This window comes from Pristis pectinata, chromosome 11, assembly GCF_009764475.1.
Source record: "Pristis pectinata isolate sPriPec2 chromosome 11, sPriPec2.1.pri, whole genome shotgun sequence".
Lineage (NCBI taxonomy): Eukaryota > Metazoa > Chordata > Chondrichthyes > Rhinopristiformes > Pristidae > Pristis > Pristis pectinata.
In genome coordinates this window covers 51,743,262-52,319,977 of record NC_067415.1, presented here as the reverse complement: position 1 = coordinate 52,319,977, position 576,716 = coordinate 51,743,262, and the positions used below count along the sequence as shown (strand labels likewise).

The 576,716-nt window shown below is 39.9% G+C and overlaps 11 protein-coding genes across 21 annotated transcripts in view; 7 read left to right on the top strand and 4 right to left on the bottom strand.

The window, feature by feature from the left end:
• Positions 1 to 94,305: 94,305 nt before the first annotated feature.
• On the top strand, positions 94,306 to 203,282 carry tpp2 (tripeptidyl peptidase 2). Its single transcript, XM_052026364.1, is given in 33 exon segments — positions 94,306 to 94,513; positions 101,300 to 101,428; positions 105,507 to 105,602; positions 106,873 to 106,977; positions 108,732 to 108,791; positions 108,793 to 108,857; positions 109,159 to 109,213; positions 109,215 to 109,263; positions 109,266 to 109,322; positions 110,147 to 110,304; positions 111,284 to 111,360; positions 114,268 to 114,395; positions 125,470 to 125,569; positions 126,381 to 126,529; positions 127,337 to 127,452; positions 141,115 to 141,286; positions 145,080 to 145,237; positions 147,395 to 147,471; positions 149,241 to 149,347; positions 150,251 to 150,405; positions 150,508 to 150,624; positions 153,224 to 153,324; positions 155,022 to 155,118; positions 156,857 to 156,994; positions 159,129 to 159,373; positions 162,445 to 162,523; positions 163,542 to 163,580; positions 186,920 to 187,071; positions 189,904 to 190,000; positions 192,346 to 192,476; positions 193,061 to 193,268; positions 197,399 to 197,518; positions 199,381 to 203,282. Coding segments are annotated over 33 exon segments (3,789 nt in total). The 5' UTR covers positions 94,306 to 94,351; the 3' UTR covers positions 199,471 to 203,282.
• A 6,905-nt stretch (positions 203,283 to 210,187) lies between these two features.
• LOC127576181 (protein-lysine methyltransferase METTL21C-like) lies at positions 210,188 to 220,886 on the bottom strand. Its single transcript, XM_052026573.1, has 4 exons — positions 220,781 to 220,886; positions 219,593 to 219,747; positions 215,072 to 215,189; positions 210,188 to 210,591 (listed from the first exon to the last, which is right to left on the bottom strand). Exons 1-4 carry the CDS (start codon positions 220,884 to 220,886, stop codon positions 210,188 to 210,190), a joined length of 783 nt encoding a protein of 260 aa, XP_051882533.1.
• A 23,438-nt stretch (positions 220,887 to 244,324) lies between these two features.
• mettl21e (methyltransferase like 21e) lies at positions 244,325 to 248,310 on the bottom strand. The gene is made up of 3 exons (XM_052026572.1): positions 248,185 to 248,310; positions 246,788 to 246,899; positions 244,325 to 244,743 (listed from the first exon to the last, which is right to left on the bottom strand). Exons 1-3 carry the CDS (start codon positions 248,305 to 248,307, stop codon positions 244,325 to 244,327), a joined length of 654 nt encoding a protein of 217 aa, XP_051882532.1. The 5' UTR covers positions 248,308 to 248,310.
• Positions 248,311 to 265,456: 17,146 nt separating this feature from the next.
• On the bottom strand, positions 265,457 to 359,425 carry ercc5 (excision repair cross-complementation group 5). The gene is made up of 27 exons (XM_052026570.1): positions 358,871 to 359,425; positions 356,589 to 357,219; positions 351,546 to 351,672; positions 345,605 to 345,700; positions 342,721 to 342,825; positions 338,442 to 338,536; positions 335,092 to 335,224; positions 333,955 to 334,038; positions 332,655 to 332,751; positions 330,377 to 330,671; positions 313,431 to 313,505; positions 312,194 to 312,368; positions 299,370 to 299,461; positions 297,852 to 298,027; positions 292,011 to 292,126; positions 290,064 to 290,156; positions 288,964 to 289,024; positions 287,159 to 287,302; positions 285,994 to 286,201; positions 283,220 to 284,260; positions 282,555 to 282,850; positions 280,644 to 280,763; positions 279,025 to 279,238; positions 277,281 to 277,425; positions 275,837 to 276,047; positions 274,443 to 274,526; positions 265,457 to 266,758 (listed from the first exon to the last, which is right to left on the bottom strand). The coding sequence occupies exons 2-27, from the start codon at positions 357,184 to 357,186 to the stop codon at positions 266,204 to 266,206; spliced, it is 5,436 nt and encodes a 1,811-aa protein (XP_051882530.1). The 5' UTR covers positions 357,187 to 357,219; positions 358,871 to 359,425; the 3' UTR covers positions 265,457 to 266,203.
• Positions 301,526 to 326,704, top strand: zgc:172121 (uncharacterized protein LOC337599 homolog). 5 transcript variants are annotated; one of them, XM_052025620.1, is made up of 8 exons: positions 301,755 to 302,114; positions 306,869 to 306,936; positions 308,491 to 308,663; positions 314,585 to 314,688; positions 317,179 to 317,340; positions 320,073 to 320,278; positions 320,822 to 320,898; positions 326,547 to 326,704. In XM_052025620.1, the coding sequence occupies exons 3-8, from the start codon at positions 308,555 to 308,557 to the stop codon at positions 326,621 to 326,623; spliced, it is 735 nt and encodes a 244-aa protein (XP_051881580.1). In that variant the 5' UTR covers positions 301,755 to 302,114; positions 306,869 to 306,936; positions 308,491 to 308,554; the 3' UTR covers positions 326,624 to 326,704. The 5 variants fall into 5 exon arrangements, with proteins under 5 accessions (XP_051881581.1, XP_051881580.1, XP_051881578.1 ...); XM_052025617.1 differs by lacking the exon at positions 301,755 to 302,114 and adding an exon at positions 302,150 to 302,367; XM_052025621.1 differs by lacking the exons at positions 301,755 to 302,114; positions 306,869 to 306,936 and adding an exon at positions 301,526 to 301,580.
• A 199-nt stretch (positions 359,426 to 359,624) lies between the features above and the next one.
• Positions 359,625 to 416,658, top strand: poglut2 (protein O-glucosyltransferase 2). 5 transcript variants are annotated; one of them, XM_052025614.1, is made up of 11 exons: positions 359,627 to 360,063; positions 367,408 to 367,555; positions 371,364 to 371,480; positions 380,170 to 380,247; positions 385,386 to 385,558; positions 394,355 to 394,592; positions 400,457 to 400,666; positions 404,041 to 404,130; positions 413,204 to 413,308; positions 415,428 to 415,480; positions 415,898 to 416,603. In XM_052025614.1, exons 1-11 carry the CDS (start codon positions 359,888 to 359,890, stop codon positions 415,998 to 416,000), a joined length of 1,491 nt encoding a protein of 496 aa, XP_051881574.1. In that variant the 5' UTR covers positions 359,627 to 359,887; the 3' UTR covers positions 416,001 to 416,603. The 5 variants fall into 5 exon arrangements, with proteins under 5 accessions (XP_051881576.1, XP_051881574.1, XP_051881571.1 ...); XM_052025611.1 differs by having other exon boundaries at positions 359,628 to 360,063; positions 367,408 to 367,613; positions 371,275 to 371,480; XM_052025616.1 differs by lacking the exon at positions 400,457 to 400,666 and having other exon boundaries at positions 359,625 to 360,063; positions 367,408 to 367,613; positions 371,275 to 371,480.
• A 3,213-nt stretch (positions 416,659 to 419,871) lies between these two features.
• tex30 (testis expressed 30) lies at positions 419,872 to 426,573 on the top strand. The gene is given in 6 exon segments (XM_052025623.1): positions 419,872 to 419,927; positions 421,328 to 421,558; positions 423,414 to 423,465; positions 423,578 to 423,641; positions 423,643 to 423,781; positions 424,458 to 426,573. Coding segments are annotated over 6 exon segments (708 nt in total). The 5' UTR covers positions 419,872 to 419,891; the 3' UTR covers positions 424,644 to 426,573.
• Positions 426,574 to 435,001: 8,428 nt separating this feature from the next.
• nepro (nucleolus and neural progenitor protein) lies at positions 435,002 to 443,909 on the top strand. Of its 3 annotated transcripts, none has more exons than XM_052026361.1 (9): positions 435,002 to 435,235; positions 438,221 to 438,375; positions 438,670 to 438,746; positions 438,824 to 438,964; positions 440,298 to 440,375; positions 440,489 to 440,874; positions 441,554 to 441,618; positions 441,728 to 441,972; positions 443,186 to 443,909. In XM_052026361.1, the coding sequence occupies exons 1-9, from the start codon at positions 435,157 to 435,159 to the stop codon at positions 443,628 to 443,630; spliced, it is 1,671 nt and encodes a 556-aa protein (XP_051882321.1). In that variant the 5' UTR covers positions 435,002 to 435,156; the 3' UTR covers positions 443,631 to 443,909. The 3 variants fall into 3 exon arrangements, with proteins under 3 accessions (XP_051882321.1, XP_051882322.1, XP_051882323.1); XM_052026362.1 differs by lacking the exon at positions 435,002 to 435,235 and adding an exon at positions 435,505 to 435,665; XM_052026363.1 differs by lacking the exon at positions 435,002 to 435,235 and adding an exon at positions 436,312 to 436,333 and having other exon boundaries at positions 438,225 to 438,375.
• A 1,230-nt stretch (positions 443,910 to 445,139) lies between these two features.
• On the bottom strand, positions 445,140 to 456,266 carry slc10a2 (solute carrier family 10 member 2). The gene is made up of 6 exons (XM_052026486.1): positions 455,869 to 456,266; positions 452,682 to 452,800; positions 452,511 to 452,599; positions 450,679 to 450,854; positions 447,243 to 447,400; positions 445,140 to 445,375 (listed from the first exon to the last, which is right to left on the bottom strand). The coding sequence occupies exons 1-6, from the start codon at positions 456,264 to 456,266 to the stop codon at positions 445,140 to 445,142; spliced, it is 1,176 nt and encodes a 391-aa protein (XP_051882446.1).
• Positions 456,267 to 537,421: 81,155 nt separating this feature from the next.
• Positions 537,422 to 547,369, top strand: mmp13b (matrix metallopeptidase 13b). Its single transcript, XM_052025856.1, has 10 exons — positions 537,422 to 537,554; positions 537,667 to 537,923; positions 538,713 to 538,861; positions 540,399 to 540,524; positions 540,970 to 541,131; positions 542,509 to 542,623; positions 543,229 to 543,362; positions 543,812 to 543,971; positions 544,937 to 545,040; positions 546,468 to 547,369. Exons 1-10 carry the CDS (start codon positions 537,441 to 537,443, stop codon positions 546,566 to 546,568), a joined length of 1,422 nt encoding a protein of 473 aa, XP_051881816.1. The 5' UTR covers positions 537,422 to 537,440; the 3' UTR covers positions 546,569 to 547,369.
• A 28,139-nt stretch (positions 547,370 to 575,508) lies between these two features.
• The window catches only part of LOC127576003 (matrix metalloproteinase-20-like), a 16,516-nt gene continuing 15,308 nt past the window's right edge, over positions 575,509 to 576,716 (top strand). The window contains exons 1-3 of the mRNA XM_052026321.1: positions 575,509 to 575,643; positions 575,780 to 576,018; positions 576,104 to 576,252. Of these exons, the coding sequence (XP_051882281.1) occupies positions 575,527 to 575,643; positions 575,780 to 576,018; positions 576,104 to 576,252 (505 nt within the window). The 5' untranslated portion in view covers positions 575,509 to 575,526. The remainder of the gene's footprint in view (positions 575,644 to 575,779; positions 576,019 to 576,103; positions 576,253 to 576,716) is intronic.

Here is a 576,716-nt window from a genome sequence, read left to right as displayed (position 1 = left end):
CACAATAGGATAATTCTAAATTTTATTTATTATTGTAAAATGGAAGACAATGATTCAGCAGCCCTTTCACATCTTTTGTGAGTGCAATTTCCATTGCCTGAAACTCTCATAAAGTCAAGGTCCACCCCAATGTACATACCCACATTTTCCAATCAATTGGTTTTTGCAAAGCTCTTGTTCTGTTAACATTTCCCTTTTTAAGGTGCAAAATATGATGTATGACAGTTTCTACATAGATATTAACGACACTCAGATCTACATCTCTCTTATCCCCTCTGCTGTCTCTACATTTGTAGACTGTTTGTCCAACATACACTAGTTAAGTAGCAATTTTCTCCAACTAACCACTGGAAAGAACCTTCAGTCCCCTTGACAAACTCATTTCACTAGCCACCAACTCCAGTCATCTCTTTGGCATCTCTCAAAAATCAAACCAGACACTTTGAAACCCTAGGATGAACTTTGGATTGCATAAATATACCCATTACTTAGAATGCCTATTTCTTTTCAGTAACATTGGGCCACTCCATTGCTACTTTAGATTACTGCTGCTGAAACTTTCATTCATGCCCTTGTCATCACCAGACCTGACTAAGTCATGGCTGACCTCTCTCATTCTACTGTCTGCAAACTTGAGGTGATCCACATCTCTGTTACTCATGTCCCAACTCGCACCAAGTCGATTCACCCATCGCTACTCTGTTTGTTGGCTTGTTGGCTTGTGGTTAGATAATGGCTTTCCATACTTTGCCTTTTCATATCTCTGTATCTCGTCCAGTCCTTCAACCTTCTGAGAGATTGGTGCTTTTCCAGTTCCAGCTACTTGATCAACCTCATTTACTTGCGACACCGTTGTCAGATCTGGTTTTAGTTTCCAAGGCTTTGGAATCACATCCCTAAACCCCTCTGCTTTCTACTTCTCTTTCTTCCTTTAAGATGCTCCTTAGAATTTACCTCTTTGTCTGAGCTTATGGCCTTTTGCCCTAACATCTTCTTATGTGTTTGCAATCATGTGTTGTACTTTGGGATGTTTTGGAATATATAAACTTGGCTACTACTGTTCAAATAATCACTAACTGAAGATTATTGTCCTAGAGTCCACCCGGAGCAAATTAATATTTACATGGGAATATAACAGCATAGCAAATGATTGGAATCATTTGGGAAGATATATGAAGATTTAGGGATGGGTATTAAACACTAACCTTGCCACGGATGCATATGAAAAGAATAAAAATGTGTAGTTTAGAAGGATTGTTCAAATTCCACAGGGTAATGTTAAGTAAGCAGAAAGTGTCAGGTTAACACAATTTAAGAAGCATCAAAAGATTTGTGAGAAGAATTATAGCTACTTTAGAGACAACATTTCTAGGCTTCAGTTGTTATTATTCTGGCATAGTGTGATGTTGTAACCATGAAAAACTGCCTTATCTTGTAGGGACAAGAAATGAAAACATTATCCACATTCCAGTGAGAGTGTTGTGTATGTGGTATGGCATTGCCATCTACTGGCATTGTAGCATAAAGATCACATTACAGTAACTTAAGAATTGATAGCTTGATGACAATTCATTTAATGTTGTTCATCGAGATGAATCAATGTTCACATTCAGTAATTCTGCACAATGAACTCCGCTGGGTTAGTTAGTATGCCTCCTGGTAGATGTATGGATGTATAGATTGGCTTATACTTACTTTGGCTATTACTGAAATGTAACAAATCAACTTATCTCAAGCATCCAAAATTTTCATTAATCTACTTAATTGGTCCAAACACAAGAACATTCTATATCAGTTCAAGATATCTTCACATGACACCACTGACAAAGTTCCACAAACACTTTGCTTCTACTAGTGGAATGCTTTTCTGTTGTGGCTTGTTTTTTAAACAGAGATTCTTCAATCCAATATTATTCAGGCATTGCTTGACCAGGATTTCTGGAGCAGGTCTCATACTACAAATTCTTTAATCTACATTCTGCTGTTGTATAAGGGATAACTGTCTTGATTACAGTAGTCTTTTACATTCTTGTGTGAGTTCTTGTGTCTCTTGTGCCTTGTGTCTTTGGCTAGGCTTAGATTTATTTCCTATCTCTAGCAGACCCGTGAAGGGAATATTTTGTGAACAGTTAGTAAAAGATTGCTTGGCCACTTCAGAAGGCAGTGAAAAGTCAGTGCCATTGGTATGCATTTGGCATCACATAACAGAGAGAACAAGTAAGGATGGCAGATTGCCTTCCCCAAAGGACATTAGTGATGCCTTGAGTTTTTACAACAAACTAACTGCTTCAGAGTTGTTTATTTTATTTATAAAGGTTTCGCCTTTCTAGATTTTTTTCTAAGAACTAAAATCAAATTCTCAGACTTCTATGATGAGATTGTAACTTAATATCCCTCCAATTTGGCCAAACACACTTAATTGTATCAAACTGCTACATTGGTTCAAGGAGAAGGCCAAAAAAGCTTACATCCTGGTGTTGAACAAAATGATAAACAAAGCAAAATAGGATCCTTCTGGGAGTAATTTTTTTTATAGCTAGGCAACAAGATGTCTGAAGCATGTTTTATTTGTGAGCATACAGAGCAATATAAATTGTTCAAATTTTCCACTTAATAGATTTAACTCCAGCAGGAATTCAAATCCTTCTGTTTGCAAGATTTTGAGTAAGCCATTACATGTTTTAAATAATGTAAATCCCTTATCTCACTCATTGTGTCATTTCCTCCCCAGTTTAATTGCATTGAAATGGGGTATCTTCAAATCCTTGTGGCTAAGTGTATTTTCCAATATTTGGCTTTCTTTTTGATGTCATACCCCTTCTGAGAAACTTAATAGAAAATTAATAATGTCATTCCTTAAATTGTATGAAGCTGGACTCTGGTACTTAGCAGTAAAATAACATGAATAAGATAAATAATATATCAATAAGGACAGTAATGGAATAAATTTTTCTTTTGTTGCCAGCACGAAACAGTGAGAGCATTGACCACTGATCGCACTGCCCATTTATTTGAATGGAATCAAATGTGTGCAGCTAAGTACAATCAAGGGATAATTCTCTTGCATATGTTTAAAATTTGTGAACACGGGCAATTTTTTTCTATGGCTGCTTTTTTCACTTCGTCAAAACCATTTATGGAATATAGGTGCTTGAATTTTCCCTTCCTGAGCCTTAGAGTTCCAAGGAAGAATGCATTGGCTTCACCAGAATGAAACTGTGCCTACAGGGTTATATCAGTGTAAGCAGGCTGTCTATCATTGCATTTTATTCTTTTGAGTTTAGAGGTTGGGAATTGATTTAATTGTGATGATTAAAGAATTCCATAAATAAACTGGGAGTAATTATTTCCTCTTGTGGGAATTCAGGAGATGAACAAAATGCTAAAATTAGAGTTCGGGCATTCAGGAGTCAAAAAAACCCCACAAAAAGTCGAATAAATATCTGGAACACTGCCCCCCACCCCCCAGAAGGTGGTGGTGCTGAACTAATTGAAAATTTTATGATTAAGATAGACAGATGTTGATAGGGGATTTATTAGTGGATATAAGTCAAAGCTAAGGGTCTTATTTGTATCCATGTACCAGTTTGCAGCACTTTACATTTGCTGTGTTAAACAATCTCCCTGTTCTCTGATAATTGTTTTTACTCAAGCAGCATCTCTAAAACAGATTGTCAGATCATGTTAATATCATTATTATAAATGTCATTCTCAACACCATCATTATCATTGCTAATGTGGGTTCTGGCTGGGCACAAACTGAAGCTGAAACTCTTCCTGCAATACAATTTCATCAGCTGCTTTCTGTGAAAGTTTCTTTGCTGAGTTACAAATGCTTGGTGGAAGTTTCATCAGGTATTCCTTTCTTCTTCAGAAGGAAAACTGGCCTCTTCCATTAGAAATCCAAGGCACTGTTTAGAACAGCTACACAGAGCCTCATCCATATTATAATATCTTACAACATAGAAGGAGGCCATTCAGCCCATCAAGTTCATGCCAGTTCTCAGAGCAATCCCATTGATCCCATTCCCCCACTTATTTCCCTGTAAACAATTTTCTCTCAACTCCAACCTGATTCTCTAACCACCATGTTACACCAGGGGCAATTTAAGGAGGCCAATTAACGTACCAATCAACATGGCTTTGGGATCTAGGAGAGTTTGCAAACTCCACACAGAACCAGAGGTCAGGATCACACCCAGATCACTGGAGCTGTGAAGCCAGAGCACTCCAAACATAGATCAGAAATCCAGTTGCTTGCTGCCCTGGGGCCTTCCAATTGCCATTTTAAAAAGTTGGAAAACTCCCAAATTTCCAGTTGAGTGGAGAATCTCTCCTTGCTACCTTAGCCAGAAAATTAACACCTGTGAGATTCCGTGTTCCCACATTTACACTGAGGAAGTACAAGCTGGGGTGTTGTAGTACAATGTTGTCTCCACCTCTAAGTCCCTCTGTCTTTCTACTGCTGTCATTTTGTTTAAAGCACTCCTTAAAATCTACCTCTGACCATGTTTTAGGAACTTGTTTTATATTTTCCTCTTTGGTTCAATGTCAATTTTTGTCTAATTATACCCTTTGAATCTCCTTGAAGCATTTTCCTGTGTTTATAGTACATCCTCCCTGTTGAGAGACAAGCCACCAGACACCAGATTGTAAAAGCACCCAAAATGCGACCTTTCAGACGACATAACAAAATTCTAACTCTTCTAACAGATTAGGTTTTCGACTGCAGATGTGTTTTATTTGCAGGCAACTGCACATGCCCAATACAATCACATTTGATAAATATATAGCTGTGACTCACTAGAGTATGGGCTTTTCACATTTGTGAAAGAGTGTTAAATCCCTATTAATTTCTAGCTATCCCTTTCTTTTAAGGGTTTCACCAAGTGACGTGCTTTGTATGTATAAGTGGTTTGCCCTTATGGTATTGTACATCAAGTAAACCAAAACCCTGACCACATTATGTTGATGTAATAAGCTTTTGATACTGCAATTTGTTGGTGTGCATTTTTAAATACACGAACAATGCCATGTAAATTGAGAAAAGAGAAAACTGCTGATTCAATAAGTTTGTGAGTGAAACACAAAGAGAACTTAAATGGTAGAATTTGTTACCCAAGCAACTATATACACCTCTGCAGTAGCATTATTTGAGAATATAATTTAGAATCATTGAAGTGGATGAACTAAGTAATTACCACAAAGGGGCTTGATTTAAAGGAAAATGGGTAGGGCAGTGGAGTAGAACACTGAAATTTCAGCTTTCGGTTCTCTACCACTCAGAACCAAAATGTGAACCTATTTCTCTATTGACTCAAAATCACAGTAAAAAACATAATTCACCTCCCCTGAAAGATCATTAAAACTAATCCAATGATGGACTAGTCAATAGCAACCAACCATGAGAAATCTTGACATCCTGTTTCATTGAATATCCTGCAAAACAGATGAAATGACACTGCACCCCAGAACATAAGTTACAATGGTAGACATCTACAATAATCAGGGCCTCAATGAATCCAGAAACAGATAAAGAAAAGTATCTATTTCCTTCACTCTCTGAATATAAATATCACTCCTGCTGTATAATTATGTAGAGAACATGATACTCTATAATCAGAGAACACAAAACTGTAATCACTATTGAAATTCATACAGTAATGCTTCTGTTAATGCTGATGTTTTGGGGCTGGGTTGATGGAGATAATAGAGTGGATAAGGCAGTGGTTATCCAGCAGCCATTGGTACATGTCACGGCACAAATGATGCAGACGTCTTTGCAGTTCCTCACTCAGTCAGTGATGTAACCTGACAGGTAGCTGAGCTTGGACTGGGATGATGCCATGAGGTTTTCTGTTCTGGCAAAGCCAAATGTTAGTTTTGTCAAGACTGTGCTTCACGTGCCTTGTCAGGAGAAGGACCCCATTAGAATCACACTGCCTTACTCTTTCTTCCTCAATCAAGTTTTGCCAGAGCGTTGCCAACCTAGTTTTGAAGTCAGGGATCAGTTTGTTTTGCTTTGGGATGCAGACCATGATTTTTTCAAAGTCAGAGAAGAAGTCCTCCTTAGCCTTGCTGAAGCTTCTCAAGTTGAGGCATATTCACTGATAACCATGTTAATCCTGTGTTATAGTGAAGAGTCATAAGGCATTCACTGATTCTACAGGGGGAGTCCCTGAGATGTCAGACCAACTCATCCTTGGTGGTGAAGATCATTTTGCGAACACAACATTCCTCTTCTAATTTGCTCCTCCAGAAGGTTGTGTACTCAGGGTGGAAATGTCAATGACAGAGTGACTGAATTCCTGAGCTATGATAGCAGAATGGTGTTCAGATCTGTCACTGCAGGGATTGTCCCTGGGGGTCCCAATGTTCAAAGTCCCAAGCTTCATCCGTGGAACGTAGAACATAGAACATAGAACATAAAACAGTACAGCACAAGAACAGGCCCTTCGGCCCATGATGTTGTGCCAAACTAACTAAGCTAATGATACCTAATTAAACTAATCTCTTCTGCCTGCATATGGTCCATATCTCTCCATTTTCTGCAATTTCATATGCCTATCCAGTGCACAAGATGATAAGAGGCATAGGTTGAGTGGACAGTCGGAGACTTTTTCCCAGGGTGAAAATGGCTCACACAAAGGGGCATAATTTTAAGGTAATCGGAGGAAGGTATAGGGGGGGATGTCAGAGGAAATTTTTTTTTGCACAGAGAGTGGTGGGTTCGCGGAACGCACTGCCAGCGGAGGTGGTGGAGGCAGGTACATTAGGGACATTTAAGAGACTCTTAGATAGCCACATGAATGATAGAAAAATGGAGGGTTATGTGGGAGGGAAGGGTTAGATAGATCTTAGATAATGTTGGCACAACATCATGGGCCAAAGGGCCTGTACTGTGCTGTAATGTTCTATGTTGTATCCAAGAGCCTCTTAAACACTTCTATCATATCTGCCTCCACCACCACCCCTGGCAGCACATTCCAGGCACCCACCACTCTCTGTGTAAAAAACTTGCCCCGCGCATCTCCTTTGAACTTACCCTCTCTCACTTTAAATGCATGCCCTCTACTATTAGATGTTTTGACCCTGGGAAAAAGATAGTGGCTGTCCATTCTTTCCATGCCTCTCATAATCTTATAAGCTTCCATCAGGTCTTCCCTCAGCCGCTCCAGAGAAAACAACCCAAATTTGTGGAACTTCTCCTTATTGCACATGTCCTCAAATCCAGGTAGCATCCTGGTAAACCTCTTCTGCATCCTTTCCAAAGCCTCCACATCATTCCTATAATGGGAAGACCAGAAATTAATGCAATACTCCAGATGTAGCCCAACCATAGTTTTATAAAACTGCAACATAACTTCCTAAGTTGCCCACGTGCATCTTTTTTTAAGCTTTTCCACACAAGGATAGCTCTGCTCTGTCAATACCCAAATACCCAATACCCATGTGGCGCAAATTTTACTTGTGCAATACCTGTCAATTCCCAAAACAGGAACTTAGAGTGTCCACAGCATGCTGGATATCCTGAAGTTCCCCATAATTGAGACCTGCAAAGAGACTTTTGGATTCTGTGCCATGAAGAACCAGGACCAGTTTGATGAGAAGGACCAGGAGATTGAGGAGCTAATTAACCTCTAACCTAAGGCATTCCTGGATTGCACGTTCCAGCATTCTGGAAGAGAAAAGAAGCTGCTCCACAGACAGCTGGAGGTCGATATCCACCTGAAAATCAGTGACTCAAAGAATAGATTGTGGATGGAAAGAGCACAGGAGGCTCAGCAACTCACTGCAAGATCATCCATAGTCCAAACACGCAAGCCTCCGTCCCTCAGACTAAGTGGTGATATGTACACATGGTCCTCAGAATGCAGCAGACTGTGGTGAGTAAGTGGACTTTGGCAATGGAGAGATGCCAGTGAGTTGGGTCTCAACACTGGCTTTTGGTTTGACAATATGACACCAGTACGAGTCAGGTTTGTGGATGCTGAATCTTTTCTGACATTCTTATAGTTTATAAGTTATCAATAAAGGTGAAGCACGCAGGGCAGCTGGGCTGAGTAGAATGTAAAACATGCACCACATGGATGCTTCCAGTGTTCCAGAAATCCCGTGGTCAGGAAGTGTCCCCAACTGCAGCATCTTGAACCCCACATTTTGGAGTCAGAGTAGCAGCTGGAGTCATTGCGGTGCATCTGAAAGGCTGAGAGCTTTGTGGATAGCACTCTTAGGTAGGTGGTCACACTGCAACTTAAGTGTGAGCAGGTAGAGGGCCACCAGACAGACTAGGAAGAGTAGGCAGGTAGTGCAGGAGTCCACTGAGTTAATCACACTCTCCAACACAACTTCCCTTCTGGATAATGTTGGATGTGATGGTTCCTCACAGAAGTGCAGTGAGAACCTGGATCGTGGTACTGTGAGTGGCTCAACTGCACAAAACAGGAGGAAGGAGAGTGAAAGAGCAATAATGATGTGGGATTCAATAGTTAGGTGGACAGACAGGCATTTCCATGGTCAAAGATGTGACTTCAGGATGGTATTTTGCCTCCCTTGAGCTAGGGTCAAGGGTGTCACAGAATGGCTTCAGAGCATCCTGAAAGGAGAGAGCAAACAGCTAGATGTCATGGTCCATATCGGTACCAGTGACATGGGTAGAGAAATGGATGAGGGCCTACCAGCTGAATTTAGAGAGCTAGGAAAGAGGTTAAAAAGCAGAACCTCAAAGATAATAATCTCAGAATTATTCCCAGTACCACATGCTAATAAGTGCAGAAAAAGGAGGATAGAGAGCAGATGAATGCATGGCTGCAGAAATGGTGCAGGAAAAAAGGCTTTAGATTTCTGAAACATGGAACTGTTTCTGGGGAATATGGAAACTGTATTATTCAAATAAGGTTCACCTCAGCAGAGCAAGGAGTGATATCCTTGCAGTGAGATTTGCCAGTGCTATTAGGGAGGGTTTATTCTAGTAGCAAGGGGATGGGAATCTCATAGGGAATTCAGGAGGAAGGAAACAAAACTGAAAGAGGAGGTTGGAAATGAAGTTGGCAAAATAGACAGTAAAAAAAAATCAAGCAGCCAAAGTGGTAAAAATATAGAAGAATGTTAAAATAACAAAATTAAAGGCATTGTAACTGTGTGTTCACAGCATTTGCAACAAGATTAGTGGTACAAATAGAGGTAAATGAGCATGATCTAATTGCCATTCCAGATAAATCGCTGGAGGGAGACCAAAGCTTGGACTAAATATTTCAGGACATTCAATATTTAGGAAGGACAGGGAAAAGTGATTAGGGATTAATGTAGCATTATTAATAAGGGAGGAGATCAGCACAGAGGTGAGGTATGATCTTGACTCGACAAATCATGATGTATGGCCAGAATCAATCTGAGTCGAGCTGAGAAATATCCAAGGGGATAAATATTGTTAAGGGTTACTTATAGGCCACTAATGAGCAGTTGTAATATTGGGCATGGCATATATCAGGAAATTATTTGTGCATGTAACAGGAGCAATACAAATAATCATGGAAAACATTAACCTACATATAGATTGGACAAATCAAATTAGCTTTAATAAGGTAGAAAATGAATTCATGAGTTTCGACAAGATTGTTTTTCTGGATCAATATGTTGAGGTTCCAACTAGGGAAAAGGCTATTTTGGACCTTGTTTTGTGCAATGAGAAAGGGTTAATTGATAATCTTGTTGTCAAGGGCCCTTGGGGGAAGAGTGACCATAAGTGATGATGGTGGATTGGCAATGGTTAGCAATAAATGCATAAGAAATAATGCATCAGTTGCAAAAAATAGATATTCCATTAAGCACAAAAATCCAGCAGGAAATTTTATTTATCCATGGCTGAAAAGAGAAATTGAAGGTGGTGTTAAATCCTAAGAAGAGGCAATATAAGGTTTCCAGAAATTGCAGTAGGCCTGAGGTTTAGGAATTTTTTGGAACACAAAAATTGGAAAGGAAAGGAAACTAAAGAAAGACAAGATAGAATATGAGAGACAGGCTGGAAGGGCTTTTGTAGGCACATAAAAAGGAAGAGATTGACAAGATGAAATGTGGGTCCCTCACAGACAGTGTTGGATGAATTTATAATGGGGAATAAGAAAATGGCAGAGGAATTAAACAATTACTGTTCGCCTGTCTTCATGGAAGAAGATACAGAAAACCTTCCAGGTTTCTTAAGAGATTCAAGACTCCAGTGAGAATGAGGAACTGAAGGAACACATTATTAGAGATAAAATAGAACTAGCAAGTTGGTGAGCTTGAAAACTGACAAGTCCCAAGGACCCAATTATTTACATCCCAAAAATGTTGTTTTAGAGATAGTGGATGCTGTGATTTCATCTTCTAATGTTCTATAGACTCTGGGATTGGTTCTGTGGATTGGAGCATAGCAAATATAATCCCATTATTTAAGAAAAGAGGAAGAGAGAAAGCAGGTACTTCTGACATTAAGCCTAAAATCAGTAGAAAAATACTAAGAATCTATAATAAAGGATGGAATAAGAGATCACTTTGAAGAAAAATTAGGATTGAGCAAAGCCAATGCGAGTTAATAAAAGGAAAATTATATTTAACTAATCTGCTGGAATTCTTTGAAGATGTGGCGATGTGAAGATGAGAAGCAACCAGTGGATGTGGTTTTGGATTTTCAGAAGGTATTCCAAAGGATCCCACACAGGAGGTTGGTCAAAAAGGTTAGAGCACATGAAACTGGAGGGAATATACTGAAGTAGAGAGAGAATTGGCTATTAGGCAGAAAGCAAAGAGTAGGAATAAAAGAATCCTTCTCCGGAAGGCAGACAGTGACTAATGGGATACCGATTGGGCTCCACCTTTTCACAATTAGGCTGAAGGAACCAAATGCCATGTTTCCAAGGTTGCTGAGGATACCAACCTAGGCAGAATTGTGAGTACAGAGGAGGATGTAAAGAGGCTTCAAAGGAAAGGGACAAGCTGAGTTAATGGGTGAAAACATAGAAAATGGAATATAATGTGGAAAAATATGAGATCATTCACTTTGGTACACATAACAAAAATGTGATTTGCTAAATGGTGAGAGGTTGGGTAGTATTCATGCTTCAGGGTGTGCTCATGCACAAGTTGCTGAAAGCCGACTAGCAGGTGCTGCAAGCGATGAGGAGAGAAAATGATATGTTGCCCTTTATTAGAAAATAATTTGAATACAAGATAATGATAAGATAAGATATCTTTATTAGTCACATGTACATTGAAACACAGCGAAATGCATCTTTTGTGGAGAGTGTTCTGGGGGCAGCCCGCAAGTGTCGCCACGCTTCGGTCGCAAACATAGCATGCCCACAACTTCCTAACCTGTACATCTTTGGAATGTGGGAGGAAACCCGAGCACCCAGAGGAAACCCACACAGACACAGGGAGAATGTACAATTATTGCAATTGTTTAAGACCTTGGTGAGACTGCATTCCAGGTATTGTACACAGTTTTGTTTCCTTAGCTCAGAAGGGATGTACTTTCTATTGAGGGAGTATAACGAAGCTTCACTGGGCTAGTTCCAGTGTGGCAGGATTTCTGTATGAGGAACGAATGAGTAGGTTGGGACTTTATTTTCTAGCATTTAGAAGAATGATCAAAACATACAAAATTCTTAAAGGTCTTGGCAGGCTAGATGAAGGGAATATGTTTCCTTTGAACACTGTGACAGAATAAGGGGTAGGCTGTTTAGGACTGGGATGAGGAGAAATGTGTTTGTGAATCTTTGGAATTCTCTACGACAGGAGGGCTGTGGAGGTTCATTCATTATGTTCATTCAGAATAGAAACTGATAGTTTTCTGGACACTGAGGGAATCGAGGAATATAGAAATAGTTCCGGAAAATGACGTCAAGGTAGAAGATTAGTTTTGATCCTAATGAATGTTGGATATTTAATGCAGATCAAAATCATGAAGAATTTTGATTGACCAGAAACTGTTTTCTATAGCAAGAGAAACAGTAAATAGAGGGCACAGATATTTTACCGGTAAAAGAATCAGATTTTCTATGCATCTTAATAAAATAGCTTTAAATTGAATGTCATTCATGTACCATCCCTCCACTCCTTAGAAACTTGCAATTAAAAAAAGGAAGTGCTGGAAATACACAGCAGATCAGGCAGCATCTGTGAGAGAGAAACAGAGTTAAGGTTTTAGGTTTACGACTATTCATTGGAATGGAAAAGTGAGAAAATGAGTATTTTAATTTGAAAAGAGTGGGTGTGGAGGTGGAGGGAACAATTTAGAGGATGTCTACGATATAGTGGAGATCAAGGTTGCTGATGACACAATATTTCACTAGCGTCTAGATAATGTTCAATTAAAACACATTTGTTTTCACGCTTTTCCAGTCCTAATGAAGTGTCATTGACCTGAAACGTTAACCCAAAGTCTCTCCCCATCGATGTTGCCTTGCGTGTTGACCTCTGGTTTCACCTTGGATTCCCAGCTTCTGAAAGTTTTTCTTTTGATTTTCAATGCACACTGAGAATCTGGGTGCAAGATTGCATGGTCCCCAGGACCTTGATGTTAATGAATGGAACATTGTGGGAAGACATTGTGCCCCAAATTCCCATACTTGCTTCCTTCAGTAAAAGGTTCACACTGTAGCATGAGGTGGTAAAACTGTCCCTCACATATCTTGCTAGCTCCTCCAGAAAAAGTAAAGGATGAATGTGTTACAGACTAGGTTACCATTGGTGAATGTCCCTTTAAGATAGAGCATAGCGCGTGTCTGTGTCTGTGTCTGTGTGTGTGTGTGTGTGTGTGTGTGTGTGTGTGTGTGTGTGTGTGTGTGGCGTGGTTACGACAACAGAAGATAAAGGATGCAATGACATTTTTGAAGCAGTCAGTTGGAAGAGAGAGACAGACAGACAGAGAGACACCAGCCTGCTAGTTTCTCTGTCGATGGATGAGAAACAATAACTGTGTCTGTCACTACAATCCACGTACAGATTTCTGGAGTAATCCAGTGGAGTCCACTTTATCATTAGCCTATAGAGGGAAACAGGTATTTGTGTGGATGGCCACATCTCGGATGCCTCTCGGGGTGGCAGATACTACTTCGGAACAAAGCAGTGGAGTTCACTTTGTTGTTAACTTGTAGAAAGAAACAGGTATTTGTGTGGACGACCATGATTCGAGTGACTTTCGGGATGGCAGATGCAGTGGAGTAGTCACTGCTGAGTAGACACTGAGGTGTCTTTTGGGTTCCAAAGTGGAACATTTGGATTTCGTAATGTCTCTATCTTTTCTCAACATCTACATTTTGTCTTCAGTCAACGGTGGTTTTGAAGAAGCCTTTGCTCATGTTTCACCTTATGGCTTGCTGAACTGAACTTTGAAAACTATTCCTGGACTTGGAGTTTGGAACTTTGCCACACACACACTTCGAGTTTAGTTTTTGGGGTTAATGTTCAAGATTTAACATTTTTACTTTTACTTTTCTTATTATCATAAGTAGTTATTAATAAAGTAGTTTTTAACACTTATACATGACTCAGTGTGTTTCTTTTGTTGCTGGTTCGTAACAAATGTGCCTTGAGCCATTTCATAGAAGAAACAACTGTGAACCAGTCACCATATTGGCCAGATGATTCAACATTGCCCATTGTTGTGAGACAGGTTTGAGGTCTCAGAGGCAAGGACTCTGAACACAGTCTTAGAGATAAATGATTTATTTACAAAAGACAAACATAGGGAAAGGGTAACGGGAATAACACACACACACACACACACAGAGTCAATAGCGAGTGTGGGAAAATCACAATGGGGTAAAATACACACACACACACACACACAAAATGAACTGGGTACAGACAATCAAGGAAGAACAATACAATACCCACCACCCCTTGACTCAGTGCAGGCACAGCTCTATGCTACTAGGGATACTAACTGAGATGCTCCCATCCCTTAAACAATGCACACCTCACCAATGATTTCTCAGTGCTGTTTCACAGTGCTCAGCCTGGAGCAAAGCAGGATGAATCCCTCAGAGACAAAGAGGCTGAGCCAAGCACACATGGCACTCTTTATGGTGCTGGAGGGCTAGGGGATCCAGCCCAGGTAATTTAAAAAGGCCAATGGCCAGGTGTGCATTGATGGGGGGGGGGGGTGGGGCCAAACCTTGATTGGCAGTGGTGTGTCTTCTGACCAGGTAGGGGCAGTGTTGTCACGTGACAGCCACGACCCTCCACAATACACCCATCCACCACTTCAGTCAGAATCCAATTTATATACCAATATACTTTATGCAAAACAGTAAATTAATGGGAAAATAATGCTCTTGCAGTTATTCACATTACTTGCTCCACCAATCTAACACAAATCACAATCAAAGATTGCAAAGGAAGAGTTGAATGTTCTAGCACTCTTTCAGTTTTGACCCCAACCTTGGATGCTAATTGATTTTATAGCCACTCTGCAATATTAGATCAGGAATGAGCAATGCTTTTATATTTCTCCATCCTGAGTTCCATTGTTCATCCTAAGTACCATCAATACTTTTCTCCCTGCTGCAATAGTTTCGGACAGGAGTCTTACTCAGTGCCATCCAGAGAAATCAGGAGAGGGAGGAGAGACTTAAGGAAAACTTGTACCATTAAAATTTCATCTCAACAAAAGGAAACCAGCTCATTTCTAACCTGTTCAGGTAATTGCACTAACTGAGCATTATGCTTCTATCTCCCCTGAGAAGAAGGCAAAAGGACTAATTATGTTTGTCACACAAGTAACAATTAACTTTGTAATTAGACAATGAAGAGGCAATTAAACAATTCAGATATATAACTACACTGCTCGGTGGAATGTTCACTTTCTCTAAGCATTTTGATTATCAGGAGCACATTCTATTATAGAGGGAAAAAAAACAGTCAAATGGAGGAACTTGGTCCCTCATGGGATTCAGGTTATGGGGAGGAAAGCTTGCAAACTTCATGATAGGATTAAAAAATGAGAAAATACTAGAAGCAGTCAGAAAATTAGGCAACATTTGTGGAAAAAGAAACAGCATCAATGTTTCAGGTCATAGAACCTTCATCAGATCTGGGGAAGAGAGAAAATTAGTTAATTTTAATTTGGAGAGAGCTTGGTGGAGGTAGGACAAGGAATATCTCTGATGGGGTGAGGCCAGGTTTGCCATGGGGATAAATTGTAGAAATTATCTGATCAATGGATTAATGGGAGCCGTTAGAAAGATAGGAAATGTACAAAAGCTATGAGATGACAGTAGGTAGAAAGTGAGACCACAAACAAAGGCACATAAAAGTTTCAAAATGCAAAGCTGTATGATTTGCCTAGCAGATCAGGCTATGCTAATGGAGGGAGAAAAATGGAGCCAATACTACAGATGGATAACATAAGGTAGAAAGTTCCTATACTTTGGGGAAAACAAACAAAGATTCGATGACTACATTGTGGAACACCTGCATTCAGTCTGCAGGGACAACTCAGAGCTTCCTGTGACCTCCCACTTTAATTCTCCTTCATATTCCCACTCTGCCCTATCCGCCTGTAGCCTACTTCACTGTCATATCAAGGCCTAATCTAAGCTTAAGGAACAACACCTCATCTTCTGTCTGGACATGTAACTTTTTGGATTCAATATCAAATCATACAACCTTAGGTAATTTGTTTTCTCTCTCTGTATCACAATTAGGCATTTCTGCTACCAGTCTTCCATTTGTGACAATGGCTCAGATAACAATCACCCATACTGACCTGGGTGGACCCACAAGGATCACCTGCACACTGACAATGAATAAAACACTTCTGTAGCAAAACAGTTGTCTCATGACATTTTCTCATTCTTCCTCAGTATATTGGAAGTTATAGAATCTGTAGAAACTCAAGCTTTAGACTAGCAGGGAAATCAAAACATTTCCTATTGTTATTGAAGGTTGAGGAATTTTGGCCAAATTAATTATAAGAAGAGTAGAGACGGTGAAATTAGAAAAGGAGGGAAGAACAAAACAGACTCTCTGTGCTAGGGTGTAGGGAAGGAGAGATTTAATTACTAAGTGGACGAAAGGAGATTGAATGAGTCAGCAGTATCACTGCAAGTACCACTAACAGTGGTATCATTACTGGGAGTAGCATTATGAGGAGTATCACTACCAGCAGGATTTTCCCCAAACAATATTAATAAATGATTCAGAATTTTGGGACAATCTAATCGTTTCATGTTCATTTTTTTATATATGTTGGTTCCTTATTTTCTCAAATAATTCAAATTCTCAAACTGCAATTAAGATTTGAACTCATATTGTTTGGATTATCAGACCAAGCATCTGGATTACTATTTCATTTTCTATTATTGGGACAATACTGTATAACCACATATAACAAACAATTTTAAAGAGAGAGCATCTATTGAACAGTATTCAGTGATTGTTTGTATTCTATCAATTCATCAAAATTCCAGGTTGTAACTCCATTCCTTTAAGAAATTAAGAAATTTAAGGAAGTCCCAGGGCGAGAGAACATAATTTTAAGGTGATTGGAGGAAGATGTAAAGGGGATGTCAGGGGCAAGTTTTTTTTTTACACAGAGAGTGGTGGGTGCATGGAACCCACTGCCAGCAGAGGTTGTGGGGGCAGATACCTTAGGGACATTTAAGAGACTCTTAGATAGACACATGAATGATAGAGAAATGGAGGGGGGTGCTATGTGGGAGGGAAGGGTTAGATAGATCTTAGAGTAGGATAAGATGTTGGCACAACATTGTGGGCCGAAGGGCCTGTACCGTGCTGTAGTGTTCTATGTTCTATGTTCTAAATTCTGACCCAACTGCATGCATGTAAAATCCACAAAATATGGCTTATCCCGAGGAATGAATGATTAACAAGATTGTCATTTTAATTTGGGACAGAATTCTGTTGCAGGTGGCCTGATTATTGCTCATCTATATGAGCTCATTTCATCATTTTATTTTTGCTGTACAATGTCCTCAAAGTCAAAGGGGCCTGCACAAAAGAATGAGGAAATTCAAGCGTAAATTATATTCAGTATAAAACTATGTTTCTGCAGCCTTATGTCCTTACTGTTGATGATAATGCTGATAATGATACAGCTGGTAATGATATTGGTAATCATACTGCTGGTAGTGATACTGCTGTTAGTGGTAATTCTCATAGTAATACTGCTCATAGTGATACTCCTGGTAATGATACCAGTGTTAGTGGTACTTCTTATAGTGATACTACTGACTCGTTCAATCCATCTGTCTTTTAATCTCTCCTTCCCTACACACCAGATAGAGATTCTGTTTTGCTTTTCCCTCCTTTTCTAATTTCCCTGCCTCTGCTCTTGCTTACAACCTGATACATTTTCCCACCTGATGAATGCTCACCAACCTGACTCGTTGGGCCAACTTAATTCATCAAAAATGCATAAGATTGGGTCAGGTGAGCTGAGGTAATTCAAAAATATTGGATCTGGTCACAGCTCTTCTTCTAATGCTCATTTAGAGCTTTAGTAGAAAAGAGATGGGGTGGAGCAGGAAGGCTGTTCATGTGCTTTGGAATTCATCTGCCTTCCTGGTTCATCCCTGGCTGGCCAGTGTTCACAGTCCTTGGGAAACCAAACAGCTAAGGTGAAAGAAAGATAGTTCCCTGGAAAGAGAAAATTACTTTCCAGGACCACATGTGGACCCAATCCTCTCCACTATTGTCAGTCTGTTTCTACGTGACTCTGGGCTGTGATTTTCTTCAGAGAATTCCCCATCCAGCAGGGAGCTAAATCTGTCAGTTCAGCCTCCTCCCAGTTGCAAGACCAGCAGTTTTAAAACTCCTCATCGTTTTAATCAAAACTTACCCATGCCTACCATATCGTGTCAACGTCTGGGCCATTAACTCTGCTTCTCTCCAGATACATTGTCTGACCTATTCGATATTTACAGCAACCACTACTTTTTTTTAGACTTGGACCTTTTGGGATTGCACCAATTAACAATCCTCACAAATCTGTGACTGTAATCAACAGATCGCAATCAGTAGGAATAGGCAGCAATACCTCAGCACGATTATTCTCAACACTGCTGCCTGACAAGCCTGTGTCCTCAGCCCCCTACTCTACTCCCTATACACTCATGACTGTGTGGCCAGATTCTGCTCTAACACCATCTACAAGTTTGCAGATGATGCCACCATAGTGGGCTGTATCTCAAATAACAATGAGTCAGAGTACAGGAAGGAAATAGAGAGCCTAATGACATGGTGTCATGACAATAACCTTTCCCCTAACGTCAGAAAAACAAAAGAGCTGGTCAATGACTTCAGGAAGGGGGAAAATGCACATACACCTGTCTACATCAACAGTGCTGAGGTCGAGAAGGTTGAGATCTTCAAGTTCCAGGGAGTTTACAATATCAACAATAGCCTGTCCTGGTCTAACCACGTAGACACTATGGCCAAAAAAACTCACCAGTGCCTCTACTTCCTCAGGAGGTGAAAGAAGTTTGGCATGTCCCCCTTGACACTCACCAACTTTTATCAATGTGCCATAGAAAGCATCCTATGTATCACAGCTCTGCCCGTGACCACAAGTAACTGTAGAGAGTTGTGGATGCAGCTCAGCACATCACAAAAACCAGCCTCCCCTCCATGGTCTATACTTCTCGCTGCCTCAGTAAAGCTGCCAGCATAATCAAAGATCCCACCCACCCTGGACATTCTCTGTTCTCCCCCTCCCCTCAGGCAGAAGATACAAAAGCCTGAAAGCACGTACCACCAGGCTCAAGGATAGCTTCTATCCCACTGTTATAAGACTATTGAACAGTTCCCTAGTACAATAAGATGGACTCACAATCTACCTCGTTATGACCTTGCACCTTATTGTCTACCTGCAAGGCACTTCCTCTGTAGCTGTGACACTTTACTCTGCATTCTGTATTGTTTTACTTTGTACTACCTCAATGCACTGTGCAATGAATTGATCTGTATGAACGGCATGCAAGACAATAATAAACCAATACCAATTCCAAGAAAAGGGCAGCATAGATAAAGGCATCCATGAACACCAAGCTCTCCTCACTGTCTGATGCCAGCCTAACACAGATTTATTGTCACCACCGGATCAAAATCCCAAAACTCATCATCATGTTCTCAAGGGCAAATAGGACAAGTGCGTCATGACTAGGCAATAGATGTAGCTCTGGTAATGGTGCCCAAGGCATGAAAAATAATACAAAACGTAATTGGCTGCTCCTGAGAGAGAAAGTACACTGTTGTGTGACTTTACAGTATACAATAGCCCATATGACAAACAGATCAATCTAGTTTTCTATCCAGAAATCTACATCTCCTGACTAATAACTCCTTATGAAGTTTAAGACTGAATGGAAAACAAAATTTAGTTTACTGTTTCATTGTTATATTGAAAGAAATTGGGAATTGTTTGGCCTTATTGCTGATGGAACTTTAGCAATCTTTCGGTGCTCAGGAGCAGTCAATAATCATTTGGCATTTGATCAATGTGATGTTTGACTTAAGTCATTTTAGCAAGTATTGATTTAAAAAATAAAGTAATCATGATGTCCAGCAATGGCACAAAATTTACAGGAGCAGGCATTTGGAACTTAACCAGTTAGTTTGATCTTCTCCTCAATATTAAATACAAAATAAATTATTCAGACATCATTATATTTCTGCAAATTCTAGCCCAATATTTGAGCCAAGTATTTTTGCCCTGCAACATTAAAAGTGTGAGGAGTTCCTCTGAGATGTGCCAAATGATGGCAACTAACATCACATGATATTGGTTATGAATAATAGACCATCACCACTTTAAGGATGATGTAATGTAACTAATTGCTCTGAGATGAAACAATATTCATAGAATGTTCTGGGAACAAAACTCTTGAATAAACTACACAATTTGAGCTCCTTGTGTCTCAGTGTGAAAGTCTGTGTTTTCTTCAATTCATTTTGCTACAGTTTAATAACTCACTGAGCATATATACTTTACAGCAACAATCGAGACACACACCGTAAATCTTAGTTCCCATTCACGCGCCATAACCTTTGTGCAAGATCATCACAACTCCTGGGGTTTATTGTGAATAGCTAATAAGGGCAATGCACATTGTTTCTCCAGGGCATTTTCTGAGGATGCAGAAGATCAGTGGAATGCCATGGTAGTTCCCTATGTTGGTAAATTGTAAACATAAGGAAATTATGCTTTAGAAGAATACGAAAGATGTGTTTCCAGATTTATATTCAGTTAAATACTCACACTAAAGCCATGAAAATGCTGTTCATCATTCCTAGTGTCAATATGCTTGCCATTCACATTTGTAAAGTCATTTTCTGGTAGACAGCTGCTACAATTTGGATCTTACTTTCTTCCTTGAAGAAAACATCTATTTCACCCATGGTTGAGGCGGAAATGCAAAGAGACATCTGAGATGATTCCCCTGAGATATTCTGAAACACAATATACGCAGTCAACTGTGTAGCTTGGTTATAAATCTGTCTTTAGAACAAGTCACATTTTCTAATACATGCCAGCTATAAGAACAAGGTTGATCCAGTCAATGGAGCATGTTTCTATGATCAAGACAGAATAATTCACTGATGGGAAACTCCTCCTAAAGCCCAGAATAAGACATAGTAATGGTTAGTTATTTCATGATTTTCAATAGTCATCACTTATTTGCACTCTATCTACAGTTGAGCTAGTTTTCAATGAAATTATAATTTTTCTTCAAAATCAGCCATTTTAATTGTGTTAATTTTCATGAGTTTATTGGCTCACTATTATAAACAATATATATTTCCCCAGCTATATCAACAAACTAATTTTCCTTTAAATGGTCTAGATTTTGGAAGGAATATTTGGCAAACCTGCATAACTTTGGCATTTCCATACACACAGCCAACAGTAATCCTGTGCTGGACTCCTAGTGAAGTTTGGCTTAGGAGAAGGAACTTGGGGAAATTGCCTACACTTAAGCTGCTGAAGAATCACGTCAGAAGAGGTGTAACCAGTCTTTTCCCCTTTGAATTGGCTTGAAAGAAACAACTGCAAGAGCACCAGAATAGTGTTTTTTTTTAACACATAAAGGAGCTTTATACAAGTTCTTGTTAAAATACTTCCATTTAAAAAATGCTTTTGTTTTAATTCATGGTAGTTATTTTAGACTGTTAATATATTTAAAGGTGTGTAACAATATTCTATGTATATTTTTCTTTCTTGTTCTTTGTTTCTTTTTCCAATTTTTAGACTTCAAAGACATCCAAGGAACTTTTAAAATGTTGCTGAAAATCTCATAATGTTTTAAGTATTTGACAGCTTTAGCAGTTCTGAATTAAGAAAAAAACATGATTTAGCTGGCGGTCAAGATTTTTCACCTTCCTTGTAGGTCCTCTGATCAAATTAAAGTGTGACAGGTTCTGTTCATGGCATGTCCTTCACAGCAGGGTTTCCTTTAGTCTTCAGAAGGTTCTATTGAGAGGATAGTCCGAGATAAGCACCAGTTTATTTCATGTGTCAGTGGCAAACCCAAGCGATAAAACATTGCTGGAAAATTCTGACCTATTAGTTTGTTTCTTAGTAACTGGCACCAAAGTTGCTTCAAATGACACCGTGAATATTGATGTTCTCAACATTCTATCCTCATTGGATAAAATTTCCACAATCTCAAACAGAATCACCATAACATTCATTATTCCTTAGGTTAATACCCTAGTTCTCGAAAGAAAGAATGTATTTGCATTTATATAATCTCTTTAATGGCCTAAGGATGTCTTGAAGTACTTAACAGCCGATGAACTCATTTTGTTTATGAGGTGTATTCACTGTAATAGAGGAGGGAATTGCAGGAAATGCAACAGCCAATTTGTGCATAACATATTTCAACAAATAGCAATTAGTTCACGGCCATTGAATCTGTTTTAGTGATATTGGTTAAGGAATAAATATTGGTCAGAACAACAGAAGAACTCTTTTGTTCCTGTTTGATTAGTGTCATGGGATCTTTTACATTCATCTAAGAGGGAACAATGGATATAGGTTTAATGTCCCTTTCAAATAATGTACCTCACACAGTGCAGTATTCTCGAGTAATGCAATGAAGTGTCAGATAAATAAGTTTGGAATTTGCAATAATAATATCTCTGAAATGTTTTTTATATTTATCATATCGGAGTTCCCAGGTCATGCCAGCATTTACTGCCCATCCCAATATACCTTTGAATGTACGTCAGTAGCTTGCTAAACCAATTCAGATGGCAGTTAAAAGTTAACCATTTCACTGTGAGTCTGGAGTCATGTTTAAGCCAGACTGGTGAAGGATGACTGTTTTCTTCACTGGAAGGGCATTATGTGACACTCAACATTGTTAAAAAGTAAATTCAGCTATAAGTTTTGGTAACTGCGCAGGTGAAAATCAAGAAACTGGTGTCAGAGTTGCTCCACTTCTCTAGAAGCTGAACTGTACAGATAGCTCACTCAGAGCTTTGCCATTAAATCATATGAAATATATTTAGTTGCGGTACTTACCCATGTCAGAAAATATTAGGACATCCACTCAAGTATAGGTGAATACTAATGGTATATTATGTCTTGATTGCACCTAATCAACCTCCTTGGGCCTCAAAGTGAACTTTGAAAAGTGTGGAGTCTCAGTACTTGTGATGGTAATTCTTACTTGAGAATTTAAAACTTTTCTCATTTCTTCTGTCTTTTTTTCACTTTTTTGTTTTCTCTAAATCTTACCTTCCTTCCTCTTCTGATAAGCCAGATACATTATAAGAAAATAGAAGTAGGAGTAGGCCACTCAACCCCTCAAGTCTGCCCTAGCCCTCGCCTTCTCTTTCAATGCCAATTCTCTTAGCCCTAAATTCCCTGATCTTCCAAAAATGTATCTACTTTTTCTTTAAATACCCCCATTGATCCAGCCTCCACAACCATCTGGCATGGAGAACTCCAGGGATTTACCACCTTCTGTAAAAAGAAGTTGTTATGCGATTGAGTTTTAAATGAGCACTCCCTAATCTATGTCCCCTCATTAGAGATTCTCCCACTAGTGAAAGCAGCTCAACATCTACCTTTTCATGCCCCCTGAGGGTCACTCCAAGGAATATAGATCTAATTTCTTTAAGTGTTTGTGATAGGAAGACCTTATCTCGGGAATTAGCTTAGTGAATCGCTTTTGGACTGTTTCAACCGTACACAATTCTCCAGGAGTGGCCTCATCAGTACTCTGTACAAATGTAACAAAACCTTCCTATTTCTAACTCCAGCCCTCTTACAATAAAGGCCAATATCCTATTTGCCTTTCTAAACACTTGCTACACCTAGTATCAAGAGTTTCTTTGGGCGAGTTTTCCACTACCCGTGATGATCTGTTTTCTGTTATCAATACTGAATAGCCCAAATCTAATTTAGTCACACTCCCTTGACCCAGGGCCATTTCCCAGAAGAAGTAGTTTTTGAACCTATTCACCAGATTTTTGTGGGTTTTTTTCACTTGGACAACTGAATTTAGGTGCTTCTCCACAGCTGCAAACTTCTAAAGTATGTAGAAAATATTCTGATATCACTTTCTTGCTTTCAAGTGGGTGATGTCACATTTGCCTGCACTGAACATCTTCTGCACATTGAATTAATAATTCAGTGTGGCTACTTTATGGTCCTACCTTACCACTTAATTAGCCACACAATTTCATTTCATCAGCAAATTTAGATATGTAGCTCTTAAGTTCTTTATCCGCCTCATTTATATATGTAGCTCAAAACCTGCTGTCCAGTACAGATCCCTGGGAACAACACTGGTCATATCTCGCCAAATGCGTACCTACCGATTAACCCCATTCTTGGTTTGTATGCAAGCCAATATGTTTCCTCCACTTCTATGCACTATTATTTTTGTTAATAACTCGTGTGGATTTTGTCAGTTGCCTCCTGGTATTCATTTATGTGGCATCCCTTATCCAAAATGTTAACTACCTCTTTGAAATCTTCAACTAGGTTTGCAGGAAGTGTTGAATATGCTATATAAATGCAAGTTACTGTTGTTATCATTGAATTAAGAACATGGGACAGAGAATCCTGTGTGTGCAAACATAGGCATTAAATTTTGCTTTATGGAGCTGGCATAAGAGAAGAGCACTTCAATCTTTTTCTATTCTCTCTATAGTTATAATTTTAAAAGTTTGAGATCTTTTAATGGGTAGGTGCAGAAGTGTTAATTTTCAAGCAGAAGTCAAGGTATCCCTCATGGTAAGAAATTTTAATCTCACACAATGAGATTTTCCTTTTACCTAGAAGTCAACCTGTTTAAGCGCCTTGGCTATCAGTCACATATGGAACACTCCAGACAAGGTTACGAAAGCAGGGGGACATTTGCAGTTGCAAATCCCTGGAGATCTTTGTAATGAAAGCTAGCCAAATATGGGGACTGAGGGGAAACTTGCTTGTTCCTCCTGGCCCACAGGATACTTACCTTGTCTCCAACAGCACCCTGGCCTCCCTTCAGGCACCAGGTGTCTTGAACTGATTAAGTCAGAGACTGCTAGACTTAAAAGTATATTTAAATTATCCCTACCTTGGAATTTGTTGACCATTGCCTGTATCCTTGCCTTCATCCCCTTGCCTATATCTATTATAGGAAAAATTAGGAGGGTTAAGGCTGATTCTTAGAACATAATATTTTCAAATAGTTTCTGACCAAGGTTTTATACAAGTAATGTTAAAACTTCCTTCCTTCTTAAATTAGGGTTGCCAACTCAATTTGATGAACATCATGTCATCAATCTGGTTTGCTCTTACTGTCTTCTTAAATGGCCTAGGAGACCATTCAGTTCAAGGGCAACTAGGGATTGATAATAAATGCTGGCCACTATCACCCAACTTAGATTCCCAAAAGAAAGAATAAATAAGAAAAAAAATTACATTCAGAAATATGTATTCTATCATTGGAAACCTTCTTGAGATTGCTCATAATCAGACACCATAATTCCAGATTTAAAATTCATAGAATAGTACAATTATTAAGGCACATTAGAAAATCATTCAGCCCATCAAGTCTGTGCTGATTCCATGCAGAACAATTCCATCAGTCTTTACCCCATTCTTTCTCCATTGCCCAGCAAATTATTCTCTCTCAAAATTCCCTTTTGAAGGTACTGATTTCTTCTTTTTTCACTGCCCTACAGGGAGTGAATTCCATATTCTAACCACTCTCTGATTAAAAGAAGTGTTTCTGTACATTCCAATTGTATTTTTTGCCCTAAGTTTTAAATGTGCCCCCGCGTCTTGAACCACTTGCCAATGACAGTAGGTTTCCTCTACCTTATCTAAACAATTCATGTTCTTCTACACTTCTATCAAATCTTCTCCTGATCTGCTTTCCTCCAAGGAGAACATTCTCAGCCCCTCCAGTCTAACCTTCCAGCTGAAATCCATCATCTCTATCATCCCTGGAACCACCCTTCTATATCTTTCCTGCATCTTCTCTAGGACTTCACATCCCTATTGAAGTATTGGACCGGCAATTGACACAATAGTCCTCTGTTTTGTATACTTTCAACGTATCTTCTCTGCTATGAACCACAATATTGTTTATGCTTTACTATTGATTCTCTCAACATACTCTGCCTCTTTCAAGGATTTATACGCATGCACACCCAAGTTCCTCTCTCCCTTTTAGAACTGTCTATATTGTCTTTCCTTATTCTTTCTGCTAAAGTGTATCACTTCACACATTTCTATATGAAATTCCATCTGCCACTTGCCTAGCCTTTCAGCCAGATTATCTGCCATTCTGGAGTCTATTACAAAGGTTTACACATGTCCAAGCATTGTGTCATCTGAAAATTTACAAATGTTATCCTGCACACAAATTCATGAACTTAATCACTGGTCCCAATACTGACTCCAGGTCAATACCAATATCGACCATAGTCAATCAGAAAAAAACATTCACAGCACTTAGTTACAGTCTCTGCTTTTAAACCAATTTCTCATTCATGCAGCTATTGACCTGTCTTTGCCTTATAACCTTCTGATGTCCTCTTCACAACTTGATGTTTTGCCTATCTTTGTGTCTATGAACTGAAAAAGGTTGAGGTGCCAGCATTGATCCCTGAGGCACACATCTTGCCAACCAGAGAGGAGGCCACTCCCTGCTCAAGTTTGATAATGAATCTTCAACCCATGCCAAAATGTTACATCCTGTACCTTGATCTTTTATTTTCTGCAATAACCATTGATGTGCCATCCTACCAAATGTCTTCAGGAAGTCATCGTACTCCACCAGTTTTCCCTTATCCATATCACATAGTAATAATTTTTTTAAAAACTCCAATAAATTGACCAAAGATGTTTTCCCTTTCACAAAATATATTGAAGTTGCCTGATTACCTTAAATTTTTCTAAGTGACTTGCTATTATATCTTTAATGGGGCTCCTAACACTTTCCCTATGGCAGATCTTTTGAATATTCTTTCTGAACGGTTGTATTCTGTTTTTGTTTTGAGGAAAGTAGGTTTAGCTCAAGATTCTTAGTGTGAGCAGCCAGGTCAGGTGCATCAGGGTAGAAGTGCTGGTCTTTATCTTTAATTATGTAAAATGCAAGAGAATGAGAAGACTAAGAGTTGCACATATTTTTCATTGACTTGAAGTCTAATTTTAGGAATCAACAAATTGCGTCCCAAGACTGTCTTGTAAAATCACTGACCCAGTATTGCAATACACCACTTTACAGAGATTCTGAAAGTTCATCTAACCCCAAGAGTATGTCTTTCAGATATGCAGAGGAGGAAATAACAACCAGTTTAGTGTCCATCACAGACATTGATCAGTGGTGAGAAGTGCGGTCAACCTGCCACCAGGTTTCCTCAGCAGCCCTCAAACAAAAGGAAGAATTCTGAGAATACTTCTATTAAAAATTTTCCAATGGAGCTAGGAATTCTATCCAACTTCAATGACATTGCAATAGTCCTTCTCTGTTGTCAACTCAAACCCACTCCATGACACCAGTGCAGGCGAAGAGGTGCTTGGTCCATAACCAGCCTGTTGTAAGATACAAGCTGCCTAAGTTTGTGAAATAGGCCTCTTGAAGAATAAATGAAGCTGGGAAATATTTAGATTTTATTTTGGTAAGTCTTAGAGAAACAGACGAACTCCTGTTCCAGACCTCCCGTATGATAGCAAAGTCAATCAGGTAACTATTTGCATAGGCAATAACAGAATTTCTGCCATCTCTGATTTCTGGCATCTCTGACCATTATGCTGCACTACCCACAAAGGAAGAATGGGAAACTTCAACTCACCTCTGAGTGCCAGGGGGGCATTTAAATAAGACCCAGTGCTAAATTTAGTTTTTGATCCCCCCCACTTCCCCATCCCCCCCCCCAACAGAAATTGTTGCAGTTGAAAACTGAATTCAGTTATGAAAAATCTGTGAAGATATCTTCTATCCTTACTTGAGGTGGGCTATAAGTAACTTAAGGTCCACAGTAACATGGCCGACTCCCAATGACCCTCAGGGTTGCCCAGCAAACCATTTAGGGTAACTAGTAGCTGTCCTTACTTTCTCATCCACTTTGCACAAATTAATATCTTAAAAATAATGTGTACTCCTTCCAAGTAATCCAAAGTAAAAGGACATGGTAAGTCAGTCTACAATATTTTGAAAGCTTTTGCTAGCCTTCTCCCTGTGCTATGTTACTGCATAAATCAGGATTCCTCTGAATGCTGCAAATTAAACAGGACCAGCTTGTTTTGTCTTCATGAAGATCTTCTGCACCATGCACCAAGGACTCCATCTTGTGGTCCAAACAGATGTTCTCCCTGAAATGTAAACCTGAATCGCCCTGAAATTCAATTCTGTATCATATTCTTGGAGTAGCCAGACCGGTCACTATAAGTAGTTTTAATGTAGCTTTTAGAACAGGGGATCGATAGCCACTCCTTGCCATTACTATATTTCACTGAATGTCATCTTACATCTGAAGGGTTTGGTAAATTACTAAGTATTCTAGGAACAGTTGTGCCCTAAAGGTGATTGCAATTGGAATTTTTCTGTGCAAGTGATATGAAATAGCAGGAGAAATGCTTGTTGATTTATGGATGAATAGAAGCTGTTTATCTATTACTCTCACCCAGTGACACTCATTTAACATCCAATGTATTCATTAAAATTATTTCAATTTTAATGGAATGCTTGTGCCCCAAAGGATTTTATCTATAGAGAGATAAATAAATCTCTTCCTCCACAAATTGTTAAATTCAACCTTTGCTATATATTTTCTTCAGTGCAGTAATAATAAAATGAAAATGATTTAGATTCTCAAATCTAATACTGACCGAAAGCATCCTGGTGTGGAGTAATTAGAATATTGATTGCTAATAAGCATAATAAAACCCATGGAAGTAGAAATGCAAATCTGAGGCTGATTTATAGGCTCTTTATGTATTGGTGGTTAATTGTTGTTTACTGAAAGGGCTCTGATGCATGCCAATATTAGGTTTATAAGACAAAGCCACAGGAATGCTAATTTTCAATGACCTTCTACAAATGATGAAGGAAAAAAATTGCAGGAACATTTTCAAGCAGGGACCTCCATTCATGAAGGCTTCCACTCTTTAGACCTTTTATATATTGATACTGTTACAAGATAACCCACTGTACCTTGAGGATTGAGTACAAAAGTCGATTTTGCTACTGGTTTTCACAATGGCCATATTTCCTTGGGCACTAGCTTTGGTTTCTTTGTTAATTATCCTTATACAAAGGGTAGAAATCCTGACTTCCCCAACCGCCCTCTCCCCGATAAAAAGCTGCTATAATTGGCACTCTCAAGATAGAAATCAACAGGTTTTACTACGTAACAATATCCAAAAACATGTAACTACCCCGGATAAATAGAAATGCAGTACAGATTAGCCATTGTGTTTCTTTGTTCCAAATTAATTCCATATGGAAAACTTTCATTTTAGGATTAACATTTACCATCGGCACCAAATACTTCCAAGCTAAGCACTGAATGGGGATGAAGGATTCAGGATGAAGTTCGTTCTGCTCTGTTTAAATAATGGCCTACAATCGTCTGCCAGTCCTGCATGTTGCTGACCTACCTGCTATACATCTAATCTGCAGATCTCCAAAGCAGTAAATGAAGCCATTTCCAATCTCATGTGTGAGGCCCTGCATGAGGGTTGGGTCAATCTCCACCCACAAGAAAGGTACAAAAATGTCAAAGAACAGCAAAGCCACATACCCCAGCTTAACTAGCTATCAAAATTACCAAATATTTTGCATGTTACTGAAATATTTGAAATTAATCAAACTATTAAAGATATTTAAAATATTTTTAAATAATTCATAGAGTCGTAGAGCAATACAGCATGGATACAGGCCCTTCAGCCCAACAAGTGCATGCCAATCACATTTGTCCACCTAACTAGACCCAATTTCCTGCATTCGGCCCATATCCCTCCAGGCCCCTCCCCTCCATGGACTTTCCCAAGTGTTTCTTAAATAATACTATTTTACCTGCCTCAACCACTTCCTCTGGTAGCTTGTTCCATATACTCACCATCCTCTGCATGAAAAAGTTGCCCATCAGGTCCCTTTTAAATCTTTCCCCTCTCACCCTAAATCTATGCCCTCTAGTTTTGTACTCCCCTACCCTGGGGAAAAGACTGTTACCGTCCACCTTATCTATGCCTCTCATAATTTTAAACACTTCTATAAGGTCGCCCCTCATTCTCCTGTGTTCCAAAGAAGAAATACCTAGCCTGCCCAACCTCTCCCTATAACTCAGTCCCTCTAGTCCTTGCAACATCCTTGTAAATCTTTTCTGCACTCTTTCCAGTTTAACCACATCTTTCCTATAACAGGGTGACCAAAACTGTACACAGTATTCCAAGTGTGGCCTTACCAATGACTTATACAACCGCATCATAATGTCCCAACTCCTGTGCTCAGTGTCCTGACTGATGAAGGCTGGCATGCTAAACTTCTATTTTCACCACCCTGTCTACCTGTCACACCGCTTTCAATGAACTATGCACTTGTACTCCAAGGTCCCTCTGTTCCATTACACTCCCTGGTGCCCTACCATTCATAGTACTACTCCGATTTGACTTTCCAAAATGCATCAACTCACACTTATCCGTATTGAAATCCATTTGCCACTCCTTGGTCGACTTCCCTAATGAATCAAGATCTCCCTGTAATCTACAATAACCTTCTTCGCTACAAACAACACCAAATTTCATATCATCTGCAAACATGGTGATCAAGCCTTGTGCATTCATATCTAAATCATTTATATAAATAATGAATAACAAGGGTCCCAACACTGACCCCTGCAGTACACCATTAGTCACCGGCCTCCATTCCGAGAAACAACCTTCAACCACCACCCCCTGCTTCCTACCTCCGAGCCAATTTTGAATCAACCTAACTAGGTCTCCCTGAATTCCATGGAACCTAACCTTCCAGACCAGCCTACCATGCCGCACCATGTTGAAAGCCTTGCTAAAGTCCAAATAGACAAAATCCACTGCACTACTCTCATCTACCCTTTTGGCTACCTCTTCAAAGAGCTCTACAAGATTCATCAAACATGACTTCTCATGCACAAAGCCATGCTGACTCCTACAAATCAGACTCTGTCTATCCAAATGCTGGTAGATGCTGTCCCTCAGAATTCTTTCCAGTATCTTCCCTACCATGGATGTCAGGCTGACAAGCCTGTAGTTCCCTGGCTTGTCCTTGCTACCCTTCTTAAACAATAGAACAACATCAGCCACCTTCCGGTCTTTGGGAACTTCACCAGTGACTAGCAATGAAGCAAATATCTCCCCAAGGCCTGCCACAATTTCTTCTCTAGCCTCCCACAAAGTCAGAGGATGTACTTGGTCAAGCCCTGGGGATTTATCCACATTGATGTGCTGTAAGGCTGCAAATATCTCCTCCCTGGTAATATGAATTTCTTCCAAAACACCTCCACTAGTTTCCTTAGCTCTTGAGCAACCATGATTTTCTCCCCAGTAAACACTGAGAAGAAATATTCATTAAAATACCATCCATCTACTGCGGCTTGAGACATAGGTGGCCCTGCTGATCTCTAAGAGGACCTACTCTCTCCCTAGCCACCCTTTTACTCTTAATATATCTATAGAACCTTGGGGTTTTCCTCAAACTTACCTTCCAGATCCATCTCATACCCTCTCTTTGCCCTCCTGATTTCATCCTTAATTGTATTCTTTATTTTTTTATAGTCATCAAGGGATTCACTCATCCCCAACCTACTAAACCCAATTTATGCTTCCTTCTTTTTCTTGACTAGAGCTTCAATATCCCTCATCAGCCAGGGTTCCCCAAGCTTGCCAGGTTTACCCTTCACCCTAACAGGAACATGCTGCTCCTGGACTCTTGATATCACACTCTTGAAAGCCTCCCACTTGCCATTCGCTCCTTTCCCTTCAAACAGGCCGTCCCAATTGACCTCTGCTAGATCCTGCCTAATTCCCTCTAAGTTAGCCTTGCTCCACTTTAGGACACTAACCTGTGGACCTGTCCTATCCTTTTCCATCTCTGTCTTACAACTAATAGAATTATGGTCACTAGAGCCAAAGTGCTCCTTGGCTGCCACTTCAGTTACCTGCCCTACCTCGTTCCCTCAGAGGAGATCCAGTATTGCACCGTCCCAAGTAGAGACCCTTATATATTGACTCAAAGAAACTTCCCTGGACACATATCATAAATTCAACCCTGTCCAGGCCCTTAACACTCTGGGTGGCCCAGTCAATACCGGGGAAATTAAACTCTCACTAATACAACCCTATTATTCATACAACTATGAGCAATTTCTCTACACACTTGCTCCTCAAGTTCCCCTTGACTATTGGGGGGTCTATAATACAGCCTCGCTAGAGTGACCCTCCCCTTCTTGCTTCTACCCATATGGCCTCACTGGATGATCCCCCAAGAAGCACTGCTATTACGTCCTCCCTTATCAAAAAGGCAACACACCCTCCTCGATTACCTGTACCTCTGTCACACCTGCAGCATCTATATCCTGGAACACTGAGCTGCCAGTCTTGCCCTTCCCTCAGCCATGTTTCTGTAATGGCTATAACATCCCAGACCCCAGAGCTAATCCATGCTCTGAGTTCATTCACTTTACCTGTTAATCCTTGTGCATCCTGCCAATCTAGTTTAAATCCTCCCGTTGTCACGAACCAGCAACAAAAGAAACACACCGAGTCATGATTCGGTGTTAAAAACTATTTTATTAATCACTACTTATGATAATACGAAAAATAGAAGTAAAAATGTTAGTATGTTAGAAATTCAAAAATGTTAAACCTTGAACATTAACCCCAAAAACTAAACTCTTCGTGTGTGTGTGGCAAAGTCCCTAACTCCAAGTCCAGGAATGGTTCTTAAAGTTCAGTTCCACAAGCCATAAGGTGAAACATGAGCAAGGGCTTCTTCAACAACCACTGTTGTCTGAAGATAAGACGTAGATGTAGAGAACATAGGGAGAGTAATTACGAAATCCAAATGTTCCACAATGGAACCCAAACGACACTTCAGTGTTTACTCGGTAGTGACTTCCTCATCCCGAAAAGCATCCGAATCGTGGTCGTCCACACAAATACCTGTTTCCTTCTACAGGTCAGCAACAAAGTGAACTCCACTGGATTACTTCCAATTTCCATACATGGATTTCAGTGGCAGACACGGTTATTGTTTCTCATCCATTGATAGAGAACACTAGCAGGCTGGTGTCTCTCTCCCTTCTCTCTCTCTCTCTCCCTTCTTCTGACCTCTTCAACAACGTCATTACGTCCTTTATCTTCTATTGACGTAAGCACACCACACACACACACACACACACACACACACACACACACACACACACACACTCTATCTTAAAGGGACTTTCACCGAGTCCGTAACACCGTGTAGCACTTGCAAACTTCCCTGCAAGGATATTGCTCCCTCAGGTTGCTTCCACCCTAGAAGAGATCCGAATGGTCCAAGAACCGGAATCCCTGCCCCCTGCACCAGCTCCTCAGCCACAGATTCATCTGGCCAATCCTTCTATTTCTGACCTGACTTGCACATGGCACCGGGAGTAATCCAGAGATCATTAACTTGAGGTCCTGCTTCTTAACTTCTTACCTAACTCCCTATACTCATCCTTCAGAACCTCATCCCTTGTTCTACCTTTGTCGTTTGCATCAACGTGTACCACGACATCTGGCTGTTTGCCCATCCACTCCTGAATTTTCTGCATCTACTCAGAGACATCCTTGACCCTGGCACCTGGGAGACAACATGCTGTCCTGGCGTCTCTTCTGTGGCCACAGAATCTCCTGTCTGCGCCATCACCCCCCACTCTCAAGTCTCCAATCACTATCACTCTGACTGCATCCTTTCCCTCTGAGCCTCAGAGCTGGTCATAGTGCCAGAGACCTGACTGCCGCTGCTAGCCCCTGAAAGATCATCCCCCTCAACAGTATCCAAAAAGGTATACCTGTCAGTGAGGGGGATGGCCACAGGGCTCAGGAGAACCCTGCACTGTCTGCTTACTCTCTTTGCTTTTACTGGTGGCCACCCATCTATCTGAAGCCTGTACCTTGGATGTGACCACCTCAGTAAAGGTCTCATCTATGATGTTCTCAGAATCCCAGATGGTCCTGAGTGCATCCAAATCCAGCTCTAGTTCCTTGACCTGGTCTGTTAGGAGCTGCAGCTAGGTACACTTCCCACAGATGTAGTCATCAGGGATACCGTGAGGTTCCCTAACTTCCAGATCTTGCAGGAGGAGAATTCCACTGCCCTAACTGCCATCCTGCCTACAATGTGTCAAGTGCTAAGGCTGAATAAGAAATTAAAAAATCTTACCTGCTCCTCACCTGTGCCTCCTCACCAGTCTTTCTAGCCAAAGCCTCAAGTCCCCACTCTTACACTGGCCCACTCTCACAATGGCCACTCCACTTAACTTCACCTTCCTTTTACTGTATTGGTTAAAGTGCTCTCCAATTAGCCAATCAATGAGACCTGCCTTTTTCCAAGTTCCTGCTCTCACTCTTAGCTCCTGACTCCTGGAAAAGTGAAACTAACAAGAAACAAGACTTGCCTCTTTACAGGTTCCCAGTCTTTTAATAACAGAAAAATAACTTAAACTCTTAAGAGCACGTAATATAGTTAAACTATTTAACTAAATTAATACAAAAACTATAATCAATCTATTACTTACCTTGGTCTCATGCAATCATTTCTCTGCATTAAAATTATTGGTAATGTTACATAGAACATAGATTGGTAATGTTGTTTGTGGTGGAGGTCCAAACAGAGACAGGCTCCGTGCATGGATTTCCTCAGTGGAAGAAGTATAGATTGGTACTTGATGGTCAGCATGGACATGATGAGGTGAGGAGATGCAGTTAATTTTATAGATGGCACACACTACAATCACTGTGCGATGGTGATAAAGGTAAAAAAATGTTCAGGTGGTGTTTAGGGTACCAGCCAAGTGGGCTGCTTTATCCTTAATGGGGTAGAGGTTCTTGAGAATGTTTTAAGCTATGTTCATCATGGCAAGTGGACAGTATTCCATCATGTTTCTGAATTTTGCCCTGTAGTTTGTGGACAGACTTGGTCTCTCAGAGGCTAGTCACTTGCCACAGGATATTGTTTTTGCAACCATTATATGGCTAGTTTAGTTGAGGTTGTGGTCAATGGTGATCCCCGCCGCCCCCCCCCCCCCCAGGAAATTACTTGTAGGGGATCTGGTGATGGTAATGCCATTGAATGTCAATGGTAGGTGGTTAGATTCTCTCTCATTGGAAATAATCATTGCTTGGCACATCTGTAGCAGGCATGTTGCTTATGTCTTATTTGCTGAGGACTTGCAAATATCCCACTAATCTCTGCAACAAAGGTCATTTGGGCACTCTTACAATGAATCAGATACAAGTTAACAGATATTTCTTTTCATGGGCCAGTTTCTTTATCATCAATGTATGAATAAAGATGTATTAAAGTATCAAGGTAAAAGGAATTACACAATGAGAATAATCTGATAAACATATAATTTCTTTTATTAATAAACTTTAATTTCAGTTTTTTTTGGACATGTCCTTAAATAAACAGTTAGTATTTACATACAAATCATCTTCTTGTAATTCATAAGTTGGATTCAGATGAAAGTTCAAAGTGAATCTTAACTCTGGTTAACAGTATCAAGTTTTGTGATGCCCATAATCTATCATTATTGTCAAATGCACTGTTTGAATCTATTGTAATTATTGGTAAGATATTTGATTATAACTTGTAATTCTTATAGTATATTTCCCAGTAGGTGGTAGTGACTGCATGTTTATGAAATAACTTAATTTATGGCAATCAATTTCTTCTGTAATCTGCATACAATTCTTGTTACCCATGAAAGAAGTGACTAACACACAACACTCAGTACTTTGTATCTGATTTCATTTGAACTCCAGTTTAATAATGGAAAACGTATTTGTATATGAATGATTCACCTAAATTAAAAATTCATGGACAGTAACGTAAGGCTAGCTGCAATTTTAAACAAAATTGTTCCACTTTTGGTTTACAATTATAAGAAATGTGGGGGAGAAAAGGATGAAGTAATTCAATCTGGCAGTGGAGACTGGGCGATGGAGGTAGTGCAGGCTTGTGGGAGACTGGCTCCCATTTTGATTAAGGCTTCGGGGAACAATATTCTAATACAATGAAGTGCAATGTACCTCGTGTGTTAAAAATGTGAATCTTGGACCTGTGTGTATAAAGCACACAGCAACCTCAAAGTCAAGCAAGAAGAATTAAATTGCCTCTACGTTCTACTTCTGTGGAGAGAGTTCTTAAAAGTGACATGTTTGAACTAGTCGGGCTATATGGGATGTGCCCTTGAGTGGCAGGTGGTAAGGGAATGGGCATTGTATGTCTGATGAGCAAAGAGAACTGGCTGTGGAAGGTGGGTAAGCAATGCAGGATTAGTGTTGGTCAGGCACCCTGAAAAAAGATCATCCTTGGGTTCACTCTGGATGAATGAAGTCAATTCTTCGCTGCTGGCAGAGGTCCATTGCTTTTTCACACTACAGAAGGAAAGGGAGATGTTGGATACTGGCTATTTCCCCTGTACTCTTTCAGTCCAGATGAAGGGTCTTGACCCGAAAATTGACTGTCTATTTCCCTCCAAAGATGCTACGTGGACCCCTGATCTCCAGCATTTTGTTTTTTGCTCCAAATTCCAGCATCTGCAGTCTCTTGTGTCTCCTGACTTTGTTGAGTGCAAGAACCTTATTTTAATAGAGAAGAAGTACATATGGATTTTTTTGCCACATTTCATATTTGTATCAGACAGCATTGCTTGGTTTAAAGTGAGACTGTGGTGTAACAAAAAAATAATGAGATGGTGGCTGGAGGGGGAGGAAACTTGCTGTTTTTCTCTCCTTTCCTCTTTGGTACAATGGCAGGGGCCAGAAAAATGTGATCTGTGTTCTTAGAAACACATTCCCATCCCAATTCAGACCTGATGACTTCTTTCCAACTGCCTCAATATCCTTCCATTTCTCTCCTTTGTATAGGGTGAAATGTTAATTTCAAATCTAAGACTGAAAGATATTTGGTAAGCAGAGGTATCAAAGTATAAGGAGAAAAAGTGATGTGTGAAGCTGGCAATTGAGAAAAGCATTTAAATACAACTAGATGGTAGCAATAATTTTAAAAAAACCTGCGTAGAACATGGGCCAGCATGGGAATAGATAAAAAGAAATCCTGCAACATTGCTTTGTCGTAGAACAGTTTGAGGAAGCAGCAGTGCCATCTAGTGATAGGCAACCATAAAAATATCAACAGTAGCACCAAGTTGTGACAAAAGGATGTCACCAAAATTAAGTGCTAAAAAAAGAGTAGGGATTAGAAAATGGATTGCAAGCCCCATGTTTTTCTGCACTAGATTCAGTTTCAATAAATAATATATGAGAATGTAAAACTAGGGACTTTCTATGAATTGCACAAAGTCTGTAATTTTCCTTCTGCTCCTCTCTGCATCTGATGCATTGAGCTGCACCCACGTCCATGGCAACAGATGCCTGGATGTTACTTTTCAGCTTTTAGATGACTCATGCATGGTCCACAGTTGGCCCAGGCTATTTATGCAGGACCATGTACTTGTGGGAATGTAATCAAAAGACAGGCAGCTGATTGGTGCAACAACAATGTTGTTCCAGATTCTAGCATCTGCAATCGCTTGTATCTCCAGTTGATTGGTGTGTGGGTGGGGTGAGGTTCTGGCAACTGATTGATCATTGTTGGGTGGCAGATTGGTTGTCATGGAGAAGGGGGGAAAGAGATGACATTCGAGTGGGTCGTGTGATGATTGGGGAAGGTTCGGCTCCTACTCCAATGTTACCTAAATGGTCCTGCCTACCTGATGGAAACCAATCTCATGTGGATTCCCTTTAAGTAATATAATTACCCTTCACAACATCCCTGGAGCCCAACCTTTCCCAATCATCACACGGCCCACTGTTGGTCAAATGATATAATCCTTAACATGAAACAACTATGAATGCTCCCTGTCGATGACATATGTTATACTGACTTGCATTCCCAACCGATATCTAACCTTACACCACCCTATCCCCAGGTTCCCTCTCCTGCGATAAATACTAGGTTTATATTATTTATTTTGTGTAGTCTTAAATAGAAAAGTGTGCAAAGGGAAGGCAGTTCCCACATAAGGCCTGTACAGAAGTGCTCAAAGCCCTAGACCCCATATACACCTGAAATTTCCACTGACTCAACATACACTGCAATTTACTGGCACCATACAATTTCTAGACCATAAACAAACAGAAATGGATACTAGAACATGTCTCTTTGGGTACCTCATTGCTTAGACAGGTTCCTAACCTAGCCATTAATTGGTGTTCAATTCTATCAGTATATTTGTAACCCATTCACAGGTGTCTTTACATTTAAAACCATTCACCATAAATCTTGTTTGCTGTTGCAGGCAGATCTGATAACTATTTTCCTTGACTATTACATATATTCCAGTAATGAATCTGACACACAGATGGAATATTAACAAAATATTCTTATTTCTCAAATGTATTTAATTACATCAATGTCACAATATTTTCCAATACAAAACCATCTCAGGTGAGAAATTTTTATCCTTTTTGTTTTTCACTAAAGTACTCATGTCCTTACTTTATCTTTACAGTCACTTTTATGCTAAAATTAGAAACCTCAATATTATGGGAATAATACAGCCCCTAAGGGAGAATGCACAGAAAAAATCCAGCAATTACTGGATGTGCCTAGATAGGGATCACCTTGATGGAAAAACATGATATTGTCAACCCACTTGTTTCCTGTCTGTACTATACTTTGAATTCCTGAATTTCCTGGTGTATTTTCTCAGGCAGTACTATGACATTACAACAAATTTTGATGTAAGAGTCCATGATTTTTCAGAATTCAGATCAGTTTCAAATGTGTTCTTAAAATCGTGTTGAGTTTTCATTTACTGCAAGTCTGTACACTTGCAAACTGTGGGCATGGCTTTCCATCTATGACTGTTTTCATGCTACATTCTCAGTGGAAGGAAACAAGCTATCAATCATGTTTTAGACCCTACAACAATTTCCTACTAATAATGGAGGAGAGCTGTCTCCACAGGGAAGCAATTACAGAGCTGTATCATCTCTTTTGAGAAAATATAGACACCATTGGCTGGCAGTCAAAATGACCACAGCCCTCTTGCAATCATATAAAAGGAGATGAACAGCAATAACTAATTTGTTGCTGTCAAATATGTTACACAGATAATTGATGCATTATTTGCCATGGCCAGTACATACATTTTCAAACCCTTACAAAATATACCAGTCAGTTAGCAGGTAGAAAAATGCTACTGTGTAATTGCTTTTCTCAAATTATGGGAATCATCATTCAAACTCAAGCAACCATGTGGACCACTAGGCATTGAAAGGTGCTGCTTCCTATAGGTAGCTGGTCAGTGATCAACATCATGTCATTCAGGTCAATGGTGCTTCACAAGCAACACTGAAAACTCATTCATTTGAATGCAATTATTTGTACAGTAAGGAAGAAAAAATTAAGATTTGCTTTTCATTACATTAGTTCATCCCAAAGCATTTTGCAGCTTCATAGCACCTTGAAACCACCTGGATTCAGTCAGAAGTTTCATGATTTCAGATCATAAAAACTGCTTCTGTTGGTTCAGGCACCAGCTGCTACTAATGGACCTGTTGTTCCCATTTAGTTTCTGTAGCCCCATCTTTTGTTTATTTACTTACCGTGTTACCAGCTGCTTTGTGTTTTATGTCATTTTTTCTCTCTTGTCTTCACCCCTTTATAAACTTTCTCTTAGGTGTTTTCCCTTCAAAAATTGACGTTGATCCTGCTCGTGAACTATTAGACCTGAGAGGTTGATTTGGATCAAAACAACCTTGATCATACCCAAACATCTTAAATGAAGAGAGATCAAAAAGGTCTTAGGTTCAGAGAGGAAAATCCAAATCCAGAGCTTTGGTGGCTTAAGACATGGGACTAATAGCAGCACTATTAAAGTTGGGAATAACCAAGAATCCAAACCAGAGGAGCGATTACACCTCGGAGGGTTGCAGGACAGGAAAAAATATTGACAAACAAAAGTGGGAGGTTTTAGCTAAATTTTATTGAGAGATGAACATTTTAAAATTGTGGCGTTGCTCAACTGCGAGCCATTGTAGGTCAGCAAGCGTGAAGATGTGTGAATAAGAAAATGCAAGGCAAACCATGGCTGGTAGAGTTCTGGATAACAAGTTTATAGAGAGTAGAATGGCATATGCCATTCAAGAGTGCATTTGAATGCATCCAGAGGTAATAAAACCATGGATTAGGGTTTCAGCAGCAGATGGGCAATGTTAGAGATAAAAATAAGTAGTGTTAGTGATGAGGCAGTTGGAATGATGGAAATGTAAATGAAACTAATGAGGACTAATATGGTAGTCATGCCCATTTTGTGCCCAGAAGCAAGCAAAAAAATATTAATATCTGCGTGTTGCCCAATGAGATACACGCTACGTGCTAGGAAGTCTGTCAGACCCATCATGTAATTTAAATGGATACTGTGAACTCGTTAGTAGTCATTGGCATGTATTCATTTCGCAATAAGTCATAAAAGTTTGAGCTATTCTGAAACAAAAATAACAAAATCACTTCATATTTTAAAACTGCCGTTGCTACAGTGGCATGCAAAAGTTTGGGCACCCCTGATCAAAATTTCTTTTACTGTGAATAGCTAAGCGAGTAAAAGATGACCTGATTTCCAAAAGGCATAAAGTTAAAGATGACACATTTCTTTAATATTTTAAGCAAGATTACTTTTTTATTTCCATCTTTTACAGTTTCAAAATAACAAAAAAGGAAAAGGGCCCGAAGCAAAAGTTTGGGCCCCCTGCATGGTCAGTACTTACTAACATGCCCTTTGACAAGTATCACAGCTTGTAAGCACTTTCTGTAGCCAGCTAAGAGTCTTTCAATTCTTGTTTGGGGGATTTTCGCCCATTCTTCCTTGCAAAAGTCTTCTAGTTCTGTGAGATTCTTGGGCCGTCTTGAATCCACAGATTTTCGATGATGTATAGGTCAGGGGATTGTGACGGCCAGGACAAAACCTTCAGCTTGTGCCTCTTGAGGTAGTCCATTGTGGATTTTGAGGTGTGTTTAGGATCATTATCCTGTTGTAGAAGCCATCCTCTTTTCACCTTCAGCTTTTTGTTTACAGACGGTGTGATGTTTGCTTCCAGAATTTGCTGGTATTTAATTGAATTCATTCTTCCCTCTAACAGTGAAATGTTCCCCGTGCCACTGGCTGCAACACAAGCCCAAAGCATGATCGATCCACCCCCATGCTTAACAGTTGGAGAGGTGTTCTTTGCATGAAATTCAGGACCCTTTTTTCTCCAAACATACCTTTGCTCATTGCGGCCAAGAAGTTCTATTTTAACTTTATCAGTCCACAGGACTTGTTTCCAAAATGCATCAGGCTTGTTTAGATATTCCTTTGCAAACTTCTGACACTGAGTTTTGTGGTGAGGACGCAGGAAAGGTTTTCTTCTGATGACTCTTCCATGATGGTCATATTTATGCAGGTGTCGCTGCACAATAGAACAGTGCACCACCACTCCACAGTCTGCTAAATCTTCCTGAAGGTCGTTGGCTGTCAAATGGGGGTTTTGATTTGCCTTTCTAGCAATCCTATGAACAGTTCTCTTGGAAAGTTTTCTTGGTCTTCCAGACTTCAATCGTTCCTGTTAACTGCCATTTCTTAATTACATTACAAACTAAGGAAACGGCTACCTGAAAACGCTTTGCTATCTTCTTATAGCCTTATCCTGCTTTGTGGGCATCATTTATTTTAATGTTCAGAATGCTAGGCAGCTGCTTAGAGGAGCTCATGGCTGCTGATTGTTGGGACAAGGTATGAGGAGTCAGGGTATTTATAAAGCTTTGAAATTTGCATCACCTGGCCTTTCCTAACGATGACTGTTAACAAGACATAGCTCTAACAAGCTAATGAAGGTCTGAGACCTTGGTAAAAGTTATCTGAGAGCTCAAATCTCTTGGGGTGCCCAAACTTTTGCATGGTGCTCCTTTCCTTTTTTTCACTCTAAAATTGTTCAAAACAAAAATAATGCACCAATTTGCTCACTCCTTAAAAAAAACTGAAAATTCACGACGTCTCAAGTACCAAGTGAACACGTGTTTATTAAGCCCAAAATGCTCCACTGTTTTACCCGTAACTTTGAAAATCCGGATGAAATACAGTTTCCAGACAGTTCCCTCCCTCTCTCCACCCCTCAAAACAACACCAGCGACGGCCAGGCAGCCGTGACGCCACAATGGGCTTGGTGCGGCGTGGCGGGACCTGTGACGCCACAGCGGGCTGGGTGTGGCGGGGCGGGACCCGTGATGCCACAAAGGGCTGGGTGTGGCGGGGCGGGACCCGTGACGCCACAGCGGGCTGGGTGTGGCGGGACCCGTGACGTCACAATGGGCTGGGTGTGGCGGGGCGGGACCTGTGACGCCACAGCGGGCTGGGTGTGGCGGGGCAGGACCCGTGACGCCACAGCGGGCTGGGTGTGGCGGGGCGGGACCCGTGACGCCACAGTGGGCTGGGTGTGGCAGGGCGGGACCCGTGAAGCCACAGCGGGCTGGGTGTGGTGGGGCGGGACCCGTGACGTCACAATGGGCTGGGTGTGGTGGGGCGGGACCTGTGGCGCCACAATGGGCTGGGTGTGGCGGGACCCGTGACATCACAATGGGCTGGGTGTGGCGGGGCGGGACCCGTGACATCACAATGGGCTGGGTGTGGCGGGGCGGGACCCGTGACGCCACAATGGGCTGGGTGTGGCGGGGCGGGACCCGTGACGCCACAATGGGCTGGGTGTGGCGGGGCGGGACCCGTGACGCCACAATGGGCTGGGTGTGGCGGGGCGGGACCCGTGACGCCACAATGGGCTGGGTGTGGCGGGGCGGGGCCCGTGACGCCACAATGGGCTGGGTGTGGCGGGGCGGGGCCCGTGACGCCACAATGGGCTGGGTGTGGCGGGTCCCCGGCCAGCCTCAGGCTCAGTATTTGCTTTGCTCAAAGGCCTGGCGGTGACTTTGTTTTTCGCTGGGCTGGGAGAGCGGTGAAAGGACAGTCGCCTTTTTCGTTTCTAATGTATTCGGTGTAACTCGGCGGAAAGTTAGGGATTCTGCCGCGGTTGTCTGTGTAACACTTGGTGGAGTCCTCCCTGAGTGCGGCTGCCGTGAGGGCGCAGGCTTCGGCCGGCCGGCCTGCCTGCCGCCATGTTTGGAGACCTGCTGGAGGTGTTTGGGCTGCAGCTGGAAGAGACCCCCCCTCCCACCTCATGGTGGGGTTACCAGCCGGCGCCCAAACCGCACTTCCTCGTCTTCTGCGATGTCATCTCCGACTTAATGTCGCTGCTCTGGACCACCAACCTGGGCACTGCCACCTGGATGAACACGGGCGTGGCCGCGGCGATCTGCTTCTTCGCGGTGTTCGCCCTGTGGCTGAGGTGGTCCCTCCGCCGGAGGAAGAAGCGGTCGGTGGCGCTGCTGAGTGCAGACCAATGGAAGAGGTCTCAGTTGCTGTGCCACAAGGTGCGTGTCAGCAGACCAGCCGCGTCATCGCAGCGTTAACAAACTTACACCATTTGGGTTAAAATCTAAGCAAAGAGCCGGAGATTCTCATTTGGGGGGGGGGGGCATCTGTGGAAGGAGAAACAGTTAACGATTTAGGTCGATAATCTAACATCAGATCTCGAAAACCGAAAACAAACCACGCGTGTTTCAAGTTAGGATGAGGGGTGGAGAGAACACTCCCTGTCTGGGTGTCGGATGGATGCCAAGTCTGTCAGAAATTTAGTTGGTGCTCTGCGATGGTGATAAATGGGTGACAGTCACAGCTGATCTGTCAGGAGGAGTACAGATAAAGGGAGAAAAGCAAAACAGTAGAAAATAATGGTGGAGCACGATGGTTTCTGGAAATCTGAAATAAAGGAGAATGCTGGAAATACCAGATCAGGTAGTATCTGTGAAGAGAAAAAAAGCTGTCGATGTTACAGATTTTTGACTACATCAGAGTGCACACAAACGGCAAAGCTTGGCAATCTGAAATTGTTGAATTCAATATTGAGTCCCAAGGGCTGCAGATTGCTTGTTGGGAAAATGAGATGCTGTTCCTTGGGCTTATATTGGACTTAGTTGGGACAGAGTTGTAAGCCAAAGGCAGCTAGTTAGAGTAGGAGTGACATGGAGAATTAAAATGACAGGCAACCAGAAGTTCAAGCCACTTTTGCTATTGAATGTGGTGTTCAGCAAAGCAGTCACCCAATCTATGTTAGTTTTCTCCAATGTTGAAGAGACCATAGCCTGAGCACTGAATGCAGTATACAAAATTGGAAGAAGTGCAAGTGAATGACTGCCTCACCTTAGAGGACAGTTTCGGCCAGTGGAAAATGAAGACAAAAATGGGCACATGTAGCATCTCCTTTCATTGCATGGGAAAATGTAGTGAGAAGGGAAGTGGTTTGTGGAGCTGGAAGAGTTAGATGGAATGGTGTAGAGTAGTCCATTCTGAATATTGAAAAGAGAAACAGACTTAATGTTTCAGGTTCCAGACCCTTTGTCAGAAGGTCTCAAACTTGAACCATTAGCTCTGTTTCTCTTTCCGCAGATGCTGCCTGACCTGCTGAGTGTTTCTAGCATTTTTTGTTCTTATTTCAGATTTTCAACAATGCAGAATTTTTTTTATTTTTATGTTTGAGAGCCATGTCAACAATGATAGAGGGGGATTGAAAGGATTCCATCATTTATTAGCTGAGGCATAGAACAGGAGCAGGGATGTTACGTTAGAACTATATTCCATACTCATTATGCATACAATTATGACTGAGTGCAATTCTGGTCACCATGTTACAACAAAGATGATATTGTACAGATGAGGGTCCAGAGGGGACATTTGAGGATATTGCCTGGAAAATTGTAACTATCAGGAAAGATTGGATAAGCATGAGGTTTTTTTTGAAACAGAGGACACTGAGGGGAGACAAATAAGGGCAGAAACAAATTATTTCCCTTTGGAGTTAAAAATCAGGGTTTGAATTTGAGGTAATTGGGTGGGCTGCTATTTTCCTTCTGCATGATTTTGTATCACACAATCTTAGACTTCCTTATCTTCAGCTTTTCTCATCCCTGTGTAAAGAAGACACACTACAACAATGTTAGATGGTCCCTTGAAGCCAAGAATGACTTCCATTCCAGTTTTTGAAGTGACTGATAAAGCCAACATGGAGTTGTCATGGGCCAGGGATTCCCAAGAGTTAGTGTAGGTAATGTATCTTTTCAAGGAGGTTTTGAACATATCGTTGAAACTTTTCCCCTCTCCACTGGGTAATCTCTTCCTGTGACAGAGTTTGCAATAGAATACCTGCTTAGGAGTCTGGTGTTGGGCATGCAGATAACATGGTCTGCTCAACAGAAGCAATGGATTGTAATTAGATCCATTGCTTCTGTTGAGCAGACTGTTATTTCGAAATGTTAACCCGTGAGAAGACGCTGAAGTTGGTTTGCTGATCATTCCAGTGAATTTGCAGGATTTTGCACTAATGCTGTAGTGGTATCTTGGGATGCCTTCTGTGGGTAATGCAAGTCTCCAAAGCAAATAGCAAAACAGAAGCCTGTGGAAATTAAGGGGCAATGACTACATTGATATGAAATTAGCTGTTGACAGAAAGAATAGTATCAATGGTGGTTTTACCAGATTGGAAGAAAGTGTACAGTAAATATGTTTGGCCCACCAAGACGTGGTTACATAGGGCACAGTTTCAAAGTTCATAGATAATACAAATGATAAATGCTGAGGACAATAACAGACCTTTAGAGGGCATAGATTCTAGAATGGACCTAATGGATTAGAGAAAGTAAATGCAACTTCACGGTTCAAGAAAGGAGACTTCCCTTTCTTGAACTGTGAAGTTGCATTTACTTTTCTCTAATGCTGAACCTTTATTATCAGGCAGAAAAACATAGCCCTCTGACAATTCTCAATGGAGCAAACACAATAGAAATGAAGAGGAGGGTTGGCAAGGTCAGAGGAGAGAGCAAAAGAGATGAGGGAAAATCTGGAACATTTTGTGAAAGGATTGAAAAGGCAGCAATAGAAGAGAATGAAGCAGCTGAAGTGTAGGCAACTAAGGAGGAGAGGTGAGGGGTAGGACCAGGTGGCATCCAAGTCATCGTCTTTGAACCATTGGCTTTAACTTTATTTCAGTCACTTGTTCATATTAAGCACATAGCCTGTTTAAAATTATTATTCTATTGCTTCAATGAGATTATCCCTTAACTTCTCCTGTACTACCAAAATTGTTTGCTATTTGTTTTCTTCATTTGGAGCAGTACCAGTACATCTTGACATTAAAAGAGAGACCACTTGGTATGCTAGATGGGATCCTATTTTGTTCAAATGTTCAATGTAAGTTTCAGGTAAAGAATAGAAAGTGTGCCATACACATTCTTCCCATTGGTAACCTGCTGCTATGCAATGTAACCAGTGGCCTGTAAAAGGGGATGTTTATCGGTTCTGCTCCCAGCATCATAAATGGCTCACCTCTATTATGACTATCAAAAAACCTGTCACATGTTGCCTGCACAATTAATCGCATTTTTTCCTTCTGGACACTGTGGAAGAATCTCTGAATGTACAGCCCACAATGGTTTTGTCAGTATTAGTTCATATGAAGCAGACCACTGTTCAAATTGAAATGAGGTCCTTGAATTGGCTTAAGGTTCCAAAATGTTCAACTAGATGCTGCTCAAAGTAAGTCATACCCCACCATCTGTGCTTATTTCCTTGAAAACTATTTTGTGTCCATCTCACAGGTATGATTATGGAATTTGTCATATAGGAGGAAGTATTTGTAGACTTGATATGAAATTCAAACTTATTTTTGACATATCTGTCATCCATGTCATTGCAAATAGGAAATTGTGATATTTACAATATTTGGGTTAAAGTAGTTAAAGAATGGGCAAACAATAGGACATGAAAAGAGGAGGAGAGGGAGTAGAAAAGAAATGTTAGAAGAAAGAAGGGAACATAGAGTTTAGGAAAAAAAGGTATGGGAGCAAAGGAAGTGATGGTATTGGAATGGAGAAGGGGGAAAAGGATCATTTCAGGGGTCCTCTTCTCCAAAAGCATTGATTATCATTTCTGTTGAGGGTTTGTAGTTTCAATTTCAATGTAGTTTCCATCTTTTATAAGAGTTCCTTGATTCCTGAAGCAGTAGAGAAGGGTTGGTATTTCATTTTACAGTTCGAAAAAAACCGAATATACCAAGCAGTGGGAAACTTGTTTCCTTTCATAGCTGCAAAGGAAAATCTGAGGTAGCAATGCAGGTTAAGTCCAGTTGTCAACGAATTAAGTACTAAAAAAATTCAGGTGCATTATTCAGATATGAAATGACATTTGGTGGCTGACTGCCATATGGAAACCACATTTTTTTTAGGGAAGACATGGAAATTTATCTGATATCGTTGCATGTACCTTGTACCTGGTTTAGAGTTTCATGATCTTCCTTAGGTCACTGGGAGACTATTCTAGTGTATTATTACATAGTTGCTTTGGGTAAAATTAAAGCAGAATAATTAATTCGGCAATATATTGCGACTACAACAGCTGACTTCTCAGCTCATGTCAGAGGGCCTTCTTTGACAATATTGCCCACCTTCAGATGCTACTGATATTGCAGGTAAATATTGACATTTTTACGACTGTTTTTGCCAGTGGACTCAACTGCTGTAAAAACCATTAATGCATATTAAAATGGAATATTATGACTAAGTGATTTTAATATTTAACAAGATATAAGCAGCAACAGTGTGTGAATTGTGTGCATACACCATGATATCATTTTGGAAATATAAAAAATAATATTGTTCCCTTCAAAATTTCGTAGGTACATACTATTGCTGAATTACAAGTTCATTTTTATCTGCTTGGATAAAAAAAACAAAATATTTGTTTACTTCTAGTGCTGTTTTTGTAAAGAGCTAAAGAAGAGTGAAAGACATTGGAAACCTGGAATTAACGGTAATTTTGGAATGAATGTAATATCTGACCAATATTATTCAACCAAGTTCCATGCATAAAATGCATCTCTGACATATTGATAATTCTGACATTTCTCTCTGTTCTTTGCTTAAGAATCATCAGAGGATAGTCTTGAACAGGATATTTATTGCATGAAGAAGTAAGTGAACACTTTAAGCAAAAAATGGAAAGATATCGGTTTCAAATCGTCGTACATATGCTCAAATCAGGCATCCCACTACAACAGTGTTTATAGATTTTGGTGGCTTTCGTCAAACATTATTTCCAGGTTATAATGCAGCTTCACTGGGCAGCAGTGCCCAGTGCTTGGTTTTGTGGTCTGCTGTGAAATCTAAGTAACAGTGTGGTTGTAAAAGCACTACATATATCACCATTTCTGGCAAGGCTGGCATTTATTTGTATCTGTAACTTAGTAAAGAAGGTGGTTATAGTCCTCAGTGGGTTGGAAACAACTAAGTGGCTTGCTAGGATATTTTAGAGATCTGTTGAGTTAAACATTTTATGTGAATGTAGTCATGTTAAAGGTAGGAGACTGCCTTCCTTGGAGAACATCAGTGAGGCAACTGATTTTTGTTGATGATCCAAAAAATTCATGATCACCTTCACTGAAAATAACTTTTTATATCCAGATTTTTAAACAGAATTTTATTTGTTTAGTAACCATGTTGGGAACTGAAATCATATTGAGTATTATTGATTATTAATCCAGATCTGTGCTGCAAATCTAATAACACAATAGTGCTACTTTAGTACAATTATAATTCTTCTAATTGGTGGGTTAGTGATAAAAGGTCACCAATCTGAATTGGTCACCAAGAAACTGAAGGTAGAGGTTAGGGGAAATGTCAATATGGGAAGTTGCAGCATGAAATGTATTGCTTTTGTGTGTTGTAAGTAAAAATGTGACCAAAGAAATTTGAAGTAGACCATTAATGTTTACACCAGTAAGAAAGAGTAGGGATATGATTTAGATTTTAAACTATCTAACAAAAAACTGGCACAGAAACATTGGACTAAATAATGCCATTTTTTGGATTAAAGTTCTGTAAGAAGCATGCTGCCATGGAGCTTGCATTGATTTTGCATAATCTATCCTAAGATACGTTACATTGTAAATTCCAAGCCAATTGAGCCCTGAAGGGTCAATGATGCCCAACGTAGGCTTGAGGAACAGCAATTCATCTTCCGTCTGCGCCTCTTGCAATCCACAATACTCAATGTCGAATTGAGCAATTACCAGTTCTTTTTGTTTGTGGTAGAATTGGCCATTTCAGTTTTTTTCTCTGTAGATACTGTGTGATCTGCTGATTGATTATTTGTAGCATTCACTTTTACTTCACAATTCTGACATGTTTTGTTTTTATTCTCTTCCTAACTGCCTTCATCCATCAATTGACTTGAGAGTGCCAAAAGCAGCTGTGTCACCTGTACATCCTTAGTGCCCACCCTAACATAGGTCTTCCTTTTATTCTCTCTGTAACTTGAAACATGCACATTTTTTTCTTTGTCCATTTCTGATGAAGAATCATTGGCCTGGAACATTTAACTTGGCTCCTGTCCCCACAGTGTGTTGTCTGATTTGCTGAATATTTTCAGCACTTTGTTTTTATTTGAGATGGTTGACGATTTGTTTGTAATTTTCAAAGTTCCCTAGATTCAGGGAAAGTCGCATTAGATTAGAAAATAGCATGGAAAAGGCCCTTTGGCCCAACTCGTTCATGCTTGTGTTGCCCAGCAACCTAGTCCCATCTGCCTGTATTTGGCCTATAGCCCTCTAAAACTCTCCTATTCATGTACTTATCTGGGATGGCTTTTAAATGTTGCTAATGTGCCTGTCTCAACCACTATTGCTGGCAGCTCATTCCAAATACTCAGCTTTGCTTGAGGAAGCTGCCCCTGGTGTCCCTTTTAAATCTCTAGGCTCTGATCTTAAACCTACGCCCTCTTGTTTTTAGCACTCTCTCCCTGGGAAACTGCTTTTATCCTGTCCATGCCCCTCATGATCTTCTATACCTCTATCAGGTCACCCCTCGATCTCCTACGTTCCAGGGAACAAAGTCCTAGTCTACACAACCTCTCCTTTTAACTCAGGCCCTCAAGTCCAGGCAACATCTTGGTAAATCTCTCCTGTACTCTTTCTAGTTTAATAACATCTTTCCTATAACAGGGTGACCAAAACTGTACATAATACCCCCAAGTGCAGCTTCACCAATGTCTTGTATAACTGCAACATAACTTCCCAATTCCGATACTCAGTGCCCTGACTGATGAAGGCCAGCATGCCAAACGTGGCCTTCACCACCCTATCTATCTGTGACGCTGCTTTCAGCGAACTGTGCACTTGCACTCCTCGGTCCCTCTGTTCCAGAACACTCCCCATGGCCCTACCATTCACTCCTACCCTGGTTTGATCCCCCAGAATGCAATACCTCACATTTATCTGGATTTACCAATCCTCAGCCCACATACCTAACTGATCAAGATCCCCCTGTAATTTTTCATTATATTCTATACTGTCTACAACACCACCTATTTTAGTATCATCTGCAAACATACTAATCATGCCTTCTACATTCATATTCAAATCATTTATATAAATTACAGACAACAAAGATCCCAGCGCCAACCCCTGTGGCACACCATTACAGTATCACTTTTTGTAAAATTCAGTGTAAGTGAAATTATGTTTGACCAGCATGTTGGAGTTCTTTGAAGTAAAATGTACTGCAGATAGAGGAGCCAGTGGATGTACTCCATTTAGATTTCCACAAGGCTTGTAATAAAGTGCTACATCAAAGATAATCTACTAGCATGGATAGAGGTTTGGCTGGCTAACAGGGAACAGGCTTAAGTGCATCCTTTTCTGGTTGTCAAAATGTGCTAAGTGCTGTGCCATATAGGATGAATCCTAGTGTTTCAACCTTCTACAATTATGCAAATGAGTTGAATGAAGGGGCCAAAGGTATTGTTGCTAAATTTGCTGATGACGTGAAGATTGCTAGGAAATTAAGTCTGAAGGTGGTATGAAGAAGCTACAAAGGGATAGAGACAGTTAAGTGACTGGGCAAAAGATCTGGCAAACGGAATATCCATTCTAGCCAGGAAAATAGATGATTAGGAAACTGCTTAACGCAACATGGAAACTCACTGGTAAGTAGCCTAATATCAAAAATTGTTGAATTTTTATAGCTCAGTACAGTCCGTAGCTGTGTCTGTTCAGCAGAGCTCAGAGGTGAACTTGAGCTATAGTTAGTTAATCTGTTCTTTGTACATGCATCTGATACTGCTCATTCATTCAGGATCATATAAGTTACCATTGTGATCTGTCAGATGGTGCTTGGAATAAATTTATTTTTTCAGGAAGGTTTTTCTCTCTCAGCCTGTGCAGTCTGCCCATGCAAATATGCTGTTGGCATTCAAGTGTTCAATTTTCACATTGAAGGACTTATGGCTGAGCACTTGCCTGTCATTCAACAGATAGAAGAACCTGATATGTTGCACTAACCTGTCCAGTTTCATATCACAGCAACTGGGTAGCCATTTCAGAAATCAACTTCATGAAAACAAAATTAAAATTAAATCTTAGATTCAAGAGCAGTGAAAATATACACCAGCATTAAAAGTGAAGCTTATTTACAAATGTTAGAGCTACATGATATCCTGTTCTAAATATCCAGCTATGCACCAACACTGGAATGCCTGGGTAGTTTGCCAATTCAAATCAAGTGCAGCACAAATATGGTTTGACTCATTCTCGTGAAACAGTAGGCACTGTGTTCAGTTCACCTACCACAAGACTGCCATGATTTGTTTTTTCATTTACTGAATGAAGACCTGAAAATGTATGTTTCAGAAGTGAAATGGTAACAGCCTACTAATTCATATACTGTACTTTTAAAATGCATGCTTAAGACGAAGAATTGACTATGGCATTTTGTTTTTAAATGTATTGAAAAGTGGTATGGAATTAATTCTTGTGTATTGATTTCCATGTGTTGCAAACAAACAGAAAACAACATAATGCAACCCAAGTCTTTGACAAATTAATGTTTGAAGAAGCCAAAGGAGCTCTGAATGAAAGTAAAGCAGTGAATGAAAGTTCCTTTGAGACCCCTTTTTTTGATCATCTGAGTTGTGATTGCTGCAAGAAAACATCTGCTCATTCATTTGGTACAGTCACATCTGAAAACTTAAGCTACATGAAGTCCAGATCAATTTCCTATAACACTTCCCAACATGATGCTTTAAAAGGTGGGGGAAAGGGCTGTCTAGCTTCATCAGAGTCCAGACAAACATTCTTAAAACAGGATTTGCTTGGGATGTACACTTCAGTTGGAACAAACACATCTGACCAATTTTCTTCAGAAGAAATATGGAGAATGACTCCTAGTGTTACATGGACAAATACTGAAGAACTGTGTATTACTAATAAATATTTGGACGACAAAAGTTTAGATACATCAAGAAGTAGCACCACATGGAAAGAAACTGAATATAGTAACCATGATTCTGAGAAGTATTTGGTATCATCTTTGGACTTTACAAAAGATGAAACGACTAAGTCATCACTTAGTGAGAATGCCAAAAAGGCAGCATCACAATTATCAACTCCTGAATCTTCTTTCAGTAACATTACACAAACAACTAAAACTTCTTATAGTACTGCACCTTCAGTGAAAAAAATACCTTGTGTTAATGCCAAGAAGCTGGAATCTCTGTCAACACTACAGACTCCAGTTTGCTCTCAACTTACTCCAGTGTCTACATCTGTGGGGTTTGACACCATTTCGTGCTGCAGTAGTGATGACTGTTCTTCTTTTGCTCATTATTCAGATGCACAGTGGTCATCTGAGTCACCTTGGCCTGTAAGTACTAGCTCGAATACTGCAACCAGAAACGCACATTTCTCTGTTACTGAAAGAGAAACATCAGAGTGTATGTCTTCTCCATCATCTCCAACTGGCCAGACTTTGCTTGCCTCAAGAGCAATAACTGATAAACTCGAAAGAATGCCAGCACAGAATAATTTTACGAACAATAGCAACTACAGTGGTTTTCAAGAAAAAGGGTTACCAGATTCAGAGATGAAACAAATGGAGTCATTAGCTTTTTCTAAGTTGAAGAATCAACTTCCTCTTCCTAATACCTACCACTCGGAGGAAAAATATGCAAAGGTGAAAAGTACCAATTTTCACAGACATCCAGTTGTTCAGGAAATTGCTTTATTGACACAAGAAAATGTTGAAAAATTTGAGTTACTCCAGCTCAGAAAAAATGTTCAATCTGTTTTGCCATTTGTTGCCGAAAAATTGGAAACTACCAAAAAAAGTCAGGGAATAACGGATAAAGATTGGCAAAGAGAAAATGTGGTTTATCAAGCAATACCTTCAGTTGTTCCAAGATTAGATGAGAACCAGATCAGAAAACTTGAACTGAACGTTGCTCAGATGGCATTAGAAAGCCAGTGGGGATTGCCATTCATTCATAGGAAGTCACTTTCAACAATGATGCTTCCACTGTCACCACTACGAAAAAAATCTGCCGAACCCACAGTGAAGGAAATAAAACCACCTATCCTTACTGAAAGTGAAGTTTGTGACTTGGAGTTCAATCTTCAGCGGAGGATCGGAATCCATCAGTGGAGACCATCAGTCAAGGAAGTTAATCCTGTAGATTCGGCTGATGTAACCATAGTGAGATCTGAAGTACCAACATTTAATGAAAGGCAGGCCACTTGTCTGAAGTTAAATTTGGGAAAAAATGTAACTCACAAATGGAATGGTCTCAGTCAACGTGCTGCTGAAATACAGAAATCTCCAGAAGCTCCCCTTGAGGATGATTCAGTTGCATTAGTTGAAATTAAAGCCGAAGATGTTGAAAAATCGCCAGTATATCATAATCAAGAAACCCACTTTGAAGTGAAACCAATAACCAATGCAACTGAAGACAAAGTGGAGAATGTTAATAAACCTGATGCACTTCAACAACAACCAGCTTCAGCACACCAGTCCTCAAAAACAGAGGCTGAACTGATGAATGAATCTGTTGTGCAAGAAATTGATATGGCAAATGGGAATATTGAGATTATTCAATTAACCAAAACTGAAAATATGCAACAACTGAACTCTGGAGAACTGCAAATGAAAATGGACACATTCACAAAAAAAAATTGCATTTCTGAGACTATTGAGAGTAAAGAGAGACTCCCAGTACAGCCTGGTGTATCATCCAAAGCAAGTGAAAAGGAAAAAATTTATCAAGCTATAGCAAGACAAGGGCTCATGACTCCAACTCCACTTTCCATTTTGGCTGCAAATACAATTTCGTTAGCTAATTTAAAGAACAGACTAATTTCTCATTTCCAGGAATATCCAATTAACTTTGAAAAATCAGCAAGAGTGATTACTCCACAGGGAGCCTCCTTAACTACAGAAAAGGATGTCCAAATAGAGCCAACTGGTGTGGAGTCAGCTTTCATTGATGAAAAAATGAGAAACTGTCTTGAATGGCATATCACACAGAAGAAGCTCCAATACAGCTGGGATTTATCCTCAAATTTTGAGAGACCAACAGAGGTACTCATTTCTCCTTCACCTAAATGGATTCCTTCACAGCTAATTGATCCTGCTGTTATTCCCACTGAATTGCCATTCATAACTGTAGAACATAAAAAAATTATTGAAGGAAATGTGAAGAGGAAAATCGCAGGTAATAAATTGTTCATTAAGCTCTCTTTAGATGATATGGTTCATGCACCACTGCAGTCAGAAGACATGGTAAGAAATAACTCATTTTTGAAGAGCACTGACACACCATATCTTAAGATCATGCCTCATCAGGAAAAAGATGTTAAGGGAAGAGAAAAAATCTTTCTATCTCATGCTGGTGGTATTAGGAATGGAGAGAGAAACAAGTTAAAAGAACTATCTGTTACCGCATTCCAGCCAAAAGAGAAAAATCAATTAAATATATGCTTAACAAAACAATGTGTGGAAATGAAAGTAGATTGTTTACCAGATGTGGTTATGGAATCATATGAAAAATTTTATCGTCCAGCGCCAAAGAAACATTTACCCAAGTTGATCACAGTTGGGAAGGGATATAAAAAGCCAAGACTATTGTATATACCTTTTATGGAATGCAATGCTGTTGATCATTTAGAAATTAACTTAAAACAAAAACTTATTTCAAGTTTGTGGGGATCTCCAAATTTGTTTGAAAAGTCATTGGAAACAATGATACCTAAAGCACCACCTGTACCTCCCCCAATCAAAGCAAGGGCAGCTAAAATAAAGCCCATTGGTACAGAAACAGATTTCATTGAAGAAAAAAACAAAAACCATTTGGAAAGGCACATCACACAAAGAAAACTTGAACTTAACTGGGCCTTGCCTACAGAAATTCAGAGATCAAGAGCTACATTCATGCCACCGGCCCCAAAATTGATACATTCTCAACTAAAGTCACAGTATTATGCATACTTAGTTATTGTTCTAACTGAACCGTCATTCATTAGTAATAAGCATAAGAAAACATTAGAGGACAATTTAAGGAAGAAGATAATCAATCATAAACGTGGTATCCTTCCAAATGTTGTTCAGATGTCTTTAATGAATTTTATGAATTCTTATTCAATGAAAGATGCCATTGCACCTTCAGAGATCATAAAAGGAAGAAAGATGTTAGCTGGCAATTTGGATTGTTACAAAAGGACAATACATCATACTCAAACATCATTATTACTGGAATATGTAGATAATGGGAAGGGCACTGAACTGAACGAAGTAGTTAAAGATAAACTAGGCATGTGCATAAGAAAACATTGCTTAGAGATTAAATTAAATTATTTTCCAGAAATCGTAAAAGAGATGTACAAAGTCACATATTCTTTAGAATCGAAGAGTGGATTACCAAAATTAATTGCGCTTGGCAGAGGTTATAAGAAATCACAGCCACATTATATACCTTTTATTGAGCAAGATTTAATAGACCGTTTGGAGCTGAATTTAAAGCATAAACAGATCTCCCAACTGTGGGAACTTGAAACCTTACATAAAAAGTCATTAGAAATGATGATTTCTAATGAACAATTCTTACTGCCAGCCATCAAGACAATAGTTGCTAAAGTAGAACCTGTAGCTCTAAAAACACATTTCATTTCTAATCATACCAGATTGCTTTTAGAGTGGCACATTAAACAGAAAAAGCTTCAATACAACTGGGGTGTGCCATTACATATTCTTAGATCTCAGCAAGTATTCATTCCAGCTGCTCCAAAACTGATTGTCTCTCAGCTGAAGCTACAGCCTGATTTTGATGTAAATATTATTCCGATCGAACCTGCATTTTTATGTGCAGAAAGTAAGAAAAAATTGGAGCTGAATGTAAAGAAAAGGATAATAAATCATTATTGGGGTCTCCCTAAGTTTGTTTGTTTATCATTGGAGAGCTTTATTCCTCATGCTCCATCTGTAAACTCTGTGAAACCACAATCAGGAATAGAAGAAAATGAGTCACAGGTTAATTGTAAACTTAAAACCGTTTCTTTGCCAAGCACGCTTCTGCGACTCAAGGGAGGAAAATTAACAGCACCACAATGTGAACAAGATATCAAATTTGTGAAGTCAAGTAAAAAAAGAACCCTGCCTGTGCTTGCTGGCCTTAAATTAGAACATAAAGATAAATTAGATATGTATTTAATTAAGCAATGTCTAGATATAAAACTGAACCACTTACCATCGATTGTCCAAGAACTCTACAAAAATACATATCCCTCAGAACCAAAAAAAACTTTATCAAAGTTTCTCAGAGCTGGTGAAGATCTTAAGAAAACAAGGCCAGGGTATATCCCATTTTTTGAACATGATGCAATAAATAAATTGGAAGTGAACTTGAAGAACAAACATCTTTCTCACCTCTGGGGATTTCAGACTTTGCATGAGGAATCAATGGAAATTATGATTCCCAAAGCTCCACCTGTCCTTCCAGCAATCAAAGCAAATAGATCCCAAATAGAGGCTGTATCAATGGAAATGGCTTTTCTTGGCAGAGATGCAAGAGGTAAATTAGAATGGCATATAATTCAAAAGAAACTTCAGCACAATTGGGGCTTACCATTTTGTTATCAGAACTCAATGGAAGCATTCATTCCAGCTGCTCCAAAACTGATTGTCTCTCAGCTGAAGCCACAGCCTGATTTTGATGTAAATATTATTCCGATCGAACCTGCATTTTTATGTGCAGAAAGTAAGAAAAAATTGGAGCTGAATGTAAAGAAAAGGATAATAAATCACCATTGGGGTCTCCCTAAGTTTGTTTGTTTATCATTGGAGAGCTTTATTCTTCGTGCTCCATCTGTAAACTCTGTGAAACCACAATCAGGAATAGAAGAAAATGAGTCACAGGTTAATGGTAAATTTAAAACCGTTTCTTTGCCAAGCACGCTTCTGCGACTCAAGGGAGGAAAATTAACAACACCGCAATGTGAACAAGATATCAAATTTGTGAAGTCAAGTAAAAAAAGAACCCTGCCTGTGCTTGCTGGCCTTAAATTAGAACATAAAGATAAATTAGATATGTATTTAATTAAGCAATGTCTAGATATAAAACTGAACCACTTACCATCGATTGTCCAAGAACTCTACAAAAATACATATCCCTCAAAACCAAAAAAAACTTTATCAAAGTTTCTCAGAGCTGGGGAAGATCTTAAGAAAACAAGGCCAGGGTATATCCCATTTTTTGAACATGATGCAATAGATAAATTGGAAATGAACTTGAAGAATAAACATCTTTCTCACCTTTGGGGATTTCAGACTTTGCATGAGGAATCAATGGAAATTATGATTCCCAAAGCTCCACCTGTCCTTCCAGCAATCAAAGCAAATAGATCCCAAATAGAGGCTGTATCAATGGAAATGGCTTTTCTTGGCAGAGATGCAAGAGGTAAATTAGAATGGCATATAATTCAAAAGAAACTTCAGCACAATTGGGGCTTACCATCTTGTTATCAGAACTCAGTGGAAGCATTCATTCCAGCTGCTCCAAAGCTGGTTCCATCACTGGTAAACCCACAAGTTGATTTCCATGTGCTTATTACACCATGTGAGCTATCATTTGTCGATGTTGAAATTAGTAAAAAATTAGAGTTAAATATAAGGAAAAAAGTCATCAATCAAAGATGGGGACTTCCAAAATGTATTCAGTCATCTTTACGAGATTTTATGGGCCCTGCACCACTGGTGAATGTCATAAAGTCCTCGGAAGCTGTGGCACATAAGAAGAACAATAATATTGGAATCAGAGAAACTTGCAGAACTGAAAATCCACAGAAACAGTCTATGCAACTAAATGGAAAAAAGTTGACCTCAGCACAATATAAAAGAGAGAAAAGAAAATCAAAGACAAAATCAGGTGGGAAATTTATTTTTACTTACCTCAAACAAGAAGATAAGGATAAACTAGATGTTTGCTTGATAAAACAATGTCTAGAAATTCACATGAACACTTTGCCAGAAATGGTGACGAACTTCTATAAAATCACCTATCCCCCAAATTCAGAGAGATCATTTCCACAGCTTATTTTACCTAGGAATGGATTCAAAAAGCCAAGAGCATCATATATATCTTTTATTGAACAAGATATTGTTGATCAATTGGAGCTTAATTTAAAACACAAACAGATTAACCATCTCTGGGGATTTGCAACTCCGTATGTTGAATCTTTGGGAATGATGATTTGTTCAGGACCACCTATACCTCCAACAATCAAAGCAAGTGGAGCTCAAATAGAGCCTGTAAGTAGAGAAATCAATTTTTCTGCTGAATTTCGAGAAGATTTTAACATGCATATTACGCGGAAGAAGCTTCAGCAAAACTGGGACCTGCCACTGCATATTCAAAAATCTGAAAGTGCATTTATTCCACCAGCTCCAAAACTAATATTGTCCAAGTTAAATCCCCAGCCTGATTTTGTGATTATATTTTCCCTACCTGAACTGACATTCCTTCATGAAGAACATAAAAGAAGACTGGAATTCAATGTAAAGAAAAAGATTGTAAATTATAAATGGGGACTTCCTAAGGTTGTTCTATCATCTATGTGTAATTTTATGGCTCCGGCTCCAACAGTGAAGGATCTCATTCCGCAACATGAAATAATTAAAAACAAGAAAATCATAGGCAACACTTGCATTGAGAAAAAAAGTAAAGTGCTTCCTCAAGATACATTCCCGCTGCGTATTCAAAGAAAAATTTTATTGCCCCAGAATGAAAGAGGCAGTCACAACAAAAAAACATCAAACAAAATTGTAGGCTTTTCTGGTCTCAAACCAGAACATAAGGATAAGCTAGATATATGTGTAACAAAGCAAAGCCTAGAAGTTAAAATGCACTGTATCCCTAAACTGGTAACAGTGTTCTACAAAAATACCTATGCTACGCCACCAAAAAAAGTTCTTCCAAGACGAATTGCATTGAGTGAAGGATTGAAGAAGCCAAGATCAATGTATATACCTTTCATTGAACAGGATGCTGTGGATCGTTTAGAATTGAACTTAAAACACAAACAAATTATCCATCTTTGGGCACTTGATACACAATATGAAGTGTCAATCAAAATGATAATCCCTGAAGGACCTAATGTAAACCCAGTGATTAGATCAAAAGGAGTTCAAATTGAACCTGTAGGTATTGAAATAGCTTTCATTAAAGTAGAAGCACGAAACATACTGGAATGGCACATCACCCAGAAAAAACTTGAGAATAACTGGGATTTACCATTACACATCCAGAAATCAATTGATATGCACATTCCCCCTGCTCCAAAACTGGTTCGTTGTCAGCTAAAACAGCATTGTTTTTATGCTGCAGTTGTTAAATCAGCTGAGCCAGTTTTCATAAGTTCTGAACATAGAAAAAGATTGGAACTGAACATAAAGAAAAAGATCATAAATCAGAAATGGGGGCTCCCAAATCTTATTCAGTTATCCTGGAAACATTTTATGGCTTCACCTCCATCTTTGCAAGATCACATTCCAAAATCCAAAATTATGAAAGGAGTTAAAACATTTCCTAATGCCGATGTAGAATTTAATTTGAAAATGGTTATGAGACACGAGAAAGGAAAGTTACTTTCACTAATTCGTGAAAAGGTTTCTAAGAAAGCAAACATTGGGAAGATAAATGCATTTCCAGAGTTTGCCATACTGGAGAAAGAATATAAACATAAACTAAATACCTGTTTGTTAATGCAAGTTCTCAATACTAAAATGCATTTCTTACCAGACATTGTCCAGGAATATTATAAAAATTCTTATCCTGCTATATCAAAAAAGCCATTATCAAAACCATTTTTTGTTAGTGAAGGATTTAAAAAACAAAGACCACGGTGCTTACCATTTGTTGAACAAGATGCCATTGATCGTTTGGAGTTGAATTTAAAGCACAAACTGATGATCCATCTTTGGAAATGTGAAACTCTATATGATAAATCTATGAAAGTGATGATTCCTGAAGGACCACCAGTGTCTCCAGCAATCAAAGTAAGTGGAGCTAAAGTAGGACCTGTGGGTATGGAAACATCTTGCATTGAATATGATACTAGAGATGCACTGGACTGGCACATCACACAGAAAAAACTACAACAAAATTGGGGCTTCCCACTGCACATTCAAATATCAGCAGAATTGTTTATTCTGCCTGCTCCAAAACTGATTCCATCCCAACTAAATCCAAAGCCTTGCTTTGGGGTAATAGTTGTTTCAAATGAACTGGAATTTTTGAGTGAAGAACATAGGAAATTATTGGAACTCAATACAAAGAAAAAGATAATAAATTACAGATGGGGCCTCCCAACCCTTATTCAGTCTTCATTAAAAATTTTCATGGGCCTTAATGGTTTGAGGAATGATCGGATGCTTACGATGGCCAGAAATGCAGGGCTCAGCAATATTAATATACAAAGTAAAGTTGGAATTCCTTCACATATGAAAAAAGTGGGAACATTACCTTTACAATGTAAAAAGGATAGCAAAAACACATATCCAAGTAAAACAAGAGTAGCTGATATTTTTGCCATCCTTAAACAAGAAAATATTGATAAACTAGATGTGTGCTTAAGAAAATTGCATCTAGAAATTGAACTGCATTGTTTGCCAGAAATGGTAAAGCAGTTCTATAAGGAAAGTTATCCTTCCAAATCAAAGAAGCTATTAAAAAAGAGTATTGTACCTGGTGAAGGATGCAAAAAACCATGTTCTTTATATATAGCTTTTATTGAACAAGATGCAGTTGATCGCTTGGAATTGAATCTAAAACATCAGTTGATTGTCTCTCTTTGGGGGCTTGCTACTCTATATGAAAAATCAACAGAAATGATGTTTGCTAGAGGCCCACCTGTGCCTCCAACAACCAAATCAAGTGGAGTTAAGATAGAACCTACAGGAATGGAAACACTTTTCATTGCTGACAATGTGAGAGAGAATCTTGAAAGGTGTGTTATACAGAAAAAACTTCAAAATACCTGGGGCTTACCATTATATGTTCAGAGATCAGAAGAAGCATTTATTCCATTTCCTCCAAAACTAATACTATCCCAGCTAAAACCACAGCCTGCATTTTCATTCGTTACTGTCCCAAATGAGCTGGCATTTCTTCATGATGATCATAAGAAAGTATTGGAGATCAATATAAAGAAAAAGATCATAAATTGCAAGTGGGGTCTTCCCAAACTTATCCAATCATCTTTGAATAGCTTTATAGCTGCTTCCTCAGACTTGTGTAGTCTGACCAACACGGGCAATAATGAAAGTAAAACGATTCCTCCACATACATTTCCAAAAAGTGACTGTGGGAAATTAACTACATTACAAGGTAACAATTGTGACAGAAGCAAGAAAATGGAAAATATAGATGATAACCTTTTTTATACTAGTCTCAAGCCAGACTGGAAACACATTCTAGAGACCTGTGTAATAAAGTTGTGTCTGGAAATAAAGATTGGGTACTTTCCTGAAATGGTAACTAAGTTCTACGAAAACACCTATCCTTCACAGTCAAAAAAGCCTTTGCCAAAGCTTATTGTGTTTGGCGGAGGGTTTAAAAAAAGAAGACAGTGTTATTTACCTTTTATTGAGCAGGATGCTATTGATTGCTTAGAGTTGAATTTAAAGCACAAAAATATTATCCATCTCTGGGAAGTTCCAACTTTATATGATGAATCAAAAGAAATAATGAATCCTGAAGGACCACCTGTGCCTCCAACAATCAAAGGAAGTGGAGCTCTAATACACCCAGTGCAGTTGGAAACAAGTTTCATTGAAGATGAAGTTAAAGCCAAACTAGAATGGCACATTACACAGAAAAAACTTCAGCTTTCCTTTGGATTGCCATTACTTATTCTGAAATCACAAGAAGCATTTATTCCATCTGCTCCAAAGCTAATTCCATCACAGTTAAAAGTACAGCTTGATCTTATTTATGTTTTTGTTTCACCTGAACTGTCCTTTCTAAGCTCTGAACAGAGAAAAGGTCTTGAGTTGATAACAAGGAAGAGAATCATAAATTACAAATGGGGGTTGCCCAAAGCTGTTCAGCATTCTTTGAATAATTTTATGCCTTTGCTTTCTCTGCAGTCAGAAATGATGGAAAGAAATGAGCTATCTTTCTGTGGTACTCAAGCAAAAAATAAAAGAGCATATGTTCCTATGAGTACATGTTTACAGCCTAAAAGTGCAAAGGTGTCATCAAAACAAAATCAAGAAAGTGGTGGAGTCCTGAAACCTAACAACATGGCAGAGAGGGGTCTTTCTGCTAAACTCCCACCAGAATGTAAGGATAAGCTGGAATCATGTTTAACAAAACAATGTCTTGACATAAAATTCTGTTTTTTGCCAGAGATAGTGTATAAGACGTATGAAGAAACCTTCCCTCCAATTTCCAGAAAGCCATTTCCTAAGCAAATTGAACCTGGCAAAGGATTTAAAAAGTCAAGATCATTGTACATACCTTTTATTGAACAGAATGCCGTTGATTGCTTGGAGCTGAGCTTAAAGCAGAAATATATTATGCATCTCTGGGGAATTACAACACTTTTTAAAGAATCAGTCGCATTGATGATTCCTAAACAACCACCTGACCCTCCAGCAATCAAAGCAAGTGGGGCTCAAATAGAACATGTGGGTATGGAAACAACTTTCATTGACAGTGAAATTAAAGAGAGACTAGAGTGGCACATTGTGCAGAAGAAACTTCAACACAACTGGGGCCTTCCACTTCATATTCAAATATCACAAGAAGCGTTTATACCACCAGCACCAAAATTAATTGCATCCCAGCTAAAACCCTGGCTTGGTTTTGCTGTAGTCGTTGTCCCAGCAGAGCTGACCTTCCTTCCTGATGGATGTCAGAAAGTACTCGAATTGAATATGAAGAAACGGATTATAAATTCCAAATGGGGTCTTCCTAAGTCAATCCAGTTATCTGTTAGGCGTTTTATACCTCCTGCTCCTCAAATGAGAGATGTCATAATACAGCCACAAAAACAACCAATGTCTGTTAGAATTATGCCTCCTCCTGCAGGTAGTGTTCTCTGGATGAAACGTGAAAAGCTGCTCTTACCAACATTACAGGAAAGTGTGAAAGAGAATCATGAAGCCTCTTTTGCTAACTTTAAGATTATATGTAGAGATGTTATCGATCTCTGCTTAATAAAGCAATGCTTAGAAATTAAAATGGGCCATCTACTTAATCTGGTAAAGGACACCTACAAGGTTAAGTATGCTCAGGGATTAGAGAAAACTTTAACAAAGACGATTTTACCAGGCCAAGGATTTAAAAAGCAGAGGGCATCATATATGCCTTTTATTGTACAGGAGACAATTGATCGTTTGGAGTTGAACTTAAAGCACAAACAAATTATTCATCTCTGGGGATTACTAAATCCCCATGAAGAATCAATGGAAATGATGATTCCTAAAGCACCACCATTACCTCCAATAATCAAAGCTAGTGGAGATCAAATAGAACCTGTGGGTATGGAAACGATTTTCATTGAAAGTAAAACAAGAGAGAGGCTAGAATGGCAAATAACACAGAAAAAACTTCAGTACAATTGGGGTTTACCAACACATATTCAGAGCTCATTAGATGCATTCATTCCACTTGCTCCAAAACTGATTTTATTGCAGTTACGTTCCAAGTTTGACTTTACAGTAGTTGTTGCACCTTCTGAAATTGCATTTCTTAGTGATGAAGTTAAGCATATACTGGAACGAAATATAAAGAAAAGGATCATAAATCGCAAATGGGGTCTTCCCAAAGTTATCTACTCATCATTAATTCAATTTATGCCTCTTATTCCAGTTGACAAAAGCTTCATTCTACCATCTAAAGATACTAATGAATCCAACATAACATATGATAATCTAGGTAAGAGTTATGAAATATTTTCTCAGAGTACAAACTTGCGGCTCAAAGGGGGAAAACTAATCCCACAATGTGAAAAAGTTGAGATGACCATGCATAAAGAAAAAGAAATATCTTCCAATTTACACCTCAGACCAGAGTGCAAACATAATCTGAATGTAAGCTTGACAAAGCAGTGCCTGGAAACTAAAATGGATTGCATTCCTAAACTAGTAAAGAATTTGTACAAAATTACCTATCCTCTAGTGTCAAAGAAACAGTTACCAAAGATTATTGTTCCTGGTACAGGATTTAAAAGAACAAGAATCAATTATATTCCTTCTGTTGAGCAAGATGCTGTTCATCGGATAGAGATGAACTTGAAACTCCGACAGATTTTATGTCTCTGGGAACTTGAAACGTTATATGAAAAGTCAATGGAAATTATGATTCCCGAAGGACCACCAATGCCTCCACTGGTTAAGACTGGCAGGGTTGGAATAAAGCCTGTAGGGGAAGCAACATCCCCTTTTTCTGATGAAGCTACAAAGTTATTAGAATGGCATATTTTGCAGAAAAAACTTCAACATACTTGGGGTTCCCCGTCATATTTTCAAAAGTCAGTAGAGGCATTTATTCCTCCTGCTCCAGAACTGATATTAACCCAACTTAATCCTCAGCCCAATTTTAAAATAGAAATTGCACCAGTTGAGTTAGCATTTATAAATAATGAACATAAAAAGGCACTGGAAATGAATACAAAGAAGAGGATTATAAACCATAGGTGGGGCCTTCCCAAGGTTATTGAGTCATCCTTAAATGAATTCATGGCACCACATCTGATAAAGGATTTAGTAACACAGCTTAAAATTAAGGAAGAATATGGAATGTGGTTCAGAACCGAAGGCCTATCAAAGAATTATAAAATGGCTTCTGCTCAGTGCGCATCTCATCTTAGCAAAGTAGAGAAAAGTACTTTAGATTGTGAATGGTTCAAGGAAAGTGTTAGAATGAAAACAAGAGAAACATTTGTTATTGTGAAACTTTCACCAGAAAGCAAAAATAAGCTAAACATGTGCTTAATGAAACAAAATTTATCTAATAAATTAGATTGTGTACCTGATTTAGTAACAGAGCTGTACCAACAAACTTACCTTCCAGTGTTGAAGAAGCCATTAGCAAAACCCATAACAGCTGGCAAAGGATTTAAAAGACCAAGATCATCATACATTCTGTTTGCTGAACAGGATGTTATTAATTGCATAGATGTGAATTTGAAGTATAAGCAGCTTAATAATCTTTGGGGTACAGCTACTCCATTTGACATGTCAATAGAAAAGATGATTCCTGAAGGGCCACCTTTGTTTCCAGCAATAAAAGCAACTAGAGCTAAAATAGAGCATGTGGGTATGGAACTAACCTTCCAGTCTGCTGAAACCATTGACATCTTGGAATGGCATATTGAAACAAAAAAATTACAGCATCATTTGGGCATACCATTACACATCCAAAGGTCAATAGACACATTCATTCCACCTCCTCCAAAACTAGTTTTATCCCAATTTAATCCATATCCCAATTTTGATATTGCCGTTTCTACAAATGACCTAACATTTGTAAATGAGGAACTTAAGGAAACATTGGAAACAAATACCAATAATCAGATCATAAATCACAGCGGGGATCTTCATACATCTTTGAATAATTTTATACTTCCTGCTCCACCAATAAAAAAAGACATGCAACTCTCAAGGACTGGTGAAAGAAACACAGCGGAATTAAAAAGATGTGAATTGAGCAAAACTGATATCATTGTACCCACTGACCAAAAGTCAATGACAAGGACAAATTGTAGAGATTTTGATGAAAGCAGCAATGATAATTACATGGAAGAACCTTTTGCCTGTCCAAATCTGGAATCTAAAGATAAAGAGGATGGAGGTGTGGCAGAGCAATCTTTAGAAATGCAGTCGTTGGACAAATGTACCTACTCAGACGCAAGTAAGCATTTTCTGAATCCAAATACTCCATATACAAGATCCAAAAAACAAAACAAAACAAAACAAAAAAAACAAAAAAGGAAATGCTGTGCTAATTATCTTAACACTGATTCCTTTATGAAAAACAATGGTTCTTCAACTTGGATATCAGACCAGAAATTGGCTGATTCAACATATAAGCCAATGACTTCTGAAAGATTGTCTTTAAGTTCTGCAATAATAGGAGAAAACCTGACTTCATCCCCCTTGACTGTACAGGAGGACTTGAACTTTTATCTGAAACAAGATACAAATAAGCATTTTCTGAATCCGAATACTGCATATAAAAGATCCAAAAAACAAAACAAAAAACAAAAAAGGAAATGTGATGCTGATAATCTTGACGTTGGTTCCGTGAATGGTTCTTCAACTTGGATATCAGACCAGAAATTGGCTGATTTAACATATAAGCCAATGACTTCTGAAAGACTGGCTTTAAGTCCTTCAATAATAGGAGAAAACCTGACTTCATCCCCCTTGACTGTACAGGAGGACTTGAACTTTTATCTGAAACAAGATACGAATAAGCATTTTCTGAATCTGAATACTCCATATACAAGATCAAAAAAACAAAACAAGAAACAAAAAGGGAAATGCTATGCTGATAATCTTGACATTGATTCCGTGAATCGTTCTTCAACTTGGATATCAGACCAGAAATTGGCTGATTTAACATATAAGCCAATGACTTCTGAAAGACTGTCTTTAAGTTCTGCAATAATAGGAGAAAACCTGACTTCATCCCCCTTGACTGTACGGGAGGACTTGAACTTTTATCTGAAACAAATTACGGATTTTGTTACATTGTCACCTCCTGGTCCTTATGTAGATTGTGAAGAAATGTTATCAAAAAATGCAAGAGACGTCGGGAACAATGAGTCCTGTTCAGAACAATTGACTGAGGAAGCAAAAATCCATATTCAGCAAGCTGAAAAACATGCATATGTTAAAATAATTACAAGTGCTATTAAAAATCAGAATGAAGAAGAAAACATGCAAATTGATTTATCAGAAATGATCTGTTCACAGCCACCACCCGCAGCACTTCGTGATTCCTTGCGGGAAAGAATGATCATTGCTTCTCAAATTCCTGATGATGGTAATTACTTAAGTGTTTCTGATGAAGAACTTCACGATGTTTATCATGAAAACCTTAATAAATCATATCACACTTCCAAATCCCATATTGTGAAGAAAAAGTGCAGGAAAGCTTCTCAAAGTTGCTATTCAAATCAAACCAAACCAGATGAGACTTTGGTAAAGCCAAAGACTAAATTTTCCAGGCAAGGTTGTCAGAGACCAAGAACATTTAAACATGAAGAAGAAGGGAGAAATTCTGAGTTAGGCAACCAAAGCGCTGCTTTCGTTGGTCCATCTGAAGAACTGCAAAACCCAGCTATAATGACCTGTGGTTCAGACACAGATGAAAAGGAGAAATCATTAACACAAGAAACACCTAAGAATTATAAAGATAATAAGCAGTCTTTACAAAGTTCCACACTCCATAGTCTAGGATGTCAACAAGTACTGCCAAATGAGGATCCTCCATTTGCAACAAATGAAGACTCTGGAGGTATTGAAAAGGTTTTTTTTCTGTTAGATGGTTAAGTCTTGTAAATAGGGTAATTGTTACAAAAATTTTATTCTGTGTTGCTATTCTTAAAAGAGCAATTTAAGATAATTGGTGGTAAGCATAACAAAAAAAAACTTATGTTTTCCATATGCTATGCTATTTTTAGAACCATAGAACAATACAGCACAATACAGGCCCTTCGGCCCACCATGTTGTGCCGCCCTTCAAACCACACCTAAGACTATCTAACCCCTTCCTCCCATATATCCCTCTAACTTAAATTCCTCCATATGCTTATCTAACAATCTCTTGAACTTGTCCAACATGTCAGCCTCCACCACCACCCCAGGCAGCACATTCCATGCACCAACCACTCTCTGGGTGAAGAACTTCCCTCTGACATCTCCCTTGAACTTCCCACCCATTACCTTAAAGCCACGTCCTCTTGTTTTGAGCATTGGTGCCCTGGGAAAGAGGCGCTGGCTGTCCACTCTATCTTTTTCTCTCAATATCTTGTATATCTCTATCATGTCTCCCCTCATCCTCCTCCTCTCCAATGAGGACAGCCCTAGCACCTTTAGTCTCTCCTCGTAATCCATACTCTCTAATCCAGGCAGCACCCTGGTAAATCTTCTCTGCACCCTCTCCAACGCCTCCACATCCTTCCTATAATGAGGCAACCAGAACTGGACAGAGTATTCCAAGTGTGGCCTAACCAGAGCCACTTCGTGGCTCTTAAACTCAATCCCACGATTTATGAAAGCTAACATCCCATAAGCTTTCTTAACTACCCTATCCACCTGCGAGGCAACTTTCAGTGATCTGTGGATATGAACCCCCAGATCCTTCTGCTCCTCCACACGACCCAGAATCCTGCCATTTACCTTGTACTCTGCCTTGGAGTTCGCCCTTCCAAAGTGTATTACCTCACATTTCTCTGGATTGAACTCCATCTGCCATCAGCCCAGCTCTGCATCCTATCAATATCCCTCTGCAAGCTTCGACAGCCCTCCACACTATCCACAACACCACCAATCTTTGTGTCATCTGCAAACTTGCTAACCCAGTCCTCCACCCCCTCATCTAAGTCGTTAATAAATATCACAAAAAGTAGAGGTCCCAGAACCGATCCCTGCGGGACACCACTAGTCACAGCCCTCCAATCTGAATGCACTCCCTCCACCACAACCCTCTGCTTTCTACAGGCAAGCCAATTCTGAATCCGCACGGCCAGGCTTCCCCGAATCCCTTGGCCTCTGACCTTCTGAAGAAGCCTACCATGTGGAACCTTGTCAAATGCCTTACTAAAATCCATGTAGACCACATCCACTGCACTACCCTCATCAATCTTCCTGGTCACCTCCTCAAAGAATCCTATCAGGCTTGTGAGGCAAGATCTTCCCTTCACAAAGCCGTGCTGGCTGTCCCTAATCAGTCCATATTTCTCCAAATGCTCATAAATCCTATCTCTTAGAATCCTTTCTAACAGACGTAAGGCTCACTGGTCTGTAATTCCCTGGACTATCCCTACTACTTTTTTGAATAAGGGGGGAGCATTCGCCACCCTCCAATCCTCCGGTACCATCCCCGTTGACAACGAGGACTCAAAGATCCTAACCAACAGTTCAGCAATCTCCTCCCTCGCTTCTCGAAGCAGCCTGGGGAATATCCCATCAGGCCCCGGGGACTTATCTGTCCTAATATTTTCTAACAACTCCAACATATCCTCTCTCTTAATATCTACATACTCTAGAACATTACCCTCACCTACACTATTCTCAGCATCATCAAGACCCCTCTCCTTGGTGAATACTGAAGAGAAGTATTCATTGAGAACCTCACCCACTTCCACAGCTTCCAGGCACATCCTCCCACCTTTGTCCTTAATTGGACCTCCCTTTACCCTCGCCATCCTTCTGCTCTTTACGTACGAGAAAAAAGCCTTGGGATTCTCCTTAACCCAACTCGCCAAAGCCTTTTCATGTCCCCTTCTCGCTCTCCTCAGCCCTTTCTTAAGTTCCTTCCTTGCTACTCTATATTCCTCACGAGCCCTGTCCGATCCTTGCTGCTTACACCTTATGTATGCTGCCCTCTTTTTCCTAACTAGTTGTTCCACCTGTCTCATCACTCACAGTTCCTTCACCCTACCATTCCTTCTCTGCTTCACCGGGACAAATTTATTCCTAACATCCTGCAAAAGGTCCCTGCACATCGACCACATCTCCACAGTACATTTCCCTTCAAAAATGTCATCCCAATTTACACTCCCAAGTTCTCGCCTTATGGCCTCATAATTCTCCTTTCCCCAATTAAATATCTTCCCGTCCTCTTTGCTCCTATCCCTGTCCATGACAATTCTAAAGGTTATGGAGCAATGGTCACTGTCCCCTAAATGCTCACCCGCTGATAGATCTGTCTCCTGACCTGGTTCATTACCTAAAACTAGATCTAATATGGCATTCCCTCTTGTGGGCCTGTCAACATACTGTGTCAGGCATCCATCCTGGACACACTTAACAAACTGCGCCCGTCTAAACCTTTGGCACTAAGTAGGTGCCAATCAATATTTGGATAGTTGAAGTCTCCCATTATAATAACCCTGTTATTTTCACATCTCTCCAAAAACTGCCTCCCAATCTGCTCCTCAGTATCCCTACTGCTACCGGGGAGCTGATAGAATACTCCCAGGAGGGTAACTGCCCCTTTCTTGTTCCTAACTTCCACCCATATTGACTCTAGAGAGGATCCTTCTACATTATCTACCCTTTCTGCAGCTGTAACCGTGTCCCTGACCAGTATCGCCACCCCTCCTCCTCTTCTCCCCCCACCCATCCCTTTTAAAACACTGAAAACCAGGAATATTTAATATCCATTCCTGCCCCGATGTCAGCCACGTCTCTGTAATAGTCACAATATCATAATCCCATGTACTTATGCAAGCTCTCAGTTCATCTCCTTTATTCCTGATGCTTCTTGCATTCAAGTAAATGCACTTTGGCCCATCCACCTTACTACTTTTATAGCCTGTACTCTGCTTCTCCTTCCTCAAATCCTCTCTACCTGTCAGATCTGACTTTTCCCCATCCCCTTCTTCCTCTGACCTACTCCTCCAGTTCCCTTCCCCCTTGCAATCTAGTTTAAACCCTCCTGAACCACCCTAGCAAACCTAGCCGCAAGGATATTGGCCCCCCTTCAGGTTCGGGTGTAACCCGTCCTCTCTGTACAGGTCCCACCTTCCCCAGAAGAGATCCCAATGATCCAAAAATCTAAAACCCTCCCTCCTGCACCAACTTCTCAGCCACGCATTTATCTGCCATCTCCTCCTATTCCTACCTTCACTATCGCGTGGCACTGGCAGCAATCCTGAGATCGCTACCCTCGAGGTCCTGTCCTTCAGCCTTCTGCCTAGCTCGCTAAACTCACTTTTCAGGACCTCTTCCCACCTATGTCGTTGGTAGCAACATGAACCACGACCTCTGGCTGTTCTCCCTCCCGCTCTAGAATCCTGTGGACCCGATCAGTGACATCCTGGGCCCTGGCACTTGGGAAGCAACATACCATCTGGATTCATGCTCATTGCCACAGAACCTCCTATCTGTTTCCCTATCGAGTCCCCTATCACTACCGCCTTTCTCTTCTCCTCCCTTCCCTTCTGAGCAGCAAGACCAGTCCCAGTGCCCCAGACCTGGCTACTGCTGCTAGGCCCCGGCAGGTCATCTCCCTCAACAGCCTCCAAAGCGGAAAACCTGTTACTGAGGGGAACAGCCTCCGGGGTCCTCTGCTCTATCTGCCCGTTCATTTTCTTTTTTCCTTTTCCCTCCCCTGACAGTCACCATTCTATCTACTTCCTGGACTCCAGAATTACCTGCTCTAAGGGGGGTGACCGTCTCCTTATGTACAGTATCTACAAAACTCTCCCCCTCCCTGATGCTGTGCAGTGTTTGAAGCTGGAACTCCAGCTCATCAATTTTGAGCCGAAGTTCCTCCAGCCTCAAGCACTTACTGCAAACGTGGCCATCTTGGACCGCAGCAAGGTCCACAAGTTCCCACATCAAGCAGCTGCAGCACACTACCATGTCCTCCATCTGAACTTATTGCTTTTTTAACCCCTAGTTTTTCCTACTTAAAAATTTATAACAGATAACAGGTAAACCCTACCTTTACCTATCTACCAGCTACTCACCTGCCTCGCCCCTTTACGCCCAAGTCCCTTGAGCCAAAGCCCTAATCACTCTGCTCCCTCTCACTCAGCTGCCCGCTCTGACGCTGCCTGCTGGATATGGCAGTTGGCTTTTTAAACTGCCCGCGCCGTGCCTGCTCAGTGCACTCTTCCTGATTAAAACTTATAAAACACTTAAAAAGAACCTTATAAAAAACTAACCCTACTAATAACAACCCTATTAAAAACTAACCCTTATAATAACAACCCTATTAAAAAAGAGAAAAAAAGAACTTATCTGCTTCGAAGTCCCGACGTCTTCTGAAGCGAAACCCACGAAGCCTCCAAAGTTTTTCTTCTCCCCGTTTTTTAAACTGCTCGCGCCGCGCCTGCACAGTGCAGCCCCTGCTCTTCCTGATTAAAACTTATAAAACACTTAAAAAGAACCTTATAAAAATCTAACCCTACTAATAACAACCCTATTAAAAACTAACCCTTATAATAAAAACCCTATTAAAAAAGAGAAAAAAGAACTTATCTGCTCTGAAGTCCCGACGTCTTCCGAAGCGAAACCCACGAAGCCTGAATGGATGGTATGCATGACCTGTTTCACTTCGAAAGATTAAACCATCTCAGGTCATTTAAAGGAAATATTAAGTTCTAAAATATAAACATGATAAATTTATTATAAACCATTGTCAACTGGTGCCAAATTTGGACAAGCCTCTGGTGCCATTCCGGTGTAACTCAAGAGTCTGATTTTGCAGGGAGGCTTTGGCCATCCTTACCAGCAAGGAACCTTCATCTTCCCCAAGTGTGATCATTTATATCATAAGGCAAGGTCCCTGCACTGGGAATATCATATTTGGAGAGTGATATGCCCACTTAGATGAGGATTTACCATAAAGGGAAGTAATAGAAGTTCCAGGTTAGTAAAAATAGCAAACAGCTGGAGTGTTAGCTCCTTCAGTTCAGGAGTAGAAATTATGCCTCTAGAAAGTTATCTTTCATTGTAATTCTGAATTTATAAAGTTCAACCAAAAGTACCATGGAGAATGTGTAACTCTTCAGTTAATGGTAGCCTTCCCAACTGTGGTTCAGAACATTATGTGTCCAAATGCAGTTTCAGGATTTGAGCAAATTATTTGTACAGGCAATTTCAGAACATAAGAAATAGAAGCAGGCTTTGGGCATACAGGCTCTCATGCCTGTTCTGCCTTTCATTAATATCATGGCTGATCTTTTACCTTTGTTGTACATTCTTGCATTAACCCTCAATACTATATCCTGATTCTCTTAATATCTTAAAATCTACCAAATTCAGTCTAGAATACTCAACAGTTGAGCTTCCACAACACTATGGGTACAGCATTCCAAATATTTACTGTCCTCTAAGTGAAGAAATCGCTTTGCAACTCAGTCCTGAATTGCCAACTCTTTATTTTGAGACAGTGATTTTCATCCCTAATAAATGCAATGAAATGATTAGAATTGAAAGTATATCTCAAGGACCTGATAACCTCCATTCTATGATTTTGAAAGAGGTGACCCTGCATTGGTTGTCACCTTCTAAAATTCCAGAGATTCTAAGATATCCCAATAAAGAAGGAGGCAGAGAGAAAACAGGGAACCACAGAGCAGTTACCCAAGGCACTTACTTGAAAAGGCTGCTATCTACTATTAAATAAGTGGTAATAGGACACTTGGAAAATAATAATGGGACTGGGTGCAGTCAACATAGATTTATGAAAGGGAAATCATGTTCATAGTTTTCTGAGGTAATAAATAGCAGAACAAATAGGGGGGAACCAATGAATGTATATTTGAACTTTCAGAATTCCTTCAATATGGAGTCATTCATACAGAAGATTGTCATACAGAATATTATCAAACCACATCACAGCACATGGAATTGGGGGTAGTATAATGAGCATAAATAGATTGGGAGGCTTTGACCAGTGGGGTACCCCTGGCTGATCATAATCTATATGATTTGTATGAGGGAGACCATGTATAATATATCCAAGTGTGCTGATGATATAAAACTGGGTGGTACTGTGCTTTGTAAAGAAGAACCAAAGAGGTTTCAGAACACTACAGACAAGCAAATGAATGGTGAGAGATTGGCAGTTCAGAAATACCTTAGTGTCCTTGATCAATAATCACTGAAAGTTGATATAGAGGTACAGCAAGCAATTAAGAATGCAAACAGTATATTGCCTTTATTACAAGATAATTTGAGTACAAGAGTAAAAATATCTCACTGTAGCATACCAGTTCTTTGGCAGTCCCTCAGAGTTGAGAATGACTTGCATCCACTCCAGTTCTGATTCCGGTGTATGACTTCTTTTAACATGGAGTGACTGTTGCACACCAGGCACCACAGGATCTTGACAGAAAAAGATCTTGGTCCAGTGGCAAGGAAGGCCAAGATGATTGGAGATCAGGCTTTGCTGCTCAGACTTAGCACACACATGCAAATTGACATAAACATGCATCATATATGGGTCCAGGATTTAATTGCAGAAATACATTGCTATCAGTGATCAATTGTGCTGTTAAATTCCTTACAAATGGAACTAAACTGATGAGAGCTTCATCTTTTAAGGACAAGTTCCACTGTATAAACAATTATAAATTACGTTTTGTTGAATGAAGCAACTAAATTTTACAATGTACTAAATGTATATCATGAAATGTATTTTACATTCATCAAATTTCTCCATTACATGATATAAATCTAAAAATGAGAATTTTAAGAAGGTTTATAATAATTCACATTCTATCTCAAACACATATGTATGTTCTAATTTTTGTTTTACTTTCTGTAAAATATAAACATTTTTGTTACTTCAAAAGTAGCTTTGGTGGAAATGACCACTGCACAGTTCTTGTGGAGATGAAGTCCTGTCCACACACATCCTCCATAATGTTGTGTTCCACTACAAGCTTACTAAATGGGATAGATTCAAAACAGATCCATGAGGCACTGTAGACAACCGCAGCAGCAGAAATGTACACTGGCATTATTTATAACTTTGTGGTGCAAGATTTTCTTCACCCTATCATTACTGTCAAGCCAAGGGATCAACACTGGTGCAATGAGGAGTGCAGAAGGGCATACTGGGAACAGCAGCAGGCATATCTAACTATAATTAGGTTTCAGCCTAGTGAAGCTTCAATACAAAACTGTGGGTGCTGAACAACAAGAAAGGTATGCAATAAATAAAGTTAAGCGATCAGATCAAAGCTCCAGTCCTACCACATCAAGTTGTGGATGCTGATGGGCAATTAAACTGATAACAGGAGAAGGCAGCTTTAAAAACATCCCATCCTCACTGGTGGTGAATGCTTTATTCATTCAGAAGTACTGTTTAGATGATTCATCTTGGCTTCTTCCTGAGAAACATCACAGCATCTAGTCTCCAGCTAATTTGCTGGAGGTGAGAGCACTGATACAGCAAAGGCTGTGGGATCAACAGCATCCCAGCTCTAGTACTGAAAATCTTTATGTCAAGTTGAGTCTGTTGTCATGTGCACAAATATGGTGAGGTACAGTATAAATGAAAAACTTGTTTGCAGCAGCATCACAGGCAACTAGGTACAGACTACACATAGAATATAAATTATACATTAATTATACATACAATGGAAAAAAAGACTCTGTAAAAACAAGACATAATTGAAGACAAGTCCATGGTAGTACATGAGGTAATCCATACTGTTCCATTGCTGAGCGAGGGTTAGGGTTGTGCAGGTAGGTTCAAGAACCTGTTGTCATAGGAAAGCAGCTGTTCCTGGACCTGGTGGTATGGGACTTCAGGCTTCTGTACCTCCTGCTTGACAGTAGCAGTGAGAAGATGGCATGACCCGGATGATGGGGATCCTTGATGATAGATGTTGCCTTTTTGAGGCAGCACCTTCTGAGATGCTGTCAATGGTGTGAAGGGCGGTGCCCATGATGGACTGGTTGTGTCCACATCTCTCTGCAGCCTTTTGTGTTCCTGTGCATTAGAATTGCCGTACCAGGCTGTGATGCAACCAATCAGTAAACTTTCAACAGTGCATCTGTAGAACCTTGTTAGAGTATTTGGTGACAAGTCAAATCTCCTTAAACTTCTAAGAAAGTAGAGGTGCTGACACACCTCCTTTGTGATCACATCTATGTGCTGGGCCCAGGAAAGGCCATCCGAGATGTTAATGCCCAGGAATTTGATGCTGCTTACTCTCTCCACCTCTGACCCACCAATGAAAGCTGCTATGTGGTCTCCCAACTTCCCCTTTCTGAAGTCAACAATTAGCTCCTTGGTTTTGTTGACATAAAGTATGAGGTTGTTATTGCGGCACCACTCAACCAGATATGCTGCTTCACTCCTGTATGCTAACTCAACAGTGGTGTTGCTGAATTTATAGATGGTATTGGAGCTCTGCTTAGTCAGGGAACCTCAGACCACAGAAGCGAGGGGTTGGAAATGTCTTTGAATACACCTGCCAGATGGTCTGCACAGATCTTCAGCACTTGGCTAGGTACGCTGCCTTGGTCGGATGCTTTTCATAGGTTCACTCACTTGAAGGATGCTCTGACGTCGGCTTCAGAGACTAGGTTTAGAGGGTTGCCCAGAGCTGTGAGTGCTTGTATACGTGTGTCATTGCATGCATGAAAGCCATTGAGCTTACTTGAAAGTGATGCATCATTTCCACTTATGCTGCCCATTTTCACTTTGGAGGAAGTGATGGCATGCAAGCCCTGCCACAATTGTCAAGCGTCTGTCTGTGACTCCAGTTTAGTCTGGAATTGTTTCTTTGCGCTTGCAAAGAGGTCATACCTGGACTTCCTGTATGACTCTGGATCGCCTCTCCTAAATGCCATAGATCTAGCCTTCAGCTGAATTTGAATCTCCTGGGGTAGACTTGCAATGTTTTGTGGGTACACATTCATCCACACAGTTCTTTATGAAGTTGGTGATGACTGTGGCATATTCATTCAGGTTTGCTGACAAATCCTTAAACATGTTTCAGTCCGCCAATTTGAAGCAGTCCTGTATTAGCTCCTCTGCCTCCCTTGACCAGCTCTTCATAAACTTCACTTCCGTTGTTGTGCTCTTCAGTCTCTGCCTGTGCGCAGAAAGAAGAAGCACAGCCAGGTGGTCATAGAATCATACAGCACGGAAACAGGTCCTTTGGCCCAACTGGTTGATGCCAACCAAGATGCCCATCAAAGCTAGTTCCATTTGCCAGCACCTGGCCCATAACCTTCTAAACCTTTCCTATCCATGTATCTGTCCAACTGTCATTTAAAAGTTGTTATTGTATCTGCCTCAACTACTTCCTCTGGCAGCTCATTCCACATGCATACTACCCTCTGTGAGAAAAAGTTGCCCCTCAACTTCCTATTAAAATTTTTCCCTCTCACCTTAAACCTATGCTCTCTAGTTCTTGATTCCCCAACCCTGGGAAAAAATACATTCACCCTATCTATACCCCTCATGATTTTATGTACTTATATAAGATACCGCTTGGTCTCCTGCATGCCAAGGAAAAAGTCTTAGCCTGTCCAACTTCTCCCTCTCAGCCCCTCAAATCCTGGCAACATCCTTGTAAATCTGTTTTGCACTCTTTCCAGTTTAACATCTTTCCATAGAAGGGTGACCAAAACTGAACACAATATTCCAAGTGCGGCCTCACCAGCATCTTGTACAACCCACCATGACCTCCCAGCTTCTATACTCAATGCCCTGACTGATGAAGGCCAGAATGCCAAAAGCCTTCTTCACCACCCTGTCTACTTATGATTCCAATTTCAGGGATCCATCTACATGAACTCCAAGGTCCCTCTGTTCTATAACACTCCCTAGGGCCGCACAGTTCACTGTGATAGTCCTACCTTGATTTGACTTTCCAAAATGCCACACCTTGATCTTACCCAAATTAAACTCCATTTGCCACTCCTTGGCCCACTTAGTTGATCAAAATTCCCCTGTAAATCTTTGATAACGTTCTTCACTGTCCATTATACCACCTATTTTAGTGTTACCTGCAAACTTACTAACCATGCCTTGTACATTCTCATGGGAATCGTTAATGTAGGTGACAAATAACAATGGGCCTGGCACTAACACCTGAGGCACACCACTAGTCACGGGCCTCCAGACCAAGAAACAACCTTGCACTATCACACTCTGCTTCCTACCATCAATCAAGTTCATAAGACATGATCTCTCATGCACAAAGCCATGCTGACTACCCCTAATGAACCCCTGTCTTTCCAGATGTACGTATATCTTATCCCTCAGAATCCTCTCCAGTAATTTACCTACCACAGATGTTAGACTTACTGGTCTATAGTTCCTAGGATTTTCTTTGTAGTCCTTCTTAAAGAAAGTCACAGCATTCGCTACCCACCAATGTACCGGCACCTCACTCATGGCGAATGATGATGCAAATATCTCAACCAAGGGCTCCCACTATGTTCTTGGATGTACCTAGTCAGACCCTGGAGATATGTCTACCTTCATACATTTTAGCATATCCAGCACCTCTTCTACTGTAATGCGGACTATCCGCAAGACCTCCCTATTTATTTTCGCTAGTTCCGAAGAATTCATGTCTTTCTCCATGGTAAAAACAGAGGAGAAATATTTGTTGCGGAGCTCGCCCATCTCTTGTGTCTCCACACATGTCCACTTTGGTCTTTGAGGGGGCCTGTTGTCTCTCTGGTTACTATTTTTCCCTTAATATACTTAAAAATCTCTTTGGGTTCTCCTTAATCATCGCTGCCAAAGCTATCTCATGCCTCCTTTTTACTCTTCTGATTTCCTTCTTGAGTACACTCCTGCATCTCCTATACTCCTCCTGGAATTCACTTGATCCCAGCGGCCTGTACCTGAGCCATGCCTCCTTTTTCCTGGCCAGGGCCTCAATGTCTCTCATTATCCGGGGTTCCCTACTCCTACCAGCCTTGCCCTTCACTCTAACAGGAACGTGCAGAACTTGAGCTCTCACTATCTCATCTTTAAAAGCCTTCCACATGCCAGAGGTCCCTTTGCCCACAAACAACCTACTCCAGTCAACCTTTGCAAGCTGCTGTCTGATACCATCAAAATTTTCCTTGCCCTAATTTAGAACTTGAACCTGTGGGCCAGTTTTATACCTTTCCATAACTATTTTAAAACAAAAAGAACTATGGTCAGTGGTCCCAAAGAGCACCCCCACTGTCACCTCAGTCACTTGGCCCACCCTATTACCCAACAGCTGGTCGATGTTTGCCCTCTCCCTAGTAGGGTCCTCTATATGTTGCCTGAGGAAACTTTACCGAACACACTTAACACATTTTACCCCATCCAAGCCCTGTACAGTTAGTTGGATATACCAAAGTGTGGGAAAGGGATGGAGCAGTGGGCATCCCTGATGTTGTATAGCAGTGTGTTTGGTCCTCTGATTTTGAAGGTGACATGCTGATGGTAGTTAGACAGAGATTTCTTCAAGCTTACCTGGTTGAAGTCCCTAGCAATGAAGAGGAAGGCATCAGGGTATAGTGTTTCGCGTTAGTTGATCACAATGCTCAATTCCCCAAGTGCTACCTTGACATCTGCCTGAGCTGGGATGTAGATTGCAATCAGGATGTTGACAGAGAGCTCCCTTGGCAGTAAAATGGTTGGCACTTAACCGCCAGGTGTTCCAAGTTGGGGGAGCATTGAATGGGCAAGACCGTTATGTCTGAGCACCACAATGAGTTTGTCGTGAAGCAGAGGCTGCCACCCCCTCCTTTTCCTGATGCCACTGTCCAGACCATATGGTGGATGGAGAAACCTTCGGGCTGGAGCGCCGGGTCCAGAGAGCCATGTCTCTGTGAAACAGAGTACGCAACAGTCCCTCGTATACCTCTGATACAGCAGTCTTGCTCCTCAGTCTTTCATCTTGTTCTTGGCCAAAAGGATGCTAGGGAGGGAGAGACTCATGCCCTGATGCTTCAGTCCTACTTGAAGTCCTCCCCGGCGACCATTCCAGGTGCTGTACTTCTGGAAGGTTGGGTCTGCCAAGTCAATTGGGTCCATTGGGTGATCATTGTAATAAACTTAAAAGTCCTTTGTTACTGCAGTATTTCAGGCTGCAGATTTAAGCTTTAAAAGTTCAGAACATAAACATAAAAGTGTTCTGCTGCCTACATAATGTTGCCTCTCTCTGGTGCCATTTTCATGAATCAGCACTTCAGAGCCAGCTGCACCTCTACCTAAGCTCTTCCAGTAGTTATCACACTACCATCTATCCGAGAATATGGAAAATTGCTCAGTAAAATTGTCTTGTTCACAAAAAAACAAGACAAATCCAATCCAGCTAATTGCCCAATCAGATTATGCATCAGCAAAGCAATGGTAATTCTTGTCAATATTGCTATCGGGCAGTATGTATATACCAGTAACCTGCTCACTGAGGTCTTGTTTGGGCTTCTACATGAACTCTTGGTCCTAGACCTCAGCACAACCTTGTTCCAAATGTGAATGAAAGATCTGAATTCTAGCAGTGAGTCAGGATTAAATGCCCTTGATATCATGGCAGTGTTTGACTGGCATCAAGGCAATCTAGCAAAACTGAACTCAGTGGCATCAAAGGGAAAATATTTGAGTAATTGAAATCCTCCCTCACACAAAGGAAGGTGGTTGTGGTTGATAGATATCAGTCATCCCAGCCCCAGGTCATGGCTGTAGGAGTCTCTCAGGGCACAAGCCAAAGCCCAACCATCTTAAGCAGTTCCATCAATGGCCTTCCCTCCATTATACAGTCAGAAGTGGAGATGTTCACTGATAATTGTGCAATGTTTAATTCTATTTGCAAGCAGCTTGTGCCTACATGCAGCAAGACCTGGACAACATTCAGGTATGAATTGATAGTGCCACAGAAAATGACAGGCAACAACCAAGTACATCAAGAGAGAGTCTGACCAGCTACCCTTGACATTCAATAGCATGACTAATGCCAACACCTCCAGCACCAACATCCCAGGGATCATCATTAACCAAAATCTCAACTGGACCAACCACATAAATACTGTAACTGCAAGATCATGTTGTATTCCGATTGTGTTGTGAGGCTGTATATTCTGTAGCAAGTGACTCATTTCCTGACACCCCAGGACCTTTCCACCATCTGCAAGGCAAAAGTCAGGAGCGTGATATAATATTGTTGTCCGGATAAGTGCAAGAAGGTTGACACCTCATCAGTCACCCTAAATATTCTTTCCCTTCACCACCACTGCACAGTGACTGCAGTGTACCATCAACAAAATGCACTGTAGTTACTTGCAAAGATTATTCTGGGAGTGTTTTCCAAGCACTTGACTTTTACCACCAAGAAAGTCAAGGAGAGCAGGTGCTTAGCCACACCGCTACCTGCAGATTTCTTTTTGACTTGTAAATAAATTACCATTCTTTCATTGATGCTGGGTCTATATCTTGGAACTCCCTACCCAATAGAGCTTTGGGAGTATCTTTAACAAAAGGACTGTAGCAATTCAAGAACGCAACTCACTGCCAAAGCAATTAAGAATGGGTAATAAATGCTGTACTTGCCGATGATGTCCACTTTCTGAAAAGGACTTACAGAAAATCAGCTACACCTCGCCAAGGACACCTGCAGAATTCATAATCATTTTGATCACGTTCAGATTCATAATCCTGACTTTTATACCCAGTGCCCCTGCCAATGAAGGCAAGCATGCCATACACCTTCTTTACCACCATGTCCACTTGTGTTGTCATTTTCAGGGAGCGATAGACTTGTACCCCCAAATCCTCCTGTACATCAATTCTCTTAAGGGTCCTACCATATATTGTTTACTTTCCTCTTGCATTTGACTTTGGAAAATACAACACCTTACACTTGACTGGATTAAACTCCATCTGCTATTTCTCTGCCTGAATTTCCAGATGATCTATATCCTGCTATATTCTTTCTTACCTTCCTCAGTATCTATAACTCCACCAATTTTCGCGTCGTCTGCAAACCTACTAATGAGACCATCTATATATTCATCCAGATCATTTATATATCACAAACAACCATGGACCCAGCATTGATCCTTGCAGAACACCACTGGTCACAGACCTCCAGTCAGAAAAGCACCCTTCTACCCTGATCCTCTGTCTTCTGTGACTAAGTCAATTTTGTTTCCAATTTATCAACTCACCATGGATCCCATGCGCTTTGAATTTCTGGACTAGCCTGCCATGAGGGATATTGTCAAATGCATTACTAAAGTCAATGTTTACAACGTCCACTGCCGTACCCTCATCAACCAACTTTGTCACTTTCTCAAAACACTCAATCACATATGTGAGGCAGAACCTACCCTGCACAAAGCAACGCTGACTTTCCCTAGCAAGTCCATGCTTTCCCAAATGCGAGAAAATCCTGTCCTTAAGAATCTACTCCAATAGTTTCCCTACCATTGATGTAAGGCTCATCGATTTATAATTTCCTGGTTTGTTCTTGTTGCCCTTAAACAAAGGATCATCATTGGCTGTTCTTCAGTTTTCTGGGACCTTGCCTGTGGCTAAAGTGGATACAAAGATCCCAGTCAGGGCCCTGGCATATTTCCTCACTTGCCTCCTCAGTATCCTGGGATAGATCCCATCAAGTCCTGGAGACTTATGCACGTCAATGTTTTTCAAGACACCTAACACCTCATCCTTGTTAATTTTGACATGCCCTAGAATTTCAACGTCCCTCTCCCTAATCTCACCATCATTCCTGTCCTTCTCCTTGGTGAATAGTGATACGAAGTACTCATTTTGGATCTTGCCCATTTCCTCTGACTCCAGGCATAGATTCCCTCTTTTGTTCTTGAGTGGACCTACTCTTTCCCTACCTACCCTCTTATGTTAAATGCCTTGGGATTCTCCTTAATCCTACTTGCCAAGGACATTTCATGGCTCCTTTTAGTCCTCCTTATTCCTTATTTAAGTGCTTTCCTGCTTCCTTTATATTCCTCTTGTCTGATTTCAGCTTCCAAAGCCTTACGTATGCTTCCCTTTTCTTTTTGAATGAACTTACAATGGCTCTTGTCATCAAGATCCCCAAACCTTGTTTTCTTTGTCTTTCATCCTCACAGGAACATGCTGATCCTGAATTCCAAACAGCTGGTGTTTAAAGGACCCCCACATGTCATAGGTGGATTTATCTCCAAACAGCCTCTCCCAATCTACTCCCCCCAGTTCCTGCCTAATACTATTGTAACTAAGCTTCCCCCAGTTTAGCACTTTCACCCGTGGACCAGTCTTATCCTTATCTATAACTTTCTTAACTCCGAAGGAATTATGATCAATATTCCCAAAACGTCCCCCCTCTGAAACTTTGCTTGCTTGGCCAGGCTCATTTTCCAGTATAAGGTCTAGTACAGCCCTTTTCCTAGTCGGATTATCTACATATTGTTTCAAGAAACACTCCTGGAGGCACCTAACAAATTCTGTTCCATCTAAGCCCCTGGTGCTGAGTGCTACTCCTCCCCCTACCTCATCTTCAAGGCAAGATCCACATCCAGTTGTGCTATTACAATGACTTCGACCAATTCCTCCATACTTGTGCAATGGCTTCCACTGGTAGGTGGAGATAATGAACAACTTTAAAGGAGCAAGAAGGGCTTCTATTAGCAACTGTTCACTTCAGCTGGTATTAGTACTCACAAAATTGAGTTTGTATGTGTGCTCTGATATAATGAACTGCATTTAGCATTGGCTGAACACTGTAATCATGATAACAAGGCAGAAGCAGAGACATCTTTTGCACCTGCTGCTTCAAGTCAAATGGGTGGATAAATTGTGCATCATGACCCTGGTGCATTTCCATTCCTATCTAATTTAGCTATCTCTTTGTTTTAGATTCTAGGCCATTAACTCAATGATGCACTCTAATTTTCTTTTTTATCCTTTAGAGTATTTAGATAAAAAATGGAATATACCCAGTGAGTGTATACATCAATAATTTTGTACGTCTACAGAGGAGAGGACCCAGATAAAATCCCTGATTTGTTTTAAATTAAAAGCTCTTAGTTTAACATTTCAACCAGAAAACAGTTTGCTAACTAATTGTACTCTATCTTGGGTGATGTGTATACATCTTGGGCCTTCTTTAAACAACTTAATATGGAATGGAATTAATTTTAGTAGTCTATCTGGAACTTCAGGTTAAAAAAGGTTGATATATTTATTTAGACATTCTGTACATTCATGTGAATTGTTTAGTAATATAAAGATGGAATTATAAAATTTGACATAATTGCTTTCTATATTTTGTTCTGTTTTTAGTCCATTACCAGTGTGAGAGTCCATTTTTAACACATACAGTACACTAGGACAACAGACAGGAGAAGGTACTGTGAATAATGTATGTTAAATATTCAGCTTGAACCATGCTGTTATTTGCCAAATTGAAAACTACTTTTCTTGTATTACAGGTTCATCAGCAGGAAAACATAAAACTTAGTCATGAGACAAGACAATGGTGAAGCAATTACATTATTGCCTGCTGATATGAAATGGTTACATCACATGTAACATTTCACTTGCTTAAATAAACATCATTATAGCAAAAGTGAATAATCCATGATGGTTGTGTAATTAAATGCAAAACTAATTTGGAAAGAGGTTTTGAGTGGGAAATTTTGGAGGTCAGCGATACAACCTTTACTAATTTAAATAGATAATAAATTTCACATATTGATTACAAATTGGAACAAGTAGGGCAAATATAATTAGAAATTAGACATTTGCTCATTTGCTACATGATATGAGCTGTGGATTTAAGTGGTGTATCTAATATGTTACAGATATTACTTAGTCCAAATAATTTCTTGATAATTTCTTCCTACATATCATGAGTTCAAGTCCCATAAAGGTGCAAAACTGAGTTTATCCACTTTGATAGAAAAAACAGAGTACTGTTTAAGTTGTGAGAGACTGAAAAATGTTATGTTCAACGGGCTTAAATGTCCTTCTACATAGTCACTGAAAGGTAACAAGCAAGTGCAGCAGGCATTTAAGGCAAATGACACGTTGGTCTTCATTGCAAGAGGATTAAGATGTCTTACTATAACTGTGCTGGGCCTTGGTGAGATCACACATGGAAAAAGGATACAGTTAATATGGAGTGACTATAGCAAAGGTTCACCAGAGAAGCTTTCACACGTTATCCCAAGAACATCATTGAAACATCATAACCTTTTGAGGTTAGTGTAAAGGATTCAGTAATTGGTGAGCCAGCCATATCGGATTCTGCAATTTATTGATAAACTGAACACAGTTGACATTGAATTGGAGTGACACCTAAACTATCAAGCAGGTTCACCACTTCTGCCACTGACAACAAAGAAATAAAACACTGCAGAATTCAGGAACTTGAAAGGACATATGAATCATCCAAAAGTAAAATTCTGTGGGTGCTGGAAATCTGAAATGGAAGTACATAATGCAGGAAATGCTCAATAGGTTAAACAGCATCAATGCAGAGAGAAACAGAATCAGTCTTCACCTTTTGTCATAATTGGGAAAACAAAATAAAACATGTTTCAGAGAATGTGGAAGGTTGGTGGGGGGGGGGGGGGGAATGTTATCGAGAACAAAAAGAGTATGTATGATAGATTGAAGACCAGGAGAAGTTGAATGACACAGGTATTGGCACTGCTGGCTGAAAGAAGGTCATAAAGGCCAGTGAATGACAAAAGCCAGGTCTGCAAGTGGTGTAAATAGGAGCGGATGATTGAAATCTGAATTACTAGAAAAGGAGATATGAGAGATAAAAGGCTGTATTGGCTACTTACTTGAAGTAGTTGAATTCATTCAGTTGGGGTGTTGAGTATAATAGTAGTGAAGTAATGTTGCAGCTGTAAAAAAACTGTGGTGAGCCTGCATTGTGTGCATTTCTAGTCATGGCATTACAGATGTAAAGGCTTTGGCAAGGGTACAGAAGTGGTTCACCAGGATGTTGCCTGGATTGGAATGTATTCGCTTTAAGCAGAGGTTGGACAAACTGATTGTTTTCTCTGGAGTGTCAGAGTCTGAGCAGAGACCTGATAGAATTATATAAAATTATGAGAGGCCCAGATAGAGTTGATACAGTCTATTTTTCCAAGGGTGGATATGTTAAATACCAGAGGACATTGCTTTAAGATGAAAGGGGGAAAATTTAAGGGGATTTATGAGGCAAATTTTTTTTTTACACAGAGAGTGGGAGGTGCCTGGAATGTGCTGCCAGGGGAAGTGGTGCAGGCAGATATAATATCAACATTAAAGAGGCATTTAGACAGGCACATGAACGGGCACAGAATGGAGGGATACAGACCATTTGTGGGCAGATGGGATTATGTTGAATTGGCATTATGGTCAGCACAGACATCATGGGCCAAAGAACCTGTTCCTGTTCTGTACTGTTCTATGTTCGTTACTGAGGCTGAGGGTGGTAATGTGCTAAATTAGAAGAATAGGTGCTGTTCCTCAAGCTTACATTTAGCTTTGTTGAAATGTTTGTAGCTCAAAGACAAGGGGGACAGAGAGGAAGTGGGGTGGAGAATTCAAGTGACAGCCACTGGATGCTCAGGGTCACCCCTGCAAACATAGGGAGGAATTTTGCAAAACCCTCACCTAATTTGTGCTTTACTGTTCTATGTTCTAATTTATGGTTGGCTTCTCCATTGAAGGAGAAACCACATTGTGAGCACCAGGTGTAGTGTTCTAAATTGGAAGGCTTTAACCAAAGTATTTGACAGGGGTCTCTGATAAGAACAAATTTAGAGAAAGGATAAGGGGGTAGTCAGGGTAGTGTATTGGGTAATAAGAACCAGAGTCTGTCAGGAAGGAACATAGGATAACTTTAACAAAAGTCAAAGTTCCAATTAAATTCAGATCAGGGGGAAATGGTAAATGTGTACAGCATTCATAAACACAGAAACAGAGAATGATAGAAACTCTCAGGTCAGGCAACATCTGTGAAGAGAAACAGAGTTAACAATTTATGTCAGACATCCTTCACTGGAACTATGAAAGAAATAATAAAGGGAATTTTAAATGGCACAAAAGGTGGTGGAACAAATAGATAGAACAAAGGGCATATCTGGTGAGGGTCAAATGGGTAAATGGAGCAATTAGAGGGTGATTATGTTTCTCTGTTGGACTGTACAGCATGTTAGGTTGTCCTTATGAAGAGAAAAACTGAGCAAAAATCGCAGATGGATGACCTACAATAGGTAGTTTTGATACATTTAGAAAAAGTGAGAGCTACCTAATGTTAAAGAATTTGTTATTGAGCCCAGAAAGCTACAAGATGCCTAGATGGAAGAGGAAGTGTTGTTCTTCAAGCTAGTGTTGGTCCTCATTGTAGCAGTGAAGGAGGCTATAGGCAGATACGTTAGAGTGGGATGGGATGGTGAATTAAAGTGGCAGGCAACTGAAAGCTCAGGGACACTCCTGTGAACAATGCAGGAGACCTGTAAAGTGGTCACCCAATCTGTGCTTGGTTTCTCCAGTGGAAAGGAGATCACATTGTGAACTCCAAATGCAGTACTCTAGAGAAAGTGCAAGTGAATTCTGATTTACCTGGAAATACTCTTCCAGTTTCATGGGAAGGGAAGAGGTAAAGAACAGGTATTGCATCTCCTGCAGTTGAAGGGGAAAGTGTTGTAAGTTATGCAATGGTTGGTGGGAATAGAAGAGCCAACCAGGGAATCACAGAAGGGACAATCCCTTTGAAATGCTGAAGGGGAAGGGAATAAGTGCCCAGTGATGGAATCCTGTTGGAGCTGGCGGAAAATGTGAAGGGTGATCTGTTAACCATGGAGGTTGATGTGGTGGAAGTCAGGAAAAGGGAAACTCTGCTTGTTCTGTCCAGGAGGAGAGAGGGTGAGACAGGACTGCAGAAGATAGATGAGATGCAGCCAAAGATTTCTGTCCACAATGGTAGAGGGGAAACCATGGTTCAGGGAAGAAGGAAGACATTTGAGAGGCATCCTCTGCAGAAAGTTTCAGCATCAAAACACATTCAACAGAGATAAGGAACTGGGAGAATGTATTGGTGTCCATACAGGAACCAGGGTGGGAGAAGTGATAGTCAAGATCGCCGTGGGAGTCTGTGGAGGCATTTAATGGATGTTTGTGGCTAACCTATCCCCTGAGATTGAGACAGAGATCTGGAAATGGAAGAGTCAGAATTGGACCATATGAAGATGGATCTCATGCAGCCAATCTTCTCCGTTATTCTTGATCATCATCTTGCCTCCCCCCTCCAATGTTCTCTGATAATTCCTTGACTTTCTCTTCAGCAACCCCTTATGTTTTCCAGAGAGTACTTGATCAACTGCCCAGACTCCCTGATCATTTCCACAGAACTGATCTTCTCCCAGCCTCCATTCTTTTGTCATCGTTCCTCCGGCTCCCACCAAACCTACTATACACAATCCCCAATCCTCTCTTCTGCACCAACCTCTTTCATGCCCACAATCTTCTACCTTCCATTATTCACCCTCCACCACAATTGGAGATTGTGAAGAAAGCAATTTTGTGTGCAAGGCCAATATTTGCAGGTTCTGCTGCACAAGGCCCACAAAATAAACAGTGAAGAGATTTTGTCCAAGTGCATTATTCAGAAGACTCATATGTGGGTAGAACAAGTAATTAGACAAGTAACAGAATGTTATTGTTTATTAAGGATGTATAACACAAAAGTAGGGAGTTCATGATGGGATATATAAACCATTGGTGAGACTATATGTAGAGAAGTATTGGTCTCACTTAAGGAAGGATGTAAGTATATTGAAAGTAATTCAGAAAATATTTACAAAACTATACCTGCCATCGGCAGGTTCTGTCATGAGGAAAGGTTGGACAGGCTAGCCTTGTATCAATTGGTACTTAAAAGAGTGAGAGGGAACGATTGAAACATAAAATCCTTAGGGTGTAAGTGGAAAGGATGTTGCTCTTCTGGATAAATCTAGAACTAGCATTTAAAAATAGGTCCCTCATTTCAGTCACAAAAGAGGCATTTTTTTTCTCTCTCAGTGGATTATCTCTTCCTCATTGGTGGCTGAAGCAGAATCTTGGTAAGCAAGGCAGTGAAAGGTTACACAAGTAGGCAGGAATGAAGAGTTGAAGTTACAACCACATCAGCTATGATCTTATTGAATGGTGGAGCAAGCTTAAGGGTATGAGTACTCCTGTCCAGAGTTTGTTTGATAAAACTCAGAAAAATCTAACATTATACCAGTTCTATTAATAGCTATTTACTTTTGCTTCTCTTATAGCCTTGGGTTACATCACCAGTCATGGAAACATAAAGGAAGCAAAGAAAATCCATATACTGTAGCACAGAATGTATGATTATCATCCTAGAAGTGTAGTTCTGATCAATTATCTCTTAGAAATACTGTTGTCTGAAGTGAAACTGAATTGTAACTTGCAAAGTCAGCCACTTTGGAGTCCCAATTACTCAAACTCTTTGGTATCAGGGTCATATGATAAGAACAGAGCATGAAATTGGGTGGAAGACATTTGCTTTTCTTCCATGAGTTGACAATGGGCTTTTGATTGGCCTAGGAGTGGAAGTTAATGTCATTCTGACAGTTATGCCCTCCCTGGTTGTGAAGTTCAATCTCCACTGTAATTGGAACAGTCATAACAAGATATGAATTGCACATTGACAAGAGTTTAAAAGTCAACAAATCTGATCACTGCTCATTGCAGGAGAAACCACAGTCAGCCTAATCAGCCACATACCTCAAGTCCAAGGCCCACTCACAGGGATTTGATCCTCCATGAATGAGTCATATGTAGTAAGTTCACACATGCAGAATTGTGAACTGGTAAACTGAATTGCTTAATATAAATAAAGGAATGTCCTTCTGGATTATTCATTCCACACATGAGGGTGTTTGAAATACAAACTTTAGACATGTTAAAGACCTTATCACAGCCATTGTTCAAATATAAATAAAAAACCTGAATTCCAGAGGTGAGGTGGGACTGACTGCCCTTGACAAATACCTTTTGACGGGGTATGCTAATGGAATTCAAGGCAAAACTCTCCATTGGTTGGAGTCATATCTCACACAAAGATGGTTGTGGTTGTTGGAAATCAATCATCTCAGTCCCAGGAACTCCTAGCCTCAAACATCTTTTTGAAGGCAATTTTAAGGAAGGGCAATAAATGGTGACCTTGCCAGTGATGTCCAGATTCCATAAATAATTTTTTAACAAAGTGCTGCAGATTGTAATGGTTCCCAATTTTAAAAGAATGTAGAAACAATGTGATGTTTGATTCCTCTTTAACGATGATTAAGCGTTGGGCTCCATATCCATAGGCTGATGTGGAGGAACTTTTGTTCACAGAATACGTAAAGAATGAGATAGTTTTATGAGGTGATGGTCTACACTTCAGTAGTCAGTTGGCTGCCCCTTAATACTTTGAAGGAAGATTATAAGTCATCTAATTCCTACACAGATGCTGCCTGACCTGCTGTGATTTTCAGCATTTTTTGTTTTTATATTCTGTTTTTCTATTCCACCAGTAAATCACCTCATTTTCATGCATTAGGGATCATCTACCACCCTCTTGCCGATTTGGTTCACCATCCATATCACTTTTGAGACTCTTGAGTCCTCCCTACCCATTTGCTTTCAGTTCTAGCTTTGTACCATCGACTTGACTATGTCTTTTCACCTGTCATTACTTTAAAATGAGTGCATCTCCCTTAAGACCCACTAGCACAATGATACAAACCTCAAGAAGAATAATTTATTGCTACACTCTGATTTCTATTTAAGCATTCCTCCACCTATGTTAAATGTTACCCCAACTACATTACCCCTTAATTTGAATAAAAGCCTTTTATATGATACCATATCAAATGCTATTTTGAAAATCAAGATGCAAGGTAGCTACTGTCCCCCAAAATATATCCTGTCAGTTATATGTTCGCAAAATTCTTACCAGCTTTGTCAAAAACAATTGTCCTTTATTCAAACAATATTAACTCTGTATAATATTTTCATTTTCTAAATGCACAATTACCATATTCAAATGATTCCAGCATTTATGCACAAATAATGTGAGTCAAACCATTCAACAGTTCCATTTTTGCACTCTTTGTCATTGGCTTTACATGGGCTACCTTCTAATTACCAGGACTGCACATAAATCTGGGGGATTTTGAAGATCATCACTAATGCATTCCACATCTGTTTTCATTATATTTATAAATACAGTGGATGAAGTTGTTTTAAATTGCTGATAATATTAAGTTATGTGACATAATGATGAGTATAGATGGGAACAAAAAATTGCAAAGGTTTGTTCAATAGATTAGCTGAGTAGGTGAGAAATAGCATTTAATATAGTAACGTAGTTATCAATTTTAAATCAAGGCTAGATAAACCATACCATTTTTAAAATGGTGTGTAAGTAGGAAGTTTGGATGAGAGGAAAGATTTTGGTCTCCAGCATCTCCAAAGTAAAAACTAATGGGTAGGAGAGAAAGTGATTAAAAGGCCAATGAAATATTGACCTTCATCTTAAAAGGTCTGAAATACAAATGGATGAAAATTATTTCAGAGCTGTATGGGGGTATGATTAGAAACCATTCGGAGTACCGTATTAATTCCTGGACACCGTACATCAAGAAGAACATACTGGGTTTGAATGTGTCAGGTTAGTCAGAGCTAGAGCTAGGAGGATTAAATTATTAGGACAGAGCAGGTTGCATTGGCTATGAACATAGAACATTACAGCACAGTACAGGCCCTTTGGACCATGAGGTTTTGTTCCTCAGTTTTTCCTTGGGCCTCATTGTAACAGTGCAGGAAGCCACAGACAGAAATGTTATTGTGGGAATGGAATGGTGAATTAATGTGGCTGGCAACAAGAAACTCTGCCATACCTGTCTGTTATCATTTTGGCTCAGTTTTATCCTTTATTTTTCATTTGTATTGTGTGCCCTGCTGGAGATGTCCCACTAACTTATGATTAGGAATGTTTTACAGTATAAGGCATTACCTGCTACTTATGTCATTTGGTCTCACTCTATCAGAGATATTCCCTTTGTTCTACCCACTCTTCCACATCTTTTCTGTTATTAAAAACTAACTTGCTTTCTCTCTTTCTTCCATCTGTGTTATTATATTATCTCAGTTCCATTTGTGAAGGCTTCTGGACCTAAATACTAACTATTTTTCCACAGAATGCTGCCTGGCCTGCTGAATGTTTCTTGCATTTTCTGCTTTTATTTAAGATTTCCAGCATCTGCAGTTTTTTTTCAATCTCACTGAGATTTATGACTCTGAGAGAGAAGCATTGTCCTCTGTTGGGTAGTTCAGAAATTAGAACTTGGGTGTTCAGGGGTGACACTAAAAAACATTTCATCAAAAAACAAGAGTGGAAATTGGCATCTCTTTCCCCAAAAATCAATTGAGGTTAGGTCAAATGAAAATATCAAAATTGAGAATATTAGATATTTGTTAGTCAAGGTAATTAAGAATTGCAGAACTGGAGCAGATAGAGTGATAGAATCATACAGCATGGAAACAGGCCATTCGGTCCAACACATCCACGCTAACCAGTGAGTACTCATTCGTATTAATCCCATTTTCCAGCACTGGGCCCTAGCCTTCAATGCCTAGCAGATTCAAGTACTTACTCACCTAGATACTTGCTAAATGCTGTCAGTGACTCTGCTTCCACCACTCAGGCAATGAATTCCAAGTACTCACCACTCTCTGGGTGAAAAAGATCCCCCTCAGATCCCCAATATAAAATACAACATTTAAGCAGAATAACAATTTAAAAATGCATTTCATTTAGGCAACACCTTTTAATTAATATTGTCTAGCAGAGAGCAGAGCTGTTGTACCCACAACAAAAGCACGGGCTAAGAAACATAAAAACTATACATTGAACTTAAATGCTATATGGAGTTTAAACACAGATATATTATGATTTGATAGAATGACAGAAGAGGTGACCAATTTTTGTATCAGTATTTGAAATTCCCTCTCCTCTAACAAGTGGACCATAGCAATGCCCATTATTTTTCTATTTTTCTTTAAGTACTGTTTATATTAGCATATTGAGTATTAAACAGTATAGGAAAATAATTAAACCAGACAAATCCCATGAAAAGATTTACTGGGGTTAATACTGATGTTTAGCTTTATGTCGTAGCCATAAAATTCACCCACAAAGTACTTGTATAAAAATTTCATTCTCCCATTTGTACACATGGTCCACGAAGTGAGTTTGGACAACCTGAACTTGGTACAGAATGCATGTTGGTCTATTATATAAAATAGATCCAAGTTAAAGATTCCTACTATTTTATCAGCAGAGGAAATTCATTGCACTGGACCAAATATTTCAGGCCATTAGTGTATGAGAACTACAGCTCTTCTGTTATTTTGAAACTGAATGTAATCACAGCTCTCAACAAGTTGCATTTGTAAAATATTCAATGCTGTAAAATATCCTGGCACACTGCCTCATCACCAGAACTTTCAAACAAGCACTAAGACTACCATACAGTGTCTTTGAGGCAGCTATGGTGGGAATAAAACTATCATATGTCTCCTTCTGGGATATGCACTTGGCAACGTCTGGAAGGGAATGCATTGGTCTTTGCCGAGGTGAGCTGATCCTAGGGATGCACACTGCTGTTGGAAGGTTATAAGTTCAATGAAAGATGCACTTTGTTCTTCCTAACACTTACAGGTTTTCCACTTCTAGGTGAAGTCTACAACCAAATGTGGCAGACTGGCACATTCCAACATGCACTATGTGCAGAGGGGCAATTGCAGTTGCCACTCCACGGGGAAAGGCAACAAATTAGGGCCCTCCTGCCATTGTATTTTGAAGGGCTAAAACCTGGGTAAATACTTATTGAAAATATTATTATATTGAAAGAAAATTGATGTTTTCCTGATATGACATAAATCTTGTAGTCAATTGGAATGTCTTTTAATTTGAATAGCAAGATATCAATGTCCTGTATAAATACTTGTGAATTTATGAATGAAAGAATATATTTGGATAGTTCTCATCCAGATGTAACTGAGACTTACAGAAATACACTTGGATATGCCGAATATTCGAGAACTTTCGCAAAAAGTAGGACATACAACTCTGCACTTATTGCAGGTCAAATTCATTTGTCCTTCATATTTTCTAAAGCTAACATTTTGCTTGTTTAAGACAGGATCAAACAGACCCCATAGCTTATTTCTACGTTGCAACATCATATTTTTAAGTGGCTACTTTTTAAAACAGTTTTGAGCTCTAACAGATCTAGGAGCATGATACTCAATTCTTGTGACCTCTTGCGATTATCAGCACTCAGGTCTCTGACTCCCTCCCACCCGGTGTGTGCTCTCTGGTGGAACGCGGCCCGGAGCTTGAGCTGTGCGGGTGTCACTCCCACTGAGCGCAGTCATGGCTGCCTATCCGGACGACTCCTTCCCGTATCAAGGTCTTTTACCGAAGAAAGAGACCGGCGCTGCATCTTTCCTCTCCCGATACCCAGAATACGATGGAAGGGGGATTCTCATTGCTATCTTAGACACGGGAGTGGACCCCGGTGCACAGGGACTCCAGGTAAGGCGGTACACTGGATTGGAGGCCTTGCGAAGCCTCGGACTCCCATAGTCAGCTCTTCGGAAAGGGACATTTCTCGCGTTGAACCTTCCGTAAATGCAGCTACTCTGCCTGAGCCACGTAGCCTTCCACTATAGCAAATACTGAACCGACTGATCACTTCATTCATTTACTAAAACCAGGTTTTAACCATTACATTTTGTGTTTAAGATAACACCTGATTATTAATCTATTTTATTAATTATTGGGAGTTTTGAAGTGGTCAACACATTGAGTTGGGTAGCTTTAGATTTTGCTGATTTTACTCTTTTCACTAATGACTTGGTGGAGTAATTATTTTTTTGCACAGTTACCCATTCGTTAATACTCAATGAAAAGTAACATGACCTAGATTCGGTTACTAGACTTAGGTAACTTGACATTTTGTTATGGCATTTGATTTGCACTCCCCTCCCATCCCATTTACAGTTGAAGTTTATTGTCTCAGATGGAAACGGGTTGTAGAGATTTCAGTTGTTTGCCTTTTCCAACAAAAAAGATACTGGAAAAGAAAAATATTTGAAAAGCCCATTTTCAAGTGAAAATCTAAAAAAACTAATGGTTATCTTAGGCTTTCTGTGTTTGTTGACCATAAACAAGCCTATAGACGACTGAAAAAGCATGATGCAGGAAGAGGCCATTTGGCCTGGTGGCTGTCCCAGTCATAAAAGAGCTACTGAGCTTGGTGCTACCTTCCACCTCTTGGTCTCCATCCCTGCAGTCATAATTCTTTAAATACACATCCAGGTATTTTTAAATGTGATCAAGCAGTGAGTTCCAGACCTCTTCTACTTGCATAACATTCTTGATTCATCTACAAAGGGAAATACAGTCTTCATATTTATTCAGGCTGGGTGTTGGTCACCCAAATAACAGATTTTTTCCCCCCAAATTTGGTCCTCTTTTTCAATAATTGAATGTCAGCACAGATGCATGCATTAATTTGTTATGCAGTACATGCTTATTAATGTTCACAAAACTTGTACTCTTGACATTAGTTTAATTTTCAAGTGGGATTGTAAGCTCTTATTATTTGGTTGGTCTTTCAGTTTACTTTTTTTTATGAAATTCATAGTTGAAAACACTCGGTTGCACAAGTAGGTAAATCATGGGCGGAATGCTTGCATCTTTGGTATCACTTTTTAAAGTTCTCAATGTTTCCCTCCACATTGAATTGTTTTGGTGATGGGAAATGAGCTAGCAAAATTGTTTTCATATATGATTAGTGAAATCAAGTTTACACTCAGGTGATAGTACCTGTTCTGAAAGATAGAGAACTGTGATTTCCTTTCTTTGCAGTTTTCTGCTAAAGTCATTTAAATGTTAGGTGATGTATACCAAAAAGTAAAATTGCTGCAGGTACGGAGGATCTGTAAACCCTGCATACTCGTGGTCCTTTTCTGCACAAACGCTGTTGCTTCTTCTATACAGCTGCAAAATGGTAAAGCTTTCTCGGCAGTTGGTGTCTTGTCCAGAAGAAAGTCTGAATATCAACAGCTTGCAGAACTGCTGGTGGTTCAACCCATGCGCATCTGTTTTGTTGGTGATCTGTATAACCAGGGTCATTGCTTCTGAGATTGGAGACGGAGATGTTTCTGCTTAGAGAGCTCTGTAAGGAATTGTGCAGTGAAACATGAGCACATTATCTGTTGTTGGATGAGAAGGAAGGGGTATGAATGTAAGCAGCACACGAGTTCTTAAAGAGGCAATGACATCCAATTTAGGCCCTTCACTTCACTTTGTATGCCTCAATTAATTCAACCCCTTGTCGCCTTTATTTCAAAGAAAACTACCTCATCCAATCTTTCCTTGTAGCCATAATTTTCTAGTTCTGGTATTTTCCTGTAAACTCTCCTATGCCTTTTCCAGTGAAATCACATCTTTCTTATCACGTGATGACCGGGACTGTACACATTAGTCAAGCACATCCAGTGTAACTTCCCTGCTTTTATAATCTATACCTTGGACATCCACTCCAAGTCTCCCCTCTTCTCTACACCTCTCAGTATCCTCCCATTTATTAATCATTCCCTTGCCTTGTTGCACTTTCTGTAATGCATTATTTCACACTTTTTTTCAGTAGTGAATTCCACTTGTTGCGTACTTGTCCGACTGATCACTCCATCTATATCATCTTGCAGTCCAAAGCTTTCCTCACTGCCAATATATGAATCATCCACAAATTTTTTTCACATTTTCCTTACATTTAAGTTTAAATCATTAACACCTAGCACTGAAAGTAATAAACCAAGTATTGAGTCCTGTGGAACCCCATGAGTGACAACCTTCTGGTCACAAAAACACTTGTCAACTATAAAGTATATTAACCTTTGCTTCCTGCCAATGAGTCAATTTTAGATTCGGTGTGCTGGATCACATGGGATTTTACTTTAGTACCAGCTCGCTAAAATCCATGTAAAGTGCATCAGATACGTTGCTTTCATTAACCCTGTTTGTTACTGTCTCAAAAAAATTAATCACTAGTCCTGACTTTCTAATAATAAATCCATGCTTGACTAATTTGTGCCTATCTAAATAGAGGGTTATACTGTTCCTTAGATTTGATTCCTATAATCTGCCCACCATCGAATTTAAAGTAATGGGCCTGTAATTACTTAAATGACTACTTCCTCCCTTTTTAAAAGATAATACAACATTAGCAATCCTCCAGTACTCTGGGACTGCTCGTGTAGTCGTGGAGGATTGACGGATGATGGTTAATGCCTCTTCAATTTCATTTCTCGCTTTTAACAGCCAGGCATGATATATCTACTGTATCTGGACCTGACAATTTATCCATTTTCTTTCTTTCTATGTTTATCCCACCTAATATTTAATACTCTTCTTTCTCAACAATGATGCTGGCTTTGTACCCTTCTTTTGTGAAGACAGCAGCAAAAGTATTCATTGAGAACCTTATCTACTTCCTCTGCCTCCTAGGTTACCTTTTTGTTCCTTAATAGTTCCTGCTCTTTCCTTAGTTATTCTCTTGTTCTTTTCATACTTATAAAGTATCTTGGGACTTCCTTTGATTTCTCACACCCCTCTTTGCTGTTCTAATTTCCCTTTAAATTTTACATTTACTATTTGATAGGCTTTCTGCTGCATCATGTTCTCAGTTTTAGAGAAAAGTTTTATTTTTTTTACCTGAAGTCATCCATGGAGTTTTGCTTTCTTCTTGGAACATGTTTACCTTGAATCTCCCTCTTGAACGTCTTCTAATGCTCTGACAGTAATTTACCTTAAAATCTCTGCTTCTAGTCAACTTTTTGCAACAACACTTCTTAGCCTGGTAAAACTCTTTATCACTCCCCTCCCCAAGTTTAAAACTTTACTGTTATTTTATTTTTGTCCTGTTTCTATAACTACCAAATCTAACTGAATTATGATCATGAAAAAAATTTGATTGTTGATCTTCAGTGCACTTTGTGGAATAAATCATTTTTTGAGCAACCTATTTTTGTTTTGCAAGATTCAAAGGAAACAAAGCATCAAAATTACACTGTATTTTTAAAGTTTGTGCGTTTGATTTTTAATCCTTGTTTGTGCATTTTATTTGTTTACAATTTTTCGTCAAGGCAGAGTCAACCCTATTTCCATTAGAATTCTATTAGAATTAATATGGAATTTCACTTTTTTATGTGATTTTATAGCAAAAATTATTAATATTTTTACAGTTTGACAGCATATTAAACTGTCCTTAGTCCTTGAAGCTATTTGTTTCTCTTCCTTCCAGCAAGTTAGAAAGTGAAGGGATAGATACCACATTAAAAAGTGGCATCTAGCTATATGTTGTGGATATGCGTAATTTATGGAGGTGCCGCCTAGTATTGGTTTATTATTGTCACTTGTACCGAGGTACAGTGAAAAGCTTGTCTTACAAACCGATCATACAGGTCAATTCATTACACAGTGCAGTTACATTGAGTTAGTACAAAGTGCATTGATGTAGTACAGGTAAAAACAGTAACAGTACAGAGTAAAGTGTCACAGCTACAGAGAAAGTGCAGTGCAATAAGGTGCAAGGTCACAACAAGGTAGATCGTAAGGTCATAGTCCATCTCATTGTATAAGCGAACCATTCAATAGTCTTATCACAGTGGGGTAGAAGCTGTCCTTAAGTCTGGTGGTACGTGCCCTCAGGCACCTGTATCTTCTACCCAATGGAAGAGGAGAGAAGAGAGAATGTCCCAGGTGGGTGGGGTCTTTGATTATGCTGGCTGCTACACCAAGACAACGAGAAGTAAAGATAGAGTCCAAGGAGGGGAGGCTGCTGTCCGTGATGCACTGGGCTGTGTCCACAACTTTCTGCAGTTTCTTGCGGTCCTGGAGAGAGCTGTTGCCGTACCAAGCCGTGATACATCCAGATAGGATGCTTTCTATGGTGCATCGGTAAAAGTTGGTGAGAGGCAAAGGGGACAAACGAAATTTCTTTAGTCTCCTGAGGAAGTGGAGGCGCTGGTGAGCTTTCTTGGCCGTGGCATCTACGTGATTTGACCAGGACAGGCTGTTGGTGATGTACACACCCAGGAACTTGAAGCGCTCAACCCTCTCGACCTCAGCACCATTGATGTAGAAGTCAATGACCAGCTCTTTTGTTGACAGTGAGGGAAAGCTTGTTGTCATGACACCATTTCACTAAGCTCTCTATCTCCTTCCTGTACTCCGACTCATCGCTGTTTGAGATACGGCCTACAACGGTGGTATCATCTGTGAACTTGTAGATGGAGTTAGAGCAGAATCTGGCCACATAGTCGTGAGTGTATAGGAAGTAGAGTAGAGGGCTGAGGATGCAGCCTTGTGGGGCACCAGTGTTGAGAATAATCGTGCCGGAGGTATTGCTGCCTATCCTCACTGATTGCAGTCTGTTTGTTAGAAAGTCAAGGATCCAGTTATAGAGGGAGGTGTTGAGTCCTAGGTCTCGGAGTTTGGTGACAAGCTTGCTTGGAATTATTGTATTGAAGGCAGAACTATAGTCAATAAATAATAGTCTAACGTATCTAACGCAGTAATGCAATCGTGTACAAAGGAAACAAAAACAACTTGTTGATTAAATATTATTTATAAATAAATTAGTATATTTTAACAAAACTTTTGACAAAGTTCTACATAAAAACAGTAAAAGTCAAAAAAACAAGTAAAAGTTCATGGAATCCAAGAAAACTGGCACTGGATCCGATACTGTTTCAGTGATGATAAATATAATGGTTAACTAGTGTTTTTTTAGTGACCAGAAGGCCCTTTGCAATTGAAGGGAAATCAGTATTCCTTGCTTTTTGAGTAACAATGATTCAATTTTAGAGAGTATAATTTAAAAAAAATGTAAATGTGCATTTACTGGCTGTGTAGTTGATCATGTGGAAGAAAGAATAAGGAATGAGAAGGGGGTGATTGCTTTGATGTACAATAGACCTCCCAATAGTAGTGGCAATTCGAGGAGCATGTATGTAGGGAGATTGCAGATTAGCGTAATAGAGTTGTAATTTCCCTAATATTGACCAGGATTGCCATATTAGGAAAGCATTACATAGGGCCTAATTTGTTAAGCGTGTCCAGGAAAGTTTTTTTCAGATAATATGTAGATTGGTATGGGAGCAACACTCGACTTCCTGTTTGGAAATGAGTCGGGGCAAGAGGCTAAAGTGGTTGTGGGGGAACACTTTCAGACCAGGGACCATAATTTTATTAGTTTTAAAATAGTCATGGAGAAAGATAGGATTGGTCCACAAGTTAGAGCTCTAAATTGCGGCAAGGCTAATTTTGATAACGTTACACAGGAACTCGCAAAGGTTGGTTGGGAGAAGCTGTTAGCAGATAAAGTCTGGCAAGTGGGAGACTTTTAAAAGTGAAATGGGGAGAATTCAGGGTCAGCTTGTTCCTGTTAGTGAAGGGCAAGGCTGGCAGGATTGGGGAACCCTCGTTGACAAGGGATATTGAGGCTCTGGTGAGGAAAAAGGAGGAGGCATGTGTCAGGTATAGGCAGCTGGGATCAAGCAAATCCTTTGCAGAGTATAAGAGATGTAGGAGTACACTTAAGATGGAAATCGGGAAAACGAAAAATGGCTCACGAGATGTACTTGGCAGATAGGGTAAAGGAGAATCCTAAGAGATTCTATAAGAATATAAAGATTTAAAAGGGTAACTAGGGAGAGAGTAGGTCCCCTTAAGGATCAATGTGGTGGCCTATGAGTGGAGCCACAGGAGATGGGCAAGGTCTTGACTGAATACCTGCTTAACTAAAAGCATGGAAGGTTTCCTGCCTTCCTATAGGCAGAGGGTCCTTCTCTTCCTTTCCACCTTGTTTATCAATGTTTTCAGATTCATGTTAGAAAATCAGACTTTCTGTTCTTATTCGTGTTCTTTCATCAACCTTTTCTGCAATTTTTATCATTGATTTTAGTAACAGTGCGCCTCTCTTTCGAGAGATGTAGACTGGCTCTAATCAGCTTGGGTCACTCATAAAATTTGCTATGTATGTATCAGCACTGAAATAATCACAATAAGGTTGCGGTATAAACTGTTGTGAATTACTTGTGCATGTAATCTTGGGATGCATTTTTGATTTAGCTCACCTATGTTTCACCATTAGTCTTTCTGCATGGCTAGTACCAATGAATTTTCAAAACAAATTTCATTATGCTTGAGAATAGATACAGTAATCAATAACATGGCTTTTGAGAGCAATTACTTTTCTCAGGATTGCCATTAGTTGTGGTGTTGGTAAAATGAATATAACTTTCTTTACAGGTCACAAGTGATGGAAAGCCAAAAATAATTGACATTATAGATACCACAGGGAGTGGAGATGTGAACACATCCACCATAATAGAGCAAAAAGATGGGAAAATTACTGGCTTTTCAGGAAGAACCCTTAAGGTATATTTGGAAATATATTTGGAAAAGTTTGTAATTTGTGTGCCATTTTTATTTTAATTTACCATAAAAGTTGTGGACAGTTTTAGATTTTGATGTTATTTTTCCTGGCATGAATCACATGGTTGGCCAAAACAACATATAAGATCACAGAATTTTAACTGTAAAGTGTGTCCAGCAAAAAAAAAGTGCATGCATTGGTTTAAAGAAAATATTGCTAGAAATTGGCACCATCCATAAAACTGTCCACATTCTAAAACTGAATTAATGACTATTTGCTAATAACACCCACTATTTGGCTGTTGAGATGACTTTTATATTTGTATTTTGTTGTAGGAACAGTAATGTTATAAAAGCATTCAAATATTATTTTTGTAGTTGTTAAGAAACTGTCTGCAGTGCCATAATGTAATTGGCAGAATTTTCTGTATACTGAGGTCTTTCAGTTAATTAAAATTTGGTTACCCACAGACTAGAAAGTGTAATTAAAGAAAATGTTCATTTTTTTGTGCTAAATGCCTTTTCAACTCTATTCATAAATGCACCAGACTATCATTCTTAAAAATATATTGAACATTTTTTAAGGCACATATTTTTAAATTACTTTGTATTGCAGATTTTAAGTTGTGCTGAAAACTTCAATACAGTAAAACTCAAACTGGTGCTATTGCACTTGACTTGATGATTATGGCCATACTGGAAACTCTTTGTTTGCTTGTGTCTGTATTTGTTTCTTTAATTTTTTGGGGGTTCAGATGCCCAAAACATAAGAACCTTTTTTTGCGATTCACATCCTCATTCCATTGATTAAATATTTTGTAATAGATGCCAAACTTATTTAATCATTGTGCTTATAGGTTATAAATATTCTATACAGTACAAATTAAATAATGTTTTACTAAACATTTTATTGTTAACATACACTGGAAGTTCCAGTGAAGTTACACAAAAGCTTGCTATGTGCATAATATCTATTCATTTCCAAAAAAGTCATTTTTTTGTCTGAAAACTCTTTATAAAATTGATTTTATGTTTGCATCATACTTCTGAAGATCTTGTCAATAAGTCTAGTCAGTATTTGTTTCCCTGATTTGTCTGCCTATTTTCTTCCTTTTCAAAACTGAGGGTTCCTTAACGTTGTTAATAAGGAAAATGTAGCAGCCAAATGTAGCAGCCAATTTGCACAATCAGTTTTACTGGTTTTGGATATGGTATAGATGTTGGCCAGGTCACTGCAGGAACCTCTCTGGTAGAACTCAATGAGTGTCTTGAATGCCAAAAAGTATTACACATATTCAGTGAGTAGCTCTGCATTAGAGTATGTGTTCAACTTTATGGAATGACCCACAATCTTGCATCTTAGAAATTAGAGGGTTACACTGTGCTATGAGTAGATGTAGTACCCGTACTTTTATGTTGGTCTCATAGGAGTATTGTGGTATGTCATTTAATAGCTTCTATTTTAGTAGATTACTTTGACTGCAGAATCTTTTTTTTAGTACAGCGGAACTGAAATTTCAGTGCCCAAAATAAGGGTTTCAATAAAATTTGTATGTTTTATAATGACACCAAATTGTCTTTAATGAAGCCCTTGGCTTCATCGAATAGAATTTCGACTTTGTGCGGTGTACCCAGTTTCTGATGCATTCAGTTGGCTGCGCCGATGCTTTTTAAGGATCTCTTAATTAGTACACTGTAGTATTTTTGTTGAAATGATTTTGCAAAATAAACTGACAAATCTCAGTAGCTTTATTAAAGTATCATGTGTAAAGAATATTTTTAAGTAATACTGTGCATGTTAAAGGTGGTTTAAAAATACCATTGTTTGTATTACTCACCTATTTTAATAGATATATTACTATATAAATTTAAAATCTATTAATTTTGTTAGACGGAGATTGGGACCAGGGAAAGGGTTGAGAAGAAATTTTGCACTAATGTTTAGTTTTTAACTATCACTTCATCTCCTGTCAATAGAAAAGGTAATTGCAAGCTAATGGTTACTTGTACATATAAGGTTAGGGGTGGGGGGGTGGGGTGGTGGGGGGTGTGAAATAAACCAGACAGACTTGGGTAGTGAACAAGACAAATTAAGACCATTCATGTTCAGGTTAATGTTAGTTTAATTTTCAAAAAAAACATGCATCCAGTGAATTTTGAAGCCAACATAATATCTCATCTGTGTTTAGCTGACTATTGGGAAAGATCAATGCTCTTTCCCCTCGTAAATTAGAATCTCTGGAGAAAGGAACAAACAAATAGACAAGTGGAATGCTAGTTATCTCTTAGATAAGCAGGAAACTATTCAATATTTGTCACCTTCACTCTGGAATAAAGGTCATACCAACTTCAGTCATTGAGTTACAATGGTCTGATCAATCTTGCTTAATAGATGAGCTTCAAAGCATTGTTAATTCTGAAGTATACATGAGGGTGAACCTCGTATCAAACATGCAGAAAGGAAAGGTCCATTATCAACCTGTCATAGCTGCACAACTCTGTCCCTAGGCAGACAAGGTCCATGATGACACTCTGGTCAATATGTAACTAATATCAGAGTTCTCTCCCTTATACCAGTTACGTGGAAGGCAAAAGTCCTTCACTAACCTGTCACAGCCATCTAGCTCTGCCCCTGGACAAATAAGGTCAATGATGACATCCTGGTCAACGTGCAGCAAATGTCAGAGTTCTTTCTCTTCCAGGCTAGCATCCCTAGTATCAAGGCTCTGATCACACTCCACTATTTCCAATGGGCTGGTCATATTGTTCACATGACAGACTTCCAAAGTGAACACTTCTATGTGGATTCATCATGGTGATTTCCTGGAGGATACTGAAAATGCTTCATGGATGTCCTCAGGGCCTCCTTGAATGTATGTAACATCCATACTGAGGATCCCTGGTTTAAAACCACTTGAGCTGGCAGGGAAGCATCCAGGAAGATTTCAAGTACTTTAAGTCACTTCATTCGGTGCACATAGAGGCTAAATGCAAACAGCAGAAGGAAAGTGGAATAACCTTGCCAATCTATCCACCTGCCCCACATGTTGCAGAGTCCCTCACCCGGATCTATCACTTTTCTGCTTTTCTTCCATTAATCTTTCTTGTATATCTGGCCTGTCCTAATTATTTCTACCTTTCCTATGAAGATTGGTAGGAAATATAACATTGGGCAGTTGTGAAAGGAACTGTCAATGACTGTGGCCTGCATAGAGGTTGAGAATCATAGAAGAATGGGGCCCTGGGTTGCTCTCTTCTATTTCCTCTTATCACATTTTATGTCTTCACCATCACTTGTATTTTCCATGCCCTTCAATCTTTCTCTTTGCTACCATTGCTGCCTTTTTTATTGAATCACTTATTTTACCCCTTTTGAACTTAACTTGTTTTCTCTCCCTCCACTCCTTTCTGACCATTTTAAAAATTCAATTTGTTGATCATAATTCAATTACAAGGAATTAATATGAGAATAAGAAAATAAATTTTCTTCTTGGGCACCCCTTCAGGATTGAGGATGACTTGCTTCCACTACAATGCTTTGGGTCTGAGGTGACTAATGAGTCCTTTGTAAGATTCTCTGATCCACGTAACTGTCTGGCCTTTTTTTACCCCCACCAGAGATGTTGCCCCATTGATTGGATTGTCCTTCCTGAGAATGTTCAATGCGCCTAATATGTCAAGATGCAGTAATATCATTTAGTCCATTCATATATGCTTTTTTGCTTTTAATACTGTATTTTCTAATTAATAACTTTAAGTGATTTCTGAAAAAAGAACAAATGTTAAAATCTGTGGTAAAATATTTAAGAAATTTTAAAAATAATGCACGAAAGAAACAATAAAAAATGTTCTAATTAAGCTTGCTTCTGTGCAAGTGATAACATTTCCCTACATTGTTTTAATCATTCAAATATACTTCATTGGATTTTAGTGTACAATGTATAAAAGGCAATATTAAAGGGAAGGCAGATAAGCAGATTCTTTCCTCGTTCCTACTATATAGCTGATGGTTTTAGTGTATTGTATATTAAACAATATTCATGTTTTATGTACAATAAAAGCACAACTCTTTGTTTTAAAGATTCCTGAAAATTGGATAAACCCATCAGGAAAATATCATGTTGGTCTCAAAAATGGATATGAATTTTTCCCTAAAGCACTTAGGGAAAGAATACAGGTAAGGCTATGGTGTGCATTATTAGAACATAGAACAGTACAGGCCCTTCGGCCCACGATGTTGTGCTGACATTTTATCCTACTCTGTCTATCTAACTCATCCCTCCCACATTGCCCTCCATTTTTCTATCATTCATGTGTCTGTCTAAGAGTTTCTTAAATGTCCGTAATGTATCTGCCTCCACACCTCTGCCAGCAGTGTGTTCCACGCACCCACCACTCTGTGTTTTTAAAAAAAAAGATACAAACACTTTACCTCTGACATGCCCCCTATACCTTCCTCCAATTACCTTAAAATTATGCCCCCTCGTGTTAGCCATTTTTGCCCTGGGAAAAAGGTCTCTGACTGTCCACTCAATCTATGCCTCTTATCATCCTGTACACCTCTATCAAGTCACTTCTCATCCTCCTTCTCTCCAAAGAGAAAAGCCATAGCTCGTTGAACCTATCCTCATAAGACATGCTCTCCAATCCAGGCAGCAGCCTGGTAAATCTCCTCTGCTTAAGTCATTTGATTTGTTTCTAATAAGTTATTTACTCTGATTCATTTAGTGAAAGATGAAGGATAATTGAAAAGAATGTACAGTAAACTTTCATTTATCTGGTATTCATGCATCCAAAATTCACAAGCATCCGGCAAAACTTTCCATTAATATGAATCAATTTCATAAATTTTTTTCAAAAACATAAGTTTGAATATGGTGCGCAGGTTTTGTGTGCTGTCTCCCATCAGCTTGCAGCAGAGCAGCCCACCCTCAGTCCCTCGCATGTTTTAAAAGCAACGGCTGGTACCAGTTTTGTTTCAGAAACTGTATTGTATTTCTCCCATTTATCCATCATGCTAAGAATTTTATTTTGAGTGTTATGAAAAATAAGTGTTAAAAGACCTTTTAAGTTTATTTATGTTTATACAAAAGGGCAGTGTAGTTGTAGGCTTATGAGCAACCACATCCTCTTTGAACTTCATGTGATGGTGCATACATTATTCCATTATTCATTTGATTTACTGTTATTTTATTTTACAGTAATGCTGTTTAGCCTTAAAATATAGAATTGCTGGGTAGAATAATGTTATTTAAAAGGGTAAGGAGATGACATATCTTGGCAATTTATATAAAGGCTTACACATAGAATACTAGTGTATGATGTACAGTCATATTTGTTTATTGAACAATTCTCACACGACAGGCATATTCATGTGACCAGCATCCCCCATGCCTCATGGACGGTGGATGGCTGAGTATATACTGTATTGTCATTTTGCTTTGCAGAAAGAAAAACGTGAGAAACTCTGGGATCCAGTTCATCGTGTTTGTTTGGCAGAAGCTTGCAGAAAACTTGATGAGTTTGACAGTACTCATACAAATTTGTCACAAGTTAGTTTTTTTTAAGAATCGATTTATAGTATAATCTGTGAGTAATGCTTCAATTAAAGTTGTTAAATCAAAAGTAATTGTTCAAATGAATTTGTTAAATTAAAACCCCCATTGTCTCTCATGTAAAACTGACAGTTAATAACGAATTGCTTAAATGATTTAAAATTGACAGCGCTGGTTCTCTAAATGAGGCTGAAACATAAACAAACATGCATTAATATCTGATTTTAGTAATATACTGAGTACTAAATAACCAGTCGACCTTTATGCATTAGCATTATAGTTCATGTCATTTTCAGAATACTTAAGCCACAAAGTTAGTCTTCACAGCACGAATTGTTCACTCGTGTAACAATAGTGAATTTGTACCTGAGAAGTGACCAGTGAGTGGCCTACACGTGTAGTTGTCCACCATATTGGTATGGCAAAGTATACAGAGCAGGCATGTCATGAATAGTTGTGCAATACTGATATGGCAACAGAGCTGCTTAAATAGAGTTCAACATTCTAGCTGATGGCTTCTCTTAACTTTGCACAGCCGAATACAAGTTGAGCAGCAAGATGAGCTGTCCCTAGTCCCCAGCCTGCCCCTCTGAATTATGTTTAAAAATAAATTACCAACCATTTGGAGCTTTGTTGCTAATCAGTTTTTCTGTTGGCTGTTGTGACAACTCAAATGCTTGGTGCTTTTGAGAGTTCTTTCAATTTGCACACAACATCCTGTAACGATGTGCTGTTGGACTAGATTTCAAGCTTCTCCATAAACCAATTGCTTCCAGCTGTGCATGCATGAGTAGATATTTCTTTCAGAGTGTAGTAGAGCTGGGAAAATAACAGAGGCAACCAGAGCAGGGTAATTGGACAATGGGGGTGGGGAAAATAGATGCCTTGCAGGACCCCCAAATCAAGCATGGTCTTCAGGGAGCAACTTTACTACCTGATACCTAGCAAAGAGCAGTGTGAGATGTTTATGTCTCAGTCAGGGCATCCTCACTGAAATGTGCCACCTGCTGCAGCCAGATTTCTCAGAACAGGCTAAAGGCCACCATGTATTTGACAAGGTAACTGTGAACAAGTCGAATGGATTATGTTACTTCCAGGGTAGAGCTGGTGAAATTACCTACTTATGGTATTGATTTATATACATTGATTTACTGTGGCAAGTGTGATCAGTGATACATTCAATTCCAAGAGAGCTGAGTACATTTCATTCTCTCTTGCTAGGGAACATTAGGTGGAATAAGTCCTACCCTTTTGAAGATTGCATTATTGACCTGCTTATGCAGCAATTTACAGATGCCAATTAAATGTCCTGCAACCATACACTGCACATCATATAGGTAATGTCCAGTTAATAGTCATGTTATTACCCTCATGCTAAGACTGGTGTGCCATTTGGTTACCATGGTAAGCCTAAAGGAAGATACTGGTTGATAAAGAGAAGCCATTGAGGGCATAGTTCTGAACTCCTTTATGCAGTGCATGCATATGTGGGAAACATGGGCAGATTACCAGGACTTTGTGGTTGTGGGCCTGTAAGTCAGGAAACTAAATTTGATTGTCAAATTTATTTTGAAGTTGATTATGGTACATTCGATTGCTTTGTCATCTATATCATTTGTTTAAAAAATCTAAAGTTACTCAAACTGTTTTTTAAGCAGTTTAACTGCTCGATTAATATTTCAAAATGTTTGTGAACATGATGCCTGACGGAAACAATGAATGCAATAGCAGCATTGTCATTTTTTGTGAAGGCAGAAAAGATGGAGCGAGAAGAACTCCAAACTCAAGTAGAAATATTGAATTCTATGGAGGAAAAAATACAGTGATCTGGGTCCTTCTTACGACTGCCTGGTATGGCACGATGGTGAAACATGGAGGTAACTCGTGAAGTGATTTGTAGTTTAAAAGAATGCATATCAGTATTAGAAATGTATATTCTCAAAGTGTTTTGGATATTAAGACATTTTTAAGCTGTTAAATAATCTTTGTGATATGAAACCTTTTCAGTAGCTCTTAATTTTGTAGTTGGAAGATACTACATTGATGTTTTTAAATATCTCCATGCAGCATTGTAGTAACTTGACAAATCAAAGGAATTAATATGGATTTCAGATTTTTTTTTAAATTGTTCCTGTTACTTCAAATATTTTCTCCATGATTTGTATTTCATTTTAACAGAGCCTGTGTAGATACAAGTGAATGTGGGGATCTCAGCATCTGCACTGTATTGAGAAAACTACAATGAAGCCCAGGAATATGCGTCATTAGGGTTATCTGAGATGCTCACTACTCAGTCAATATTTATGATGAAGGCAATACCCTCTGTATTGTGACAAGTGGAGGTAAGACTTGATTTCATCGGCACTTGCGCATGCTCTGCTAGGATAAATGGAGGATTTGCAAGTGGGACCATAGTATTGAAGAAACAAAGCATGGCTGTCTGGATTTCTGAACTGTTATGTTTATGAATTTTTGGCACTCTGATATCAAACACTCATTCAACCAATCAAGAGAGACACTGTAACAATGATAATCATTTTCTATACTCTGTCACTTGTTTTGAAATTGTCCTTCAACCTTGAAAAGACGTTAAATTGTGATTAAATTTATCCAGCAATCAATGGCTTTAAACAAGTAAATGGAATTCTCCAGTAACTTCGACATATGTTATTAGTACACTTTTGCCAGGTGCAGTGTGGAATTTGCTTGTTTTGCCTGACAGGTGTTAGGATCTTTTTACAAACACGATTCGATGAGCATTATTTATGATTTTTATCTGGTAAGATTACCAGGTCCCTTCCAATGTTGTCATTAGTTATTTTAATATCATTCATGACATACACATGTCCCATTTTTCCTTCTGATTTACAGTACTTTACATCAGTTTGTTTGAAATCCTTTCTATTTTGTTCTATCACTCAACATGTTTTATCCAAAATATTCTGGCTGCTTCTTCCAAATGCATACTGAGATCCCACATATTGGATATGTGTGTGAACCCCTCAGAATTACCCAGCATTAAAATAATGGAGAAGGTTATCACCTCTTACAGCTAGCTTGTGTAATTGATTCAGTGTACCATCGGCAGACTGCGCCATTGAAGTCACAGCTGTAGCAGTTATTGAAGAGCTGCTGTATCTCTATTGTTGGCATTTTTCCTCAACAGGGGCCCATGGGACACATGTAGCTAGCATAGCTGCAGGTTTCTTTCCAGATGATCCTGAACGGAATGGTATAGCACCTGGGGCTCAAATTCTTGCTGTGAAGATTGGTGACACAAGAACTTAGTACCATGGAAACCTGGTACAGGGGTTGATCAGAGCTGTGGAGTGTTTTTTTTCTAAGTTAATCTTTGTTATCAACAGTAAAAGTTTCAGTGTTTAAAAAATGTTTCTTTGATTTTTTTTTCCATTGGATTTTCCTCCTATTCTTATCTGATTCCATATTTTGAAATAGAGGAGATAAAATCTTCCAGGTATGCGTATGCTATTCTAGAACCAACTTAATTATTGCATGAAATTGAACATTTTATTTTTGTTAAATTAATGTCCTTCCAAAAAAATCTAAGTTGAATAACCCTAACTGAAAACTTAAAATACATTGCTGGAGGGAGTTCCTTGGCGAATCCCAGATGCCTTTCTGCCTAGAGGAATAATAAATGGAGAATCATCCAGGATTATTTTAATGTGCCTCTAAACACCAGTTAAAAAAGTTGATCCTATATTTTTATTTCTGAAACTCTAGATTAATTAGTAAAGCTACTCTCAGCATCCAAACAGCTGAAGTAATTGCCCTGCCATCATGCTCTGAGTGTTCAGCTATTTGGAGCATTGTATATTGTGAGGCAGGTTTGAGAAGCACGTTGGTTATTTTTGCTCCAATTGATAGGGTACACAGCTTATGGTACTCTGATCCAGTTGCAAGTGATCTGAAATGTGTCACTGAAACAGCATACACTGAAGCTAAATAATAGAAACCATAGAGCAATGTGTCTTATCTGAAAATCAGCGCTATGCTAAGATATCAGTTTGCATTATGTAAAGTATTTTGCAATAAACTTTATTATTATAGTATGATTTATTAAAATTATCAATTATACATTCTGTAGAAATTGAGGACTTAATTTGATATCCTTTCAGAACGTATAATTAGACTGTTTAAAATGTCTTTCAGAGTGGCAGGAACAACATTTATTCTTGATCCTGTTTGGAAAAAGGTGGAAGACTTGAAATAAGTTTGCTTTCGTATGTTTTTTCATAATGCCCAATTTCCATAAGTTAAACTTTATTTCTGTTTACCACAGATGATTGAAGCAATAAAATATAAATGTGATCTTGTAAACTACAGCTACGGTGAGGCTACACATTGGCCCAATGCTGGGTGAGTATGACATATTGTTTTGTCAGAACTGTGTTTGACATAAATCAAAAGAATGGTTTGTAACTTATTATTGAATCAATTGACAGATCAAATTTGAATAGTGGAAAGAGAAATTAAATTGCTATTAATGTAACCTCATAAGATTTTCTATCATTTTTATAAGATATGCTGGTCCTAAGTTGCCCCTGTTGGTTCTTAATACTTAAAATAGCCACTTTGAAAATGGACTTACCAGTCCAACAGCTATTTCCCATTTGCGATGTTGCTTTGTGTCACTTTAGGCTCTTACAGTACCTGTACCTGTCCTGACCTGACAGGTGGTTGCAGGCATGATTCTCTCAGGTCTTCTCTCTAATCACTGCCAAGTGGGAATGGAGAATCCTTGTAGCCTGTATTTGTTGATGTTTTTGAGCTTTGTCCTTTGTCTCAGGTGGCTCTTTAATGGGCGATAGAGTAGAAGTCTGCAAAGTGTCCATTGCATTCTAATATAACAATAGGCCAATTATCTCAAGGACCTTGTTAGTGGTCCCAGGCTGTTCCAAGAACTATTATGAGCCTGGGAGGGTGGCAACTGTTTCCATTTCTACTCCTGCTTATATCCTAGATTTCACAACTATAAAGAAAGGTACATATGACACAAGCCTGATAGTGGCATACTTCCAGTTCTTTATAATGTTGATAACATTGATTAAGTATTCATTAAGGTACTGTTTTTCATCAGGTTTGTACTGTTCTAACAAATTGGATGAAGTTTAGATTTCATCATAGGTGTAATAAAGGTCTACTCGTTGCAGACAAAGCTCTGCATCTTTTTGTATGGGCCCTGCTAATTGCTTTGAGCGTGTTCTCTGGTGATTTTCTGCATCTTATTCTTTGGCTTTTTGAACTTTAGTTCTGGACTTCTTTCGCTATTGAAATAGAACTAAGTGAACTTGTTTTTTTTCTTTTTTTGAATGGGACCAACAGATGTTCAGAAGCTGTGAATTAATTGGCTTGTTTTGTTTTCTTTGAATATTCCAAAGATGTCTTAGGTAGTACACATTGTCTTGTTCTTGAAATTTTCTCATAAGGTGTCAGAGTTAGATTGATCATTTTCAAAACATCGTGCACTTTCAAACTTTGCATAACAGCCATTGACTTCATGATAGGACTGTTAAGATAAAGTTTGCCTTCAGGATTCACATTATGGATGTTAGGGTGTAGTCGGGCCTTGGTTTGGATGGCAAGGCCATGATCAATGTTGCAAACAGCACGTGCCATTGTCTTGAATGGAATGCTTTCACATGGCCTTGATGTGGCTGCAAAATAGGTGTTTGAGACTATTAAACCAGTGGCCCAAAGCCTGGAACGCCCTAGCCATTTTCATTGAGGTTACCTATGTCGTTTTGGCCATTTGGTTTGGCTCAAATACTTTCAATCCTCACTGAGATGGGTATTGAAATTACCAAGAACAGTGAGTTTGTTTTATTGTAAGGATATTCTTGATGATTCATTTGCAGTCGTTGAGTGTTGTTCTGTCGATGTACAGGATTCAGATTTCCTGTTAATATCCAGACACCTGCTTCGCTTTTGATAGATACCAGAGGATATGTGCAGAGAGATCAGAAAAATTGTATCCTATGTTCATCATCACATTTCCCACATCAGCAGAAGTAATAGTTTACTTCAATTTTGCTGAAAGTTTTGTCTCACTGAAGTCTGCAGAAAATCACCAGAGAATGCTCAGAGCAATTGGCAGGCCCAATGCAAAAAGATGCAGAGATCGGAGTTAAAAAATCAGAACTTCATCAGAAATCAAAGGTGAACTTCATCCAGTGTGTAAGAAGGATGCAAACCTGACAGAAGACAGCACGTTATTGAGTGACTGGAAGAACAACTTAACCAATGTTATGAGCATTACAAAATAATTGGAAGGATGGCATTAATCCCCTGAATCTGTACAAATGGTTCATACAGTTCATACAGTATAAAGGAGTTGCCTGGGTAGAGGTTTAGCATAGTGACCATTAAAGCCTCTCCCCAAATCCTCTATTACCACAAAAGCCAGGTGTGAGCAGGGGCAGGGTTCAGAACTGGTCCCTAAGGACAGCAGTATTTCTATCCTCCACCTTGTGGTCAAGTCGGCCTGTTAACTGGCCACCAGTACTGTATCTGGGAGATTAGCTGTGCTGCCTTCCTCTGCGGGCTTGAGCTTTGCCTGCAGGCTTGGACTTGTGCTCAAGCAACAACAGCATGTGTCCATCAACACCTTCTTGAAAGGATTGCCACTTGGCTCATTCCATGCACACTGTAATAAAATGGAAGATATATTCCCCACTGTTAGAATGAACAATACAGTGATTTCTTTTAACATGTCAATGTAAAGAATCTGTCAGCTCATTTCATTTCCTCCATGGCAATCAGCACATTTGCTTTTTTTTCGTACCTTGAGTCTTCATTCATGGATGCCTCCATGCTAGAGTGCCTGATTTGTATTTACCACACACCCTTGTTTTGGTGTACAGATGAATAGGAGTTGTCTGATGAATAATCATTTATCCATTCCTGTTGAATTTGGAATTACTGATCCCAATAATAGGCCAGCTGAATCACAATAATGTAATGTACAAAAATGTTCATGAATGCACTTCAAAATATGGGCATTGCAAGACGCTGGATGATTGTGTCTCATATATTTTGCCTGAAATCCAAAATAATGCATAACATTGTTGATCACCAGATTTGAATGAGTTAATGGATGAGGTACTGAATTATTTAGTGTCGAATGATTTAAAATAGTCCTATAAATTTGTTGGCGTAAATTTAGTTTGCATGGATTTAGATGAATTCCATAACTTCATTAGATGATAGTAATTCATGCAACACTCAATTATTGCAAAAGTTCTAATGATTTTTCAACATTTTTAGATGTATTTGTGAAGTAATTAATGAAGCTGTATTGAAACATAATGTGATCTACGTGTCAAGTGCAGGCAACAATGGACCTTGCCTTTCCACTGTAGGATGTCCAGGTGGAACTACTTCCAGTGTCATTGGTAGGAACTAGTTTTATTTAACTCCTGTGAAACCCTTTCCTGAGGTAATCATTTTTTAAAATTACTATTGTGCCAATGTTTATAAGGAGTTTGTGCATTCTCCCCGTGACTGTGTGGGCTTCCTCCGGGTGCTCTGGTTTCCTCCCACATTCCAAAGACGTGTGAATTAGTAGGTTAACGTGGGTGTAATTGGGTGGCACGGGCTCGTTGGGCTGGAAGGGCCCATTATTATGCTGCAGAAATTTTTTTAAAAAAAGTTTTTCCCTTGAAGGTGCTGACAGTGGATTGAAGTGATCCGCTACTGCTCTCAAGTGCCAGTTATCCTGTTTAAACTTTGATAATGACTGTTTAAAGTCATTTGACCACAGTAGACATCGCTATTGAACTATATTCTATTAATCAGCCCGTAGTTCACTTCCTCTGCACTTGTAATCAAGCAATACGGAGATAAGTTGTGCAGAGTGCGTGGAGAAGGGTGGTGAACCACATTGTACCAGGATATTAGAGAGACTGGCATAATTGTATTACAACTGGATTCTTACCGGCTGAAATCAGCTGGCCTGACTCATTCTGAACAGACTAATGGTCAAACATTGACTTATGAAATTTACAGTCTTTGCATGTATTTAAGCTATTGAATTTTGACCAAAATACTAATTCAATAAAGTTCTTAAATTTTAGGAAATATTGGTTAGTTTTCCTGTTGTTTAGGTTGTGCATTTTAAAAACACTTGCATTATTATATCATTACAAAATCTTCCAGTATTTCCCCTATATCCAAAAAGGCAATATAGCGAAATGCTGGAAGATAACTGAGAGCCATTTTAGGTCTTCTCGAACTTTGGATTAAAGAATGTAAATTGATTAAACAGAAAACTTTTTGTTGGAGAATTGATAAAATGTTCCCGTTGTTACTTAACTGCTTAATCAACCCTTTATCAAGATTCTAACTTCAATAAAATTCATTTTTGTAAATGTATATTCCTGTCCACCCAGATGTAGTCTCTGTAAATTTTAGATGCTGTGATTGTTTCCTTATTATTAGGCTGCAGTTTTCCATTTAATGGGCTGAAAACTATAGGAGCCTTAAGTTTTTAATTAGAAATTCCATCTCATTGAGTACTTTTTGCACAGTGTTATGGAAAACTGAATCAGAATTAGGTTTATTATCACTGACTTGTATGTTATGAAATTTGTTCTTTTGCAGCAGCAGTACAATGGAAAGATGTAAAATTGCTATTAATTATAAAATAAATAAATAGTGCAAAAAAAAGGAATAATGAGGTAGTGTTCATGGACTGTTCAGAAATCTGATGGCGGAAGGGAAGAAGCTGTTCCTAAATTATTGAGTGTGGGTCTTCAGGCTCCTGTACCTCCTCCTGATGGTAGTAATGAGAAGAGGGCATATCCTGGATGGTGAGGGTCCCTAGTGATGGATGCCACCTTCTTGAGGCATCGCCTCTTGAAGCTCTCCTCAGTGGTTGGGAGGGTTGTGCCTGTGATGGAGCTGGCTGAGTCTACAACCCTTTGTGGCTTCTTGCGATCCTGTGCATTGGAGCCTCCATACCAGGCCGTGATGCAACCAATCAGAATGCTCTCCACTGTACATCTATAGAAACTTGCAAGAGTCTTTGGTGACAAACCAAATCTCCTCAAAGTCCTAACGAAGTAGAGCCACTGGCGTGCTGCCTTTGTGACTGCATCAATGTGTTGGGCCCAGGATAGCTCCTCTGAGACTCACCCTTTCCACCACTGACCCGTCAATGAGGACTGGTGTGTGTTCTCCTGACTTCCTCTTCCTGAAGTCCACAATCAATTCCTTGGTTTTGCTGACATTGACTGCGAGGTTGCAGTTGCGACGTCACTCAACCGGCCAATCTATTTCACTCTTGTGTGCCTCCAAAAAGGACTATTTAATTTTGCTGTCTTGAACGTCAAGCAGTCACAGCTCAAAGCTAAATTGACTGAAATTATTTAAAAACCAGGTTTGCAAATGCCTTCACTTACACTATTGTAATTAAAAATACCATGCCTTAATTTGGCTGTATGATGGTACCACTCCTTATGATAATACCAACATTCTGACATTGGTGTTTTCTTGCCCTTCCTATTCTAAGTACAGATCAATTAATGTCCAAGTGGTTGGATAATTTACTGTTTATATTTGTGGTCCTAATTTATTTGGGTTTGTGTTCCTTTTTCCTGAGCTTGTGTATCATGCTAGCTGGATATTAAATGTGAAATTGAACCTAACCATTTCTGGATGCGGTACTTTGTTTGTACCATGTTTGCTGGTATGCACTATGTAGTCAGCTGCAATTTACTAGGCTTCTGTTTGGCTGCTATGTAAGATTTCATAAATAGTTTCATAAATCAGGAGAGGCTGGACAAACTTGGGCTCTTTTCTCTGGAGCGGTGGAGGCTGAGGGGTGATCTGTTGGAAGTGTATAAAATTATGAGAGGCATAGATAAGGTGAACAAGCAATATCATACTCCCATTATTGAGCAATCCAATGCCAGAGGTCATGCACTTATGATGAGAGAGGGTAGGTTCAGAACAGACGTGAGGGGTAAGTTTTTTTTTTACTGAGAGAGTGGTGGATGCCAGGAATATGTTGCCTGATAGGGTGGTGGAGGTAAATTCGTTGGGTGCTTTTAAGAGGGGCTTGGATGGGTACGTGAATGAGAGAAAAATAGAGGGATATGGGCATCCTGTAGGTAGGAGGGATTAGCTATGTTGGCACAACATTGTGGGCCGAAGGGCCTGTTCTGTGCTGTACTGTTCTATGTTAAGTGGAGAGAATTATTTTAGTTCACTGGTTAATTTTTTTCATGTACTATTTTACCTTGATGGAATTTCTGTGATTTGGTCCATCAACATTGCATTTCAATGAATGGCTTTCAATTTTGGAATTCTGTGTGGATTGTTGTCTGAAGTGTTTGACACAAAGCCAAGGATAGTCATGTCAAAAAGCTCTGGAGCAAGACATTTAATTTTGGTATTGGTTTATTATTGTCACTTGTACTGAGGTGCAGTGAAAAACTTGTCTTGCATACTGATCGTACAGGTCAATTCATTGCACACTGCAGTTACATTGAGTTAGTACAGAGTGCATTGATGTAGTACAGGTAAAAACAATAACAGTACAGAGTAAAGTGTCACAGCTACAGAGAAAGTGCAGTGCAATAAGGTGCAAGGTCACAACAAGGGAGATCGTGAGGTCATAGTCCATCTCATTGTATAAGGGAACTGTTCAATAGTCTTATCACAGTGGGGTAGAAGTTGTCCTTAAGTCTGGTGGTACGTGCCTTCAAACTCCTGTATCTTCTACCTGATGGAAAAGGAGAGAAAAAAGAATGTCCCAGGTGGGTGGGGTCTTTGATTATGCTGGCTGCTACACCAAGACAACGAGAGGTAAAGACAGAGTTCAAGGAGGGGAGGCTGGTGTCCGTAATGTGCTGGGCTGTGTCCACAACTCTGCAGTTTCTTGCGGTCCTGGGCAGAGCAGTTGCCATACCAATCCGTGATGCATCCAGATAGGATGCTTTCTATGGTGCATCGGTGAAAGTTGGTGAGAGTCAAAGGGGACAAACCAAATTTCTTTAGCCTCCTGAGGAAGTAGAGGCGCTGGTGTGCTCTCTTGGCCGTGGCTTCTATGTGATTTGACCAGGACAGGCTGTTGGTGATGTTCACTCCCAGGAACTTGAAGCTCTCAACCCTCTCGACCTCAGCACCATTGATGTAGACAGGTGCATGTACACCGCCCCCTTTCCTGAAGTCAATGACCAGCTCTTTTGTTTTGTTGACATTGAGGGCAAGGTTGTTGTCATGACACCGTTCCACTAAGCTCTCTATCTCCTTGCTGTACTCCAACTCATCGCCTTTTGAGATATGGTCTACAACGGTGGTATCATCTGCAAACTTGTAGATGGAGTTAGAGCAGAATCTGGCCACACAGTCATGCGTGTATAGGGAGTAGAGTAGAGGGCTGAGGACACAGCCTTGTGGGGCACCAGTGTTGAGAATAATCGTGCCGGAGGTATTGCTGCCTATCCTCACTGATTGCAGTCTGTTTGTTAGAAAGACGGATCTGGTTACAGAGGGAGGTGTTGAGTCCTAGGTCTCGGAGTTTGGTGACAAGCTTACTTGGGATTATTGTATTGAAGGCAGAGCTGTAGTCAATAAATAATAGTCTAACTTAGGTGTCTTTACTGTCCAGATGCTCCAGAGCTGAATGTAGGGCCAGGGAGATGGCATCCGCTGTAGACCTGTCTCGGCGATAAGCAAATTGCAACGGGTCCAGGTTGTCTGGTAGGCTAGAGTTGATGCATGCCATGACCAACCTCTCAAAGCACTTGCGTAGTGAGAAATTAACCATTAGATAATATCACACTTTGTTCTTGTCCATTAAATTGTGGCTGAGTTGTGCATTGCACAGGGACATTGTTTATTCTGTTCTGTGTAATTACTGTTTGATGATCCTAATGTACCTCTGCATATTTAATACTTTTCATATTTCTAGTAAGAGCATTCATTTGGAAAGCCCTCCTGTGTGGTTCTTTCTTTCACTCTGCAAGCATGGAGTGCACTTGAGGTGAAGTGAGCAAAGGGGGATCATCTTTGTGCAACACAAACAAAATATGCCGGGGTAAAAAAGTCAGCAGGTCAGGCAGCATCCATGGAAAGAGAAACAGCCAACTTTATGCATGCCTGATTTTTAATGTTGATGTCATTACACTTTGATTCTTGAGCCTTCTGCCAGTGAATTTCACCTGAGTAATTTGGGTTCTTTTGATGATGATAGGTACACACGTGGACCATTCGTAAGGTGTTTAATTAAAAACTACACATTAGACTTTATCCAAAGGGCTTCAATTTTGTTAATAATAGGAGTAATGGCAGTATGGATGCAGAATTTGCTAAGTAAGGAGAGAGTTCTAGTGAACAGCCAGTTTTTTGTTTGCACAATTTTTGGAAGCTGATAGGGCAGAATAGGAAAGCAGTTAATATAGCCCAATATATGGCCTAAAAGCTAGATAAGATCCAGGGGATGCTTCCATCAATCCATGCAAGACATCTGCACTGTTCTCCATTGGCGCACTGGTGCTGAACTCAATGACTCCTTTTATATGAGTGACTTTCAGAAATGATACAGATTGTCATTCTGGCCTTCCCTCAACAAAAGTTGTGCATAATGAATATTGCAAATGGTTGTTGGCTTTATTTATTGATGTAGTAAAACTGGCCCATGCATCCCCATGTATACAATTTCACTTGCAAATTATATGTACGTTTTTGCACCACTACATGGCAAAATGGATAGTGTGTATGCAAACTGAAAGTATAGAGAGGAGATGGTTATGCAAATCCTCTTGAAACATTGATGTGATGCTTGCTCTAACAAACAAGGCAATGGTAATCCAGCTAATGCCATATATTAACCATACAGGAAATCCTGGCATTTAACAGCAGGTTGAGCCATCTCTCCTTCCCCCAACTGCACTCTTCATAGCATCCTCAGTGACCTGCAACTTTATTGGTGATTGATTGGGAATAGAATTGGTTGTTGAAAGTGGTGTTAATTGCATTTGGAGAACACTTAGAAGCAGGTTGAGCCATCTCTCCTTCCCCCAACTGCACTCTTCATAGCATCCTCAGTGACCTGCAACTTTATTGGTGATTGATTGGGAATAGAATTGGTTGTTGAAAGTGGTGTTAATTGCATTTGGAGAACACTTAGAGTTTGAGAAGTCATGAGGGATTTCTGAATCTTAGTCTAGAATTACTTGAACCGACACCAATTTCCATTGAGGTATAATAGCTTGAATGGCAATACATCTGTCTTCAGTATGAAAGAGAGATGGTGAATATATGGAGAATGAAGTGACATACCAGGGGATGCGGAGGGCAAAAGAAGTGCAGGACTGTGAACAAGTGGTGCTATTCAGAATAGTTTTCTGTGAGCAATTCTCCTACATTATCTCTGCTCCTCTAAATAGAGGTCCTTGTGCTGACCTGCAATGTACCAAAGTCGCATGGGGAGCTTGCACTGGCTTGCCAGTAGCAGTTAAAGGAATGACTGTGCAAATTTCTATCTTTTTTTAAATGTTCTTTCCAGGCTAGTGCTGAAGACATTATGATATAAAGAAGATGGCAGACCAGACATGAGGTTTCTGAGGATAGTAATATTCCCAATAATTCAAGGATTAATTGCTTGAAACCCAGTGCATTGGGGGCTCCACGTCAGAACCCAGAGTTGTTCCAGAACAAAAGGAGTGTAACTCGCACATTGTATAGCTCAGCTGTAGTCATAAGCTGATGGTTGACACTTAAAACATGGGAAGCTGCCTTGGTGCCTTTCTGATGGGGTAGTTCATTGTGCCTTTTCTTTTTCAGTTAATAGTGTAAACCAAAGATAACATTGAAAATCAAAGAACTGCAGACACTGGAAATCCAAAATAAAAACTGAAAATGCTGGAAGCAGTCAACAGGTCAGGCAGCATCAGTGGAAAGAAAAACAGAGATAGTGTTTCAGGTCAAAGACCCTTCCTGCTGAACTCCTGATTCTTCAGGCCAATGCAGAGAGGAAAATGGGTACAAAGAGGGTCATGTTGTCAGTCGTGCAATGACTGAAAGACCATTGGTGGTGTTAAGCAATTATTCTGCTGTCCTGATTGGTTAAAAAGTGCAGTATTATGTTGAGTAGTTGTTTCATTCTAAATTTGTCTTTGTACCCTGCCCATGTGGTCATACACACACAGGATGTTGGAGGAACTCAGCAGGTCAGGCAGTCAGGACCTGATCCTGATGAAGCGTCTCTACCCGAAATATCGACTGTTTACTTCCCTCCATAGATACTGTCTGACCTGCTGAGTTCCTCCAGCATTTTGTGTGTGTTGCTCCAGATTCCAGCATCTGCAGAATCTCTTGTGTCTCCACGTGGTTATAATGGGGTTCAACCTTTGGCCAACCCATGGAGTATACAAGGACGAAGAAGATAATGCAATATCAGGAGCACTCTTCTGACTTCCTGATTAAGAACAGGCTAAAAGCATTGCATTTTCAGGGAAGATGCAATCAATATTCCTCAGTGAATAAAACCACATGATCACCTGTATGTGCAATGGGTTATTGCGTGGCAAATAACATTCTGCTCTTGAAACCATATGGAAATGACCATCTGCAATAAGAAAAGGTGTGATACTCTCCCTTCAATGGTATTAACTCCTGTAGGCCCACCATTGACAATGTAGTTCATTGTGGACCAGAAATATAAATAGAACAGCTAGTTGTGATATAACAGCTGATTGGAGGCTTGGTATTTAGCAATGAGTGATTTACTTACCTCTTGCCTGACCTGCATTTTGCAGATAGAAAAGGGTCTTTGGAGAGTCATGTGAAAGAATTGTGACTCTGCTCTGCTTCCAATGATGGAGTGCTGTCAACAGTATCACCACTGAGGGACCTATTGAATGAGTATCTCAGCAGCCAAATGCTGGAAAAAACACTCAGTGTTAGTTGAAATAAACTCTGGAATTTGTAAAGTGAGCAGTCACTTGTAAAGTTGCACTGCCAGATCCCCTGATGTCGGGAGGATGTCCTTTCAATAATGATAAAAGCAACAAACTAATATAGTGTGCTCCTATTCTGCTAAGAGTTCTTGATGATAGGCATAAGCTTCTTGCTCTCATCTATGTAGGTAATGAGCATTATGAGAATAATGATGTCACCTGGTGTGAACCTGACACCAGCAAAATGTTTGGAATCATATGCAATTTTATCTTGAGACAATCTCTAGTGCAGTGTACTCCAGGTGAAGTCAAAATTGGATAGCTTGGTGCCAAAATAGCAGACAGTACGTGATTCAGTTTCTGAGTTTTAATGTTTCCGGTTGATGGCATTCCATCAATTTTTTTTTGAAAGCTCTTCGTTCTACCAGAGTTCGTGTGTCTCCTCAATTGCCAGTCATTCCACGGTTCATGAATATAAGGTCCAACTAATTCATCGTTCCAAATCAAACTTCGACAACAAAAATCATACAAACATCAGCTAAAGGTATTTCTCAATTTATAAATATTTGCTGTAGAAATCTTCACAATAACACCATTAATTCTAGGGGTTTGTGTCTTCGATTTATGAATCTATTCTGCAATAATAAGATGCCATTCTCCACCCATATGAACACACTGTACCCATAATGTACTTTGCCCAGCCTTTTTGATGTACAAAAAATCACTTAACTAAACATTTTGCCTTTCATAAATCAAGTAATGCCTGTATTCAACCCTCGTGCATACTCTTGATACCTGACTGTTGTGTGCCTTTCCCAATTCTAATGAGTGCTCTTCAGCACCTGCAGCCAGGCAGGTGGAAGGCTGTTCACTTGTAATGGAGATTTTTTTTAGGCTGCCTAAATGACTCAGCTTCAATCTGTCCCCATTTCCTATGCATGACATCAGGTTAGATTAATTGGCCCATAAGCAGCGAGAAGGACTTGGGTACAGTAACAAGCACTAGTAGAGTGGTGGTAATGAGAACATGAATGCTGTTGTTCTGAGAGAACAGCCAATATGTTCTCCACAGAACCACTTCACTCCCCTTTGGTAGTACCTCAGTAATCCTACTTTTGTGTTTAGGATGCATTGCTTGAAAGCTGTGACAATCTAAAATCTACTTTGAACACTCATATTCAAAACCACAATGGTAACAATCTGAACTAACAATACAGTAAACTGAACTTGCATGACAACAAGTATGTTGGTGGCTTCTGCTTGTACAACAATGGAATCTGAGACAAAAACAAAATTCTGGAAACACTCAGCAGGTCAGGAAGCATACATTTTCATAGAACAAATTTCATTGTAATACCACTGAATTTATTAAAGGGTCCTTGGCCTGAACGCTCAACCCTGTTTCACTTTCCACAAATGCTGCCTGACTTGCTGAGTGTTTCCAGCATTTTCTGTTTTTCTTTCAGATTTCTATCATTCAATTTTGTTTTGATTTTGAATGGAATGTGAGACATTGGACATTGTGCACCGCATAATGGCCGCAAATGTTGTAATGGAGCTGGCCACTGATTAAGTCCTGAAAAGGATAGTTTCAATGTCCTTACAAAGCCCTGTGTAAAATTAGAAGCTGGACTTCCCCGTGTTCTTTGATATCTGATATATTTTTTCATGCTGCTTGTGCCATTTGTATAACACCTCCGGCAAAAGATAGGGAAATGAGTTATTGAGTATCTTGCATTTTGACTAGGGTGGTGTGTCCTCTATTGATAAGGAACTGAGAGATGCAAGTATGAGGCTTGGAGAAGTATTAAATGGGTGTTAGGTGGATGATGGGGTGCATTCCATGCAGCAGTATGCAAGGCTAGTGCTGCAGTTGTTGGGAAGTGGGATTTGTTGATATCTTTGACTTTTACTATGCATGTGAAATAGCACTTTTTTTTTTGTAGCACAGCAATCATGTCTTGGGTTCCTGGCATTGATTCTGTTAGTGACCATATCAATATGGATCCTGATGGCATCCTGCACTCTGTCCCTATTCGACTCAATTATCGAAGTACCCAGGACTGCTATGGAAAATTATGGTACTTGCCCTCTGCATCATCACAAGCAGTTGAAGATGACAGATGCATCCCCTTTAAGAGCTACCACATGGATTTAAACAGTGAAAGTGTTTAAATGTGTGGTTGCTGTTCTGAAAATTGTGCTTCATGAATTAGATAGTAAAGTTGGCTTTGCCAGGATAACTTCAGATAATGAAATCAGAGCACCAATTTTGTATGTTACAGCCAAAGGCAGGATAATTGTGTGTTGCGATTCTAGCGCTGCTTGGTTCCAGCACACACATTCCAGTATTATTCAGTTTTTCCCTAACAGACTGTAAACACTAGGGAGTGTTGCTAAGCATACATGTAACAATAGTTCAGTCACTGCTGGCATATTACATCCAGTTCTATGTGTTGTAATTTAAGAAGAACGTGAAGGTGAATGTATTGAAGGGATTTAATAGATTGGTTTCAGAGTGGAATAATTGCACGTGTAGACCAAAGAAGACAGTTTATTTTTATCCTTGGAGCAGAAAGCCTAAATGATGATACATTACTCATGAATAACGGTGAAGGGTGTAGATCAGACTAAACAAAAACAAACTGATGCCAACTGATTTTAGGTTTGATGATCGGAGGATTCACATTTAAGCTGAGTGGTAAAGGAAACTGAGACATCATGAGGAAAAGTTCTTTATGAAACAATAAGTAGAATTTGTCAAATGGATATAGGTTTAGAGATGGCCTCAAAAATAATTGTATAAATATTTGAAGGAGAAATGAAATGTAGAGACGTGAAAAAGAACCAGTAATTGCTTAATTGATTTATTATTGTCACATGTACCAAGATATGGGGAAAAACCGAAGAACCTTACTGTTTTGCATGCCATCCATACAGATCATTCCAAACACTCATGCATCCAAGTAATACAAAGAGAAAAGCAATAACAGAATGCAGAATATAGTGTTACAGTTAAAGTTGCAGGGAAAATACAGTGCAGGTGGACAAATAAGGTGCAAGGGTCACAACAAGATAGATTGAGAGCTCAAGAATTCATCTTTATCATATAAGAAGTCCATTCAAGAGTCTTGTAAGAGTGGGCTAGGAGCTGACCTTGAGCCTGGTGGTGCAGGTTTTCAAGCTTTTGTATCTTCTGCCTGATGGAAGGGGGCAGAAAAGATAATGACCAGGGTGGGAGGGGTCTTTGATTATGTTGGCTGCTTTCCTGAAACAGCAGGAAGTGTAGACAGAGTCAATGGAGGGCAGGCTAGTTTTCGTGATAGACTAGGCTGTGTCTACAACTCTGCAATTTTTTGTGGTCTTGGGCAGAGCAGTTGCCATATCGAGCTGTAAAGCATCCAGATAGGATGCTTTTTATGGTGCATAAGTAGTATTAATTTGATTGCTCTCCAGAATAGCTGGCTTGGATTTGATGGGATGACTGGTCAGTATGGTTTCAAAGTAATTCTACTATAAGATGTTTGCATCCACCAATTCAATAATATTTTGAAATCCACAGGTGTTGGTGCATATGTCTCACCTGACATGATGGTTTCCGAATACTCCTTGCTAGAGAAGCTGCCTGCCAACCAGTATACCTGGTCTTCAAGGGGGCCGTGGTAAGCAATTTCTGTGTTGGTCAAATTGTTGGTTTATTGAGGAAGACTTGTGATGCATCATGGATTGTGGAATGATATTACTAAACCCTGAATAACATATTGGTATAGTAACAGTGTATTCTGAAAAGTTGTTATATTTTTATATAATCATGACTATCCAGATTTACAATGATTAAACTGTGGCAATTTCCTTCAGAATAGCAGGCCACAGCCTGCATAATTCACCACAATGTAATAAATGTACTTGCAAGCTAAATCACTACTTTTAAGTCCCAATTTTACCTGACATTTCCAGCAATCTCTGTGTTCTGCATCTTATAGTTTCAGCATTCTGTCTCCCTCTCCACATTTCTCTAAGTCATAATAAGTTATGATTAATAAGTGTTCATCACCCTCTCATAGATGACACCAGCATCATTTCTGTCACCTGGAGAATCTCCAGCCTATTTACAAACAAATTTAGGTTAAGGATTTTCAGTTGTATGGATACTCAAAACAACTGAAAGATTACTCTTTATCTATTTGTAAGAAAACACTTGGGGAACTTGTATTAGCACTGCTCTGAAGTTATTAACGTTTCTGTTGTGGATAAATGTTGTAAATGCTAACCTAACTTTTGTTTTACCGCTAGCATGATGGTTAACATTGCTGCAATCAGTGTTTGGGTCTGACATGACATTTCGATGAAAATTACTGTTCTGTATTCTTTTTTTAATTACTAAATTACTTGCATTACAAGCACTAAGGTTTTATATTGCCTATTTCTTGATCTTTATAGTGTAGGTTATTAATTTTTAAAAATATTTTTAAGTGCCGATGGAGCTCTTGGAGTGAGCATCAGTGCGCCGGGTGGTGCTATAGCTTCTGTTCCAAACTGGACACTACGTGGAACACAGTTGATGAACGGGACCTCAATGTCTTCTCCAAATGCATGTGGAGGCATTGCTCTGCTGCTTTCAGGTAACACATTGTCTTCTTGTGAATGACTGAAAAATGTGAAACAGAATAATGCTTTCAATCTGGCAATATATACTATGCTTATTATTAGCTAGCCATGAAACTTTTCTATCATGTTTGTAAATAGTATTCTGTTAGTTGCTTGTTAAATGACCAGTTCCTTATTGGCCCGAAGTGATAGTTTGGTTGTTGTGATTTAAAAATAGTTTGTGTGGAAGAATTATTCTTCAAATCTTGTCTAACTTATTTCATGCACATGATTATGTCAAGTTGATCCTTAATCCTTATGGTACAGAATGCTTACTATGGTGTGTGTGCCATGCTAAGCTGGAACCATATTCTGAGAGTAACTGATATTAATTTTATTGTGGGATTAGTCCTATTGTGAGATTTTTAGACAAATGGTTTCATCTGTCACTTATTTCAAAACAAAGTTGGTGGTGCCAGACTTGAGATTTATACATCAAGGGTACTGGATATTTTAGACAAGTCACCGGATTCCTACTTGAATTTGTGGGAAATGTAATTTGGACCAATAATTTTTCCTTATTATGAATCTCAACATTTAATTCTTTGTGTGTTCTTATGTTTTATATGACTGAGTAATGCCATTTGGCCAATCCTGGTTTGTTCTGACAGCTACTAAAAAAAAATTGCAGGTCAATTTGTACCTCTTCTCTGCATTACTTCCAGAGTTTGATTGTTTATCACCGATCAAAGTTCTAATTACGGCTTCTCGTGACCCTGCTCTATTGTGCTGTGCATGTAATTTAGTATTTATGTGTTTTGGTTTTATTACAACTTTTGCAGGCCTTAAAGTTAATGGTATCAGCTACACTGTTCATTTCATTCGGCGAGCACTTGAAAACACAGCCATGAAGATTGATGATATTGAAGTATTTGCACAAGGACATGGTATAATTCAGGTATATTTAATAATATTCCATATTTTTTAAACTTTGGTTATGATATTGGAGTGATTTGAAGAAATCAACTCTTGTCAGTGGTATATTAATTAATGCCTGGATATGGAATCTTTGCTAAGATCTAACAAATTTACAGTTAGATGCAACATAATATAGTTAGACCTTCTGGAAAGCATTGTGCCTTATCACATAATTTAGCAATACGTTTGTGATATAACACAAATATTTTGCTAAATTATGTGATAAGACACATTTTGATTTTATCTATATTGCAATTGCATCTTGTGCTTTGTTTTATGAATTAAAATTATTTGCTTTATTCTGTAGTTTTAAAGGGATGGCTACCGCAATGGTAAACACCTTATTTGTGGTCCTTCCAAAATTCCCTATGCTCTCAAAAGATCCCAGCACACTAGAAAATAGCGCATGTAACACTGCCATTCAAGGAAAGAAGAAGAAAAGAAAAAGGCCTGCGGGTCTATTAAATTAATATCAGTTGGTAGAAACATGCTGGAATCCATTGTTAAGTGACATTAAAATACAAGGGAAAGATTCAATAATGTTGCTGCAAAGTTTAAGAACACTTGGCATTGAGAGTAGTATTTTTGCATGGATAGAGGATTGGTTAATTGAAAAAACAATTAGAGTACGGATAAATAGATAATTTTCAGTTTACTAAACTGTAACAACTGTAACTACCTAAAGAATCAGTAGTCTCTTTAATGTGTATTTATTTTTAGGATCCTGGCATTTTTGCCAAGGCCAGCATTTAATGCCCTTTCCAAATTGCTGTTGGGAAAGTGATGGTTGAGCCATCTTCTTGAACTCCTGCAGTCCTCCTGGTGAAACACTCCCCTAGTGCTATTGAAGAGAAAATTCCAGGATTTAGAACCAGTGACAACTCAGGATGGTGCTTGACTTGGAGGGGAACCTGCAGATGGTGGCATTCCTATATCCTTACTTGATCTTCTTGGGAAGAGGTCAGAGGTTTGGAAGCCTGGATGAAAACTGCAGTGTGTTTTGAGGATGGTAAACAGTGTAGCCACTGTGTGCTGGTGGAGGAGGGAATGAATGTTTTGGTTTGGTTGATGTGGTGCCAATCAAATGGGCTGTTTTGCTCTGAATTCTGCCAAGTTTCTTTGGGGTTGTTGGCACTGCACTAATCCAGGTATTGTGCTCCAGATATGTGCCTTGTAGATGGATGCATCACAGCTGCTCTGCCCAAGACTGCAAGAAATTGCAGAGTTGTGAACGCAGCCTATTCCATCATGCAAACCAACCTTCTGTCCATTGACTTTGTCTTTGGGAAAGCAACTAACATAATGACCACGGTGGGAGGGGTCCATTCTCTCTTCTCCCCACTCCCTTGGGGCAAAAGTTCCAAAAACTGGAGAGCACATACCCATAGACGCAAGGACAGCTTCTATCCCATTGTTATCAGACTCTTGAACAGACCTCTCGTACACTAAAAGATGAACTCTTGATCTCCCAGTGTACCTCTTAATGGACCTTGCATTTTATTTGTCTACCTGCACTGCACTTTCTCTGTACCTGCAACTCTATATTCTGCATTGTGTTTTCTTTTTACTACCCTGATGTAATTATGTATGGCATGATCATTCTGATGTGTCACACGAAACAAAAAGCTTTTCACTGTATCTCGGTACTCATGACAATAATGAACCAATAATAATAGTGGGAAGGTCTCAGAGTGCAGGGGGTGAGTCACTCACTGCAGGATACCTGGCCTCTGACCTGATGTCATAGCCATAATATTAATGTAGCTGGTCCAGTTGGTCAGTGGTGACCAGCTGATTGGTGATGACCCGCAAGGTATTTATGATGGGTGACTTGGTGATGGGAATGCAATTTGAATTCCGGGGGCAGGTGGTTAGATTCTCTCTCTTGGAGGTGGTCATTGCCTGGCAAATCTGTAGCATGGATGTTACTTACTACTTATCACTCCGTGCCTGAATGTTGTCTAGGTTTGGCTGCATGCGGGCATGGACTTCTTCATTTGCTGAGAAGCTGCAAATGGAAATGAATATTTTGGAATCATCAGTGAGTATCCCCAATTCTGACCTTATGATGGAAAGGAAATCACTGACAAAGCTGCTGAAGATGATTGGACCTGTGATACTGCCCAGAGAAACTCCTGCAATAATCTCCTGTGGATGGCATGATTGAACTCTGACAAACTCAACCATCTTCCTTTGGTGTGAGCTATGACTGCAGCCTTTGGATGATGCATTCCTTTTGATGCTTTTTGACACCAGTTTTCCCAGGGCACTGTGATGCCACACTCTGTCAAATGCCTTGAATTCTCATCCCACCTCTGGAGTACAACTCCTTGATCCATTTTTGGACAAAGAGTGGTCTTGGCGTTGATGAGTAAGTGTCACTTGATAGAATTGTTGAAGATTGCTTTTGTCATTTTGATGATTGAACATAGACTGGTGGTAATTAGCTGGATTAAATTTGTGAACAGCATGTGCCTCACCAGTTTTGCACATTGTCTGGGAGCTGCCAGTGTTGTAACTATACTGGAACGGCTTGGCTAGAGGCACAGTTGGTTCTGGAGTGCAGCACTACAGCTGGGATGTTTACTGGTCCCACAGCCTCTGCTGTATCCAATGCAGTCAGCTGTTTCTTGATTATCATGTGGAGTGAATCGAATTTACTGGCAACTGGGTGGGGCTCTCAGGAGGAAACGGAGATGAATCATCTATTTGGCATTCTGTTTGATCATGGGTGCAAATGCATCAGCCTTTAGCAGTTGTGTTGTTCTTGGAGCCTCCTTCCCCTTTTAGTTGTTTAATTGTCCACTGCCATTCATGTCTAAATATGGTAGAACTGCAGAGCTTTGATCTAATCCATTTATTGTATATTTGCTTAGCTCTGTCATCTAAATTCAGCTCAGTTGTTCCTCATGCAATGGTCTCTAATTCTAGGAATCAATCGAGTGAATCTAGACTGCAGTCCTTCCTAGGCAAGTGTATTCTTCCTTGTATAAGGAGATCCAAATTATCCTCATTGCTGAAGGTAGTTTCACCATACCCGTGTACAGCTGTAGAAAGATTTACTCTTCCTTTCCATCCCTTTTGCAATAGAGGTCAAAGTTCCATTTGTCTTCCTAATTATCTGCTGTAACTTGTATGCTAATTTTCTGTGCTCATACAAGATCATAAGATCTCTCTGAATACCAACATTTAATATTGTCACATCATTTAGCAATACTCTGTCTTTCTAATCTGTGCAGAGCTGTACATGCCTCAGCTATGTGGAGTTGATGTTAATGATATGGTGAAGAGACCGTGGAAAGTATCTATAGTTATTGATGCAAGAAAAAGTGGAAAAATACTGAGGACACAGAGTCTACAAAGGATATGGACGTTAAATAAATAGACAGAACATGGCTGCTGCAGTGTAATGTAGGGAATTGTGAGGTTATCCACTTTGGTAGGAAAAGTAGAAAAGCAGAGTATCATAAATGATGTGTGACTATTAGTGGTCAGATAGGGTTTTTTATTGTCTTTTTCAGGAGATTACAGGGCTGTGGGTTGATGGGATGTCTAGTCTTGGTGATCCAACCCTCCAGCAGATGTACTGGGCTGATTGTCTTTTCCTGCTTACCATTTTTGTATGTCTGTATGACCATAAATAACCTGTCTTGTTCAGATAAAGATAGGGAAAAATTAAGATTTTTAAAATGCTTTTTATAAACTAATTGATTTTTTTATAAGATAATATTCTAAGAATCTTGTTCTTGTGTTAAAGCAGTGTTATATTTGTTCTTGTATGCTTGGGTTAACTCAACATTTAGCAATAATAAACAAATCTTGACTGTATTTGCACTTCATTTTTTATCAAGCACATCATCAGTTGAAGAGGTGCTTTATGAAATGAGAATTGAAAATTTTCAGAACATTTTCGATTTATCTAAATTAAGTGTTCAGCTCTTACCCCAGAAATAAATGTGGATGTCCTACAATTGCAAATGAAAGGCTTTGCACATTTCCAGAGTTTCAGAGAGCACAAGTTTATGGAAAGTAGAGGATGTCAGGCAAGTCTAGAGAGCAGTGGAACAGTGAATTTGAAGATGATAAAAGCGCTGAGTGCTGTAGCAGATGGGACAAGGCAGTTTTAGAGAGAAACAGTATTACTGAAGTGGAAGTAGGGAATTTTACTGATTGGAAAAAATGTCATGTTGGAAACTCAGCTGGGGATCAGACAGCGTAATAAAGGAACAGAATTGGTGGCAAAGGAATGGAGTTTGTGGTGGAGACTGTAGACAATGACTTCAGTATTCAAGATGATTTACTGGAAGACATTAATATCTGTCCAACCCTTGATATCAGGCAAGCATACAACAAGATAGGGACAGTGGAAATAATAGTGAGGAAGAACTGAATGACGCCAATGTATCTGTAATGTATTTTCAGATAATTCAGATATGTAGCTTGAAGCTGTGAAATGGGAATGGGCCAAAGATAGCTCCTTGAGGACTCCAAATGTAACAGAATAACTGCAGTAGATATCTGGCATAGCGGTGACTGATGTTCATCTCCATTCACTCCCCTAACTGGAAAAAAATTATTAAACAATATCTTTTGTGAAAGACCATCAGAAAAGGGGTCATTTTCTTCCTAAATCTAATTATACATTTTTTGTGGCAAGATCTTTGAGAGAATATCAATTAACCACAAAACCCTTTTGATGGAACTGTGCATGTACCATACAAAGGTTTCCGAGCATATCAGCGGGATGAAGGATAGCAATCCTGAAGCTGTTGTAATTTAAGCTGCAGTATCCTATAGACATAGAGCAATACACTTACCAGCCTTGCTCAAAATCCAAATGTTCATGGCGATGGAAGGGAAAGGAAAAGCTAGACAAGAGTCACGATCAAAGAGAATTATTGCAGGCAAAGTGGTTGATTTTAGTGGTGGATTTAGAAAGAGTAGGGGCGCCTGTTTTTTTTTCTTGACTACGTATAATGAGACAAAATGAAGGCGATGGAGTAATTCTGCAACCAATCAAACTTGGCAACCACACTGCTGTCAGTGACTAAGATCAAATTTATGCCCAATTTATGTGCAACTGCTCAATGACCATCACATTTTTTGGGACAATTACTATGTTCTTTTACATAGAACATAGAACAGTACGGCACTGGACAGGCCATTTGGCCCACGATGTTGTGCCAATCTTGATGCCAATTTATACTAAATGTCCTCCTCCTGTGTATCATCCATATTCCTCCATTTCCTTCATATTTGTGTGTCTATCTAAAAAGCTCTTAAACTCGACCAAACTGCCTGCTTCCACTAGTACCCAGGTAACTCATTCTAGGCACCTACTACTCTCTGCGTTTCTAAAAAAAACCACTAAACTTTCACCCTACCACACCCCCCTCCCCTCACCCCCAAAGCATGTCCTCTGGTGTTTGACATTTCTACCCTGAGGAAAAGATTCTAACTGCCTACTTTGTCTATGCCTCTCGTAATTTTAAAAACCTCTATCAGGTCTCCCCTCAACCTCTGACGCTTTAGGGAGAACAACCCAAGTTTGTCTTATAGCTCATTCCCTCTAATCCAAGCAGCCTCCTGGTGAACTGCTTCTACACCCTCTCCACAGTCTCCAAATCCTTCCTATAATGGAGTGACCAGAAATGCACACAATACTCCAAGTGCAGTCTAACTAAAGTTTTATTGGTATTGGTTTATTATTGTCACTTGTACTGAGGTACAGTGAAAAGCTAGTCTTACAAACCAATCGTACAGGTCAATTCATTACACAGTGCAGTTACATTGAGTTAGTACAGAGTGCATTGAGGTAGTACAGGTAAAAACAATAACAGTACAGAGTAAAGTGTCACAGCTACAGAGAAAGTGCGGTGCAATAAAGTGCAAGGTCACAACAAGGTAGATCGTGAGGTCATAGTCCATCTCATTATATAAGGGAACTGTTCAATAGTCTTATCACAGTGGGATAGAAGCTGTCCTTAAGTCTGGTGGTATGTGCCTTCAGGCTCCTGTATCTTCTACCCGATGGAAGAGGAGAGAAGAAAGAATGTTCCGGGTGGGTGGGGTCTCTGATTATGCTGGCTGCTTCAGCTCCAGCATGTATTCCTTATTCTTATACTCAGCACCCCTACCAATGAAGGCAAGCATGCCATATGCCTTCTTTACCACCTTTATCCACTTGTTTAGCCACCTTCAGTGAACTATGGACCTGGACCTCAAGATCCCTCTGTACCATTAACTGTATACTTGCTCCTTTCATTTGACCTCCCAAAGTACAACACCTCACTCTTGCCCAGATTAAACTCCATCTGCCACTTCTCTGCCCATATCTGTCACTGATCTATATCCCACTGTATTCTTTGATAGTCCTTTACACTGTCCACAACTCCACCACTCTTGGTGTCATCCACAAACTTGCTAATCCACCAATCTACATTTTCATCCAGATCATTGATATATATATATATATATATATATATATATATATATATATATATATATATATATATATATATATATCACAAACAGAGGTCCTAGCTCCGATCCTTGCAGAACACCAATGCTCATGGACCTCCAGCCAAAATAACAGCCTTCCACGCCTACTCTCTGTCTTCTATGGCCAAGCCAGTTCTGAATCCAAACTTGCTATTCACCATGGATCCCATGCATCTTTATCTTCTGAATCAACTTACCATGGGGGACCTTATCAAATGCCTTACTAAAGTCCATGTAGATAATGACCACTGCCTTGCCCTCATCAAGCTCCTTTGTCATCTCAAAAAAAACTCTAAGGTGTGATCTGCCCCGCACAAAGCCATGTTGACTGTCCCTAAGCAGGCCATGCCTTTCCAAATGCGCATAAATCCTATCCCTTAATATTGTCTCCAGTAGTTTCTCTACCACTGACATGAGGCTCATTGGCCTATAATTACCTGGATTATCCCTATTTCCCTTCTTGAACTAAGGCATAACATTTCCTTCTCTCCAGTCCTCTGGGACGTTGCCTGTTACTAGAGGGGACACAAAGATCTTCGTCAAAGCCCCAGCAATCTCCTCACTTACTACTTTCAATATTCTGGGATATATGCCATCAGGCCCTGGGGACTTATCCACCCTAATGCTTTTCAGAAGACCCAGCACTACATCCTACTTAATCTCAATGTCCCAGCATTTTGCTTTCACTATCCTCCAAATCCTTCTCCTCGGTAAATACCGACGCAAAGTACTCATTTAGTACCTCAGCCTCTTGCTCTGACTCTAAGCACAAATTCCCTCCTTTATCCTTGAGTGGACCTACCCATTCCTTAGTTACCCTCTTCTCTTAATATGTTTAAAATACCTTGGTATTCTCCTTGATCTTGCTCACCGAGGACATATGGTCCCCTTTGGCCTTTAATGCGAGAAGTTGCTGTAATCTCTGAATACTTGTCAAATTGAGTTTGTTTTTCAATAAATTATGCTTATTTGTTGTAAGGTTAACTGGTGACAGTAAGTCACACCACCGGCCCCACCTCTAACTTTTTGCCTAGCACAGCATTCTCAATAATTACTATTTATCTTATTCACAGAGTGCAGGCTTCACTGGCAAGGTTGTCATTGAATGCCCAGATCTTTTTGCTCTTCAAAAAGCTGCAGATGCTGGACCCTGTTCTGCTGGAAGGTCATCAGCCTGAAATGTTGACTCTCTTTTTCCACAGATGCTGTCTGAATTGTTGAGTATTTCCAGTATTTCTTTATCGATTTTCTCTTCAGTGACTATTATCAGAGAGCAGTTAAGAGGCAATCAAGTTATTTATATCATAAATATCAGATCAGTAAAGTGTGTTAGATTTCCATCCCCGAAAGATATTAATGAACCAATTGGCCTTTTGACAGTAAGGTAGCTTCACATTCACCATAATTGATACTAGATTTTGATTTTAGATTTATTTACTTAAAATTAAATTTCCCATTGATTTTAAACTGTTGTCTCCTGATCATTAGTCATGCTTCTACATTACCAGTCAAGAAACAACCACCACTGTACCCTACTTTCTTGATCCTTTGGACATAAATGGCTGTTTGTATTTTATTTATTTACAGTGCAAGACTCTCCCAGGCAATTCTAGTATTCAGAGAAAGATACAGCACAGAAACAGGCCATGCTGGTCATCAGTCACCCATTTACTCTCAATCCTTCACTAATCCTTTTTTGTTTATTCTCCTTGCATTCACATCAACTCCCTCCAGATTCTACCACTCACCTACACCATAGAAGCAATTAAGAGGCCAACAAACCTACCAACCTTCATGTCTTTGGGAGGAAACCAGAGCAGATGAAGGAAACCCATGTGTCACAGAGAGAATATGCAACTCCACGTAAACAGCACCCAAGGTCAGGATTGAACTCGGGTCTCTGGCACTGTGAGGCAGCAGCTATACAAGCTATGGCCCTGGACCACCCTTGTGCCACCCATTTTGAACCACTGCAGTCTTTCTGGTGAGCTGCTAAACATGGAGCTACAGGGTTTAGTTACAATAACAAGGAAGGAACAGTGATATGCTTCAAAGTCAGGAAGGTGTGTGACTTGGAGGGAAACCTGCAGATGATGAGCTGCAGGTGATGGAATGGGACATTCACCTATATTCCTGTCCTTCCAAGTGGTAGAGGTCACAGGTTTGAGAGGTGCTGTTAGAGCACTCAGGTGAGTAACTGCAGTTACTTAATGCTCTTCCTTCTTGCCTTCAAAACTACTGAGGTGTCATAGAAACATAGAAAACCTACAGCACAATACAGGCCCTTCGGCCCACAAAGTTGTGCCAAACGTGTCCCTACCTTAGAAATTACTAGGCTTACCCATAGCCCTCTAATTTTCTAAGCTCCATGTACCTATCCAAAAGTCTCTTAAACGACCCTGTCGTATCCGCCTCCACCACCGTTGCCAGCAGCCCATTCCACGCACTCACCACTCTCTGAGTAAAAAAACTTACCCCTGACATCTCCTCTGTACCTGTTCCCCAGCACCTTAAACCTATGTCCTCTTGTGGCAACCATTTCAGCCCTGGGAAAAAGCCTCTGACTGTCCACACGATCAATGCCTCTTATCATCTTATACACCTCTATCAGGTCACCTCTCATCCTCCGTCACTCCAAGGAGAAAAGGCTGAGTTCACTCAACCTGTTTTCATAAGGCATGCTCCCCAATCCAGGCAACATCCTTGTAAATCTCTTCTGCACCCTTTCTATGGCTTCCACATCCTTCCTGTAGTGAGATGACCAGAACTGAGCACAGTACTCCAAGTGGGGTCTGACCAGGGTTCTATATAGCTGCAGCATTACCTCTTGGCTCCTAAATTCAATTCCACGATTGATACACCATATGCCTTCTTAACCACAGAGTCAACCTGTGCAGCTGCTTTGAGCATCCTATGGACTCGGACCCCAAGATCCCTCTGATCCTCCACACTGCCAAGAGTCTTAACATTAATATGATATTCTGCCATCATATTTGACCTACCAAAATGAACCACTTCACACTTGAACTCCATCTGCCACTTCTCAGCCCAATTTTGCATCCTATCTATGTCCTGCTGTAACCTCTGACTGCCCTCCATACTATCCACAACACCTCCAACCTTTGTGTCATCAGCAAACTTACTAACCCATCCCTCCACTTCCTCATCCAGGTCATTTATAAAAATCACAAAGAGTAAGGGTCCCAGAACAGATCCCTGAGGCACACCACTGGTCACCGACCTCCATGCAGAATATGGCCCGTCAACAAGTACTCTTTGCCTTCTGTGGGCAAGCTAGTTCTGGATCCACAAAGCAATGACCCCTTGGATCCCATGCCTCCTTACTTTCTCAATAAGCCTTGCATTGTCTTGAACTGTTGTAGTTCATGTAGTGACTAATTCCACACACTGCTGTCAGTTACCAAATTCCAGAATGTTGAATCAATGACAACAAATGAGTGACAAAATAGGGTGGTGAGAGATTTGGAGTAGAACTTGGAGGTGACATTTTCCCATTGCTGCTCTTATCCTTCAAAATGTCATGAATTGGGATGCTATCAGAAAATTGTTAGTTTTGTAGGTGGTATATACTTTTGCCATGGTTCATCAATGGCAAACAGAATGACTTCAAATTGGTGACTGGGATGACCTTTAGCATACTTTTTCTTCCTGCATGTCATTTGAGCTCTTTGAATGCTATTAATGCTGCAGTTTCCCACACTCTTAAATTGCCTTGTGACAGATGGAAAGTCTGTGGGAAGCCAGGTAATGAGAATACATCACCACTGACTTGCTCTTGTAGCCACAGTATTTATGTAGCTGGTCCAGTTTGGTTTTGGTCATTGACAACAGGAAACATGGGTAGGGACTTTGGCAATGATAATGTTGATTGTTGAGGGGAGGTAATTGGATTCAATTGTTGCAGATCTATAAGTTCTATAAATTCGCCAATGACACCACTGTTGTTGGCAGAGTCTCCAATGGCAATGAGGCGGCGTACGTGAGTGAGCTAAATCGGTTGGTTGAGTGGTGTCGCAACAACAATCTCACACTCAATGTCAGCAAGACCAAGGAATTGATTGTGGACTTCAGGAAGGGGAAGTTGGGAGAACACACATCAGTCTTCATTGAGGAGTCAGTGGTGGAAAGGCTGGGCAGCTTCAAATTTCTGGGTGTCAACATCTCAGAGGATCTACCTTGGGCCCAACACATTGATGCAATCATGAAGAAGGCACGCCAGCGACTACTTCATTAGGAGTTTGAGGAGGTTTGGTATGTCACCAAAGACTCTTGCAAATTTCTATAGGTGTACGATGGAGAGCATTCTGACTGGTTGCATCACCGCCTGGTATGGGGGTTCCAATGTGCAGGATCGAAAGAAGCTGCAGAGTGTTGTAGACTCAGCCAGCTCTATCACAGGCACAACCCTCCCCACCATCAAGGACACCTTCAAGAGGCGGTGCCTCAAGAAGGCAGCATCCATCATTAAAAACCCCCACCACCTGGGACATGCCCTCTTCACATTACTACCATCGGGGAGGAGGTACAGGAGCCTGAAGAGTCAGGAACAGCTTCTTCCCCTCCACCATCAGATTTCTGAATGGTCTGTGAACATGACCTCATTATTCCTCTTTTGCACTATTTATTTATTTTTTGTAATTTATACTAATTTTTTTTATGTCTTGCACTGTACTGCTGCCACAAAATAACAAATTTCGCTACGTATGTCAGTAATAATCTGATTGTGATCATCGCCTTGTACTGGTGTGGTGCAAATATTACTCTCCATTCGTCAGCCTGTATATTGTCCCTGTCTTACTGAATGTAAATATTGACGTATGTGAGCTGTTGCAAATGGAATTTGAACATTGTGCAATCGTTAGTGAATATCCTCATATTATGTTGTTCTTGTATTGTTCATGACTTAGGAAGCAATTTGGCCCATCAAGGCTATGCCAGCTCCAGAGCAGTTCCATTCCCCTATTTTCCTGCCGCCAATTCTCTCTCATGTGCCCCTCAACTCTACCCTGGTAATTTTCAGTAGTCAATTTACCTACCAATCAACATGCCCAAAGGAAGGGGAGGAAAGTCAGTGTGACAAGAGGGCACAGAATTGCTAAATAGCCAGAATCAGCAAGCCAAAAAGAAGAGTGGATGATTCTGGATTTAGCTTTTAGGAATGAAGCTGAGTAAATGTTTCAGCTGGAGAGTTTTTATGCAGTCGTGATCATAATTTGGTTGGATCTACTGTAGGATAAAGCTAAAACAGAATTTAAGGTTCTAAATTGTGGTGGGGCCAGCCTTAGTGGACTGGAGTGATTTAGCAAAAGTGGTCTGGAAACAGTTACTTGAAGGTAAATAAGTCATAGAATAAAAGAAGGAGATTCGGGGTAAACTCATATCCACAAAGGAAAACTGTGAACAATTTAAGAAAACTGCATATGCCAGATCTCTGAAACAAAAACAGAAAATGCTGGAAACACTCAGTAAGTTGGGCAGAATCTGTGGAAAGAGATATAGAATTAACATTTCGGCCCTTTATCAGACTAAGAAAAATGGTGAGACTGAAATTTGTAGCCCAAAAATGACAAAATGCATAGAGGACAACTAAAAGCAGAGAAAAAAGGAAGCTTCTGTCAAAACACTCAGAGCCTCTAGGCAATTAGCTAAGAAGAGTATAAAAAGTGTATGGGCAAAATTAAAAGAGAAATTAGAAATGCAAAGAGACATTTAAAAATAATTGGATCCAAAATTAGCTCAATGGCAAGAATCAAAGGGTAGTGATTGACATGTAACTGGAAAGCTGTTGCCATTGGCACTCTACAGGGCTGCTAACTCGGTCCCTTGTTTTTGCAATGTGTGTTAATTATTAAAACTTTTATTAGAGGCCATGATAAAGAAGTTTGTAGATGATATAAAAATTAGCTGTGTGGTTGATGGTGAGAAGTAAAGTTTGAGAGAGCAGCAAGATTTAAGTAGTTCAGTTAGTTGGAGAGATGCAGCAAGAGTACGCAAATGGATTGGCTGAGTTTTTCCTTTGTGGCAAGGGAGGCTGCGGAGAGACTTACTTGAGGTATATAAACTCACAAAGGGCCTAGATAAAGTTAATAGGAAAGAACTATTTCGCATAACAAAGTGGCCTGAAACCATGGCACATAGATTTAAAATAATTAGTAGAAGGATTAGAGGGGAGTGGGGAAAAATATTTTAACTTGGTGGATTGTAGGGGACTGGAACTCACTGTCTGAGGGATGGTAATGGCAGAAACCCTTGTCAAACTTAAAAAAAGAACTTGGTTCTTTATGGTGTTTTTCAGGAGGCCTGATATTGCTGCACCATGTTCCTGCATCTTCTGCACTGTCATTAAACTAGGATTGTTTGATGTTAATGGCATAATAAGGATTGAGCTAACAGATTTTAGTGGATTATAGTACTGCTGCTGCTGGCCCTCAGTGTCTCATGGATGCCCAATTTTGAGATGCTACACTATTCTTACCCTATCCAATATAGCACAATGATGGTGCCACACAATGTAACGGAGGGTATTCTTGGTGTTAACATTAGTCTTCATCTTCACAAGGTTTCAGCATTTGATCTCTTAGTGACAGGTAGTATGGTGAGGATGAGGTTAAGAAGGTTTTCTCTGCTGTTGGTTCTCTCACCATTTCTCACAGGCTGATCTTGCTGAGTGACAGTGAAATTCCCTCACATTCAAGGTGCCAAGAGACTTTGTGGGACCCAGGATCATTGTTAAGAAATCACAAGGCCATTTCCTCCCAATTACATTCCACTGTGCTATCATACCCTTGTTAGTGGAACAAAACATTCACGGCAACAGTGAAAACAGGGGTCTAGCTCACTGGCTATAAGGTTGTCAGACAGCAGCAGTTTTGGTTCAGATAGCAGTGAGGAAGACTTTGCAGAAATGACTGACTCTGTGACTTTGTCAGATTTAGTGCTGAGGCATGGTTGAGTGATCTATTTGGTTTCATGATCACTACTGCATTCCTGGTACTTCCAGGCCGCGTTTCTGGTACTTCCAGGCCACAAGTCAGTTTTTTGGTAATATTACCTGACATAATGCTACTCTTTATAAGTTTCTGAATTTGACAAATGAAATTCATTTCTCTTCTCTTATTAGGTTGATAAAGCTTATGATTACCTCATACAAAACTCATCCATGACCAGTAGTAATTTGGGTTTTAATGTTGTTGTTGGCAATCAACGGGGAGTTTACCTCCGTGATCCACACCATCTGGCTTCACCTTCAGATCATGGAGTAGCGATAGAACCAGTGTTTCCAGAATATGCAGGTGAGAGCAATTTGCTGATCGCATGGTATTTCCAGTCAAGGTTTTACATTCATATAGCATTAAATTTAATAATTGAAATTAATTCTGCAAAGCATCAATATAGTGAAAAAGAACATGCATTTATTTTCACTGGACACCTCAAAGTGTTTTACAGCTAGTGAAGCTGTATTGTCATTGTTGGGAAGCAAGACAGATCATTGCACACAGCAATCTGTCCTCACATGATTTCTAAATTTTCTTTAGTGTTTGTGTAGTTGAACAATAAATGTTGGTCAGGACACTGGGTAGAATTTCCCTGCTCTCCTTTGAGGATATTTTGCATCTAACTGTGAGGGCAACAGGTCCTGCAATATATTTGTGATAATAATTTCATGGTTGTCAGTAAAGCCTTTGATCAATTTAATTGTAAATTACTAACTACTTTTCTCATCAGGTATTCATGATAATCTTTCTCATTGCTGCTTTGGACTGATATCAGGTAGCTGGGCACGTACATTTGTGCATGTGTGTTTATTTTTGTAACATGCTTACATATTCACCTTTTGTCTTTTCTGCGTTGAGGATTACTTCCACAAAACCCTCTGGTATTTAATCAGCTCACAAGCAGTAATCCTTTCCCCTATTTTTGCTTTCTTATAACCAGTTCTTAAATTTTGATGCAGTCTTAAGTTAACCAACTCTGGTAATGCATTAAACAACCTTGCAGACCTCTGATGGACAGCACAGTGCCATTGCATGTAGTGTTGCTGTCTCACAGCTGAAGCAACCTGGTTTGATTTTGAACTCCGTTGCCATCTGTGAGAAGTTTGTATGTTCTCCCTATGATGGCTGTCGTCGCAGTGGTAATCTTAACCACTGCATTGTCATCATTTAACATATCTATCTCATCTGCAAAGAATTATTTTCAAGTTTGTTGAGCACAATTTTACTTTCCAAAATAGGTCTCTTCTATGGATCTCCTTGTCTTCTAGATAAGTACAATCCTTTTCCTTTCCTTGTATGTTAAACTGACTAGTCTTTAATTAACCCAGTTACCTTTGGTCACTGCAATATTCATCTTCAAAAAAGACATTCTCCAGTGCTGGAGTACCTTAATCGCTTGTGCTCAGTGGTTCAATGAGACAGCTCATCATCTTGCATAAACTGTCAATAGAACCTTGAAATATTGCTACAGCTATTTCTTCCTCTTATTCTCTAGAAAGAAAGCTAAGCCCCAGGAAAGATGGGTTGTCAAAGCTCAAAAAAAAATGACAATGTGGAAGCTTCAACAATATTGTGCCTGATTTGTAAAAGGCTAGTATGCAGGTATAGCAAGTAGTGAGGAAAGCTAACAGAATGTTGTTGTTTATTGTAGGGGAATTGAATACAAACATAGGAAACTTGTGCTTCGTTTACATAGGGCGTAGGTGAGACTACATCTGGAGTTCCATTTCCTTCCATATATATGGAAGGAAATTAATGCATTGGAAACAGTGTAGGAATGGTTTACCTGCAATGGGTAAGTTGTTTCCTGAGCAGGGATTGAACATGCTAGGCTTATTTGTGCTGGAGTTTAGAAGAGTGGGAGTGGACTTGTTTGAAATGTACAAGATCAAAGGAGCTTTTAATAGACTGGAAGTGGAGAGAATGTTTTCTCTAGTGGGGAAAATCAAGAATGAGAGATTGCCCATTTAAGACAGGAGAGCATGGTGGGGTTATCGCTGCTGCCTTTCAACTTCAAGGACTCCGGTTTGGTCCTAATCTCAGGTACTGTCTGTATGGAGTTTGCAAATTTCCCCTGTGACCATGTGGATTTTCAGTGGGTGCTCTGCTTTCCTCCCACATCCTAAAGATTTGTTTGTAGGGTAGTTGTCTCCTGTAACTTACCCTTAATGTAGGTAAGTGGCAAAGGAATTTAAAAGGGCAGTTAATGATTATGTGAGGAAAAATAAGTAGCAGGACTATGAGAAAATAAGAGAGGAATGGACTGATAGGATTGTTTTGCTGGGAACTGGCATGGTCCCAGCGTGCAGAATATCCTCTATGTTGTAATAAATAAGAAGGAAAGACGCATATGGATGAGCCTCAAGTTTTTTCTCTCAGGTGGTCTTGAGACTTTGGAACACTCTTACTCCAAGAGTGGTGAATGTAGAGTTTTAATATTTTTAAGGCAGAGATAGATAGATTCTTGATAATCAAGGCAGTGAAAATTTACCATGGGTAGATGGGAATGTGGAGGTGAGGTTATGATCATTACCAGCCAGGATACTGGGGCCCTAGCTATGATGATTGAGGATGGGGGAATACTGTACGTCAGGCATCTTGGTGACCTTTGGGCCTTGATGGGGATGAGGGATTGATGGAAAGTTGGTACATTGCAGGGGGTTATGTCAGGGTTGGTGATGAGAAAAAGCTATAGGGTTAATGAAAGACTTTCTTACCGGTTGGGGGGGTGATGTGGGAAAATGTGTGTCCCTGTTCGGTGTTGCAGCAGGAGAGACCTGTGGTGGTAGCTGCCAGGACAACCATGGTACAAATTCTCCTACAGTCCTCCAGAAGAAATGTTGCATGCAGAAACCGCATATGTGCGCAAGGGTAATTGCCACCCAGTGAAATTCCCAGCATGAGTTGAAACATTTCACTTGCGGAGGGGGTGGGGCTCTGATGTTGTGGTGGGAGGGTGGGGGGCATCAGTTTTCAAGAAGCTGAGAAAGAACGGTGTTATACAATTGAATTTCTAGGCATGTTTCTTTGGATGTTATGTTCTAGATGAGGCAGATAGTTGGAACCTGAAACTTTAAAAATACTGCTATATAAAGTGGGATATATGGGAGGACTGCTGGGGGAAAAAGGTGTGAAAGAATAATTGATATAGTAAAACATGACCAAACCACAATGAAAAGTAAGAAGTTAAAGAAAAACAGAAAGATGTATGAATCTACCTAAGCAGCTTGATGAGCTCTTGGTTTAAACTTACCTGAAAGACAACCTCCAACAATGGAACACTTCCTCATTGTGTGCTGATATGTCAGCAAATTTAATGTATTCGAGACTTCAGTAAGGCTTGAACCCATAACCTTCTGACTTCACTGTGGTTTTAGAAATGCAACAAAGCTGATGGTTAATAGGATTATGCCTTGTATCATTTGCGTAATAAAATAGTGTGTTTTGTTACTGAGTGGTGTAGTATCGGAGATTTTCTTGAAGTATTATAAATAATAAAAAACGGACTTTCCTTTACGTCACTATTGAGAAGTCAAATTTCTCTATCAAATCTCCAAAGTGATTTAAGAACATGAGCAGTTGGTTCATAGTAGAGCAGAATACCTAACTTGAATAACAAACGATCTGGTGGAGAAACTCAGCAGGTCAAGGAGCATCTGTGGGAGAAAAAGAGTTGTCGACCTTTTGCATCAAAACCCTGCATCAGGAGTCCAGCAGATTGTTTGGTGCTCCAGATTACAGCATCTGCAGTCTTTCATCTCCCATGTCTCTATCTAACTTGAATAATCTTGCAAATTAGTATTTAAGGAAAAGAAATAATAATGCAGTCTGATAAACAGTTAACTTCAAATCATCTGCTCTGTACTTAAGAATAATTACATTTTGAACCCTTGAAATGCAGCTTCCCTTGAGCAAAAGAATAATGCAGTGCCTGATATTACAGGCCCTCATAAAGCAGATGATCATATGATTTTAAATTGACCAATCACAGGAGGTTTACTAATGTTTTTTTGCCTGTCACATTCCAGACGGCGAATGGTGTAATTATTTATATTTATGAACGTACTTATCTCTTAATTTTTTTTGACAGAAAACTCTGAACGGATATCTCTGCAACTACATTTAGCGCTAACCTGCAATGCTTCATGGATTCAATGCCCCAGTCACTTGGAGCTGATGAATCAGTGTAGACACATAACCATACGAGTGAATCCATCTGGCCTTCGTGAAGGAGTGCATTTTACTGAGGTATCTTGTGCAAAATAGTACTGCTAATAAATTCACTTGGTGCATCCTTAAAAAAAAATTTGTTTATATGTTTTTCTTTTGATTATGCAAAAGGAAATGCAGATTGATCTTGAAAAGAACCTTATTTCTTTGTTTTGCGTTGTTCATTGCATTGTAATTCTTTGCATTATTCTCAGTTAATTGCCTTGTGTTTGAATGATGCTTCTCTGTCACTCTGTCCCTCTCCACTGGCCTTCAATTTCAGTTCACCTCTTGGATGCCAGTGTGATTTCCCCTCTAATTTAATTCTTTTTAATACATTGTTTATTGATGAGGTACATGTCATTGCCTTGATCATTTTTAAAGTTGTTTCACTCTCCTGAGACATCTTAACCATGTCACTTTGTGCTTGTGTCCATTCTCTGGTGTTAATCCATATTTACGTTTGTACATGGCTTCCAGTATCCCAGTATCATGCACATATGCCAACTGTTGCGAGCCATTCTTAAGTCTGTTATGTGTTTTTTTTTCCTGTGGGCCTGAGCAATGTAGCAAATGGAGTTTTCTGAAATTGTTCAAAAGATGGAATACATCTTCAGTTGAAGGTTGTCATCTAAATTTGCACGAATTTCATTTGGCTGTATTAGATTGATAACTTTTGATGAATTGGTGCCAGCTAATTTATTGCAAATCAAAATCTTGATTTTAAAAAATAAAATTCAGTTTTGCTAGTGTAAATAACCTATCCTTGAATTGTCAGTTGTTTCCCCTCATTCAGATTTACTCAGTAATAATTATCATTGCATTACTTTCAGGAGCCTTGGGGAAACTATTGGCTGATGCAATACAAAGTATAGAAAAGCTGATAAATGTTTTTATGGTCCAATTATTAACATATTTTGCATTATGAGGACCTCTTTAATTTACAGAAACATCCCTATGTTTACTGCCTGACTCCATTTTATCATTTCAAAATTATCCCAAATCCAAAGAACAGTATTGTTTGACTGATCTCCAATATTCAAATTTACTTCCTCTCTGAAAGCTTCATTCTCATGACAACTTGATCATCTGTTTAAAGTTCAGCTATTTTTTCTTTTCTTAATTAGTGGAAACAGCAACTTGTATAAATTTATCACATCTCTTCTAATTACTGATATACATAATGTTCAGATTTAGTAACTTTACATTAGAAACTAAAATAAAAGCAGTAGATGCTGGGAGCTCTTAACATGCTGGGAAGCGTCAGTGGAAATAGAAACTGAATTAATGTTCCAGTTCTCTCTGACGCCCTCTGTCCTGCTCCCCTTTGCCGATGCTGCTCTCCGTCTTCTACGTGCATTTGAAATTTGTTTCTTTAACACCAGAGTCTCCTTATAGCATTGCTTTCTTGCAATGTTTTAGAGTGACAGTTATCCATCCACCATCTTGTGTAACTGATAACAATTTGTCTTTTCACAGCTCTGTTAACCACTTTCCTTGCCCATCCACCCCTCAAGCGACATATCCTATCCTCTTTAGATCTTGCCACTCCCGATTACAGTGTTACCAGTGGAGGCCCTCTGGCATTCAGCAACAGTGTTCTAATCAAACAAGTTGAGCTGCCAATCACAAAAAGAATTGTCACAGATACCAAACTAGGAAGTTAAAAACACATAATTTTTAAAATAGTTAAAAACTGAAATAAGGTTTGAAACATTCACTTGAGATTCAGGTAGTAGCTGAAATATAACAAATGTTAATGTGCAAAACCAAAATTTATTATTTTTAAGCAAGTGTAGAATTTTGAAGTATTTGTCTTATGGAACGACGTTACAGTTATAATTTAGTAAAACTCAATCCCATTTTAAAAACGTGGCTACTCATAACAAAACAACAATTTTCGGAGCCATTTACATTAGGATTAGTTTGTAATCAATTCACTGATTGCTGCAGAGTTTGTTAGAAAAGGTTGCTATTTGTAGAGAGAGAGCATCAGGGATGGAAGTGCCTGGATTCTGGGGTTTAACTCGATGTTTGCATTCTCCAGAAGTTGCGGTCAGATTTTTTTTGAAAGGCCTGGTGTTATTCTCACTACAAATTTGAGGCTATATTTGTAATATTTTAAGGTACTATATGTAACACTTCATATCTTGGTTATTTTACTTGCAGAAATGGTCATTTATTTATTTATTGCAGGTATGTGGATATGATATCACAGCTCCTGACACTGGACCTTTGTTTAGACTTCCAATAACAGTCATTGTACCCATAAGGTTAGTAAACCTGTTTATCAATTACTTTATTTTGTTGTTTGGGCCTTCACAGCGCCTTGAATTCATATCCTTCTGATTCTGGCAAAATAATTGTTCTGAGCTGTACTCACTTTGGAGACAAGATGTTTCTAGGGTACAAAATTCTCACTCAATCAACTTCCAGTTATGTAAACATAATACTCGTCCTGAATAGACAAGCCATTTTTAAAGACTGTTCCACCAAACCAGCAGGATAGATGTAATATTGTATTGCAATACAGTCTTTCATACAATTTTATATGGTGGGGAGTTAAACAAAACATCATTCTAAATAAATAAAAGCATCAAGCTTCCAAAGTAGCATGGAGTACTACAAGACCACACGTGTTTTCTATAGTTAGTTTAAGCCTATACAACCAAGACTTCACAGTTACATTAGTTGAAAGCCATAAAATATTAATAGGTCACATTTTCAGAATTTTGCATTATATTTATATAAATAGTTTTGCACAAACCACATTTCAATCATCATGCCTTTTAAGCAGAAGCTTTAAAACCCTCAAAGCTGAAATTTGCAAGGTTTATAATTGTCATGTGAATTGCCTGAACTGTTTACAATTAAGAAAGTACTGTGAAATCTGTAAATTTACGGACTTCTCTTAAAGGTCTTGGCGCAGGTGACCTTATTTTCAAAATGGTCATTCATAAAGATTAAGCCAAATGAGTCAGGATTTTCTGTATTTCCTGCAGCATTCTTCTTTGCCTGCATTCATTTTCTATTGGGATTTCCCTGTTCATTGACATCATTTTTCATTAAGGGAGATTTGTTCTGGTCTTGGAACTTTATGCACAACCTGCAAACGTTGAGGCCACTACTGTTAAACCAGAGTGCTTGGGACTAATGTGCTTCGGTCCCCTGCCATGTATCCCCTCAGTCCATATGCTATGGTTGCTGGTGGTTAAAGTGTTGAGGGTGGGTGTGGATTCATGACTCGTGTTCCTGATGCAGCAGAGCTGCCATTTCTCTTTCGGGACACTTATGTAGTGTCTGTTGGTGTTTTCACTCCACGATATCTGACCTGGATCTCATGATATCCATGAATGTTAACAGATCAACTTTTTGTTGCATTGATCTAATGTACTGTAATTGATTCAGCACAAACTTAAGCCTTCTTTCTGGTTACCTGCATGGTGCCCTGAAATGTCTGTAAAACAGTGAGCGGTCCATTCCTTTCTACTCCACTGCTTTGCCAAGCTCTGATAGATATCAACCGGCATTGAAATTACTTCTGATTAAAGCCTTTTAAGATTCTGAAATCTATAAATTCATCACTATTTTTGGTTGAGTTCACTTGACCTCCCTGCTTTGCCTTCCCACCAATTCTTTTTTTCCTCGCTGGCTTTCTCTGAAATTCTCTTGCCCATGTTAATTTATTCGAGCTGTTCAATTGTCATGTACCTCTGCTGACTTGCTCCCAAAAGCCTTGCTTGCATCAAATTTCCTACTCCTTGTTCTGTTCCCTTTACTTTATCTTCAGCACCAACAACAAAAGGCCCACGAATACTTTTGGCTTTATTTTTGTTAACATCTTGCTCTCCTTTCCAGTAAAGTCTTCCACCTATACTACGCCCCCCACCACCCTGTACTTATTTCCCATTCCCATGTAGTGATGCATATTTTCTCCCAATCTTTCTTCCTTTTTACTCAGTTAATTTCTCCTTTAAGATTAAGGTTTTGTTCTACTAAAATTATAAACCCTTTCCTGCCTCTCCTGAATTCTTGGTTGCAGATTACGTGAAACCTCGGGTTATGAGCTTGTGTGCAGTGATGTTTATTTTAAACCTGGCCAAATCAGACGGCACTTTATTGAAGTACCTTGCGGCGCTGCTTGGACTGGTAAGGGCACCATATTTTGAAACCAGTTTATATTCAGTTGAATCCTTTTCAAAAACCTATGGATTCTGTCATTTCTGCTTTAAAAGTACATGTATATGTATTAAATGTGTTTGTATATGTCGACACTATATAAGTGTTCTTAGTTATTCTGAATAGAATAAACTTTGTGATAGTATGATCTCAAATTTGATAGATGCTCTCATCAATATGTTGGTATGCTCTCATCATTACAGGTAAATCAGTTCAGCAATATTTTCAGTAAAGCACCCACTGGAAAGAATATGCAATGAAAAATTATCCGTGGGCTTAGTTTTTCTTCTACTGACCAGGGTTGGTGGCAGAAGTGAACCAAAGTTGGTATTGAATACTAACTTAAAGAAAGAACTGGCCAAAGATATTTTCCTGATAATGACCATGCCGGTTATAAATTTAAGTTACTTTCACCTTTGGCAAGTAGACAGTTAAAACAGCCAGGGGGATATCCCAATCTTTTGCGAACCATGTCATTTTGTCTGCGAGGGTTGTGGGGGTGCAGTGATTTCCATCTTTGGTTAGGTGAGAGTCAAATCAATATGTGCTCACTATTTTCAGTGGCACTGTGCCACAATTTTAATTTACAAAATCAGGAAACCCACATGATCTCAAACCTGCCAGCAATAGGCATCAGTGCAAGAAAGATTCAGAAGTTTTCATTGCTCTTATGTTTCATCATTGCCCACATTCTTCTACTTCACCAACCACATTTGGTTATGACCACAGACGCCAAATTGATTCACCTGCATGATGCATACATATGAAAAGAATCTTTGGCAGTGCTGTCAACGTGCATAGCTACCATTTCAATAAAGGATGCAGTACCATTGCTTATTTCTATTTGTGTATTATTTTAATTTCTTCTTACAGAGGTCACTGTTTCTTCACTTTCACCTGATGTATCCTCAAAGTTTGTCCTTCATGCAGTACAACTGGAAAAACAAAAAGCTTATCGCACTAATGAGTTCTATAAATTCACATCGCTTTTAGAGAAAGGATCATGTTGTGAAGCATTTCCAGTTTTGGTGAGCATAAACTTAGTAACATAAAGCAAAAGTTATTAAAATGTTTTAAGCTCTTAAAAATTAATTCTGAAAACTTGTATCTTTTTTTTAAACTGTTGTTAGAGTGGTAAAACACTCGAATTTTGCATTGCCCGGTGGTGGGCCAGTCTTGGTGATGTCAATATCAACTATACCATTTCCTTCCATGGAATCCTCTGCACTCCTTCCCAACTGCACATTGTAAGTTTTTATTTTACATTTTATGGTTAAATATTTTAGATTTCATTAATTGAATTCTATCTCTGGAGCAAAGTTTTAGTTAAAATGACCTGCAATTTGAGGGTATTTACAAAATTAAGTCATATGACCTATTTTAATTGTTTGTTTATTATGAACATTTTAAAACCTCAATTTCAAACCAAGTATACTAACTTGTATTGTACTTCGTTTGTCTGTGATATGTTTTTTTTCTGATGATATAAGATAATCATAGAATTTTAAAATGTAAATGGGGTCTATTTATACCTTTGTGCAGGTCAAAAGATGAGACATTCAAGATAGTCAAACACAACTTTCTTGCAACAAATCCATGTTGGCCATCGTATGTTACCTTGTATTACAAAAAATAAAAGATTGCAGATGCTGGGAATGTGAAATAAAAAGAAGAAAAAATTCTGCAAATACTTTTGCATTAAATCACATCTATAGAAAGAGAAACAAAGTTACTGTTTGAGATCAATGACTCTTCAACAGGACTGTTCTTATGAAAAGTCATGGACCCAAAAATCGATTTTGCTCTGCACAGGTGTTATTGAGCTGCTGAGTATTTCCAGCATTCTTTTTTTTTAACATTTAAGGTCAATGGCCTTTCATTAGTTCTTTTATGCATTTCCTCCTGATCTATTTTCATTCCATTCAATTTCTTTACTGCTGTCATCTTCAGTGTGACATTGGTAGGATCATCATCTTTAGTGAAGATGTATCAAAAGTAAACATTTAATGTCTCTATTGTGTCCTCCGCCTACCTAAAAATGTATTTTATGACACCTAATTGACAATTCTTGTACAATTCAAAAGACATTTTTTGGTTCCCTTTTATGTTACTTCACTTTGACCTTTTTATTTCTATTTCCTTCTGTGAAAATTTGTTACAAAATTAGACCAGGCAAATTCTGTTACCTTGAATGAACTTTAAAAAAAATCTTAAGTAACATACTGAAATTGTTTTTTTTCTCAAATATGGCTTTAGTTATATAGGATATTGGTGAAATCGTATCTTGTTTACTGCATTTGGTATTGCTCTATTTCTTTAAGGAAGGATATTAATCTGTTGGAAGCAATTCAGAGAAGGTTTACTAGACTAATAACTGGAATGGGCAAGTCATCTTGTAAAGAAAGATTGGATTTAGGCTTGTAACTGCAGGAGTTTAGAAGAGCAAGAGGGGACTTGATTGAAACTTACAAGATCCCGAGGGGTCTTGACTGGGTGGATATGGATAGAATGTTTCTTGTGTGAAAACCTAAAACTAGAGGTCACCTTTTCTTAAAAAAAACAAAGGTTGCTTACTTAAAAGTGCCAGAGATGAGGGGGAATTTGTTTCTGAGAGTCATGAGTCTTAGGGACTCTGCTTCCCCCACCCTTTGAGGAAGAGAGCTTTTGAATATTTTAAAAGACAGTGCAAGAGAGTGAAAGGTTACCAGACACAGATGGAAATGTAGTCAGATCAGTCGTGGTCTCATTGAATGATAGAGTAAGCGTGAGGGGCCAAGTTGGATGCTCCTGATCAGAATTCAAATATCATATGTATGTTTGTAAATCTTTTGTTTAGAAGTAGACACTGTAATTAAAAATGAGTAAATCAAAACACATTTCAGGAGCGTTTTCATGAAATGTGCTGTGATTAAAGCCAACATTTAAATCTTTGAAGTTTGCAGAGCTTTTTTTTAATGCATTTGCTCCTTTAAAAGAAAAAATGACCAAAGATGTATTTGATTTAAAATATGATGTATTGTAAAGATAAAATGTTGGAATTGAAAGAAAGCTTGTAACAGTAGAGATCAATGAGTACACTAACAACTAAAAAAGAGAAAATGTTCAGCACAGTAGTAAAAAATATTTAATTAAATACCTTGGAATAATACAGTTTTACAAAACCAGTCATGTAAAAGTTGAAAATAAGTTGTGACTCTATCTCTGTACAAAAAAGAAAATGTAATTGCTGAGTTAAGAGTCAGCCTTGGTTCAGTGATGTTGCTTTCTCTACTAAATCGGGTGGCAGGGTATTGGGTTGGTGCGGCTCTTCAAAAATGTGTAGACATAAAGCAGGCTAATACTTTATTACTATCCCAAAAGAGTGGTGGTGGTATCAGCCTCTAAAGAGCTCTTAAAATAAAATCGTATCACCTATCTTGGATGGATGTAGCGTATCTTGCCTTTAATCACAAAGTAAGAATGTTATCTTTGTACCCTAACCAACATTTACAAGAAAAATAGTTTATCTGATCACTGTGCTATTGCATTTTGTGTGACCTTGCACATTATTTTCCTGGGTTAGTGGCCACAGTTTCAAAGCTATGCAACTGGAAATGTCTGAAGTCTTCTGAAATTCTATAGAAATGCAGGTTTATTTATCCTTTGGTTATAAGAATTAACAGTGCCACAAAATTTGGTAAATATTTCTTTCAGGTATCAAATGCATTTAATATCCAAAGAGTTAATTTCATTCAGCTAAGTTTGATTGATAGTGAATGTTTGGCTGATCCAAAGAAAACTGGTTACTAGAGGGGCTCTAAACATACATTTCTCTAAATATTTTCTCCTAATGTTTCTCCAATGTAGAATGCTTCAGATGGAATTACTCGTTTCGATGTAATATCTACAATGAAGTATGAAGAAATTGCTCCCTCTATTAGCCTCAAATGCTGGGTTCAATCCTTGAGGTAAATAATGACTGTTGTTTAAGTCAGATAGTTATCTTATTAGCTATTAGTTGTTCTCTTTTTGATATTGAGGGTGCATACTTAATAAAGTATTAATTGAGGATGATAGTACTTTGTTATCGGTTTTGCCTCACGTGTGCATGATCCTGTAAGATTTTCAATATAATCCAGTTTGTAGTTCCTTAGATTACTCTTCCAGGATCACAGATATCTATGAAAATGTTGCTGTGTTAATTTATTTCAACTGTGTGATTAATTTTTAATTTAATTCTGATAAAATGGAAAAGGTAATAGTTAAAATGGTTAATGTTCGAAAGAATATGGTGGCAAGATTCCTGAAAATTGACAAGGAAATTCTAAGCTGACTTGTGTGGCTGCACATGAATTGATGTTCCATAAGTAGTTGTTCACTATGAGATCATTGGCAGTGCTCTCATTTTTGACTTAAAGGGTTATAGGTTCAAGTTCTACAAAACAGACTTAAGCTGATACTTCAGTGTAATGCCGTAGGAGTGAAATCTTTCAGAAGTGGATGTTAACCTCAACTTATGACATCTCCTGCCCTTATTCCAAGAATTCTCCTGCTGCACCTACATTTATTCCTCAACAAACACCATCAAAATGATCAGCCTGTGTCTTGCAAGAAAATGTTGGCATTCACCCACATAAAATTTAAGCAACATTCGAATTTCCGTCTGAATGCCGAAGTTAGGTTGTGGTTTGCATGAAATCGCAAAATTGAAGTGAATCTACATGAAGGTACTAAACCAGATTGGACCTAATGTAGAGAGCATGCCTCCCTTTATTTCAATGGAGGGTAAACACTTTGTCTTTTTTATGTTATTTTTAAAATAAAATAAGTTTTCAGTAATTTTCGACACTTCTTAATACTTTTATTTCTGAATACATTTAATTGTCTGTAGAATTTGGCATTTTAAGTTATTAACAATTCCAGCTAAGCCACTGGATGCGACTGCTACCATTTGATCCCAATATGAGTTTCTCTGCAAAGCATCACTGAGCTGCAGGTTTTGCTGGGAGAATGGCAAAAGTTAAGAACTTGTTTAGCAGCAAGTGTGGGCCATAAGAACCATGATTAGATGGCATGCAATTCGGCATACCTTAATTCTTGTGCAAATTGCTGAAGAACAGTGTTGACAGTACGTAGAGCAAATGGAAATTTTATGTTTCAGTTGTTGAGAAACACATAGATGGTTTAATGGTAGGAGAGGCTAAGGTGAATGATGAGCATGCAGTGCTCCAGGACAAAATAAACCAGTTTTGCCAACTCATCAGGTGAGAGGTAGAATTCTCAAATCGGGCTTTAACTTGTTTCAACTAGGTAATTTTGTTTCAACTTGACATAAAGCTATGTCAAGTTGTAACAAATTACCAATTTGCTATGAAAAATATTAGTATGAGAGAATCAGATTTGCATTTTAAATTCATTGGAATAAAGTAACAGTTTCTTAAATATTTTTATATCTAAAATGTATTGAAAATTTAAAAAAAGAAAGCTATATTCACTTTGTAATAAAATACTAACTGGAGGAGGAGAGCAAATGCATTTCCAGTCATTTTGAAGAGAGATATTTTCCTTCTCTTTTTCCTTTGTTTCTGTAAATAAATAGTTCAATTAAAATACTTAAGCACCAATTTCTAATGAATCACTTCTGTCATTTATTTTTAAATTTCAGACCGGTAAGTGCAAAAACAAGGCCCTTAGGACCACGCGATACATTACCAAACAATCGGCAATTCTATGAGATTATTTTGACATACAGCTTCCATCAAGTAAGTATTACACAGTAGTTCATTATTTTCATAGCAGTATATGAGCAAGTCTTGAGGTGTTCATTATTTTGTAGCAATGACCTTGTGGAAATGATTGCTCTGTTGTACTGAGAATGATAAGAAAACTTCAGTGTCAGATGGGGCAATATTCAGTGAATCGGTGAAGCAAAAGACAAAAAAATTAGCATTCATCTGACAAGTTACTATCTGAAAATTTACCTGAGCCATTTTTGAGCCTTTTCATATGTCTTCAACATTATTCAAATTCTAGAAGAATGTTTTGCACAGAATGACTGCTTCAGTCAAGTAAGTGCTGAGCATCTCTGATTTAGGTGACCATACTGGAGCAAATGCCACTAAATCACCCATGTTGGTGGCAGCGTCCTGCTTTCTTTATAATGTTGTGGGAAATTTTCACCAGGTTTTTCTCTTTTTTTTTCTCTGATGGCTTTGACTGATGCTTGGGTACATTTCCGCAGGTTGTCAATACAGTTCCAAATTACACAACTGTGAACTGTAATGACTATGTAATTCTGGATTGACTATGTAACCATTATGGATATTTCAGATATTCTGCATCACTTCCTCCCCACCCACCATGTATAAATTAATAAAATCTCTCATTTGATCTTTAGCAGGTGATCATTAAGTAATCAAAAAGCAAATATCTGCAGATGCTGGAAATGTTAAATAAAAACAGAATGCTAGAAGTATTTAATTAACTCTTGTGGAAGAGGCAGTTAATGATTTCATCAGGGTATCACTGAATATTGGTCGTTTTGGATTTTGGTGTTGGATAAATGAATTCTGAAGGGAACTGTAGGTCACTGCCGTCATTTCACCAGGTAGCATAGATTAAAAATAGGAATTTTTAGTTTGTATGGGCTGTTATAATATTCCATATGAAACATCCACCAACTGAACCATTAGAGAGGTCAAAAGTTTTTTCGGAATGAAATCTAATTATGGAAAGACTTCAATTTTGACATTACTATCAGATATCAGCACTATTGCCAGTTTGTGTTCCTTACAAGAATGGGATGTTACTGCTGAAGTTTTGCTGCCATAATCAATCTGAAATCCTCAAAAGGAAACTGAAATTCAGATTTTTCCTTCATTTACAACAAATTAGCTATAGGAATTTTTATTTATTTTGGGGCATTGATAGGATAGAAGGAATCCTTTTCTCTTGGGGCAGGGGTATCCAGAACTAGAGGGCACAGGTTTAAGGTGAGAGGAGAGAAAGGAGATCTGAAGGGTAAACTTTTCGGAGGGTGTTGAATATTTGGACAAGCTGCCAGAAGAGGCAGTGGAGGCAGATACAGTTTCAATGTTTAAAAGGCGTTTGGACAGGTGCATAGATAAGAATTCATAGAGGGATACGGCCTAATGCAGTCAAATGGGATTATTGTAGATAGGTACCAGAGTCAACATTGACCAAGTGGGCCAAATGGACCAGTTTCTGTGCTGTACAATTCTATGATAACTTTGGATGAATAGAACAGCAGTTGATAAGAAAAAAATCTAATCCTCCAGATATGATATTTAATATGTTCTATCTTGTGAATCATTTTGATTCTTTAACGTTCTGTGTGCATAATAACTATAGTTAATGTGGTAAACATGCCCTTTTAGTATATTTTACTATAAACATCTTTTCAAAATTTATGTGCTAGTCATTTGAAGACATTTTTATCCTCAAAAGACAATGGTATTCAATTTTTTTTCCTGACTACAGACAAAGAATGGAGAAGTAACAGTCAGCTGCCCTTTGCTTTGTGAGCTACTGTACGAATCTGAATTTGATAGTCAACTGTGGATGCTGTATGATCAAAACAAAAGACTTATGGGTTCAGGAGATGCTTACCCACACCAGGTAACTAAAGTACAAATAAAAATAAGTGTACAAGAACTAAATAATTTTTCTTGAAACCCTCCTGCTATTGCCATTTTATAATGTTGCCATACTGGGAACATCACAGCTTGGTTTTATTACTCTATTTTTGATTTTATGTCAGGATGTTTATGCCTATAGCTTTTTGGAACAAATTATTCTCAAAATAAGACATCATTTTGTTTCAAAGGTCTGTTCTACTCATTATCCTGTGTATGTAATGTTAACTTTTTAAGCAGTTCTCCTTCCATTACTGTTTTCATTGAACTGGATGAGGAAAAGAATAAAGAAAAATCAAGGAACTAAAGTCTTTAGTTTTGCATTTTTGTCTATCTGTGCTAAGATACTAATTTCTTCTAGATTATCATAATGTTATAATATTGAAAATTCCCCATCATTTTTACCACTGCCCAATTTGAATCATCCCCCTTTCATCATTACTGAATTCACCTGTTATTTGGTAATTAAATTACAAAAGTGCTCTCATCACAGAAAAGGTGGTAAAGATCTACATTTTTTAATTTCCAGTTACATTGGCTACTTTCAACTATGTTACATTGCAGATATATACCCAACCTCATGGCTTTCTAGTGGCAACTGGAACTAACTGTTGGTTCTCCTTTTCCATGGACAAATCCTCATACTATCACGAGAGCTTCCTGAACTGAAAGAGCAACTTCCCACATCTCCATGACAAATTGTTGGCCTTTGATTTCCCTTTACTGCAACTTTTCCTTAGACACTAAAACAGTATTATTGCCCTGCCAGATAGAGTTGAATTTTTAATTCTTCATTCATGGGCTATGGATGTTGCAGGCAAGACCAGTATTTACTGGCCATTCTTAATTGCCTTTGAGAAGGTGACAGTGAACTATGTGGATGATGGAAAGGCTTTAGGTAGTCAGGTGTTGAGGCATTTACTGCGGGATTGCCTTTTTGTGCCTTCACAATATTTACATGGTTGGTCTAAACTACAGTGACATCAAATGTTCGTGATGATGATGACGACGAGGGATTTAACAATTAATCGTTAGAGCTGCTGTTACTGGACATGATCATTGCCTGGCTCCCATTTAGATTGTATGTTATTTGTAAATTGAATTTACTGTTGGTGACTTAAAATATTGTAGCCTAAGTTCTCTGAGCCAGATATCCAAACACTGCTGCTCCTGACTGTGAGTGTGGGAATGCAGAATTCCCATTAAATGTACAAGGAAACTCCACCTCTTACTAGACTAAAGCTGATTTTACTTGCAGCTTTCTTGCATTGTGTTTGTGTATCGGTGAATGTGATATCCATACACTGGTCTTTTATTTTGCGCTAACTCAATCCAAAGCTTGTCTTTTTACAGCTATATTAATCATTTATTAGCCCGACTAACTAATACTTAAGATTTCGTTTTAAGTACCCTAGTTACTCACTTTGCTACAATTTCTTATTCTCCATTTTCTTCCTTGTGCAGTGAGGACTGAATGTGCTGTATAACACTGTGTCTTTACCCATCCAGTATTGTCAATATATTTGATTTGAATTGAGTGCTTGACTTGGCTTGTCATACAGATCTCTGTCACATACATGTGTTTTGAGGCTCTTTATCAAAATGTGACAGACAATTTTCTATATATCAATCTGGCTTTTAACCACAAGCACCATAATGGGAAGAAGCCAATAACATAACAAACAAGAACTATTTATCCTTAGCAAATACAGCTATCTGGATTGCCCATTTTATATACATTATTTTAAATGTAGACTATTACATTTTGGTTGATGTAAAAATGAATGATTAATTGGCTGCAAAATTACAGAATAGCCTGAAGTACTCACTTCACAAGGCATTTCTATTGTGCATTGAAATTTGTGATCCTGTTCTGATTATGAATAGTAAGCATCTTGATTCTATAAGTACTTCCCTTGGATTTACAGTAAATGAAAAATAACATCTGATTCCAACTTCCAAAGTTAATTACAAATTATTTTGCAGCCTTCAATATACTTATGTTATTTGGAATCCAAACATTTAATTTAAGACGTAAATGAGCAATTAAATTGCAGAATAGGTTTCCAAAGACAGAACTTTTTAATTGTTTCTTTTCCTTTTTTTTTGCATAACAGTATTCTCTGAAGTTGGATAAAGGAGACTACACTATCCGTCTCCAAGTGCGACATGAACAACTTAGTGAGCTGGAGCGCCTTAAAGACCTTCCAATTATTGTATCCCATAGAATCCCCAGTTCTCTGAATTTAGATGTTTATGACAGCCACAGCAATGCATTAACAGGCAAGAAAAAAGCCAACACTTTAGCTCTACCACCAAGTTGCTCACAGCCATTCTTTGTTACTTCTCTTCCTGATGATAAGTAAGTAGTACTGCTTTAGCATTTACATTATAATTACAAAACATCAACTTGTATTTGTATAATTCTTTCGATAAAGTAAAAACTCGACATTTCATTGAAGCATGACTATATGAAGTTTAAATCTGAGCCGTATGAAGAATTATTAGGACAGGCTATTGAAGGTTGCTTTAAGAACTGCTATGTGAGGAGTGAAAGATTGAGATTCAAAGAGGTTTAGGATGGGTTTAGGAACTTGACCATAAATAGAGTATGGAAAATTGGTGTTTCCAAGGCCAGAATTGGAGGCCTAGAAATAGGAAGGTGCAAAGCTGCATAGTATTTGGAAACAAGGAAAAGAATTTTAAAATCATGGCATTACTTGACTAAGAGCCACTGTAATTCTTTGAGGTCTGTGACCAGTGGTGTGCCATAGGAATCTGTTGTTTGTCATCTGTGTTAATGATTTGGATGAGAACATAGTTGGCATGGCCCTAAGTTTGTGGGTGACACCAAAATTGGTGGTGTAGTGGTCAGTGAAGAAGGTTGTCTAGATAAGGTGGGAAAAGGAATGGCAGGTGGAATTTAACTCAGACGTGTTCAGTGAAGCATTTTGTGAATTTAAATCAGGGCAGGACATACACAGTGAATGGCAGGGCCCTGGGAAATGTTGTAAATAGAGAGACCAAGAGGTGCAACTACACAGTTACCTGAAAGTAGCGACACAGGTTGACAGGGTGGTGAAGAAGGCATATGACAAGCTTGCCTTCATCAGTGAGGGCATTGAGTACAAGAGTTAGGACATCATGTTTCAGCTGTATGAGACATTGGTGAGACCAGTTGGAGTATAGTGTGCGGCTCTGGTCGCTATTACTAAAGGAATGATGTGATTAAGCCGGAGAAGATGCTGAAAAGATTCACAAGGATGTTGCTGCAACTGGGGCAGCCATGACTTATAAAGAGATTGGATAGGCTGGGATTATTCTCCCCAGAGCAAAGGAAGCTGAGGGGTGACCTTGTAGAGGTTTATAAAATTATGTGGTGCATAGATAAGGTGGATGGTCAGTCTTTATCCCAGGGAAGGAGGGCATAGGTTTAAGGTGAGACAGGAAAGATTTTCAAACAGCAATGTAACAAAGAATCTCAAAGGCTTTTCAGGAATGCTAAGGCCCATAAAGAGTAAATGTGTCTTAAAGGCAGAAAGGAATTTAGTTGGGGAATTATAGAGCTTTGGGTCTTTCTTTGCAGCTGAAGGCTGCCAGTAGTGAGGTGATTAAATTATGTAGAGATGATTGGGAGAGTACAAATATTTCTGAGGATCATAGGGCTAAAAGAGCTTACTGGGGCAGACATGGGCAAGACCGTGGAGGATATTAAAAATCAAGGTGTTACTTGACCAGGAGACATTGTTGCTAACTAATCTCCCTCAGGAGTAATAAATGAAACTTGCTGCAAGTTAGGATATTAGCAATAGAATTGTGGATGACCTCAAACTTACTAAGAGTGGTACAAATAAGGCCGACCAGAACCACTTTGGAATAATCACCTTGAGGTAACAAAGGGATGGATGAGGTTTTTGACAGCATTCAAGCTAAGATGGGACAATGTAAGGCAATACCATAGAGGTGGAAGTAGCTAGTTGGTGATTTCTGAGTGCGGAGAGAATAAATTTATAACTTGGAGAAAAATAATTATAGAATTAATTGTAGTGTTAGGGATCTTGATTTCTAAAACTTTATTCAAATTCTGTTGTGCACCTGGAATTATCTATATTTTGGTAGATAATTAGTATGGCAGAGTGGAAAGTGAGGAGGAATGAACCGGGGAGAGGAGAGTGAAGGGGAAATAAGATGTAGAGGTGGGAGATAAGGGCAGCATTGGAGAGTGTGTGGAGGAAGAAGGTAAGATGGAAGGAAGGAAAGGGGAGAATGGGAGAAGAGATGAGGAGTGAAGTGCTATGTTTGAGGTAGGGAGAGAAGATTGAAGGGCTCAGAATATTGCTGCACCAGTTAGGAGATGATTGTAGTTTTTCCTCTTTGGCCAGGAACTGAGTCCTTTTCAGTGTTTCCCTCTCTGAGTCCTCCCGGCACTCCTGGAACAGAGGACATTCACAAGTCATTCAGACCCACATCTGTGAAGGAGGGTGGATGCTCCTTACCCTACTCTGTCTTCTTGTAGCCATTTCAATTGTGACAGCAGCAAATATTTTCAACGATGCTGTAGTTTGGTAGGCATGTGTTCTGTAAGGGTTAATCTCTGTCATCAATTAATGCATGAATGGGCTGACAGGTATGTAGTATTGGGCCTTAAGTCATTGCACCTGTAAATGAAGGAGAATGAAGCATTGCACACCCAAAATGAGCATTAGACATATTCTCACATCATTCATGATCAAGTACTATGTCCCAGATGCATTGGCGGGAATAGGAGCTTGTTAACCGCACAGCAAAGCTATGGAGCTCCTACTTAGTACAATCCAGTTTCCAGGCATTTGTGCTTACGAGAGAACATCAGCGTGCTACTGACATTTTAATCTCCACCATGAAAGTTTGTTCCTGCTGAAGAGGGAGACTGTGATAGAGGAGGTCCATTACAATACATTTCTCTTTAGGAGTGAATGGTGTTGCAAATTTTTCGAAGTTCAGTGTAAACAAAACCACTGTAGTTTGAATGATTGGACTATTGTGCGAATCTGCATGTTTTATATCTCACAATTTTTGTATTCTCATTGTCTGCATGGTTTCTGATGCTGAAAACTGCCAGAATAATAAACTAGAAAAGCAGGTTTCTTGCCAACTGCTGCTTGCAGTTAGCAAGCAATGTGACTTTTTTGTCCCAACATCACATGGTTAAACTCCCATCACTGAATGTGTGCATGATGGTCAAGGTGTGACACCCTTGTTCTCCACTCAATATACTGCCTACAGACATAAAGAAAACTACAGTGTAATCTATTTCCCTGTAAGACAAGGTTAATATGAAACATTTTAAAGAAAAACATGCCCTTGGGGTATAATCTAGAATGATAGAACTGTGAAATGGTATCATATTTTTCTGTTCCCTGCTACAACCTAATCATGCCTGATTCTTTCCAGGATTCCTAAAGGAGCAGGACCTGGTTGTTTCCTCTCAGGAACTTTAACATTGGCAAAGAGTGAACTGGGAAAGAAAGCAGTGAGTATATAGCTCTTCCAAACTGCTCAGAGATGGCTTCTCTTTAGGTCTGCAGCATTTTTTAATGTAATTTATCCATTTCTTTCTGAAGCTGCCTGATGTAATCTTATAGCCCCTGCTTCTGGAAGTTGTCTATTCTACACTCTGTACTGCTGCTTACTGCTCTGCTTTGCATGCAGCTTGAAATAGTTAATTTATTACATCTAGATATAAAGTTGTGAAAATATTATGACTTTTGGAAACTGCAATTCATTCCTCTGCGATAATATCTTGCCTTAATATAGAAGCATCTTACAAATATGAGCCACAATAATATTAACAGTATGTCTTAAGTAAAATGCCCTCAAGATAATAAAGTCGCAGACTTTGTCTAGAGCTACCAAACAATGAATAACGTGGACATAAAAAAGTCTTGAACTAAGAACTTAAAAATGACAATACAGAATAGTCACCAAATGTTGTATTTTAAAGCTCTGGAAAATATTTACTTGAAGGAAAAATAGTTGTCAATTTTATCTTTCATTTGCTTCTGTACTTACATGTCTGCTTGTACATCCTGTAAATACATAACCCAGTTGCATCTCCATGCCACCATACATTTCTTACTATAGATTATTAGTTGTAAATTTTAATTGTGAATTATCTCAGCCATCAAAATCAAAGTATTTGACAGTTCTGTTTTGTGAGGCAAGGTAAAATGTCATTTTAATAAGAGATTTAAAAATCACTGTACAGATTGCTATACAGATTTGGGGAGTTTGGCTGAATTTGATCGTGTTAATGCAAACTGTTGGGAAGTTTGTTTACTTTTTCTCTCCCATTTGAATTTAAATTATCTTGGATTTGGCTCATAAAATGTATTAAACAAAAATAAGGGAATTCTTATTATAGATTTTAAGTAGGCAGAGTTTTTCCTTTTAAGGAAAGGGTAGGAACTGAACCCCAATAAGATTAGTGAAGGTCTCCAAATTGTGCAGTGTCTGCATGTTTTCTTACAATATGTTATTCTGACTCCCAGGGGCAGGCTGCGTCAAAACGTCAAGGAAAGTTTAAAAAGGTACTGCATTGTCATATATCACTATGTTACTTATTGTGATTCTAATGATTTTTTTACATTCTGGATGAAATTTCTGAGATCTTTTAATGACATTGGAATTATGTTCACACATACCAAATCTGTTTTATCATATTATTTCTCAATGAAGAACCCAATGAAAAGCAGTAAAAGTATGATTTTTTTTCATCAAGCTGTTACCTTTGTGGGGATGCAAAACTAAGTTAGGAATCCATGTGGAATTAATAATTGCTTTTATTAATAAATTGTTTTTAGCTTTGGACATGCACCAACTGATTAGTCCATAATTAAGCAAGCATCAGCATTTCCTGAGAAAATACAGTGAACATTTATAACTTCACCCTTGTCAGAAATGCTGAAAACACTCAAGGCTCTTCAACTTGAAATGTTAACTCTGTTTCACTTTTAACAGATGCTGCCTGACCTGCTTAGTGTTTACAGCATTTTCTGTTTTTATGTCAGATTTCCAGCATCTGCAGCTTTATTTTCTTTAGCGTAATATTCCATATTTATTGGTGTTCAGCATGATTATGAACTTGAGATCACTTGATTATTTACTAAATTGTACATTTCCTTTCTCATTTGAAAATGAAATAATTTACTGACGAAGTTTTGAGGTTTAGTGTTATCTACAGTTAGCCTAATGATTAGACTCTACGAAGTATATTGTCATCAGTGGTTTTGGATGTTACTGATACAGGGTTCTGCCAGTTTGTATCACTCTTAACATGTTAACTACTTGAAAGTGTTCTGATGACAAACTAGAGTTGGTTTAGTAATTTTGAAAAGTCAATTTCGATTATGTGACACTTATAGACTGAGCCTTTTTGAAGGTGTACTTAAAAAAATTAAGTTACATGTAGTTGAATTCAAAAATTTGTTCATGGAGGATGGAAACTTTTTATTGGTTTACATTAACCACTTTTTTCCCCCCCAAATGTTGGTTTTTGCCACAACAGTACTCTTAATGGAATGGATGCAAAATTATCTTGCTCCAAAAAATCTGAAATCTGCTTACACAAATATAGTCTGCTCTTTATTCAAAGCTAATTAATTAAATTATCTGATGACATTTCTTTAAGTGAATTGCTTTATTTATTTGATTCAGATTCTAGAGTAATTCATTTTTGTTTTGGTGTAGAAGGCAATTGAATTTTCAGGGGTAGACAATATAAAATGTGAATCTTTGCATTGCTGATTATATAATTTTCACTTGTACAACCAAATTGGATGTTAGCATCTCAGTCCTATATCAGTGCTAAAAATGGCATAATTTCATCTTGACTGTCTATTAATAAGGTGTGTCTTAATCTGCAGTTTGAATTTAAAAACTTTCTATTGCCTGTTATATTGAAGTTATTTTACTTGGCTTCTCAATAGCTTGCTTAGTAGTGATACCATGTAGCATGCTGTTAATTCACCACTAAGAACAGACAGTCCCAAAATAAATTATTAGTATGTTCCAATCTCTGCTATAATAGTAACACAAATGCTATGCTCTCTTTTCTGCTAGAAATAATCTTCTGGGGGCCCCCCCATCAAGATTGAGGATGATTTACTTCCAGCCCAGTTTTTGGGGGTTCCCAAGTCACTAATGAGGCCTGTGTGGGAACTGTAGATTCTTCCACAGATGGTGGCTGACTGTGTGAATGAATGGATTGTTTCAGGTGTTCTGCTCCTTCTGCCACTCATGCAGAGTTTCTGCATGCTCTTGCTGCATGGCCATGAGGATCTCAGTGCCCTCCCAAACACTTCTACTTTGAGTGATCATGGGCTAAAGATTCTCAAGGGGCAGAGTTTTCTGCAAGGAAACTTTGAGCACATCCTTGAATCTTTTCCTGCCTGCCTAGTATTGTTCCTTGTGATAGACCTCAGAAGTGTCTTTTTTTTTAAATTAATAAAAAAAGGAGTTTGGTGTCAAGCATTTGAATGATTGGTCTGTCCATTGTAGCCAACTGAGTATAACTGGGGCCTTGATGCTGCAGATATTGGCCTGGGAGAGGTCCACTTATCCTTCTGGTGAATTTGAAGGATTTTGTGGAGAGAGCATTCATTTTTCCAGTGTCTTGAGCTGTCTGCTATAGGTAGCCCTAGTCTCAGAAGCATATAGAACAGTATGTATTGCTGCTTGATAGCCCACAAGTTTTGTGCCAGGTCTAAAGTCTTGACTTTCAAATATCTTTTCCCTCAGTTGACCAAAGGCTGTGCTGATGCACTGAAGTCTGTGGTGAATTTTAACATTGATGTCTGCTTTCAGAGGGGAAATATTAATCTATCCTTAGATATGGGAAGTGGTCGATGTTTTCCAGAGACTTGCCGTGAGCCTCTTTTGTCAAAGGCCAGTGTGGTGCAGCAGGGGCAAATTGGTGGAGGACTTTTGTCTTGTAGATGTTGTTTGCAAGGTCCTTCCTCTTGTGTTGCAGTGCAAGCATCAGTGATGGCTTGGAGTTCAGCCTCAATGAACCTGCACAAGCATGAGTTTCATCTGTATACTGCAGCTCAGCTACTGAGGTTTAGGTAACCTTGGTTCTGAAGGGTCTCAATCTGAAATATTAAATGTCCACTTCCCTCCATAGATGCTGCCTCGCCTGATGAGTTCTTCCAATGTTGTGTGTTGCATCATTCACAACTGGATGTTGCAGAACTGCAAAGCTTAAATCTGATCCATTGGTCATGGGATTGCTTAGCTCTGTCCATTGCAATGCTGTTTGGCATGCAAGTAGTCCTGTCTTGTTGCTTCAGCAGGTTGATCCCTCATTCTGAGGTATGTCTAGTGCTGCTGCTGGTAAGCCTCCTGCACTCTTCTTTGGATCAGGGTTGATCCCTTGGTTTCAATGATAATGGTAGAGTGGGGATATACCAGGCCATGAATTTGCAGGTTGTGATTGATTACCATTCTGCTGCTGATGGCCAACAGTATCTTTTGGGTGTCCAATCCAGAGTTGCTAGATGACAATATGAAGTGCGTTTTCACTGAAGACAGTATTTCATCTCCATAAATGTGGTGGTCACTCCTCCCGATACAGTCATGGACAGATGCATGTACGATGGGTGGATTGGTGAGGACAAGTAGGTTTCTCCCTCTTATTGGTTCCCTTACCACCTGCTGCAGACCTAATCTAGCAGCAATGTCCTTTAGCACTTAGCCAACTTGGTCAATGGTAGTGCAATGGAGCAACACTTGGTGATGGATGTTGAAGACCCAGAGTACATTCTGTGCCTTTGCCACTCTCAATGCTCCCTCCAAGTAGAGTCCTATATGGAGTAGTATTGATTCATCAGCCAAAGGGGGGGCAGTAGGTGGTAATCAGCAGAATATTTCCTTACTCAAGTTTAAGCTGATGCCATGAGAATTCATGGGATCCAAGTCAATGTTGAGTACTCCTAGGGCAGTTCCCTTCCAATAGTATACCACTGCCTCTGCTGGGTGTGGATGGGAGTAATTGAGTGAAACACACAACCTGCCTTTAAAAGCTTCAAGCAATATTTAAAAAGGAAAAGATGAACAAAAGTTCAAGTCCCTTTACAAAGGGAGGCAAGAGAAATTGTGGGGAATAAATAAATGGCAAAAGAATTTATACACTTTGTCTGTCATAACAGACAACAACTAGAAAATCTCCTGATAGTAATGGAAAACAACAGGTTAAGTCAATGAGCAGCTGGAAGAAATCAGCATTGATTTGCTCCCAGGTTTTGAAAGAGGTGGCATGGAAACAGTAGATGTATTTGTCTTCTTCCTAAATTCTTTCATCTAACAACAATGAAAGCCATTCGATTTGTCAGAACTGTACTGCCCATTTTAAGAGAACTATCTAGTTAATTCCATGGCCATCTTCCTCCTTCCTAATAGCTCATGTTTTTCTTTTTTCTGAATGCAAGGTGGTGCTTTCAAATGCCAGCACATCATTCTGTATTTATTTTGTGACATTGGAGATTAGGTTTGTTACAGTAATCATTTCCCAGGGTTGTTTCCTACTCATTTTTTTTGCTTTATATTACAGAAAGAAAGCATTGTTTCTTTTAAAGAATGTTAGGATTAATTTTAAGGTTTATGTTTAAAATCTACCATTGTGATCCTCCTTTGGATTCATTTGTACAGCATGGGTAATGACAAATTCTGTTTTGTTCTCATTCATTTTCACTAACCCCTTACCTGAGCACAATATCCAGATCTTCACAAGAAACCATCGCAGCTGAATCCAAACATATCCTTACCCAAAGCCCAAACATAAGTGCTCTTTCATCCAGTGACTCCCAATTCATTGCATTAGAAATTGTAATGTTTTTTCCTTCCCTTTAACCCAGGGCAATTTGACCCATCCTGAAGCATCTAATAATGCTGCAACATAGAAGCAAATTGAAGATTGAATCTGATAATTTGGTGTATGTTTAGGAGAGGCGTTCAGAATGCAATGCATATGTGATGATTCTATTCTGTTCCATTTTTATTTTAAAAGATTAGCTTGCACCAAGAAACAGATGAAGTAGTGGCAAAACTAGGAAAAATAAATTTGGAATAAAAGGAGAGTGATTGTCTTCTCTACATGGACTTTCAAAAAAGCATGTACCAACATTACACAAAACAACCATCAAGGTTGGCACTCTAGCAGAGTACTGAGAGAGTGCTGCACATTTAGAGGTGCCATTCTTTGGGATGATAATTGAACTGAGGCCCTATCTGGTCTGCAAATGGATAAGATTCCCTACTACTTATTTTGCAGTAGAACAGGAAAATTCTCCAGTGCCCTGCCTGATGTTTACATTTTCATCAGCATAACTGATGTGTATTATCTAGTCCACTTCACCTTGGTGTTTGTGGGAGATCAGCTGTCAGGACAGTGAAAGCTGATCTCCTGTGTATCCAGAGACCATGAAAGGTGCTAGTGGGCATCTGTGTCTTTTCACATTTGTGTATAGGTCCATGCAGCAGAGCCTGGTCTCCTGTCATCATTAACCTCCTTGTCATTGGACTAAGACCTTGCTGTCAAGACTGGCAGCTGTTGTGCAAAAGTCAACCCACATTTAAAAAACATGCATGCATGTCTGCTGCTTTTCACTGTAGTTATAAGCAAGTCATTGACTCAAGGCACTACTTAAAGAGAATTGACTTAAAAAAAGTGAAAGGTCATGGAATTAAAAGACATTGGCAGCTTCGATGCAAAACAAAGACTGACAGTGGATGGTAGTGATTTAGAAAATTCTTTTTCACACTGGAGAAGTACATAATTATGTTCAAAACAGTATTAGAACTACTGGTCTTTGATGCTTAATCTTGACCTGGACTTTGGTATACAGTACATCATTTAGAAGTATGCAAATTATATAAATTTGGTAATGTAATATACAATGAAGCAGTTTGTGGCAAGGAGAACAGACTAGTAAAATAAGCAGATGTGGCAAATGAAATATTAACAGGGAAATGTGAATAGATTCCTTTTTAGGAAAGAATAAAGTATACCTACACAGATTTGAAGGTCAGTGTAGATTGAAAATTATTTTCTAAGTAAAAAGGGATAATGTTATGCCAAGTATTACAAGATGTTGATTGTTTTATCTGTAGTCCTGTGCTCAATTCTAGGCACGACACTATGGGAAAGATCTCAATTTCTTTGAGAGTGCAGAATAGACAGCAGAATTGCAGCAGAGATGAGAGTTTTCAGTTATTGAAAGCAGAATATATTAAAAGGAGACATACCTTTGAGTTTTTTTTTTGAAGTAATAAAAAAATAGATGAGGGTGGGGCAGTGGATGTTGTCTATTTGGACTTTAGCAAGGTCTTTGACAAGGTCCTGCATGTTAGGCTGGTCTGAAAGGTTACATTCCATGGAATCCAGGGAGAGCTAGTTAGGTGGATTCAAACTTGGCTCAGAGGTAGGAAGCAGAGGGTGATGGTTGAAGGTTTCTCGGAATGGAAGCCGGTGACTAGTGGTGTGCCACAGGGGTCAGTGTTGGGACCCTTGTCATTCATTGTTTATGTAAATAATTTGGATGCAAATGCACAAGACTTGATAAATTTGCAGATGACACAAAATTAGGAGGTGATATTGATAGTGAAGGTTATCATAGATTACTGGGAGATCTTGATCAGTTAGGGACATGGGCTGAGGAGTGGCAAATGGACTTCAATACAGATAAATGTGAGGTGATGCATTTTTAAAAAAATCAAACCAGCATAGGACTTGTACTATGAATAGTAGGGCACTAGGGAGTGTAATAGAACAGAGGGATCTAGGAGTACAAGTGCATAGTTCATGGAAATCAGCATCACAATTAGACAGGGTGGTGAAAAAAGCATTTAGCACACTGGCCTTCATCAGTCAGAGCATTGACTAGAAGAGTTGGGACATTATGTGGCAGTTGTACAAGTCATTGGTGAGGCCACACTTGGAGTACTGTGTACAGTTTCAGTCACCCTGTTACAGGAAAGATGTGGTTAAACTGGAAAGAGTGCAGAAAAGATTTGAGAATGTTGCCAGGGCCAGAGGGCCTGAGTTAGGGAGAGGTTGGCCAGGTTAGGTCTTTATTCCTTGGATTGTAGGAGAATGAGGGGGTGACCTTATAGAAATGTTTAAAATTATGAGAGGATAGATAAGGTGGAGGGGAACAGTTCTTCCCCAGGATAGGGGAGTCCAAAACTAGAGGGCATGGATTTAGAGTGAGAGGGGAAAGATTCAATAAGGACCTGAGGGGTAACTCCCCCTCCCCCTCTTCCCCCCCCCCCCCCCCACAGAGGGTGGTGAGTGGAAGAGGAAATGAGCTGCCAGAGGAAGTGGCTGAGGCAGATACAATTGTATCATTTAAGCAGCACTTGGATAGATACATGGAGGGGCAGGCCTTAGAGGGATATGGGCCAAATGTAGGAAATTGGCACTGGTTGGCATGGACTTGAGCCAAAGGGCCTGTATCTACTGTATTGCTCTGACTCAGACTTGATAAAGGTATTCAATGTGTTTTGATAGGATACTTGGATAGAAATTCTTTCCAGTGACAGTAATATGAAATAGTGACAGAAGTAAATGAAACATTGAGGAAATCATGTAGCCTGTTTAAACACATAGGGAGTAGGAGCAGACTAGTTAGCTCCTCAAACTCTGCCATTCAATAACAGATCCAATCTTAACCAACACCATTTTCCCACTATTTCCCCTTGTGGTTCCTACCTGTATTTGATAATTCAGACTCTACAACTCTGAAATAGAGAATTCCAAAGATTCACGATCCTCTCAGAATAGGTAGTACTTCTCATCTGTTGGAAATGGAGGCCTGTATTCTGAAACTATACCCACCAGTCCTAGATACCCCCATCAAAGAAAACCTCAGGACCTGCCCAGTCATTCCCTCTGAAAATCTTATCTAAGATGAACTCTCATTTTTCTAAACCCCATCGAATATACTGTATGCCCTACTTGCTCAGCCTTTAAGGCAGCAAACCATTCATCCCAGGAATCAACTGAGTACATCTCTGCACTGCCTCCAATGGAAATGTTTCCTTAATTGTGGAAACCAAAACTGTACACAGTACTTCAGGTGGGTCTCACTGACTCCAGTAAAGTTGCATCAAAGCTTCCCTAATTTTGTACTCCATTTTCCTTGCATTAAATTATATCATTCCATAACTTTCCTGATTATTTGCTGTACCTGTATGCCAACTTGTTGTGCTTCATACACTAGAACCGTCAGATCTTTTTTGCACCTCAAAGTATTGTAGTATCACTTTGTTTAACTGATAAGCTTGCTTTTTCAAGTCTCCCTCTAAAGTGGATAACCTTAGATTTACCAATTTTGTATTCCATCTAATATCTTGCCTGCCACTTCACTATTGATGTCTCTTTACACATTCTTTATGTCCTCCTCAATTGCTAGCCTATTTTTACTGTGTTGTAAAACACTGCCTGAAAGTGGTAGACAAGGCAGGCATTTGTGTAAAGCATTTCATTACACCAGAGCACCCCAAAGTGTTTTACAACCAATGAGGTAGTTTGAAATGTGTTCATTATTAGATGAAAACAATCTGCAAACAAATGAATGATCTGATTTGGTGATGTTGATTGTGTTGCATTGGTCCTGCTTCTCTTTAAAATTAGTGTGTGGGTTTTATTTGGGTGCTCCAGATTCCTTCCATGTCCCAAGGACATGTTAGGTTAAATTACCACCAAGTGTAGTTTAAGAACATAAGAATCAAGAGATGGGGTGGATGGTGATGGTTGCTGGGCATGTGCAAGAATAAGTTGCAGGGGTACAGTAAAGTAAGCAGGAATGGAACAAAAGATTGCTCCCTGGGACTTGGCATGGATCCAATGGGCAGAATGGACCCTTCTTTGTCATTATAAGTGTATAACGTGCCCTCTTACACCCACCAGGGAGAGTGAACAAGACTTCGGTTTTCGTCATCTTGAGATGATATTTTAGCAACACTCCCTCTTTGCAGTGCTGGTGTATCACCCTTGACTTCTGTGCACAAGTCTCCAGAATGATACAAGATTCCAACTCAGACATCCTACCCATTGACACAGTTGGAAGCAGATTCATTATTCAAAAGGGAATCAAATATATACAAAGGGGAAAAGATAGAACCATAGGGAGAAAAGCAGATGACAAGCTATCTTTCAGCCTCCCTCCCTCTGAATCAGAACATGCATGATGAGTCAGATGGCCTCCTTCAGTGCTGTATTATTCTATGACTGTTTGAACTCGAGGTAATTGTGACTGTTTAGGAAATTAAGTCCTTGTATTTGATTTCCTGACAAGATGAAAGGATGGGAATGGAACTAGGAGAGGGCAGTCCTACCCACCTGGACAATGAAGGAGAAACATTGGAAAACAGTGAGATCAACCATGTGAAAAGGGATCACATGCATCTTGCTTCCACTCTGGTTCTGAGGACTGGAAGATGCCAATGCATGAATTCTTTTAATAGAGGCAATTGGAGGCAGGCTATGCTGCACACATGTACATGAACACACATTAAGTACAAATATACTGACCACACATGCACAGGCATGCTCATTGGTAGAATCAATGGAAACACCTTCAGAATCAGATCTGCAGGACAAGGCTATGTTTAGTTTCTGTGAAAGGCTTCTTGCTGGAGGATTCCAAAATAATCCTACATCTCTCTCGCTCCTAAACCTTAGATTATTTCCTGGTTTACTTCTCAGGATATACTTCAGTAACTTATTATTTCAATTACTATGGCAGAGAATTCTACAATGTGATAATCCTTTAGTGAGAATCTTTTATGAACTCAAAACACAAGAAATATGGGCCTGTTGTAAATTCATGATCAGGGAAACTTCATCTCAAACACCTGCATTACTGACAAAAGTTCAAGTCCCTTGAAAGAAAAGGTACATTTCCTTGAGCAAGAACAGAGTTGCATGGAAATGTAACCACCTCAACAGATGATGGAAATAGTTCCTGCTGTTACTAGTAACACCCCTAGACTAATCTTTTGATTCTTTATCATCTCATTCCCACCCACCTATGTATTTCACCTTAACTACTTTTGACTTACTATCCCTGCCCTCCCACTACAGTCCCATTTGTTTCTGCCTCCATATTTTGGAGGCAAGCTAATACCCAACTTATGATACAAGGTCATGTCTGTAAGATAATCACTCCTGACTTATTCTCAGCATGTATTTTTAATTTCAGATTTCCAGCAATTATAGTAGTTTGCTTTTGTATATTTCTGAAGTCTTCTACAATGCTGAGTAAATATGCCAAAACTCAGTATCATTTGCTTGTAAGTCTATAATGAACAATGTAATAACAGAACAATAAGTGAGCAAAATCAGGTTGGGTTTATGAAATGAAAATTATGTTTGATTAATCTGAGTTTGAGGATGTAACTAATAGAGTAAATGAGGCAGAACCAATGAATGTGGTGTATTTGGATTTCTAGGAGGTCTTGCACAGGATGTTGGTTAACGTCAGCATATGGAATTCTGATAAAATACTGTGAAATGATAATTGGTTATTGGATGCAAAACAGAGGGGAAATAAATACTCAGGTTGGCAGGCTCCCACAGGGATCAGTGCTCGAGGCCCAGTTATTTGTGATCTAAATTAATAATTTGGCTGAGGTAACAAAGTTTGCCCTCCTGTTTTTGATACCCTTACCATGGAAGGAAGGGTTTGACTATCTGCCCTGTCTATGCCTCTAGGTAATCTTACATATTTCTATCAGGTCACCCCTCAGTCTCCTCTGCTCCAGGGAAAACAATCCCAATTTCTCCCCATAACTAAAGTCCTCTATCCAAGCAACATCCTGGTGAATCTACTGTGCACTCCAGTGCAATCACATCCTTCCTATTGTGTGGCAACCAGAACTGCATACAGTACTCTAAAGTGTGGCCTTGACAGTTTTGTAAAGTTGCAACATAACTTCCCAACTTTGTAACATGAAAACAAGCATGCCATATACTGCCTTCACCTTATCAACTTGTGTTGCACTGAGAACTATGGACTTGGACCTCTGTGGGTCTCTGTTCATCAGCATTCATTAGTGCCCTACCATTTACTGTATACATCTTATGCCCATTTGATTTTCCAGAATGTCTCACCTTGCGCTTGTCAGGAATTTCCTCAAACTCTAATTCAAGTTCTCTTTCAAGACACTTAAATCTTACCTATCCTGTTTTCACCTAATGTGCCTTGGTGAAAAGTTCTATTTAATTATGCATTTGTGAAGCACTCTGGAGCAGTTAATGTTGTTAAATGTCCTACTATGAATGCATGTTGTTAACATTGGGAAGGTTTAAGGGATATTATAATGAAGACATGATATTGAATCTATCTGCATTCCAGGGGCGTCAAAATGAGCAAGAGTGGAGTATGGATTTCTGTGTCTATTGCTGACATTTTTATTTAAAATAAATGGATGTGTGACATTTGCAAATGTTAGATATGTCATGAGGAGGAAATTTCTGTTCAAGGATAGCTTTTGACTGGTCACATAGGCAAGTTTAAAAAAAAATGGATGTGTCTGGAAAACTGCAAGTTACTATAATTGGGAGGGCAAATGAGGAAGAGAACAGACCAGACAGAAAATGGAAGGACACTAGTTAGAGGAGCTATGGAATCTTGAAGTTCAAATCCCTAAAGTTAACAGGATGGCTAAATAATGTGGTTAAGGAGGCAAACAGGCTACTTGCCTTTTATTGGTCAAGGCTTCATATACAGAAGTAGGGAATTCATGCTTAATTGGATAGTAAAGCAATTAGGCCAGTTAGATTTCCAGTTGCTGCAGAAAGGATGTGATAGCAAGAAAGTACATGTAGCATTAGATAATGTGCAGGGAGATTTGAACTTCCTGGCCTTGAGAATGTTTGAGAATAAATATGGAGAGACTGGGGTTGTATTCTTTGCAACAAAAAGGACCAAGAGCAATTTATTTGAAGTGAAGTGTGAAATTAGGAAAGCAATAGAGGGAACAAGAAAGATTCACTTCCTTTAGCAAAGGTGAATAATTTAATGTTAGGTACAAGGTAACTAACTAAAGATCAGAGGGAATTGGTGACCCACAGTGATGAACAACAGATAGTCTGCCTAAGAGAATGGGAAGGCAGAATCTATCATGTCTAGAAGTACAACATTGCACTGAGCAGTAGGATTAGCTTTAATAGCTTGCTCTTGGAAGGCATGGATACAATGGTCAAATAACCACCTTGTGCTGTAAATTCCTGTACCTTTGAATAGGAAAATCTGGGTAATGAACAAAAATCAGTGTATTAGAGTTTTATAGTAGGGGTATGCAAAAGTTGAGATCCAATTGCAATATGCATAGAAACAGTAATAGTTATCAGAATCAGGTCTTGTATGATATTAAATTTGTTTTTTTGACAGGAGTACAAAGATTATTACTATCAAAGTAGATAGTTAAAGGAATAATGAGCTAGTGTCCATGGACTGTTCAGAAATCTAATGGAGGGGAGGAGCTGCTCCTGAATCTTGAGTGAGAATCTTCAGGCTCCTATACCTCCTCCCTGATGGTAGCAACAAGAAGATGGCATGTCCTGGATGGTGATGGTCCTTAATGATGGATGCCACCTTCTTGAGGCACCACAAAGGGTGTCCTCAATGTGGGGAGGGTTGTACCCCTGATGGAGTCTACAACTCTCTATAGCCTCTTGTGATCCTATGCATTAGAGTCTCCATACCAGGCTGTGATGCAACTAGTCAGAATGCTGTCCACTGTACATTTATAGAAGTTTGTAAGAGTCTTTGGTGACATACCAAATCTCCTCTAACTCCTAACAAAGTAGAACCATTGGCATGGCTTCATGATTGTATCAATGTTGGGCCCAGGACAGATCCTCAGATGTTGAGACCCAGGAAAGAGCTGCTCACCCCTGACAAGGACTGGTGTTCTTCTGACCTCCCCTTGCTGACATTGTGTGCTAGGTTGTTGCTGCACCACCACTCAACCAGCCACTCTCACTCCTGTACACCTCATTGCCATCTAAGATTTTACTAACAAGTGGTGTCATCTGCAAATTTATAAATGGTATTTGATCTGTGCTTAGCCACATGGTCAAGTGTAAAGAGTGTAGAGCAGTGAGCAAAGCACACATCATTGTGTGCCTGTGTTGATAGTGAGAAGGAGATGTTATCATTGATCCATACTGACTGTGGTCTCCTGACAAGGAAGTAGAGGATCCAGTTGCAGAGGGAGGTGCAGAGGCCCAGGTTTAGAAGCTCGGTGATTAATACTGAGAGGATGGTGGTATTGAACACCAAGCTGTAATCATGTTTTACTGTTGTCTAAGCACTCGAGTGGAGAGCCGGTGAGATTGCATCTGTCAACCAGTTGTGGCAGTAGGTGAATTGCAGCAGGTCCAGGTCCTTGCTCAGGCAGGAGTTAATTCTAGCCACACCAACCTCTCAAATCACTTCATTTACAGTAGATGAGTGCTACCAGTTGATAGTCACTGAGGCAACTTACCCTGTTCTTGGGCATCGGTATGATTGCTGCCCTTTAAGCAGGTGGGAACATTAGACTGCAGAAGTTGAAGCAGTTGATTGGCACAGATTTCCAGGACAGAGCACAGAGTGCAAGTACCAATGATGCAATAGCAAAGTTAAATCACAAGCCGCAGCTGTTGGGTAGAGGAGAAATGCAAACAGAAGGACTTAAACAAGTGTAGTTTAAGTCAGGTGATTTACAGCACAAAAGGAACAAGATTGAATTTGAGGTTTAGCACATTAGAAATATTTTTCACTAGGAATTTTGAGCCTGTGAAATGTAATCAAAATTGGTGATTGAAGCAGAAGACAGGTCAACATTTTAGAATGTAGAAAAGTACAGCTCAGAAACAGGCCCTTTGGCCCACAATGCTGTGCTGAACCAATTACATTAGTAATAAAATGTCCAACTAAACTAATCCCTTCTGCCTACACAATGTCCAATATCCTACTATTTCCCTCACATGCATGTGCCCATCTAAGAGCTTCTTGAACAACCCCATCATATTTGCCTCCACCACCACCACCCCAGATAGCACATTCCAGGCACCCACTGCTCAAAACAAAAACTTTCCCCCTATCACCTTAAATGCATGCCTTCTGGTAGTAGACATTTCAACCCTGGGGAAAAGATGCTGGCTTTCTACTCCATCTATGCCTCTCAATCTTAAACCTCTCAGATCTCCCCTTAGTCTCTGCCACTCAAGAGAACAACCCAAGTTTGTCCAACCTATCCTCATAGCACATGCCCTCTAATCCAGGCAGCATTTTGGTAAACCTCTTCTGCACCCTCTTCAAAGCCTTGACATCCTTCCTATAATGGGGCAATCAGAACTAAATGAGATACTCCAGATGCAGCCCAAATAAAGTTTTAAAGCTGCAGCACAACTTCCTGACTCAAACTCAACACCTCAACTAATGAAGGCAAACATGCCGTACACCTTCTTTACCTGCCATATCAACCTGTGTAGCCACTTACAGTGAGTGATGAACTTGGACCCCAAGATCCCTCTCCTCATCAATACTGTTAAGGGTCTTGCCATTAACAGTATACCATCTCTTTACATGCAATTTCCCCAAGGTGCAACACTTCACATTTGGCCAGGTTGCACTCCATCTGCCATTTCTCCACTCATATCTGCAACTGATCTACATCCCACTGTATCCTTAGCCAGTCTTCTACACTAATCTTAGTATCATCTGCAAACTTGCTAACCCACCCATGTATATAAATGGGCTGGATAAAAGTGTACACCACAAACAGTAGAGGTCCCAGTACAGATCCCTGTGGACCACCACTAACTAGAATAAGTACCATCAACCACTACCCTGTCTTCTATGGGCAAACCAGTTCTGAATCCAAGTGGCCAATTCACCATGGATCCCATACATCTTAATCTTCTGGTGAGCCTCCCATGAGGGACCTTGTCAAACACCTCACTAAAATCCATATAGACAACATCCACAGCTGTACCTTCAATCACCCTCACCTCAAAACTCAAGTTAGAAAGGCACAAATTGCCCTGTACAAAGCTATGCTGGCTGTCCCTAATTAGGACATGGTTTTCCAAAGGCTCAAATCCTATCCCCAAGGATCCTCTCCAGTAACTTCCCTACCACTGACATGAGACTCACCAGTTTATAGTTGCCAGGATTGTCCCCATTTCCCTTTTTGAATAATGGAATAACATTAGCTACTCACTAGTCCTCTGGGACCTCATCTGTGGCTAGAGGACAAAGATATTGGTCAAGGTCATTTCATGCCCCTCTCAATAACCTGGGGTATATCCCATCAGGCTCTGGGGACATCCACCTTAATGCTCTTTGAGACCCAGCACTATCCCCTCCTTTATCTCAAAATGCCCTACCATATTAGCTTGCTCCACACTGATCTCCCCATCCTTCAGATTCTTCTCCTCAGTAAATACTGATGCAAAGTACTTAAGGACCTCACCCACATCCTGTTTCCAAGAGGATGTTCCCTCCTTTATCCTTGAGTGGTCCTACCCTCTCCCTAATTATCCTCTTGATGCACATATAGAATGCCTTGGGATTCTTTAATCCTACTTACCAAGGACTTTCATGGCTCCTCCTGATTCCCTTTCCAAGTTCCTTTCTGGCTTCTTTATAATCTGCGAGTGCTCAGTTTGATTCTAGCTTCAAGCTTTACGTACTTTTCCTTCTTTACTAAATTCACCACCTCTCGACATCCAAGGTTCTCTTACCTTATCATCTTTGTCCTTGCTTCTCACTGGAAGATACCCATCCTGTACTCCATGCAGTTGGTCTTTAAACACCTTCCACATGTAAGATGTGGACTTGCTCAGAAACAGCTGTTCCCAATTAACTCCTAGTTCCTGCCTAATGCTCTCAATTTGCCCTGCTCCAATTTAATACTCTCCCACAAGGTCCATACTCATCCTTATCTATTGCCATCTTAAAACTGAAGTTGTGGTCACTGTTCCCTAACTGTTCTCCCACTGAAAGGGAGTCACTTAGCCAGGCTCATTGCCCAACACCAGGTCCAGTACAGTCCCTCCTTTCATTGGACTACCTACATATTGATTTAAGAAACCCTCCTGGATTTCTGAACAAATTCTGCCCCATCTAAACCTCATACACCAAGGAGGTCCCAGTTTATATTAGGGAAGTTGAAGTCCCCTATGACAAAACCCTATTAGTTTTTACACTTTTCCCTAATCTGTTCCTCGATGTCCCAGTGACATGTACCTTCCTCTCTATCCTTCCACTTTGACCCAGTGCTCTGGTTCCCATCCCCCCCCCCCCCCACCAAACTAGTTTAAACCCAAGTAGTACTAGCAAACTTCTGTCCAGGATATTGGTTCCCCTCTAGTTGAGGTGCAACCTGTCCTTATACAGGTCACCCCTGCCCCAGAAGAGGTTCCAGTGATCAAAGAATCTGAAAGCCTACACCAGTTCCTCAGCCACTCATTCATCTGTTCTATCATCCTATTCCTGCCCTGACTAGGGCATGGCACCAGGAGTAATCCAGAGACTACTACCTTGGAGGTCCTGCTCTTCAGCCTCTTTTTTAACTCCCTATACAGGACCTCTTCCCTCTTTCTACCCATGTCATTGGTGCCGACATGCACCATGACCTCTGGCTGCTGACCCTCCCCCTTGAGGATATTCTGCTGGGGCTCTGAGACATCCTCAACCCTTGCATCTGGGAGGCAACACACCATCCTGGTGTCTCTTTTGCAGCCACAGAATCTCCTGTCTGTCCCCTTAACTATTGAGTCTCCTCTCACTATTGCTCTCTGAATTTACCCTTTCCTGCTGATCCACAGGTCTGGCTGCTGTGTCCTGATTAATCATCTCTCCACAGGGAAGCCCTACACTGACTGCTTACTCCCTTCTCCTGGTAGTCACCAATCTATCAGAAGCTTGTACCCTGGTGTGACCACCTCAGTAAAAGTCTCATCTACAAGGTTTTCAGTACCCCAGATGGTCCAGAGTACATCCAGCTCCATTTCTTTCACCTGGTCAGTCAGGAGCTGCAGCTGGGTGCACTTCCTGCAGATGTAGTCATCAGCAAGACTGAGATTCCCTGACATCCCACATCTTACAAGAGGAGCATTCTACTGCCCTAACAGCCATCCTGTCTACACTGAATCAAGGACTAAGGATTTACAGACAACAAAATAAAGACCTTACCTGTGCCTTCTTACTGAAACCTTTTTTAGTTAAAAGGAGCTGCTCACACTCTCCTCACTTCAGCCTCTTAGACTGAAGCCTCAGTCCCCCACCCCCAACAATAGCCACACCATTTAACCCAAGCTTCTTTTTATTGGCTGCTTCTGATGAGCTAATTAGCCAATAATTACTAACAATATGCAAGTGTGCCTCTTTAAGGGTCCTGCTCACTCAATAAAGAATACCAAGCACAGAGACTCACTTCAGAAACCATTTTAGAATAAAATAGATAAATAATTGAATTAAGAGAAACAAAAGGATGAGGGTATGTGGGATTAGAACTTCTGCTTGTCTATCAGAAAAACACCATCATCAGTTAGATGGGTCAGACATCCTGCTTTATTGTATTTTTGTTTAACCTGGAATGCATTTACTTTATTAAAGCAAAGCATTTCTTAAGTTTGTTAATAGTGTCTTACTGAAACAAGCTTCTGGTTGTGTCAGATACACCTAGTTATCTTCGCTTCTTCCTCTTTGTGTCCAAATTTATATGGCAAAGCAGTACTAAGTAACTTTATTTCACTACTGTCCCAATTAAAAAGTTATTTTTACCCCCTTTTAGGTCCCCCACACATGCATTATTGCCCAGCTGAGAAGGTAGGAGAGCGGCCTGCTCCCAAGCCTCTTCTATTGCTGCTCTGTAACTGCTGCTAGGAGGTGCAGGTAGTGACATGCCACTTTTTGGTTTTGGCTTGGTATTGTCTTTTTTTAACCCCTCCTATCTTCCTCTGTTCTTACTGTGCACCTTCCCCCCACTTCTAATTATGCCCATCATCCTCCATGGACAGCTTGCAGTCTGAAATGACCATCTGGGAGTTCACAGTTATGAATCTTGATCCAAGAATTGTTACTATAGACAGATTATAGGTTGGGTGCCAAATGAAGCAAATTAATGTAGGGGACATTAATTGCAGAAAAGTTCCCTAGAGAAGGCTTTTTCAAGAAGGAGTAGAAGTTGCTGGCTGTGTTAAGTCTGGACGTGGAACCAAATGATTCAGTTAAGATGTAGCCAGTATGAAAATTTCAAATGAAATTTTAAGAATATTGAGGGACAGAGGGACCTTATTGTGCAAGTCCAGGGATCCCCGAATGTACCACCACAGGTAGATAAGGTGGTGAAGAAGGCTTACAGGATACTTTATAAAACACTGGTTAGGCCACAGCTGTGTATGTTTTTGGTTGCCACACTGTGGGAATGACATGATTGCACTGGAAAGGTTGCAGAGGAGGATTAACTGGGATGGAGCATTTCAGTTATGGAGCGAGATTGGATGGGGTGGGTTTGTTTTCGATGGAGTGAAGTCAGCTGAGGGGGTATACAAAATTATAAGAAGCCTGGTCAGTGTAGATGGTGGAAAACTTCATCCCAAAGCAGAGATATCAAAAACTAGAGGAATTTAGGGTGAGGGGATATGAGGAAGAATTTTTTCACTAAAAGAGTTGTTGAATCTGGAACACATTGCATGAGTGGTTGGCGGAGACAGGTACTCATACAACATTTTGAAAGTATCTAGACATGCATTTGAATTACCGAAGCATTGAAGTTTATGGACCTGTGCTGGTAGTACCATATTGTGTTGGTAAATTCAATTAACATAGGTGCTTAATGATCAGCATGGGCATAATGGGCTGAAGGGTCTGTTTCTTGTGCTATATGACTCTGACTATTTCGTGAAATTTTCACACATATTTATAAATTCCTCGTAATGATCATGTGAGGAAATGTACAAACAATTATCTATGGCTTAAACCTTGCCTCTGTACTATGACATGCACTGGTTCTATCATATTTCTAAAAAGGAGTTTTAAGAAAATATGCAAAAATACACTTTTTTAAATTCACCACATTATTAACCATATCTGTTTTATGGAATTTATATAGTTACTGACAGAAGCCAAAGCACCACCTATGACATTGAGTTGATGTCAAAATGCACTTGGGTAGATTAGGCAATACCAAGTTATGGAGCAAGATTGGATGGGGTGGGTTTGTTTTCGATGGAGTGAAGTCACCAAGTAGATACCCAGCTTTTTAGAAAAGTAAAGTGGACCTACTCAAATTGTTGGAGCATTAAGCACATACTGTTTTGGAATTCACATCAGCAGCTGGTTGACACAAGTACTCGGTTTAATTAAAATTTACAATCATACAATGAAGGGAAAAAGATCCAACCTGGAATCTGTGGCATGTCTGTTGGCTGGGGCTCTAGTCCGTGGGTGGTGAAGTTGAAAATTGATAGAATGACTATGCAGTGGTTACCAGTCTTCCTAGAAAAAGTAATGGATGTGCTGAGAATTAGTACTTTTTTGATATGATGACTTAACCTTAATTCCTATTTAAGGAAATATTCCTATACTTTTAGACAAATTCATGTTCTGTTCATCTCATTAAGAAACCATCTTTTTGCACAGTTTGGTTTATTTTATTTATACTATTTTGTGCACACAGTTATGAAGATGAATTATTTTAATGCTTCTCATTAAAGCGTGTGAACAGTTTCTATCCATTCGCTTTACAGCTTTTCAACTAAAGACCAAATTTCAGTGCCCAAACGAAGTTTTCACCCATTAGTCACATACCTATTTTGCATATTTTAGCTTGAGTCTGTGCAGACCAGTTTAATTTACATGCATATTATATTAATGTTGTAAAATAAAACTTGGTACTTATGGTTCCAAGTACAAATTTTATTCCATCTATTTTCCAAACTAAGGAGGTTGATGAAACCTCTAATATTCAAGACTGAAATATTCAAATTGAGTCAAAACATGAAAGCTGAAGTTCACATGGAAGTAAAGTTTGGTGGGTGCTGATGGGGGGTTGTGGTGATGAAGAAGGGGGAGAAAAAGGTATTAGACTGATGTTGAAAGTCAAGGTAGTGATTGTCCTCAAAGACATTTGGTTACAATGAAAAAATTCACCATTAATACAGTCAGTCGCTGTAAACTTGCGTTGGTGCAGAGAATGAGGAGCTACTAACAAAATCATCCAATTCCTTATCAATAGCTTCTTCAGCACAGAAACCAATCTCCCATTGTAATATGCATATGATTATTTATTGGTTGACAGAGATGTCGTTTAGAGATGAGTGTTAGATCCAGATTATAGGTGTTGGGTTCAGTAATTCTCTTCTATATTTCATTTATGAGTTATTCATATTTTGTTTTATCCCCATGCTTTTCCTTTTGGCCTGTAGCCCATTCCCTTCAATTTCTTTACAAAATATATAACTACACATTTTCATTTTTTTATATATATATAATGCAGATAATTTTTGTCAGCATTTTTAATATGAACCACATCATTCCACTTACATTGCAAAAGTATGACATCAGTTTTCCTTTACATACATTCCTTGAGCAAATAGTCCATGATGTTTTTTTGCACTAGTTCCATTTGCTTTATTGTACAGTGGTGGGAGGGCCTTAAACCGTGGTCCTTCCTCATAGAGTTTCTGCGACTGTACTGAGCACATAACCCTTAGAAGTGTGCTGGTTTGGAGGATTCAGTCACAGATAACTCCTTGCACGAGAAGATGGTGAATTTCAGACAGACTAGTGGGCATCTATCACCAAGTTAACAATCCTGCAGCTGCAGTTGATATTTGTCTCGGCATGGGTCTTCCATAGAGTACGGAGTTCCATGCTATTCAGTTGTTCAGGATGAGCCTTGACAAAGACTGCAGCATCTCTTTCCACGTCTTCTTGATACGCGTGCATTCCAGAGGAGATGGATGACTCTCTCATCCCCAGTGCAGTCGTCTGCAGGTCAATATGCGGCGGCACTGAGACTCAAAACATACATGAACAATCTGACAGGGAGGATCTTTCTCATCACTGGCCAAGCAAGGTCTTACCACCATGTCCCTCATGCTGTGTATGTGGATACCTCAAGCTATGCATAGTGTCTGAGTCACAAACTTCAAGAGCTGAGGTTCAGTCTGTACCTGGTGTTATGAAGGGTTGGTGTGGTCATGTTGCCATACGGTGGTCCTATCAACTGGATTGTATTGTACCACCTGTCCTTCATAGAACTCTTCAGAAGAATGCATTAGATCACAAGTCAGTTCAGCAGTGATCTGCATAAAATGTCTTCAAAGCCCTGCAGAAAAAGGAAATGGTACATCCTCCTGAGTGGTTCTTTGAGGAAATTGACCAAGTTATTTGGCAGAATAATTCATTGCCAAAACTTTTAGACTCATTCCTTTCAAATAGTCATCTAATTTCTTTGTTATTAAATCTGCTTCTATCACCTTTTCAATCGGGGGGTTGTTGGCGACTTTTAACATTGACATCTATTATAATTTACCTAAATGCATGTGTTAGGATGATTGAAAACAGTTACAAAGCTGCCATAGGGTGGAATTTGACACAAAATGCAGCTAGTGTTCTTTAACCGTGCAGTGTCTATTCAGCAGCTTTAGTATGAATGGATCCAGTTTTTATGTTTTGAAAATATATTTGAAGTTCTGTAAGAGTTTATGACTTTCTAAATTAGATTTATATGTGGAGAATCTATTCCTGTGTTTTGTTTATTTCTGTTAAACTGAATAAAAGTAATTATTTGGATTTGTAACTTTGTTTTATAACCAGTTATTGCTGTTGTTGAATATGAATGTGCAGGTTTGTTGCAGCCACTTTCTAAAATAGTTCAGCTACTATAGATTATTTTACTTATTTTCTAAATATAATTTTTTCACTTGAAGGCCTATTGAGATTGCAGACTTTTTTTATTATATGTTAAAAATTGTAGCTGGTACTATGAGTGTCATGATTCTGACCCTTAAACTGAGATAACAATACTTAACAGATTGAATTGATGTCTCTATACTCATTGATCTGCTGCAAATTCTAAGAATTAGCTGTAAGCATGAATAACTGAATGTAATGGCCTTCCTTTATCTATTTAATATTGTCAGTTACTATTTGTAAATTTGTTTTAACAGGATTGTGTGTCCCTATTTCACCCAGATAATTGAAGTATAATGATTTATAACCACTGATACCGGCCCCACATTTAAAAGGACAAGATGAGAATCACATAATAGCATGGATTCATGGTTGCAATTTTTTTATTTGACGATCATCTTTCACAGAATGAACCAATAACTTACATTCACAAAGTTCAACACAGAAATCACTCTAGCTAAAAAGATTTATTGGCCTATCTCCCTTTCCTCTCGCTGCTGTGACCTCTTCTGCTGAAAGTTATGACCCCATTACCATCCTCATGCTGGGAAGATTTCTGAACTGTTTTTCCCCCATCCCCACCACACACACACACACACACACACACACACACACACACGAGATTCTCTAACCCTTACTCAGATTGCAACCTTCTTTAATAATAGGAAGAAAAGGCCCTCTCTCTTAATGATAATGTGCAATTGTGTAATACCTTCTACAGCATAAGAGCATCCCAAAGTATCTCAGTCAGTTAACTACTTGATAATAATGCAGAGTTTCCTACCGTAGACTCTCTTGTCCTTCTCTCCTCTGTCTTCCTGCTGCTCTGTAAGCGTACTCTTCCCTTAGTTGTAGGCTTGAAATCCAATTGACCTTAAAACCATCCTTGTTAATTGTAATTACACCACCTTCCCCATTCCAGTGTCACATTTTGGAAGGCAGGGGGAGGGGAAGAAAGTGAAAGAAGCAGAGGGGAGTGGGGAGGTAATCATTAGAACCCTTACTATAAACCAAACCCCAGAGTTATAATTTACATTTATATTGACAAAAAAGTCACTCCCATGAGACAAGCAGATGCCAGTAAAGTTAATTGAAAGCTTAGTCAGTAGGATAAATTTGAAAGACAAGCTTGAAGGAGGATAGGTTTAAGAAGGAAATACCAATTGTGGGTTAATGAATAAGCAATCATAACATTCGAGCTGAAAGGAAAATATGCCAAGAACACAAGGAGATTGGAGCAGGAGTAAGCCACCTGGCCCCTCAAGCCTGCTTTGCCATTTGGTATAGAGTCATGCAGCATGGAAGCAGGTCCTTCGGCCCAACTGGTCCGTGCCGACCAAGATTCTCATCTAAGTTCATTCCATTTGCCAGTGTTTGGCCCATATCCCTCTAGATGCTCTAGATATGATTGTGGCTGATCTACCTCGGGTTTCAATTTCTGCTCTGTGCCAGATCCCTATTGTCCTCCATCTCCCTATCTTCCAAAAATTTATCTATCTACACTTCAGATACTTCCAATGATCTAGCCTCCACAACTGTCTGGGATAGAGAATTCCTGAGATTCACCACCCTCTACGAGAAGGAATTTCTGCATTCCATGTCCTGTACATTATCTTGAAACTATGTTCCCTCGTTCAAATTGAAAAACCACTATCAGAAGAAGGTAGAAAGACAGAGCAATGAGGAGTTGTAGACCTGGAGGAAATAAGAAAGAAATAGGTATGGATTTAAACATAAACTTGGTGAGCTTAAATTTTGGACATAATCCAGCGAAGAGACTCCACAAAGTAAGGGAAGGATATGGCTGCTTTGATTGACTTTTTTTTAAACTGATCCCATCCTTTAACTTGTATTGTTTTTTTTCTTTGTGGTTATTTAATGATCTTGGTTACATTTTTTAAAAATGGAAATATTATTAACTTACCATTTTCCATTTTTTTTGCTTGTAGGATATGGTGCCTGTGCAATATCATCTTATACCATCTCCAAATAAGCAGAAGAATGGAAGCAAGGATAAAGAAAAAGACGCAGACAAAGAGAAGGATATGAAAGATGAGTTCGCTGATGCTCTTAGAGACCTGAAGATACAGTGGATGGCCAAGTATGTATTGGAAGGTGTGGGTAGACCAGTAAAACTGCCTGGAAGTTTGTCCATAAATTTTCATTCTTTCACAGCAGCAAATGAGGCAGCATCTGAGGAGAGGGTGAAACAGAGCTAAAATTACAGGTTGATGACCTTTCATCAGAACCAGCTAGTTCTGATTGTAACTGGAATGTCTGGTTGTCTGAAATTGTTGAATTCTGTCTTAGTCGTGAGGGTTGCATTTTGGAAAATGAGATGTTCTTCAAGTTTATTGTAAGAGGCCAAAGACAAGTCAGAGTGAAAATGGGTCTCTTGAAGCAATTAGCAGCTGAATGGGTGTTGACAAAGACTAGAAAGTGAACCAGGGAATTTGTTAGGAGAAGATGTATCCGGTTGCACATTAAAGGTGGTAAAAATTATGAAGTTTAATCCATTGAATATGGAACATGGTAGGGTGGAAGGTGAGGACTAAGGGAATACAGTCCTTGGAAAGGGAGTGAGAGTACATATTGCAAAAATGGAACAGATGGAGCTAAGAATCCTGACAACTATGGGGAAGGAGAAACCACAGTTAAGGATAAAGGAAGATATCTTGGAAGCACTGGTGTAGAAAGCGTCATGATCAAAAAAGATATAACAGTGCTGAAGAAAGATTGGCCCCTCAATCCTGCACTGCTATTTAGGAAGATCATGTTTCAGTCTTGGCCTCCACACCACTTTCCCACTCTCTTCTCATGGCCCTCGACTCCTTTTATAGTTTAAATGTCTGTTAGTATCTGCCTTGAGTACAGTCAATGACTCTGTGTAGAGAACACTAAAGAGTCACAGAGAAGAAATTCTTCCTCATTTCTATCTTAAATAGGCAATTATTTAGTTCTAGATACCCCCATGAGGAGAGACATTCTGTCAGCTTCTACCCTCACTCCCCCTCAAAATCTTATGCTGCAATAAGATCACCTTTCATTCTACTAAACTCCAATGAGTATAGGCCCAACCTGCTCCACCTCTCTTGATACATAAGTTGTTTTCCTAGGAATTGGCCTAATGAAACTCCATTGCAAGGATATCTTTCCTTAGATATGTAGACCAGAACCTCATGCAGTATTCCAGATTCAGTCTCACCAGCACCCTGTAAAATTACATTGAAACCTCCCTTCTTTTATACTTAAAAACCTGTGCACTAAATGCCAGCTAGAAGAGTGCAGGGTAGGAGACGGTGTAGTGAAAAGCTGTGGGACTGGAACAGAGAGAAGTCAAGACTGGGAAGGGAAGAGTCAGAGATGGACCATGTGAAAGTGAGAGCATGGAGGAAATTGGCAATTGTCTCTCTTGGTCTGACCATATTCCACACATTCACTTGGTTCTCTCCACCCTTTTCCTCCTTTTTGCAGCTTAAAGTATGTTTGATTTTTCACTTTTCTCAGTTCTGAGGCAAGGTCAACAACTTGATACCAGTTTCTATCTCGACAGGTGCTTCCTGAACTGCTGACTTCAGTATTTTCTGTTTCTATTTCAAATTTCCAGATATACAATTTTCTACTTCACATTTTCTTTACTTTCCCTCTCGTTCAGTGTTTTGTGTTGCACACCATTTTTACCTGGACAGGTAACAGAGAAGGTGTCAGCCCTCATCTGGGCCTCTGCCAAGTGACTCTCTGGCAGATGTTTGAAAGCAGACACATTTGGCCTTGATTTGATTTTTCACTCTTAATTCACTTTCTGTACTTATGGGGAAAAAGTTTAGGCATTGTTCGTTGTAGCTGAGTTCACATACAAGCTGAAATCCTTTCTCGGCTTTCACGTTGCCCAACTTTGTACCAGTTTATTCTGAAAGAAGTTACTTTTTGCAAAGTTTGTTTTACTCCAGAGTGATCTTCTAGCCCAGTATCTAGTCATTTGCTTGTATTCTCATTTTTTTAAGTTTAATATTAACCAGAATGCTTGTTTGCATTCCTCATTTATATTTTTTTTCTGCTTTTACATCTCAGATATTAGGTACTTACCTAAGGTATCAATATTTCCACGCAGGTTTATATTGAATCCATTTATTTTTTTCAGAATGGCATGTTGGGTAAGATATCAAGGATTGACCTCATATAATGAAGTTTACCAAATCTGTCGGAGAAACAATGCATTCATGATTTTCTATGGTTGGAATATTCAAAGGTAGTCTTCATTCAGGAAACGGGACTGCCGATTTAATTTCCCTGCACTCCTCACAGGTTTTTTTTTACAGTTACAAAAATACTTTGCAGTTCTACAGATTGATTTTTCTGGCAACTAATATTGGGTAGACTAAGAAAAAAGGGAACAGTGGTATACCTTAAAGAAAATTTAAATGCAGCATTTTATAATACCTGCAAAAGAATGGATATCTATTAACAGAAATATCTATTTAATACTGTAATGTTAGACGTGGTTGCCTTAAGTTCATTTGCTCTTAATTTGTAGGTTTTATTATTGATATGGGCAAAGCAATACATTTATGACTGCTCAACTAAAGAAGAGAATTTCAAACTATTTTCAATGTTGAAACAACAGACACAAAGAATAGACAAATATCATACATAGATCATGTGTTATAATTTCTTGTCCAAGGATGCATCATAGTTTCCTTTCATGTCCTTGTCACGAAGCAGTGTCTCTTGAGTAGCTTAATTCACAAGATCTCTTTCTTCCCCATGGGTAATCATTTGATGTCATTTTCAATGTCAATGACTTAATGCCATTTTCAGTGCTTTTCAGAAATTGTATGGAATGGTACTACTTCTGGTATTTTGTTATTACAATAAGATTGTGAAAATTATGTTTCGGTAAATTCATCAAATGAGAAAGTTTATTTGTTTGCAGGTTGGACAGGAATACATTTTATGAAGAATTGAAGGAGTCTTACCCTACCCATCTACCTCTGTATGTTGCACGACTACATCAGCTGGACACTGAAAAGGTGAGATGCATCTGAAAGTTTTTCATCAGTATACACTTTTATAGGCATGATGGCACAGTACCAGCGAACAGTGCTGTCCATGTGGAGTTTGTACATTCTCCCTGGCATGCGTGGGTGTTTCCCCCAGGTGCTCTACCTTCACAGGGTCATATAGCTGGGAAATAAGGCCTTAAGCCCACTAAATCTGTTCTGGCCATCAACCACACATTTTCACTGGTCCTACATTAATCCCATTCTCCCCTCATTCTATCAACCCTCCCCAAATTCTACCATTCACTTATGCACTTGGGGCAGTTTGTAGTTTGCCAGTTAACTTACTGACCTACACATCTTTGGCATGTGGGAGGAAACTGGAGCACTTGGAGAACGTGCAAACTCCACAGAGATGGCAGCCAAGGTCAGGATTGAACCTGGGTCTCTAGCATTGTTAGGTAGTGTAATACTTCCACATCCCTTCTACTTCCCAAAGACATGGTGGTTGGTGGGTTAATTGGTTTCTGTAAATTACCTCTACTGCAGTTGCATGGTAAGAGAATCAAAGGGGGTTGGCAAGCATGTGAGAGAGAATAGAGTACAGGGAAGTAATTGGAAGAATGGGATTACTCTGAGAGTCAGCATACATTCAATGGGCCAAATGGCTCCTGTGTTGTAGGAAAATATGAAAAATGTAACATCCTTAATGCTGGTGAGGAAAAGGATCCCTTAATGTCATTTCTAACCAATGTAACCTCATGGTGGTATCCTCTGAAGAAAACGAAGGATTTATCCTTTGCTTCTTTTTTCAAATCCATCTGCTGCTTCATAATATTTTCTGGAGACACAGCATCAATTTATATCAACTAAAACCATCCCTGTCAGTCAACCACATCTTTTGACTAATAACCACACCAATCCTTGCAACCTATCAAACATCATCGTAACTGAGTCAAGATTTTCCCTGACTGAATATCTAGATGACTGAAACCACAATATTCATTTCCTTGTGTAAACTTTTGTTCTTAGCCACAACTCCAGGCTGAATTTGGCTGGTGAGACTCTGGCCTGCTATTCAACTCGTCTGTGAGTTCTAAAACCTCACATCCTGTCATCATATGCTTATTTTTTTCCACCTGTGTATCTTAAGTCATCAGCTCACCTTCATACAGCTAATTTATAAATCTAGATGTAGAAATTGGGTTCTGCACACAAGCTGTGAAAATCATCTCTAACATATATACTCGCATGCTTTTGATGGAAATGCAACAGAAGATACCCTGCAACAAATGCAAACAAAACATCACCAGCTTTGCAGAGCAAACTGATTATGACGTCACTGAAAGACTGAAATGACATTGTCGCTGCTATTTTCAAATGCCAAGATCCAGCCTACAACCCTATTAAACTCACACAGCTAAACACACATTCATTGAAATGAAAGACATTGCACACTCACCAAGAGATCATGAGGGATGTCCAGGCTAGGCCCTGGATTACTTCCTCTGAAACTAGTGCGGTTAAATATCTTTTATTGTTGCCCGTACTTGGCTAAAGTTTAAATAGTTCCAGGATGATGGTGTGGCAGGTGCTGAGGGTCTTTGCCTTAATTTCAATCACCTGCATAAGCCTGTTGCTTTCAGACATGAGAGCCTGGTGTACTTTTCTTTGAGAACTGAGCATGTCTGGGAGAGTGAAGAGAGCATGCAGAGCAGGACAAGCTGCTAGAATATGGAAATTGTGGAGGAAAAGGAGACAATGTGCAGAGCATCTTTAAGGTGCACTTCACGAAAGGTGGATGGTTGTGAAGGCTTTTTTACACCTTAGAGTCTAAATGGAAACTCTCAACTGCTGAATCCACAACTGCAACATCAAAGTTGGGGAATCACACCATTGTCTGTGGCTGTCAAGGTCATTGTGAACCTTTACAGTTTCAGATGCATGCTGACCCAGTTACATAATCATTAATGGCCCACTTGTCCCAACAGAATACATTGAAAATTCTTGGATTTGTGTTGAAAACCTGCCATAAACCCACCTCATTCTACTAATGCAGTTTCTTACAATCATTTTATCTGTTTCTATGTGCTGCAGCTTTCTGCTGTGACCTTTTATGCTTTCCAACTCTTCCACTGGTATCAAAGCATCCAAATGTTCTGGTTCTTGAAATCTTTTCTTAGACTTTCCTACTTCCCTCATAAAGAATATCTCCATGCCCGTCTTTTGAACTAAATTGGTGATCACCTCTGATCCATCCATTTTAGCTGAGTTTATGTTCCTTGTTCTCTACCTGCCATTAGGGATTTTCTGCAGTCATATGCTACTTGTTTTAGTATTAAATTTACTATAAGAATCTAACTTCTTTCATTTAGGAACGACTTAAAAAAATGGATGCAATAGTGGAAGCAGCAGACGATGTCATATCTCGTATAGATCAGACTGCATTAGCAATTCATCTGGCTATGAAGACTGATCCCAGACCTGAAGCAGCTACTGTCAAGAGGTGCATAATAAAACATTGTCTGTATTTTCATTGCTTAACCTACAGAAGAAATTATAAATTAATTATCTGTGCAGCCCCAGTCTTTCATTTCACTGGCCAAATTTTGTATATTTATGACATTCAGCACATCCTCAAATTTCTCACATAATGTTAAAGGGTTTTGAAATTGTATTTAGTGATTTACTACCACTGATCCATGACTTCAAACATAAGAATATGTTATTTATATTCCAGTTTATTTTGTACTTTCTAATGATAACAATTGGCTTGTAGAAATCAACCTTTAAATGAGAATGTTGGCTCTGTTTGACAGAGAAATGGTTAAGTTTGCTGAAATGATGCATTCGAAAGTTTATCAGTTTATGCACAGATAACTAAATAACCTGACATCTTTGATATGTGAGTTCTTAAAGTTTCTTTGCTGTATTTGTAAAATTCAGTATTCTAAAATAAAGAAAATGTTTCTTAGGGGAAATACTTGAATTAACCTTTTGAGAAATTACCTTCAAAGTGTATGATTTCTTGCTACGTTGAAGTGCTTATACATCATTCTTGGATTAAGCTCATTCTGTTCTTGTGTTTAGTGACATGGAAAGACAGAAATCATCCCTGATTGATGCTTTGTGCCGAAAGGGCTGTGCATTGGCCGATACTCTTCTTCAGTTCCATTCACAGGATGGTGCAGCCTCAGAAGAAATAGACAGCACAGGAGATGATACCAAAGGCAGTTTCAAAAGCTTGTCTGAAACTTTTTGGGAGTTACTTAAATGGACAGAACTTACTGATTCTAAGGTAAATTTATTTTTATTATTATTGTGATAGCAAACTGTAGCCTTTGTGGACAAAGTGCTTGATCACTGTGCATTATTTGTTCCAAGTGATTTTAACTGAGAGCAACAAGCTGAAACTTTAGAGATCCCAGGGCCTAAAACAAAACCTGCCACAATGTGTTCACAAATCCAACTCTTCTTTTATCAAAAAAAATTATGCTTTTAATTTGTTCAGTCACACGAAACTATTGTTGGCATCCAGCAAGGAATCCTATCCCTACATTTGTGAAAGTAAATTGTTATTTTGCTGTTGTTTCAGTAGTTATTTGTCTTCTCTCCACAACTCGTCGTACCTTATCGCAACCACAATCTCACTTTTCTTGGATTGTCGGCTATAGTTATTACTTGTCCAGATATGTCAGAACAAAGGTTTTTTTTGAACTTTTGTTGTTTGGTTCTTTTTAATGTATCAATGTAGTTTTGTAGGTAAATGTTACCAGGAATGGATTGTAATTAAAATGAAACCTTTGAATTACACAAATCAGCCAGAATAATAAGGAAGAGAAGTAGTATTGGCATTTCATGAGAAATAGAAATACTACGTTTAAAGATGCAGAGAAAGGTTGGGTGCAGTGCTCTGTATTAGAATGGAAATTAGCTGAGGCTAAAAGGGATGATGATACAAAGTAAAAAGGGATGATAAGACCCATCTTTTGCTTCCTTGCAAGATAATGATAATGGAAACAGCAACATCATTACACCTTGCTGAGTATTTCCAGCATTTTGGTTTTATATATTAACATAGCATCAACACTATCAAGCTCTTTGTGATGTTTTGTGTTTCAGTGAGATAACGCTGCATTCTTTAAAACACTAGACAAAGTAGGCCATTTTTACTCTTCTTCTCCCTCACTCTACTTCATTTACAATTCCATTTTTAGTCTAGTGAACTTTTGAATAAATTATCAGTGTCATATTGGGTGCTTTCATTTTGAATAATTAGGAACAAAATTTGGGCTCTGTGGACCCTTGCCAGCTGTTCCCTTGAATAAGATGAGGGCTGAACTTGTACATAAACTCTGCTTTCTTCTTCTTTTACCATATTCCTTGATTTCCTTAGTGCCTAAAATCTGTCGATCTCAGTCTTGATTAAACTCTTGATATGAGCATCCAAAGCCCCCTTGGATAAAGAATGCAAAAGAGATAGAACTTTGAGTGAATCTCATGTTCTTCGGCTTGCATACAGAAGTGGTCAAACTGTTAGTTGACTGTGGTTCAGGTACTGATTTTATTTAACAAGAATTTAGAATTTTACATAACTTTCCCGGATCAACAGATAACCTTGCATCTATTCCTTTTTTTTCTGACAACCCTGCTGGGCTATGTCTGATTTTGGTATCGCCCTTAAATTCCATCTCTGTGCTGATCTGTGAATGAATTTTCCTAACTTTACAAATGCATCTTTTCACACCTTTACAATCAGAATGTTCGAAGTAAATAAGGCTTAATCCAATGCAACCTGTCCATCCATTGCCCTCATCAGCTGGCATCATATTCCAGGCCAATAAACTCCTGGTGTAGATTCTTCAGCCAGAAAAGCTGCTTCTCAGCCTCCAGCCCGCCAATGAGACAACCCTGCATTCAATGGGAATACACCAGTACACCTGTTCTCTCTCTCTCGCATGCTCTCGCTCCCTCTCGTTGTCCCTCTCACTCCCTTTCCCTCTCTCTTCCTCTCCCTCTCGCTTGTGTTGTCACTCGTTCTCTCACTCGCTGTCTCGCTCTCTGGAACATGGACACACTCCTAAGTAAGCATGGTTGAATTACTGCATCTGTACAAGGAGATTGACTAGCTTCTTGCCATCCACTGCAGCTGGTATCCACGCAAAAGTTAAGGATTTACTGTAATTCTCCCTATAAGCTTTTGCATTACGAAGGGTTCTTTAGGAGCCTAACCCCTCTATTAACGAGGGATGACCTGCATGCCAGCAGGCATGCAATAAAGGATAACATACCATTTGTCCTTCCTAATTATTAGTTTTACCTGCAGGTTACTTTTATGTAATTTATGTAAGAGAAACTTCGAGTCTCTCTGATTTGAATCAGGTACAAGCATTTAATAGTATATCACTTTTTTAAAAAAATTCTGCTTTTCCTATCTTCCTGCCAAAGTGGATGATTTTGCAGTATTCCATACTTTACAGCAGTCGTTCCATTCCTGCCCCATCACTTAACCAATCTATATCAGTCTCTTTATCTTCTTCTCAGCAGCTTTCTTATCCATATAAAAGTCACAGTCTGTATGTCCAGTGACAAATTACTCACCTCCTGTCTCCCCAAAGCATTTCCGCCACCTGCCAGAGAACGGGAACATGGTGGAATTTGCTTGGATAAGTGCCGCTCCAGCAATACTGCAAGCTTAACAGTGTCGTGAAGAAAACAGTCTGGTTGATCAGAATCCCATCAGAGCCCCATCAACTACACTAAACATTCGCTCCACCACCAGCTGTAATGTTCATGATTTATCAACTATACTTGATAACAAAGACTAAACCCACATCGTTTTCCACTAGAAGAACATGGGCAGCAGGCACCTGGGACTTCCTGCACCTTAAAATTTTATGCAAGTTCCTTCCATTGCCATTCCTTCATTGGCACTGAATCTAAACCCAGGAGCTTGCTATCCAGTAGTACTTCAGAGATATCTTCATCAGGCAGAATGGAACAATTCGAGAAGGGGGCTCACTTCCACCCTCTCAAGGACAATTAGAGATGGACAATAAATGCTGGCCTTACCCGCAGTGCTACATCCCATTTATGAATAGAGGAAAAAAAAGCCTTTCATTTCTAATGAGCATTACATCTGCCTTAGTCATTGATATTGATTGTAAATAGTCGAGGCCCAAGCAATGATTTTTCTTGCACTCTGTTACCTTGCAATCTGCCTTCCTCAAAATGACCAGTTTATCCCCACCGTCAATCTGAAATGTCATCATCAATCCTATGTTCCTTAACCTTGTCTAACAATCACTTGTCTGACAAACTATATAAAGCTTTTGAGAATCCAAATACACCACATCCACTAATGTCCGCTTTATCTACTCTGCTAGTTAGACACTCAAAAAACTGTAATAGATTTAACAAACACAACCTCCCTTTGATGCTAAGTTAGGCATCACTTATCTGCAAGTGCCAGTGTGAACTTTCACCAGCTCTAGCAGGATTTCCATTTTATTGGAGCATCAAAAGCTGAACACTTTAAATGCAAGTAAGTTTGACCTATAATTAAAAAGTTCATAAATATAAAGTAAACAAAAAGGCAATACAGGTGACTCCTGTATTAAAACCATTTGAGTTATCAAAGTTTGCCCATACAAAATTTGCAAATCACTACCCAAATATGTAAGTTGCTGAATAAAGTTCACTCTTACAGAATTTGGGGGTGGGGGTGGGGGGGGGGGTGCAGGGAATTAAATGAATACAACATGCGAAAGAAACAGTAAATTTTGTCTACCCTTATTCTTTCAACTCACATTTCTTAATGCATACGCAGATAATGTGGCAGTTTTTAAGCATGATAGGCTCATTTTGCTGTCAAGCAGTTTTCTTTTCCCAAGAATTTTTCATAGTATTTACCCTCAAGATGTCTGAAACAGGGCCAGCAAGTTTAAGTGCAAGTTGTAAACCTACATGACTTGTATTTTGAGTTATATCATTAAACTATCTTGTATATATTTGACATGTGTTTAAAAGTGTTTGCTTCTATTCAAACTGAAGGCTGGGAGGTGATGAGCATCTGCAGTCACTTGTATCTCCAAACACAGCTGCTGCATGACTAAGAGATTTGCATTGGAAACCCCTCCCACTCCACTGCCATGAACCAGCAGCTATGGTACTCATTACTGTTGCGAGGAGAAACATCTCGTAGGAATGCATCTCCACTTAAAACAAGGGATTCAATGGGAAAAAGGGTTTTGTTTTACAGAAAATCGCAATACCAACAGCCTTCTAGAAACACAACCCCTCAGTAATGTGGGGATCGCCTGTATCAGAGTCCTTTCTCTCTAAGTATGGGGCTGCATGGACATTTGATACTGATGCATCATTCTTTGTCTCATCTGTCTTATCCTTTTCTATGTCACACCTTAATAGGTTTTGACTTTTGCATACAAGCATGCATTAGTGAACAAAATGTATGGTCGTGCACTCAAATTTGCAATAAAACTTCTGGAAGATAAACCAAATAAGGAAAACTGGAAGAATTGTATTCAGGTAAGATGTAATTTATGTAAAGAAAATCAACAAACTTAAGATGTTTGAAATCTGTACCAAAAACAGAAGCAGAGTTACCATTTCAGAGTTTCCCCTTCCTCAGATGCTGCCTGACCTGCTGAGTGTTCCCAGCTTTTTAAGTAATATGTTTTGTTCTGCAGAATTAATGCATTGCAATGGGAAACAAAAGTTTCTTCAACAGAACCAAAATCGAAAGAACAGAATGGGTAAAGGTGGAGAGTGGAGATTTTCCATTTAAATCTCCACACTCAATTACTTACTTAAGATGGTGGAAATCCTCCATTAAGTGTACTTTAATAGCTCATGTAAACCTTCATGAGATTAAAGAGTGGGCCATGATCCATCAGGTAATCTTTTTTAAACTCAGTAGATATGAATTGCATTAAACTACATCAGTAAACTACGATGATCCTTTAATTACCAGTAATTTAAATATTTGCTTGAACACATGGACCCAGATTATTCAAGGAGGTGTTAACATTTACCAATATAATAATGAGCTACTTCAGAATTTCTTGCAGACATCAAGGTCCTGACACAGTTGGTCATTCTTTATCTGACAACTCTGATGCTTGATTCCAGAATCCCATGGAGTTCATCACGGGAGCATGAAATTGCAGTAGCTTTACTACCACCACCCCTCGCTCCACCTCCCCCCACCCCTCCCCCACACACACACACACAAAAACATCCTAAACCGAGTTTCCCTATTACTTTCATTGTAGGGAAACAACAGTGTGATTGAGCCGGACTGTGCCTGCACCTTTGGTTACCTTCCCCATTCCTCCCACCAATGCCTTTCTCATTGCTGCACTTACTTTTTGCGGCCCTGTCATTCCAAATGACATCAAAACCCCAATTCTGCAGACAATCCATCAAGTGGAGCAGGGCTGCGAGACAATTAAACCTCAGCCAGTAGATCAGAGGTCCAGTCCCTGATAATCAGAAATGTTTCTAAAAATAAATTCAAATACATTTTAAGAAATTATTAAAATAATGTAAACTTATTTAAAAATACATTAATACTAGAAATTAATTAAAAATGTAGAGAATTTTTAGACAAAAAACAAACCAATTAACCCAGCAACTAGCACATCTTTGGGATGCCGGAGGAAACCAAGTACTTGGGAAACTCATGCTGTCACAAGGAGAGCATGCAAGTTCCATTTGACAGCACTGAAGGTCAGGAACAAACCAGGATCACTAGAACTGTGTGGCAGCAGCATTAGCAGGTGCACTACTGTGCCACCATACACTAGTTAACTGTTGGAAGGTGGCTGACACCCAAAATCTACTTATAATTTGAACTTGTGGAGCAGAAACTGGTCCCTGGTGTCCCAGACATGAGTTTACTTACTCACTATGATCTTCTCTAAAAGAGAACTATCTGTCAATAACCTAAAATGAGATTGGCTCCCATCTAATATGATGTTAAGCTCTGTATGATAATGAGGATGCATAGTTGGACTCATAGATCTAGTTCAGCATAAATAGTCCACTTAATTTTTCCAGTCTATGGAGACCTAATGATTGATCCTTAAAGGAATTGTTGGAGAAATCTGAGTAAAATTATTTTTACATGTTAATCTGAAGCCTTTCTGTCTTGTTGGGCTACCAGCATCAAGTTGGCTGGATAGAAGTGTATTTGCAAATACACTTTTTATTTTAAGTAATAAGAGACAAAGTCATAGAGACGTATTCTTGTTGAAAATCCATCATGATTAATGTCCCCTGAATAGTTGCATTATGTAGCATATGACATTATTATTTAAAGTATATATTAATGATTTAGTGATTGTCATTCAAAAATGCAGTAATATTTGTGTTTATTTTTCACTTAGATAATGAAGTTACTTGGATGGAGCCATTGTGCATCATTTACAGAGAGTTCACTTCCTGTAATGTTTCCGCAAGACTACACCCCATTCTAGAAAAAATGTTACAGGCATCAAATTCAATGAAGAAGATAAATTTAACAATTTTTATACTGTTGTCTTTTTCTAAAAAGGCAGTTTTTTTTTAAAGTTTGAACTTTTATACGGTATGTTTTCATTCATTAATGGATGCAATTATTATATGACATGGCTGTTATTGTTTGCCATGGTACCTCCTCTATTTAAAAATAAATTGTGCTTGTTCGATTTTCTATCAAAGCATGGACAAATAAGGTTCAGTTCTGCATGATTTTAGGGTTCCTTAAGTTTAATTGTTACTGTTTTGAAACACGTTTGTATATTTTTATTTATTGAATATATTTAGGTTTATTGCTTTTGTGTGTTTGGAAAGAGTAACATTTTTCCCCATAAGTGAGCTTGATATGTTTATGATTTATGTATCTTAACTTTTATCTCAGAATTTCAGGAAGATGTTTACTTTTAATATAAAAAAATATTCATAGGCACTTTGTTTTCACGGCACAAAATTTCCCAGAAAAAAACTGAGTAATCAGTGGAGATTGTGCTTCATGCATATTACCATTTTATTATGCCCGAGGAACTGAAAATTCACTCATAATATGAAAGGGGCAAGTTCTAGATGTGTTATCCTAAATATGTTTACTGAAGGAAATATACTTGACATATTTGATTATTTTCTTAAGTAATTTACCTATGCCTTATGCATTCTTATATAATGAAAACATTTTTGAAAACCTTTAGTGCTTTTCTACTTTGTTTGCATAATGGAACAAAGTACAGGTGCCTAGAAATTCAGTTGCATAACAGTGTTTTCTGGCAACTTTATGCAATTGAAAATTAATTTTATTTTCCAGAACGAAACACAATAATGACCATGCTCAAGTCAATTTGCATCACTGGAAATTCAGCTCGGCACTTCGGAACACATCAGCTTTGTATCCTGGTGCAATTTCTGCAGTAGGTCCACAGAATAGCATTATTCCCCTTCTTCTACCACCGCTTCCTTTGGAGCACTGTGGGAGAACTTGGACCACATTGTTGTGGGAGGGACCATTGTTAGGCAAATCCTTGGACAACCTGGTCTTCCAAATGCAGTGTTGGACTGGGACTTCTCTCAGTTAAGACCCTTATTTGCTTTCATACCCCACCCCAAGCATTAGTGCCTGGCCCCAAGCTAAAGACTAACTCTTCACCTCACACCCCCCCCCCCCCCCACCAAACTCAGCTCCATATCTACATTATCCCCAAATGTCCCAATCTTGCGATCCACTGAGACCACCAGTGACTTGAAATTCAGTACCTCACCTTCACCACTTGATTAATTCCTGAGTCTGACCACGTGATCCTTGACCTGATCTTCAGCAGCTGCCGTTTCCCCCAGCCCCCACCATCCTCTCCCTAACTTTCGGATCGAGGCCCCCAAATCACCTGACTCATGGAACAAGACCCCCTCCTTCCCCCCTACCTCACACCACTGCAAAGGGCTCCAATGCCTCTCCCTACAACTTTACCCCAACATGGCAATAGAAGTCCAATGCCTGTTCTTTCCCCTACCACTGAACAGCTCAAGGCTTCTCCACTGCCAATGCCTTCACCCCCTCAAATATTCCTGGCCACAGCTGAGGCTCAGTTGAGAGCATGTGCAATGTCTGTTTGGTTGCACCCGATGCTTTGAAGTTTGCAGTGAGGGTGCCCATGGTCAAAGGGGCCTTGCCCCCTGTTGCAACACCTATCTAGCACACTGTTTTGGGTGCACTAGAACTTTGAAGCCAGCTAAGTTAGAACATAGAACACTACTGCATAGTAGAGTCCCTTCGGCCCATGATGTTGTGCCGACATCTTATCCTGCTCTAATATCTATCTAACCCTTCCCTCCCACATAGCCCTCCATTTCTCTGTCATTCATATGTCTTTCTAAGAGTATATAAATGTCCCTAATCTGCCCCCACAACCTCTGCTGCCAGTGCGTTCCACACACCCACCACTTTCTGTGTAAAAAAAACTTACCTCTGACATCCCCCTTATACCTTCCTCCAATCACCTTAAATTTATGCCCTCTCGTGTTAACCATTTTCACCCTGGGATTTGGATAGCAAATGTCGTCGTTCAAATCCTTCATTTTCTGATAACCTAAATAATAAAATTCCAGTCTGTGCAATATATGAAGAATTCTAATAATATTTAGCAAATTCTGCTAACCAAACCTAATTTCCATGGCAATGTTTTGATTAATTACAAAATTTTGGTTAGTTTGAAGTTTAACTCTTGACTAAATTTTGAGGACAGGTAAAGTTATCACTGAAATAGGAAAGGGTTGACAAATGACTTGTTTGGCAGTGTAACAATCTAAACCAAACTTTGATAAAACAAAACTGTTAACAATGCAATTTGCATTAGATAAACTGTTGTGGCACATTGTAGGCTGAAATTTAAAATCCAGTATACCATACTCAACTTGAATCTGGAGCCCAATTTATAAATTGCGATAAGGGCTTTGGGTAGTTATAACGGAGCCCTATGGCCTGAACAGGAGTCGGCTGTTCAGACTCGAGTCTTTTGCACCATTTAATGGGATCATGGCTGATGTGTGACCAGACATCATATAACCCCTTTTTACCCCCCATTTCCCTTAACATTTTTAGTTCTCTAAAAATTGAAATTAACTGTTGCCCTTGTATCAGCTTCTCTGTGAAAAAGAAGTTCAAATTTCTTTCATCTTTTATGTGTAATGTTTCCAAATATCACTCGTGAAAAGTATGGCTCTGATTTTAAGACTGCCCATTCATATACTGAGATCGTGACCTTTGAGCCCTCGTCCAGGGCACATTATCAATTCTCCTTACTATCTCAAGAACTTCAACTAAATCACTCCTTTTTAATTCTAGGCATCTTGTCATTATTCCTGAACTTTAACTACTCAAACAATATCTGGAGTTTATGTTATGCTGCATTCCTTCCAAGGGTAATGTGTCATTGTAAAGAAAGGAGCTCAGAGTTACAGTATTTCTGTTGTGGTCTGTGCAGAACTTTGAATACCTGGTCAATTAGGCCCTCAGTAAATGACCACATATTTGCCCACTTTGAAATCCATTTGTCTTCATTTGGCTCATTAATGCTTCAATGGTTCTGTCCACCCTGGTTACAATGCTGTCATCACTGGTAGACCTTGGATACGTGACTTTCCATTATCTTCATTTTTTAATGTTATTTGTTGAATAGTGATGCCCTCAACACAGATCCTCCAGGGTGACCTACTAATTAACTTCTTTCTATCATCACTTTTCCTAATATGCTAACCAGGTCAATAATTTGCCTTCAATTGCTTGAGGTTCAACTTTAACTAATAATCTCTTATCAGGAAAGTTATAAATTGCAGTCTGTATGCAGTCCATACAAAAAACACATAGGGATAAAACATTGGCCACTAACTAACATTTTTTTGTGATCAGTTAGATCCGTCAGGTATGACCTTCCTTTTATAAGTCCACGTTGGCTGTCTCGGATCAACCAAAAATTAAGATGTTCAGTTTCTCCATCCTTAATTACAAGCTCTAGTAATTTCCTGACAACAGATGTTAGGCTAATTAGTCAATATTACGGGAGGGGGAGGCAGTTCTAGTGCCCATTTTGTTCTAGTTAAGCAAATTTCCATGCAGGTGATCACATGTTGAAAGTACCATAATCAGTTCAGCCATTATTGCAATATGTATGGTGTAACATTTGTTGTTCAGAGACCATGGGAACATGATAACCGGTGCTCTTCCTGTACTGGTTCCACCAACTTCAAAATATATAAGCATGTACAGCAAACGAATTCTTTAATAAAATGCCAAACCATGATACATAAAATATGGACTTGTATGACTTTGAGATCTAAGTTGGAGAATGCTGTCAAAACCCATGTGTGCTGCTTACTATGACTTCATCAACAGGGTCCAGTTTTATGAATAGCTAGTACCACTTCAAGCTAGTTAGTGTTGTTTAAAGCCAAGTGCTCCTGAAATGTCAGGAACATTGTGCTGAAGCTGATGATGAATGCCAGGCCCTGGGGCTTAATAGTTTACTGGAAGCTACAACAGAGTGTGAGCAAGATCAGGCATGCTGATATTCAGATGCAGAACTTGCTAAGTGAAATGGAGAACGTTCAACCCACTCAGGGCTCGGAAGCCCTCCAGGTATGCCCACACAGCAATGGGAAGATGGGGCCATGAGTTTAGCCCCAAGGATTATACTCAGTTATAGTTATTGAATATTTCTATAGGTGTCATTAACTGCACCACCAGCCTTGCACATTTTCCAGTCCTCCAGAACCCATCACTCACTAAAAACAGTTTTTGTTGGTCGGGACTTAGACCTACCATTCATTTGCTCCATCATAAGCAGTAGGCCTGTTGAGCCATTTGGTTTCCCAAGCCTGCCCACCATCCAATAAGATCATGGCTGACCTGATCCCAGCCTCTACTCTCAGATTTTCAATTCCATCAAGAGAGCCATAAAATACTTCATCAGCAGATATCCTGTCAAGCTCTGCAGGATGTTTCAATAAGGTCACCTTCTGTTTTTCTAAATTTCAATCAATATAGGTCCAACCTGCTTAAACTCTACAGTAAGAAAACCCTTTCATCCCAGGAATCAACTGAGTAAACCTCTCTGAACCGCTCCAATGTAAGTATAATACAATGTAAGTAAAGATAAATAGACTGGGATAATCAGATGGCCAAAGGAAGCCTAAATGAGGTAATAGAGTAAGACCATAAGCCATAGGAGCAAAATTAGGCCATTTGGCCCATTGAGTCTGCTCTGCCATTCAATCATGGCTGATATTTTTTACCTCTTAGCACCATTCTCCTGCCTTCTCCCTGTAACCTTTGATGCCCTCACTAATCAAGAACCTAGCAACCTCAGCTTTAAATATACCGAATGACTTGGCCTACACAGCATTTGTGGCGATGAGTACTTTTAAGATAGTTTCTTAGAACATGTTGTGCGAAGAAATAAGATTAAGACCTCATGGTGAAGGCATCCCAGGTTACAGTGTGAGGGGGAGATAAATGGGTTCCAGATTAAAATTTTAAAGTTAAATGAGGTCAATTATGAGGGTTTGAAAGCAGAGCTCATTGAAGTGTACTGGCAAATTAGGTTTGGGGTAGTCAGTTGAGATGCGGTGGCAGATACAAACCCTCTCCATACAGTTTAAGCCAAGAGGCAGGGTCTGCACATGGTGGCCTGCAGTCAGGACAGGAATGTAAGGTCACCTTGTACACCAGACAGTAAAATGCCCTAATGCAGAGGACTCCAATGGTGTACCTTTGGAAAAAATCCCATTGAAATTCTCAGTGCATCGGTAGTTCTGTCTGTAAGTTTGTAAAGGAGCATGGAAACTGGCTCCATTCCAGCACAGAAATGTGTGCAGTTTGGAACCCCTCCCTCCCAGTGCAGCCTGGGTGAGAGCTCCATTGTGAAACCGACCATCCTGCAGCATCTGATGTCCTCTGACAGTTTGCTCTAACTACTGAGGCACTGAACGGTGGCAATGACAGCACTGAGCAGACATTAGCTGTCCCCCAATGATTGTGCCAGTTTCTGTGCTGCTTCCTGTCAGACCAGGCTGTTGGTGCTCACAGTGATAGGGCACAGTCCAGGAAATGGTTGACCCCTTGAGGTTGCCCTCCAAGGCCATCTGCAGCCTCCTCTATTGCAGGTCAACAGGTGCAGGGTGCCATTAACAGCAAACACATCACTCCAAAGGCTGGGATGTTCCGCAACTGTAAGATCTTTCATTGCTTCAGTGCAGCTGGTTTCTGGGCAAACCTGGGAGACGTGAACCAAGGAATGCACAACAGTAATTGGTTGATCTTTGCATGGTTTTCGTCTGAGTTGAAAATATTAATATGGTTTATTCTGGTATTTAAGTATGTGTTGTGATGATCAGCATTTGTGGGAAGGAAAGCCCTGCACTCCTGTAATGGGGAACTGGACTTGAAATCCACAGATTGGATGTTTCTTTTTCAGTGTTCACAGACAATGAAGTTAGACAAGGGCTCCCAACATCACCTCCTCTTGTCTCTTCCATTCTTGTTCCTCTTCCTCCGTCTATGGCTGCTGATGAGGGCTAAACCCGTATACTACTTTCTTTCCCCTCCCCCGGCCACTCCATCTACCCATTACTCAGACAGTCCTCACACTGTGTCCCTTATCCCTTCCATCGTTCCAATCTGCTCACCATCCCTCCCTTATCCAGTCCCATGCTCCACCTTCGTTTCCTATCGGATTCCATAATCTACAGCCCTCTGTTGCCTCTACCCATCACCTCCGTTGCTATCTGCACCCTTCCCTCCCCCACCTAACTCCATCTGCTCATCAATCCCTCCTCACCTGGATCCACCTATCATTTGCCAGCTCCTGCCTCACCCCTCCACCTCGCCTCTTTATACTGGCTATCTCCCCTCTTTCAGTCCAAATGAAGGGTGTCGACCCGAAATGTCAGCTGTTCACTTCCTTCCGTAGATGCTGTCTGACCCACTGAATTCCTCCAGCAGTTCGTCTTTGCTCCAGAATCCAGCATCTGCAGTCTTCTGTGTCTCCAAACCCATATACCTGTTGAGTTGTGGAGCAACCATGAATTTGGAGACACACCCTGATCTATACTGCAAAGCACATCTGGAGTGGCTCAGCTCTTCTTAGGGAGTCCCTCAGGGTCGAGGATAACCTGCTTCCACTTCAGTTCTGTGGGTTCTACTGTGGCTGATGAGGTCAAAGTGACCTCAAATGGCCATAAGTTGGGCAGATGGTGTTTAAAGGGGCAGGTGTGGGTGGGTTGTTTGGGATGTTGCAAATGGCCTCCATATGTAAAGGCTGGGTGGGTCCTTGGATGTTTGAGCCATGAATGGTCTTGACATTGTTGTCATGGTTATCACTGTTTACTGGTCTCCTGCACTCTTTCCACCCATCATATGTTCTTTGGGTCATGACTCTTGCTGGACCTCAGCCTTCATGTAGCTGTTAATGTTTTTTAGCCAGTCCAAGAACACCAGACATTCAAAGTCAAAGTCAAATTATTGTCATATGCACAAGTACATGTATGCACATTGCAATGAAAAACGTACTTGCAGCAGCATCACAGGCACATAGCATCATATAAGCAGTCTTCATAAGAAAAACATAAACATAAATTATACACAAATTTTACAAGAAAGAACACAATTAGAACAAAAAAAAACAAAAGTCCATTTTAGTGCAAAATGATCAAAGTAGTCATAGTGTTGCTAAACTGTAGTGATTAGGGTTGAGCCAGTTGATTCAAGAACCTCAGGCTTCAGTACCTCCTGCCTGATGGTAGCTGAGAAAAGATGGCATGGCCCAGATGGTGGGGATCTTTGATGGTGGATGTTGCCTTCTTGAGTTAGCGCCTCCTGTAGATACAACCAATGGTGGGGAGGATGAGCCCATGATGTATTGGGCAACAGCTTTTTACGTTCCTGCACATTCGAATTGCCATACCAGACCATGATGCAACCAGTCAGGATACTTTCAACAGTACATCTGCAGAAGTTTGTTAGAGTATTCGGTGAAAAGCCAAACCTCCTTAACCTTATGAGAAAGTAAAGCACTCTCCTTGTGATTGCATTTATGTGCTGGACCCAGGACAGGTCATCCGATATATTAATGCCCAGGAATTTAAAGCTGCTGACTCTCTCCACTGCCGATCCCCCAATGTAAAATGGCGCATGTTTGCCCTCCTTCCCCTTCCTGAAGTCAACAATCAGCTCTTTAGTTTTGCTAACACTGAGTAAGAGGTTGTTGTTGCAGCACCACTCAACCAGAACCAGACATTCACAATTAATTAGATACTGAATCTTCTTGGTGTTTTCAAGTAGAGAAACCTAGACTCTCTCCACAGATGCTAGTTATTGGGGACTTCAGTGCAGGACACCTATGGAAACTCTGGGGCTGCTGCTGCTTGGGTACTGTCAGGTTGTCTGTGATAGGGCATTCATTTGAGGAGCCTTTGAATCCTTTGACATTGATTTTCCTGTGGCAGTGTTTCTGTTGCCACCCCTGTTTAGGGCCTGAGTTGTTGTAGACAACAGAACAGATTAGGTGCTGATCACTTCGGCAGTTGTGGACATCCTTACGATCTGTTACAATGATAGATTTTAATAGATGGCATTGCCTGCATCAAGGACATTCTAGAGGGCTTGTACTTGTTTCTCTGATGAAAAAGGGGATAGGTTATGACGATGCTGTGTTCCAAGCATTCCACCAGGAGGAGGACTCCACTGCCGTTTCATTTCTCTGGCATTAACCAGGACTGGGGATGTTGGCCTGGGAGAGAACGCTGGCATCAGTGGCTTATCCTTCCAGGGAAGTGGGAGACAGCAATTGTGGTATTGTTCCAGTGTCCTGAGGTGCCTGCTGCAGGTAGTCCAGGTCTCAGAAAGGCAGGTAGGAGGGCAGAGATCAATGCTGCCCGGTAAACCATCGTTTTTTTGTCAAGTCTGAAGTCTTGATCTTCAAATACCCTTTCTCCTCCATCGACCAAATGATGTGCAGACCCATTGAAGGCAGTGCTGTATTTCATCACCAATGTCCTCCTTTGCTAAAGGATGGCTCCTGACATTTGGAAAGTGGTCCACATTTTCCAAGGTCTCATCCTGAACCCTTAACATTGGTGAGCAGTGTGGTGCAGTGGGGGCAGGTTGGTAGAGGACCTGGTCCTTGAGTGAAGGCCCATCCTCTTGGATGCTTCAGTGAAACCATCAATGATGTTTTTGGGCTCAGCCTCCGAGCACATGCAGACACAAGCGTTATCTGCATACTGCGGCTAGACCACTAAGGTGTGGGTAACCTGGGTACTCCAGTGTAGTCACCATTGGTTGAATAGTTTCCCTCTAGTTCTGAAAATTAATTCCACTTCCACAGGGAGGTTTGTTGGAGGTGAGATGCAACACCATGGTGAAAAAGAGTGAGAGATGTGTTGGGGCAATAACAGCCTTGCCTGGCACCAGTCTTCCTTGTGTGCTGCTGCCATGTGGGAGCATTACACTCACTGTTGTCCTTAGCAATATGTGGACAGCTCCAATCACACTTTAAAAGTGCACTTCAGTGTTGCTCAACAAATCGAACAATGGGCACCATAGAGCTGAATTTCAGTCCACATCTCTGCTTCAAATATCATCTATATATGAAATTTCTAAAAGTTTCTATGTAAAGTCATCCCTCATAGGTAAAACTTTCCATTTTATAACTGAAAAGATTGCAGAATTGTAATACTTTTATTTGATATTGTACATGGTACTCAAATCACATTTTTCCCATTCCCCAGTAATATTTGATTATAATGCTCTTTTTACCAGAAATGTATTTTGTAGCAATCATATAAATGTGTTCAAACTTAATGCTTTGAAGTTGATGAATAGTATTATAAAAATAAAACTTTTCTTCTTTCTCTCTTTAATTGCCTGTAAGGTGGAACGTTCACTGTGGATGCTCTGCTTATCTGTCAGTGTGGTAGAAAGGAAGTGTTCAAATCATTTCTGTGGGTTCAAGAGCAGCATCGGTGCTCTGACCTTTAACAGAGCTGTGCTGGCTGTATCAGCTCCAGATTTTTTTTCCTAGCTTAACCTTTTCCCATTTTAGTCGGCCATTGCACTATCTAACGGTGCACAGGCTTGGAATCAATGAGATCCATTGGCACAACTTTTCAGGATGTGCAGATTGTTATAGCCCCCATCCAGGCCCCCTTCCCACCCATCCCTAACTCCAGCCATGAGTAAAATTGACTCCTGCATCTAATGTATATTTTAACAAACTTCAACTATTCTGATAACCACATCAAAGGTATTCATTTTAGTCAGTTGTCTTAAGTGAACTTCAATTAACTCACTGCGTCCTGTGTTCCTGTTGCTATTTTCTCAAGTATTGAATGCAAAGGTTAATCCATCTTTCAAACTTTACAACCTCATCTGAGGCTGAAGACCACTTTCAAAGCAGTTTTTACTCAATCACACACAACAGTTTCCTTTTGGGATGGTCATGGTTTTGAAACTATTGTTCCAAAATCTGCAAAAAGGTAGAAATAAATGATAAAATAGGAACAATGTGTATAGAAAATAAAATTTAATAGAAATCCATGCAAAAAAGGTTTGATTTAAATTATGTATAAGAATATGAAAGGCTATATTTTGATAATATAGCAGAAATAGTGTCTTATAATATTGCAGCATTTATTGCAAGTGGTTTGGTGATGCATAACAATTATGAAAGAAATTTATCTGACACAGTTTATTGTTTATTGTACTTCCTCTTAATTAGATTTATGTAAGTGTTAAAGTTGTACTTCATCAGTAATTAAACTTCCATTTTGTTTAGTTTATACAAATTATATAAATCTGATCAAAAAATTGACTACATTTCTAATTAAACCCTGTTTCTATTTAAACACAGGAGATATCACTATAAGTTCAAAATTAACACAGCCAGTGTGATGAACAAGGCAAGCAATTGGTAACTAGGAAAATCTTCCAATATATTCCAGAGAATTTAGTGTTATAATATAAACTGCTGTACAAGATAAAGGTAACATCTGAAATAGAATTGAACAAAATGCTAAATTTGTAAATTTTATATGTTTTGAATAATACAGCTTCTAATTTAATGGATTTAATAAAAACCAGTCATTCCATTGTGAATGATTCTGTGAAGTTTTGAATGAAAAAAGTACTTAGTTTTACTAAGGTTTGCTATTGCACTTTCTCACCGCTTTAATTATTATCATTTCAGAATTTGTATCATCTGCCAGAACTATTGTATCAAAAGTTAACTTGAATTTTTCCAAAAAATCATAGTCTGATTTAAATCTAAGTTTGTTTGCCCACAATATTACAGTGTCTGGTTGGCAGAAGTAATCAAATGTAGCCAGTAAGTCATCCAGATAGTCATGATGATAAACAACATCAGCTGCAAGGATGTAATCATAATGAAAATCAGAGTGAGGGAAATTTTTGTCCATATCTATGTTCCAAGCCAACTCCTTAACCTGAGGTTGATGCCTGCTTCTGTTTCGTGTATTTCTCATAAGATTACTTTGTAAATTACCCAATGTGCAGGAGAGATCGGTAGCTGTTACATAGGCACCTGAGAGGAAAGGAAAATCAGACGTATTGGTTCGGACTTAATTACCTGTATCAATTTCCATATCATTGATCAACAAGTGTCATTTAAATATCTCACTATATTAATAAGCTAACTATAATGACATAATTAAACAAAGAATCATGTACATTAATAATCACACATGTAAAATTTGCTAGTGATTTCTTTAAATAAAAATTTTTGATTATACTGGTCCACTGCTTCACAATGTAATGTGTTTGGGAGAAACAAAAGCATTTAAAATCCAGCTTTGGGTTGTTGGGGTCAGGTAGGATGTAAAAGTTAAAAAATCTGAAACGCAACATCAGCTCATATCCAAGCCACCCACTTGTGAGCAGAAGAGTGCTGAAAAAAGGTGCAGGAAGCAAGCTGCTCCCAGGGTCAGCCTGGGAAGTTATGTGTTCTGATGAGGATGGCATCCTCTGACGTAACCTGGTTTGCAAATTTTATTCTGGCAAAACTGGTTTCGCAGGCCTCAGCAGCTAAAGGGAACTGAGGATAGCTTCAAGAAGGAGGACAGCTTGTGGGCTAGCAGAAGAGCAGTGCTCCCCAAGCTTCTGCACTTGTTGAAGCTTGGCGTAGGTCAGCCATTTTCGCGTTGAATGGTGGGACAGGCTTGAGGTGCCGAGTGGCCTACTCCTATTTTCTTGTGTTCTTGTATTCTCCATTGGTCAGCCTGCACCATCCCACACATACACCTAGGATCAGGGACTGAACCCTTCAGGAAACTCCACACACAACCCTAGCCTACTCCACCACCGTCTGTGACCATTCCCCTTTCTTCAGATCAGGGATTGGATCCTGAGGATCAAACCCTCCTTCTTCAGAGTCCTCTCCACCCCGATAGAAGCCAAGCCTGTCAGTCAGACTGACTTGCAAAGCAGGAATCTGTCGAGTAAAAAAGACGCACAACAGAGCTAAAACTCCATAACATGTGGGTAGAGCTGGACTTCTGGGATTCCTATTGGAAAACTGCCCACAACTACCACCAATGTAAGTCAACCCTACTTCACTTCGCTCCATCCATCGCAACAGCCAGGACCTCCCGGTGGCCACCCACTTCAATTCCACATCCCACTCCCATACTGACATGTCTATCCAAGGCCTCCTCTACTGCCACGTTGAGGTCAGACACAGGTTGGAGGAACAACACCTCATATTCAGCCTTGGGAGTCTCCAATCTGATGGCCTTAACATCGATTTCTCTAACTTCTGGTAACCCCACCCTTTCTTTTTCTTTACCCCCCATTCCTTTGTCTTCCCTTATTCCTGTGGCTCCCTTCCCCCACCTTGATGACCTGCCCATCTCCTCTCCTTCCCTCCTCCATCCTTTATTCCATGGTCCACTGCCCTCTCCTACCGGATTCCTTCTTCTTCAGCCCTTTGCCTCTTCTACCCATCACCTCTCAGCTTATTACATCTTCTACCCATCCCCCACCCACCTCCCTTCCCCTGGACTCACCTATCACCTGCCTGCGTGTGCTCCTCCCCCTCCTCCCACCTTCTTATTCTGGCTTCTGCCCTCTTCCTTTCCAGTCCTGATGAAGGGTCTCAGCCTGAAACATCGACTGTTTATTTCTCTCCATAGATGCTGCCTGACCTGCTGAGTCCCTCCAGTACTTTTTGTGTATTGCTCCAAATTCCAGCATCTGCCAAGTTTCTTGTGTCAACCCTACCTGTATATCTTTATGGGTATTATCAGTGTAAATTATAGTACAAATGAAGTATACACACTCAGATAAGGAAAATCATATCTTTACAGCATTGGCCCCATCCCACTGACAACAAATTATAGTTATTAAGTGCCTTTAATGTAGTAAAACATCCTAAAGCTCTGTGTAAAGGCATCATTGTATCAAAGTTGAGACCACACTACATAAAGAGAGGAATTGGACAGACTTGGTTGAAGAATTGGGGATTTAAGGAACATCATGAGAAGAGGGAGGTTTTTGGAAGGAATCCTAGTGTTTAGGGTCTCAGGAGTTAAAAGGATGGCTGCCGATGGTGGAGCATTTAAAATGAGGGACACATCAGAAGCTGACAAGGCACTGCCGGGCTGGGAATTGATATATGACCGTGAGTCTGGGTGACAGCAAGCACTAAGGTATGAGTTATGATATAAGAAGCAGAGTTCAGGATGGGCTCAAGTTTCTGGAGGTAGAAGCTGAGTGATCTGTCAGATGAACATTGAGATAGTCAGTTCCAGAAGTAACAAAGGTATGGATGGGATTGTTAACAGTGGTTATAAGTGGGTAACTAATACCTGGGGCAACTGTCTCCTCGGCAGACAGTTGTGGGACCAAACTACAGGTTGAAACTTTCTACTCTGGCACCGTTGGGACCTGACAGTGCCGGACCACAGAAATTATCCCCAGTCATCGTCCTCTGAGCAGGAGAACTGTTCTTTTAAGGACAGTTGCTTTAGATACGCCCCGGGTTACATAAGGATTCCAAGAGCTGTGCATAACCTGAAGTTTCCCTAAGTCGGAAACGCTGTTGGCTGAGATTGCAAAAGTTGCACTGGTATGTTGTTAATTGGCTACAGACTAGTACAGATCTTCATTAATTTTAGATCTTAATTAGAATTAGTTAATTAGTATAGATCTGTACTGCAGATTCAAAACATGCCACACCACAGAATGCCAGACTAGAGAGTTTCAACCTGTACTGACTTACTTCTGCAACACCACATACTTTCTGATAACTTGATAGCTTGATTTCAAGTATACATTTCTTGGCACTATTTGCAGGGTGGATAATAGAAATGTAATCATCAAACCAAAGTACCTGATCTTAGAAAACTCGGTGCTGTATTCATCCATTACATGGTTTAATGAGTGATGGAAGAGCAGGAGTGATTTCTCTCCCCTTCATAGTCAGTCATAATTTAGCAGAGTGTTTGCGTAATGCCACCTCTGGAAGATCTCCAGAAATCAGGCTTTTCCACCCCTGCAGGACCTCAAAGGACTTTTGTTGCATCCCTCTCTATTCTTCCTCACCTACATACTGCCCTCCATGGCAACACGTTAGATGGTCATCTCCATCTCTCCATATGCTCTCTCTGTCCTGCCACTGCATCTTTGCTATCAGACAACTATGGGTCATGTACATGGACCATTAAATGTCATGGGCACATGTAAATAAATATTCAACAAACTTAATAGAATGCTGAGTGCCATATTAAGGGATCTGAAGTACAAAAGGGTGGAAGTTATATTATGGATTTGCAAAGCCCTGATTAGACCACATTTGGAATATTTTAAAAAATGCTGGGCTTCACATCTTAGGAATGGGGGGAGTCCAGCATAGATTTGCCGCAATATACCCTGTCTCCAAAGGTTACATTGTGAGTTGCACATCTAGAGCTCTCGTCCCTGAATTTAGGTAAAGGAGTGTTTTGAACAATTCTTTAAAGATGTTCTGGGGAATTGATAGGGTACGTGGAGAAAATCCCGTTCCACTGGTGGGACATGTGGGACTAGTTAGCAGAGTCTGGGCCTTTCAGGAGTAATAGAAGTTAGGAAAAACTTCCATCAACAGAGGAGGATGGAAATGTGGAATTGTCTTCTGCTAACTGGGGCAATTGTTAATTGTTAATTCAAGATTGATGGACTTCCATTAAGGAAGATGTTGTTATATGAGGAAAGTTGGTTTCAGATCAGTCATGATTTTGTTGACTAGACGAACAGGTGCCAGGACTAAATGACCCACCCCTTGCTCCTATATTGTTCAGCAGCTAGTCCTGGTTGAGCTATGATGTTTTATAGCTAACAATGGAAAGTTGAAAACCATCTCCTTCAGTCCCCACACCAATAACTCCATCCTTCTCCCTGACAGATCCACACCAGATACATGCACAAAGTCCTAGGTTGAGTTTCTAACCCCAAGTCCTCTCAATGTGGAAGATTGTTTACTCCAGCAGAGCACCGGTAACTACCACACTTCCACTCATGTGTCAGTAAAACCCAAACCAGAGCTTTCTTCATGACCCAAAGATTCCCAAGGTCTCCGCTCTGTAACCATCAGCTCATTCAAAGCTTAGCTGTCTGCATCTTGTCCTGTCCCCACCATTTCTTCTGACCTCAACTTTAAATGCCTCAAGTTTGCATTTACCTCTGCAGAGTTCTCCAGACTTCCAGTTCCTCCCTCAGACTCACTATTCCTCAGGCATGGATTCTCCTTCTCCCTCCATAGCATCAAGCATAAGCTACATTAGCTCCCTGCAGTTGATTCCTTCCTTAGATCTAATGTCTTTCCATCCTCCAGCTTCTCCTCCTTCATTCTCCTCAAGGCTCTGGCCAAGCCTTTGCTTCCTCCTGTTCCTTTGATTGGTGTCCATTTTACCTTCATGCAGCCAGGAAGCATTTCTACATTAAAGACACTGCATGAATGGAAGTTGTAATCAAGAGATGACAAAAGGAAAAAGTTTCTAAGATAAATGTTCAGGTTTTATTATACTAACCTAGTAAGCAAGCCACAATAGACAATAGTCCTGTCCCAGCTCCTAATTCTAATACATTTCTGTCATTAAGATTGAATTCCTTCCAGTTGTTTTCTAGAAAATGGCACAGCTCCACTGCCTGTGGGAAGAAACAATTAAAATGTTGGTCAATAGTTGTTTTTGTAAGATATCCTACTGCATTGCTCACAGCAATTTGAATGGAATTACTCCCAAGACAATGATTAGAATTACATTGTGATAATTGACCTAATAAAGTTGAATGGGAAATGTTACTGGAAGACCACAACCAAAAATCTGAGCCTTGGACATGGTCAATGATTGGACATAGTCTTTGAGAACTATTGATGCCAGCAGTTTCTGAGCAAGGTTTACCAGAGCTTGATGAAACACACCTAAGCAGTTGAATCAGCATGAATTTGAGCAACTTACACTCCATGTATTGCTTTTCAGGAACTGAATATCAATTTCCATGGTTGAATCTATGTTAGATACCTCTCAGAAAGTTTTCATATTTTGATATCTTGTGAAGAGTAACTAAATTTGTACATTATAGCACTGCTTCATTACGATTGGTATTTATTTACTTGTTTCACATCAGACCTGTCTACTGAAGATATAGTGAACATGGTGGCCTGTGGTAGGCTCAATAAGCAGGTGTACAGTGGTATTCTCTATTCAAACCTGGGCTTCGTTAACTTTCATCCAGGTACTGGGCATTTGAAAAACGACTAAGGTGTGATCAAGGGAACATCTGGTGCCACTGATCTAGTACAGCTCCCAAAGTATAGGGTAAATGTAAATATGTAGCTTGGTTCCAATTAACATAATTACTAAAGTGATGTGTTGTTCTTCATACTACCAGGTATTATACCATCCTAGGCATGTTATAAACAATGGCTTATAAATATAATAAGGAACTTGACAACTTTTACTAGTGCTTATTAAGAAAAATCCAAGAGCACTGAGTGAACCAATCATTTTGATGCAAGATATGATTATCTTTTCACAGGGTGAATCTCATCAATCTTAGGACCCACATTTTGTAATTAAAATAAACTATTAAAAAAGATTTTGATTGTGCCTTTATGTTGTTCTAACTGCCATGTGTTTGCATTATTATTTAAATATTGAGTGGTGATTACACCTGATTGAATTCTGACTGTTAGTAGTATAATGAAACAGCAATAACACAGATTAATTAATGCTAAAAATTCCTGGCACTGAAATTGGTCAGCATACGCACAGACTTGGGAAACAGTTGCTGCATGACAAACCAGTAAGTATTTTGCTTGAGGGTCCTCGGTTGGATCAGTTCACAGTGCACAAGGCCTTGAATTAGCCTCACACTGGGAGGGACTTCACTTCTGTTTCATGCAAGCAGAGACTACAAAGGATATCAGGGGTCTGGTCGTCGTGCTGGGCAAGAGAGTGCCAGGGAAGGTCAGGGCGAGAGTTGGCAGGGTGCTCAGGACTGGTGATCACTGGGGCAGGATGCTCGTTGAGCCAGGGTAATCAGCACTGGGAGAATGGGTATCATCTAACGACAGGCGATATGTAGCATCTGGGGATGAGACAGTGAAATCAGTGGGTGCAGTCAGCATTGAGGAATGGGATCATCAGGCTGGATGGGCAATCAGCAGTCTGAGGTTGGAGCAGCAAGATTTAAGGGATGTGATCAACAGGATGGGATGTTGGGTGAAGTGAGGATTTTCAGGGAATTAGAGGATGTGAAGTGTTTTGGGCGAGGCTCTAGCTCATGGGTGGGCAGGAGTGGGGTTTGCTGCCATGAATGAGTGCAGGTAACAAGGCAGAAGAAGGTAAGTCCGTTATTTAAAAGGAACCTGAGCCTGGGAGCTGCTCAGACTGGCACCTTTAAGCCACACAGGAGCAGGCATTATTGGATGGAATGAACCATACCTCCACTTATGAAAGTTACAAAAGTAACATTCCAATATCACAAGTTGTCAGACACCTGTGCCCATATAGGAAACATAATTCATGAGATATACAGGAAACATCTCAACCCACAGGGTTGGAGCCCAATTTGCACAATTTCAAACCAATTTTCAATTCAATAGATATTGAATCATATGGCGTACAAAAATAGTGCCAAGTGATCCAGGTTCTAGACACCAGTGTTTCCACACTCCTAATTCAGCTCTTTATAGACAAACTTCATTATCAGGCAGTGAGAAGATAAATTTAAATCTCTGCAGAATTGGGCGAAACAAAACAATCTTATTATTGCTTATAATTATTTATTATTGTTCATTTTTAAAATGTCTAAATAGGGCAGGTCCTTCTTTGAGAGAATATTAACAATACTTGCAGATGTATACTCAAAAATTTTCAATTCATTAAGTGGATGAATTACATTTGTAGTTTTAGAACATGTAGACTAGGTTCTTATTGTCTGGTGTTGAGAAGAATGAGTGGAGGTCTCTTTGAAATTTACAAAATTCTTGCTGGACTTAACAGGGAGCGTATAGAAGGGACGTTTCCCCTGGCTGGGGAATGTAGAAGCAGGAGGTCACAATCTCAGAATAAGAGGGTAGGTCATTTAAGATTGAGAAGTTTCTCCACTGAGTGAGTTCATTGAGGGCTGAGTTCATTGAAACAGAGATTTCTGGATACCAAGGGATACAAGGGGCATGGTGAAAGTCCAGGAAAATGGCATTGAGAGAAGGTCAGCAATGATGAATGGTGGAGCAGGTTCGACGGGACAGATGCCCACTTCTGGCTCCTATTTCTCATGCTACATGTACTTATATTTTGGGAAACCTGAAAGCAGCTGTGAAGCAGGTGGGGTGGTGTTACTGTAATTCCTTTCCACACTATCATCCTCATTTATTTGGTAATGGCTGAGATTTTGCTAGCCGGTACCAACAGTTCCACCTGGAACTGTCAACATCTCTCAGGGTAAGTACCACTATGATTCAGGACTCATGAGCAAACACAGAAGTGTCACATTTACTGACTAAGTCCTATTTCCCAGCTGCACTCTGGCACTGAATTGTCATGAAATCCAGAAATGGAGCAGGATCTTGCTGAGATTCCACAGCATTTCGACTGAGGAATCTGCCTGTAGATCTAGGTTAGACCTGGATGTGCCAGCACACTCACTCAATGTGTACAGTAGAGAGATTGAGGTGAGTTTCTTTTTAAATTATTTGTTATCATTTTAATATTTCTCATTACTTTAAATGTTGATTTTATTTATTTAATTTTTAGTAATATTTAATAACTTTTAACTGCAATTTTTTATTTCATTTTTAATAGCTATTACATATTTAAGTAACATTTATAGTTTTTGACAGCTGACAAAGCTGGAGCAGATCTTTGCCATCTGTCAAAGACTTCCAAAGTGTGTTATGGGCAAGACATGTTCAGGCCCACCCATTGCATTGTTTGTGGCCCCGGTCACAGCTCAGCACTTCACTCCCATCTGAGCAAACATGAACAATTTTGAGTTTTAGCTGAGGTAAATAAGGTTGGAGGAGTGGAGTCCCTAGAAAATGTGGACATAATGGGAAAGATGGGATTGTTCTGGAGAGGGTGCAGAGCAAATCACCAGTATGTTTCCTGGGTTGGAGCATTCAGTTAGGAGGAGAGACTGGATAGGCTGGATCTGCTTTCCCTGAATTGGAGGAAGCTGAGGGGATGACCTGATAGAGGTATGCAAAATTATGAGGGGTTATATGGGGTAGACGATAAAAATCTTTTTCACATGATGCAGGTGTCTATGACAAGAGAGCACAGGTTTAAGGTGAGAAATAGGAAGAGAGTTAATTTTTTTCATACAGAGAGTGTTTGGAGACTGGAATGTGCTGTCTGAAGAGGTGGTGGGGGCAGATACCCTCACAATATTTAAGAAGCATCCAAAAAATATCTGGATCTCCAAGGTATAGAAGGCTGTGGACCTAATGTGGGCAAATGGGATTAATGTAAGTAGGTACAACAGGTGGCATGGACATAGTGGGCCGAAGGGCCTGTTTCTTTGCTGTATGACTCAATGACTCTATCTAATTTCAGGCCATTATAATGTGAATCATTTCCATTCCCTCTTCATACCTTCTGTCATTCTTGTAGTTTTACAATTCCATGAACCATGAAAATGTGATGAGGTTTACTTGCTCTGTCTTTGGTCTGGTTCATACTTCGCAGCCCTGAGGTGAATCATGGTGACCAGGCAGCCTCACTCCTGTGTCCAGAACCACCCGTGGGTCTAAGCACCGAGATCTGGCTCAGCCAACCCTTCTATCGGATGTGGTTAGTAATACAGCTCATATGAGAATCCCCAAGATGATCCTCTTACCCCTGAATGACAAATGCAGCCCTTGAGCTCTGGCATCCCATGCAAAATTAACCCAGTAATTAAGGGAATAAAAGCAAATTTGTAGATAAATTTACACTAACTCTTGCAAAGCATAGAACATAAGTTTATTAATGTTTTTCAATGTCTCCCAATATCTTTTCATCACAAACTTAAGGTTCCAAATTACTATATTTTGTACCACGCACCGCAGGCCAGATCACAGCTCCAAAGTGATCGATTGATTCGTGGATGTTGATGTCATAACCTGCAAACAGATAGGACTCCTTTGGAATATAACTGTAAGTAGAGGGAACCCAAACCCTGTGGGCTGTGTCGAAAGTTACCTTGACATCCGTAGGAGCTTCAAGAGGAAAGGAAACAGAAATTCAATGCTAATTTTAATGAAAATATTTGGCGCACTTGCAACAATCATTCACATACAAATTAACAGTACAATGCTCTTATGGTTGCTTTTTCACTCTTTTGAACTGTACATTCACTCATGGATTTTCATTCATAATTAAAAACAAATATTATCACTTTCTCAGATGTAGTGTGACAAAGTCTGATATGAACATATCCTTAGGGGACTGGCTAGAATGTTACCTTATCTTTGAAAAAGACTGTAACTGAAAAGGGACTTACCTGAATACTCTTCAACAATACATAAATTTGCCTCTCTCTGTTGCTCCAACCCCACCCCTGAAGCCTTATCAGCCCTAAATTCTCTTTTCCCTCCACTTTGGTATTTTATGCACACACCCACTATCCCACAGTTTGTGGTCTTACCTTGATCCAATTAAGCCACCTGCTCTGGACCTTCATTCCCAATCTCCTTCCTCTCCCTCTCCATCTCCCTCTCCCTCTCTCTCTTAAGACTCTCTTTTGATTTCATTTCTGTGATTCACTTAAGGCTGTTTTTTCATTGTAAAGGTGAAACACAGAGAAAAGTGATTTTTCAAAATATATTTTAATCAGAGTAAAAATATGAGTAGGTTTGGAGCATTATTGACAAGAATGAAAAGTCCAGTCTGCTACTTGTTCTGATTAATATAGGTTATTTGTAGAGTGTAGAACCAAGAGAAAAAAGCACTAATCTACTGGGATTTTCTTTTCTTCAAGACTGGAGAGTTTGCAGGTTTATCATTAAATGAACCAATTGAGAAAACTAGAAAAAAAGTTGACCATAAATGTAAAGCTCCATATACAGACTGTCCCCGGGTTAAGAACACCCAGCCTAGGGATGTATGTACATATGAATGAGCTCTCCCAAACTATTAGTAAATTCAAAAGTCCAACATACATACATTTGTTTGTTCTTAAGGGGGAAAGATCTAATTTCCTCTCTCTCCACTTTTGGTAATTGTCCTATCTTATCAAATATACAACCATACCTTGATTTTCAGTTTCAGATTCTACATCTGACTCTTCTTCTTCATGTTCAACTTCAAACTCGTCCTCAATCTCATCAGAAATATTTGCTGTAGAGGCAGTCTCCATTGCCAATAGATTACTGCACAAGTCACAAATCAAATCATTGCAGAATAACAATAATCTTCAGTGGTCAGTTGTGAGAAGTATTATGAGAGGAAGGCAGAGTTGCAGAAAAGACACTGTTGGCCTAAGCAATGGGGAATCCATACTCAATGACAGCTCAGCCATAAGATTATACAGCATTCTGCTAGGCTACAGAAAAGTTCTCTGTACTTCAAACAATTTGACCAGCTTGAATTTGGGCTCTAGGAAATGCAGGGTTATTGTGGCAAAGGGGAACACTGAGGAACATTTCTGTGTGTTAGGAAAGGCCTTCCAATTGCTTGAAGTTTGAGATAGGCAATGGAACTCAATATTAAGTAGACAAATGGAAAGAATACCAACTAAGTAGCATTGTTTTAGTCTCATCTTCATTTCATTCCATGTCCTGGTTTTTGTGTTTTTCAATCACACTGGGTGTTTGTTTATGTGTTATATTACTACTGGTCTGTTCCAAGTCCACACTAACATTGTGTGAGATTCTGCCAGACTACTGCGATGTTCTACACATTTAAAATAAATTGGATATCTATCTGGGCTTCATAACACATTGCTTGGGTACTAGGGGTGCTGAATCAGCTCCAAAGTGCTGCCTGATGTATGCAAATGCAGTTTTAAATAAATTGCACAAGCACCATAAAGATCAGGGTCTTCATGCATAAACAGTTAACACCTACTGTATGCATGTGGAATAAACAGTCCTGAGTGTCTCATGTCCTGACACCCCAAAGCCTTTCACCCATCTATCCACCTGCTACAAGACACAATTCAGGAGGATGATGGAATTCTCTCCAATTGCTTGGATGAGTGCAGTTCCAACAAATCTCAAGAAGGTTGACACTATCCATGATTGTGTATTAAACCATCATCACTATCCTCAAAACAGCCAACTTGACTGGCACCCAATCAACCACCCAAAACAATTTGAATGCACAGGAATGTAAGAAGCTGAAGAAAGTAGTGGACTCAGCCCAATACATCACGGTCACATCCCTCCCCACCATCGGTAATATCTACAGGAGGCGCTGCCTCAAGAAGGCAACATCCATCAGCAAAGATCCCCACCATCCAGGCCATGCCATCTTCTCGCTGCTACTATCAGGCAGGAGATACAGAAGCCAATCTGCACAACCCTAATCACTACAGTTTGACAACACTATGACCACTTTAATCACTTTGCACTAAAATAAACTTTGTTTTTTTTGTTCTAATTGTGTTCTTTGTAAAAATTGTGTATAATTTATGTTTAATTTATTTCACTTGTGTTTTAATTATGTTTTGTTTATGTTTAATTATATTTTATGAGGTAATGTTGCAGCTCTATAGAACTCTGGTTATATCACACTTGGAGTATTGTGTTCAGTTCTGGTCGCCTCATTATAGGAAGCATGTGGAAGCTTTAGAGAGGGTGCACAGGAGATCTATCAGCATGCTACCTGGATTGGTGAGCATGTCTTATGAAGATAGGTTGAGTGAATTAGGGCTTTTCTCTTTGGAGCAAAGGAGGATGAGAGGTGACTTGTTAGAGGTCTACAAGATGATGAGGCATAGATCAAGTGGACAGTCAGAGACATTTTCCCAGGGTGACAATGGTTAACACGAGGGGGCATAATTTTAAGGTGATTGGGGGATGTCAGGGGTAAGTTCTTTTACACGGAGAATGGTGGGTGCATGGAACGCAGTGCTAGCAGAGGTTGTGGGGGCAGATACATTAGGGACATTTAAGAGATGCTTATATAGCCACATGGATGATAGACAAATGGGAGGGAAGGGTTAGATAGATATTAGAGTAGGATAAAATGTTGGCACAACATTGTGGGCCGAAGAGCCTGTACTGAGCTGTAGTGTTCTATGTTCTATGTACTTGTGAATGCTGCTTATTTGACACTATGTGCCTGTGATGCTGCTGCGAATAAGTTTTTCACTGCACCTGTACATACATGTACTTGTGCATATGACAATAAACACGACTTTGACTTTAAACATTCAGTTCCTCCACCAATGGACCACAGTGACTGTAGTGTGTATCATCTACAAAATACTCTGCAGTTACTCACCCAGGCTATTCAGACAACACCTCCCAAACCCATGTCCTCTCCCATTAAGAAGTACAAGGTCAGCATGCACTGTCACTGGATGAAAGGTCTCCAGGTCACAGTTTGTCCGGACTTGGAAGTGTATCTCCGTTCATTCATCAGCCTGGGTCTAAATTAAACCATCTTCATCAGAGGACTACAGTGGTTCCGAAAAGAAACTCACTAACATCTTCTGAAGAGCAATAACTGCTGAACTTGCTTGCAACACCGCCATCATGAAACAAATAAAAAAAATGAAGCCACACAGAGAACATGGATGCCCCTAAATTGAAGGATCTAACAAATATTCCAACTCCTCAAAGTAAAAAAATTGCGTGCTGGAAACCTGAAGTAAAAGAAGTAAACAATGGGAATACTCAGCAGGTCAGAGAAACAGACTTAATGCTTCAGATCAATGACCTTTCATCAGAATGCAACTTCCTGTTTGGTTTCTCAGAAACGTTCCAGGATGTTTGCCCAGATTCTTGCAAAGCATGGTAGTGCAGCTGTACGGAGGAAAGCATGGAAAAACACCACCAGCTGGAATGCACATCTAGTCTCTGACCCCACAGTGAAGACCCCTGGATTTGACCCATTAGGTAAAATATGGAAGGTTCTAAATCAGATCCAAAACTGGTCATCCAATACACAATTGGTGTATTGGGTGTTCTGCAGATTGTGATTGAGGGCAAACTCAAACCATGGACCAATAACAACCCTCTTTGACTGAGCCATTACACAGATCTACTCTCTCTCCTCAAGAGTATTTGAATAGCCAATTAACCGCAAACTGGAATCCGATCATTGTCCTGGGTCACCATCATGAATGGAGGTGCAGTGTGTGTCTGCAAGAGTTCCTAGCCTTCTATTGAACATTTATCTACTTGTGCACCTCCTCCAACAAGATCGCCAGTGAAATGTGTTTATTTAATTTCAAAAATAAACTTTATTCATCAGAAAATATATACAAAAGAATAAACACAGTGCAAAGCTCTTTCCATTCCTAGTCTGATTTGGTCAACACCTTCAGTAGTGTAAACACATTTCATTTTAACATTGCACCATTACCACTCATATGGCCCCCTGGGGTGATACACCCTCTCATTGTTTGAGGGGTTCCTCCACCCGACTCAGCCCCTCCATGTGCGGTAGTGGAAGGAGCCTAGACTGTGGTCCTTCCCACAGAGCCTTTGCATTGGCTGCACCGAGCTTCAGTGCATTCCTCAGCATGTACTCCTGCAGCCTGGAATGTGCCAGTCAGCAGCGTTCCCCTACGGTCATCTCGCTGTGCTGGAAGACCAACAAGTTTTGGGCAGACCAAAGGGCATCTTTCACCAAGTTGATGACCTTGGAGAGAGAGAGAGAGAGAGAGAGAGAGCGCCATTCCCGGTGAATTTTTTTTTCAAAAGTAAACATCATGCAAAGGAAGAAAATGTGCAAAAAACTTTTACATTCATGGTCGTTACATTCAGTAGTGTAAATTTTTTTAAAGATAAACAAACAGCACCATGCCACTCATGTGGCCCTGGTGAAATACTTAAGAACAATGGAACCTCTTGCACCTTTTAAGTACATCTTCTACACTATTGTGCCAGAAGCTGCTACAGCCACAATGCAGCTCACCTTGAGTGCTGGCTGGTTTTAATTTCTGTTGGCCACTGGAAAAAATTAGGCCCCGTACAGAGGTGAAAAGGAAATGAAGAACAGAGTCAGAATTGGCTTCAAGCAGTCATTATGCAAATGAACAAGCAGCAGGAAGTTGATGTGCTGCCAGTGTTGAATCAATGATCACAGAGTGATCACATATTATAATCCCCACACCCATTTGCAGGAGCTTTTCTACTTAATTGCCTCTTCATTTTAAAACTTCAATGGACAAGGCTGAAAACTAAAAAGGAAAACAGAAAACTGATTGGAAAGGAAGAAGATCAGCTTTGAATCCAAAACAGCAGTCTGACTGTGTAGGTCGAAGACATGAAACCGAATGCATACTTTGCACCGATATTCATGGATGATATGGGCTGTCACATGACTAAAGACCAATGTGAAGCGAGCAAAAGAGCAAGCAGGGGACAGGGAAGAAGAGCGGGAGGGAGAGACAGGGAGAGTAAAGGAGCATATTAGCAGATCTGGCATCTTTGAAAGTGGATAAGTCACTCAGCCCAGATAAAATGTATCCCAGAATGTTAAAAGAAGCAAGAGAGGTAGTGCTTTGCCTAATGCTCTTTGGCTACAAACATAGTGCCAGAGAACTGGCAGGTTCCTGAGAAGGCCAGCTTATATAAGAGAAATGGATAAATTGATAGCTGTAGGCAAGTCAGCCCGATGGTGCAGGGCAGGTTGTCAGAAAAGCTCTGGGAGATGCAGAGGTAAATGGAGGTCAGTCAGCTTGGGTTGCTGGGGAAATATTGTGTCTACCAACTCTTCTGAATTCTTTGAGGGGGTAACAAACAGTGTCATGAAGGTAGAGCATTTGATGTTATGAATCTGGATTTTAACAAGGCACTTGGCAAAGTTGATTAAGAAAATTAAAAGCCCATGGCATCCAAAGGAAAGTTGAAAGTTGGACTAAAAGTTGGCAAAAATGACTATTTCCCCAGGCTCTTGCTTGTGTGCTCCAGATTTGTAAGTGTAAGGAAAGAGTTAAGTTAGCCAAAAGTCATTTCTGATTCCTCCTTAGTATGTGCAGCAGTATGTAACACAAGTGGAGTCAGCTCAGACTGTGGGGATGTTTTGAGAATTTGCGGAAGTACAGATGTACATCCTTGAGATTAGATCCTGGTGAAGAATGTTTTCTTCTTTACAGACCTGTTGTCTCTGTTTCTAAGTAAGGTGTTTAGGCCGAAGGTCGCGAGTGATAAGAAGGTACAGGCTGGTATCACTAAGGAAAGGAAAAGTACTGGAGTAAAAGTTATGTTAAGTTTTTGAGGGGTGTAAAAGGGGGCCCCTCCTTTAGCAAATCCGGACCTTCCCCTAGGCTGGCTCACAACCGGTGCTAAGTCAAAAACAGGAGGCTGCGTCAGACACCTGAGGTTCCCTCCGGCATTATACAGATCAGTTCGTTGATTGGTTGATAAGAATTATTTTGCTTCCTTCTGTATTTTAAGTATTCTTTTTTTCTGTATTTTATTCTTCATATAACTCTAATAAAGTAGTTTTTATAACCTTTAACATGTGTACAGTGCCTCCTTTGTTTGCAAATACCTCTTGCTGCTGAATCAGGAAAGAACAAGGAATGAATTTTAAAATATTTTCATTCCAGTAGGGTACAGAAACTTCTGATGATGCTGGGTTAAAGTGGCTCCAAAACAGTGCAACACTTCACTAAATTGGGCAAGGATTGGTTTGCAAAGTTCTCGTAGAACGTCTAACATGACAAAGTATCCATGCCCATTTACAGCAGAAGGATAACCTATTTCATTTGTAGATGGCTTCAATATCACTGCCTTTCATAACTTCAGAAATATTCTGCATGGAAGAATATTTACCTGTTTTCCAAGAAGGTAGTGAATGCTTTCTGCATCTTCAGCAAGTCTCCACATATAATCGCTGTACCCCAAGAGCAGTCGATCACATGATTCTGTACTTAAGAAGGTAGCAGCCTTAAATGCACAGCCACTCATCAACAGCTGATATTAAATACACTACTGCTCATTAATATACTTTCTTCAAATGAAAAGTGGAGAGATTATTGTCTCTTTAACAGATCATCTAATTCTCTTCTCCAACCACAATGAAAAATCTGATATTTCTTGTGACATGTAAACTATATAATTGACCAGAATTTCCTGCCAGTGGCAAGTGGATCTCCAAGTGTCAACTCATACTGAGCATGTCCTAACCTCGGTGGCTTTGCTGTGTTGTGGCAAGGCCTTCCACAGTGTAACGCTGCAGGACCAGAGCAAGCCTCACCCAGGAAATAGCTGAATAAATATTGACAGCCATGGTGTCTGGTTTAGCCAGCTGTCAAACCTATCAAGCGTTTTAAAAACTACAAAAAATGACTAAATTTAACAAAATAAATGAGAACTAAAACACTCAAAATTCTTAGAACATTTAAGAATACTTTAAAATGTTAAATTAAATTCAATTAATTTAAACAAAGGTAAATTGTCTAATATGTAACTGGTTCCCTTGCAGCCATTCCTCTCCTTTAAAATTATTAGAATCCTAACTTGACAGGTTCTGTGGGCAGATTCTCCATTGTAAGTGGTGGGAAACTGCTGCGGCTTCATGCCCTACAAGTCCACCATGGCAGTGCACTTGGGAAATCGCTGCAGAACATTCAGAAAGCTTGTGATTTGAGTGATGGAAAAGGAGGTGGTACATATGTGGAGAAGCGCCACTAAATTCTGTCTAATAAGTGAATAACACCTCTATTTTATAATGCTTGTTTATTGACATTTATGATTCTAGACTTAGCTCTGCTAAATCACCTCTGGAGCTAACCAGCAGGAGTGGAGGCAAGTGACCCCGGCTGCCAGATAGGGGCTCATCAAATTCTCCCCACTCTGAGGAGCACACTAAGACCATGAACTTGTGAACATGAAACCATAGTGGACCTTTGACCATTCCACATTATGCTGTGCAGGACCACTGTTGGTGGGGGGGTAGGAGGTGCAGTTGGACTTCATAGAAGATCAGAGATCAGAAGACATAGTCAGGCCAAAGGGAAAATGTAAATCCTGGCTACACTCCTATAGAAGTAATGATGTACAGCCAATTTCATATTTTTCTTGTCATTTTTCTGCTCTCCCTTTTTAAGTTCCCTTGTAGTTGTTTAAAAATTGTCAGCCTCACACACTCTCAAGTTCTGATGAAAAGTCACCAACCTGAAAAATTAACCACTTTTCTCTCCACATATTTTACCTGACTTGCTGAGTGTTTCCAAAATTTTTGTTTTTGTTTTCAGATTTCCAGTAACTGCATGTTTCTGTTCATCCAGTTGTTGTTGCAATGATTTTAATCAGAAGCAGTATGAGCAAACCTGGCTTCACTTATCACGGCACTTCACTGTACCAGGGCACAGTAGTGCAGTGCAGAAAGTCATTCAGTCCCAGTGATGCACAAAGTTAGAACAGTGATAAAGAATTTTCTCTATAGATGTAGTGTTTGGGAATAATCCACCAATTTGGTTGAATAATCTTGCCCATTACATTATTTTTTAATGACGCAACTAAAAGTGTTACACTGATCAGATTTCTTGAACCTTTTGCTTCATATTAATATAACTCTTCATTATTCTTGTATGTTTTAATATTGTTACTTGGTCATGTATCAGCTATTACCAGATTCTTTGGCAGTCATTGCAGTCAAAATCATCAAACCTGTTCTTTAATGGACAGTAAATTTTCATGAAGTTGCTTTTATTTTCCTCGTGTTCTTTGTTTGTAATGGCTATCAATAAGGCAGAATTCAAATTAACTTCATATATTTCAGCAAAGCAAGAAAAAATATAATCCAAAACAATCCAATTATAAACTGCACATGTCAAAACATTAAATTTGCAAACAATTCAGCATAAATAATTAATGTGAAAATAAGCAAAATGAAATTTGTACCTTTTCTAAAGCAGATTGAGAACTCTAATGTGTCTCCACTCCTGAAAAGTGTCAGCAGTATTTGGTGTTGGATTGCAGTTAATAAAGCTATCGCTGGAGAACACTCCTCCCCTCCATCAAAAGCCAAGTGGTATTATTATTGTCAATTACCCAGCAACATTATCCAGTAACAACAGAATTTATTATCTAACAGCAACAGAATTCAAACACTTACAGCCTTTCTGCTGTTTATGGACTGGTTGATGTTACATTGATCTCACCCAAGTGAGATCTGTGCCAGTGATGTATCACGTCTAAAATGCTGATGTCTTACAGTTACTCCTCAGAGATGGTAGGAAGAGAAGGGCACATTTTTAGGGAAGTATTGCACACTGTGTTCTGCCATTCTGAATATGGTGCAGCCACATTCAGTAGAGTCAAGTTTAAATACCTGGAGAATCTAATATATTGAAGGTGTTCACTGACATGCAACACAAAGGATTTGATGTTTGACATGATCTAGGCTTTGAAAGAATCACGCTGAATTAAAGCAAAGATCTTTCCTCTCATGTTCTCCGAGCTATCTGCTGTAACATTGATGGAAGATCACCAGAAACCACAGACCAATCACAGGCCATTTACCTTCTTTCTTTGTAACCTGCAGTGGGAGCTCTCTTCAGTTTAGGTCTCTATGAGTCAGGCTGATCTGGACAAGGATCCTGGACAATGTAAGATAGGAGAAATAATTTCAGAATTTCAGCAGGAAGTTTATTTAATTACTTAAACATATTAAATGGATCTAGGACAGGGAGCGAATTGTTGATATGAATGCTTAATTTTTTTTAGCTGAAAGCAGGAGCTAGGCTATGCACCTTGACTATGTGTCAACAGATCGATACCTAGGCAGGCAGGACAGAACTTTCCTATGTACCTTTATGGCCAGCGCAATAGTCAACTGTAAAGCAATTAATTGGGCAGCAGCCTCTGTCTTCTTGAATTAAAATTGCATAATACTAAATTTAAAACCTTTATGCAAAGTCCGGTTTTAGCTATCAAGCAAATCGACGCATGAAAGTGGCGCAGAGATAAAAGGTCATGACCTTATTGACTGGTAAAGCAGGTGCGGGGCAGCAGATTGGTTAAGATGGTAGAACTGCAGCCTCACAGCGCCAGAGATCCAGGTTCAATCCTGACCTCAGGTGCTGTCCGTGTGTGTTTCCTCGGGGTGCTCAGGTTTTTTGCCACATTGCAAAGTCATGCAGGTTACTAGGATAATTTGGCCATTATAAATTGCCCATGGTGAGTCGGTGAGTGATAGAATCTAGGCCGTGTTGATAAGAAAGTGGGGAGAATAAAATAAAATGGGATTAATATAGGATTAGTGTAAAACAAGTGGTTGATCGTCAGTGTGGACTCGGTGGGTCGAAGGTCCTGCTTCCGTGTTGCATGACTCTGACAATATAAGGCACAAAGTGTGGAGTAACCTACTCCTATTTCTTCATCTTATGTTCTTATATCAAAGACATTCTACAGATATAAAGTTTGCCTTGCACTGGGCTGAAGTTCCACAACAACTAGTCAGAACTCCAAGACTCCAAGACAACTCACCAACATTGATCCTACACAGATACAGTAACCTAACAACCTAGTTCAAAAAAGCCAGAAAAGTAGAACCAGATCTTTTTTTTAGTACATTTTAATTACTGGACAATATAGAAAGTAAAGAGTTTTTAAAAATTGCAATTTCAATTTATGGAAAATATGAAAAATATAAAAAATAAGGGCTCCTAATAGCCAGTGGGAGATAGAGAAACAGATATTTAGGCAGATTTTGGATAGATGTAAAAGCAACCGGCTAGTTGTAGTGAATTACTTTAATTTCCCCAATATTGACTGGGGCTTCCTTAATGCCAGATGCTTAGATGGGGCAGATTTTGTCAGAAGCATCCAAGAGGGTTTCTGAACGTAGTATGTAGACAGTCAACTAAGGAAGAGCCATACTAGACAATGTAACAGGAAATGAGCCTGGCCAGGTGATCAGAGTTTCAGTGGGAGAGCATCTTGGGAACAGTGGTCATAACTCCATAAGTTTTCAGATAGTTATGGATAAGGATACGACTGGACCTTCGGAGAAAGTACTAAATGGGGGAAAGGTTAATTACAACAGTATTAAGCAGGAGCTGGGTAGAGTAGATTGGGAGCGGTTGTTATTGGGTCAGTCCATATCTGACAAGTGGGAGTCGTTTACAGGCCAACTGGTCAGAATTCAGGACCAACATGATGAAACCAAGGATGGCAAGGTTTGGGAAGCTTGGATGATGAGAGATGCTGGAAATTTAGTCAAAAAGAAAAAGGAATCATATGTAAGGTTTAGAACGCTGAAATCAGAGAGAGTCTTTGAGGAAGCATGAGAGAACTTAAATCAGGAAACCTAAAATGTCTTTGGTGAGAAGGTTTAAAGAGAATCCCAGGCATTTTATATTTACATTTAAAACAAGAGGGTAACCAGGGAGAGGGTAGGACCACTCAGGGATAAAGAGGGGAATTTATGCCTGGAGCCAGAGGAATAAATGGATACTTTGCATCAGTATTTACCAAGAAGAAGGATGTGGAGGATAGTGAGGTTGGGGAGGGGTATTCTGATATTGTGGGACATATTGATACCAAAAAAAAGGTGTTGGTTCTCTGGAAGAGCATTGTGGACAAGCTCCCAGGTCCTGATGGGATCTATCCCAGCTTATTGAGAGATGCAAGAGAGGAGATTGGTGGGGCATTGCCTGAGAACTTTGCATCCTGGTTAGCCACAGGTGAGGTCCCAGAATACTGGAGAATAGCCGGTGTTGTTCCTTTGTTTAAGAAAAGCAAGTAGAGGCAGAAGCAGATACAAAAGCAACGCTTAGGAGGCAGTTAGACATATGAAGACACAGGGAATAGAGGGATTTAGATGATTTGCAGGCAGATAGGATTAGTTTGGATTGGCATTATGGTTGGCATAGACATTGTGGGCCAAAGGGCCTGTTCCTGTGCTCTACCATATGCTATGTTCTATGCTGGACAGTAAAACTTTACAATGTTTTTGGAAGAATTTGAAGGAGCAGTACAAAGGAACTTCTGTGGGTCAAAAGGCTTTTTCTCAAACTTGCCTTCTCTATTATTTGAAATAGAATGTAGTGACAGTTAGATGAGATAATGGGGAAAATCTTTGCACTAAAATAGCATGATATCAGCTGTAATAATAAAAAAAAAGGAGCATTTAAGAACCACATTATAAGTAAGAAATAAAATGCACCTATGTGTTAGAGAAGGATGGTCTGTTGACCTTTGATTTTTATTTTGCAGTTTACATCATGATAGAGCATTCAAACCAAAAATCCTCAGTTTGTAGTTGAAGTTTGTCTATTCTCAGTGAGTCTAGCATATTAATTCCTATCTGGGGCATTGGCAATGTCACAGATTATAGGATAAGAATTGGATTTCCTCTATATTTGATACATTAACTGGGTACTTCGTGTGTTGCTAATGCCAAATTGAAATCCAGCAAAGTATAGAACTTGGACGTCCTTGCTTTAAGAAATTGTCTTACTCCCTTTAAGAAATATTAAACCTAATATCTGCCAATTTCTTAGACCCTGGCGCATGCTGGATTCACAGCAGCAACATTCATGTACCAGCCCAGGGAAATAGGTCACTGCTGTTAAGAGTGATCTCTCCATACTGCCGTGGAGATGAGGGCAGGTAGGGAATGGATGGGGTGGATTATAACAAAGAGGGTGGCAGTAGAGGGAACACGGGGAGGGGGGGTGGTTGTGTTGATAGAGGGTAATGGTGTAGGGATTCCCTCCTCCCATGGAATGGGCTGATCATGTCCCGCGGCCAGTTCTGAGCCCCTGGGATCAGCGGCAACAGTGCAGCCACAGATCCCGAGATCACCCAAAGTCTTGAGCTGTGCAGAGTGCAGCTGGCAAGGAATTTGTACATGACAGGGGATGGTGGTTGGCACAGAAAATAATATCACGGGGGGGAAACCCTCACTCCCCTCTGTCTGATGTACGGTTAGTTAATAATGTTGGTTGTATGTCTCGACTTTCTGATCCAATTTCTCTGTCATTAAGGATGCAGGGACGTCCACATAGATGTCATGATCAGATGTGCAAAATATGACAAACTGATGCCGGTGTTAGGGTGAATCATGATATGGTGTGCCCCGTCTAATTTCCCAGCGGGCAGGACTTCAACAGGAAATATATCCAAAATGTGTCCAAGATTGTGTACAGCACAATATTTGTACATTAAAAGGGTACAAATTTCTCATTTTTATTGCAACTTAAAGGCTTTGCTGTGTGCACTGACAGCCCACTTCAAGACTTGTGTTAAAGATGATGGATTTGGTTTGAAACTAGTTGGCTTGGTGGAAGGAGTCAGAGACTGGTAGCAGATGGTTGTTGTTCAAATTGGAGGCCTGTGTCCAGTGGAGTGCTGAAGGGATGGGTGCTGGGTCACCTGTTGTTTGTCAAAGATATATTAACGATTTGGATGAGAATATACGTGGCATGATTAGTACGCTTGCAGATGACACCAAAATTGGTGGTGTAGTGGACAATGAAGAATGTTGTCTCAGGTTACAAGAGGATCTAGATCAACTGGTAAAGTGGGCAAAGGAACGGCAGTTGGAACTTAACTCAGACGAATGTGAAGTGATGCATTTTTGGAAGTTAAACTAGTGCAGGACCTACACAGTAAGTGGCAGGGCCCTGGGGAATGTTGTAGAAAAGAGAGACCTCATTCATAGCTCCCTAAAAGTGGCAACACAGGTAGACAAAGTGGTGAAGAAATTGTATGGCATGCTTGCTTTCATTGGACAGTGCACTGAGTACAAGTGTTGGGATGTCATGTACAGCTTATAGGATGTTGGTGTGACCGCACTTGGAATATTGTGTGCAGTTCTGGTCACCGTACTATAGGAAGGATGTGATTGAGCTAGAGAGGGTGCAGAAAAGATTCATCGTGATTGGAGGGCTTGAGTAATAAGGAGAGACTAGATAGGCTGTGACTGTTTTCCCTGGAGCGAAGAGGGCTGAGGGGTGACCTTATAGAGGTTTATAAAATCATGAAGGGCATAGATAAGATGAATGGCCGCAGTCTTTTTTCCTAGGGGAGGGCATAGGTTTAAGGTGAGAGGGGAAAGATTTAAGGAAGATCTGAGGGACAAGCTTTTCACACAGAGGGTGGTAGATTTTTTTGGAATGAGCTGCCAGAGGAAGTGGTTGAGGTGGGTGCATCTACATTGTTTAAAGACATTTGGACTGGTTCATGGATAGGAAATGTTTGGAGGGATACGAGTCAGATGCAGGCAATGGGATTGCTCAGGAAGGCGCCTTGGTCGACATAGATGAGTTGGGCTGAAGGGTCTGCTTCTATGCTGTATTATTCTGTGACTCTAATTTCCTGACACAAAAATGGTTTTATGGCAATATTGATATATTGATTTAATAGGAGAGAGGTAATGAGAGATATTGTTGGATCTTTTAGGATTCTTGTCTGGAAAAGATTTGATACTTTTCAGTTAGAACACATTGTCAGAGACAGTGAAAGTAACTCAGCCAGATAATGAGGTCAGCAGTATCTTCTACTGGAGCAGTCCCTCAGGTTTGTAGATGATTTGTTTCCACTCCAGTTCCATGTTTCCTGAGATGGTAGGAAAGTACTAAGTGGATCTGCAGACCCTGTCGCAGGTGGGACAGGTGTGCTTGGCAGGGTTCACCTGTGAATGGTGTGGATTGCTGTTTGCTTCTTCCACTACCTGTGCATGATCCCCATGTGTTCCCATTGTAGAGTCTTGAGCTGCTTTTGCCTTCATGAATACTCCTCCGTTTTGATCAGTCATAGGCAAGGGACTCTTGGTCAAAATCTATCTGGGTTATGCTTGTGAAGGAAATGTATAATCCAGGTTCCCAACATTGTAGCCAAATGTGTTTTCCTTCAGGCTAGGAAGTTCAAAACTGGAAAAAGATGATTAATGCAAATTTTACAAAAGAAATAAAAAATCTCATGTGGCAAATACCACAAGTAGGCCAGGACCCAGACTTGTCTTTTAAATGTTTACCACAGAACCTTGGTGAACATGTGTGATACGTTGTTCCAGTCTCCATATTATTTTCTATTCATTGAAGGAACCAGAGAGAAAAAGCTTCTCTGCATTTCCTCTGCCAAGCCCTCCTCCACTTACATATGCTTCAATAAAACCACGTTGATTATTCTAAACAGAATGCAGAACATTATGCACAAGGACTTCCAAATCCCTCTAACTTCAATGGAACCCAACATTAGGAGGGAAAGAAAATGAGTGACTGTTGATATATTAGCACCAGGGTCGGAAGACTACTTTCTACTCTCAAAGATTATGATATGTTATGGAACAGAGGGTCATTGTACCAGAAATGACTCTGTGGTAAAGCTATTCAAATGGTTTAATTCCCTTCCTCCTTTCTCATATTCCTGCGAAATTTTCCCATTGAAATATTTATCCAATTCTCTTTTAAATGTAATCTGCTTCACTGGTCTTTAGGCAGTGCATACTTTGTACGCTAACTCATTGTGTAAACATTGTGTCCTCATGTCACCTCTGGTTCCTGTGTCAAAACAAATCTGTGACTAATGGTGGCTGCCTTTCTGCTACATGAAGCACTTTCTCATTTATTCTATTGAAGTCTTTTATTTCGAAGCTTCTATTAAACTTTCTCTGAACCTCCTCTGCTCCAAGGAGGATAACCCAAATTCTCCAGAATCCCCAAATAATTGAGATCCTTCATTCCTGGTCCTCCTTTAGTAAGTCTATTCCAAACCCTCCCCATGGTCTTACTATCCTTCCTAAAACATCATGCCCGGAAGTGTACACACCACTCAAAGTGAATGATAAAAAGATGATAAGCATAATCTTATCTAATCTAAGCATAAGAAAGGAGTAGTTACTCTACTGGGAGTATTCTATAAACCCCCCAGTAGCAGTAGGGATACTGAGGAGCGGATTTTGGAAAGATGCAAAAATAGCAGGGTTATTATCGTGGGAGACTTCAACTTCCCAAATATTGATTGGCACCTGCTTAGTACCAAAGGTTTAGACGGGGCGGAGTTTGTTAAGTGTGTCCAGGACGGATTCTTGTCACAGTATGTTGACAGGCTGACTAGAGGGGATGCCATATTAGATCTAGTTATAGGTAATGAACTGGGTCAGGTGACAGATCTTTCGGTGGGTGAGCATCTGGGGGACAGTGACCACTGCTCAATAACCTTTAGAATTGTCATGGACAGGGATAGGAGCAAAGAGGACAGGAAGATATTTAACTGGGGAAAGGCAAATTATGAGGCTATAAGGTGAGAACTTGAGAGTGTAAATTGGGATGACATTTGTGAAGGGAAATGTACTGTGGAGATGTGGTCGATGTTCAGGGATCTCTTGCAGGATGTTAGGGATAAATTTGTCCCAGTGAGGCAGAAAAGGAATAGCAGGGTGAAGGAACCATGAGTGACAAGAGAGGTGGAACAACTAGTTACGAAGAAGAAGGCAGCATACATAAGGTGTAAGCAGCAAGGATCGGACAGGGCTCGTGAGGAATATAGAGTAGCAAGGAGGGAACTTAAGAAGGGGCTGAGGAGAGCGAGAGGGGGACATGAAAAGGCTTTGGCCAGTAGGGTTAAGGAGAATCCCAAGGCTTTTTACTCATACGTGAAGAGCAGAAGGATGACGAGAGTAAAGGTTAGGTCCGATTAAAGACGAAAGTGGGAAGATGTGCCTGGAAGCTGTGGAAGTGTGTGAGGTTCGCAATGAATACTTCTCTTCAGTATTCACCAAGGAGAGGGGTCTTGATGATGCTGAGAACAGTGTTGGTAAGGGTAATGTTCTAGAGTATGTAGATATCAAGAGAGAGGATGTGTTGGAGCTGTTAGAAAATATTAGGACAGATAAGTCCCCGGGGCCTGACGGAATATTCCCCAGGCTGCATTGCGAGGTGAGGGAGGAGATTGCTGAATCGTTGGTTAGGATCTTTGAGTCCTCGTTGTCCATGGGGATGGTACCGGAGGATTGGAGGGTGGCGACTGTTGTCCCCTTATTCAAAAAAGGTAGTAGGGATAGTCCCGGGAATTACAGACCAGTGAGCCTTATGTCTGTGGTGGGTAAGCTGCTAGAAAGGATTCTAAGAGATAGGATTTATGAGCATTTAGAGAATCATGGACTGATTAGGGACAGCCAGCATGGATTTGTGAAGGGAAGATCTTACCTCACAAGTCTGATAGGGTTCTTTGAGGAGGTGACCAGACAGATTGATGAGGGTAGTGCAGTAGATGTGGTCTACATGGATTTTAGTAAGGCATTTGACAAGGCTCCACATGGTAGGCTTCTACAGAAGGTCAAAGGCCAAGGGATTCAGGGAGGCTTGGCCGAGCGGATTCAGAATTGGCTTGCCTGTAGAAAGCAGAGGGTTGTGGTGGAGGGAGTGCATTCGGATTGGAGGGCTGTGACTAGTGGTGTCCCACAGGGATCTGTTCTGGGACCTCTACATTTTGTGATATCTATTAATGACTTAGATGAGGGGGTGGAAGGGTGGGTTAGCAAATTTGCAGATGACACAAAGATCGGTGGTGTTGTGGATAGTGTGGAGGGCTATCGAAACTTACAGAGGGATATTGATAGGGTGCAGAGCTGGGCTGACAAGTGGCAGATGGAGTTCAATCTGGAGAAGTGTGAGGTGGTACACTTTGGAAGGACAAACTCCAAGGTGGAACACAAGGTAAATGGCAGGATTCTGGGCAGTGTAGAGGAGCAGAGGGATCTGGGGGTTCACATCCACAAGATCACTGAAAGTTTCCACACAGGTGGGTAGGGTAGTTAAGAAAGCTTATGGGAGGTTAGCTTTCATAAGTCGTGGGATCGAGTTTAAGAGCTGCAAGGTAATGATGCAGCTCTACAAAACTCTGATTAGACCACACTTAGAGTACTGTGTCCAGTTCTGGTCGCCTCTATAGGAAGGATGTGGAAGTGTTGGAGAGGGTGCAGAGGCGATTTACCAGGATGCTGCCTGGTTTGGGGAGTATGGATTATGAGGAGAGACTAAGGGAGCTAGGGCTTTACTCATTGGAGAGAAGGAGGATGAGGGGAGACATGATAGAGGTGTACAAAGTGTTAAGAGGAATAGATAGAGTAGACGGCCAGCACCTCTTTCCCAGGCACCAATTCTCAATACAAGAGGGCATGGCTTTAAAGTAATGGGTGGGAAGTTCAGGAGAGATATCAGAGGAAGGTTTTTTACCCAGAGAGTGGTTGGTGCATGGAACGCGCTGCCTGGGGTGGTGGTGGAGGCAGGTACATTGGTCAAGTTCAAGAGATTGTTAGATAAGCATATGGAGGAATTTAGAATAGAGGGATATGTGGGAGGAAGGGGTTAGATAGTCTTAGGAGTGGTTTGAAGGTCGGCACAACATGGTGGGCCGAAGGGCCTGTATTGTGCTGTATTGTTCTATGGTTCTATAATCTCTTTCTGTTTGTCCAATATTGCTCCATCAGTAAAACCAAGGATTCTGTATGTTTGCTCACAGCTTTCTGAACTTGCTTTGTTATCTTCAATGTTTTTGTATAAACATGCATAGATAACTGTTCAGTGCCCATTTGAAATAATACCATTTGCTTTATATCATCTTTCCTGAAACTTCCTACCAAAAGGTTTCTTGTCTGCGTCACCTGCCTTGTGTCAGCCCAGTCCACGTGCTGCTGAAGTCTACTATAAGCCTTTTGATTGCTTATATGCTTCTGAATATCATATAATGTACAAACTTTGACATCATGGCCTGTATATTGAAGTCCAGGCCGTTCACATGTTTCAAGAGTAGCAGTGTTCCCAAAAGCAACTTTACTGATTTCCACTGTGTAATTCCCTCCAGTGTGAGAAACAATCATTCACTGCTACTCTGCCTTCTTTCCCTTCGCCAAATTATATCTGTGCTGCCACAGCCCTTTTAATCCCAACTATGTGATGCATTGTCAAATGCCTTTTGCAAGCACATATGCATATCATCAACTGCACTACTCTCATCAACTCTCCATTACTTCATCAAATTATTCTATTGCAGAATCAAAATTAATCTGTCCATTTTATGTTTGTATTAAATTGCTTGTTTGTTTTAAGGATTGTTTCTATTCCATTGCATCACATAATAGTCTCACCCTTCCAACACCATAATATATGATTTCGCAAAAGAAATATGGAATACGTAGTTAGATAGAACAAATAAAGTGTGTGAGAGCAAAAGGGATGTTTAACAATAGACATGGAAACAATTAGCCTTGTATTCTAAGGTTATATATGAAAAAACAAACTTAAAGTGGTTGCATATCAAAGGGGATAAAGGCAGACTTGAAATTTGAATTGGGCTTTGGTCAGCCACAACATCTCAATCACATTTCTCTGTTCAACCACGTCATATTGGAGTGAAGTTTGCAAGATTAATGAGGATTTACAGAACCAAGCCATGAGAAAGGAGTATTGCTCTAGTTGGCCCAGGATGCTTAAGGGGAGCAATTTGAAACTCTTAAGCTTCTGAAGAACTTCATAAATTGAAAAGTGTGAATGAGTAAAGAATTGTTTACTTTTACTACCCAGGAGGGCGGCATTTGGCCCATCATATCTCTGTCAGCTCCCGGCAGAGATATCCCATCAGTCCCATTCTCCATATTACCTCCCTGCAACCCTGCAACTTACTTTAACTTGCCTTTGATTCCTTTGACTCCTTTCTACAATTAGGGGGTCATTTACAATAGCCATTTAACACACCAGCACATCTTCAGGATGTGGAAGGAGACCAGAGCACCTGGAAGAAATCCACATGGTCACAGAGAGAACATGAAAACTCCGCTCTGACAACTTGAACCTGGGTCTTTGGACCTGTGAGGCTGCAGCATTTAACTGCTGCACCAGTGTGTTGCCCATAAGTGAAATGTATTTAATTATTTTGGAGATATGGGTATTGCTGGCATCCCTAATTGCCCTTGAATGGGTGATGGTGAACTGCTTTTTTGAACTGTTGCAGTCCTTGTGATGGAATTAGAAGTTAGGATCAAGAGGAGTGGCCATTTTGGAGTGGCTACTTTGAGAGCGGCTGCTGTCTAGTCAAGGTGCTGTTGGCTGTCTAAGTGTGGACTTTGGTGAATACCGGGCTTCAGTGAGGAGGGCGAGAACACTAAGGTAAGGTGAGGGTAGGATCTTATTCTTCTTTTGTCTCTTTAACTTCCCTCAAAGCTTTCAGGTCATGACAGGTGAGCTCAGACCCATGTCATGCTCCTCCTGAACAACGTGGGAACTCAGGGAGGCTGCTGGTGTCCCTGATGACTACATGTGCAGGAGGTGTGTCCAGTTGCAGCTCCTGACAGACTGCATGATGGCACTGGAGCTGCACATGGATTCACTTTGGGGCATCTGCGATGCTGAGGATGTCGTGGATAACATGTTTAGTGAGTTGGTCACACCGCAGTTTGAAGGCCGAGGGAAAGATAGGGAATGGGTGACCAATAGGCAGAGCAGTAGCAGGAAGGTAGTGCAGGACTCCCCTATGGTCATCTCCCTCCAAATCAGGTATACTGCATTGGGTACTGTTGGGGGAGATGGCTCATCAGGGGAAGGCAGCAGTAGCCAAGATCATGGCACCACGAGTGGCTCTGCTGTACAGGAGGGCAGGAAAAAGAGCGGCAGAGCTGTAGTGGAAGGGGATTCCACGGTAAGGGGAGTAGACAGGAGCTTCTGTGGCCATAAACGGGACTCCCGGTTGGTGTGTTGCCGCCCGAGTGCAAGGGTCAGGGATGTCTCAGAGCGGCTGCAGGGCATTCTGGAAGGGGAAGGTGAACAGTCAGTGCATGTAGATATCAACGATATAGGAAAATAATAGGATGAAGTCCTACTAGGGAGACTACAACGGGACGAGGGAGGGGTTGGCTAGCGTAGACTGGAAACACAGGCTATATGGTGGGACAGTTGAGGAACAGTGGAAGACTTTCAAAGAGATTTTTCAGAGTGCTCAACAAAAATATATTTCAGTTAAAAGCAAGGACAGTAAGGGTGGGGAGAGCCAGCCTTGGATAACTAAGGAAATAAAAGAAGGCATCAGGCTAAAAGCTCATGCATACAATGTCGCTAAGACTAGTGGGAAACTGGAAGATTTGGAAAACTTTAAAAAGCAACATAAAACCACTAAACAAGCAATAAGGAAAAGGAAGATAGATTATGAAAGTAAATTAGCACAAAATATAAGAATATATAGTACAAGATTTTATAATTATATAAAGCGGAAAAGGGTGACTAAAGTGAACGTAGGTCCCTTGGAAGATGAGAAGTGGGAATTAATATTGGGGAACATGGAAATGGCCAAACCCTTGAATGACTATTTTGTGTTGGTCTTCATGGTGGAGGACTCATCTAATATGCCAAATAGAGATGTTATGAATGCAATGAGAGATGAGGACCTTGATACAATGGCTGTCTTTAAGGAGGTAGTGATGAGCAAACTAATGGGCCTAAAGGTAGACAAGTCCCCTGGTCCTGATGGGATGCATCCCAGGGTACTGAAAGAAATGGCGCAAGTTATAGTAGATGCACTTGTGATAATTTACCAAAATTCCCTGGACTCTGGGCAGGTCCCAGCAGATTGGAAGGCAGCAAATGTGAAACCACTGTTTAAAAAAGGATGTAGGCAAAAGGCAGGTAACTATAGGCCAGTTAGCTTAACATCTGTTGTTGGGAAAATGCTTGAAGCTATCATTAAGAAAGAAATAGCAAGACATCTGGATAGAAGTGGTTCCATCAGGCATATGCAGCATGGATTCAGGAAGGGCAGGTCCTGTTTGAGAAACTTATTGTAGTTCTTTGAGGATATAATGAGTACAGTGGATAGGAGGAACAGGTGGATGTTGTATACTTGGATTTCCAGAAGACATTCGATAAGGTGCCACATAAAAGACGTATCTATACGATAAGGATGCATAGAGTTGGAGGTAAGGTATTGGCATGGATAGAGGATTGGTTAACTAATAGAAGGCAGAGAGTTGGGATAAATGGGCGTTTCTCTGGTTGGCAATCAATCAGTGGTGAGCAGGCTACCACAGGGGTCAGTGCTGGGCCCAACTGTTCACGATACATATTAATGATTAGGAAGAGGGGACCAAGTGTAGTATATCTAAGTTTGCTAATGACACTGAATTAAGTGCAAAAGCAAATTGTGCAGAAGATGCGGAGAGTCTGCAGAGAGATATAGATAGGTTAAGTGAGTGGGCAAGGGTCTGGCAGATGGAGTACAATGTTGGTAAATGCGAGGTCATCCACTTTGGAAGGAAAAATAGAAGATCGGATTATTATTTAAATGGTGAAAGATTGCAGCATGCTGTTGTGCAGAGGGACTTGGGAGTGCTTGTGCATGAATCTCAAAAGGTTGGTTTGCAGGTGCAACAGGTTATCAAGAAGGCAAATGGAATTTTGGCCTTCATTGCTAGAGGGCTTGAATTTAAGTGCAGGGAGGTTATGCTTTAACTGTACAGGGTACTGGTGAAGCTGCCCCTGGAGTACTGTGTGTAGTTCTGGTCTCCTTACTTGAGGAAGGATATACTGGCTTTGGAGGTGGTGCAGAAGAGGTTCACCAGGTTGATTCCAGAGATGAGGGGGTTAGCCTCTGAGGAGAGATTGCGTTACCTGGGACTATATTCGCTGGAATTCAGAAGAATGCGAAGGGATCTTATAGAAACATAAAATTATGGAAGGGACAAATAAGATAGAGGCAGGAAGGTTGTTTCCACTGGTAGGTGAGACTAGAACTAGGGGACATAGCCTCAAGATTCGGGAGAATAGACAGGACGATGATGAGGAGAAACTGCCTTTCCCAGAGAGTAGTGAATCTGTGGAATTCTCTGCCCAGGGAAGCAGTAGAGGCTACCTCATTAAATATATTTAAGACACAGTTAGATAGATTTTTGCAGAGTAGAGGAATTAAGGGTTATGGGGAAAAGGTAGGCAGGTGGATCTAAGTCTACAGCCAGATCAGCCATGATCTTATTGAATGGCAGAGCAGGTTCGATGGGTCAGATGGCCTACTCCTGCTCCTATTTCTTATGTTCTTATGAAGTGTTCCCGCAGTGATGATGAGGAGGGAGCTCCAGGATTTAGATCCAGTAACGTTGAAGGACTGCCAATATATTTCCAAATCAGGATGCTGTCTCTCTTGGAGGGGAACCTGCAGGTGGTGGTGTTCGCATGTGGCCTTGTTCTTCTTAAATGAAAAAGATTGCAGGTTTGGGAGATGGCTGTTGGAGTAACTAGAGTGAGTTATTGCAATGCCTTTTGTAGATGGCACACAGTGAAGCTTCTGTGCGCTAAAGGAGGAGGGTGTGAATTTGCTGGGGTACCAATCAAAAGAACGTCTTTGTCCTGCATTATGTCGAGCTTCTTGAGAGTTGTTGGGGCTACACTCATCCAGCCACGTGGAGAGTATTCCATCACACCTCTGACTTGTGTCTCGTAGATGGTGGAAAGACTTTGGATTGTTAGCCTCTGGGTCACTCACCACAGGTAACCCAGCCTCTGACCTGCTCCTGTAGCGATAATAATTATGTGGCTGATCTAGATGAGTTCAAAGGATTCATGAGGTTAGCAGACAATTTCAAATCATTCATGATTATTAATCTTCTTTTAGACCGCAACAGAAAGGTAAAGTAAAACAATTTCTTTACAAGAAACACAATTACTAAGAATACAACCCAGCAAAAATAAATACTATGATTATAAATATAAACAGAAAATATTAATCTTTATTAGTACTTAAGTAAATATTCTTTAAACATTATATTGCATGCATGTTTATAATTCAATAAATAACAATTTCATATTGGAAATAATTACTTCATTATTAAATGGAAATGTATGACTGGCCTTTGCTACATACCAACATATTTGCTGGTGTAATCTTCCTATAGAGGATGCTGAATACTCTCTCCAGCAGAAGATACTGAAACCCTATACTATCCATTGCTTCATTCAGGCTCCATATGGCAGGCATGTTTGACTGATTAATTATGAAGCTATTTTTACCAACCAATTATCCTATTTAAATGTTAATTTCTAAAAAAATTATTTAGGTGTTAATGTGCTGCAGGAAGCTTATTTGCAATTAAAAGTTGCAGAAAAAAACTTATTTTGTTTAGAATTTTGTTATTTTTCTTCATTTTGCAAAAGATTACTTTCATAAACAATAGAGATATATAATTTAGAAAACATCTAAAAGGAAATGTAGAGTGCAGAGTTGTAAACTTCAAAGGAAATGTTGACAGTTGGTTAACATTTATCTTTTGTAGGAAGTAGAGCAAAATGTGTCAGTGTTGTGGGACAGTTGCTTGCCTGCTTGCCATGCTTGAATGCTCAGGCATTGAGTAGTGAATGTTAGTACAGTGCAATATAATAAATAAAGGCACTTTGCGATTGTGAGCCATGCAAGAGACATATCAACTGACAGACTCTGATCCTAAATTAATCTCTTAATGTCAGAAATCTTATCTACAGACTTCTTTTTAAATATTAGACCTTTAGATGTGTTTGCTCATAGCTACACTTACCCTAGAAGGCTTCTTAGCTGGGAAACACTTGGCAAGACTAACTGTGCAAACTTTGCTGGAAGCAAATCACGTATCGTTTTGTAAGTTTGATTTCAGGGAGTTAAATTTAACCTTACACCATAAGGATAACTATTGCTTTGGAGGTATGAGCAGTTAGCTCTCATGTTTCCTTTCCAATCCCTGCTTTTTTCGTGTTGCTTTATACAGTTTTATCTGTAAACTTGGGAGATCATATATAATTACTGTGTCAAATATATGTTGAAATCTTTGCACAAAGGTATTGTCCTCATCAAGCCTAAATTTCATTGTCCACAAAATGATGGTGTCATCCTGACATAAATGATCAAAAGTCATTAAAAGTTCATTCAGGTATGGGTGACTGTATACAACATCAGCTGCCATTACATAATCATAATGATACATACTTCTGGGGAAAGTTTTGTCCAAATCAATTCCCCATTTAAGTTCTCTGACCTGTGGCAGATATTTGCTTCTCGATTTTGTATTTTGAGATATATTGTATTTTAAGTTGTCCAGTAAATGAGGCAGGTCTGTTGCTGTCACATTGGAGCCTGGAAAGGTCAAGAAAGAACATATAGCAAGCAGCAAATAGCAAGATCAATAATAAAGTGAAAGGATCTATTGAGTACAATTTGTAAAGTTTGTTATTAATATTATGCATGGAGGCACATTGCTGATATTAAAATTCACCTTTTGCCAATATTATACGTTTTGAATGGGGCCATTTACCCATCAGCATATTCAGGGGGAGCATCAGTCACATAGATCTTCCTGGGAAATTGTAGACATGGTCTCTATGCTTTAGGCTCAAATTTTAACAAACAAAACTGGTGTGTACTAATGCTATTAAAGCTACCCATTATTTGCACATTTGTTAAACTTCCTCCATTTTCTTAAACTATAATATCATTAAGTGCTTCTATACATAAAGAGTACTTAACTTGTTTAACAAGGGATTTATCAATCAAGATATTAGTGCCACTGGGTGCTGTTTTCCCAAGTAAATACAACAGAACTGGATTTACATAATACAATAATATCAACAGTAGGTTAACTCAGCTGTTATAGAACTCTCAACACAATTTCAACACGAGTTTGCTGCAAAATAAGTTACATTTGTTCACTTTACTTCTGTAAACACAACATACAGAACAATGTTGTTTGAGGTGCTCTGTTCCACGTTCTTTACAAGCTCTACCAGGCTGGAAGTACCTTGTTGAAAATTCCTTTTTCATTTGTATTAATACCCGTCTGTAAACAGAACCCTTGCAAACTCTCTTTTGTTTTGTTCTTGTTTGTCACTTCATTTGTATACTCTCTAGTGTCACATCCCTTAGGTTGCTTTCTCTGGAGTGACGGAGGCTGAGGGGAGACCTGATAGAAGTTTGTAAGATTATGAGAGGCATAGATAGGGTAGACAGCTGGTATCTTTTTCTCAGGATCAAAATGTCTAATATTAGAGGGCATGCATTTAAGGTGAGGGGGGTAAGTTTAAAGGAGATGTCTGGGGCAAGTTTTTTTTGATGCAGAGACTGCTGGTTGTCTGGAATGTGCTGCCAGGGGTGGTAGTGGAGGCAAATTCAATAGAGGCGTTTAAGAGGCGCACGAATATGTAGAGTATGGAGAGATATGGATCTTGGGTAGGCAGAAGGGACTAGTTTAGTTAGCTGTTTAATTACTAGTTTAATTTGTTTGGCACAACATCGTGGGCCAAAGGGCCAGTTCCTGTGCTGTACTGTTCTATGTTCCATGTTCTATGTATCCCAGCTTCTGTCCCTTATTCCACAAACTTTAGCTTATTGTGTGTTTGCTGCATTCACTGTTATAGGAATATCCTTCAGCCATTATGGTCTTCCCATCTGTAACACGTCACCAGAATATATTTGATTGGCACCCCCTTCACTGAGCTCAGTATCTGTCTGAAGCACTAAACATGCTTTAGCAACATATCCCTCAGTCTCCACTGAGAAGAACAACAGCAGCAATACTATGGGAATGCCATCATCTCCATCCCTTCTTCAAATATCACACAATTCTGGTTCAGAATACGACTACAATTCCCTCATTCATGATGGGTCAAAATCTTTGTCTCCAGTAAGTATGCAGAAGCTTTATAGCCATCATAGTACTGCACAGCAACAAAGAAATAGTTGGTTCAACTATCAATACGACAAGTTGTAAAACTGAATTCAGAAGATGTGGCAATTTGTGTTCTGACATTAGACAAAGTGACTGTGACTGTTCTCAGGGCAACAATGGCTTGAGAATACAAGCCAATGAAGTCTATGTCCCAAAAAGATGCATGCAAAGACCCTGGCTAACCTTTGTGGTGAGGTTATATTATTTCAGAAAGGACTGTGGTTGTCTTCTCAGGCCAGTGAGGGATGGATAATAAATCCAATCCTGCCACTTACTTCACATCTCTTGAGAGAAAGTGAAGATAGTTACCTCTAAACCATTTTACTTTTCTCCTTCACTTACACCTTCAAACCCTTCCATATAATAATATTACCTTCTTTAATCATTTTAGATTTCCTTGCCAAACTGATTCTCCACCATAAGAACTTTTACCTTGAAAAATTGGCTTTTACTTACCAAGTATAGAAGCAACAATTGATACCAGTCCTGTTCCTGATCCTATTTCAATTACATTTTTATCAATTATCTCTCGTTGGCAGTGTTCCAGGTAATAGCACAACACCATGGCCTGTGTGATTCATCAGACAAAGCATGTTAGCTTCTTTGGTGCAGGTTAACATATCTTTTTCCAAGGCTGGCAGTGATTATTTCAAACGATTTTAAAAGTTAAAGGTCCAGAAACAATTGAGAAAATGTTAGCTCTGAAATGGGTTTTGCTGACTCCTGTGAACAACATTTGTTTAACAAGTGCTTAATATTATATATAAATGACTTAGACAAAACTGTAGGTGGGCTGATTAGTAACCTGCAGATGACACAAAAATTGGCAGAGTTGTGGATAGTGAGGAAGGTTGTCAAAGGATACAGCAGGATATAGACCAATTGAAAATGTGGGCAGAGAAATAGCATGACGGAGTTAATCTGGACAAATGTAAGGTGGTGCACTTAAGGTCAAATGTAAGAGGAAAGTATATAGTAAATGGCAGCACCCCTAGGAGCATTGATGTACAGAGTGATCTTGGGGTGCAAGTCCATAAGTCCTTGAAAGTGGCAACACAAGTAGAAACGGTGGTAAAGAAAGCGTATGGCATAATTGTCTTCTTTGGTTGGGTGTTGAGTATTAAAGTTGAGAAGTCGTGTTGTGGTTGTATAAAAAAAACTTTGGTTCGGCCACATTTGAAGTATTGTGTGCAGTTCTGGTTGCCACATTACAGGAAGGATGTGGAGGCTTTGGAGGAGGTGTAGAAGAAGTTCACCAGGATGTGGTCTAGATTAGAGAGCATTACATATAAGGAGAGGTTGGATAAACTTGGATGGTTTTCTCTGGAATATCAGAGACTGAGGCGACCCAATAGAACGATATAAAATTATGAGAGGCATAGACAGAGTAGATAGTCAGTCTTTTTCCCCAGGGTTGAAACGTCAAATACTAGAGGGGATAGGTTTAAGGTGAGCGGGGGAAAGTTGAAATGAGAAGTACAAGGCGAGTTTTCTTTACACAGACAATGGTAGGTGCCTGGAAGTCTCTGCCGGGGAAGTGGTGGAAGCAGATATGATAGCAATATTTAAGAGGCATTTAGAAAGGCACATGAACAGGCAGGGATTAGAGGGATGTAGACCATGTGTAGACAGATGGGATTAGTTTGGAGTGGCATCATGAGACATTGTGGGCTGAATGGTTTATTTCTGTGCTGTACTGTTCTATGTTCTATGTTGTGTCTATTGTTTTTCTGTTCACTGATTTATCAGATACATAAAACATTAAAATAACAGACAAAAATTGTATATTTGGCCACCGATATCAGCAAAATAATTTAAAGCGATACTGGTTTTGCAACTGAAAATATGCCTACCGAAGGCCACACATATGCGCCATAGCAGTCGGTGGTCTCTGTAATTTTGATTTCACATCCAGCAAATTGAAAGCTCTCCCAAGATGTGCTTTTGAAAACATTTGGCACAAATCGTCTTTTCATGATTTCTGATGATGTACCTTCATCTTCAGGCTTTTCTGAAGAAAAAGAAAGATTTTAAACTTTACACAGGTAACAGCCATGCTCTGGATTGTAGCTGTTATTTCATTCTCATCCACCTGTCACACCAGGAGACATTAGGGGCTTTTGAACACCTGTGAAAAACCCACTATAATTTTTTTAAAAATTGATAATTTTGTTTTGTTTAATTTTGCATATCCACTTATAAAAGCCATTTATCAAAGGCTTATTTTTGTCACATTTGCTTCCCACTATCATCCTTCTGCTTTGCATATAATATCAAGCCAAACAATGCAGAAACTAAAATAGCATCCAGAACTGAACAGGAAGGTAACATTTAAATATCTATGTACAAACTAAACTATTGATGATAAAAGACATACATTCAAACATCCAAGGTAATCATTTCTTCCTTGTTTTATCTCAGAAAGACCATCTTTGAAGTATTTCTTCCTAAAAAAATACCTTGTGTCTTAATATAGAACAAAGAATAGTTTCAGAGTATAAAATTAGTAGTGAAACAACACTCCAAACATAAGACCGTTATGACTAAGTGGATGACCCACTACATTTATAACTCAGGCTATTCCGTAATGACATCTTTAATTCAGAGATTGTCATCAGTAAACAAAGAACTAGAGATCTTGACATTACCTTTCACTTTAAACCCCACACCTTTCGATAATCATACCTTCCTTAATGCTTGTCTTTTCTGATTTGTTCATTGCCACGAGTTCTAAATTTCTATATATAAAAAATGAAAATTTGAACACCTAGGTGAAATTGTCATATAATATTAAATACATAGAAATGCAAGATGAGTAAATGTGTACATTTCTCAGTAGGTGGTTAGAATTTTCCCAAAGATAAATTTGTAAAATGTCATTTTTCTCTTAAGACCTTAGTACAGATTTAGCAAGAAGAACAGTGTGGTGTAGAGTGTACTAATATTAATGCCAGTTACTTGTTGCAAGGAATGACAACTCCATGAATTATGAATTCCCAGTTAATACTGGACAATCTGCCTAGTTTCCCAAAGACAGGCTCTCATATTTCACCTTGCTGTGAGGTTGTTGCATTGCTTCCCTGTTAAGTTCACTGCAGAAAGTTAAGTCCAGTAATTAACTGATACAATATTTGTTAAACACATCTCACTGACAAGGCAAGCCATGAGTTGTCAACCTCCAGCAAAATCTGGCCTGTCAGTTGAGGCCTCATTTCCCTATCCAGTGGATGCAATTATATCAGTTGCAAGCCATTTTAGTTCCCCTGCCCATTCCCACACTAAACTGTCTGTCTTCAGCCTCCTCCACTGCAAGAGTGAGGCCAAAAACAAACTGGAGGAACAGCACCTTGTATTCCACCTGTTTAGTCTATAACCTGATGGCATGAACATTCAATTCTCCAACTTCAGGTAACTTGCTCCCCCTTTCTTTCTCCTCTTGATCTATCCAAGTCCTCCTCTGCCACCCCACCTCTCTAGCCACCTATCAGCAAATCTCCTTCTCCTCACTCCGCCTACTCTATCCGCCCATCATCCACATACTCTGCCCACTATTCCCAACTGCCCACCCAACCTCCTTTACTTGATTCCATGCTTCATGTTCCTTTCCTATCAGATTCCATCAGCTGCAGCCCTTTGTTGCCTCCACCTATCACCTCCCAGCCTCTGTTGCTATTTCCACCTTTCCCTCCTCCACCTGACACCACCTGCCAATCACCCCTACTCACCAGGATCCACCTATCTTGCTCCACCTCTCCCCCTCACCCCTTAATACTGGTTATCTCCCTCTACCTTTCAGTTCAGATGAAGGGCCTTGATCCAAAACGTCGACTGTCCACTTGCTGATGCCGCCTGACCCGCTGAGTTCCTCCAGCAGTTTTTTTGCTTCAGCTTCCAGCATCTGCAGTCTCGTGTGTCGCCAAATTATCTTTAATTATGTTTTGAATAAGGTACTTGCTTTAACGCAATAAAGGTAACAATGGCCTTGCAAAGGAGGTGAAGTCTTGCTGGTGAATGATACGGTTGGTCAATTGTGTCAAAGGCAGCAGACCAATTGAGCAGGATGAAGCACCATGTTTAGGGTTACATCTTTTGTAGCTTAATCGACTGGGTGCTTGACAAAAGTGGAACATGATTGGAAAGGTTGAAGCATGGTTGTAGGGGAATGGTGGGCATGGGTGAAACTTGGTGAGGCATGGGAGGTTGAATTGACACAGCTCATTCAGGGCAGTTAGAGAAAGCTGGTAAGAGCTACACTTGACCACGATACCAAATTCCTAAGAGGGAATTGTTTGACTTTCATGCAACAGCCTGTCTGAAATCCAACCCTGCTGCTATGTGAAGGCACTGAGGAAAATTACTGACACTAATTCAGCTGTTGGACTCAAAAGTAATTTAATCTTAAGTAAAGTTTGCTACTGCAAAAATGTGTGACCTACAGAAAACATTCCATGGTGACACAAGAGACTGCAGATACTGGAATTTGGAGCAAAAAAAACAAACAGCTGGAGGTACTCAGTGGGTCAAGCAGCATCTGTGGGGGAGGAAAGGAATTGTCAACATTTTGGGTCGAGACCCAGCATCAGGACTGAAAGTGGAGAGGGAAGAAAGCTGGTATAAAGAGGAAAGGGGGAGGGGTGAGACTGGCTAGTAGCTGATAGTTGGACCGAGGAGGTAGCTGAAGGGTGACAGGTTGATGGAGCCTGGTGGCTAAAAGGTGGAAGCAGATACAGAGGGAAAAAACAGATAGAGCCAGATTGGGGGACGGTGAAGGTGGAGACAGCTGTGGAGGGTGGTAAGTGGGGACACAAAGGCTACCAGTGTTGGTAGCAGAACAACCCTCCCACCCACCCACCACCCCTGCCTCTTCTCCATGGTGTGCAAAATTTTCCTGACCACATACATTGCAACCTCAATGTAACACAGGTGTTGGGGGAATAACACCCTAGTTATAAGCTAAGCCATTACAAGTTGAACAGTCTAATTTCCATCTTGGAGAACATTATAATACCCGTGATATATCTGAAAACACGTTATAATGAGGCATGTTATATCAAGGTTACTCTCTGTTTATCCAGTTCCCTCTTGAATGCCACAGTGGAACCTATCTCCACAGGCAAATGCATTTTAAATTCCAACCATACACTGGGTTAAAAATTGCTTACCTCATGCCACTCTTAATTCTCAATCACATTCATTTTGTGCCTGTGACCTCTAGTCCTTGACCCTACCAACAATGGGGATAACTTACCATTATCCACTTTGTCCAAACCACCTATCACTTTAAATACATATACTGTACATTAAAGCTCTCCTCATGCTTCCCTTCTTCTAATACATCATCCTGACCTTTCCAATCTATCTTTACTACTGTAGTGCCCTATTCCAGGAACCATTCCCATAAAACTTTACTGGACCCTTTCTTCACACCCAGGATTAAACACAGTACTACATTTGAGGGTGGACCAGGGTGTTATACAGGTTTAGAATGAACTTCTTGCTTTTATATTCGGTGCCCCTATTGACAAAGCTCAGAAATGTGTTTGCCTTTTAACCACTTTCTCAATTTGCCCAGCCAGTTTCAATGACCTACGCACCAATACCCCCAGGTCCTTTGTTCTAGTATTATCTGACCTCACTCCTCCTATCAAGATGCAGCACCTTGCATTTCTCTGCATTAAACATCACCTGCCACGTGTCTGGCCATTTTACCAGCCTGTTTAAATCCCGGTACAATCTATCACCATCCTCTTCACAGGTTACAATCCTGCCAAATTTTGTGTCATCTACAAATTTTTGAAGTTGTAGCTTGTACCCCCATGTCTAGGCATTAATATAGATTAAAAAAAATGTCCCCAACATTAGTTCTAGCGAATGCCACTATATACCTTCCTCCAGTTCAAGAAACATCTCTCATCTTAACCCTCTGCTTTCTGTTACTTAGCCAACTTGATATCCTCACTGTCAATGTCCCTTTTATCACACTTTTGCTCATAAGCTTGTCATGTGGACTCTTGAGCTCACAATCTACCTTGCACCTTATTGTCTACCTCCACTGCACTTTCTCTGTAGCTGTGACCCTTTACTCTGCATTCTGTATTGTTTTACCTCGTACTACCTCAATACACTATGTAATGAATAGATCTGTATGAATGGTATGCAATACAAGTTTTTCACTGTACCTCGGTACAAGTGACAATAATAAACCAATTCAAATTCCAATGTGGCATTGATCAAAAATCTTTTGGAAATCCATGCCCAACACATTGAATTACCCTGATCAACTCTATATTATTTCATCAAAAAATTCTATCAAAATGGTTAAGCACCATTTGTCCCAAACAATTCTGTGCCTGCTTGCCTTAATTACTCCATTTTCCTCCAGATGATTGTTAATCCTGTCCGGGATCACTGTTTCTAAAGGTTTTCCCCATCACTGAGGCTAAACTGCCTGGGATGTAATTGCTGGGCCTGTCCTTAACCTCTTTGTTGAACATGGGAGTAACATTCATCACTCTCCAGTCCTCTGGCACCGCCCCGTATGCAAAGAACATTGAAAGATTATGGTCAATGTCCCTGTGATTTCCTCGTGTATGTCCCTCAAAATTCTCGGATGCATTCCATACAATGCTGGTGACTTACCTACTTTAAGTTCAACCGACTTCTCTAATACCTTCATCTTTTCAATTTTTAGTGTATCCGGTATCACAACTATCTCCACCTCCACCATTACCTTAGAAACATCCTCTTCCCTGGTGAAGAGAGATGCAAAGTTCTCACTTAGTGCCTTGACACTGCCCTCAGCTTCCATGTGAAAATGCTCATTTGTGTTCTTAATGGGCCCCATTCCACCATGTACTCATATTTTACTACTTGTATTCCTATTTATGTTGGCAGTTAATTATCCAACCGACTAGAATCAATCTAATGACAATCTGTGTCATCAAAATTATGTAATTGATCAAATTCTATCATATAGTGGTAATGGTCAATGGATCAAATTTTGATATCTTGTAGATGTTGCACTATGTGCTTGTACCACAAGTTCAAATCATCCTTTCACCTGACAGTACTGAACCTCTCAAATAACTCACCCTCCTACCTTGACAAGCAGCTCCCACCCTCTGTGGCAGAGTCTGCAGAATGAGCACTGAACTCATTCATCACCTCACAGCTCACAGAGCTGGAGTCACTGAGGGACTGCCTGAAAACTACACGGAAATGAGTAACTGGCCTTCTGAGTCTGTATCAGCAAACTTTAATTATTTTTCTGTCAGCAAATTAAGATGTTGAAACCACTAATATGTATTTTGTCTTTTTCATATAAACATAGCCTACCAGTGATTAAGTGTTTGGTAATTACTTATTTCCCTGGAAAATTCAATGTACAACCCTCAGTCTATGTATAGCACTCAGATTCACATTCTGTGCTAACTCAATACTTTGGTTGTTCTAGACATGTTATTAACATACCTAAACCATGAGCTCTTTTCCTGCAGCACAGAGGTCCTCCCTGTGTCTTCCTCACGTAACTTAAAAATATCAGAAGATTCAGAGTTTGCTTCAAAGGTACAATATTTGCCAACAACTTCAGTGGGGCAGAAAACAAATTGCAGCAGCTGTAAGCTGACAAGGTCACTCAATCCAATGTTATGAAACGTCCACACTAAAAATGGCTGTGGAAGCTCTTAGAAATGATCAGATTTCACTTGGGATAACCACACAGTTCAACAAAAACTCAGATCAATTTATTGGATTAATCAGTCAGATTTTCAGTTGCAGTTATTGTTTTAGGTTATTCCTTAAACTGTAAAAATGGCCATTTTCCATTGCAATGTACTGCAAGGTTTTAAAATATCCAGCATGATTTGGGTAATCAATAACAAAAATAAATCATGATGCATGTGACAATATAAACTACATGGGACAATTTTACAGCAGTGCGTAATTGTGGAGCTGAAAGTTTGTGTACATAAATCTTTGAAAGTGGTAGGACAAGTGGAAAAATCTGTTTCAAATGTGCATGATATCATTGGTTTTTTTTAGGGATACACAGAGTACAAAAACAAAGAAGTTATGTTAAACCTTTATAAATCACTTATTAAGCCATAGCTGGAGTGTAATGTTCAGTTCTGGCAGAGGATGCAGCAAAGATGGTACCAGGTTTTAAATTTTTAAAAAAATTTTATTTATAGTGTGGTAACAGACCCTTCTGGGCCAACAAGTCCGCGCCGCCCATTTTAAACCCAAATTAACCTACCTGTACGTCTTTGGAATGTGGGAGGAAACCGGAGCACCCGGAGGAAACGCAGACACGAGAGAACGTACAAGCTCCTTACAGACAGCGACGGGAATCGAACCTCGATCGCTGGCGCTGTAATAGCGTCGCGCTAACCGCTACACTACTGTGCTGCCCCGCCGGGGGGACACCAAGGTACCACTGAAGGTTGAGAGAGCTTTCAATTCAATGCAATGATTGGAGGAGCTGGAGGGTTTCTTTTTGGAGGAGATGCGGAGCTTAAGTGTTTTGAAAGACAGTGAGAAGAAATTTAGTATGTTCTTGAAGAACTGCAACCCCAGTGCTGGAAGCTGGCAGTTGAGCAGCTTTTTTTTTTTATTGACCAGCAGACACACTGGGCCAGACGCCCCCCTTATATATCATAACATGTTGATGATTCTGTGGTAGGCTGTTTGCATTGGGAGAAGAGGGGTAACCAAAGGGCAGAGATTAAAAGCAACACGTAAAAGAATCAGAAAGGAGTTGAGAAGAATTTTTTACCTCTCCTCTCCCCCACTCCATCTGCTCTATCCAGCACACTCCTACAAAGCCATATGTTGTGATCTGTTCTGGAATGTGAACATACATTGAGTCAGTTTCACCTAGTGACTCTCATTGTAGGATGGTGGAAGAAGGTTCAATAGTTCAAAAGGGAACTGGGTAAATACTTGGAAAAGAAAACGTTTAAGGGGTTATGGGGAAAAAGCAGGTGAATGGGAGTAATCGGATAGTCCTACCAAAATGTGTTAGGCTGAAAGGCCTTCTGTTCTGTGTCATTCTAGGATTCCAATTGTAGCAAGAATGCGTCAGCACTTTCAACAATAGAAATGTCACATAAATCAGTATAATTACAATAGAGCTCGCCAGTTCAGCTGGGAAGTGTGCTATTTTCAGTAGGTAACTCGATGAAATTTTTGAAATCCTTGAGTAGCAATAAACACTTTATGTTCCAATACTCATCCCAGTAGTAGTTTGAAATCCATATCTACTGATTCATATCTGCTGAGTCATTGAATCAGTCACTTCTAATGAAATCTGGTTGCGAACTAAATAAAAACAGAAAATGCAGGATATGCACAGCAGGTCAAGCAGCATCTGTGGAAAGAGAAACAGTTAACATTTCAGGTTGAAGTTCCTTCATCAGAACCTGATCATACCTGTAATTGTGGGTGGGTCTGAATTATGAAGGGTTGGACTTTGATTAAAAATCCATGTGGGATCAGTTGGAGCCTGAGACATATGCGAAAGAAATAGCTGTGGCTGTGGAAATGAGTTTTGCTCAACATCTTATTGAAGACTAGAAGGGAAAGAGAAACCACTGAGGTTGAACAAGGCAAAAGGAATAGACGGAGGCATTGGTGGGTTGTTCAGACATGGTGGATCTTTTACTGGCCAATGCAAGCGGACTTGTCCTCTGTTCAAAGAAATGGCTGTGATTAAGAGCCATGCTGAGCTTTAGTGGGTCTTGCACTGGTACCAGCCCAGTCTCCTATACTAACCAATTTTCTTCAGTGTAGAATGAGGCACTGAGAATTGAGGGCACCTAGTTTCATATCATGTACTTTCTTCAGCAGCACATCCTCGCTATCAGAGAATTATAGACTGTTTACAGCACAGAATTAGGCCATTCAGCCCATCAGGTTGAAGACCCTTTGTCAGAACTGGGAATTAGACACAAGAAGCTTGTTAAGCTGCAGGGAAGGTGAGGGAGGGGTCATGTCTCTGAAAGGGTAAAACTGGGGTGACCATGGGGACAAACAAGAGCCTCTGGTCAATGAGTGAATGTGAGCAGTTAGAGAGTGACAAAAGAACATAAATAATACAGAGCAGCAAGACATGCTTCGCAGGTCAGGCTGGGCATGTCCTCCACTCCTAGAAGGAAAAAAGAAAGATAAGGGGAAAAACCAATAAACAAGCTGAGCCAATATCACAGCAAAGTTCCCAGACGGAAGATGAGATGTTGCTCGTCAAGCTTGGGCTGGCCAGTATTGTAACAGTACTGGAGGCCACAGACTGATAGGTCAGAGTGGGAGTGGGATGGAGAATTAAAATGGCAGGCCAAAGGAAGCTCAGGGAAGGGGTTCTTCAAAGCAATCACCCAATCTGCATTTGGCTTCTCCAATATAGAGGAGACCATGTTATCAACTCCAAATACATACACAAGATTGAAAGAAGTGCAAGTGAAGGAGCTTCAACCTGAAATATTAGCTCTGTTTCTCTTCCCACAGATGCAGCCTGACCTACTGAGTCTTCCCAGCATTTTGTGTTTTTATTTTAGATTTCCAGCATCTGCAGTTTTTTGTTCATCATTGATTGCATTCTACCTTTGTCCAAACTTGATTTCTATTATCCTATCCTTTTTATTCTGAGACGCAAGGTATGGATTAGCTATAGTGAAACTGTCCTGCAGCCTGGACCAGACCACTGTGCTTAAAACAACACAGCTGCAACCTGTCCAAACCCACTGAACCAAATGCAGAGGACAATGAGAGGCATTTGGTAAAACTGATTCGATGTATGTTCACAAAGCAGTACAAAATTAATAAATGTTTGCACTAGCACATTGCAATAGGCCTTCCACTTAACATAAAAACTCAAACTCCCTGAGCAAGACAGAGGTTATGCTCCTTAAATCTGCTCCTCCTCGTCCCTACACAGCACCCTGCCTCTTTCTGTGACTTTTTTCAGGTATCAGTATTGAATCTTTAAAAAAACTTCATTTCAAGGGCAAGTAGACATTCTAATGTTTAATAGAAATACATATATTGGATGAGACCCGAGCACAAGACAAGAGCCTCCCTGCATTTAAATCAACTTTCCTACCATCCAGTATCCAAGTTCTCAAAATGGGATTACCCTATTTTTGGGGAATACTGGGAAGTGAGAGAGGGCAACTGGGTTCAGGGTTATCAGAAAGGGCATGGAATTGTAAAAAAAGAATCATTTTATTCAATGTTTAAACTTTGCAACTCTTCAGCAAATAAAGCAGCCCAGTTCTACACATGGAAAGGCTAGACAACGTTTAGAGACAGTTTGATAAGTGATGAGCAACATTCATGTGGAGAAGTGCCAAGCACAGAGAAAATCTACCCCCTTGATATTCAAAGTCCTTGCCATCATCAAGATCCCACTATCAATGTCCTGGAGGTTACCATTGACTGGAAGCTCAACTGGAAAAGCCACACATAAATAGTATGGTTTCAAGCGAGGCCAGAGGCTGGGTATTATGCTGCAAGTGACTCTTGCCCCCTGACAGTCCAAGGCTTTTTCACCATCCGCAAGGAACAAGCAGGAATACGATGGAACACTTCTCACTTGTCTGGATGAGTGCAGCTCAAACAATTCTCGAGAAGCTTGACATCTAGGGCAAAGCAGCCCACTTGACTGGCACTCCATCCCCCACCCTAAACAATGGCACATAGTGGCTGCAGTGTGCACCCTCTATGAAATGCAACATAGCTTCTCATCCAGGTTACAGCACCTCCCAAACCTACAACCTCTCCCACCAAGAAGTACAAGGGCAGCAGCTGCATGCGAACACCACCTACAGGTTCCCCTCCAAGTTACACACCATCCTATTTGGGAATAGATTGTGGTTCCTTCATCATTTTTGAGGCTAAATCCTGGCACTCTCTCCCCAGCAGCAGTCTAGCAGTACCTTCACCAGAATGGCTTCAGGAGTTCACGAAGGCAGATCATTACCACCTTTTCAAGGGCAGTTAGGGATGGGCAATAAATGCTGGCCTTGCCAGCAACACACTAATTCTGAAAAATGAATAAATAGTAAAATAGGGGTTGGGTGGATGGGGTGGCGAAGCTGAGGTGCAGAAAAATAAATCTCTCTGAAGTAGGATACAGCAAAAGTAGCTTGAGAACATATGTTCTACTGGATGGCCAGTCTAACATGGGACTGTCTGCTAGGTCAACGTCTGCCCAAAACAAATAATAAGTTTCTTGCATCCTGGTCACGTTTGTGGGAATGAAAATGCATAGGTTTCTGAATGTATGAGCCAGGAATTGTTTTATTATTGAATATGAAAGCCAGCCAAATCTTTCTTCAACAAATGAGACATGGATGTGAAGAGGTTTTATGACTTATGGAGCTATCTATTTATCTATTTTGCTCCCTCTGTTTCAATTACAACAAATACATTCAGACTGCTTACTCTTATGTGAACTTGAAAGATGGAATATTTTTCTTGTGGTCTCCAAGCACTAGGAAGTGGTGCCATGGACACCCTTGTTCCAGTGGGGAGTGTGTTTAATGCCATCTTGGTTGAGGAATTTGTGCAGGAATGCTCAGTATCCATGGTGCTATGATGTTGATGGTGAAATACTGTCATCAAATGTGATATGTCAGGCAATGCCTTCTCTTAACCTTGCACAGCTGAACACAATATTAAACATAACACAGTACTTAAAGGAGTCAAGTTAGTTACAGGTTAGTTGATTATTTTTTCTGGCTGCTAATGTAATGATACACATTTTTGGAGCTCTCCAATACTTGTCTGAAACTGGATTAGTTGATGGTAAATGATTTGGCCAGCATTGAAGGTATTTTATTATTCATCTAAAATCTTGAGTTGAAACTGGTTTCTTCCACATGTGGATAACTTGGGAGGACTTCCTGCTGGAGTTGAGCATGCCTGAAAGAATGAAGAAAGGCTACAAGGGGGCAGAAGTTCCTGGAGAGGAGGAGATCTTAGCAGCAGGCTGAAGATCACTTGGGAGCAATTCTTTTACCTCAACTATCACCATGGACCAATGTTTGAGACATCTTCACTTTATTAAAGATTACGATTGAAATCTGCCAGCTGTTGCAGGCACCATAGAAATTTCATTGCAAGTGTCAAATTGATCATTTCCCTTCTACCTGTGCCCTTCCAGTAGTTGCTATTAAATCAACTTTATAGTTTGCAGTATACAGCTGCATAAAGGAGCTCACTGAGGCTCTTTGTATATAGGCAACTTTATCTCTTTCCTTCTTGCAACACAGACAGTGAGCATAAGGGTTTGCATGAATTTCAGTGGTCCCCATGGTGCACAGTGCCTGGTGACATTGATTGCATGTACATCGCATTGTGTGTGCCTCTTGTGAACTTGAACATTTACATTAACTGAAAGGGATTTCAGTTTCTCAGTATACTGCCAGTGTGTGACCTCAGACATTCATCTCACAGGTGAGTGTCTTAGTTTGTGAATGGTCAACCTGTAGCAGTCTTCAATGGCACCTGCATTTAAACCATCAGAATAAATCAAAGGTCATTCTGATGAAAGGTCATCAACCTGAAAAATTAACACTGTTTATCTCTCCAGAGAAGTTGCCTGACTTGTTGAGCATTTCCAGTATTTTACGACAAATCAAAGTCCTTTCACTGGGCAAGAGTTATCTGTTCATGAAGTGAACAGTTCTTCTCTGGAACTCAGCAAATTTGCAGAGCATGCACAGACTGAGAGCCATTGCAGCCATAAGGAACAGTATACAGTATTCTCTGATTATCCTCAAGCAATGATTCCACTGTCTAGACTGTTGGCAGGAAGCAAAGCACAACAGTTGGTGAGTCTTTTAATAACTGGTACACTCGTACTAGTGTAGCTCCACAAGTCTCAGTACTCAGTCCCTGTTTTTTTTTCCATGAAAGCAGCAAAAGTATGGTTGCTATATTTGTCGAGGACAAAAGATAGGTAGAAACGTTAGTCGTGAAGAGGGCTTAATGTGTTTATTTCCCTTTGTAGCTTCATTAAATAAGAGGCAGAGATCTAATAAATAGGGCATAATGTGGGAAAATGTGAAATTGCCCATTCCAGAGGGATCTGGCTCTCCTAGTGCATGATATGCAAAAGGCTAGAATATAGGTTAAGCAAGTAACTAAGAAATCTAACAAAATGTTACCATTTCTTGGTGGGGGGACTTAAATACCGTATAATAGTAATAAGGTTATGATTCAGTTATGTAGGACACTGGTGAGACCTCTGGAATACTATATACAGTATTAATCTCTTTATAATGAATTAATATTCTGTAATGAATAAGTTCAGAGGAAGATTACAAAACTGTACCCAGAATGAGAAGATTGGATTATATTGGAAAAGTTAGACAGCGAGACTTTCATCAACTGGAATTTCCCAGGGTGAGAAGGGGACATAATTGAAATGCAGGATCCTGAGGGGGTTTGACTGGGTGGACATGGAGAGGGTCCTTCCTCTCATTATCATTTTTCTTCATTATTAGATTGAAATCCTTGGATGACCTACCCAACAACATAGTGGGAATGCCTTTACTGCAAGGATGTTAGTGTTTCAAGGAGATGGCCCATCACCACCTTCTCAAGGGCAGTTAGGGATAGGTAATAGCATCTGAACTTGCCAGTGATGCTCACATCCCAACACCATTTAGCTTTATGTAGCTATAACCAAGTGTTAATATCGTACTCACCATATCCAGCAGAACCATATTTTTTGGGTTATCAATCCTCCAGCGTCGTCTTGGAGTTTCCAGAGCAATTTGCCAACACTGCTCTGGAAAACCCAGGAGAGGGTGTAACAAACAAAAGGGAATGTCTGTCAAAGGTGGAGATCTGGAAGAAAATGGCTAGTATTTCAATTTTTAACATCCATTTATTTCACTTTTCCCAGTGGAAACATCAATAATATATCTAATATATCCGATAACTATCTAATTATTATTGCAACCCATTTGCGAATCAGGAAAGATGTCAACATAAATTGATCTTGGACTTTTCACTATTATCCATCTGTTTTAAAATCTGATCAAACCTGCACGGATGATCTGGAGCAAACTATCACATTCCAACATCACTATAAAATATTGGAATGGTGCTCAAATTTGTCACTACTGATAAGACGACAAAATTAGCTATCTTCTTTTGATCACTTTCTTACTAAATCCATTTTTGGCTTGTTAGGACTCCTTGGTTTTATGTGATAAAATATTAACTAATACATTAAAACCAGCTTATTTTGGCCCACTTTGCTATTAAAATTAGCCAGTAAAAATGGCAACTATATTTATATTGTAGGCTAACTCAGGTCAAAATGTAATAAACAGCTGATGCTCAAAATCTGAAAAAAAAGTAAGTGCTGGGAATACCAGACAGATCAATTTTAATTAATGATTTCCACCTCCCTCAGCCACCACTAGTGACAAGGAGCTCTCAGAGCCTCCATTCTATCACATTCTCTTTGTTCTCTCCATCTTTCCCCTAAACTGCAACTTAAAATATGTTTGACTTCTTAACTTTCCTAATTCTAATGAAAGGTCATTGACCTGAAAGGTTTTTTCCCTCCACAGATGCTGCTGATCTGTTAAGTATTTCCAGCAGTTTTCATTGTTAACATAAAAATTACTTTTTAGAAGGGTGATTGCTTCCAGTTAAAATTGGTAAAAATTATGTGCCCACAAAGATATTTTGCAAACTAGCACTAAACATCCCAGAGTAAAAGACTCCAAATATCTATTGTTATTTAGTCAACTGCACTGCAGTGTAGTTTTCAGGGGATCAATTTAGATACAATGATAATTAGAGAAAGTAGGAGTCCTTACTAACCTGACTGATTTCTTAAAAGTCTGCATGTAATCTGATATGTTTTGAGATACACTGAGTTTCTGAGAATCATAGCATTTGATACTAGATGCAAATTAATAATCTCATAACATGGAATACAACTCAGAGGGTTTAGATTCTGGTCTGGACTGAAATTGAAGATGGGCTACATTTCTCACTGCATAGTTACCACTAAATCAAGATGCAACTTGAAGTTTATGATTTGTATCTGATACCCTCACAGTATGAAATAGCACAGTGGAAATTGTATTCTATGCTTTTGAATCTGTTTGGGTTACTTCATGTTCCTGTCCTCTGACCTCAAATTAGAAACACCATGTACATGACCTTATGTTAGAAAATAACCAATTAATCATGCACCAGTACTTTTAGACTATACTACTATCAATTTCACATCTGAAAGTGTTGCTGTACCTATCACAGACTCTCAGGTTTAATGATTATAACAAAATTTATTGATCCTCATGTCAACCCAGCATCAAAGGGAGATGGGGAGCAGGGCTTACCTGAAAGTGAGATGGTCCCGCAAAAGGAGGAAAGGAAAACAAAAACTGTTGGTTGGGCTAACTCCCATCTTATGTAGAGTTAGTGAGATTCTTACATGATCAAGATTAGCAGTCTACCTTTTGATCAAAAATAGACATATTAAGAAAGAAAAAAAGACTTAAGTATAAAATAAATTTAATCAGCTTTATCACGACACTTTTCAAAGGGATCACTGAATATTTTTGTAGGCCCAGTAGAATGTGTATCTCCTATGACTACAGGAATTCCCCAGCACATTGTAAATATATTAATTATTTACAGTATATTATTCTAACATGAAATCTTAGAGATATTAAAGTTCAAAATATCTCTATTAATCAAGAAAGACATCTAAAGATTAACAGCAATATGTTGGATGATCAATATTAAAAATTAATAATTGCTTACAAGTGTAACAAACTCCATTATCCAATAAGCTTATTTCAGTAAATCCAAAAATCAAAATTTTCCTCTATGAACACCTCAAAATGGTCTGGTTCTATGTCATTCTTAATACATTAAATATGGAGCAAAAGGGCTTTCTGGATTAACTTTATACAATTTCCACTCTATGAGAAAACTAACATTGCTTTTGTAAAACTGGTTAGATGGGGAATTTTTATATACTGTATGCAGAACTGCAAGCGCACAGCTAAACCATGGGGCACAAATTTAAACTTCATTTAAAAGCTTTTTTGGAGTGTTATGTTAAAAAGATTGAAGTAAAACTTCCAGAAGTATTAGAATTAAATGAAGACAAGGCAAAAGAGATTACAGATGCTGGAATCTAATATAAAAAGTTATAGAGGTGCAAGTCAAAATTTTTGGTTAAGACCCCGCATCAGGACTGAGAGGGGACAGGAAAGATTGCCAGTATATAGCAGTACAAAGGGGGATATGATAGAGGCTGGTAGGTGATAGGTGGAACCAGATGGTGATGGGATGACAGGCAGAAGGAACAAGGTGGGGGAAGAGGATGGAAGGATTCAACAAAGCAAGAAGAAACGTGGAAAGGTGAGCGTGTGCATGGAGGAGTGTCGGTTACCTGAAACTGGAAAATTCAACATTCCAAAAGGAATAGGAGGTGATCTTTCAATTTGCATTTGGCCTTACTGTGGCAGTGAAGAAGGCCAAGGACAGACAAGTCAGTGCGGAATGGGAGGGAGTGTTAAAAGGACATAGCATTTCTGGAAGCTCGAGATAGCCATTGTAAACAGAATGCAGGTGCTCCACAAAATGGTTGGCTAATCTATACTTAGTTTCACCAATGTAGAGAAGGCCACCTCATGAGCACCAAATACAGTAGAACAGGTTGGAAGAGGTGCAGATGAACTTCTACCTCACCCGGAAGGGCTGTTTAGGTCTTTGGATGGTGGTGAGGGAGGAGGTGAAGGGACAGGTATCACACCTCCTGTGCTTGCAGGAGAAGGTGCTAGGGATAAGAGGGGTGGGTGGGATGGGACAAGCACACCAAAGAATCACAAAGAGAGCAATCCGTGTGGAAAGCAGAAAAGGGGGTGGGGTGGCGAGGGGAAAATGTGACTAGTAGTGGGATCACATTGGAGCTGGCAAAAATGGCAGAGGATGATGAATTGGATGCGGAGGCTGGTGGGGTGAAAAGTGAGGACCAAGGTAACTCTATTGCTGTTCTGTCTGGGTAGTACAGGTGGTCAGAGCAGATGTGTGGGAAATGGAGGAAATTCAGATAGTTCAAATAGACGAGAATAAAAAAAGTTTAAAACAAATTTGCTTAAAACACATTTAAGCATTGAAAACAACATTAAGATGTTTTTTGAAAAAAGTCAACTGTTTACCTGTATTTACTTTTCCAATTAAATTTTGTTTACTGCTTTCTAATGAATGTTATAAGATACAGGTGTAGAAGTCTGGCTTACACTCTGCACTCAGCCAGTAGTTCTCTATGGAATCACTGGCTTAAAGATAATCAGTACTTTCTGGTCCATCAAAAATTAAATTGTTAAATATGCACTTATACTAATTATTCATTCAATCACTGGTGGATTTAAATATACTGCGCATGTACACCAAGGTCACAACATTTACTGTACATGAATGGAGAGATAGACAAGGAAATGCATAAAGTTAATGCAACTCAGACTGGAATTTTTGGCAATTTGTATTTAATCACACGTCCTCTCCTTGCCTGAAACTACCACTTCACCATTTAAATGTAGAGTATGTTAGCCTCACCATTACTTTGCGAACAATTTCTAATCCATTAGGACTGCCTTGAGAGCAACTGAATAGTCTGTCAGTACTCTGTCCATCAAGAATAATTACGTGGGTGAAGAGCTATTAACTGTCTCACCCAACAAACTTTCCCAGACAGACAAAACTAAGAGTGTGAAGTGCAGGCACTGAGGATTTAGAGCAAGGAATGAGTAAGAGAGCATGCAAGACAATTCCTACAAATAATATAATTTATAAATAGATAGATCTGAAAAAAGAAATATCTTCCACATTCGTATTAGCCTGCCAATATATAAAAATCAAATCAAGGAAGAGATTTGTAAAGCTTCATTGTCATCTTCTACCAAACATTTGGATTGTATTTACCTCTCAACATCGAAATACAACAACTTATACAGAAATTATCCATCAGTGATTTGCAGGCATGAAGCTAAATGAATAAAGAGTACTACTAAATCAGCCATCATTTATTACCATTGCACTATAAGAGCCAAATATTCCCTCAGGCAGTTGTCACTGGTATGTCAAAAGTGTCAGAAACATATTGCTTGTGTTTATGCGTGCTTTCTTTATTGCCAATCATTTTCCAATTCCTAAAAAGGGAACCATCAACCACAGACCTAAATTCCAAAACAGTTCACATTTGTAAATTAATTTGCAGAATGTCACAAAACTTAGTAGTTTCAAGACACAGGAGTGTGTGTAAAAAAAATAGCAGTGGATTAGCTAATGTGCAACCTGATCTATTGCTTAAATAAATTTTGGCAATAGCTTTGTCCCAGGAGATATCTTGAAGACCACAAAATTGTAGTATACTTTTAATCAATATAACCTATTCACACACATCTTTTCCAATTTATTGTCTGCTGCACGTGTTTGTGTCTTCTGTAGACATTAAAGGAAATGCCTTTAATTTGCCCTACATAGTTGATTTTTTTTTGCACTCTGAAACATGATAACCACTCATTCAAAGTAGCAGCTTTTAACCAATGGCATAGACCCAGAAACTTGAGTAAATCAAGCACTTAAAAAGGCTTTCAAACACTGTTGGATGTGACAAATGTACTTGTCAATTTAATCCAACTAAGCAACATGCAAGCAATTTACAATTAGAGTTTTGGCCTCTATCAGGCAGCAATTGAATTAACAGATTTTGGAAGAGCTTTGTATTAAGAGAAGCCTTCAAATTTCACCCATTGAAACAAATTAAGTAGATTCTTGTAAATTGGCTTGAAATACCAGTTACAGAAAAGGGCTATTGGAATTGTTGTATACTTATTTCTTCAATTTCATCCTTTGCTTTATTTTAAGACCTTTCATCCTTCTTTTGTTTACAAACACAGGTTTAGCTGTCACCATACTATCATCTTCATTCTCTTCACTCGAGCTACTGCTCTTATGGACAGTTTTGTCTTCTCCATCTTTCATCATCTTTTCTGGAGTGTTTCTAACAAAACCCATTGTTTTAGAATATTTTTTTGACTCAAATTCAAAATCATCCTCTGCCGAGTCGCTTGACATTTCAGACAGATGAATCGCTCCGATAAAACCTCCTCCAGGTTGCTGATCTGGAGATTTCCATGGCTGCTTTCTCTTTCTGCATTTTAGTTGGGAATTACTGGATATGTTTTTGGTTCCCGATGCAACTTCCTGAGCCTTTTCTGCTGAGTTAGTAGTCCCCTTCAGTACATCAACCGGTTCTTGTGCCTCTGTTGAAGTTTCTTCTCCTTTCCTCAACATACAAGTCACAGCTCTGCGAAGCCTTTGGCTTTTTATTGCTTGCTTCTCGTATTGTTCCACTCTGAAGAAGGTGTCAATACGTGGCTGTGACTGCAAAAGAAATTAAATGCTTATAATAATTCACATAATTAAAAACTAAAAATCAGCAGTGGTGCTTGTAGGAATATTATAATTGGCTTCGTAAACAAAATGTGAATATAGAAGAGAAAATTAATCAATCATTGGGCTCTCTGCTAGGGCAGGTAGAACCTGTACAAGAGGGATGGGTTGCACCCAAACTGGATTAGCCCCAATATTCTTTTAGGGTGGTTTGTTAGTGTTTCAAGAAGTGTGAGAACAGGATCAGTACGTCAACAGGTGGAGAGACTGAGAAGGTAGAAATTAAGTCAAGCAAGTCTAATAGGAAGAACAGGCAAAACCAGGTTAATGAACATGGCGGCACTGATGTTCCAAAGTGTATTTATTTTAATTCAAGGAGTATAACAGGTAAAGCAGATGAGCTTAGAGCCTGGATTAGTACATGGAACTATGGTGTTGTAGCCATTACAGAAACTTGGTTGAGAGAAGGGCAGGAACTGGCAACTCAACATTCCAGGGTTTAGATGTTGCAGACAGGATTGAGAAGGATGTAAAGGAGGTGGGGATGTTGCATTACTGATTAGGGAGAATGTCACAGCTGCACTTAGAGAGGGCTCATCCAGCGAGGCCGTATGGGTAGAGATCAGTGATTGCACCTTTCTTGTTCCTATGATGCGATTATACTACAGGCCTCCCAATAGCCAGCAGGATATAGAGGAACAGATATATAGACTGATCATGGAATGATACAAAAACAACAATGTTTGCGTTATGGGTGATTTTAACTTCCCCAATATTGACTGAGACTCCCCAAGTCCCAGGGGCTTAGGTGGCACAGAATTTGTTTAGTGCATCCAGGAGAGTGTTTTGAAACAATATGTAGATAGTCCAACTAGGGAAAGGACTGTACCAGACCTTGTACTACGTGATCAAAGTTTCAGTGGGGGCGCAGTGATCACAATTCTGTAAGTTTTAAGACAGTTATGGATAAAGATAAGACTGGCCCTCAGGTGAAAGTACTAACTTGGGAGGAGGCTAATTACAACAGTGTTAGGCAGGAACTGGGGAAAGTAGACTGGGAGTAGCTGTTTGGAGGCAAATCCATATCTGATATGTGGGGGTCTTTTAAAGGCCTGCTGGTCAAACTTCAGGACCAGCATGTTTCTCCAAGGATGACAGATAAGCACGAAAGGGTTCGGAACCTTGGACGACAAAAGATATTGTACATTTAGTCAAAAAGAAAAAAAGATAGTATATGTAAGCTTTAGGAAGCTGAAATCAGACAAGCCCCTGAAGAATACAAAGGAAGAGGGAGAAAACTTAAATAGGGAATTAGGAGGGCAAAAAGGAGTCATGTAATGTCCTTAGCAAATAGGATTAAGGAGCATCCCATGGCATTTCATACACATATTAGGAGCAAGAGGGTAGCTAGGGAAAGGGTAGGGCCACACAAGGACAAAGGCGTGGAGCCAGAGGAAGTGGGCAAGATCCTAAATGAGTACTTTGCGTCAGCATTCAACCAGGAAAAGGACATAGATGATGGTGAGATCCGGGAGGGTTATGCCGATTTTCTAGGGTATGTTAATATTATAGAGGAATTGATTGTCTTGTAAAACATTAAGGTGGACAAGTCCCCAGGGCCTATGGAATCTATCCCAGGATACTGATGGAGGGGGGCAAGGGAGGAGATTTCTGGGGCTTTGAAAGAGATTTTTGTATCCTCTTTAGCCAGAAGCCTGGAGAATAGCCAATACTGTTCCTATGTTCCTATGTAACAAGGATAATCCAGGAAATTATAGGCCAGTGAGTTTTACATCAGTGATAGGCAAATTATTGAAGATTCTTAGGGATAGGATTCACTTGCATTTGTGAATGGCTTTGTGCAGGGGAGATCCTGTCTCACACATTTGATCTAAGCTTTTTGAGGAGGTGATGAAGATGATTGATGAGGGTAGGGCAGTGGATGTTGTTTACATGGACTCTAGTAAAGCATTTGATAAGATCCCTCATTATAGACTGATCCAGAAGATTAAGTCACATGGTGAGTTGGTAGGATGGATTCAAAAGTGGTTTGGTCACAGATGACAGATGGTAGCAGTGAAGGAATGTTTTTCTGACTGGAGGGCTGTGACCAGAGGTGTTCTGCAAGAATCTCTACACAATATGATTTGGATGAAAACGTAAGTGGTCTGATTAGTAAGTTTGCAGACAATATGAATGTTGGTGGAGTTGTGGATAGTGAGGAAGGTGATAGATCAGTTGGAAATTTGGGTGGAGAAATGGCAGATGAGATGGGAACCAGAGTGTTAGGTCAGATGATAGAGCAGTTGGTATAAAGGTAGATGTAATGTGCAGACAGACTGTGAGGAAGGATAGACAGTGGATAGGCCATAAATGCAGTCATTTGGATGGGTTGAAATGTGCTTAATGGTGAGAAGTATTAAGAATAAGGGTGATGAACTTAGAGCATGGATCTGCACGTGGAATTATGATGTTGTGGCCATTACGGACACCTGGCTGTCGCAAGGGCAGGATTGGCTGCTTGATGTTCCAGGGTTCAGATGTTTTGAAAGGGATAGGGAGGAAGGTAAAAAGGGGGGAGGTGGGGGAAGTGGCATTGCTAATCAGGGATAGTATCACAGCTGCAGAAAGGGAGGACGTCGTGGGGGGATTGTTTACCGAGTCAGTGTGGGTGGAAGTCAGAAACAGGAAGGGAGCAATCACTCTACTGGGAGTATTCTACAGGCCCCCCCAATAGCAACCGGGACACTGAGTAGCAGATAAGTAGGCAGATTTTGGAAAGGTGCAAAAATAACAGGGTTGTTGTCATGGGTGACTTCAACTTCCCTAATATTGATTAGCACCTTTTTAATGCAAAAGGTTTAGATGGGGCATAATTTATTAGGTGTGTCCAGGAAGGGTTCCTGACACAGTATATGGACAGGCTGACGAGAGGAGAGGGCATACTGAATCCAGTACTAGGCAATGAACTGGTCAGGTGACAGACCTCTTGGTGGGTGAGCATTTCGGAGATTGTGACCACAACTCCCTGATCATTAGCATAGCCATGGACAAGGACAGGAGCAGACAATATGGGAAAGCATTTAATTGGGGGAGGGCTAATTACGATGGTATTAGGCAAGAACTTGGGAGCATAAATTGGGAACAGATGTTCTCAGGGAAGTGCACAGCAGAAATGTGAAGGTTGTTTAGGGAACACTTGCATGGGGTTCTGGATAGGTCTGTCCCACTGAGACAGGGAAAGGACGGTAGGGTGAAGGAACCATGGTTGACAAGAGAGATGGAACATTTAGTCAAGACAAAGAAGGAAGCATACTTAAGGTTTAGGAAGCAAAAATCAGACATGGCTCTTGAGAGTTATAAGGTAGCCAGAAAAAAGCTTTAGAAGGGACTTAGGAGAGCAAGAAGGGGACATGAAGGCCTTGGCAAGTATAATTTAGGACAACCCCAAGGAATTCTACACGTACATGAAGAACAAGAGGATGACGAGGGTGAGGGTAGGACTGCTCAGGGATAAAAGGGGAAACGTGCCTGGAGACAGAGGAGGTCCTTAATGAATACTTTGCTTCAGTGTTCACTGGAGAAAGGGACAGATGAATGTGAGGTCAGCATAGGACAGAATAATGTGCTGAAGCATGTCGAGGTTAAGAAGGAAGCAGTGTTGGAGCTTCTGAAAAACATTAGGATAGATCAGTCCCTGGGGCTGAATGGGATATACTGCAAGTTATTACGGGCAGCAAGGGAAGAGAATGCTGGGGCCAGAGTGGTACCAGAGGATTGCAAATGTTGATCCGTTGTTCAAGAAAGGTAATAGGGATAACCCTGGAAATTATAGACCAGCGAGTCTTACATCAGTGGTGGGCAAACTACTGGAGAGGATTTTTAGGGAACAGGATTTATGAGTATTTGGAGAAACAGAGTCTTATTAGGGATAGTCAGCATGGCTTTGTGAGGTGCTTCATGAGCCTAAGTTTTTTTGAGGAGGTGACAAAACAAATTGATGAAGGTAGAGCAGTGGATGTGCTGTATATGGATTTTTGTAAGGCATTTGACAAGGTTTCCCATGGTAGGCTCATCCAGAAAGTCATGAGGCAAGGGATCCATGGAACCTTGGCTGCATGGATTCAGAATTGACTTGCCCACAGAAGGCAGAGGGTAGTAGTAGATGGAGCATATTCTGCCTGGAGGCCATTTCCTAGCGGTGTTCTGCAAGGATCTGTTCTGGGACCCCTGCTCTTTGTGATTTTTATAAATGACTTGGATGAGGAAGTGGAGGGGTGGGTTAGTAGTTTGCAGATGACACAAAGGTTGGTGGTGTTGTAGATACTGTAGAAGGCTGTCGTAGATTACAACAGGATATAGATGGGATACAGTTGGACAAAAGTAGGAGATGGAGTTCAACCCGGAAAAATGTGAAGTCATACATGCTGGAAGATCGAACTTGAAGGCAGAGTACAAAGTTAATGGCAGGATTCTTAGCAGTGTGGAGGAACAGAGAGATCTTGGGGGTCCAAGTCTATAGATCCCTCAAAGTTGCTGCGCAAGTTGATAGGATGGTTAACAAGGTGTAGGGTGTGCTGGCCTTCATTAGTTGGGGGACTGAGTTCAAGAGCTGTGAGGTGATGTTGCAGCTCTATAAAACTCTGGTTAGACCACACAGAGTATTGTGTTCAGTTCTGGTCACCTCATTATAGGAACAATGTGGAAGATTTAGACAGGGTGCAGAGGAGATTTACCAGGATGCTGCCTGGATTAGAGAACATGTCTTATGAGGAAAGGTTGAGTGAGCTAGGGCTTTTCTCTTTGGAGCATAGGAGGATGAGAAGTGACTTGATAGAGGTGTATAATCTTATGAGAGGCATGGATAGAGTGGACAGCTAGCACTTTTTTCCCCAGGGTGGCAATGGCCAATACCAGAGGACATCTGTTTAAGGTGAGTGGAGAGAAGTTTAGGGGAAATGTCATAAGTAGGGTTTTTTTTTTTTGCAGAGCAGTGGGTGCTTGGAATGCACTGCCAGGGTGGTGGTAGAGGCTGATATGATAGGGACACTTAAGAGACTCTTAGATAGGCACATGGATGTAAGAAAAATGGAGGGTTAGATTGATCATGAAGTATGTTTATATAAGTCAGCGCAACATCGTGGGCTGAAGGGCCCATACTGTGTGTACTCTTCTATATTGAGATGGAGTTTAATCCAGACAAGCGCAAGGTGATGCATTTTGGGAGGTCAAATGCAATAAAAAGTATACAGTAAATGGCAGGACCTTTAGGAGCATTGACTTACATAGGGATCTTGGCGTACAAATCCATAGCTCCCTGAAAGTGGCAACACAAGTGGATAGGGTGGTCAAGAAGGCATATGGCACACTTGCCTTCAAGTTTAAAAGTTGGCAAGTCATGTTGCAGCTATATAAAACTTTGGTTAGGTCACATTTAGAGGACTATGTGCTGTTCTGCTCGCCACACTATAGGAAGGATGTGGAGGCTTCTGAGGGGGTGCAGAAGAGATTCACCAGGATGCTGCCTGGATTAGAAGTATTAGCTACATGGAGTGATTGGACAAACTTAGATACAAATATATAAAATTGTAAGAGGCATAAATGGGGTAGATAGTCTTTTTCCCAGGCTGGAAATGTTAAAAACTAGAGGGCACACCCAGAGTTAAACAGCTGGGAAACAGTCCCTTCATTCCAATTCATCCATGCTGACCAAGGTGCATACTTAAGCTAGTCCTATTTGCCTGTGTTTAGCCCATATCTCTCTAAATCTTTCCTATTCATTTACAAATGTCTTTTAAGTGGTGTAAAATGTCTTTTACCTGCCTCTAGCACTAAGCAAGTCAGGTAGAATCAGTGGATAGAGAGGGAGGAAGAGAGTGGAAAAAAATGAAGAGTAGAAGACCCTTCATCAGAATTAGGAAAGTGATAAATACAAGTTAGTTTAAAATTGCAGAAAGGGTGGGGGTGGGATGGATTGGACAAAGGACACATTTCTGAAAGTGTAATGCCAGAATTACTGGAGGGATAAGCTGTTGACAAAGCCATCTGTTTGATTTTTAATTGGAGCTATCAGTGCATAATATTAGTCCTCATCTGATGCATTCAGCTAATGAATGAACAGCATGAAGGACTGGTTGCATGCCCAAATCATTGACATGGCGGTGCAATCAACAAGCAGGGGTTAATCACATACCTGAACCCCACATCTCTTTTAGGGATTATCAAATTTAATACTACCGATCGTAGGCCAAAACAAACTGGCCTGTGATATGTAGACTGATATTCATATCGTTCTGGTTGAGAATCAGATGCATCCATTACACTGGCCATCAGGTTTCCACACTTTAAAAATTTAAGTAAATATTACAAGTTGATTACCTGCAACAAATGCTGGATTTGCTGGACCTGGCCTGCCACCCACAGTATCTGTCCATTCTGTACTTTTGCTTTGTAGATACAGAGGGTTTAATAAACCAACCCTCCCAACCAGAGACAAGTCCTAAAAAGCGGAGCAGGCTCAATATGGGAAAAGGTCTCAGACAGTGTACGGCTGAGGTATGCCTCGCAGTAAAATACTTGGTATCGTGAGCTGTCAGAGTTTGACAGCTGTTTTCGAATGACAAAATGATTTTGAACTGTTTTAGAATGTCTTCAATAATCTGTGTTATTTAAAAATATTCAGGTAGATTTAATTACATTTTGTATTTAAATACTATAAAATAACCCGCATTACCTTTGCACACTACGGGGGGGGGGGAGAGATAAGTTGACATCTGATCTACAGGTTGTTTCAGGCTGAGTGTACTTGGAGGTCTGAAACGAACAGGCTGCGCTGTGAACTGACAGTCCTACCAGCTGTCCATCATCTTGATATGGTCCAATATGTCAAACACCATGGAGGAGACTTGGCATCAAAATTTCTTCAAAAGCTGGAATATGTTTTTCAAATGAACCTTTGTGGGAAATTATTTCTCCATTCCAGGGGAATTGTGGGGGAAATCTCGATGTACTAACTAATCTTCATTAAAAATCAGAATCTAATTTGCTTATGAGCCCATCAGGGAAAACTACCTTATTCAACAGTCCTGGACTTAAAACTAAAACTCGAATGACAAAGAATTGTAGCCTGACTCACTATGATACTCAACTCCTTTAGAGCTTCATTGAATTTGTGAAACACCTTTGACAAGCTTGGCAAGTCCAATGCACTTTACAGCCAAGGAAGTACTTTTAAAAATATAGTCATTGTTGTGATGTAGGAAACACAGCAGCTAACGTGCAAACATCTAGCTTCCACAAACAGCCAGATAATCTATTTTAGTGAATGCTAATTGAGAGATTAATGTTGGTGAGGGAATTAACTTCCCTGTTCTATGAATAGTGCATGGAATCTTTTACCTCTATCTAAGAGGCCACCATGTAAAACCTCATCCAAAAGGCAGTACATCTGTCGATGTTGCAGTCCCTCGGGACTACATTGAACTTTCAGTTTGGTTTCTGGGATAATATTTGAATGCACAAACTTCTGATTTAGAAGTGAAAATGTATTATCAACTGAACCACAGAAACTCTAGGTATACCAGAGTAAACTGTAAGGACCTAATATACAAATATCACTAGCAATTGAAACAATTTACTGGAATGAAATATTTCCTGCTGTTCAGTTCAGACATACCTGTTGGGCATTGAGTTGCTTCATTACAGGCAAAAGTACTTCATCAGTCTTCTTCCTAGTCCAACCAAAACGATTCTGACAAAACTTACGAGTAGTTAAAGATAGTTATCAATGTTTTACAAATTAAAAAAAATATTACAGACGTATACAAAAACAGCAAAATATAATCAGAATCAAAAGAGATAATGAATGGTCTTGGCCTGAAATGTCAACTGTTCATTTCCCTCCATGGATGCTGCCTGACCCACTGAGTTCCTCCAGCATTTTGTGTGTGTTGCTCCAGATTTCCAACATCTGCAGTCTCTCACGTCTCCAAAATAGATCAGACTTGACATGACTTTGTATGAGAAAACCACAGTCTGACCACGCTGAGCAAAGGCACTGCCTTTTTCCCTACGTTTGCCAATTAGGAGTATATTTAATTTTATTTGTTTGGGGACAGTGGGAACTGCTGGTTAGGTATGTCTTTATTGCTTATCCCAATCTGCTATCAAACTCAGTGGTTTGCTTGGTTATTTCTGGATCCAGTTAAGATCATAATGCAATACGTCTAGGGTCAGATACAGTCCAGAAAATATTCTGCCCAAAAGGACACTGGAAACAGATTGACTCTTATTACAGTCTAGTAATTTCATGGTCATTATTACAGGTTTACTAGCAGTTTACTCCAGGTTTATTTAATTACTTGAATTTAAATTCTCCAGTTGTTATGGTGGGAATCTTACATCTTTAAATCTAAGAGATTAGTTTGATAACTTTAACTAGCATGTCCTGTAAAAACAGTGGGGAAGGCATAGGAGGACATGTCAAAGGGTTGATTATTGCACGTCAGTCAAAAGACTGAGCTGTCATGAGTGAACCATTTAACTATGTTTATATTTTGTCAATGTTGAGCAATTACGTTTGAAGGGATCTTCAAGTATCTAGGTCACTGTGGGATGGTGAGAATTATGATGATTCAGTTTGCACCGGGCACTAAAGGGGTATTGCTAAGTTATAATTTGTCAGGATCGAAAAAAGCAATTGCAGAGTGGGATGAGATGAAAACTGACTATCTTGTTGCAGTTCCCTATTCATTATGGTATTTTTTTCAGTGGCATCTAAAATTCACAGGGCTATTATATATTTTGTAATTGAAACCAGTTTTACATGGCCGGGACTTGGTGAAGCTCTGCTTCCAATAATTTTAATCTGTCTTTTGGACAATAGAGATGTTGAAACATAATATTGTCACATTAGTCATAGTTAAGCAGTTTACAAATACAGCCTGAAGAACACTACTGTAAATACATATAGCTATTAACTAACTAGAATTTTTAAAAAATCAAATATGGTTAATACAAAATGTATTAATCTCCTATAAATAATATTCTTTTTTTGTTACACCTTTATACAAAAGGATATTCTCTGATCTCCTCCAGGTCCGGCCTTCCCCAGGAAAATGATTCTTCAGATTCATCTATAACCGGTTTTAGATACGCTTCTGCCACAGCTGGATTTGGAAACCCTGGGTAGATGTCCAGGTGACGCAGTTTTTTCTTCACTTTTGTATCATTAGGATTGTCTCGTAATTTTTTACTTTTCTGGGCTTCAGTCCACCAATCTCTGAAAGACATTAAGTCAAGTGTTTAACAGTCCTTGACTAATGTAGCATTTTCACAGAACTATTCCATAAATCTGGAACATTATATACTTTCAGATAATATACACAATTCCATTAATTAAAGATGGGTAAAATTGCGAAGTACTGAATTCACGGGGTAACAATGCATTATGGAAATCAAATGAATTTCATTGTAAGGTGACAACTGATACAGCAGATACAAAAGCAGATATGATAGCAACATTTACGAGGCATTTAGACAGGCACATGAACAGGCAGAGAGTAGAGGGATACAGACCTTGCGCAGACAGATGGGATCAGTTTGGACTGGCATCATGGTCGGCACAAACATTGTGGGCTGAAGGGCCTGTTCCTGTGCTGTATAGTTATAAGTTTTATACAAGTACAATATTTTTTGTAATTGGAACTTTGAAATGACCACAGCACATGAATAAAATACCCAAACATCGAACTTTCAAACCTAAATGTTTAGTGCTGCCACGAGGTAAGAATATGAGAAAATGCAGAAACAAATATATTTCATATAGTAGATGGCAAAGAATTGTGTTTCTTCTTTTGTACAAATTTTTACAGTCTTCATTAAATCCATTTATTCAGCAGCAATTTATTTGCTTGATAGAAGGCAGCTGCAGAATGCCACATGTCAGGAAGAACAAAAGGCTACAAACAACATAGCAGCATTTTCCATTGGTGCTAGTTCACAAGATTAACATTTCTAAAAATCCCATGTGCAAACTTTGGAAGGATCAAGATCAGAGTGTTATTAATATCTATTACATGATAAAGATAGCTGTTCAGTTTGTTCTATGCTGTTCCATTTAGTTCGTGCTTAAAAACTGTTGGTTACAATGATAAATATAGAAATAGATGATCAAATACTTAATGGAATACAGCTGGGACTGTGGAAATTTCTGCGGTCATGGACGAATCGTGTAGGTTGCAATGTTAATCTGGTAAACTGGAGTTTTCCCAAAGTAAATTTAGAGAGCTCAAGAAAAATAATTTGGAGAGCTTAATTTATTGGAATTTATTACTCACAAGATTAAAAATACTGAATAAAGTTCACAGTGAGATAAATGTTATGTGGACAATTGAAAGAATGAAGGTAAAGAGCCAAATGGCCTTATCACATTCACATTCTATTCTGTTGCTGTTGACCAGAAAAAGTCAACAGGATAGGATGTGTGACAAATGATAAGCACATTAAATCCTACCGAATGCGAAAAAGTGGCTCCAGTCCAGGCCCAAGGAACTCATTGAGCAGTTCCATTGCTGTTACGTAACCTACACCAGGGATCCCCTCAGTGTAGTCACTGCCCAGAAAATAAGCAAGGTTTATCAGCTTTCGTCTATCAAGGCCTGCAACACAAGAACACGAAGAGTGTAAATAATATATTAATAACAAAAATGTGTAATTATTCTGGCAATTACCCTCAGGCTGAACCAACCAGTTCACAACCTTGGTGCCGTTTTCAATCTCACGATGAGCTTTGGATCAAGTATAAACATTTCTGTTTTACTCCAAATACTGAAAGACCAAGTGCTGGAAATACTCAGCAAGTCAGGCAGCTTCTGGGGAGAAAGAAATGAAGTATTCTGAAATATGAATCAATTTTTCTTTCCAATAATGCCGCTTGACCTGCTGAGTATTTCCAGTACTTTGTTTTATTTTGGACCATATAACCTTGCCATCAAAGACTTTCATCTCCATAATGCCAATCAATGCTGTTAATGCTTCAGATCACCATGAGCCAAAACCCTCAACCAATCCTTCACCAACTCTGGACTTCACTATTCCAAAGCCCAGCTGGTGAGCTTCCTACCTTCCAACTTCTGTAAACATGAGCTCATCCAAAACAGTTGCCAGTATCCTAACTCGCACGAAATTCATTCCATTTAGGATACTCACTGACTTACGTTGGCTTTTGAACTTGCAATGACTCAATTTTAAAATTCTCATCCTTTTTTCTGTATCTCCATTTCTTCATCCCACTCCAGCTCTTGTATGACAACCCTAGATGACACATATACTCCTCCAATTTTGCTCTACTGTTCATTCTTATTTTCAACCATTGCATCCCTCCATTTCCTTTCCTCTAAGACACTACTTAAAACCATGTGTGGTTCAGTATCAAATTTGATTTGATAATGCTTCTTAAAACCCCTTTGGGATATTTTATCACATTAAAAATCCTTATCAATGTTATTGGTGGAATGACTAACCTAATGAAACTCACAAAACATATTGCTTGAGTTTCAAAAAGATTGCAAGTTTAGCTGACTGGGTGTTTGGGATGAAGGTTTAATAGACTCAATCATAACACAGTAATTTTGTTATTCTTAGTGTATTAGGTGTTAATTTGTCATTTTTTGGGTAGGTTACTGTCCTTTTTAGAGTGGACACAGCAATTTAATGATAATATTTTAAAAGTTAATTTTTCTTTCTCTTTCTCAGATCTGATGAAAGGTCTTTGACCTGAAATATTCTGTTTCCACAGATGCTGCCTGACCTGCTGAGTTTTTCTAGCATTTTCTGTTTTTATTTTATAATTTACTCAAGTCTGTTGTCAGTTTACAATTCAAAAGAATCAATACTTTCTCCCAATATACTCCTTTTCAAATAATGAGATTAATAAGTTACATTTCAACATATACTAATGTTTCATAAGCGAAGACTGAAACAAATATAGTAGTTTTGCTTTAGTTTTGAACACATGAAGTTGATAGATTAACTAGTCCTGCTCTGCATTCACAATGCTTAAGGTGTCACGAACAGTAGCTTCTGCCGCCTCCTCCTAACGTCCACTGTTTCTCCATTCCGACCCATCATATAACAAAAGCACGAAGTATGGGGAGAAAATGGGCTAAAGGGGAATATTAATCTCAGGCCCCTCAGGAGACTGAAACCAATCCTGGAGATCAGAAGCTTATCTTCATGTCTACAAAGATTTTGCTCACCAAGTTGGTTATGAATATGGATGTACTGGTAATATTCCACATACTTATCTTGATTGAAGAAATTCTTATACACATGACGTGCTCCAAACAGCCATATATCACTGTCATCAGTGATGGTTCCACTAGTTTGGTCAGTCATATCCAGATAAGCACATTGTGCTTCTGCTTCCATGGGAGCAATAATATAAGGAATTCCAAAAAGCCGCAACAACTCCTGCAAACGACACAAACAAATTGCAGTATTTATTAACATAAATTAAATCTTCACAACACAATGGCAGTAGTTCGCCTTCTTCCCAATATAAAAAAATGCTGTCATAAAACCCTGCTGTAGAAAGTTTCTGGCATTATTTGCATTTAAGCTTTACTGTCAGGCATATTTACTTTCAACTTCACATCATTGTATAACACGACTCTGGTACTGACAATTGAAATTTCTGGTGCAATGATTTTCAGCAATACTATCACTCCATAATCTTAACACGAGGAAGCCACACTGAAACACAAATGATTTTAAATAAATTTATCAATTACTATAGAAAATATTTAGTATGATGTTTACTTTAAATTTCTCTCAATTTTTTTCAATTTAAAAATAAAATTAGTAGCAGGGGGTAAATTCCTGGTTCAGAAAGGAAAATTGCATTTGTATCCCGAGAGTGTAAAGAAAATTTAAATGAAAAGCATTATCTACATGCTTGCAGTTTAATACTACTTTCCTTAATATTATAAGAAGTGTAAAATTCAGAAAAAGCAAAATTCTTTCGAGGTAAAGCTTTGATCTTTAAATAAGTAACTCACTAAAGCTGATTGGCAGTTGAATCCAGTTGGTTCTGGAGACAGTCCCTAATTTTGCAAATAGCTGACTATCAAATGACTCAAAAAACCCACTTAAAATAAAAGACATTTAATAGCTCCAGCAATGATTAATATTGTAAATTAACATTACATAATCTTTCACAGGCATTTCCCTCCATTTAAATGAATGGTGAGACTGTCCCTGAACCAGCTTTAACCTGTCACAGGTTATTAGGGTAGGTTCTCCAAGGCAAGGAATCCTCCACAATGATGGGGAAAGCTTAATAACTTTGCACTTCCTTCCTACACTTCCTAAGGATTCCACCTTTGGAGTGCAGCGGTAGAAATCATTGGCAAACAGTTGTAAACATGTCTGGAACTTTCATGTTTGCTCTCATATTGTCAGTCTTCTTAAAACTGCTAATGTTTAAGCAGTGAGAAACAGGCAGTTCCCTGCTGATGTGTCATATTTCTCTGCAAAATCTGGACCATTCATTGAATTAGATTGGATAAATCTGGACGTGGCCGGGTTGCAAAAAACAGGAGACATATTGCAGAATTATAATGATTTTAGGACATAAGAAAACCTTAGAGGGGCTTCAAATAAACAACATGGAAGCAACACAGTGTGTACAACAAAATTGTAAAATGCTGGAAATACTCAGTAATTCAGGCAGCATCTGTGGAGACAGAAACACTTAACCTTTCAAAGTTAATTGTACAGAATATACAAATTTTCATATGCCTATTTATTGTTACAAAAGCAACATCTATTATTGAGTTCACAGACTGACCATTAGTGCACCATTAAGTTATTTTACCTGAATGTCCAAGTACATTTGTCCTGTGATTGTGGCAGCAACACGCTCCTGCTGTTGTTTCTGAGATTGTAGGCCAGACTGCTTCAAGAACAAGCTGTTTTCTAGTTCCTCTACTTCACCCTGCACCACAGAGCAAACATAACATTCTAAATATTATATTTAATTTAATAAAGTTGTTCCCATATTGCATAATAAATATGCTGATAATACTTAAAATTTGCTTGACAAACAATGCTTGGACATCAAGTACTTCAAATAAAACAGAAGGAATTTTTACTCTCCATTACATACACCAACTATGGCTGAGGGCAAACAGCTACTTTCCCTACATACTAGCTTTTACATTCAACTGGCCTCCTTGGTAAACAGAATAGTTATGTCTGTGCATGTTGAACAAAATTCTTCCAGAAACTACTTATGTGACCAATACAATAATCCTTTCAGCTACAGGCAAAAATATTTATTGCATAGAATTTCTGAGAAGGGTATAAATACTTGCACTTTCTCCCCAATTTGCCACTTGCATTATTGCTGTATTCTTTACGAAAACACCAGATACAACAGCAGTGCTTCTAAGCTGCAACATCCCTGCAGCATTGCTTCTTTGGTGTGTCATGCTGCCTAAATATGTCTCTGATAAATCTAAATGAATGGCTTTCCATCTCATCATCCAAATAATTTATAAATATGCACTACTTATTTCATCTGCACTACTCCTACAAGGAAGCAAGCAGAGATTGGGTCTCTCCCAATGAAGACCAAAATTCCTGGGCCTTTTTCATGCAACGCTTTTTCACCAGTTAGCATCAGAGCAGCAATGTTAACATGCCCAAGAGCAAGTTGGCCACCTGCCCTCAGCCACTCAGTGTATGCTTTGGAGAGTTTGAAGAAGCTGGGAAGAACACAGATACTGGTCACATCGTACTAATTTACTGCAATTCTCTATCGCCTGCCTCTCATCTAATTTATCTTCAGTTCCATGTGCTTCAAATTTAACCAATGATCCCTTGTGAGATACTTCATCTAATGCCTTTTGATTTTGCACAACAGTAGTTTGAATTTTTTTTTGAAGTGGTGATTAGCCATGTGGGTCAGGTATCACCTACTGTATCTTTTGCAAATGCTAAATGGAAATTTTTAAAAAATGCAGGTGCTAGAAATCTGAAACACAAAAAAAGCAAGAAGTACTCTGCAAGTCAAGCAGCACATGTGGAAAAAGAAACAGTTAACTTTTCAGGCTGCAGGGTTTTCCACCTGAAACAACTTTTTCTCTTTCTACAGGTTCTGCCCGACCTTCTGAATGTTTCTAGCACTTTTGTTCCTTTACAAATGCTTTCTGGCTCTTCATGATTAATTGTAAATGTTATGGTCTTTTGAACCTCACTCTTTAATTATAGACTTTAATAACTTCCTGACAAAAGATTTTTAGCTAACTGACCTATAATTTCCTGGTCATCCTCACCTTCCTTGGAAAGGGAAAAGTGACACACTATTTCATAAAGAAAGGGATTGTTCCTGAACCAAGAAAGCATCAGAAAATTATAATTTGGGCATCTGCCTTGTACAGGATTGACAGGTAGAGAGATTGACAGGAAGCAAAGAATAAGCCAAATAGCAAGTTTCATCTGAAATTACATAGCAATGTTGCTGATCGTAGTACACTGTGGCACCTTGAAATACTTTTTAAACACTAGTTCCTATCACAATGGTAAGAAAATGCAGCAGATATCTTCAGAACAAGGTCCCACAAACAAGAGTGAAAAAAATGATCAACTAAGTTTTTTGGCAATTCCAGTTAAGGGACAAGTACTGACCAAGGCCTTTGCTCTTTAGTCTGTGATTTTTACATCCACCAAAGGGGCTTCAGTCTGACAAAATGTTTAACAAGTATGAAGGTAGGTTCATCTTTACCAGATTTAGTTCACTCCATTCATCTGTTATGGCTTCTTCCACATTTGTCCATTTGGGCTGATCTGGCTCCTCTTTTGTATTTTGTTGAACAATTTTCTCAACTTCCTCCACATGATCACCGATAACTGCAGACTGTTCCTCGTTAACTATCTGTGCAGTTTCTAAACTACCTTCCGCATCATCACCAAGCTTTGGTGTGGATTCATTTGCAGGAATCAAGGGTACAAAGATATCAGGAGGAAAAAGCTCATCTTGCAGTGGTGTTTTATTGGTATCAATGACTTCAATGAAGCTACCTGGACATCAAAACAAGTATCAATTACTGGGACAGAAAATGGTAAAACTGGAAAAAAACAATTAACTGAGCCTAATGGATTGTACAGTTAAATTATAGGTCTAATGTGAAGTGATGAAGTTTGGGAAGTTAAAGCAGGGCAGGACTTAACAGATTCACTATTATTTATAACCTTATGCAAAATTATGCAATATATAGAACTACATTTTTAGAAAAGGATAATGTGTCCCATCATAGTGGTAAAAGTGAATCAAAGTAAAATTTCAATAACCATGTTGAGAGCTCACAATAATATTTTAGTATACTTCCCTTTCACTCTTATACTTTCACAATGCCTCTTTTAGCCTTTCAGTTAGTAAAAAAAAATTACCTTCTGAGTCACTCTGATCTTCATCCTTTGCAGACTTTTTCTGATCTTCAAACGATTCTTCTACAAAGTCTTGTTTTTCTTTTTCAGAACAAAAATTCCTCAGATCCAGTTCTCCTTTTATCAGAAGCTTTTTAACATCATCAACAGGCTGAGTGTCCAGAGCAGAAGTAAGTGAAGGTTGTTGTATGCTTGGAATAGCTCCACTGTTTGTATTGTTATTTTCTAGGAATTTAACTGTCCCAAGTGGATGAATACATTTCTTGCTGTTACTATCCAAGTGCATTTCAGCATTACTTCTGTGCTCCTGTACATTTTCAGAAGTTTGAAAATTTATCTGTTCACTTTTCTGTTTGTTATTAATCACTTCACTTATATCTCCTGTTGTAACATTGTTATTTTGTTCTGTTGCACTGACTGGAGAACTTTCTTCTGCTGCAGGAAGTTTAGCTTGCATATTGCAATTTTGATCATTTCCTGGTAGTATAGGTTTCCTCTGAGTGGTCTTTAGACTTAGTGGTATTTCATGGACTTCACAATCACTGCCAAATGTTTCTTGATCTTCACGCTCATCATTTGAGCTGCAGCTTCTGGCTACTTGGTTTCCAGTAAAGCTGTATTCATTTCCATTGTCCTCCTTTGCAACGTTTATTACTTCAATTTCTTCTAAAGCTTGCTGGATGGCTTGATGTGCCCTTGGTGACATATTTAAATTTTTGGAAGCAGTACCAGTTGAATATAGGGTGCTGCTACAATCAAATGGAAATAACTTATCTTCTCCAGACGCCATTTCATCATCTGAGCCACTTTCTAACATGGCAGCCTCAATAGCAATCATTGTCCGTGGAGAAGGACAATCACTTGCAGAGCCACCATCATTCTCAGCTTTGGTTGTGCTTGCTGTTGGAGGCGATGATGAACTTGAATCTTTAAAGGGCTCCCAATCAGCATTTGAGGGTGCCTCTGCACCAGCTGAATTAATAATTTTCTCTGGTGTATTTTGTTTATTACTCTCTGTATCTTCAGTGTTGTTTGATTGAATTCCTGCAAATTAAATTAATATCTTAATTTATGTATGTTCTATTTAGATTCTTTGGCCATACAGACCTCCTGAATTTCAATAATAATGCAGAGTCAGTTATCACCCATGCTCATTTGGCCATTATTGGTATATAATAATGGAAAAGTTTTCAGCTTTCACGTGATTATTTAACAAACCTAATAACTACTGGCATCCATACAATAGCAATTAAGTGAAAAATCTGGAAGATGTTGTCAAAAATATTCTGATCCTCCATATGGTGTGCTGTCGCAATTTTTAATCAATAATATCTGTATGGAAATCATTGTTAAGAATATGTACTTAAATTTGAAATTAGTTGTTAATTGTCTTAAGGCAAATGAAGGCTTACTCAAACAGGAGTAGATGAGTTTGAACGTCACAGCAAGTCATAAAACACCAACGAATAAACTCTCTAAAGTATAGATCTAAAACATACAAACTGGAGGCTCATTCTCTAAAAACAATTATATTTTTAAAATTGCATTCTAAGCATTTTCCTAATAAATTTTCACCTTTAATTCCATGTTGCTGTTTCAATCTTTATTTCACTTCCTGCACAATGACTTAAATATGCTATATTTCCCGCTTTGTTGCTCGTGAGGAGTATTTAACCCGATAGGTTGAACAGCCACCCTGCTGCCTGCACTGTTCCTGGACACTATGGATCTCCTGTAGAAAGTGCTGAGATATCAAACTGATATTGAAACAGTCTATAGCCTAATAAGATTTTGTGGGCCATTCTTTACTTGGGTAAGTCTCATTCCTTCATTGCTGACAACAAAATACGGGCCATTGTTTGTAATTTCAAAACTGTGCATATAACAGATTCTGGCACATGAATTCAGTCTGTTGGTTGGATTATTTATTCAGGTGACAAGCCAACAGCAATCAGTATTCCTAGGTGGTAACAACGTGGCCCAAGCCTGTTTAGCTGCATATTCATTTGGAATGCTAACAACACTGATCCATTGTTTCCCTTTAATTAAATGAAGGATAGTTGTTAAATTGATGGAGCTGCAACCAATTCCAATAAGATGATGAGTTCTGTAAAGATAAAACATAAATTCAGAACAGGAGTTGTTAATTTTAATTTTCTGGCACCCATTGTGTAATCAGCTTTCACTTGTTGATGCACAACAGTAAAAGGAGCATTTCCCACTGTGTATACATGGTATCCGTCCTGATAGATGATACGCAGTTGGAAGGAAGTGATGTTTGATTCTGGGTGTTGCAAGTGTAAAGCATTAACATGCTAACCATTAAAAAGATTTGAAAAACACTAATGCAAAAACACAGTTGTGTGTTTACCCAGTAATTTTTTTATAAATACAAGTGATTCATCCATTTCAAATATTAGTAGCTTTTTCATCTTTGTATAAATTTCTATGCACATTACCATATGTATGGAGTGGTGCTGTAAAAAATAAGGTAGAGTGGTGCTGTAAAGAATAAGGTAGAAAATAAATTTGGTGGGGGGGGGGTGGGAGAATAAAAAGCTGGTATTTCCTTTTTGTATGTAAATACACTCACTGACAAAACTAAGCAACCCCCAATTTTTTTCTTACTGATGCACTACAGAAGCAGAGAAATACTTTCACCTGGGGAAACTATTATTAAAGGTTTGAATAAAAGAACTAACCGCTATGAAAATAATTTAAATGAAATAGAACATTATTGATACATGGAAAATCACATTTAATCATATTTCCTGTACCTTTTATCAGAATGTAGTGTGAAGCATCTTCTGATACAAGCCGTCTGGTTTCCATATCCTTAAAGAATCCCCCTTCATTATTGCAGTCCATTTGGACTTCCCCACAATATTGTTTGTTCATCTCTTTCTGAACACCCTCAATATGTTGATTAAGTCTGTTGCGTTTAAGCAGACCAGACAACTGGTACTGGGAAAAGTCAGCTGATTCCTTTAGGAGAAAGCACAAAGATTTCTTTAAAAAAAAATTGTTTAGACATCCTGATTTGAAGATTATTTTCCCCCTCAAAAATCAATTCATTAATTATGTGTTAAATGATTGAGAATTATTCACTGTATCTAAAAGCACTTTGCTGCAATATGCTCTGTGAGCAAGGCTCTTATTACATTATGGGGTCTACCATCAGGATACTGGAATGTTATATTTTCCTGCTTTCCAGACAGGAAATCAGCAACTGTTACGTAAAAAAAGTTCCAATTGTTAAAAAAAATCTAAACAACCTCTGGGGAAATTACACATATTATTAAAAAAGTACATCTGGGTATTTGTTTACAAAGTATATGAAATCATAACTATTACAGCAATAATAGCATTTGTGGATAAGTTGCAGAATTAGATGAAAGTACAGCCTCTTGGTGTGCAAGATAACATCGCTGGCCCAAAAAGCAAATTTTCTGGTTATTTTCGAGTTTTTGTGTTGCATTTCAGTTTTGGAGGCTAGTTTGTACCAGCAAAGTCCATGTTATCTGATTATTAGAAGGTGACATGCTGAGCATTTTTGAATAACCTAGATACCAAGGGTGCAAATTTGCAAAACTGTGAAAAAGTTGGTGGCAAGCACAGGAGATAAAATAACAATTTTACAGCCTTGATTTCTGCAGCTGCTTTCACTGCAGGCTAGGTTTCATTAGCCTTATGAAAACATTCCTTAACAGCTGGCATAATCTGTATTATTGAGGTTTGGTGACACACATGAAAGATGAATGAATGTAACCCAATTATTGCAAATCTACTGTAAAAGCATTAACTGGATTTAGTGAAAAATATGACTACTTCATGAAATAATTCATGAAGCTGTCATGCTTTATTTTAAGGTATAAACACACAAACTAATTACTAATTAATGTAACCATTTCCTCTACCACACACAAAAATAAATCAACCTACCTGAGGCATAGGCTCCATTAGACTTCTTCGACGTTTGGTGAATTCTTTGAGGTCTGTCAAGATTTCATGCCTTATCTCTGGAGGTAAACTTGCAAAGTCTTCTGAATCAATGTTTACAGAATTAGGATTCTCAAGAAATTCATTCTAAAAATAGAATTGGAAAACACAAATTTCATAAAAAGTATTATGAAATTTATTAATTTCTTATCATTTAAATAAAAGTAAAATCCCAGAGGAAATCTGATTAGTCTTGAAAGCATATGAATTAGTCAATGGATCAGAGGCCTATGCTGCAAGAAGCAGCAGAATGAGTTGCATCCACTGGTTAAGGGAGCATCTTGGATATAGCTCCTGCCATTTTTGCAACTTTCCAAACATTTCTTTAGGTTTAGGAATAAAATCTAGCAAAATATTTGAAAACAGATAGAATTAATTATTTGGTTATAAAAAGAACTGGAGGAATGTGGATTACAAGGCTGGCTAACTTGTTGAGGTCTACCAATATTTCCTTCCCACCACACTTCATGCTTCAGCTCCAATCTGCGATGCCACACTTCCTCTGACCCACCTTCTTGTCTCCACGGTACCCCATTCTCTTCCCATCCATCCCATTGTTCACTCTTCTCATCCATCCTTAGACATTTCTTTGCAGGATAAGCATCATATTGGAAAGAGAAATAGAGTTAATGCTTTTGCCAAAGCCCTTTGACCCAAAACATTAGCTCTGTTTCTTTTTGTACAGATGCTGCCCGATTTGCTGTTTCCAACATTTTCTGTCACAAATCTTACCTTTTTGTTCTCATCCTTCTGCCCATTTTTCCCTGGCTCTGCACTTGCTAACAAAGTAATTTTTATATCAGCTTATTCTGATGAGGGTCATAGAGTACTACAGTACAGAAACAGGCCCTTTGGCCTATCAAGTCCATGCCTACCTAGTTCTTCTGCCTAGTCCCTTCTACCTACACCTGGACCATATCCCTCCAAACCCCTCCCATCCATGTACCTATCCAAACTTCTCTTAAAATGTTACAATTGAACCCACATCTACCACTTCTGCTGGCAGCTTGTTCCACACTTGCAGCACCCTCTGAGTGAAGAAATTTCTCCTCAGATTCCCCTTAAGTATTTCACCTTTCACCCGAAACCTAGTCTCACCCAACCTGAGGGGAAAAAGCCTGTATGCATTCACCCTATCTATACCCCTCATAATTTTGTATACCTCTATAAGATCTCTCCCCCACCCCATTCTCCCGCGTTCCAGGGAATAAAGTCCTAACCTATTCAACCTTTCCCTGTAACCCAGGTCCTCAATTCCTGGCAACGTCCTTGTAAATTTTCTCTGCACTCTTACAAGCTTATTTATTGATATCTTTCCTGTAGGTAGGCGACCAGAACCGTACCCAATATTCTCAAATTCAGCCTCACCATCTTGTACAACTTCAACATAACATCCCAACTCTTGTACTCAATGCCCTGATTTCTGAAGGCCAATGTGCCAAAAGCTCTCTTTACGACCCTATCTACCTGTGATGTCACTTCCAAGGAATTATGGATGTGTATTCCCAGGTCCCTTTGTTCTACCACACACCTCAGAGCCCTACCATTCACTGTGTAAATCTTACCCTGGTCCATCCTCACAAAGTGCAACACCTTACACTTGTCTGCATTAAATCCCATCTGCCATTTTTCATCTGCCAAATTCCATCATCTGCCATGATGAAAAGCCATCATTTCTTTCTCCAAAAGACAAAGTGATTGTTTTCAGTAAATTAAGGTATCAATTCTCTCAGGAAATGATCAGTCACCTGTAATGACCTTTCATTCTTTATCCGTTCTTCCCACTCCTTCTCTGCCTCTTCATCCGAGCTAAAAGTGAAAGATTACTTCTGTGAATTTTATGTCAATAATGTAGATACACTCAAATATCCTCTCAATATCAATTTAACATTGCAAAGGCAAAATATTATGCAAAACTAAAACAAAAAAAGGGAAAATTTGCTGCTGTTTCCATTGGATGGGAAAGGCATACCTGATAGGTACTGCTCCATTCCTGGACCTGTCCCCAGGTCCCTGCGGCCTGGGAATACTGCTGTTTCTGGCCACATCCCATACAGAATTAACATCAGCAAAGGGAGCAGGAACTACAAGTTGACTTCCCAAAGTTTTAGTTCTGACTTTGCAAGGTGCACGTCATAACTGCAAGTACATTAAGCTGAGTTAACTAAATTAAGCTGCCTGCTTGATTGGCACCAAATTCTCCAGAATCAGTGCTGTGAGTAGAGTGTGTGCCATCTAGAAAATGCATTCCATTAATTCACCAAGGTTTCTTTGACAGGACCTCAACTCAGCATAAGCCTACCATGCAATACCTTATTAAAGGTCTGTTGAAGATGTAAATAAATCATACTTACTACATTCTTCTAAGTAATCCATCCACTGGAAACATCATGATTCCCAAGGGAAAGAGTCAGACGTGTTAAACCCAAAATATTTTGCGGGGGGGGGGGGGGGGGGAGGGGGCGGGGATGACCCAATAATAACAGGTCCAGGGTCTCATTGTCTCAGACACCCCTCAATTCCCACCAGCTCCTACAACCCCAAGCTCTCACTGAGTTAGGTCCCACCGAGCTAGATTCTAGTGTCTGCTCCCAGGATCTCTTTAAGCTAGATCCCACTGTCCATTTCGAAGGTTTCACTGAACCAGATGCACTGTCCATTCCCAGAACCTTTCTGAGCAAGATGACCCATCCATTCCTTGGTTCTCATTAATTCAGACCCTGCCCATTCATGGAGTTTCACGAGCCAGACTACCCTGTCTATTCATGGAGTTTCACTGATCCAGATCAACTCCACTCCTCCCTTGGCTATAAATAAGTTTACAACCAAGAAAACAAAACAAACAAACCTGTTTTCCTCTTTCTGTGCCAAGGAAGGCAGAATAAAAATGTCATCAGTTTCTTCTCTTCTCACCCGAGAAAGACTGGGGATGATCTCATCACTGTTGAGAAGAAAAACAGGAAAATTTCTCTCAGAAACTAACTTCCAAAAATAATTTTTTCTTGGTTGCTAATGCGAGAAGAAAAGTTGACCTATGTATAAACTGGGGAAATCTATCCATATTTACTTCATCTTTTTCTCTCACTTTAATGAATGGAGTAAAATGTATTACTAATACTTCAAACCAAATTTTAAAGTCTAAGCATTTAACCAGCACAAAGCGTAATTTTCCATTCAACATTTTCTGTTGTAGTAATGTTTTAAAATTAGTCCTTATGATCATTTAAATATTTCAATTCTATGACATCAGTATCATCCGGAAATTATGAGGGTACAGCAATACGTCGGAAATTATCTAAACCTTCAAAATAGGTACAGGTTGGTGATTTCACTGCTAGATAAGATATTTATTTATTAGTCACATGTACATTGAAATACACAGTGAAATACAGGTATGTCTTCTTGCATTGCTAAGAATGTGCTGGGGGCAGCCTGCAAGTGTCGCCATGCTTCCGGCGCCAACCTAGCATACCCACAACTTCCTAACCCGTACGTCTTTGGAATGTGGGAGGAAACTGGAGCACCCAGAGGAAACCCACGCAGACACGCTCCAAGCTATCACCATCAATGTGGGCACAAACTGCAAGATAATTTTAACCTGTGAATGTACTTACTACAAACAAAGAAGCCTACAAAACTTAGACAAAAAGGTTATGTTCACAAGAAAATCCAATCGAATATATGCAAATAATATTTGAAATATTATTGGGAGGGGATGGCATAGAGCAGATACCTTGAGTTTCCAGTTGCCTGTCATTTTAATTCTCCATCTGACTCCCACCTCGATTTCAACCTGTCCACGGCCTCTTACACTGTTCTAACAAGACCTAAGCAAATTTGAGGAATAGCACCCCATCTTCCATCTGGGCACATTTCAGCCTTTGGAACTCAATATAGAATTTAATAATTTCAGATAACAATTTTTCTGTCTGTATCAGAACTGGCCTGTTCTACTATAAGGTTATCCATCTGTAATGTTAACTGTGTTTCCCTCTGTTTTCAGCAATTTCCTTTTCATTGCAGGACTCAGCAACAGCTTTTACATGTCCCTTCATTTGTTTTTTTTAAATCTCCTCTCTCAGTCTCTCAAAATTCTCTCATTAAACTATAAACCTGATAGCTCAGAACAGCCACTCTGTTGCTGGAGACCATGTGAAGTCAAATGGCAAAGTCAGGAGATGCTGGGATATCTCAGCATTTTCTGACTAGACAATCAAAAAAACCTTTTCTTCCTAAACTTACTTTAAACTTTAATTGTTTAATATGAGATTCAAAACAGCTGTTAAAATGTCTGAATATCAAAAACATTTAAAAACTTACAAAACTTCAAAGGCTTCAACCAGAGATGAGGCTCCCCACCCCCACTTCCCCTCATACTCTTCAGCAATGCCTGAGGTTCAACATGTGTGCACAAATATGGTTCACAATGTAACAGCTTTTAGGATAGAAAACTTGTATTTAAGAACCTCTTAAAAAATTACTGCCAATGAAATATTTCTGAGTGTAGTCACCGTTGCAATGTTAGACATACTGTAGTCAGTTTGCTGAGCAGATTGCCAAAAATTACAACATGATAATAAACAGCTAATTTGTATTTTGATTTTTAACGCAGGAGACCAGGGATACCACTCCCTTACTCTTTTCTTTAAATTAGTACCACACAATTTTCTTATTTTGCTTAAGAGAACTGACAGCCGCCTAGTGTTAAGTGTCATCCAAAAAAAAGAGTAGAGTGCTCTTTAAAACCTATACTGTTGAAATCAAAATAATCCTAAAAGTTAACTACTTTACTAACCTTTTGCCTCCAAATGCAGTTTTTAGGGCAAGCCTCTTCAAGAAAGTTTTCATTAGCTTGTCTGTAGTTTTCTTTGTGTCTTTAACTGCCAGATCCTTTCTCTTCCACCTGTTTTCCTGATATAATTGCTGACTTCAGTTTAACCAATGTCAAGTATCATTGTGTAACAATATTTGAATAATTAAAGCCCAATTAAGACCACCTCTACTTTGGCAAAGAAAAGTGTACGATTAATCAGTAAACAGCTAGGAGACAGAACAAAAACGTGCTATCCAAAATGTAACACAAATCTTATGTGTATACATAAAAAACTGTGTTTTTAAATGTTTGTTATCTTTCCCAATTTTAAATTCCTATTCCCACATTCATGATGGCAACCATCCAGGTAAACCTACCTGCCTCTGCCAATGGTAGTGCTGCAGCATTCAGCAGATAAATATCTACACTTTAACCAAAGCTACTGCTCTGCTTCCTAAACTGCAAGAGTAATAACATAAAGAATCAAAATAATGTCTACTGACTAAAGAAAAATAGTTGTGCTGGTCCTAGTATCCCTGCAAATATGCTGCACAACTTTCTTTCTTTCTTTATTTCAGAACTTTCTTTCTTTATTACAGAACTTTCTTTCTTTATTATTGCACAGGTAGAGCAGTGGGAATGACACCCAGGGCAGTGATATGCTCTGCTTGCATGATGTGAGAAGTCAGCGAGACCTCAGGTGTCCCCTATGACTACACCTGCGAGAAGTGCATCCGGCTGCAGATCCTTACAGACCTTGTTAGGGAACTGGAGCTGAATGACCTTCGGAACTTTTGGGAGACGGAGGGGTTGATAGACAGGAGTTACAGGGAAGCAGTCACACCCAAGTTGCAGGAGGCAGGTAGCTGGGTGTCCATCAGGAGTGGGAGACGGAATAGGCAGTTAGTGCAGGGCATCCCTGTATCTGTTCCTCTCAAGAACAAGTATATTGTTTTAGATAGTGGGGGGGAATGATCTACCGGGGAAGGCCACAGCGGTCAGGTCTTGGGCACTGAGTCTGGCTCTTTGGCTCAGAAGGTAAGTAAGGAGAAGACACAAGCGGTAGTGATGGGGATTCATTGGTCAGGGGAGCAGACAGGAGGTTCTGTGGACAAGAACGAGACTCTCAGATGGTATGTTGCCTCCCAGGTACCATGATCAGAGATGTCTCGGATCAAGTCCATGGCATTCTTAAGGGGGAGGGCGAGCACCAGAGGTCATGGCACACATTGATCCGGGGTTTCATCATTTTAGATATGATTGAGGTGGAAGTATTAAAGAGGGAAGGGTGGCATTACTTGTCAGGGAAAATGTCACGGCAATGCTCAGAGAGGACATACTGGAGGGCTCGACTACCGAGGCAATTTGGGTGGAACTGAGGAATAAAAGAGGGATGACTACGTTAATGGGACTATATCATAGACCTCCCAATAGTCAGCAGAATCTAGAGAGCAAATTTGTAGACAGATAGCAGACAGTTGGAGGAAATATAAAGTTATGAGAGTAGGCGATTTTAACTTTCCACATATTGACTTGGACTCCCATACTGTAAAAGGACTGGATGGGATAGAGTTTGTCAAATGCATTCAGGAAAGTTTCCTTAATCAATATGTAGATGTCCCAACTACAGAGAGCGTGATACTGGATCTCCTCTTAGTGTTACAGATTAGGTTGCTATTTGGTGAATGTCCCTTTAAGACATAGTACAGTAGTGTGTGTGTGCGTGCGCGCGCACGGCGTCATTACGACAACAGCAAGATAACAATGTGCTGACATTTGTTCAGTCAGTCAGAAAAAGAGAGAGAGAGAGAGAGAGAGACTGACTGCTGGTCTCTGTATCGATGGATGAAGAACAATAACTGTATCTGTCACTACAATCCACTTATGGATTTTTGGAGTAATCCAGTGGAGTGCACTTTGTCATTAACCTGTAGAAGGAAACAGGTATTTCTGTGGACGGCCACATCTCGAATGCCTTTCGGGGTGGCAGATACTTTGGAACAAAGCAGTGGAGATCGTCAGTGACTGAGGTGTTGTATGGGTTCCATTGTGGAACATTTGGATTTCATAATTTCTCTCTATTCTCTATCTACATTTTCTCTTCAGTCAACGGTGGTTTTGCAAACGCCTTTGCTCACATTTCACCTTATGACTTGCTGAACTGGACTTTGAGAACTATTCCTGGACTTGGAGTTTGGGAATTTGCCACACACACACTGAGTTTAGTTTTGGGGTTAATGTTTAATATCTAACAGTTCTACATTTTTAATAACATAAGTAGTTATTAATAAAATAGTTTCTAACACTTATACATGACTCGGTGTGTTTCTTTTGTTGCTGGTACGTAACATTAGGCAATGAGACGGGGCAGGTGACAGAAGTGAATGTAGGGGAACACTTTGGATCTAGTGATCATAATTCCATTAGTTTCAAGATAATTATGGAAAAGGATAGGACTGGTCCTAGGGTTAAGATTCTAAACTGGAGGAAGGCCAATTTTGAGGGCATCACAAGGGATCTGGCAGGCGTGGATTGGGATAGGTTGTTTTCTGGCAAAGAGATGCTTGGTAAATGAGAGGCCTTCAAAAATGAAATACTGAGAGTATAGAATCTGTGTGTTCCTGTTAGAACTAAAGGCAAGGCTAACAGGTTTAGGGAACCTTGGTTATCAAGGGATATTGAGGTCCTGGTAAAGAAAAAGGAGGTGCATATCAGGTTTAGGCATTTAGGATGAAGTGAGGCGCTTGAGCAGGATAAGAAATGCAAGAGAACACTTGAGAGAAATCAGGATGGCTAAAAGGGGACATGAGATTCCACTGGCAGACAAGGTGAAAGAGAATCCCAAGGGTTTCTATAGCTATATTAAGAGCAAAAGGATAGTAAGGGACCAAATTGGTCCACTCGAAAATCAGCGTGGTCATGTCATCTATGCATGGAGCCGAAAGAAATGGGGGAGATCTTAAATGAATTTTTTGCATGTATTTACTCAAGAGACAGACACAGAGTCTATAGAATTCAGGAAAAAGACTAATGAGGTCATGAACTATATCTAGATTACAGAAGAGGAGGCACTTGTTGTCTTGAGGTGAATTAGGGTGGATAATTCCCCAGGGCCTGAAGAGGTGTCCCCTCAGACCTCGTGGGAGGCTAGTGCAGAAATTGCAGGGGCCCTGGCAGAGCTATCTAGAATGTACTTGAGGTGCCGGAGGACTGGAGGATAGCTAATGTTCTTCAGTTGTTTAAGAAAGGCTCTAAGAATAAACCGGGAAATTATAGGCCAGGGAGTCTGATGTCAGTCGTGGGAAAATTATTGGAAGGTATTCTGAGGGACAGGATATACAAGTATTTGGACAGACAGGGTCCGATTAGGGACAGTCAACATAGTGGTGTGTGTGGCAGGTCATATCTAACCAATCTTATAGAGATTTTTTGAGGATGTTACAGGAAGGTTGATCGCGGGAAGGTGGTGGACGTTGTCTACATGGACATCAGCAAGGCCTTTGACAAAGTCCCACGTGGGAGGTTGCTCCAGAAGGTTAAGTCGCTTGGCAATCAGGATGAAGTAGTCAATGTTGGCTTAGCAGGAGAAGCCAGAGAGTGGTAATAGATGGTTGTCCCTCTGATTGGAAGCTTGTGACTAGTGGTGTGCTGAAGGAATCACTGCTGGGTCCGTTGTTGTTTATCGTCTATATTAATGATTTAGATGATAATGTGACAAACTGGATCAGCAAATTTGCAGATGACACCAAGACTGGGGGCATAGTGGACAGTGAGGAAGGCTATCAAAGCTTGCAAAATGATCTGGACCAGCTGGGAAAATGGGTTGAAAAGTGGCAGATGGAATTTAATGCAGACTAGTGTGACGGGATGCATTTTGGGAGGACAAACCAGGGGAAGACTTGCACAGTGAATGGTAGGGCACTGAGGTGTGCAGTAGAACAAAGGGACCTGGGAATACAGATCCATAATTCCTTGGAAGTGGCATCACAGGTAGATAGGGTTGTAAAAAGAGCTTTTGGCACATTGGCCTTCAGAAATCAGGGCACTGAGTACAGGAGTTGGGATGTTATGTTGAAGTCGCACAAGATGTTGGTGAGGCCAAACAGAATATTGTGTGCAGTTCTGGTCATCTACCTACAGGAAAGATATCAATAAGCTTGAAAGAGTGCAGAGAAAATTTACACAGATGTTGCCGGGACTTGAAGACTTGAGTAATAGGGAAAGGTTGAATAGGTTAGGACTTTATTCCCTGGAGCGCAGGTGAATGTGGGTGGGGGAGGGGTGGTGGTGGAGAGATCTTATAGAGGTATACAAAATTACGAGGGGTATAGATAGGGTGAATGCATGCAGGCTTTTTCCCCCTCAGGTTGGGTGAGACTAGAACTAGAGGTTATAAAAATAATCAAAACAGTTTTGCATTGAGAATTGGGTGACAGGTGAAAACAGATTTGCATTGAGAACTGGGTGAAAGGTGAAATATTTAAGGGGAATCTGAAGGGAAAACTTCTTCACTCACAGGGTGGTGTGAGTGTGGAAGCCAGCAGAAGTGTTGGATGTGGGTTCAACTGTAACATTTAAGAGAAGTTTGGATAGGTGCATGGATGAGAGAGGTATGAATGGCTATGGTCCGGGTGCAGGTAGATGGGACTAGGCAGAAAACCAGGCTGACATAGACTAGATGGGCTGAAGGCATTGTTTCAGCGCTGTAGTGCTCTATGACTCTACAAGAAGATTTGGGCTAGTCTTTATTCTCTGTACGTAATGCTTGGGCTAATACTTACAAATAAAGTTAGACTGACGTATTATTCTTTTATATGAACATAAACACCAAATATTGATAAATGACTTATAAGACCAAAGATTTGAAAAATCTTATTAAATTATTTGGAAAATTTGGAATTATACTCCTGCTCGCAGTATAGTATACTTTCTTGTTCATATACTATATTAAGTACTTTGACACAGAAGCACAAAATGAAATCTTTCCAGAAAGCAAGTTACAGTCACCAATAACAACAGTTCAAATTCAAGCATATTAAAGAACCTACCTGGCCTGCTTTTTTCCTAAAAACACAAAAAGCCTTCTGAAAAATCAAGAGCAATATTTTGACACAGCAGTGTCATTGCTGATGTTTTACAAAAAATTGTAGAAGTATAAAAGGATAGCAATAAGAAAAAGTACAATTCTACTTCTTTAACACATTTCTTCACTAATTAAGGAGAATTAAGTACAAAGCACTGATCCACTTTATCTTTATAAAAATAATCAAAACAGTTTTGCATTGAGAATTGGTACCTACCTCAAGTACAACATTTATGGGGTTAATACTCCCTCTCAATGCTGCAATAACTTTTTAAACGCTTGTCACAAAAAGATATCTTACATAAAGTTTACTATCCCTTGCATACCTGAAATAGTCCCAGAAAGAGATTACTGATACATATTGTGAAATGGTTGCTTTTGTGCCTGCCATAACCTCTTTCATACGTCATATCACTTAGGATTCCAAACTCTGTATATAAAAGATATTTTGTTTTCAATTCATCTGGAGTGGATTTAACAGAAAAGATGGAGTGTTTAAATCCACCGAGCCAATCACTTAAAAATGTTAAAAATAATTCTTAACTGTTTATGATAAACTGTTAACATACCCAAAATAGAAACTTTGTTGTATTCAGCTTTTTTAAAATTTTATTGCAAACTTGGATGGCAATCTTTTTACAAGGTCACACTTATCTAATATAGATTATGGACATAAAAATAGTATGACTTTTACTATCTAACCATTGAAATAAAGATCATTTTTATTGGACAACACTTACCAAAGTTTGTTTCTTCAGTAGTGGCATCTTTCCATCAAATACAACTAATGGCCGTATTCGATAAAACAACAATTTACAAAGTCGATGGAGCAAAATCAAAAGGTGAGCATTTGGTATAGAATTACCATGGCGATCTCGCGCTCCCTTCACAGCCTGGTTTAACCAAATGCTGATATCTTTTAAGAGGTGGTTAAGAAAAATTAAGCATATTTAAATAATATTAAATTAAATAGCATTATTATTTAAATTCACTTAGGAAGGCATTAATTCATAGCAACTCACTCCAAAAATAGGGATTCAGAAAAAAAATGCACATTATGCTAAAATCAGCCTAGTTAGATTGTCTCCCTAGTGAAATTACTTGCATCATATTAAAAATGTGATTTATTCTAACAAATGGTGCATTTTCAATAAGCCTTTACAAGAAACATCAAAATCTCCCTCATCACCAAGAGCACACCTATGAAAACGTTTTTGTAATTTAATGTATTTAAAAGTGATGGAAATAATTTAAAACCTGCCTGTCACTGGCTGTATATTAAATTAGCTATTTTATTTCCAAGTGACAATCTTACTCAAATTAGTGATTTAATTATGAGAAATTAAAATTAAATCAATCTCACTTTTTTTATGCAGTCAACACTATTTTAGAGCTGAGTCAGAGTAGACTAAATAAATCAAACACTACATTTTGTTTTCAACTTGCTTTTCTTGCTGTATGTATAGATGATGTGGCTTTGCATTACGGAAAATCGCAGTATAGATAGTTTTCTAAGAACACTCCCCCCCACCCCCAAATAATGTGGCAGTGGTCACCTGTACTTTTTTTGCATTCACCTGAGAGCGTAAACAAAGCCTTAACTGAGCATTTCACCTGGAAGTCGGCAGCTGTGAAAGTCCAGCATTTCTTCAGTAACTGCTCCCAGATAACAGCCAGAATTTTGTCTTCAAGTCTCCAGAGTGGGAATTTAACCCAGAACATTACCCAGATCTTCTAATTCTTATGAAAACTTCACTGAATGTTTGTGGTCCATAGCCCACTAGCTCAGATGTAGCTTTACAACAGTATTCCAGAACATTTGGTGAGAAAAAAAACAGTATAATGCAATAAATTTCTGGGGCTTCACCTCTCAAATTTTCACCATTCAGCAAACGTTTTATGTTGGGAATGTCATTCATTTAGATTAAGTTGAACAGGAGAAATTGATCTACGTTTCCACTGGGGTAACAATAGTTTAACTGTGAACAGTATCTTTACACTGAATGCTGTAACATAAGTAAAAATGGAGCCTGAATTTGGGGTCATGGCCTCAATCATCATTCCTCTTTCTTTCAGAGGAAATTTAGGCCTCAAAAGCGTGGATTTCTATTGCATAACTTTAAGTGAAGTTTAAAACCATTTTACATTAACATTGAATTTGTGATCCCAAAGCACTTACAAGTTTTGCTCTTTTGGCCTCCATCAGAAATATTAGCACAGAAACATATAACTTTCAAAAGTGAGGAAGTAAAGGATACCGACAGCAAGTATTTTTCCTTCAAGAGTTTCTGGGCTGGTTGGTTGTCCTGTACACTCCAACAGCTTCCACAGTCCCTGAACTCCCATAATGCTGCTTAAAATTACTCACGTCTCCGGGGGGTAAAAGTAACAATTTATAGTTCATCAAAGAAAGAAAAACACTGCAACAACAAAAGCAAGAGAGAAGTTTTGGGTTTGATTAGTATACTGACAATTTTATGAGGCAGTTAGAACTTTATAGAAATTTTCTGTTTAATGTAGAAGATAGTAAATTTATTCTGAACAATTATTACAGAACTACTTGCAATCATTTGGCACAGCAGAACATGTAAATTTACATTTTAGAAATATCATAGGTCTTTGAGAGGTGCTTTAAAAATATGATTAACTGCAGTTTAAATTTAAAAAAAACTCATGTACTGAGCAACCATATCAGTCAAATAGGTCTCTTCATAAAAGAAGCATATTTTATACAAAAGTAAACAGTGGTCAACTTAGATTTCAAAATTAACAAGACCGTTTGTGGGCTACAGAAATTCCTATATGGTCAACAAGTGACCATATAGGATGCCGAATTCCACGGCTTTCAACTACATCCGTTTCAGGCCTGCATTTTCATTTCCCTCCAGGACAAAAACTGCCGTAGCGTGGCGACACGTTGCAGACTGCTCTCTACAGACCTACTCATTACCCTGATGATAATCATTCTACACTTTTAAATTTAAACTCTAGGTCACTAACTATACCTGTACTACATCAATGCACTCTGTACTAACTCAATGTAACTGCACTGTGTAATGAATTGACCTGTATGATCGGTTTGCAAGACAAGTTTTTCACTGTACCTTGGTACAAGTTACAATAATAAACCAATACCAAAAATAGAGACTTCCCCATCCCACCCTCTATTCCACTAATTTCCAAATTCAATGGTTTATCCTCTGCCTTCTCTGGACAGAATCCATCACATTTTCCTCTCTCCTTTCAACATATAAAGGGATTGTTCTCCGTGACAACAAATCACCTCCAACAGACCCTCCCACACAACCCCATTCCTTGCAAGAACAGGAGATCTAATGCCTGCACTTTAGACTGCTCTCTTCCCACTCTTTCTCGATAAAACAGCAATTCTCGCATTTCTTTTCTTTCAATCTAATGTGCATTCTTGAAAAGCAAAAATAAAACTGCAGAAATCTGAACAAATAAAAAAAACGCTAGTACTGAACTGGTCAAGCATCTGTGGAGAGAGAAACAGAATTAATGTTTTAGATCAATGACCTTTTGTTAAACAGGTTTAAAGTTGCACAGGCAAGCGCTAGACAGAGCAATAGAAAAGTCTGAGACAAGGTTGAGTTCAGAGAGAATAAAAGACACAAGTAAGTGGTGCTGCCATATGAGAGTAGATGGTGCAGTTTTGTTAATGTTGCTAAACTATTTGAAGAAATGCTTCAGTTTCCAGCCACCCCTGACTCCTGATTCTTTGCTCCTGCTCCTATTCTCATCTCATCTTCAGCGTCGAAACTGGATTTGGCACATAGAGCCTTCCGGAGCCGGTCTCACTTATTCAAGATAACAATTTCTACCACTCCTAAGGCCCATCTTTTGCTTCTCAACTTGACCCGTTAATCTTTCCTCTTTGTCTTACAGCATGGTCCCCTTGATCACTTCTCCTCTCCTGCCCCCAACCCTATCACAACTCTTTTGATCTTTCCTCTTATTTCCCCTCATTATAAAACCCTTTTTAACTCCGATCGTTACTGGCTCTTATGACAGCTGGCCGGCCTCAAACACTAACGGGTTCCCTCTCCCCTGACGCTGCCCGACCTGATAAACAATCCCCTCACTCACTCGCCCACCCACCACCTCAAATCGCCACGTCTTCTCATCCTCCATGCACTTATAGATTGTACTTTACATCCTCAACGCCGGCAGCTGAAAATCAAACAGCATTCCCCTCCACCAGAGCAAGATGTGGCCGCCGCAGAAAGGACCGACATCGCTGATGTACATTTACCTCAATCAGTCGCCGAGTCGCCCACTAGCCGACCGGTGATTGGTCGGCTCCGACCCGGGCTCCCCGGAGCATTGATCTATTGGCTGCGGGGAGTGTCGATCAGCTGACGTATGTTGGGATGGCAGGCAGGAGAGAGGTGGTGATAGTTGATGGCGGGTTGGCGACGGAGCTCGAAGTTGCGGGGCTGAACATACAGGTGGGCAGGGTAGGTGGGGAGAGAGGGCGGGTGGGCCGGGGATGTGGGGAAAAACCCGAGGGATTAAAAATGGACTCGCGCTTTATGTAATCTTCACCCCGCCCCCTAAAGGACACGAACCTTGACCTCGGAAAGCAATTCCAGTTAACCAGAATACTTGGTGCGCTTTATTGAATGGTTTTCAACCTGTAACATTTACTTTTTTTTCTGTTGAGTATTTCCAGCATTTTCTGTTTTTCCTCTTTGACCGCATTCATTTTTTATTTATATCTCCTCCGGATCGATCACTAATATTACCAAGCCTCCTCGCAGTTGGCACCACCACCACCCTCCCTCTTTCAATCTCTCTTGGTCTTGCACCTCTCGGCTCTACCCTGTCTCTGCAACTTAAAACACGTTTGGTTTCTAAATTTTCCTAGTTCTAATGAAAGATCAGTGGATCTGAAATGCCAACTCTGTTTCTCCCTCCAAGATGCTGCCAGACATGCTGGGGATTTCCAACGTATATTTTTATATTTTTGAACAACATTCCATGTAAGTAAGTCTTGGGTCGATGACATTTCACCCACCTGAAATGTTCACTTTTTTTCCCACAGATGCTGTCTGCCCTGCTGAGGAGCTCCAGTATTTTCTGATTTTATTTCAGATTTCCAATGAATGCTTTTTTATAAAATAATAGGAGGCCTATCATTGGCAATATCAGCCCAAAGTGGACTTTAGGTTAATCCCACTTCCCAGTTTTTGGTCCAGAGCCTTGCAGGTTATGGTGCTATCGTCACTCATTCAGGTACTTGTGAGATGTGCCCTGAGTTTTTGTCTCCACAACTCTTTTATATAATTAGTTCCAGACTCCAACAAGTTGAATGATTTTTTTCTCTTGGTTCCTCTCTGATCCCTATAATGATTAATTGAAATCTATGCCCTCTCATGAGTGACCTCTGCCAAGGGAAATAATCCTTACTATTTCCTTTGTCTATGCCTTTCACAATTTTAAACATCAATTAAGTCTCCCCTCAGTCTACATTGTTTCAAAAATTCAAACCTAACTCACTCTCTCTACATAACTGTAATTCTGTAGCCCTGGCAATATCCTTATAAATCTCCTATGCAGCCTCTCTAATGCAATGTCATTTTTCTTGAAATGTGGTGACCAGAATTGTCCACTGCACTAGCTGTAGCCTAACCTTACTGCCTTGTTCTCTAACATTACTGCCTTTGCCTCTTCTACCTATCACCTGTCAGGTTATTACATCTTCTCTCCCTCCCCCACCCGCTACTTCCTCTTCTCACCTGGACTCACCTTTCACCTGGACTCACCTATCACCTGAACTCACCTATCCCCTGCCTGTGTACTCCTCCCCCTCCCCCCACCTTCTTATTCTTCTGCCCTCTTTCCAATCCTAATGTAGAGTCTTGGCCCGAAATGTCGACTGTTTATTTCCCTCCATGGATGCTGCCTGACCTTCTGAGTTCCTCCAGCACTTTTTGTGTACTGCTCCAGATTCCAGCATCTGCAGAATTTCTTGTCTCTGCCTTATTCTTGTATTCTTCAGCTCACCCAATAAAAGTAAGTAACCCATACGATTGTAAGCTCATTATTTACCTGTCCTGCTATCAGAGCAGATGTAGGCCACCAGGCACCTCAAGCCTGCCCTGCCATTCCATATGAGCACGGCTGATCTGTGCTGGCCTCAACTCCTCTTCAGTTCCAGTTCCCCAGAATCCTCAATTCCTCAATCTTTCAAAAATTTAGCTATCTGTATCTTAAATATTTCTAACGATCTGGCCTCCACCACCCCGGGGCAGGGAATTCCAGAGATTCATTACCCACTGAGAAAAGAAATTTGTACACATTTCAGTATTAAATGACTGGTCCCTATCTTGTAACTATGTTCCCTTGTTTGTGACTCTCTCACTAGTGAAAACATCTCAACATCTACTCTGTCAAGTGCCCTTAAGATCTTAAATGAAAATTTAAAAAAAAACTGCGGATGCTAGAAATACTCAGTAGGTCAGGCTGCATCTGTGGGAAGAGAAACACAATGTTTCAGCTCAGGAACCCTTCATCAGAACTGAAAAGGAGACAAAAGAAGCTCATAACGCTGCAGGGAGGGTGGGGGAGGGGATGTGTCTGATAGGGTAAAACCAGGGTGACCCTGGGACTAACAAGGTTATCTAGTCAATGAGTGAATGGAAGCTGTTAGAGGCTAAGAACATAGACAAAGGAACCTGGACAAAAGAATGTGGGAGTAGCAAAATGCAGAGCAGGAGGACAAGCCCAGCGGGTCCATAGTCATCTTGGTTTTACGTTTTCAAAGATATTCCCTCTCTCCCTGAAGCTTTACAAGCTTATTATGTTCGTACCATTCAGTTGTAGACTACCCAGGTAGAACATAAGGTACTGTTGCTTTTCCCCTGCCGCTGACCTCGTCACATCTCCCCACCCTCCTCTGGCCTCGTATTCCTACCCCCAGCCCAAACACCACCCACAACCCTTCTCCCTCCCCTCTCCCCTCTGAGCTCCCTTTCCCCCACCATCACACACCACACCCCCCCCCCCAGTTCTCTATCCCACACGCCAGGTGTTGGAACTGGGTTGAAGGGCTCCAGCTCCAACCCCTGCCGTGTCTTTACCATCCCCTCCGACCTCCCCATCTGATGCTGAGCGGTCTGTCCTTAGCAGCGTCCTCAGCTTTGTACCCTTGCGCCTACACCTCAACAAGTTCAGATCCTGTCATGATTTCTAGCTCTTCTTCCATCCCTTCTGCTTCTGTGCCTATTTCTTTGACAAGGTGTCCTCACCACTGCACTGATTAGCCCTCCTCACATGCCCAACTCTACTCTTCATCGTATACACACCTCCTTCTTGCCTTTTACCCTCTCAACCTTTTCATTTCCCATTTTGCTGATGTGACATCAACCATCTTGATTTCTCCATTCCACTCACCTACTCCAACTTCACCTTCACTGAACATGCAGTTCTTTACTCACCCAGCACCAATCCTAACCGCCAGCAGACAAGGTGGTGCCATTGTGATCTAGCGGACTGATCTCTGACTCGCAGAGGTTGGACGGCAGCTCTTGGACGTCTCCTCGTTACTTACCCCAGGACCATTACTCCACCATCCGGCCGCTGTTTCCCAGACCATCACAGATCTCGTCACATCAGGAGATCTCCCCTCCACAGCCTTGAACCTGATAGTGCCCCAACCCCGCAGTGCCCACTTCTGTCCCTTACCCAAGGTCCACAAACAGTGTTTCTGCCTGCTCTTGCGCCTCCGAACGTATCTCCTCATACCTCACCTCTCTCTTGTACCCCTTGTCCAATCCCTTCTCACCTACATCCCTCCACCATTTTGACAACTTCCAATTCCCTGGCCCCCACTGCCTCATCTTCACCATGCATGTCTAGTCCACATACACTTTCATCCCCCATCAGGAAGGGCTTAAGGCTCTCTGCTGCTTTCTGGAACATAGATCCAACCAGTTTCCTTCTACTAACACTCTCATCTGCCTGGCAGTTGTTGTTGTTACCCAAAACAACTTTTGATTCCTCTCACTTTCTACAAATCAAAGGTCTAGCCATGGGCACTCACACCGGCCCTTGTTATGTCTGCCTTTTTGTTGGCTACGTGGAACAGTCCTTGTTCCAAACCTATTCCGGCACCACTCCTCAGCTCTTTCTCTGCTAGATCAACGACTGCATTGGTGCGGGACTTATCAGTTTTATCATCTTCGCTACTAAATTCCACATTGCCCTCAAATTCATGTGGACCATTTCTGACACCTCTCTCCCCTTTCTGGGGAAACAAATTATCCACTGACATTTACTATAAGTCCACTGACTCCCATAGCTACCTAACACATCTCCTCCCACCGTCTCTTGTAAGGACGCCGTCCCTTTCTCTCATTTTCTCCATCTCCGTTGCATCTGTTCACAACATGAGGTTTTTCATTTCAGAACATCTGAAATGTTTTTTTCAGGAACCGTGGCTTCCCCTCTGCTGTGGTTGATGAAGCCCTCACCCACATCTGCTCCATTTCCCACACTTCTGCACTAACCTGCCTCCCCCAGACAGAACAGTGATAGAATTTCCTTTGTCTTGCCTTTCACCCTACCAGTCTTCATACTCAGAACATCATTCTTCATTTTTTCCACCAGTTGCGACGTGATTCCGACACCAGTCACATTTTCCCCTCCCCATCCCTTTCTGCTTTCCGCAGGGACCACTGTCTTTCTGTGAATCCCTGATTCACTCATCTCTTCCTGTCCTGTGGCACTTCCCCTGAAACCATAGGAAGTGCAACACCTGTCCCCACGATTCCTCCTTCACCGCAATCAGCCCTTCCGGGTGAGGCAGAGATTCACATGCATTTCCTCCCACCTCATCTATTGAATACAGTGCTTGCGATGTGACCTCCTCTACTAGGTGACCACTTTGTCGAACACCTGCACTCTGTCCACAGTGGCCATCTTGAACTCCCAGTTCCATGCCATTTCAATGCCCCTTTCCATTCCTGCACCAACAGGGCAAACAGAATTCCATATATACTGCATTAATGCTCTACTCTCATCAGCACTTGTTACTTAAAGTTCAGTTATTCAGAAGTGGCCTTCCCTTAACAAGTCCATTCTGATTATCCTTGAACCTGTGCCTGTCTGTATGCTGATTTAGGTCACCCCTCAGAATTTTTCCCAACAACTTACCCGCTAGAATGACTGGCTTATTGTTATTTAGTGTCTCACTTTATTGCCTTTTACCAGTAATTGGTAATTTCCCTTTTTACCTTTTTAGGTAAAGTGACCTACTGCTCAATCTAAGCTTTCTTTCATCGCTTCATCTCTCACTCAGGCTCTCACAAGCCCCTGGCCATGATTATCACGTGCAAGCTCAGTGTACTATGACACAGCAATCTGCAGTTGGACTTTCATAATCTCATTTATATTTTAAGATCTTTATGTGCTTTTTGTTGAGAGCTTTTCAATAAACTGCCTTTCAGTCACTGGTTTTGATCCACAAAATATATTTTTCTGAAATCTCCTAATGCATGTGGCAATGAAAGCTACAGTTTGGGCTCACTGTCTCCCCAGCCAATAATCTGTAACCCTAACTGTAAGAGAGAGAAGCACTGTTGTACCCTATTTGTGGCTTTTGGGCTGGGCAGTCAAACTTGGGTAGTGGATGGACCCATATTGAAGTGAATTTCATTGTATCCTTTTGAGTTAGCAGCTCAAAGGATGTACACCAAAATTGCACTTTAATAATCAGTACTTTTATCTGTAATAGGAAGATCCATTATGGAGTGCCAGAGTATTGCATACAAATCCACAAGCTATCAAAAATGTGCATGCAAGGTAATTTGAAGCAGCAATTTTTCTGTTTTTCTTTTGAAAATTTTGCTTTTTATTTGATGATTTTAAAAAAACACAACCCAATATAGTTGAAAGAAAAATAGCATGAGCAAGGCATTTGCACATGCCTTATGTACCCTGAGAACCCTGTGTAGGTATTCATTATAAGTGCTTGAGAAGTAAGTACTTGAGGAAGCCTCACTAACTCCTTTCTCTTTTGCACATGCACATCTGAAATGGAAAGACACAAAATAAGTTTTAGATGGATAAGGCCGAGTTCAATGGGATGAAACAGAGATCAATTAAACACTAAATAGTGCACTTTATGTTGTGAATATTAAGATGGTATGTTTTATATTGGACCATAGGATATAGGAGCAGAATTAGGCCGTTTGGCCCATCAAGTCTGCTCTACCACTCAATCATGGTTGATTTTTTTTATTTCAACATCATTCTTCTGCCTTCTCCCCGTAACCCTTAACCCCCTTACCAACTAAGAACCTATCAATTTCTGCCTTAAATACACCCAATGACTTGGCTTCCCCTGCCCCTTGTGGCAACAAATTCAACACCAAGTGGCTGAAGTAATTCATCCTCATCTCAGTTTTAAATATTGTATATATTGAGAGTTCACTAAATGTCATTTTCTAAAACTATTTTCATATTTAAGGTTATAAATTTGGTAGGATTGATTTTGTGCTTTTATCGTGACTCATGAATAATAGATAAAAACAGAAGGTCTGTATTTGTATTTCCAGCCTTTAGAGAGCAGAAGAACAAGGGGGTTTCATACTAATTCATTAAGCTGTTAAAATAATGAGCTCCTATTTGAGCTATAGGTGATACTAGATTAACAGATATTTTGTTTTAAATTCTTGTTCAGGTTTATAGAAAGTAGGCATTTATGTACAACAGTGAACTTCAGAACAGGGCATGAGAGATGTTAAAGCCTAAAATGTAGCAGTTATATTGCCTGAGTTGGTTGCAAGAAGAGGTGCTCTGTTTGGCAACCCATTCTAAAAATACTATAAAGCAAAGGAACTAAAGAAATCTTCTTCAAGATCAAAACGTGCACATTGTGTAAGCTGTGCAATGCAAAGGTTAGTTTCTTTGTAAATTGCTCTGTAATTATTGTCTGCTTTCTGTTGACAGCAAACTGATCCAGAAAAAAAGTTAGTATAGAAAAAGTTCCATCAGAAGATTCATTGTCACTTAATGAACAACTTTTCTCAAAGTTTGATGCTATGACTACACATGACTAATTCCAATTCAAACTCCTGTGATCTTTAGCCAGTTTGCCTATGTCTGCTAGTGAAGCTGGTGGTACTTCCTATGCATTCAAAGATATCACCAATAGGGGATTAAAAGGCAAAGATCCAACAAGATGTCTTTCCCAGTTACCCAGAAAGTTCACATGCTTTATCCATTAAAGTTAAGCAATGAGGAATCTACTGTATTGTGTTTCAACTGGTAATGATAACTTAGTTTACTTTGAAAGTAAATTCTATTTCTAATTTCAACTTTAAGATTTTTTTATATGTATTATTGCACTTCTAGTTACCTTTGTTGTGGAGCTGATGTCATCACTACAGCCACATACCAGGGGGCTGTGGCAGGATTTATGAAGTATCTTGGTTTGACACCAGAGGAGGCAGACCAGCTCTTGCAGTCAGGAGTACAGCTTGCCAAAGAGGCTATTACTGAGTTTCTTTCAGAATCCAGAAGCTCGGGTGCAGTAACTTGTTTTTTATTTGGGGGACATTTTAACAATTTTCAGATTTGTTTTTTAATTTTAAGAAAATATTATGCAGTAGATTGTGTTGAAGTTTTGCAAATATCTTTTTCTAATCAGACTAATAGGTAAACATGTAAATGTAAATTTTTAGTCAATTGGTAGTAAATATAGTTTTTAAAATAATAACATTTATAATATAAAATCCTCCGAAATGTTAAATTATCAATGTTCTATTGAATTTTAGCCAGCACTAATATCTTTTACTAAAGCAGGAGTATTTGTTCATAATGCATTTTTTTGATCAAGTGATGTTAAGGAATGAAACATTACTGATGCTTACTCCTCTAATGATAAAAATTTAATTAGTTTGGAGTTATGGATATTTCCCATTGCTTGCAATGTCATCCACAAAGCATGTCAGGTTCTTTAATTTTATAGGATGTGAGAATCACTGGCAAAGTAAGGATTTATTCTCCAATTTTTTTCTCCCAAAAATATACTTTATTCACAAAATATGCAGTACTGCAATCACGACAGGCAGTAATCCTTATTCACTGTACCTAGCAATTCAGTGCATTCACTTGTATGTTGACATTACTTGTGGAATGTTTGGGGACGACACATGAGTGAAATGTGTGAGAGATTGTTAAACGGGGAAAAAGACATAGAGCACAGAGTCCTGTGTCATGTTGCCGCTTGGGATGAATTGTGACAAACTGTGACTACATCCCTTTGCAGACCTTCTTGGCAAAACACCTTCCAAAGGAGAGTCACAGCCACCTTGACGGCAGCTTGCCATGGGATTGAAACTCTGACTGTGCATGAAGGATCTAACGGGGAGGACCCTTCTCACCAGTATTCAGCAAGGTCTTTGTGGTTGTTTGAGAGTTCTGGTGATGAAGCATTCTGCTAAGTGACTTTGATAGTCTTTTTGGGGAACCATCCAAAAGAATCTACTATGGTCTTATCTCACAGGGCCTCAAGAACATTCCATGCAGTAATTGACTTCATGGGTCTGTTACTGCCAGATTCTTAATTATTATGAACCGAGATCATCACTCAGAAACATTTTCAGGACCAAACTTCTATTATTTCTTTGCAGAGATAGAGAACTCCATTGTTACCCCGACTCACTGTTGGCTACAGCTGGTCAGAGTCCAAGGGAGTCTGTCTGTACGTTGATTAGCTAACCGATTTATACAGTTCGAGTACATGGGAAATGGGGGTGTTCACATTCCGTGGTGGTCTACAACGTCTACAATGTTACTGCTTAATTTGTACTTCTTGTTATCCTCGGCTACAAGGACATCTACAACCACTTGCTGACATTCTTACCAAACAAAGACTTGTTATTCATTCTTTACACATCCTGTTATCCTGATATTGTGTGTCCATACCTTTACTTTTGTGCACCATCTGTTTCAGCACTTTTTAAGCTTTCCACGGCTCTAGCCCTGAAATTGTAACCCTTTGAGCCCTTTTTTACAAAAATCTCATCAGGTCTTTGATCGGAAAAGTTAACCTGGCTTCCCTTCCCACATATGTGTCTGACCTGCTGAGTATTTTCAGCATTTTCTCTTTTTATTGCAGTTATATCCAATTCTGGATTCCCTCCCTAAAGCTCATTTGGGAGAGCACATTCTTCGTGTACCATGTGCAATATGATGTCAATGGCTGTCTCTTGATCCAAACTGACCTGGCAAGTATGCAGCCCTGTTTTGTACATGGGTGATTGTATATCTGAGCAGTTCAAGGCTTTCAGAGATCTTCCTGTCAAGTACAACACAGGTTTTGTCCCGCAAGATCCCTCAGTTTAGAACAGACCTTGATTTGACCAGCGGAGATCTTGGATGGAATCTTCTAATCTACCTTGAATGGTGAGATGGGTTGCCAATTTGTGATCTCCCCTTCTCCCCTCTGCTTATAGATGAGAGTGATGCTGCACTTCCTCATGGATTCTTATATGCTGGCATCTAGAAGCATAGCATTGCATACTTCCAGCAAGTGTGGGCTCACTTAATCCCACAGAGTCACATAGAACTTGGCCGGAGAGCTTTTGCTGACAGGAGTTTTATTCTTAAAGGAACCAGAGTCAATGGCTGATCCAGAGTCGATAGCTGACCCAGATTCTCCTGTTTACTTTAATTTAAACCACCAAAATAAAAACAGGATGTTCTGGAAAGCCATGCTGTCTGTGGCCTTGAAATCACACAGATCTGCATTGGAAGTATTTGCAGATCCTTTGTATGTTTGGCCATGTAGGATATTATTGAGTTGTCCTCTTCCTTAAGGCTACTAATTACAGAGCTCACTCTGTGAACTTTATAGAAGAATGAGTGAGCACATCTCATCCTGCTCCACGAGGTGGACTCTGGGTTGGAAGATGATCTTGGAGGCACAGAGGTTCTTGGAGTTCCACCTCCTTATCCAACTCCATCAATTGCAGCAGGAACAGCTTCTGTAACCTTTTCTGCAGTTGACAGAATTCCCTCTCTTTATCTGACTTGCTGAACACTTTGAAGATGAAGAACTTCCTGATGATTGCTTCCCACCAGTGCATTAGGGAGTTTAAAAAAAGGTTTCATGGTTCTCCAAGCTGTTCAATACCATTTAAGTTCCTTGATATTTCCTGGGGTTAGTAGCTTGATGTTCAGCTTCTATGTCCCCTTGCCAGTCTTCTAGTCATCTGGTGGGTGATAGTCAGAATCAGGTTTATTATCACTGACGTATGTAGTGAACTTTGTTGTTTTAGGGCAGCAGTACGGTGCAAGACATAAAGACATAAAAATTACTGTAAGTTACAAAAATACATAAATAGTGCAAAAGAGGAATAATGAGGTAGTGTTCGTGGGTTCATGGACTGTTCAGAAATTTGATGGTGGAGGGGAAGAAGCTGTTCCTGAAATGTTGAGTGTGAGTCTTCAGGCTCCTATGCCACCTCCCCGACGGCAGTAATGTGAAGAGGGCACGTCTCAGGTGGTTAGGGTCCATAATGATGGATGCTGCCGGAAGTCGAGAATCCATTTGCAGAGGGAGGTACAGAAGCCCAGGTTTTGAAGCTTGTTGGTTAGGACTGAGGAGATGATGGTGTCGAATGCTGAGCTGTAATCAATAAACAGCAGACTGACATATGTTTTGCTGTTGCCTAGGTGCTCCAAAGCCAGCAGGAGGCAGTATCTGAGGAGAATACCAGTGTGACGTTGGTGGATTTGACAATGAGTGCTTGGGACACAGAGGAAATATATCTGGGACCAGATGGAACCATCTGGTTTCCACCAGGGTAACTGAAGATATTGCAGAGCTTGACATCATTTACCACTTCCGTCAGGACTCTGAAGGTGATGTCCAGCTTGCTGTTGGTTCTGCCAGATAGTCCAGCCACGTTGATGATGAAGTTCCCACTCGGATCGACGATTGGGACATCTCCAGCACCAATGGGAGCTGCTAGAAAATGGCCAGCCACTTGTTCTTCAGAATTGGGATGTACGTATTGATTAGCTGGAGTGAAGCATTTGTATCCATTACCTCTGCTTCGAGGAGATTGCCACCAACCACCTCTGTGACTTCAGTGATGGTGAAGCTGCCTCCCGCAGCAGAATTCCCAGGCTGGTGGAGTAGCAGTAGTTCCTCTTAACCATATTGCTCTCCTGTGGGATCACCATTGTGGCCATTGCCGATAGTTGATGAGGTGCAGAGTAAGCTGCAAAATCAACAGGACCTTAGAAAGGTATTCCGAGGTCACAACGTATCATCCATTGCTTTCTGTGCACATTAATCGATACAATCTCTAAACCTAATTTTCTTAAAATTCAAGGCCCTAAGGTCACATTACCACAATCAGTTGCTCTGTCCCAGCATATCCAAGGCATGCTTAAACTGTTATACTTGTGATACATGCCCTGATCACCTGCCTGAGTTCCTTTGCAATGAAGCTGGTGGCTTTGCTATGGGGAGACCAGAGTTTTTTTCAGTCACTGTTGCCCCTCCATCTGTTTCTGGTTTTCTGAGTTGTAGCTCTTGATCTCCTGGAGTTGGGATGCTTGGCACACTGCACTACTCCCAGGTTTCCTAAAGCTTGGGTACTTTTGATACTTCTGATGCTTTGTTGCTTCCAGTCTCCCAGAGCTGGGGTAATACTTGTGGCAGGCCCTGTAGAGGCAACCTGCCTACTCACACAGGTTGCAGCACTTGGACTCCTGCAGTCTTTGGTTTGTTAACCTTCCTGCTTGCAGTGTATGCAGATCAGTGCATTGGGTTGCCACACGTCCGGGTTAGGTGCACGTACGACATGCTCTGGGTGGTCCTGCATAAACCATGTAGCTGTGATTTCTTCTGATTGTGAAATTGCAGTGTGAGTGATTGATGACCCCCTTTGTGTCTACTTTAAGTGTCATCTTATCCATAATGCTTGCTTGTCCAGACCTGTAAGTGGTTGTTTGTGTTGATGCATTTTCCTGCTGCAGCAACATAGCTGGAATGGAACATTAGCACGTCCACAACTGGAGTGTGAGAGCTGAACATGTGCAATGTCAATGCACGCTCTTTCAGTGTCGGGAGGATGAACAGAGGCTCTGCCTTCAGAAGCAACAGTGGCACTTTGTCCCCTTTTTCCTGGAAGGTTGGAAGCAGTTTTAGACATCCCTCAACATTTCAGAAGATAACATCGAATACTGGGAAGTTCTGCAGGCAAAAGGTGTTCATGCCTTTGAAGGTGCAGTAATCAAGGAGAACTTAATTGAAAGCAGACTGTCTTTTGGGATACCTTTCATCTTGTTCTTCCTAGCCAACCTGACACTGCTTACAATTGCCTTGTTCTTCTGCTCCATTGTAGCCACGGCTGCAACCAATGAACAGTGAGATGGGTTGCCAATTTCTGATCTCTACCCTCTCTCCCTTCTGCTTGTAGAGGAGGCCTTCCTCGAGGATTTTGACCTGATGCCAGTTGGAAGTCATTGGGTAGCACAGTGTAGCAGTTAGTACTGCTGCCCCACTGCTTTGTTCACAATCGCCCTTGATCTCAGTGGCTTACTTGGCCATTTCAAGAGGTGGTTTAAAAGTCAACCACATTGTAGTTTGGAGACCCATGTAGTTCAGTTTGGGCAAGGATGATAAATTTCCTTCCTTCAAAGGGCAGGAGTAGGACTAGCTGTGGTTTTTTCCCCACAAGAAGTTGGTAATTTTATGATCACTATCATTGATGCCAGATTTATTTAATTAACTGAATTTGAATTCCCCACTGCCAAGGGGGGCTTGAACTCAGTGATCTGAAGAAAGATTGTCAATCTGAAATATGAGCTGTTTCTCATACTACAGATGTTGCCTGACTTGTTGAGTATGTCTAGCACTTTCTGTTTTTTGTTTTTGCAGATTTCTGGCAAATTCAGTATTTTGTTTTTCAATCAAATTTTGTTATTGGATCGATGCATCTCGCCGGCATTGTAAAACATATTTTAGAAAATGTATCTATAATTTAATGGAATTTCTGTTTTAATGGGCTTTTACATGCCTCTTGTGTGATGCTTAACAGTAAATGTGTGTAGATTTTTTGATTACACTGTGTGTCATACCCAGGCATGATCTTATCCTAGCTCAATATCAGCATGTAGACTTTAGAAAGAGGTCACAAATTAATGAGGAGAGGAATGAATCTAGACTGCTTCTCCCTTCCTAACCAAGGATGCATAAGTTACCTTTATCACCTTGACCAGCCTATTGTATATGAACAACTAATTGCTCACCAATAAAGAATTAAACCTGTGCATTTCATGAGCAATATGCCTAAGCTAGTCACTTGATTAAGAATTGCTTATCTTTGAAGTATCCTTTTTCTACAAGTTTTATAATACAATTAATTCTGTTTGCTTATGTTAGCTTATTGACAACTTAACCAAAATATTTTGTTAATCTCTTTTAAAGAAAGGCAAAAGCCCCTCATTGCAGGTTCCATTGGACCTTATGGAGCATTTTTGCATGATGGTTCTGAATATTCAGGGAATTATGTTGAACAGATGACTAAAGAGGTATGGAGCAAATTTTGCAATGTTTCATTTCAATTACTTTAGCAAGTGTCTTATCCAATAGAAAACATAGCGTTCACTGTAAGACTGATATGCTCATAAAATTATCTTGATCCTGCCCACTTGGTTACTTCTTCCATTAATCTTTATTTGCTTGAAGGCTACAAACTTATTAACCTATGCATTTAATATACTCAGTGGCTGAGTATACATATACAACTATACACATAGTTCTCTGGGCTGGAGAATTCCAAAGATTCGTGAGCCACTGAATTATGAAGTTCCACCTCAGTTTTAAATGTCATCTCTTATCCCGAAACTGCCCCAAACCAGGATCTATTTGATTATTAAACATCTGTGAAGAAGTAAATATGATTGTACTCATAATGTCTGAATGTTTGAGAAGTCAGTTGGCAAAATGGCAGCTTGTGAAATCACATTTGGAGAGGGAATCTGAGTCGACTCCACACTATGTGATTAACTTTTAACACCCTCTTAAAAAGCACTTGGTTCTATAGTTGTTCAGTAAATCCAGGCTTGGAAGTAACGCCCATATACCTTTTTTAAAAAAGAATAATTTCTGACATGAACAGATTTTTTACAATTTTCTGTTTAATTTTCACTGTGACAGGGGCCACTGTGAGAACGTAAAAGCCTTTATAAAGCTTAGAAAAATTGCATTATTTTTGCCACAGTTGTGTCACCTTGAAGAAATTTACCGATGTTCCTGAGATGATATCTGATCTGGAGCATTAGGGAAACGGCTAGATTTGTATTTTTAATTAATGCACTGATAATTTGCCATTTAAAATAGAAACATAACATGCCTTTGTGTAGCATCTTCCATGTCTATGCAATCAATGAATTACATTTGAAGTGCAGGCACAATTATATAGGCAAATTGGTCATTTGTATAGAAAGATCCCACAGAAATAGTGAATGAATATATGATCCTGCACTCTAATTTTGGTGGTTTTCTTTGAGGAAAGAATATTGTTCACCGTGCTCCATTTTGACTGGCAGTGATCTTTTGCATCATGTACAAACAGTGCTGTTGTTTCATGTATAATTGACAAAACATTATATGCAATATTGCTGCACTCACACTGTGCTACAATGGGCTGTCAGTCTTTGTGCTGTGATCCTGATTATATGGTTAATAGTGAGATTTCTGATGTGGCTGCACCTTGTCTGGATGGGGCTGACTTGGCAGACCTACCTTCTTTATGCACTTTGGCACAAGTTATGCAATTTATTTTCCTCATAAACAATGTGAAAAACCTTTGTCAAACAATTTTGACCCTTTAAATTTATCTGCCAAAAGATGTATCATCTATTGGAAATTTGAGCTCTGTAAAAAACACTCTGTTGGGTATGAAGATGTTAGAAATTGTTCAAAGCATGAAACTTAGTGATAAGCAACCACTTCATGCCTTGGAGACTGAATAGTGGTAAAAACAAAAAATGCTGGAAACACTGAACAGGTCAGGCAGCATCTGTGACCTATTGAGTATTTAAAGCATTCTCAGATTTCCAGCATCTGCAGTTTTTTTTTTCATTGACTGAATAGAGGTAATTTGCAAAATCATCATCCAAGATATTTGACTTTCTCTATACTGAGGATACTGTACTTTAGCAATGAATACCTTCTTCGTCCCCTCACCCCCACTGGTAGCCTTCTGTCATGTTGGATGATGATTTGTGCTTTGGTGGTTTATTCCCTATTGATCCTCTTGTGGTGTGGCTGAAGCCAGTACAGTCTCTGCTGCATTTGCTGTAAATGAAGCAAGTGGTCTGTGGTGTGTACAAACCTTGCAGGGTACTGGTGAAGAGCAGTGCTCTGTTAAGGGAAAAAAGAGGATGTAACTGAAGCATTGTTATGGGAATGGCATCAGTGGATGAATGTGATGGAGATGGTGGAAGTTTGCTAATAGATTGTAGGGCTGGGACAGACTAAAGTCAAAGCAGACGTGGGAGTCAATAGATTTATAATGGAGAATCCGAGAAGACCTTTCATTGACGCTTTATTAGGATATCTGAGCAGAAGAGTTGCTGGGTGCAAAGAAAGATGAGTGGTGGTAGTTTAACTTGAATTTATCAGCCTTGCGTAGCAGTTTACAACTGTATAACTAGTCTCTTAAAGTATTAATTCACTGGTTTTAATTTACAAACACATAAATTTATGAAATTTGCAAAGAGTTTGGAGAAGAGTGATCTTTCATTGTGTTGCTTTAAAACATTATTCTCTCCTAATAGATCTGGAGATATAAGCATTTAATGAGAATGAACATATGGCATAACATTTTCTGATGTACACTTCATGATAGCATAATACTATACATGTTTTTATGAATGTAACCAGGGAAATGTACGACTAAAAAAAAGTTAAAAATTGTAGGAATTTTATAACTGCTTGCCTTAACTTCACAGATACTTAGCAGTAATGTTTTATTTATGTTTGCAATGCTGCATAATCTTTTTGGCTTGTTACAGGAATTAAAGACTTGGCATCGACCTCAGATGCAGTCCTTAGTAACAGCAGGTGTGGATCTCATTGCAATGGAAACGATTCCCAGTCAGAAAGAAGGAGAAGCTCTGGTGGAACTTCTTAGAGAATTTCCAAACACTAAAGGCTGGCTGTCATTTTCCTGCAAGGTATTTAAACAAAGTTGAATAATAATATTCATTTTTTATTGATTTCCAAGTTATTTGTTTAGTTACAGAAATAGACTTAGCCTGTTTTGAATTATGTCAAACTAGGCAGGGGTGAGGCTGTAAGAGATTTGAGAGTGTTTGTGGTCTTAGCAGGTTGAGCCATTACAGAGCAGTAATCAATAAGAAAACTGAAGGGTGGTACAGTGGCATAACCAGTGGAGTTGCTGCCTCTGGGTTCAATTTGACCTCTAGGGCTGTCTGTGTGGAGTTTGCACGTTCTCTCTGTGACCGTATGAGTTTTGACCTGATGCTTTGGTTTCCTCCCACATCGCAAAAAATGGGTTGGTAGGTTATTTGCCTACTGCATATTGACCCTACTGTGTCGAAGAGTGTTGGAATCTGAGGGAGACTTGATGGGAATGGGACAATAAAATGGATGAGGGTAGGATTAGTCTAATGGATGCTTGATGGCAGACATGGACTTATTGGGCTGAAGGGCTGCTTCTGTGCTGTATCTCTCTGTGACTCTGTGCACATGAGCTTTATTCAAAATCATAAGTTCTGAGCCTGTTATGTTAAAGCTAACTCAAAGCATTGGTTGTGGGACAGCCTTAAATTCTTTGGATCATGCCGAATTGAAAGATTGATTTTTGCCAGCAGAACGGAATTAGTGATGGAACCTGATTTTGGTAAGGTTTCACCCAAATTAGAGTGCCTGTTGTTGCCAGGACTACTGCACCACCTCCACCCCCTTCCCATGTTTCTAGGGAGCAAATTGAAGATTCTTCAACGGCGTGCACAGTCACGTTAACTGAGGAGAAAAACAGTAGCTGTCTAATGCTGTTCTTGCACATAAAGACTGTGTTCTGATACTTACAGAATTCACCCTTCTACTGAAACCATGTTATCGTGAGTAGTTGTCATATCATTCCACTCTCCATTGTTTCAATGATCTTATTCACTGATTATTAACGTTAAGGCACATTAGATCTGCTGAAGCTGTTGAAAATCATGTGTGATGAAGATTTAGTACTTTACTGAAACTGAAGGAATTATCTTTTGAATTAGGTATCAGATCACTGATGTGCATTTAGGGCAGTCACAGCTCAGAGCTCCAGTGACCTGGGCTTGATTCTGACCTCTGACATCTGTGTGGAGTTTGCACCTTCTCGCTGTGACTGCATGGGTTGCTTCTGGGTGAGCTTCTCATAACCCAGAGACATGCAGATAGGTAAATTAATTGTCCATTAGTATGTAGGTGAGTGGTAGAATCTGAGGGTAGTTGATGGGAATGTGGGGAGAATAAATTTGAGTTCATATAAATGGGTGTTTGATGAACTGTAAAGATTCATTGGGGCAAGGGCCAGTTTCCATGTTGTACGAAAAATCTCAGTGAAATTTGATTGCTGAATTGTGGGGGCCTCTTATTGATGCAAAGATTTGAGATTTTGGCTCCTAGCAGCACAGTAAGGTACTGGCTTTGCTGGCTAGTAGGAGATTGAAGGTGGCTGGCCTTGTTTACAGCAACCTGCTCTGCCAATCTGGTCACTTTCTGACTGGAAATGAATGTAAGCACCAGCATCTTGGGTAGTCCCTCAGGATCAACAGGGTCTCAGTACCATCCTGGATGCTCCTTTTCCGCTTTGACCGGTCACGGGACAGAGATTCCCAAAAGTCAATGGGGATGTTGTACTTTTTCAAGGTGGCTTTAAGCATGTCCTTTAATATTTTCCTCTGTCTGGAAATCTCCTCCTATGACAGACTTCAGAATAGAGTGTTTAAGGAATCTGATATCAGCCATGCTAAAGTAGCCTGCCCAGTGAGTGTAACTGGAACATAAATACTGGGAATGTTGTACCGGCATTTACTCTGGTAACTGCTGTTCGGCTGGTTGGATGATATAGCGCAATGTTTCATTATTAAATTCTCTGGTAACAAATTTTCTTGGAATACTAATTGTCATTAGGAGATTATTTAATTAAGTTCATTTTACACATTAAAATTGAGAAACTTCTGTGCTGGTCCTGAGTCTCTTTTACTAGAAAGAAAACGCAAAAATATGGACGTTCCATCCCATTTCTGATCCACTTTGAGAAGTCACCCTCCACATTACTGTGCTTCCACTCAACAGATCTTCCCACCCACTCCTCACTAGAAAACCTACTTCTCTGTTCTGTCAGCCCGATTTAAGAATTGTTAAACTTCATGAGAAGATAATAAGTCTAGTGAGATCAGCCAGGTGGCTTCTTCCTTTCTGTAATCATTCTATGATTCTATGAAACATTGACTTTGAGGTGAATTTTATTTCACTCCACCTGGTGGAAAGATGATAGTGAGATCAAAATTGAGGTAGCTGGCTTTTCAACCATTCTGGTTTCACCTCATAGTTCTTAAGATCTCCTCTTGGCCTTGTATTTTCATGCAGGTGCATGCTAAAGTGCAGATTGAGCACTATGGACTGTCAGTGCAGAAAGAGCTGGGAGGATAGGGAATGAAGTGTGAAAGATGAACATTAAAATGTTTTTTGTGGGGCCAGGAGGAGCAACAGGACTGTTCTGGATTCCACGAGAATAATGTGGTCTACTGTTGCAAGCTTCCACCCACCACATCACAGCCACTTCCCAAAATCCCCATCTCACCAGCTGAGTTAGTCTCTAGGCTATTACTTTTAATATGGATCTTTACAGTTTTGTAGTGAAATTTTCCACAATAATTTCCTAACTACTTTGCAGGATGAGCGATGTATTTCCCATGGAGAGAAGTTTGCTGATGCTGTGAAATTTCCAATTTATTCTGATCAGCTGGTGGCAGTAGGATTAAACTGCTGCTCCCCTGATATAGTTGGTCCGCTTCTTGCTACTGTTGAACAAAATAAACGTCCAAAAGGAGGCTGGATTGTATATCCAAACAGTGGAGAAAAATGGAGTCCTAATACAGGGTGGGTCATTTAAACTAACAAGTGTAGAACTGTTTTATTTTGTAAAGTAAAATTATAATGCATCTGTTTCTCTTTAGTTGAAAAAAAAGTAATGTCTCTGTTTTGTAAATTCAGTTAGGCTTCTAAATCCTCTTAGAAAATAAATTTTCTTTTGTGTTAGTTGCAGATCCTTTGCAGTAATGTAGCAAGAAATATTAATTGATTGTTGTGCAAAACTATTAGCTTTAGATTAGGCGTTTGTTTTGCTTGGCTTCTGTACAGATGGATGAAATGATACAAAAGCTTCCCTGGGATTTATAAGTGCATGGCCATATTTTACAGCCACATTTACAGTCATGATTAAGATAAAATACTTATTCTGCTTGTAGCATGTAGTATTGATTTGCTTCCATACAATTGTATATCAGGAAGAATATGACTGATAATTTGGGGAAATTAGGTTATGGCATCCAGTAAATATTCATTTTCTACAGCTTTTGTGACAATGTATATGATATCCATTTTTCTTAATTTTGTAATTTTAATTTCTTTTTCCGAAACCAGCTGGGAAAGTGGTCCAGTCAAAAGTCAACTAGCAAAACTTGCATTGGAATGGAAGGAACTTGGTGCTGAATGGATTGGTAAGTTTTTAGAAACATGAGTTGTATGACTAGGATCAAGAAAACATTCAGAAAGAATAAAATGTGTCTTTACTGATTCCTTACTAATGATGTTTCCAGGGAAGACTTTCAATTGAAGATTAACCATTTTTTAAAAAAGGTTTTAAAAAAACTGATGCTTTACTGAAAATCAGAATTTTGTATCACTAGCCTTTGGAAAAGTTGAAAAAGATATTGAAAATATGGCAAAATAACTTTTAACTGTGGACGTAGCTATTTGCTTTTAGCTAATTGCACACCATTAAATACTGACTTCAGCACTCTTAAGAACAAGAACAATATAGCATCTTTAACTCAGAAAATGTTCATAGTGTTTCATAAAAATGTATAGTAGAAATGAGCAGTACACCAAATAAGGGAATATTAAAGAGGATGAGTAAAAACATGAATTTAAGAGTGGAAAAGGAGGAGTTGGAGAGACTTGTGTGTGCATTGTTCTCTCATTATATATTGGTCAGTTTATCACTTGACACAAATGTTACCAAATATTGTGTTATCAAAATGATTATTGAGCCACTTCATGGTAGATTATAAAATATTATCCCATGATTAACCTGTGAAGTATTCTCGTAACTTATTTTGAACTTGCAGTTTTTTTTTATTAATTTAAATTTTTGGATGTGACTGACAAAGCCAGCATTGATTGCCCACCCCTGATTTCCCTTGAATTGCCTTCATAAATTGCTGCAGTCCTTCTGATGAAGGTAGTCCCTCAATGTGGCTGGGGAGGGAGTTCCAGGCTTTAGACCCAGTAACAATGAAGGAATGGCACTATATTTCCAAGTCAGGAGAATGTTCAACTTGGAGTGGTGTTTGCATGTACCTGAAGCACAAGTATTCCTGGGTGGTAAATGATGCAGGTTGCTGTTGGAATAACCCTGGGAAATAACTTCAGTGTATTTCACAAATGAAAAACTGCAGTCACTGGATGTTGGTAGTGAAGCGAATGTATGTTTAGGTTGGTGGAAACCATATTCCACTTCCTTAAAATGATTTTACCAAACAACATAACCTTCAACTATCTAAATGTCCTTTGAAAATTCTAAGCACTGAACATTTATTGTACGTGCATAGTCTGCCAGGCCATTAACTGCTTTGTAAAGTAAAACTTGATCACCATTTCTGAATCCATGCGGGAAAGTAATGGAAAAGAAATTATCCCCATACCTTCTTAGCTCTCTTTCTGAAAACTATTTCAACAAGTGACTTATTGCTTGGTAGTTTCTAGGCATGTCTCGATTTTTTTTTAAAAAGATAATGTAAACTGTTTAATACGCTTTTGGAATATTACAGAATTTATAAAATGTCAGGTATTGCTGCACAAATTTTCTTCAACCTTTTGTTATGTATCGTTCTTTATCTACCTTATAGCCAAACTTGATCACTTGTACTGGTGAGCTTCCCCACTGCAATCTCAAAAAATGGTATTTGGCTTGATAATTTTTCCTTCCTGTTCTGAATTAAAGATAAATTGACTTAATACCACTATTTCTTGGTTTGTACTTGCCACTTTCCTTCTGATACTTTTAATTAGATTAATATTTAGGATGCTTATGATCCTTTGTTATCAACTTTGTATTCATTTTTCTTAGGTTCTCATTATTTAGAGACAGCTGTACAGCACAGAAATAGGCTCTACCGTGATGACCTTTTTGCCCATCCACACTAATCACATTTGCCTACATTATGTCTGTATCCTTCTATGCCCTGCCTATTCAAGTTCTTGTCCAAACACTTCTTAAATGTAGTGATTCTATCTGATTCTCCACCTCCTCTGGCAGTGTGTTCCAGATATCAACTACTCCATGTTTAAAACAAAGCTTTCCCTCAGATCCCCTTTAAGACTCCTTCCTCTCACCTTAAACCTATGCCCTCTTGTTTTTGATAACCCTACCATGAGAAAGGGATACTGTCTACCATATTGGTGCTTCTCATAATTACATATACCTCTATCAGGTCATCTCATGGCCTTCTTTACTTCAGGTAAAACAAGTCCAGCCTATCCAACCTATCCCTGTAACTAAAGTCCTCTAATCCAGGAAACAGCCTGGTGAATCTCCTCTGCACTCTCTCCAGTATAATTGTGTTCTTCTTAAAGTGTGATAACCAGAACTGCACAAAATACTTCAAGTGCTGCCTTATTAGTGTTTTGCAAAGTTGCAACATAGCATCCCAGCTTTTATATTCTCTGTCCTGATCTATGAAGGCAGGCATTCGTATGCCTTCTTCACCACCCTATCTACTTGTGTTGCCGCTTTCAGAGAACAGTGGACTTAAACCCCTAGGATTCTCTGTTCATCAACGTTCCATCGTGTCCAACTGTTTACCACATATGTCCTGTGCTATTTGACTTCCCAAAATGCATCACTTTGCACTTGTGGGATTAAATTCCATCTTCCAACACTTTGCTCAACTTGCCCTCTGACCTATATCCTGCTGTAGTCTTAGACAACCTTCCTTGCTATCCATAACACCACCAATCTTTGTGTCATTCGCAAACGTACAAGTTGTTAATATATATAAGAAACAACAAAGGTCCCAGGTCCCTGTGATACATCTCTGGTCACAGACTTGAAATCAATAAAGCATCCCTCCACCACCGCCCTCTGCCTCCTATCATCAAGCCAATTTTGGATCCAATTAGCCAGCTTGCATTGGATTCCATGTGCCTTAACCTTCTGGATCAGCATATCATGTGGGATTTTGTCAAATGCCTTACTAAAGTTCATAAAGATAGCACCTACCACCCTGTCTTCATCAATCTTCTTAGTTACCTCCTCAAAAACCTCAATCAAATTAGAGGCTGAATTTCCTTTGTACAAAGCCATTGCTGACTATCCCTGATCAGGCCCTGCCTTCCCAAATGTACATAAATCCTATCCCTTAGGATTTTCTCCAATAATTTCTCTACCACTGATATAAGGCTCATGTTGTAGTTACCTGCTTATCTCTGCTGCTCTTTTAAGAAAAAAAGGACCAACATTAGCCTTAAGTTGTTTTATATTGCCTCTCCTTAACCTTACCTGCCAGGGATAATTCATGGCCCCTTTTTGGCCTCCTAACTTTCTTAAGTTGTCTTCTACACCCTCGATATTTCTCAATAGATTTGCTTGATTTCATTTGCCTATACCTGTCATATACTTCCTTTATTCTGATCAAACTTTTAACATGCTGTCGTCTAAGGTTCCCTAATTTGCCATCTTTGCTCTTCACTCTTGCTGGTCCTGAACTCTCACTAATGTTCTTTTAAAAGATTCCCACTTATCAGATGTCATTTTAACTGCAAGCATCTGCTCCCACTCTACTTTTGTCAGGTCTTATGCTATTGAAATCAGCCTTCCCCTAATTTAGGACCTTAACTTGAGGACCAACCTTATCCCTTTTCATAACTACTTTGGAACTTACAGAATTATGGTCACTGTTCCCACAGTATTCCCCCACTGACACCTCCACCACCTGTCCAATTTCACTTCCTAAGATAAGGTTGAGTACTGCCCTGTCTATGGTAGGACTCTGTATGCATTGTGACAAAAATCTCTTTTGGAAGCATTTCGTTCCATCTAAGTCCCTTGCATTAAGACAATCTCATTCAACATTAGAAAAGTTAAAGTCCCACACTTTTATAATCCCATTGCCCTTACACATTTTTGCTATTTGCCTACATATGTGTTTCTATAATTCCTGCTGACTATTGGGAGGCCTCTGGTTTAATCCCAACAAATTGATTGCCCCTCTCTTAAATCTAAATTCTACCCATATGACCATGTTTCTGTGATTGCATTCATGTCATAATTCCAAGTGGTGATCCATGCTGTAAGCTCATCTGATTTACATGTGAGGCTCCTTGCATTTAAGTAAATGCAGTTGAGCATGCCACCTTTCCCATCGTCCCTAACTTGCCTCTGTCTGCTCTGCCCACTGGACTTGCTTTATCCTTTACATTTGAGGCAATCTCCCCATCTGCACTACTACTGATTCTTACCCTTTCTCCCCTTGCCTAAGTAGTTTAAACCTTCCTGAGCAAACCTCCCTGCAAGGATATTGGCCCTCTTCCACTTTGTGCAACCCATCCTCCGTATACACGTCCCACCTGCCCCAGATGTATCCAAGTACCTCAAGCCCTCCCCCTGCACCATCTCTTTAGCCATATGTTCATCTCTCCTAACCTCCTATTTCTACCCTTACCAGCACACGGCACAAGGAATAATCCAAAGATTATGACCCTAGAGGTCCTGCTTTTTAACCTTCTGCTTAACTCGCTTTGCAGGACCTCATTGCTCTCTATACCTTTGTCACTAGTACCAATGTGAATGATGACCTGTGGCTGGTCTCCCTCCCCTTTCAGAATCTTCTGAATCTGATTGAGATATCTCTGACCCTGGCACCAGGGAGACAACATACCATCCTGGAGTCTCGCTGTGGCCACAGAAATGCCCATTTGCTCCAATTATGGTACTCGCCCTTTTGTATCTTAAGTCTGCTACACAAATAAGTATCTTTTCTGTCATTTTCCCCCTTTTACAGTTCAGTTGGTGGAGGTGTGTATCTGAACCAAAAGGTTGGGGCTTGAAGTTTTGTTCTGGACTGGAGCCCATGTACCAGGATATGTCAGTGCAGTAGTGAAGGAAATACACTCTTGAAGATGACACTTTTAAAATAACATTAAATCAAGGCTATTTCTATTTGGATGATTTATATGACCTATTTGCAAAGTAGTTCTAATGTCCTGTCATCACTTTCGCCTTATCCCTCTGACACAGACTAATCAGTTATTCAGTTAATTTTTTCTCTGCTTATTTTTGTCAATTTTAATTGCAAATTGGTTGCATAGTATTAACTGCATTTCAAAAGTAAATGTGATATGCTTTGGAGGTAACATGATATACAAATGTAAAATCATTCTTTGTCTCCAGTTTCTGGATGTGGCTAACAGACTTTTATTCACTCCACTCACCTCTGGTACCTCACTCATTATTATCTGCGGGTCTAGATGGTGAGTGTCGAACTAAACTATCAGACTGCAAGTGGATCATAGCCGTTCTCCAAGACTGTTCATGCTTATGCACTTTCCAACAGGGGTCAATGGAGAGCAATGAGGAGTATGTACCCTAATCATTTGTCCTCTTGCTATCCTAAGAAGAGTGAAGCCAGTTGTGAACAGTGATCAGATGATACAGACACAGACAGATGAGGCACTAATCTCAAGTTGAGTCATTAGGGTTCCTAAAAATATTCCTGGATGAACAGCAATAAGTTTTCTCCATCAGCAGCGGCACATTTAAAGAACATTCGGCCCCTCATGCCTGTTCTTCAGTTCAATATCATCAGAGCTGATCCTTTACTTCAGCACCACTTCCCAGCACTAACCTTATATCCCTTGATCCCCATTTTAAACAGGAACTATGCTGTAATCTTAATTGTCATCATAATATTTTTATGGTTTGTATTTCATGTAGTACAATCCTAGACCTTTATGATCCTAAACAAGTATTTTGAATCATCTAACATAGTGGTGTGTCTATCTTTAATCGAATGATGTTAGAACCTATGCTTTAATAATACTGGAGAACAAACATTACTAATTGTACTTTTTAAAACAAAAATTATAGGTGGCTGTTGTCGAACTACTCCAGCTGATATAGCTGAGCTACGATGTATGCTGAAACCTGATTTGTCATTTAAATGAGCTTCAAGGATGGCCAAGAATATAAATACTACCACCTCTCAAAATCTTTATCAACCATTAAAGTTCTTGTTAAATACTGTATATAAGTGTTTAATAAATTGGCATTTGATGTATTTATTCTCATGTAGTATTCATTCAACTTCATGCTCTATTTTCCAAGTTATTTGGAAGTATTCACTGATTTTTTTTTTAAATATAAAAAGTTTGGAATATTCCAAATGAAGGCTTCCTATATTGTGAAGATTCCCATTTTGATCAGAGACTGATATTGATGTTACAATGGCAACATTAGTGTAAAACAGGCTAATTTCATGATGATTTTTGTTGTAAGTTATTTTCATAGAAGTTTACCATGAAATATTGATGTTTTAGGTTGTTGAAAGATGTAATCCTCAATGATGAGGTCAGTTTTCATTGCTTTTTTTTTGATAACTAGTGGCAGAGTGTATGGCGAAGCAAATTCTGGCTTTTGTAACCTCTACGCTTCTGGTCTCCATTTCCCCCCACCCCTGCCAAACGTGCACTGTTCCACAGCTAATGCCATGTTTCATGGTAGATAAATTCTTTTGGCACAACTATCATATTATAAAATTGTTTGATCATTTGAAATACTTCACTCCATTTTCATTTATTTGGTCAGCCTTAATTGAGTAGGGATTGGAGTATGCAGACACTTGGAATGGAGGAATCTTGGAAGAATTGCAGTTAGTAGCAACCTCTGACATTGACCTTTGAAATTAAAGTTATCTTAGTTCAAGTGATCCTCCCATTGAGAACCTCTGGAAATCTTGGAAGGTGGGGTACTGTGCATCAAAAAAGCCTCCCATGACATAGTGTAACAATGTGAGCTAAAACCAGCTCTACCACAAGGGAAAAACAGTATTTAATTGCTTTATGTTTGAAATTTAGAAACATTCAAATGTTTAAAATAATGTTAGAAAAAATTTAAAATGTACTTATTTCTTTAAAAGGCTAGATTAATCAATGTGAAATTTTAATTTTAGAGTCATTTTACACTGAGAACCTATCAAAATACTTACCTTAAAAAAAAGGCTCTTGCACTCATTCTTGCCAAGAAAAAAGTTGTGACCCCTTGTATGTAGCACAGATTTTCCTGGCACATTCATCATCCAAGTACCACTTGCTTGCTGAACCCCACTGGAGCATAGCTACAAAAGAACTACTGCAAACTATTGACAGTAATTCCAGGATTTTTGCCATGAACAGAAATCTGATATTTGGTGACAATTATGCAATGTAGCATTGTCAATTTTGCTAATGTTTGCCTTGTGGTTTTTGTTTCTCTTTGAATGGAAACACTGAACCAAATATCCAGTGCCACCTGCCCATCCTTGCTGTCTGCTTAGAATGGAATTTTAAATGGCAAAATATAGCTGCATTGTTGGCTGGGGTCAGTCACAATGCTTGCAGTACTCTGACATTAGGGCGTGTATTCTACAACATTTGATGAGTGTCCAATTAGAAAATAAAAGACTTTTTAGACAACATGCAAATAAAATAGAAAATATACAGTGGCATGCAAAAGTTTGGGCACCCCGGTCAAAATTTCTGTTACTGTGAATAGCTAAGTGAATAAAAGATGACCTGATTTCCAAAAGGCATAAAGTTAAAGATGACACTTTTCTTTAATATTTTAAGCAAGATTAAAAGATGGAAATAAAAAAAGTAAAGTCTCAAAATAACAAAAGGAAAAGAGCCTGAAGCAAAAGTTTGGGCACCCTGCATGGTCAGTACTTAGTAACACCCCCTTTGGCAAGTATCACAGCTGGTAAACGCTTTCTACAGCCAGCTAAGAGTCTTTCAATTCTTCCTTGCAAAAGGCTTCTAATTCTGAGAGATTCTTGGGCCATCTTGCATGCACTGCTCTTTTGAGGTCTAGCCACAGATTTTCGATGATGTTTAGGTCGGGGGACTGTGAGGGCCAAGGCAAAACCTTCAGCTTGTGCCTCTTGAAGTAGTCCATTGTGGATTTTGAAGCCTGTTTAGGATCATTACCTGTTGTAGAAACCATCCTCTTTTCATCTTCAATTTTTTTTTTTTTTTACAGATGGTGTGATGATTGCTTCCAGAATTTGCTGGTATTTAATTGAATTCATTCTTCCCTCTACCAGTGAAATATTCCACATACCACTGGCTGCAACAAAAGCCCAAAGCATGATCGATCCACCCCCATGCTGAACAGTTGGAGAGGTGCTCTTTTCATGAAATTCTGCACCCTTTTTTCTCCAAACTTTCCTGCATCCTCACCACAAAATTCAGTGTCAGAAGTTTGCAAAGGAACATCTAAACAAGCCTGATGCATTTTGGAAACAAGTCCTGTGGACTGATTAAGTTAAAATAGAACTTCTTGGCCACAATGAGCAAAGTAATGTTTGGAGAAAAAAGGGTGCAGAATTTCATGAAGAGAACACCTCTCCAACTGTTAAGCACGGGGGTGGATCGATTACGCTTTGGGCTTGTGTTGCAGCCAGTGGCACGGGGAACATTTCACTGGTAGAGGGAAGAATGAATTCAATTAAATACCAGCAAATTCTGGAAGCAAACATCACACCATCTGTAAAAAAGCTGAAGCTGAAAAGAGGATGGCTTCTACAACAGGATAATGATCCTAAACACACCTCAAAATCTACAATGGACTATCTCAAGAGGCACAAGCTGAAGGTTTTGCCATGGCCCTCACAGTCCCCCGACCTAAACATCATTGAAAATCTGTGGATAGACCTCAAAAGAGCAGTGCATGCAAGACGGCCCAAGATTCTCACAGAACTAGAAGCCTTTTGCAAGGAAGAATGGGCAAAAATCCCCCAAACAAGAATTGAAAGACTCTCAGCTGGCTACAGAAAGCACTTAGTAACACCCCTTTCGGCTAGTATCACAGCTTCTAAGTACTGACCATGCAGGGTGCCCAAACTTTTGCTTCAGGCTCTTTTCCTTTTGTTATTTTGAAACTGTAAAAGATGGAAATAAAAAAGTAATCTTGCTTAAAATATTAAAGAAAAGTGTCATCTTTAACTTTATGCCTTTTGGAAATCAGGTCATCTTTTATTCGCTTAGCTCTTCACAGTAACAGAAATTTTGACTGGGGTGCCCAAACTTTTGCATGCCACTGTATATGTAGTTGTTAATTTATTCTAAATAGGCTCCCACTGAACTTTATTTAAGGATAACATTGGTGAAAAACTCTGGCTTTTCTTTAATTTTTTTTATGGTTAGTCAAATATCAGTTTTTAAATCAATTTTATATCATGCATGAAATTGTTTTCAACATTGTCAAGCTACTGTTCTACAGTGACTAAGTTATCTCTTATTTATGCCACACAGACAAGGATCCACATCCTGTATACATTAGAAGAGCACTTTATTAATTTTAAAGTGTAATCTCTTAAAAAGAGATGATTATGTTTCTTTACAATGGTTTCTGGATTTCATCTTTAAAAAAACTACTGAAAATTTGAAAAAAGAGATGTCTGATAATCCCTCAATGTGCTTATATTGATTTTAATCTCTACACTTAAACAGCAGCACTGTACACAACAGACTGGCCTATGCCTCACACATTATTTAATTATTACATAGGTTTTCCACTGCACTTACCAATGTCACTTCCCGTTGATCACACTTGAACTTGTAATACCAACTGCAATTCTGAATTTAAGACATGCTCAAATCATTATGTCCCAACTATCCATACCAAAAGCATATTCTATTTACACAATTAAGTTTATTCAATGCTCTCTTCATCTGTCTCACTTTCAGGAGAGCCACAATCTCTGTATTCATATGGACTTGAAATGTGGTTCCATTCAGATGCTTGCTGAAATCCTTCACTATTACTCTTGTCATTCATTGATGGGTCTTGATGATCATTCAAAACTCTATCCAAACCAGTGGTAGAGCTACTGGCTTTGCATTCTAATACTTTTGAACGTGGTTCACATCTGAAATTTCCAATATTCATCATCCAAGTGCTTAATTTTTGCCAGTTCAGTTTTTGGAAAGCTATTATACAATGCAAGTTTCCTCCGACCTAATTAGAAACCACATCAACAGTAATTAAAGCAAAGTTTAAAATTATTTATCATTACTCAGCTTTAAAATGTAATTAAGCTGAATCTATAACTTGCATCCTGCAGTGGTGCACCAATTGTGAATAATGATAAAACATTCATACCACATTGATTCAGCAGAAAAACAAACAGTGCAAAATTCCCAAATGCAAGATTGTAAATTGTTGAAATTGCTTGGCAATATGGAGATTTACCAGTATTTAGTGAACTGCACAGGCCTGGATTTTGCTGGTACTGCATTTATTCATACAAGTGCCAGCAAAATGACATCTGGTGAACAAGTATTTTGGTTATTCCTGGCAGTGTCAACCACTGGATTCTGCATAAAATCCAGTGATGATGAAGCAGTTCTTTGGAATTTCCCAGCACTTATGGTGGGGAATCTTCTCTTGAATCTGAGCCAAATTAGATGGTACAGAATCCACAAACTCCTTCATGTGAATGGTGATTAATAATGCTGCAGGAAAGCAAGCTAAGAATACCATAAAAATGTTTCTAAATTAGACAACTTTTTAATTTTATTTTAATAAATTTTAATTTTTAAAAATTCATTTAAGTTTTAAGGAATGGCAAGCTTTAACAGATGGCAAAGCTGGGGTGGGCAAGTGATAGCTTTGCTGTCAGTCAAAAGCTTCCAGAGAAATTATGGACCTAATTTATTCTGGACACCCATATGATCTATTACATCATCTGAGACCCAGCTCCATAAGGATTATTTGCTTGGCTCCTGTCAACACTGAAAATCTTCATTGAACTACAACAGATTGATGTTATTATAAGAATAAGTTTCAAAAGTACCAGTCCCACATATACTCACCCAAATCATTGCATGCCATGCATTGTGAAAATACTGTCCTACTTAACATGGTTTTCATTTTATTGGGGCCAATGCTAATACTTGGCCTTACCCAAGTATCACTGTGGAAATTGTGATTTCCAACAGTGGCATTATCTATTGCAAAGCACAGTGCACTCTTCTGCAGGCATCCAGGTTCTCAGGCTGAGGAGCTTATGCTCAGTTAAACCCGTCAATAACACAGTGGTCGCCATTCAAATGAACAGAAGCTGTCTTCTGGGAGAAAAATTAGTTTTTGTTTAAGCTATTTTCAGTGCTTTAATTGATTTTGTATACACGTGCATTTTAGTTTGGTATTATTAACATTCAAAGAAAAACTTCTCCCAAGTATTACTGAACATCTCTGAACAAAGTTCTGGCAGAAGATTGTGATAGACACCGTGCTGGAATAAATTGTGTGTCACTGGGGCAAGTAGCAAGCAATTTTGGGGAAATGGAACATCTCCTCCATTATGTATATAATTTCTTTCATTACTTTTAAATCTCATAATGACTGCAGGATTCCATTTTAGATGTGTATATTAAGCTAATCTGACCCACAACATATCTAATATTAATGGAAAAGTTAGAAAATAACTTTGGGCAAACATTAAATAAACTCTGAACAGAGAAAATTTTAAGGTGGCCCTCACAATTTCCTGATGGAATAAAATACAACTTAAAATATTAGCAGGCTGTCGCCTTCACTTATGTACAAAGATCTCTTATAGAGAACAGATACCACTTTTCTGAAGCTATTTTGCATAAGGTATTATTTACTTATCACAACACAAGATCTTCCACCCATCTGGTATGTGCCAGCTCCCAGCAGAATAATTCCATCCGTTCCATTCCCCCCTCTATCTCCATGTATCCTATTCTCTCTCGTATGTCCATCAACTCCCCACCAATTCTTCTGCCACCCACCTACACTGGAGTAATTTACAGTAGCCAATTAACATACCAACACATCTTGAAGGATCATAATCCGGTTTGTATTTGTGCATTAAAATTCCAGCATATATACAAAACTATGAAAAAATGTTATTGTTTACCACCCTCATGCAGTCCTAAAACAAAAGGCAACATCCAAAATTTTCTTTAATACCTTTTTGGTTTTCCTGTATTGTATACCCTTTTCAGGATTTCGAATATCAAGGTATTCAGGATTCTGTGTGTTGAGATCTGTCACTATGTCTGTCCACCTGAAGTTAGAAGTAAAGACATTATAATAGTGGAAGCATAATTAATTCATTCCAGAATAATTTACAATAACTGCAAAGTCAGTCATTTGTTGAAAAGATTCTTACCACAGTTCAAATTATTTCAATGAACTAAAAATTTCAGAAAAACTAGTTTCCAATCACATAAGCAACATAAGAATGGCAAAGTTTAGCTTAAAACAATTAAGTAACCAGATTTATTTAAACTAATGTTTGATATTAATAATTACACATCTAAAAGAATCTTAAAATATTCATATCCTTTAAAAAAATTTTAAAACTTTGATTCATCTGCTATCTTTCATGACGTCAGAATATCCCAAATGCTCTACAGAAATATTTTTGATGATAATTATGACATAAACACAACAACCAATCTGCAGATTGTTAGATCCAACAAACTGCAATGTGATGATGACCAGATTATCACTTCTTTAAAACAAAATACTGTTCAATGCAGCAAATATAGCTGAGTGAAAAGCCTGCAAGGCTCCATTGATATCCTGCACATTTGCTTAATTATCTTACAGGTCAGAAAGCAATTTCACAAAACATTCTGGATACCTACAGTGATTATTAATTCCTCCCACTAATCAAGTTGGAAAGATACTACTTAGTCAATTTGAATTAATGAACTCTTCCCAGTGCAGAGTCATGCAGATCAGAAAAAAGCCCTTTAGCCCACTGAGTCCATGCTGACCATCTGTCACCCATTTACATTATTTTCCCAAAATTCGCCACTAACCTACAGAGTATGGGCAATTTACAGTGGCCAATGTCTTAGAATGTGGAAACTTGAAAAATTATCCAAGTTATCTAAATTTAATTATGACCAGAAATTTGGCACATTGCAATTTTTTTTGGTAATTTCTTGTTTGAGTACAAGATATAGGGAGTATACTTGACAATTGAGGTATTTTTGGAAAGTAACTGCTCACTATTACTAGTTAATAATGGATTATATGTACAGCATTATTTATACTGCTGCAAAATGCAGTCTTGAAGTTAAAAGTGACCAATTACCACTTGAATTAAAAAACAGAAAATGCTGGAACTACTCAGAAGGTCAAGCGGCATCTGTGAAAAGAAAAACAGAGTTTATGTTTCAGGTTGCCCTTTCATCTGGTGACCCTAGAGCGCAGCCTACTCATGAAGAACAATATAATGTTTATACATAAAACTTACTTTTTACAGTGAATAGCTGGATGTTTTTTACTTGGTTCACCTATTAAGATCCAAAATTCCATTTCCTCAAGCGGGAGCTTGCCTCTGTTATCAAAGGACAGAAAGCAGTCAAACACAAGGCATGACTAGATATAATATGATTTTTACTGGGTTTCTGATGGTTATTAATAAAGGCAGTAACTGTTGTCATTTGATTTTAAAATACAAAACATCAAACTATTTTAAGAAAATGCATCTTTAGTAGGAAATTTTGAATGGACCAGAAGCTGCAGTTTTGATAAATCATAAAGAGATATTCAACTCTTTAAGTTTAAAGTATAGAGGCATATAATAAATACCAGACAATTTTATATTTCCAAACTTGTACATCCCTGACTGGCACCTGGTGGAATAGTGTGCACTATTTTGGGACTCCTAATAGACCAATAAAGGACAAATCATGTAGCAGGATTTTTTTAAAAATCGGGAATGCAGTATCACAATTTACATTATCAGATTTGATATACTTGAGCTTTCTTCTTCCCTTTATGCTGATAAGATTAATAAAATGCTGTTATGATTGCTTTAAAATAAGATTATTTCTCCATTGTAAGAGCACAAATTTGGGATAAATGCAAACAAAAAATTTGCTCAAACAGAGCCTCAACTTTATTTTAAACATGAATAGTTGCTCAAAAAGATGACCAGACTAAAGTACCACAGACACTTTCTTTACCACAATATATTTCACACACTGGTGTCTAATATTCATGTTGCATGGGGACATGAGGATCTCGCTCTCTAAACAAACAAAATAGCTCAAATGTGTTCAGTAACATTTTTCTGATGATTACTAAGTTAAATGAGAACCAAGCCTCTTCAGAATACTCATGGTAACCTTTTAAGTTAATGGTTATTCAACTGATTACTTAAAAATATCGGTAGTGTTAGAATTTTGGATATTCCTGGAAGCTCAATTGCAGTTTAAGGTTCAATTCTGTATTGTAGTCTTGTCCAGAAAAATTTATGCTAAAAAAAATGCAATCTAAAAAATGAGTTGAAAGTGATCTTTCTTTCTGATAATCCAACTTTGAAATATATTTTTAATGAGCTGACAAGCAATCAGAGAAGAAGCAACGTAGTTAGAGTTATACGTACCTAAATGCTTTGGATGCCTTTAAAGGGGTAGCCTCAAATCCAATGGGACAAAAATAATGATTCTGGCAATGATATATAAAAGCCATAGATTCATCCTTCAGGCCTTGAGTTAACTTCAGTAAGGCACCTTCAGCTGCAATATAGATATAAATCAGAATCCAACAATATTAGATGATTCCATAAACATTCTCGAGTTAAACCATTGATAAATGTTCAGATTATTTTTAATTATCATTATTAAAATATGAAAGACAACATCCTAATCCCTGGCTTGAGGAAAAGTAGCCTTCCGGAGTTTCTACTTGTAATTCCTAACAATGAATCCTAATTCGAATTGCAATGGTATGAATGTTTACTGAGAAAATCAGGGTTTGATTCCGGAGAGGGAGGCTGAGAAACAGCTACCACATCCAAGGAAGGCAGCAGGCGTGCAAATTACCCACTCCCAACTCGGGGAGGTGGTGATGAAAAATAACAATACAGGACTCTTTCAATGCCCTGTAATTGCCCATTGTCTATGCAAGAGACAGGGTGAGAGGAGCCGTAATCAAGGTAGCTGTAGGTGTCAGTGGGTTTGTAGAAGATGTTGGTGGATAAAGAATCTCCTGAGATGGAGATATCAAGAAAGGAGAGAGGTATCAGAGATATTCCAAGTCAATTGGAGAGCCGGTTGAAAATTAGTGGTGAAATTTATAAAACTGTTGAGTTCTGCACGGGTACAGGAGGTGGCATCAATGCAGTCATCAGTCATCAATATAGAGTAGAAAGAGTTGAGGAATGGAGCCAGAGTAGGCTTGGAACAGAGATTGTTCAACATAGCCAATAAAAAGGCAGCGTATCTGGGGCCCATAGCAACACCCTCAGTCAGTAGAAAGAGGGGTTGAAAGAGAAGTTGTTTAGAGTGAGGACAAGTTCAGCCAGGTGGAGGAGAGTGTTAGTGGAAGGGGACTGGTTCTGTCTCTGGTCAAGAAAGAAGTGGAGGGCGGTGAGGCTGTCATGATGGGGAATGGAGGTATATAGGGACTGAACGTCTATGGTGAAGATGAGGTTGTGTGTGGCAGAGAACTTAAAGTTATGGAAGAGTTGGAGTGCGTGTGAGGTGTCACTGATGTAGGTGAGGAGGGATTGGACTGGGCGGACAGAATAGTATCCAGGTACGAGGATACGAGCTCAGTGAGGCAAGAGCACGTGGAGTCACTAGGTCTGCTGGGACAGTCCTTCATGTGGATTTTGGGGAGAAGATAAAAGCGGGCAGTCCTAAGTTGCAGAACTATCATGTTGGTTGCCATTGGGGTAGGGGGTGGGTGGGGGGGAGGGGAGCAGGAGGAGGAGATATCCCGAGGTGATGAGGTCTGTGGTGGTGCAGGAGATAATGTCCTCGTGGTCCTCGGTGGGGTCATGGTTCAGGGATAGGTAGGAGGAAGTGTCTGAGAGTTGGCATCTGGCCTCTACAAGGTAGAGGTCAGTGCATTGAACTACCACGGCACCACCTTTGTTGGCTGGTTTGATAACTACATCAGGGTTGATGCGGAGGGAGTGGAGAGTAGAGCATTCAGAAGGGGTGATGTTGGAGTGGGTGAGGGGAGAAAAGTCAAGACAGCTGATGTCATGCCGAGTTGGCTATGGGTGGGTCCAGGGAAGGGCCCGGTGGGGGAGTCCAGGTGGAAGAAGAGGGCTGGAAGCAGGAGAATGGGTCATCAGAAGGGGGAAAGAGGACTCCTTACTAAAGAAGATGTGGAGGTGGAGAAAAAAAAATTGGCATCATGACAGGCTTGGAATTCGTTGAGGTGGGGCGTAGAAGTACAAAGGTGAGGCATTTGGTGAGAAGAGACCGTTCAGCCTCAAAGAGGGGGAGGTCAGGGGGGATGGTAAAGACACGGCAGGAGTCAGGGCCAGAGGAGGAAGGGTGGGGGGAGGTAGAGGGGCTGGGCCGGTGAGAGGAAAGGGGAGAGAGAGGTTGGGAGTGGTACAGGGGTAAAGAGTGGGATGAAGAATAGGAGGTGAATGGAGGGAGGGAACAAGAAGGGGAACACGAGGAGAGGTCAGGGCAGGGGGAGGTAAGGGAGGGGGTTGGGACTGGTTTAGAGGAGGTGCAAGGTGGGATGCAGAATTAGAGGTAGATGGAGGAAGAAACAGAGCAGAGGAACAGAAGGCGAAGCCCAGGGAGAGGGAGGCCCCCCAGGGAGGAAGGGAGTGAGAGGAGCAGAGATTGATGTAGGGCAGGAGCACAGGTGTCCAGGCAAACGCGGGGGTGGCACTGGGGGACCATGCGGAGGTGGGATCCTCCGACTACAGGCTGGCGGAGGAGGGGGAGCTGAAAGAATGCCTATGTGATAGGGTGGAGAAGGTTGTTATCTGCAGCTAATCTGTCTGGAAGCGGTATAAATTGGAGGGAGATGAGAACAATGGAGAGAGTCAAAAAAGCCATGTGAACTGAGAGATATATAACACAGGGATTGCTGGAAATCAGAAATTAAAAGAGCATAGTGGGAAACCCCAGCTGGTCAGGCAGCACCTGCTGAGAAAAGGACTAAGTTAATGTTTCAGGTCAATGAGCTTATAGAAGTACTGGCTACTTCTGACACAAGCTGAAATGGCTCGTTACCTGAAATTGTTGAATTCACGCTTAAGTCCTGAGGCCCGCAAATTTGGCTCGACAGAAGGTGGGATGCCATTTGTTAAGCTTGGGATGGGCTTTGTTAAAACAGTACAAGAGGCCAAAGATGAGTCTCAGAGGGGGAGTGGGATGAAAAGCTAAGCTGATAGGCAACTGAAATGTGGTCTCCATTGCTCTAATACTACCCATGTCATTGACATTCATTTGGACTTCACCGTGTCACAGGCATTCCCTTTGTTCTCCCCATCCCTCCCTCTCTACAAATGCAGCATTGTTTCCCCAGATGTGATGAAAGGTCATCAACCAAAAATGTTAATTCTGCTTCTCTCCTGACAGATTTTGTCTGACCCATTGAGTATTTCCAGGATTTATCTTTTTATTTCAGATTTCCAGCATCCGCAGCTTTTTGCTTTTTGACTGTTAGTGAAGGCAGCAAAATAATAAAGTACTAATTGTTTTCTGTGCAGTGTGACCAAAATAAATTGGAGGAACAAATAATAAATTTAAACCCACATCACACCCAGACTACAGCTCACTTCAGACTCACATGATAGTAAAGTGAAAAAAAAAGTCATTTGGCAGATAAATATCATGATAAAAATCGATCCAATCAAAAATAATGCTTAGTTTTACAGATGCTGCAGGACATTAACATGTACACATTTTATAACTACATGCAGCAATTAAATGGGCTAAAGAATGTTTTAATACAGAAATAAAGTGTTTAAATTACCAGTTTCTCCAGCTGTTCTATTTTTCCCATGGGGTTTGTACAGAACATAGGAACAGCCTCTCATATGAAAATGCTCATTAAGCTGCCTAAACCATCTGTGAAAATACAGAGGATAAGTAAGATTTAAATAAATAATCATTCAAATTGAAATGATCCTACTTTAATTTTGGTAGAAGCATTCTTCAGGCTAATGACATTGTGGTAACATTCACCAGAATTGACTGGAAAGATTGTGGAGGTATTTTTTCGATGTTTTTGAACGTGGGACAAACTGCAACCACTCTGTAAAATCGTGAATTTTGTTCTGAGCATATTGTGATCTGAGACAACTTCTCCAAGTAAAATTATTTAATAATTCCTCAGAATGAAATATTTTTTGCACTTTGTGCTGAAAGTAGGAATACTATCCTAGCATATTCAGGAAGACCAGCTGCCAATTTTTGCCCTGCAAGATAGTATCAATGAAATATAACATTTCTGAAGGTGCTGACTGAGGGGTGAATATACCACAGTTAATTCTTATTAGGAATTCATATTAATCTTCAAAAAAAAACTGATCAAATAACAACATTCGTCACGTGAACACGCGATAACCACTTTATCATGATCTTTTTCTGCCACAGTAAGCTTACCATATCTTAAAAGAACCAGCATTGAAACATGATAAGTTCTCCAGTGAAAGAATTGTTCATTGATTTATTTCATTGTTTGTAGCACTCCTAAAAATGTTTCCTAGCTACTAAATTTTTAATCAAATGCTATTAACAAGTTTATTGTTCACAAGTTCCCACTAATAAAAGAATTTAGTTACAATTGTATAAAATACACATGAAAAATTAAAACCTGTTAAAAGCATGAATAAACAAATCTGCTGGTACTGTGGTAACACTTAGTTATGTCCCACTTTCCTACTTTCCAATTCTTCTTTCACAAGATCACATTGCAGCGAAAACTGAAGTTAGTTAAATTTGACTCCAAGGAGAGACAGGAAAATGAATGGTAGAACTTGCGGCAGTGGAAAATTCTATGCCCATATGACAAAAACTGAGTGTTTACATTGAATAACTATCCCACATAGTGCTTAGTAAACTTGCTATTTTGATGATATTTAAGACCAGCAGCTCATCACATGAAGTTTTCTAAAAAAAAATCTTGCTGGATGAAGCAACCAAGTTTTGATGGAACACACTTTGGCATTGCCGTAAAACAGGAAAAAGTAACAGTCATCAAATAATCTCTGCTGTGATAAGAATGTGTATCCAAAACAAAACTAATTTGATCGTACATTATGACTTAAAATAGAAACAGCAGCTTGATATTTCAGAGCACCGTTCTGGTTGAACGTTTGGAGGAGATATACGGAGATGTGCAAAAAAATAAAATTGATAAAGGGGGACAAAGGAGAGAACACCGAGTTATTGGAGAAATGAAAGTGGTGATTAAAGTGGAATGGCAGAGGGATTTAGGGAAAGAATTCCAAAAAGTAGAGTAGCTCTACTACCTATGATGGAGTAAAAGGATTTTGAGATTGGCAAAAGTTAAAGTTGGAGATCTTAAGGGTAGGGGAGATACAGAAGACTGGAGAACGTTGAAGCAAGACAGTCTTCATCAAAAGAGGCCAATGAGGAGTTTATGAACTATAGAAAGAAAGAATTTTGAGTAAGTTTGAATTTATTGAAGATGAAAGGTGAGAATATAACACGTTGAAGGGATTGCCTTTAGAGGTTACAAAAATGTGGCTAGAATTCAAGCAGTGGTAGATCCCAAGAGGCTATTCAAAAGTCTAGAAATAGGCAACAGAATCTCAGGATAAGAACTGGACCATGTAAAAGTGACACAAGGAGAAACTTCATGTAGAAAGCTAGAAATCTTTTCAGAAGGGCTGTAGGTGCTCAGTTATTAAGTATTTAAAAACTGGGATTAAGAGATTTTTCTGAAATGATTTCAGAGATGTGAAACTGAGTAGGCCATTCAACACCACAAGTCTATTCTGCTGTGATCATTCTCTATCCATTGACTCATTTTTAGATATTTATTTAGATATTTATTTATTAGTCACACGTACATCGAAACACACAGTGAAATGTTTCTTTTTGCATTACTGAGAATGTGCTGGGGGCAGCCCGCAAGTGTCGCCACTCTTCCGGCGCCAACATAGCATGCCCACAGCTCCTAACCGGTATGCCTTTGGAATGTGGGAGGAAACTGGAGCACCCGGAGGAAACCCATGCAGACACACAGGGAGAACGTACAAACTCCTTACAGACAGCGGCAGGAATTGAACCCAGGTTGCTGGTGCTGTAATAGCGTTACACTAACTGCTACACTCCTGTGCCTACGCTAACACCACGTTAAGACTAATGTTAGTCTTAAAAATGACAACTGCTCTACCATTCATTATTTTTTTTTGGAAAGAGTTCCTGAGTACTGCTACTTTGCATGAGAAGAAATGCTTTTTGATTTTATTTCTGAATAGCCCTTACACCACCTTGTTCTGGGTTCCCCACCAGGGAACAATCTATTTGTTTCTGCCCTCTTATATCTTCTTATTATTTTAAACTCTGATTATACAAATTTCCTTATCAGGGGACAATCTGACAGCATAGCATTGGTTGTGGAAATTTGTTTAGAGTAACCTTTATCTTTAAAAGAAAAGCCAATTAAAAAGTCAAATTAACAAACAGAATAATGGTGACTGGGACAAATTTACATTTAATATATCAAGACACATCATAAACTGTCACTGGTGTCATACCATTACACTTTGATGTACAATACCAATTTAAAGAAATTAATTTCATTTAAATCTATTTCCTAACAGGAGAATCCCTAACATAATGTGAATCTTTGACAATATAATTCTGTTTTGATGATATAATAATACCAACATTAAAACAATTGCAGCTCCATTTATAAATATCAATAACTTATCCAGTGGTAAGATCTCCAAATCCAATCAGCAATCTCTGCTGTTAGGCAATTCCAGTGGGCTTCACTAACCTTCCATGCGGAAGGAAATCTCCTGTCCTTACCCAGTCTGGCCCGTATGCAACTCCAGATCAAAAGCTATAGGGTTGTGTCTTAACTGCCCTCTAAAACAGCTCAATAAACCACCAGTTGCATTAAAACTACTATTCCACTGTGGAGTATCGTACAGACTGTAGCAGTTCAAGAAGCTGTTACCTTTTCAAAGGCAATTAGAGATGAGCAATAAAGTTGAGCTTGCCAGCAGCACCCATACCCTATGTATTCAATAAAAACATTGCGTATAACTGTTTTGCTCCCTTGCTTCTCATAATCCCCTTCTCACCCCATGTCTTTCATTTTCAAGGCTCTGGTGTGAATAATGCCCACGTGGACATGCACTTTAGGGCATCCAATGCCATCAGGAGTGGTAAATTGTAAAGAGAGGGAAAAAATAGTCTAATGAAATGAAAATCATGTTTGTGGCCAAGTTGTAGATTTATACCTTTATCACAGCAAATTTAAAACTTATTAATGACAGGATTGAGTACAAGTCTTATTTATTCCCCAGTTTTCCTTAAGAGTTTTGAATAAGTGAACTTTTAATTACAGTATAGCTTTCCCCTATTCCCAACCACCAAGAATTCCATCTTTGCTCCTTTGTCAGCACCAGAATTTAACAGCAGTTTCAATTTATCTGACAGTAGACACAACATACGAATGACATCAATGTGCCTTTCACCTCTGTGAAAGGAAGTAAATTGGTAAAGTTATTTGTCTTTAATAATTTTCTATCAGATGCTCAGTCAGAGTATATTCAAGACTGAACTTTAAAACTATAAAATGGAAAGGATAATAAAAATATTTCACACATAAATGCACTTAGCCCAAGTACCTATGTGTATTCACTTAAGGTGTTGCATTTGGCAATTATAAACAAATACTTTACATTCCTGAAATTATCCCTTTTTATGTTTGCCTAATTACTGTTTGTGAATAACAAGCAGCTGTCATGGTAGAAACAACTATTCAAAAAAATTGGTAAAGCATTTAATGCCGTACATGCAATGCTGTTACCAGATGGATTTGTTCTTATAACCAAATTTTTAAAAACTCAGTATTTTGTGCTACCAGCTGGATGACCTTGCAGGAAACAAAACTGCTTTGCTACATGGAAGTGCCACTACAGGGGAAAGCTGTGGTATGGAGAGGGAAAATTGTAGACCAGTTAAAATAAACGTTATATTATGGAAATTGTTCTGTATTTTGTTGTTAGGCTTTCTCTTTGTTAGTTAGCCCACTTTCTATGGCTTACCTCATTAGTGTTGCATTTCCTGTGAAGGGTCCAAATCGGATGTCTTCAAAGGGCTGGTGAAAACCCAAGATATGCAAAGCCTCCTCCTGGGTAATTGGTGGAAGACTGGAAAACATAACAAGAAACATTTGTATTATATTAATCAGCAACAATCCATTTTAGAAATTACTATTGTCCAACTTTTTGAAAAGTGCTGTTTCTTTTGTACAGCAATTAAGCAGACTTTATTTCTATTTAAAATAGCATTGCAGGATAAGTCTATTCTCAAAAGATAATCATTAACAGGAATCTTAATAACCTGCCATAGTAAGAATTACACCCAGTCTTTGTTGTGAGAGAGAGAGACAGGGGCCAGACTTTGTGCAGATAACAAAAAACTTGGGTACCATTATGGCCTTCTCTGATGTATCCAATACACCCAAAACAAAATCAAAATAAAGTATGCCCTATAATGTACTAAAAGTATTAACACGTTAAATAAACATATTAAAACTTTAAAATATTTTGTGTTTGAAGGGCCCTTCTATACTTCGTTGTCTATAAACTGGGTGATCAGTTTCCAGATTTGTATTAAGTGGCTCCTTGCTGTGTGATGTCACAAGTGCAGTTTTAATAGTGTGTAGCCTGTTTCTTTACACAGCTCCATCTTGTGGTTTCAAAAACAATCACTATTTGTAAGTACCAATACATTAGGAAGTAATGTGAAGGTTGATCCTTGTTCACACCTATCTGTACACATTCCTCCATTCCAAATTATTTTGGTGTGGCTCAAATCCTCTGGGGAAAAAAAACAAGATGGGATCTGGGGCTGACCTTGAGATTACACAGATCCATGGTTGGCATTTGTCAGTTTGGAATGAAACACAAAACTAAATTAACAGCATGTTTTAAAATGTATAATTTTAACATTTTGAGATTATTTTCATCAATATTATTTTCTCAAAAATTAGTACCAGAGTACTCTGTATGGATAATTTCCTAACTAGGCCAATTTTGTGTTACCTTACCATACTATACTTTATAAAATGCCATTCCTGAAGGAGCCACTGAGAGAGGAATAGAGGAGTGCAGCATAATTGGGCTTGATGTGGTGGGGTGGGGGGGGGGGGGAGGTGGAGGGATCAAGAGGAAGATCAGGCAAATGGGAGATGGTGAAAGGTACAACTGCTGATATTTTGAACTTGGAAAGAAAGGTGTTGGAGGTAGAGAAGTGGGTATGAGAAGCAATGGAGGAGTGGACTAGGGAATCACGAAAGAAACAAAATTCCTTTGGAATGTCAGAGAGGAAAGGTCAATATATTTTGTGGTTGCAGCACATACCTCTTCACCTCCAACGCAACCCTTTAAGACCCTGAACACTCCTTCTGGATGACACAATGGCTGCTCCTACTTTTCCCCCCAATCTAGTACACTGCATTTGCAGCTCACAACAAAGACTTGTTTTTAAACATCAGAGAGAACAAACGTTAACTGTGGAATCTCTTTATTGAACTGCCCTATTATTTCTCCAAGCGTAGCCTGAGCTGTTATCTCAATTGTCCACCTCATTGACCTTTTTTCCGACGGCCTTCTCCACAGTTTCAAAGAAGCTCACAAGTTAGGGAACAGAACATCAACTTGTACCAGGTATTTAAAGTCAGTATTAGGGTCAGAAGAATGCTAAGAACTTTAGAGTTTTATCAAAGCTCCTATTTCCTCTGAAACAGCTGCCAAAATGGGATAGAAATGCAGGTAATTTTGCACTGGTGCTTGCAATGGAGATTTTCTCTCAAAGTAATAGGATGGTCTGTGCAGGGTCATCATTGAATTTTTCTTCCTATACATGGTATATAATCTGCTTAACAAGATCTTTCTGATTCCACTCATTTTCCTGTAATATTACACAATTTCTTGTGAAGATATTTCCTCACATGAGAGCCTCCTTTTGTCACACTATTTAATGATTTGCTGTCTTTTCACTTCCTTTTACCTGATAGTTCCTCTTACAAGATGTTCATCTATAACATCCTCCACCTCTGAGAAATATCACTGATATGAAAAATTGACTACTTTTCTATCTCCAGAGATGTCATCTGATTTGCTGAATGTTTCCAGGATTTCATATTTTTGAACAACTACCATATTTTGCTTTCTGTATTAGAGTTAGGGCTGTTGTATTGCTCAATAGTTCAGCTTTAAAATACATCAGGTAGAATTAGATCAAGGACCTTAGCATTAAATATGTAAGAAAATTTACTCTAGTGTTACAACTAGGCTTGAAATTATTTCGGTTTTAATTTTTGGTTGAGTTCAGAAATGGTACTTTGATCTTTTATTAGTGTTCAGCAAAATTGGGTATTTTCAGCTGGGAGAAAAGCTTCACTTAAGAGATACACAAGCTCAGTACAATTAAATCAAAGTAGATAATAATAAATACATAATATTTCAGGCTCTTATTTAACTATCTAGAGAAATTCTTCATTTTCCAAACATAAGCAAAAAAAATTTTGCAATTCACTCCATTTCTGGCCATACTTTTTCTCGTGGCCTCTTTCACCACTGTCATGCTAATGATAAGTGCATCCCACAGACAAATGTGACCGATCAGTGGTCTCTACGAACATTTTGAAAGGCATTCTGAAGGTAAAATGAATGAAAATGTAATTTCTGTATGGTTGATGTTGACAATACCAAATTTTAAATTGGTTAAAAAAAATTTTTCCTGGTCTTCGGGGATGGATTTTTTCCCCATTTTTTATTTAGTTAAAACTGAGAAACTTAAGCCCCTACTATACACTACTTTGATATAATGATAGAAATTCTCACAATTTCAGATAGTGAATATAAAACAAAATTAAGAGAACAAAGATAATGATAATCCACAACAGGAAAGCAGTAACTACACCTTCCTGTTCCACAGGTACTAAATAGATAGTTCCAGCATGAAACCAAAGAGGATATTCCACATGAAGTCTTGTATTGTGGACGACTGATGCAATACCTATAATAGGACAAGACAGAAGAAATAAAAAATTAGAATCTCAGCATTCTTGTATATGTTCTATCAAAATGTGTGCCTGTGAAATAATGTCTTCCAACAAGCGTCCAAAAAGCATGACATACAAATTTCATGGCTGGACAACTTTAATAACAAGCTTTTAGATGAACCAGAAGTTAAGATGAGCAACTCAAATCAAAAAACTCTTCCTTACCCACTCACATTTCCTCAGGTTATTCATTTAAAAAAAACTACCCATAACCCCATCCCTCAACTATACTTTCTTCTGAATCTAGTCTTTTGACCTCTCACAACCAGCCCACTTCCCGCTAACCCAACCACACCAGCAGCCATGACCTTCAGCCACTTAAATCCTACTCACTGGAATTTTCTCCCACAACACCTTGGTTTGGCATCTTGCCAGAGTTTGTTAAGGAAGTGGTAAGAGGGAATGTGGAAAATAGAATTGATCAGTCAACATGGAATTATCAAAGCAAAATCAGGCCTGTTTTGTACATCTGTTAGAGCTTCCTGAGGTTGCAACTAGCAGAGAGAAAAAAAAATCAGGGAGTGAGTGGGGAACCGGTGGATGTGGTCATTTGGACTTTTAGATAGCCTTTGATAGAAGTGCCACACAAGGTTATTAAACAAAATTAGAGCACTTGGTTTTGGAAATATTACACTTATCTTGATGTCTTCTTATGCAACAACAAATACAAAACAACTGTTTAATTTCTTTGATGTTTATTTACTCCCCAGTAGAAGTTCTGTGTTAGTTTGTAAGGAACTTCTGCTAATTTTTTTTTGTGTATCTATAGAAACTTGTACAGTTGCTGAAATTCATTGGAACATTTTTCTATAATAAAGGCAAATTACTGTTGTTTTATGCAAAACTAGCTTATCTTGTCACTGACTATAATCTACCATATTTAATTCCAGGAATTTGCATCCCTGATTACAGTCCCTTACCTTTCAATATGCAATTACATTCATTGTTTTCATTACTGGCGCTGGATTTGGATCCAATGTTGACTGGGGAAAGTAAAATTCACCTCACTTCCTGTCATTTGTGAAGAGAGTTTGGGCTGTCTCAAGCTGATTGTAAAGAGGCATTGCTTCAAAATACAAACCTGCTTATACCCTACCATAAAACAAAGTCAGACAGATATCTGATGCAAAATGAAAATAATTCCATACAATCACAGTTAATAATAAGAGTTTAGGAAAACAAGGCTAAAAGCTGGTTTTACTATAAAGCTTTTGATTAGTGGCAGTACTCAAGTTGTGTGGAAGGTACTAGTTCCTGCTAAAGTGTGAGCATCAATGCAACCTTTTTTTTAACATAACTCATTAAACTGCAAGAATGGGGCTGCAAAACTGCAAGATGGCGGCATGGCAGTGTAACGGTTAGCATAACACTATTACAGCGCCAGTGACCCGGGTTCAATTCCTGTCGCTGTCTGTAAGGAGTCTGTACGTTCTCCCATGTGTATGCGTGGGTTTCCTCCAGGTGCTCTGGTTTCCTCCCACGTTTCAAAGGCGTACAGGTTAGGAGTTGTGGGCACGCTATGTTGGCGCCAGAAGTGTGGCGACACTTGAGGGCTGCCCCCAGCACGTTCTCAGTAACGCAAAAAGACGCATTTCACTGTGTGTTTCGATGTATGTGTGACTAATAAATAAATATCTCATCTAATCTAATAGGGAAGTGCTGACATTTAGTATTGGAAATACTAAATGTAAATATTAGGACCAGTAGTTATTTTATTGGTCTAGTACGCCACAGATCTGAACCAACTATTCTGAAGATACTGACCTGGAATTTCCTGAATGGGACCCGCACTTTCACCAAATGCATTCCCAATTGTCCCAAACTTAGGTGCTCTGGATCCTCGTGGTAGATTTTGGCTGTCTGAGACTATCCTGAAATTAAGCAATGAGGCCTTGAGCCCCTGACAGTACAAATACTCACTACAAAGGTCCCTTGGAAACCCTTGATAGATGCTCCGCCCCTTCCACAAAATTGTCAGAAGTGCTGGAAATGAATGCAATGGTCAACTGCATTAAAGACTGCAGAAGGTCAAAAAGGATTAGGATTAGTGTACCCTGTCACAATCATGTGGGATATCATTAATAATTTTGATGATAACCATTTCAGAACTGTGACAGGTTAGGAACTTGTTTGAGGGATTCCAATAAATAATGACACAGGCACAAAATTGGAGCGCCGCAAAACATTCAGTTTTGAGGGAAAAGCAGGGTTAGAGATGGGGCAGCAGTTGCAAGCACAATGGGGTAAAAGACTTTTTCTTTGAGAAGGGTAGTGATGTCAGATTTGAATTTTCACAGGGGGAGGAGGGAAAAGAGACCATTATAAACAATTTCCATTAACGTGGGGGATCTACAGGAAAGTTGGTTGGACAATTGTTTAGGATTAAAGTTGCACAGAATGGATTGCAAAGACAACAAAATTTGAGAATCTCTAAGAGAAATGCAAGGAAATCTAGAAATTTCTGCAAGTGATTTCCTACACCACAACAAGGTGGGCTGCCCTGCAATCTTTTCTGGAAATCAGTTAATTGACAAAGACAATTTAAATATAAACTATTCTCAGTACAAGACATCCTGAAAATACTACTCTTTTTTTAAAAACAGGAGGCAAAAGTAAATTTTTTTAATGCCATGATTACTGTTCATAATCTCTCTGGACTGGAAATACTATTTCAATTAAATATTTCAAATACAGTTGCTTTTGTTTTTAAATGAAAATTGTTATTTCAGTTTCTACCTTACTGTGCTCCAATCTCTATTTAGAATTCTGTACAAGTTTTAAAATGTTATTTAAAAGTTGTGACTTTTACTTTCTGGATTTGCGTCTACAAGAATTCATCAGTGTAATCTTGCAGATGTCACTTGTTGAACATCAGAAATCCTTGTGATTGCAAATGATGTTAGAAAGGGGGAAATCCATGCTTGAAAGAGATCACTGGATATTTGTGGGCAGCTTCTTTCAGGAGTATTGGCAAGTTCTGTCATTTCTATTGCCAAATGCAAACACCAGGCCAAAGAAAGCTCTCATATAAAAAAAGTGGCAAATACAGGAGAAAAACCCAGCACCTGTAGGACTGAGACGTTACAATAATTAGAGCCTTAATTAATCCAAAACATACATGATTAAGGGAAAGGAAAATTTAAACCAATTGTGCAAATCTAATTTTCAACTGCATCCTGTTGATGATTAAAATGTTTAGATTTATCAGATGTGCGAGACAACAATGTTTATGAACATCCTGTAGAAAGTCACAAATCAGTGCGGCCAAACATGAGGTTTTTCCAATATACTGCTTTCAGACCAATGTTCTTCTCATCTGCTACTGCTAACAGAAAAAAAACATATCCACCTGTGAAAAACAGTGAAAATTCCAACTTGCTGAAGATAGCACAATAATAGTTATTTAGCATCAGAATTACTTAAAAGGAGAAATACAGTCATAAATTGCAAATATCATATATAAATGTAACAGGTCTGTACACTGTTAAGTATTATTGCAAGTGTTGATATTCATTCTTCTGGCCCCACTCACAACTGGAGAGTAAAACACACAAACAGCTAGGGATACAAGGAGATGAAAGATCTGAACCAGGGATGCTCTGCATTGGGACAGCTGCAAGATAAGGTGATGAATAAAAATATAGGGTTGAAGAATTAAGAATTTAAAAAATTAAATGTTAATAAAAAAATGCATACAGCTCTTATTATATTAGTTGCTGAAGTCCAAAATAGATACACTTTAGATGATGCAAGCCAGAGTAAATGACCTATTGTGCCTGGGTTTCCATTACAATAACTATTTTCTATCTTTTACTCCTACATTGAGACTTACTTTAAAGTCAACATATAGTCACATTGGCAGACACATGAATAAAATTTTGCCCAGGATAGAGCAAAGAAGGAAGAGCACAAAATCAGAGAGAAGAAGTGAGCAGACAAAAGAAAAAAACAAATTAAAAGTACTCCTTTATTTTAGATGTCATTGCAAAAATTTAGTACACTCTCATGGATTCAAACACACAAGCAAGGTTGGTCATTAATGTAGTAGTTGAGAAAGTGCTCATTAACTGTTTAACTAAACTTTGCTTGCCTGTAAAATCACCACTCTTTGTAGTGCAGGGAGTTCTTACAGTACTCTTACAAACATTGCTCCCTACACCAACACCAAAATTAGTAAATACAATATATAGCCATTAGCCCATTTGTGGGATCTTGTGCACAAAGAACTCCTACATTTGCCTACATAACATTAAATACACTTAAAAAAAATTGCCAGAAGATGCAGTAAACCATATAAATGCAATTTATTTCCTGTCTGCAACAAAAATCACATAAGCACAGGAAGCATAGATGATTATTTTACTGCAGCAGTCATGCTCACAAAATACATGTCTAAAAATACACCATACTGTATAAAGATCATTTTGTCAGAAAATAAACTGATGTTATTCTAGTGACTTGCACTAAAAGTTAGAAACTGGCCTATTTTCCAATTGGGAATGCAATGAAGAACAGTTTTAAGAGTCAATGAAATAATACTACTGCAAATTAACATAAAATTCAAATGGAAGTAATGTGCTTCGATATTCTGAAAAGGTTTTTTTAAGCTACTTACAATTATAGCATATAGAACTATAACAGCACAGGAACATGCCCTACGGCTCACAATGTACATGCTGACCATGCTGCCAATCCAAATTAACCCTATCTGCCTGCGTATGGTCCATATCCTTCCATTCCCTGCCTGTTCAAGTGTCTGTCTAAATGCCTCTTAAATGTTTCTATTGCATCTGCTTCCACCACTTCCCTTGGCAGTACATTCCAGGCTCCTGCCACTCTGTGTAAGAAAAAAATGCACCTCATAAACCCCCTTTAAATTTTCCCCCTCTCACCTTAAACTTGTGCCCTCTCATATTTGACATTTCCACCTTGGGAAAAAGGTGAAAGTGTCAAATATCTGACTACCTACCCCATCCACGCCTTGCATAATTTTATATCCTGCTATCAGGTCGCCCCTCAGCCACTGACGCTCCAGAGAAAACAATCCAATTTTGTCCAACTTCTCCTTATAGCCAATACTCTTTAATCCAGGCATCTTCCCAGTGAACCTCTTCTGCATCCTCTCCAAAACCTCCATATCCTTCCTGCAATGCAGTGACCAGAACTTCACACAATACTCCAAATACAACTGCAACTCAACTTCCTGATTTTTATACTCAACACTCCAAACGATGAAGGCAAGTATGCCATACACCTTCTTTACCACACTATCTACTTGTGTTGCACTTTCAGGGAGCTGAAAAGCAAAAAAAAACAGCAGATGCTAGAAGTGTATAACAAAAAGAAAATGCTGGAAATACTCAACAGGCCAGGCAACATCTGTAGAAAGGAAAAAGCAGGGTTAATGTTTCAGATTGATGACCATTCATTAAAATTCAGAAAAGTTATAAACCAAATATGTTTTAAGTGACAGGAAAGGGAAAAAGGGAGAGAGAGTAAAGGGAATATCTGTGACAAGATGGAGACCAAGAGACACCAAATGAAGCAAGTGCTGGTGGAGCCTACTGTGAGATTTTGGTGAAGGCTTGTTAATCACAGCTATCTGTCTGGAGAACGTGAACTTGTTTATATAACATGCTTTCTTTGTGGTAAAATATCCTAAAGCTGCAAGAATTTTAGGTAAATACAAGCTTCACATTTCAAAAGTAATCAAATATGCAGTGCCCCAGCTTAAATGCAAATTATGTTTGCAAGTCATTTGAAAGCAAATTTACTGTAAACATTGATAAAAACACTGACCACCTCCGAAGATCCAAAACCTTGCGCTGTTTCATTTCTTCCAGAACTGTATACGGAGAAGAATCATTTTTTTTGTTGTGTTTCTCCAGCGGCTTAATCTTTTTTGTACTTTGCTTTTTCAAGCTACCTGCAAATATACAGATATATATATATACACATAAAAAACGTGTGTCATAAATCCATTGGAGTGGAATCTACATGGCTTTAGCAGATCCCAATTCTCAAAGCCACAGCTTCATGCACATTCAATAGCAGACTGAGCAAGTATCATGCATGGGATAAAAGCGAAGGGCATACAAACCAGATAAGTTTCTTCCCCCCCCAAAAGGTGCACACTTATCTTACAGATTAGTCTTTGAGCAATTATGCTACAGAAATGCTGAGCTGATATCATTGCATTCATTTAATATTGCTGAAAATATCAGAACATCAAAAAATTTGAGTGAGGAAAATGCAAGCAAAAAATTGAATTTAAATTATAGCAGGCAAGGATTAAAACAAATCTGTTGTACAGAATAGTAAACCAAGAAGGACTTTATTTTTAAAATCAGCCTAACTAAAGTATCCATTTAACTAACTAGAACTCAAAATCGCTAAGAAGCTTCTGTAATTATTTTGTATTAAATTTTGTGTTAAATTCTGTAACTAAGAAGTAATTGCAACAGAATAGGTTATGGAGAGATGTGTGGGAATGGAACAGACAGAAATACTCCATGAGGCAGCATTGACTTGTTGGACTCAAGAAAATGCGTGTCAAATGGGCTACCATTAAAAACAATGCTTTTTAAATTTAAAACAATAACTTGATTTTATAGTCCTTCACGCTTGGTGGCATGCAGTAAGTCAAATTACAAGCCAATCAGAGCCCAGAAGGTAGGCGATGGCCTTCTGTTTGCAAGAATGAGATGAGCCTTCATCATGCAGCATTTCCCTGTAGTAGCGCGCTCTAGGCTGGGAATTCAATGATCCAAATTAAAGTTGCTCCGCTTCATAAATCACACATTAACATTTCAAAAGATTATAAAACCATCACAGCCACACTCACCCCAGCCCCATCACCCTGTTTCCTTCCCCTCCTCCACCCTCTCCATCTGCCCATCACCCACACACTCCTCCTATTGGTTCCCCTCCCACACTATTTCCATCTGCCCCCCCTCCCTTTATTCCATACTCCACCTTCCTCTCCTATCAGATTCCATCACCTTCAGCCCTTTGTCACTTCCACTATTACCTCCCAACTCCTGGCCATTTCCATTCTTCTCTCCCCCATCTGCCCATCACCCTTCCCCACCTAGATCCACCTATCGCTTGCCAGCTCTTTCTCCACCCCTTCCCTCCACCTTTTCATACTGGCCATCTCCCGTCTATCCTTCAGTCCAGATGAAGGGTCTTGACCCGAAATGTCAACTGTCCATTTCCCTCCATAGGTGCTGCCTGACCCTGAGTTTTTCCAGCTTTTTGTGTGTTGCTCTGGTTTATCAATATAATTTCTAGTGTAGGCATACAGTATTTCCACATTTTCTTACAACAGCAGATGAGGCTATTCATGCTCTCAGAACGTCCCCATCATTTATTTATTTCCCTGTAATCTATTCTCTCTTGCATGCATATCAAATCCCCCAATTCTCCTGCCACTGACACCAGAAGTAATTTACAGTAGCTAGTAACTGTAGTTGTTAACCTTATGGCACATTTTTCAATGTAGGAGGAAACCAGAGCATGCAGAGATGACACTTGTGGTCACAGGGAGAATGTGCAAACTCCACACAGGCAGGACCCAAAGTCAGGATCTAATTGCTGTGTCATTGTGCCACTCTAAATGATTTTATAATAAAGCTTGCATTCATAATTTACTAGTCCCTCAGCTAAAGCATTTAAATTTAAAAGAAGTTACTTTGAACACCTACAGCTTTGCTGAGATAAGTTAAAAGCTGGAAGGTGTTTCCAAGTTGGGTGGAGAAAGAAAGGAACTCCGATTATTTGATAGGTAATTAGTCATGAAGCTATCTTTACCAGTGTTTAGCAGAAGGCAACCTGGATTTTAATAAGGCTTTTGATTAGATCTCAGGTGGTAAGATGGTCAAACAGTAAAGGTCCATGGAATCCAAGGGAAAGCAGCAAATTGGATCCAAAATTAACTCTGTGGCAGGAATATTGAACACTGCTACCAGGTCTAGTAATGGTATGGTTTGTGGCATAGGGTAAAATCTTCAATGTAAAGCTATGACATTTCTATATCAAACAGCAATCCTCTAATCTTACTTTAGGAAGTTCATGTACTTAACAAAGTAGTGTTGAATTCTGGACAATTTTATGAAGTGAACCTATGCCCCTAAAGCTGAGCTTGTTTGGACTAAAATAAAATTTGCTGTGTTGACCTATAGTAGGATTAAACCAAACGATCCAGTAACAGATAGCAACAACATATTATACATCTTGATTTTCATAAACTTCAAAAACCACATAAAATGTATAAACTATGCATTAGCACAGAATCAGAAAATTCAGTTGTTTAAATAATGTAAATAGTGAAAACTGAAAAGACGAATAAAATTTAAATGAAAGTAGTACAATTATAGGAAAAAGCACTGCAGATGTTTTTATTATGCTGCTTGATTATCAGTGTTACTAATCACTCCTATAAACAACACTACATTGCATGCAAACAAGAGGGTGCCTTTATTTGCCCAGCATCTCATTAAATACAGCAAGACCCAATGTGCTGAAAGGTGCTTTTACCTCTATAATCCACATTGCAACAATGCTGCATGTGCCACTATTTATGTGCCTCATCTTGAGGACAGTGGTTCATTTAGCATTAAAACAAATGAAAAATAATCAACATTAACATACCTACAATAATTATGGGCCATACTATTTTTCTCAAAATATTAAAACAAGGAAACTTCTGTTAAATAAACATCAACAAATTAATCCTTGAAATTAATGTGTTCTTTTCTACATGGTGATGTTGAATTGGAGAACTTTTGAATAGCTAATAGCCTGTCACCTGGAAATCAGCCTTGCATACAGATCGTTCAAAACTGTTTTAAGATGTACTGGAACTAGCCATCATTCATCCAGTTCTTTAATTATTTAAAACAATCTTTCATTCATCCAGCTTTAGTTGCTTAACAATGTTTATCCAAGTACTCAGAAAGATGGTGGTGGATGTGATGCCAATAAAGTGGGCTGCCATGGCCTGGATTATACTAAGCCTCAATCTTGATGACCTTCTTTATTAATTATCTTTAATATCTTTGTCAGAATGTCCAATATTCTTAAAATGACTCAATGCATAATGTGCTCAACATTTCTACCACTTAGTAAAATATCCCCTGTGGATCCAGAGACATCAAAATAAATCATTGTAGAGCTAGCATTCATCACCTCCGATTATCTAGCACACTGGCTTATGCTTAAGTTCATAGAGCTCTATTATTTATTCAACATGGGGAAAATATCCTGCGAGAAACTGTGGTAATTTTTTGTAATATGCTTTTATGTGTCTCATTCCATTGATACTGGATATTGAACATGTAGTAAGTATTTAAATTATCAAATGTTAATTAATTTAAAATGGAACATGCATTAAAGTGTCAATTTAGCAGCTGTTGATACTTCAGAATATCTTACATTCCAGTATACAAAATTCATGAATTTGCCTCGTAGCTAGTCTGGTTTTGCAGTAAAAATAATCACAAGGATTTTAATAAAGCAGATGGGGGAAACTAAAGTTTGGCAAAGTCATGCTTTTCAGAGTATCACTTTTCTCTCCAACTTAGTATCGTGAAATAGCCCTCAGCAATCTTATATCTTTGGTCAATCACTTGGGTTGAATTGCTGACTTTTATTTCCGAAAATTAAAATGTAATCCAAGGATTTCCAAATCCTGAGCATTCCCACAGTAGCATTTTAATTACTTACATGAAAGAGATCACAGGGGTGTGGTTTTACGAAGAAATAAGAGATCATTTTGTTGGCTTATAACTTACAGTGTGAAAGAGATGCTATGACACTCAGTTGGCTTGAATAAATTAGTAATAAATAGCTGATGAAGTGAATAATAGTTGGAATGCACTCATGATTAAACATCTTTCTCCTTAGAAACTGAAGATGATGAAAAGAAAAGCAACTATAATTGATATATAAGCAAACTGGACAGCAGATATTTTGAAACTGGTCTACATGTTAAAGGCAATGTTGAATATAGTACAATTTCCCCCAACTCTTCTAACAATAAAATGACAAGCTAGCAACTGCTCTGCCCGTGACCGCAAGAATCTGCAGAGAGTTGTGGGCACAGCTCAGCACATCACAGAAACCAGCCTCCCATCCATGGACTTTGTCTACACTTCTTGCTGCCTTGATAAAGCAGCCAATAGTGTCAAAGACCGCACTCACCCTGGAGATTCTCTCTTCTCCCCCTTCCCATTGGGCAGAAGATATAAAAGCCTGAAAGCACGTATCACCAGGCTCAAGGACAGCTTCTATCCCACTGTTATAAGACTATTGAACAGTTCCCTCATATGATAAGATGGACTCTTGACCTCAATCTACCTCATTATGATCTTGCACCTTATTGTCTACCTGCACTTTCTCTGTAACTGTAACACTTTGTTCTGCATTCTGTTATTGTTTTACCTTGTACCACCTCAATGCACTGTTGTAATGAATTGATCTGTATGAACGGTATGCAAGACAAGTTTTTCCACTGTAACTCAGTACATGTGACAATAATAAACCAATTCCAATTATGGCAAGAGAAAAACAAACAAATATCTCAGATGACTTGACATGAAACAAATACACAATGAGAAAAAAATCTAGGAAAGGAATTATAATGCAAAATATGACAACAATGAAATGAAAAAGAAATATCACTTTGGAAATAGTCTGATATTTTCCAATTCATTGAAAGAACTCCCAAAATTAACAGTTACAGCTTTAAAATGGCCGCAATGATGTGCGGTATCATTGGTTAAAAGCCTTCTCAACACAGTATGGTAGTTAATTAGTTATTATTTTGTGGCATTTTCTCACCTGTTCTACTTTTCAATTTAGATGTTACTACATTAAAATCTGATGTATCTATCTCCCAGGCAAGCAGCTGTTTCCCATGGCTGACAGGCATAGCAACCTTTTCTGCATTACCTCTATGGGTTACATCTGGAGGATCAACTTGAAGTTGCACATAACTAGAATTATGTCCCGGAGCATCAACTGAAGTTGTTCCATCCTGAACAGCAGTAGGTTCACTGGAAGTGCATGGTGTACTGGCAATAATGGAGGCTTTGTTCAGCAAACCATAATCCGAACAGACATTGTAAAACACTTCCTGTGCCCGGACGACAGGAAACATCCACGGCCCATGTTCTTTCACACTGGAACTTAGACTGAATGATGGAGCACCATAACAGGAAAACAGATTGGAATTAGAAGCTCCTGGTGGGTCACCAGCAGCAAGCTCATCAAGAACATTGATACTCTTTACGTTTCCAGTCGGCTTTGGTGGTTGATATTCACTAGAGTTGGGCATTGAATGAAGCCAATAGGAGTTAGGTCTTTGGTAGACTGAAGTGGCCTTCCTTAAAGAATAGTAATCGACTAGATGAATGTTTCTATAATTCATGCATTTCATCTCAATGTAAATATCCTTCAAAAGAGATGGAACCTAAAATATTTAACAAATAAGAAATAATTTAAAAATACAATGAAGGCAACAAATTATCTTAAGCACATACCTAATAGTATACCTATGACAGAAGCAATTTAAATGTGGATGTACAAATGTTTGCTATTCATTTACTCTAAGCATCGATTTCCGTTCCTGGATTTTGTGATGAAGTGGCAGCAAAACTGTCAGCCTTTACTCATGACATTGTAAAGATGACAGCAACTTCAGGGCTTCACATATTGTTTAGTGTGGAATCCAGAAATTACTATCAAAGATTCAACATTTCTTCATAAGTACATAAGAAAATGGGAGCAGGATTAGGACATCATTTAACATGATCATGGCTGAGCTATGCTGGCCTCAATTCCTCTTCTGTACCATTTTTCCTTACCCCTCTGTTCCTCGATCTATAAAATGTTTGTCCACCTCCACTTTAAGTACTTCTAATAATCCAGCTTCCTCCACCTGCTGGGGAAGAAAATTCCAGAGATTCACCACCTTCTGCGAGAATAAATTTCTACGTACTTCAGTTTTAAATTATCAGCCCCTTATCTTGTAGTTATGTCCCATTTATGCAGCTTTCTCCACAATAATTAAGGAAAATCAGTGATTTGATGAGAGTTTAAAGAATTTATGACCTACTTTCAATGAAAATAATCTGCAAATCTTAAATCAAGTTAATTTTTAATATAATCTGTAATTACTGCCTTATAAACTGTGTGTATGATAAATATTTCTATCACCTATTAGCCCCTATCACCTATTAGTGCCTGTCTTAACACTCCGCCTCTCCTCTGTATACTGGCTGTCTTCCCTCTCCACTCTCAGTCATGATGCAGGATCTTGACACGAAAGGTAAACAATTCCTTCCCCGCTATCCCCAGATGTTCCTCGACCGGCTGAGTTCCTCTGGCGGTTTGTTTCTTTTAGTTCCAGATTCCAGCATCCGCAGTCTCTTGTGTCTCCATCTGAAGAAATTTGCATTGCTTTGGGAAGATGGAAGGGTGCCAGACAAGCTGGGCATTGTTAGTACAGACTGGATGGGCCAAACAACTTCCTTATATAATTGTAATTATTTATCAATCCTAGTATGCAGAGTTCAAATCTTTTACCAGCCTCTAATATGAATTATTGTAACTTTAAAGATTAAATTCTGCAAACATATCTCCTTTAAAATAATAAACTTCATCTATTTTTCTACTAATTAATTTTAAGTCCAGCAATTAAACACAATTTAATTCAGAAAATGAAAATAACTGCAGAAGTTGGAAATCTGAAATTAAAACAAAAAATGCTGGAAATACTCAGCAAATGGAAAGGGAAACAGAATTAACGTTTCAAGTCCAAGAACTCTGACATTCCACAGATGCTTCCTAACCTGCTGAGTATCTCCAGCTTTTACCATACCATTCGCATTAGTTTTAGACCAGCAACTAAATTTTGATTCTTCCTCCCCGCCTTCTAAATCAGGTTGCTACCGCGGCCATAGGGATAAAGTGATCATTAAGAAAGTTATAAATGACACATTGCCATGATTCATCCCTCGAGCATTTTGCAATTTTAGACACAGTTGACCACACCATCCTCCAGTCCCCCTCCACCCATTCCCTTCTCTGCAATCTCCTTTGAATTATTACTTGGAACCTACCTCCGAACAAGCTTTGGGTTATCAGTCCTAACATGTCAATGTTTATTGGCGATGTTCCTGCAGTAGGCCCTTGATAGGTAGAAGGTGCTATATTCGTGCAAAGTTGTCTCCGACCCTGTACTTCCTGGGACAACTAACACCCACTAACTGCCATGAACCCGCTTCCCCCAGGCGTTATTCGGAGTGTCAGCCTGGTGTGCTGCGGACTGAAGGCCTGGGAAATATCCCTGCCCTCAGATTACCTCCACCTGCCCCTTTCGACTCGACCACTTCAACCGCAGGCGGAGTCGGAACAAAACACGCTCGACGCTTCTCCCGCTGCCAATGGAGCGCCAGGTGGCTTAACCGGACACAACTTTTTGAGCCAGTTTAGGGGCTGATAGTAACAGTACATAAATTAGTCCAACTGTAGACAGCGTGAGCAAGTGAACACTGAAGAGCCGCCTCCCCTTCTTTTGCTTGAGTTTGCAGTGTCCCAGCTGAGGTGGAGCTATGCGAGGCCTTGGCCTTGCAGAGGCAAACAGGCCGCTGCTCCAGGCAGATGGGGATTCATCTTCACCCCACTCGACAATAATTCAGTCGTTGCAGTGCTAGCATTACAATATAATATTCGCACTGTGAAGACAACTTTCCACGAGGAATAGATTTTAAATTTTGTTTCTATTCACCGCCGCTGGTTTCTTACAGACTAAAACTACATTTCCCAGCGGGCCCCACGCACGACCGCGCTGTCCAATCACCGTAGAGCATCGCAGGGCAGGCGTCCAGGCTGCGCGTCGTCGCCTGGGTGCTGTGCAGGTCGATCGTCTTGTTTTTAAATATTTTCAGAAGGCATCTGGTTGGCACCATGAAACCGGGAAAAATAGGCTACAAAATTTTGATTTCGTGTAATTTAAGGGAGTTTAAAATTAAAATATTAATTTAGTGGATGAACCTTTAGGCTGTATTTATAAATTGTGCCACGCGTCGAACTATTTTCTCATTTCATTGCAAACAATATATAAAAACTTCTTTACAATGCCAGAAAGATGGTTATTTTGCATTCTTTTTGTTACAATAACGAGCCGTGCAATTGAAAGCACAGCTAAAGTAAGTCCAAAGAGAAGTTTAGTGTGGGGTCCTGGTCTGGATGCAAACAAAGTACTTCCAGCTCGCTATTTCTATATTCAGGCTGTTGCAGAAGACAATGTCAAGTAAGTAAAGCATGCTTTACATTTTTTAACTTGTAAAGCAGTTTTGTTTTCAGGCTACACGGTGGTAATTGGATTCCAAGAAAAGAAGTCTTGAAAAATTTAGGAAGGTGGCGTGGCTGCACTGAATATTGGGAAATGAGCCAGAACAATTGGAGTTATTAATCTTTTAGGGGGGCATCTAGGAAAAATGACTGTGGTATAATGTTTAGAAAAACTATGGAAAATGATACAGACTACTCCAGGTTAGAGTCTGTAGGAGAAAAAAAAACAATTTCAATGAGATGGTAGTAGATGTGGCCTGAATAAATTGGAATCAAAGTTTGACCGGAAAAATTGTAATTGAACAATGGGGGGCCTTTGAAGAGATGATGTTTCAACTGCATTAATAGGTACATTCTTATAAGGGAAGAGGGTTGGAAAATTAAAGCTAGACATCCATAGGTGACAAAAAGGATATTCACGCAGAATGGTAAATCTCTGCAATTCTCTACCATTGAGAATTGTTGGGGGTACTTAAAGAGGAAGTGCATACATTTTTGAAAGATCAGTGAATTGAGGACTATGGAAAACTGGCACAGAAGAGGAGATGAGGCCTGGAGCAGATCAGCCATGATCACATTGAATGGCACAGAAGACTTAACAGGCTGAGAACCCTACTCCCACTGTTTACTTGTGTTCTAAAATATAGCACTAAAACAGCAAATGATACATGCCAGGTTGGATAAAAAGTGAGAGCCAGACTGATTACAGAAAGATCTAAGAGAAGCAGAGCTGATCAGAGGTTAAAATTAAAAGTACTCAGGCAACAGGGCATGTCTGAGGTCCTAACTGTGTATTTCAGTCTTTGCCTGGAGTCACAGTGAATGAATATGTAATTGAGAGCCTGGATAGGCTATAATTCATAAGGAGAAGGTAAAAGAAGGGCCAGTGGCATTTAGTTAAAAATCACCTGGTGTAAATGGGATGATTCCTAGATTGTTTGGGGAACCAAGGGACTAAATTGTAGAGGCTCTGGATATAATCGATTGATTTGGGGCAGTCCCTGAGGACTGGAAAATTGTTCCAAAAAATTTGCAGCGATAAACCCAATAACTGCAGATAAATCAATTTAACCAAGATGGTGGGGAAGGTTCTAGGAACAGTAGTCAGGGATAACAGAATCAGCTGTCCATTGGGCATGTGGACTAATTAGAGAAAGACTGCATCACTTTGTTGAAGACTAATTAATCTGGTAGTATTTTGGCATTGTAACCAAGAGGACTGATGTATATATGGACTATCCAAAAGCATCTGGTAAAGTGTGACAAACTAAATATAAAATGCTATGGAATAAAAGGGTCTATTGCAATACGGATATATAATTGGCTAAATAAGAGACGCAGTGGCAGAGAAAGGTTGACACACGAAATTCTGCACATGTTGGAATTTGAAACAATACACAAAAAGTGCTGGAGGAACTCAGCAGGTCAGGTAGAATCTATAGAAGGAAATAAATAGTTGACATTTTGGGCTGAGACCCTTCATCAGGACTGGAAAGGAAGAGGGCAGAAGCCAGAATAAGAAGGTAGGGGGAGGAGCACACACAGACAGATAACAAGCGAGTCCAGGTGAGAGGGGGAAGGGAAGGGGTGGGGTGGGGGAAAGATGTAATAAGCTGAGAGGTGATGGGTAGAAGAGGCAAAGGGCTGAAGAAGAAGGAATCCGGTAGGTGAGGGCAGTGGACCATGGAATAAGGGATGGAGGAGAGGAGATGGGCAGATCATCAAGGCGGGGAAAGGGAGCCACAGGAATAAGGGAAGGCAAAGGAGCCGGGGGGGGGGGGAAGAAAAAGAAGGGGTGGGGTGACCAGGTTAGAGAAAATTATATTGAGGCCATTAGGTTGGAGACTCCCAAGGTGGAATGTGAGGTGTTGTTCCTCCAACCTGCATCTGGCCTGAATGTGGCAGTAGAGGAGGCCATGGATAGACATGTCAGTATGGGAATGGGATGTGGAATTCAAGTGGGTGGCCACCGGGGGGTCCTGGCTGTTGCGGTGGACAGAGCCAAGCCGCTTGACAAAGCGGTCACCCAATCTGCCTGGGGTCTCAGGAGGCCACACCAGATGCAATAAATGACACCCTCAGACTCACAGGTGAAGCGCTGCCTCACCTGGAAGGATTGTCAGGGGCCCTGAATAGTGGTGAGAGAGGAGGTGTAGGGACAGGTGTAGGCACTTGGTGTGATTGCAGGCATAAGTGCCAGGGGGTTATCAGTGGTGAGTGGACAAGGGAGTTGTGGAGAGCGCGATCCCAGCTGAAAGCAGAGAGGGGGGTGAAGGGAAGATCCGTTGGATACGGAGGCTCATGGGGTGGTAGGTGAAGATGAGGTGAACCTTGTCCCTGTTATGTCGAGGGTGAGGGCAGACGTGCAGGAAGCGGAGGAGATACAGGTTAGGGCAGCATTGATGGTGATGGAAGGGAAACCCTGGTTACTGGAAAAGGAGGACACCTCCGATGTCCTAGGATGGAAAGTCTCATTATGGGAACAGATGCAGCGGAGGTGGAGGAACTGGGAGAATGGAATGGCGTCCTTATAAGTGACAGGGTGGGAAGAGGTGTAGTCAAGGTAACTGTAGGAGTCAGTGGGTTTCTGGAAGATGTCTGTGGTTAATCTGTCTCCATCTCTGGAGACAGAGAGCTCCAGAAAGGGGAGAGAGGTGTCGGAGATGGACCAAGTGAATCTGAGGGCAGGGTGGAAGTTGGAGGTAAAGTTAATGAAATTGACAAGCTCAGCACAGATGCAGGAAGCAGCCACAATGTAGCAGAGAAAGAGTTGAGGGGCATTACTGGTGTAGGCTTGGAACATGGACTGTTCCACGTAGCCGACAAAGAGGCAGGCATAGCTGGGGCCTATGCGAGTACCCATGGCTACACCTTTGGTTTGGAGAAAGTGGGAGGAGCCAAAAGAGAAGTTGTTAAGGGTGAGTACTAGTTCCGCCAGACGGAGGAGGGTGGTGGTGGAGGGGAACTGGCAGGCACCTATCATCTGCCTGTGTGTGCCTCCCCCTCCCCCCCACCTTTTTATTCTGGCTTGTGCCCTCTTCCTTTCCAGTCCTGATGAAGGATCTCGGCCTGATACATCAACTGTTTATTTCCCTCCATAGATGCTGCCTGACCTGCTGAGTTCCTCCAGCAGATTTTGTGTTTTGCAGTGAAAGGTTTTTCAGATTGTAAGGAAGCATAGGATGATGTACCCTAGGGGTTGGTACTTGGGCTTTTCTCAATGTGCATTCATGATTTGACTTTGGTGGAATGGGCTCCATAGATGGCAGATGAAATTTAATGCTGAAAAAGGCAAAGTGTCACATTTGTGTAGGAAGAGTGAGAAGAAGAAATATAAATTAGAAGGCATGATTCTAAAAGTACAAGAACTTGAGATATGTGTTTTTTATGCACAGTTCTTTGAAAGTGATGGGCCAGGTTAAGAGAGCGGTTAAAAATGCATCTTGGCTTTATAAATAGCTGTATAGAGTATAGGAGCAAGGAAGTTGTGATAAAACTTGGTTTAGCCACAATTGGAGCCACTACTTGAGAAAGGTATGAGGGCTTTGGAGGGGATACAGAAAAAAAAATTACCAAAATTATTCTTGGGATGAGGGGCATTAATTATGTAGGTAGACTGAAGAAGCTTGGGTTGTTATCCTTGGAACACAAGAGATTGCAAGGCAATCTGATAGAGTTAATTAAATTCATAAAGGGCATAGAAGGGTGGGTAGAGGACGAATTCTCTCATTGTGCTTGGGCTAATTATCAGGGGTTATAGAATGAAGATGATTAGTAAAAGATTCGAAAGTGACATGAATGTGAGTTTTTTTTTGCAGTAAGTGATCTGGGTCTGGAAAGCTTTGCCAGGGATAGAACTAGAGGCAGATTTGATAGTAGTCTTCAAAAGGGAACTGGATATGTATCTAAAAGGAAAGAATTTGCAGGGTTATGGGGAAAGAACAGCATGGGGGTGGGGCATATCTTGCTGGAATGTTCATGCGTTGTCATTGAGGACTTAAGCTGTGTGGCCTCAGCTATAACCCTTCTGTGATTTATAAAGCACATTCCACATCACTTTCAGGGTGTGCTAAACTGGAATATGACCAGTAAAATGACTTTTGAAGTGTTCTAGTGCAGGAAATGTAGCATAGCAATTTCACTAAAACACTCATGTGATATTGATCAGATAATGTGTTTTTGTAATGTTGGTTGAGGGGTAAGTATTGACTAGCTCATTGAGTTTAACTGTCTTGCTCTTTAAAATAATGCAATTGAATCATTTAGGTCCACCTGAGAGAACAGATTCAGTTTCAGTTTAGAGTCCCTCTGAAGGATGATACCTCCATTATTATAGAACTGTGCCATAAAACCATTAAGTGAAATCATTTCACAATAGAGCAATATAATTTTCAATAGCATATTAGTGTAGCTGTGAAAAGAACTGTAATATTTATCTGCAGAATAAAAATAAATATTTAGTCATACCTGGGTAAGACAATTTTCTTTTGACTTTCAAAGTTATGAAGATCATGGACCCATTTTGTGAATTTACATGATCTTCCCAACTACAGTAAAACTCCAATAATCCAGCATCCAATTTTTTGTCAGAAATCCCAATGGTTCAGTATCTGGCTCACACTTACAATGAGAACTAATCACCTGTTCACTTTCCCAGAAGAGGAATAATAGTTTAAACTTAAAATAGTTGAAACTTGAGGAAATAAACAGCAGAGAGGAATTAAAATTAAAAACTTTCTTCGCTTGCTGTTATAATTCATCAAAATAGGTCCAAAAAAAGTTTGATTTTGTTAAAGTGGACTTCAATTTTCGGGGAGATTACTTCAAATTTTCACAATTTTAGATTTTCAGAGGTAAAATGAACAACAAAATTTACAAAGACAAATACCCAGTAATACTGATTTCTGCATTTGTATCAGGTATTGCCCACTGGGTAGTGGTCCTGTCTGAATCAAAAGATCCAAATTCAAGAGCAACTCCAAAGACCTCAGCTGGTTGTAGATCTAACAACACACAAGAAGATCAACAGCATGCTGGACAAAAAAAACATGCTTGATTGGCATCCACTCTGAACATGCACTTCATACACAGTACATTGTAGCTGCACTGTGTACAAGATGCACTGCAGTAACTTGCCAAGACTTGTTCAATAGCACCTCCCAAATCTGTAACCACGAACGCCAAGAAGGACAAAGACAGTAGATGCATGGGTATGTCACAAGTTCTGAAGTTTCCCTGCAAGTCACACAAGGGTCCTGACTCTGCAATGTAATGCCATTCCATCCTTCTTATAGAAGTACCAGAACTCTCAACCTTCTTAACTATCTCCCAACTCCCTTCTCCTAACTCCCAACCAACCTTAATATCTATATCTAACCGAACAGATGGTTGAACCACGAGGACTGCAGTAATTCAAGAAGGTGGCTCCCCCTCACTTTGCGGTAATTAGGTGAGGGTAATAATTTCTGATGATGCTATTAATGTCTAAATTTTGTGAATGAATAAAATCTTTTTTACCATTTGTATGCCAGTACTTCTTTATCTGTACGTACACCAACAATTTGTTATTTCTCACCACTTTTTCTTTGAAAGATTCTTTTTACACTTTGTTACAAAATACTGCATCTTCTTGCCAACCCACTTATCCTGACTCTTATCCTATCACAATCTTGTCTCATCCTCTGTTACCCAGTGCAGTATCATAAACAGACTTCAGTACATTGTGCTTTGCTGTGAAGTCATTCCAATTGATTCTAAATCCCTGAGGGTACAGTACTGATCTTTGTAGCATCCCACGAATGCAGCTTACCAGCCTGGAAATGACCCTTTTATCCCTCATGCAGCCATGCTAAAATTTTATGTCCCACCATGTGAATTCTTAAATGATGGTCCTGTATGTGCGCACCTTAGAAAGCGTCATTTGAAAATGTATTACATTATATAATTAAATAACAAAAGGCATGAATTGTTATAATGTTAGGAAAGAAATATAAATTAAAATATTGTCTTCCAGTGTTTGAGTACAACTGACATCTTTGCCATCATATGTAGATATGCCTGCCCCTCTCCCCAATTTTCCCCCTCTTTTGAAGCAGGTGATTTATTCTTGGGTGCAGTCCCAAACTTGTAATTATTTCAAATTTAAAAATTAGAATTTGCAATTATTTTGTACCTTTCATAACCTCAGGACCAATCACTACTACACAGTCATTAAGTATTTCTGAAATATAATGACCATTGAACTATAAAGACTATTTTTGGAAAGCGAAGTTCCACAAAAGGCAATCAGAAAAATTTCCAATTGAACTGATTTAGTGAAGTTGCTTGAGACATAAATATTGTTCAGGCATGAGCAGAATATACAGAACTTCAGTGTTTTTTTATAGTACTGTTAGACTTTATATGCCTACCTGAATGGGTACATGAGATTTTGGCCTGCACATCTCAAAGGGTGTATGTTCCAATTGTGTAATACCCCCTCAGCATAATGCTGGATATTAGCTGAGATTCTAGAGTGGGGCTTGAACCTCAGTCTTTTCACAAGAAGTGAGAAGTGGTGTCAGTGTTTCAAGGTTTGGTGTCAAATATTTGCACTTTAATTCTATAACAAACATCAAACTTCTAGCAGAATTTGGAAAGCTTTTCATCATTACTGTGTTCTGCTTTAAAAATGGCTGTTTTGTCAAAATAATTAGTTACAAAAACATCTGTGTTTTCCCTTGTGTTTTTAATAATTGTATATTCTCGAATAAGAGCATGCTGTTATAAGTAGCATTATTTCCTCAAATCTGCTTTTGACTGACACAAATATTGCAGCAAGTGCATGGTAATGATTAGTCATATGGTGTGGACATTGTTGTCCAGCAATCTAATCAGACTGGCTTCAATATCTGTTAAAATAAACTGAATTGCTATTCTGATTAGGAAAAAAAGTACTGACGATAGTATTACCCTCATTTTAGATGTTAGCTAATTGTAACCAAGGCTACCAGATTTTTTGTTACTCTATGGTGTTGGTATAATTTACATCTTATAAGATTTTCTGTACTATGTAATCGAGTGTGCAATCATAGAAAGTGACTGTTCACATGTGTAGTCAACATTGTTGATGAAATTCATGAATTTGTGAGACTAAGAAGTGTAAAGTTCAGGATATTTATATAATGTGTGGTTTTGATGTTATATTTATCTCTGTGGCTGTCTATAACATACACAGAACCTGCTAATTCGTAATGTTTTCCTGACTTCATATATATAAACTTTTGTACTGTTCTCTGTGTAACTTATTCTCCTTTCCCTGTAGCTTTACTTCTTCACCAGGTGAAAACACATTTACAGTGAACATTAATTCCCCGGGTGAGGAATTCACACGCATTTGGGTGCAAGTTTTGGACCGGAAGGATGGATCTTTCCTTGTCAGATACAGAATGTATTCAAGTTACAGAGATTTGGTAATTGAGATTAAATTCCAAGATGCACATGTTGCTCAGTCACCATATTTTTTAAAAGGTACTTGAGATTTTTTCAATATAATTTTAGAGTACCACAATGGTGTAATATGCCAGAACACAGACACATTGATGAAATGGCATAATATTTCCAAGAAATCATAGCTGAGAAGCAGCTTGTGGAGCACGTCACTTGACCATTACCAGTTTTAGCTCAGTAATTTGCTGGAAATATGAGCAAGTGTGGCAAGGGCAACCAGACATCTTGGATAATCTTAACCAATAAATTCAAGGATTGAGAAAGCAACAGGTTTAACAGTAGGGTGTAGGGTCAGGTCATGTAAAGAAACAAAATAAAGACAGGGATAGAAAAATTGGATTAAGAGAAAAGGGAAAAAGACTAAGAGTGAAAGAAAGAATAAAATCAAAAACTTATTTGAAAATCTCTAGTAACAATCTATTAAGTGCAGGAATTAGATTATTCACTTTAAATTGTTACACTTTCTGTCATTGCGTTAACAATCATCAGGTCATATAAAAGGATGCATGCACTTAATTGTCAGCCCTAACTTTATATAATGAGTTTAAAGGATAACTAATGAACAACAACAGAAGAACTTTTGGTGAGACACCATTTATGTGAACAAAATGGAGCAAGGCGAATCGACGACAAGTTCTGGAGATTAGCAAAACACTGTGTAACTTTTAACCTCTGAGACATGCCAGTCAGTTTATGAATTAACAATGGCATTTGTCATGAACAGTTATTTTTCTGGTAAGGTTCACGACAGAATATCATGGAAGAGGCTTTTTGACTTCTCTGTGTTCAGCTCTTAGTTGCATCTCGGTCATAGAGTCATAAAGTTGTACAGTACAGAAAGGGGCCCTTTGGCCCAACGTATCCATGCTGACCATATTGCCTATATCTATGCTAATCCCACTTGGTCTCATTAGGCCTGTACCCCTCGACTCCTTTCCTATCCAATTACCTGTCCAAATGCATCTTAAACACTGTAATTGTGTCTGCCACTACCACTTCCTCTGCCATATGCCCACCACCTTCTATGTGAAAACTTGCCCCTCAGACCTCCCTTAAATTTCTCCCCTGTCACCTTAAGCCTTTGCCCTCTAGTTGTAGGCTCTCCCACCCTAGGGCAAAGACAGATAGAAATATGTTGTTTTCCCACAGATCAACATCTCTGCTAATTCTGGCACACATTTCCTGCAGATATAAATGTATAACTTATGTTTGATCTACTGTGTGTTGCACATGGGGAATCAATACAAAGTATATTTCATTGGAAGAGGAATTAGAAGGCATGGCATAATTTATCAAAGGCACACAGATGTAACACAATCTTTATTTTAAAGCCATGCATTTCATCCTCATTGTTTTAATATATTTTGTTTAGTGTTCGTATCAAAATAAAACACATGCAGCAATTTGGGAAGTAGAGTTGGGTGAAGCATAAGAACTTAGCTCAGTTCAAGCTAAGGAGCAGGGTGCTTCAAATTTAACTTATTACAATGATACAGTTAATACTAATGAGAAGGATGTGTCTGTCATATATTTTGTTAGAAGTAACTCTTTCCAGACCAGACAAATTGAAAGATTATTTGAGATAGAAAGCAGAAAATCAGAAGTTTCATACACTACAATGATATTCTAATATTTGATGCCAGAGAGTGATAAGGAGCAAGTTGGGCCAACAACGTCTTGCATGCAGGTGATGCTAGTGTCAGGCATTCATTTTACAGATGTGATGGGAAGAGGAAAAATCAGCCAGAGCGACATTATCAGGCCACAGTTTTGTGTTTTTGGCAGATGATGTAAGATACTCCTCAGCAGAGTATTAAGAGAAGACACAATATGGGAAGGGGTGTTGGAAAAGCAGAAGATGAACATTACATTTCTTTAGTGGACAGGGATTTCTCAATGGAAAAGCAAAACAAAGAAATCTGGTGTGATGTATTACAGACCTTCCAAATGCTTTCACAATCTTCTTGTCTTTTAAGCTTGGGGATAGCAAGCGTTGTCCACAACTTTGTTACATTACGTGTGGCCCAATTTGAGACCAGTATGTGATGTGAGCCTGGCATCACGTCTTTGTTTGGATGCCATGCTATTTGCAAACTTCAACATGTAGAATTGTTGAGTATCTTTACTGCAAAGGTTGATTTATTGAATCAAATCCAAAATCTGGTAGGTGCTGTCAGAGGGACTTCCTTCATATGACAGTTGCAACCTTGAAGAATTTCAGTCCTGTGAGATGTTGTAGTTCACAATGAAATGGCGCTATTATTGGTTTCTTGAATGTTGGATTATTGATGTCTAGTAAAGATGAACCTCTGCATCCCCTGCCAGCTATGGCACAAATGTGCATTTGGAGGATAAATCATGAGCATATCAACCACATGTCAAATTGCTCTGATTGACAACCATAATAGAATTAAAATCAAGGCAAGTTTAAAACATGTGTTTTAATTTAAATTTCGTTATCTAGATTAAATGCACAAACCTGTATGATTCAGTTCAGTTAATGTCTAAGTCCATACTTTAGTGAGTAGCATTTACAAAGTTCACTCTTGCATGAATAATGCAGTCAAATTGTAATATCATACATTTGAAATGTGACATATAAAAACCTCCCTACACTCTAATATGTATAATGCATTTTAATGAAGTACGCTTGTTTTAGAATCAGGCATTTAGTGCAATCTAATCTTTAGTATCAAATTATATTTACCCATTTGGTTGCGTATTCCTTCAACTCTTTTTTCCTCTTCCATTATCTATCTGCTGTAATTTTAAATGTTGACAATGTTTCTGCTACACCACTATCCATGAAAGTGAATTCCATTGTCTTGCAACTTTCTTAGAGTATTTTCATGTGTCTATGCCTTCTTAATTCAGAAGTTCTCTTCTCTCCAAATCCTCACTTCAAAACTTGAAGCTATTTGCCGCCCTTAGTTTTAAATACCTGAATTACCTGTAATATGTTCTGTAATAATGAAAATAGTACAATGTTTAAGTTTTCATTAGTATTTTCTCATACCAGGAACCTCATGTTGAGTCTGCTGTACATTTTTTTAAAGCTCCGTACTGTTCTTTGTGTTAAGCCCAGTGCTGCCAATTTTCTTCTGGCTGAGGTTTTGTTAATATCTTCTATAAACTCAATGTAATCTATTATTTATACACTATACCTGTTAAGAAAAAAAACTAAAATTCTAATGGTCTTTTTTTCTCAGGCTTATAAGCTGAGTTGCTGTTTTTAATTTCTATGAATCTACACCCAGAGCCTTGATCATTTGCAGCACCAACACTACTACTTTTCAGTATAATTAATGTGCATTTCTTTCTTTTTCATTCTCCATGTATCACTTTTTGTCTATTTATTATATATTTACATTCACTGTTTCATTTGACCTATTGAAAAATTAGCTATATCCTGTGCACCTGTTTCTCCACCTCAACCTTAAATGTCTAACCCCTACCCTGAGACTATGTTCCTTGGTTCTGTTGAGAGAAAACAACATCTGTGTATCTGCCTTGATGATCCCACACCTTTCTTCTGGGCTCCAATTATTCCTTATGGGATTAAAAAAAAGATTTAATGCTATATTTGTTTTAGTTGGTTGAATTTTTGTTGTTTAGGTTGTAAATTGTTTAGTTTTTATTTGGGAGGTTATTGGTAATAGTAAATGAATGTTTCCCCTTCCAGGCCATGTGTACCACGAGTCCTGTAACTGTCCACAAGAAGATGGAACCAAGTGGTACAAGGATATGCAGTGTCTTCTGTCTTTTCCACAGATTCAACGAGATTTGGCTCATTTTCCTTTTGTGGATCCAGAGCGAAATGCTATAGAAATTGCAAAAAGATTTGGCCAAAGACAAAGTCTATGCCATTACACAATAAAAGATAATAAGGTATTTTATGCTTGATTTTACCTGCAGATTTAACACTGATAGCAAATATACACTACAAAGAGGGTTTGAGAAAGATATTTCAAATTTTAGTTTAAGCAGTAATATATTGTATAATCTACTCTATTGATTGGAAAATTAGATAGTGCCCAAATGTGGAATGTCACATGGAGACAACTGCCGTTATTTTTAATGTGATAAATACCTGACGCAAAAATATTGTGCTGAGGCAATTAATACCTAAAATGAATCGGGGCTCACTACGGCCAGTAAATAAATTGTGCTTCCTGATTGTGAGAATGTTCTCACCTATTGAATTTCCATGATCTTTTGCATTGAAAGGTACTATAATTTAGAGATTCCAAGTGGCACCCCTTATAAGACAAGTGAGCTTTATTTAACAGAGGTGATGATTGTATGCCAATGAATCAGACTGAAATTTTAGTATTGAACAGTAATGACAATGAAACACAAGTTGTAAAATAGAATAGTTAATTCATTGTTAAGTTTTGAATGGAAAGCAAATTAATAATTGGATTAAGAAAGAGAGAGAGAGAGAGAGAGAGAAAAGCTGTATAAAAACTAAGTACTAGAAATCAGTTAGTGTCTAAAATGGCACAAAGCAGGACTGCACAGGGGACCCAGAGCAGGCTTTAAACACAAAGACCTTTCTTCCAGGAGCTCCACCATTGCAGAGCTAACAGATAAAATGAATCAGGCAGAGGATTGTGGGGAAGAGTAGGGCTAATAAGAATTGGGCTGGAGGTGGGTTGGGGATTAGAAGCCCTGGTCAAGTGACAGCTGATGAAGAGTCAGCAGGATCAAGTTGATGGGCAGCTGGCATTCGGGGTCAAGCTGAACAAGTGTTGGGCTGGAGGTCAGAAAGGTAATCAGAAAAAGCCTGTGGATGCAGGCTACTAATGGGAAGGAGAGGCAACAAATAACAAGCAAACCATTCAAAGCAGGGCTTACTTGGAAGAACACTTATGATTCCCCATACCAGATTAGATACAGTTAGGCCCACTTTAACTAATGCCAAACTTTGTTTTGGTCTCCACTTAAAGACCAGCTTAGGTGTAACTGGCTGTGATGTCTGCAGGCCTCAGGTATACATGAGAATTTTGTCCACTTGAAGCCAAAATTGGCATTCAATGTCAGTAACAACACTTTGCATGCCTAGTCGTCTTGTGCATGATCAAGAAAATTTAATTGAGTACTGCACAAAAGCATGGCACTAAATAATGGGCTTTCTAGGCCAAAGTATTTTAAAAATAACTAGTTTGAAAACATATATAACAATTAAAATCTGATGGAATGAGAATTCACACTTGTAGGTGTTAATTTTTAGTACCAGAAAGTTTAGCAATATTAAGAGTTGTCATAACATTGAAAAGGAGTTTTAGAATGAAATAGACATGCCTTAACATTGTGAGTTCACACAGTTCAACACATCTGAATAGAGAATCAGGTAGCATATATCTGCAGGATATGGAGGAGCAGCTAATGTCTGGCAATAGCTTCTGGATTTTCAGATTATGTTTGCATTGGCAGTCAAATGTAGTTGTTGTCCAGCTTGAGCATAAATAACAAAGAGCAGCTTAGTCTCACTGTTATTTTGACAGTAACTTTTATGATTTAAAAAAAATCACTGTAATTGTGATTACAAAAATAGAAAAAATACTGAATATGTAGGGCTGGCAATGGTCCCATATTGTATAGGATTTTTCATATATAAAAGGAAATGGCTGTTACGTCCAATTTTGATAGGCATTGCCTGTTTTTTCATTTAATGGCTGAAGGGTAGGGCCAAACTTCATCCAGTGATGTAACCTCGCTGCTTACAGTGAATTTAGAAGACCTACACCATGTGATGACCAGGATTACTTCTTCATGCTCATATTGCTCCACATTCACCCCATTAAGAACCCTCAGCATCAAATGTATTTCATTCACTCCACCCACTCACTCTTCTAAACTCCATCATGTCCAACTTTTCCTCATAAGACAATCAGCCCATTCCAGGAGTAGTTAAGTAAGCCTTTTCTGAACTGCTTCCAATGCATTAACATCCATCCTTTTAAAAAAAAAGACCAATACTGTACACAATACTCCAGACATGGCATCACCAATGGCCAATATAAATGAAGTATAAACTTCCTATTTTTGTATTCAATTCCCCTCCAAGTAGCAATAATGTTCTGTTTGTAATATGCTTTTTTTAATTTGACCTGCCAAAATGGACAATTTTGCATTTCCCACAGTATACTCCATTTACCAGATCTTTGCCAATTCACTGCACCTTCCTGATCCTTTTGTAGTCTCCTAATGTTGCCCCTTAAGTCTCATTTTCCTACCCATCTTTGTGCCTATAGCATATTTAACAACTATATCTCTAGTTCCTTCATCTGAGTCATTTATATAAAATGTAAAAGATTGAGGCATTAGTTCCTGTGGCACACCACTCATTCCATTTTGCCAACCAGAAAAAGACTCATACTCTCTACTTCCGGTTACCAGGTAATCTTCTATCCATCTCACTTTCTTACCTCTTATACAATTAGCTTTCATTTTCCACAATAATCTTAGATGCAACACCTCATCAAATACTTTCTAGAAATCTAAGTACAGACCGCCCTTGGATAATGAACAGGTTCCGTTTTTACAAACTGCCATGTCTATTTTGTCCATGTTGGAAAATATACAAAAATCACTCAATATGGTAACCATACTTCAACAGTATTGTAATAAATGGCATCAAAAGCACATAGTACTCATAAGAAAGAATAATTACTAAAAATGGAGAGAGAGAGAGAGAGACAAAACTAGTAATGCCATCCATAAGAACAAATGTACATACAAAAATCGGACTCCTGAATTCAATAATATTATGGGAGTTCGTTAGTTTGTAGGTCAGGCGTTCATAACCTGGGGGTGGCCTGTATGGGACATTCGCAGGTTTCCCTTTATCCATAGCATACATTACTTCTTAAAAGAACTCCAATAAAATGGTTAAATTGGAAAATATGTCATAGAACTGTGGCAACAACCACTTGGGCAACATCATCTTTAAACCCCAATCCTTTCTGCACTGCAGAAAATCCTTTGTCTTTAACAACAGAGTTACCATTCATGCTCTATGTAGGCTGATCTTACTTTATACCTTTATATCTCACGTTTATATTTTAATCGAGTAAGTCTATCTTCTGGTCACTTTTCGGTGTCACAAACTGCCTGAGGTAAACTTCAAAAATACTCAGAGCAGATTTTAACAGAATCCCCAGAACCACAACTTCAGTTGGCTCTTAATTGATTGTTTCACAAACAAAAACAAGATTTCAAGGGCCAACAATTCACCTTGGTCCAGAAACTTAACTGGACCAGTGACATAAACACTGATGGCTGCAAGAACTGGTTAGAGGCTAGACATCCTGTGGCAAATGACTCACCTCCTGACAACACAAAGCTTTTTCACTGTCTGCAAGGCACAAGTCAGAAGCATGATGGAATACTGTGTAGTTGCCTACGTGTGTGCACTGCCAGTAATTCTGTAAAAGCTAGACACCATCTCGGACAGAGTGGCCCACTTGGTTACTGCCCATCAACCACTTTAAACATTCATTCCCTCCACCACCAGTGCACAAAATGCAGTGCAGCTACTCATCCAGGCTGTGCTCACCGCATCTCCTAAACCCACAAACTCGTATCAGATTTCCCTCCAAGTCGCACACCGCAATGACTTGGAAGTTTGTCGCTGATCCTTTATCACCAATGGGTCGAAATCCCTATCCAACAGCAGTTCAGAATATCATCACCAGAAGGATTGCAGTGGTTCAAGAAGACGGCCCACCACCACCTCTTCGAGGGCAGTTAGGGATGGACAACAAATACTGGCTTTGCCAATGATGGTGAAATTCCAAAAATTAATTGACAGAATTAGTTATTGGAAGCAGGTTACAGTTGTAACAGATAGAAAAAAGGTGGCTTGTGATAAATTGTAAGTTTATAATTCAATTGAGAGTCAAGTTGTACAATTGAAAGTCCAGGAGTCAAATAAAAATGAAATGAAAAGCAGAAACTATATAAGAATAGATCAGTGCTTCATAAGAGCAAATCAAAATATCTTGCATAAATGTGTTAAAAAAGGGGCAAGGATGATTAGTGACCAATTGGTGATTTTGTATTTTTGGCAGAGGGCATGATTCAGGTACTAAACGATTATTTTGCATATGTCTTCTCGAGTAATTATCCAAGTATGGTAGGCTGGCCTCAGCTAGAGTATTGTATTCTTTCTGGACATTACACTTTAGGAAGTATATCCTGATCTTAGAGAGTATAAAAGGTGAAATATTGGAATGGTATCAGAGATGATAAACCAGCTGGGATGTGAAAAGCAAGTTTACAGCAAGTTTTTATGATCTTGAGTTGAATGCCTAAAGGGATAATAAAAGCAGATTCAATAATGACTTCCTAAATCAAATTTAATATTTGAAAAAGAAACATTTGCAGGACTATGAGTAGGAGATCAGGAAAGAGTAGAAAATTAGGACTAATTAACTAGGACTAATCTCCACCAAAGAGGCAGGCACAATATGATAGCTCAAATGGGTGCCATCTGTGCTGTATCATTCTACTTCCATGATGTTTTTCCCCATCTCCTTTGACTACTTTCCACCATAACTGAATTGCTTGGTTTTTCATTTGTTTGTAGTCTAACAAAGGTTTTGCAGTGAACATGATATTTTTCTTTGTAGCGTTTGACTATATATTTTTATTTCAACATTTGCAAGCTTTCCTTATGATTAAATGTTATATTTCTCTCATTAAATAAAAAGAGTGGCACAGTGACACAGCAGTTTATACAGCTCCAGGGACTCGAATTTGATCCTGACCTTGGGTGCTTGTGTGGAGTTTGCACATTCTCCCCATGACGTTATGGGTTTCTGTTGGGTGTTCTGGTTTCCTTTTACATTCCAAAGACAAAGACATGTTGGTAGGTTAATTGGCTATTGTAAATTACCCCTTGGTATAGTTAAGTGGCAAAGTAACCCAAAGATAAGAGAGAATAAGGTTCAAGACTGCTGGGGAAACAAAAGAGGGGTAATGGAATTGATGGGATTGCTCTACTGGGATCTATCATGGACTTGATGGGCCAAATAGCCTCTTCCTTCATATAATAAGTAATCCCATCATTTTGAACAGTGCTAAAATTTAGAATTCCTTAAAATTATGAGATTTCCTATTTTACATTTTTCATGTCTTTATTTAATTGTGCTTTTTCTTCTTCTTTTACAATATTTTTTATTAATTCCAGATAGAAAATACGAAGTACATGAAACAAAAGACAAAATGTTACAAAATACATTGTATTGAGTCACACTTGAAATCACAATACCTCATATTGATAAACAAATGATAACTAATTAATATTAATAAATTGGAATAATTTTATTATTAAAAAAATCTAAACCCACTACCAAGACCGAAGCTGTTTGGTAAAAATAAATAAATAAATAAAAAGCCCTGAAGACATATAGTATTGGCCAGTGTCTGTACTTTAAGCACCAAATCAATGGTTTTGAAAGTAGTTCAAAAAAGGTCCCCACAATATTTGTAAATCCAGATTAGATCCAGAAATTGAACAATGGATCTTCTCTAAATTTAGATATGACATAACATCCCGTAGCCATTGAACGTGAGTAGGGGGTGTAACTTCTTTCCATTTAAGCAACACAGCCCTCCTGGCTATAAGAGAAATAAAGGCCAATATGTGTAAATTGGAAGTCTCCAAAATTATATCTTTTTCTCTAACAATCCCAAATAATGCAGTTAAAGGACTTGGTTTAAGATTTATTTTAAAAAGCACAGAAAAAGTTTGAAATACCTCTATCCACTATTTTTTAAAACTCGGACAAGACCAAAACATGCGAATTAAAGAAGCCTCTCCATTATTGCATTTATCACAATAAGGAGATATATCCGAATAAAAGCGCGATAACTTGTCTTTGGACAGGTGAGCTCTATGGACCACTTTAAATTGAAGGAGGGAGTGACACGCACATAATAATAAAGTATTAACCAATTTAAAAATTTCATTCCAAGTTTCCTCAGAAATTGAAATCTGCAAATCATGTTCCCAAGCATTTTTAATTTTGTCTAAAGGACCCTTATTCATTCCTGATAACCTGCTTGTTAGGACTTATAGGGAATGTATGTACTTGAGATCAGAGAAAGTCTCTGATTTGCAAATATCGTAAAAAGTGAGTTTTTGGTAAATTGTATTTAATTGACAATTGTTCAAACGTTGCGAAATTTCCTCCGACAAATAGATCCTGAAAACAAATAATACCCAATCTATCCCATTCTTTTAAAACTATGTCAGTCATAGAAGGTTTAAAAAAACAATTAGCAAAAATGGGACTAGACAAAGAAAATCTCGATAAACCATAATATTTTTTAAATTGTAACCAAATCCTCAAAGCATGTTTAACTACCAAATTATCAGTTAATTTATTTAATAATAAAGGAAGTGAAGAGCCAAGCAAAGGGATAATAGAAATTTTTTTAACAGAATTAGCTTCCAAAGAAACCCATACTGGACAAGCCTCATGATTAATTGTGCTAGCCTGATTGCTTAGTGATACATTCATAGTGTAACTGTAATAGGTGACATTAATGTCTACCATTCTATCCTTCCACTGATGTGATGCAAAGTATCTAACTGCTGCTCTTCTTGCTGCTTGTCTTTTACCTTATTATTTTTACTATCTCTGCTGCCACCTGATTACTTACCACAAGCGCCTTTTAACTTTGTTCTGGAATCCATCACAAACTCCCTCCCCTACTTGTAGCCTTTCCACCTCTCGTAGTTCTCATTTCTATTTTGCATCCACTTCTCATTTCCACTTTCCAAGCATTCTTGTATCTCCTTTCTCCCTTTGCCACTGCTATAGTCTGTTCTCGATCTCCTGTTGTCTAGTACAGCTCTCCTAACCTTCATCCTCTAGACTGCTTCTCACAGTTTGCTAAATAATGCTTCCCGCTGCCATTATCCCTCTACCTCTGGTCCCTCATTGCTACAAACTGTTTTCTTTTCCCCATCTCTATTACCACCTTCTGTCACCTCCCAGACTGTTCACTGATGTTTTGTGTTGGGGAATCTGCTCGTAAATTGTGTGCCAGATTGAATCTACCAGTGGATCCGTGAGCCCATTCATTCCAATGTGAATTGTAGGGGTGCAAGAAGAAAGATCACACACAGAAATAGAGGCAGGAGTAGACCACTTGGGTTTGAATCTGCTGCATGATTCAGCGAGATCATGGTTGATCATCCATCTAGAACAAGGAAGGTTATTTTACTTCAATTATTTGTAGCCACAAATCATTTATTTTTAAAATTCATTTAAAAGAATTTTCAGTTGAGTTACTTTTCAACTTTATTCATGTTCTGTATTTCATTTTTGACAGGTTTTATGTGTTTCTGAATGGCAGAGACATTTAGAAACATTTAAAAATTCTAACAGTATTGACATTTGGCAAAGCTGGATGATGGGCTGTTCTGGGTATCAAAATCTTCCAGTGGAGCTTCATGGCTGGGCTTGTTCTGTCATGGCCATATCAGTCTGTTATGAAGCTCAAAGCCATATTGGTGCTCTAGACCCCGCTGCTGGACTCTGAGACCACATGGAGAAGCATCATTGGCCATTTGGATATGGTTGTGTTTGGATGAATGGTGATAGGCATCAGGCCCATGGCAGTAAAATCTTGGTCTTTTTTTTACTTCTTTCTCTTCTACTGTCATTTTTTTTGGAGGGGAGGTGGTTTCAATTATGTCTCCTTTTTCCCATTTTTGTGTCCATTCACCTTCCCTTCTTGTCTCTCCCTCTTATCCCTTTTTTATCCTTAAAAATTCATAATTGGAGACACAATTAATGGGCACAATGATTGCCTCAGACATAAGGGCCGAAAGGCCGGTTTCTGTGCTGCACGACTTTAGACTCTATGACTATTGCTCCTTGAGTCACTCTTGGATTTTTCTTTTAAATACCTCGTCTTTTTTTTATACACCATACCTCCCTATTTTTAAACCACTAAAAGGATAGAAACATAATGCAAGACTAGTTGCATATCAGGGACGTGGTCACTCAGAAATCGCACAATACAGTCAAAACAAATAATTTGCATTTATGCAGCAAAGTTAAAAAAAAATTTCACCAGACATACTTTAAGAAAAACATCCAGTTTACAACACACATTGCTAATGGCATAAATTAGATATGCATAAGCAAACAAAAGGATACATATCAATAGCACAAATGCAAATGAACATCAACTTATTAAATACTTAAGTATTATGCCCCCAAACATCACCTATGGCATGTAAGCTAATTCAAAGTACCTTACAAGCATTTAACAGTAGAACAAATGCCAATTCATGAATAAAAGGTTTAAGAAAGTTGATTAAAGACTAGTTTGAAAAAATTAGTTTCATTAGAGCTCTTACAGGATGGGGAGTTTTCAGTGTGTGAGGTAACTCCAAGTGCTGCATTCAATGGTAAAGGAATGTAGAACATTCGAAGTGTGTGTGAGCATTGATGGCCATTATCATGCAGCACATGTTTCAAAGTTTGTAATATGGGTTAAATCTAATGAAATTTGATTTTCATCTTAATCAGACTTTTATAAAATATTTTAGGTTTATGTGAAGACATTTGGAGAACATGTTGGCTTTCGGATTTTCATGGATTCCATTTTGTTATCTCTGACACGGAAGGCAAGTAGTTTTGCTTGTGGTTAAATAAGTTTTAGAAATCATACATTCTTAGACGAAATTAAAATTTGAATGTAATATTCTGTTGTTGCACTGTGCCTTGGAGTCAGAAAGTTGTATGTTCAAGCCATACTCCAGAAACAGTCCAGTGAAGTCCTACGGAACTGCTGTAATGCCAGAGGTACCATCTTTCAGATAAAACACTAGACCTTTTCACAATGACATAAGATAAGATAGATAAGATTTTTATTAGTCTCATGTACATCGAAACACACAGTGAAATACATCTTTTTGCGTAGTGATTTGGGAGGCAGCCCACAAGTGTCGCCATGCTTCTGGCGCCAACATAGCATGCCCACAACTTCCTAACCTGTATGTCTTTGGAATGTGGGAGGAAACCGGAGCACCCGGAGGAAACCCACGCAGACACGGAGAATGTACAAACTCCTTACAGACAGTGGCCAGATTTGAACCCAGGTCACTGGTGCTGTAAAGCGTTACGCTAACCACTACACTACCGTGCCTGCATAAAAGAGTCATGATACTATTGGAAGAAGAATTGGAGAGTTTCCTTGACATGCTAACCATACTTATCCTTCAGCCCTCATCCTGCTATGAAAATTGCTGTGTTTTGTGCATTACTGAAAAGTACTTTAGAATATTCCCGGGGACATAAAAGGTGTCTTATAACTGTAAAACTTAACTTTTATCCAGATTTCCATTGTCCTTTGTAAAATATACAATGGGAATTTCAATGTTATTTTACTTGGAGGTGAATTATTCAAAATGTTGGTCACTGATTTTAATCTGTTATATTCTGTGTTAACATTTATTTGTGATATTTTCCATTTTTCATGGATACTAATATTATCTTGGTATCTCAAATTGGCCTCTTCAAATATTTCTGTTACTGCATGTGGTCTTAGCCAATTGGGGACATTTTGGCTACAGAAAGATTTTTTTAAAAGGCAAAAAAATACAACTTAATCTAACCCTGGGGGACCATAAGACATAGGAGCAGAATTAGGCCATTCGGCCCTTCGTGGTTGCCCCACCATTTGATCATGGCTGATTTATTTTTCCCTCTCAACCCCATTCTCCTGCCTTCTCCTTGTAGCCTTTGACACTCTTACTAATCAACCTCCACTTTAAATATACCCAATGACTTGGCCTCCACAACCGTCTGTGGCAATGAATTCCACAGATTCACCACTCTCTGGCTAAAGAAGTTCCTCCTCATCTCTGTTCTAAAGGGACGTCCTTCTATTCTGAAGCTGTGCCCTCTGGTCCTAGATTCTCCCACTACTGGAAACATCCCCTCCATGTCTGCTCTATCCAGGCCTTTCAATATTCAGTAGGTTTCAGTGAGATCCCCCCCCCCCTCATCCTTCTGAACTTCAGCGAATATAGGCCCAGAACCATCAAACACTCTTCATACATTAACCCTTTCATTCTCGGGATCAGTCTTGTGAACCTTCTCTGGACCCTCTCCAATGCCAGCACATTCTTCCTTAGATATGGGGCACAAAACTGCTCACAATACTCCATATGTGTCTGACCAACGCCTTATAAAGCCTCAGCATTACATCCTTGCTTTTGTATTCTAGTCCTCTTGAAATGAATGCTAACATTGCATTTGCCTTCCTTACTACCGACTCAACCTGCAAGTTAACCTTTAGGGAATCCTGCACTAGGACTCCTTTGCACCTCCGATTTCTGAATTTGCTCCCTATTTAGAAAATAGTCTATGCCTTTATTCCTTCTACCAAAGTGCATGACCATACACTTCCCTACACTGTATTCCATCTGCCACTTCTTTGCCCATTCTCTCAACCTATCCAAGTCCTTCTGCAGACTCCCTGCTTCCTCAACACTACTTGCCCCTCCACCTATCTTTGTATCATCCACAAACTTGACCACAAAGCCAACAATTCTGTCATCCAGATCATTAACATATAATGTGAAAAGTAGCGTACCCAACAATGACCCCTGCGGAACAGCACTAGTCACTGGCAGCGAACCAGAAAAGGTCCCCTTTATTCCCAACCTTCCATCCATGCTAGTGTAATACCATGGGCTCCTATCTTGTTTAGCAGTCTCATGTGCAGCACCTTGTCAAAGGCCTTCTGAAAATCCAAGTAAACGACATCCACTGACTCTCCTTTGTCTATCCTGCTTGTTACTTCCACAAAGAATTGCACCAGATTTTTCAGGCAAGATCTCCCCTTAAAGAAACCATGCTGACTTCGGCCTATTTTATCATGAGCTTCCAAGTACTCCGAAACCTCATCCTTAATAATGGACTCTAACATCTTACCAACCACTGAAGTCAGGCTAACTGGCTTATAATTTCCTGTCTTTTGCCTCCCTCCCTTCTTAAAGACTAAAGTGACATTTGCAATTTTCCAGTCCTCCAGAACCATTCCTGACTCTAGTGATTCTTGAGGGATCACTAATAATGCCTCCACAACCTCCTCAGTTACCTCTTTTGGGACTCTGGGGTGTAGTCCATCCAGTTCAGGTGACTTATTTACCTTCAGACCTTTCAGTTTCCCAAGCACCTTCTCCTTAGTAATAGTGACCACACTCACTTCTGCCCCTTGACTCTCTCGAATTTCTGGCATGTTGCTGGTGTCTTCCACAGTGAAGACTGATGCAGAATACTTATTCAGTTCATCCGCCATTTCTTTTTTCCCCATTACTATCTCTCCAGCGTCATTTTCCAGTGGTCTGATGTCCACTCTTGCCTCTCTTTTACTCTTTATATATCTGAACCTGCCATTCCTGTAACAAAAAATATTTTCCAGGTTTATTTCAGCAGCTGCAGTTTTTTAAAAATTTTAACTTTTCTTTCTTATCCGAGTCCTAGCACGACTTTGGTCTCTCCTTGGATCAACCACCCGTGTGCCCACTCTCCCTCCTCCGCTTTCTATATTTCCTCCTGTTCATCACGTCCAACTCATATACTAATGAGTTTTATTTTTAAAGGATTTGGGACAGCAGATAGCTAAATGCTGATGGGCTAGTCTTTATGTTGTTTTTCCACATATAGTGGATCTGAAGCAATTAACGGATTAATAACTAATACCAAACACATTGGGTGCTCATTGATTCCAAATGCATGGCCAATGTTTAATAGGTCTTCCTTTTCTGGTCTAAATAACAGGAGATTAAAATCTAGAAGCAAATCTATAACATGAACAAACTTGATCTCAGAAAGGATAGCGATATTAGAAGCGATCTATTTCAGTCAAGTCAGAGGACCCAGTGATGTGGAAGCATTTTTAAAATTGTTTTTAAATTAAATTTTTAAGATTAAATTTTAAAATTTTAAAAAAATTTTATTTACAGTGTGGTAACAGGCCCTTCTGGCCCAATGAGTCCACGCCACCCATTTTTTAAACCCAAATTAACCTACCCGTACGTCTTTGCAATGTAGAAGGAAACCGGAGCTCCCGGAGGAAACCCACGCAGACACGGGAGAACGTACGAACTCCTTACAGACAGCTACGGGAATCGAACCCTGATCGCTGGCGCTGTAATAGCGTCGCACTAACCGCTACGCTACCGTGCCGCCTTGTATTCCTTATTTTGTTTTATTATGGAAAGCTAAATTGCACAAAATGAATGAAAAGGTCCCATTAATGACAGCAGGTGTGTCATTAGCCTGAAGAATCTGTGTCAAATCTTGTCTCACAAAATGTTCCTTTTGTATAAAATGAAGATGTACATTTGCAAAAAAAAGCTGAATGTCCAGTTTTGGTCACAAGGGGGCAGTATTGTTGTGCTCCAATATGTGCTGCAAATACATAGTGGAGCTTAACTCAGCTTCTGAGAAATGAAGATGGTCACACTGCTTATGGATAGACTGCCATTGCAAAATACAAGGATAACATGACAGGCCTTCTGGTTTAGTATTTCTGCTTCTTTTGTTATTATTCTGTAAGAGTATTGAGACACTGTAGATAATAAGAACTAGTTTGTGTTTATATTCTCCATTTAATGTAAAAATATCTCAAGACACTTCATGGAAGTGTAATGACAGAAATCTAGGCTGAGCCAAAGATGGACACTAAAAGCTTGGTGAAGTAGCTGACAGAGGAAAGGTGAAAGGAGGAGGGAATAAATAAGGAACAAATACAAGAAGAATTTTAAGGTTGAGGCATTGGGAACAAAGGCAGCCTGTGAGTAGGGAATGATCGGTGGGTGAAAATTGCTGTCAGATAGAGAACCAGCAAACAGAGTTTTGGATGAACTCACGTATGAAATAAAACGAAACTGAAACACTTGGGTCTGAGTGTAACAGATGCCAGGAGGAAATGTTCAACAGCGATTAGTCTGAGGCAGTAGTAGAGGCAGGTGATGTTAAAGGATTTGAAGCTGTATTGGTGGTAGGAAAAATACATGGTCTGAATCTTAGGTCAGATTAAAATAGGATGCTAAAGTTATACATAATCTAGTTCAGTTTATGACACTGCTAGCAAGAAAGAGAGAGAAAAGCCTGGGGGAGAGAGAGACTTGAGAGTCTGAAAATGCCATTAACTCCAGGAGTGGATGCCAATGGAATTGGATGGAAAGTGGTCAGTGGTGAGGCATACATAAGGAAGTGTTCAGTAATGGCCTTGTTTGTGATTGACTGAATGCAGTGAGAGAGGTCATGTGAAATAATGTGGCTGAAGAGTTTACATGGGAGAAGTTAAGAGAGAGGGAACAGGAGGTCAGTGAGATTAGAATAGAAAGGGAAAAGTGAGATTGGAATTACCAAAGATGATGAATTGCTCCATGTTCAGACTAAGGAAGGAAGGGAGAGAGGCTACATGCTTCAAGATTTATCTGGACTCAGTTTAGCCAATAGAAGAAACTTTTTTCCATTCAGATTAAGATCCAATAGTTGAATTGATTTTATATTGACATTCATTACTGAGTGATGCATAAGGCATTTTAGCATTTTTGAGAAAGAATGGTGCATATCTTATTTGTTGAAGATACTTTTCTAATGCTGCATCTTTATACATTTTCAAGGATAGGATGTTTGATAAAATTTTACTTGAAATGTGGGAATGCAACAGATTGTTGACAAATACTGATTTGTCAATAAGACTTTGGTGCAATGTGTTCATGCTGATGTATTTTGCTTTTAGGTAAAATTACAAGATGTAGAGTTCTTTGTCAATCTTGGAGATTGGCCTTTAGAAAAGAGAAAAATGACTGAGAAGCTTCACCCTATTTTCTCATGGTGTGGGTCAGAAAATACAAGAGATATTGTGATGCCAACGTATGATATTACTGATTCAGTTCTAGAAACTATGGGACGGTAAGATGTTATTTAATTTAAAAAATATTAGATTGCTTAAAATTAATTTATCCCTGGAGGGTATCTTACTGAAGGTATCACAGTTTTCATTCTTTTAATTTTAATTGGCAAATTTGTAAATAATCCATAGTATACAAAAACAAATGTGAAGAAAAAATATATTCAGCAGTGTTTCTCTATTGCTTGTATGTCCGACTAATTATAGCAAAAAACTGTATTCACGATGGTAGTCAGAACACGAGCAAATTAGGCAAGGAGGGTTCCCCTAGTTATTTTTTAGGGTGTAATGTTCCAACTGCTGTCCAGAAAACCAGAATTTAAGTAATGGTTCTGATTCTGCAGTTTTAATGATGGTGATACTGCTGAAGTTCACCAGTTGAAGATTCCTACAACGTGAATCTTCGGGTTTTTGTGGATGGGTTGTTGTTGCCATTAGCTGTCAATCATTCAGCCTCCTTCACGTGCTGCACTAATGCAGCCTTCTCTGATGCAATCAAGGCAAAACTATTTGAACTGCAGTGAGTTTAAGATATTTAAGTGTATGATTGCTGGAAAATAATGTGAAAAGATTAGCCTCTGTTGTTTGAGATCTAAGTGTGTTCTAATGACATAGTAAGTTATAACTACTGCTGGACAAATACTCTTTTAAAAAAAAACAACTTCAGTGTGTCAAATGCACTGGAGTCTTAAAAAAAAGATATAATATTTTTTGTTTGACTAAGCCATTGATCATCTGCCACAATATTTTATATGTGACTTTCTTGTTTGATAACACACCTGTGATGTTCCTCAGGTCATTTCATTATTTAAAGGTATTATGAACATATTGAGAGAGGAGCCTGGATATGTACAGAGCGATATGCAATGCATGCCTGGACGCCACTTTTGGGATTAGGAATTAGGTGTAGTTTGCTCATCCTCACAGTGCTTGGGAGGTCTGCTTCACTGTTACTGGTCTTGGAGTCCAGCAGCAGTGGGAACATACTTCCAGTAGTTGCTCTTTAAGGAAAGTACTCTCCCACCCCACTCAACATCCACCCTCCCCCCCACCCCCCCCCGGCTGTGCCTGCCCCATCGTTGTTTGTGTCCTGCAATCCCTAGCTCATGATACCCACCCAATCTCCCCCAACTATCAGTGCAGCACCCACACCATCACTGATCTGCCCCCCACTTAGCCCTCATTACTGTATTCCAGGCAAAATCCTCACCCCAGCCTCTCTACTGAGCTTCTGGAAATTGACCTTCACTTTCTTTCCACTTCTTATCTCCAGCAGCTAAGCACAACCATTTCCCTGCCGCCCATATGTTCTGTTTACCAACCTAAACCTTCAGGTTCGTCCCCTCCAGAGAAAGATGCTTTGATTTGCCCCTTATTGCTTAAGCCCATGAATGAAAGACTTTTCGCTGCACACAGCCTATTCAGTGACACAGAATGCTGTGTTATTCATTACCACTGAATTTTGCAGCAGTGGGCCCTCAACAACACAACCATTGGAACACCACAGGTGACTACTGCATTTTTTATATATATTTCTTGAGTTTTAATGTTACTTTTAACATTAAACATCAGTTAAAAAGAACTACATTTCTGGATAAAAGTTCAATCTCAAAACATTAGAACAATTTGTCTTAGTATCATAAAATTGTACGGCTCAGAAATGGGACTTTCCAGCCCACCTTGTTTATGCCGACCATGATGCCTGTTTACATTAATCCCGTATGTCTCCATTAGGCCCATATCCCTGCACATTTTTACTACCCAAGAACTTGTCAAAATGCCTTTAGAGAGCTGTAATTATATCTGCCTCAATCACCTTCTCTGGCATGTTCACTGCACTCTGTATGGAAAACTTACCCCTCAAGTCTCCTTTAAATTTCTCCCCTCTCACAAACCCATGCCTTCTAGTTCTAGATTCCCCTGCCCTGGGTAAAAAGATTCTATCAACCTATCTATGCCTCTCATAATTTTATAAACCTCTATGAAGTCACTCATCCTCCTATGTTCCAATGAAAATAAACCCAGCTTATCCAATCTCTATAACTATAGCCCTCCATTCCAGTTAACATCCTCTTTGCAAATTGGGGATCTGTAGCTTTCAAATATAATTATACTTGACTGCATTGTTTCCTCTTATTTACCCATTGATCCTTAGCTGAATCAAGCTCTTTGTATTTGTTTGCATTAATCAATTGCATTTGTGGTGATTTAACTTATCTTTTACCAACCCAAGTGTTTTGGATGTGTATTGCAATGTATTAAAGATATGGCCTGATAAATACAAAACTTCTAATTATATTTGGTTACATTATTTACTCTTGCACATACAAGATATCGTTTTCTTCAACGTGTAAGTTATTTGATCCAACCATTGTTAGAAAATGATTCTACGGATTTTTCATCCTTGACTGGTACAAACATAAGAACTATTTTTACATCGTCTCAGTGCTCTCTTACAGTGTGCATTGCTGCCTATCTAAAACTAAAATTGGACTTCATTGATTTGGATGTCCCTATGGGCAAAGATGACAATATTCTTATTTAACCTGAATACTTTTAAGAGACAATCAATGCCTGATTTCATCCTTCTGTACACAGTTTTGTATTTTTGTTTACTTAACTGCTAAAGTAGTTACATTTTTATATAAACAACCTTACCAAGAAGACATACCACAAATGAAGTTGAGACTCATAAAACATAAATGAGTTATGGTTGATGTTTAAAAATTCAGCTTTACTACATACAGTATATATTAACCTTTAACCAAAGGTAGTTGGTACAGTTTCAATCATCAAAGGTGTGCTGCTTGGAACTTTTTTATGATAGTTATTTTCAATTGTAACTGTTTGATCAAATTGTTGAATAGAGAGGATTTGATTGTGTGTATTAAATATCACTAAGAGTTTCATTATTTTGACTATCTGTCATGCTTTATTAAATCTTTTTTGTGAGATCTTCAAGCTAGACTCACAGTTTAATCTTTTTCCTTTAATAGCATAGCATATTGAATCTATTAATATTTAAACAGAATATCCATGCTATTGTTTAGAACTGATGCCACTTTAGATTTTGCTTTCATATATATCTACCAAATTTAGTTATTCCTTCCTCTGCTTGAAACTCTATGTCTTTGCAGCAATTTGCACCTTGCACAATATTTATTCTTTAGCATATCTCTAGAATAGAGTAGTTGGGCATTGGGCAAACTGACATGGATAAGTAGTAAGTTGTATATCAATTGAATATATGTATTTATGCAAATTAGGCTAAGCAACAGAGAAGGTGGGGAAGGGCAATGGTGCAACAAAGGAAGTGTCTGTAATAGGATAAAATTATGTACCCATTCAATAAACAGTTAAATGTTTTTTACTATCATTTGTATATTCTGCCCTGCTCAACATGTCCCAGTAGGTCAGACTATACAACATCACCCAGACTTCACAATATTAGCAACATATTACAAAGACACAAGAGCTTAGCTGTCCATTCAATGGATATTTATCAATTTGGCCTATTAACGGACATTTCCTTTGTACCATCAGTTGTCCTCCCCCACCTTCCCTGTTACTTAGATTAACTTTTTTTCTTTCTTTCTCAGTCCTGATGAAGGGTCTTTGACTGAAATGTTAATTGTTTCTCTTCCCACAGCTACTGCTTGACTGGCTGAATTCTTCCAGTATTTCTGTTTTTGTTTCAGATTCCAGCATTTGCAGTTTTCTTTATTTTCCTAACATAATTCATTTTATTCTCGTCATATTCCCATCAACTCTCCCCCAGCTTCCACCACTCATCTACACACTAGGGGCAGTTTACATTGGTCAATTAGAGTCATAGAGTTGTACAGTACAGAAACAGGCCCTTTGGCCCACCATATTCATGCCAACCTTTTGGCCTATCTACGCTAAACCCATTTTCCTGCATCCTTCTATGTCTTGCCTATTTAAGTGCCTGTCTAAATGCCTCTTAAATGTAGTGACTGTATCTGATTTCACCACCTACTCTGGCTGTGCAATCCAGGTATCAATCACTCCCTGTTTAAAAAAGCTTACCTCTCAGATCCCCTTTAAAACTCCTTCCTCTCACCTTAAACCTACGTTCTCTTGTTTTTGAAATCTCTACCATAGAAAAAAGATTTTGTCTGTCTACCCTATCCATGCCTCTCATATTCTTATATACTTCTATAAGGTCACCCCTCTGCCACCTTCACTCCAGGGGAAACAAGCCCAGTCTATTCAATCTCTCCCCATGACTAAAGTCCTCCAATCCAGGCAACAGACTGGCGAATCTCCTCTGTACTCTCTCCAGCATAATCACATCCTTCCAATAATGTGCCAACCAGAACTGCACACAATACTCTAAATGTAACCTACCAACCTGTATTAATTAGGTTAATTTGTATAAATGATTGTCCTACTATGAAAAACACAATTTATGCATTGTATTTGGCAAAATCTTGGAAAACAGTATAATGCTAATGGACTGAGAGATAATTAGTGAATACTGATAGTTCTTAAACTTCTCAATATCCTTAAGGTTATTAAAGCGTTTATTAGCAATCTTTAAAATGTTATTACTGAAATTCAATGAGGTTTATTGTCCTTTGGCATTGGAAGAATAAATAATTTGGATTTTATTTAACCAGATTTATATTACAAAATAGTAGCAGCTGAATTATTCCATCTTTCAGAAACTCACGAGGTTATTCATGATGAATGCACATAAAACTATTCGGATTTCATCATTAATCCTCATATTTTGATTAAGCAACAATGTAGTTCAGAACTATGCATCATCATCTTTATAACTCTTGCTTAGTAATGCAGTTCAGTTTGATTTGTATGAGCAGCCCTGTTGCCAAGAGATTTTATCACTATTTATCAAACAGACGGTTGAAGTTCTACCATGAGAGTGATTGGTACGTCACTTTGTCATTGAATACGTTAGCTATAAAGATATTAGTCGGAGTAGTGGTTCATTACTGTGTTTATCTTATATATACAGTGTTTATTGTGTTTTACTTTCATATTTTCCAGTTCAAAGGGAAAAATGGCTACTAAGTGGGAAAACAACAAAAATAAAACATAGCAGTTGCTAGGATTCTGAAATAAAAGCAGAGAATGCAGTACAGTCAGAGAATGTCTGTGAAAATGGACATAGTGATGTTAGTTCAGTGACAGGAGGGGAAAGTGGAGATGTGGTGGGGTGGTAAGAAAGAACAGAAAAGGGAAGATTTGTTATAGTGTCGAAGACAATGATTAAGTTACAATAGAGATGATGGTGTGGGGCAAAGTGGTGTGGTAAGTAATGGAACAAAAGTTGAACCTTAAATAACAATAGCATTTAATAGATTAGATGCTGTTCTTTGAGTTGATGTTTAGTGTTGTAGGAATCATATAGGAGGCTGAGGACAGATGGGTCCATGAGGGGGAAGGGGTACAAATAAAAATAACTTGGAAAAAGAAACTCAGTGTCAATATTGCAGTCTGAACAAAAACGTTCAGGAAAGTAAGCAGCGAATTTGCGTCTGGCCTCTGGCAAGAGCAGATGTGAGCAATGAAAGCAGTGTGGAAAATTGAGAGAAATACAAATAAATTGTTGACTCGGTAGGAACTCCAAAGTGGTAGGAAAGGAGGTGCAGTGGCTTATGTTGCATCTCTGGCACTTACACAGGAAAGTTCTGTGAGAAATTCTGTATTGAGTTTGATTGAAGAAAGATCCTCGAGTAGGGGAAATGATATTGACCATTAATAAATAAATGCCAGCTTTCAATTAATGAAATGTTTGTGAAATCAGTAAAACTCTCTTAAAGGAAGAAAATGTTGGTGTAAACGGTGTAGAAATTGAATGGTGCCGGTTAAGATGTATTAATAGGGTGGATTGGAGCAGGCTTAACAAATGTTTATTCGGGGTTTCAATACTGCACAACACTCAAGATGGGTGCTATTGAAAAGCACTTGCAGAATTCATAGCCTTTCCTCTATAAAGAAGAGAAATGGGGAATAGGGAGGTGAATTGTAAATCATAAGATGCTCAGTTGCCGGAGGTAGTTAGTTCAGTAGTTGGAGATGCACAGAGGGATCAGCAGTTTATGTCAGTGAGAGGGATGGATGGGGAAGGTGGGAGAGGCACAACTAATGGATGAACAGGGATTGAATGACCAAAGGATTGGTAGTTGGTTGGCCTGTTGTTGGGTTGGGAGACTTGGGAGCCAAGGTTGGACAATTGGTCACCGGATGTGAGGGATATCAAGCAGAAAATTGAGGGTAATTGAAGGTCACGAGGGGGGAGTGAGCTCATGGGAGAGCTGTGTAATGTCGATATTTTACTTCAATGGGGCCTAAGTAAGATGGACTTTGTCTCAAAACCCACTGGATATTCAGGTAGGCCCCTTTTAAGTAGCACTGAAACAAGCTTCATAAACATTGCGAAGGCTTTTTTACTTCACGAATGGTCTGTACTGTTTGCAGGCCATGCATGCAGGATCGCAAAACATGGAACTGTTGACTTGACATGTACTGCATTGGATAACACTGTGCCTTTCCACCATTTTCTGATTTTGTTTTACATTTCCAGCATGTGCGGGTTTGGATTTTCAAGCACCACTGTATGACTAGGCACCTCCAAGTTTTACAGTGCTAGATCTACGGAAGAAAATCACAGACTTGGTGTAACTTGCATTACATTGTGATTTTTTTCCTATGTTATTTTTCACAAGCACACAGAGACATGGTGCAATGTAATCCAATTTCTCCACAAACATTTTTTCGTTAGATTATTCAGTGTTGATTACTGCTTTGCTTTTGAGTTTTTCCACTAGATTTTGCTTCAGATTTATTTTTTGCCACCGTTATAAATAACTGTCTCCAGTAAATTTGATGTGTGCTCATTTCTAAATAGCTTCTAGATAAGCAATATATCCACAGATTATACCAGAGAACAGTTGTTCTCTGTATCAGCTCCTGGAATTGATCACATGAGAATTCTTTCTTTAAGGATAGTGGAGGCGGTGTATACTATCTGATTGAGACAAATGGCTGGATCATCCTGGACCTGGCCTGCTCTCTCAGTGTTCACTTGACAGATACTATTTCACCTGTGGAGGCTGTACACCTGTAAGAAAATGAAACCATAAGATGTTTGAGGTACTTAATTGTGGCTTCTTTAGAATGACTAATTATCACTTCTGGTGATCTTTGTGTAAATTAGAAATGAATTAATCAGAAGAAGTTTTAGTAGGTAAACCAGTTCTGCTCATGGACCTCAGGAGATATCAGAACTGGTGACCAAACCTTTGACACAGAAGTAGGTTTTAATAAGTATCTTAAAGGAGAAAAGGCGAGCGGGGAAATCTTTGGTAAGGAATTTCAGAGTTTAGAGACAGTCAGCTGAAGGAATGATTAAAATCAGGAATTATTAAGAGGCCAGAATTGGATGAGCAGCAATATCTTGGTAGCTTCACAGGAGGATTAAGTTCCAGAGATAAGAAGCCAGCAACATTCAGCATGCAAAAGGGCAAGCTAAAAAATCAATGCAATTGAAAAATCTATAGCTCCAAATTCTGTTTCTTCTGGTGAGTTAATGCAGAGTCTGTAGAGAGAAAGAAAGGATGGGTTAAAGTGGAATTCACAAAGATTTTTGACAGGAATTGAAATAGGTACTGGTTGTTCAGTCATTGGGTCATATTTGAGCATGAATTTTATTTTGGTGAGATGAGGCAGAAAGAATTTTGGTGAGGTTTGGTTTTAGTGGAACTTCGGTGCATGAGAATGGTTGTTTGGTGATTGAGAGAGTGGGAGGTCTAAAAGACAGACACAGTTGGAGCAGGCAAAGTGATAGTGATTGAATTGGAAGACAGTCGGCAAAAGGAAAGTGGAATCGTGTGCTTAGCAGAAATGTAAAAGTTGGTAAACCTGCAAAGCAAGTCAGGTGGGGTGTGGAGAAGACTGAGTTGTTGTGAGGTCTGGATTGAAAACTATTTCAGGCAAGCAGGAGGTTTGAGTGGTGGCAGTGGAGGGGTTCTTTTTTGTCCCCCTAGGTTCTCACACACCTCATCCACATTACATTCCACAACCCTTTACATTTTCATTCCTTTTGACAGTTGCTAATCAGTGTTTTATTTTGTCATTCTTTTATTCTTTAGCTAGAGAATGTTGAACCAGCATCTGTAGCAAGCAAAAGCACTAAGTGAAAACTATTGGTTCTGTGCTTTTAAAGATGTGCAGTAATAGTTCCAATTCTACGTGATTACTTTTCTGCTCCTAATAGTAGTTGGATAACATGACCAAAATTTATTGCAACCAAAAGTTGCAAACAGGAGCAGTAATTATTTCATTAAAGAATTGGGTCATTGTAAATAATTCTGAACAATTGATGGGTGAATCTAATTAACCTTCACAAGATTGATTTTAAAGATACTGGATAATTATTTCCGGACGAAGATGTGGCAGTAGTTGTAATCAAGAACATATTGTACCTGTCATAATGACTTCTTACTGGAATACAATTCTGGTTGTCCTTGAATACTATACCCGAGGGGCATTATTTATACTGTATTTGAGTAAAACATACAGTGGAGAAAAGTAGAATCTTAAATTTATTTCACTGATGTGAGTGAACTTATGCTTTCTTTGCCCTCTTGTACATCACAATGTCTCTGTAATAAGTTTCACTGTTCCTCATTCGATCATAAATTTGTTTTTAAAGCATTAATTTTATTGACTGCTCCTTTATGTCAAAGTATTCTTGACTGAGGATTCTCATTATATATTTTTTAATTGCTGTTACTTGATTTTCTCAGAGTAAGTCTGGATATGATGTCCGTTCAGGCCAATACTGGCCCTTCTTGGGAAAACAAAAATCATACTGCATTTTGGAGAGGACGAGACAGCCGAAGAGAGCGCTTAGAACTTGTAAAACTCGGTATCGAGCACCCTGACTTAATTGATGCTGCATTCACAAATTTTTTCTTTTTTCCCCATAATGAGAGCCTTTATGGTCCAATTGTAAAGCATGTGTCATTTTTTGACTTTTTCCAGGTATGTGGATGTTGCTTCAACACATTATCCCATTTATTATTTAAAAAAACTACTGTCACGTATGTTGAAATGAATTTAGCTGCCATGCCATTGCTGTATTAATTTGGTAAATATGCAACCTTAACAATGTTGCATCCTTACTGATGTGACAAAATTGATATTGCAGAGAGGATCCCTATTTGCAATTATTCTTTTCGTCCATTTTATATGATTCCCACTAATCAACAACTACCCCCACCATCACAACTCCACCACCCCCGACTCCTTCCACCTATATCAGAATGAAATTATTTGTGATAAATTGACTTAATTCAAGATGCCTTTTGTTTTGGTCGTTTATGGGATATGGATGTTGCTATCAAAGCTGGGATTTATTACCCATCTCTAACGACCCTTGAACCACTAGAATCCCTCTGGTGCAAGTACTCTCACAATGTTGTTGGGTAAAGGGTGACAGGATTTAGATGTGGCAGTGATGAAGAAATATAGATGCATTTTCAAATCAGGATGATGTGTGATTTGGAGGGAAACCTACAGGTGACAGTTCTTCATTCACCTGCAGCCCTTCTTGCTAGTTGAGATTATGTGTTTGTTAGAGTAGACTAGGCCAATAACTGCAGTTCATTTTGTAGATGCAAAGCAATGAAGACCCATTGTTAGAGGGAGTAAGTGTTTAGGGTGGTGAATAGATGCCATTTAGATGCTTGACCTGAATGGTATCAAGTTTCTTGTGTGATGTTTAAAGTGTACTCATACAGGCAAGTGACATGTATTTCATCATGCTCCTGGCTTGTCCATTGTAAATGATGGGTTGTCAGGAGTTGAGTCAGTTGCCGCAGGATGCTTGCCTCTGACCATACCACTTATGTGGCTAGTCAATTGAGTTTCTGGGCAATGGTGACCCCCCTGGCGGGGGAACAATGGTAATGCCATTGAATGTCAAGGATATGTGATTGAACTCACTTTTATTGAAGATGCACTTGTGTGGTGCAAATGTTACTTGCCACTTATCAGCCCATGACTGAATTTTGTTGAGGTATTATATTACCGGTATAGATGGTTTCATTATTTGAGGATCTACAAACACAAAAATCCAGAAATACTGTCAGTAATATCCTGCTCCTCAGGCTGCAGTATAAAATACCTCACAAAAAAAAATTCTTCTTAATATCACTGATTAGCTGAGAACTTAAGCTTTTCAGCTTCTCCCATTTTGCTGTAAAATTGCTTAAAAACAGTTAAAATTTGTTGAATTATGTTTAACTATTTTTAAAGCAATGCTAAACCAAAATGGGATTTGTGGAGGATTAGTCTAAATTGGAGCTTGATGATCAGCATGGACTTAATGACCAAAGGGCTTGTTTCTGTGCTGTATGACTCTAAATAAGTATTGTCTTGTGTCGTTTTTTTTCCTCTCTCTTTTGCCCTTCATCTTCTTTCCTCGGGTTCTTGATCATTCAACCAATGGGAACGGCTTCCCTCTATCTGCTTGGGCTGAACACTTCATGGTTTTAAATACCTTTATCACATCCTGTCCTAATCCTACTCTGTTGCAGAGAACAAACCCATCTTCTTCAGTCTGTCTTCATAATGAACATCCCTCACCCTTGGAATAATTCCAATAAATTTCTTGCACCCTAGGGCCTTTGCATCTCTCCTAAACATGGTGCCCTGAAGTGCATACAATATTCCAGCTGTGGCCAAACAAATATTTTACAAAGATCCACCGTAACTTCCATGTGTATATTGTTGTGTATGTCTCTATGGATAGTGGTCAGAATCCTGTCTACTTTTTTTTTAATCACTTTCTCAACCTGCTCTGCCACTTTCAATTATTTATGGACATATAGCCCAGGTCTCTTGTTACTATAGTTCTTTTCAAACTGTGCCCTCAAGTTTATAAACTATTCATTCTTCCTACCGAATTGTTACATTCTGCTTTTCCCTTTGTTATATTTCACCTGTCAAGTGTTTTCCCATTCCACCAGCTTGTCTCCATCTTCCTGAACTACCCTCTCAAATCTCCACCCTTCCAGGTTTTGCATCATCTACAGAATTGGAAATTGTGCCCTGTACATTCCTGTCGTTAGTATGTATGAGTTGTTGTGTGCTGGTGTTTAGCCAATAGGTCCTTAAAGAAGCACTAGTTAGTTACAGTAGGGGCATCAACATGTCCAAATTTCTGCATCTCCATACTGTAGCCTAAAAGTTGTAAATATGCCAATCTCCACTCCCCTGCCCCCTTTACAATTCACTGTTGAGACAAGGGATGTTTTATTAGTTGCTGAGATGAGGTATCTGGTCAACCATAGCTAAGTCGTCTAACACAGTCGAGTCACTGATTTCAATTAAAATGAAAAGGCAAGTTTTTTGCTTTTTATTTTACTGGAAATATATTTCTAAATATTTGTTATATTGTTAATTCATAAAATAACTTTTAATTTGTTTCTTTTGTTTTATTTTAACTGTTTCTAAGTGTCTCTGATGAACAGTGACATTTGGAAACAGTAAGTAGGTTTGACAGAAAAGGTGTCAAAAGGTCATCAGTGGACTCTGTGAATAGGACCTCAGGGTGTGCCGGCTGAGGCCTAATTGTCAATTAAGACAATCCATTTCCAAAATGACTCTGACAACTATGTCTTGTGGTTATTAGAACAGAAGTCCCAACAAAAAGAAAAGCAATGGTCCGAGTGTCGCTCCCAGGGACACATTTCCCTACTGTCCATAAAACAACCGTTCTCTGCTATTCTTCCTGTCACTCAAGTCAATTCTCTCTCCGTCCTACCCTATTAATTCTATGGGTCAATCTTGATGGCAACCTTGTTAAGTGGCACTTTATCAAATGCCATTTTGAATCCATATATACCACAGCAATTTCATTTCCCTTATTGCCCCCTCAATTATCTCATCAAAATACCTCTACTGTTATTTAAAGATGACTTTTCTTTAACAAATCCATGCTAGATCTCCAATGTGACTGCTAATTCTATCCCTACTTATTATTTCTAAAAGTTTCTGCATCATTGTGATTAAACTGACTAACCTTCAGTGCTGGTTTTATCTTTACATCTTTTTAATCAAGAATGTAACATTTGCACATATCCAATGCTCACATGCAACCCTGCATATCCATAGAAGAGTGAACAATTATTGGCCAATCTTTGATCTCCACATCTACATCTTCAGCAACTCAGGTTATATCTTGCCTAGATGAGTACAACTTGCCTTTATGATATCTCCTCTCTATTAATTTTTAGCCCATCTTCTTTTCCTGAGACTCCAGCATTTATTTTCACCCTTGGTAAAGACATATGTACTGATTTACTCCTTTGACCATGCCCTCTGCCTCCTTAAGTAGATCTTCTTTTGGTCTCTAAACAGCCCACTTCTCTTTGTACCATATATTTACTATTTACATACATATACAAGATATTTGGATTTCCCTTGAAGTTGCCACCAGACTTTTTTCATGCTCTGCCTCTCTTCTTTATTTCTTTACTTCCTCTCTGTGCTTTCTATAATCTGCTTGAAATAAAAAGACGAAATGTTAGCACATTCAGCAGATCAGGCAGCATTTGTGGACAGATAGACAGAGATAATGTTTCAGGTCAATGACGCTAATTCAGAACGTAAAAAGTTAAAGATGTCACAGGTGTTGAGCAAGTACAGGGGCAGGGATAGCTGGGTGGGGAGGAAAGAAGAAAAGGGAGGGTTTGCCATAGCATAGTGTGGAAAGCAGGAGAGAATCAATGCAGTTGGATGACACTGCAATAAAAATAGGACAAGAAGGAAAATTGATGCATCCGGAGGAGCTGTAAATGTTAATGGCTTAATCATTATCATAACTGCTGATCTGAAATTGTCAAACTCATTTTTGAGTACAGAAGGCTGTAAAGTTCCTAATCAAAATCCTTTAAACTTTATTAAATCATTTCAGGTGGTTGAGGTAGTGAGGTCAGAGAGGGTGTGGAACAGAGAATTAAAATAAAATGCATTTCAAATTTTTTGATTAGGCCTGCCTGCTTTTTTTTTTCCAAACTCCTGCTGGTGATTCTGCAATTCCTTTTCATGCATTTCTGGACCTAGATATGTTTTTTTTTCTTGTCCCATTGCTGCCCACTTTTATAATATTCATCATCCTTTTGATAATTTAATCGTTGCTGACCCACAAAATCCCAGGTTGGCCCTGTTGTTCTTTCCTCCTTTCTAACTATTTCCTCTTCTTACGAAAGCTTATTAACTTGAAACGTGACTTCTATTTCTGTTTTGTATTGAATCAAGCATAATCAACAATCCCACTTCCCAAAACTGTGGTACTTTATACATTACTAGGTAGCAGATGAATAACACAAAAGATTTGATAGATTGCAAAAAACAATCTTATGAACAATGACCTTAATGTCACAATCCCAAAAATGACCTTGAGCATCACCCTTATTAAGTAACATTTTATGCCTGTATTTTACAGGGTAATAAACCACAGGGTTACTTTTATAGACATTTGAAACTACACACCTCAAAAACCTTGAAGTTTGCTGACATTATAGATGTAATAAAATTTCAACAGCTGAGATGTAGAATTCTGAAATGCCTGCTGCAGGATTGTAATAAAAAGTTCTCCACATGAGAGACTGGAGGTTTGGAAAAAAGAACTTTGCTCACCTCACTAATCTATATATATAATTTATATATATATGATAATCACAGTCTTAACTTCAGCAGAAGTATAAATATTTTTTAATATTGGCACAGGATTCAAAATGAAGCTTTTTTTTTCTGAAAATCAGGCTTAGCCATGTTGGTCAGTTTCCTGTTGAAATCATTGGGAATTAAGGGTATAAAACTGAACCCTATTGCTATGCTAATGAAAGGGTCCTCTTGTATAGGAATTATAATATTGCTGAATTTACTTGTTTGACTTGGTAAGATAACAACAGAAGTACTGTGTACAGTTTTAGTTTCCCATATTCAAGATAGCTATATTTGACTTAGAAAGGTTGCAAAAAATGTTCATCAAATAGATTTCTAGGATGAGCAAGGAAGGTAGTGAGGAGACTGAGAGATGATCTAATTGAACTGTTTAGAATTTTGATTGTTTGACAGAGTAGCTGCTGAGAGGATGATTTCCCCTGGCTGGAGAGTCAGGAACTAAAAGTTAGAATCTCAAGTTAAGGTGGTAGCAATCTAGTTGAGGACTAATTTCTTCACATACGTGGTTGTAATCTTTGGAATTCTGTAATTATATTTAAGACTGATATTGATAGATCTTTGGGAATATAGAGATTTTTGTAACAAAGTGGAGTTGATGTTTAAGTTCAGTTGTGATCTTATTAGGAGGAACAACTTTGAAGAACTGTATGGCCAATATTTCCTATTTCTTATGTTAATGTATTCTTTCCCAGAAATAAGGACTAATTAAAGAGTACTGCAGTTAACAAACTAACATTTTTAATATTAACATAGAGATAACAATTAACAGAATGCACAAGGATAATTAAGAATTTCATGTGGATAGTAAGTGCTATAAATATTCACTCACATTTATTTAATAAAGTGATCCAGATATCAGTTAATCACAACTGGGTGTATATGGACTGACCTGAAATAAATGGCTTGTGCATATCACACCATTCATCATTTCTTAATTCTGCAGTACACAGTTATTTTATATTTTGTAGGAAGAACACCTCTGTTGACAGGTTGATTTTTGTTTTAATTCGGCATGTGATAGAATGACATGAAATGTGCAGAACCACCATAGTATATCCACTTCTCTCAATCAAAAATAATGTATCTCACTTCAAAGTTTTTCTTTATGCTCACCACATAAAATCTGAGATTCACTGAACTTCTTGTTTTTGTAGTATAAATATCAAATCAACATTGATGGCACTGTGGCTGCCTACAGAATGCCTTATTTGCTAGCAGGAGATAGTGTCATTCTAAAGCAAGATTCAGTCTACTACGAACACTTCTACAACGACCTGACACCATGGGAACATTACATTCCATTTAAGAGTGATTTGAGTGATCTTCTGGATAAAATTCAGTGGGCAAAATCTCATGATAAAGAGGTAGTTTTCAGTTTGTTCCGTTTTCTTCATTCATTATTAATAATTGTGTACTTTTGTTTTTCTGACTAGCATAAATTTGAATACCATTCAAGTACTGACTGAATGAAACATAATATTATATTCATAGTTGTTATATGATTAGCTGTATTTGATTATAGAAGTTAAAACTGCTGGTAAAAGTAGAGATAGTACAGTTATGTAAGGGTCTTTACTTTTTTCTTCAAAAGTGCCAATTCTTATTTACAAGCAAGAGTATTTTGTTTGAAATCCAATTGCTGAAGCATGGTTCCACTGTGGCTGAAATCAGAAGTTTGATCTGAAAGAATTTCGGAATGGCCCAAAGTGAAGAACCTTCAGCTGTCTGGGCTCTAAACTTTGGAATTTGCTTCCTACATTTCTCTGCCTCACCTCACTGTTGTGTTTTTATTTTGCTCGAAGTAAATATGTAATTTTTCCATATTTTTTTCATCTTGGTCTCTCTCAACCCTGATTGTTTTCCCCATTAGAATATTCTCTCCCCACCCCAATTCCACACTGACCCATCATTCCATCTCTGCCTTCTAACAACATAAGAATCCTAGTTGAATAAGCCAGTGGCATTCCTCCAGTCAGAGCAAGACTCTATGAAGAATCCATCATGGCATCCATTGCTGCTTCCTCTAAGCATCAATGCAAGCAACACACTCCCCACATCCCCACTGTTGATGAAACGCTTCAACAGATAACTCACTGGGAAAATTCCAAGATGTTTCACAGAATAAAGTGGATGCCTTGCCAAAGAAGGAAGTATGGAAAGGGGTGACAGAATGTACAATCGTAAACATTAATTTGAAGGATTGTGTGGAAAAAGGACAAGGTGCTGGAGAACCAGAAGAATTTATTAAGTTTTCCCAGTCAACTCACATGCCATCATCCATGGATTCTGCTGACAAATCAGCAATCACTACGTCTTCCTTATACCATTTAGAATATCCTGAGCCATATGAATGATTATACTTGCATCTTGACATGGATCTCATTCTGCCTCTACTTTTCACCACACACCCTGTTCAGATCATTGGGAAAGTTTCATAATGTAATCATCTAGTCATACCTCTGGCACTTCTATTTCTAGTATATTCTCCTGTTTCACTCCTAACTTATTCTTGGTAATGTCTATCATTAAGATGCCTTTCCTCTCTTCACAGCTGACATATCATTCCCAAACTACCTGGGAAAGCAAATCCAAATCTTTGCTGCTCTCCACCACCCCCCACCTCCCCCTGACTATGTCCATCCACTTCAATAGCCACTTTCTCAGATTTAGTTAGACTATCGAATTTTGACATTCTATTTGAGCTGAGCTAAGTTTTCAATGCTACATCTCCATCTGAAAGGTTGCCAGCTTCCATTCAAATAATGTCAGCCATCTCTTCCTTTCCTAGCCCATCTGTCATTGAACTCCTTGTCAATTCCAACTCCAGAATTGATTATTCCATTACTCTCCTGGATGTCTTTCCATCTTTACCCTCTGTAAATGAATATAGAACTCTGCTTACAATATCTTATTCTGCACCAGATCCCACAAGCCCATTGACTCTCAGAGCTCCAAAATTTTGACACTCTCCTTACTGAGTTCAATCCCATTATGTGCTTACTGCTAACTATCTGCTCAACCTCTCATATGGCAATTCACTTCACTCTACAACCCCCTCTCTGAGTTACCTTTTCTTGTATCCCTCTCATTTTGCCCACATTTGGCAGTTATGCCTTCAGTTGCCTTGGCTCCATTTGTTGAAATTCCATCCCTAATTTTTCTGGTTCTGCTGTTCCTTGCCCTCATTTTACTCCATTCTGGAACACAGTCTTTCTGAATATACGTTATCATCTCATCCATCTGTTTTTTGCAAAAGGTATCCATTTCATTTCCTCTTACTCTGTAAAGCATCTTGGAATATTTCTCCATATTAAAAACATTAAATAAATGAAAGTTGTTGTCTTGATTAATTGTGTGTTGACTCAGGCAGAAAAAAATAACGATGGATCAATTTTTTTTACATGGAACAGTGAGCGTAGAACAGTACAGCACAGGAGCAGGCCCTTCATGGTTGGCACAGACATGGCCCATAATGTCTGTGCCAACCATGATGCCAAATTAAACTAATCCCATCTGTCTGCACCTGGTCCGTATTGCTCATTTCCTGCATGTTCATGTATCTAATTGCCTCTTAAACATTGCTATCGTATCTGTTTCCACCACTTCCTTGGCAGCATGTTCCAGGCACCTACCACTCTGTGTTTAAAAAAAAAACTTGCCTCATAAATCTCCTTTAGACTTCCCCACTCTTACCTTAAACCTATGCCCTCTAGTATTTGACATTTCTACCTTGGGAAAAATTCTATCTACCCTATCTGTGCCTCTAGGATTTTATATACTTTGATTAGGTCGCTACTTAGCTCTGACTCTCCAGAGGAAACAATCCAACTTTGTCCAACCTCTCCTTGTAGCTAATACTCTCTAATACAGGCAACGACCTGGTGAAGCTCTTCTGCACCCTCTCCAAAGCCTCCACATCCTTCCTGTAATAAGCTGACCAGAACTGCACACAAATGTGGCCTAACCAAAGTTTTATATACCTGTAAAATGACTCAATTTTATATTCACCTCCTCGACCAATGAAGGCAAGCATGCTGTATGCCTTCTTTGCCACGCTATCCACTTGTGTTACCACTTTCAGAGTGTTGTGGAATTGTACGCCACAACCCCCCTGTACATCAATGTTCCTGAGAGTCCTGCCATTTGCTGTATACTTTCCTCTTACATGTGACGTCCTAAAGTTCAACACCTCACACTTGCCGGGATTAAACTTTTTCTTTTTAACTAAATTTACAATATTCTTGTCATCCAAGATTTCCGAACCTTGCCATCCTTGTCTTTCTTCATCACAGGAACATGTTGGTTCTAAATTCTGACCAGCTGGCCTTTAAATGATCCCTATATGTCGGGTATAGACTTAGCCAATAACAGCTGCTCCAGATCTATCTCCCCAGTTCCTGCCTAATACTATTGTAATTAGCCTTCCCACAATTCAACACTTGCCCCAAGGTCCACTCTTATCCTTATCCATAACTATCTTAGAGAATTATGATCATTGTTTCCAAAATGCTCTCCCACTGAAACACCCATCACTTGGCCAGGCTCATTTCCCAATACAAAGTCTAGTATGGCCCCTTCCCTGGTTGAACTATCTACATACTGTTCCTAGAAACCCTCCTGAATCTAACAAATTTTGCCCCATCTAAGCATCCTGGTATTTAAGTACAGGTATTGGCAATGGATTGGAATGTTTTCTTTGGAAATGAACTTCTTTTGTTTTGTTTGATTTATTTCATAGGCCAAAATGATTGCAAAAGCTGGACAAGAATATGCTAGGAACAATCTTATGGCAGATCACATCTTCTGTTATTACTTTAAACTTTTCCAAGTAAGTGGAAGTTTTTACTGCAAGAAAGTGCGAAATCTTAAACCCATATTAGCAAAACTATAAAATGACATATATAGCATGTGTTATGATTTAAAGTCCTAAGTTATGAGATTTTGAAGTTTAAAAACTGCATTTCAACCTTGAGCATTTAGTATTTTTGCCACAAAATTGTAACTTCAGTGTATATTATTGATTTCCTGTTTGCCATTTAAAGGTTTTTTTAAGATTTCATGGTAGACAATTGTCAAGGGATTATGTTTTCCTCCTAGAGTACAGTAAAAGGAGTTTCTTAAGTAGCTGCTGACCAGAAGCAGAAGTTTAGACTTTAAGCAGAAAATGTTATCTTTGTTAAATAAAAGGCTCACTCTTAGTGATCATTGCACAAAAAAAATTACATGATCAGAAATCTGAAATCAAGCCAGTTTCCAGTTCATTGAAATTTTCCCCTCAGATAGATTAACTTTTTCATTAAGACCTCTAATTGTTTTATCAATAAACTCAATATGTTTGCCTCCCATCTCATAGTAGAATTTTGCAAAACAAAATCTAAGCTGTCAATTTTATTGGAAGATGGGAAGCATTTGTCATAAGAACACAAAGAGAAACTGGATTAAGCTATTGGGTCCTTCATGTCTACTCTGCAATTCAATAGGATCATGGCTGGTCTTTATGTTAGCGCCACATGGAAGCTGTAACCAGGAACTATAAATGTCTTTATTAAACAGAGCAGATCTTCTAGACAGAATCTAATTCTTCTCTCCCAATACGAATGTTTTATAGCTTTTAAACACAAAGATAACAATAAATGATTAACTACAGTTTCAATGGCTATAATCACCTACTTAACTTTAACATTTTGAATGTTGACAGGTAATTTTGCAGAATTACATATTTACAAAGGTAGCACATCCCAATTAGCAGAACTTCTTTGCATATTCAAATACTGGTGGCTGGTCTGAAAGCTTCTCAGCATGAACTTCAGACGCTCAAAATGTACCTCTTTTGTTACAGTGTTGAGAGATGGATCCCTGAATATACTGCAAGCCATAACATTAAGTGACAAAACAGACCTGTCCTGGAAATTAATTGGCAGGGATACGTCTTTAACAATGCATTAATACAGGAAATGGCCACTAATGCCTTCCCTGATCTCATCCTGATGTTTTCAATGACCACCAATTAACATGAACGTTTGTCTATTGTCTTCCCTGCATCGTTTCAATGGTACAGAATCAGAATGTCCCACACCCAATGCCTTAAAGTATCAGTTGAAGTTAAAGTGTGAACAGGTCTTATTTCCTTAAATCTGGTTCTGATTTTAATTAATATCTGCTCTTTATAATTTCATAACTCCAGGATATTCCCTAACACCTTGATTCCTCAATATCTAAAGAAAATCTTTCAATCTTTGTCTTGAATATAAAGAACAACTGAACCTCCACAGCCTTGTTAGATAGCGAATTCCAAAAATACACTACCCTCTCTTTTCTGCCCTGAATGGCTAACCCCTTATTTTAATTTGGATGAGAAAATTGTGATGAATGGGTTGTGAATTTAAAAAAACTGAGAATAGAACAATTCAGGATAATCCTAATGTATAAACTTGGCCATTTCAAAGGTTGTGGGATTGCTAGTGACTCACTTCATCAACTTTAATCAATAATAAAAGTAAGTCATCAATGATATTTTGCTGAGAAACACAGGACTACAGATGCTGGATCTAGATGAAAAACACGATGATGCTGGAGGAAGTCAGCAGGCTAGGCAGCATCCATGGAGAAAAGCAGGCAGTCCACGTTTCGGGTCAGGACCCTTCTTCAGGACTGAAGATAGGAAAAGTGGAAGCCCAATATATAGGAGGGAAAAGCAGAGAAGTGATAGGTGGACAATTTTGGAACTGGGAACCTAATTTTTTTTTCCTTTAACTTGGTGACATCAATGAAGGCATAATTGTCTGCAATATACAGCTTCATGTAGTAACAAACTTCTTTGAGGATACTTCGGCAACCTTGGTCATCCTGTCTCTATAAATTCTGTACCCTACCCCATATCGCTTCCACTGCCCCATTCCGCCAGGGCCGTTTCATTCTCTGGCACAGGCTTTTTTGTGTGTTCGTGCTTCTGTTTGTCTCACTTTCAATGGCAGCAATTCCCCACACTTTGGTTCTACTCTGAAATTTATGGTTAACTCTATCTGCCTCTTCACTTATTTCTCCTCTGTTTGAAAAACTGTCTCTTTCCCGCTCGCTCTCCCCCCAGATTCCATAACTATTTCCATCTGTGAAGTGCCCCAATAATCATAAAGAAGCTATATAAATGCAAATTGTTGACAGTGTAGCTTCTGTCTATTTTTCCACTATATGATAATTGCATTATTTATACATATTTGTTATATTTCTCTGGTGGCTCTAACTGGTTTTTGGTGGAAAGTACCATCACAGGAAGTTATGATGCATCTCTATAGAACTCTGGTTAGGCTACATTTAGAGTATTGTGTGCAATTCTGGTCACCTCACTATAGGAAGGATGTCGAGGCTTTATAGAGGGTCAGAGGAGGTTTACTAGGATGCCACATGGATTAGAGGGCATGTGCTATCAGGAGAGGCTGGACAAACTTGGGCTTTTTTCTCTAGAGCGGCTGAGGCTGAGGGGTGATGTGTTGGAAGTGTATAAAATTGAGGGGCATAGATAGGGTGAACAAGCAGTATCTTTTTCCCATTATTGAGCGATCCAATACCAGAGGGCATGCATTTAAGGTGAGAGGGGGTAGGTTCACAACAGACCTGTTGGTTAAGTTTTTTACTGAGAGAGTGGTGGATGCCTGGAATGCATTGCCTGATAGGGTGGTGGAGGCAAATTCATTGTGAGCTTTTAAGAGGGGCTTGGATGGGCACATGAATGAGAGAAAAATAGAGGGATATGGGCATTCTGTAGGTAGGAGGGATTAGCTATGTTGGCACAACATTTTGGGCCGAAGGGTCTGTTCTGTGCTGTATTGTTCTATGTTCTAAAAGGATTAGAGAAACAAAAAAGTAGAAGCCGTAGGTAAAGAATTGCTCTGTTCACAGTTTGTAATAAAAGCATATGTGTTTAAGCAACTTGCTGCTGACTTTGTTACAAATGGAAAAACAAAGAAAATGTTCTCCTTGAGTGAAACATAACGAGATAAATTAGATTATAATTAGCATATAATTGTCAACAAACAAGTTTGTTCATCTGGAATTATCATCAAAATCTCAAAGGATTTTTAAAATCAGCAGCTAAGTATTTAGTAGCTCCTGCACTTTGAGTGTTATTGGCTCTGGGTACCCTGAACCTTTGTTTTATGTTCTCATTTTTACAATCTTGTGCCTTCTACTGAGCAACTTTCTGTGAAATATAACTAAATTACTGAACACAATATGTTTTATTATGCTTTCTTCAATGTCGTGAGAAGCTCTTCACATTTTAATTATGTCTTTTTCCAAATTACAGCTTCAAAAGATAATTATCAATATCTCCCTATTATCATTATCATTTCCTTATCTGCAGATGTCTCTTTATCAGCTTTCTATAGCTGTTGTGATTCTTGTTAAACTTTGGAATTTCATAACTGAGAGAGCACTGCCACCACATACTTCGACAGTAGCTGTTAAATTACATGACAAGAAGATAGTCCATTTATGATTACAGCAGTAACCTTGACCCTTGAACAGCTTACTCTGAAAAGTGGAAAACATTTCTTCAAATGAGTTTTGCAGTAGGGGAACATAGTACTAAATCTATGTCTGTATGCTACCAGTGTTCAGATCACAGTAGCCACTATTATATTTATCTTTGATGATAACAATTTGAGTATTCCCAATGACTTCAGCTAGCTGTTATCAAAAGTGGAATTGGGGAACGCTGCTGAATTTAACAGAACATAGAACACTACAGCACAGTACAGGCCCTTCGGCCCACAATGTTGTGCTGACATTTTATCCTGTTCTAAGATCTATCTAACCCTTCCCTCCCACATAGCCCCCTATTTTTCTATCATTCATGTGTCTATCTAAGAGTCTCTTAAATGTCCCTGATGTATCGCCCCCACAACCTCTGCTGGCAGTGCGTTCCACACACCCACCACTCTCTGTGTAAAAAAAAAACTTACCCCTGACATCCCCCTTATACCTTCCTCCAATCACCTTAAAATTATGTCCCCTCATGTTAATTGGATCATGTCATGTAGGAATAATTCTTTAACAAGCCAAAGTATATACAGCACTTTTTAAAACTTATTTTCCTTTGAACTAGGCCCCATCTTAACTCCCTGACATATTTGGGTTAGCATGGCCAAGATAAACGGATTACTGCAGAATGCATATTTTTCCTAGAGGACAATGAAAAACCCTTCATCTAACTTTGTTACCCGCTTTAAATGATAATTTTGCACTTGTTTACAAATAACATGTTGCAAAATCTTTATATCATTCCTTGTAATATGTACTAAAATCAAAAATCACTCTATCAACAATTAACATAAACATTCATACGATGGCTGTTACAGTGCAAAATTCTTAAACATGGTTGTACATCTTCCTGCCAGAGATGTTGCTGTAGTCCCACCACAGGTGTTTTTTTTGTCAATGCCATGTCTATGAAAGGTGGTTATTTCCAAAGTGCAATATGATTGTAACAATTTTCAAGTTGAACTGCACCATTCCAGAAATTAGACCAGGTTACTTACCGTCATAAATCACACATGCAGCATTAGATGTACATCGAATGAGGATGTTCTCTGTGCAACACTCCTTCAGACCATGTTACAGTAGTGCTCTGCTTGAGCAGGTTCCTACTTCCTACCTGGGGTTGGGCATCCTACTCAATTATCTAACGTTATTTTCCTCCTCCCCTTCACCAGCCCTTCCAAGCCCCCTCCCTCACCACAGCAGTACCAAATCCTCTAACCTCATCCCTTTGACTCTTCCCGGCCTCTAACACGGACTCTCTAATACAACTACAACTGAGGCCCCGATTTGACCATTGACTAAAGCCCTGACTCATCCCTGAACCTCCTGCCTCCTTGTCCTGGTATTTCTTGATGCTTTCCTTTACATGCTCCACAATAGTGCCAACTGAAAAGAAAAATGTTCAGCCCTGTTAGACTTGAGCATTACCCAAGGTATTGACTCTCTGACCTTGAAATTCATCTGCATTATTGCTTTGCAGTAAAATTTAACAGTACCATTTAGTAACCAGCATTTTCAGCCACCCTGATGTAATGCCACATCACTTCAGAAACAGTTACAGAAAAAGCTCTGGTCAAAGTGCTTCCAGTCAAGAAGAGTGTTGTTTCTTTCTCCATAGCTGCCAAAGTGAGGGCAGGAAAAACACTCCCAGGTATACTGACAGAGACCTTGAGAGGCTGGTTTGCATTACCCATAAGAGGGATTTCCTGTTTCAAGGGGGCCACAGGGACCCTGCAGGGCTATAACTAGTGCTCCTAATTGGAAGTTGCCAGGGAAATCTCTCTAAGGACATGAGTGCACTATAGGAATACATTCTAATCATGGATTGATGATTTCACCTGCATTTTGCATTATCAATCCCAGAATTTGTAACTAATCCTACACTTCTCTTCAGGTTCCTGCCTCAAATGGGACAATCTCTGAATGACTACATCCAATGCAAGACTCTTACTAAAGGTTTTGCATTGAATTGACCATGAGGCAGCCTGAGGAGCACAATTTTGTGAACTGGCAGCAACTTCTAACTCTTTCTCAATATCTTCATAGATGATCTGACCACCTACTTAGGGCCAAATCAAGAGAGGCAATTCCAGCAATACAGGTCCTCGAAAGTAACTCGAACTTCATTAGATACATTCAAAGACCCTGTCTGTATCAAAACAGTGAGAGTACAGTTGAAAGAGATAAAGTAGTGATGTAAATAAACAATCATTATTAGCTCCATCACAATCTCTTACAAATCCAGCAAGAATATTGTTTTACCATTTGACATTTCCATTCTCTTGGCAGTCTGAGAGTTATTGTGGTCTACCTCATTTCTATCAGTATTTGGTCCTGCAGCTTGCCTGTAGCAAGGTCTAGACCACATTCATGAATAGGCTGATAAAGTGGCAAGTAAAATTTGCACCACAAAAGTCCCAATCAATGACCATCTCCAACAAAAGAGTGTCTAAATAGTCACCCTTGATGTTCAATGGCATTAGCATTTACAGTGGATAACATGCAGTGGATCACCATTGACCAGAAATGCAATTGAACCAGTCAGATAAATACAGTGGCTGCAAGAGCAGGTCAGAAGCTGGATACCCTGAAACTTCTGCTTCCTGACACCCCAAGGCCTTTCCACCATATGCAAGGCACAAGTCAGGAGCATGATGGAGTACTGTCCACTTGCCTGGATGAATGAAGCTCGAACCACTCAAGAAGCTTGACCCCATGCAGAACAAAGCAACCCACAAAGACACCCATCTATGACCCTAAACATTCATTCTCTGCATCAGTGGTGCACAGTAGCTGTAGTGCGTGCCATCTGCAAATGCACTACAGTTACTCTCCCAGACTACTCCAACAGCACCTCCCAAATCCTCAACAACTAAATCCTCCAAATCCCCACCAATGACAAGGACAGCAGGTGCATGGAAACACCACCTCCTCTTGGATCCCTTCCAAGTCAGAGATACAACATTTCCAACAGCTGTGCCACATTTCACTGGGATACATACTCCACCCCACAAGTGGGAAAGAAGTTGGAACAAGGTATTAGAATGAATACATCAGTGTGATGAACTGGATGATGTTCTACCACAGAAGGTTTTAATGTAATTTCCGGATCCTTGCTATGGCATCCATAGTTAAGTGCTAATCAAAGATTTATTGTGCCTCATGGAGGAGAATAAAAGTGGAAAACAAGATTTTGCTGGGTCTTGCCAAGATAACTTAGACACTCTAACCCCAACCCTGTTGATCAGAGAATATTCCACAGTGTACAAAATTTGAGCAAAAATACTTCAAAAGGACAAAACATTACTGTGCATTCCATTGTCTTTGGTTCCCTTCAGACTCCACTGGCTCCATCCCTCTCAAGCTGAACAAGACTCTTTGTAACCTTGGTGTCATATTTGACCTCAGAATGATTTTTGTCAGCATATCCACACCATCTTCATGGCCATCTATCACTGTTCTGCCCCTGTTTCAGTTCATCTTCCAGAGGAGCCATGACTCGTGTTTCCTCTGGAATTGCAACCTACTCATAGCTGGCCTCTGTCATTCTACCTTCCACAGACTGGCGGTCATCCAAAAGTCTGCGGCTCAAGTCTGAACTTGCATCAATTGCTGGTCCCCTATCACCCCTGTTCTTACATTGGTTCCAGGTTAAACAGATTTTAAATTCTCATGCAAAAAAGACAAAGTACTCGAGGAATTCAGCAGGTCAAGCAGCACCTGTGGAGCCAAAGCGATGGTTGATGTTTCAGGTCAAAACGCTGCATCAGGATTGAGAGTGTAGAGGGAAGATGGCAAATATGTAGAAGTGAGAGGGAGGGGTGGGATAGAGACTGGTAGGTGATAGGTGTAACCAATTTGGGGGGGGGGTGGGAATGATAGGCAGATGGAGACAGGTGCTGGGGGGGAGTGTTGAGATATAGGTGATAGGTGGAAACAGATGAGGTAAAGGTAGATGGATCTGGGGGTAGGGGGAATGATAGAGACAGAGGCTTGTAGGTGAGGGGTGGAAGGGATGGTGGACAGATGAAACCAGGTGGGGGACGGGATAGGAAAGGTGAACCAAGGGAGAAAAAACCCAGGTAGATAGGAAATAGGTTTGCAGGTGATGGGCAAATAGAACCAAGCAGGGGAGGGTGATGAGTCCTGGTAATGGGGTGGGGAGGTGGGGGGTGTGGAATGGAGGGATGGAAATGGTGAACAGAGGGAGAGGGACCCTGGGTGGACTGGTGGGAGTGGGGAAAAGGAAAAAGTGGGGTGGGTGGGGGTACCTGAAATTGGAAAATTCAATGTTCATACCATTGGGCTGTAAGCTACCCAAGTGGAATATGAAGTGCCATTATTTTAGTTTGCATTTGGCCTCATTGTGGCAGTGGAGAAGGCTGAGGACAGACAGGTCAGTGTGGGAATGGGAAGGGGAGTTGAAATAACATGTAACCAGGACCTCAAGGTGCCCGTTGCAGACGCAACACAAGTTCTCACTCTACGCTTCGTCTACACTTGGTCTTGCCAATGTACAAGAGGTCACATGGAGAACACTGAATGTGGTAGAACAGATTGGAGGAGGTGCACGTGAATCACGTGAATTTCTGTCTCACCTGCAAGGGCTGTTTAGGTCCCTGGATGGTAGTGAGGGAGGAGGTGTAGGGACAAGTGCCGCCCCTCCTACAGTTACAGGGGAAAGTGCCAGGGGATGGGGAAGGGAGAGATGAGTGATCTAGGAAGTCACAGAGAGAGTGGTACCTGCAGAAGGTGGGGGGAGGTGGGGAGGGAGCGGAGAGAGGAAGATGTGGCTGGTGGAGGGATCTGTTGGAACTGGTGGAAATGCAAAGGAAGATATGCAGGATGCAGAGGTGAGGATCAGGGGAACTCTATTTCTGTTCTATGTGGGGAGAGGGGCATTGGAGTGAGAAGATACACGTGGGAGATGAAGGAAATGTGGGTGTCTCCATCTTAAATTCTCATCTGTGTTTTCAATTCCTATACAGCCTCTTCTTCCTGTTTCTGTAATATCCTTCAGTACTATAGCGAGGTAAACTATTTGCGCTCATCCAACTGTGGATTCCTAACCATACCCATATTTAATCACACCATTATTAGTATTCATGCCATGAGCTGCTAAGGGCTAAGCTGTGGAATTTTCCCATAAATCTATCTCTGTTTCCTCCTTCAGTACTTCTTAAAGCCTCTTTGATGAAGCTTTTGATTACCTCACACAGCCTGGTGTTACACTTTATTTAATAATACTCCAGAAAGGCAGCTTGGGGCATTATTGCTATGTTAAAATGCTATATGAAAATAATTTTCTGTTGTTATGTAAAATATTACAAACAAACTTTGTGTTTGTGATTTTTTAAAAACAGGAATATGCTGATCTTCAAGTGAATGAACCTAAGGTTAGGGACGGCATGGACCTAGTGGACCATCCAAAGGATGACCTGTTCCCTTGTGTGTGTCATAGAACAAAGGTATAGTACAAATTAGGAAAAAAGTCGTTTTGAACAGGTTCCTGTGTTCCTGTGTTGTACTGTTCTATGTTCTAATTGGTTTCTATATATATATATATATATATATATATATATATATATATATATATATATATGCCATTTGGTTCAGTCTTCACCTTGTCACCAGTTCACAATGTTCAGGTTCCTCCATGTTATGAAATGCCTACCCAGCATCAGTATGAGTGAGCCAGCATTTCTTCTATTTGAGGATATGAAGCCATTGCATTTGCCTCCTACATGACACTCCACATCCCTGTCACTGATTCCACTTTTGACTGTTCTTGCTGCACCAAGTGGTTTCTGTAGCGATTTCCTTGATACAAAAAAAGAGCTTCAATCACGATAGTCTCAAAACTGCACCAGATCCCACTTATCCACTGACTTTTGGATTAACTTAGAAATCCTCTTCCTAAAAGTGTATAGTTTCTTTGCTTTATTCCTCCAATCTGATCTCTCATGCTATCCATTCTCATCCCTCCCTCTATTTCAATCAGTGGTACTTAAACTTAACATCTATACCCTATGTTCTAAACTATTCTTAATCTTTCTGCCTTCTCCCCTCCCATCTTTAAATGACTTCTCAAAGTTACTGCTTGTCTGTTTTTCTATTGCTCACTAATTTGCCCTCACAGTTTACTTTCTCTCCCTTAATTATCTTTTTTACCTTCCTTTGCAGGATTCTACATTTATCCCAGTCTTTGGGTCTACTACTAATTTTCAGCTCATTGTATGTTTTCTCTTTCAACATAATGCACTCCTAAACTTTCTTGGTTAGTCGTGGTTGATTCATCCCTTTCTTAGAATCTTTCCTCATTACTGGGATATATTTTTGCTGGGTGTCATCAATTACATTCTTAAATTTAGTTGGCAATACCCCTTTCCTGACTGATATTAATGAATCAACAACTTATAGTAATCTACAGACCTTGTGATCTTTAGCTCTATAACGTCTGTGGTAGATTTAGACAGAAGACCACTAGGTTGCAAATCGTATCTAGCAAGTGCATGCCTCAATGGTTTCAAGGGCAAAATGTGGCATGATTTTGGAAAAATTGGTAGGATTGCATTTGTAATTTTGTCCTCTCCAGTGGAGATTGACATTGATGTTTTGGGATATTTTTATTCACATATTTGATTCTCCAGATTTTGCCTCTTTTACTGATAATGCTAACTCTTGTGGAATGTGTCCCATGGATGCCAGTCTTGCTCTGGTACATTATTGATGTTCCCATTCTTTGTATTTAAAATTACTTATGACTGCCAGGTAGTTCAGCTAGAAGCATCATTTGTCTTCTCAACATGTTTATGTTTAAGCAAATTTCATTCAGGGTCACTGGATACAGTTAGGTGCAGGAATATCGATTCAGTGTTAACTGGGAACTGAAACCAGGATTTTCTGGTATTTATGACTTACTGCTACAATGTGTTCAGTCACTTGTCAACTACGGAATCCATTATTTGGTATACAATTTATGATAATCATGTTTTATACAAATAATTAATAGAATTACAAAGTATTTTTCAGGCCACCATTTTTCTTCTCAGCTGTGGAGAAAAATTCCAAACCTTTTTTACCTTTCATTCCCGACACTGTGTCACAACTTTCTAAAATGAAGAGCCTGGAACTGTACACCTCCTGGCAGATGCATTCTGATTAAGTTCTCAAGAGTCTTAAGCTATGAAGTTTGGATATGCTGCTGTCCAAAGAAATTTTGAAAGTAATTGTCAAAGTTTCCACTGTTTCTTTCCGTGATTCTCACAGTTTAGATATAAACCATCAGAATTTGATAGATTTCTTTAGAACTTTCTGTCTTTAAATCACATCCATTAACTATCCTGCAACTACCTTTGGTAGTTCTACAGTGTAACTGTTAAACACATTTGCAAACTGAGGCAATTTGCCTATTTAATAGTTTCAGTATTCCCTCAAACTACATCACAAATTTTCCTTTTACCTAAGTGGGCTTAATTGTATCTTCACTGCCCAATTACTATCACTAATTTTTCTAAAGGCTTTTTAATTGTTGTATCTGTTTTTACTGCTGTCTCTTTATTTATACCTTTCTAAATTTCTTTGTAGCTTTCCCATGTATTCAGAATATTTAATCTGGCTTTTACCTCTATTATCTGCTTGTAAGTACTAAATATTCTAACATTAGTTGCAAACTTGTTTTAGTTTCTTCATTTATCAGTAGAACCCAGACATAATTTATGATTTTTTTTCCTAACTGGAACAGATTTAATTTATATACTTTTTACACTTGTTCAAATATTTTCCATTGTTTAGGGGTGTTTTGCTAGATCTTTTTGCATTTAATCTAGTTTGGGAAAGTGTTTCCCAAATGCTTCTATAGCTTTGGGTCACATGAGTTCTAATTCATTGTCTAGAAATAAAATAATGATTTTGTTTTTGTTTTGATGTGGAGATGCTACGTCTTCTTATAATGGACTTTAACATCAATTTACTTTGGTTTTCAAGTTTAAAAGAACATTAATTGTTTGTCCCACTAATGACAGACACTAAAATTATCTACCTAACTTTGTTTTCAGTCTAGAGATGAACTTTAACCCGAAAAGTCAAGAGGACAATAGAACAACCGGGTTATGCAAGCTATTGGATTCCAGTGTAATTGCATCAATATTCATTCAATAATATGCAATTCAGGAACGTCCAGAGGATCCTGTCCAGGCTGCTGCTAAAGTGCATCCACTGAAGAAGAGGATTTGATGGCCTATTGTAAAAAGGGTATACCTCATAGTTGCCACAAAACTGTTATTCAGCTGCATAAAGTATTTGCTTATTAATCTATAGCCACTGAAGTAGTTTAGTTGACTGAAAAAAGTAACGACATGCTCTGTTCCAAACATAACAATATCTTTAAGGTATATGTACCTGCTTACATATTAAATAGGTGAGTATGCCAGAAAAGGTTCATGAATTGGAAGACTAAAACTTCTTAAGGACAATATGTTTTCTATTTTGTTTCCAGAGATCCATTTGTAATTGGCTGCATTGTTATCCATGCACGATTACATTTAAAATAGACACCTGAAGGTTTGACATTGGATAGCTTATTGGTTTGATTGAATTAGCTTCAAGTAAATCATGTGCGAGTGAGAGCTATATGCATGTGCACATTCTCAGTTTTTCTTAAGTGGGACATTTTAAAGATATCCAGGTGTATTAATCCTAAGCACAATTGAACAAAGAAAAATGTAACCATTGGTGCTTTTATAATATTGTCACAATATTTGATGTTATGAAGTGGTTAGCTGATTATTAATCTTTTTTAAATAAAAGCATAACTTTCTTTGTTTGCATTATCAATCATTATCTCACTACATGTATTTGCATTTAAATCTTGGGATTAATCATGAAATATTTTTAAAATAAAATGCCATATATATTTAACAAAGCAGTTACATGAGTCCACTTTTGAGGTGGCTCCCAAACCTACTTATGATATCCTCAAATTTCAAAGTCACAGTAGCAAAATAAATAAGGATTAGTAAATATATTTTTGAAACAAAAGAATTTCTGTGTTAGTAACAACTATACATGTGATTTGAAGTAGAGTCAAGTTTATGTTAACAGAATGTTAATTCTTTGGATCATTATTTAAAAAAGGGATTAAAATAGATTGAAAACAGAAAATACTGGAAATACTCAGCAGGTCTGGTAGCATGGAGGGAGGGATTTGCATACTTGAAACATTAACTTTTTTTTCTCTCCACAGCTGCTGTTTAACTTGCTCTCTATTTCTAGCATTTTCTGGTTTTATTTCAGATTTCTGGCAACTGCAGTATTTTGCTTTTTGATTAAGTAATATTTCATCAAAGTATTCTTTACTTAAAATACCTTTATTCTATTAAACTAAAATGGAACCTCCAATGGTTCCTGCAGGCTTCATCATTTCATCAATGATGTTGTGATAGTCCCAAGCCTAGTTTAAAATATAATTAGAAAATACTGAAAACACTGAGCAGGTCAGGCAGCATCTGTGAAAAGAAAATCTGAGTTAACATTTCACATTGCAGAACCTATATCGGAGCTGGGGAAGAGAGAAACCAAGTTAGTTTTAAATTGCAGAGAGTGGGGGAGGGGAGAATGGATAGGACAAAGGGAATATATCTTTGAAAGGGCTAAACTGTTGATAAACTGTTGCTAGGTTAATGAGGGAAGTTAGAGAGGAATAACATGAGCAAAGAAACTTAAAAGCTGTGAGATGAGGACAATTAAGGAAAAAACACAAACAAAGGAATATAAAAGCTGCAAAATGCAGCACGTAGGGAATGCTAAGCAGGTCAGGTCATGTTATTGGAGAGACGAAAAACTGATCCGATATTGCAGATGGATGCCCTACAACAGAACTAACCAGTTCTGATAAAACAAGGAGAGTGAGTTGCCTGAAGCTGTTTAATTCAATATTGAATCTGGAAGGCTGCTACATTCCCAGGTGAAAGATGAGGTGCTGTTCTTCAAACTTATGTTGGGTCTTGTTATAATATGCAGGAGGCCACAGACAGAAAGGTAAGAGTGGGAGTGGGATGGAGAGTTTGAAATGACAGGTGAGCACAGGGTTGCTTCTGGGCACTGAGCACAGGTCCTCTGAAAGCAGCCACCCATTCTGCATTTTGTGGACAGAGGACACCTTGTGAACACTGAATGTAGTGCACTTGCTATGAATCACTGCTTCAGCTGGAAGGACAGTTTGGGTCCCTAGTTAGTGGGAAGGAAAGAGGTTAAAGGACAGGTGTGCATCTCCTGAGGTTGCATGGGAAAGTGCAGTAAAATGGGGTGTGGTTGGGGGAAACGGAAGAGTGGACCTGGGAATTATGAAGGGAACAGTTCCTTTGGAATGCTGAAAGGGAAGAGGAGGAGAAGATAGCCTGTAGGTTAAATAGTTCACCACTGAACTAGTTTTAATTTGATATCTTCATGTTGGCTCCATTTTAGTACTTGTAGTTTCTGACCATGGTCTTATTTATCTCAACTGCAGATAGAAATATCATTCAGTGCAGGATCATTTTTCCCATGTTTTCAAATGTCCCATTGAAATCCCTGCAACATGTACATATGAATTAGGATGAGAAGTAGGCCGTTTGGCCCCTCAGGTCTGATAATGCTGGAACCGTAGTCATCAGACTTAATGATCATCTAAAATTACATGGTATAACCTACTGAATAGTTTTATGCACAAGTCCTGTCAAAATGGATAGAGGCTGTGTTGAGGATTGGCCATCATAGTCGTTGAGAGTCATACAGCACAGATGCAAGACCTTCTGCCCACCAGGTCAGCACCAACCATCAAGCACCCATTTACACTAATTTCCATCTTCTCATCAACTCCCCACAGATTCTACCATTCCCCTCAGGACAAATTACAGTAGTCAATAAACCTACTTACTTGCCCATCTTTGGCTTATGGTCTGAAACCCCCTTTTCATCTTGCAGAGGGTGGCGGATTTCTGGAATTCTGTATCTTGGAGTGTTATGGAGGCTATGTTACTGGAGGAATTTGAAGAACATGTGGATAAATGCTTGAAAGATCAGGGAATTGAGGAATATGGGGAACTGGTACAGAAGAGATGGGAACAGGAAGCCTGGGACAGTTCAGCCATGATCATATTGAATAGCAGGGGTGGCTTGAGAAGCTGAGTGGCCTACTCCTGCTCCTATTTTCTTATATTCTTATTTTCCAACGGGAGCATCTGGAGGAAGGCCACACAGTTACAGGGAGAGCGTGTAAATTCCACAGACAGCACTGGTGGTCAGGGTTGAACTGGACTGGCTGGAGCTGTGAGGCAGCAGCTCTCCCTGCTGCGCTACTGTGCTCACACCATTCACGTTATTATCCCTCTTCATTACTACCTCCAATGGTCCTGTTAGTGTGGGATATTGATTTATTAACTAGGCAATTTTATGCAGCCACGTGTTGTTGTTCTCCAGCTGTTAGCTTTGAAAACAAAATTAAAGTGAAGATATAGAGACTGAGATTTCGACACAATGGGAAGTCTGAAGGAGGCGGGCTGCTGCTGAGTTCGGATACCCGGAAGTTCGGTTTTATTGAATGCTTTGCAGAATTTAACTCCGAGATCCTTCCAATTTAAAACTGAAATATGCAGTTTTAGAGTTAACGATTTTACAAACAAAGTGCAACAAATCCCAAATTCAAGCAGAAAATACTATGAAAAATTAATTCATAAATGGAAACTATATATACTAACGCTCAGTAAAAAAAATGTAAGCATAGTGTCATAACGAAGTTCAGGCACCACAATGTAATAAAATAATTCCCATTCTTCTAAACTACAAGAACAATATGAAATAATTTACCAACTGTTGAATATAACAATGCATTTGGAAATATTATCCCACTACAGGTTACAAATTAAAAATCATTGCAAAGACTGTGCTCTCTATTGAAGTTAAATTCCTTGTTCAGAGATAATTGACGTCTGGGTTGGCAAATGGCATTGCTCTTGGACGCGCATGTGCGTTTTTTTTAACTGGCGAAGAAACTTGCAGCAAAGTGCGGTGACAATGCAGGAGCTAAAGGGTTTGGTGTCGTATGAAACGGTGTGCATCTTAATTGTTCTCGACATGTGAACATTTTGCTCTGCGCTCTTATTTTACTGAAGTTTAGGTTTTAAAGCGTGAGGGGAGTAGTATGTTCTTCATTAACAACGATGCTGAAGTTTCAGGGTTGGTGTTAATGTAGTGTTTACGCAAACTGATGGCTTCAAAACGGCGTGGCTGCTGATGGAGCCTTTGAATTCAGTCACTGACCTTGCAACTTTGGCACCCCAAACCCTCATTCAAGTGGGTTCACACTGCGATGCTGTGTCCGATTGGGCAATGTTTTAGGATCTTAGGCCAGGCCAGTTACTGATAATCCCAGGGACCATTACTTTCCAACGGAAAAATTGAACAGAGTTTATCAGTGCTGGTAAACTGCATCATTTTAGTTGATTAAATACCTACAGACGTAAGAGTCCATGAGATTTATTCTTGTCAACCAGCATTTAGGTAACTGGGATGTGTGCTTTGCAGTGGTGAATGTACCACCAATGGAAAACACCACCTCTGTGAATTTGATCAAGATGATGTATTTTGTCAGATGACAAAAACATGGTTCTGTAACAGGTTTTCCAATCCATTTTGTGGAAAAAAATGCATTATCTCACTAAACCACAGTATGGTTACAGCATGGAAAGAGACCAATCCAGCTTGTCCTGCACCCCCACTCTCCTCAACCCTGCAAATTCTTTCCTTTCAGATACTTGTCCAGCACCTGTTAGGGCCACTACAATTAAATATGCATGCCAGACCATAAACATTCCCCTGAATGTCCCTTTTGGCTTTTTTGCCAGTCATCTTCAAATAGTGTTCCCTAGTTCTTGACACCTTCTTTCAGTGAAAACATTATTAATAGTAATGACAATCAAACTACTCTTGGTATAGATTTTTCTGCCAGAGAAATATTTACTTCATTTCCATATATTGAACCAGAAGATTGGACTAAACCATCTGATACATGCTGATAATTTTTTTTCTCCCTGTACAGGCTGCCAGGAAGAAAATGTAACACAGAAATATCACAGAGGAGATCAACATATTTGAAGAGCTAATTGGCAAAATTCAAAACTTGTTCAACAGTGGTGCTGTTATAACAATGTTGAAAGAGGATTGCTCCTAATAATGAGATGCTTTGGTAGACTCTTACTAAGTAGAAACATTTGAGGTTGGAAATTTATGTTATCTGATTTGGGGAAAAAAAAACAATGTTTTATGAAAAACAATTTCCACACTATCCTTCCATTTCACTTCAGCTTTGCAATGCTATTTTTCATGCAAAAACAGTAATGTATATTTTAAGGCTGTAAATTGTGCATTGGTTTCCTTGCTTTGTTCTCAGATATTTTTATTGTATTATTGCAAGTAACAAAAAATGACAGTTTTGTGCTTTAATTTTTCAGGTCAAATTAAAAATACCATTTGGGGAAAAAAACCTAGACGCAATCTACACAATTCCAAATGTTCCTTTCACACATGGAGTGATCCTTACTCATGGTGCAGGTGGAGACATGAACTTCCATCAGCTGGTATCCACGACAGAATTTCTTGCATCTAATGGGATACTGTGCCTTAGGTTCACCTGCAAAGGCCTCAACTTGGACTATAGAATTAGAGCTTACAGAGCAGTTGTGGTAAGATTGTTAATATATTTTATTGTTTAGAAAAAATATTCAGACAAATTTGGATTTTCCTTCTTATTGATTTAGTACTTCCTATTTCACAGGCTTTGACTCTCTGATACTGAATCCAACTTCGTATTATTCAATTGCGAAACTTGACAATGTATGTCACTCTGGCAGTTTGTTCCATATACCCATCACTCTATGTGACAAAGTTTCCCTTAAATCCGTGTCCTCTAGTTCTAGACTTCCCTACCCTGTGAAAAACTGTGAACATCCACCATACCTATGCTCCTCATGATTTTGTATACCTCTATAAGGTCACCCCTCAACCTCCTGCGCTCCAAGGAAAGAAGCCCCAGCCTCTCCTTGTAACTCAAGCCCTCGAGGGTAGACGACCAGTATAATTTTTCCCAGGGTAGAAATGTCAAATACTAGAGGGCACAGCTTTAAGGTGAGATAGGGAAAGTTTAAAGGGGATGTGTGGGGCAAGTTTTTTTTAAATACAGAGAGTGGTAGGTGCCTGGAATGCACTGCCAGGGGTGGGAATGGAAGCAGATACGATAGTGGCATTCATGAGGCTTTTTGATAGGCACATGAATATTGCAGGGAATGGAGGTATATTAATCACATGCAGGCAGAAAGGATTAGTTTAATCATGCTTGGCACAGACATTGTGAGCTGAAGTGCCTGTTCCTGTGCTGTACTATTCTATGACTCTGTAACATCCTTGTGAATATTTCCTGCACCATTTCCAGCTTAATGACATCCTTCCTATAGAACTGCACACAATACTCCATGTGTGGTGTCACCAATGGTTTGTACAATTGTAGCATGACATTTCAATTCTTGTACTCAATGCCTGACTGAAGGTAAGTGTGCCCTATGCCTTCTTCACCTCCCTGTCTACGCATGCCACCACTTTCAGGGAACAATGTACCCGTACCCAGAGGTCTCTCTGTTCTATGGATCCCATGTGATCTAACCTTCCAGACTGGCCTACCATGTGGGACCTTGTCAAAGGCCCTGGTAAAGTCCATGTGGACAACATTTACCGCCCTGCCCTCATGAATCTTCTGTTTCCTCTTCAAAAAACTCAATCAAATTTGAGAACAGGATTTACTGCATACAAAGCTGTGGTGACTCTCCCTTATCAGTCCTTGCCTTTCCAAATACGGGTAGATCCTGACCCTCAGAATCCCCTCCAGTGGAGGGGATCCTGACCCTCAGCCCACCACCACCAATGTTGGGCTCACCGGCCTGTAGTTCCCAGCTTGTCCTTGCAGCCCTTCTTAAATAAAAGCATAACATTAGCAATCCTACTGTCTTCCAGTACCTCATCTGTGGCTATAGATGATGCAAATCTCTCTCCCAGGGCCCCTGCAATTTCTTCTGTCGCTTCCCACAATGTTCTAGGATACACTTGATCAGGCCCAGGAGCTTTATCCACCTAAACCTGCCTTAAGACCTCCAACACCTCCTCTGTTGTGATGTTCCAGTACATCACTTTTCATTTCCCTTAATTCCTTACCTTACATGACCTGCATAATAAATACAGATGAGAAATATTTATTTAATACCTTGTTTGATAATGGTTAAGACATGCTGACGAGAATTGTGGATAAAGTATTTCATAAATTAATTGGTTAGAGGGACATAATTCATAAAGCAGAGTAAAATTGCATAAGTATTTAAGTAAGCGAGTAAAATGGTTTGGTGACTATTTTGAAAAACATAATGCTTTTATTTGATTCACTGTCATCTCTATGGACACAGTTTAACTTAAACTGGAAGTTTTATTTAAGAATTTTAAAATTTCTCACACTTTCAGTAGTAACTTGGCATCTTTGACAATAATTTATTGCAGGAATATTTAAAATCTTCAACGGAATATAAAGTGAAAAGCTGGTTTCTTGGGGGTAGGTGAAAACTTTGCCTGTATTCCCATTGCATGTAATTGATTAAGTATTTTAAACAAAAGAACTTTTCATAATCAGAATTGTGGATGCATAAGGAATTTTTCTTACGTAGGTCGTTCCATGGGATCTAGAGCTGCTGCCAGTATCGTTAAACAATGTAAGGACACCCCAGATGGTGTTTGTGCAAGGTCTCATTTGTCTGTCTTTTCCACTGCACCCTCCAAAACAGCACAATAAACTTCGATCAGAGGACTTGCTTCTTGTACGCCATCCGATCCTTCTGGTTTCTGGATCAGCAGATGAAATGTGTGAGAAAGTGAGTCAAAGTGAAATAAATGATTTGTTTATAACAAATAGATATAGTGACAGATAACCACTGGACAGCTTTGCATTAATTTGATTGCTATAGTTATTTTTATGAAACGATTGTTTGAAAAATGTTCTTAAAATAGGTTATCACCCTACACAATAACACAAGATCAATAACATAAATTGGTGGTTTTGTAGCAATAGTAAAGTTTAATGCAGTCTTCTTTTCCTACTACACAATTGTTTGACACAATATCATTGGACTGCATATGTAATGTTGAAAATTCACACAGGCAAATTAATTTTGGATGCTAGCTCTGGCAGGGTTTCTACTGTGTACTGCTTGATGCAGATCAATGCTTCATTTGTGAGATGCTGCAAGTTTCATTCTTAACCATAATTGGAACACAAGGAACTTTTAATTTTGGGGATAATCATTGGCAATAAATAAGACAGACTGAACAGAATGTTATTGTAGATAAAATATTTCATAAATTAATTGGTTAAATGAAAGAAACATATAAAGCAGAGTAAAAGATTTAAAGTAAGCCATTAGAATGGTTTGAAAGATATTTTGAAAAACACAATGCTGCTTTTGTTTGATTCATTGTCATATCCATTTACACTGCATAACGTATACTGGAAGTTTTATTTAATAATCTGAAAATTATTTGAACATGTAGGATTTATTGGAACGCATATTGAACAAAATTTCACTGGATGCCAAAGTACACTGGGTAGAAGGAGCTAGCCATGGAATGGAAGCTAAAGGACGAGCAGCAGAAGACATCATGGCTGAGATAAATACTGAAATCCTTTTATGGATTAGGAAGATTCTTGAAGAAAAATCAAGTAATTCTGGGTATTAATAAGTGAAACATAGATGATAATATGGATGTGATGAACAGTTTTGTTCAACTAGTGAGAAACCCCAATCTGAAATATTGGACAGGTTTTATTTTACCTTAACGTTCATTGTTACTAGAAGGAAAACAGACCTCCTAATGTCTCAGCACTGAAACTAAATTTTATTGTAGTTTATACCTCAGGGGCTATGTAAATAAATGAGAAACACTTACCAACTTCACCAGTCAAATAGTCATTCATAGCCATTCATACAACATGCCATTAAATAATAAAGCACATGAGGTTAAAAAGAATCTCGTTTTACCTTTCATTGTTAGAAAAAGAAAACTTGCTGGAAGTATGTCAGGTGACATAAAATGAAAGACCCGGTATGTTCACTCTGTTTTGCTCTCCACAGCTGCTGCCTGTCTTGCTGAGTATCTCCAACATTCTCTGTTTTATTTCCAATTTCTAGTGTCCACCGCATTTTGCATTATCATATGTCAATGAGCTACTACGGTTAAAACAATCAAACAGCAGGAGGAATATATAATTAACAGTAATTAAAATGGTTTTCCTTAGCCTAATTCCAAAAATAAACTCAGATGTGACCCTGTCATATGTAATCATCTCTCGCCTGAAGTGATGTTCTTGTAGGTGTTATGGACTAGGTGAATGTCCCTTTAAGATAGCGCATAGTGGTGTGTGTTGCATGTTTACGTCAACAGAAGATAAAGGACGTAATGACATTGTTGAAGAAGTCAGTCAGAGGAGAGAGAGAGAAAAAAAGAGAGACACCAGCCTGCTAGTTTTCTGTCGATGGATGAGAAACAATAACTGTGTCTGTTACTACAATCCACGTATGGAAATTGGGAGTAATCCAGTGGAGTTCACTTTGTTGCTGACCTGTAGAGGGAAACAGCTATTTGTGTGGACGGCCACGATTCGGATGCTTCTCGGGGTGAGGAAGTCACTACCGAGTAAACACTGAGGTGTCGTTTGGGTTCCATCGTGGAACATTTGGATTTCATAATTACTCTCTATGTTCTCTCTACATCTACATCTTATCTTCAGACAACGGTGGTGGTTGAAGAAGCCTTTGCTCATGTTTCACCTTATGGCTTGCTGAACTGAACTTTAAGAACCATTCCTGGACTTGGAGTTTGGGACTTTACCACACACACATGACAAGTTTAGTTTTGGGGTTAATGTTCAAGGTTTAACATTTTTACTTCTAACATTCTAACGTTTTTACTTTTGTTTTTCTTATTATCATAAGTAGTTATTAATAAAGTAGTTTTTAACACGGAATCATGACTCTGTGTTTCTTTTGTTGCTGGTTCGTAACAAAATTGGGGGCTCGTCCGGTATCCAATCCAAAGATTGACAAGGGTGGTCTAAGTTCAAACAAATTGAGGTCTTAGTGGACGACTGATTGTGGTCGGTCTGATAAATTCTTTTTAAATTGGATTGTGTGTGTGGAAGCCAGCAACAATGGATACATTTTTGAAAAAACCCACCCCTGGAGGGGATGAGGAAGCCTGATTTGGTGAAAATTGCTGCAGAGCTACACCTTGAGGCAGTAACACGATTTATGAGAAAGGCAGATATTCAGAGACTGATAGCTGGCCATTATGTGGAAAAGGTGTTTGAGGAGGAGGTATTAAAACAGTTTCCTGGCAGTGAACCAGCGATTTCTGAGGCACAGCTGCAGCTGGCAAAGATAGAGGCTGAATGGGAACGAACTAACTCAGTTGAAGTTTGAGGCTGAGGCAGAGCAAAGGAAGATAAATGCCCAGATAGAAATGAAGAAAATGGAGTTGGAACAGAAAAGGATAGAGTTAGAAATGAAGTGAAAGAGTTCTGATTCTGATGATGGTTTTTTAGCCAGTAGGGAGGTTCGATTAGTCCCTCCTTTTGAGGAAGATCAGGTTGATCAGTATTTCCAACATTTTGAAAAGGTTGCTGTGAGTTCAAACTGGCCAAAGGAAGGATGGGCTCTTATTACAGAGTGTAATTAAAGGTAAAGCTCAAAAAGCTTATTCTGCTTTGTCTGTTGAGGATGCAGCTGATTATACAAAAGTAAAACAAGCTGTGTTGAAGGCCTGCGAATTGGTACCTGAAGCTTATAGGCAAAAATTTAGAGATTTGAAGAAATCTGCAGATCAGATGTACATGGAATTTGCCAATGGAAAGAGAATATGTTTTGAACGATGGTGCATGGCTAAAAACATAGTTGGGGATTATGATAAATTGACAGAATTGATGTTAGTGGAAGACGTTAAAAGATGTGTCCCAGCTGAAATAACAACATATTTAAATGAAAAGGAAGTGGAAACTTTACAAGAAATTGCTAGGTTGGCAGATGATTATGCTTTAACCCATAAATCCAAATAGAGACCACCTAAAACCGTTCAAAAGAGTTATAAGGACAATCCAGGTAAACCGGAGATTAAATTGGGAGGTAATCAAAAAGGGAAGGATGAAAAGAAGCCAGTGCTGGAGAAACCTGTTGAGTGTACTTGTTATTACTGTAAGAAACCTGGCCATGTGATAGCTAATTGTGCCCTTTTGAAGAAAAGGAAGGAAGCCGTGCCCAATGCTTGTTTTCAGGTAATTAAAAATCAAAAAGGTTTAGGGGATGTTGTTAAAGATCAGTCCTTGCCAGAGGTAAAGACTGAAAAGTTGGAGGAGGTGAGGAAGGAATTCCGTTCTTGTGTATCAGAGGGATTTGTTTCACCCCAAGTGCCAGTGAAAATCCTTAGAGATACTGGGGCTTGCCAATCTCTCTTGCTGGACAGTGTTTTAAATTTTGGTGAAGAAACTGACACTGGTGAGGTAAATCTAGTGCAAGGTGTTACAGGTGACACCATGTCTGTCCCTTTGCACAAGGTGATTTTAAAGTCAAAGTTCATAGAAGGACCTGTCGAGATAGGGATACGACCTAGTTTACCAGTGGAAGGAGTTTCTCTGTTATTGGGGAATGACCTTGCAGATGGAGAATTTGTCCCTGTAGTACAGTTAATGACCAAACCAAGGGTTGATGAGTCTGAGAATGATCCAGATGTTTACCCATCCTGTGAGGTGACTCGAGCTAGAGCTAAAGGATTAGCCAAGGCCGATAGTCCTGTGCAGTCTGATGTTGTTCCTTGTGACAGCCCTAAACAGGAGGCAGATTATGATGACTTGTCTGAGACTTTTCTGTCTTCACTGGAGGATCAAAATCTTTGTATTGAGCCTGAATATAAAGATTTGTCTTTGTCAAGGAAAGAATTTATGGTGGAACAGACGAAAGACCCTGAGCTTACTGAATTAGGAGAAAAAGCACTCTCGTGTGATGAGATTGAAAAAGTGCCAATTGGATATTATGTCAAAAATGGAGTGTTAATGAGGAAATGGAGACCTCATGTTCCTGTTACTGAGGGATGGGAAGTTATTCATCAGGTTGTGGTTCCTAAAGTTTATAGGAATGAGATTTTAAACCTGGCCCATAGTATGCCTTTGGGTGGTCATTTTGGTGTGAATAAAACTGTAGGGAAGATCTTGAAACAATTCTATTGGCCTGGTTTGAGAAAAGATGTGGTGATGTTTTGTCGAACCTGTCACACATGTCAGGTAGTAGGTAAACCAAATCAAAGACCCCCTGTGGCTCCTTTGAAACCTATTTCTGCTTTTGGTGAACCCTTTTCGAAGGTGATTGTGGACTGTGTTGGCCCATTGCCAAAGTCTAAGGCTGGAAATCAGTATTTGTTAACCATCATATATGCAACTTCTAGATTTCCAGAGGCAATACCACTTAGAAATATTAAGGCCAAGACTGTATCAAAGGCTCTTTTAAAATTTTTTTACTTTGGTTGATTTGCCAAAAGAAATCCAATCTGATCAAGACAGTAATTGTATGTCTAACTAGTCTATGAGCTGGGAGCAAAGCAGATTGTATCATCTGCATATCACCCAGAATCTCAGGGAGCTCTGGAGAGATTTCATTCTACTCTCAAAAATATGCTGAAGACTTATTGCTTTGAAAACACAAAGGATTGGGACGATGGTGTTCATTTACTTTTGTTTGCAGTGAGAGAATCAATACAGGAGTCATTAGGATTTAGTCCGTTTGAACTTGTATTTGGACATCGGGTGAGAGGACCATTAGAATTGTTAAGAGAACAGTGGGTTAATGAGGAAGTGCATTTGAGTCTGTTGGACTATATCCAAAAATTTAAAACTCGGTTGGAGAGAGTCTGCCAGCTAGCGAAAGAGAATTTGAAAACCAGCCAGATGGGAATGAAGACATGTTTTGATAGGCGTGCTCAGTCAAGGACATTTGCAGTGGGGCAAAAGGTGTTAGTATTTTTCCCTAGCCAAAACAATCCAGTGCAATCTCGTTTTACCGGACCATTTGTTATTGAATCCAAAGTAAATGAATTAAACTATGTGATCAAGACACCAGATAGACGCAAGAAAACACAACTCTGTCATGTAAACGTGCTTAAGCCTTATTATGAAAGAAATTCAGTTGTGGCCATGGTAGATTGTATGAAGGTTGTTTCTGGGATGTCTGATGTTGATATTGAGGAAGGCCAATTTAGACCAAATATTGTTCCATCAAAACTAAAAAACCAAAATATCCTGGGGAACCTTGAAACGAAGTTGGGCCATTTACAAGTTTCACAAAAACGACAGATGAGAGAATTAATTTTAAAATTTAAAAATCTGTTCCCAGATGTTCCAAACAGAACGTCGATATTTACTCATGATGTTGACGTTGGGGATGCAAAACCAATCAAACAACACCCATATCGAATGAATGTGGAAAAGAGTAAACTTGGTGACCAGGAGATTGAATATATGTTAGAAAATGATATTATTAGACGTTCCGCTACAAACTGGAGTTCGCCCTGTGTTATTGTGCCTAAACCCGATAGAACTGTTCGATTTTGCACAGATTACAGAAAAGTGAATGCTGTAACAAAGTCAGATGCTTACCCTATTCCTAGGGTGGATGATTGCATAGACAGAGTGGGAAAGGCAAAATTTCTTACAAGGATTGACCTATTAAAAGGGTACTGGTGTGTTCCATTAACAGATAGAGGAAGGGAGATGTCTGCCTTTGTAACCCCTTCTGGATTGTATGAATGTAATGTTTTGGCATTTGGAATGAAAAATGCTCCGGCAACATTTCAAAGAATGATTAATTCGGTAATTCATGGGTTAAAACATACAGATGCCTACATTGACGACTTAGTGACAGGGAATGATACATGGGAGGATCACATCTCTGCATTAGAAAGGTTGTTTGAAAGATTTTCCGAAGCTAACCCTACAGTTAACTTGGCTTAAATTTGGCCATGCCACTGTGACATATCTTGGTTATGTTGTAGGCCAAGGCAAGTTAGCTCCTGTTCAGGCAAAAGTTCAAGCAATATCTGAGTTCCCTGTTCCCACAGGTATGAGAACTGTTAGAAGATTTTTGGGAATGGTTGGATATTATTGTACATTTTGTAAAAATTTTGCTGATATTGCTCTTCCCCTAACTAATCTTCTGAAGAAGGGAGTGAAGTTTGTTTGGACAGATCCTTGTCAAGAAGCATTTGAGAAGCTGAAAGCCATTTTATGCTACCATCCTGTGCTCACATCACCTGACGCTGAAAAGCCATTTTCATTAGTAGTAGATGCCAGTGATAAAGCTGCAGGAGCTGTGTTGTTGCAGAAAGGTGACCTTGATGGTATTGACCAACCTGTAGCTTACTTTTCAAAGAAGTTTAATGAGCATCAAAAGAATTATTCTACCATAGAGAAAGAATTACTGTCACTTGTTTTAGCCTTGCAGCGTTTCAGTGTATATGTTAGCACCGCTCAGAAACCACTGACTGTGTATACAGATCATAACCCATTGGTGTTTCTGAGCTGAGTGAAAAACAAAAACAGAAGGCTGTTAAACTGGAGTTTAATTTTGCAAGAGTTTGACCTCATGATAACTCACATTAGAGGCAAAGATAATGTGATCGCTGATTGTCTTTCCCGATGTTAAATGGGAAACATGAATCTTCACTAATCTGATACTCTGTAATTGTGTAGAATGATAATTATTAATATTACTAACTGTATGCGTGGTTAAATTTTTTTCTTGGAAAAAAATTCTTTTTAGGTGGGAGGTGTTACGGACTAGGTGAATGTCCCTTTAAGATAGAGGATAGTGGTGTGTGTGTGTGTGGGGGGGGGGGGCGTGTTCACGTCAACAGAAGATAAAGGATGTAATGACGTTGTTGAAGAAGTCAGTCAGAGGAGAGAGAGAGAAAAAAAGAGAGACACCAGCCTGCTAGTTTCTCTATCGATGGATGAGAAACAATAACTGTGTTTGTTACTACAATCCATACATGGAAATTGGGAGTAATCCAGTGGAGTTCACTTTGTTGCTGACCTGTAGAGGGAAACAGCTATTTGTGTGGACGGCCACGATACGGATGCTTTTCGGGGTGAGGAAGTCACTACCGAGTAAACACTGAGGTGTCGTTTGGGTTCCATCGTGGAACATTTGGATTTCGTAATTACTGTCTGTTCTCTCTACATCTATGTCTTATCTTCAGACAACGGTGGTGGTTGAAGAAGCCTTTGCTCATGTTTCACCTTATGGCTGGCTGAACTGAACTTTAAGAACCATTCCTGGACTTGGAGTTTGGGACTTTGCCAACACACACGATGAGTTTAGTTTTGGGGTTAATGTTCAAGGTTTAACATTTTTACTTCTAACATTCTAACATTTTTACTTTTATTTTTCTTATTATCGTAAGTAGTTATTAATAAAGTAGTTTTTAACACTGAATCATGACTCAGTGTGTTTCTTTTGTTGCTGGTTTGTAACAGTAGGTCAAATCTAGGAAGAACAAATGTTTTGTACTTGCAAATGTCAGCTTCTGGTATACTTGATACCCCTTTTGGTTGCATTCTTTCCTCTGTGTCAGAAGTCATGGATTCAACTTTTGCTTCAAAGACCTGAGCACCAACCTAAGCTGACACACCAATGGAATATTGCAGGATAGCTGCATTGTTGAAGGCACTGCTTTACAGACAGGACAATAAAGTGAAGCTGTTTCTGCTTCATGAATGTAAAAAAATCCCTTGACACTATTTCAAAGATCAGGAAAGTTATTCTTTGTGTCCTAGTCAATATCTAACCCTCAATCGATATCAAAGACAGATATCTGATCATTATCACGTTGTTGAATGTGGGAGCCTGCAGTACCATTTGGCTGCTGCTCTCCCTACATTATAACATTTACTGATTGTAATGAGCTCTGGATAATTTCTGGCAATCTACAATAAATATTCTATAATACTGTGATGTTTTTACAGCAGGTACTGCTTTTCTTTTGTACACTATTTGTATCATCGCTCAGAATTCAAGTTTGATCAGATGAGACTCAGTATCCTAAATTTAAAGCATAGGGAGGCACCATTGTGCCTATACTGTCTTTCTGAGGAAGCTATGCACTAAATTCCATCTTTTTACCCATGTAGATCCACCAATATTTTTTCAAATATTTTTCTATGTCCTTTAAGTAGTATTCTTAGTTATTGTTCTTTGTAAGGAATCTCATATCCCTCCTGTATTCATATTGAAACTATTCCTAAACTCTACATTCTGATAATTAGTTAAGGTTAGATCCTTTGTTACTGACCTGTCGGAAAATCTTTTCCCAAGTTTGTCCAACCTCTCCTTGTAGCTCAGACCCTCTAATCCAAGCAGCATCCTGGTAAACCTCTTCTGCACCCTTTCGAAAGCCTCCACATCCTTTCTGTAATAGGTGACCAGAATTGCACGATACTTCCAAGTGCGGCCTAATCAAAGTTTTATATAGCTGCAACGTGACTGACTTACTTTATACTCAGTGTCCTGACCAATGAAGGCAAGCATGCCATTTGCCTTCATTACCACCCGATCTACTTGCATGGCCGCTCTTAGAGAGCTATGGACTTGGACCCCAAGATCCCTCTGTACCTCAATGTGGTTAAGGGCCCTACCATTAACTGTATACTTTCCCCTTATATTTGACTTCCCAAAGTGCAACACCACACTTGCTTGGATTAAATTCTATCTGCCACTTCTCTGCCTATATCTGTAAATGATCTATATTCTGCTGTATCCTTTGACAGCCCTCTACATTGTCCACAATTACACCAATCTTTGTGTCGTTTGCAAACTTACTAACCCACCCACCCACATTTTCATCCAGGCTATTTTTATATAAAAAATATATGAGGAGGCCCCAGCACTGATCCCTGTGCAACACCACTGATCATGAACCTCCAGCCAGAATAACACCCTTCCGCCACTACCTTCTGTTTTCTATGGGCAAGCCAATACAAATATTGGATTTAGAAAAGAGTTTAAGCCAATCCCTGTGGCACACTACTTGTTACGTCTTGGCAAACAGTAAAAGGCCATTTATGCCTCCTTTCCAACACCTTTTAGCCGGCCAATATTCTAACTATGCCAGTGTTACATTCTACACTGTGATTTTATATTTTTTTCCATAACTTTTGATGCAGTACCTTACCAACACATGGTACTTCTTCAAAGAACTCCTAGAAATTGGTCAAACATGATGTCCCCTTCATAAAACTATGTTGATATTGCACAGCTTGAACATTTCTAGGTGTTTCCATTCTTCATTTTGTAATATTAGTTATAGTAAATTTGTAGCTGAAGTTACTTATGCCTTTGCCTACTTTCAATGACTTTTACTTGGCCAAGTCCATGTGTGAAAGTACCATCTAATAGAGAACAGGACTTTTAAACATAAAATTAAACTGATAGATCCAACCTCATAACATTTGTAAATGCATTCAATGAACAAGAGTTGACAAGATTTAGAAGAAAGTGACTAAGTTATCAATTGTGTGGTATTGAATAGTCTGGAGATCTGTCCAAGGAAAATCAATTGCCATTTTTCTTAAATACAGATATTTTTCCAATTTAAAAAAAATTGATGTCGGTGCATTATTTGTGTAACCTTAAAGTAAGAAGATTTGGGGATTAAAGCTTCATTCAAGGAGCTGAGCATACAATCTAAGGTTGTCAATGCAAAGTGGGACTCATGTTTTATTCATATGTAGATAATAGTTGTCTTCAATCACTGGACCAAAGCGTATACTTAAAATATTTACATTATACCAACATGACATCAGTTTTTCATTTCCAACCCTTCTTTCACTTGGAAATTTGAGAGGGTTAGCCCCTCAATGTTCAGTGGCGAAAAGACCCTGACCTGTGGCCTTCTCCAAGCTTTTGCAGCAGCTGCAGCAAGTTTCAGTGCATCTCCCAGCATGTACTGCTGCACCTTGGAATGCACCAGTTGGAAGTATTCAGTTGCAGATGGTCCCTTGCACTGGAAGATCACCAAATTTCAGACAAACCAAAGTTTGGCTTTTACAGAATTGGGGATGTTCAGAAGCAGAAAGATGTTTGTCTTTGAGTATGTCCCTGGGAACCACCTGTTAAGCACTGTAACAAAGCTGCAAGATCACTGCATCCCTTTCTGTACCTTCATTCAGACTACTCAGTCTACAAAGGAGTTAGCTGATCATCTCCTCTGCACCACAGCCACTTTGAGGGTGGTATGTGGTGGAACTGAGATGCTGGCTGTGCATGAAAGATCTGTCTGGGAGGGCCTTCTCATCACTTTCTAAGTGAGGTCTCGGTGGTTGTTTGAGAGTTCTGGTGATAAGGCATTCTGCCAAATGACTTTGACAGTCTGCTCCTGGAACATCAGATAAGACCTATCTTCCTGTTTTCCTGCAGAGACTGGAGGATATTTCCTGCAGACCACTGCCCGATTGATTTGTGGTCAAAGCTGTTTTTCTGCACCAACTTTTCTAATAAAGGACAGTTGCTACCACACGATCCAATTGAATAGAACGTCTGTGGCAATAAGGCCAGGCTCATCCTTTGCAACAACAGGGACAAGCTAAACCTGAGCACCAAGGGGTGGTTGGTGTTTGTGAACCCAGAGTCTGTGCAGGAGGGCCACGTTGGGCACATTTTCTGGAGATCTGTATTCTGCATCTCTGCAGACACGTTCCACTTTGGATCTCCAAACAGAAGACGGCTGGGGTAAGTGCTGCAGCGCAATAATGTATAGAGCTATTCTGCATGATGTACAACACAGAGAACCCCTCCCACCTGATGACCAAGTTCTTTCCCCTGACGGAGAGGGAGGGGGGCACTCCCCCACAGAGTGGTTGTTACCCACCCGTCCCGGGTGGAAGCCTCCGCTCCAGGAGCTGGGGCTGTGCGGCTTGATCATCGCACTGCAGGGCACATCCGCAGACGCAAGAGATTCTGCAGATGCTGGGATCTGGAGCAACACACACAAGATGCCGGAGGGACTCAGCTGCCCCTCCAGAGACGCTGCCCGACCGGCTGCGCCCCTCCAGCATCTCGTTGCAGGACACATCCAGGAGCCCGCCCCTGTTGCTTGTGCCGCTGTGGTTGGATGAGACGCCGGCTGAACGTGAGGGCACTTCCTGTCGCGGAAGATGGCGGCGGAGGTTTGGAACGCGGCGGACCTTCCATTCCCGGGCTCTGCCTCCCTCACCGTCGCCTGCACCGACCTAGGTAGGAGCGGGCCCGCCCGTTGTTGTTCGCTGCGGCCGTTGCAGACCTGCTCACGTCCGGAGTTTGCTTACCTTCGGTCATCACAGCCACGTGGGAGCCGTGTCTTATTTATAAGACTAAACCGGGAAGCTTTAACATTGTCAGGGAGAATGCAGAGTGGGAGCCACTTAAGTGAAAGCAGGAAAATGGGGACCGACCCCCTCCCCATTTGACCCGAGTTTTGTCTTGCGCACCTCCCTGTAATGATAGCATCTTACCTAGACGTGCACTGCTTTTCCCCAATCAAATCTTTCGTCAAATCAGGAACCGTTTTTTTTCCGAACAAAAGTACAGTGAGGTCAATCTTGGCCTGATATTGGCTCAGATCTTAAGAGAACTTGCATCTGTGCGGTAAACAGCTTTGAACAAGAAAGGCTACTTTGCTACTGATGTAAGATTATCGAACTACAGTGCTAATTCTATTCCTCTTGGGTGATTTCAACGCCAGTAGGAGAAAGAATGCACACTCTGGCAAGGCATGATCAGCAAGAAAGGAGTTGGGAAGGCTAACTCCAGTGGGGTCCTGGGAAAAATGCATGAAGTACAGCTTCGTCATAAAGAATATCCTTTTTCGTTGGAGGGGTAACCACAATGCATCATGGCAACATCTCGGTTCCAAGCACTGGCACCAGTTGTTATATTATCATCCAAGTGAAGGACCACAAACATGTTTACCCGCTCCATAACTGGTGCCATTGACTGCTGGACTGATCATTGTCTAATCCATGTTTTTATTTCCATTAATGTGGCCTTGAAACATCAGCATCAACAGAAGTGTAGCAACAAGAAGATCAATGGTGAAGCTCTCAAGGACTCCACGAGGGCAGCTCCTCCCAGACAGGGACAGCAGAGTGGCACAGTTGGTAGAGCGACAATCACTCAGCTTTAGAGATGGGTTCAACCCTGACCTGCCCCCCCGGTGCTTTTTGTGTGAAATTTTCATGTTCTTCCTGTGACCGCATGGGTTTCTTCTGGGTGTTCAGGTTTCCTCTCTCAAAAATGGGTTATAGAGTCATATAACACTGGAATGGCTGATTTGATCAGTGTGGAGTTTTGAAGGTTGTAATGCTACTAATTAGATGTTCCTCTAATCGTTTTTTGTATTCATTCAAGGGATGTGGACTTCACAGGCTGAGCCAGCATTTAGGTGATAGTGAGCTGCCGCCTTGAACTGCTGCAGTCCTTGAGATTTGGGTATACCCACAGTGCTGTTAGTAGAGAATTCAGGATTTTGACCCAGCGATGGTGAAGGAATAGTGATTACATATCAAAGTCAGGATAATGTGTGACTTGGAGGGCAACTTCCAGGTGGTGGTGTTCCCATGCTTTTGCTATCCTTGTCCTTCAAGCTGGTGGTGGTGATGGGCTTGGAAGGTGCTGTCTAAAGAGACTTGGTGAGTTGCTGCAGTGCATCCCGTAGATGGTCCAAACTGCTGCTGCTGTGTGTCAGTGGTGGAGTGAATGGGTGTGGATGGGGTGCCTATTAAGCGGGCTGCTATGTCCTGTATGGTGTCCAGCTTCTTGAGGGTTGTTGAAGCTACACTCATCCAGGCAAGCGGAGAGGATTCCATCACTCTCCTGACTTGAGCCTGTAGATGGTGGACAGGCTTTGGGGAGTTAGGAGGTGAGTTACTAGCCACAGGATTCCTACCCTCTGAGACACGAAATTCTGCAGATGCTGGAATCTGGAGCAATACACAAAAAATGCTGGAGGAACTCAGCAGGTCAGGCAGCATCTATGGAGGGAAATAAACAGTCGACGTTTTAGACCAAAACCTTTCATCAGGACTGGAAAGGAAGAGGGCAGAAGCCAGAATAAGAAGGTGGGGGGAGGGGGAGGAGCACACACAGACATGGGATAGCTGAGTTCAGGTGGTAGGCAAGTCCAGGTGAGAGAGGGAAAGTAGTGGGCGGAGGAGAAGATGTAATAATCTGAGAGGTGATAGGTAGAAGAGGCCAAGGGGTGAAGGAGGAGGAATCTGGTAGGAGAGGACAGTGGACCATGGAATAAAGGATGGGGGAGGAGAGGAGATGGGCAGGTCATCAAGGCGGGGGAAGGGAGCCATAGGAATAAGGGAAGACAAAGGAGGTGGGGGGGGGAGAAAAAGAAGGGGTGGAAGTGAGAGAAATCAGTGTTGAGGCCATTAGGTTGGAGACTCTCAAGGTGAAATATGAGGTGTTGTTCCTCCAACCTGTGCCTGGCCTTAACGTGGCAGTAGAGGAGGCCATGGATAGACATGTCAGTATGGCAATGGGATGTGGAATTGAAGTGGGTGGCTGTCGGGAGGTCCTGGCTGTTGCGACTGATGGAGCAAAGGTGCTTACCCTCTGACCTGCTCTTGTAGCCACGTTGTGTATATGGCTATTCCAATTCATTTTCTGATGGTAGCCCCCAGGATATTGACTTTGGGGGCAGGAGGATGGGGGGGGGGGTGTGCTCGTCCCTGTCAAGCTGCAAATTACTTCTAATGTGTTTTTACTATTCTGTTATTACTAATTCTAAATTATTTCAGCTTTAAAGCACACTAAATGAAAATAGAAAATTCCTGTTTTAAAACTGTGCCTGCTTAGTTTTTGTTTATCATTTCCAATGTAGACTCAAAATGTGGCATGGCTACAATTGAAAATGATTTGTTAGTGGGAGGAGCTGTTATTGATGTACTAGTTTTGCACCCTTATTTTAGGACTTGCCTTTTGAGGAATCGGAAGAAAGTCATGCCTAAGTAGTAGATCCTCCACCTCCTACTGTCAGGTGCAGATACTTTTATACAACACTGTCCAATAACCTGTGTTGGACCGATCCTAGTTAGGATTTAATCCTTAGCTGAATTACTGAGTATTATCTGATTAATATTTGAGTTCATTCATGGTGATTAGAATCAAGTGCTAAAAATATTTCAGTTGCAAATGAATTGAGTAACAGAATTGCACTTTATTTTGTTCCAGACAGCTGCATAACTGATCTTCATACTGCTTGTGAAAATGCCATAAGGGTATTAACTGATAAATCCCTTTCAGTGGAGCTTCTTGTCCTGCGTTCAGTGATTTATACTTTCCATAACAGGCTGCATCAGCACAAATCTTACCTTGTCATGAAGCAGGTTAGTATCCTTGTACAGAGATTTGTGATAATTCTCAATTGAGTGCATGATTGCTGGGGTGCAAAAATACTACATCAAACTAACTACATTACATTAACTACAGTACTTCTTTCTGTAACCCACTATTCAAGGATAGTTTATTACTATGAAAATTAAGGGAAAAGATGGAGTAAAGCACTAAATTCAGGTTTGAAATTTATACAGCAAGAGTTCCTCACCCACACATCATATTTCACTTACTGTTATTCATACATTACATTCATGAAATAATTTTAATTTTATCTACCCCATTAGGTTGAACAATGTGCAAAGCGTTTACACAAAATGCAACTTAAACATTCAATTCAAAGTCTGATCAACTCATGTTCAAGGTAAACTTTTGAAACAAATGCAAAAGTACATGTTATTTGAAAAGTGCACTTTGTAACTTTGATCTTTATTTTGAAAGAGTCATCAGAAAGCGTAAGCTGGAAAGCTGTCGTCCAAAACAGGTACCCAACCAACCAGTCCTGGAGTGGATGTCACTGAAAGTATTGGGAGGTAGTAAACTGATACTGCGGCTGATGGATATGTGCTCCAAAGCATTTCTGTATCCTTGAGTACAATAACTCCTGCCATTTCCCCGGTGCTTACATGTAGTGCAGTGTCTCAATCTGAAAATTGATGGGCCATTGGTGCTTATAATAAAACCACCTCTCCTTCATCAGTGACCTTCATCAAAAGTGCTGCTTTGTGATATTGATTTGTATGTGTGTGTGTGTTTTTGACAAAAAAAAAGTAAACAATTGTTGGGTATTTGATTATGTATCATGGACCTCAGAAATTATTGAGCTTATTTTTAATTGCTATTCCTTGACAACTACTCTGAAGTACCTGCTGTGACATGTATATGGTCCTGGGGTATTTTTCTTTTTGTTTTTTTGTGGCATTTGCCAAATTCTCCTTCTTTACTTGACTATCAGCCATGCAATTAAACCCACACTCACTTCTGCCTTGTGATGTATAATCGAATCTTGAATTTGTTTTTATGATGAAATGGCTAAAATTTTGGAAGAACCTGAAACAAATTATATTTTAAACAGTTTGAAAATTCTTTTTTGCCCATGTGATTGGAAGTGAGGGGTGGGGAAGAAGTAGATGCTTGAAAAGTAGGCTCATTTTTGACTTGAGTGGAATATGAGAGGAAGAGTTTAAAATAAGTTGATGTTTATGGTGAATTGGAGACTGGCGAGAAGAGCCTTTGAGTACTCAAATCCAGAATCAGAAAACGTGTGAAAAGGGAATTTAGTACTAGGCAGGCCAATTGGATTATGCTGAGGAAATGGAGGTGAATACTTTTAATGAAAGGAAGAGAATCAGAAGCTCAGCTGGTGGTTATAAACTAAACTCCAAATTGTTTGGCTCACTAATAAGGGAAAAGCTTGGAGTTTAAGGATGAATCTACTGCTTCAGTGCCCCAACTTAAAACTTTCATGCAGTTAATTTCCTATATGACATTGCACCACCCTTCATCCCCACCCCTATACTCATGGCAGGGGTCAAAGCTGCTGGCTTCAGTCTTTCTGATGTGTTGGAATTTGAAGTTCATCTAAGATGGGGCAAGCAATCTGCAAAGCAAAGGCAATTATAAGGTTCAAGAGAAGAATAAAATGCCCTGGGTGTCAGACACCAGAAATAAAACCCTGCTCTTCAAATTATACCACTGGGCCATTAGCCTCCTCCTGAGAGACCAAACAGAGCCTCTCTTTAATGTCTCTTTGTGAGGAAGTGTCAGACTAAATTTTTATTTTCAAGACACAGCAGTGTGTGTGTTAATAACAGCTGGCAGGAAGCTACCATTGAAGTGAATTCTTTGATCTTAACCTAATGCTCCATTAAAAACATCCTGAATTGTTGGTTACCTTAATTGTACCATATTGCAGTTTGACTGCTCAGTTTCTTCGTTATGGACAATACATAGTCCTAAATGTGATTATGACAGGAATTCTCAGCAGACTGTGGTAAGTGAAGAATTCATTTGGTGGAAATTTTATTTGTAGTTAATTGTAGTAAATATTTTTAATGAAAGATTCGTAGCTACTATTTTACAATTGTGTTTTGCTTTCCCTTCTAGGGTCCTGTTTAAAAGAATCTTAATCTATCTGGATGTTTTATATGACAAACTGTTGGTGGCAATAAGTGAAGTATCTAAAATTCAGTATTTGCCTTTTGTGAAGGACTTTTCCTTCCCTGTTAGCCTCAAGCAGTGGCTTGGTCTTTCTTGGATCAAGGGAATACAAACTAAATTGCCAAGCCTTCCATCTCGGATAACTGGAGTACCTTTGGGAAAGCCAAGTTTACTTGAAAAGTTGTTCTTGGAACCTGAAGCCTTATTATTGGCAGATGATCAAAGTGTATCATTAGATGAAAATAAAATGAATTACAACAACGTCACTAAAATCACCAGTCAGTTTCTGGATATCGGTGTTCCTGTACAGGATCAAAGACTCTGTAAAATTGGTGAGCTTTTATATAATGTTGCAGTTCTGGTTGCTGCATTTACAGTAGAGCTATGGAGGCTTTGGAGAGGGTGTGGAAGAGTTTACCAGCATGCTGCCTGACTTAGAGGGTATTAGCTATAAGGAGAGGTTGGACAAATTTGGATTATTTTCTCTGGAGCATCCGAGGCTGAAGAGTGACCTGGTCGAAACTTATAAAATTACGAGAGGGTAGATGGTCAGAATCTTTTTCCCAGGGTTGAAATGTCAAATACTAGAGAGCATAGATTAATGGTGAGAGGGGGAAAGTTTAAAGGAGGTGTGCAGGGCAACCTTTTTTACACAATGGTAGGTGCCTGGATTGCGCAGCGAGGGGTGGTGGTGGAAGCAGGTATGATAGTGGCGTTTAAGAGGCTTTTAGATGGGTACGTGAATATTCAAGCAATGGAGGGATATGGATTATGTGCACAGACAGAAGGGATTAGTTTAATTTGGCATTGTGTTTGGTACATACATCATGGGCTGAAGGGTCTGTTCCTGTGCTGTACTGTTTTATATCTAAACGATAGTTCTTGCCAGAGTAACATGCTGTCCTGATGTGTTTTTCACAACTGGTGGCACTTGCGTGTGGTATAATTATTTTTTTCAAATGTAAATTGTGTTGGAATTGAATTGAACTAATTATTCTGTTTATATTAAAGGAACTGACAGACAGTTTGGATGTAAAAAGAAGTTTCTGCAGACTCAAAGTCACAACTTTTCCGTGGTCAGTATGATTCCATAACTGCAGTAAGAAAGATTAATTATAAATACGTCTGTTGCTCTAGGTATTTCACGCTGTCTTTAATATATAAAAAGGTGTTCTGTTTTTCTAGAAAAAACATAAGTCTGAGGGAGAATTTAGCTGCAAAAGAGTGAAGAAGAGTAAACAGCTACTTGTTCCACTGAATGAGTTTTTGGAGAGGATTACTGCAGCACAGACTTTAAGTGTACTGTCTCAGGAACTTAAGAGAATATTCCATTGGTTCAGGCAAAGGAAACTAAAGCACGAAAGCTGCTATTTGGGAAATCAGTATCTGAAATGTCACAAACTGAAGATGGTGGAATCCCTTGGCTACAGGTCTGTATAATTGATGGGACGGGGTTAGAGAAGATGAATTAAAATTGTGCTGATAGCATTTTGACATTCAAACATTCAGCTGCAGCATTCATTTGTCAATGGTTTTGCTGTCCTGCATTTAAAAACAAAATAATCAAATAATTTGTCTTCCTGTCAAATTTGTAGGTCATAATTGCTGCTTTGCATAAGTCACATGATAGTTTTTATACTGCCAAAAGGCAGATGAAAATAATTATTTCAAAAATTTTGAGCTGGTGCTATTTGAAGTGATTTATAGTGCTACATGAATTAAATAAATTCCATGACTTTTGAGGAAGATTCATGACAATGGTTTTCTCAGTTATTCTCTTTGCCTCATGCCTGCAATTGTAAAAGATCTTTATACATTGGGCTGCACAGTTACACGGCTAATAGAACTGCTGCCCCACAGCTCTAGTCACCTAGATTTGATCCTGACCTCTGGCGTTGTCTGTGTGGAGGTTGTACGTTCTCCCTGTGACCACATGAGTTTCCTTCGGGTGTTTCGGTTTCCTCCCATGTCCTAAGGATATGTTGTTCGGTAGGTTAACTGGCCACTGTACATAGCCTCTAATGTGTTAGTGAGTAGTAGAATCTGGGAAGAGTTGATGGGAATGTGGGTGAATAAAATGGGATTGGCATAAATGGGTGATGATTGGCATGGATTTGGTGGGCTGAGAGGCTTATTTCCATGCTCTACAGCTTTATTAAGTAGTCAAGAAATTCCTGGAAATGCTTTCAAGACGGAGAGAGCTTGCTCAACACTAAATTGTTTTAGGCCATTCTCACTTGTTGAATTAGTCAGAAGTCAATTATTATTTCCTTACTAATATGCTGTCCTGGAGTTGGGATAGAGGAGTGGGAGCAAAGTGTATGGAGGGAAATAAATGGGTGGACTACTTGCTTTGAAAGCTGGCTTTTGCAATACCTGAATGGTACTGCTAATTCATGTGCACCCACCCTCCCTCAGCCCTTCTCTCTCCCTCACCCAGCTTGTACTTTTCCAATTTGCAATTTAGACACGTTCTTTCACAACTGAATGATAGACAGTTTTGCAGAGTCGCAGGCAGAAGGTCTGATTCATTGCATTTACAACTGTTTCAGCTAACAAGTGGATCAAAACTAGATTCAGACCTATGCCAGAGGTGTAAGTGTTTTGTCATGTTTTGAAACTGTTTGTTTCTTTACCATTCAGCTTTCCAAAGAAGACCAGTTTCATAAAAACCTCCGTGTGCAAATATCTCATCAGGAAGTCCCAGAGAACATTCCAACAAGACAAAATATTCAAAAATCGTCTGAGCAGAATGACCCTTCTACAGAAGTATAAGATAAGCCACAAGAGACGGCTAAAATTGTGCAAGATACAGTCAAGAAGGAAGAAGTCTTTGCTGAAAGCAAAACACCTTAGACTTAATGCAAAGAAAAAGAGCAGAAAGTTGCATACAATCCCACATTTTGATTGTGACAGACGAGCTTCTGTCAAGAGACACGCTATTACTAGAAACATGCCTGCTGAACCTGTTGGAGACATTGGTCAGGATCAGAATCTGAAGAATATGCCGCACCCATCAGAAATAGGATCTCTACATGTGCCAAATGCAGATGATATTGATAATATTTTTGCATCAATTGGAATATAGTTTGTTCCTTTAAATTTAAAAGCCATTGCAAATGACTGCCAAAGCAGGATATGGGAAGCAAACCCTGAAGTGCAATTATGGTGCAATGCATTTTAAAAATAAGATGGTTATCGTGATACTTGTGCCACTTTAATTATTTGGTTCTTGTTACAACAAACCTGGCTGTAATGAAAGCTACAAGAAATGCATCTGTAGAAATGTTTCCTCATTCAAATCTGCTCAATAAGAATTTGCACTGAATAAGTAGTAAAAGAAGTAATGTCAATTTTATCACCTGAATTCTGTGGTTATAAGTTTACATTGCAGCACTTTCAAGACCTAGATTGTATCCTTCAAAATCATTGAAAACTAGTTCAGTGAGTTACTTGTCCAATTTTTTAAATTTTAGAAGATTGCCATCAGTAATTTATTCTGACATCTACAGCAAAAAGTCAATACAAAATGGCTCATAATTTACTTTCCACCACATATTACAGTTTGATTTTGTTACTATACAGTATTTCACACTGTTAATTACTTAATCCTTGTATTAAACCACAAGAGTGTAGTATCTGACAAATGTTAATCTCCAAAATGTAGAAACTTCTTGGGAATGGCTTCGGTTTGCCCTGATAGTGAGCAGTTCTCTTTCAGCACTGGTGTAAAGGCAGGTTTTTCCACAACATCAGATACCTGCTTATCTGTTGGGTATGAAGACCAGCTATGCCTCTTTCACTGAAATTAGCAGCTTTTACATCATAGGAGGGAATTCCTTCATTCTACCCAGTATTCATAAATTATACTTCAAGAATTGATTACCTAATGTCACTCCAAGTTGAAACCTTTATAGTTATTCCTCTTTTTTTTTCTCATGGGTTGACTGTTTTAAAAAAAAACTAAATGTGATTTTAAAAATATATAAAAGGAAGCAATCACCTACCAAAATTTTACTCTCCCATTTGGTCAAATGTTGCTGATGGAACAGCCTTTAATATTAAGAGAAGTTGTTGAATTTTTTTCTAATCAGATTTGGTCTGTGTCCAGCACGATCATTTTAATGTGTTGTACCCCACCAATTATGGGTTCTGAAACTTAAAAAAACAAAACAATAATGGAAAGTGAACAGTCATCATTCTTACTCATTTGCACTTCCTTTGTATTCCTTCAATTTCTCATTTTATTTGTTATAATTTTATAACGTTCAGATGCTTAGGAAGCAACCAAGTTGAACTGGCAGGATGACTGAGCAGGAAATGAAAATAGGTGATAGTTGTGTGACCTCATTTTATTATACTGGGCCTGACCATGCAACGATTTCAGAACTACTGTAAGACATTTCCTGTTCCGTTCTTCACTCTTGGACATGGCGATAGCAAGGGAGCTACTTGAAGGACAAAACTGGGGTGAACTCATGATAAGGATGTGTAGATTGGTCTTTCATAAAGGAAGCTGCATTAGTATCCTTAAGGGCAAATCCATGATGACCTTGGCAACAAGTATGTTATCAAGTGTACATATTAAGCAAAATCCTTACAGGTTGGTATCTATGTCCAAGCCATCACTTGGTGACTTTTCTTCTGTTGGGGGCCCTCCCTTCAAGATGCCATTGAGTAATTTCCCTTCTATTTGGGAGTCCCCATTGGGTAGTTTTTCATCTGTTTGAAATCCTCCATTTGTAAATGTAGAGGGTGTGACAATGTTTTCTTCATCTTGTCCATCACAGTCGCCTCTGGTTCTCTTGCCATGCCATTTGTAGAATTGATAAGCTGAGTGAAATATATAACATGTTAACATTTTCACTTTTGTAAATATGAACAATAATTAGTTTCTTATGACTACGTGCTACATTTAATGTAGGAAAACATGCCAGTGCATTTCAAAGCCACCATCAAGGAAGTCAAGTCAAAGGAGATGGAAATCATATTAAAAAAATTCTGGATGCTGGAAATCTAAAATAAAACAGTAAATGCTGGAAACACTCTGGAAAGAGAAATAGTGTTGATGTTTCAGGTAATGAACTCTTTTCAACCTGAAATGTTAACTCTTTCTAGGGTGCTGCTTACCTGTGGGTGTTTCTAAAATTTTGTTCTTATTTCAGATTTTTAGCAGCTATTTTTCTTTTGATTTTCAGCATGATTAGTAACTTCTATTTTATGGAATGTCTTAATGGAGGTGGAAGTTTGAGAAAATTCCTAAGCAGAGGGCCAGATAGTAGTGTGTGAAATGTTTGAGGGTGCACAAAAGGCAGAGCCAAAGGAATGTTAAGATTTTGGGGAGTGGGCAGACAATAAACATAGTTTACATTTAAGGCATTGACATCCTGTATAGCCTCAGGCCCCTTCCTAACCTATCTCTCATGGAAATGGTCATGGAATACACCATCAGGTGGGATAAGTAGGCAGCCCGATCTCTGTCCAGGTTCAGTGGAACTTGGACTGGGTGTTATACCCCTGAACATTAAAGGCGGTGGGGCTGGGTGAGGTTATTGGTAGGTTTTGCAATGCAGAGATTTTTTGTACTTTCACCTCCTATTTCTCTGGTGATTTGAGTGTTGATTGAAGTATGAGCAAACGTGTTGTCTACCATAACGTTCAAGTAGGATTGTGGCCAAGAAAACTCCATAAATATAGTCAGTAGATTTTTAGATCAGCCTATGTAGAAAGTGGACTGATGGGTTTCTTGAGTATTAGTCCATGCAAGAATCCCAACATTGTCTTGTACTGTGCTTTTGAAAGACTTATCCTTTCATTCCTGGTGATAAAACTACCTGTTCTGGGATATGGGAAAAGGGTAGCTACGTAATGGATCAGGCATGATCTCGTTTAGTAGTGTAACAAGCTGAGGGATTAAATGGTCTACACCCGTGCTTGTACGTGCTTCATTTACTTAAGCTCTGAAGTCTGGATCCAGTGCCTATTCCTGGCCTAGTGTATTTTTCTTTCCCTTTTCCAATGTAGTCATGCCCAGACCAATGGGTGCATTTTTTTTATAATCCAGTTTTTTAATTTAGAAATTGACATTGGATATAGTTTTTATTTCATTAGAGTAACTTGTATCTCTTCATATTTACAAAACCAGTTTTGTAGTTTAACCCAGGCCCCTGTGTAATTAATAATGTTACACCATTGAACTCTCAGATTTGCCATGACTAAAATTTCTCATCCATGTACAGAGATTTGAGAGAGCCATTTTCCTTCTATTACTTCTGAAGTGTTTCATTATAAGCATAAGACTAGATAAAAAGTATAATCTGCACACTACAATAATCTGCTCATATTCATCCTTGCTGTACTATGTGCAGTTGCTGTTTTTAAATCTATCATTCTTTCATTCTAAATATGCTCTATTTATCCCTTCTCACCAGCTCCCACCTTTTATAATTTCAATCCTCCTCCAACTATACCCGTTATCTTCTCTGCAAAAATAGTGGTGCCAGTCTAATTCAGATGAAAACAGATGTATGTACACAGTCTTGCCCTTCCCCATCTTCTCATTGCCAGGGTCTCACTAACCATTTTGTTATCTCTAATATGGTTTCCTACTGTGCCCCACCCCCTTTCTGATCATGAATCTCCAGCTAGTTTCAATTCTAGCTGATGATCTATGTGAAGATTAAAAAAAATAAAAACTTGCCTCCAATCATTATAGCCGCAAACAATATTTGGAAAACGCTGTAGATGAGTGGAAAGGTGAACATAAGCACAAGTTGCTCAGGTGAAAAGGAGAGCTGGACTATGGTTGTGCAGAGCTGAGTGTTCTGTGCACCAGTTTCCAATGCCACAGTACGACATCTGCAAGACAAAAATGTTGAATTAAAGATCCCGGAGCAATATTGAATGATGTACCACAAAACATTGCATGGTCTTTCTGTAAGTGATTGGAAAGTGTGCTGAGATACTACATAGAGTTGGATAAATGCATCTGTTTGCAACCTATTATTGGATTCCTTTAGAAAGGTAGATTTTCAGTTCAAACATTGTTTTCCCTGGAGCAGTGGAGGCTGAGGGGAGACCTTATAGAGGTATACATAATTATGAGGAGTATAGATAGAGTAAACAGAGGGAAACTTCTCCCAAAAGCAGAGATATGTAGAATGAGAGGGTATCGGTTTAGAGTAAGAGGTAAAAAGTTTAGAGGGCATCTGAGGAAGAATGTTTAAACCCAGAGTGGTGGGAATCTGGAACACATTGTCTGATGGGGTGGTGGAGGCAGAAGACTCAATATTTAAGAAATATCTACTCGAGTACTTGAATTTGCCAAATCATAGAAGACTATGGACCAGATGTTGGTAAAGGGATTAGTACAAATGGGTACTTAATGATCAACATGGATGTAGTGGGTCAAAATGCTTGATTCTATGCTTTATTGTATGACTCTAGATATTTTTCCAAAATTACTTTATTAAATGTAAATTAAAACCAAATGGGAACTATACACTGATTTGCACATACTATCTAAAGCATTCATGAGTGTTTATGTAGTGATACACAGCTAGTGCTATAAATAAATATTGCACCACAAAATAAAATTAAACTATTGTATTGATGGTAGTTATAATATGAATTGATAACTCAAGCATTCTAATCACATAAAGCACGGTGACCTCAGTAGTGCTGCAGTGTTAGACACTATATTCAGCAAGATTCACTGAAGCATTAAGAGAAGTTTGTCATTGGAGGCCATTAAAAACACTTCAATTTTGGTTTCAGCTTCTTGGGTTAGATTTTGATAGTGGTATTTGTTATTAATCCAAATTTTATCCAATGAAGTGCAAACCATGAGCTATAAAAGATGAAGATCTGAAAGTAACAAAAAAAGAATTGCAGCATTAGTGAATCTGTGCTTCAGAATGAATAGACAATCCATGTCATGGGCCCGAACCTTTAGAACTGAAATATAGGAGTTGCTAAACATTAATAGAAGCAAAAAAAGGTAGAAGAGGGAAGAAAAACAAGTGCCAAAGGCAACTTTAATGGGATGTTGGTGTTGTTGATGAAATAATGACTCTAGGAAGCCCACATGGTACGCCTAAACTTCCAAAAGGTGTTTGATGAACTTTTGCTCAAAAGGTTTGTGGTTAAGTATGAGGTTCTGGGAAGTCATAGTAAATCCTGAGGTGCTGAAAACAGTATGCAGCAGATAAATTATTTTGGATGGATTGAAATAGGAAGTGAATCTCCCTGTAATTCAGAGGCAAGATCATATCCTACTTATGGAAATTGTTTAAATTCAGAAAAGCAAAGCAATTCAGGTAATTTTTAAAATGATACCAAACTGAGTTTGCTGCAGATATTGATCAATAGCACAAACATGACAGAATTAATTAGAAAGAGCTTGCATTGATAAAATGCCTTGTATAATCTCAGGACCTCCCAAAGTGCTTTACTGCCAATGAAATCTTATGGAAGTGTATTCAGTCTTGCAATACAATCAATTACACAGAACACCATCTTGTAAAGAACAGTGAGATACATAACTATGTAATCTGTTTTGTGGTGGTGGTTAAATATTGGCCAGAGTGCAATGACAATCCATTGCCCTCATTGAGAGGTTTAATAAATATAAAAAAATCACCCTCAACAATACATTCTAGAGTGGGGCTTGAACCCACTTTTGACTCAAAGTAAAAGTGTTATTGTTAAGACACAGGAGATAGTGAGGATTTAAATTCAAGTTACATGACTATCTCAGGCAGATGTGCAACCACAAATTGACTCCTAGAGCAGCAAAGTACTTTGTTGGTATAAATTCATAGACTTGGAGATCACATTTGTTGTACTCTATTCACTGTTCTTGCAGGTATATATGGTTGTTGCTTTCAGTGTAATAAACAAGATGCAATCTTGTGAATACGGCTTTATCAGAATACATTAAACGGAGGGCTAAGACACTGTCACTGCCATCTCCAAAATTGAATCTAATGTAAGTGGTTAAAAGTGTTTCACTTTTTTCCTATTGTAAGGAAGTGACTTTTTTAAGTGGCTCCTACAATTGCCATAATAAGTTGCACAATACGTTTGTGGACAAAACAACGGCAAATGAAGTTTAATGCAGATGAGCAAACCTGCATAGCAGAAGTAATTGACACATGAAGTAAAAGAACCTGAAATAGACTAGTAATCTTAGTAGATTCTTCAAGTTAATTTTTGAGAAAAGGTAAAAGGAACATAGCAGTCCTAATTTACTATTATTAGTGTCAATCTATCAGGAAACTTTACCAAACATATATCAACAACGTAATGAAGTAATTTGCAGACAGATTACTGGAAACAAAACCTAGACACAATTAAGTAACAGCTAGATGATGTAAAGAGTGAATTGTAGCATCTTTCTAAATGGTAAATTATACATTAAATTTATAATTTGTATGTGTGACAGACACAGTTATGAAGAAGATTAATGAAAGGGCTTGTGAATAGCTGGGATAATAGGAATATAAAGAAAAGGCAACAATTGGCTTATAATGGGAAACATAATTTTGGGATCAAGTTTAAACTAAGAATAGTGAACAGGCCTGACAAGGAAAAGTTTGGTGAACCTTCTGTATTTTTCCAATATCCATTTTAATTTTCCTTTCATTCTAATATCAAGTCTGATCTGCCTATCCTTGTCACTCACACACAATTTTAAAAAGTGAGCAATTGATTTCTAAATACTCTATAATTGCATATCTAGGTGTGCTAGGAGTTAGAAGCTGCATTGAACCTGACAGAAATGTATTCCATATTTCCAGGTTCTTTGATTTTAATACATTTTCCCACAACTTTATTTATTCACACCATGCTGCTTTAATGTCTCTTATGCATCTGTCCATTATTTTCTGAAATAATTGTTGCAGCCACCACTCCTGTCTGTAGGTGCTTTTGTTTTCTTGCCTGTCTCCTTATTCTGGTTATAATATGCTTGTTTTTCTATTACTTTTCAATTCTGTTGAAGGAGATGAGACTCAAATATCAATTGCTTATTTTCTCTGAAGATGTTTCTAGCTGTTTCTGCTTTTGTCTTAGAAGATGGATTATGAATTAACAACGTGTAATGTTTGATCAATAATTTTACAAAGTTTTTGTACCTAAACCAAGGCAAACCAGCAATACGAGCCAAAATAAATCCTAGTGCATAACCAATAGCTGGATAGATTGTTCCAATGATCCACAGGGAAGGAGATGTTACCCAGGATCCTCTATACAGCAAGGCACCAGCCACAGCTATACCGACTATGAGGAATATTCCAGTAATAGAGCCAATCTAGGAAGATAGATTATTTTGGAATTAGAAGACAAAAGGAGACAAATATACACATTTTAAAAAATGAACTCTTGATTTCTAAGCACTCTATTATCACATAGAGACTAGGAGAAACGAGAGGTAGTAGCTGGAAGTGCTATTGAATCCCACACAAATGTAGACAAACATGAAATCCAATGATTGACATTTTTGTGTATTGTAGATGTAATTTGATAGCTAATGATAATAATAATAAGGATATTATAATAATAAGGATTGTTGACTTGGCTTTATTTTTGTCTTTTGCCTAAAATTCAGTAGAACTCTACACCAATGGCCTTAATTAGAAGCCATGCTTTCAAGTAAAGCATAACAGGACAAACCACTAAAAATAAAAATAATTTCTGATAATTGACTTCAGAAAAATTGTCTGCTAAGGGCACATTGGTAGCTTGGGCATATGTTGCATATCCCTGAAATTGCAAACAATGTGTGCCTGAGGTTTTGACATGTAAATAATGAAAATTGGAATATTACCCTATATTTGACAAGATCCCAAAATTTTGGTCAACAGGTCTGAAAAATCCAAAAATCCTTAAAACATATGCTAATGTTTCAAGGGTTCAATCCTCCTTCGATTTTCATGTTTGTCTCTGCTTTTCCATATTTGATCCAGTAACTTTTACCTGTTGTGCCATTGTCAGAATATTGGAACAGACTTTGGTGTGAAATAAAAGTGTGTGAATGACACTTGATGCAATTAGTGTGCAGGGAGCCAGCAACTTATAGTGAGGGAGGGAGGGACACTGGGCTTTACACAATAACTTTGATCAGAGACAGGCGGTGCCCAGAGTGAATGGTTTTGGTTACAAAAGCATAGTTTTAGTTATTTTGCATGAATTACACCAGGAGAACTTTCCGATATAACTTCATGGTAAGAACCTTCTTCGTCATGTAGATATCAATGGTTAAATTTTTTTTTTGTCTTGGAAATACTGTATATGATATTGTGGGGCAGAATAATTTAACAGAGTGATCGCAATTTCCCATTGTAACTGGCAGAAAATTGGAAGAAATATGGTAAATGTGCTTATGCCATTTCTCTGCGCCTTATACTGAAGTTACAAGGAGAAAATCCCTATAAAAATTTCTGAACATAAGAAACAGAAGGAAGAATAGGTCATAAGACCCCTCAAGCCTGCTCTGCTCTTCAATAAGATTGTAGGTAATCCTTTACTTCCACTCCACCTTCCTGACCTGTCTCCCTATTCCTTCAATCATTAGTGTCCCAAAGATCTATCAATCTGTGTTTTCAATATACTCAATGACTAAGCATCTATTTTGCTAATTTTATTCTTGACATAATAACTAAATTCAGTTTATTCTGAACAGTAAATTTTCTGGAGTAAAAGCCAATGAGCTTAACTAGTTGCTAAAAGCCCTGGGTCATTTATAGTGGCCGTATTCCTGATAATTTGCTGCAGCTTTGGCAAAACATTGGTAGAAATACCAAAGCAAAGCCACAAACCATGTTTACATTGCTCCTCCGGCTGATAATTACCAGTGTTATATGTTTGCTCCATTCAGTCACAGCCAATTGGATATGTAGAAGCACCACATAAATTCAATACTCTCTTCAACCTTTCTCTAGTTTAAAAGCTGTTTGATGTTGCTTACCTTCAATATTATTTTGGCCTTCTTTGGCCACCTGTAGTTCACATAAATTCCAACAGCAACAGGAATTAGGAGACTTGCCAGGGTAATACCTGAAGTACATAATACACAGTTTTATTCAGTTCCCACAACTGAACATGTTTAAAATATGAACTCCCATCAAATGTAAATTACCTATGCTGTCATAAGGGATCTGGATCATATCTGAGTCAACCCAAGTTCTTGTGTAGAGGAAGAGGCAAAGAGGCATCATTCCCATCCCCAGTACTGTGGAGCACGTTGTCATGCTTATACTGAAAGAAAAAAATATTGTTAAATAAATACAGAAAGTAATACTGCACAGTAAAATAAATTCTTCGGGCTTGAAGCTATAGTGTAGTTTATGAGCAGACAGGAGCAACCCTATTTTTTGGATGGGATTTCTGACCTTGATTTAAAAAAGTAAGTGCAGCTAGGTTGTTTGTATTTCATTTAGTTTGCTATTAGCCTTACCTTTTAATTTACTTTTATTAATTGAAGACATTTAAGTAAATGTATTAGTAGTTTTGATTTTATAAAATAATTGTTTTATATAATTATGTAAATCTAAACTCTTGTTACATTTCTCTGATTAACAGATGTTTGAAAACAGTTAAAAAGGGTCTGTTTAAAAAATCTCTTAAACTGGCGAGCTGTTAAAAGGCTGCCAGGTTTTTCTGGGGGTCGGGCTTGCAGGTGGAGTTCGTGGCCTGATCCAGCTCACAGGATGTCCATGGACATCAAACCTCCAGGTCAATCGCTCCCATGGCGCAGCAAAAGTGGGATCATGGGAAAAGCTTGGTGGTGAGAGTAGGCATCAGACTGTATCAAGTACAATCCACCTCATCAAATTGAATAGTGGCATATCGTAGCAATAAAATTAGCGTGAAATTGCATCTTTTATTCAATATGTTAATTGTTTACAATACCTTCCTGAGAAGATTGAGGTACTCTTTAACCATTGTCAATTCAGCAATCAACAGGTAGTGATTTTGTAGCCCCTTTTAAATCAGATTTGATTTTATCTTCATGTAGGTAATAAAACATATTACTGATTATCTCCATAACAGAAAAATAATTTCATCTCTTTTATATCTGTCCTATTGAGTTGTCACTGATTTAAAATAACTTTTCTTCCATTATTGAATCTAACTTTTGGTCAGTTTTACTGATCATAGAAATGTAAATGATAACATTTAAATATTAACGCTGGGCAAAAATTCAGATGAGGTAAAATCCTCCCTTACTGTGTATTCAATCCACAACACAATACTTACAACTAGTTATCTATTTTTGTTGTAACTCTATACTTTCCTTTCTTGTTGCTCCAATGATACACACCTATCTTAAACAATAGGGAGCAATGGAAATACTCAATGCAGCAAAAGATGTGGATCATCTCTGCAAATATGAGATCTTGTCCATGCTGAAATCTCGAATAGAACAGAAGATGGTGGAGACAAGCAGCAGATTGGTCAGTACATACAGGAAAATTAGATAGTTTATGTCTATAGCCAAGTGTGAAAGAGTAACGTGTGTGCTAAAGCATTATCTTAAAAATGGAATTGGAGTCATAAGTACATTCAGAAAAAATATTGTGAGAATGTAGAATGCAATAGCTCCAAAAATCATGGTTGTGGAATCTATTGAAGTATTGGGCAAGGATTTGAACAAGAAATAAGGGTTTTAAAGAGATCCTTAAGGGTAGGAGTCTGTTAAAAAATTATGGGGTACATTTGCAATTTGCTTCCTCAACAAAAAAAATTAATAATTGTTCATTAAAGAAACTGCTCTTTTAAAGATTGTCCAACCGGCAATCCCACATTTAGACTCGGGTGGAAAATTGAGAATCGATCCTAAAGGGTTGCCATGGTTAGCTGAACAGAAAGCATTACATAATCATGAGAACACAAGAAAGTAGGAGTAGGTACCCCTGCCATTCAATATGGTCATGGCTGATCAACACTGGCCTCAATTTCTGTGCCAGTTCCCCAATCTGTTACTTGAGCGTTCAGATATTTATCTATCTCCACCTTAAATATAACAAATGACCTGACTTCCATCAACCTCAGGGGCAGAGAATTCCAGAAGTCTACTACCCTCTGAAAAAAGAAAATTCTAAGCACCTCAATTCTAAATGACCAGCCCTTTTTTTTGCAGCTATGTCCTCTTGTCCGTGACTCTTCCACTATCGACTGGATTGTCATTCTCCTATTCCAAGGTAATTCAGAAGGGGCTAGCAGTATTCCTGCTGTTGACTTTTATCCTGTAAACCCTGCTATAAACTCTGCTGATGTTGATATTGATTAGGCATGGGCCTGAATTTGGCTATAGATAATGGTTAATGCTATCTGGGCTTGTGCATGAAAGACTTAGTGAGATCCCAGAGGATATCATTTTAGTGTCAGAATGAGTTAGGGCCTTTGACAGAAAAATAACACAATGAGGATTCTGCTAAATAAAAATAAGCTGTGGTGATTTTATTTTTAAATCATTTGTAAAATTCATGCAATAACCCATTACAACTGAAGTAGTTTATGTTTGCTATCTCATTAAGACTGAAGCAGTTTTATGTAAAATAAGCCATCTTGTTGATTTTAGTAAAACCTGCCTATTTCTGCAACACGCTTCAAAAGAGTCTTACTGCACATTTCCACTGTAAAGATGAGTAATTCATGTGATGGGCAGGTTTAATATAGAACAGTGATATTCTGATGAAAGATTGTCTTTGCCTACACGTTGCTGGACCCGCTGGGAATTTCCAGCATTTTATTGTTTTACTTTCAACCAGAATAGAATCATTGTGTGGAAAATTCCATCATTCTATATAAAACATTCCTGTCATGGAAATTATATATATCTGACTCACACACATACAGAAATATGATAGAGTGGACTGACTGATTGAGGTTTCCTGTGTTCATCTGCCCTGTGAATTTGTAGAAAATCATGGGTTGCTCTGTGCAGCAGAAAACTTTAGCTGATGAGTTTTAATCCACGTGGCATAAAGCACTTTGCAATAAATGTAATTGACATCAATTCACGCTATTTTAACCATTACCGAAGTGCAAGAGAACAATCTGTAGCTACCAATCAGCAGATTTGGACAATATGGGAATTTTCTTCTTACAGTCAGCCTCTAATCATTTACAATTTTCACCATCTCCCGCAGATGAAGTAAATCTTATTTAGTTTTAATGCACAGAAAGCTGAAAATTGCCATTCTGAAAAAGTCTGCATTTAACATTTTGATGGAACATGTGCCAATCCAATGGATTACAGCAGCATTGTTAAACTTGCTAGATAAACCAAATAAAATAAAATGAGAGTGAAGTTCTCTTACCTAAGATCCATGTCTCCGTCCATCCAGTAGGACATAATGTTTGAACCTGTTCCACCAGGACAGCATCCCATTATTAACACAGCAACTGCTTGAACAGGGTGAATGTTGAAGGCTGTTGACAGTGCAAAGGCTGTGAGGGGCATTATACCAAACTGACAAAGAAAGCCCACACATATACCCCATGGTTTCTTAATATGTCCCCAAAGTTTCTTTGCTTCAACAGTGCAACCCATGGAAAACATAACCAAAGCCAAGAGGATTGTCAGCACAGTACTTAAAATGAAGCTCAAAAACTTGTTAAAATCATCAATTGGCATCAAGCAACTTGTATCATTACAATTGGTGGCATGTTCAGGACAGAATGAAATAGTCAATGCTGGGCTTCTCACAGCCTCCATAGTCACGATTTCTCCTGTCTTCTCAGATCCACGGCACTATGAATGGTTGCTTCTAATCACAAACAAATTGTTATGAGAGAAAAAGAAATGTGGGAGCTATTCATTATATTCAACATAAAGAGAAGGAAATTAATATGCATTACCTTTTAATATAGTTAAACAGCAATAAAAAAAAGTAATAAACACCTACTCATATTTTATTGGTTTGGGAAATATAAAGAGAGAGTGTCATCAGTGCAAGAGAGAGATGATAGGATAATTCTCCTGAATACTACATTTTAGCTTTCAAAGTATTGTCATAGACAGTATTAGTGAAAGCTGAAAGATATTTTAATAGAGACACAAGAGATTGGAGATGCAGTAATATGGAGCAAAAAATAAACTGCTGGAGGAATTATTACTGTATATTTTTATACAGTAATAAGGATTTTTTTAAACAATATGCAAACCATCAACCCAACTTCACCACAATCCAACCACCCCACCTCTCCATCCCTCCATCACACTCTGCCATTACCACCTCAATCCACCCAACTCCAAACCACAATCCCCCCAAAACACTCTCCCCTACTACCTCACTCCATCGGATTTGAAAGCCATCAATCTCCCACTCCAATCCAACCATCCTTTCATTACACTTTGCCCTACCACCACCCCACCCTACTCCACCCCACATCTGCATGACTCTCTGCATTGTCACCCACCCCACCCTACTCCACGCCGTAAGATTCCATAAGGTATAGGAGCAGAATTAGGCCATTCGGCCCATCAAGTCTGCTCCGCCACTCAATCCTGCCTGATTTTTTTAACCCCTTCTCCTGCCTTCTCCCCGTAACCCTTAGCCCCCTTACCAATCGATCACACCACTAACCTCTCACCTTAATCCCTTCATCCCTTCATCCTACTCTGCTGCACCAGCCACTCCACCCCACCACAATGTTGCACCCCAGTTCAGACCAATATACCTTACCACTCACACTCATTCCAGAACCCAAAACTACACTCTGCCCTCCACTACCACATCCATGTCCACTCCATCCCACCTCTCCCACTTCAGCACCTAATCTCACCATCTACTCTGCCTCAATAGCCCTAGACCCAACCCCATTGCCCACCTGCCCTGCCCCCTTGTATGCTAAGCTTCACCACATTCAACCCAACATTCCACTCAACAACGTTCCACCCCATCACCACCACCTCACTCCCCCTTCCACCCCATCACCACCACCCCACTCCCCCTTCCACCCCATCACCACCACCCCACTCCCCCTTCCACCCCATCACCTCTACCCCACTCCCCCCTTCCACCCCATCGCCTCCCCCCACTCCCCCTTCCACCCCCATCACCACCCCCCCACTCCCCCTTCCACCCCATCACCTCCACCCCACTCCCCCTTCCACCCCATCGCCTCCCCCCCACTCCCCCCTTCCACCCCATCACCACCACCCCACTCCCCCTTCCACCCCATCACCACCACCCCACTCCCCCTTCCACCCCATCACCTCTACCCCACTCCCCCTTCCACCCCATCACCACCACCCCACTCCCCCTTCCACCCATCACCTCTACCCCCACTCCCCCTTCCACCCCATCGCCTCCACCCCACTCCCCCTTCCACCCCAACACCACCACCCACTCCCCCTTCCACCCCATCACCTCCACCCCCACTCTCCCTTCCACCCCATCGCCTCCACCCCACTCCCCCTTCCACCCCATCGCCTCCACCCCACTCCCCCTTCCACCGCATCGCCTCCACCCCACTCCCCCTTCCACCCCATCGCCTCCACCCCACTCCCCCTTCCACCCCATCGCCTCCACCCCACTCCCCCTTCCACCCCATCGCCTCCACCCCACTCCCCCTTCCACCCCATCACCTCCACCCCACTCACTTTCACCCCATCACCACCACCCCACTCCCCCTTCCACCCATCACCTCCACCCCACTCACTTTCACCCCATCGCACCATTCTGCTCTTCCAATTCCACCCCATTACCCCACACCTTCAGTTCCCCATTCCACTCCACTACCTTGCTCCCCTCTACTCACTACTCCACCAATCAGCACCACTCTACCTCACTCCATTCCTCTGCACTGCCCAATGCACTCTGTCACTTCATTCCATTCCAATTCACCTCACATTCCCCTTTACCCCACCACCTGAATTCTATCTCCCTCTTCCCCATTCCACGACTATCCCACTCCACCGAACTCCTCATTGCACTGAATCACTCCATTCTGCACTGTTCCATTGTCTTACTTCACCCTACCACATTTCACTACACCCCATTCTGCCCTACACCTCTTCAATCCTCTCTGTTCCACCTCACCTCACTCCCCTCTGCCCCACACAACTCTCCCTCACCTCACCTCACCCCACCTCTCCATCCTACCCCACTCCACTTTCCCCCATTCTATTCTCCTAGACCTCACTTGATGCTGTTCTACACCGCTGCACATTGTCCACTCTGCTCAGTCTCATTCCACCTCTCTCACTGCCTTCACTACATGCTCTGATTCACTCCAATCCAGTCCACCCCACTCCAATCTGACCCATTCCGTTGTATCAAAGTTCACTCCATTCTGCTCTTGACTCTACTCGCCACTCTCCACTCCACTGCCCCTCACTCTGCCCCATTCCACACCACTTACCCCATGTTACTCCATTACTCCCCTTCACCCATCACCATTCTACCCCGATCCACTCCATCTCTTCCCACTCTACCACGGTCTGCCCCACCTGTCCTTACTGCACTCCAAGCCATTCTTCTTCACATCACCCCATGACACTGCCCCAGCCTGCCCCCACCCTGCAATACTCCACTCCCTTTGTTCCAGTCCACTCCACAAACCTCTCCTCTCTCCGATGCACTGCATTCCACTCTGCTCCATTACATCTAACCCCATTCCACCGCACTCCTCTCCTGCTCACTGTGCCCTACTCCGATCTGCTTTGCTGCTTGTTCCTTCCACGCACTCTACTCCATCCCACTCTATCTCACTCCCCATTGCCTACGTTTTTCTCTCCAATGTGCCCCACTCTGGTCTACACTGTCCACACCATCCCATGCCCCCTCCCCTCTGCTCTATCCCACGCTGCTCTAACCCCCTTGCTCTACTCCACTCCAGGTCACTCCACTCCACACTGCTTCACTCTACCACACTTTCCCCGCTCGCTCTATCCATTCCTCCCATCTCCACTCCACCCTGTCCACCAGCCTACCTCCCCACTCCAACTTACTCCTCTTTTTTCTGCTCCATTGCAGTCTATTCTATTCCAGTTTGTTCCACACACTCTTCTCCTTGCTACCCTACCTCACTCCACTCTATTCACCTGCCTAATCCCCGTCTCGCCCTCCACTCCACCCCTTCCTTCAACCACAGCCTACACTCATCCATACCACTGTCCCCACCCATGAATTCCTTCTACCCCAGTGTCCTCCACTCCACCCTAATCCACTCCACCCAAATCAGCCCCCTTCTGCTCTGCCCCACCTCATTCCTTCTGCTCAGCCAGGTGGATTCCACTCCACCCCTTCTCCACCCCGCTCCACCCCACTCCACCCCCGCTCTACCCCCGCTCCACCCCCACTCCACCCCACTCCACCCCCGCTCTACCCCTGCTCCACCCCACTCCACTCCTCTCAGTGCTGGTACACCCAGTCCACTCCACCTTCACTCCTCCACTGCTCTTCACTCCTCCTCACCACACCTCAAGTACACACATGCACAACACAAAGCAGGTAACAAAAGTTAGTTTTAAGTTTGTCTTTAATACATGTTGCCTGTAGATTCCCAAAGTAAAGGACAAAATACATTTTGACAGAAACTTTCATTTCAAACAAACTCTTTGGCTCAACTTAACTGAAAAGATGCATTAGGAAACTTCTTCTTTGATAAAGAATGAAACCTTGTTCTATCCCACTACAGATTTACTAAAAACAGTTCTAATTTTGTACAGTAAAATTTTCATTAAAAAAAATTTACAAATCTTAACAAATTGATGAAGCAAAATGTTGCTTGTCTTAAAGACTATCTATCACATCACTTCATTTGCAAGGTGTAATCAGCATTGCATTCTTTTCATTGCTTAATGAGGATTTATCAGCTGACTTCATCAGAGTTCAATTACAAAAAGATAAAGCTAATGGGGCACTAAAGTAATAACAGAATAACGTACGAGCACCTGATATGAGGAAATGTCCTTCAGTCTGATTATAGATTCATAGAAATTTACAGCATGGATATATTATATTCGTGTGGTTGGTCTAACTTCCCATTCCAGCTCTTGATCCATAGCCTTGTAGTTAAGGCACAACTAGTGCTCATCAGAGTATTTTACTGAGTGTTTCTTCCTTAAGGACTGAATTCCTGAAAGCCACTCGTCTCTGTATTTTTCTCAGCTACCTACCATGGAGTTGAAATCTGTGTCCCCTAATTATTAGTCTCTCTGCTGAAGAAGGTAGTGCTTTCCTTTCATTCTACTTATCCCTCTCATCATTTTATGTATCTCTATTAAATCTGCTTTCGGCCTCCACTCTTCTGAATGAAATACACCCAGCCTAGCCAATCTCTCACCATATCCTCTCAAATGCTGTCACATCCTCCATTAATATGGTGACTAGAACTGCACACAACACTTAATCAATGATCTAACTTTTGACTTATACAGTTCCAGCGTGACTTTGGTGCTCATGTTAACAATAGGACTAGGTTAAATGATCATTGAGGTAAGGGAGAAATTAAGGAAGTGGCAATAGGAGACACATGAGTTTACTACTTTTGTGAAAGAAACTCTCCAGCATGAGCTGGATGATCCACTTGAGGTGCTGTAATCTCCACGTATTTATTTGCATTTTACTCTAGATTACATGGGAGATTAGATGACTAATATAAGATAAATAATAAGCAAAATAAGCAAGACTAAGCAAGACAAATAATAAACAGCCATTCCGCTCTGACCTTCATTGGTGCCATCATTCTCATTCAGTCTTTCATTCTTAACATTCTGGAAGTCATCGCTAACCAGAAGCCAAATTGAGTCCACTATATCAAATGCTGGGGCTACAAAGGGTGAGGAATTCTGTGATCTTTTAATGCCTTTTCATCATTACATGGATCACAAAGCCTTCTGATGGAACAATGACTGTAGACTGCTTCAGCCACAATAATTATCCCGAATCTCTGTTCTCTTGACCCCAATATCCCTGCAGCGATTTCAGTGTTTGCCTCTGGAACATGTACTATCTGTGGATCCATCACCGTAACTCACTGGTGTTGATTTGAGCACTTCCTTGTGCATTCCTCACAGGCAACAAGAATTGTTCAAAAATAAACTTTATTCATAATAAAAAGTATATACAAAAGAATAAACATAGTGCAAAACATCTCACATTCATAGTCAATACATTCAGTAGTGTTAACTTTTTTTTAAAACCATAGCAATGTTGCCACTCGTGAACCCCTGGGGTGATGCGCCTTTTCAACATTTGAGGGGCTTCCCCACCCAACTCAGCACTTCCATGTGCAGTAGCGGAAGGAGCCTAGACTGTGGTCCTTCCCCACAGAGCCTTTGCATTGGCTGCACCGAGCTTCAGTGCAACCCTCAGCATGTAATCCTGCAGCCTGGAATGTGATAGTCGGCAGCATTTCCTTACAGACAGCTCGCTGTGCTGGAAGACCAGGGAGTTTCAGGCAGACCAAAGAGCGTTTTTCACCAAGTTGATGACCTTCCAGTAGCACTTGATGTCTGTCTCAGTGTGTGACCCTGGGAACCATCAGTTCATCCCATCAGCTGCTTGGGATGAACCGAGACAAAGACCCTTGCATCCTTCTCACACCCTCTTAGCAAATCCACAGTCTGCAAAGAGGTGGGTGACCATCTCTTCCCCACTGCAGCCATCCCAAGGGCACAAGACAAGAGCAGCAATGTTAGGGGAACATCATCACTGTACATTTCCCCTCTATCTCACATACCATCCTCTTTGCTACTCCTATGACCTCTTGCAATTCCCTTCCTTTGTGCAGTAAATGCAGCTTTGCCAGTGGGAATAAATGAAAAACATCATAACTCTATTACGATGTCAGAGGAATCATAGGAAGATATGAATAGGACCTGCCAAAAACAGAATCTAAATGTGGACTTGTGGGAATAATGAATAGATACCAGCAGAGCTGGCAGATACTTATTTTATACTAAACTAAGGACCTAACCTATCTCATAACTTTGCTAAGATGAGTATCAAATATTGGGGAGCTGGAGCTGAAAAATAGATCTGAGATGTACAGAAGGTTTGACCTGTCTGAATGCAGGCTCAGAGGCCTAAAACATTACTCACAGTTCTATATGCTAATAGTTAACATGTACTTCCTACTTATTGTGATAATTTGCAAAACACAGAGGGGGGTGGCAGAGACCCCAGGAAAGGCTGGGATCATAGAGCCCTGGAGCAGCTGAGAGAGAAACCACAAAAGTGAGGTCGGGGACTCTGGGAGTAACCACAGGTGAAGTCAGAGACTGCGGAAGTAGATGTATAGCAGTCCAAAAAGATTGAGGAGAAGGCCAGTGACCCTGGGAGTGGCCGAGAGGGAGGACTGGAAATGGGAATTGTGGTGACCTTCTGAAAGGTGGGATTTGTGGGTTGGACAATTTGGCCAATTGCAAATGTTGCCTGACATACTGAGCTCTGCAAATTCCCACAATATTGCTATTTATTTAGAGTATGAACACTAGCTTTTAATAAAGCTCAGGCCACCCAAAGCCAGACAGTTCAATATACCTGATCTTGACAGGCTTCAGTCCTATCTTCTAAATTATCTCATTGTCTGATAGTAACAACTACTAGTGCCAGTAAAGTTTAAAAACTGATGTGGGACAACTAACCGACAATTTAAAAAACTAGCAATTATATGTATTTCTAAAGCCTGAGCTCAAGTTGTCCCAAAGGCCAGAACTATGCATGAGAGGGTTTCTTGGAAGTAAATATGCTTTAAATTGATCAGACAGGTCTAGCTTTGATATGACTAAACTTTACCCCCCTCCCAATGAAACAAGAAATTGCACAGTCTACGTTTTGCATAACTCTGGATTTTTGTAAAAGGATCCAACCTAATTTTTAATTGTAATAGATTTTAAATAAAAATTAGTAAGTCTATGCTTTGAAAGTACATGTATTAAAGTAATAAATAAGGATAGAAAAGGCTGATATCACACAGTAGGTCAGGCAGCTTTCATGGAGAGAGAAACAGAACCAACAGCTCAGGTGGACAACCTGAGGTATTAACTCTGCTTCTCTCTGTGGATGCTGAATAACCTGCTAAGTATTTCCAACACTTTTCTGTTTTTTATTTATTTTAGACCTACAGCATCCACAGTTTTCATTATTCAATTACTGTCTCACAGTAACATTGTACTGCAATATCAGAAGCAAAACATTTAAGAAGAATAGACAAGCATTTGAATTGCCAAGACATAGAAATCTACAGACCAAGTGCTGGTAAATGGGATTAGTATAGATGAGTATTTGATGGTCAGTGTCAACATGGGGGCCGAAGGACCTATTTCTGTGCTGTACAACTCTATGGCTCTAGATGGCAGAAATGGTGTTCACATATGTTCAACAAGTGGTTCCAAATGCTTAAAAAGCTTTTCAAGATGGGAAATTGCAAAACAAACTTCATGTTCAATAAGTTCTTTTTATTTTAAGATATGATTATAAGGAAGCACTTGCAATTATATTGCACCTTTTATTTTGCCTCAGAATGTCATGGTATTTGACAGCAAATCATATACTTTTAAAATGTAATCACTTTTGTGATGTAGGAAATATGACAGCCAATGTGAGCACAAGTTCTCACAACAGCAGTAAGAGTAATGACCAATTAATCTGTTTGGCTGAAGGATAAATATTAACCAGGTTACAGAGAGAATTTTACATGTTACATCAGGTATCGGAATCAATCGGTCTCCACCGGCAACCCAACAGTTTATTTCCCCTTTGACATGGAGCGATGCTCTTGCAAAGATGCCCAACATCATTTTACTCTGCCTAAATGCAAAGTACCTGAGGTAATTCCAAATCACATCCTGGCCTACAGTTTACAAATAGTTACACAGACTGATCATGATGTTGTCCATTGACAATGTGGCTGCTAATACATTGCTGTTAAATCTCCTCTTCAAGTGAATTGTAAATTCCACTCAGCATATCACTTTCCACTTCTACAGGTCAGACATCTGTGGAAAAAGAAACAGAGTTAATGTTTCAGGTTGAAGACCCTTCGTCAGAACTGGGAAAGAGAGAAGACAAGTTTTAAGTTGAGAGAGAGTGGGGAGAAATGGATGGGACAAAGGAAATATTTAGTAATAAGGAATATTTAATTCTTCATCTGAATATTGGTGTGTTTACATGAGGGATTAAAATGAAACGTCAAATCTGCATTTCTTCCACAGATGCTGCCTGATCTGCTGAGCATTTCTAGCATTTTCTGTATTCATCTCAAACTTTGTGCAGCTGCATTCTTTTTAGTTTTGTGCATCTGATTGTATTCTACAAGAGATTGTCAGTAAAATGGAAATGGAGATAATATCGTAACATATAGATAACATTGTAAACTAAGGACAAAGGAAACATTTGATTGATAAGATGTAACAACAGATGTTTTTCAGGGATCTTTACACTCAGCTCAGCTTTTCACCAGAGAACATAAAACATTACAGCACAGTACAGGCCCTTTGGCCCATGATGTGCTGACATTTTATCCTGCTCTAAAATCTATCTAACCCTTCCCTCCCACATAACCCTCCATTTTTCTATCATTCATATGGCTATCTAACAGTCTCTTAAATGTCCCCAATGTATCTTCCTCCACCACCTCTGCTGGCAGTGCGTTCTGCGCACCCATAACTCTCTGTGTAAAAAACTTACCTCTGACATCCCCACTATACCTTCCTCCAATCACCTTAAAATTATGCCCCCTCTTGTTAGCTATCAAATATGGTTGGCCACCATATTTATTATCGACTCAGACAAGGGAATAAAAATATATACATCAACGTTTGAAATGATGGTGAATTAGACATCATATTTATGTACATTGTAACAGTGATATATGTTGACCAAGGGGAAGAGATTAGTCGGGGAAAGTGAGAAGACGCCCACTCTGTCTTCAGGAAATACAAATCAGAATATTTCCTTACTAGTGAGGGAAGAGGAGCATGGTTCAGGTACATGAATAACTAAGCACAGGGTACAAAACGGTGGCAAACATTGACCTTTATCTCAAGGAAATCTAAAAGCGAAGAAGCTGGAAGGGGAATACAATCAAAAATTGGTGACATATTCCTTCACTAGACGTTAGTTTCAAGATTCTGCTCAAGACCATCATCAACAGTCTCAGCATTGCTCTGAATCCACCCTTACCAGACCTGCTCCTCATCTTGATTACTGCACAAGATTACTGCATGAGGATACAATTGCTGAAAGCTAATGGGAGGAGGAGTCTCCAAGAACATCCCCATACACACCAATGGCACAGACCAGCAAGTGAGGAGTAAAGATCAGGCTAAAGCAGTTATAATCGCATTCAGCCAGTAGCATGGAGTGGATGATACATCTGGGCTACACACCTCATCACTAAAGAAGCAATCATTGCCTGGGTGCACCAGGACTTAGCTAATAAGTGGCAATTAATATTTATGTCACGATAATGTCAGACAATCACCACCTCCAATTGCAGAGAACCCAATGACATTGCCAAGTCTCTCATTATCAACATCCTGGGGATCACCGGAAACTCATCTGTTCCAGTCATTAAAATACCATGACTGCAAAAGGGGATTAGAGGCTGGGTATTCTGTGGTGAGGGTCTTACCTCTTGACGCCCTGATGCCTTTCCACCATCTATAAGGCACAAATCAAGAGCACATGCATCTCTGCCATTTCCCACACCTCTGCTCACCCCTCCCAGGCCCAACAGGGCTAGGGTCCCTCTTGTCCTCACATTTCATCCTACCAGCCTATGTAAACCAAACGTATCTTCCCCCTCCACTCCTTTCTGCCTTTCACAGGGACTGCTCTCTCCATGACTCCCTCGTTCACTCCTCTACCCCAACCCATCCTGCTCCTACCCCGGGAACTTTCCACCGGCCCCGCCATAGGTGCAACACCTGCCCCTACACCACCTCCATCCAGGGACGCAAGCAGTCCTTTCAGGTGAAACAGAGATTCACCTGCACCTCCCTTAATATCATCTACTGCATTTGGTGCTCCAAGTGTGGCCACCTCTACGTTGGTGAGACCAAACGCAGACTAGGTGACCATTTTGCAGAACACCTGCTCTCTGTCCGTAACCATGACCTGTTGCCAGTCACTTCAACTCCCCCACCCCCACACTATCACAGATATATCAGTCCTCGGCCTCATCCACTGCCAGAAGGCCAAGCACGAACTGGAGGAACAGCACCTCATTTTCCATCTTGGAACTTTGCAGCCTAACAACATGAACATTGAATTCTCCCACTTTAGATAATCCCCACTCCCCTTCCCCATGACATCTTCCCCCCCACCCCCCCCCCACCACGCTTCTTCTCCTCTTCCCTTTCCTAGCCTCCTTTTCTTTTCTCTCTCTTCTTTTACCCATCCCCCGGTGGATCTGCTCTCCCCTCCTATCACCACCTTGTGCCCAACCGGCCTCCTCACTTTTGTCCACCTATCTCTGCTCTGCTTTTCCCTCCTATATATTGGGCTTCCCCTTTTCCTATCTTCAGTCCTGAAGAAGGGTCCTGACCCAAAACATTGACCTGTTGTATTTCTCCACGGATGCTACCTGCCCTGCTGAGTTCCCTCAGCATTATCATGTTTTTCATCTAGATTCCAGCATCTGCAGTCCTTTGTTTCTCTAGCACAATGGAATGCTTTTCACTTGCCTAGATGAGTACCACCATAACAACACTCAAGAAGCTCACACCCCGTCCAGGACAAAGTGGCTCATTTGATTGGTAGCCATCAACCACCATAAATATACATTCTCTCTGCCTCCAAACATAAGGCTGCAGTGTGCACCATCTACAAGATGCACTGCATTTACTCACCCAGGCTGCTCCCACTGTTTTGCTCCCCTTACCTAAGAAGAGATACAGTAGCATGGCAGACAGTCCAAAAGAGATTCACCAGGCTAATTCCCAAGATGAGAAGATTGTCCTATCAAGAGAGGCTAAGCATATTGGGTCTGTGTTCTTTGGAGTTTAGAAGAATGAGGGGTGATCTTACTGAAACATGTAAGATCCTAACATGACTGAGATGTCCAGACGTTTTCACTGGTGGGAGAATCTCAAACCAGGAACCACAGTTTCAAGATAAGAGGCCAGTCATTTAAAACTGAGGCACCTAGAATTTTTTTCTCACAGAAGGTGGTGAATCTCTGGAATTGTCTACCTCAGAGGGTTGTGGAGGATAGATCATTAAAAGTATTTAAAGTGGAGGTAGGTAAACTTCGAAAGATCAGGGAATTGAGGGCTGTGGGGATCTGGCACAGAGAAGGAGTTGAGGCCTGGGGCAGATCAGCCTCAATTATATTCAGTGGTGGGACAGGCTTGAAGAACCAGGTGATCTAAAAACCAGAAGCAGAAGCAGACTTTTGCTCTTGTTGTCATCTGTTCTTATGTTCCAAACCTATGGCATCTATCAACAAGAAGGACAAAAGCAGAAGGTACATAGGAACACCACTAGCTGCAGTTAATTCATGATCCTTGTGTTCTTTCTCCAGATTTTTCACTGCTTCTGTGAAGTAGTGAACAAAGAGTGGGAGAACTGCATGGAAGTTCGTGCCAAGTTGTGAAGTGCTCTTGTTACAATAGGATCAGTATGCCACTTAACAACAATATAACCTTCTGTACTAACATCAGCTGCTTTTACTTTGACTCATCCACTTCAAGTCACAGTGTTTTGGTACAATTGGCACATAGGCACATCCATAAATCAGTTATTGATGGCTTGTTGTTTACACTTTAGGTGTGCTTGTACATTCCTGGCTCAAGATCAGAAGAAAACAGCCTGAAATGATTGCCTTTCTTCTTGTGTTAATGCTATGTTGAAATATGAGTATTATATTGGCTAGACCAATGATCTAGTAGACTGGAACTTTAAACTCCTGAACTTCCTGCCTACTGCTCCCACCCCCATACACTCCCCAATCCTTATCACAGACGTTTTTAAACCTCAAGGTCCTGGATCTTACAAATCTTATCAGAAATGGACTTATATCACTGGGATCTGGTGTATCCTCGTATCAGTCACATCACCATCTATCACAGCCCAGTCCCTGGATTAGTTATTGGCCAATAATAGACAAAGTTAAAGTTGGAGATGCACAATAGTGCAGAGTTGGAGAAGTGCTGACATCCTTGAGGGTGGAGGCAGGAGGCAAATATAGATACGGGGAATGGGGTAGGACCATTGTCTAATTATAAAACAAGAATGAAAATTTTTAAAATCTAGATATGTCTTAACTGAGAATCAATGATAGTGAACAAGGACTGGATGTGGGTATGAAGAAGCAGCCATTTTGGATTTCCCCAGTTTGTGTAAGGTAGAGCAAGGAATGGTACAATATCACTTTCTTCTCATTTACTCTGGCCCGATTAATCTAGATGCTTTCTGGCCCTGCTAGAGCCCAGTGAATACTCAAAGCAATGGAGACCTTATAGCACCAGTCTCATTTTGAATTCTTGAAGTGTCATTGGTTTTTACATTCTCTGTCTTGTTCTCTGGTGGTTTTACCTAAACATCAAGAGGAATGGAGAGTTGGGATCCTTGGTACCACTGTCTATCATTCAGGAAATTCCTGAATTCCAGAGGGCAATAATCAGGCAGTCTGAAAATAGAAGGGAGGTGTTGTGAGATCAGCTCTGACTGCTTGACAGTCCTGAGTTGTTGCCTTTCAGAAACATTGATGCTGAGCCTGAATGACTCAATCCAGTCTAAGGTCATGACAGCTGATGTACACTCTTGGCTAAAACTGAGACAGGCAGCCGGATCCAAATATTCCCACTGGCCAAACTAACAATTATCTCTGCCATAACCCAGACAACCCCTTTTTACATGGATGTCCAACACCTTTTCGCTTAACCTCAGCCAAAGTGATTGAGGTATTTCCCATACATGTCCTCACACTACAACAGACTGACTTGGTGCAGCGTCAATTAGCATGACTATTATTCTCAATTAATAATGGTAGCCTTAAGTGTGGTGCCCTTCTCCTTCTCCCTTAGGGATACAATAGATGCTATTCACTTTCCTGTTTCAAGCTCCTTGCCATCTGATTCTAATGTGTGCACTGTACCCCAATGGGACTGATCCATACCCTTACCCCCTTGCATCAAGTGAGAACCATCATCTATACAGGCAATTACTCCTTGCTTCTTGGACTTGTGGGTATCGATAAGTCCCAGTGGGGTATAATGCAATATACCCTGTCCAGTGACAATTTTAACAGGGCCATCTTGAACGGGTATTTGGAGGCTGAGTACTTTTGATTCACTGCCTTCCCACTGAACATACTTATAGCATCCATGTAAGTTGAACACATCTTGCCATTGCCATTTCTGCAGGCTTGTTCCCTGCCTGCAGCTTGGAACTACATCCTGAGCAAAATGACTTCACTTGTTTAAGCAACCTCTCCATGCTGGTGGCTATCCTGATTGTTCCCTCACATGTTAATTCCAATGTGACAAATAGTTTGCCTGACTTCTCTCACTTGCCAACTTACTTTCTAAGCTGTCAAAGTTGAGTTTATTGTCATATGCACAAGTACATATATACACAGGTGCAATGAAAAACTTGCAGAAGCACCACAGGCACATAGCGTTAGAGACACAGCATTCACAAGAAAAACATAATTAAACATAAATTATATAAAATTATGCAAGAAAGAACACAATTAGAACAAAAAAAAGTCCATTGTAGTGCAAAGTAGTCAAAGTGTTCATAGTGTTGCTATACTGTGTAGTGATTAGGGTTGTGCAGTTTGGTTCAAGAATCAAATGGTTGAAGGGAAGTAGCTGTTCTTGAACCTTGTCGTGTGGGACTTCAGGTTTCTGTACCTTCTGCCCAATGGTAGCTGCGAGAAAATGACATGGCCTGGATGGTTGGGATCTTTGATGATAGATGTTGCCTTCTTGAGGTAGCGCTGATGGTGGGGAAGAATGTGCTCGTGATGTATTAGGCTGAGTCCACTACTCTCTGCAGCTTCTTACATTCCTGCGCATTTGACTTGTCATCCTACAGCGATTTTGCCGTACCCAGTCTGATCATATGTTTCCTCTGATTCCTGGTTACTTATGTATACTTGTGGCTTTTGAAAATCTCTGATGGGGCCAAGTCGAAATTTCCCTTCAGGGTTTTAACCATCTCTGCAAGAGAGACTTGTCTAGAGAATCTGGCATTGGCAGACTCACCACATCAAGTAAACACACCACTGAGAGCATGGCCTTTCTGTCTTCACTGTATCCATTTTGCTCTAGTCTGTGTCCTCCCCCAGAAAATTAATGATTTCATTTGCCTTCAGGAGCACTTCAAATTATTTCACATGCAGGACAAATAACTAAGACCGTTCATACTTGCTGTGTTCACTGACATATCCTCTGCTTGCCACCATCACTGCTCGACTGAGAGATTCCTGTTCTCCAGTAACCTCATAGTTATCACAACGTAGTGTCCACAGACTCTGGTGTTGCTGCTTCCTGAAGGAAATAACCAAGGTGGATCTAAAAAAGAAACCTTCTTCATAGAAGTCAACATTTCATTAAAAACCCGTGACTGGTACAGCAATACACAAAAGGTGCTGGAGGAACTCAGCAGGCCAGGCAGCATCCACGGAGGGAAACCAACAGTCGATGTGTGGGGCTGAGACCCTTCATCAGGACTGGATGTGATGTCTGGTACAGCAATGTGCTGCACTTACATTCATTAATACTACAGCTCATGGGAATCAGATTTGAAAGGTGTTAAAATCAATTGCTTACAAAAAGCACCAGATGATTTGCAAGATAAGCTTTCTGCACAGTCTTCTTAATTACAAACCATTGTTCTTTTAGGTAATGAATTACAGGCTTAAAGTACAAGATTGATGAATGAAATGTCAGCATTGGTTTAACCAGTGAAATTGCTGTAAGTGAATTAAAGCAAACTTTCTCTGAGAAAGGAAAGAAGACCGGATATTTGTGGAGCAGCTTTTCTGTAGAAGATGTTTTTCAGAAACTGCACAGTCCGATTAATAAATTAGGAGGAAGGAAATAGAGAGCTTAGTGGAATGGTGTCATGACAACAACCTTTCCCTCAATGTCAGCAAAACAAAAGAGCTGGTCATTGACTTCAGGAAAGGGGGTGGTGCACATGCTCCTGTCTACATCAATGGTGCTTTGGTCGAGAGGGTTGATAGCTTAAAGTTCCTAGGAGTGAACATCACCAATAGCCTGCCACGGCCAAGAAAGCTCACCAGTGCCTCTACTTCCTCAGGACGTTAAAGAAATCTGGCATGTCCCTTTGACCCTCACCAATTTTTATCGATGCACCAGAGAAGGCATCTTATCTGGATCCATCACAGCTTGGTATGGCAACTGCTCTGCCCAGGACTGCAAGAAACTGCAGACAGTTGTGGACACAGCTCAGCATATCATGGGAACCAGCCTCCCCTCTATGGACTCTGTCTATACTTCTCACTGCCTCGGTAAAGCAGCCAGCATAATCAAAGACTCCATGCACCCAGCACATTCTCACTTCTCCCCCTCCCATCGGGCAGAAGATACAAGAGCCTAAAAGCACATACCACCAGGCTCAAGGACAGTTTCTGTCCTGCTGTTGTAAGGCTATCGAATGGTTCCCTAGTACGATAAGATGGACTCCTGACCTCACAATCTACCTCGTTATGACCTTGCACCTTATTGTCTACCTGCACTGCACTTCCTCTGTAGCTGTGACACTTTATTCTGCATTCTGTATTGTTTTACTTTGTTCTACCTAAGTGCACTATGTAATGAATTTTTCTGCTTGAACAGTATGCAAGACAAGTTTTTAACTGTACCTCGGAACAAGTGATAATAATAAACTAATTCCATTTTTAACACACAGCATTAGCAATGCAGCTGAATCTTTTCCCTGGGCAGATACTTGTGACTGCCTGCCTGCCTCTGATTACAGCAGTGATTGTTGATAACCTTCGTTCTTTACTCTCATTGTCCACTGCCATGGATGTATGATGTATGTTTATTAGCTGCAAAGGAAGTTGCTACCTTAAAGATGGTTGGTTGCAACTATCTTAAGAAACTGTATCATGTGATACCTATGGCAACGTTGCTTCAGCTTTCTTTCTAAGTTAGCAACCACCATAGACCGATGTCCACAGTTTATCTGAGCTTATTGAATACTCCAAAGTGCAAGGGCCCAATATTCCACGTAAAGCCGAGTCCAGTTCAATTAGTGAACCTCAGTTAACTTCAACAGGCAAGTTACCTACATGGAATGTGGCTCTTCCAGATAGTTTGTTGTTTGGGAGACATCTGGCAAAACAAATAACATTCACGAGCCAGCATCATACTATAGAAGAGAAAAAAACAGTTCCTATTAGAGAAATTTGAACAGAAAGCCAAGAAGCGACAGACTACAAAGCTCAAGATGACCAGAAAGATCAGAGAAAACGAAGAGATCAGTATCGTTTCACTCAATTTCTTTTAGTGATTCTGTATCACTCATAAATAGAGGACAGATTTAAAAACTAGCAGCGGCAATCCTGATGTACCTTAAAATGACACTGACATTCTAAATATTTTCTAGGACTCCAATTTAAATAAACATATCAGGCTTTTTTCAGTTTCAGAACCTTTTTTGAACACTGCTTTGAGCAAACCTTGGACAGTGAGTTAATGTGCACTTATAAAATATCACACAGCAGGAGATGAAAACTCCTAGTATATCAAAGTTAGTTTTCATAATTTGAATTTGACAGCCAAAGTATCTTCATTCACTTCAGTGAAGAGGCATTTTGTTTACTTCCTGCTGAATCTTCACAGAACTTCAGACATCAATGGGCAATTCGACCTGGTATTGGGAGGGAGAGATAGTTGGAGATGTCCATGATTGGCTGGGTTACTGTGAGCCTAAAAGGAACTTGCCAGAGGGGCAAACAAAATGCATAAAGGGAATCAACCTGTAGGTGGCTCCAGGTCCTGAACTCCTTGACCTTGAATTTGGCCAGGTAGGTTTCCTCTAAGTCTCACTCTTGCAGGCTTCACTTTCATTGTGAAGGGCTGCTTCAAGAGCTGCATGAGTGGTCCATCCTATTTGCAGTGGAGCATGCACCGGCGAATTTAGCAGAAATAGCATCAAAAGTATGTTCAAACCACAGAGGGCCCATTAGCAATGTGGTGACCATGGCAAAACATGATGTAAGTACCTAATCACTTCCAAAGGAGAGATTAGGTACTTAGTGAGAATGAATGGCCTTCCTAAGGCGGACCTTAGATTCTGTAGGAGGGCTGCTAAGCTTACTTATAGTAGGACACAGGAGATTCATACCAGGATATATACTTTATTCTTCATTATGCACTTTATAAATTCTTATGTTCTCTGACCATGTGACTTATTTACATGTTGTACCAAAGCACATCACATATCCATCAGCAGTCTTGCAGTGAGATTCTCCTTAGGGTCAGCTTGTAACTTCTGTGCCTGTGCATTGCTTTGTGAAAGTCAGAGATGAGTTGGGGGTCAGATGCTGGCGACAATGATCTATCTCCTGCTTCAACCCTGGACTTGGCACTGAATCCTGTGGTGGAGCTCCACTGTGCCGACGTGAGAGGTGAGGTGAATTTCATACATGGATCCTCAGCTTTACCCCAGCCATGTCTGGCTTCCCCCTTTATTTGAATGCAGTTGTCAAACTTGATTGAAGAGGTTAATGCAAGTACATGGAGACACAAGAGACTGCAGATGCTGGAATCTGGAGCAACACACGCAAAGCTGGAGGAACTCAACTGGTCAGGCAGCACCTATGGAGGGAAATGGACAGTTGATGTTTTGTGTCGAAACTCTTCAATTGGACTGAAAGATAGAGGGGAGATAACCAGTATAAAGAGATGGAGGGAAGGGACGGGGCAAGAGCTGGCAGGCGATAGGTGGACCCAGGTAAGGGGGGGTGGGGTGGATAGGCAGATGGGGGAGGGGAGAGTGGGAATAATGTGAGAAGCTGGGAGGTGATAAGTGGAAGTGACAAGGGATGAAGGTGAGGGAATCTGATAGGACACCAGCTGGCAGAATGTTTTAGATCTGCCTTTCTGAATATGTTACGAGGATGAAGTGGCTCTCCCAATGCTGTTAGGGTAGGGAGTTCCAGGATTTTGACCCAGTGACCGAGGAATGGGGATATATTTGCAAGTGAGAATGGTGTGTAAGGTGAAGGGATCTTGTGAGTGTTGGTGTTTGCATTTGCCTGCTGCCCTGTCCATCGAAGTGGCAGAGGTTAAGGAATTGGAAGGTGTTATCTGTGAAGTCTTGATGACCTGTATAGTTGTCTGAGTCTGGGTTATAGTGATTACAAATTGCTTCAGCATATGAGGAGTTGAAAGGGGAACTGAACAGCATGCAATAGTTAGTGAATAATCCCCATTTATGACCTTATGAGGCAGAAGGTCATAGGTGATAGTTGGGCCCAGGATAATGGCCAGAGAAAACCTGTAACAATGAACTGCGGATGAGATGACTGGACTTCAGTAATCTTCCTTTGAACTGTGCATGACTCCAACCAATGGAACATTTCTCCCCCTCCATCCCTCCTCCTCCCCACCCCGCAGCCACCCTCCAATTGCCATTGATTACAAGACTTCTAGAGTTCCATGTTGATACACTGTCAAAATGCTGCTTTAATATCAAATGCAATGACTGACAGCACATCCCCTGCTTTACAGCTCTTTTGTTCATGAGTGAGATCCTGAAATGAGCTAACACTGAAGAATAGATACAGTGGCATGCAAAAGTTTTGGGCACACTTGGTCAAAATTTCTGTACTGTGAATAGCTAAGTATGGAAAGGATGACCTGATTTTCAAAAGGCATAAACTTAAAGATGACACATTTCTTTAAATTTTAAGCAAGATCACTTTTTTATTTCTATCTTTTACAGTTTCAAAATAACAAAAAAGGAAAAGGGCCCAAAGCAAAAGTTTGGGCTCCCTGCATGGTCAGTACTTAGTACCACCCCCTTTGGCAAGTATCACAGCTTGTAAACGCTTTCTGTAGCTAGCTAAGAGTCTTTCAATTCTTGTTTGGGGATTTTCGTCCATTCTTCCTTGCAAAAGGCTTCTAGTTCTGTGAGATTCTTGGGCCGTCTTGCATGCACTACTCTTTTGAGGTCTATCCACAGACTTTCAATGATGTTTAGGTTGGGGGACTGTGAGGGCCATGGCAAAGCCTTCAGCTTGTGCCTCTTGAGGTAGTCCATTGTGGATTTTGAGGTGTGTTTAGGATCATTATCCGTTGTAGAAGCCATCCCTCTTTTCATCTTCAGCTTTTTGTTTTTACAGACGGTGTGATGCTTGCTTCCAGAATTTGCTGGTATTTAATTGAATTCATTCTTCCCTCTACCAGTGAAATGTCCCCATGCCACTGGCTGCAACACAAGCTCAAAGCATGATCGATCCACCCCATGCTTATCAGTTGAAGAGGTGTTCTTTTCATGAATTTCTGCACCCTTTTTTCTCCAAACATACCTTTGCTCATTGCGGCCAAAAAGTTCTATTTTATCTTCATCAGTCCACAGGACTTGTTTCCAAAATGCATCAGGCTTGTTTAGATGTTCCTTTGCAAACTTCTGATGCTGAACTTTGTGGTGAGGACGCAGGAAAGGTTTTCTTCTGATGACTCTTCCATGAAGGTCATATTTGTGCAGGTGTCGCTGCACAGTAGAACAGTGCACCACCACTCCAGAGTCTGCTAAATCTTCCTGAAGGTCGTTTGCCATCAAACAGGAGTTTTGATTTGCCTTTCTAGCAATCCTACAAGCAGTTCTTTCGGAAAGTTTTCTTGGTCTTCCAGACCTCAACTTGACCTCCACCGTTCCTGTTAATTGCCATTTCTTAATTACATTTCGAACTGAGGAAACGGCTACCTGAAAACACTTTGCTATCTTCTTATAGCCTGCTCCTGCCTTGTGGGCATCATATATTTTAATTTTCAGAGTGCTAGGCAGCTGCTTAGAGGAGCTCATGGCTGCTGATTGTTGGGACAAGGTTTGAGGAGTCAGGGTATTTATAAAGCTTTGAAATTTGCATCACCTGGCCTTTCCTAACGATGACTGTGAACAAGTCATAGCCCTAACAAGCTAATGAAGGTCTGAGACCTTGGTAAAAGTTACCTGAGAGTTCAAATCTCTTGGGGTGCCCAAACATTTGCATGGTGCTCCTTTCTTTTTTCACTCTAAAATTGTACAAAACAAAAATAATACATTAATCTTGCTTAAAATGTTGAAAAGAATGTTTCATCTTTAACTTTATGACTTTTGGAGATCAGTTCATCTTCTACTCACTTAACTATTCACAGTAACAGAAATTTAGACCGGGGTGCCCAAACTTCTGCATGCCACTGTAACTGATGAATAATGACTGTTGCATGACACTGTTGATGACAACATTTATCATTTTGCTGATGATAGAGGATAGACTGATTTTGTGATAAATTCATCGTTCCATATCTTTAATCCGGATCAATTGTCCAATAACATAATGGCAATGGTACTAGTCTCTCAGTTTGGGTAATTAGATAGTCTTATTTATTAACGCAGTGCTCGTAATAAATACATTGTCTAAAGCTCTGATTCATGGTGTTTCTGGAACAAGCCCACAATGTGGCAATGCAGGCCATTCAAAGGAAGTTATGTCATTAAGGCATCTTAAAATAAGAATTTTAGAGGATTTTGGTAAAAATTGTAAAGCAAGAGGTAATGAGAGTACACAGACCCCCCAAAATTTAGGATTTTGTGGTGACCTAGATAAACGCATTTCTCCTCTCAGTAAAATTCGGTTTATCTTGTTCCAGGTTGGAAGTACAGTTCTTTTTTTTTGCAATTTCCTGTTGTGATAGGTTTGATCCATCGTTTTTTTTGTTTCCCATTCTAATCTAATCATTAACCACTCAGGCATCCTCATTCCTCTCCACTTTACAATTGTACCTGGCACTAAACTGTTGAATGCTTTTATTGTGCAGATATAGATGATGTAATCCTCCTGTCCTTACCAGTTTGGACAACTTAAGTTATCAAAAAATGTTGATGTCATTTAGAATAAAAGCACTTGGTCCTGATAGGATGAATTTCTCAAGGACTTAAATGGTTGGAATTGGTCTCCAGTGATGTTACAAAAATAAGGTGGGCAGTTAATTATTTTCAGCCATATTGCATTACACTCAGAAATGAACTTCTCTCCCTTTATGTCTTTTAAAGCCATAACCTGTACAACCTCTTGGATTTCTTTGCCTTTCTGGACTCCTCCAGTTAATCGTTGCAACGTATGCATCTTCAGTTTCCCAGCTTCTAACCACTTGCGCCTTAAGTGCCACTCTTACCTCTACAGATTTCTGATCACTTTCTATTGATTTCAATAAGCTATTCCTGCTTTTTCTGAATTTATCCATTGACTTATGAAACACTATTCATTCTACTCATGAACATTCATAAATTCATATTGGCTTGGTTTTCTAATAGGAAAGTTTTATTTAAAGTGAAGTAAAACACTGTACCCAATTAAATGATAAGAAACCTAAACATTCATAGATAATGATCATTATCCATGCTGTAGATTCCAAGACAGATCAATGCAACATTAATTTAACAAAACACATACAGACACAAAGATTAACACTCACTAATAGGCAGAAAGTTATTGCATGAAACTATTAAATCTCACAATGATGAAAATGACTACATTTGAACATGCTAAGAAAATGTTTTGTTTTTAATCTTACACCAAAATGCGCAAGCCCTTGGATGCTAACGGAAGATCCTTACTACTTTAAGAGTAAACAATGAAATAAGCATTTTACAAAGGCTGTTGCTGACGTTACTAGCTGAATGCTATTTTTTAACACATGCCATTCCTTTGCCTGCAATTTTAGTGTGAATATTAATTCATCTGAAATATCTGTTTAAAACACTGGACAATGGAAAGCCAGACTCACATAATAAGCAAGGACCTTTAATATTGGCATTAGGCATTTCAAGTCTTAGTTGACGGTAACTGAGAGTCTAGAAGATGATTTTAATGTTTATTTCATATGGTAATGGCAATACTCAGCTCTTTCTGTGGAACTTTCAATGTCTTCTCAAGCTGAATGACAATGATCACTTTTAAGGTACCTCCACACACCAGAAAATAACTGCCTACCACCAAGCAGCATACTAGAATGCCCTTAATTCTGTTCCTCCCACCCTCCATCCTCTACATCCTCGCAAAGTGTAATTTCCCAGCTTTGCTCTCATGCCTGATGAAGTACTCAGGGACTGGCTGCACCACCCTTCCTGTGAGACAGAAATCAGGAATGCAATAAATGCTGAGAAAGAAGACGGCATTATATTACTGGGCAATTTAATTCCATAATTTTGACTTGTTTGGTTCTGAGCTATTGAAAATTGATTTTTCCTTATGGAAGGATCCAATACTCCCTGCTACTTTTCAATGGCTCTCTCAAACTATATCATGTTTAAACTTGGAAAAAATTAGGAGTGGTACTGTTGATCCGTTGCTTAAATTTGAAGACATTTGGAATCCATTTATTCAATACTTTCATATGATATAGATCCCTTTTCAATAAATTTTCAATTTAGAGGAACGGAGTTGATGACATAATATTGCTCTCTTTCTATTGAGAAATTTCAGTCCAGTATTTTTTTGTTTATTTGTCTTTTTTTTGAAATTTTCTTTTTAGGTTGGTTTGATTATTTACAATTTTTTTATTGATTTGGGGATTTTTTTCTTTTCTTTATATACACAATAAATCTTTTTCTTTCCTTTCTTTTATATTATATTTATCTACTAAGAGATCGTGAGATCTAAATTCTTTTTTTATATTTTATTATTCTTTATGATTATCTATGCCATGATTGTTCTCTTGATCTCTTTGTATTACATGTACAATCATCGATTTTATATATTAATCTGTATTAATTTGGAAACTAATAAAAAGATTGAAAAAGAAAGAAAGAAAATTGATTTTTCCATGCATGAAGCACAAAAGCTGCTATTTTGAGGTGGTATTGCATCACTTGAAAACATTGACTTGGGACTTCCTGCTGTGAGCCATGCACGTGGTCCTGATGTAATTTTCATGTCATGACTGCAAGGATAATGCCATTCCTCATGCAGCCCATATTTTGAAAGCATTCCTCTGCCACCAGCTTTGGCACTCCAGCAATCCTGATCAGAACCCAGCTCCCCCTAAACAAAGAAATAGAACATAGCAAATCCTCTTGTTTGGAGCAAAATTCACAGATTCTTCTTTTTCCCACCTTCAATTCCCGGAAGTACTCACATTCCTAATTCTTCCTCATTAACCTCAGATGAGCCCTTCTTCCCTTGGATTCTTTCCCCTCCCCTTTTAAATTCAGCAACTGTTGGCGCTGCTTCAGCTTCTACTATATCTCACCCGGAATATTTGTGACATTTCAGCAGCTTACTGCTGTAGAGAGCACTGCCTGTCGGTTGTAGCACGTTCTGCAAAGGCGTCTGAGCATCCTGCAATAAGTTCTGAAGCTGTTCAGGCGGGTCCCTTGATGTCAGAAATGTATTCCTTTAAATAATGAAAACAGAATTTAGGGAGCATTTTGTGCTACTTGTTGTACTGAGGCTGTTTCATGACAGTCATAGGATGCACCTTTCATTTTCAAATAGGAGCAGCCTTGGTTGTTGGGCAGTTAGTGATGTCATTTGGGGAAGTTTGATGCCAGATGACAGGCCATGGATGGGCCTGGACCATGGGATGCCAGTCAAATGTACTAAAGGACACATAAGAGACTGCAGACGCTGGTGTCCCAATGCAGGGTCTTGATCCAAAACGTTGACCATTCCTTTGCCTCCACAGATGCTGCTTGACCCGCTGAGCTCCTCCAGCAGTTTACTTTTTGCTCCTAAATGACATTATTTCACCTGGGAATAATCACTAAGGTCATGTAGTTCAGTTTAATCAATTTGCTTTGAGTACTTTACACATAAAAAACAGGTTCTATTTGATTTAGTTATGGGTTCCTTTTTCCTCACTCACCACCACTCACTACGTCTCGTCTCCTGTACTTTATTTCGGGTAGTTGAAATCTCCTGTGTAAGTTGTCCTATGTCTGCCACTCATCTCGAAGATCGGTTATGTATTCTTTCTCCTACTCATTTCCAGTACTTGACAGCCAGTGGTGATAGATTTGTGGTGACCAGATGCCCTGGTAATGATATTATCCCAACCCTGTCCTGGCACTGTTAAAAAACACTGTGGGGGTGCCTCTTGTTCCAATTTCCATAAACAATTGGAGCTTCTGTTATGTACCAGCAACAATAGAAACACAACAAGCCAGGTTTTCAAGTTACAATCTATTTATTAATAACTACTTGTAATAATAAGAGAAAAGAAAATGTTAGATATTAGACATTGATCAAAATAAACCAGAGTGTGTGCGGCTAGTTCCCAAACCACCCAGTCTAGGAATAGTTCTCAAAGTTTTATGATGGTAAACCAGTTCAGTTCAGCAAGTCATGAAGCAAGACGATGAGCAAAAGCTTCTGAAACCCATGTCAGAATGTAGAGTAGAATGTAGAGAGAATGAGTTTATGAATTCCACAAGTTCCACAATGGAACCAATACAACGCCACAATCACCAAAGATCTCCATTGCATTGTTCTGAAATACCTGCCACATCAAGGGCACTCGATACTTGGCCATCCACAGATACACCTGACTCCTGGTACAGGTTAACGACAAAGTGGACTCCACAGATTGCTCCAAAAATCCATGGATGGATTGTAAAGTGACAGTCACAATGATTGTGCTCCACTTATAGATGCAGAAGCTGGCAGTCATTGTTACCAACTCTCATGTTTTTTTCTCTCTCTCTCTCTCAGTCTGTGTCTGAGACATGTCTGCAGTTGCCAGCACTCCAAAAATGAATTCGCCTTCAGACACCTGCAGCAGTCCAATCATAGAAGCTCCCACCCATAGCAGTCAGACTAAACCACACACACTACCGTTCAGGTGCTTTAAAGGGACCCTCACCAAATAGTAACCTGGGCTCGTAACACTTCCATAACCCTAGCACTTTGAGGGAAATGAGGAAACATGCATCCCATCCCTCTTGGACTTGGGACATGGTCAAGAGCTGCTTACAATAGCTGGCATATGCTTGAGTCAGCCTCTGTAAATATCCCCCTTGGCGATTCTGTGAATCCTACCTGTGTGCCCAACCTCCCCCAGCCCCAGAGCTATTAACATCTCACCAGGGTTGTTACTCCTGGAAACCAGTGAAGCAAACATTGTCTTTGCCCTATGGAGGCAAGTTGCAAATAGCTTGCATTGACCATGTTTCCTGTATCGCTACACTGATTATTATTACTGATTTTCATACATTCAATGTACCAAAACCCTCTGAGAGTTAACCACCAACATTTCTGACTAAACCTACCAGCAGCAATGGAGGATGAGTTACTATGAGCATCACGAGCAAGATCCATGAGTAAACCATGGCCAGAGGGGAAAGGTGGGACAAGGTAGGCTGTCAGAGTATTGAGCCCTTGGGTGGCAACCAACAAACATTATTCATGTTTTTAATAATTGGTATGAGCTGTAAGCATTTGAGGAAGACCAACAATCCTGTGCATTAGTAATCTCTTTGTTAAAATTGCAAACCAGATGTTTTTGATGTGTTATAGAATAAAAATTAACAAATGATTTTTTTACCCAATACCACCAATGTACTTGTATAGACAGCACTTTTCATATTTGAAATATGCAGTTTGAATAAGGGAAGATACAATTTACAAAAAAAACCAAATAGCTGGAGAAAATCAGCAGGACAGGCAGCATCTGTGGAGGCAGTCGATAAATTGGGTCAAGACCCTGCATCATGATGACTATCCCTCTGCCTCCACAGATGCTGCCTGACCTGCTGATTTCCTACAGCTAATCCAGAGAAACATCCTGGTGAACGTCTTCTGCACCCTCTCCAAAGCTTCCACATCCTTCCTGCAACACAGGTGACCGGTGACCAGAACTGCACACAATCCTTCAAAAGTGGCCTAATTAAAGTTTTGTACAGCTGCAACATGACTTGCCAACCTTTATACTCAAAGCCTTGACCAATGAAGGCAAGCATATTGTACGCCTACTTTACCACCCTATCTACTTGTGTTGCCACTTTCAGGGAGCTATGGACTTGTACCCCAACATCCCTCTGTACATCAATCCTCCTAAGGGTCCTGCCATTTGCTGTATACCTTCCTCTTACATTTAACCTCCCAAAGTGCATCACATCACACTTGTCTGGATTAAACTCCATCTGCCATTTCTCTGCCTATCATTCCAACTGGTCTATATCCTGCTGTATCCTTTGACTACCTTCCTCACTATACACAGCTCTGCCAATAATCAAGTTCCTTCATGTTGTGTGAAAGGCCTGTTTGCTAGCAATCTCTGGTAAAAATTACTTACTTCCAGAAACTTTACATGCTTTAGGCTTTTAATGCAGATATTAGTAATTTACAGACTCCTGAGAATTTTTGCTTAATTGGAAGGATCTGATATGTATAACCTAATATTGTTGGGAGGCTCTGGGAACGTTGATAAGATTCAAGGAAAGTACAGTTGGCATCTTTTGAAGCCATTAATCATTAGTAATCAGGAGGAGCCAAGGTTTTCATAGAAAACTAAAGAGATAGTAAAGCCTAAGCCATTCATTAATGTTTAAGCCAATTGTGTCCTTGGATAGTCATGCAGATCTTTAGCCCTCAATGGAAGTAGTTCTCTGCATTTTCAGTACAATTATACAACTCCTAGAATAAGAAGAATTATTATTGTACACAAATGTAACATTTTAAGTAAATTTTATGTTTCAGTGTTACATTCACTCGTAAATTGTCAATTAAAAATTAAGTTAAAAATAGTGGTTCCAACCAATGGCACAATTTAGGTATTTGTCATATCAACATATTTAAGTTACGGCTATTGCTGGCAACCCTTGAGTATTAGTTCTTTTAATGTCCTGGCAATTACCTGCTAATTAGATAGTCTCTCAATCACCCATGTTCCCAATCTATCAACATCCTCTCCACTGTTTTGTGTGTATGAATGTAATGCTTGTTAGAACCTGTCAGGGTCCTGATCCACCTCCAACAGCATCTCAGCGATGAATATGAGGGTTCAGCCAGCGGAGCATGGGGAGGACTCCTCCCCTCTGACTCAAGCCCTGAACAGCTGTCATGCTTCTAGTGTCTGTGTTTACTTATGGGATCTGAATCAGGCTATTATAGGTTTAGTAATGTGTAACAAAACATTACTAAAAGATCCCCCAGGAAGTGGAGGTTATAGCATGACAGAATTTAGCACTGAGAGTGGAAAATCTAGATCTCAATCAAATAAGGGGAATTACAAAGGAATGAGGAGAGAAATGGACAGGGAAAATAGATTAGCTTGTAAGACGAGAGACAGGCAGTGGAATACATTAAAAGAGATAATAATGACCTCCTTTAAGCCCCTAGGATGCAGGCCATCAAGTCTGGGACCTGTGAGCTTTTAGCCCCATTGCTTTATTTGGTACTTTTTATCTAATGATAAACATAGTTACTCCTTCCATAGAGTCTCTTGATTATTGGGATGGTTTATAGAGCCTTTCACTGTGACCAGTGCAAAATAACTTATTTGGAACATCTATTTTTCTGTTTCCCATTATTAAGTTCCCTGCCTCATCCTCCAAGGGACCAACATTTACTTTAAATATTCATCTACATTAGATATTCTCTTCCTTTTAATATACCGGTAGAAGCACCCTAGTTGGTTTCTTATCACATTGATCTAAGAGATGGTGCTAATTACACCCAATGAACCTCTTCACCGATTGGATTGTCCAACCAAAATGCAAAATAAAATTGCTCATGCTTTTGCTGTGCCTTTCTTACAAGCCCCTGTTATTTCTTAATTTATGCTCTGTCCTACAGTTTAGCTATGGAGTTATGGCCTACTGTATATACTTCTCCCACCAATAATTTTTACCATTATTATTTCTTATCTCCACCTAAACTGAATCTGCATCTCAGGCTTCTGAACTAATATCCTTCCTTATCACTGAAGTGACCTCATCTTTTATTTACGGATCTTCCCCAATTCCTTTTCTGCTTATCCTTCTGAAATGTCAAATACCTCTGAATATTCTATTATCAGCCTTGATCATTTTGCAGTTATCTGTAATGGCCATTTATTTCTACTTGTGGGGTCAACCCATCTTCCTTTTATGAATGCTGGTACAACTGTTCTCCTAACATTCAAATGACGGGTCCACTTCTGAACTGGTCATGACTGAGGACTGCAAACACTTCCATTACTTGGAAAAAGCAAGATCACCATCTTCAATATACTCTAGCTCAAAGTTTTTGTTGAGAAATGTTCATGACTCCAGGACATATCCCTCTGATCTGCATTTCTGGTGCTCCATAAAGACTCTTTTCCCCTTCATGGTGGCCTCCTTGGAAATGCCTTCCATCCTTCTACCTTAGTGTTGCCCCAGAGTGAAGTAAACACGTGTGCAGCTCTGAATGGCAGACACTTGAACAGTCAAATATGCAGTTCCCTGGGCTTAGAAAACTGTGTCTACAATTCTTTTAATGTCCCAGAAGATATGTTCTTCACTGACACCTCCAATTCACGACAGCTTCACACCTGGAAGTTTCACTTTTCATGTACTATTGTGTAATTCTACTATGTCCCTTGGCTCCATACTATAGAATCTTTTATCAAACCCTTGTGCATAAAACTTGTGGCTGTATTGACTCAATTCCTTTCTACCTCTCAGAAAGACTCACATTCATTTTAAGGTGCTGGGGCAAGTCTGTGAATTTCTGGCTGCGCACCCACACTGTTCTGTTAACTGAACGGGAAAGATGGAGTCCTAAATGGCATGTTTATATACAGGAAGTCCTTGACACTACAGAACTGTTGACAATTCTAATAGCATAAGGCAGTGCAGGGGCTTCCTAGTATTAATAGCTGGCTGTTCTCCAAGACAAACACAAAGTCCCATCCCAAGTGGACTGGGACTTAACTGGACAATGGCTATATCTGAGTTTCTGCTCAGTTAATTGCATAAAAGCAGATAGATACAAGTGGAACTGCTGCCTTTTAAGCAAGGGATTCTGGGCCATTTTTCTGGAATTGTTGTCCAAGTCATTGTCTGCTAGAATAAAAAACAGGCAGTTTTGAACTTGTAAGATAATGGAAATTCTTGGAAGTAAATACTGCAAGTGAGGTAAAGTTGCCTTCCACTTTGCCAGAGCCTTTTATTCCTATCCCAGGTTCCAGAAGTATCCCATTATTTTATGCTATGCATGAATTCAAAGCTAGCCCACACAAGTTTTCCCAATCCTAGAGAACTTAAGTTTAGTATTTTTCTCACATGTCAAGCTCTTTCTTTAAAAAGTATTTCAGTTGCAAAGTCTAATGTTGAGAAACAGTAAACAAGCTGCATACTGTAAATCCTCTCTGAAGGATTATGTTTTTCAATAGTTCAACCTGATGTTGAGATTTTTTTATATACAGTATGAGCATAATTCTATTATTTTTAAGATAGTGATGAAAAAGGATAGTCTTAAACTGGAGCAGCGCTAATTTTGGGGGAATTAGGCAGGATCTAGCAGAAGTCGATTGAGTGAGCCTGTTTGACGGGAAAGGAATGAATAACAAGTGGGAGGCTTTTAAGAGTGTGATATCAAGAGTCCAGGGGCAGCATGTTCCTGTTAGGGTGAAGGGTAAACCCGGCAAGTTTAGGAACCCTGGCTGACGAGTGATATTGAGGCTCTGGTCAAGAAAAAGAAGGAAGCATACATTAGATTTAGGAGGTCAGGGATGAGGGCATCCCTAGATGACGGTACCAAGATTAAGAATACACTTAAAAGGGAAATCAGAAGGGCAAAGAGAGGGTATGAGAAAGATCTGGCAGGAAAGGTTAAGGAAAATCCCAGGAGCTTCAAAAGCTATATTAAAAGAGTGGCTAGGGAAAGAGTAGGTCGCCTTAGAGATCAGCAGGGCTGCCTATGTCTCAAGCCACAGGAGATGGGTGGGATTTTTAATGAACGTTTCTCCTCGGTGTTTACTGAGGAGAAAATCATTGTTGCTCAGGAGATAAGGGAAACAAGCGGAGATGTTTTGGAGAACATTCATATTACTAGGGAGGAGGTATTTGCAGCCTTACAGCGTACTAATTCCTCAGGGCCCGACTGAGTGCATCCTCGTACTATATGGGAGGCTGGAGAAGAAATTGTGGAGGTCCTTGCAGACATACTTGCTTCATCGTTAGCCACTGGCGAACTTCCCAAAGACTGGAAAGTGGTTAATGTCATTCCATTGTTTAAGAAGGGTAGAAAGGACAAGCCAGGTAATTACAGGCCGGTCAGCCTGACATCAGTGGTGGAGGTGCAACTGGAGGGAATTCTAAGGGACAGGATCTACCAGCATTTGGAGAGACAAAGTCTGATTAGGAAGAGTCAGCATGGCTTTGTGCGTAGGAATTGTGCTTGACGAACCTTTCAGAGTTTTTTGTTAGAGGTAACCAAAATGATAGATGAGGGTAGGGCAGTGGATGTTGTCTATATGGACTTTAGCAAGGCCTTCGACAAAGTCCCACATGGTAGGCTGGTTTGGAAGGTTAGGTCCCATGGAAACCAGGGAGAGCTAGTTAGATGGATTCAAAATTGGCTTTGAGGTAGGAAGCAGAGGGTGGTGGTTTAAGGTTGTTTCTCAGAATGGAGGCTGGTGACTAGTGGTGTTCTGCAGGGCTTGGGACCCTTGTTATTCACTATTTATATAAATGATTTGGATGCGAATGCAAAAGGCTTGATCAGTAAGTTTGCGGATGACATGAAATTAGGAGGTGTTGTTGATAGTGATGAAGGTTATTGTAGGTTACAGGGGATCTTAATCAGTTAGGGAAATGGGCCGAGGAGTGGCAAGTGGATTTCAATACAGCTAAATGTGAGGTGATGCATTTTGGAAAATCAAACCAGCGTAGGACTTATATTATGAATAGTAGGGCGTTAGGGAGTGTAATGGAACAGAGGGACCTAGGAGTACAAGTGTATAGTTCATTGAAAACGGGGTCACCGGTAGACAGAGTGGTAAAAAAGGTGTTTAGCACGCTGGCCCGCATCAGTTAGGGCATTGAGTACAGGAGTTGGGACATTATGTTGCAGTTGTATAAGTCGTTGGTGAGGCCACACTTGGAGTGCTGTGTACAGTTTTGGTCACCCTGTTATAGGAAAGACGTGGTTAAACTGGAAAGAGTGCAGAGAAGAATTACAAGGATGTTGCTAGGACTAGAGGGCCTGAGTTATAGGGAGAGGTTGGCCAGGCTAGGTCTTCATTCCCTGAAACATAGGAGAATGAGTGGCGACCTTATAGAATTGTTTAAAATTATGAGAGACATAGATAAGGTGGACGATAACAGTCTTTTCCCCAGGGTAGGGGAGTCCAAAACTAGGGGGCATAGATTTAAGCTGAGAGGGGAGAGATTTAAAAGAGACCTGAGCGCCAACATTTTCACACAGAGGGTGGTGAGTATATGGAACGAGCTGCCAGAGGAAGTGGCTGAGGCAGGTACAATAGTATCACTTAAGAAGCATTTGGATAGGTACATGGAAGGGCGGGGCTTTGAGGGATATGGGCCAAATGCAGGAAGTTGGGACTACCTGGGTGGGCACTGTGGTCGGCGTGGACTGGTGGGCCAAAAAGGGTTGTATCCGTGCTGCATTGCTATGTGACTCGGTGACTCTATATAACAGGATTTAAGAAAAGTGCCATACTTTTTTCACATCTTTGTCACATGCAACATATTGTGCTTCAGGTGGAATGGTCAGTGGTTGTGAAACAATTAGCCCTATTGCCAAAGTAGACATGATAGCTGTGCACTTATAAGAGAATCAGAAAACTCTGCGGAGACCAGCTGCCAGCCCTGGTTTGTCCAGCCACTGCTTATTTCTGTAAAAGCATGTCTATAACAAACACAAAAAAATACCTAACTGCTTCCAAGAAATGAGTCATTTGGAAGGGAAGTTCTATGATTACAGCACCTGTGTTTACTTCTACCATTTTGGGGCAGTGATTAACGATGAATGAACCTCTCTTAAGCTGCTAATGATGACACAAAAAATTCTGCAGATGCTGGAATCTGGAGCAATACACAGAAAGTGCTGGAGGAACTCAGTAGGTCAGACAGCGTCCATGGAGGGAAATAAACAGTCGACGTTTCGGACCGAGACCCTTCATCAGGATTGCAAAGGAAGAGGGCAGAAGCCAGAATAAGAAGGTGGGGGGAGGGGGAGGAGCACACGCAGGCAGGTGATAGGTGAGATCAGGTGATAGGTGAGTCCAGGTGAGAGGGGGAAGGTAGGTGGGTGGGGGAAGGGTGAGGGAAGATGTAATAAGCTGAGAGGTGATGGGTAGAAAAGGGCTGAAGAAGGAATCTGGTTGGAGACAGCAGTGGACCATGGAATAAAGGATGGGGGAGGGGAGGAGAGGAGATGGGCAGGTCATCAAGGAGGGGGAAGGGAGCCACAGGAGTAAGGGAAGACAAAGGAGTTGGGGGGGGGGGAGAAAAAGGAGTGGGGTTACCAGAAGTTAGAGAAATTGATGTTGAGGCCATCAGGTTGGAGACTCCCAAGGCAGAACATGAGGTGTTTTTCCTCCAACCTGCGCCTGGCCTCAACGTGGCAGTGGAGGAGGCCATGGATAGACATGTCGGTATGGGAGTGGGATGTGGAATTGAAGGGGTGGCCACCGGGAGGTCCTGGCTGTTGCGGCAGACGGAGTGAAGGTGCTTGACGAAGCGGTCACCCAATCTGCGTCGGGTCTCACCGATGTACAGGAAGCTGCACCAGGAGCATCTGATGCAATAAATGACACCTTCAGGCTCACAGGTGAAGCACTACCTCACCTGGAAGGATTGTCTGGGACCCTGAATGGTGGTGAGGGAGAAGGTGTAGGGACAGGTGCAGCAGTTGATGCGGTTGCAGGCATAAGTGCCAGAGGGGTTATCAGTGGGGAGGGATGAATGGACAAGGCAGTCTTGGAGAGAGCGGTCCCTATGGAAAATGGAGAGAGGGGGTGAGGGGAAGATATGCCTGGTGGTAAGATCCTGTTGGAGGTGACAAAAGTTGCGGAGAATGATGTGTTGGATACGGAGTCTTGTGGGGTGGTAGGTGAGGACAAGGGGAACCCTGTCCCTGTTATGTTGACAGGGGGAGGGGGTGAGGATCGACATGCAGGAAATGGAGGAGATACAGGTTAGTGCAGCATTGATGGTGATGGAAGGGAAACCCTGGTTACTGGAAAAGGAGGACACCTCCGATGTCCTGGAATGGAAAGTCTCATCATGGGAACAGATGCGATGGAGGCGGAGGAACTGGGAGAAGGGGGTGGCGTCCTTACAAGTGACAGGGTGGGAAGAGGTGTAGTCAAGGTAGCTGTGGGAGTCAGTGGGTTTGCAGAAGATGTCTGTGTTTAATCTGTCTCTGGAGATGGAGACAGAGAGCTCCAGAAAGGGGAGAGAGGTGTTGGAGATGGACCAAGTGAATCTGAGGGCAGGGTGGAAGTTGGAGGCAAAGTTGACGAAAGAGCTCTGCACAGATGCAGGAAGCAGCCCCAATGCAGTCATCAATGTAGCAGAGAAAGAGTTTGAGGGGGTGCATTACTGGTGTAGGCTTGGAACGTGTACTCTTCCATGTAGTCGACAAGGAGGCAGGCACAGCTGGGGCCCATGGCTACACCTTTAGTCTGGAGAAAGTGGGAGGAGCCGAAAGAAAAGTTGTTAAGGGTGAGTACCAGTTCCGCCAGACAGAGAAGGGTGGAGGTGGAGGGGAACTGGTTGGGTCTGTTATCGAGAAAGAAATGGTGCGCCTTAAGGCCCTCCTGATGGGGGATGGAAGTGTACAGAGACTTGACGTCCACAGTGAAAATGAGGTGGTCAGGGACGGGGAACTGGAAGTTGTTGAAGTGATGGAGAACATGTGAAGTGTCATGGACATAGGTAGGAAGGGATTGAACCAAGGGGGACAAAATGGAATGAAGATATGAGGACACAAGTTCAGTGGGGCAGGAGCAGACAGAAACAATGGGCAGTTGGGTTTGTAAATCTTGGGTAGGAGGTAGAAACAGGCAGTGCAGGGTCAGGGAACTATGAGGTTGGAGGCTGTAGAGGGGAGGTCTCCGGAGGTGATGAGGTCAGTGGTAGTGTGGGAGACAATGGCCTTATGCTCCTTGGTGGGGTCCAGGTTGAGGGATAAGTAAGAGGAGGTGTCCGAGAGTTGACGTCTGGCCTCAGCAATGTAAGGATCAATCCACCAGAGGACAACAGCACCCCCCTTGTCTGCGGGTTTGATAGTGATATTAGGATTGGTGCAGAGGGAGTGGAGGGTAGTGCATTCAGAGGGGGTGAGATTGGAATAGGTGAGGGGAGTGGTGAATGTCCCATCAGCAGTTAGAGATGAAGCAATCCAAAGCGGGCAAAAGGCCAGGACAAGGTGTTCAAGAGGACGAAGAGGGCTTAAGGCGGGAGAAGGGGTCATCAGTAGGGGGTGGGGAATCCTCGCTAAAGAAGTAGGCCCAGAGACAGACATGGTGGAAGAAGAGCTCGGCATCATGGCGGGCGCGGAACTCGTTGAGGTGCGGGCGCAGGGGGACAAAGGCCCCTGCTGAGGACAGAACGTTCTGCCTCAGAGAGGGGAAGGTAGGAGGGGATAGTGAAGATGCAGCAGGGGTGGGAGCTGGGGTCAGGGGAGGGTAGGGCATTGGGGGGAGGGTCAGAGGATAGAGCAGAGTTAGAGGGGCAGGGAAGGTTTGGTGGGAAGAAGTAGAATGAAGGGGGGGGAGGTGTCGAGGGGCGGGGAAGGCTTGGGAGACCAAGGGAGGGTGGGGTGTGGTAGTGAAAACAGAGGAGCAGTAGGACCCAGCAACAGTGCCCTACTAATGCCTGAGCTGCAACAAAAATCCACAACTGCTTCAATTATCATGTAACAAATTACACATCAATATCAATAACCTGCAGAATATGCATCTTATACATGTTTTATAGCACTCGTCCAATTCATGAACTCAAACTTGAGCTGCAAGGTAGAGTTTAAACTTCTGAGTTTTTTAGAAGATTGAGCTTAATCATCCGAAATCTAGCTGGGATTTACCTTGTGTAAAAATCTGGCCACAACATCAATGACATCAACCCCAGATTTAACCATAGAACCATAGAACCATACAGCACAAATCAGGCCCTTCGGCCCACCATGTTGTGCCGTCCATCAAACCACCCTCACACTATCTAACCCTTTCCTCCCGCATATCCCTCTATCTCACAATCCTCCATATGCCTATCCAACAAACTCTTGAACCTGTCCAATGTCTCTGCCTCCACCACCACCCCAGGCAGTGCATTCCATGCACCAACCACTCTCTGGGTGAAAAACCTCCCACTGACATCTCCCCTGAACCTCCCACCCCTAACCTTAAAGCCATGCCCTCTCGTCTTGAGCATTGGTGCCCTGGAAAGGAGGCGCTGGCTGTCTACTCTATCTATTCCTCTCAATATTTTATATACCTCTATCATGTCTCCTCTCATCCTCCTCTTTTCCAGTGAATAAAGCCCTAGCACCTTAAGCCTCTCCTCATATTCCATACGCTCTAATCCAGGCAGCATCCTGGTAAATCTCCTCTGCACCCTCTCCAACGCCTCCACGTCCTTCCTATAATGCGGCGACCAAAACTGAACACAGTACTCTAAGTGTGGTCTAACTAGAGTTTTGTAAAGCTGCATCATCACTTTGCAGCTCTTAAACTCAATCCCACGATTTATGAAAGCTAACATCCCATAGGCCTTCTTAACTGCTCTGTCACCTGTGAGGCAACTTTCAGTGAACTGTGAATATGAACCCCCAGATCCCTCTGCTCCTCTACACTGCCAAGTACCTTGCCATTTACCCTGAACTCTGCCTGAAGTTTGTCCTTCCAAAGTGTACCACCTCACACTTCTCCGGATTGAACTCCATCTGCCACTTGTCAGCCCAGCTCTGCATCCTATCAATATCCCTCTGTAAGTTCTGACAGCCCTTCACACTATTCACAACACCGCCTATCTTAGTGTCGTCTGCAAACTTACTAACCCAACCTTCCACCCCCTCATCTAAGTCATCTATAAATATCACAAAAAGTAGATGTCCCAGAACCATTCCCTGCGGGACACCACTAGTCACTGCCCTCCAATCCGAGGGCACTCCTTCCACCACAACCCTCTGCTTTCTACAGGCAAGCCAATTCCTAATCCACACAGCCAATCTTCCCTGGATCCCTTGGCCTCTGACCTTCTGAAGAAGCCTACCATGAGGAACCTTATCAAACGCCTTACTAAAATCCATATAGACCACATCCACCGCACTACCCTCATCAATCTTCCTCGTCACCTCCTCAAAGAACTCTATCAGGCTTGTGAGGCAAGATCTTCCCTTCACAAAGCCATGCTGGCTGTCCCTAATCAGTCCATGATTCTCCAGGTGTTCATAGATCCTATCCCTTAGAATCCTTTCTAACAGCTTACCCACCACAGACATGAGACTCACTGGTCTGTAATTTCCTGGACTATCCCTACTACCTTTTTTGAACAAGGGGACAACATTCGCCACCCTCCAATCCTCTGGCACCATCCCCGTGGACAACGAGGACTCAAGGATCCTTACCAGCGGTTCAACAATCTCCTCCCTTGCCTCTCGAAGCAGACTGGGGAAAGTCCCGTCAGGCCCCGGAGATTTATCTATCTTGATATTATTTAACAACTTCAACACATCTTCTCTCTTGATATCTACAACCTCGAGAACATTACCCTTACCAGCACTCCCTTCCGCATCATCAAGACCCCTCTCCTTGGTGAATACCGAAGAGAAGTATTCATTGAGAACTTCTCCCAATTCCGCCGCCTCCAGGCACATTCTCCCACCTTTGTCTTTAATCGGACCTACCTTTACCCTAGCCATCCTCCTACCCTTCACGTACGTGAAAAAGGCCTTGGGATTTTCCTTAACCCTACTAGCCAACACCTTTTCATGTCCCCTTCTAGCTCTCCTCAGCCCTTTCTTAAGTTCCTTCCTCACTACTCTATATTCCTCACGGGCCCTGTCTGAACCTTGCTGTTTATACCTTATGTATGCTACCTTCTCCTCCCTAACTAGTCATTCCACCTCTCTCGTCACCCACGGTTCCTTCACCCTGCCATTCCTTCTCTGCCTCATGGGGACATATTTATCCCTAACATCCTGCATAAGATCCCTGAACATCGACCACATCTCCATGGTACATTTCCCTTCAAAAAGGACATCCCACTTTACACTCCCAAGCTCTCTCCTTATAGCCTCATAGTTAGCCCTTCCCCAACTGAAAAACCTCTTGTCCTCTCTGCACCTGTCCCTGTCCATGACAATCTTAAAGGTTATGGAGCAATGGTCACTGTCCCCCAAATGCTCACCCACCAATAGATCCTTCACCTGTCGCAGTTCATTTCCTAAAACTAGATCTAGCATGGCATTCCCTCTAGTCTAAAACTAGATCTAGCATGGCATTCCCTCTGGAGTTTCCTGCATATGACATTGATGATGATGTTGATTCAATGACATCATTTGATTCAATGATACACATGATTCAGGCTCAAGTATGTTATTCAAAATTAAGCTTATAGCATGGATACTGAAAATAGAGCAATATTTAATGTTATAGGTGACCCTTCCATTTTGGAGGAGTTGCATTCCTGGTAGACTGTCCATATCATGATTTTCCATAACACTGGAGTCAGGGGTTGGAGGCTACCATGCATATGGAACTGGAACCTACTCTACAGTGTAACACCCCAAGTAGTTGACATAACGTTACATGACAACAAATATTGACTTTCAACCTTTTCTGCTTCTACCCAGTCTCCCACACACTACAAACACTTGCACTGCATTCATGCAAACCCACATTTCAACAGTGCTGCTTATATATAAAACTGTTACCTCACCTAAAATAAGAGCTTATACATCAAGCCACTAAAATTCAAGCATAATTGTACCTGCATCTAACACTTCCTCTGCAGCTTGTTCCATATACCCACCATCCTCTGTGTGAAAACTTGCCCCTCAGGTTCTCGATAAATTTTACCCCTCTCACCTTAAATCTATGCCCTCTAGTTTAAGACTACCTGACTCTGGGAAAAAGACTGTGACCATTCACCTTATCTATGCCCCTCATGATTTTATATACCTTTATAAGGTCACCCCTCAGCCTCCTGTGCTCCAGTCTGCCTATCCAGTCTCTCCTTATAATTCAAGCTTCCAGTCCTGGTAATATCCTTGTGAATCTTTTCTGCACCCTTTCCAGTTTAATGACATCCTTCCTATACCCAGGTGACCAGAACTGCACACAGTACATCAAGTATGGTCTTACCAGCATCTTGTACAACTGTAATATGATGTCCCAACTCTTGTACTCAATGCCCCATCCGATGAAGGCAAGCATGCAATATGCCTTATTCACCACTATGTCTACCTGTGTCACTACTTTCAGGGGACTGTCCACTGTACCACCAAATTTGGTGTCATCTGCAAACTTACTAACCATGCTAATTTGATTTTCATCCAAATTTTTAATATGAATGAGAAACAACAGTGGACTAAACACTGATCCCTGTGGCACACCACTGGTCACAGGGCTCTAATCTGAAAAACAACCTCCCACTACCGCCCTCTACCTCCTACCACCAAGACAATATTATGTCCAATTGGCTAGCTCATCCTGGATCCCATGTGATCTAACCTTCTGGACCAGCCTACCATGCAGGACTTTATCAAAGGCCTTGCTAAAGTCCATGTAGATGATGTTTACTGCCTTGCCCTCATCAATCCTCTTTGTCATCTCTTAAAAAACCTCAATCAAGTTCATGAGACATGAACTCCCACTCACAAACCATGCTGACTATCTCTCATCAGTCTTTGCCTTTCCAAATGCCGGTAGATCCTGTCTCTCAGAATCCCCTTCAGTAACTTTCCCACCACTGATGTTAGGCTCAGCAGCCTGTAGTTCCCTTGGCTTATCCTTGCAGCTCTTCTTTAAAAAAGGCACAACGTTAGCTACTCTCCAGTCTGTGGCAAAAATTGATGCAAATACCTCTGCCTGAGATCCAGAAATTTCTTCCCTGGTTCCCATAATACCCTTGGTCAGGCCCTGAGGATTTACCCACCTTTATGTGCTAAAGGACCTCCAGCAACTCCAATTTTTTGGAATGTGGATGTTTCAAGACTTTACAACTCTCTTCCTATGACCTTCTCCATGGTAAATATAGATGAGAAATATTCATTTAAGACCTCACCCATCTTCTGTGGCTCCACACATAGAAAACCACATTGATTCTTAAGGGGACATATTATCTCCCTAGTTACCCGTTTGCTCTTAATGTGCTTACAGAATCTCTTAGGATTTTTCTTTAACTGATCTGCCAAAGCTATCTCATGTCTTCTTTTTGCCCTCCTGACTTCCTTCAAATCAGGGAAGTTGGGGGAAAATATTGTAGCCAATGAGATCAAGTAGTCAGGATAGCCAGGAGCACAGTAAAGGGAGAGGAAAGACTGCTGGTTTAAACTGCACTTTCTATCAACGCAAGAGGTTTAACAGGGAAGGCAAACAAACTCAGGGCGTGGATTGGCTCTGGGGACTGGGATATTATTGCCATAACAAAAACATGGCTGAGATAAGGGCAGGACTGGCAGCTCAATGTTCCAGGATACTGATGATAAAGCAGTGACAGAGGTACAGGTAAGAGAGGAGGGGGAGTTGTCTTTTTGATGAGGGAGGAAATAACAGAAGTGCTTAGAGAGGATATTCCTGGGGGATCATCCATTGAGGCCATATGGGTAGAAGTTAGAAACAAGAAGGGGATGGTCACTTTTATGGGCCTGTATTATAGGCCCCCAAGTAGTCGGCAGGAATTGAAGGAGCAGATATGTAGAGCAATTGCAGCGAGTTGTAAACATAATAGGGTAGTGTTAGTGGGAGAATTTAACTTCCCTAATATTGACTGGGCCAACTGTAGTGTAAAATGCTTGGATGGATTGGAATTTGTGAAATGTGTCCAAGAAAGCTTCCCTTATCACTATATAGAAGGACCTACCAGAGAGGATGAAACACTGGGCCTCCTCTTAGGGAATGAGGTCGGGCAGATGACTAAAGTGTCAGTTGGGGAGCACTTTGTGTCCAGTGACCACAGCTCTATTAGTTTTAAAATAGTTATGGAGAGAGATAGGACTGATTCACACATTAAGGTCCTGGGGCAGTGCAAATTTTGGAGGGATTAGGTGAGATCTTGCAGAGGTCGTTTGGGTGAGACAGTTTGCTGGTAAAGAGACAACTGGCAAGTGGGAGGCTTTTAAAGGAGTGATATCTAGAGTCCACAGGCAGCATGTTCCTGTTAGAGTGAAGGGCAAGGCTGACAAGTTTAGGAAACCCTGGTTGACAAGCGATATTGAAGCTCTGGTCAAGAAACAGAAGGAGGTATACATTGGGTTTAGGCACTTGAGAACAAACAAATCTCTCGACAACAGTGATAAGAAGTGTAGGAATACATTTAAGAGGGAAATCAGGAGGGCAAAAAGAAGGTATGAGATGGATCTGGCAGGCAGGGTTAAATCCCAAGAGATTCTACAGGTACAGTATATTAAGGGTAAAAGGGTGGCTAGAGAGAAAATCAGTCCGTTAAAGATCAGCATGGCCATCTAAGTGTGGAGCTATAGGAGGTGGGTGAGATTTTTAATGAATATTTCTCATCAGTTCTTACTGTGGAGAAAATGATGGATGCTAAAGAATGAGGGAAATGAATGATGATGTCTTGGACCACATACAAGTTGCCAGGGAGGAGGCATTGGTGGCCTTAAAGCATGCTAAGATGGATAAATCCCCAGGGCCTGACCAGGTGCATCCTCGGATATTGTGGGAAGCTAGGGAAGAAATTGCGGAAGCCCTTGCAGAGATACTTGCTTCACTTTTAACCACAGGTGAAGTTCCAGAAGACTGGAGGGTGGTTAATGGTGTACTATTATTTAAGAAGAGCAGCAAAGACATGGTGTCAAGGAGCTGTACCACAATCTGTAAGCACAGAGTCCAATCTTGAGGTTTTCCTTTCTTTTGTTTGGAGTCATAGAGTCATCCAGCGCAAAACCAGGCACTTTGTCCATGGTGACCGTCAAATGCCCATTTGCTCCAATCCTACACAATCATTTTTTATTCTCCTCATTTACTCTCACCAGATTCTACCAGTCGTCTATACACTCGGGGCAATTTACAGCAGCTAATTAACCTATGAATCCACACATCTTTGGGATGTGGGAGGAAACCAGAGCGTCGGGGGGAAACCCACGCAGTCACAGGGACAATGAGCAAACTTCACCGAGACAGCACCCGAGGTCAGAACTGAACTGGAGCTGTGAGGCAGCAGGATCATCACACCATCAGCCCTCGCACGAATCCCATCACGGACCATTGCCTTCTCACCCATGCACACACGCCAAGCTCAGTCATGGGTTTAAATCAATGAAAAAGGTCACTGCAATTCAGTTCATAACTCGCAATGGCAATTATGTTGAGTTAGTTATGGTGAGTGATGCAAATAACCTACAGGAAGTTCAAACAAAAACAAGCTGTTGAGTTTGGTCTGTTTTGGTTTTCAGCAGTAATGGTAGCCAGATGTTAAGGGGAAAATTCAAATGACTGAAAAATAACAGTAAGCAAAATGGACCACAATTTCAGTATGACGCAATTTGGAATAATGTAAAATACACCATGTCAATTTTGAAAGATTAAATGCATACACAAGCATGGGAGGTGAAGACAGACTACTTTTCTAATCTGACTTTAATGTCAGAAATGAAATAAGGAATGAGAACTCTGTCCCGAATTCTCCTCTGTCATAGTTCAAAAATGTTATACCAGGATAGGCTGCAAGACACAATTATACCAGATGGAATTTCCACCAGGTCCGAGTCTGGCCAAATAACATGTCAATCACATATCAGCAAGCCCACAAGTTTTGCCTGTATCCAAGCCTTGACCAATTTCATGCTCAGTTTTGCTGTAGTTATGTTTTTGAATCGTTTCATTCAGATTTCCAACCTTGCCAAAACATTAAAGATGTCCCAGATCAAAATTACAAACGACATACACTGTAATTCCTTTTCATCCTCCCCAATCTATCCTTGACAGGGCCTTCAAAGCCTTTTCTCTATTAGTGGGATTGTGATCATCTGCATCTTCTCAGTTTTATCTTATTTGAGACACAGTGGCTCTGAAAATGGACTACATGGCATTGTTATAGGGCTGATGTGCTTGCAATTTCCCTTGTTGATCACGAGGGCGTGTTTTTACTTTATCTGTGCTTCTCAGCTAACTGGTAGCTCATTTATGTATGCACCCACCAGAAGTATGCAGATAAGGCGACTAATGATGTCAACCGGTGTACAGTGCTGATCTGAGAGCAGCCTGTTAAATTGGTCCACAGGGCTGCACCTCATGCTTCTGTTATTGGAAGGGAAACTCTGTGTTATCCAGAGACACAGGTCCTATGCTCACCTCTCAGAGAAGCAATGTCTGTGGAGACTCAGGGCAGAGGTGTGCTGCCAAACACAAAATGGTGAGACCACCCTAAAGTTGCAGAAGCAATGTTTAGTTCAGATCCCCAGATTGGTCTGAAAGTTTACAATGTGGAGGGGGTCTGTGGTAAGTGGTGGTTGGTTGCGTCCCTCACAAGTTGACTTCATGCAGACATGGCCTTTGTAGGAGAAGGTGATGCTGATTGGCCCTGCCTGGTTGTGCTATCAGCCAGAAAAATTCCTCTAATGAGGAACCTGAGCAGGCTCAGTTAATATATCGAGCATATTCTGGGAATATCCAGCAGGTCAGGTAGCATTTGTGGAGAGAAAAACAGTGATAATGCTTCAGGTTGACAATCCTTCAGTGGAACTAATGATGCTGGGTCTGTGCCTGCATTCAGGCTGATAAATAGCAAGTAATATTCACACCACCATCTCCAACAAAGGACAATCTAATCACCCCATTCTGATATTCTGTGGCATTACCATCCCTGAATCTCCCACCAACCTACTGGTCCTGGGGCTACCACTGACCACAAATTTACCTGGACAAGACATCTATGCTTCAAGAGCAGTTCAGAGACTGGGTGTTCTGGGACTCAGTTGCTGACACCCCAAAGCACTTCCACCATCTACAAAGCACAAAGTGAACAAGTCAGGTGTTTGATGGAATATTCTCCGCTTGCCTGGATAAGTGTAGCATTAACAACCATCAAGAAGCTCAGTACAAGCCAGCCATTTGATCAGAAACCCATCTACAACCCTAACAATTTCTCCCTGTTTCTCTTTGGCTGCAGTGTGTGTGATACATCCACAAATGTAACATAGTTACTTACCAAGACTCACCTATTGAACGCATGACCTTTACCTCTTAGGAAGACATGGGCAGAAGTAGCGCAGCAATACAATGACCACAAGTTTGTCTGCAGGTCACACACTATCCTGACGTGGAAACATACTGTCCTCCTCCCTTTACTTATGTCCCATGACTGAAACCACACAAACAACATTCCTCATTCTGTCATGTTTTCCACGTCACCTCCTTTGTGTTGCTGATCATCTTCAGCATCCATTTGGCCTTAACTCATGAATAAACAAATTATAAGCTACATTTATATATCTAATCAAGAAGTAACCTACACAGGCCATTTGTCATTTCCTTTGTGTATTCCCTGTCTTCCTTTGCTCATCTTACTTCCCCCACATGAATTCCCTTTCTTGGCTATAGCCAAGCCAATGTAAGGCTAGTCATTTGCAGAGGAAGGTGCCACGGACGACTGGGCTGAGCAGGAATGAGCTTGGCTTTTGGGCCTTACCATTACCTGGGAAGATTTGACCCAACCATTTTGCCATGAGCAGCATCATGACTGGACCAATAACCAGGGCCCTGGTAGCGAGGGGGAAGGGATCCTGATTCTCTTTTGATCTTCATTCCTTGTCCATGTATCCATCGGCACTCCCCCTTTGTCCTGGATGGTGTCGAGCATTCGCGCTTCTGACCTTATGATGGAACTTGTTGAAGCAGCTGAAGATGGTAAGGCTGAGGACACTGCCCTAAGGATCTCCTCCAATGATGCTCCGAAGTCAGGACAAATCACCTCCAACCACATCCATCTTCATATGGGATATGACTCCAACCACTTTTACCATGACTCCTTGAGGTCACACCCTGTAAAATGCTGCCTTGATAGTAAAGGCAGCCACTCTCACTTCACTTCCAGAATTCAGCTCTCTTGTCCATGTTTGGACCAAATGTGTTGTCCGGAGCCAAGTGGTCCAAGTAAAATCTGAACTGGGCATTAGTGGGCAGGTATTCAGTGAGTAAGTGCCTTTTGGTAGTACCGTTGGTGACAGCTTCCTTCACTTCACTGATGATAGAGGATATCAGGGTTATAACTACACTGAAAGAGCCTGGTCATGAGTGCTGCTGTTCTGGAAGTCCAGGTCTTCAGTACCACATCGAGCATGTTGACTGGTGCTCTATCCTTTCCTGCATCTAGTACTGCCAGCCAATTTTAGATATCACATGGAATGAACCAAATATATATATATATATATCAGCCAAGAGAAACACCCTCCTGCATTTGTCCTGTTGAGCCCTGCTAGAATTTCTAAGTTTCAATGAAGTTTCCTCTCATTCTTCTGAACATGAATGTCCTGAAACCAGTCTATTAAATTTTCACTGTACTCCATGTATCACAAATATATTCTTTTAAAGGTAAGGAGACCAAAACTGCACACAATACTCCAGGTGCAGTCTCACCAAGGCCCAATATGAGTGCAGTAGGACATTTTTAGTCCTGTATTTATATGCGTACACAAATCCTCACGTAAAAAAGTCAACGCATCATATGTCTTCTTAATTGCTTGCTGTACCAAGGTACTGGGTTTCAGTGACTAAAGTCTCTGTACACACTAGGACAGGTGTGGTTTTGTATCATCAGCAAACTTGGAAAGATGACGTTTCGTTTCCTCATTTCATTGATATAGATAGGGAATAACTGGAGCTCTAGCACTGATCACTACTCACTAGTCTCATTCTGTCAATCCGAGAAAGATCTATTTATTCATATTCTTTGCTTTCTGTCCAATAACCTATTCTCAATCCATGTCAGTATTTTACCCCAACTTTATGTGCTCTAACTTTTTTAACCAACATCCTGTGTGGGATCTCATGAAAAGCCTCATGAAAGTCCAATACACCACATCCACTGGACCCTCCTTATTTATCTTACTTCTCACATCCTCAAAGAACTCTAATAGATGAATCACATGTGATTTTCCTTTCAGAAAACCAAGCTGACTCCACTCAGCCCAGTTCCTTCCCTCGTGAGTTATTTATGTATTGTGCATAAAAGCTCCAGACTAGTGAATAAGGACAAATCCTTCCCTCAGGAGATCTGAGGATCAGGCTCAACAGAAGAACCAACAGTGATGAAGGAGAAGTAAAACAGGAACACTCAGCAGGTGAAGTGGGAAAAGGAGACGGGAACACAGTGAATCAATGAAGCACAGTGAAGCAGAGGTGGAAAGTGCATGGGAGGGTCAGGTTTAGAAAGTGATAAAAATTTAACTTCAGGCAACATGGAGACATATTTGAGAAAAGGGGTAGTGAATACAGGACTGAAGGTGTTATGTTTGAATGCACACAGTATATGAAACGAGGTAGGTGAGCTAATAGCACAGTTAGAAATTGGCAGATATGACTTTGTGGGCATCACAGAGTCATAGCTGAAAGGAGATCACAGCTGGGAGCTAAACATCCAAGGATACACATCCTATCGAAAAGAGAGGGCAGAGGGGGTGGGGTGGCTCTGTTGGTAAAAAATGAAATCCAATCCTCAGCAAGGAGTGACATAGGATCAGATGATGTAGGATCCTCGTGGGCAGAGTTAAGAAACTGCAAGGGTAAAAACAACCTGATGGGAGTAACACACACAAGATGCTGGAGGAACTCAGCAGGTCAGGCAGCATCTATGGAGGGAAATAAACTGTCGAAGTCTTGGGTCAAGACCCTTTATCAGGACTGGAAAGGAAGAGGGCAGAAGCCAGAATGTCGGGGGTGGGGGAGGAGCACAGGCTGGCAGGTGATAGGTGAGTCCAGGTGAGAGGGGGAAAGGAGGTGGGTGGGGGAGGGGGGATGAAAGGGAGAAGATGTAATAAGCTGAGAGGTGATGGGTAGAAGAGGCAAAGGGCTGAAGAAGAAGGAATCCGGTAGGAGTGGACAGTAGACCATAGAATAAAGGGAAGGAGGTGGGGAATAGATGGGCAGGTCATGAGGGCGGGGGAGGGGAAAGAGAAGGGGTGAGAGGGCACAATGCAATTGTCAATGTAGCGGAGAAAGAGTTGGGAAGTGTTACCTGTGTAGGCTTGGAACATGGACTGTTCCTCCTAGCCGACAAAAAGGCAGGCATAGCTGGGGCCTATGCGAGGTCTCCACTGCATCAGGGCGGCTTCCTTCACCCATGCTGAGCTCATCAATTTCATCAACTTTGCCTCCAACTTCCACCCTGCCCTCAGATTCACTTGGTCTGTCTCTGACACCTCTCTCCCCTTTCTGGATCTCTCTGCCTCCATCTCTGGATGCCATCTCCTTCTCCCAGTTCCTCTGTCTCCGCCGCATCTGTTCCCATGATGAGGCTTTCCATTCAAGGAAATCTGAGATGTCCTCTTTTTTCAGTTAATGGGGTTCCCCTTCCGCCACCATCAATGCAGCCCTCACTCTCATCTTCTCCATTTTGCCTACATCTGCCCTCACCCCATCCGCACCCTCCTGACATAACAGGGACAGGGTTCCCCTTGTCCTCACTTACCACCCCATGAGACTCCATATCCAACACACCATTCTCCACAACTTTTGCCATCTCCAATGGGGTCCCACCACCAGGCACATCTTCCCTTAGCCCCGCTCTCCACTTTCCACAGGGGTCTCCGGACTCCCTTGTCCACTCGTCCCTCCCCACTAATGACCCTTTTGGCATATCCCTGCAACTGCACCAAGTGCTACGCCTGTCCCTACATCTCCTCCCTCACCACTATTCAGGGCCCTAGAAAGTCTTTCCAGGTAAGGCACCACTTCACCTGTGAGTCCGAGGATGTCATTTATTACATCTGGTGCTCCCGGTGTGGCCTCCTGTATATTGGTGAGACCCGACGCAGATTGGGTGACTGTTTCGTCAAGCACCATTCGCTCCATCCTCTACAACAGCCAGGACCTCCCGGTGGCCACCCACTTCAATTCCACATCCCACTCCCATAATGACATGCCTATCCACAGCCTCCTCGACTGCCTTGTTGAGGCTAGACAGATGCAGGTTAGAGGAGCATCACCTCATATTCTGCCTTGGTAGTCTCCAACCTGATGGTCTCAATATCGATTTCTATAACTTCCAGTAACCCCCTCCCCCTTTTTCACCCACCTTTTTATCCCCCCCCCCGTTCTCCACTCTTTGTTTTCCCTGTGGCCCTCACCCCTTCTCTTCCCCTCGCCCGCTCTCATGACCTGCCCATTTATTCCCCACCTCCTTCCCTTTGTTCCATGGTCTACTGCCATCTAACTGGATTCCTTCTTCTTCAGCCCTTTGCCTCTTCTACCCATCACCTCTCAGCTTCTTACATCACTTCCTTTCATCCCCCCTCCCCCACCCACCTCCCTTCCCCCTCTCACCTGGACTCACCTATCACCTGCCAGCCTGTGCTCCTCCCCCTCCCCCTACCTTCTTATTCTGCTCTCTTCTTTTCCAATCCTGATGAAGGGTCTCGACCTGAAGTGTTGACTGTTTATTTCCCTCTGTAGATTCTGCTTGACCTGCTGAATTCCTCCAGAATCTTGTGTGAGTTGCTCCACATTCCAGCATCTGCAGAATCTCTTGTGTCTCTGATGGGAATTATATACAGGCTTCCGAATAGTAGCCAGGATGTGGGGTACAAATTACAACAGGAAATAGAAAATGCATGTAAAAAGGGCAATGTTACCCTGGTTATGGGGGATTTCAATATGCAGGTAGACTGGGAAAATTAAGTTGGCACTGGATCCCAAGAGAAGGAATTTGTAGAATGCCTACAAGATGGCTTTTTAGAGCAGCTTATGGTCAAGGCCACCAGGGAAAAGGCACTTCTGGATTTGGTGTTGTGCAATGAACCAGATTTGATTAAGGAGCTTAAAGTAAAGGGATCCTTAGGAGGCAGTGATCATAATATGATAGAATTCACCCTGCAGTTGGAGAGGGAGAAGCTAAAATTGGATATATCAGTATTACAGTTGAGTAAAGATTACAGAGGCATGAGAGAGGAACTGGCCAAAGTTGATTGGAAGGGGACCCCAGCAGGGATGTCGGTAGAGCAGAAATGGCAGGAGTTTCTGGGAGTAATTCAGAAGACACAGGATCAGTTCATCCCAAAAAAGAAGAAACATTCTGAAGGATGAGGTAGTCAAAAGGACAAAGGAAGTCAAAATCAGCATAAAAGCAAAAGAGAGGGCGTACAATATTGCAAAAATTAGTGGGAAGCTAGAGGACTGGGAAGCTTTTAAAAACTAACAGAAGACAACTAAAAAAGCAATAAGGGGAGAAAAGATGAAATATGAAGGTAAGCTAGCCAATGATATAAAAGAGGATACCAAAAGTTTTTTTCAGATATATATAGAGTAAAAAATCAGCATGAGTAGACATCGAACCACTGGAAAATGATGCTGGAGAAGTAGTAATGGGGAACAAAGAAATTGCCGATGAACAGAATAGGTATTTTGCATCAATCTTCACTGTGGAAGACACAAGCAACATGCCAGAAATTCAAGAGAATCAGGGGACAGAAGTGAGTGTAGTCACTATTACTAAGGAGAAGTGCTTGGGAAGCTGAAAGTTCTGAAGGTAGATAAGTCACCTGGACTGGATGGACCACCCCCCAGGATTCTGAAAGAGGCAGCTGAAGAGATTGTGGAAGCATTAGAATTGATCTTTCAAGAATCACTAGTTTCAAGAATGGTTCCAGAGGATGGAAAATCGCAAATGTCACTCTACTCTTTAAGAAGGGAGGGAGTCAAAAGACAAGAAATTATAGACCGGTTAGTCTGACTTCAGTGGTTGGTAAGGCCGAAGTCAGCATGGTTTCCTTAAGGGGAGATCTTGCCTGACAAATCTGTTGGAATTATTTGAGGAAGTAACAAGCAGGATAGACAAAGGAGAGTCAGTGGATGTTGTTTACTTGGATTTTCAGAAGGCCTTTGACAAGGTGGTGCACATGAGGCTGCTAAACAAGATGGATAGAAGATTGGCTGACTGGCAGAAGGCAAAGAGTGGGAATAAAGGGGACCCTTTCTGGTTGGCTGCCAGTGACTAGTGGGGTTCTGCAGGGGTTGGTGTTGGGTCCGCTACTTTTCATTTTATATGTTAATGATCTGGATGACAGAATTGATGGCTTTGTGGCTGAGTTTGCAGATGATACAAAGATAGGTGGAAAGGCAGGTAGTGTTGAGGAAGCAGCGAGTCTGCAGAAAGACTTGGAAAGAAGTGGCAGATGGAATACAGCGTAGGGAAGTGTATGGTCATGCACTTTGATAGAAGGAATAAAGGCGTAAACTATTTTCTTAATGGGGAGCAAATTCTGAAATTGGAGGTGCAAAGGGACTTGGGAGACCTAGTGTAGGATTCCCTGGAGGTTAACTTGCAGGTTGAGTTGGTCATAGGGAAGGCAAATGCAATGTCAGCATTCCTTTCAAGAGGACCAGAATATAAAAGCAAGGATGTAATGCTGAGACTTTACAAGGTGTGTTCAGACCACATCTGGAGTACTGTGAGCAGTTTTGCACCTCATATCTAAGGAAGGATGTACTGATGTTGGAGAGGACCCAGATGAGATGTACAAGAATAATCCAGGGGATGAAAGGGTTAACATTTGAGGAGCATTTGATGGCTCTGGGCCTGTACTCCCTGGAGTTTGGAAGGATGAGAGGGGGATCTCATTGAAACCTACCAAATATGGAAAGCCTGGATAGAGTGGACGTGGAGAGGATGTTTCCAGTAGTGGGAGAGTCTAGGACTAGAGGGCACAGCCTCAGAATTGAAAGTAGTCCCTTTAGAACAGAGATGAGGAGGAATTTCTTTAGTCAGAGGGTGGTAAATCTATGAAATTCATTTGCTACAGACGGCTGTGGAGGCCAAGTCACCGGGTATATTTAAAGCGGAGGTTGATAGGTTCTTGATTAGTAAGGGTGTCAAAGGTTATGGAGAGAAGGCAGGAGAATGGGGTTGAAAGGGAAAAATAAATCAGCCATAATTGAATGGCGGAGCAGACTCGATGGGCCAAATGGCCTAATTCTGCTCCTATGTCTTATGGTCAAAGCAAGACCACAGTTCAACATTAGGAAAGTGGTGACTGTAGGAAAGGCATACTGCACAGATACAGAGAAAACCACAGCAGGGAAAAATAAGGCAGGTAACATACATGCAAATGTATAAATTGGGAGCAGGTGTAAATCCCTTGTGCCTGCTTCATTACTGTGGCTGATCTCATGGTAAGATCACTTCACTTCCCCACTTACCCACATTAATCTTGCAGCCCTTTGTTAATTTAGAACCTATTTAACTCTGCCTTAAAAATGTTCAAAGCCATACACTCCCCCATTGATGAAGAGAATTCCAAAGACTCATAACCCTCTGAGTGAAAGAATTTCACATCATCTCTGTCTTAAACGGACAACGTCTTATTTTTAGACACTGACTCCTAGTTCTAGATTCTCCCACAAGAGGAAACATCTTCTCTGCATTCATCCTGTAAAGATCCCTCAGGGTCGATTGTTTCAATCAAGTCCTTCCCAGCCTTCAGATTAGGTTTACAACTTGCACTTAAACTTGCTGGCCCTGTTTCAGACACATTGAGGATAAATGATATAGAAAACTCTTGAAATTAAAAACTGCTAGACAGCAAAATGAACCTACTGTGCCAAAAAAATGTCACATTATCCGTGCATGCTTCATGAAATGCAAGTTGATAAAAATAGACAAAATTTGTTGCTTCTTTCACATTTTGCTTTTATTTATTTATTCCCCCCCCCCCATAAATTTGTAAGAGTGAATTTTATTCTGTATCTTGTATTTTTGCTAGTCTTCAAGTTCAAGTACAAGTTTATTGTCATAGATATATACACATAGGGTATAAAGGGCAGGGACGGTGGTGTAGCGGTTGGCGTGACACTATTACAGTGCCAGCAACCCAGGTTAAATTCCTGCCACTGTCTGTAAGGAGCTTGTATGCTCTCCCCGTGTCTACGTGGGTTTCCTCCGGGTGCTCCAGCTTTCTCGCACATTCCAAAGAAGTACGGGTTAGGACGCTGTGGGCATGTTATGTTGGTGCAGGAAGTGTGGCGACACTTGTGGGCTGCCCCCAGAACATTCTACGCAAAAATGCATTTCACTGTGTGTTTTGATGTACATGATGATAAAGAAATCTTATCTTATAAAATTAGTTTTTTGCAGCAGCAGCACAGTGCATTACAAACATGACAAACATCAGTTAACATAAACAAATTAACATGAATTATACATAACTTACATGACAAAATAAACATAACAACATTAGTGCAAGTGATTTCTGAATTTCATGAGGGTGAATTTCCATACCTTGAATGGCAGTAACATGGGCATTGCCTGTAGTTAGACACAATTAGACACAATCTGTACTGTCTGGGCAGTAGACATTCCTGTGTTCTTGACTCTTTTCTTTCTTTCTTGACATAAAAGAGAGCGATGGGAATTCTTAAGGTCAAAATGTCTGAACAGATAAAACATCAGATGTACTGCTAAACATTAGCAGCAGTGAGATCAAATCTTGACTGGAAAACTAGACCCTTAACCTAATCTTTACCTGCAGGCGCAACCCTGCAACCCTCAATGCCACTTGTATTGATATTCATTGTCAGAAGGTAAGCATGATGGGTGGTACCTCAGTGCTCCACAAAATGTAGATGATGCTACATCTTCATAAATGTATTTTCTCTTCCAGTCATTTTGACGCCATTATAGGAGAAAAATTCATTTCAGGTTTAATTAGCATAGTGGTTCAGGCTTTTAATCTGAAATTCCTTATTGAAAAACAAACTAAATTTGTAGCAAGATAGAAGAATCAATGGCATAAATAAAACTACGTAAAATTTAATAGCTATTCGGGAGATGTGGTTGTGAAATGACTGAGATTGGAAATGTCTGGAAGCTTAACTTTTAGTAGAGAAAGACAAAATAGAGATGGAAGAAGTGGAGCTCTGACAGTAAAAGATGTGACGAAGGCAGTATGGGGAAAAGATCTTAGCTGAGAAAGTCAAAAGGTGGAATCAATTTACATGGGACTAAGAAATAAGGAGGAAACATTGGTAGGAGTTGCCTCCAGACCTCCAAACAGTAGTGATAATGCAGGGCATGGTATAAATCAGGAAATTAGAAGTACATGGAACAAGGACAATACAAAATCATAGGATCTTTAATCTGCATTAAAACTGGACAAATCAATCTTACAGTAATAGTGTGAAGGAGAAATTCGTAGAATGTATATGGGGAAATAAGGAAATAACATAGAAGCTAAATAAATATTTTGTATCTGTTTCCATGGAAGAAGACACAATAAATCCTCTCAGAAGTAGTGGAGAAAACAAGGTTTATAATGAATGAAGTACAGAAAGAAATTAACATTAGTAAAAAGAACGATTGAATAAATTAGGACTAAAGGCTAGTAGATCCCAAGGATATGACGACCTGCATCCTGAGAGGCAGCTGCATACATAATTGATGCAGTAGTTACCACTTTCCAAAATTCCACAGATTCCAGAAAAGTTCTGACAGGTTGTAAGGTAGCAAATGTCATCCACTGGTTACCAAGAGAGGGGGAGAGAAAATGAGCAACCACAGAGCAGATTGCCTGACATTAGTAGAAGCATAAGTATTATTAAGGGGAGTGGCACAGGACACCCCGAAAATAATATTAGGGATTACCACAGCCAATATGGACTTACGAAAGGGTAATCATGTTTGATAGCTCTGTTAGTTGCTTGATGCTGTAACTTGAAGAATAAATTAGAGGGAACCAATGGATGAGACATATTTGGACTACAGAAACACTGCGATAAGATGCCACATGAAGAAGGTTATTAAACAAACTTAAAGCACTTGGAATGGGGAGTAATATACTGATAAACTAATACATTTTCACGTTAGGGTCCTGGTGAGACCACATCTGAACATTGTGATAAGTCTAGTCCCCTTACCTAAGGAAAAATACACTTTCAATAAGTGGAGTACAGCCAAGGCTCACCAGATTGACTCTAGAAATGGGGATTTGTCCTATGAAGAGAGATGAAACAAAGGCATGGCCTAAACTCCCTAGGGTTTAGGAGAATAAGACATGGTCTTCTTGAAAGATACAAACATCTTACAGGACTTGAAAGGGTAGGTACATGGATTATGATTTCCCTGGCTGGGATGTCCAGAGCTCAGATTCAGTCTCAAAATAAGGTTTCAGCCATTCAGGACTGACATGAGAAGAAGAGAATCTTTTGAATTCTCTACCCATGAGGATTGTGGACACTATTCAAATCAGAAATCGATAGATTATTGGATATTAAGGAAGCCAAGGGATATGGGGTTGGTACAGGAAAATGCTGCTGAGATAATCTTATTGAACGGTGGAACCGGTGTGAAGGGCTGAATGACCTTTTGCAGCTTTTATTTCTTACATTCATTGTCGTCCTTGCCACTGTGTTGGAAGTCCATGTTTGAGTCAGAGCAGTTTCTTCCTGATCACTCTTTGTAGTTAAGCTGCTGGGTGGGAAGATTCCCTTGCTGAAGTTATACAATCTATCTGATCTCAGAGAGTAAGCTGTTCATCATTTAGCCTCCCTTATTTCCAGGAATGTCTATGTGTCTTGTGGTCTGTTACTGGGTGTGACAATTAAATGTAAACACATTTGATTGAAATTGAAGCTAAGAATAAACCAATGTTTTGCTTTTCAAAGTAATGTTCTGAATTCTCTTGAATATCTTACGCAAGAAATCTTCCAAATAACTGCATCAAATTATTTGCCGGAATATAGGCCTAACAGATACACGAGTGACTTAGTCAAAAGTAAAAGCATAGCAATGTGGTAAAGAGATTCTAATTATGTGGAAATGAAGGCATTGTAATGTGACTGGTATTGGCCTTTAACATAAACAGCCAGCCTATTCTACGGTCAAGCAAGGTCCACTTTCAGGCCCAAGCATCATTGTTGCTGCATGGCAGATTCAGCCATGCCAAGTACTTGTCTGGCCTGATGACTGCCAGCTTCTCAATAACTCACAGTCATTCTTTCCCAGTAATATGGTTTGCAGCTTAAAGACATCAAGTATGGCTCGTGAAAATCAAAAAAAAAGCTGCAGATGTTGGGAACCTTTGCTTGGTTAGATTGTGTGAGTAAGCACTGGAGGTAATTGTGGCTTAGAATATTAGAGGTAGTTTGAGCTAATGCATTTCCACCAGGAAGGGAAGGTAGGGTTACCAAAGCCAGATTCCCTGGGTGGTGACCAGAATGGAAAGAAGGATATAGATGGTAAAGGGTACATATGATGGATATTAGGTTGGTACCATGAGTGAGAATCAAGCTAAGATAGAAGTAAAATAGAAAGTAAAAAGGGCAAAGAGGAACACAAGAGTCAGCTTACAGCTGGCAAGAAATTGTATTCAAATGTCTGCTGTAGACATATTAATAATGAGAAGAACAAGAATCACACTCAAGTGTGGGAAGATGCAAGGGAAGGAAACCTGAGTGCACTGGCGACAAAACAACTGGGGAGTAGGAAAGGAGCAAAACAAGCAGATTTCCCCTACAATTATCTGGGAGACGTAAAGATGTGAATGGTTTTGGAAGTAGTGCAGTTAGTCCTTTAAATGCTGGAGGGATAATTAGTAGATAGAATCGTTAGTAGTGTGAGTGTAACGTGATTAAGTAGTTCAAGCTGTGCAATGACATGAAAGTGTAAATTACATGCAACTATAATGCAGTTACGGTAATCAGCCGTAACTTCAGTAATTGCTTGGGATCAAGGGTGACTTTCTTTCCACTTAATTCTGATGAAACTGGTGACGATAATGTGGAAACCACAAACTTAGAAGCATATGAAATTAATGAAGGCAAGGGGAATTAGTATAGGCATTATGATCAGCATGGACGTAGTGAGTCAAAGGGCCTGTTTCTACGTTGTAAAACTCTATGACTATGACACTGTCGGGCAGTTAGGTTAGGGAGTGGTGCACTCTTTCAGTTGTTGAATTTGAGCTTCGGTGTGCTCCTGGAACACGAACGCAAGGTTTATAATGCATCCCAAATGCTACTTTCCCTTATACCTTTGGTTTCATTCTCTCTCTTCTTATTTGCCTGTATTCTTGCACCTTATTGTTTTTCACACCCACCTATCAATTCCCCGTTGAATATTTCTTCCATTTATGAACACCATTTACAGTGGCCAAATTAACCTACCAGTATGCTTTTGGGATGTGGCAGGAAATCAAAGCACGCAGAAGAAGCTCATACACTCATGAAGAGAGCATGCAAACTCCACACAGACAGCACCTGGAGGCAGGATTGAATTTGGGTCCCTAGAGTTGTGTGGCAGCAGCACAAACTGCTCCATCACTGTCACTCTAACACAAGACACAAGAAAATAGAAACAAGAGCCACTGCTGCCATTTAATATGATCATGGCTGGTCTGCTCTTCTTCTATAGCAGTTTCCCATTGTCCTCTGTTCCCTGATCTTTCAAAAATTATTCCACCTCTTCCCCAGATACTCCAGTGATCTAGCTTTCACAATCTTCTTGGGTAGCAAATTCCAGAGATTGACCCCCTCTGTGAGAAGAAATTCCAACGAACCTAAGTTTTAAATGACCACCTCCTTAACTTGTACTATGCCTCCTTGTTTGATTCAATCCCATCCTAACACCTACCCCATCATGTCCCCGAGGGATTTATATGTTTCAGTAAGATAAGGTTGCCCCTCATTCTTCTAAACTCCACAGAATACAGATTGAACTATTTTAGCCATTCATGATAGGACACCCCTCTTGCCCCAGGAATTAGCTGATGAATCTTTTCTGGACTGCCTCCAATGCTAGTATATCCTTTCTTAGATAAAGGGAACTAAGTTCACAGTCCTCCAGGTCTGGCCTCTGTAACACCCAGTACAGTTGTAACAATACTTCCTTATTTGTAAACTCCAGCACCCTTGCAATAAAGGCCAACATGTCATTTGCATTCCAAGCCACTTGCTGCACCTGCCTGCTAACTTTTTGTGATTGATCCACAAGAAACCCTGCATCCCTCTATATTCCACTCATGTGCAATAATATGACTTCTCCACCTTGAATGTTTATGGGTCAGGGATTCCCAGAAGTCAGTGGAGATATTTCACTTTTTTTCAGGAAACTTTGAGAACAACCTTGAGTCATAGAGTTAAACAACATGACAACAGGCCCTTTAGCCCAATGTTCATGCCAACCAAGGTGTCCACCTGAGCTAGTCCCATTTGCCTGCGTTTGGCCCATATCCCCTTAGACCTTTTCTATCCATGAACCTGTCCAACACTCACAAAATGCTGGAGGAACTCAGCAGGTCAGGCAGGATCTATGGAGGGAAATAAACAGTCAACTTTTTGGGCCGAGACCCTTCATCAGGACTGGAAAGGAAGAGGGCAGAAGCCAGAATAAGAAAGTGAGGGGAGGGGGAGGAGCACAGGCTGGCAAGTGATAGGCAAGTCCAGGTAAGAGGGCGAAGGGAGGTGGGTGGGGGAGGGGGGATGAAAGGGAGTGATGTGAGAAGCTGAGAGATGATAGGTAGAAGAGGCAAAGGGCTGAAGAAGAAGGAATCCGGTAGGACAGGACAGCAGACCATAGAATAAAGGGAAGGAGGTGGGGAATAGATGGACAGATCATGAGTCTGGGGAGGGGAAAGAGAAGGGGTAAGAGGGCCACAGGAATGAGGGAAAACAAAGGGGGGGGGAAACGTCCCGACCTGAAACACCGACTGTTTATCTCCCACCATAGATGCTGCATGACCTGCTCAGTTCCTCCAGCATCTTGTGTGTCCAGCATCTGTAGAATCTCTTGTGTCTCCATGTACCTGTCCAAAAATCTTTTAAACATTGTAAATGCACCCATCGCTACCACTTCCCCTGGCAGCTTGTTCCATATACCCACCACTCTTTGTGTGAAAAGCATCCCTTAGAAAATGCATCCCTAAGCATTCCAGTGGAGGAGGTCGAGGGCTGACATATCTGTGGTAGTGTGGGAGGGGGAGTTGAAGTGACTGGCAATGGGGAGATGCAGATCGCGGTTACAGACAGAGCGCAAGTGTTCTGTGAAACGGTCACCCAGTCTACCAGGAGAATTTCAAGCACAAACTGGAGAAACAGCACCTCATTTTCCGTCTTCAAACCTTGCAGCCTAATGGCATGAACATTGAATTCTCCCGCTTTAAGTAATCCCCACACCCCTCCCCCCCGCACCTCCCCCCCAACCATGCCTTTTCTTTTCTTCCCTTTCTTAGCCTGTCTCTCTTTTTTCTATGCCCTTTTTTTTGCTCTCCTTACCTTTGACCCATCCCCCCGTGGATCTGCTCTCCCCTCCTCCTTCGCACCTGCCTATCACTATCTCTTACCTGCATCTACCTATCACCACCCTGTGCCCACCCCGCCTCCCCTCTTTTGTCCACCTATCACTGCTCTGCTTTTCCCTCCTATACACTGAGCTTCCCATTTTCCTATCTTCAGTCCTGAAGAAGGGTCAAAACATTGACCACCTGCTTTTCTCCACAGGTGCTGCCTGGCCTGCTGAGTTCATCGTGTTTTTCATCTAGATTTCAGCATCTGCAGTCCTTTTTTTCTCTAGTACCACTGTCAGGGAACTATGTACTTGTACCCCTAGATCTCTCTGTTCCACAACCGTCACCAGGGCTCTGCCATTCACTGTGTATGTCCTTTCCTGGCTTAACTTCCCAAAATGCATCAGTTTGCACTTGTCTGAGTTAAATTCCATCCTCCATTCCTTTGCCCAATTTCCCAGTTGATCTAGATCCTGTTGTAGCCTTAGACAACCTTCTTCACTGTTCACTACACCACCAATTTTGGTGTCATCTGCAAGCGTACTATTAATGCCACCTATATTCTCATCCACATGATTAATACGTATGACAAACAACAGGGGACCCAGCACTCATCCCTGTGGCGCTCTGTTAGTCATAGGCCTCCAATCTGAAAAACAACCCTCCACTAGCACTCTCTGCCTCCTACCACCAAGCCAATTTCTTAAACAATTAGCTAGCTCACCCTGGATCCCAGCAGTAAGTGGAGATATTTCACTTTTACCAGGAAGCTTTGAGAACAACCTTGAATATTAGTGATAGAGTTGTACAGTGCAGAAGTACTGCATGTAGCTGGAATATTGTGTGCAGTTCTAACCTCAGACTTACCGTGTAGGACCTTGTCAAAGGCCTTGCTAAAGTTCATGTAGACAATGTCTACCATCGTACCTCCGTCAATCCTCTTTGTCATCTCCTCAAAAAACAATCAAATTTGTGAGGTACGATTTCCTATGCCCAAGGCCATGCTGACTACTCCTAATCAGTCTTTGCCTTTCCAAATGCTGATAGATCCTGACTCTCAAAATCCCCTCCAATAACCTTCCCACCACTGATGTTAGGCTCACCAGCCTGTAGTTCCCTGGCTTGTCCTTGTAGCTCTTCTTAAATAAATGCACAATGTTGACCACCCTCCAGTCTTATCCTCTGTGCCGACATACTGAAGGTGATGGTGAATTTCAACATCAGTGTCTGCCTTTGCTGAGAAATGTCTCCCATGGCATGGGAAGTGGTCTGTGTTCTTTTGGCTTCAATCTGGACCTTTTCTGTCATGGGGTGATGTTATCCAGTGGGGGCTGGATGGTAGATTCAGGACTGATACAAGAAGCAATATTTTCACTTAGACCTTTGTGAGCTTTGAAATTCTTGACCCAAGAGGGTTGTACAGGTTTAGACACTGTAAATATTCAAGACAGAGATCGATTTTCTGTGCTGTATAACTCTACGACCCTATGATTTTTGGATAGTAAGAGAATCAGGGGATATGGGATTGATACAGGAAAATGCTGCTGAGATAGATCAGCCATAATTTTATTGAACGGTGGAACCAGTGTGAAGGACTGAATGGCCTTTTGCAGCTTTTATTTCTTATATTCATTGTCGTCCTTGCCACTGTGTTGGAAGTCCATGTTTGAGTCAGAGCAGTTTCTTCCTGATCACTCTTTGTAGTTAAGCTGCCAGGTAGAACGATTCCCTTGCTGAGGCTACACAGTCTGTCTCATCTCAGAGAGTAAGCTGTTCATCATTTAGCCCGCCTTATTTACAGGAATGTTTATGTGTCTTGTGGTCTGTTACTGGGTGTGACAATTAAATGAAATTAAATGAAATTGAAGCTAAGAATAAACCAATGTTTTGCTTTTCAAAGTAATGTTCTGAATTCCCTTGAGTAGTTTGTGCAAGAAATCTTCCAAGTAACTACATCAAGTTACTTGCTGGGATATGCCTTCAGGCATGTTAATGGTATATATATTGAACAGATTCCAAATGGACTTAGATACTAGGAGATTTTAATTACATGGAAATGAAGACATTGCAGTGACACTGGTATTGAACTTTACCATAAACTGCCAGTCCATTCCAGGATTAAACAGTCCAGACCCACTTCTTGACCCAAGCATCATTTAACAGAATCTGGCTATTGTTTGGCAGATTTATCTATGTCAAGCAATTATGTGGCCTGGAGACTGCCAGCTTCTCAATAACTAACAGGCATTCCCTTACCAGTAATATAGATTGCAGCTTAAAGACATCAAACACAACATATGGTTAGTGAAAATATAAAAAAAACTGCAGATGCTGGAAACCTTTGCAATTTCTGCCAGCTTCATCAAGATGCCACCAAAAGACACATATTTCCTTCTCTTTCCCTTTCAGCATTTCAAAGACGTCTTTGCATCTTCCTGTTTCACTTTTCTGTCCTACCTACAAATCCCTGTGTTATGGCACTTTGACAGGCAATCTCAGATGATGCAACTCATTCCAATATCCAGGTACCCAGACAGTTTTTTCAGGTGAGGTATTGATTCGCTTGCACTTCCTCCAATCTAATGTACTGCATTCAGTGTTCACAGTGTGGTCTCCTCAGCACTGGAGAAACCAAACCAGATTGAGTGACTGCTTTGCAGAGCACCTGCACTGTTCACAGGAGTGACTCTGAGCTTCCCGTTGCCTGCTACTTTAATTCACCATCCCACTCCCACTTGACCTATTGGCCCGTGTCCTCCTGCACTGTTACAATGAGGCCCAACACAAGTTTGAGGAACAGCACCTCATCTTCCCTTTGGGCACTTTGCAGCCTTCAGACCTAATACGGAATCTTCCAACTTTAGATAATCCTTGCTTTCTTTCAGACTGTATCAGAACTGGCTATTTCTGCCTGGCTTAGTTTATCTTTTTTTTGTTTTCTTTCATTATCTGTTCTTTGTCTATTTGTATAGTAATGTCCCACAACTTCACTATTATGTACACATTACACAGACAAAGATGCACAATGTGCCTGTAACTGCAAGGCATCAGACACAGTTTAAGTTTTTAGTAGGATGCCAAAAACCAAGACCAAACCAGAAGCAAATATGCTTTCTTGTGGTTGTCAAGTATTATTTTCCCCTTTCCTAGGGTGTCCACATTCTGCGTCACCATAGAATACTTACTGACAACAAACTGTGAAGCAGCATAATTGTTGCAACATGCACTTTCCCTGCCACAAGAAAATACTTGCAGTACGTTTTAGAATGTTTTCCCGGAAGGAGTAACACTTCGTGCTCGGCTGATCTGGGATATCGGGAAGTCTTGTATGCATGTCCAGTAAGAGGCAGCTCCTGATGTTGGAATATGATATTTTACACAAGGTTCAGAAAGTCATGTGGAAGCAATCATAACATGACAGCAGCTGCAACATGGAGAGATTGGATTCCTCTGCAGACTAGCTTGGACCATACAGCATTACTCAACAATGGTTTCCTTAGTGTCACAGAACTGCTCTCCTGACATATCTTGTTAGAATGTTAGGGTCTAGAAATCCAGGTGCAGGATAATGATAGGTGCAATTATAAAACCTGATCTGTCTCCATAAAGATGTTTGATCTTCCCACGTAGATTTTTCTTCCTCATCCAATTCATGCAGGACATTTGGACTTTTTTACTACAAGTATTGCTAGCAAAACCAGCCTTTATTGCCTACTCCAAATTGTTTATGAATGACTAGCTTGGCATTTTTGAGGACAAGACCATAAGACCTAGGAGCAGAATTAGGCCATTTGACTTATTAAGTCTGCTCTGCCATTTGATCACCTTTGACACCCTTACTAATCAAGAACCTATCAACCTCCGCTTTAAATACACCCAATGACTTGGCCTCCACAGTCATCTGTGGCAATGAATTCCACAAATTCAACACCCTCTAGCTAAAGAAATTCCTCCTCATCTCTGTTCTAAAGGGACGTCATTCTATTCTGAAGCTGTGCCCTCTGGTCCTGGACTCTGCCACTACTGGAAACGTCCTCTCCACGTCCACTCTATCCAGGCCTTTCATATTTGGTAGGTTTCAATGAGATCCCCCCCTCATCCTTCCAAACTCCAGGGAGTACAGGCCCAGAGCAATCAAATACTCCTCATACATTAACCCTTTCATCCCCAAGATCATTCTCACAAACCTCCTCTGGACCCTCTCCAATGCCAGCACATCCTTCCTTAGATATGGAGCCCAAAACTGCTCACAATATGCCAAATGTGGTCTGAACACACCTTATAAAGCCTCAGTATTACATCCTTGCTTTTATATTCTAGTCCTCTTGAAATGAATACTAACATTGCATTTGCCTTCTTTACTACTGACTCAACCTGCAAGTTAAACTTCAGGGAATCCTGCACTAGGACTTCCAAGTCCCTTTGCACCTCCGATTTCTGAATTTGCTCCCCATTAAGAAAATAGTCTATGCCTTTATTCCTTCTACCAAAGTGTATGACGGTACACTTCCCTATGCTGTATTCCATCTGCCACTTCTTTGCCCATTCTCCCAACCTGTCCAAGTCCTTCTGCAGACTCCCTGCTTCCTTAACACTACCTGCCCCTCCACCTATCTTTGTATCATCCACAAACTTGACCACAAAGACATCAATTCCGTCATCCAGATCATTAACATATTATGTGAAAGGTAGCAGACCCAACACCAGCCCCTGTGGAACCCCACTAGTCACTGGCAGCCAAACAGAAAAGGCCCCCTCTATTCCCACTCTTTGCCTTCTTCCAGTCAGCCAATCTTCTATCCATGCTAACACCTTTCCTGTAACATCATGGGCTCCTATCTTGTTTAGCAGCCTCATGTGCAACACCCCCTCAAAGGCCTTCTGAAAATCCAAGTAAACAACCTCCACTGACTCTCCTTTGTCTATCCTGCCTGTTACTTCTTCAAAGAATTCTAACAGATTTCTCAGACAAGATCTCCCCTTAAGGAAACAATGCTGACATTGGCCTTTTATCATGTGCTTCCAAGTACCCTGAAACTCATCCTTAATAATGGACACTAACCTCATCCCAACCACTGAAGCCAGGCCAACTGGCCGATAATTTTCTGTCTTTTGCCTCCCTCCCTTCTTAAAGAGTGGAGTGACATTTGCGATTTTCCAGTCCTCTGGAACCATTCCTGAAACCAGTGATTCTTGAAAGATCACTACTAATGCCTCCACAATCTCCTCAGCTGCCTCTTTCAGAACCCTGGGGTGTAGTCCATCCAGTCCAGGTGACTTATCTACCTTCAGAACTTCCAGCTTCCCAAATACCTTCTCCTTAGTGATAGTGACTACACTGACTTCTGCCCCCTGACTCTCTCGCATTTCTGGCATGTTGCAGGTGTCTTCCACAGTGAAAACTGATGCAAAATACTTATTCAGTTCGTCTGCCATTTCTTTGTTCCCCATTACTACTTCTCCAGCGTCATTTTCTAGCGGTCCAATGTCCACTCTTGCCTCTCTTTTACTTTCTATATATCTGAAAAAACCTGTTGTATCCTCTTTTATATTATTGGCTAGCTTACCTTCATATTTCATCTTTTCTCCCCTTATTGCTTTTTCAGTTGCCTTCTGTTGGTTTATAAAATCCTCTAGCTTCCCACTAATTTTTGCAATATTGTATGCCCTCTCTTTTGCTTTTATGCTGTCTTTGACTTCCCTTGTCAGTCACAGTTACCTCATCCTCCCATTAGAATGCTTCTTCTTCTTTGGGATGAACTGATCCTGTGTCTTCTGAATTACTTCCAGAAACTCCTGCCATTGCTGCTCTACCGTCATCCCTGCTGGGGTCCCCTTCCAATCAACTTTGGCCAGCTCCTCTGTCATGCCTCTGTAGTTATCTTTACTCAACTGTAATACTGATATATCCAATTTTAGCTTCTCTCTCTCAAACTGCAGGGTAAATTCTATCATATTATGATCACTGCCTCCTAAGTATCCCTTTACTTTAAGCTCCCTAATCAAATCTGGTTCATTGCACAACACCAAATCCAGAATTGACTTTTCCCTAGTGGGCTCGACCACAAGCTGCTCTAAAAAGCCCTCTCATAGGCATTCTATGAATTCCTTCCCTTGGGATCCAGTACCAATCTGATTTTCCCAATCTAATTGCATATTGAAATTCCTCATGACCACTGTAATATTGACTTTTTTACATGCCCTTTCTATATCCTGTTGTAATTTGTACCCCACATCCTGGCTACTATTCAGAGGCCTGTGTATAACTCCCAACAGGGTCTTTTTACCCTTGCAGTTTCTTAACTCTACTCACAAGGATCCTACATCTTCTGATCCTATTTCACTTCTTGCTAAGGATTTGATTTAATTCTTTACAAACAGATCCACCCCACCCCCTCTGCCCACCTGCCTGTCTTTTCAATAGGATGTGTATCCTTGGATGTGATCTTGTTTCAGCCACGACTCTGTGATGCTCACAATGTCCTATCTGCCAATTTCTAACTGCTTAATAAGCTCATCTACCTTGTTTCATTTACTGCGTGCATTCAAATATAACACCTTCAGTCCTGTATTCACCACCCTTCTTCTCAAATTTGTCTCCATGTTGCCTGAAGTTAAATTCTTATCCCTTTCTAAACTTTGTCTTATTCTTTATTCTGGAGACTTCAGTAACCTCTCCTGCACTCTCCTTCCCTTTTACTTTATCCATATTCTTGCAAACTGTTGAACACCCCCACTATTTAGTTTAAAGCCCCATCTACAGACCTAGTTATGCAATCAAACTACAGTTAGTGGCAGCACAACTTGTTGATGCAAGTCAACTTGACCTTTAAGTCTGAGTATCTGTTTCTCTCCTTTTAACCTTGAGGAGCTGACATCCATTTTGGATTGACATAAAATACCGTTCTCAGTTAGGTGCCGGTAGTTCAGTGAAAGATCTCCTTGCATTGTTTATTGATACAAAATTCTAACTGAGTTTTTGAAATAGACTTGACCCCATTTGGTGTAGATATTCTAGGTACCTTTGTGTCCAGATACTCAATTAGTCTAATGCATCCAAAACATGGCGTTTCCATCTAGGGTCAGGAGAATTCGTACTTTTGATGCTTGTCTGGTTGGTTATCAGGTCAGACAATGTGGGGTGAGGTTTGGGGGTGGGGAGGGCAACTTCTCTATAGGCCCACTTTCAATTGAAGCAAAGTGCCAGCAGACAAAGAATGAGATGTGAAAAAACCTCAACACTCTTTGATTTCTGAGTCTGATCTTGAGAGCAGAACGTTTCGGTTATTGATGTCAATATATGTCAGAAATCTTCAGCTGCTGTTAAAATCCTGTTTTGTTTCCTCTTATCTTGCCTTGATTTCTTCAGCCTGCTACTGCTACCTTCTAATCAATGGGGATAAGAGAGTAGGCCACAGTGTACATTTCACTGGGGGAATAGGAATACCCCATTCTACTGGTTTAGTATTTCAGGGATGGGTCTATATCCACCTCTTGCACTTTGCAAGGAAGCCTCAGAAATCCATGGGTTACATGGAAGGGGTCAAGATCTGGGAAAAGACATCATTCCCTTTTCCTGAATTGTGAATCAAATAAATTAGGATTTTCTATCAAGTCAGGAAGATCTTCCTTGATCAAGTCAAGTCGAGCAACAAACAAGGTGGTGGAGGAACTCAGCGGGTCAAGCAGCATCTGTGGGAGGAAAGAAATTGTTGACTTTTTGGGTCAAGACCCTGCAAAAGGACTGAGAGTGGAGAGGTAAGATGGCCAGCAGCACAAAGGTCCATCTCCTCCAACCTTTTCTACTGCATTCAGTGCTCCCGATGTGGCCTTCCCTACATCGGCGAGACCAAGTGCAGACTCAGCGACCGCTTCACAGAACACCCATGCTCAGTCTGCAATGGCCATCCCGAGCTCCCAGCTGCAGACCATTTCAACTCCCCTTCCCATTCCCACACTGAGCTGACCGTCCTTGGCTTTTCTACTGCCAGGGTGAAGCCCAATGCAAACTGGAGGAGCAACACCTTATATTCTGCCTGGGTAGTTTCCAATTTTAAGTAACCCCACCTTTTCTTTTTTTCCCTCTCCCCCTCCCCCTTTCACCCTCTTCCTCTCCTTCTGATCCTCTGCCCGCCCCCCTCCTCCCCCCATTTTTGTCCCCTTTCCTCCCCTTCCCCCCTCCTGGCTCCATCCACTCACTTCACACACAATTCCCCCCCTCCCCACCTCCCATCCCATTCCAACTGTCGTTCAATTCTCCCCTAATGGTTCCCATTCTCACCTCCTTTACTTATCCGAATCTAGCTCCGGGAGCGCTTTGTGTTCCTGCTTCTCTCCCTCCAGCAGCCGTCTCCCATCCTCACACTCCCCTCCCCCCACCTTCCTCCTCCTGTTGTTTGTCCTCTCTCACTTTGTCTGCCTCCATCTATCATTCATCTGCCACAGTCTTCCAACTCCACCGCCGCTCACCTCTCCTACCTGCACTACCTGCCTGTCACCTCACACCCCTCCTCAGTCCACCAATCACCTCGGACTCCTTCCTCACCACTCCCCTCCTCCTCTTTACACCGACCATCTCCGTCCCAATGTCGGGTTTCGACCCAAAACTGACAATTTCTCTCCTCCTACAGATGCTGCTCGACCCGCTGAGTTCCTCCAGCACCTTGTGTGTTGCTCCAGATTCCAGCACCTGCAGTCTCTTGTGTCTCTCGTCAAGTCAAGTTTATTGTCATGTGCACAAGAATGGTGAGGCACAGCTACAATGAAGAACTAGCTTGCAGTAGCATCACAATAGGTACACACAACACACAGAATATAAATTACAAATAAATTATACAAGACAGTGAAGAGAAAGAGAAAAATAACTCTGAGTTTCTATGGACAGTGTGGCTACTCATGCAGAAGAGGCCTATACAGTGTTTATCAGGCCTACTTCTGAAGTTACCACGGGCCTTGTGTCGATATAGCCCAGAACATGCTAACTTAAATAAAGTATTCATTAATATTTAGCCACATAATTCACAGGAGAGCACAGAGTTAAATTGAGAGGGTTTGTACATTGTGCTATTTATTAACATGTGGGTGGTGCCCACGAACCCACACCTTGATCCTCTCAGAGTGAAGTCAGCTTCAGCAGACGGATTATTAAATCACAGATTTCCAGTTAGTAGGACAGATCATGTCGTAAACCACAATCACACAAGGTAAAACATATAACTAGGCCTGTTTTAGCATGTCTTGTTTTTCATGCATCTTGGTAATTTAAACAAAGTAAAGGAAGTGTTTGTGTTATGTCCTATTCAGATAACTTCTCATGCTTTACTCACATACAGAAAAGAACACTAAATGGGAGATGTGTGGTGGGTCAAGTTCATTTTCTTTACAGACACACTGCTAAAAACATCTGCACTACACAAGGACCTCAGTAACTTCAGAAGGAGGAACGATAAACACCATATAGGCCTCTTCTGCATGAGTCTACACTGTCCATGTGTATAGTGCATGCTGTTGGACCACACTTCACATGCCCAGGATTCTCCATGCACCAGGAACATGTTGGACCCAGAAGGAAAATCATAGAAACTCACAGTTAGTCAACAACTCTCGATTGTGTTTGTCCTTTTAGTACATGGACATAAAAGGTTGTGCAGTATGATACAACTTCTCAGCCTATGTGGTATAGAGAAAGACAGTAAGATGGAGAATTAAGATTTGAGAAGATTTCAGGAATTTGTCATCCAATCTTCTATTTTCACAGCTGTGCCACAGCTATTATTTTAAAGTTAGTGTTTACGTGGGTTCCTGCCATCCACAGTACTTCTGTCAACCAAATACTGATGATCAATGACCAGCAATGATTTCCCCCCTTTACAGGCTCACACCTACTTATTAGCCTAACATAGAAAGAGAATCTGACTTCATAGCACCTGCCTAGGTGCTGTAAATTGCTTCATAGGCAATGAAGTAAATTTGAAATACAATCTCTCAAGGAACAATTAGAATTAGATACATTAGACAAATGGCCAATACTGGAGATACTCAGCAGGTCAAGTAGCATCAGTGAAGAGACAAATAGAGTAACGCATTGACCAGAAAGATTAGACTAAAGCAAAATAATGCTGGATAATTCAGCAGGTCAGACCACATTTGTGGGAAGAGGAGCAATGTTTCAGGTCAAAAACCCTTTGGGGTTCAGTCATCAGTTACACAACCCAACCCTGGAAGACATTTTGTGGCTTCTGCATGTTCGAGTTGACAGGGTGTGTGATAAGCTGCCTTTGTGGGAAACTTGAGAGCTGCACCATAATATTCACCATAAAATGCAGCAATATTATTTAGTGCAGATGTTTTGGGGCCTGTTGATGGAGACAATACAGTGGATTAGGTGGTGGTCAGTCTAGCAGTCTTCAGTACCTATCATGGTTCAGGTAATGCAAATATCTTTGGGGTTCCTCACTCAGATGATGATATAATCTAACTGGTGCCAATGCTTGGACAGGAGGTGTTGTCATTAGGTCTTGTCTTTGTCCATCTGCTGAAACAGCATGTTCATTATGATAAAAGTCAAAGTCAAGTTTATTGTCATGTGCACTAGTACATGTATGTACAGGTGCAATGAAAAACTTACTTGCAGCAACATCACAGGCACATAGCATCATATAAGCAGCATTCACAAAAAAAACATAAATTACACACAATTTTTACAAGAAAGAACACAATTAGAACATAAAGAACAAAGTTCATTTTAGAGCAAGGTGATCAAAGTGGTCATAGTATTGCTAAACCGCAGTGATTAGGGTTTTGGTGGTTGGTTCAAGAACTGAATGGTTGAAGGGAAGTAGCTGTTCTTGAACCTGGTGGTGTGGGACTTCAGGCTTCTGTACCTCCTGCCCAATGTAGCTGCAAAAAGATGGCTTGGCCCAGATAGTGGGGATCTTTGATGATGGATGATAAGGTTATGCTCCAAGCATTTTGTCAGGTGGAGGACTCTGTTGGAGTTAGCCTTCTCTACGCCTGACTTGCTGATTACACCTTGTCAAAGGGTTGCATCCCTTTCTACTGTGGCATTGAACTCACCCAGGAAGATCAGTTTGTTTCCCTTGGTGATGCGAAGCAGTGTTTTCCTAAGGTTGGAGTACAAGTCTTCCTTGGCTTCATCTGAAGCCTCCAGGGTAGCGGTGTGTGCACTGATGAACATCATGTGTTGGTTCCATGTTTCAGTGGGCAGACGGGTCACAACTCCACAGGGGAGGCTTCTTGGCAGAGCTCACTCCAGGAAGACGGTGTTCCTCTTCCAGTTTGCACCTCCCCCCCCAGAAGAAGGTGCACCCAATACCTTGGTCTTTAAACTGACCACACCCTGATCATCACACTTAGGCTGATAAAATTGATATCAACATGTCTAAGGTTCTCAGGCTATGATAGTGGATCAGTATTCAGGTCTGACACTGTTGGAATTGTCCACGAGAGTCTGACATTCAAAGTCCTGAACTTCATATGGTGGAACGGAAGTTTCCTCTGCACAGTTTCTTTTAACATGGGATAGCTGTGGCACCCCAGCTACCACAGGGGCTTCGTGGAGCCAGTAGTGAGGGTGACCATGGGTATGAATGCTCACACAAATGTGTACACAAGTGTAGGTGCTGTCCAGTATGTGCTCAGGCATAGGACTCCTTGTTTGTTTCCTCCCTCCTCACTTCTGAAACCCCTCCCCCTCCCTTCCCCATGGAGATGACTATGCTCCAGGACCTACCTCCCAATCCTGTATATCCAGTCCCCAGCTCCAGCTCCAACCTTGCACCAGGCCCTGGTCTCAACCACCTGCTTCACTCCCACCCTGGGCTATGAATGCACATGCAGCCATGTCCCACATCCTGCTGCATTTCCACCTCCATCCAGCCCCTTTCCTGGTTCCTGGATTTAGCAGAATACCCAGCCCTGACACTCACCAACCTTTATCAATGCACCATAGCAAGCATCCTATCTGGATGCATCATGGCTTGGTACGGCAACTGCTCTGCCCAGGATCGCAAGAAACTGCAGAGATTTGTGGATACAGCCCAGTGCATCACAGACACCAGCCTCCCTTCCTTGGACTCTTGTCTTTACCTCTTGCTGTCTTGGTGTAGCAGCCAGCATAATCAAAGACCCCACCCACCCGGGACATTCTCCCTTCTCTCCTCTTCCATCAGGTAGAAGATACAGGAGCCTGAGGGCACGTACCACCAGACTTAAGGACAGCTTCTACCCCACTGTGATAAGACTATTGAACGGTTCCCTTATACGATGAGATGGACTATGACCTCACGATCTACCTTGTTGTGACCTTATTGCACTGCACTTTCTCTGATGCTGTGACACTTTACTCTGTACTGTTATTGTTTTTACCTGTACTACTTCAATGCACTCTGTACTAACTCAATGTAACCGCCCTGTGTAATGAATTGACCTGTACAATCGGTCTGCAAGACAAGTTTTTCCCTGTACCTTGGTACAAGTGACAATAATAAACCAATACCAATACCGATTTCAACCCTCCGGTCTGGTAGTATATTTAGTCCCATTCCCAGCCCCCCAATTCCAGCCATGCATTGGTCCCCATTCCCGGCTCCCAGATCTGGCTGTGCACTCGGTCCCATTTCGGCCCCTTGTCTCTAATGTACCAAACATATGGAACTCCCAGGGACACAGTTCTGAAATCTTCATCCAGAATGGAACTCTGGAGAATGTGAATCTCTTCTGCTGTCTGGGTTCATCTCTTGTCAGTCTGGTCAGCATCACCAGACAACTTGACACAAAAACTAACACAGCCTTTGGCAAACATGTCTGGATCAACAAGCTGCTGACCTTGAGTGCAATGGTTTCTATCTATCAGGTTTGTATCCTTAAAATGATCCTCTAAGACTGTCAAGGCTGGGTCAAATGATCTACAATGGAGAAGAGACTGAACAACATCCACCTTTTGATGTGGAAAATTCTTTTATATCACTTGGCACCAATGGATCACCAACAACTGAACTTCACTCTTTGCAGTGGATGGTGGACACATGCACTTCTCCAATGTCCATACTACTCATTACAGTCTCCTGGTTATGCCACATTTGGTACAAGTTTATGTCATGACTGAATTAGGGGGACACTAGCATTGGCTTTAAGGTTTGGCATGTAAGCAGATCTTGCCAAAGAAAATGGAAGTACATAGATTGTTAATCCCCTTAACCAGAGCACAGATGAACAGTTACTTCAAAAGCTCTCCATTTTGCAATGTTATCCTTACATTAGTGTATCATGCAGAAAGGCAGGGTATTTCCATGCCTACTCTTGCTGAGTTATTTAAGTATCTCAGTTCTATTTACAAGTTGGGAAAGGAGAGAGCTGACGCACAGTACTGCTGTCTCCTCTCTCCACACAGGTCTTGAGACACTTTTCTAAGGTTTATATCCATAGAAGGTCCGTCAGTCTTTTACTTCATGTGACCCAGGAGGTCACGTGGATCAGCATCACTGATAATCATTTTTGTTGCCATCTAATAATCTTCCTGAGTGCCTTTGCACATGAAATGCATCTTAAAATTGCCACATGTGAGCCCCACCTGGCTCACTCATCGTGGTGAAATCAAATATAAAGCAATTAAACTATAAATACAACTAATTAATTAGAACAGATAGCTGGACAGGCGATGTGTTGTAGTTGCAACTTCTGGGAACTGTGGACTTCATCTTGGTAAACAGTAACCATATCTGCAGCAAGCATGGCTGCTCGAGGAACTTTGGCTCAAGGTCGATGAGCCGGAGTCCGATCTCCAAACATTGTGACATATCAGGGAGGGGAAGAACTACCTAGATATGGATTTTCAGGAGGCAGTCACACCCCTTAAATTCTCTCTTCTCTACTCTTCCACTGGGTAGAAGATACAGGTGCCTGAGGGCACGTACCACCAGACTTAAGGACAGCTTCTACCCCACCGTGATAAGACTATTGAACAGTTCCCTTATACAATGAGATGGACTATGACCTATGACCTCACGATCTACCTTGTTGTGACCTTGCACCTTATTGCACTGCACTTTCTCTGTAGCTGTGACACTTTACTCAGCACTGTTATTTTTTTTTACCTGTACTACATCAATGCACTCTGTACTAACTTGATGTAACTGCACTGTGTAATGAATTGACCTGTAAGATCGGTTTGTTAGACAAGTTTTTCACTGTACCTTGGTACAAGTGACAATAATAAACCAATACCAATACCAATACCAACTGTCTCTAAATTGGTGAATGGTCAAGGACAGGATGGTGTGACGGCAGAAGAGGTGGGTAGAGGGATCCAGAGGATAGTTTCAGAGGAGTCTCAGTCCTTACCCTTGTCTAACAGCTATGAGGTTCCTGCTCCCTGTCTGTTGGGACTGCAGGGAGGACGTGCAAACTATCCATCGCACCACAGCACAGTGAGCCATTCAAGTGAGGGTAGAAAAGAGAAAGGTAGTCGTCATAAGGAGAACAGAAATTATTCTCCTGCAAAGGCAGGGTCCTGAAGGCTGTGTTGTCTGCCTGGTGTTAGAGTTAAGGACATTTCTTCTGGGCTGGAGAAGAACTTGGAATGGGAGGAGAAGGATCCAGTGGCCGTGGTCTTTGTAGGCATTAATGTCATAGGTAGGAAGAGGAAGGATGTTCTGCTGAGGGATTGTGAGGCACTCAGGGAAAAACTAAAAAGCAGAACTACAAAGGTGATAAATCTTTGGATTATTATTTGAGCCACAAGTAACCTGGCAAAGGGTAAATAGAATTAGAGATGTAAATACATGGCTCAAAGCTTGGTGTGGGAGCTACAGGTTCTAATTCATGGGACATTGGCACCAATACTGGGGAAGGAGAGAGCTGTTCTGTGGGATGAATTTCACTTGAATCATGCTGGGAGCAGTGTCCTGGCTAATGGAATAACTAGGGTTGTAGACAGGGCTTTAAATTAAGGGAAGGGCTCCAAGAATGGGATGTTTAATAAATCGAGAGAAAATGAGAGAATGGTTGGCACAGGAGGGGTATATTGACAAGCAAAGTGTGACTGGCCGGGGCAGAAAACGTGAACAAAAGTATCAGCACAGAGCAAATCCAGAGTTTGCAAAAACTCTAAAACAGAAGTTTTTATTTGTTTGCATGTCACATTTGCAATAAGATAGATGGGTTCACAGCACAGAGACCAGCATGAGTATGATGTCACGTACCAGCAACAAAAGAAACACACTGAGTCATGTATAAGTGTTAAAAGCTATTTTATTAATAGCTACTTATGATAATAAGAAAAATAAAAGTAAAAATGTTAGAATGTTAGAAGTAAAAATGTTAGATCTTAAACATTAACCCCAAAAATTAAACTCAAAGTATATGTGTGGCAAATTCCCAAACTCCAAGTCCAGGAATAGTTTTCAAAGTTCAGTTCAGCAAGCCGTAAAGTGAAACATGAGCAAAGGCTTCTTCAACAACCACCATTGACTGAAGACAAAACGTAGAGAGAAAATAGAGAGTAATTATGAAATCCAGATGTTCCACTTTGGAACCCATACGACACCTAAGTGTCTACTCAGCAGTGCCTACTCCACTGCTTTCTTCCGAAGCATCTGCCACCCCGAAAGGCACTCAAATCATGGCTGTCCACACAAATACCTGTTTCCTTCTACAGGTCAACAACAAAGTGAACTCCACTGCTTTGGTCCAAAGTATCTGCCACCCTAAAGGCATTTGAATCGTGGCCGTCCACACAAATACCTGTTTCCCTCTACAGGTTAATGACAAAGTGGACTCCACCGGATTATTCCAAAAATCCATACGTGGATTGTAGTGACAGACACAGTTACTGTTTTTCATCCATGGATAGAGACTAGCAGGCTGGTCTCTCTCACTCTCTCTCTCTCTCTCTCTCTCTCTCTCTCCTCCTCCTCCTCTGACTGACTCCGACTGTCTGCTCCACCAACGTCATTATGTCCTTATCTTCTATTGACGTCATCACACCACACACACACACACACACACACCACTGTGCTATGTGTTAAAGGGACATTCACCAATAGTAACTGAATCTGTAACAATGATCTAATAGCTATCATGGAATATGTGATGTTCCAAAAGAACAGGCTAAAGGGGAAAGGAGGTGAGGTGGTGCTTATCAAGGAAGGTTTTGGAGCAGTGTTGAGTCGTGATATCGAGACAATGGATAGTTGTGTCAAATCAGTTTGGGTTGAAGTCATGACTAGCAGAGGAAAGAAAAAGTGTGGTCTGAAGGCCCCCAAAATGTGACCTCTCAATAGAGCAGAGCAAAAATGGGAAAATATCTAACACATGTTTGAAGGAAATTACAACTGTCATGGGAGATTTTAATCTACACATTGAGGGGAAAAAACAAACTGGCAAGGGTATTGTTGAAGAAGAACTTGTGGAGTGTGGCAGGGATTGCTTCTTAGAACAGTGTGTCATGAAACAATCTCCTTTAGATTTGGTCATGAGTAATGCGGGAGGATTAATAAGAGACCTCCTGGTTAAATATCCCCTTGGACACAGTGACCACAACGTGATAAATTCTATGTGCAGTTTGAGGGTAAAAATCACAGGACCAAACCAAAGTCTTCAACTTAAATAAGGGCAATTATAATGGTATGAAGGTGGAATTGTCTAAGGTGGACTGGGAAAATAAGCTAGGATATGGGTCAGTAGATGAACAGTGGCAGATACTCATATAGCTGATCCATAACACTCAGCAGTAATTTATTCCAAGTAGAAAGAGGGATTTCATGAGGAAGATGCACTATCTATGGTTAATAAAGGAGAAAGGTTAATCAAGCATAATGTTAAATTGAAAAGTAGGGCACACCAAGTGGCAAGGGCTGGTGGTAGATCAGAAGACTGGGAAGTTTTTAGGATTCAGCAACATAAGACTAAAAATCTCATAAGAATGAAGAAAGTGAATTTTGAGTGAAAACACCTGTAAGATCAAAACAAGCAGTAAGAGTTTCTATGGATATGTAAATGAGGAAAAGGATGACTAAGGTTGGTATAGGACTTCCAGGGAATGAGGATGGTGAATTAACAACAGGAAACAAAAAAATGTCAGATGCAGCAAATCAATTTTTTGCGTCACTCTTCACTGTGGAAGATACTGCAAATAAGAGAACAGATGGGCTAATTTCAAATAACAGGAGGAACTTGTAAAAGAAATCCCAATTACAACGGATAAAGTATTAGAGAAACTCACAGGGCTAAAGGGGAACAAATCACTGGGACTTCCTAACTTGCAACCAAAGGTTTTCCCAAGGAAGTCACTGCAGAGACAATGGGAGGGATGTAAATAGTGGAGTATCCCTGGGATTGGTTCTTGGCCCTCAAATGTTTATTATTCATATTTATGACCTGGAGGAAGGGACAAAATGTAAGATTTCCAAGTATGCTGATGGTATGAAAATAAGCGTAAGGGTATGTTATGAAGAGGACATTGTGATTTTGTTACAGGCCACAGATAGATTGAGTGATTGGGAGAAAACCTGGTAAACGGAGCTTAATATGGTGCAGTGTGAGGTCATGCACTTCAGTAATGGGAATCAAAAGACAGATTAATATTTATATAAAGAAAGACTATAAATGAGTGAAGTTCAAAGGGATCTAGGTGGTTTATTCCATGAATCACAAAAAGTCAGCAAGCAGGTCCAACAAGTAGTTAAAGCAAACAGCATGTTGGTTTTTATTGCGAAGGGCCTTGAGTTTAAGAATAGGGAAGTTTTGTTACATTTGCACTGGGTGTTGGTGAGGCCACATATGGAATACTGCACCCAGTTTTGATCCGCTTACCGACAAAAAAAGATATGGCAGCATTGGAGACAGTACAAAGGACATTCACCAGGCTATTTCCTGGGTTGACAGCCTCCCATCAAGAGAGGGTAGAGAATTTGGGTTTGAATTCCTTGGAGTTTATAAGATTGAGAGGTGATCATTCAAACCTATAAGATTCGAAGGGGGCTTGACAGGGTAGATGTTGAGATGTTTACATTTGAGGGAGAGTCACAAACAAGGGGAGATAACTACAAAAATAAGGGGCCAGTCGTCTGCAAACAAGGTGTGCAGAAACTTCTTCTCTCAGAGGGTAGTGAGTGTCTGGAATTGTTTGCTTCTGATGGTGTTGGAAGCCAGGTCATTAGATATATATGTAAGGTGGAGTCAGATAAATATTTGAAAGATCAAGGAATAGAAGGTTAAGGGGAACTGGTACAAAGGAGGAGTTGAGGCCAGCCTGGATCAGCCATGAGGATGTTGAGTGATGGGGCAGGCTTGTGGGGCTGAGTGGCTCATTCCTGCTCTTTTTTACTTGTGTTCATCCACTGTTCCCCCAGTCTGCTTCTGAAAATTTCAGCCACTCTACATTTTCTATAGGCACCTCCCCATTTCAATGCAATCAGGTAAGAAAATCAACTGACCTTCAACTTAAGTTTGGATCAAAGTTTGGAAATGATGATTTTGGGCTTTTCACAGTAAGTAGGGTCAGTATGATTCACACTAAACCTTGGCAGAAAATGTTATGTTAGAGGTCTGTGTGTCATGTTCCAGTAAGAATTGAATGAAACCACATGCTGTCCAATTTCCTGGCTTCACTACGCCCATTTATTTCAGGCAAGAAAATTCTCATAAATTCTTGATCAGCATAATTTCTCATCGTTAGAAAACCTTAATCTTATGGTTAACAGATGATAGAATCCTTAGACTGGCTCTTTGGCTGTGTCCCAGGCAGCAGAAGATGAAATCTCTGAGTGGTGAGCATTGAAACTGCCAGCTAATGATTTCTGTATGATGCAAGGAAAACAAGCTTATTCGTATCAGTGGGGGAAAAGTCATCTGTAAATTTTTATTCACTGTTTATGTCAACAGACTGAATTTAAGGTGTGTCCTAAAGTTGACTGATGATACTAATGAAATGTGAACACTGAATCAATCTATGGGTTGCCGATTAGACAATAATTGAAATTTATAGTGGCCTTGCCATGTTAAATAGACGATTACTCCTGATCATAGATGCCCAGGAACCCAAAATGATGTGACTATTCAACCCGCCAACACATGACTTGTGACTCAAAACCATATATCTATGGATACATTGGTGATTCCATAAGGTATTGATTACTATCTGCACATGAAACTCCACAGACCCTTAAGTCAATAACAGCACAGAAAGAGGCCATTCAGCCCATCAGGTCCATGCCAACTCCCAGGAGAGTAATCCTATTTATCCCATTCTCCTTCTCTTTAATCCTACCTGTACCCCTGCAGCTGATTCTCTTCCAATTAAATCCCCATTGATTCTTTTTTACTATTAACCAGTGCTAGGGGGTATTTTATAATGACCAATTAACCCACGAGCATGTCATTGGGATGTGGGAAGAACCAGAGCTCCCAGAGGAAACACACTCAGTGGCAGAGAGAACATGCAGACTCCACACAAACAGCACCCGAGTCAGGATTGAGTCTGGGTCCCTAAAGCTGTTGCTGCACCATTATGTCACCAGTGCCCACAGCTACAATGAGCCTCATAACAAAAAATATAGCAGAACAAGCTGCGGGAATTCATGTCCCACTTGGATGATGGAATAAATATGCAATAACCATCCTCTGCAGTTGGACAAGAGTTGAGCATCTTCATTTCTTGCTGCATTTTATATAATGGCATGATGAAGAAATGTCTGCTGTTTCTGGCTACTGGATGAAGAACTGCCTTGTCCCTGAGAGTGAGAGAAAAAAAAGAAAGAAAGAACTGGCAGCAGACAGAAGAGTAGCACAAAGCCCAGCACCTTCATCAAAGCAGGAACAGGTCAAGCCTTTTAAAGTAGCAAAATATCCCATAACACTTCGCAAGAATTGACCGATTTTGATCAAGCCACACAGGGAGATCGCAGAGGAAGGTTGGATGCTGGGAATTTGCCTACAAAATGAAAGGGAAGTAGAAATGGAAAGTTTTAGAGAGGGAATTGCAGATTTCAGAGCCTTGTCTGCCAGAGGTGGACAATTATGTTTTGGTATAATCAATTCAATTACAGTGGTGACAAGTTTTAAATAAGTGTTACATAATCAGGAACCAAGGTGATCAGCCAGCTCAGGGGGGATGGGTGACCAGGCATTGATGCATGTTTGGACATAAACAGAATGCAGAATGATGAAGTTCAGTTGGCAATTTGTTGGAATATCCAAGCATAGAAGTAACAAAGGCACAGAGAAAGATGTGATCAACAAATGAGCCAAGTCAGCTGAAATTCGTTACACAAGTCATAATGAAGTCATGGATCCATAGTCTGAAGCTCATCTTGGGTCCTAATATGGCAGGCAGTTTGGTTCAATTTAGGGCAAGAGAGAGGAATGCAATCTTTGGGCACCAAAGTCAATGGTTCCAGACTTGCCAAAACTTTGTCAGAGGAAATCTCCACCCAATGCACTGGATATGCAGTTTAGAAATCTGGAGGGGTCAAGGGTTGGTGTCATCAGCATACAGGTGGAAACTAGTTCTGTTTTTGGATGATGTTGCTAAGGGGAAAATACTGTACAAACATGAGAAGTAGAATGGGACAAGGATAAATCCTTTGGGGACAATGGAGGTGCAATGGTTAACCATGTAAAAGGCTGCAAATGGCTTTGGGAAGAGAGTGGGGGATACAGAAAAAGGAGGGATATAGGAAGGGACCTTTGTTATAATCATATACAATGTTATGACTGATTCCATGAATGAGTTTGATGGGATACTGTTGGACGCTGTTTCAGTACTCAGGCAAAGCTGGGAAGCTGATTGGAGGGAGTCAAACAAGGAATTTTGGGACAGATGGGCACTTTATTGGGAGTCAACAATCAATTCAGAGATGACAGAGATGTTGAAAATGAGCCAGTAGTTTGCAAGGCTGGAAGGATATAGGGTTTAAGAAGATTGCTGATGATAACAGATTTAAAGGATGGGAAGTGGGAAGAAAAAATTTAACAATTAGCTGACATTGGAATATAGAAGGGAAGTTTTATTCTTATGACTTTAATGGGAATGAGTTTGTATGACTAAGAGGCAGAACCTTTGGACAAGATGAACTGAGAGTGGTCACAGAACTACCAAAAATTCACTTAATAAATGTCTAATATTTCTTCATACTGACATAAAATAATTTGAAAAACTTCTACCACATTTTTTTTGGATTGTCCAGAATGCAGGAAGAGGTTAAAAATGTCTGTAAGTGGTATATTGGCTTCACATAGCAACATATTCTCCAAAATGTGGCAAAAAATCCAATTGCCTCTTCTCCTAAGTTCTACATTCATATTTTACTTTCCAACTTGCTTGTTGACATCTTTTGCTATATCCTCAAGATACTCATTGTGTGAGGTAGGGTTGAAGGGCTTCAGAGTTCTGACATGATTCTAATTTCAAGGAAGTAGCTGATCTAGAGGGACCAGCTGCTAGCAGCCTCCATCTTCAGGGACAAGGGTTGCTATGCCCATGGGCAAACTTCCTTTGTGTCTAGACAACTGAGCAGACTCAACGTATTATTTCATTGGGGCAGTGACATCCTAGCTCATTGTGGTGGATACAGGTTCAGAGAAATCGTTAATGTCAGATGAGATAAAATAATGGCAAACTTGTGGTAGACTTGTATGTGTCCTGTTCCAAGCATCTATATCAGCATTCTGTGCTGGAAACCACCAACATCTGGTGGTGTTCGTGGTGTCTCAATGTCACTGAAATCTCACAAGTTTCAGATTTTTATTTAATGTTATGGCAAGATCACTACAAGTTTTTATGCAGCCTCAATTAGGCTGATGATATGGGTTCTAATTTACCTATCAAGAGCTTGGGAAGGTGAAAGTGAGCCAATTTCCTTCTTTTTCCCAAGACATACTTGCCCTTGATAAATGTCATGGGATGGATAAATCTGTCTGCTATTCTCTGCTGCTCCAGTGTAGTAGCCTGAAACTCTTCTTGGGCTGAATTGTTTCATTTGATGCCCACCTGCGACTTGTTGCTTACTCTCCAGGCATAGGTCTGCTGAACTCCCAGATGCATTTGGCAGGCTAGGGCTCTGGCAAACTCTGCCAATTCATCAGCCAGTGGTGCATGGGACATGTCATGAGACCAGCCCCCAGGTGTGCAGATGATGTATAATGATTGGTCATGACAGGTGATTGACAGTGAAACCCTTAGAGATATTTCTGGGTTGTTTTCTGAATGGGGAGCGACCTCATGCCCATCCCCAAACCAAATAAAGACCAGCCAAGAAACTTCACCTAAGTTTTCCACGTCAGTCACCTGGAAAGAAGGATATAATAAAAAATAAAGAATTAACCTTGCAGCCTGGTTTTCCATATTTTCATGTTTCCCCCTACCCGACCTTGAGACTCAAACTCAGCACTGTGATCCTTCCTTGAAACCACCACCTCATGCCTCCAGAACCTGATGGCATTCCAAAACCAGCGACATCACTGCTCGAATCCCAGATCGAGCAAGAGACCCTCTTCGTTACCAGGATCTCACTCAGCCAAGCCCTTTTAACATTCAGGGATCCGGGTGCACCAACAAACCTCAGCAGAGCCGGGATCGATGAAAGGGAAGGTTGCCTACCGACATAACAGGCCAGGGGATAAAGCTCCCAGTGGCATGCAAGGGAATTAATTTATCAGTGATGAGAGAAATTCTGAATGATTATTTACCTGAAGCATTAATTATGTTTCTCTTTCCACAGAGTATTTCTAGCATTTTCTGTTTTATTTCAGATTTCCAGCATCTGCAGTGCTTTTATTTTCCATTAATTGCAATACATTGAGCTAAGATGAAATTTATTTGTGACAGCACAGCTTACAGATATTGGTTGACTTGAAAGTAACTTTAAGTAGCCACTCAGTTGATCTATTCTTAAGAATACCTGAAAGATTTAGAAATATTGAATGAGGGAATGGAAGCATGTCCTTAAATGGATATCCTGGCAATGCTTATCCAGCAATGATGCAGCTGTGGTTTTGGCTCTTAATCACATCTGAATCATCCTGTAATTAGCAGAACACAACATATACAATAGTATAAAAGCCACAAGGAGAAACCAAGAATCAGAAGTTTTCTGCAAAATCTTCAGTTGAGAAGAGGAAGATGAAGTCCTGTTGGTCTCTAGTTTTATTTGGTTTAGTTTATGTAACATTTTCTTCTGCTGTTCCTCGACCTTTTGAAGCTGAGAAGAATGAAGAAGATTGGCAGTTGGCTGAGGTATGTAAGAACACAACTGACAATAAGCTGCAAAATATATTTTGCCAGAATAATTTAAATTTTCTTCATAGGTAAAGGCAACATCAATAATGCTAAAACTTCTGTTTTAAAGACTTATCTGAACAGATTTTACCAACTTAAAGATGGACCTTCACTAGTCATGGGAAAGAACAGAAACCATGAAGCAACTGGTTCATTATCAGAGAAGATTAGGAAAATGCAAGAATATTTTGGCCTCAGGGTAACTGGCTCTCTAAATTCTGAAACTCTAGACATAATGGAAAAGCCTCGATGTGGAGTCCCTGACATTGCTGAATATAATCATTTCCCAGGAGAAATTAAATGGAAAAAGAATAACTTAACATACAGGTAATGTTCTTCACTGTACTTCACAACATAATTTCAATGGTTGGTTGGGCTAAAATATGCTGGTGTACAATTTTATTAGTACTGAATTCAGTCAATAAATTTATGGGATTAAGTGATAAGCCTCAAACTACAAACCTACAGGATTTTCTGATTTACTGTTTTCATTGTACAAAGAGCATCTCACCCTTACCCTGCCCGTTATTTTGAAGAACTTGTGAATTTGCACATCAGTTGACCATTAAGCTTACTGTAGATAGTTAGGCTGATAAGTGTGAGCTTGAGCAATCTATAAATGGCAAAATAATTATTAATTCACTGCCAATCAATCTGCTTCAGAAAGGCAACAGTTTAAATTAATCAGTTTCATTCATGGCATTGTGGGTCCTTTCCAGATATTTTTAAAGAATTGCCACACTTTTTTCCATCTCCCTTAATTCAGTTTTTATTTTATTTTATTTCTACCTCTTTCCCTGATTTGAGTCTATTTTAACTACTCAAAATTCATCCTCTTTCTCGTTTAGTTTCCTGTTTCCTTTTCAGTCCATAAATCACATTGGTGAAGGACTTAGGTTTTACGTCCTGTTATTCACCATGGTTCAAGATACTCCACTGGTCTTGCCTTGCCATTCCCAGCTCACAGTTCCAGCAACTTATGGCACAATAAGTCTTCAAATTGAAGGGCACATGAAAAATCTAACTGGTAGTATATGCTGAGAAATATTCCAACTTGACAAGATCTGATCAATTGTATTCAGAAAAAATTCTTACTTTGTGTTTTCTTAATTGAAGAATTCTACAATATACATCAGACATTTCAGCTGCTGATGTGGATTTGGCGATAGAGAAAGCTTTGAAGGTTTGGAGTGATGTCACACCCCTGAAATTCAGCAGAATCAATGAGGGAGAAGCTGATATCATGATCACATTTGATGTTAAAGGTATTAACAGATTTATTTAATTTGTTGCTTCTTTCAGAATAAATTTAGGAGTCAAAAGTTCTTATAACTATTTTGTGAAAGTATTACATGCAAAGATGAGGAAAGTAAATAGAACGCTTAGAGTTCAAATGAAGTATCATGGTCCAATGAATGTTTGAAGTTGTAGACTGTTCACAGCTCATGACAGTGGAGGGAGACACAGACTTAATATTACCATCTTAAAAATGGGGTACAGCAGACTAGTGGTTAATAGGTAGAGTTCCAGGCCATTGATCCAGAGATACAAGTTTAAATCCTGCCATGTCAGTTGGAGAAATTAAATACGCGCTGTTAAATAAGTGGGGAACTTTTAAAAAGTTCATCTTGGTAATAGTATATATGAAACTGCTGATTGTTGGGAAAAAAAACAATTTTCACTAATGCTCTTTAGGGAATGAAATTTGCTGCCTTTACCTGGTCTGGCTGTATATGACTCCAGACCCACCAATGCAGTTCGCTCTTAATTATCTCATCAGTTCAGGGGATATCTGGACTACACGTATGAATAAATTAAAGAAAAATATATCTGATCATTTTTTTTCCTGAGCAAAAGTTCCCATTTACTCTGGATTTTTACGGTTGAGATGGAGTTCTGCATTCTGTGATCTGCAGAATTCTGGATTCAATTATTGGCCAGTGCTAAGAAAGCAACTGTCCATTATAACATTACAGCTTGCCACATTATGTGTGAGATTAGTTTGTCAAACGTAGAAGAAAAATGGATCCAGGGCTTCTTATTTCTCCTCACACAACCTCTGTTAAGAAGTCGCTGGGCTGTTAGTAGGTCTCTACGTGGCCACATTTGAAGTTCAGCTGTGTTGTATCAGGAGGCCACTGGTGCCTGTGCAACACAACAGGAGTCAGGGAGACAGAGTTTAATTTGGGTGCCCAGGCGGTAAACTGAGCAACAAGTGGCTGAAGATAGTGACTGACCCTTTTACACCAGTGCTTTGGCGATCACTTTCTTAAGGTTGATTTGGCCACAAGTTTAATATATGATGTAGTTTTGAAGGGGAACTAAGGACAGCTAGCCAAACAAGCTCCATCCAATTTTTCTAAGGACAACAATGTTTTCAAATTGATTTTCACAGGTCCTTGGAATGGCAGGAATGTTCCTTCTGTTTCCACAAGGATAGCATGGCTTTCTGGATTAACAGACTCCTATTATGTATATTCAGTCCTTCAAAGCATTCAAAAATAGTCCCAAATTAATATAGCACTAGTCTGAAGCTGTTGAGCTTCAGTGAGATGCCTTGGTAGTTCCTGTATTTCATATGCATCATGGTAAAGAGGTCCCACTTCCTATGGAGCAGGTATCCCACAGTTAGGATTTTCACGTGATTAAGATCTGTCCTTTTGCATCTGGTGGGGAAGTAAAATTGGCCAATTGGGAGAAGTTATTTTTTATTTGTTTACCTTAACATTTGCAGCATTTTGTACATAGTAGCCCATTCACAGCTTCCAAAATCATTCTTGACTCATTTTTTGTTATATGTAGAACATGGAGATAATTACCCATTTGATGGACCTGAAAGAATACTGGCCCATGCTTTTCCTCCAGGCAAAGGCCTTGGAGGAGACACTCACTTTGATGAAGATGAAAACTGGACAATGAGATCAAATGGTAAAAATATTGATTAGTATTATTACTATAATAATCATTGATGGAATGTCAACTAAGTTGTTAGCTAGCAACATTAATTTTATGTTTTCTTTGGAATTTCTTGATGTAAAATCTCATTTTCCTGGTGAGGATTTAATGCTAAAGTATTGTTTTAGTTTATCATTACACAGAAATATAAGCAGTTTATAAATTGTTAAAACTATTCACCATGAACTTTACCTAGTTTAAAGTATTTGCCAATGAAATGTATTAATGTTATTTTTAAGCATGTCAGAGGAAAAAAGGATAGATTATTTATGTGGAATTGAGAACTTATTCCTGGCATATTCCATGTGGTTAATACTTTGTTATTCAGACATTGTTTGATAATCACTTTCAATATCCATCAAAGGACCATGTCTTGTAACAGGTTTTAAGTTTGCTGTCTTGTGATCCTTCTACTTAGGATATAATCTTTTTGTTGTGGCTGCCCATGAGTTTGGCCATGCATTGGGACTCTCTCACTCTCAGGATCGTGGGGCATTGATGTATCCAGTATACACGTACTCAAGTATGAAAAATTTCCGTCTCTCCCTTGATGACGTTAATGGAATCCAGGCTCTGTATGGTAAGTTTAAGCATCAAATAAATGCTGAATTATTCCTTCCTTAATAATCAGTGACAATGCTGATAGTTAGAGTACTGCCAGTACAGTATTATAATGTAATGCAAACAGTTTATAAAGAATGAATATAATTTGTAGCCAGTAATTTATGCAGAATAAACAACTTGCCATAAAATGACATTGTAAAGTTTGATGATGTTATTTTTAACCTACTTCTATTGGACCTTTGGATTAAATGTAAACTGGAATGTTTGGTACAAGTTTTGGTGCTTGAACCTTTATCTGGTGTATTGTTTAACTGAGGTCAGAAAGAAATATCTATAGTTTACTAAAATAATCAGGTGTTGAGGGGTCTTTGTAATTCCTGACTTTATATTTAACTATGTTGCGAAGGAGAAGAGCACAAATAATGTACATTCCTGAAATAAAAGAGAAGTGTCTCAAATGCCCATGAAGAAGATTTCCCTGTTTTGGCAGGTCTTGAAGTACTTTTCCAGATAAACCTTTCCAATGCTGCTTAGATTATTCCTTGATGCCTCTTCACAAGGAACTCCTTTCAAAATTTCTCTTCATAGCTCATTCCTCAAGAGATGTTTGCATGGGTATCTGTAACCCTCATTTCCATTAATTCACTTAACCAAAACTAGAAACAATACACCTTAGTATTTTACAACTATACATCCCTAATTTAAAGATATTATTAAGCATTTTATACACTTTGTTGACTGCACTTCCACATTAAATAATAACTCCACCATGAGCGACAGATCTCTTTAAGACTTAGCTTTATCTAGATGTACACCAGTCACAAAGAATGTATGTTGCACATCTTCTTTCCAATATACCTTCCTTTGCAGATATTGTTTAAATTTCCTTGGCTCAGTCTCATTCATTGAAAGATTAGTACAGTCATTTTCTGAGCAATATATCCTGATTGTTCATCAGAAGGCCATTGAAACATCAGTAAAATGGCAAAATTTCTGACCATATTGCTTTCCAGAATTTTCGTCTTTCTCTCAATACACTTGGAGGATTCGTAAGAGAATCATGTTGCAATCCACTGCTTTTATTTCTTCCTATCTGTTTAAGATTCTGGTATGACCTTAATGTCAAAAGTGTACCACAAGTACCTCAGTGGTTCTAGAGGGTGGGTCACCACCACCATTTCCTTGAGGACAATTAGACCTTGCCAGCAACATCCACCTCCTGAAAATTGAATAGAATAAAAAAATCAAACATAACTAGAAATTTTAGTGTCATTTATCTGCAGTAATTATAATGGGGCTGTGTTGTAGATCTGCTGTAATCTGTGAGTGCTATCACAGCACTGAATAGTATTTTCTCCATTGTTTACCAATATGTTTGTTTACTTTACACAAGGTGCATCAAATGAGGTGTATTTACCACCAAAAGTAACACCTGATGCCTGTGATACCAAATTGTATTTTGATGCTGTTGCTACTCTTCGTGGAGAGACATTATATTTTAAGGACAGGTATGAAATATGCAGAATATCTCAGAACTGTGTTATTCATAACATTAATATAGTTCCATGTTGGACATGTTTCAGCGGAAATATTTGAGTAAATGGTTAGCGAATATTTCTTTTTCCTATTGAATCGTAAGTGTATTGTTCCCTATGGTTCTCTGCAAGTCAAGTTAATGCTCCCATCAAGGTGGTGATTCAAGCTAGGATGGAGAAGGTTGGAGGGCTGTGTAGACCATTCCTGTTCCTACTATATGTATGCTCAACCGATGAAGCAATGAAAACCAGTTACTCTGGCACAGTGACGGGTTATAGAGTAAAATTACTTGCTTCTATGATCTTATGATATCCTGTAGACTTCTGCATCCAGTGAAATATTTTTAAGTGTATTTACTTTTGTAATATAGAAGTGATATTTATCTATGGAATGAATCTCCTCCTCATTTTAAAATCTGTACGTGAATACCTAAAATAATAGCCTTTTTGAAATTATTTGCCAATATTGTGTGAAATAAATAAATAAACAGATCGTGAAAACATGCCAAAGATATATTTCTCAGATGGACTGCTCCTTACGCATTCTGAATTCTGAATGAATTCTTGTTATTTACTAGTTTTTTCTGGAGGAGCCATCCACAACTACCTGAAACTGAGCTGAATTTAATTAAATCATTCTGGCCAAAGCTTCCTAGCAGGATACATGCTGCATATGAAAATCAGCAAAATGGTTTACTCATTGTTATTAAAGGTGAGTTCTATTTTTCTCTTCTTCACTGAAGAACATAGCAGTGGGATTATGGGACTAGATAGCAATAGAAACAGCAAAAATGCAGTGAAGTTAGAGTTTTCAAAAAGGTGGAACAAATTCATATTTCATTCTTAATTCATGTCTTTAGACATTTTGATTAAAATTTGTGCTTTTGAAGCAATAATGTTCTTTAGGGTTTGGCTGTAATGATGTGCCATGCTGAGAACAGTGGATTCTAGTTTCAATAGACAGAGGCATCAAAAGTTCTTTCCCAGAATTGCAAGTCTTGCAAAAAGCCGTCAATGAGAAAGCAGAGTGTCAGGGGAGGCTTGGGTATTGGTTGCCTGTATGACATCCTAAAGAGAATAGTGGCCCCTTGAGGAGACATTTAAAGGAGTAAACATTTTTGCTGATACGCAGATACTAACGCATGTCCTGTAATCCAACAGGAACAAAATACTGGGGCATCAAAGGCTATGACATCTTGCCAGGATATCCAAAGTCCATCTATGAATTTGGTATTCCAAAATACATCAGGAAAATAGATGCCGCTTTTCACATTACGAAGACTGCAAAGACATTATTCTTTGCAAAAGACCTGTACTGGAGGTAATGGTTTGTTCCATAAAAAAACATTTATGCAAGTACTTTAACTGGGCTTTTTCTAAAAAATCACCCAGCACCTATTTTTAGCTGTTAACTACAGAAAATTTGACCTTAGCTGAAATAGATCACTTGTGATAATTTCTGGGTGAGCTGTAAGAGATTCCCCAATAAAGAGACGAAACAATCTGCAAAGATATAGTGCCCAGTGCACGCCAAATGACCCTCCTCATATTTCAAATGTCATCACCAATGTGGTACGTCAATGATCATGTGGAAGAACGCAGATGAGAAGTCTTCTCACATCCTGCTGCATTTGTCCATCAGCACTGATTGTAACCCATGACTCGCTGTTTTATCCCTGTCCCAATTACCTAAGTGGCTTACTACAAGATCTCTATTTCTTGCTGAGTGGTACCTCACCTAAAGAACTGAGAACTCTGCAGCTTCTTTGAGCAGTTTCCCTTCTGCAGGTGTAACCTGATTACCTTGACATGTTGCATGAAGATGTGAAATTTCTTTCAGCGTGGCTCCATCACTGGGCTCCTATCACTCATAGAGGAGTCCCCTGTAACCACCTCCTGCACTGCTACCCCCTTATGCTGGACCTAGAGAGCCTCCTGACACAGTCCCCTACAACCTCCTGGTGCACCTCTATCTCCTCCATGGCAACTAACAAGTGTGTTGTTGTTGTGCAGGTTCCATGGAGAAGGTGCCCCTCAGATTTAACAACCTCTTTTATTTACTGCAGAACAAAGTGTCAGGAGAGGCAAAACACTGAGTGAGGACCAATCCATTGGGACTTGTGCAGTTCCCTCTCAAACAATTGATTTTAGGTGTAAACCACCTGAACAATGTTTACATTTTTTGGAATCAATTTTGTGATTTTGTTTTTGCAAGGATATGTACAAACCAGTTCCTAGGTGTTTAAGTTGATGGTGCATTTCCTTTACTTGTCTTTTGCTTTCTAGCTATGATGAAAGGAGCCAGAAGATGGATAAAGGTTACCCACACCAAATCGCGAATGACTGGCCAGGAGTCTCTGTTAAGTTGAATGCAGCATTTGAATCTAATGGTAAATTTAGACATAGATATTTTTGTAATACTGAGGTATTTAAAGTATTTGTAAGTATAAAGCATTTATCTGCAATTACTGAAGCAAAATTTTTCTACCTTTGCAATGAAAATCTACACATGTCAAGGTGGTGAAAGGTTACTGAAGATAGATGGAGTTGGCAGGAATACATTGAGTTTGCCATCAGTTTATCCATGATAGTAACGAATGGGCCACATTCTTGAGACTGAAAGGCCTACACCTGCTCCTGTTCACATATCAAAATTTTTGTTAAAGAAATATTTTACTCGGTTTCGTAAACCTCTCTAAGTTAATCTGATGATCATAAGTCCCAGTCTGATCCCTGGTCTCTACAGAGATGTGACTTAAACAGAGCAATATTGGGGTCAGTACAATTACATTAAATGATTCTTGTTTATGGACAATATATCGTGTATTTCTTTATGTCACAGAAAGAGGCCATTCAGCCCATTGACCGTATGCCAGCTTTTAGAACAATCTCATCCTCACGCTTATTTCCCTGTCACCTATTCTCTCATACGTGAACCCCCCCCCCCCCCCCCCCCCCCCCGATTCTCCTACCACCCAACTGTACTAGGGGCAATTTATAGTAACCAAGTACCAGCAATTGTTTGTGGGTATGGGAGGAAACTAGAGCATCTGTTGGGAAACCCCCCCTCTTGGTCATGGGTGGATCTGAATAGCCTAGAAGGACAACACCAGGGATCAGAGTTGAACCTGGGTAACATTGGTAGTGATTGTATAAAGAATTTTGCTGGTTAATTAAGAAAATAAATTTAATGATGCTGACAAATGAACACTTAATACTGTGCAATTAGACACTGCTCCACTTTCTCTTGTTTTCTGAAGAGAATAAACTATTTCATTTTATTCCTCATCCCTTTTATTTGAATAAAAAAGTAAATATATTCAGGGGCCTCTCATGTCCCACTGTGACATCAACAGAACATTGTTGAGAATCCTAGGAAAAATGATGCAAATAAACATCCATGTCACTTTTCCATGTATTTCTCAATTCAAGAGTTCAGGTGAAGCACTGCACATTCACTTGTCTTTCTTGATTAATCTTGGCTGATTTCATTGCCCCTCCTAGGTTGATGTCATCAACAAATTCAAACACTGCACTGTTTCTGAAATAAAGTTGGAATGCAAATTTGAAACTATACTGCTTTTAACACCAATGGTGAAAGCACATTATTCAACTAGTTCTTTCAGTTAGGATATTCAGAGAACTTTCCCAATTTGAACAGATTTTCCCAAGTTGCATCAGGACCTGAATTTCTTTTGATAAAAGAGGCCATAGAATACTCTTTGTAAATGCTGAAGTAAAAAAGTGTATTTGGAGAGTGTTCATTGAAACTGACTGTCAAATCTCATTTGAGGTTTTCTTTTATATTGTCTTGCAGGATACGTTTTCTTCTTCAGTAGATCATTTCAGTTCATCTTCAGCATGGGTGAGCAACGTGTCCTTGAAATACGCAGAAGCAATTCACCGTTGGGATGTTAAATACCTCAACTTATCGAGCTGTCGTTAAATGATCTAATTCTAGCAACTTTGCCAAGAAAGAGTATTTATTGGGCCTCCACTAGTTAAAAACAAACAAACCAGAATATAAATGAAATGCCTCTCAGTATAACCTGCTTGTATGACGTAAAGTAAATGTTGATAATCTGGTACCCTTGGGATATCAGTGGAGCTGGACCAGCAGATTTCCTGAACTGTAGTATGTGACACCTGTTAATATCCCAACACAATTTTATTTCACATTTTTTGAAACAGATTACACAGTAGTATAATAAATTTTCCAGTAAATATCATCAGTTTAAAGGGAGCACAGGAAAGAGGGGCCTGATGAGTTTCATCTTGTAAGTTTCAGCAGACTTCTGCCAGTATGTGGATCCATGAATTGTGGGTCTGTGGGTAACAAGGATTATTGTAGTGATGAATGAGCCTGACACTGAACCATCAGCATTTCTGAACAATTGGATACCAGAGTATCAAAGTTTTACTATAATGTTGCATTGAAGAACTAATGAAATTCTTGTTTATATCTGGACTGTTTGAGTAATTTAATATTGTTCTCTTGCATATATATCATATTTATTGTCCTGCCATGATGCATTTTGTTATCTAAATTTAATATTTATTTATAACTTTTATATATATATATATATGTTCTAATACTTAAAGTTTGTGTTGCTTATGTTTTGTGAGATATTTTATTCAGGAACAACTAATTATTATGGAGGGAAATAAGGGCTAAAATCCTCTTGCCTATCAATTTCAGTGGAAACAGACTTAATTTATAAAAAGTGGTGGAATGTAAGAAACTGAGCCCCATCATTTTTCATCTTATATATTACAAGCAAAGCAAAATAATATATAGCTTTATTTCTTTACTAATATTATGTGCATTTTGTCACAGATGATTTGCATATTAATATATTTGGATATATTAAAAATACAATAAACATAAATCTACCTTTGCATTACAATTGATCTTCAGTTCAAGTCATTGTTTTTCACTTTGCTGTCTCCAGTCACTTGATTCCACAGGGACCTAGAAATCACCAGGTTTCATTTTTATCTGCCTGTTTTACCTTCTTTCTATTGCTAAAAGTGTGCAAATAAAGAATGTTGCTTGGAACCATATATGGAACTGATGTTGGTCGCTATCCTGGCCAATTTCCCAGTGAGAAGTGAGACCAAATTAATGAAGAAAGTTTCCCTCTGTCGGGCTCAGTCCTGTAGGTTTCCTCCTTCCTTGTCATCAGTAGTTTGTTTACTATTGGCACTTTCATTAAAAGGAGGCTCAATTAAAATGGTTCTGATACTTAGAGAGTGGTTTTGTGTTGGCTCTGTTTGCACTTTATCCACCACCTTGCTGATGTATGTATGTTCCATATTCAGAACCCCCCTGATGTACGTATGTAGCCAACCAACTGTTATTCTATGAAAACTATAGCTTTTATATGCTGGATTAGAAGGGAGCCTTAAACACTGATGATCAGGTCTTCGTTACTCAGCAGAACAATGTTCACTAACATCGTACCAAGTGGTCTACTCAGCCCAAATGTTAAAACTTCTTAACACCACTTCTGTTTGCTATTTCCATGAGGGGTTCTCTGAGTAAGATGAAGGTGAGCAGTGGTGGTTGTCCTGGAGAGAAGAGGCCAGTGGTACTGTCCAATCTCCAGGACGACAACAAGACTCAAGCTCTCTAAGTCAGGAAGACATTCCAAAGACACCAGAGTTTTTCCTTGAGTGTCAAGGTGGAAGGGCTGCAAAGCTGGAGGGATATTTGTGGGGTGGGAGTTGGTGGGCTGGGAATGTTGAACTTGGAATGTTCAGAAAGATGCTCATGTCCCAAGGTCATGCAAGAAGTTGTGGGTATCTTAAGGGACAAGGCTCTGTGCCTGTCTTTTGAGGCACACACCAACTTTAGATCAGTCCTGGTCTCTGTAATGTGCCCTAAGGTGGGGCGTGGGCACTGGTAGGTTCAGTTACAGCATACAGGACTTCAAACAAGGGTGTTTCCACTAACTTTAATGGCAAGGAACTCACACAGCACATGCTGCTACCATCAGATATCTTATTGAATGGTTATAATGCATTGTGTGGGCAAATACCCAGATTGATCCATCTTCTTAAAGTCTGGTTATAGTCCTGTTTTAGACCTACACCTTGCTGAGTCTCCTGAACAATCTCATTGGCTGCTTCTGGGAAATCTTTGCCTACAGTCACAGTGTGGAAATTGAACTTTCACTCACGATATCAGACGATTCATATGGAAACCTGGAGAGAACATAGGCTGAGATGTGGGCCTGGAGGACTGACCCATGTGTGACTGAGCAATGGTTTAAGTGAGGGCAAGATCATCTTAGATGGAGGTGAATCTGTGATCGGGCAGGTCAAAATTTGCAGAATGGTTATGATGAACAGAGGACTAAAGGTTGAAAAATCCGGTCACAAATTAATTGGAGGAAGAGTTTTTAGTTCCAAAGGACATGAGAAAAAGTGGAATTTTTTTTAAAGGGATGAGGAGAACCAGACCTGGAAATATTTAGATTCTTAAAATATATCAAAGCTGTCCAAAAAGCCAAATATCTAATAAAAGGGTGTAGGTTTATGCTAACTCCTAAACTCCTAACTCCTAAAAAGAGCAATGGAAAAGTCACTTAACTGTCCTGCTTTCTCCTTGTGACTCTGTCCCTTGAACTGTTCACCCACACTCCCTTTAAAAACATAGACTTGTTAAACATTCAGCTTCTTTTTGTTTCTAGACATGCTCTGCTAACTCTTCCTGTCATTACATTTCTCCTGATCTTCCCTTCTGAATCCACAGAGAAGGGAATTATCTGTCTTTCTGCTGTCAAAGATTCCTTCATAATTTTAAACACATCACCTATTACCCTTTCAATTACAGTCAAAAATGCCCAAAGGTTAGTCCACTTGCCATATTAGTTTCTCTTCCTGGTGACACCATGGTGAATCCACCCTGCATGCAACAACAAAATCATCAAACTTTATTTAAGTAACTGCTTAATTATAGCAAAACTTTCCAAAATGTTTCATGTGATATAATATTTTGGCACTGAGGCACAGGGATTCATTAAGAGCGATGACTAAAAGTTTTAAGAAGCTAATCAAAGAAGGAAAGATAGAGAGGAGACTGAGCTTGAAGAGGGAATTTAAAAGGTTAGGGTCTTGCAAGGTGAAGCTCAAGAGATCAGAACTAAAAGAGACCTGAGATCTCTGAGGGCTGTAAGGTGGAGGAGATTAAACTGGAGACAAGGATGAAGATTTTAAAATTAAGACATTGCTTAACCAGGAGCTACTGTAGGTTGATGAACACAAGGCTGTTGAGTGAATGAGATGGTACGGATTGGATGTGGGCAGGAGGCAGCTGGATTGTATCAAGTTTAGAATACGTTGGGCCGCACAGCAGTACACTGGGAAGGTCAGCTGGAGAGATGACAAAGGTGTGGATGAGGGTTTCAACAGGAGATGAGCAGAGGTAGAAGTGGAGACAGGTCAGGCTGTGGAGATAGAAATAAGTAGCTTATATGGCTAAGTGGAGATATATAAAAGTTTGAAGTGGCCACAGCTCAGCTTGAAGCAACCACCCATTAACCATACTTGTACTTCTGAAAATTTCAGGGGTATTCAATTTAAGCACCAACAAAACAAATGTCCTAAAATTGACATTTTATTTATTTTGTTATTTAGCAGGTGTTATATGGTAAAGTTAAGCATAAGACAATGAAGGAAAATATGGATGAAAAATTAATACAGCTTGGATTGAAAACTGGTTAAAGCCGAGCCCATTGATTGAGGATGACTTCAAGACATAAAGAATACGAACAGTACATGAACATTAATATATTGCAGATGCTAGAAATCCGAAATATAAACAGCAAATGCTGGAAAACCTAACGAGTCAAGCAGCATCTGTGGAAAGAAAAACAGTTGACATTTCAGGTCAAAGATTTCATTAGAACTGAGAAAGTGAGAAATCAAGTTATTCTAGGTAGCAGAGAAGGTTGTGGGGGGGGGGGGTGCAGGGTGAAATGGGTGGAACAAGAGGAATGGCTGCATTAAGAATGAAGGGAGACAATGTGGAATGAAGGGCTGTTCTAAAAGTGATGCAGGAGCAGAAGGACCTGGGGGTTTGGGTGTGCAGGTGATTGAAAATGGCAGGACAGGTTAAAAAGGCAGTTAATAAGGCATGCACAAGTCTGGGCTCTATCAATTGAGGCACAGCCGATCTTTTATAAAACACAGACGATGGAGTATTGTGATTGCCTCATTATGGGAAGGATATGAAGGCATTAGAGAGGTTCCAGAAAAGAGTTATGGGAAAAGTTCCTGGGATGAGCAATGACAGTTACTGGGACAAATTAGACAGGATAGGACTGTGTTGATTGGAGAAGGAAAGGATGAGGGGAGATTTGATAGAATGATGTAAAATGATGAGGGGTCTGGACAGAGAGGGGAGTGAGAGGCAGTTCCTACTGGTGGAGGTGCTGAGGTCACAAGTATGAAATAAAGGTGAAGAGAATTAAGAGTGACATGAGGAAAGCAATTTCTCCGCACTGTGTCATTGGAACTGAACTGTTTTGGCTCTGGATGTGATGGAGCCAGATTCCTTTGTGGGCTTCAGAAGGGAATTGTATATGGTGAGGAAAGACTTGCAAGGCTATGGAGAAAAGGCTGGGCAATGGAACTAGTATCTGGTACAGCAATGATGTAATACAATGGGCTGAATGGCTTCCTTCTGTACTGTAACCATCCCATGATTCTAATGATTTTAATGATAGGCCTGGAGTGGTAGCCTTATGCAGCAATCATGTGAATGACTAGATATTACAAAGCTGATGTGCAACTTGCATTTCAGTCAACAAGCATGGGTCAGTTACCCATTGCAATCCCCATTTTCAGGGATTGCCCATTTTATCTCCATAGAAACAAGTCAATCAGTCCCATAGCTCCATGCCAGTGTTTATGTCCCACAACACCTTCCTCCCACTTTCCTTATATTTCTGTTGCCCCCGTATAATTTTTAGCTTCTTTTTAAATGTATTATTGCCATTTGCCTCAGTTGTTCCATGAGGTAATAATTTCCACATTCTAGCACCTCTCTGACCAAGGAAGTTATAAAGCATATCCTTTGCCTTGTAAGTCCTTAACTGTGACATAAGGTAATTTACTGATTTGCTTCGCTTTATTGGGTATTTGTTTGCCTTTCATAAGGTTTAAGAGGCAAGTGTGAAGGATATAAATTCAGTAAAATCACAAGGGGGTGCTATTGTTACACTCTTGGGTTTTTTTTGCCATAAAACTAGATATTGCTGTCTCAATCAACTTTAGCAGAGGGAGTTCAATTTTTAGAGCTCCTCAGAAATGTGAAGGATCTTAATTACAATATTTGGAGAAATTACTTCCAGCCATCATTAACTAGAAATGTCTAATTTGTCCCATTCCTCTTTCTGTGTGGACTTACAAATTTTCTAACTTCAATCTTTATCCATTTCCCTTTTGCAAGTTATTGAATCTGTGTCCAGAGAACTTTTGTTCAGAACGATTTGCTGCATAATTATTTGGAACAGAGAAATTCTTGCTGAACCCATTGATAATGTGGTTGCATAAAATGACCAGAAATATTGCCCAATTATGTTTTACTTCTTCCTCTTGAGCTTGATGTTAATACATTCAACAAAAAAGTCATTGTGTCAGATCACTTGTGCAGCTTATTGCAAACCAAAATAAGGTAACATTATTTAACCTCTGGCAAGAGAAACCCCTATGTTAGATTTAATATGACATCAACTTAAGGCACAATTGGACCTTGTTACTTCTCCAACTTCAATCTTCCTTGCTTTCCATAACAAAATCCCAGATGCCCTTCATCCTATCTTCACCACTCCTCTCTTCCTTACTTATTTCCACAAAGATCCTTTTCTTTCAAAATATCAGTAATTGGTATCAAATTCAAATGATACTGTCCCTCTCTCACTATGTTTCAGATAGGGCTAAATGGTAGTGTTTTCTGAAAGAAAACAATGAGGAATGATATTCCTTTGTGCCAGGCAGGGACCGACCACCTGCAGTGGAACTCATTAAGAGGAAAAGATAGAGTGGACAGCCAGCGCCTCTTTCCCAGGGCACCAATGCTCAATACAAGAGGTCATGGCTTTAAAGTAATGGGTGGGAAGTTCAAGGGAGATATCAGAGGGAGGTTTTTCACCCAGAGAGTGGTTGGTGCATGGAATGCACTGCCTGGGGTGGTGGTGGAGGCAGGTACGTTGGTCAAGTTCAAGAGACTGTTAGATAAGCATATGGAGGAATTTAAAATAGCGGGATATCTGGGAGGAAGGGGTTAGTTAGACTTAGGCGTGGTTTAAAGTTTGGCACAACATGGTGGGCTGAAGGGCCTGTATTGTGCTGTATTGTTCTATGGTTCTATGGTTCTATACCACTTCCACAAATTGTCCACAAAGATCCGTTGAAAATTATTCCAATCAGAACATAAGGCCTCTCCTCCTCATTTTGAATTGAAGGAATATTTGAAGCATCCCAGTGCAAACAGGTTCACCACCAGACTCCCTTACTCTGTTACTTACTTATTTACCATGACGTGACAGCCATTCAGCCCATCATGTTGATGCCCACTCCCAGCTTTTTGAGTTTTGCAAACTTCCTTGCTCTTCAGAATCAGAATCACGTTTATTGTCATTGACCTATGTGTCATGAAATATGTTGTTTTGTGGCAGCAGTACAATGCAAAGACATGAAAGTTACTATAAATTTATTTATATATAAATAAATAAATAAATAAATAAATAAATAAATAAATAAATAAATAGATGGTGCGAGAGAAAGGAATAACGAGGTAGTGTTCATGGGTACATGGACTGTTCAGAAATCTGATTGTGGAGGGCAAGGAGCTGTTCCTGAAATGTTGAGTGTGGGTCTTCAGGCTCCTGTACCTCCTCTCTGATGGTAGTAACAAGAAGAGGGCATTTCCCGGATGGTGAGGGTCTTTAGTGATGGATGCTGCCTTCTTGAGGCACTGTTTCTCGAAGACATCCTCGATGGTGGGGAGGGTTGTGCCCGTGATGGAGTTGGCTGAGTCTACAACCATCTGAGTCTCTTGTGATCCTGTGCATTGGAGCCTCCATACCAGACAGCAATGCAACCAATCAAAATGCTCTCCACTGTACATCTATATAAAATTTGCAAGTGCTTTTAGTGACATACCAAATCTCCTCAAACTCTTAACGAAGTAGAGCCACTGGCGTGCCTTCTTCGTGATTGCATCAATGTGTTGGGCCCAGGACAGATCCTCTGAGATGTTGACGCTCAGGAACTTGAAGCTGCTCTCCTTTGCCCCATTGTTGCCCTCTTTTTAACTCAGATTTTCAGATGACAGCAAGAGTTGTTCCCTCAGAATTGTGAGGCAGTGCAGAGCAAATCTTTATTGCTTGAAATTTTAGTCTTGGTGGTCCAAATGCAGATGCACTTGATAAGGAAGCAGGCAAAATGTTACCAGGAACAGAAATGAATGTAGAATTGAAGTTACAGTCAGATCAGCCATGGATTTATTTTAATGGTGGACCAGGCCTGAGAGGCTGAGAGGTATAAACCTGCTTCTAATTCATATGTAGATGCTTCCGAAGACTGCTGCAATATGAAGGAATAATGATCAGGGTAATGGTCATTTGGCTGAATATTAAACTGCCTGTGGTCACACTAGCCACATACTAGGAAAATTAAATCCTTTTCAGTTCATGATGTGGCAAAATTCACATGAGTTCTATCCAATTCTCCACACAATTACTGGGCAGATGCCCCATTGGGAAGCCTGCAAACCCTTGTGCTCACTATTTGCTTGTCTCTGGCAGGTTAAAATAAGATGAAGCTGTCTTTCTGTGTACAGGAAATCTTAATGCAGCAATGAAAAACAGACAGCACAATATTGCCCATATCTCCAGCAGTGACCTAGAAAGAGTCAGGCACAGAGTCACTGAGAGCCATTGTCACCTTGACTGCCACAGGCAATGATGCCCTCGTCCTGGATGGAACATGAAGATACCTTTCAGTTATGTCCCGCTGCCCATGGTCTCTCTTCCTTCTCCAGTCATACTCAATTCCCAGAGGAAAACCAATCAAGCCACCCAAAATCCAGAAGCAGCTAGTTTCAGCACCAGTTTTTATATCAACAAAGTAATACTGCAGCAGCAGCCAAACTACAGACAAAAATAAGAAAGCTCCAGAACCAGCAGTCTGAAGAAATAATCCAGCTACTAACCTGTCCTGCCTGATTTAATGCCACAAGCATGCAAACATATTTCATAAGATCACTCACACAGCCAATCTGAAATGTGCACACATATCACAGGGTAGTTTTGTATATTGGGATAGCAGTGACTGAAAACAGACACTACAATATCTAATTTCCCTTACTAAAGCTCATTCTTAAAAATATAATGATTGAAGGTCTAATTGGGAAACTCAACTCCTGACCCTCCAGATGGATTTTCAATTTTGCTTGTGACTTTTTAGAGCTTATAGTTCCCCAAATGATGTCACTGTCATGCAACACACAAAATTCTGATTTTCAAGTTCACTGGCTTGAAGAACAACAGTTCTTTACTGTTCACAGAACAACCAGCTTTCAGCAAGCTTTTTTCTGTTAGGCTATTTACAATATTCAAACTGCATATTTTGTGCTCACTGTGACTCGACTTCAGCTTCACATGTTCATGGACTACACTGTTCTTAGCAGTCAGAGTCACAGTCAGTCCCAGCAGCCTGTAGATTTAACACCATCTAAAGTCAACTAATGTTAGACTAAAAAACAAAGTGCTGGAACTCAATGGGTCAGGCAGCATCTGTGGAGGGAAGTGAACAGTCAACACTTTGGGTTGAGACCCTTCATCTGTTCACTTCCCTCCACAAGTGCTGCCTGACTGCTGAGTTCCTCCTCCAGTTTGTTTTGTTCCAGATTCCAGTATCTGTGGTCTCTTGTGTCACATTAGACTAATGTTGCTTTTAGTCTTAAGCTTCATTATGCCTCAGATAGAGGTGACCTGTAAAATCACCTCAATTGGGATAGCATAAATGTATTTTTCTGATTAAACTGTAGAGACAGAAGTTAACAGAAGTTACAACTATTTTTATTGTTAATATTCTGGTTGATATTTAATCTTATCAGTGAATTATAAGATCTGCGTGTCATTCTCCTTTCAACAAGCTGCCACCAGAAAATACTGAAAACATTCAATAAGACAGGCAGTGTCTGTGGAAGAGAAAGAGTTAACATTCCAGGTCCAGGACCTTTCATCAGAACTGGGTAAGATCACCAGTGGTGACAGAGAGGGATTAATGCAACAAACAGCTCCGCACAAGAGCTGTTTGATTTTTGTGTTTTTCTGAAGCATAGGCAAATGTTCTTTTCTTTAACTCATGAACAAGTATTCTCATATATATTTCATAAATATTGCTTGATCCTTGTGCTTTTGTATACATGTTAATATATAAATATATATGTCTAAATACATAACTCCATGTGATGAACCTTGGGTGATTTGGAAGCCTAAAAATTGTTGCACAATACTTTAATGGCATGAAAAGTGTTACATGTCAAACTAATGCTGCTTATAAAACTGCGACCTTCATTTGCGAGGTTGATAGAACAATGTAGTCAAAGTAACTTCCTCTGTAGTTGGATTTACCTCTGTAACCATGTCACTTTTTGTGTAGCACCACTTTTTGATCTACTGCAAGTTCTGCCAGCATTTAGTCTAGCAAATGCAATTTAACAGCAGGTTTCATTCCACTGCTCTCTTCCAATTACAGAAGAGTATTGCTACATAGTGAATAGATACTGCAATGTTGGGGGGCAGAGTTCATCTGGGGTTCAGTGGGACCTAAACAGGCTGGTGAAGAACAGTGCCCATGAGCTGGGGGATGAGCACAAGGAAGAAAACTTGGTTAATGTGGGGCTACAGGCTGCTCTGCAATGAAAATATAGATAGCAGGAAAGCGGGGAAATGGTGGAAAGGAAGAAGAGGGAAGCAAGAGGGGAAGACAGGAAGAAGGGGAAGGTGTAAAGGAAAACGTGAATGGGAAATGGAAGGAGAGAAATGAAGGTGAAATGAGAAACATTGGTGATTAGGAAGGGGTGGGGAGATGGAATGGCTGTGAAGAAAGAATAAAGGAAAGGAACATTAGGTCAAGGGAGAGAATGAACAAGAGGCACATCTGGGAACCAAGTGTAGTGATATGCACTGGAGGGAGGGAGGGAAACTGGGATAGTCTGAATCATATTGTTTTGTGTGGTTGCTATGGACTTAGAAAACTTTGACCATTGGGGAACATTCAAACAATTGCAATATTAATTTACCTCTGTAATCGCAAGGAAGTAAAATCAGTTGTTATCATTTGCCTGTGCAAAGATGTCTGCCTTGCTCCAGTACTTTCATTGTTGTATCAACTGGTGAGTGTTAGGAATGTGATAAAAAGAAACAAATAAATAGGTTCCCCGCAGTTGATTATGTTTACCTAACATTGGGTACCAGCCCATAATACTCGTCATTACTTGAGGCCAAGCACCAATTTAAATATACAGCAGACATTTTAAATATTTGTGGCTTATGGAAGCCAGTGAGTCTGTGTGGGAGAAATCCAACTGGAGTTAATTGGAGTCTGAAATGGTTAGAATGATCCTAAACACACCCAAAGACCTGAGGAAACCAAAATTGGACGTTGATCTTCATTTGTATTGATATCATGAGTTCTGTTAAATGAATGTTTTGGGTGTGGGCCTGACCTATTTCAGGTCTTAGTTCCACAGATATAAAGGTGTTAAAAGTTTTGCTTACATCTTTTTCAGCAGGCTCCAATTTTCCATTCAGACTCAAATAAGGCAAAATCAATCTTTCATGCTCATATATCCTAATTGGCTATATTCAATCAAGTTCCTACATTCATCATTAGACAATGAAGACCTGAAATGACTGGCTGGAGCATCTTGCATAAAGCTCATCCATATGCTGTCCAGTTTCAGTAGGGTCCAACAATGGACTCCTTAGCAGGACATACAGAAAAGGCTGCTAAATATGGATGAGGGACCCCGAGCTTTGAAAATCAGAGCATAGAAAGGAATTTTGCTGTGACTTTGTAAATCACTACTTGGCTTTCAGTAGATCTGTGGTCCAGTTAGGTAGGATACCTACTTCTTGATGATGATACAGTGGAGGATTACTGGATTGGGGCAAGAGATGGAAATAAACAAACTGGGGTAGTTCTTGCTAAGGCAGAGATTTAATAAAGATGAAGGGTTATTGATGGAGTGAATGTGGGTGGGGAAATAAAAGCAATTATCAAAAAAAAACAAAGGGAACTTTTATGCGGTGTGTTGTTCTCTTGACTGCATTGCTCAGAAGGGTATGAGAAATAGGTACATCAATAGCTTTCAAAAGGGAATTGGGTAAATACAAAAAGGGAACAGAAATGCAGGCTAACGGGAACTGTGCATGAGACTAAAAGTAATTGGATTTCATTAAGTGAGCACACGCATGGTTGTTGGAATGACCTTGGTCTATGCTATATGATTGTTTGACTCTCAGGACTCCTACTTGAATAAACAAGGAAACAATGGCTTATTTCAGAAAGATGTTCTGTACATCTAGAGATCAGTATCTTTCAGTTTGGCTCAGAGTGTATGCAGGATTTTATAATCTGAAATTGGTCTTTTTGACCTTTATTTTGAAGTCAAACTATCACCCAATAATGTTGTTTCGGTGTTTGTGCTGGCTGTCGGATAAACACCAATGCACATGATTGAAAGAAATTCAGATGGCTTAATCAGTGGAACGTTTTGTAATCAGCAATTAACACACATTGTTATTGTCGCTCCACATTCACAACTCATTACTGTATTGTTTGTGGGTTTTTTTGGTGATGGTGCAATAAACTGTCACTCAAACTAAACACAGCTAACAATAGAACTTTCCTTATCGAAGGCAGCCATTCTCAATCTAAGAAGTGGTGTTTGGTGCAACATTGCAACAAATACATTCCAATGGAGGCACAAAAGACTGTAGATCCCGGAAGTCTGGAGCAACACACAAAGGCTCTGGACGAATTTAGCGGCTCAGGAACCATCTATGGAGGGAAATGGACAGTTGACACTTTGGGTCAAGACTCTTCATCAGGATTGAACTTCATTCTAAATGTTGCATTCAATCCTTAAAGGTGCACTCACACTCTTATACACTAATTATTACACAAGTGTATGCTGCCCACAGCAATATTACAGAACTGAATTTTTGGTAATAATTTCTTGATGCCTATGCAGATAATGTGGCACAATTGCTACCTTCCAATCTGCGGGAACTTTTCTAGAATTCCTGGAATCTTGGCAGATGACAATCAGTAATCATCTCCATAGTCACCTCCTCCAAAATCCTTGGATGTAGGTCATCAAGTCCTGGAGATTTCTTGTCTCTCAGTTCCATTAACCTTTCCAATACGTGTTCCTCTGTCCCTTTTGACGTGCTGGTGCACAAGGAACCCAGACATGTGCAGTGGTGTCAAGATATGTACAATGCATGCCTAGATGCTACTTCTGTAACTTCTGTCATTGCGAGTGTAGTGTATGCTGTCTGTGCGACATTCATGAAGAAGCTGGCTTTCACAGCAGCTTTGAAGCATGCTCCTTTGTAATCTAAAGGGCTCAGAATGAGCAGGTCCTAGGGAACCCAAGTTGTGGGTAAAATAAAATAATTTACTCATCTAACTCTCCCTCAAGCCCAAACATTTATCCTGTTTCAGTCACTCAGAGAGATTTAAGAGTAAAATGTCATAGAATCATGGAAAAGGCCTTCGGCCCAACTAGTCCATGACGACCAAGATGCCCCATCCAAGTTGGCCCATTTGGCCCATAACCTTCTAAAACTTTCCAATCCATGTACCTGTCCATGTCCATGTACCTGTGACTCCACTTTCAGAGAATCATGTACTTGTAATCCAAGGTCCCTACAACCCTCCCCAGGGCCCTGTCATTCACTGTGAAAGTCCTACCTGGATTTAAAAGTTTTAAAAGTTGTTATTGTACCTGCCTCAATGACTTCTTCTGGCAGCTCATTCCACATTGATACCACGCTTTGTGTAAAAAAGGTGCTCCTCAAGTTCCTACTAAATCTTGCCCCTCTCACCTTAAACCTATGTCCTCTAAGATAAGATAAGATTTCTTTATTAGTCACATGTACATCGAAACACACAGTGAAATGCATCTTTTGCGTAGAGTGTTCTGGGGGCAGCCCGCAAGTGTCACCATGCTTCCGGCGCCAAAATAGTATGCCCACAACTTCCTAACACGTACGTCTTTGGAATGTGGGAGGAAACCGGAGCACCTGGAGGAAACCCACGCAGTCACGGGGAGAACGTACAAACTCCTTACAGATGGCGGCTGGAATTGAACCCAGGTTGCTGGCAATGTAATAGCATTACACTAACTGCTACACTACCCCTCTAGTTCTTGTTCCCCAACTCTGGGAAAAAGACTGAGTGCATTCACCCTGTCTATGCCCCTCATGATTTTTATACACCTCTATAAGATCACCCCTCAGTCTCCTCTGCTCTAAGGAATAAAGTCCTAGCCTGTCCAACCTCACCATGACTTCACAACATTTATACTCAGTGCCCTGACTTATGAAGACTGGCGACCCAAAGCCTTCTTCACCACCCTGTCTACCTGTGACTCCACTTTCAGTGAAAGAGGTACTTGTACTCCAAGGTTCTTCTGTCCTACAACACTCCCCAGGGCCCTGCCACTCACTGTGAAAGTCCTACCTGGATTTGACTTCCCAAAATGTAACACCTCTCACTTATCCAAATTAAACTCCATTTGCAATTCCTCGGCCCATTTACTCAGCTGATCAAGATCCCACTGTAATTTTTGATAACCTTCTTCAATGTCTACTATGCCACCTATTTTAGTGTCATCTGCAAACTTACTAACCATACCCTATACATACTTATCCAAATCATTGATATAGATGACAAACAACAGTAGGCCCAGCACCAACCTGAGGCACACCACTAGCCATAGGCCTCCAGTCTGAGAAACAACCTTCCACCATCACCCTCGGTTTTCTACCGTCAAGCCAATTGTGTATCCAATTAGCCAGCTGTCAGTGGATTCCATGCAATCTAACCTTGCAGAGCAGCCTTATATGGAACCTTATCAAAGGTCTTACTGAAGTTCATATAAACCATGTCTACCGTCCCGCCCTCATCAACTTTCTTTGTCACATCATCAAAAAAATCAATCAAGTTTGAAAGATGCACAAAGCCATGCTGACTACCCCTAATCAACCCTTGTCTTTCCAGATGTATGTATATCTTATCCCTCAGAATCCTCTCTAGTAACTTTACCACAGATGTTAGACTTACAGGTCAATTGTTCCCAGGTTTTTCTTTACTGATCTTTTTAAAGAAAGGCACAATGTTCGTCATCTTCCAGTCTCCTGGCACCTCACCCGTGGCTAACAATGATGCAAATATCTTAGCCAGGACTCCTGCAGTTTTTTCTCTAGCCTCCCACACTGTTCTTGGATATACATGGTCAGGCTCTGGAGAGCTGCCTATCTTCATACCTTTTAAGGCATCCAGCATCTCCTCTACTGTAATGCAGACTATACCTAAGACCTCCCCGTCTGCTTTTCCTAGTTCCAAAGTCTTCATGTCTTTCTCCATGGTAAAAGTAGAGGAGAAATATTCATTACAGAGCTCACCCATCTCTTGTGGCTCCACTAAAAGATGTCCACTTTGGTCTTTGAGGGGCCCTGTTCTCTCTCTAGTTACTCTTTTTCTCTTAATATAATTACAAAATCTCTTTGGATTTTCCTTAATTTTCTCTGCTAAAGCTACCTCATGCCCCCTTTTATCTGATTTCCCTCTTGATTTCCCTCTTGAGTACACTCCTACATCCCTGTACTCCTCCATGGATTTGCTTGATCTCCGTTGCTTGTACCTGACCCATGCCCGCTTCTTTTTCCTGGCCAGGGCCTCAATATCCCTCGTTATCCAGGGTTCCCTACTCCTACCAGCCTTGTCCTGGAGCACGCAGACCTTGAGCTCTCAATATGTCACCTTTCAAAGCCTCCCACATGCCAGAGGTCCCATTGTGCACAAACAACCGACTCCAATCAACCTTTTCAAGCTCTTGTCTCGTACCGTCAAAATTCGCCTTGTTTCAATTTCGAACTTGAACCTGTGGACCAGTTCTGTCCCTTTCCATAACTATTTAAAAACTAATAGAACTATGGTCACTGTTGTGACTGAGGAAACTGAGCCACATGGAAGCTGCAACTGGGAGATACAGAAGTCTTTATTGAACACATCAGCTCTTCTGGGGAGAATCCAAAAACCTCTCTTCACTCATTGTTTCATATGTTTTAAACACAACGACAATAATAAACGATTAACTACAGTTTCAATGGCTATAATCATCTACACAACTTTAACATTTTGAATATAGACAGATAACTTTGCAGAATTACATATTTACAATGGTAGCTCATCCCAACAGGCAGAACCCTTTTGAATATTCAATTACTGGTCCAAAAGCTTCTGAGCACAAACTCCAGACACCCAAAATATACCTCTTTTGTTACAGTGTTGAGGGATGGCTCCCTGAATATACAACTGGCCAGAATATTAAGAGACAAAACAGACCTGTCCTGAACTGTGCACTAAATGGCAGGGATACACCTTAAACAATGTGTTAAGACAGGAGAGGGCCACTTAATGCCTTTCCTGATCTCGTCCTGAAGTTTTCAGTGAGCACCAATTAACATGAACATTCATCTACTGTCTTCCTCTGTATAGTTTCAATGGTACTCAATTGATATTGAGTACCATTAACACTATACAGGCACGATAGTGTAGTTGATAGCATGATGCTATTACAGTGCCAGCGACCCGGGTTCAATTCCAGCCGCCGTCTGTAAGGAGTTTGTATGTTCTCCTCGTGACTGCTTGGGTTTCCTCCGGGTGCTTCGGTTTCCTCCCACATTCCAAAGATGTACGGGTTAGGAAGTTGTGGGCATGCTATGTTGGCACCGGAAGCGTGGCAACACTTGTGGGCTGCCCCCAGAACACTACGCAAAAGATGCATTTCACTGTGTGTTTCGATGTACATGTGACTAATAAAGATATCTTATCTTATATTCAGAATATCCCACATCCAACAATTGGTTTCAATGACCCCAAAGCATCGGTTAAAATTAAATTGTGAACAGGCTTTATTTTCTGAAGACTGGTTCTCATTTTATTTACTATCTGCTATCCATAATTTCATCACTCCAGGATAATCCCTAACAGTCACTGGTCCCAATGTGCTCCCCCCACTGTCACCTCAGTCACCTTCCCCACCCTATTACCCAAGAGTAATTCGGACGTCTATATGGAAACTTCTCATGCAGCCACTTTAATTGGTACAAACCCCTCCTCTCCAAGATAATTGTCTTAATTGATATATTTCAGAAAGCTTCACCAGCCCATTTCTGAGATCAGAAACATGCACCAGGAATTTGTAACTGGAGTCTTCAATGAATGAACAAGTTAAGTCATGTAGCAGTGTCAGAAAAGAAATCCCCTTTTTGAAAACAATTTCTTAAGCCTGTGACATATTAAAAAAACAATTCATCTGAATCATTTACTTTACCTTCTAGTTCATGGCAATGTTCACACTGACCAGAATTTTGATCAGTGGCCAATAAAGATAACACATCAATGTTTGCATTGAGTTACAAATAATAACCCACATATGCCAGACATACAGTATGACTATTGAAATGAAGGTGAGTAATGCTGAATAGAGTAGATATAATTGGAATAATAACTACGACTTGGTTTGCATGATCTGTTTAAAATCTATGATTCAATCTCAGTTAAAATTACACCATCAAATAGGAAGATCCCTCAACAGTCAAACTTACTGACTATATTAAATTAAACTTCAAGAGATATCAGTCACATCTCGTAAACAAAGTCCATATCAATCTGGTTTCAACAGAAATTCATCTAAGAATACATTCTTAAATACAGTCACTATTCCCTGTTAACAATTATTTTCTGGATTCAAAATGGGGAATTTGTCTATGGAAAATTCTTTGTTCAGAAACCACTGAGGTTACCAGTGCTTTCTTGGCCAAACACCTTATATGCGCCCAGACATTGCTGGATCAGTGCACTGTGTGGAAACCACCATGAACTGAATCTTTTAGCTCAGTTTTTGGGTCATATTAACCTTATGCTTAAAACGTAAATTAATGGATCACCAATGTCACTGGGAAATATGGGTCTTCAGGAACATTGGTCCAATGATTCATCTTATTTATGACACGAATTTAAGAAAAGAGAGAAATATAAAGAAGAAAATAAGGAAAATTAGTGCTAAACTATGTGGTGGGGTAAAGAGAAAAATGCAGATGAAAAGCATTAAAAAATTAAGAAGGTTACATTTTTAGTTCAAAAGATCTCCAGGAAGTACTTACTATCTGCAGGAGATGGACTTGGTAGTTTTAGTCATTTTTCAACTCTGCCTCCAAAGTTGAGTTTCTCCTGGACTATAATCATGTCATTCCAAGGAATCAAATCATGGCTGATCTGATTGTAACTTCAATTCTACATTCATGTCTGCTCCTGGTAACATTTTGCCTGCTTCCTTCTCAAGTGTATCTGTATTTGGACCACCAAAACCAAAATTTCAAGCAATAAAGATTTGCTCTGCACTGCCTCACAATTCTGAGGGAACAACTCTTGCTGTCATCTGAAAATCTGAGTTAAAACAAAGGGCAACAGTGGAGCAAAGGAGAGCAGCTTCAAGTTCCTGGGCATTAACATCTCAGAGGATCTGTCCTGGGCCCAACACATTGATGCAATCATGAAGAAGGCACGCCAGCGGCTCTACTTCGTTAAAAGTTTGAGGAGATTTGGTATGTCACTAAAAACACTTCCAAATTTTATATAGATGTACAGTGGAGAGCATTTTGATTGGTTGCATCACAGTCTGGTATGGATGCTCCAATGCACAGGATCGCAAGAGGATCAGAGGGTTGTAGACTCAGCCAACTCCATGACAGACACAACTCTCCCCACCATTGAGGACATCTACAAGAGGTGGTGTCTCAAAAAGGCAGCATCCATCACTAAGGACCCTTACCATCCGGGAAATGCCCTCTTCTCGTTACTACCATCAGGGAGGAGGTACAGGAGCCTGAAGACCCACATTCAATGTTTCAGGAACAGCTTCTTGCCCTCCACAATCAGATTTCTGAACAGTCCATGAACCCATGAACACTACCTCATTATTCCTTTTTTTACACTATTTATTTATTTTGTAACTTATAGTAATTTTTATGTCTTTGCACTGTACTGCTGCTGCAAAACAACAAATTTTATGACATATAAGTCAATGTTAATAAACGTGATTCTGATTCAGATTCTGAAGAGCAAGGAAATTTGCAAAACCCAAAAAGCTGGGAGTGGGCATCAACATGATGGGCAGAATGGCTGTCTCACCATTCGAAGTGTACATTCGGGACATGCCCTTTTCATGTTACTACCATCAGGGAGGAGGTACAGGAACCTGAAGACTCAGGAACAGCTTCTTCCCCTCCACCATCAGATTTCTGAGTGGTCCATGATCACTACTTTGTTACTCCTTTTTATTTGCACTATTTATTGCTTTTGCACTTTACTGCTGCCCCAGAACAACAAATTTCACATCCTATAAGTCAGTATAATAAATCTGATTCTGATTCATATTCTGATTCTGGGAGAGGAACTTGGAGTGGGAGGGGACAGATTCTGTTATTATTGTCCATGTGGGAATGAATGATATTGATAGGACAAAATGGAGGATCTGCTGAAGGAATATAAGCATCTGTGATCCAAATTAAAAATGAGAACCACAAAGGTGATAATCTCTGGATTACTACCTGAGCCACATATTGGTGTAGAAGAAATTAGATCAGAGAATTGAATATGGGGCTCAAAGATCAGTACAAGAGAAATGGGCTTCAATTCAAAGGGTGATTGACATCAGTGGTGCTGACAGAAGGAGCTGTTTTATTGGGACGGGTTTCACTTGAATTGGGCTGGGGCCAGTTTCCTAGTGAATTGAACAACTCGGGCTGCAGATAAGACTGTAAACTAAATAGTTTGTCAGGAGTGAGAGAGAATGGGGGTGGGATAAGTTTCTGGTAAGGGAAACTACAAAAATTAAAGATAAAGGATAAGTAGCAAAATGGTGATGGTGACAAGAGGCTGCCAGGAAGGAACACAGTACACAATCATCTGAGCAGATGTCGATTGGAGTCAGAGCAAGGAAAAATGGTACATAGACAGAAGTGGAGGCTCTTTATTTGTGTGCATATAACATTCTTAACAAAGTAGTTAAATTAATGGCACAAACTCCAATAGATGGACATAATTTATTAACCATTACAGAGATAAGGTTGCAAAGTGACCGAAGTTGGGTATGAAATAATCTGGCACGCTTAACTTTTAGCAGAAATAGGCAGAAGGGAAGAGGTGGGATAGCCATGATTATAAAGAAAGGGATAAAGGCAGTAGTGTGATCTTAACTCAGAAAATCAAGAACTAGAATCAATTTGGTGGAACTAAGAAATAAAGATGGACAGAAAATATTGGAGGGAATTGTGGTAATCTACAAATTTTAAGTACAAGTGGGGAGGATAAATTTCCAGATTGTATAAAATGATTTTCTGGATCAATATGTTGAGGAACCAAGAAGGGAACAGACTATTTTAAATTTAGTGTTGTATAAAGAGAAAAGGTTAATTGCTGATCTGGTAGTTAAGTGTATCTTGGAGAACAGTGGACGCAATATGATAGAATTTCATATAAAGAATGAAGTGATTTAGTTCAGTCTGAAAGCAGGGTCTTAAATCTGAATAAAACAAACTACAAAGATAAAAGGGCTTACATACGATGAGTGATTGTTGGCTCTTGGACTGTACTCACTGGAGTACAGAAGAATGAGAGGGGACCTCATAGAAACATTTCGAATGTTGAAAGGACTGGACAGAGTAGATGTGGCCAAGTTGTTTCCCTCGGTGAGTGAGTCCAGGACTAGAGGGCACAGCCTTAGAATTAGAGAGTACCCATTTAGAACAGAAATGAGGAGAAATTTCTTTAGCCAGAGGATCGTGGATTTATGGAATTCGTTGCCACAAACAGCTGTGGAGGCCCAATCATTGGGGGTGTTTAAGGAGGAGATTGATAGGTATCTAATTAGTCAAGGTGAAAGGGCCGGGAATTGGGGCTAGATGGGAGAATAGTTTAGCCAATGGTGAGGTAGCAGAGAAGACTCGATGGGCAGAATGGCCTACTTCTGCTCCTTTGTCTTGTGATCTTGTGATCTTGTGATCTTGTGAAGATATGAGGAGTTGCAGTGATGGATTGGGAAGCTAAAATAAAAGGTATGGCAGTAAACCATCAATGGCTAACTTTTAAAGCATTTAAACAGATTACAACTAATACAGGTTTATAAGCAAAACGACCCACAGGAAACGTGGTCAAGTTGTGGCTATCAAGAAAAGTTAAAAAGAGGATTAGATCAAAGGAAAAGGTTTACATTGCTGCCTCAAAGGTCTGAGGATTAGGAAAGTTTCAGAATTCAGTACAGGATGAGCAAGTAATTAACAGGAAAAGGAGAGTAGAATACAAGAGCAGGTCAGTGAGAACCATAAAACAAGATTGAAAGAGCTTTTATAGAAAAGTGAAAAGGAAAAGATTAGCTAAAGTTAATGAGTCTCCTTTACAGACAGAGAGGAGAAATTATATTGGGGAATGAGTAAATGGCAAAAAACTATCTGTGTCTGTCTTCATGGCAAAAGGCACAGAAAATCTTCCAGAAATAGGGGAGATCTGTACACTTAAGAGAGGAGCCCTAAGAAATTAACATAAATGTGACTGATAGGCAATAAATCCCTTGGACCTGATGTCCTGCATCCAAGAATTTTGTAAAATAGAGGATGCTCTGGTGTCATCGTCCAAAATTCCATGCATTCCAGAATGATTTCCAGATTGCAAGGTAACAAATGTAACTCCACTAATTAAGAAAGGAGGGAAAGAAAAAACTGGAAAATATAGATCACTTAGCCTTTCATCAATGGTAAGGAAATGTTGGAATCTATTATTAAAGAAATGGTAACAGAAAATTTGAAAATTAACATTGGGCAGAGTTAACATGGACTAATGAAAGGGAAATCATGTCTGTTGGAATTTTTTTGTGATTGTATTTAGCAGGATAAGGGTGAACCAGCTGATGTGGTGTGTTTGATTTTCAGAAGGCCTTTGATAAAGTGGTATGGAAGAAATTATTAAACTATATACACAACTATAAATTATTTAGATTATAAATTATAAGATTATAAATTATTTAAATTATAAACATAAAATTATAAAGCAATTAAATTATTAAACAGTTAAATAATTATTAACTTATTAAACAAAATTAGATTGCCTGGCATTGGGCATAATATACTGGCATGGACTGAGTATTGTTTACACACAAAGAGTAGAAATAAACATGTCATTTTCAGATTGGAAGGTGCTGCAGGGACAGTACTGAAGTCCCAGCTGTTCACAATCTAGATTAATATTTGGGATGAGGGATTAAAGACTCGGGGAAAGCGGAAATTCCTTTGTTACCGGGCATCATGAGAGTCATCAGCTCCTGCTGCTACCTCTTGGACACCAAGCCCTGGGCAATATATCCAAGTCTGCAGTGTGGCTTCAGAGGGATATAGATAGAACAAGTGAATAAACAAGGAAATGGCAGCAAGAATATAATGTGGAAAAATGTGAGGTCAGAATTTATGCAGGGTGTGGACCCAAAACGTTGAACATCTCTTTGCCTCTACAGATGCCGCCTGACCTGCTGAGTTTGTTTTTTGCTAAAAATAAATAATTTTTTTGGATATCCTTTCTCTCTTCTTAAATAAAGGTATTACTTCAACTATTTGCCAATCTTCTGATAACAAACCTTTCTCAAACACATGAGTAGGCAGTTGTAATTATGCCTCCGCTATTTGTTCTCTTTTATTTGCACAGATATAAATCTGTCTGAAGCATGGATTTTACCTGCTTTGAATTTGATTTGTTAATTTAATATTTCTCCTTTTTTATTTTAAACATGGGTACATCATTTCTAAACTCAGCTTCTGTTATCATGTTCACCTGATCTGTCACTAGGTAATTGATAAAACAAAATAATTATTTAACAGTTCTGTCGTTTGTCTAATACTGTCTGTTTGTCTAATACCAGTCCTAACTTATGCTTCCTATTCCCAAATTAGCTTTTGATTTTATTTTGTTATTCATGTGCTTGTATAATATTTTCTCTCTCTTATTCTCCACGTACTCTCCATTGTCCAGCTTCTCCCTGCTCTTTATCAACTTATTAAGACCATTTTGACCATCAGCATGTGAAAATTTGGAAGGAGCTGTTATGCTGCATTGCTGTACATGTCTGATTGTTACAGACTAGGTTGCTATTGGTGAATGTCCCTTTAAGATAGAGCATTGTGTGTGTGTGTGTGTGTGGCGTGGTTACGACAACAGAAGATAAAGGACGTAATGACGTTTTTGAAGCAGTCAGCTGGAGTCAGGGGATGGAGGGAGGGAGGGAGAGAGAGAGAGGGAGAGAGGGAGAGAGGGAGAGAGGGAGGGAGGGAGGGAGGGAGGGAGGGAGGGAGGGAGGGAGGGAGACCAGCCTGCTAGTTTCTATTGATGGATGAAAAACAGTAACTGTGTCTGTCATTACAATCCACGTATGGATTTTTGGAGTAATCCGGTGGAGTCCACTTTGTCGTTAACCTGTAGAGGGAAACAGGTATTTGTGTGGACGGCCACATCTCGGATGCTTTTTGGGGTGGCAGATACTTCAGAACAAAGCGGTGGAGTTCACTTTGTTGTTGACCTGTAGAAGGAAACAGGTATTTGTGTGGACGGCCACGGTTCGAGTGCCTTTCGGGATGAGGCTGAAGCGGTGGAGTAGTCACTGCTCAGTAGACATTGAGGTGTCATTTGGGTTCCATCGTGGAACATCTGGATTTTGTAATTACTCTCTATTTTCTCTCCACATCTACATTTTGTCTTCAGTCAGTGGTGGTTGTTGAAGAAACCTTTGTTCACGTTTCACCTTATGACTTGCTGAACTGAACTTTAAGAACCAATCCTGGACTTGGAGTTTGGGAATTTGCCACACAATACACTTCGAGTTTAGTTTTAGGGGTTAATGTTTAAGATTTAACATTTTTACTTCTAACATTCTAACATTTTTACTTTTATTTTTCTTATTATGATAAATAGTTATTAATAAAGTAGTTTTTTTAACACTTATACATGACTCGGTGTGTTTCTTTTGTTGCTGGTTCGTAACACTGACCCATACAAAGCCATTAATCTTGACATTCTGAGAACAATTTTCTCTAACTTTAGATTTTGTATTTTCTACAAAGTTAGTTCCAGTAAGGCAAATTAAAAGATATAAATTGATGAATTGATATCCTTTTTCAGGGTTAAAAAATCAGCAATTTTTAAGAATGATCATTTATATAAAATGCTGATAAATGCACAGACATAAGTGTAGGAGGCTAGGAAATACAAGCCAACACCATGTAACCTCAAGCAGCTTAGATGTTTTACCTCTTAACCCTTTTGTGTGCAATTTGGGAAGCTTCAGACACAGAGATTAAGAGATAAAACATCTAGACTGCTTGAGGTTACATGGTGGTTATGATACAGAGTGGTTGACAGGGAATCTGTATGACGTTCCAGTTAGATCATCATCATATTGCTTAAAACAATCTTCCTCATCAGTAGTTTACCAGATGGGATGGCAAGAAATTGGGTGGTGTTGCAGTACACAGAAAGTGCTGGAGGAACTCTACAGGTCAGGCAGCATCCATGCAGGGAAATAAGCAGTCGATGTTTCGGGCCGAGACCCTTCATCAGGCCTGGAAAGGAAGAGGGCAGAAGCCAGAATAAGAAGGTGGGGGGAGGGGGAGGAGCACACACAGGCAGGTGATAGGTGAGTCCAGGTGATAGGCATTTCCAGGTGAGAAGGGGAAGGTAGCTGGGTGGGGGAGGGGTGAGGGAAGATGTAATAAGCTGAGAGATGATGGGTAGAAGAGGTGATGGGTAGAAGAGGCAAAGGGCTGGAGGAGGAGGAATCCAGTAGGAGAGGGCAGTGGACTATGGAATAAAAGATGCGGGAGGGGAGGAGAGGAGATGGGCAGGTCATCAAGGCGGGGGAAGGGAGCCACAGGAATAAGGGAATACAAAGCAGTTGGGGGGGGGGGGTGGGAGAAAAAGAAAGGGTGGGGTTGCCAGAAGTTAGAGAAATCGATGTTGAGGCCGTCAGGTTGGAGACTCTCAAGGCAGAATATGAGGTGTTGTTCCTCCAACCTGCATCTGGCCTCAACATGGCAGTGGAGGAGGCGATGGATAGACATGTCAGTATGGGAGTGGGATGTGGAATTGAAGTGGCTGGCCACTGGGAGGTCCTGGCTGTTGCGGCAGATGGAGCGAAGATGCTCGATGAAGCGGTCACCCGTGTCAGGTCTCACCAATGTACAGGAGGCTGCACCAGGAGCACTGGATGCAATAAATGACACCCTCGGACTCGCAGGTGAAGTGCTGCCTCACCTGGAAGGATTGTCTAGGGCCCTGAATGGTGGTGAGGGAGGAGGTGTAGGGACAGGTGTAGCACTTGGTGCGGTTGTAGACATAGTGCCAGGGGTGGGGGTGGGGTGGGGTTATCATTGGGAGGGATGAGCGGTGTTGCTACTTCTTAAGGGCTTGCTGCAACAGCTTTAATGGAAGGTACACCTTTTCATGGGGAACAGTGAAGAACAACTCTGTGGATTAGCAGACACCATGACTTTCTGAAGTTTTTCTCCTGCATTTGGTGGAGGGGCAGGTAGAAATCAGGAAGGAATTATTTGTTCAGGTAGTGAAAGGATATACAGCAAATTGGTGAACAGGAATGGAGGGTGAGCTCATAAAATCAGCAGCACTTGCTACTTCGGAATAAGAGATATAATGTTCTCACCAACTGTCCAAGGATTGGTGCTTCCTTGACATCTATACTTTCTGAACAGTCTAACAATGATTCTACCATGGCCTCAGAATTTTCAATCTTCCCTTTCCCACTGTTCTGGATACTCCTTAGCTGAACACTCCACATAGAAGGTTATGATTATATTTGAATAAAATGGAGTATTTATTCTTGTCATATTTATTAATAGAAAATGAAAGAAGTGTCCCACTACATTTATATATTGGTCGCATTACTGACCACTGCCTAGTGTGTGTTAGCACAGTTACTGCTGGAGAAAGAAACAGAGTTAACATATGATGTTAATGACCTTCCATTGGAGCTGATTTCTCCATCTGAAATGTCAGTTCTGCTTCTCTCTCCACAGTTCCTGCCTGACCTGCTGAGTATTTCTTGCAATTTCTGTTTTTAGATCTGAGTCCACTGAATGGGTTGATGAACTCAAACTTCAGTTTAAATGGTTATCATTTGCTTTTCAAATGCCATGTGAATGAATGAATAAACAGAATGATAAATAAATAGGCTTCCCCAGTTTCAGTGAGAAAAACTTTGCAGCACCTTTCATTATAAAACTACCCTTCTTCTAGTTGACAGTTATGATTCACATCAGTAAAATGCTGAAAAATAAAAATAATGCAGAAGTAATTGGGTTGCATAACCTTGATGCAGGTACAAATTAGGAAGTTTCAAACCTCAAGTGAGACTTGAAGGTAATTTTTGATTTCGTAGTCTGGGTGGTAACCCGGTGGTGCAGATTGTCTGCCTTTTATAGTATCTACCCAATTTACATTCCATTGGTTACCATACAGGCAGAGCAATTGGGAATTAGGTCCTAGATATACCACATAATGGTTTAGTTCTGGAACATACTCCCATCAAAAACACTTCATGCTTTGCCAATTAGCTCTTTAAACAGAAAGCAAATGCCCTCCAGCTGAATATCGTCAGATTATTCCTCTGTAGAACTGAAGCTGTGGAGACATTAGTGGTAAATGTCCTCACCTTTCCCAGTTCTTTGGCTATGTTGGAATGCAGTAAGATTAATATCAAATGAAGAAACTTGGGAAAAATTATCTCCACTTGTGCATCTCTAGCTCTCATTCCCCAAGGATACCTTGATGTTTTAGAGTTGGCTAGGTCGTGTTTGACACACAAGAGGATACCAGAACTATACCAAAGTATATGAATTGGAGGTATAATTGTGACAGTGCTTGCTTATTGATTGGGAGGTAATAGTCAAAGATTAGGAGAACAAATATTAGTGGAATTCTCCAGTGATCTTTATTGCATTTCATCATTGATGTGCAAGTCTGAAGATGACATCAAATTAGCAGTCACAGTGAGTTGTGTCGAGGCAACAGGGAAAGGATGTAGCCAGATTAAGTGGGTGGACAAAATTGTACTGATAGAACTTAATGTGGGGAAATTTAATGTCACCCACTATGCAGCAAGAGACTAAAGAGGAAGGGACCTGTGTTGATGTAGTGCATTTCACAAACTCAGGATGTCTCAAACCATTTTACAGCAAATGAAGGAGTTTCAAGTTTAGTCACTGTCTTGATGTAAAATGATGGGTTGGATCACAATGGATCCACCCTTGCATCTCGTTCACCCCTGCATTAGTTCCAGTCACCCAACTAGCATGTTGCGGCTGCATGGCTCCCGAAGACATTGAAACCTTGACACATAGGCTGTCACAAGGCAGAGTGGGCCAGAAGCAGCAATTAGGCTTCACCCTGAGGACAAGATCCTATCCTGATGGTCTTCTGTAAACTTGTGCAAAAGCTCAGGGTCTAAAGCAGCTCAGAGCTTCCAGTTGCCTGTCACTTTAATTCTCCATCTCACTCCATGAAAACCTGGTTCCCTGTGAATGTCAACAGTGCCTCTAAAGTGTGTCCCATTTTTTGACTGTTGACACCCCACAAGAATGTTAGATAGGGATTACTATTACTTGTGTACATCCTAAGTGCTAAATTTCTTACAGGTCCTAGCAGCTACCATACCTGAAGTGCTATTTTGAATATCTTGAACGCTCAAAAATAATGTTGTTCTGTTCAATTTCTAGGCACCTCTCCACTCAGTTTCTCCTCAGAGCACAATCTCTTTGTCCTGGTGGTCTGCATGGTGAAACTTTGATGCATTCTCTTTTCAGTAATTATGTCTTTCGATAGTTAAGGGAATTGAATCGACACAATATTCCAGCATACAATGCATTTTATTTGTTGCAAACCATGATAAAGTCAATCAATCTTCTCCTAATGTCCACAAATGCGAATTTTTTTGAGGAGCCCTGACTGATATTTCCTTCCCAGTCCTAACCTGCTGAAGTCTTTCTAACTTTGCACCATCATGAACCAAAAGAGCAAAGAGTGGGGATCAAGCTTAAGACCTTGTTAGGCAGGATTATTCAGCTGCTCAAAGCCTTACCTCCATAATTTGGGAGGGACTGTGGAACACCCTTCTCAAATACAATTGTCCACAGAAATTCAGCTCCACTTTAAGCTTGCATACAACCCACAAAATTAATTAATTTGTCTACAACGGAACCATTCTCAGTGAAGACCAGTGCCAAATAAGCCTGTGTCATTACCCCAACACTTTTCTCAATCGTTCTTGCCACAATGTTTCTCCCCACCCCCAACAGACTTCCCACAGGAGTGGAGATGATCTTCAGAACTAATGGGAAACTGTTTAACCTATGGTGACTATCCTCCAGAACCAAGGTCACCCGAAGCTCAATAGTTAAGTTGGCAACTTGCAGATGACACTCGCACAATCTTAAGACTGAGCTTCAAGCCAACGCTGACACTTACGGTCATTATCCACAAACCAAAGGTCCTCTGCCAAACTGCCCATCACCAACCATCCTGCAGCACACTGCCCTCTGGCAATACAGGTTTGTGGCAAGATCCTGGAAAACAGAGCACTTCCCACATCTTGGTAGCCACATTTGGTGAAGGTGGACATCGATGATACAACTCACTTTCAACTTCAATTCAAACAAGTGGAGGAAGAGCATTTGGTATTAACAGCCATGAATGCATGCTTCCTTCAGTGCTATTTTGTTTGCACTGACTGAAGACAACTGAGATGCACAATTCATCAATCACCAAATTTTCCTGTTATTTTCCTATAATTTTCTAATTATATTGGAGTGCATGAACTGAGTTATCCTTTCTACACTCATGTTCATATGAATGGAACACTTTGAATGAGACTTTCAGAGCCATCTCTTAATGTGAAGAACTGCTTAATATATTTCTGTTTGAAAGAATAAAAGCTAAGATCAAATCTATTACGTAAAATTATCCTGTTATTGCAAGTAAAAGAAAAGTCCTCATGAGATCAAGCTTAGTAACTTCAATATGCTTGAAAATGATTGATAAAGATTTCAAACCTGTGCATAGTACAAGTCATGTCCAGGCTCACCTGGACATTTTGCATTCAAATGACAGCAGTACTGTTGTTGAATTATCATGTATTACAAATGTTAGTCATCTTGGCTCAGAAAAGATATCTCAGAACATGTGAATAATGCAAGATCTCTCTAATTACCATTTGTGTCAGATATCTGCCAGAGGTACATTAATTGCACGTTAGCTTGGATTTGTACTTTTTAATGAGCTATATGACTAATTATTCCTACATCATTTTCCTCCCAATAAAACGTAACCCATTGGTGTTATCTTTCATTGGTAAGAACGAAATCATAATGATGGCAATTAAACAATTAACTGCAGGAAATATTTCCAGTAGCTTCAAGAGGTTATTCATTTCATTAGGAGCAGCTGTGAAGATGAAGTGTCTTTCTTTACCAATGAATTTTCTTTTTGTGAATACAGTTTTATCTTTGCCTGTTTATCCTCATGATGAAGAGAATGAAATCACTCAAGGTGACTTGTACTATGCACAGGTTTGAAATCTTTATCAATCATTTTCAAGCATGTTGAAGTTACTAAGCTTGATCTCATGAGGACTTTTCCTTTATTTGCAATAACAGGATAATTTTACGTAATAGATTTGGTCTTAGCTTTTATTCTTTCAAACAGAAATATATTAAGCAGTTCTTCACATTAAGAGATGGCTCTGAAAGTCTCATTCAAAGTGAGGACTCCTTTTCAACAAAAATTAAAGAGGTGCAAGAATTCTATGGACTGCAGGTAACAGGAAAACTGGATCCTGAAACAATGGAAGTAATGACAGAGCCTCGATGTGGACTTCCTGATCTTGCTTCATATAGCCTCTATCCTGGGAGACCTCGATGGAATAAAGCATTCGTCACATACAGGTGAAAAATTCTTGCTTTGTATTGCTTACTGTTTTAGTTCAAAAACCGAAGTACAATGACATAACACATTTTTTTCTTCCTAAAGTGTGGTGAACTACGTACCTCAACTAAGCTACTTTGAAATAGAATATGCCATATGGAGAGCTGTGAATATTTGGCAAAAAGTAATCCCACTGAATCTTGTCAGAGTCTATAATATTGAAGCTGATATCATGATTTCATTTGAACCACGTGGTATGTTACTGCTTTTAAATTTGTATATTGTTAATAAGGGAATAGCTTATCAAATATTTTACAGCTCATTTATTTCATTTAAACTTACAATAATTCTACCATTTAGTGGAAAAAACAGAAAATTATGGAAATACTCAGCAGGTTAGGCAAACTGTAGAAAGAAACAGTGTTAATATTTCAGGTCAATGACCTTTTATCAACGTTGTTTCGTGAAACAAATGTTTTAGAGTAAATTTAATTAAAATTAGATTCTGACAAGTTAACTGTTAATAATATTATAATTGACATCATATACACTTATTCAGTGCTTGAGTTGAATTTGAGTATGTTGTATTTTTGGAGATAATTTGAAGGACTTTTGGAACAATACCATTGGAGAGGGTAATAATGGGATTCAATAATCACAGGAAAATCTCCTTTGAACAGTGAGTGCAATTGCCTAAAGCATAGCACAGTATTTGCAC

Excerpts from the sequence above, each read along its gene's own strand:
- ercc5 (XM_052026570.1), bottom strand. The coding sequence starts at position 357,186 with ATGAAATGCATGAATTATAGAAACATTCATCTAGTCGATTACTATTCT. Across the intron at positions 330,672-332,654 it reads AATACAGGAAAACCAAAAAG|GTCGGAGGAAACTTGCATTG; the intron begins GTATTAAAGAAA and ends GTTTCTAATTAG. Across the intron at positions 266,759-274,442 it reads AGCAACTCAATGCCCAACAG|TCACAGCCACGTATTGACAC; the intron begins GTATGTCTGAAC and ends TTTCTTTTGCAG.
- mettl21e (XM_052026572.1), bottom strand. The coding sequence starts at position 248,307 with ATGAAAAGACGATTTGTGCCAAATGTTTTCAAAAGCACATCTTGGGAG. Across the intron at positions 246,900-248,184 it reads GCGCATATGTGTGGCCTTCG|GCCATGGTGTTGTGCTATTA; the intron begins GTAGGCATATTT and ends TGAATCACACAG. Across the intron at positions 244,744-246,787 it reads AATTGTTGCTTCTATACTTG|GCTCCAATGTGACAGCAACA; the intron begins GTAAGTAAAAGC and ends TGACCTTTCCAG.
- zgc:172121 (XM_052025617.1), top strand. The coding sequence starts at position 302,344 with ATGGTGCTATCGTCACTCATTCAG. Across the intron at positions 306,937-308,490 it reads ATCAAAAATGTGCATGCAAG|TTACCTTTGTTGTGGAGCTG; the intron begins GTAATTTGAAGC and ends TTGCACTTCTAG. Across the intron at positions 314,689-317,178 it reads TTGAACAGATGACTAAAGAG|GAATTAAAGACTTGGCATCG; the intron begins GTATGGAGCAAA and ends GGCTTGTTACAG.
- nepro (XM_052026361.1), top strand. The coding sequence starts at position 435,157 with ATGGCGGCGGAGGTTTGGAACGCGGCGGACCTTCCATTCCCGGGCTCT. Across the intron at positions 438,747-438,823 it reads CTGATCAACTCATGTTCAAG|AGTCATCAGAAAGCGTAAGC; the intron begins GTAAACTTTTGA and ends TTATTTTGAAAG. Across the intron at positions 441,619-441,727 it reads AAAGTCACAACTTTTCCGTG|AAAAAACATAAGTCTGAGGG; the intron begins GTCAGTATGATT and ends CTGTTTTTCTAG.
- poglut2 (XM_052025611.1), top strand. The coding sequence starts at position 359,888 with ATGCCAGAAAGATGGTTATTTTGCATTCTTTTTGTTACAATAACGAGC. Across the intron at positions 380,248-385,385 it reads TGTTATCTCTGACACGGAAG|GTAAAATTACAAGATGTAGA; the intron begins GCAAGTAGTTTT and ends TTTTGCTTTTAG. Across the intron at positions 415,481-415,897 it reads TTTACCTCTATTATCTGCTT|TCTAGAGATGAACTTTAACC; the intron begins GTAAGTACTAAA and ends CTTTGTTTTCAG.
- slc10a2 (XM_052026486.1), bottom strand. The coding sequence starts at position 456,266 with ATGGAGGCTGTGAGAAGCCCAGCATTGACTATTTCATTCTGTCCTGAA. Across the intron at positions 452,801-455,868 it reads GACGGAGACATGGATCTTAG|TATAAGCATGACAACGTGCT; the intron begins GTAAGAGAACTT and ends TTTTTCTTTCAG. Across the intron at positions 447,401-450,678 it reads GCTGGTTTGCCTTGGTTTAG|ATGTCGTACTGTGGCATTGG; the intron begins GTACAAAAACTT and ends TTTGTCTTGCAG.
- mmp13b (XM_052025856.1), top strand. The coding sequence starts at position 537,441 with ATGAAGTCCTGTTGGTCTCTAGTTTTATTTGGTTTAGTTTATGTAACA. Across the intron at positions 538,862-540,398 it reads GATCACATTTGATGTTAAAG|AACATGGAGATAATTACCCA; the intron begins GTATTAACAGAT and ends TGTTATATGTAG. Across the intron at positions 541,132-542,508 it reads TGGAATCCAGGCTCTGTATG|GTGCATCAAATGAGGTGTAT; the intron begins GTAAGTTTAAGC and ends ACTTTACACAAG.
- LOC127576181 (XM_052026573.1), bottom strand. The coding sequence starts at position 220,886 with ATGGAGACTGCCTCTACAGCAAATATTTCTGATGAGATTGAGGACGAG. Across the intron at positions 215,190-219,592 it reads GAGCTGTGATCTGGCCTGCG|GCAGTGGAGCTGTGCCATTT; the intron begins GTGCGTGGTACA and ends TTCTTCCCACAG. Across the intron at positions 210,592-215,071 it reads TATTGTGGCTTGCTTACTAG|GTGCCTATGTAACAGCTACC; the intron begins GTTAGTATAATA and ends CTTTCCTCTCAG.